This window comes from Schistocerca piceifrons, chromosome 2, assembly GCF_021461385.2.
Source record: "Schistocerca piceifrons isolate TAMUIC-IGC-003096 chromosome 2, iqSchPice1.1, whole genome shotgun sequence".
In the NCBI taxonomy this organism is placed as follows: Eukaryota; Metazoa; Arthropoda; class Insecta; order Orthoptera; family Acrididae; genus Schistocerca; species Schistocerca piceifrons.
The window spans coordinates 153,748,006-154,255,346 of record NC_060139.1 but is presented as its reverse complement, the minus strand read 5'-3'; the positions used below and the strand labels follow the sequence as shown (position 1 = coordinate 154,255,346).

Here is a 507,341-nt window from a genome sequence, read left to right as displayed (position 1 = left end):
ACATACGTGTGTGGTTTTGTAGTTATTGTGTGTTGTTTTGTATCTGTGTTTGTGTTTCCTGTGTTACAAATGCCGAGAGTAAAGAAATTTAGCCCCAAACGAAAGTTTTGTGGCAACCAGTTCCAAACACAACCAAATAATACACATCAGTTGCTTCAAAAATCGCCCGCGGAAACTGTGTCTACAGGCAGTGCTTCTAGACGTAAACTTTCACTTTCTGGATGTAATAAGAATAAGCCTAGTAGTATAGTGAGCAGCAATAATGATGAAAATGTTATTGTGAACCCAAATATGCTGTCAAGACTTTAGAATAGTGCTGTGAAATGTAAGTACTGCAATTGTGAAGATAGTATTGACATTTCTGAGGACATTTCAGCAAGGAAGGGTCTTTCAAGTCGGTGAATGATTGCCTGTAACTCATGTAAGATGCACAGTGATACTATGAATCGCCAGTAACTGATTGTCGACATTACACTGTAAATATTCAGCTTCCTTATGCAATGCGATGTATTGGAAGGGAAAGGAGAGCTGCCCAGACTTTTTGTGCAGTGATGGATTTGCCTCCACCTACACTGAGGTTTGACAGATACATTAAATTAATACATAATGGTTTATGTGGTGTAAGTGAACATTCCATGAAAAGAGCAGCAGAAGAAGCAGTAGCCTTGTCTGAGAATACAGACATTGTAGCAGCATTTGATGGATCTTGGCAGAAGAGAGGTCATACTACTTTGATTAGGGTTGTAATTGCCACATTTATTGAAACAGGAAAGATACTAGATTATGAATGTCTAACAAAGCACTGCCAGGGTTGTTCAAGTAAACTTATTGGAACCCATGTTTGTGTAAAGAACTTTGATGGCCCAAATGGAAAAATAGTACTAAACACTTTTAGAAGATCAGCTGTCAGTCGTGGTGTGAGGTATGTAGGCTACCTTGGGGATAGAGACTGTAAAGGACACACAACTGTTGTTAATGACAAACCATATGGGGACACTCTGATAGAAAAACTTGAATGTGTTGGACATATATAAAAAATAATGGGAGCTCGGGTGAGAAAATTATGCAAAGACCAGTGGAAAAAAACTGTCAGACAGAAAACACGTAGGTGGTCTTACAAAAAGTGAAATTGATTCTTTGACTCAATATTATAGACTAGCAATAAGGAGATTTGGAGAACATCAGACAAGCTGTTTGGGCAACATGGTTTCACAGAGTGTCAACAAATGAAACCCCACACCATGGTTTGTGTCCAAAAGGGGAAGATTTGTGGTGCAAATACTGGTTGAGCAATGCTACAGGCATACGATATACCCACAAGCATTCCTTACCACTTGCTGTAATGGAGGCAATTAGGCCTATGTACAGGGATCTGGCAAATAAAAATCTACTTAGGAAATGTATGCATGGTCTTCAACAGCTGTGTATGAGAGTGAATACCCAAAACTGTATTTGTTGGGTTGACCGTGCTGAAGATTGGTGTAATGGATGCAATAACAACATTCAGTGATGGTGCAATTTCAAGGAATTGAACATCCAGATGGGAAGGAATATGGCTTCAGCTCTAACTGCTATTGATAAGCGGTGGTTAACCGAAGCAGAGAAAGCTGCAGAAGCTGCTACCAAGGAGTCAAGGATAAAGAAAAGAATGAAGAGAAAGAGTATGGAGGATAAGGAAACAAGAGGACAACTGGAGTATGCAGCTGGAATGTTCTAAATGAGCATAGTGGTAAGTTAATAAATCTGTAAATCTTCTTTTGCAATTTACCAAAAACTTGAATTTTCGCCATTCAGGTACACTTAAACTCACAAAAATTGATGCAGATATTTAGAACGACCTCCTCTACCTCCCTTGCCTACTATTTCCTGAAAAATTTATAACATGATGATGATGATGATGATGTCGATGATATTTGAGCTACATTTTTAAATATTTTTGTTGTAGTAAAATAAATTACTTGTCTTTTTCACAAATCAGCATCAGGGAAGGAAATTGGAGACATAAAACACTTACGTGAATGTTGTCTGTACTCTGACTCTTTTTCCAAGCTGTGCAGTCAGTAGTTCCAAAGAAAATGGTACCGCAGTGAAATAGTGGTCCGTTTTTCAAACTATCACAAGTATTGTTGTCAGTACCAAAATATAATAAATATCCCAATGATTTTTTGGGAAACGCTTTGACTAATGATGCTAATTGTGCATAAGAATTTTGAGGTATATCTCATTTATTGATCAGTTGTACTGTGGGGGTGAAGATAATGCTAAAAATGCAGCCCGTTCAGGCGTGTGTCCCCTTAAGTCATCAGCAGGCATACAAACACAACAGAGAATGTTGCTAAGCTTTTATGCAAATCCTTCGGAGCTATTGGAATGCACATACACAATTGTATATACATCTGCACAGCTACATTGTCTCAGTTAACTACATTTTACTGGAACTTCAGTTCGACTGGGGTGAGGGGCTGTTTTTGGTGGAGTGGATGAGTGGAGAAAAGATGTGAGAGGGAGATTTGAAGAGAAGGGTGGCTGATGGTTGTTAGGGAGATGTATCAAGCATGTACGATAGGAATTAGCACAAGCACAGGAAGTCGGTGTGGTGCACAATGATGAGGAGAGGATTCGGAAGGAAAGAGAGAAAGTGTGAAGAGTAAGCTGTGAATGTAGAATGCGTGAAATAGGGTAGGGGTGGAGCTAGGTGTTGGACATGGGCTAGCAGAGAGTGAGCCCTGGAGGACTCCAGGATCAAAGGATGTAGTGCAATAACAATTCCCGTCTATTTAATTCAGAGAGGGGGGGATCCTCGTGATGTAGGTTGTGAAGCAGTCATTGAGAGGAAACTGTGTTCATCAGTGTGTTTCTCTACTTGGAGAGCAACTTTACTCTTGGTCACTAGAAATGCAGGGGTCACACATATGGGTGGACAGCTGGTTCGTACTCAGTCCTACATAAAGACTGTCCAGAACACATAAATTTTACTGTGTGGCAAAAGGTGGTACTAAGTGTGTTTAAGGATGGATTAGGGTATTCTGTAGATTGGGTGGGTGGCAGAATATTGTTTTGGGGTGTGAAGGATTGTAGGTATGGTATTCCTCATTTCTGGGCAAGACAGTAAGTAGTCAAAGCCTTCAGGAATGATGTGGGGTAAGTTGTTCCAGTCTGGGGTGACATCGGATAATGATGGGGTCTTCATGCACCTGGCTCATGTTGGTCATTGGCTCGTTCGAGTGGGTGGGTTGTTGGTTCATGTGAGTGGTTGGCTGGTTCATGTGGGTGGTTGGAGAATTGGTGGCATGTGTGGATATGGTGCTGGAAAAGTGTTTACAGACTAGGTTTGGAGTGAAATCTCTGTCTGTGAAATCATTTGTGAGAGCATCAGTTTAGTGAGCAAAGGAATACTGTAGACAATTGACCTGATTGTATGGTAGAGGCTTTTTACTACAGAATAGAAGACCACTGTGGAAGAATACCTCTCACAAGGTCCTACCAACTCCAAACTCATCACTTCATTCCTTGTACATCTGAAAAACTAAACACTTAGCTGTAAGTACTTCTTTGAGAGGGAGAAACACAGTCAAATCCACAGTCACAAATTGGGCACCTGGATGCCATCCTATTTATTGGCCATCTACAAGAAATCGTCTTAGCTATCGAATATCCCAAACACTGCGTCTTCAAGATCTGGATGCAGGGTCCAGACAATACCTCGATTCCTTCGCTGTCTCAACAACTTGATCAGTTTGGAAAATGAGTCTAAAAGTAGTTTTTCGTCCTTTTAAAGTAAAGCACCTCACCAAAGAATGGGCAATTTAGGAGGTGACACTGGGACTGTGACATGAGCTGCATTCAGTAGTGACGTTGTTGGAGTGGCCCAATGAAAGAGCACCATGCTGGTGCCGACCACTGGGAATATAGGTGGTGGGAGATGGGATGAAGGTCATAATGGGGCAGAGACGGTTGTGGTGATCAGTGGAGGATCGTTCTGTTGCTTCCTCAGTGTGGTGTTGGATGTGGGCCTAAATCCAGAAATGCTTGGTCCCACACTTTGAATACCTGGGGGTATGGCATTCAGTTGGTATTATGGCCAAAGCTGTTTTCTTTGAGGATGCAGCTGATTTGGTCATGCCATGACATAAAACATATGCCACCCCTCCATAAACTGGCAACACAAATCAGCATCCACCACAGCTTTTGACCGAACATGTGAGCCCAGATGAGAGCTTGAGTAATAGTAAGTGTGACATGGTGAGGTGAGGCTTGCTGTGGTTGGTGCAACAGGTCAAGTAATACTCACAGATGTTGCCCATTCATCAATCCAGATGGGCAGTGATTGCTGTTAGGCGTGGAACTATACGATGAGTGGTGATGAGTAAGGACTTCATCTTGGGGCACTGTTTACGTGATATTCTGCGTCTTAGTTTTAAACGTTCTGACCAGCTGCTCATGTTTCAAATTTGACACTGGATGAAAATCAGTGATGGTCAGATAATTGATATTGTTACACTGGTGGAACTGACAAAGTACGAACTGAGGATTGAACCCTCTCTCATATTACATTTGAGTTACATGAAAAATCACACAAATATGAAAGTTATCAATTCAACTAAACATGTAGTGATTGCAATTATGAGCAACTAAAGTTGGAATCTTCACACAGAAAATTTTGTGGAAAAGGCAAACCAAAGACTGTTTTACTGGCAGAACACTTAGAAGACTCAACAAATCTGGAAACAAGACTACGTATACTGTGACTGTTTGTCCTCATCTGAGTAGTGCTGTGTTTTTTGGGATAAGATAAGATAAGATAAGATAAGAGTGACAGAAGATATTGAAAAAGTTCACGACCTAGTGCCCACTTGGGTTGCCCAAATGAAAAATTTATATGGTGTTGTCATAATTAGTAGCAAAAACAACCCATTTCCATGCTTAGTACATTTAGAAAGTTGTGCCAAGAGCCAAAGGAACAGCAAATAAAAGTATAAGGGAGGAAGGGAAAATGGTGAGGGGAGGGGTTACAAAATGGTATGTCACTTGTGCATAAAAATGTTCTTGAGTCAACCGTGCTGGGTGTCGAGGGTATGATAAGCAAGTTGGGGTGACAATCATTAATACAAAGGCACATTTTGTTCACACGAGATCTTTCAATGAAATTTGAATAACTGATTTTCTCCTCTGAATACCAAAATATTTTGCTTACTCCTATCTACATAGAAAAAAAGATCGTAATAAAATAAATATGAGCTTGCAAAGAAATATTTTTCCTAAGTGCTTGTAGCATTGTTACCATTTTAATGGCAAAATCTTTGAGAAAGTAAAGTATAACATTGTATTAGCGACTGGTAGCTGGTGATCATGGTGTTTCATCATTTCACCTAAGGCAACAACAGTGCTGAATTATTGCGAAACGGGTGTACTCACTATGTGTAATCTGCAGCATGGCCGTAATGCAAAGCACAGAAAGGGGATTTCTTCGTCATTAGGTTTTCGGTGGTTGTGGTGATTATGTGACCCAAAGTGGTGCATTGCATGACATGTGCGCTGCTACCTGGAATAAATAGCTGTCGATTTTGTAGCTGATTCATTCGCAGCCCAGCAACCTACCAGGACAGAGGGCTGACACCAAATGGAGAGGTGGCACGGAGCTGCCAGCAGCATCATCATGCACTGATCTGCCCTCTGGACTTGGACTCACAGCATGGTGGGCCTTCCTGGCTCACTCCAGAAGCAGCCGGGCTCCTGCCCAGGGGCAGTAGGCTGCCATCCATGCAAAGCAGCTGCCTTTGGACAACTTGATCCACGCCTCCATGCTGCAAGCTTCAGCTGCCCATGTGTGGTTATTCATTGCAGAGTTGCCTACCTCTTCTCTAAATGCTGTTGACGCCGGTTCTATGGGAGGCACCGATTGCAGGCATCAGCAAGGCAGGGCATGAAGACGTGTTGCAGCCAACTGGCTGGTCACTAGCAGTTGATTGCCAGCCCTCTTTCTGTGGGGTGGGGGCCTGGTCACCTCCCATATTGACACAATTCTGATGTTCAAACATAAAATAAATTATTGATTTTAACAGTCGCTTCTCTCTGTGCCTTCATCAGCCTGCTGACCAATCCCACTCGTAAGTTGTTTGATATCCTGACAATGCAGTCGCCCCCAGGGTCAGTAGTAAATTGGTGTCAGCAGTAGTGACGTCATTTTCAGTGGGCAGCAGAGGGTGCGTTGTCCACGCAGTGCAGCATTTGCATCACAAACTGCACTGTCAGCACAGTGGTGTGAGTGGAAAAACTGTTAGTTACTCTTCATGTATGTGACAGAAAGGGGGTCTAGGAGAGAGTATCGTAATAACATGAGGGTTATTTTGCTTAGGCCAGAGGAACTGGTTGATGTGTCAGAGTTTCAGGGCAACAGCAAGGATCAATTTTTGGAGCCTGTTAGAGGTTTGCATTGTAATCTGTGTGGGTATACTGTGCCATGCACAAAATTGGTATCTGTAATTTGTTTTACATCCCACTGTTTTGGTCATGTTGTGAGGCAGTGCAGCGAATGTAGATGAATGATTATCAGTTGCAAAGTATAATTTGTTAATCAGTTTTCAGTTTGGTAATTGTTATGCATTTATGTTGTGTGTGATTGAAGGGTAAAGGTGTTGCATTGACAGATGGAGAGATGTAAGTTGTTACTGGCCAGGAGGCAGTTCAAACATTGGTTAATGAAGTGGCACAGTGGAGAGCAGATAACATGGGCTTGTGGAACAAGCTTGGAGGTAAGAATAAGGAAACAGCATTGCTCTGGGCACTGAACCTTATAATATATCCAGCTGCTACTAGCCTAGACAGTCCCTTTTCTGGAAGATCGTCTGGGGATTTGATGTCATTTGTAGAGGACCTGACAACATTGGTGAGTATTGGTGATTGGTCTGACAGCCAGGTGTTGCAGAAAGCAAAAGTACATCTAGCAGGACAGGCAAATACTTTTGTGAGATGCACAGAATCACTGAGAGGTGGAAATTTTCGAGCGTTTGAAACAATGCCTTCTGCAGACGTACAAGAAGCAGAACAGAGTCAGGTTATTTCGGGAACAATTCAGTGGTATTACAAAGAGGCAAGAGGAAGCTGTAGAAGAGAACATATGAACTGGGTCAGAGTGATGAAGCAAATGAAGTTTTGCTGCAGGAGGCTGAGCAAAGGGTGGTCGATGCTTGACATCAGATATGTCAATAAGGGTGTTCAGATGGGCATCGAAGCATCTTCTTTTGGTTGTTAGGTTGTCGTCGTGTAGGAGTCCAATGCCAGACGCCTACAGTTGTCAGAAGAGGGCTGTGTTGGGTACAGAGGTCCTAGTTAAGCTCAAAGAGTGCCAAGAAAATGTCATTGACAATAACACATTTATTAGGCAACAGTATAGAGGTTTGTCTTCCAAAGTGCCGTGCCGCAACCGGGCTGGTGGAACAGTGCCTCGTGGCAGTATGAACAGCACAGTGAAGCATCAGGTAGCGGCTGCTATGTCATGAGCGGCTATCATCTGCGATTCCGGCAACCTCCAACTCTGCATATCGATCTCCAAATCTTCTCATGGATGTCAAAGATTTGCACTCAGGAGTCGCAACCCGGTTCCACCCGAAGTATTCACTGTTTCATAGGGCTCAGCTCTCATTCCCCGTTTAGGAGACAGGAGCCAGCAGCATCGGTGTCTGCCACACAAACGGGCTAAGCAGCAGTAATGCCCTCCCGCTCAGAGGCAGATGACAGACAATGTCCTGACTAGGTCAAACCCCCAGCAAATATGCACAGTGACGGTGGCCTCTGTGCCCCATCAGTGTGGCCTCGAAAGTTGATAGTACAGCTAGCGGCAGCAACGTTCCTCCAAGTGGACTCACAGTTCCATAGACAATAGGAGACAGTTAGGTGTGCCAAGGGTTGACCCCCATAGCCTTCCCACTAGATATTTGCAACTGACACAAGGACGGAGATTACGCTCTGGGCAGTCGACAGTCAGTAATTTGTTAATAAGGGTGGGGTATTTATGTTGGTGTTTCTTGTGTACTCTGTGGCAGTGGCGATGGGTATGACATCATGTGTCTTGGTTTTACCTTGCAGTCAGCTCTCCTAGTGTCATCGGACATTTGCAACTTCACCTTTCAGAGGCTCTTTTCTGCTGACTTGATACCTGAATGCTTAAAGTTGCATTGTACCTAGCCTTTCTTACGAAATTCTGCTTTGTCACTAGTATGACAGTATACCTAGGCTTCCATGATGGTATTATGCTTCGCTCGGAGACCTGGGCGCTCGGTCATTCTCCCGTGTTGTGACAGCTTCCATGACTGCCGCAACTCGCTCAGCATATCTGCCTTGCTGGCAGTCTACTGGTCATTGACACAGGTGATTTGTCTTCTGGGAGCTACCAAGGTAGAACTTGGATGAATTTTTAGTATCTGCTGTGGATACTGTCCTGTGGTGTAACATCTCCCCCTTCTTTCAGAAAATTCATCATGAATTTTTCAGTTTGGGGTACCTGTAATAAAGAAATCCCACATATTTTGCACCAGTTGTTATACATTATACAACTTTAATTGTTCTTCCATTACCCTACAGCTAATTTACATGATTTTCAATGTTGGATGAGTGAAAGTGATAACATATGTCTTTGCAGGACTCATTATTCATGTACTTATAGGTTAATGTATTAGTTTATACATAATTCCCTTACTGCGCCCGAGTTTTATTTACAAACCGATCAACAGGTATCTGATGCACAAGTAAATCTGAGCTGTGCAGTTCTTTTAGTTTAAAACAGAAGTAGATTACATAAATTGCAAACAGAATCACTACTGCACTGGTAGATGTCCACTTATATTGTGAAATTATTATGCCTATCGTATTCCTGTATGTGTTGGAACATTTGTTCAGCTGTAATTTTCCCTCTTTGCATTGCTACTAGTTCATATAGTGAGGATAGAGTGTCTAGATTCAGAGTATTATTTAGGAAGCTTAAGTTTTTGGGTAGGCAGCACTTTTAGCAGCTTCTTGGTCCTGTACAGCATAGGTTGTTCCACTTAAGTGTGGTCATTCCAGTGATCGTAGCTTGTAGAGGAAGTGTTGCGTGAGCTAAGTCCCAAGTCATGCCGTCCATTATTACTCTGCTACCCTGTAATTCCAGTCTATTCATACCTATTGGTTTCCCATGTTCGTAACAGTTTACTGTGACTACTTCTGAAACCCAGTGGTTGCCTGCTCTCTCGAAATATTGCTTCAGTTTTTTTCCAGGAATAACTGGATTTTGCGTGCCTGTACACCAGTCCTTATCATCTTACTTGGGCAGATCAAAACACTTTGCCTCTGGCTTCTCTGCAGGTCTTCCAATGACGTTGTAGGTCTGAAATTATTAATACATCATTGATCCATACCCGTATCCATTCTTGTATGTGGCCTAAGAGAAAGGAATCTTTATCAACATCTGCCACTCCCTTCAGAAGGTGAGTTTACCTGGAATAAACTATACAACCCCCATATACAAAAATAACATTGTATAGATCCCACGATAATGGAAAAAAAACTATACTATCAATAGAACAAAATAAAACAGAATGACTTCTTAATAAATATATATAAAAACAAAGATGAGGTGACTTACCGAACAAAAGCGCTGGCAGGTCGATAGATACACAAACAAACACAAACATACACACAAAATTCAAGCTTTCGCAACAAACTGTTGCCTCATCAGGAAAGAGGGAAGGAGAGGGGAAGACGAAAGGAAGTGGGTTTTAAGGGAGAGGGTAAGGAGTCATTCCAATCCCGGGAGCGGAAAGACTTACCTTAGGGGGAAAAAAGGACAGGTATACACTAACACACACGCACATATCCATCCACACATACAGACACAAGCAGACATATTTGGTCTTTAAATATGTCTGCTTGTGTCTGTATGTGTGGATGGATATGTGCGTGTGTGCTAGTGTATACCTGTCCTTTTTTCCCCCTAAGGTAAGTCTTTCCGCTCCCGGGATTGAAATGACTCCTTACCCTCTCCCTTAAAACCCATTTCCTTTCGTCTTCCCCTCTCCTTCCCTCTTTCCTGATGAGGCAACAGTTTGTTGCGAAAGCTTGAATTTTGTGTGTATGTTTGTGTATCTATCGACCTGCCAGTGCTTTTGTTCGGTAAGTCACCTCATCTTTGTTTTTATATATAATTTTTCCCACGTGGAATGTTTCCTTCCATTATATTGACTTGTATAAATGAACGAACAAAGTGCAATATAGGCAAACAACACTTGCAAATCTTGTCTGTTGACATGGCCTAAGGACGTAAGACATTTTAGGTACACTTTGCTCATCATTCGTCTGTTTCTTTCTTGTTTAACAGGACTTTGCACTCTGCACTGCAGTTGCTGCTGTTATCTGTGGCAGGGTTCCCTTATAATGTTTAATACGTCTCACATTAATAATGGATGTGTTCATTGGCACCTGTATTTAAACTTCGAAAAGTGACACAATTTCCACTACTTGTGTGGGCCATGGTATTGGGTCAGGAATATCTTTGTTTTGCTGTACGGTGTATACAGGTTCATCACTAATACCCATTGTATGTAAACTGAAGGTGGAGTGGGAGGAAGGAAATGGAAGGAACTATTGATGTCATCTCCATTGGGACTTTACACAGAATATGCAGCAATATATGTGCTGGACTGTGATTTGACCTGGGGTCTCCTGGTTCCTAGGCAGTTGCATTAAGCACTACCCAGGCACAATGTTTATCGCAACTGTGATGACTGTGGGCACACCTCTCAGCCGACTCACACTCCCACCTAGTGCCACCTATCCGCAGTCCCTGTCCATGTCCTCCATGCTTGCTACTGTGAGATTCACACCGGGGGTCAGATGTAATGGTGCATCCACACTGAAATAGGTAGATTCGTAGCCCATCAAGGTGAATCAGTTATATGAATGAATGCAGAATCCACAGCTGTGAAATATTATATGTTAATTAAAGGTGGAGGGGTGAAAGGGCAGGGACTATTTATGCCAGCTGCATCAGGACTTACAGACTGTGATTCGAAACCGGGATCTCCTGGTTACTAGGCAGATATATTAACCACTGTGCCAACCAGACACAGTGTTTATCGCAACTGTGCAGACTATCTAGTCATGCCTCTTGGCAAAACCACACTCCCGTATAGTACCACCTATCTGCAGTCCCTGTTCATGTCCTCGATGCTCACTACTGTGATTCCTGCATGACATCAGACAAAATTGTGCAGCCACACATATCCGAAAGAACAGACACCACATGGAATCCGCAGCTGATGCTGGGTTTGAATCCCTGTCCAACACACATTTTCACACATCGCCACTGATTCTGCATGAAGTCTTGATGTGGCTGACATCAGTAATCCCTTCTCTTTCCTTTCCTTTCTCCCCTCTCCTCCACCTTCAATTTACATATTATCTATCACAGCTGCAAATTTCACACGCTGTTCTATTGGACATGTCCGAAAGAACAGACACCACACATACATATAACACCCATTCTCTAATTATATATTGCAGAAACTTCCCTAATCATTGTCCTATCTGCTCTTGTTGTTCTAAGGCTTTTATATTTGTGCTTTTACTTGTTGCCAAGTGTCTCACAATTTGTTGGCAAACTTTTTTACTGATTTGACATTGAATCCAAGCTTTGGCTTAATCACCTTGAAAGATGAAGGCATTTTTCTCCCATATATTACCTCATGTGGCAAAAGAACAGTAGCCATGGAGACTTTAGAACTGTACATTACAGCTGCAAAATATAAATATGTACCCCAATGTTGATGATTACTGCTACCATAATAGCTCAACACCTTCAGAATCGTGCAATTAACTCTCTTTGTTCTCCCATTAGCTTGAGGCTGTTAGGGGCTCGTTTGCAGCTTGCGAATTCATAGCAATTGACACAATTGCATCACAAGATTACACATAAAATTGGTTCACTGGTCTGTATTTAACTTGTCCAGAATGCCAAATGTGACGAACCAACCATTTACTAAGGCTTGAGTGACTGTGCTCGATTTTTGATCAGGAATTGCAACCACTATATAACATGAGAAATGGTCCATTACAGTCAATAGATCCTTTTTTCCTGCTGGTGTTTTATTAAATATGTCAAAATGTCCTGTCCAAGCATTTTGAATGGTATAGATGCTTCTGGCAGACGTAACATAATCAGTCGGTGGCTAAGATCTGCTTGTTGGGCACAGTGTATGCATTTCCTCACATATTGCTTGACACCTCGTTTTCTAGTCCTCCACAAAATTGTTCAGCAATTTGTCTATCAGTTGCTCTTTGCCCACCATGATCTGACAACATATGGTCATTTGTTTGTGCCAAGAGTTCATTCCAGAAAGCTGCAGGTACTACCACTCGTAATACACAGTTTTTTGTTACTCATCAAACTTCCGCAATAATCTATTGAGTTTTCTCCTAAAGAATCCCGCGCTGTTCTGCTTGTGATAGAACTGTATTAGACCGTTAGCCAGTTCATCAAACATTTGGTCCTTACTGAGGGTTTCACGGTACATAACATATGTTTTCGTGTCGCCTACTAACCTTAATCTAGCCATATTCAAGGACGTTTCTTCCAACCATTTTCCCAATTTGGTGTCGGTGTGTGCATCACTAATAAAAATAGGTACATCTCGGTTGCTTTCCCCAAAAATGGCACTGAGAAGTTAACTGCTACGGTATAGATGGAATGGGTGCGTACATTCAACACAGTTTCATTTTCTTCTAAATCAAGGAGGCCTTGGCCACTACAGCTTTTCATTGCTCTCTTGTCCTACACAATGCTTCATTGTCTTACCCCTGCTGCATTTTAGTTTGTAACACTGTGGCTTTCTGCAGAGCTCCCACCATTTCATTCAGTGTCGCTGTCATGTTTTTGGCATTTGTGTAAACTCCATCTGCCATTATACCAGAAAAGAAGGAAATTGCACAGACACAAAAGGCAAAAAAGAAGAAATAGGAATTAAATGATTCTTAATCTTTATGCCATATCATAGCCCAACAACACTCAGTGCAGTGGTGTGCTTCGTGACCAACTCTTCTACACATACTACATGTAGCTGACACAGCTTGAACCTATGACAAGTCATGTGCAGATAAATTACAGTGAGGACAGCTCACTGACTACAAGTAAACTTCTCTAATGTTCCTGCGGAACTGAAGCAAGTCTACAGTCTATCAAACAACACTTTCAACGTACTGTGAAGGTCCCTGTGACTCAACATGGCTATAAGAAAATGCAGAACAAGAAACCAAACAAATATGAGCCACTCACCTCACCACATTGTTACAAACTTCAACTTGTAGCCATTGACCTCACATCAGAGTTGCATAGACGGTCAGCTGCTGATGTTCCAGATGTGTGGACCTGACACCAGATGTTACCAGTCCCAGACTCCTACAGTCATCAGGAGGAGCTGGGTAGGTTGTGGTGAGGTCCTAGTTAAACTCGAGAGTGCCAAAAAAACATCATTGACAATAACATATTTATTTGGCAACAATACAGATTTGTCTTCGAAACCCCCATGCCACAAATGGTCCAGCAGAACCGTGCCTCATCAGTGGAGGAAAGCCAACATACACTTGACTCGCAGTAGTACAACCAGCACAGTGAAGCATCGGGTAGCAGCTGCTACATCAAGGGCAGCCATTGACCGAGGAATGCAGTGCCCTCCAGCTCTGTGTACCATTCTCTGAAGCATTCTCATGGACGTTGATGATTTGCACTCAGGAGTCTCAACCCAGTTCTATCTGAAGTATTCACTGGCTCGCAGGGATCAGCTGTCATCTCCCATTTAGAAGTCAGGAACCGACAGTGTCGGTCTGCAGCAGGAATGGGATGAGCTGTAGCAGTGCCCTCCTGGTCAAAGGTGGGTGATGGACAGCATCCAGGTCACGTGGGTCAGGCCCCCAACAGAACTGCAGGCTGATCGCAGCCTCTGCACCCCATCAGTGTGGCCTCGAAAGTTGACAATGCAGCTGGCAGCAACAGTGTTCTTCCATCTCAACTATTGGTTCCATAGATGATCAAAGACATCTAGGTGTGCCTAGGATTGACCCCCATAACCTCCCCTCTCACTGGATAGCTGCAATTGACACAAGAGCTGAGATTAGACACTGGGCAGTTGGCAATCAGCAGACAGTAATTTATTAAGAAAGGTGAGTATTTATGATGGTGCTTTCTGTGTGCTCTGCAGTGGTGGGGATGGCTACGACATCTTGTGTTCAAGTTTTCCCTTTGCTGTCTGCTCTCCCAGTGCCTCCAGACTTTCTCAACTGCACCTTTCAGAAGCTCTTTTCTGTTGGCTTGATACCTGAATATTTAAATTTGCAGGGAGCACATTGTGCTCATGTGGGAGCGATCTTAGATGCTTGTAAAACAATGAACTGGTTGCTAAGATTGCAGGAATTCTTTTTATTCCATGATTATCGGTTTTGGCGAAACTAAAGCCACCATCATCGGATCTTAGGACACATACAGGTTACAACATTAAGGTAAACAATGGTGATATTAATAGTGGCCTATAACACACAGGCCTATTACGCGCCAGGAGTACCTAGCTTGCGCTTGTATGTGATGGAGATACTTAATATTTATGTCATCTCTCTTGGACGCCTATGTGCTAGTTAGGACAATTTTGTAAGGCCTGCGTGTTATAGGCAACTATTAATATCACCATTGTTTACCTTGATGTTGTAACCTGTATGTTTCCTAATATCCAATGATGTCGACTTTAGTTTCGCCGAAACAGGTAATCATGGAATAAAAATAATTCCTGCGATCTTGGCTACCAGTTTATTGTTTTATTTAAATTTGCTTTGTACCTAGCCTTTCTTACGAAATTCTGCTTTGTCACTATTATGATGGTATCTCTTGGCTTCCATTATGTCATTATGTTTTACTCATAGACCTGTGTGCTCATACCTTCCCCCGTGTTGTGATAGCTTCCATGTTTGCTGCAACTCATTCAGTATTTCCCCCTAGCTGACAGTCTGTTTGTCACTGCCACCGGTGATTCACCTTCCGGGGGCTGCCAAGGTAGAACTTGATGAATTTTTAGTGTCTGGCTGGGGTACTATCCTGGGGCATAAAAGAAGGAACGTAAAGAGGCTAATGAGTCAATGGGTGTGTGATAGGCATGGCCTATTGTCTGTCAGTGTGAGGTGTTACATGTTTGGGTGTACAGGGCACTTGCCGAGGCCGTGCTGCCAGCCACAGTGGAGTAAACAGGATATGTATCAGCAACAGCGTTATAGTAAAAGTAATAAAGGTGGACAGTGAGGAAGGAAGCAGCCGTTAAATGCAGGAGGGAAACTGAAGTCTGCTGAATTAAATGCAACAAGTATGTTTGCTGAGGGGGAATATGCAGTGGTGGGTGTTGCATGGAACAGGAAGTTAAAGTCTCTGTTGGACATGAGCACATGTGTTTGTAGCCAGTAGAGACTTGGTGTGTTGGAGGTGATGGAATCCACCCTGCTATTGCTTGTGTGGGGTGGGAGCTAATGATATTAGGCTGTTGGCTATAGTGGAAATAGATTTGCTAGTGGAGATAATTGAATTTAAGCTGTGTGTGGAAGTAGTGCCTCTTGTAAGTGAGGGTTACAGCATGATGCTGGGGCTGGACTTTTTGGCTCAACATCATACCAAAATTGGCCTTTGGTGACATGTAATGAAACTTAGTGGGGGGGTGGGGGATTCCACTTAGGAGGAGCCATCACCAGTGTAGATCTGTCATAAGGTGCATCCATCATAGTGGGCAATCCAATTAACCCTTAGCGCTCAACCGGCATGGCAGCCCTGCCCATGTGAATATCACAACTGACTTGCACGTCGACTGTCACCCAACAAATTTCAGTTCTCTATAACCTATATGTCAGGGCTCTCACCACTCTATTTCTTGTACTGATGTGTTCCGACATCGGTCAGTAAGCAATATAACTACAAGAAAATGCATTTGTCAAACGCATACCACTGTTGTTTTGTTTACCCAGTTTTAGTTCACTCCGAAGGAAGTGTTCAGCACCACAACAACAAAATGGCAAATTTATGTGGCAATTCTAAAGCAGTGTTGGAGACGTTGGATGAAAGTGTGAGTGATTTGAGCGATGGCAACAGTAATTGTAGTTCACAAAACAGTGACTGTGAGGGTGAAAATACAAAAATTGATAGAGATGAACATGCAGCGTCTACAAGTAGGACAGTGACATTGTCGACCAGTCTGCTTCAGAACACTGGCGAAAATACGGAAATCAACCAGTCTTTCCAAAAACCGATTTTGCTGAAATGGATTCAGACCCCCTCTTTAGTGTCCTAATGGAGTACTGGATCTTTAGTTATTTTTTACACATGAATTGATAAAGGAGATAACAAAAAATACAAATGAGTATCCTAAGGTTCAAATAAAAAAAGAACAACTGAAGCAGAGATCGGTCTGGAAAGAAACTACTTTTGATGAATGGAAAGTGTTCTTATGAGTAATTCTGAACATGGGCTTCCCTGAAGAATGGACATAAAATTATTCACTTTATAAAGATATATTATGTCAAGAAGGATTTTTAAAATTTTTGAATGTTCCATGTTGGACCAATTGCAAGAAGTCCTCCAGTTGGAACTGTCACAAGGTGGTCTACAATTGGAAAGCATAGTGCAGTACCTTAACAATAGGTTCAGAGCATTTTACATTCCAGAAAGACACAAATGCATTGATGAGAGCACTACTGGGTACAAATGACATGCCATTTTCAAATGCTACACTCTGAAGAAGCCAATGAAGTGGTGCCACAAGGGTTTATGTTTTGCCTGGCAGTCAAACAGCATATTTCGCAGGATTTGAACCATGCTTTTGAGCAACTACAAACAGATTTTGCCAATGCCAGGAACCTCATTTATAATTAGGATATTTATGCATTTGTGTGACAAACATACGAATGTTACTGGTGATACCAGTGGTTATCATCTCTATGCAGACAGATTCTACACTGTGTATGATCGTGCTAGGTCATAAGCTATTACATAACTGGTGCGATTCAACAGAACAAGAAAGAACTAGCAGTTGAATTAACCAAGAAGAAATTGAATGTGAAACAGTGTGAAGTTGTTGCCTACAAGAAAGATGACAAAGTAACGGTATTGGCGTGGAAAGACAAATGCAATTCTGTTATGTTAAGTACTTGGCACAACACTAAAACTATACCAACGACCAGAAGGGCCAAAAACAACAAACAACAGAGAGGGGCAATTCCTAAAGCCTAAAGTCTTTTGGGACTATAATAAAAATGTGGATGGAGAGGATATATCCATCAAGTATTGTGCATCGTGTTACTCTTGAGGTTCATTAAGGACTCAATTTAACTAGATTTTTCAATTTTTAATAGCTGACTTAGGTTTATGCTCTTCAGCTAACAGAATTTGATAATATGCTTTTAGTAGGTCAATCTTTGAGAATATCTTTTTATTTTGAAACATAAAACTTACATCAGCAACTCATGGAATTGGGTACTGGTCTGGGAGAGTCTTGTCATTCAAGCAGCGATAATCTCCACAAACTCACGACTGGCCGTCTGGCTTCATAACTATTCATAGTGGAAAAGCCCATTTGTGATTGCGATGGGCGTATAATATCATTATTTAACAGAAACTGATTTCTTTTTTACCAATTTGCAATTTATGTGGGTCCAATCTACGAGCTCTATTGTATACTGGTGGACCACCTGACATAGTGATGTAATTATGTATTTTGTGCTTCAACACCTGTAGTACTATGGATGGTTTTTTTAGTTCAGGAAATTTCTCCAAACGTTTAGGAAACTGGCATGTTGCATAGAGAGAGCTTACTAAGTCTTTAGCATTCACACCAATTACTTCTGCTGAAATGTTTAATTCGGTGTATTGTCTATCAATTTTTCATTTTTGAGATCAACGAGTAAAACGTAATGATGAAGGAAATCAGCCCGCAATATACCTTTTGATACATCCAGTACAATGAATGGCAACTGTGGGGACGGGTCGGGAGTCATGCTTGGGTAGTTCAGTCAGTAGAGCATTTGCTCACGAAAGGCAAAGGTCCCGAGTTTGAGTCTCAGTCCAGCACACAGTTTTAATCTGCCAGTAAGTTTCATATCAGCACACACTCCACTGCAGAGTGAAAATCTCATTCTGGAATGGCATTAAAAATTGAGTTTAAGCCCTAAATTAGTGGTTAACAGCTTTGAACCGTAACTCTTTATCTCACAACCATTTGCAGCATAAGACTGAAGTCAGAGGGTCGAACTTTCTTGCCTTTTGAAACTGGTGTAAGAGAAAAATCTGCACCACTATCTATCAGAAAATATTTTCACTGTTCTGTTCTTTAACAAACAGGTAATATTGGCGGCTTGATGTTGGCACTGGGGTAGAACATTCAGTCGCTGTTGTGTCGGCCGTTTCTAGTTTTCCTCGTTTGGCCACTTCCAGGGCTGAACACATTTTTCAGGCTTACAGCGTGCGCCAAATTTAAAATGATAATAGCAATATTTTCCATTTTTATTGAATTTTGTTCTGCTTCTGTTCTACTGTGCGATCTTTGCCTACTTGGTTTTCGAAGCATTTTTATCACATTTTCCAATTCTTAAGAGAAGATCTTGGACTGACATGGTTATGATGTTGACGAAATAGGCTGAACTGATGCAACCTGAACCTTCTCAACAGAGTGCATTTTTATCATATGATTTTCTGTTTGAGCAGTCTGATGCACTGTTTCGTCAGATGTAAATAAAGTACTTCGAATGCTGCTAGAAAGTTTGTCAAGCCAAAGTGTTTTCAAGATCTTGTCCGACACATAAGTACTGGCATAGCCCTGCATTTTCGTAATAATTGACTAAGCTTATATCACCAAGTTCTAAATGGCCAAAAGTCGTTCATTTGCAAGAGAATATTTATTTTTCTCGTCATTTGTCACTAGTTCCCAGATATTTTCAACAGATTTTGCCTCCAGCTGAGCGAACAAATAGTTATATTTAGTCTCTTCAGTAGTTATACCAGCGATCAGAAATTGCTCTTTGGCTTGACAAAACCAGATGTCTGGCTTTTCCATGCAAAAAAGCAGTAGCTTAATGCTTCCCATACCAATTTCCAGCTTGGATTCAGGATTATTACCTTCAGGTCTCTTTACTGTTGGCATTTTGCATACTTTTTAAACACGGTATGTGATGAATTCAAGTTAAAAAATTTTGCCGCAATTACTTTGCAAATGTCATCTCACTGATCACATCAGAATCACCAATTTGTTGATCTCTATGTCAATTAAGGGCTCAGTTTAACCAGATTTTTCAAGTTATTGTATTTTCTTATCGCACGCACCAAGAAACTTTTATTACAATCACCAGGGAATAACAAACTTCCTTTTTTGTTTTATTCCAAAGAATAATAATATTATTATGCCAACATTATCATGACAAACACTGTTCAAATACATTAAAAATACAAATATTAATTTGTCATGTTCGCAGAATCCTACATTTTTACCGGGAAATCGAAAAAGTGGGGCTATAAGATGTTTCTATGTCTGTTGGAGGTAACAGTAGTCGGTAGCTTCATTCTGTTCATCTCGACACTAATTCCAACCAGAAACCCAAGTTGAGCCACAAGAGATACAGAGTGGCACTTCTGAAAGCCCTGATTGGAAATGTACAGAACACAAATGGAAGAAATAGGGGAAGACCATCTACTTTCGAATGTCAAAGAGAGAGTATCAAGGCAGCCACACTTCATTATTCCAATGAAAAGAGTAATGGTAAGGTTGTACTGTTTGCAATAACATGAAACCAGGATGCCATCAGGGTGAATGCTTCGAAACTTACCACACCTTTGAGAAATATAGGGCCTAAGTTACGAAATACATGAAATGGAAGATAAAACATGAAATGTTCAGTGTTATAATGTACATGTAATTGTTTTATTGTTAACTTTATAGTTTTCCTTGGTGTAATTTCATTGTAGGTAACAGAGATTATTTTCAGTGCAAATGTACTGATGGATAAAAATCGCAACCCCAAAAAAATAATGTAGAGTAATGAAATTTGTGGAACACATTTGTGTAGGTAACATATTTAAGTGATTATTGTTGCAAGATCACAGGTTAATGTAAGTGCAAGATAAACCATTGCAAATGTGAACTGCTGGTACAGCACTGACTGGTGTAACTACCAGTCAAATGCAAGCATGCATACATGTATGAATTGTGTTGTACAGGTGCCGGATGTCAGTTTGTGGGATGGAGTTACATGCCTCTTGTACTTGGTCGGTCAATACAGGGACGATTACTGCTGTTTGTGGATGATGCTGGCATTGTCATCTGACACTGTCCCACGTGTGCTTGATTTGAGACAGACCTGGTGGTCCAGCAGGTCAAGGAAACATAAGGTTACAACAGTGGTATGTGGACGAGAGTTATCCTGTTGGTAAATATCCCTGGTATGCTCTTCTTGAATGGCAGCACAGCAGGTCTGACCACCAGATTAACATTAAGATGCACAGTCAAGGTGTGTGGGATAAGCACAAGAGTGCTGCTGGTGTCATATAACCCAGACTATAACTCCAGGTGTAGGTCCAATGTGTGTAGCACACAGACAGGTTGGCCTCCTCCTAACCAACACATGGCCATCACTGGGCTCGAGGCAGACATGCGTTCATCATAAAAAACAAAACACTTCCACCCTGCCCTCAAAAGAGCTCTCAATTTACAGATGGCGATGGTTTGGAATCAGTAGAATGCAAACTACAGGGCGAGTGGCTCGGAGCTGTCCTTGACATAACCGATTTCTAATAGTTCGTTGTGTCACTGTGATGCCTACTACTGCTCAAACTGCACTGCAGCTGCAGTACGGTGCACCTGAGCCGTATGCTGAGCATGATAGACTTCCCTCTCGGTATGCCACATGGCCGTTCAGAGCCCAGTCCTCTTACGATCGTACGTTCTTGTGACCTCCGCTGCCAGTGAACATGTATAGTGGCTACGCTCCTGCCAATTCTTCCTGCAGTAATATCCAGCTTCTCGTAGCCCTGTTACACGACCTCATTCAAACTCTGTGAGGTATGAATAATGGCATCTTTGTTGCCTTAATGACATTCTTGACGAACATCAACTTGCCACGTCCAACTCACAACCTTCACAGCATGTATTTAAAGCAAATATGATTTGCATCCTCATAATGGCACTACTAACATTGCTGTTATATGACTGGCACAAAATTTGAATAGACATCATTTCTGAGATGTTGAAACACGACTTCCAGCTTTCGTTTATGTCGCACAACTCCTTCATGATGTTGCGATTTTTTTTCTGCCATTGTATTAAAAGTGCAGGTACTGTACAGAATGAAAAAAAAGTCAAGTGGAAAGGGTTAAACTGTGTGCAAATATACTAAGGCTTGATTCACGTGATTGTGTGTCAGGTGGCACCGGAAAGTCGGTCTGGGTGAGTGTGGAGCCAGACTTACCAGTTTATATGTTGCATGTAAGGGAACTGCTGGAAGAGAAGGAAGTGTTGGATTCAGTGAGCTGTGTGGTTAAAAGGAATATCATACACATGTGGGAGAAGGGCACCAGGATGGCCATACTCATCAATCTCGATAATTTTGGTGCTGAAGATATGAAGTTAGTGAAGGTGATAATAATAGCTAGTTTGGCCATTTTAGAGGAGAAGGGTTTGTGCACAGAAGGTGTAAGCCATGGGCATCCACAAGAGACTGCGTTATGTAGAAAGGTGGTGTATCTTAAAGGGAGTAGACAGAATACAAATGGTTTAGTTGTAGGAATTTGAGGATTTATGTTTTCCTTGGAGTCCATGCCGGTGGTGCCTGTTACACAGCACTGAATTCCAACAGGAAGTGAAGCACTGGTGAACTACAAATCATACATAATTCCTTGATATTTACAGCTGATCCAGGAGGAGTTTATCAACCAACAGTTCTTTAATGGGATAATACAAGAGAGTAGTAGTCCACAGGGGGATGGGGGAGGAATTGTGATGGTGTCAAAGAAGCCTACATCTGATTGTAAGAAGTACAGGTTCTGTTGTAATTACCGTCATTTGAATAGTAAGATCATAACAGATGCATTACAAAAGACCACTGACAATTTGGGGCAGTACCAATATTTCTCCATCTTGGATCTAAGAAGCTGGTACCATCAGTTAGAGGTCATTCTAGAAGACTGAACAAAGACAGCTTTCTTATTATTCAGGGGCCATTATCAGTTTCATAAGATGCCATTTCAACTGAAAAGAATGCTCCTGCAACATGCAGCATTTGTTGGATGGATTATTGAGGAGTTGAAGCCTCGCTAGTTTCTAGTGTACCTGAATGATATTATCGTGTTGTCAAAAGACATGGGGGAACATAGGCAGCAACTGAGAGATGTATTTAAGAGTTGAGGGCTGCACAGTTAATGTTCAGTGCAGATAAGAGTCATTTTGTGTTGGAGGAAGTAGGTTATTTAGGACACTAGATTAGCAATGATGGGGTGAGAATGGATCCAAGAGTAGTGGAGGCAGTATGAGATTTTTCAGTGCCGAAGATGGGTAAAGAACTACAATTGCTCTTGGTACTCTTTCGCTATTATAGGAAATTTATGAGAGAGTTCACTGAAACACTGGAACCACTCATGCAACTGTTGTAAAAAGATGCAAAATTTTTGTGGCTGGAGGAAAGCTACAGCACATTCAAGGAGCTAAAGTGAGTTTTGATGTTGGGACCAGTTTTAATTTTATCAGACTTCTTGGAGTCATTTATATTATATTGTGGTGCCTCTAATCATTCTTTAGTGTGCACCCAAGCTCAAGAGGTTAATGGTGAGGAACACCCCGTCGCTCTTTTGTTGAGACAATTCAATAGAGCCGAGAAAAACTATTCAGTCGCAGAGAAGGAAATGTGTAGCCCCATATACGGGATGACGCATTTTCTATGCTACCTTTACAGGAATTTATTTAAGGTAGCGACTGATTGTGCTGCTCCAAAATGGTTATTAAGTTTGTAAGATGCATCGAGCAGACTTTAAAAGATGAGTGTTGAGATTCAATGAGTTTGACTACGAAATGATTCGTAAACTAGGAAAGAAACATGGAAATACAGATGTGTTAGCCCTTTAAGTGGACATGATGGATATATCTGACCATGGCCTATGTATCCTCACTGGGACCAACGAACATATCCGCCCGTAGTCTTCTGTGGCTTATAGCTGACGGGAATGACAAGTTGCAGACAAGCTGACACTGTAATGCTAATAGTTAATGCTTTCTCCACTAGGTGTACCTCTGGTCAGTCAAGATAATGCAACATTGGCCAGTTATAACATTCTTCGTTGTTTAAATTGGCATGGACACACATTATGGCAATCATTATCCTGAAGCGATTTCATTTCTTCTTTCCCCCTCTCCTGGCCTTGAGCCTTATTTATTGCTGTAGCCAACAAAATATTTATTGGGAGTTGAAGACGTTTAAAAGAAATGGATAAATCAGTAGGATCATTGGTATATGGGGTACGAGAGACCTCTCCAGCTGCTCAATCTCTGAAGACAGTAGCTTCAATGACAGTATTTCACATAGTTTTAACCGGTGTCCCATTTATCTTGACCAACCTAAATAACTGTTTGTCCAGATGCAAATGTTGTTGTTGTTGTTGTTGTTGTTGTGGTCTTCAGTCCTGAGACTGGTTTGATGCAGCTCTCCATGCTACCCTATCCTGTGCAAGCTTCTTCATCTCCCAGAGCTTACTGCAACCCACATCCTTCTGAATCTGCTTAGTGTATTCATCTCTTGGTCTCCCTCTAGGATTTTTACTCTGCACGCAGCCTTCTAATGCTAAATTTGTGATCCCTTGATGTCTCAGTACATGTCCTACCAACCGGTCCCTTCTTTTTGTCAAGTTGTGCCACAAACTTCTCTTCTCCCCAATTCTATTCAATACTTCATCATTAGTTATGTGATCTACCCATCTAATCTTCAGCATTCTTCTGTAGCACCACATTTCGAAAGCTTCTATTCTCTTCTTGTCCAAACTATTTATCGTCCATGTTTCACTTCCATACATGGCTACACTCCATACAAATACTTTCAGAAATGACTTCCTGACACTTAAATCTATGCTCGATGTTAACAAATTTCTCTTGTTCAGAAACGCTTTCCTTGCCATTGCCAGTCTACATTCTATATCTTCTCTACTTCGACCATCATCAGTTATTTTGCTCCCCAAATAGCAAAACTACTTTACTTCTTTAAGTGTCTCATTTCCTAATCTAATTCCCTCAGCATCACTTGACTTAATTCGGCTACATTCCATTATCCTCGTTTTGCTTCTGTTGATGTTCATCTTATATCCTCCTTTCAAGACACTGTCCATTCCGTTCAACTGCTCTTCCAAGTCCTGATAGAATTACAATGTCATTGGCGAACCTCAAAGTTTTTATTTCTTCTCCATGGATTTTAATATCTACTCCGAATTTTTCTTTTTGTTTCCTTTACTGCTTGCTCAATATACAGACTGAATAACATCGGGGAGAGGCTACAACCCTGTCTCACTCCCTTCCCAACCACTGCTTCCCTTTCATGCCCCTCGACTCTTATAACTGCCATCTGGTTTCTGTACAAATTGTAAATAGCCTTTTGCTCCCTGTATTTTACCCCTGCCACCTTTAGAATTTGAAAGAGAGTATTCCAGTCAACACTGTCAAAAGCTTTCTCTAAGTCTACAAATGCTAGAAATGTAGGTTTGCCTTTCCTTAATCTTTCTCCTAAGATAAGTCGTAAGGTCAGTATTCCCTCACGTGTTCCAATATTTCTACAGAATCCAAACTGATCTTCCCCAAGGTCGGCTTCTACTAGTTTTTCCATTCGTCTGTAAAGAATTCGCGTTAGTATTTAGCAGCTGTGACTTATTAAACTGATAGTTCGGTAATTTTCACATCTGTCAACACCTGCTTTCTCTGGGATTGGAATTATTATATTCTTCTTGAAGTCTGAGGGTATTTCGCCTGTCTGATACATCTTGCTCACCAGATGGTAGAGTTTTGTGAGGACTGGCTCTCCCAAGGCTGTCAGTAGTTCTAATGGAATGTTGTCTACTCCCGGGGCCTTGTTTCGACTCAGGTCTTTCAGTGCTCTGTCAAACTCTTCACCCAGTATCGTATCTCCCATTTCATCTTCATCTACATCCTCTTCCATTTCCACAATATTATCCTCAAGTACATCGCCCTTGTATAGACCCTCTATATACTCCTTCCACCTTTCTGTTTTCGCTTCTTTGCTTAGAACTGGGTTTCCATCTGAGCTCTTGATATTCATACAAGTGATTCTCTTTTCTCCAAAGGTATCTTTAATTTTCCTGTAGGCAGTATCTATCTTACCCCTAGTGAGATAAGCCTCTACATCCTTACATTTGTCCTCTAGCCATCCCTGCTTAGCCATTTTGCACTTCCTGTCGATCTCATTTTTGAGATGTTTGTATTCCTTTTTGCCTGGTTCATTTGCTGCATTTTTATATTTTCTCCTTTCATCAATTAAATTCAATGTTTCTTCTGTTACCCAAGGACTTCTACTAGCCCTCGTCTTTTTACCTACTTGATCCTCTGCTGCCTTCACTACTTCATCCCCCAGAGCTGCCCATTCTTCTTCTACTGTACTTCTTTCCCCCATTCCTGTCAATTGTTCCCTTATGCTCTCCCTGAAACTCTCTACAACCTCTGGTTCTTTCAGTTTATCCAGGTCCCATCTCGTTAAATTCCCACCTTTTTGCAGTTTCTTCAGTTTTAATCTACAGTTCATAACCAATAGATTGTGGCCAGAGTCCACATCTGCCGCTGGAAATGTCTTACAATTTAAAACCTGGTTCCTAAATCTCTGTCTTACCATTATATAATCTATCTGATACCTTCTAGTATCTCCAGGATTCTTCCATGTATACAACCTTCTTTCATGATTGTTGAACCAAGTGTTAGCTATGATTAAGTTATGCTCTGTGCAAAACTCTACCAGGCGGCTTCCTCTTTCATTTCTTAGCCCCAATCCATATTCACCTACTATGTTTCCTTCTCTCCCTTTTCCTACTCTCGAATTCCAGTCACCCATGACTATTAAATTTTCGTCTCTCTTCACTACCTGAATAATTTCTTTTATCTCATCATACATTTCTTTAATTTCTTCATCATCTGCAGAGCTAGTTGGCATATAAACTTGTACTACCGTAGTAGGTGTGGGCTTCATGTCTAACTTGGCCACAATAATGCGTTCACTATGCTGTTTGTAGTAGCTTTCCCGCACTCCTATTTTTTTATTCATTATTAAACCTACTCCTGCATTACCCCTATTTGATTTTGTATTTATAACCCTGTATTCACCTGACCAAAAGTCTTGTTCCTCCTGCCACCGAACTTCACTAATTCCCACTATATCTAACTTTAACCTATCCATTTCCCTTTTTAAATTTTCTAACCTACCTGCCCGATTAAGGGATCTGACATTCCATGCTCCGATCCGTAGAACGCCAGTTTTCTTTCTCCTGATAACGATGTCCTCGAGTAGTGCCCACCCGGAGATCCGAATGGGGGACTATTTTACCTCCGGAATATTTTACCCAAGAGGACGCCATCATCATTTAATCGTACAGTAAAGCTGCGTGCCCTCGGGAAAAATTACGGCTGTAGTTTCCCCTTGCTTTCAGCCGTTCGCAGTACCAGAACAGCAAGTCCATTTTGGTTAGTGTTACAAGGCCTGATCAGTCAATCATCCAGACTGTTGCCCCTGCAACTACTGAAAAGGCTGCTGCCCCTCTTCAGGAACCACACGTTTGTCTGGCCTCTTAATAGATATCCCTCCGTTGTGGTTGCACCTACGGTACGGCCATCTGTATCGCTGAGGCACGCAAGCCTCCCCACCAACGGCAAGGTCCATAGTTCATGGGGAAGGCAGATGCAAATACAAAATGTTAAAAAAAAAAAAAAGCTTCAAATGGCTCTGAACACTACGGGACTTAACTACTGAGGTCATCAGCCCCCTAGAACTTAGAACAACTTAAACCTAATTAACCTAAGGACATCACACACATCCATGCCAGAGGCAGGATTCGAACCTGCAACCGTAGCGGTCGCGCTGTTCCCAAAAATGTATCACAGTGTACCATTCACTGAAATACAAGGTTATTAATTACATAACACAACAATGACATTGACGCTCCCAGCGCTTAGCGCAGGTACTCGGGGTAATGGAACACATCCACGTGCTGACGTTGACAGAGGACCAATGTAAACATAAGTAGAATGCACACCCGTCATTCTGTCAACCAGCGTCAGTTGAAGAGTTGTGTGAGTAGAATGTGCACGAGCGAAGATAGGGTAGAAATGCTACTCATCTATGGGGAATGTAAGTTAGTAGAACAGTAATTGCAGTACTGTTTTCTTATGTACGGATACATGTAGTACAGTAGTTTATTCCTTTTAAGTACTGTTTCGTAGAGTGGGCATGCAGTAAAGGCTGTCTTTCCTACGAACTGCATCGACATAACGTTTCTTTTAGTTTTCTTGTTGTTGAAGGTAGGCGAAATGCTACGCAAGCAGCGGAACTGTACAGAGAGCGACATCCTGACAGGAACCCACCATCCCGAAGGATGTTTTCTCGTCTTGTTGCGCCGCTTCGGGAAGCGGGAAGTTTCAACCTACGACAACGCAATCGTCGTAGCACTCGCACAGACGAAGCTGCCGAATTTCCTGATCTCGCTTCCGTTGCTATGAATCCACATGTGAGCACACGAGAGTTTGAAAACGAGATTGGCATTCCTAAAACCAGAGTACATCGTATTCTTACACGTCACCGGTTCCATCCTTACCATGTATACCTACATCAAGAATTGCATGGGAATGGTTTCCAGAATCGTGTAGAGTTCTGTCAGTGGGCCCAGCAGCAAGTCCTCGCTTTTCTGTTTCCGATGAATGTTCCTTCTCAAACAAAAGACAGGTAAATACAAGGAACATACGTTATTGGTCCAGCGACAATCCACGATGGCTTAGACAAATGGGACATCAGCGTCAATGGAGAGTTAACTCATGGTGTGGGATGCTTGGTACTATAATTATTGGCCCTTATTTCATCAATGCTAGTCTAAACGGCACAGCGTATGCCAACTTCCCCAGAGGAATTCTTACTCTTCTGGATGAAGTGCCGCTAAGAATCAGAATGCTTATGTCGTTTCACTACGATGGATATCCAGCACATAATGCCTTGCGTGCACGTCGTGTACTGAACCGAAGGTATCCTGCCAGATGGATTGGTCGAGGAGGAACAGTAACTTGCCTTGCTAGGTCTCCTGATTTAAATCCTCTGGACTTTTTTCTTTGGGAATGCATGAAAGACATTGTTTATCACGAGATTCCAACAACTCCAGAGCACACGCAGGAACGAATCGTGCTTGCTTGTAATTCTCTTCAGCAGGCAACACTGGAAGCAGTAAATAATTCTTTTATTCAACGAGTGCACCAGTGTATCGGTGTCCAGGGCCACTACTTTGAGCTTCTTTGAATGTTCTATTTCTGGGCAATGGTACAGGAGAATCAAAGTCAATTTTGTGTTATGTTTTTACTTGGTTTTCATTTATTTTGTGACAACTCCAGCAAGTGAACGAGTTTGTGATCCCGGGCTCAAAGTCAATGTTGTGTTATGTAATTAATAATGTTGCCTTTCAGTGAATGGTACACTGTGATACATTTCTGAATAGGTCTTTAGGAGAGGAATTAAATTACTGAATAAAAAATACTGGGTGCCATTTAAAAAAGTCATACCGCTGCTCATATCTTTATAAAAAACAAAACCACAACGAAACCAATCATTCTGATTGATGTCCCCATGACAGCTAAAGAACATTTGCTTGAAACGATTTGTAATTTGCATCTGATGTAGCTTCTGTCTGTCTGAACGTTTTGTTACACTATCGTTTAAAAATTTGAGGTAAATCGTTCAAGAATGTTAGAGATTTTTGCTAACAACGTTGCCACTTCAAATAGTATATATATTATTAGAGTATCGCGTAAAAATTGGAAGTAAATGGTCAAGACGTTTTCGAAAATTTTGATGATACGCTGCCCCTTTACGTGGTATATATGTTTATACTTATATACCATATATATTAAAAAATAAATAGCCTATGTCCATCCAAACAACGGATTAGAGGATCGTGTAAAAAACTGGAAGTAAACCGCTTAAGAACTTTTCGAGTTGTTTGTTAACATCTGTGTTTTTTGTGGTATACAAAACTTTCAAGCTCTTCCATTAAATCCATTAAGTTTTTGGAAGTAGTGGAGTATGTTAAGATCTATGTTTTCTTATGGGTGTCCTGTGTTTATAATGTGTGTCCCTATGGCTGACTTCATAAATTGTTAAATATGTAACAGTTGATGTATTCAATGTATCTAATTTGAAAATTCCTCCCAGTTTGTCTTATGTAGTAGCTTCAGCAAGTTTTGTATGCTGTTTTGTATTTTCCCGTGTCGGAGAATTTATTCATTTTTATTGTTTAAGGTGTGCACTAATTCCTGTTATAGTTTGTTGTTTGTGGAGAAAAATGCTTTCACATTATGTGACCTAAGTAGGTTTGTTATTTTTCTTAGAAGGAACCAATAATACAATCAAATGTATCGTCTATCCTACCTTAAATACGTAACATCTCTTAAATTTTGAATAAAAATCATCAGCAATAGCAGCCGAATACTTCCGGCATAAGAAGTCACCCTCGTTCTTCCAACGACCTTGTCAAAGAGGGCAGAGGAGCGGATAGAGGTTCAGGGCACTCTCTTGCCCCCGGTGTGGGAAGCTGCTCCTAAAAGGCAGAAGAATCAGCAATGATCAGCGGCATGAGGATGCAGAAGGCAATGGAAACCACTGCTTTAAAGACACATATGTGTATCCACAGGATATGTGGCCTGAAACTTAAAAAGGTATCGTAATGAAACTTCCTGGCAGATTAAAGCACCCAAACACAACTCTCGACCGGTCCTCAACAGCTTTGCTTCCTCCAGTACCTCTTCTTTCATATCAGAGCGCACTCTGCTGCAGAGTGAAAATTTCGTTCGACAAACATCACAGAGACTGTGGGTAAGCCATGTCTCCGAAGTTTCCTTTCTTCGAGGAGTGCTAGAATTGCAAGTTTTGCGAGAGAGCCTCTGTGGAGTTTGAAAGATAGGATATGAGGTACTGGCGGAAGTAAAGCTATGAGGACGGGTCGTGAGCCGTGCTTGGGTGGCTCAGTCGGTAGAGAACGTGCCCAAGAAAGGCAAAGGTCCCGAGTTCATGTCTCGATTCGGCACAGAGTTTTAATCTGTCAGGAAGTTTCATATCAGTGAACACTCCGCTGGAGAGTAAAAATTACATTCTGCAAGTGTTATGGCAATCTCTCCCTCGGCAGGAGACTCCGGAATAGCCCCCCATTCGAATCTCGGGAAGGGGATTGCCAAGGGGGAGGTGACAATGAGTAACAGAGCAAATAGCCAAAAACAGGGTAACATTCTACGAGTCGGGGCGTGGAATGTCAGAAGTTTGAACGTGTTAGGGAAGCCAGAAAATCTGAAAAGAGAAATGCTAAGGCTCAAGCTAGATACAGTGGGGGGTCAGCGAAGTGAAATGGAAAGAAGACAAGGATTTCCGGTCAGACGAGTATAGGGCAAAATCAACAGCAGCAGAAAATAGCATAACGGGAGTAGGATTCGTTTTGAATAGGAAGGTAGGTCAGAGAGTGAGTTACTGTGAACAGTTCAGTGATAAGGGTTGTTCTCATCAGAACCGACCGCAACCCAATACCGACAACAATAGTTCACCGTCGCAAGCAGAGGATAAAGAGATGGAGAGGATATATGAGGATATTGAATGAGTAATTCAGTACGTAAAAGGGTTACGGGAAAATATGGGCTTGCTAGTAGGAATGAGAGTGAAAACACAATAATTGAGTTCTGCAAGAAATTTCGGCTTGAGCATACAGAACGTTGCCGACACATGAAATGTGAAGATAGCTTTACTGTCTGATAGCTAATGTGAATTTGTTTGTCCTTCTGAGGAAGTCAGGTTTAAATCCATCGAAACTATGGTAAAGGTTACTTGAAACCACCATTTATTGCAACCGTTTGGCTGTCTATTACACCTACTGTTCTGTAACCGTTGCTATAGTGCAGACATGTTCAAAATATAAAAGTACAATACAGAAATACAAAACACCGAAATTAATGACATAACACAGCAAGACACATATGGTTTTTTATTAAATGGGGCGCAAGCTCCACTTCCACGGTTTTGATGGTCTTATCACTTGCTGCATAAAGATCTTCTGTAATGCAAGGATCTGGCCGGTCTCTGCAGACCAGGAAATAATATGCATCTTGTAGGTTGCCACACTCCCATAATTCCTCCTTAGTGGTGTAACTACAATTCCTAAGGCTCTTCTTGCATCTTGATATTCCTGGTCTGTCGGTTTTAGAGCCTTCCAAGTCACATCTGGGAGATGAAAGCTCGCGGCAGGTTTTTCTTTGATGTTCTTCCTATCCCCTTCAGTTAATGAATCTTATCATAGCTCTGTACGACGAGTTCCAGATGCTGACGGAATAATTGCTGAAGCTGTATGCATGAAACTCCTTCCTGACCTCAGCCTAAGTCTATGTGCTTCATGCCCGAACAGAGGATGCCTGGTGTCGGTTTCCTACTTCTTTTTCTCAATTTCTGCGGCTCTTCTTTTGCGGGTATCAGGTGGCGCTATACGCATAATTTGATAGATTTTGGTGACTGGTGTTGGTCGTAAGCAGCCAGTCACGACATGTCCAGTCTCATTCAATGCCGTGTCCACCCGTTTAGCATATGTGGAGTTGCACCAGACTAGTGCTGTATATTCTGCTGAGGAGAAGCATAATGCCATGGCGGATGCACGGAACACGTCAGTCTGTGATCCCCAGGTGGTGCCAGTAAGTTTACGTGTGATGTTGTTCCGAACAGATACTTTCAACCTTGTTTCTTGGCAATGATCTTTGAATGTGAGACTACGATACAACTTTACTCCCAGGTATCTTGGGATATCATAGTGGCGTGGTTGTTGTCCTCTGCCAGTAACATTTAACTTCCTGCTGGCTTCCCGGTATCTCAGATAAAAAGCACAGACCTGCGTCGTTCTAGGATTTGGCTTCAGGTGGTTCTCACTAAAATACTTGCCAATATCCTCGAGGGCTGCCGTCAGCTTTGACTTCACTTCCTCAAAGTTTTTGCCTCGAGCTGCAGTTGCTGTGTCATCTGCATAAATAAATATTCTTGTTCCAAGGTTGATTGGTTGGACGTTAGTCTAGATGTTGGACAGCAGGGGTGCCAGTACGGTGCCTTGGGGGAGACCACTCTTCAAGGTTCTCCGTCGGCTCTTCCTGTTAAGCACAGTAACAAAAAACCTGTTTTGCAGCAAACTCTGGATGACCTGTGTTAAGCGTTAGTCTTTTATAAGCTGACAATTCTAATGAACTCCTTGAGGTTGGCGGTGTCGTAAGCTGCTGTCACATCTATGAATGCCACTCCTGTGACTTGACCTCACTCGTATCCATCTTCTATATACTAAGTCAGATTGAGGATTTGACCACAGCACGACCTTCCTGGACTGAAACCCGTCTACTCATGTATAAGATTTTTGTGACATGTTGTGGGATGCGATTGAGGATCAGCCTTTCCAGAAATTTGTACAGTTGGCAAAAAAGAGAAACTGGCCTGAAGTTTTTAGGATCAGTTTGTCCGTTTCCATTCGCAGCTCGTGGCCTTGCTGTAGCGTTCTTGCTTTCCGCGCATGGGGTCCCGGGTTCGATTCCCGGCGGGGTCAGGGATGACTGGGTGTTGTTGTGTCGTCTGCAGCATCATCATTCATCCCCATTACGGTCAGAGGAAGGCAATGGCAAGCCACCTCCACTAGGACCTTGCCTAGTATGGCGGTGCGGGTCTCCCGCATCATCCCCTACACTTCTCGGAGTATGGGACCTCATCATCATCATCATCATCGTCCGTTTCCAGGCAGCAGAAGAGCTACAACTTTGTATTTGTGCTGGACCTTAGGGACCAGTAATTCCGAAAAGCAGATGTTAATCTAATGTTCAAATGGCTCTGAGCACTATGGGACTTAACATCTGAGGTCATCAGATGTTAAGTGGGATGCTTGGTACTATAATTATTGGCCCGTATTTCATCAATGGTAGTCTAAACGGCACAGCGTATGCCAACTTCCCCAGAGGAATTCTTACTCTTCTGGATGAAGTGCCGCTAAGAATCAGAATGCTTATGTCGTTTCACTACGATGGATATCCAGCACATAATGCCTTGCGTGCACGTCGTGTACTGAACCGAAGGTATCCTGCCAGATGGATTGGTCGAGGAGGAACAGTTACTTGCCCTGCTAGGTCTCCTGATTTAAATCCTCTGGACTTTTTTCTTTGGGAATGCATGAAAGACGTTGTTTATCGCGAGATTCCAACAACTCCAAAGCACACGCAGGAACGAATCGTGCTTGCTTGTAATTCTCTTCAGCAGGCAACATTGGAAGCAGTAAATAATTCTTTCATTCAACGAGTGCACCAGTGTATCGGTGTCCAGGGCCACTACTTTGAGCTTCTTTGAATGTTCTACTTCTGGGCAATGGTACAGGAGAATCAAAGTCAATTTTGTGTTATGTTTTTACTTGGTTTTCATTTATTTTGTGACAACTCCAGCAAGTGAACGAGTTTGTGATCCCGGGCTCAAAGTCAATGTTGTGTTATGTAATTAATAATGTTGTCTTTCAGCAGAAAAGAGAACAGCGAGAAACTTAACGTTACAATTGCGGATCACGAAGTAAACGTAGTTCAGGAATTCTGCTATCTAGGCAGCAAAGTAACCTATGACAGCCGAAGCAAGGAGAACATAAATGGAGACTAGCACTGGCAAGAAGGGCATTCCTGGCCAAGAGAAGTCTTGTAGTATCAAATATAGGCCTTAATTTGAGAAAGAGATGTCTGAGAATGTACGTTTGGCGCACAGCATTTTATGGTAGTGAGACACGGGCTGTCGGGAAACGGGAACAGAAAAGAATCGAAGTTTTTGAGATGTGGTGCTACAAAAGAATACTGAAAATTAGGTGAACTGATAAGGTAAGAAATGAGGAGGTTCTGCGCAGAATCAGAGAGGAAAGGAATATGTAGGAAACACTGACAAGGATAAAGGACTGGCTGATAGAACATCTGTTAAGACATCAGGAAATAACTTCCGTGGTATTAGAGGAAGGCAAAGATTGAAACATACCCTTCAGATAATTGAGGACATTCCAAAGGTTGCAGTTGTTACTCTGAGATTAAGATGTTGGCACAGCAGAGGAATTCGTGACGACTCGCATCAGTCAGAAGACTGAAAAAGGAAAAAAATAAAAAAGTGCTGGACGGGACGTCGACTGAGTGGCGACAGGTGGCCTTTTCACATGAGATATGGCTGTTGACGTGTATCGCATGAAACGTCTTAAAGCAAACACCCTGCAAGAATCGTCGGAAGAGTCCACGTCGGAGGAGGGAGCGTTATTGGGTTTCCGTTGCATTCCCTGGGTGGTCTCGTCATTCTGGAAGGCACAATGGATCAACATCAGTATGCATATATCCTTGGGGGCCATGTCCATCTCTACTTGCAGTTTGTTTTTCATCTGCACGACGGCAACTACCATGTAGACAATCCAATGAGTCACGCAGCTCGCAGTGTACGTGCGTGGTTCGAAGAGCACCAGGATGAGTTTACCGTACTCATCTGGCCAACAAACTCCCCGGATTTAAACCCAGTCGAGAATCTTGGGACCACCTCAAACATTCAAATGGCTCTGAGCTCTATGGGACTTAACATCTGAGGTCATCAGTCCCCTAGAACTTAAAACTACTTAAATCTAACCAACCTAAGGACATCACACACATCCATCCCCGAGGCAGGATTCGAACCTTCGACCGTAGCGGTCGCGCGGTTCCAGACTGGAGCGCCTAGAACCGCTCGGTCTCAGTGGCCGGCTAGTCATCAAGGGTACATGAGTGGGCCAGCGGGACCACCTCCATCGGGCTGTACGCGTCATGGATTCCCAAACGAGAAACTTAGTGCAGCTGGCAACGGCACTGGAGTTGCATGGCTCCACATCCCTGTCGGTAGCTTCCAGAACTCATTGACTCTTTTCGTTCAGATCTCGAAGTGGTCCGCGCTGCAAAAGGTGGTTATTCAGGGATTTGACACGTGGTCGTATTAATGTGACTGCACGGGGGATTGCTCATTAAATGGAAGAGCTGAATGTCTCAGTACTTGGTTCGACAACTACCTGTAAAACGGATGTCAACGAGTCATCTTTCAGTTAGAGAAGTCATGATGACATATGTGCTCTCTGGAGTTCCCCGGAGTTCCGCTCATTGTATCTACATCTACTATGGAATCCACATTGGACATAAGCGAGGAGATCACGAAACTCGTGCCACCACATCACCCGACCATTAATCAAACGTTCCATCATCTACATCTACATACATACTCCTCAATCCACCATACGGTGCGTGGCGGAGGGTACCTCGTACCACAACTAGCATCTTCTCTCCCTGTTCCACTACCAAACAGAACGAGGGAAAAATGGCTGCCTATATGCCTCTGTACGAGCCCTAATCTCTCTTATCTTTGTGGTCTTTCCGCGAAATGTAAGTTGGCGGCAGTAAAATTGTACTGCAGTCAGCCTCAAATGCTGGTTCTCTAAATTTCCTCAATAGTGATTCACGAAAAGAACGCCTCCTTTCCTCTAGAGACTTCCACCCGAGTTCCTGAAGCATTTCCGTAACACTCGCATGATGATCAAACCTACCAGTAACAAATCTAGCAGCCCGCCTCTGAATTGCTTCTATGTCCTCCCTCAATCCGACCTGATAGGGATCCCAAACGCTCGAGCAGTACTCAAGAATAGGTCGTTTTAGTGTTTTATAAGCGGTCTCATTTAGAGATGAACTACATCTTCCCAAAATTCTACCAATGAACCGAAGACGACTATCTGCCTTCCCCACAACTGCCATTACATGCTTGTCCCACTTCTTATCGCTCTGCAATGTTACGCCCAAATATTTAATCGACGTGACCGTGTCAAGCGCTACACTACTAATGGAGTATTCAAACATTACAGGATTCTTTTTCCTGTTCATCTACATTAATTTACATTTATCTATATTTAGAGTTAGCTTCCATTCTTTACACCAATCACAAAACCTGTCCAAGTTGATGATATTTCGTAATGTGCATCTCTCTTGTAACTAACACTAACCTGCTGACGATGCCCAGTTGCATTTCCGTCACTAACCATAAGAACACTGCTGCTGTCGAATCAGTTATAAACAGCGATCTTTATTCAGTATCACGATGTCCGCCCCCTGTAGGTGAGTGGTTAGCGCGACAGAATGTCAGTCCTAAGGGCCCGGGTTCGTTTCCCCGCTGGGTCGGAGATTTTCTCCGCTCAGGGACTGGGTGTTGTGTTGTCCGAATCATCATCATTTCATCTCCATCGACGCGCAGGTCGCCGAAGTGGCGTCAAAGCGAAAGACTTGCACCCGGCGACCGGTCTACTCGACGGGAGGCCCTATTCACCCGACGTTTGTTAGTATCACGATGAGCATAAAACTTGGTTTTGAAATTAAGCTCTAAGTAATCACAGGTCATCCTCGTATCACACCGATAGTTAATCTGCAGACATTGGCGTGGAACAGTTCCTTCAATACTTCCTAGAGGTATCCAGTTATCATTTCAAAAAATAATAAAAGACCTCGGCATAATCTTGAACCAGCATCTAAATTGCGAAAAATAAACTATTACAGCATGCGGGAAATATTTCTATATCTGCAGCTACATGCCAACTCACGCTTAAGTGCCTGGCAGAGGCTTCTTGGAATCATTTTCACTCTATTTCTGTATCGTTCCACAGAAGAAAAGAATACTTAAATCATTCCGCACGCACTCTGATCTGATTTCTCTCATTTTATTACAATGATCATTTCTTCCTACTTAGACTGACAGGAACAAAATATTTTTGCATTCAGAGCATACAGCTGGTGATTGAAATTTCATGAAAAGATCTCACCGCGACGAGAAATGTTGTCGTTATAATGATTGCCACCTCAATTCGCTTATCGTATCCGTGACGCTCTCCCCCCGTATTTCACAATAATATAAACCGAGCTGTTCTTCTTTGAACTTTTTCATTGCCCTCCGTTGAGCCTACATGGTAAATATCCCATACCGCACAGCGATACTCTAGCAGAGAACGGAGAAGCGTAACATAGGCTGCCTTTTTAATAGACCTATTGCATCTTCTAAGTGTTCTGCCAAAAAACCACAGTTTTTTGTTTGACTCCCGCACAACATTAGTCTGCATCTTCTAAGTGTTCTGCCAATAAAACATAGTCTTTGTTTTGCCTTCCCCATGACATTATCTATGTGATCGTTCCGATTTCATTTGTTCGTAGACTAATTCCTAGGTATTTATCTGAATTGACAGCCTGTAGATTTGCGAGATTTGTCGTATTACCGAAATGTAACGGAGATCTTTTAGTACTCATGTGGATGGCTTCACACTTTTCCTTATTCAAAATCAATTGCCACTTTTCGCACCATATTGTGTCTAGGCCATTTTGCAATTAGTTCTGATCTTCTGATGACTTTACTAGACAGTAAATGACAGCATCGTCTGCAAAAAAAATCTAAGGGGGATGTTCAGATTGCTGCCCAAATTGTTTAGTAGATTAGGAACAGCAGAGGATCTATAACACTTCCTTTGGGAACGCCAGACATCACTTCTTCTTTATTCGATGACTCTCTGTCAATTACTACTTTCTGTGATCTTTCTGACAGGAAATCACTAATCCAGTCGCACAATTGAGACGATACTGCATAGGCACGGAACTTGATTAGAAGTTTTTGGTGTAGAACAGTGCCTAAATGCAATCCAAAAACTTAGAAAAATATTTCCATCTCAAAATAAACAAAAAATTGTTCAGTCTTTAGTTCACTGTTGTGATTTAGTTCAGCACGGCACAAATAGGGAAAACTCCAGGCGACTCCAGCTCTCTATAAATGCTTACATAATATGTGTGTGCAACATTCGATTGTATGACGAGATTAGTCCTCGACATGGAACGGCTCGACAGGATAAGGACATAATTTTTGTAAGCTGTCTTTACTTTGTCAGTGTCCTTAACACCTCTCGTCACATATCGCCATTCCACAACATCAGCACCAGTTCGGACGCGTCCAGCATCTCACCTCTGCTGTATCTTTGGATACTACTATATCTCCATAATGAGATTTTCACTCTGTAGCGGGACCTTTGCCTTTCGCGGGCAAGTGCTCTACCATCTGATGTCCCGAGTTCGAGTCTCGGTCCGGCACACAGTTTTAATCTACCAGGAAGTTTCAATACTATATCTCTCTTCGCCGCCTTCACCATTTCAGTAATTACGACTGTGGGTCAAACTACCCTGTAACCTGCCTTTTATCCAAAACCGCTATTCAGTCAGCAGGAGATTAAAGCTTTATGTGTTATTATTGGCCGGCCGCGGTGGCCGAGCGGTTCTAGGTGCTTCAGTCCGGAACCGCGCGACTGCTACGGTCGCAGGTTCGAATCCTGCCTCGGGCATGGATGTGTGTTATGTCCTTAGGTTAGTTAGGTTTAAGTAGTTCTAAGTCTAGGGGGCTGATGACCTCAGATGTTAAGTCCCATAGTGCTCAGAGACATTTGAACTATTTCTTTGTTGTCATTGGCTAGCTTCCCGCTCTGCATATCCGTGATGCTTTTTGTCTGTACAGCAGAAACCAGTAGCTCTGCCCCATCATAAACTATCTGTGCTTTTCTCATCCCTTTCAGTTTTCTTCCTTCTTGCAGAAAGAACTTCTACCGCATAGTACAGAATGCAGCTGAAAGAAATACGCAATTAAATGAACGGAAACAGCACTTTCCTTCAAAGACAGTAATACAATCGTTACACTGAAGTCACCGCGATTCATGATGGTCTCGTGGACATACAAAAGGCGGGACTTGGTTCTTGATGGGGTGTGTGATCACCACGGACGCCAATGTACGCTCTGCAAAGCGCTCCCATGCTGAACACAAGGTTCGTAATGAGTTATTGTGGTAGGGCGTTCCATTCTTCCACCAGCGCGGCTGACAACTGCTGGGCGTCGTTGGTGCATGCAGACCGTGCAGCAATACGGGTCTCAACGCGTCCCACACACGTGCTCGAGGATGTTTAAGTCGGAGGAACGGACGGGTGAGACCATTCGCCGAATATCCTCTCGTCCTCAGAGCTCCTCCAACCGCACCGTTCGACGCGTCGCGCTCTGTCATCCATAAAAACGAAGGAATACACCCCTGAAAAGACGCACATGATGAAGGAGAACAGCGTCACAACGGACCACCAAAACGATCATGTTCGACAGTACTGGCCATACCCTCGTATGGCGAGAGGTAAAATGTAAATGTCGTGTGACTAGGGCCTCCCGTCAGGTAGACCGTTCGCCGGGTGCAAGTCTTTTGATTTGATGCCACTTCGGCGACTTGCACGTCGATGGGGATGAAATGATGATGATTAGGACAACACAACACCCAGTCCCTGAGCGGAGAAAATCTCTGACCCAGTCGGGGAATCGAACCCGGGCCCTTAGGATTTAGATTCTGTCGCGCTGACCACTTTTTCATTATTATTATTATTATTATTATTTTGTTCGTTGTGTTTGGCTTGGGCGGACGTCACAAGACGTCCGTTCAAGTTGATCGTTGATTCCTTTACTCAGTTTTATTTTTTATTATTTTTTTTATTACAGAGGGCCATCGCCTCTCTGACCGAACACGCTGAGCTACCGTGTCGGTGCCACTCATCTACCGGGGCGGACATGGCGAGAGGTGGGAATATGTAATGCACTGAAGAACAGTCTCGAACATGATCGTTTTGGTGGTCCAGGTGTAATGGTGTTGCCGCGCTGGATTAGCCGAGCGGTCTGGGGCGCTGCAGTCATGGACTGTGCGGCTGGTCCCAGCGGAGGTTCGAGTCCTCCCTCGGGCATGGGTGTGTGTGTGTTTGTCCTTAGGGTGATTTAGGTTAAGTAGTGTGTAAGCTTAGGGACTGATGACCTTAGCAGTTAAGTCCCATAAGATTTCACACACATTTGAACATTGTTGTAATGGTGTGGAGAGGCATAATGTTGCATGGACGTACCGATCTCCAAACCTTTAAACGTGACACACTCACCGCTCAACGTTATTGCGAGATTGTTCTCCTTCCACACGTGCGTCTTTCCAGGGGTGGATTCGGCCCCGACTTAATTTTGTATTGGGTGGAGGCGTAAATCGGAATTTGGTTGCAATAAATACACGTCTGTTATTTGAATCTGATAAGCAATATTTTATTTAAAATAATCTCCGCTGCTGTTTATACATTTCTCCCACCTCTCCGGCAGGCTATGAATGCCACGCCAAAAAAAAAAAAAGAAAAAAAAAAGAGAAAGTTCTTCTTTTGAGGCGAACCAGTCAGCGAGCCATTTTCGTGCATTTTCAAATGAATTAAAGCATTGATCAGCGAGAGCGTCTCCCAATGATGCAAATAGATGAAAATAGGTCGCAGCCAATTCTGCAGAGTAAGTCGCATGCTCTAGTATTTCCCAACTGAACGCCTCGATCGTTTCCCTGACCCATTTTTCTGTGTGTGATGGTGTGTTATGTGTTATCAAGGAGCAATATGACTTCGTGTTGCCTTTTTCCATATTCCAGCCATTTTTCACGTAATGCTCGATTTAAATCGATCATTTACTGTTGGTAGCGATCAGTGTTAACGGTTTCACAAGGTTTTAGCAGCTCATATTAGATGACACCTTTCTGATCCCACCGAACACTGAACATTGTCGTCTTTACAGAGCGTTTTGGTCTTGCAGTGGATGTCGATGGTTTGCCTGGATTTACGACTCTTAGGATTCTCAAAATATATCCTTTTTTCATCACCTCTCACTATTCGATGGAGAAACGACTTTCTTTTGTATCTGGCGAGCAGTATTTCACAAGTGGTCTTTCCATTTGCTTGCTGTCTTTCGTTCAGTTCATGCGGAACCCATTTTCCCCACTTTCTGCACCTTTCCCATAGCTTTCAAACGAAGAGAAACGGCTTTCTGCGTCACATTCAATTGTTCCGCGAGTTCCTGTTGAGTTTGAGTATCATCTTCGTCCAATAAAACCAGCAATTCGTTGTCTTCGAAATTTTTCGGTTGTTCCCCGCGCTCGTCGTTTCTCACGTGAAAATCACCACTTCTGAATTTTTTTGAACCACTCGAAACACTGTGTTTTCCCAATAGCATGTTCGATGAAAGCTTCGACAAGCATTCGATGCGATTCTACAGCATTTTTCTTCAAATGATAACAGAAAACTAATTCTGTCCGCAAATCGTAGTTCGCAGGCACAAAACTCGACATGTTTGCGGGTTTGAAATAGATACCGATGTATGGAATTTGGGTTACTGTGTGCTGACATTCGTCGTCATCCGTTTCAGGAATGAGTTGGCGCTGCAGACCCGGTCTCACGGTCCGTACACTTACAGCAAGGACAATCTTTAGGGAAATTCCGATTTCACACTACACCTGGTGTATTGACAGTGCAGCTGGAGGAGCTCTTGGAACGAGAGGATATTTGGCGAATGTACTGGTTTGGCTGTCCCAAGACTGAAATTCCAATCGGCACAACTGCATCACCAAGATGATCATGTTTCTGGGTGCATTACATATCCAAATATGGCGACAGTTGGGAAGACGTAATGCACCCAGGAACGTAGTCGAACATGATTGTTTTGGTCGTCCAGGTGTTGTGGACCGCGCTGGCTGAGGAATGGAACGCCATATCACAATAATTCCTTACCAGTTCAGTGGCCAGCACGGGAGTACGTTGCAGAGCATGCGTTACTGTCCGTGGTCCGTGGTGATTCAGAACCATGTGGCACCTTCTGTTATGTCCAAGGAACCATCATGAATCGTGTTGACTTCATTGCTATTATTGTCTTTGAACAAACTTGTCGTTTCTGGTCGTCTCATTGCGTATTTCTTTCAATTACCTTTTGGACTATACTGCAGCAGTTCTCTCTATGTATGGTCGAAGTTTCGTAGAGCTACGCTACTTGGCAGTGACACATCCCGTTAAAGTTACTTTCTTCCTTACTTAGTGCGTCCTTACTTTCGTCCATATTTAGTTCTGAATATCTGTGTATTTCTCGCTCTTTTTGCAACCAGTTAACTTCTTGTTCCTCTTTGGTTCCTTCTGTGCTGTTGCCACACGTTTCTGTTTGATATCATTATTCACATTCGAGAAAAATGTAATGAGGAAACTGCCTAATATGATCTTAATAAGACTAAAATTTCTTAAAAAACATGTAATAATTGCTACAAATGTTGTCAGTATCATTATTATCATCATCATCATCATCATCATCATCATCATCATTAGATATGGCTCCTGTACTATACAAATTGTAATGTTGATTCACCAAGGATGTGTGGAGGGCCTGAAGGGTCTAATCCTTCCAGGTGAAATACATTTTGGCCCCGAAGGGGAATATGTGTGCTTAGCTTCCTGTTTAGGCTTCGTTAAAGCGCAGTTTCACTGACGTCAGAGGTTATTCTGTTTCTGCGCTTCGAGCCCTACGTTCCCCTGTTATACCAAACAGTGCTGATGTCTTCCTTAATGGACGCGACTCTCGTGGATGGCCGGTCGTTACGTGAGTCATTCTCCTGTCTGACGTGTCGGCTACAAACAGTCTTATCTGGCATGACGAGAACTGCCTTACGTGTGCGTTGTTTATCAATTCCGCTGCACCTTTGGTTTTTTTCGGGCTTTCAAAGTATCACACTGTCACTGTGAGAGAGAAACGGTACTACAGTAAAGCCTGGTTGGGCCACAACGATTCTGTTTCCTGATTAATTACTATTCCGAGTCAGCGCCAATTGAATCTGTTCTCTGATGTCGTCAGTGCCGAAAATGATTTAAATCCCTAGCACATTAGCAAATTAATGGTCAAGTTTTCAGCACAAAACTGGACATACTGCCTATTGAAAGTGAAGATTAAATTGCAGCAGGAAGCGTAACCACTGTGATTCACTGCCAAGTGCATATGCCACATATTCATAAAAGACCTATTTAAATCCTACTCTTATCAATAAGAATCAAAATGGTTCAGATGGCTCTAAGCACTATGGGACTTAACATCTGAGGTCATCAGTCCTCTAGACTTAGAACTACTTAAACCTAATTAACCTAAGGACATCTGAAACCTATAATTCATGTGTCTCTTTTGCATTCAGTAAATATCGTCTCAGTACGACACTACTCCAAGAGATTAAAAAAGACACATAAACGCCAGGTAGGCGCTATTGCTCGTACGTGATAAGAGACAACGAAATAATTTTTGTTATTATTAAACTGGACTCATTTGCAGGTCTATTCTTCTTGCTTACGAGAAATTGAAATATATATATCTAGCCCAAATATCACAGAAAGCATAAATGAAGTTAAAAGTGGTAATAATAGCATCTTCAGTTGCAATACACAGGGTGTCCCACCTAACTTTGCCACCTCGTATATTTCCGAAATGAAACAAAATTTGACAAATGCAATTGGCCAGAGATACACCTGCGTCAGGGGCTCAGACAGTGGGTAAGAATTCACAATTCGTAGAAGTAAACAAACGCCGCTGTCAGTACAAATTTACGTTTTCATGTGGCACACGTCTGTTTTTTCTACAGAAATGAAAAGCAGATGCACAGTTACTGATGGCAGACTTGGTTTCACTGCTCTAAACCCTATACCTTCTGGAATACTTAGTCTTTAAGTGATAGAAACGGTTCCACAGTTTCTGCCGTAATTATGCAATGCGGGTTGCCTGCACTGTCCTGAAGGCTGCTGTAGGCAACCCTCTCTCTGCGAATTACTGCAGAAACTGTGGCGCCGATGCCATCCTTTAAAGTTTTAAGTATTTCAGACGGTCTGAAGTTTAGAACAGTGAAAACAAAGCTGCCGTCACTAATTGTGCCTGTGGCTTTCATTTCCGTAGGAAAAACATACACGTGCAATTTAAAAGAACTTAGTGTTGAAAATGATGTTTGTTAACTTCCATTGTGCATTCCTGTCCATTGTGTGAGCCGCTCACATAGGCGAATCCCTAGCCAATTGCATTTTTCACACATTCTGAAGTGTATGACGTGGCAAAGTTAGGTGGGACATCCCGTATCTAATCTTCAGCATTCTTCTGTAGCACCACATTTCGAAAGCTTCTATTCTCTTCCTGTCCAAACTATTTATCGTCCATGTTTCACTTCCATACATGGCTACACTCCATACAAATACTTTCAGAAACGACTTCCTGACACTTAAATCTATACTCGATGTTAACAAATTTCTCTTGTTCAGAAACGCTTTCCTTGCCATTGGCAGTCTACATTTTATATCCTCTCTACTTCGACCATCATCAGTTATTTTGCTCCCCAAATAGCAAAACTCCTTTACTACTGTAAGTGTCTCATTTCCTAATCTAATTCCCTCAGCATCACCCGACTTCATTCGACTATATTCCATTATCCTCCTCGTTTTGCTTTTGTTGATGTTCATCTTATATCCTCCTTTCAAGACACTGTCCATTCCGTTCAACTGCTCTTCCAAGTCCTTTGCTGTCTCTGACAGAATTACAATGTCATAAGCGAACCTCAACGTTTTTATTTCTTCTCCATGGACTTTAATACCTACTCCGAATTTTTCTCTTGTTTCCTTTACTGCTTGCTCAATATACAGATTGAATAACATCGGGGACAGGCTACAACCCTGTCTCACTCCCTTCCCAACCGCTGCTTCCCTTTCATGCCCCTCGACTCTTATAACTGCCATCTGGTTTCTGTACAAATTGTAAATAGCCTTTCGCTCCCTGTATTTTACCCTTGCCACCCTTAGAATTTGAAAGAAAGTATTCCAGTCAAAATTGTCAAAAACTTTCTCTAAGTCTACAAATGCTAGAAACGTAGGTTTGCCTTTCCTTAATCTATTTTCTAAGATAAGTCGTAGGGTCAGTAGTACCTCACGTGTTCCAACATTTCTGCGGAATCCAAACTGAGCTTCGCCGAGGTCGGCTTCTACCAGTTTTTCCATTCGTCTGTAAAGAATTCGTGTTAGTATTTAGCAGCTGTGACTTATTAAACTGATAGTTCGGTAATTTTCACATCTGTCAACACCTGCTTTCTTTGGGGTTGTAATTATTATATTCTTCTTGAAGTCTGAGGGTATTTCGCCTGTCTGATACATCTTGCTCACCAGATGGTAGAGTTTTGTCAAGACTGGCTCTCCCAAGGCCGTCAGTAGTTCTAATGGAATGTTGTCTACTCCCGAGGCCTTGTTTCGACTTAGGTCTTTCAGTGCTGTCAAACTCTTCACGCAGTATCGTATCTCCCATTTCATCTTCATCTACATCCTCTTCCATTTCCATAATACTGTCCTCAAGTACATCGCGCTTGTATAGACCCTCTATATACTCCTTCCACCTTTCTGCTTTCCCTTCTTTGCTTAAACTGGGTTTCCATCTGAGCTGTTGATATTCATACAAGTGGCTCTCCTTTCTCCAAAGGTCTCTTTAATTTTCCTGTAGGCAGTATCTATCTTACCTCTAGTGAGATAAGCCTCTGCACTTCCTGTCGATCTCATCTACGGACACAATATTGTTATACTCATTTTGCTCTGTGCATTATCATTCCAGACTCAGTTTCAAGAGCATATATTTTTGCTTGTAGGCGAACTGTGCATTATCATTCCAGACTCAGTTTCAAGGGCATATATTTTTGCTTCTAGGCGAACAAATTCTGTAATAGGTTCACCATTAAGTTTGTCTTTCTTTAAATGAATCTTTTTTTTTTATTTACAACTGGAATCTTGTTCCAGTTATTGTCAGGGAATCCTGATACAACAAACTCTGTACTCATATCGCTCCTGATATTCTCGTAGATTTTTAATGTAGTAGATTAAGCAGTCGGTGTCCGTGTAGCACAGTCTTCCACGTTTCTCTTGAAACTTACTTAATGTGCATTCATAGTGAAAATTGATAAAAAGCATTTTCGAAAAATCCATAGTGGTCATTCATAGTGCAATGGGTTTATCAAAGACTACATTTAGCTTGCTCAATTCGATGGCGACTAAATTTCCGTTAAAAAAATTCCGCCTTTGAAAATTTGTTGCCGCAGTTAAGGTAGCTATACAAAATCTGCCTTCCAGTATGTTGCAGTTGCAGGTCACGTTGCAACTGGTATGTGCTGCGCCTCCGTGCGCAACCGTGGAATGACAGTGGTCTCCGTGTTTGACATCGCCTTACTTAAATGGTTTCCTCGCATACGGCAGACTTCCGCCAGGCAAACCAATAATTCTTCTTCGGGGCATATTACTGTCTTTTTATTTTGGAATAAAAACCCATGTACAGTCTCAGCTGTTGCACAAAGGTGTACAACGAAACATTCCATACAATCGTTGGCTCTGTACAATTTAAACTCAGGATATTCCTGGTGACAGCCGCAATGTGTGTAGTAGGCAATGAATCGTTTATGCTAATGTAGATGATCAGAATACGAACCAGTGTCACTGCTACGACTGTAAATAGCAACTGGTTCCAGTAACCTTCCGTACCAGCGTAAGTTACAAAAAACAATTTCAGTTTGTTGGATAACTGTGTAGATTTTATAGAATCGTTCTTGACATTGCCGTCTCGTTTAAAATGTGCGCAGTCAACTAAACGCGCATCTGTCTTTTCCTTGAAATGAAAATAACACAGGCAGCGTTCACAGATTATAACTGAACGGCGAAAAGCAGTGATGCTACTCCGTGCAAGCCTCGACAAGCTTTTTATGCAGTAGAAATTACATATATCTATATTAGCAACCAGCGACATTACTATATTTACATGTTTCTCGCGATTTTATTTTGTGATGTGCAGTGTTACAACTCAGAATTCTTTGTCATCTTGTTTATCTTCCACAATCATCCACTCGCGATCTGAATATTGGATGCCATAAACGTTTACAGAGTCGTCTTCATTCAGCTTTTTGAAAATGTGAACACTATTCAGCTCTGCAGAGAACGGTACGTTGCCAATGTTTAATTGAAGTTTAATTTGTTTGCATAGAGAATATACACTCAAAAGAAGAACAAAAAGATCCACCACGAAGGAATGTGATGTACGTGTACAGACAAACAAATGACCGCAATTTCAGAAAAATTGGATGATATATTCAAGAGGAAGAGATTCACAAATTGGGCAAGTCAATAACACGTTTGTCCACCTCAGGCGCTTATGTAAACAATTACTCGGCCTGGCATTGATTGATACAGTTGCTGGATTCCTCCTGAGAGATGTCGTGCCACATTCTGTCCAATTGGCTCCTAATCATCAAAAACCAGAGCTGGATGAAAGGCCGTGCCCACAATGCTCCAAATGTTCTCAATTTGGGAGAGATCTGATGACTTTGCTGGCCAATGTATGGTTTGGAAAACATGAAGATGAGCCTTAGAAACTCTCGCTGTGTGCGGGCCGCCAGTATCTTGCTGAAATGTGAGCCCAAGATGGCTTGCCATGAAGGGTAATAAAGCAGGGCGTAGAATACCGTCGACGTACCACTGTGCTATAAGGGTGCATTGAATGAAAAAATAATATTCATGAATAGTCAGTAATATGCAAGGTGTAAGACTGTTAATAGTAAAACATGTATTAAATAATTAAAAAGCATGTGTGAGATACCATGGATGTAATATTATTAACAGTAAAATTTGTATTTATCATATTTATATTTTTTGGCTGCACACACGCTCACGCCATTGACAGCTACAATAACATGACATCAATGTCTTCTGCGAGTGGAAGCTCTACTGTTATACCCAAACCTTCCTACTGAGTCAGCAGAGATACGCACATACTCGCGATTTTCTTATCTGGTGTGAAACGTCTAATCATCAAGTTCCCATGAGTTTCCAGTTTCTAGCCAACCTCTTGCTTCATTTTTCTAAAACAAAAGGAAACGTGTAAATGGACCTCACATCTTCGTGCCATAGTTTTGCGATCTTATAGCATTCAGCTGCTGCTTCCATCTATGCATTCGAAACATGTACTGAAAACACCTACTCCTCCCCCCTCTGCCGGCCGGAGTGGCCGAGCGGTTCTAGGCGCTACAGTCTGGAACCGCGCGACCGCTGCGTTCGCAGGTTCGAATCCTGCCTAGGGCATGGATGTGTGTGATGTCCTTAGGTTAGTTAGGTTTAAGTAGTTCTAAGTTCTAGGTGACTGATGACCTCAGATGTTGAGTCCCATAGTGCTCAGAGCCATTTGAAGCAACCTCCCCCTTCTCTGTGTCCACATCTTCCTCCATCTGTCTGTCCAACTCTTCCTCCACCTGTCTGTCCACCTCCTACTCTCACCACTATCTGTCTCCTCCTCTACGCTGTCTCTTGGCTCTTCATCCCCTCCTCTCTCCCTCTTTGTCCATTTGCTCCACCCCTTCTCTCTGATAATATCCTTCTGCTCCCCTCCTGCTCTCCAACTGTGCTTTCCCTCGTTCTTTTCCACCTACCTACTACCCCTCTACACCCTCTACCTGTCTCAAGCATCTCCCTCTCCTTCCATTTCCCCCTCCCCCTCACTCAGCCAGTGCCCTCCTGTATCCATCTCAATCTGTCCCCAGCCAAACTCATTGGCACATCTAGCCATTGCAATACAGTTTAATAAAACAGGCCAATCCACTTCTACAATACAACTGTCGTGCAGGGCAGGTTACACATCAGCAGCTTGAAAACCATGTATTTGCTGCTGACAAACAGGCCACCACACAGAGCAAGTTGATAAAGCAGACTTGATACTACTCCAATACAATATGCCTGTCATGCATGGCAGCCCATATGTTGAGGTCTGGAAAACCATTACTTGCCTCTGACATGTAGGCTGCCCAGTGAAGCAGGCTGATTTGGCAGGCCAGTACTGTTCCCACATAACATGCCTGTCATGCATGGCAGTTTATATGTCAGGGGCTAGGAAAACACCTTTTCGTCAATATCTCTGCTGTTATTGGAGCTAGCAGTTTATAATCGACACAGTGCTGATACTTCTGAGGCCTGCGATTTTTGTGGCAAGTTTGGTTGAAATCGATCCTACAATTAGAATAGAGGTCCCAGACATACACAGTATGATTTTTATATATAACAGATTTAAAAAGTGCACAAAATTCACTGGGGCACCCATAAACTGCACAAAGAATTCCAGATAATGAGGCTTAGTTAGAGTCTGGATTCTAAAATACCTGGTTTACACAAGTAAATTAGCATCAGAAAACCGGAGTTCTCTCAGTAAGCAAACATGAGTGAACTGCATTTGGTACTGTTCAGTTCACATTTGCTTGTGTTCCACTGGTTGTCAGACTTTAAATGAATTTCACATCCGTAGCACTACAGATAGTTTTAATTTGCTACCTTTATTACTTCTATTGTTGTTGATAAGAGTTGTGTGAATGATGGCAGGTGAGATTCCTGGTAGAAGATTATAGGTCTCGTAGGTGCTTCTGGGACTCATATACAAATGTTGAAGGAAAAACTGGGAAACTGCTATTGCTTTCGAAAGTCCAAATGGAGATGTGAGAAAGACGAGATATTTGCGTCAGGTGGGAATAATCATAAGCAATGTATTTCTTCTTATTGAAATCGAAAAACATATTAACTCTTCTTGAAAGTACACAAGTGCGAATATAAGAATTTCTGAAGCGCTGAAGTTTGTAAACTGTTCGAGTGCCGTTGTGTTTACAATATGTTGTGCATGACAAAATGGAGCTATGCAAAACTAGCGCCGAGAAAACTCTAGTGCAACAGAGGCTGTAGATGACAGGGGTGAGCGATGGATGTGGAGATGTGTACGGACGAACAGACGTGCAACTACTGGGCAATGCCCAGATGAACTCAGGGGACTTCTAAAAGTGTCTCCTAAACGACCGCTGAGCGAACGTTTCTGTGTATGGGTCTCTGTAAAAGGCACCTGGTTCATGTACTCATGCAGACTATTGTCCATTGGTGACAAAGGCTGGTATCTGCCCGCCAATGCTACGTCTGGACATCCACTAAGTGACGACTGGTTGCTTTTCAGATGGATCGCGTTTTATGCTCCCTCTGACAAATGATCGTTGGCATGTATAACGTGAAACGTCTGAAAGCAAACATCATACATGTGTTATGGTCTGGGGAATGTTTCCATGGGTGATCTCGACATTCTGGTAGGTAGCCTGGCCAGCAGACTTCCTGTATTTAAACACAACCGTGAATCTGTGGGACCACCTCCAGGAGCTGTTTGTGACGTGAATCGTGAGTCAAGAAGCGTAGCGCAGTAAGGCACGGCGATGGAGTCGGCATGGCTCCACATCTATGTCGGTACCTTCCAGAACGTCATTGACTCTATTCTTGCACATCCCACGGTGGTCCACACTACAAAAGGTGGTTATTCAGCCTTTTGGCCCGTGGTCACGTTAATGTGACTGGAAAGTGTAATAAACTATGTAACAGATTTTATCAAGTAGCCCATGTGACAGGTCATGTGCATATTTCATATTCGATTTTATTGATGTTATCTTACACATATGTAAATTTCTTGAATTGCTACATCAGAAACTATCAGAGATTTAGCACCTATTGCAACGACATAATTGAATCCTGTTGCTAATAACCACATAGTAAATTGGAAATGCTAGAGTTCTTATTTCAAATTACCTTGCGAATTGTAATGAGAAGTATCCATCGACATATGTTAAAGGTTTTGGACTAACGCCAGGGAAAGCCAGAACTGCAGTTCAGTGTTAAGTGCACTTTATCCGCGCATTTCAAGGTGTGCAGCTTATCTGTATCAGAAAGAAAAACAGAGTTCATAGGTTATGCCCACGTTTTCCTTTGTCCCCTCTAGTGTAAACACAAGTACAAGTGAATGGTGATTAATTGTCTGCTCGTTCGCTCTAGTGTAAACCAAGTTGAACGTTTAGAGGAGTAGGCTTCGCAAAGCATCTGTTATTGCTTGAAGTTGACGAGGCTTTAATTGCAGTTGCGTGCGAGAACTCTCAGTCAGTTGAAACAGTCACAAAAAGTGCGTTTTGTGACTTTGGAGACAGTACACAAAACTAATGTATGGGATTTAGCAGCATGCATTAGATCTTGGGCAAGGGATGTATTCGTTTGTGAAGACGAATTGCAAATACCGTCCTATCAAATACTACATCTGCAGAACGCCGCATGCATGGAAGTGTGCTCAGCTGTATGGGCCCATCTTATCACATGAGGTTGCGAGCAACTGCTGATCTACTGCTGCAGCGTCTTAAGATGCATGACGACTTTCACTGTTATGCGCATATTAAAAGAGTGGAAAGAATTTTTTATCGCAAGAATTGTACCACAGAGATGGGAGATAGGATTGTCTCTTCCCTGTTGCAGAGATTCAACGTGTACGTTCAAGACTAAGTTTCCGGGATATCTCAGAACCTGCATTTTTCAAAGATCATGTTCCTCGTAAATGTGGAAAACGAGATGTGAATCTTGTGTCGACAACATGATAGAATACTTGATGGCTAGTGCTTAAAAATCACATTTTTTGCCTTCTGACTCAGTGAAGTGGCATGTCACAAAAGCCAGAAGACTCGCTAAGAAGTGTGTATTTGAAGTTGCACTGTCAGAAACGGCAACACTAATAACAGAATCTAAGTATTTTACTTGTTGTAATATAAGAAAGCGCGGATTCCATGTTACAAAACGTTCAGCATCAGGGTGAGGGTGGTAGCGCAGTACGCACTGGAAGATTATCAGAAGGGGTAGTGGGATTCGATATTGGACCTGAGACACGTCAACAGCAACTAGAAGTGTGAAAATGAAATTACAATGAAATCCAGACCTTTAGCTGCTTACAGGCGTTGATAAATATCAACGGGGACAGTTGAAACTGTGTGCCCCGACCGGGACTCGAACCCGCGATCTCCTGCTTACAGCTTATAAGAATTAAAAGTTGCAGTGATGGTTTATCTGAAAAACTGCAAGATATATATGTCGCCAAGATTCTTGACCACCAGTGCTGGTGAACTAGTTTTCCTCAGCACGCCATGTGCACGATATATCGCGGAATATTTCGAAAATATTGATATGTAATTTTTTGCGCATAGTAAAAATATCAGTTTCTACTCACGAAGTTCGCACTTTGGAAGAATGAAAGATATTAACAGTATATCTACATTATTGTGGCTCCTTGTTTAATATGCAAAAGTGTTTAGTTGTCAAAAAATCTCATTCTGGAAACATCCTCCAGGCTGTGGCTAAGCCATGTCTCCACAATATCCTTTCTTTCAGGAGTGCTAGTTCTGCAAGGTTCGCAGGAGTGCTTCTGTAAAGTTTAGAAGGTAGGAGACGAGGTACTGGCGGAAGTAAACCTGTGAGGACGGGGCGTGAGTCGTGCTTGGGTAGTTCAGTTGGTAGAGCACTTGCCCGCGAAAGGCAAAGGTCCCGAATTCGAGTCTCGGTCCGGCACACAGTTTTTTAATCTGCCAGGAAGTTTCATATCAGCACACACTCCACTGCAGAGTGAAAATCACCAAATGTGTCTTGAATCGAGCAAATATGGAACATCACGCCGACTAGCATTATTCACAAACAGTATTAACCGTCCATGTACTGCACGACCAAGTGCAACAGATATGTAACTCCGTCCCACAAACAGACATCCACCATCTGTACAACACACTGCATACATGTTTGCAGGCTTGCATTCAACATTCTGGAGTTTACACCAGCTATTAGCACTTACTGTGCGGCTGACGTAATATTACTGCGCTGGCGGGAAATGGGAATGTGCGACGGGTGTAACAAATGGTTCAAATGGCTCTGAGCACTATGGGACTTAACATCTATGGTCATCAGTCCCCTAGAACTTAGAACTACTTAAACCTAACTAACCTAAGGACATCACACAACACCCAGTCATCACGAGCAAGAGAAAATCCCTGACCCCGCCGGGAATCGAACCCGGGAACCCGGGCGTGGGAAGCGAGAACGCTACCGCACGACCACGAGCTGCGGACGACGGGTGTAACAGTACGTCACGTTAGTTATGATGATTTTCCGCGGTGTCAAACTTACATTTACGGCTCCCGCAAACGTCTGTCATGTCTGTTGGTTTCGTAGTTTTTTCTGTATGGTAGGAGTGGTGTCACTGGAAAAATTCGCCGGTTTTGAAACCTTTGTTATCGTCTCTTGTAGGCGGTTGCTGACGTTCAGGTTCTCTCACTTTCGTTCGTGTTGCATGCTTTTGTGTTCAAAACTTGCAGTGAAGAGAAGAAACGACTGGAGCAAATTATTTATAAAGTCTCTGACGGATCTGTAGATACTGAGAACGGAGTATTTGATGACGATTCAGCTTACGCGTCTTTCGTGCTATTTTCACAGATTGTATTGTTATATAGGAATTTTCTGCAGGTAAATCAGGATATCAATGCAGCGTGTCATTCTAGTGAGTGTAATGTTTGTATCACACTATACTTTCGATGAACACTCTGCCAAGCACTTAACTCTGAATTGCAGAGTAGCATGTAGATGTACCACTATCTTACACCCTAATTCTTATTCCATTAACGAACGAGGCTCGTGAAGAATTGATCGCTGCGAAAGCTCTCTATGAGATCTAATTTCTCTAATTTTCTCATTGAATCTTTGCTTTGTTCTTGAGTTTTTTTGTCTTTCTTTAGGATTAAAAGGACAGTAACAGAAATTTAAACATAAAGATGACTTGTTTACTTACCAGGGTATGTATTTGAATACGAGAACTCCTTTTCAAATATTTTTATGCGATAATTACTATTAATTTGAACTTTTACCTGTGGACTCAGAATTAACATAAGCATTGCCAAAGTATGTATATTTAAAATAGAAAGCCCAATAAACCTAAAAATGCTTGGAAATTCGAGCTACATATTTGTACACTCGAGGTATACCTTTCCAGAGCCACATATTTTAGTCTGCCCATAGTTAATCGCAGCTGTGTGCAAGACTAGCAACGTAAGTGTTAATGTATCAGCATTTCGCATTTGCAATGGCTTATCTCGCGTTTACATTAACCTGTGATCTTAACGAAATTAATCACTTAAATGCGTTTCCTAGACAAATGTATTCCTGAAATTTCAATACTCTACATTAATTTTTTTTATGATGCGATTTTTTTCCTCCAGTATGCGAAAGCTTGTGCTCTTGACTCCATTCCCGCCTGATGCGAGTAAGTAATGAATCTGATCGTCTTTCCCACGTCTCCAATTGGATCTGCGAGTGCTTCGGCAATTTTCGGCCAAGCATGTTTCCTTTGTCCGGCATATTATGCTGTGGATCTCTTGGACCCCACTAACACCTATGATATCTGTAGTCTTCTATTAGCAACATTACTTTCCCTTCTGACCATTCCATCACCCACGCAATTCATGTTCAACAACAAAAGTAGCTCGCGTGCTAAACAGCAGACGAATGCTCCCTGCGTTGCGAACGCCGAAGCGGAGAGCACACGGACTTCCTTTGATGGTTCGCTGAAAGGACGGCAATCGGAGAATATGAGCGAACATCTGCAAATACAAAGCGAACACGAACGAAAACTGCTTGCTCGCTATCGTCTACCGTTTACTCCAGAGAGAATGATCGTTCGCGCTACAAGCGCTGTTGTTTTCGCAAACTAAGCTTGATTTATCGATCTGAATACCCATTCGTTTCGAACACCATTCGTACTCGTCATTCTTAGCTTTACTGGCACAGTAAATTCTGTTGTTAAAAGCTGGTAAGTGCTAGGCGAAACGCGCGAGAAGTTATCGGGTATCTTCTCGCGTCTTTTAGTCTCGCCTTGGCACCAAGCGTCAGGTTGGCAGCCCTGCTGTGTCGCAGCGCTGTTCGCTACCCCGACCGCTGCCGCTGTCGGAGGGGCACTAGCTTGTGGGAGCTATTCGCGTACACACTTGTTAGACTGAGGGGACGCTCGTAAAGTTTCGACATGGCTCATAGCAACGCTGTTCTCCGCCTGTCTGCTGTGCTGTTGTTAGTCACCGCCATCGTACGCCCAGGTGAGTGAGGCCTTGCAAAGCGCTTTCTTCAGCTATCAGTTTCAGTTCAACAGCCGGCTCTAGTTGATTGCAAGCCAAACAATGGCGCTACGGGACCGTGTTGTGCCAAAAAAGGGAGTGCATAAAAACACGTTTTCGTTCTCATCAGTCTACATAGCTTGCTGTCTCGTGTATTTTTACGACGTAATAAAGTAGCAAAAATGCGCCTTTACTCGTGTAAAACTTGTTACGATGGTTGACGATAGAAAAGTGTATCATTCTTTGGTCTGTCAGTATGGACGTTGACGCGATACTGAACGGAAGTCGGATGTATTTCGACATGGAGCGAGTTGTCGCAGTAGTGAGACACTGGACTCATTTTTGTGAAGACGGCGGTTTGAATCCATCGCTTTAGATTTCCAGTGATTCCCCTTAATCGCTTAATGTACACTTTGAAAGGGCATCGCCGATTTCCTTCCCCAATCGTGGTTTGCACTCCGCCACAAATGAGCTTGTTGACGGGATGTTAAACTATAATCTTCCTTCCTGATGAGCATTGTAACGATCACCACTGCACGAATACTGAGTCACACACACACACACACACTAAGACTTAAGAGGTTTTATTTCGTATGTATAACAACTATTCGAACAACATCGCTGAGAAGTTTTAGTACGTCGCACTGTATAGCGGAATTCCTGTCTCTTCTAACACTCCATCTTTCACTCTCATGATAGCATTAGTTCGGGATGGTGTGAATGCCACATCGTGATGGGACTATCGACTGACTGACTGACTTGCTTTTCCGTTCAGTCGAATCAAACTAGTCTCTGTGGCCAGGCCACCTATATGAATGTTTTTCACTCGCTTTGAGTGGGTTCAGTAAATATGAGACGACGGACTGCCACAAATCTCTGAGGGTGATATCAGTTACATGAATGTTGACAGTCAGTCTCCGGATTTCACTGACTTCATTTGCAACCTTTGTCAGACTCAAGGATAGCTTTTCGGTTATACACCAGAGTTGCTAATTTTTTCAGAGACAAATAACGTTTCTTATTTCAAGGAGCAGTGAATAAAAAGTATATTTTGGAAAATTTTCAAAATATACTTAAATACGAATTTTTCGTACTTCCATCATTCACTCCGTCTCCAGGCCACAAGTGGCCCATCAGGACCATCCGACCGCCGTGTCATGCTCAGATAAGGATGCGGATAGGAGGGGCGTGTGGTGAGCACTCCGCTCTCCCGGTCGTTACGATCGTTTTCTTTGACCGGAGCCGCTACGATTCGGTCGAGTAGCTCCTCAATTGGCATCATCAGGCTGAGTGCACCACTAAAAATGGCAACAGCGCATGGCGGTCCGGATGGTCACCCATCCAAGTGCCGGCCACGCCCGACAGTGCTTAACTTCGGTGATCTGACGGGAACCGGTGTATCCACTGCAGCAAGGCCGTTGCCACTTCTATCATTAAATATTGATTTTTGGTTGATTTTGAAAGGTTGATAAGTCGCGCTACATTATACATTATTGTTTAAATAAATTAACAGTTAATTATTATTTAAATATATTGAAGGCCTGTCTCTCTTTTCCTGTTGGCTCGCATCCATTACCGATAATTCTGTTTCGTAAATGCTGACGTGACGTGAACAGAAAGCACATAAGGTACAATTTTTTTCAATTTTTTGTTGACTTAATCACTTGTCGGAAGTATTTTTTCACGAGAAATATTTATTATTTTATTTGAGTTCTTTAATTGTTATTGTTTTAGAATATGAATCATCCTTGCAGATCCAGCGTATCGCATTGAATTTATCTCGAGGACCACTGTTTATCCAGTCATGATTTCCTCCGTTCCCACACCACTGAGTGTTTCGGTATTTTGATCCAGACACAAAACTCACTTTTAGGTAAACGCGTATTTATAAAAATGGAGGAAAAACTGAATTACAAGGTTCTCAGTGGCACTCAATAAAAAGAAATACCGGAACGACAATAACAGCGACGACAGAAGATGACAGCGTGCAGTTAATAACAGTGATTTTACACTGCCGAAACGATCTTCCGCACAGAATGCGCCGGGGCGACACGTTTCCGCTTCCGTCTGTCCAGAGATGTGAACAGGCTTAACCGTGAAATGAAAGTACCAATGTGCCAATTTGAATAGCACTTGTTGATGTCCTTGAAACACTATATGTGCTACTTTTCTAAATGGTAAAATGTATACAGCTTCGTGTTCACAGCTGAGATTTGTAGACGGTAACTTAATTTTCTGCACAATACATTTACCTTCCTCACGAATAAATGGCTGAATAGGTGTGTAAGGATTGGGTTCAAATGATTTTTAATCATTGGATATCATCAAGGGGTATTTTTATGCTCAACATTGTATCCCCAGCGATACATCAGCTTCATTAGTTACACGTTAGTTGCATTTGGAACAACATAATTCGCAGCACTGTAGTAGTCAGTTTTAAACGATGACACGAAGAATTAGTCTATTCTATACATAAGTAGATGAACGTTATAATGGTTATTTCAAGTTTGGTGCATACCCCTAGTGATGTCTTCACGTACCCCTGGGAGTAGTGCTACCCTCCGATCGTGTGTGTACCTCGGGTGGTATATCACTACTTTAGTTCAACTAATGCAGTGCTTCCCAGCCTCTCTTAGGCAATTTCCCGTGAGCACAATCAGACATTAGCTACTACCCCCCCCCCCCTCCCTATGCCATCTGTTGCCTCCCTCCCCCCTCCCCTTGCCACATGTTGCCCTCCCCTCCCCCACCTTATCACCAACTTCAGCACCTAACTAAACTGTTGAATGAAAGACTTTTCTTGGAACACTTATTTTTTTAAATGATGAAAGATGAATGATATTTAGTTTGTTTGTGTGTGCGCGCGTGTGTGTGTGTGTGTGTGTGTGTGTGTGTGTGTGTGTTTTCAATGACTGACGTAGAAATTCGTGGGGCATCATATGTGCTACCTACAACTCCTTCTCACAAAAGAAAGCAAACTCTCCACAGTGAGGACACGCACTTGCTACAAAACATACTCGTATTTCCTCCGCATTATTCCTTTTCATTGCGGCAGTTGCTTGATCTGCACACTGCAACCCCATTTAAAACCAGACAAGTTCAGACGTGTGCGCTACACTTACTGTTCGTAAATCACTTGATGCTTCACTCCTTACTTCTGAACTGGCAGAAACTGGTCGGCTTCAGACTGTTAATGCTTTATGTCTAACCATTCTAACAATAATAATGATCATAACAATAGAACTGTGTACAGAACTACTGTCAATTAATTCATTTATCGTTTCGAAGCGACTAATGAAGTACTTTCTGGACTACTGCAGGTTCTATCTACAACTTGGAGAGGACATTTTCTTGAGATATTTAGCATTTGTTACGTATATGTCTCACTTTTATCATCAGCGGAGAAAGGAACAAAACGCAACGTATGCGTGTAGTGGGTGGACTATGTGACGAACCTGTAATATCCACCGCATTAATGCTACTAATTGAGAAAAAGTAATTATTGATAACTTATATAATCAGTATTAGAGTCTTCTAAAATTGTGATAATAGTAATGATCTTTTGAAAATAATGAAGTTTCGCGACTGAAACTGAATTGAATCGTTTAGTTTTTATCCCTCAGAAAATTTCATGTTAACCTCAGGGGGTAGTTACCCCCAGGTTGGGAACCAGGGAACTGATGATAGTACTACAGACTCTTTTTCACTCAGAAGAATGAATGGATAACTCAGCCAGCTAAAGAGTGGTTTCATTTGAAAGAGCGAAAACGTGGTTCAGCCGACAGAAAAGCTGTACACTGGCTTGACTTGAAAAAGGAAGAAAATAATTCAGTTAATACACAAAACTACGATGGACTGTTCTGTTTTCATTCGATTGTTTTCATAGACTTGTTTCACCAAAAAGAAATCTGAATAGTAATCCAACCTACACACGGGCTGTGTCGACTATTTTCGTTCGTTTTCTCCCACTCACTCCAACCGATACGTAAACTACAGTCGTCTGCAGAATGAGATTTTCACTCTGCAGCGGTGTGTGCGCTGATATGAAACTTCCTGGCAAATTAAAACTGGGTGCAAGACCGAGACTCGAATTCGAGACCTTTCCCATTCTTGGGCAAGTGCTGAATCGACTGTTTTCATTCGGATGCTTCCATAAACTGGTTTCACTCCAAAGAACGAATGAATAATTCAGCTGATTGATTGTTTTCCAACACTGGACTGAATCGATTGTTTTCATTGGGTTGTTCCCATCACTAATGCCACAAATACAATGCAAGCCGAGCAGGTACGCTGAGACGAAACTCACTTCTGATTAGTCAGAACAAAGTCTAATACACCGAAAAGTCTGTGTGCCCTCCATAATTGTGAGGTTTAAGACTTCTTCATGTCCACTGACTTTTTACAGAACCAATTTGAAACAGGTGGGGAGCGGTGGGATGATACATTGGCCTGCTGAAACTAAAAGTCTGTAGAGGTGGTACATATTTAAACAATTGAGCGTAGATAATATGTTAGATCACTACAGCATTCGTCTGTGTGGTAGGGTCTACGGCAACAGATTTACCAGGGTACCAGCACAGGGCTCAACTCTACCGCCATCCGCTGCTGCAGCGGCAGCCTGCTAACGGCGGCTAATGTCTACAAATGCTTATTACCATTCTAACATTGTGGACATTGCGACAGCGCACATTAGGCAACCTGAGCAGCAAATGTCGTTCAAGGAACCAGGAAAACTGTCAGATGAGTCACTAGAGAGGGTGATGCAATTGTACTGACTTGCAACCTCAAAAAAGCGACGATTATATTACGGAATCTACTCAGGATGTTTCGAGTACTTGGTCTCCCTGAAAAATAGTGTGACTGGATTGAATTTTTCTTGGTAGGGAGGACTCAGCCAGTTATCTCGCATAGAGAGTCATTGATAGATATAGAAGTAACTTCAGGCGTGCGCCACGGAAGTTTGTTGGGATCTTTGCTGTTGATGTATATTAATCGTCTGGTGGACATTATTTATAATAGTAACGTCAGTCTTTTTGCTGTGCTGCATTACTGTCTGAAAAAAGCTACACAAATATTCAGACCATTATAATGATGCAAATATTGGCAATTTGCTTTAAATTATCACATATGTAAAATTTTGAACATCTCACTAATTAAAACTTACAAGTAAATCTACCCGAGATACACTTCGATTTTGATCGGCTTTGAATGTGTTGTTGTGTAGAGCAAAGTAAGAGACATATATATTTTTTTAACGTGCCCAAACGGTCGTTGAGGGTGTGAAACACGTCCTTGAAAAAAGCTGAGTATTATAGTTCTGAAAGTTTACCGCTAAACGGTAACAGATATAAAAAAAATTCAAATAAAATGTTTTTAATGTATGATACAACGGTGCACCCATACATATCGAAAAAGTCATTTTTTTTTCGATATCCCCTCCCCAACACTGTTTTGTTTTGCATTTCGATATTTGACTAATAGCAGAACCTATAGCATCATTAACACAAAGTTCATTCACATTTGATGAAATGCGATTACAAAGATGCATCTGTCAGAAATAAGCTAGAAATATCTCTATATCGCGGTACATGCGCCCTACACCATTTAAGTGGCAACTGTCATGGTTAATAAACCTTCCCCAGATAAATATATTCTAAATATAAGTTCTACACATACTGTTCCATACATATTTTTTCTGTTAAATTTATGAAATATAAACTATCTCGTGTTGTATTTGTGTTTTCTTTGTACACTTCGTGTACGGTATTTTGTTTTGAAGTTGTAATCTTTTCATATTTAATTATGGTATATTCGAAATCGCTAGTTCATTATAACATTATTGTAAATTTGTATAATAATGACGAAATGCAGAATTGTTCTGATAAAAAAATACTGAATTGGGGGGGGGGGCGATTTCCAAAAAAATTACTTTTTCGACAAATATGGATGCATCGATGTAACATACATTAAAAATCATAGGACTTCTATTTTAAGTATTTTTTGTATCTGTAACGGTATTCATTCAGAAACATTAAACTCATTTTATTCAAGGGGGATTTTCAACCCCTTCAAGGCCGTATGGGCACATATAAAAAATTATGTGTATCTTATTTTGCTCTACAATATAACATATTCAACGCCAATCAAAATGAAGTGAATCCCCTGGGTAGGTTTATTTTTTAGTATCCTGACTACAATAACAATAATCACAACTGGAGTCAATCACTCTATAAAAGCGATTGCTTACAAAACACTCGTGCAACTCATCCTCCAATACTGCGGAACTGCATGGAACATATACCAGATAGGATTAACTGCGGTTATGAATTTTGTTTGACCCACGGGAGAGCATCACGGATATGGAGAAAATTCTCAACAAGCATATGATTGAAGATAGATGCCAATTATTCCACGAAAGCCCTCTTGAGATGTTTCAAGAACTAGTATTAAGTGAGGAATCTAGGAATATACTACAACCCTCTACGTATCGCACCCGTAAGGACGGCGAAGACAATATTTGACTAATTACAGTGTGCACAGAAGCATTTAAACAATAGTTCTTTCTGCGGTCTATAAGCGAATGTAACGGGAAAGCCCTCCGGTGTGGCCGAGCGGTTCTAGGCGCTACAGTCTGGAACCGCGCGACCGCAACGGTCGCAGGTTCGAATCCTGCCTCGGGCATGGATGTGTGTGATGTCCTTAGGTTAGCTAGGTTTAAGTAGTTCTAAGTTCTAGGGGACTGATGACCTCAGCAGTTAAGTCCCATAGTGCTCAGAGCCATTTGAACCATTTTTGTAACGGGAAAACTGCATAATAGGGAACATCGAAGCTATGTCTTATCGATGTCGAGGTCATTAGAGATGATGTACGAGGTCGGATTGGATTAACATGGGAAGGAAATTGGTCGTCTACCTTGATTAGGAATCCTTTTCAGTATTCTCCTTTTTTAAGGTAACCACAGAAATCCTAGATCTGGGTGGCCAATTGAAGATTTGAACTTGTCGTTCTTAATTCCAGTGGTAAGAGGTTAATATTCATTGTGAGTAAAAGGATTTTCTACAATTCATTTCAACTATTAGCAAGACATGTAAATAGCCTCCGACCATACGATTCTCCAATGTATTTACGTCTACGGAAAAGAGGTATCTGAAAACTTTTTCTGCGTACGTTGGAACCCATACACTAACCCTTGTTTCTGAAAAATGCCACGAGAATCATAATGTGCAGAGTATACGTAATGCGTCTGCTGACTGCCTTCCTATTTGGAACCCAAACATTATGACCTATTTTTTGAAGGGGTCGTGAGCTAGTCTGAATCAGTGAAGATAAATTGTTCTCCTTTCCTATGCAATGTGTCAAATATATATCTGAATTGCGTGCAGCACTGTGATGTGCTTGTGCAAGAACTGTTGCGCTTGTGTTGGTCTTGTACGTGATTATCAACATGGAAAGAAACAGCCCCTTTCGAATAGCACTATGGTAGTACATCCACATCGCCATCATTAACGTCACATGCTCCCACTTCATGAAACACAGCAAAGAGGTTTGGGATTATATCCAGAACATTAGCGTGCGATGTAGTGATATGGAACTCTACAGCACCATCTCTTTTGAAGCTGCAAGCCACTTATATTCGAAGATACTTTTTACTTTGTAAATAACGATGTTGTGACACATCGGAGAGCTCCACTATAATTTTATTCCTTTTTACTAATTTTAATTTATCGACGGACTCGCATAATTATTACACTGCCTTTTGTCTCGGCAACAGTTTTCAGATCTTATTACTACCATGGCATTTTCAAGAAAAGACGATATCGGAACACCATCTTTTTGGTTTTTAAAGTTTCTTTCACCACCAGGATTCGAACAGATTATCTCAGGCTGTCAAGCATCACTTTATCGTACGTCAGACACCTAGCCGTACACGTTTAGCAATGTGTTTTAAGGTCTGTCGCAACACTTCCAAAGTTTAAATGTGGAAAACTGTAATTTCCATCGTATATACCAAGAAATAATTCGCATATCTGAATCCTTCGGACGATTTAATTCCCTGAGACAGCATGGGTGATTTTTAAATCAGTTTATACAATGCTCTACAGCATTGGTGAGTTTTAGTCTTGCTGGTCGGCTTTACGGACTACCTATGAAAGCACTTTTCACTGTTGTTTCATTACTGTGGTTTAAATAACTGTGTCTACCCCGGGCGAACAAGGTGTGGCAATGATCTGGCGATTCCAAACGTCTTTCGCATGCGCTGACTTTCATTCAGAGATCGTTTTTTATTCTTATTCTGCCTCGCAGAACTTTTCTACCAAAACCAAACGCTCAAAATAACCCCACTACGCAATTTTAGCGTCACATTCCAAATCTAAAACAGGTATTATCTTAACTTCTGCATAGCTAAAAGAAGGGCAGCAAACAAACAAACATGATTATATCCTGTACAATCGCACCAGGATCTGTTCACTTCAAATCAATGTACCTTTCCTTGTACCATCTCTTAAATTTATTCTGCTCGTCGCGACTAGAGAGTGGGAGGGATGACCGATTATATTTGTGTGAGCAAACTGTAATTGTAGTGAAAATGTCCTCGCCCATAGCCTGGTTTGAGTACCGGCGGCGCTTTACCAACCATTGTCCTGTTGGAACAATGAACTCTTGGCTTTCCCTGACCTACGAACTGACTTAATCACTTTAACATCGTCTGAAGCTCAGTGCAACTTGGCTTTTTCCCTTACATTTATCATACGCAGAGGAGAGGGAAACGTTAAGTAGCAGAAAAAAATCCAGAGGCCAACTGGGGAACGAACCGCAGACCATTGTATTTGTAGTCAGTACTCCAAATTCATCTTCACGGTTTCGTGAGGGAGAGGCTAAGGATTCTTCATGTATTTCTCTTCCTGTAACTTTCTTGGGAAGTTCTCGCAAGGTACTAAGGACCACTTTCTTCAGTGTCTTAGTTCTGACAAGGGAACCTCCCCATCGCACCCCCCTCAGATTTAGTTATAAGTTGTCACAGTGGATAGGCCTTGAAAAACTAAACACAGATCAATCGAGAAAACAGGAAGAAGTTGTGTGGAACTATGACAAAAATAAACAAAATATACAAACTGAGTAGTCCATGCGCAAGATGTGCAACATCAAGGACGTTGTGAGGTCAGGAGCGCCGTGGTCCCGTGGTTAGTGTGAGCAGTGGATAGGCCTTGAAAAACTAAACACAGATCAATCGAGAAAACAGGAAGAAGTTGTGTGGAACTATGACAAAAATAAACAAAATATACAAACTGAGTAGTCCATGCGCAAGATGTGCAACATCAAGGACGTTGTGAGGTCAGGAGCGCCGTGGTCCCGTGGTTAGTGTGAGCAGCTGCGGAACGAAAGGTCCTTGGTTCAAGCCTTCCCTCGAGTGGAAAGTTTAAATTTTTATTTTCAGACTGTTATCAAAGTTCAGGCACTCACACATAATCAACTTCGCTCTCCAAAATTCCAGGACATGTTCAGATTTGCTTGAACATATGCAGGATTTGACGATCTACACACGGAAAAATTTGAAAACGTTAAAAACATATGTTTTGACAGAGCACAGGAAAAACTGTGCGACTGTGAAACTGTTGCATTCATTTTTTGCAGTTTATGTGACAAACTCTTATGTTTTCATCACTTTTTTGGGAGTGATTATCACATCCAAAAGACACCTAAATCGGGCAAGGTAGAAGAATCTTTTTACCCATTCGCCAAGTGTAAAAGTTAGGTGGGTCGACAATATATTCCTGTCATGTGACCCATATGCCGTCACCAGTGTCGTATAGAATATATCAGACGAGTTTTCCTGTGGAGGAATCGGTTGACCTATGACCTTGCGATCAAATGTTTTCGGTTCCCATTGGAAAGGCACGTCCTTTTGTCTACTAATCGCACGGTTTTGCGGTGCGGTCCGAAAACACAGACACTAAACTTATTACAGTGAACAGAGACGTCAATGAACGAACAGACAGATCATAACTTTGCGAAAATAAAGAAATTAAACTTTTCACTCGAGGGAAGATTTGAACCAAGGACCTCTTATTCCGCAGCTGCTTTCGCTAACCACGGGACCACGGGGCTCCCATGCTCAGATGTTGCCTATATTGCACATGGACTACTCAGTTTGTATATTTTGCTTATTTTTTTCATAGTTCCACACAATTTCTTCCTGTTTTCTCGATTGATCTGTGTTCAGTGTTTCAAGGCCTATCCACTGTGCCAACTTATAACTAAATCTGAGGGGGGTGCGATGGGGAGGTTCCCTTGTGAGTTTGCAGAATGTCTATTGCACTCAAGTCAGTGAAACGTTCATGTGACCATTCGCACTTTGTTTGTTTGTATATGATTGTGGTTCGGGTAAAACAGAACACCTTGAGCGACTAGAGACAGGACGTTCATATTCACAGGACGTGTATATTAGTATGTTGTGCTGAAATGATCAGCAATTGAACTACGTCGGCCCTCGGGTTCAAGTTCAAAACCGATACTGCGAGCCGGCCGAAGTGGCCGTGCGGTTAAAGGCGCTGCAGTCTGGAACCGCAAGACCGCTACGGTCGCAGGTTCGAATCCTGCCTCGGGCATGGATGTTTGTGATGTCCTTAGGTTAGTTAGGTTTAACTAGTTCTAAGTTCTAGGGGACTAATGACCTCAGCAGTTGAGTCCAATAGTGCTCAGAGCCATTTGAACCATTTGAACCGATACTGCGGCGCAAAACCACCTATCGGTAAAATGTGCTTGCGGCTCCCGTTGTCGCTAAAAACCGAAGGTAATGGGTCAATATGATTTGAGCAGATGTGCAGGATGCCTCACAGACGTATGCGCAAACCATACCGTCAATCAATAAGTTCGAAAGAGGGCGCATTATTGGCATGAGAGAATGTGATGCATCCATCTGGGAAATTGCTGCTAATGTGGGACGAAGCGTTTCGGCAGTGCAACTGGTGTGTGCAGAATGGTTCACGGAAGGTCGTAGAACACGACGATATGGGTCAGTTCGCACCACCCAAACCCCAGACTCCCCCCCCCCCCCCCCCCCCCCCCGCGGTGGCCGTGCGGTTCTAGGCCCTCCAGTCCGGAGCCGCGCTGCTGCTGCGGTCGCAGGTTCGAATCCTGCCTCGGGCATGGGTGTGTGTGTTGTCCTTAGGTTAGTTAGGTTTAAGTAGTTCTAAGTTCTAGGGGACTGATGACCACAGCAGTTGAGTCCCATAGTGCTCAGAGCCATTTGAACCATTTTGACCCCCCCCGGAGAAGATCAACACCTTACCCGAATGGCACTACTTGACAGATCTGCGTCCTCATCGGCCCTGGCGCAACAGTGGAACTGTGTAACAAATGGTACACTATCAGGACAGTCCGTTGCCGTTTATTATGGTATGGGTTCCGTGCGCGTCGTCCACTTCTCCGCCTACCTTTGACGAATGTGCAGACGGCAATCGTATATGGAACGTCACCACTGGGAACACGAACGAAATCAAATAGTGTTTTCAGACGAATCCGGGTTCAATTTGTTTGAAAATGATGGCCGCATTTTGGTTCGCGGCAGTCAGGGGGAGCTGCATCACTGTGATTGCATTAGTACAAGACACACAGCGGGAATTCAAGGCCTCACGGTGTGCGGTACTATTGGGTACAGCCACAAATCACAGCTGGTGTGTGTCCAGGGCACTGTGACCAATGTGACGTACGCGAATGACATCCTACGATACGTAGCTACACCCTTTCTGCGCAACACCCCAAACGCCATTTTTCAGCAAGGCAATGCACGACATGTTGCTGCACGAACACATGCCTTCTTGGTGTCACAGGATGTTAGCCATTTGCTCCGGCCCGCCAGATCACCAGACTTGTCGAAAATGTGTGGGATGTGGTGAAACGATGGGTGCAGCGCTGTGACCCAATGCCAACCACCACAGATCAACTTTGGAAATAGGTGAATGCAGCATGGATGGCTAAAGGCTATACCACAGGACGCCATTCGCGCCTTGTACGCGTCGATTCCATCGCGCATGGAACAATTTATCAGGCCCCATGGCAGACCCTTTGGACGATAGGACACATGCTGTGCTGAGGTGACTGAAATGCTAATTATTTCTGCAGAACATATTAATGTACATGTCCTGTGAATATGAACGTCCTACCTCTAGTCGTTCAAGGTGTTCTGTTTTTCTGAACATGAGTGTATATACACTGAAGAGCCAAAGAAACTGGTTCTCCTGTCTAATATCGCGTAGGGCCTCACGAGCACACAGAAGTGCCGCAAGAAGACGTGGCATGGGCTCGACAAATGTCTGAAGCAGTGCTGGAGGGAACTGACACCATGCATCCTGCAGGACTGTCCATAAATATGTCTGAAGTAGTGCTGGAGGGAATTGACACCATGAATCCTGCAGGGCTGTCCATAATCCGTACGGGTACGAGGGGGTGGGGATCTCTTCTTAACACCACATTGTAAGGCATCCCAGATACGCTCAATAATGTTCATGTCTTGGGAGTTTGGTGGCCAGCGGAAGTGTCTAAGCTCAGATCAGTGTTCCTGAAGCTACTCTGTAGCAATTATGAGCGTGTGGGGTGTCGCATTGTTCTGCTGGAATTGCCCAAGTCTGTCGAAATGTACAATGGATATGAATGGATGCAGGTGATCAGACAGGATGCTTACGTACGTGTCACCTGTCAGAATCGTATCTAGACGTATCGGGGTTCCCATATCACTACAACTGCACACGCCCCACATCATTACAGAGCCTCCAACGGCTTGAACGATACCTTGCTGACATGCAGGGTCTATGGATTCATGAAGTTGTCACCATACCTGTATACGTCCATCCGTTCGATACAATTTGAAACGAGACTCGTCCGACCTGGCAACATGTCACGTTGAACGATTCTCTTCTGTCGTCGTTGGTCCCGCTCTTGCAGGATCTTTTTCCGGCCGCAGCGATGTCGGAGATTTGATGTTTTAACGGATTCCAGATATTCACGGTACACTCGTGAAATGGTCTTACAGGAAGATCCCCACTTCATCGTTACCTCAGAGTTGCTGTATCCTATATATCATGTTCAAAGGTTACACGATAAATCAGTCTAATCTAAAAGCTGTAAATTCAACTAAATACCTAGGTATTACAATTACGAACAACTTAAATTGGAAGGAACACATAGAAAATGTTGTGGGGAAGGCTAACCAAAGGCTGCGTTTTATTGGCAGGACACTTAGAAAATGTAACAGACCTACTAAGGAGACTGCCTACACTACGCTTGTCCGTCCTCTTTTAGAATACTGCTGCGCAGTGTGGGATCCTTTCCAAATAGGACTGACGAAGTACGTCGAAAAACTTCAAAGAAAGGCTGCACGTTTTGTATTTTCGCGAAATATGGGGGTGAGTGTCACAGAAATGATACAGTATTTGGGCTGGAAATCATTAAAAGAAAGGCGTTTTTCGTTGCGACGGAATCTTCTCACGAAATTCCAATCACCAAGTTTCTCCTCCGAATGCGAAAATATTTTGTTGGCACCGACCTACGTAGGGCGGAACGATCACCACGATAAAATAAGGGAAATCAGAGCTCGTACGGAAAGATATAGGTGGGCGCGCTATACAAGATTGGAATAATAGGGAATTGTGAAGGTGGTTCGATGAACCCTCTGCCAGGGACTTAAATGTGATTTGCAGAGTATCCATGTAGATGTAGATGCAGAGAGGCACTCAGATCTTGATAACCCACTATTGTAGCAGCTGTAACCGAATTAACAACTGCGCCAGACACTTGTTGTCTTATATAGGCGTTGCCGACCGGAGCGCCGTCTTTAGCCTGTTTACACATCTATGTATTTGAATACGCATGCCTATACCAGTTTTTTGGTGCATCACTGTATATAATGAAGCTCCCAATATCTCTTCAACTTCTTACACGGGCACAATATCAGATGGTATGTAAACGAGTAGTGTGGCAACTCTCTGTGACGGGTAGAATGTCGACCAGTAGTCCGGGCTGGTTGGGAGCTTGAAGGCAGGTCGTCAAGGTTCCAGTCGATTTCTTCTGACTAAAGGAAGGGATAATTGCGGTATTCTGCCCTAAATCGTTCACTTCTACGCCTGCTGTCCTAGAACAATACATATGTTCTGTGTCATACTGCACCATTGATCAGAGACAAGCAACAACCAGACTAGCCAATTACTGTTGCATGCCTAGGCCCCATTAACAATCCAACACGAACTGCTGCGTTTGGAGTGGGGCCGTGACCGGGAAGCATTGGTCAGAGACAAGCAACAACCAGAGTAGCGAATTACTGTCCCATACCTAGGCCCCGTTAACAACCCAACATGAACTGCTCCGTTTGGAGTGGTGCCGTGACTGGGAAGCATTGGTCAGAGACAAGCAACAACCAGACTAGCGAATTACTGTCCCATGCCTAGGCCCCGTTAACAGCCCAACACGAACTGCTGCGTTGGAGTGGTGCCGTGACTGGGAAGCATTGGTCAGAGACAAGCAACAACCAGACTAGCGAATTACTGTCCCATACCTAGGCCCCGTTAACAGCCCAACACGAACTGCTGCGTTTGGAGTGGTGGCGTGACTGGGAAGCATTGGTCAGAGACAAGCAACAACCAGACTAGCGAATTACTGTCCCATACCTAGGCCCCGTTAACAGCCCAACAAGAACTGCTGCGTTTGGGGTGGTGCCGTGACTGGGAAGCATTGGTCAGAGACAAGCAACAACCATACTAGCGAATTACTGTCCCATACCTAGGCCCCATTAACAGCCCAACACGAACTGCTGCATTTGGAGTGGTGCCGTGACCGGGAAGCATGAACTGCTGATGAACGGATCATATTGTGTTCAGCTGTGCACCATGATTCTGCACTAACCCGGCCCCCATTGTTTTGGAAAGACGCAAATCTGTTACTCCTGGCTTCATGGTGTGGGAACTGCACCCACGAGCAATGCGATCCTCACAACGAACTTGTGGCACCACACTAGTTGCCTTGCCCGATATTCATGGTGACGCTCTGCTCCGTGTGGGGCCCAAGGGAGATCGATGAAAAGGTGCCCACTAAAGGTCTGTAGTTTGTCATGTGTTGTCAAGAGCTTGCAGATATTTAAACGCACAGTTAAATTTATAAACTCATATGAAACAATAACTCGCTCCACGCCACAGATGGTCGCTGGGCTCATAAGACCTTAAGTGACATGTGCTGTGACCCACTTCAAAGGACCCTTGTATCTTTTTGGCTGGGGGGGGAGCCATCGGGTACGATTTCAGAACATTGCTGGCAGTGATAAAGGGAACTCGGAGGGCTCCACGGTACGTCGCAGGCATCCATCGTCCTCGTGTGTGACCTCTCATACGACAATATCGTCGAGCCATTTTTCAACAGGACAGTGCTCGTACAGATGGCACATCTCTCTATGAACTCCAGAATGAGATTTTCACTCTGCAGCGGAGTGTGCGCTGATATGAAACTTCCTGGCAGATTAAAACTGTGTGCCGGACCGAGACTCGAACTCGGGACCTTTGCCTTTCGCGGGCAACTGCTCTACCAACTGCGCTACCCAAGCACGACTCACGACCCGTCCACACAGCTTCAATTCTGCCAGTACTTCGTCTGATACCTTCCAGACTTCACAGAAGCTCTTCTGTGAACCTTGCAGAACTAGCACTCCTGGAAGAAAGGAGCCGCGAGAGGCAAAGGTCCCGAGTTCGAGTCTCGGTCCGAACACAGTTTTAATCTGCCCGGAAGTTTCATATCAGCGTACACTCCGCTGCAGAGTGAAAATCTCATTCTGGAAACGTCCGCAAGGCTGTGGCTAAGCCATGTCTCCGTAATATCCTTTCTTCCAGGTGAGCTAGTTCTGCAAGGTTCGCAGAAGAGCTTCTGTGAAGTTTGGAAGGTAGGAGACGAGGTACTGGCAGAACTGAAGCTGTGGCGAAGTGTCGTGAGTCGTGCTTGGGTAGCTCAGATGGTGTGCACTTGCCCGCGAAAGGCAAAGGTCCTGAGTTCGAGTCTCGGTCCGGCACACAGTTTTAATCTGCCAGGAAGTCTCTATGAACTTTCTGCGCTACGTGGCTAACATTACCCTCAGATTTTCGACAGGACATGACCTCAACTACGTCTCGTTGCTAGTATCTAATACAACAAGACCCAGCTACAGCAGTTGTGCAGTTTGCGTCAGGAGAGGATACAACGACTTCTCAACCGAATCAGTGCATGCATACAGGCACGAGGAAGTACAATGTCATATTGATAAGTGAACTCACACTGTCAAGTTCTTCGTAAATTTGACTCGATTTTGATACTGAAATAACTTCCCAGACCTTCTCAACCTTGAAGTTTCATTTCGTTTCCTCGTTCCCTTCTGGTTGTTTCACTTTTTTTTTTCAGGCGGTGTATATGTAAAATATGCCAGAAACCAACTGTTATTCATTAGTCGTCAGGCGATGTGTGTGTGTGTGTGTGTGTGTGTGTGTGTGTGTGTGTGTGTGTGCAGGCGCGCTTGCTTGTTTGCCACTGATTTCAGTTGTCTATGCTCATTTGCTGCCCATGCACTCACAGCAACAACGAACTGAAAGCAAACTACTCTCTAATTTAAAACAAGTGAAGCTGACAGCTGTCCAAGACAGAACACGGCTGCCTATGTGTACTATACATGAACTCTACAGCCAGAGAGAAGAATTAGTTTGGAGGAACGTTTTTGTTACTGTTTACTGATGGTGCCGTACCTACGAAAAGTGTGGGGCGTGGCCACCCTGCGGAGCGGAGACTTTTCTGTGGACCAGGCGGCGCCGCATCATGCGTCGCAATCGACCAGCGTCCGGCGTCCGACTGGCGCCAGCGATAGGAATTCCAGACGCGCTGGGCTTCAGTCCATAAGCAGTTCACATGCCTTCCACGCCGCTCGAAACTAGGCGCTGTGGGAACTTGCATATGAATAAACTTCATCTGCATATACAAAATGACTTACGTTAAATTACAACCACAAATATTTCTTTAATGAGATTTGCAATCGATTTGCTCTTCTCACTGACAGTAGCTAGACAGGGCGCTCAGGTTCACCTACACAGCAATACCAGCCATGATCAGAAAGACGTTTAATTGCACGACCGTTATATTTATCAAATACCAGCGAACTAGGCAATGCTTCGCAATTGCTAAATATGCTTGAGAATTGGATATACGTCCTAATCTCCTTCCCCCTCTTTCTATCCCTCCTTCTCCCTCTCCCTTTGCCCATCTCCTCGTTCTCCTCCTCCCTATCTCTGCCCATCACCTTCCCACTGCTCCCTATACGTCTCTTATCCCACACTTTCTCCTCCATCATCTCTCGGTCCATATCCTCCTTTCCCTTCTTTACCTCCGTTTCCTTCCCCCTTCTCTGTCCATCTCTTCATCCCCCTTCTATCTGACATTATTTATTTTTATTGAAAACGGAAACTTGCTTGGAAATAGAAGCCAAAATGAATGAGTAAATCGGTTGGAATCATCAGTGCACGGGGTATGAGAGAGACCTGACCATCTGCTGGATCTGTGACAGCATTTCGCATGGTTTTAATATACGAATAGGTAGGAAATGAAGTTAATCATTAACACAACTTTACTGTTTTCTGTTAACAAAGACTGCGAAAAGGAAAATAAAACCGCACATTTTCACAGTACAGCTTAGCACGTTCTTTCTCACATCCGATTTAACTGGAATTGTTTATTGTATAACATTTATGTATTTCCAGTGCTACAAACAATCCCGTTGGCAGAACATCCGCAACTGAGCATTATAGCAGAGGTTGAAAATACCGCTTCAGTTGTAATTACTTTATTTTCACACGACCGGTTTCGGACTGTCATAAGCCCATCCTCCCTGTTCTGCGGTCATAAGCAGCACACCGCGGCTGGTATACGCGGCGCTCGGGGACCACAGCACAGCTACGACACCTGAGGATGGGCTTCAAAAAATGTTCAAAATGTGTGTGAAATCTTATGGGACCCAACTGCTAAGGTCATCAGTCCCCAAGCTTACACACTACTCAACCTAAATCATCCTAAGGACAAACACACACACCCATGCCCGAGGGAGGACTCGAACCTCCGCCGAGACCAGCCACACAGTCCACGACTGCAGCGCCTCAGACCGCTCGGCTAATCTCGCGCGGCTGGATGGGCTTATGACAGTCCGTAACCGGTCGTGTGAAAATAAAGTAATTTACAACTGAAGCGGTATTTTCAACCTCTGGTATCTCCAATGGTTTATGCTGTGCGTTGTCTGTCAGTCAGAATTTATTGTTGTTATGAAACCATGCGGCAGCAGACTAACTTTACTTTTTCGTGTCCGGAAACCAGTTCATAATCTTTCAGCCCAGTATAGGGCCACGTCCAAGGCTTATTTCTTGTCCAACCATAAGTCGTTAGGGTTGCACCTATAAGGGCAGTTTCGGCAGGCAAGCAGGTGCTCCATATCCTGCACAGCGCCACAGTCACTCTTATCATCCGTGGTTCCAAGACCCCACCTAATCATACTTGCCTTCACTGGGGCCAACCCTGTCCTTAATTCGGTTCAGCGTCCTCCATGTCTTCCAGTTTGTGCTGAATCCGCTGGGCACTGCCTGTGCAAGTGGATAATCAGCTGGTGGTTGTTCTATTATCGTGGCTAGGAACCTTTTACGGGATTTCAATCGCCCAGGTTTACACTCATTGCCAAAAAGGGGATGCCGATCTTGGGAGTGTGTTTGAGCCTCTGTGAATTCATGCTGTATTTTCTGCGAGAGTTGGGATTCGCAAACCCGGCAGCTCTATATAGTTCTGGTAGGGAAGGTTTCATGCATCCCATTGTTAATCGACATGTTTCATTAAGATTTATGTCGACCTTCTTTGCATGGGTTGGTCTGGACCATACTGGGCAAGCATATTCAGCGGTAGAGAAGCATAAGGTTTGTGCGGTGGTTCTTAATAAGGAAGGTTTCGCATCCCATTTGCATTTAGCTAGTTTCCGAAAAATATTATTTCTGGCACCTATTGTCGCGTCTTTTCGCAATGGTACCTGTATGTCAGAGATCTATCGAGCACCACGCCCAGCTAAGTTGGTTTGTCGGTATGTTCCAGTGTGGTATTATTCCAAGAGACGTTAAGTTGTCGGTTAACTTGCCAGGATCGAAGATGGAGGGCACTGACTTGTGTTTTGGACGGGTTTGCCTTAACAAAGATGTTTTTATAATACTTTGACATTTCTCTAAGAGCTTTCTCCAACTTCTGTTCTACATCCTCAGAGGTCCTCCTCTGTGCTGCAATTGCCAGGTCATCCGCATACAGAAATGTTTTGTATGCTTAGGCATCGGTTGGTCGTTGGTGTATAGATTAAATAGGGAGGGCGCCAAAGTGCTTCCTTGGGCCAGACCATTTTTCTGGTTTCTCCATCTGCTCTTTTTTCCATTGACGACATCATAAAATTGTCTATTTTGTGGCAGCAGAACTGCCAAACCGAATATCACATTCTTTGTTTTGTTTGGTTGTGAAAACATCTGGCAGCAGAACTGTCAGACCGACCTTCACATTTCTTTCACTGAACTTTTCATACAAAAGTACATTCAAATTTCCGACTTTTCCGGTAGATTTTCCACATATACAAACCTTGTCCTGACAATTAAGGGGAAAGAACAACAGTCGGTCAAGCCGTTTTCAAGTGATGATCTTTCACATGCAGCAACTGATTTTTATTTATAAAGACTGATAGATAAGAGACTGATTTTTCTACGTGAAGAGATAATTTGAATAACGATGGCGGCTGATACAAGATTCTAGTGCAAACTTTTTGTCAGACATCGACAGTTTCCTGTGAACATTGTGTGCTCCTTTACAACCTCCACTAGCACAATTACGCAGATAAGGAATGAATGGCCATGTTACAGTAAAAAGTAATCATTTTGAAAGAAGGGTTCCAATACAAAAGAACGGTATACAACGATTTTGGAGAAACAGAGATAACACAGCACAATGTTGTGAACATAATGCGATAGCAAAATGGTCACTAAATCGTCATTAGTAATTTTTCTTTCTTTCTTGAGATTCGATTCCCCCCGAAGGGGGCGGGCTGGCAGCAGCGTAGTACGCCGCTCTTCAGCCTACAGAATTTGTTTTAAAAAGAGAAAGATAATAAATAATAAAAACAGGTGATAAAATCTGAGATTTAAATGGTAACACGGCGGAACTTAAACCATAGAAACAAAGGAATGATGATGCTGATAAAATACATATGAAGCAGACAGGTAAAATAATAGACAGACAATCAAAAAACACAACGACAGTCTGGTTTCTGTTCACAAGAGACATAAAATTCAGACCCAGCGACAGCATGATTTCTGTTCACAACACTTTGGTAAGACGAACAACACTGAACATTCACTTGAACACGGCACTAAAAAGGTGGCAAATATGACATACCACAGCCGAGGGCTGGTGGGGGCAACCTGGACAGATGATGGGAAAATAAAAGGGGGAAAGGAGAGGAAAAACGAATGGGGGAGGGGGGGAAAGGAGCCGATGGAGGACGAGGACCCATAAGGGGGGGGGGGGGGTGCTGGGCAGACGCGACAGGGAGTGGGGAAGGCAGAGGAGGGGAATACAAAAGGACTCGGGGGGGGGGGGGAGGTAGGGAGAGGGTAGGCAGGGAGGAGGACAGGATGGAAGTGGGGTAAGAGGGAGCCCAGGGAAAGGACAGAGGAAAGGAGGGGAGGTGAGGATCAGAGTTGATAGGAGGGATAAATGAAGGGAGAGAGGGAGGGGGAATTGATGGAAGCCGCACTGGGAAAGGAGATTAAGGGTGTAGTGATGGAGGGTATGGGGGGGGGGGACAACAGTGAAGATGTGGCAGGGGGCGGGGACGGGAGAGGAGAGGAGCAACCAGGGGGTGAGGGGGATCAAGGTGGCGGGAGGTGTAGAGTATGCAGAGATGTTCGAGGAATAGGAGCAGATGGGAGAAAGGAATGAGGTCATAGAGGATCGGCGTGGGGGACAGGAGGCATATACGGAAGGCGAGGCGGAGTGCATGACGCTCAAGGGGGGGGGGAGGCAGATATCCAGGCGGGACTGGCATAACAGAGGATCAATAGTAAGCACAGTAGTGAGCCATACATTTCCTTTTAGTGCGAGAAACAAGAGTAGGACACGTAAAAAAATGTGATAAATGATTGCATTTCATGCGACAACGTGTTTTTAAAGAGAAAGAATATTTAAAATACTGTGTATCATACTGCTCTTCGGACAAGAAGCATCTCCTGTTTTCTTTCTCAGGGCTAGGAGCATATAGAAACTTGCGGTTTGGCTTAAAACTCTCGGGTACTCTTCGTACGTACGAAAGACAGATGGCAGCACTATACGGCACACAGCTGTTATGCCTGCAGCGAGAGTGAGGACACCTTGTATACTAGAAATGGAAGCTTCTTGATTATAACACCGAATGGTGTCATGAATATCAAGAAAGTGCGTTCATGGTTTCGACAGTTCAGAGGATGTCAACAAACCAGAACAGTCTCAGCCATTCTGCCAGTATGGCCACGTGTGTGGAAGCAGTTGTATAGGAGGATCACCGATTGCGTGCGAGAGGTATCGTGTCTGTAGTTAGCATTTCCATGGTATCTATACACACAATCCTGTATGATGACCTGAAAGTGCGGAAAGGTTGGTACAAGGCGATGTTGTCACGTGACGATGGCATGACTAAGACAAACTTTGCAACAATTGTGACAATGGATTCAGTACAAATACCTGAAATGAAGCGTCAGTCAGCTGAATGGAAGCACTAAGACTGACTGCTACCAAAACTGTTTTGGGTAAGATCGAAAGCTAAGAAACTGATGGTCGCCATGACTTGGGACTTTGAAGGCGTAATCCTTATTCTTTGTATCCCAAAGGGCACTTCGGTGATTAGTGTGAATCATCAAAGTGTTTCGAATAACAAGCTCATTCAGCTAGTATTTGGGAAAGGAATGAATAGAGACACACACTGGGCTGTTGTTACATGTGACAGCTAGCGTCTCGTTACCTGGCCACGGATCTGGCGACATCATTTTCCCTTCAAAACCAGTTAATTAAGCAAACAACAAATGGTTTTGGAAGCAAGATTTTTATTAACAGAAGTCAAATTTCTTTTGGCTGCGGACCTAAGAGATCAAGAACGAATATTGAGCGGGACCGCCTCATACAAGGAGCTGACATCGTAAGAATTATAAAAAGTAGAAGAATAGCGTGGCTTGGGCATGTCCTTAGGATGGATACTAGAAGAACAACTAAAAAGATTTTTGAGTGGAGGCCATCCGGAAGAAGACAGAGAGGAAGATAGATGATGTGGAAGAAGATATAAAATCTCTCAGAATCCGAGCATGGCGGAGAATCGCGCTGGAGAGGCCAAAATGGGGGAAACTTGTTGATGAGACTAAAAGCCACACAGGGTTGTAATGCCGTGAGAAGAAGAAAGAAGAGAAGAGAACCTAAGGCCGCCATCGTGATGATTATTAGGCAGTAATGTGGATGTTACTTGGGATCTATACCGTCTTATGAAATCACAGAAGCACGGTTCTTGTAGCACCAGCTTGATCGAGAGGAAACTGACAGTCTCGTACGCTACTTCGGATAATTGGAAAAGGTAATCTCACAGGGGTAAATACACTGCCTCAAAAAAGTACCTCTCTGATGGGAGGAGGAAAACGAAATGATGCTTTACAGGTTGAGTACCTTTCAAACTCGTGTCAGGTGCTGATAACGCTGTCTCAGACGTGTACGCGATTTCTCTACTCAAGATGGTGGCCAGCTGGACTGCGAAAATATTGTGTGAATGATGATTTGTACGACCCAGTTGCACAGTCGGAAAGGATGTTATTAGTTAACACGACGGGAAAACTGTTTTAGGATTTCTTGAAAACCTTCTTCTGTCAGATTCTGTCTCCACATCGTATAGCCTCGTTTAACTGTTCTTTTTTCCGCCTCCAGAAGACATTCAGCCCGGTTGCAATATGCAGATGATCGCTATTAGTTGTATTATCATTCTGTATATCATGAGACCAATTTTCCTCTTGTTCAGTTTCATATTTATGTGGGCGCTATCTGAGTTTGCCTCAAGGCATGACTCAGACTTCAATTGTCACTAATATTTCCACTTACGATTTCCCAGCACTACTACCAGAGATTCTCCGAAAGATTTAGCATAGTATGGTAGCCGAAGAAAACTTCACAAGCCAAGATCGCTAAAAAATATTTTATTGCGTGACCGCTTTCGACAGAGCTATGCTGTCATCATCGGATGATGGGAGTATAGCTGTGTCGAAACCGGTCATGCAATAAAATGTTTTTTAGCGATCTTGGCTTGTGAAGTTTTCTTCAGTTACCACGCATTGCACATCGCTCCCAGACTGACCATGCCAGGAATATATAAAGGCTTAGCATATCTGAATGTGTAAACTGATATTGTTTCAAGTCACTGAATCTTCATTGATTTCATCCCTATCGTGACAGTAATTTAATCTCACAGCTTTTAATTAATTTCGTATACCGTACATCCCTTTCGGGGTTGACATATTCCTCTACTCAAACATTTCCCCTAGATGTCACTGATGCATTTCCGTGTCCGGTCACCACTTCCAGCATGTAGCAATTCCCATATCCTTACTATTTGCCTCAATCAAGTCCTGTGTTGTGTTGTTCTGGTAGTAGAAGACATATGAGCAAGTAGCCCAGATCTTGTATTGTTCCAGACTTCTAGGTCACGTCTCCATCAGCTGGTAGGATGTCCCGCGTTTGCATGTTGTTCTTGCAACGAGGGATCCCCACCCTAAGACGACTGAGTGCTCTCTAAAAAGAATGGGACAGATCCCTCGGCCAGCCGGAGTGGCCGTGCGGTTCTAGGCGCTACAGTCTGGAACCACAAGACCGCCACGGTCTCAGGTTCGAATTCTGCCTCGGGCATGGATGTGTGTGATGTCCTTAGGTTAGTTAGGTTTAAGTAGTTCTAAGTTCTAGGGTACTGATGACCTCAGAAGTTGAGTCCCACAGTGCTCAGAGCCATTTGAACCATTTTTGAACAGATCCCTCCTATGGTTGGATCTCCCTTTGCAGGGATATCAGACAGCAACTTACTCATCCGACTGATGATGCAGTTACACTCTGGTGTTCTCCTCCAGTGGCTGAGTCCTAGCAGTGAAGCTGTTTCTCGATATTAATCGACAAACTACAGCTTTCTGATAGAGTGGTAGATGATAAGTATCGTTGATCTGCTTTGCCCTCTTCGCATCTGTGGCGACGACTCTTCTGACGGGTAGAGGGGGTAGTTATTCCAACAATTAGGTAGTTTGTCCGCTGGAGTTGCCTTAACAAGCCGAGAGAGAATTCGGATAACCTCATTGACTGCAGTGTCAATTTTCTTTGTGTGCGCAGATGCACTATAGACAGGTAACGGGTACTGTACAGCAAATACAAACAAATTCTAAGGGCGTGAGGACCAGAGGCTGTGAACTCCCTGAGGAAATTGTTCTTTGCACTGACCTTCAGCCTGGTGTTATGGCATTGTTTCTTGAAGGGCAGTATGCGATCAAGTATAACACCCGGATACACAGGTGTTGGGAAATACTGAATTAGTTTGCCTTGCGGTGTGACATCCAATACACTCTGGGCATCTCTGTTCAGTGAGTAAAATGCGCACACCTGAGTCTTGTTGAGATTTGTCCTTGGATGGTTGTCTTCATAGTAACGGCTGCGGTGTAACGACGTATTTAGGTTTTCGTTTGATATATGACCATGTGCAGACTTCGTCACCTACGTCAGTTACAACCCACTTCAAAAATGATTTATATTCTTTTTAAATTGTCATAGAATGGTTCTTGAACGAAACTGTAAAACATCAGTTGAGTCGTGTGCAGAGAATTACATCACTTGGGCCAATTGGTTTTCGTAACCTTTTCCCAATTTAAATTTCGTTTGTTTCTCCTCAGAAAATTATATCGACACACGTTATCTTGATCTAATCGATATCAGAATCACACATTAAATAAACTTTTTAGATTCAAAGTTTCGGCCAACGCTGTCTGACTCAATAATCTTGTCAAATATATTATTAATCCGTTCACATAACTCTTCATAAATAAATCTTCAAGACACGTGTTTCAACTTTAGTAGCATATACTATTTTATTAGCTTCCTACACATACAGATGTGAACTTGAGCGTTGACAGACAGTGACTGACTTCTCAATAAGATTAAGCTCTATTTTTTTTTGTCATTGTTGTACAAAAAGAGTATAAAAATTCATTTTTAATTTTTAGAAACACGACGCAACAACTCGGTTCCAGGATCTTCTGTTGCTCCTTGGCTGTCGACCCGCGACGTATAGCGGCCAGCAATTTCCTCTCTGGTCGCGGCAACGAAGATGCTGTCCCCGTTCGTTGCGCCGATCTCTCCGTACATGAAACACATAAAAAAAATACAAAACTTTTAGATAATTCACATCTTATTACAAATAATAAGAAAACACATAAACAAAACTAAATTAAACTTATAGTCACCTGCAAACTGGGCTGACTTGGTGGATGGGTGACGTTTAATTTCGTCCCACTACATACCCCACCCACAAGCTCAGTTTGTCAGGTTTTAACCGAAATTAAACTTTTCAATATACAATATTTAACTGTTAATACATTTTTCTCACATTTTACGTAACCTAGAGCCCTTGCTCTTAGATAGATTTAATCCTTTTAATACGATATTGTTGTGACTATTTGTCATTTACTCTTAATTGTGCTATTATGGTAATTCGTAGCCGAATATAGGGAGATTGCTCCTCTTCAGTTAATAGTTGCTAATAAATACTAATTTAGTACGTTCTTTAACGTTGTACATTAGGACAGAGCATTCAAATTGTGATAGATTAGCTATAGTTTCATTTACTTACTAGAGTTATTCTTTCCAAGAATGTATATTACTAATACGTTTCTCACAATAACTAATAGTACTATTTACTTTACGTCATGCTCTTCCCTAATGCCTTATTTATGCCTGAGGTCAAGAAGAAATCAAGCAAAACTTTCTTTAGAATCTCGGCACGGCTTTCTTTACCTTCGGACACCTTGTTGGGTAATGGCCATTTATTTAGGAGAAACAAGCGAGAGAGCCCCGTTTGGTGTGTTCTATATTAACACTATTACAAACCTCTATTAAAGGCACTCTGCTATGTTCTCGTGAGCCATATAGCTCTGGACGCCCATGGTCCCTAAAACTATTAACCATCCCCTTTGGCTCCTACTATCCGAGTAAATTTAAAATACGCAAAATTCCTTTAGACCTAAGAGCAAAATTTCCTCCATATAAATCCCCCTTTTGGTTATCTTTCTCTTTTTGAAGTACCAGTAGATTATTGTAGAACACATGTTTAAGCTTTCTGTCATTTATTTAAAATAACACGTAACTATCACGAAAAACTTCACATGAATAAACTATGAACGCTCTTCCGTATGTAACATATACTAAATATTAACTTATTTAGAAATGAAGGGTTTCATCTGATCAACACTATATAATCCTTTAATTACACCTGATGAAGGCTCCATAAGAAGTAATGCTTTGGGATGTACAATCTTATGTACAACATATGGACCTTCAAAGATAAAGAAGAATTTTCTACATTCCTTATCGATCTTAGAACTTTTAGGATGAGATCGTACTAACACAAGATCTCCTACCTGAAATGAGGGTTCTATAGCCTGTTGATTATAACTTTTAATTCTCCGTTCGGCATTTTTTACAATCTGTTCGCAAACTTTTTCGTCTGGGATACATTGTTGGATCTCATTTACTGGTGGCCAAGGTAAAGCAGCTAGTAAAGGCTCACCTATAATTCGTTTGCCTAAAATTTCTATAGGTGATAATCCCGTCGTTAGGTGAGGCAATTCATTTAATATCTTTTCGAATTCAGGCATTAGTTTGGCCCACCGAGTATGTTTATGTGCACAATAAGTTCTACATAATCGTCCTAATTCTTTCATGACTCTTTCTACTAAATTACTTTGAGGGTGATATTTCGAAATTAAGATATGTTTGATTCCATATTGTCTTATCATATCTTGAAATCTTTGACTAATAAAGGCACTACCGTTGTCAGACATAAGTCGTTTAGGAATGCCCCAGTTAACAAAGTAATTTCGGGTGAGGCAGCGTATAACGCTTGCTGTATTCCCTCGTTTCAAAGTATACAGTTTCACATGTTTGGACCAACATTCCATTACAACAAACACATATGTTAATCCTCCTGAACTCCGAGGCAGAGGGCCGAAAAAATCTAATGACAGTAGATCCCACAAACCTCGAGGAATTACAGCATATAATTTATAACGCTTGGATTTGTTATTAACTTTAACCTTTTGACAGGTTTCACAAGCCCTAATAATACTTCTCACAATACGTGACATATTTTTGAAATAATAATACTTCATTAGATGTTTAATACATTTATGAATTCCAAAATGCCCGTAACCTTCATGAATATAAGTAATTAACTCGTCCACAACAGTTTTCGGAATGCAGATTTTCCATCTCTGGTGTTCCCTCTGTGCTTTCCAATACAACAAGTTGTTAAAATATAACCACACACCCCGCGTATTAACTGTTTCGTCCCCATTATTAAGGTTCTGTATAATTCGTAGAGTAACATTTTTCTTTCCTTTATGTAATACGGTAATCCACTAATTAGGACTCGCATTAGATGACTTTCAATTAATTTAGCACGGTTTACATTCCATTCAAAATAATTCCTATAACCTCTCCACCGTTTAGAATATGGAGGAGGGTCTAACAACTCTAAAGTTAAGTGTTGTTGTTTTCCTCTTGACCAATAATTTTGTTTAAACTGCTTAACAAAGTCATCCCAATCCCTGAATTCAGTTTTATGCAGTACTGCCCATTCCGCAGCTTCTGCTTCTAAATGTCCTATTACAAATTGAATGCGTTTTTCATTACTCCATTTAGGAGATAATGATGTTTCAAAAGCTTTTATAAAGATTATAGGGTGCAGTTCGCCTCCAGGTTTGAATACAGGAAATCGACTTGCTACATTTGAATTTGTTGTTATGTCATCCAGACATTCTGCGAGAGAAATAGTCGGATTTTGTTTAGCTGGCAGAGACGGAGTTGCATCGGATTGGCTTGCCGTGACTGCGTTATTCATATTGTTGTCGTCCGTGCTAGCAAATTCGATGCGACTGTTGTCTCTGATTATGTTATTACCTCTGCTACCTGAAATGTTCTCGTTATTATCTAATTCCGATAACCGTTTCGTAATTTCCTGTATCCGCATTTCTGTATTGGATACGCGATTAGCTAATATCGATTCTTCACTGTGTTCACGATGTGAACGCTCTGTACCTTCGTCAATATTATTATCTTTGGCAGTCTCAAGATTACTGCATATTTCAGTAATTAAAAATTTCATGTTTTCGATTTCGGTATGGTCCTTTTCTACTTGATGAGTTAATGTCTCTAATTCTACATTATCTATTGAAGAAATCTCTCCAGGTTTGGTAGAGACCTCTTCAATAGATTCCAATAATTCTCTGCGAACAGTTTCTGTTTGCATAGAAAATTCATCTCGTAACATATCGTTATTTTTCTGTAGTTCATTTACAACTAAGATATTGACACTATCTAGTCTCTCGGATAAGTCAGTAATATCGTGTCGCATGCGAGCTTTTTCCTCGCGCGATTCCTGGATATGTTCTTCTAACCTTTTACAATTATCAGCAATCTTATTACTAAGTCCTACTAATTTTTCCTGCATTTCAACTTTAGAAGACTCTATTTTATCACTTAATTCTCGACTGGTTTCATTAAGATATTCCTGCAACCTGTCTGTTGATTTTGTTAGCTCCCCTTTAAGTCTAGCAGTAGATTCCTCGTTAGACTGTTTTAATTCCTGTTTTAGTTCCTGTTTCAATCTAGCAGTAGATTCCTCGTTAGACTGTTTTAATCTAGCCATAGATTCTTCGTTAGACTGTTTTAATCTAGCCATAGATTCTTCGTTAGACTGTTTTAATCTAGCCATAGATTCTTCGTTAGACTGTTTTAATCTAGCAGTAGATTCTTCGTTAGACTGTTTTAATTCCTGTTTTAGTTCCTCTTTTAATCTAGCAGTAGATTCCTCGTTAGACTGTTTTAATTCAGCTAGGAAATCCCCGTTAGATTGTTTTAATTTAGCGATCGCCCTAAAAAGGGATCTCATGCTCCTATCGGACATAGATTGCTCTTCGTCTGACATTTCACTTCCCGACATTATTGTAAAATATTAACTATTTACACACGCAGACTTGTAATCAACAATCCTGTAAAAGCACACTTCCTATGTACAACACTCCACTTCCAACTTGAAACAAACTCACCGGACACTTAATATTGTAATTTGTAGTTCTCGATGATCAGAGTGCTGCTATGGGCTGCAGATGTAACAGCCGTCGATGCAGCCGCTGAGATGCTGCGACCCCGTTTCCGCAACCGGCAGGACGCTGAGTCGAACACCGGAAACGTCGCTGGCTGCAACCACACCCGGCACCGCCGTAGACAGGCGAAGCCCTCAGCAACACCTCTAATATCAGCCGGAGGAACGCCCCGCAGCTGACGTACTGGGCCTATTAGTTTAGGGAGAAAAAAGGTTGTCGGGGTTTGCAGCGTTCAGCTGCTGCCCAACAGACGCGCCTTCTCGTGGAACAACTGCGTGACCGTACTGCTTGGCTGCACTCCGTCAGATGCCCACACCCGCGAAGTCGCCGCTGGCTGGTGAAGGCTCCACGAAAACTCGCGTTGACTTCGGAAGGACTCTTGATGTTTCGTTTCGTACCTGTGTGCCTTAGTTGCACACAAGTCCTGTTTCTAAGGTCGCCACGGTGCGGTGTAACGACGTATTTAGGTTTTCGTTTGATATATGACCATGTGCAGACTTCGTCACCTACGTCAGTTACAACCCACTTCAAAAATGATTTATATTCTTTTTAAATTGTCATAGAATGGTTCTTGAACGAAACTGTAAAACATCAGTTGAGTCGTGTGCAGAGAATTACATCACTTGGGCCAATTGGTTTTCGTAACCTTTTCCCAATTTAAATTTCGTTTGTTTCTCCTCAGAAAATTATATCGACACACGTTATCTTGATCTAATCGATATCAGAATCACACATTAAATAAACTTTTTAGATTCAAAGTTTCGGCCAACGCTGTCTGACTCAATAATCTTGTCAAATATATTATTAATCCGTTCACATAACTCTTCATAAATAAATCTTCAAGACACGTGTTTCAACTTTAGTAGCATATACTATTTTATTAGCTTCCTACACATACAGATGTGAACTTGAGCGTTGACAGACAGTGACTGACTTCTCAATAAGATTAAGCTCTATTTTTTTTTGTCATTGTTGTACAAAAAGAGTATAAAAATTCATTTTTAATTTTTAGAAACACGACGCAACAACTCGGTTCCAGGATCTTCTGTTGCTCCTTGGCTGTCGACCCGCGACGTATAGCGGCCAGCAATTTCCTCTCTGGTCGCGGCAACGAAGATGCTGTCCCCGTTCGTTGCGCCGATCTCTCCGTACATGAAACACATAAAAAAAATACAAAACTTTTAGATAATTCACATCTTATTACAAATAATAAGAAAACACATAAACAAAACTAAATTAAACTTATAGTCACCTGCAAACTGGGCTGACTTGGTGGATGGGTGACGTTTAATTTCGTCCCACTACACGGCCAGTCGTACCCAATGAAGAGATCAGCTTCTCATCTACCTCTTCAAACGTCTTCCCTTGGGAAGCCATTGTTGTATCTTTAGCATAGGTGATATGCCTGAGTGTTCTGTAACGGACTTATCATTGGTGTAAATATTAAAAAGAACAGGAGCGAGCAAATTGCCTTGAGGTAGGCCGTTCTTTTGTATGCGCAGTATGCTATTCTTACCTTGGAGAACGACCTGGAATCTTATATTCTGCAGGAGAGTGCCTATGAGGGATGTTAGTTGGTAATCTTTGGTGAGCTGGTACATTTTCTTCAGCAACTTTCTGTGAGCGTGTTAGGCAGCTGTTAAAGGGAGTAACTCCAGTTCTGTTCGAAACCATTCTCAATATGTTGAGTGAGGTTCACATTATGAGTCTAGCACGAATTTCCAGGTCGAAACCAGCTCGCTGAGGAATGAACTTCCCTTAGATTATGCTGTTAATTTGTTTAAGAACAAGACGCTCAAAGATCTCGAGACAATGCCGCAACAATGACACCGTTTTAGGGTCTTCTGGGGCCTTACCAGTCTCAGGCAATACAACCAGAGCCTGGGAATATAAAGCTTAGCTACACGATCACTCATCAACTTAGGCAGCGGTTGCAGGGTGGTCCGCCCGATCTTCTTAACGTGTTTTACTCGGAGGTTATCGACATCAAAAGCTTGATTCACTCACTCAGTCGTGCTATTCCCTCAAACTCCTTTGGGGATCAAAGGAAATTACTTGTAATTGGATAGTCGCGTTAATCATCGTTTACAGCTCCGGGCCACGCCCTTTATTTCAGACAGTGACTTTTCGACTCACGCTATCACCAGACAACGCTGCTTTATTACCTCAGTTCTTTCGTCATTATGTTTGCGTGTTCCGAGTACTGGCCATAGAAACTTTATCTGCAACGTCATTTAGTCTTTTCTGCTGTTACCTGCCGTAAAGCTTACAACACGCTAAAGCTTTTAGCACCTTATTACGTAAGGGGTAAATGTGATTAAAAAACATATACACCGAGGTGAATGTAGTCACGGGACAGCAATAAACACATGTACATATGGCGGTAGTATCGCGTACGTGAGATATAAACGGGCAGTGCATAGGCGTACCTGTCTCTTCTGCTCAGGTGATTAATGTGGGAAACTTTCCGACGTAATAATCGCTGCACTACGGGAATTACCAAATTTGAGCGCAGAATAGTAGGTGGAGCTAGATGCATGGGACATATATTTCGGAAGTCGTTAGGAAATTAAACATTCCGAGATCCATAATGTCAAGAGCGTGGCGGGAATACAAATTTCGAGCATTAACTCTTCACCACGGAGAATGCAGTGGCCGACGGTCTTCACTTTACGAGCGAGAGCAGCGGCGTCTGCATAGAGTTGTCAGTGCTAATAGACAAGAAATACTGCGTGAAATAACCGCAGAAACAAATGTGGGACGTACGATGAACGTATCCATTAGGGCAGTGCGGCGACGTTTGGCTTTAATAGGCTATGACCGAGTGCCTTTGATAAGAGCATGACATCGCCTGCAGCACCTCTCTGGGGCACGTGATTGTACCGCTTGGAATCTAGACGACTGGAAAACCGTGGGCTGGTCGGATGAGTCTCGATTGGAGTTGGTAAGAATTGATCGAAGGTTTCGACTGTGGCGCAGACCCCACCAAGCTATGGACCAAACTCGTCAACAAGGACTGTGCAAGCTAGCTGTGGCGCACAATGGTGTGGGCTGTATTTACATGGAATGGTCTAGGTCCTCTGGTCCATCTGAACCGATCACTCACTGGAGATGGTTATGTTCTGCTACTTGGAGACCATTGTTCCGAAACAACGACGGAAATTTTTATGGATGGCAGTGCGCCATGTCACCGGCCCACGATTGTTTGCGATTGGTTTGAAGAACATTCTGGTAAATTCGAGCGAATGATTTCGCTACCCAGATCGTCCAACATAAGTCCCATCGAACGTACGTGGGACATAATCAAGTGGAGAGTTCGTGCACAAAATCCTGCACCGGCTACACTTTCGCGATTATGGACGGCTTATAGAGGTAGCATGGCTCAGTATTTCTACAGCGGACTTCCATCGACTTGTTGAGTCGACACCACGCTGAGTTGCTGCACTACGCCAGGTAAGAAAAATGTTCAAATGTGTGTGAAATCTTATGGGACTTAACTGCTAAGGTCATCAGTCCCTAAGCTTACACACTACTTAAGCTAAATTAACCTAAGGACAAACACAGACACCCATGCCCGATGGAGGACTCGAACCTCCGCCGGGACCAGCCGCACAGTCCATGACTGCAGCGCCCTAGACCGCTAGGCTAATCCCGCGCGGCCCGGGTAAGAGGTCTGACACAATATCAGGAGGTATCCCATGGCTTCTGACACTTCAGTGTAGTAGGACAGGCAGTACTGATAAATGACCGTAACATCTCATGGTCACGGGCATCATCTACGTTTCTTTAGAATATTGTTGAAGAGGAAGGCAAACAATTCGTTAAATACAGTAATTTAGAATCGTTTTAAAACTGAAGTGGCTTGTTCTTGCCACAATCTGTGTTTATTTATGTTCCGGACACGTTCCGCCTTTTACTTTAAGACATCTTCAGTTGATTTAATCAGGAACAATACGGTTTTGTTCTTACATGCGATACTTACAGGTAAAAACAAAGACCCGCTCGTATAGCGTAACACGCAGCGTGTAAGCTTGCGAGACCGGGAAGTGAGCCAGGCCTCCGGATCGAATCCGTACGGTGGTTGACTGGTACACCGTCCGGCCCGGCTGTGGCATTTAGGCTGTTCCCTACGCTCGTTCGGGCAAATACCGGGCTGGTCCCCGAATTTAGACTCAGAGAATACGGCACACAAACATACAGAACAAAGTTTACACGATTCATCCAGATGGCGCACACGACATACCTCACTTAGGTCGCCTTTACTGCTGTGGCTTCATGAGGGCATCCTTCCGCAAAGTTAAATTATAAAATAAAATTTGCCAAATCCTGAAAAAGCAGACCCATGCTAGACGCGGTAAACTCTAGGGAAATGAAAGAAAGATAGGGTATGTTAGAAAACAGTGGAGGCCGCAATACGTATTTACGTGAATAAATTGTTACTTACAATTATCCGTTTATCCGGTCGAAATCTGAGCTTCGGCTACGGTTTCGGCAAACAGGGCATACACGATCATAAACGCACACGCACCTAGAAATGACCACAACAGGAAGGACACAGACGCCATTGAGGACTTTTGGACAGTAATGGAGGAGACAATTAAGAAAATACCTACACACTGAACTAAAATTATTCAAGGAGACTTCAACGCAAAACTAGGAAAAGAACAAAAATACAGACATTACAGGAAAATACACACCACGCCGTGACACAAACCTAAACGGGAGACACCTGATACAATTCTGCGAGACCCATGACCTCAAAGTCATGTCAACGAACTTCAAGAAACCAACACTAAAATTAACCACATCGAGACTCCCAAATGGCAAGAGAGAATTACATATCGACCACGTCATAATACAAAGAGAAGCACAGAGGGAAATCCCGATGCCGGCCGGGGTGGCCGAGCGGTTCTAGGCGCTACAGTCTGGAACCGCGCGACCGCTACGGTCGCAGGTTCGAATCCTGCCTCGGGCGTGGATCTGTGTGACGTCCTTAGGTTAGTTAGGTTTAAGTAGTTCCAAGTTCTAGCGGACTGATGACCTTAGCAGTTAAGTCCCATAGTGCTCAGAGCCATTTTTGAAATCCCGAACATCAGCACACGAAAGGGCTTCTTTGACTCGAATCAATACCTACTACAGATAAAGACACGCCTAATCCCTAAGAGAAAACAACAGAAAACTAAGATCATTAGACCAGACCCAAAATATCTAACACTCAACCAAGAGAAAGTACTGGAGAAAATCAAGATAAAACAGACTTCACAAGGAACAACACAAGGAATTTCTACAAGACGTTCAGAGAAAACATGATGAAATACCAAGCACCGAACCTCTGCTTTAGAAGGCCGGACGGCACACTAAAGACCAATACCAAGAACAACTGTAACCTCGTAGCGAAGTACTTCGAGAAACTCCTAAACGCAGAATCACCAACAGACAAACTGGACACAGAGGAACCCGCTCCAAACCCAGATAGCTAACCGCCATTGATAGAAGAAGTAAGAGAAATCATCAAAAACCTCAAGAACAATAGAGCATCGGGAGAGGACGGAATGATCACAGAATTCTGAAAGCTACAACACCCGGATATCACAGAACACATACACAACATCACGAAACAGATAGGGGAAACAGAAGAGATACCGAAAGAATGGCGATCAGCACTGATACATACTCTACACAAGAAAGGGGATAAGTCGGACCTAAACAACTATAGGGGCATCTCACTGTTAACCTGTCACATATAAGATAGTTTCGAAAGCACTGCTAAACAGATTATAGAAGCAAACAGACCACCTGATTGGCGAATACCAGGCTGGGTTTCATATAGACAGGTCGTGCACTGAACAGATAGGGAACCTTAAGATGATACTGCAGCACAAACAAAACATAACTATCACCTTCGTCGACTTCAAGAAGGCGTACGACTCAATAGACAGAGAAACCCTCTTTAAAATCCTGAAAGAACACAGAGTAGATAGGAAGACACTAACCATAATTCAGAAAACACTAACAAATACGATATCTAAAGTGAAATTCTGTGGAGAGCTCTCAGAACAATTCGAAATCATAACAGGAGTCAGGCATGGCGACGGCCTCTCGCCATTGCTGTTCAACATAGTACTGGACAAAATAGTGAAGAAATGGGAAAAGACACAGAAAGGAGTCATTTTAGGATAAGTAAGAGTCAAGTGCCTAGCATTCACAGACGATTTAGCCATCGTAACGGTACGAGAAACAGAAACAATGAGAGCCATAGAGGAAGTACACGAAATCGCAGCCAAGACCGGACTACAGATATCATACGAGAAAACACAGTTCATGAGCACCCAAAAACTACATACCTGCAAAATATGGAACAATACACAGAACAGAAAATTTCAAGTACCTATGAGAAACAATACAGATTACAGGAAGAAATAAGGTATCTAATGAAGAGAGAAGAGCGAAACTAGAGAAGGCCTACAAGCTGACTTGGAATCATTACAATAAGAAAGCTATCACACGAAAGGCCAAGCTACGAACCTACGAGACGGTGGTGCTACCAGAAGCACTATACGCAGCCGAGACCACAGTAGTATAAGGACAGACACGAATCAAATAGATAGAGAAGACGGAACGAAAAATACCCAGGAAAATATTCGGGGCGACGCAAGAAGACAGGGCATGGATTCGAACATACAGAGAAAATAAAAGACAAAATCAGGAAACGAAGACTACAGTTTTACGGACACCTCAGCAGAATGGCACCACATAGGATAAAGAGACAGATCTTGGACTGGGTTAGCACAAGGAAAAACAAGTTATGGATGAATGAAGTAAGAAATGACATGGAACAACTCAACATCACACAGGAATCAGTACAAAAGAAAACACTCCTTGGGAACCTGATCAGAAGAAACAAACTACAAGAGATACCACACAACAAACGAACACACTTTACTTTTCCGTGTCCAGATTAAATTTTATTTTTCCAATAGTTAGCCACTGCTACGGCTTTGTCGTTGGCTTGTAGCAGGTCACTAAATCTGCAGGGCTCCGGCAGTAGTCGGCACATGAGCAGATGTGCCTCGTCTTGTACCTCTCCGCATCCGCAAAGAACGTCGTCATCGTTATTCGACAGTCCCCACTTGCACAGATTAGTTTTGCATCTGGGTACACCAGTCCTCAGCCTATTTAGTGTCCTCCACACTGTATAAGGAAGTTTGTTTCCAGGTGCCATTTGCTCTTTTGGTATTATCTGCAGTGCGGTTTGTTCATTCTCCCATTTACGGACTCTATTATCTTCCTGTGAACCGTCAAAGATCTTGGTTCTTGCAATAAAGCTATTTCTAGACTTAAGCCTCCTGGCCTGAGTGACGTGCCCATTCAGTGGGTGTCGAGAATCTGTTTCTTTCTTTGTTCTCTCAGCGTCTGCTGCCACCTGCCTTCTGAACTTGGATGGGGCAATTCCAGCAAGTAGTACAAATTACCCGTTGGTGTGGGTCTGAGACAGCCTGTAACAATTCGCATTGTCTCATTTACACTTACATCAACCTGTTCAGCATGTGCAGATGCTTCCCATACAGGCGCTGCATAGTCTGCTGCAGAAACACACAGAGCAAGTGCTGATGTTCTCAGTACTGATGGTTGAGCTCCCCATTCATGGTTTGTAAGCCTGCGGATGATGTTATTCCTGGAGCAGACTTTAGCCTTGGTGTTTTGGCAATGCTGCTTGAAGGAAAGCGTTGTGTCAAGTACAATCCCAAGGTATTTAGGTGTTGGACAGTGCTTTAGCTTCTTACCTAGCCATGTAACGTCGAGCTCAACTCCATCATTTCTATTGCGCAGATGGAAAGCACATAGTTGGGTTTCGTCAGGGTTTGGCTTGAGGTGATTGACGTCATAGTATTGAGCCAGTTCTTCAAGCGCTCTAGAGAGATTTCCAGATGTTGCATCAAAATTGGACCCCTGGACCACCACAGCTGTGCCATCAGCATATACGAACAGTCTCGCATCTTGAGGTATAGGTTGGTCATTAGTGTACACATTATAAAGGATGGGAGAAAGTACGCTTCCTTGTGGTAAGCCATTCTTCTGCAGTCGCCATCTACTGTTCTTACCATTTAGGGAGACATAAAATCTTCGATTCTGCAGAAGACTACCAATAACCATCGCCAACCTACAGTCCCCTGTGAGGTGTTATAATTTGCGCAATAGCTTTCTGTGGTTTACCGTGTCGTATGCAGCAGTAAGATCTATGAAAGCTGCTCCAGTTATTAATTTTTTTTCAAACCCATGTTCTATATGTTGCGTCAGATTAAGTATTTGCCCACAACAAGATCTTCCTGGTCTGAAACCGGCTTGTTCCTTTATGAGCTTTCCATCTATAGTTTCTGCCACCCGGTTGAGAATCATCCGCTCCAGTATCTTATAGAGATGGCATAGAAGTGACACTGGTCTGTAACTTTTGGGGTCCTTTATTTTTTTATTTATTGATTTATTTAACCTGGCAAGATTAGGGCCATCAGGCCCTCTCTTACATCTAACCAGGCATTCTACTTACTTTACATTCATACGTTTTAGTAGGCATGTTAAACTACATCTAGTACAAAAAGTGAAATAAACAATTAAAAAGGTACACCTGGAAAAATACGTACATATAGAGTTTATATTCGTAGATCATAAGTACTGTTATAATTAGACATAATTGAACAGACAAATTTTAGATAGGAGTGCTGGCAGCAGGGAGTATGAGGGAGACTCATGGTGAAGGGAGGAGAAGAATAGACGTGATGAAACATAATTAAGGAAATATAAAGGAAAAGAAGATTGCCTGGCTAATAGAGATAGATGAAGGGGAAGGCATCTCAGGAGCAAGATAGGAGACGCTAGCTTTGCTATTTGACAGATGAGAGGATTGGCCTGGTACATTAATTTTGTGGAGAACTTTATGAGGATGATAGTAGGAAATGCTTCAACTTCTTAAAAGCAGCAGGAGATTGAATTTTGCGCAAGGTAAGGGGCAGTTTGTTCCAGAGGCGGACAGCGGCAACTGAGAAGGAGTTCGCAAAAGTTTTTGTTTTGTGAGTGGGCACAGTTAGGATACCAAATAAGAGTGACCTCGTGTTTCGATTATGATGGCATGACAGGTTTTTAATCTCTGAAGCAAGGTACTGGGGTGCTCGCGCAACGAGGAGTCTGTGAAGTAGACATAGAGTGTGGTAGTCACGCAATTTGTCCGGCCGCAGCCACTTTAGCTCGGAGTATGAAGCACTAACATGATCATATCGGCGAATGTTGCAGGTGTAACGCACACAGGCATTCATGGCTAGCTCTAGCCGTCTTTAGTTTTCACTACTCGTGCCTTCTTGAGTCACATCACAATAGTGGAGGTTCGGTAGAACGAGTGCTTGCACGAGCTGGCGTTTCAAGGCCTGTGAAAATATGTTCTGAAACTTTTTGAGAGCATAGAGACAAGCAGACGTCTTTCGGCACACTGCGACTGTATTCTCCGCCCAGTTGAGATGCTCATCCAAAGTTACACCCAAGTTCTTCACTGTTTTCTGATATGGTATTGGAGTACCGTCGAGCAGAATAGGAGGTAGCCGTTCGCGGAAATCTGAACTTATTAATTTCTGATGGGCTATTAAGATTACTTGCGTCTTTTTTGCATTTAGTTTAAGCCCCAGGCTTTTCACCCATGTCACTACCGAAGACAGATCATCATTTATCTGAGCGATTGCAGTGTTTACGTCTTCAGGTCTGACGCTTAGGTAGAGCTGGAGGTCGTCGGCATAGAAATGATATTTACAGGAGGACGGAACCGACGAAATATCGTTGACATACAAAGAAAACAAAAGTGGTCCTAAGACTGATCCTTGTGGCACTCCCGAGGAAACATGTTTCCAGGAAGATTTTTCATTTACGCAGACAACACATTGCTGTCTGTCTTTTAAGTAGCTTTCAAACCATCTCATTGCACTATCAGAGAAATTAAGCTGTTGCATTTTTCTGAGCAATATGTCAAAGTTAACAGTGTCAAAAGCTTTGCTGAAGTCCAGTAGCGTCAATATTGTTGTCTTTCGATTGTCGATGGCACATTTCAGGTCATCTGTTACTTTAATTAGAGCAGTGTTTGTGCTGTGATGTTTACGGAAACCGGATTGAAATTTGTCATATAGGCTGAATTCATGCAAGTGTTCAGTGATTTGGTCATGAACAATATATTCGAGTGCTTTGGAAACAGCAGGCAGTATGCTAATTGGTCGGTAATCACTAGGTAGTTGCGGGTTTTCGATCTTAGGGATGGGTCGAATTATGCTTCTTTTCCATGCAGTGGGGTATATTCCGTTCACGAGGGAAAAATTAAATATGTCAGTTAAGACAGGTACTAAGATATCGGCAACATTCTTAATCATGGTTATACCGATACTGTCGTTGCCTATTGCATCAGAAGAGATTCCCATTATTGCTTTTCTTGCCGAATTTGTTGTTACATGTTTTAGATGGAAGCTATCGTTGTTAGTTATCCTGTTTGGGGATTCTTGTGGACGGTAATTATCAGCCGTGCTGGTATTCAGAGGTGCAGAGAAGAATTCATTTAATTCGTTAGCTGACACATGAAAAGTAGTTTCCGATTTTGCCTTTCCGACCCCCAAGCTACGGAGATTCTTCCATAGAGTCGTGGGCGTCAGATCGCTGCATACAAGGGAGCGAGCGCGCCTGATTTTAGCATTGCGAATGCATTGTTTCACTCTGTTCCGTAGCTTTCTGTATTCCTCGAAACGCTCGGGTTTCGGATCTGCCTTGAAACGCCTGTTGGCAGCATCCCTATTAGTCATCATTTGACGTAATTCAGCTGTCAGCCATGGAGCAAGAGATTTTCTTACACGGATTGTGCGCACAGGTGCATGTTTGTCATAGAGGGCAGTGAGTTTATCACCAAGTTCATTAATTTTGCCGTCGATTGTAGGTTCTCTGATTATTTGATGCCATGAGATTTCTGAGCAATCGGCTGCTAGAGCGTCAAGGTCAATACGTTTCATGTTCCTACAAGTTATGTAACGCGATTTGATCCTTGGGGGCTGCACAGAGTAGGCCAGGAATATTACATCATGTGCAGAGAGGCCAGAGGCCGATGTTTGACCAACATCTCTTACTTTGTACGTCTGTTTCGTTGCGATTACGTCTATAAGAGTATGACTGTGCGCCGTATGGTGTGTAGGTTGTAATGGAAGAATGTTCATGCTATTGCAACTAAACAATCTTCTTAGGTTTATTGCGGAGGGAGTGTCTCTTAGCAGGTCTACGTTCAAGTCACCCATTACGATGACATGTTCGTATTGACACTGGAGTGAATGTAATTCCGACTGGAAGGAACTCATTGAGTTTATTTTTGGCGGCTTGTACACGACGCCAGTCAAGAATTTCCGACGTTGTATATTTATTTCAATGAACATGAATTCAGACTCTTTTTCTTCAGCAGGATTTGACGTACATAAGACTTTCGCTTTGAGATCTGTTCGTATATACGCGCCGACCCCGCCACCTCGCTTTTTTGATCTGTCTGCCCTAAGAAATGTGTACCCTGGGAGATGAATAGATGCAGAGGATATGTGTGGTTTCAACCACGTTTCGGATAAGAGGATTACGTGGTAGTTTAGTTGGTTGAAGAGGAGGCCAAGTTCTTCGTAATGTGCAGGTAAAGACTGGATGTTGCAGTGAGCTGCTAAAAGCTCTGACGCGTTCCGCTGAGCAGCCTGGAGTAGGGTGGCAGACTGGTTTGTCCCTTTGTTAGGCACTACCTGCCGCGAGGGGCACTGGCCGGTGCTTCCGCCAAGTGACATAACACAGGGGTGTCCGAGATTTTGCACGCCCTGTTTGTGACACCGCGAGTGCCGAAAGAAAGGCGACTGCAAGAGATTTCCTGAGGTTGCGGGAGTATAGAAAATGGATTAGTGGTATTCGGTGCAAGGAGAATATGACCAATAATAGTGACGGCTGTGTGTCACTGTGTATCCTATGTCGTAAGAGGAGAAATGTAATTAGCGTATTTGAAACAGGTTAGGGTGGAAATAAGGGAAAGGGGAGTGATTTAAGAGGCCAGCAGAGAGAAGTAAGCTTAATAATTAATAGATTATCGTAGGAAGCTAGAATTAAATTGAAATTTACTAAAGTGATACTGGTAGTGATTATCGTAGGAAGCTACAATTAGATTGAAAATTTGCTAAAGTGATACTGATGGTGATTTTTGTTATGAACAATTTAAACCGAAGAGATGGGTGATTAATGAACTAAAGGAGAGACTAGTAATTGCAATAGAACTATTACAGAATGGAAGAGAATAAACTGAGAAAATGAAAAAAGTATTAGCAGTAACTAAAATTAAGTAATGGTTAGAGCTACAGACACAAAAAATAGTGAAAAGTTAATACAGTTACAAAAACAATTAGTTGAAGGTACAAATATGGGTATAATTGAAAAGCTAATACAGTTACAAGACTGTATCTGAGTATAGGGCTGTTACAATTTGCAAATGGTGTTAAGTTTGCACTTTTGACTCGAGTAGCTTCACTTAATACTATTCAGTTCCGTCATGTTTGTGACTGTCTTCTTTCCAGCTGCTGTCTTAATGATTACTCTGCCATCCTGAGTCCACACATTCTGAAGACCGAAATGGGATATGGCACTGTTTAAAATCTTTAGCCGTTCGTGTGTCAGATCTTCCCTTATTGTAAGCCCTGTCCTTGCTAACTTCTTCTTCTGGGTAAAGATCTCTGCCCTTTTCCGGTACGAGAGAAATTTTATTATTATTGGACGAGGTTTGGTAACACCTGGTAGTTTTCGTCCGACCCGATGGCTCCTGTCAATGTCTGCCTTGGTCACTTCAACACCTAATTTTTCACGCGCAACCTCTATAAGCAGGTTGTCTGTGTCTTCTTCCTTACTTTCTGCTACTCCAAACAGTCGTAGACTATTTCGCCTTTGGTACTGTTCTAGCTCGTCTGTTGCGACAGATAGTTTCACTTCTAACTCTCGTGTCTTTTTCTCGTATTCAGACACCGACTTTTTTAGTGCTGTAATTTCGGCAGTATTGGCCTCAACAGTTTCACGCATTTTGGCCAATACTGCTGCCGTTACAGTATCTGATATAGTGCCTGCTATCAGATCGAGATTGTTTTTATCGCGAAGCGCAGCGTTTACCTCAGAGCGGACCAGCTCCGCTATACCGGGAGCCGCGGCCGCACCTTCCGCCAAGAGCAGACCCGCCGCACCTGCGGCTTCCCCGCTGCTGGACGCGCTGCTGTTCACTCTTCTGTTTACAATTTTCTCGAAGATATTGGCGGTGCACAGAAAAAAAAATAGCACTACTGCACAGAACACTGTTGTTTACACGATTTCCACTTGTACTAGACAGCACCACCTGCGAGAACACCTTCGAAATCAACTAAATTTCGTGAGCCGAACTTAACACGTGTTACACTGCAGCCGCCATGATACTCAGTGCCTCCTTGCCAGGTTTTAGTAAAGCCACCACTCTCGCCTGCCGCCATAGTTTTGGAATATTCAGCTCTTTAATACAGGTGTTCATCATTTGTAGTAACCAGTTTCGAGCTTTGGGCCCAAACTGTTTTATCTGCTCCGTTCTAAGGTCAGCAGTTCCAGCGGCCTTATTCAGTTTCATACTCTGAATGGCGTCTTCCAGTTCGGTTGCTGTGAATGAAGCATTGAGGAGTCCGTAATCTTTTTGTTCTTGGGGTATAACTCTTTCCCTTTCTCTTTTCCCTTTGGTTTTCCCATTATTCAGAAGTTGGCTAGCAATCTGATTTGCTGTTACCCCGTTGTTCTTCTGCTGGTGGTCAGTTGGGTCCCCACTTAAGTTTTTCAGTAATTTCCATGCACGTCTGCTGTTTTGTTTCATGTCAAGATTCTCGACTAGTTTGCACCACCGTGATCTCTTATCCTCAGCAATAGCCTGCATTAGTTCCTCCGCAGCCTCCATCGTATCTTCGCTGAAGGGGTCCTGAGTGAACAGCTTTTGGTAGCTGTCAAGTAAGACCTTGCTGCTGCCGGTCAGACCCTGGATGTACTGGGTACGGCAACCCCTTGGGATGTTTTTCCTTGAGATCCCTTTCACAAGATCGATAAATCTACCATACTCATCTGGTCGAGGAGGGAATTTCTCAATCTCTTCGTCCAATTGCTCTTTAAATTTCTGCCAGTCTGCCTTTTTGAAATTAAGCCGTCTTCGGAAAGGCACCTCCTCTGGTTTATCCATGGCATTAACAACACAAATGACGGGTCTGTGTTGTGTACTTGGGATAGGTTCTTCAACAAGCTTCACGCACTGTGCTGCAAACTTCCTACTCACAAAGATGTTGTCAGGATTATATCCTCTTCTCCATCTTCTGCTGTTGAACGATCCTGGCTGTTTTGGGTCATGAATGAGTTGTAGGTTATTAGTGTCAGCCCAGGATTCAAGCTGTACACCATTCTCATCAGTCTCATTATATCCCCATGCTTCACCATGGCAGTTGAAATCACCCATGACAAAATTAATATGGTCATATGTAAAATTGTTTGGTTCATGGAAAACAAAGTCCACGTCTGGTGGTTTGTACGCAGACGTCACAGAGAACTTCTGGGCGCGAATGGTAAGTACTTCAATGTTATTTACTTCCGTCATTGCAGCTGATGTTACGTTGAGCCCGGGTTTGATGAAAATCGCACTCCCATACTTGTCGTGAGGTCTTTCAATGACCAAATCCATTCCTGCTATTTTAGGTCTGTGGCTGGTGGCTCCCCGGTGTGTTTCCTGCACCAACAATACGTCGCATTTATGCTTATAGCACATGTCTGCTAATAAAACACTCTTATGACTAGAGAATCCCTCAATATTTATCGAGATCGTCACAAGGGGTGGTCTTGATAAAGGCCGTTGCATCTTGATGTTAATTTGGTTTTGTACTTTAACTTAATCTGGTGTTAGAAGGATTAGCCGGTGAAATGTTTCACCGTTTCCAGGGTACGCCCGATTGTGTCTGTCTTCAGTCTTTAGGCTCACAACCTTCTAGGGGGCTCCTTCTTTGTACCCCAACGAACACACTGGACCGAACAGAGACGACAAGAACAGAGCCAGAGGATGAAGGAACACTGGCGAACAGGAAAAAAGAGAAGCCGAAGAGAACACAGGACCTAAAGAGGACCGAAGAACGGAAGCAGAAACAAGAGGACCGAAGAACGGAAGCAGAAACACAGCAGACGAATATATTCGTAAGTTGCTTATGAATAACAGAAACATGGTTTATATAAGTTCAACGAAGTATCGAAGTGATGTTTGATATATTTTTGTTTTGCGGTAGTTTTGTATTTTACCTTTTTGGGGTGGGAATTGCGGTTTCCAGCGCTATGTAATAAATCTGTATTGTTCTCTTTGTTTTTGCTGCAACATCACTCTGTTTGAAGCTACCAATCAACAATTTTCGAATGAAAACTGAATTCAACTTTGGAAATTTCAGTTTAGCTATAAATACTGTTAACTTTTACGTAACAGGCGGTAGGAAACTACATAGAACAAAAGTGTTCCGTCTGTTATATATCCTCACTCAGTTTCTAGTAGGGGAATCTAATACGTATCGCATGCGAAAAGAAATTGATCGTTATGGAGTGATGCTCAACAGGTATACAACACACACAACGTACAGGTAACGTGGGTACGTCTTAAGCCGACCAAAGCTACTAGGAAGACTACCGTTGTCTGCTCTTCCTTATAACAGTCTACAGTAGGCTATGTTAGTTTTGCAACTCTAGTCGTAACACTGTTAGCTCGCTTGGTGTCTCGTTGTTTATACGTCTAAGTGTTGCCTACTAAACGACTGTTCATTTCGCTTCGCTCTCTCTCTCTCTTTTTCTCTCTCTTTCTCCCTCTCTCTCCTCCTGTTCTTCTTCCCCCCCTCCCCTCTCTCTCTCTCTCTTTCTGTATGTGTGTTTTCAGAGGTGCTAATTCTTTATTAATACTTCTACAGGGATGTTAACATTGCTTTAAGACTTTGGGAAGGTTGGGGCATGATCTTCTAATAACACGAAGGTTTCAGTAAGGTAGAGATTAAACAATACGTAGACATAACACTGCAGCACCGTCGCCTGACAGTCCATTACACTGATGGCCATTAATGTTGCAACACCAGGGAGGATAACAGTTTACGGAATTTTATTTATTGTACAATTACAGAAGAGAAGGAAGAACACATGACTGATTTTCTGGGTTATTTTGGGACATACAGGTTACGAAATTTACTACACAGAACTGCAACTTCTGGTAGTATTAACGGCTCTATCCTGCTGGGCGTCCACTCGAACAGAGCTTGGATTACTGATACATCATTCCACGCTGCTTCAACTCTTGTGTCCCGAGTTTACGTAAATCTTACTGTCTGGCGAGTGGATGCCGTGCAAGTGTTATACCAATCCGCGAGAAATGTTTCCGTGGGCAAGAGATCTCGAGGACATGCTGAGCACTCCAAGAGTCGAACACCCTTGCGTTACCTTGTTGAAAGATAACGTCGCGAAGACCTCGAAGACAGCGCGCAGGCGTTTCTCAGCTTTCCCTTTCGGCTCCGTTGGCTACGGAAGAACCCACCACACGAGTACGAATTATTATTATTATTATTATTATTATCGTATGCATCAATTACAGTAATACACATTTAGCAAAACAAAGAAGTATATATAAAAATGAACGTGTGAAATTATATATAGTGCACAAGTTTTAAAACGGCTCAGACTACACTCGGATGTTGATGGACTCGATCCAGCGGAGTGCCTCGTGGGATGCTTGATGGAGCTTCTCAGTGCCACCAGGGAAGCGTCTGATTGGACAGTCATTAACAATGTGGCTCATTGTTTGGGTGTCACCACAGTCACACACCTTGTCACTTGAAAAGCCCCACTTGTGCAGTTGTATTTGCACCTACCCTCTTCAGTCCGATATCTGTTTAACTGCACCCACACCTCCCTTGGTTGGAGGCAGCCTGGAACTGGAACTGTTGAATTGTCTTCAAGTTCGTGGTTTCGTGTTCTTGTAGCTTGCCACTCACGTTTCCACTCTGCGTCCTGGTCGAATCCTGTGGATAGCATTTGGACTCCCATTTCATATGCTGGTGTTCTAGATTTGAGGCGTTTCCTGGGCAGTGATAGGAAATTGTCATGAAGAAGGATCGAGTTGTTTTCAGAAACTTGCTGACAGAGGTTTTAAAGAGCAGCCTTTCGGCGGAGGTCTGTTGGACAGATATTTGAAAGCACTGGTAGCCAGAAAGTATGTGCAGACCGGACTGTACCACTAATTACTCTCATAACTGAGTTCAGTTGGACGTCTACTTTCACTACGTGGGCGCTTCGGAGCCAGACTGATGCACAATATTCTGCTGCAGAGTATACCAGTGCAAGGGATGCTCCTCGGAGGACTGATATGGTTGCTACCCATGTACTGCCTGCCAGCTTTCTCAATAATTTCACTCGTGTTTGTATCTTCTTGGCCAAGTTGGAAAGGTGTTTTTTGTATGTTTAAGTTCTGTGCCAAGAGGGCCAAGCTGTGGACTGATCTTTGCTGATGAAAGGCGATTGGAGAGGTGGGACAGGCTTACCTCGGTTTTAGAAACATTTGGTCTCAGTCTTCATGTCTCAAAATACTCATAAGGTTTAGTAAGGCTGTTCGTTAGGTGTTCTTCTCATTCAGAAAGGTCTTCACTCTGATATGAATGAGTACCAATGATTTGTCCACGTTTGAAATCACTTTGCGCCGACATAATGCAGTCACGACTATACAGAACACAGTTCTAAGCACGACTGACGCTTGCAGCATATTGAGGACATTACACAGGTGCCGTTCGTCGCCAAGTACAACAGCGCAAACTGCAGGCTTGATTAGCATATGCATTTCGGCTCAAGCATGCATTTCTCACTTTTTGTATCTATATTTTTGTTTTTAGACAAAACGTACACTCATCTGCCGCATTAAACGAAAATACTTCGATTCTTGTCTGATAGAAAGTTGTCAGAGGCTGGAGGGAGTTTTCTGAGAAGGTATTTGCATAACGAAGAGACAGAGCTGGCTGCGCCTGTTAACAGACAACGGCGGTGTAACCGCGGTTGATTTCGTGAAACGCGACTCGCGAGGACAGCGGAAACAATTCGCGCTATCCGTTACTTAACCACAGCAAATGACGACGCCCAGGAAGCAGACTCACTGCCTGACACGTAATGGCGATACAGCGGGTCACCGATAGATTCGCCTCTTCTCACAGGAGTATAGCTTCTACATGAAAGAAGATAGCAACTTCAGATAAATTTTAATTTACGCCAGGACCACAAAGATTATATTTAAAAAAAAACATCCGTTTTTATAAGGATATTCTTTCAACACTTCTGTGGATATTATTATTTAAGTATGAACATAACTTTATGAAAGATGATGACTTTCTCTGAAAATTCAAGAGTAATACGTGTTTAAATAAGTTTTAAAATATTTTAAATGGTTCTCTCATAAACCTTAATTGTTACGTATGTAACGTTCAGGTCATAATGACGTGACATTAATATGATTATTCTAATGTCGGATACTTTCTGACTGTGTCGGAAGTTCCATGCGGCTTTTCGCGGATGATGCTGTAGTATATAGAGAAATTGCAGCATTAGAAAATTGCAGCGAAATGCAGGAAGATCTGCAGCGGATAGGCACTTGGTGAGGGAGTGGCAACTGACCTTTAACATAACAAATGTAATGTATTGCGAATACATAGAACGAAGGATCCTTTATTGTATGATTATATGATAGTGGAACAATCACTGGTAGCAGTTACTTCTGTAAAATATCTGGGAGTATGCATACGGAACGGTTTCAAGTGGAATGATCATAGAAAATTAATTGTTGATAAGGCGGGTGCCAGGTTGAGATTCATTGGGAGAGTCCTTAGAAAATGAAGTCCATCAACAAAGGAGGTGGCTTACAAAACACTCGTTCGACCTATACTTGAGTATTGCTCATCAGTGTGGGATCTGTACCATTTCGGGTTGGCCGAGGAGATAGAGAAGATCCAAAGAAGAGCGGCGCGTTTCGTCACAGGGTTATTTGGTAAGCGTGATAGCTTTACGGAGATGTTTAGCAAACTCAAGTGGCAGACTCTGCAAGAGAGCCGTTCTGCATCGCGGTGTAGCTTGCTGTCCAGGTTTCGAGAGGGTGCGTTTCTGGATGAGGTATCGAATATATTGCTTCCCCCTACTTATACCTCCCGAGGAGATCAGGAATGTAAAATTAGAGAGATTCGAGCGCGCACGGAGGCTTTCCGGCAGTCGTTCCTCCCGCGAACCATACGCGACTGGAACAGAAAAGGGAGGTAATGACAGTGGCACGTAAAGTGCCCTCCGCCACACACCGTTGGGTGGCTTGCGGAGTATAAATGTAGATGTAGATGTATATTTATAGTAGTAATGACTTTCATTGTTCATACTTACTCTCAGCATTCAACAAATCTACAAAGGCGCTAGATGTACAACAATGGATTTGTTATTAGCATTTTTCATCTGTTTGAATTATACATTCTTTCTGATCAGTTTGAATTGTGACACTGAATTCCCTAGCGTTTGTTGCGACATCATGGCGATTACGTCATTGACTTACGCTGAGTTGGAAGAATTAATGTATAGCTCAACAGGCGAAGGATCACTTTTCTAGTTCGAAGATTATGTCAGTAACGCATCTGAAAGCCAGTGTGAAGACAGTCCACAGTATGTTCAAAATTGTGTACAGACTTCTATTTCTAAAAACGGGAACATAGAATGGCTATTGCAACCCATCAGCACAACACACCCGCCTACCTGCTTCGAACGTCATCAAGAGTACCCCGGGAGTTACTAGGTGTACAAGCAACAGAACAAGTGATATAAAAAGTTCATTTGAAGTTGTACGAGGGGTGTCCAGAAAGTGAGTTCCGATCGGTCGCGAAATGGAAACGACTATGAAAATCCGATGAAGCTTTGCACAGATGTGTTCGACAGTGTCTCTAGTATGCCTGACGGTTGCATCACTTTGCTCTTTTCAGTTCTGGGCGCATGGTGAGCACATAAAGACGCGTAGAAAACAGTGTCTGCCACCACGTATGAGGTCCTGGTGAGAGATTTCGCTTGATGTTATGCAGTCCACATTACAAAACTGTCATACGGTTCCTACTTCGTGACAATTCTTGGTCGCAATCTGCAGGGGCAATGAAAATGCTCCTTCAGCGTTTTCGATGGGAAGTGTTTCATCACCCGCACTACAGCCCGTAAGTGGCTCCCTCTGTGTTTCATCTCTGCTCGCATTAACTACTAGCAATGAAGACAACATTTTCGCACAAACTACGAGCTATAGATGAGCGTAAAAAATTGGTGTGAAGCACAGGCGGCTGCCTTCTATAATGAGGGTATTGGAAAGTTGGTACAACGCTACGACAGATGTCTAAGTCGGAATGGTGACTATATAAAGCAGAGGCTGGAAGCTGCAGCTAACTGCTGCAGGTAAAGTATTTCTGATTATTACAGTGGTTTCCATTTCGCGATCAATCGTAACTTACTTTATGGACAGCCCTCGTATTTTGTACAGCGCTTCGGAATAAAATAAGTGAGGTGTTAAATATTGAGAGGCCATGAGTTTATGGTCAACAATAGACAATCATTGATGATTCTGTTTCTCACTATACTTAGGACTCTTGTTCCTTCTGGGTGTATAACGACCACACAGGGAATCTACAAAATGGTTATGAAGTAAGGATAATGGGTGGAACGCATTTCGAGCAACTATGTCCCTTATAACATTCTGTGAAATATAGCGTGTCTTGAGATTTCATAAGAACTCCACGAGGTAGGAAAGACGACATACCGATAAAGTTGTCACAGTTCCTAGTATCTGAGAGAAGTGGTTAGAAGTTCTTCATGACTGGATAATCTAGGAAAAAAATGTGACCATCGACGAGCAGTTAGTAACATTCAGAGCTGCTGTCCATTCATGCAGTAAATCCCAACCTGACCCGCAAAATATAGGTTCAAAATATGGACTCTGTGGACATCTTCATATGTAGTGAAAGCCCAAATTTATGCAAGAAAGCGGAGCGGCACCAGAAAAAAAATCAGGGAATGAGAGTAGTTGCTGATCTCACCACTGATTTGCGAGGTCAGAATATATTACGCCATGCAATTTGGGACAGCTGCTCCTGAAAAGGAAACTGACAACTTTAAGAACCATACCGAAAAATAAGGCAGTTTCCAACAAAATATGGCCAACAAAGAGGCTCGTAGCTCTTCATTTTACTTTACAAATGACGCTACGGTGGTCAATAATATTCTTAAGAGAAGGAGAATGTTGTACTTACGAGCCCTCTCGACCGTGATGGGGAAATCAATGACAGGGCTGATGAGAGCCAAAAATAATTTTAGATTATAATTCAACCAAAAGAGCTGTGGACGCGTTCATCAGCTAACAGGTACATATATATGCAAACGAAAAACCAATAGATGGTTCATGATAGTTTTCTACAACATTCATGAGATGTTGCTGCTTATAAGGCATACGTGTTGTGGACTTCGATTGTCCCTAATTGGAAATCAATAGAATTGACTAGAAGGAGAATATTTTTGGAGGAACTTGGAAAGTCAATGGTAACAAAGCACACTACATCAAAGAAGCATTTTCTAAGAACAGAAGATTCTCTGAGAATGGTCTGGAGTGTTCTAGACCGTGATGGAGTGGCAGGTGCGCCCAAATCAATAACAATAAGAAAAACCCCGTCTTACAGCAATGACAATAAAACATACATGTTCTGCTGAAAGTGTAATAAAAATATATGCAAAACACGTGTAAGCTACTTGCGTCCAAACCGCAATGAATAAGAAGGAAACAAAGTGATACGGACGGACGAACGGATGGATGGTGAGAACGACTTTTTGATGGAACTGTCCGTTGTTTGTAATTTACGGTATCTGAATATCAAAATAATACATTTTCTTTAGTGAAGTTCTATGTATTATTATAATTATTCTGTTGAGAATATTATTATTATTATCATCACTAGTATTATTAACAGCATATTGTAATATAACAACAATGTCGATGGCTTACAACTGTACGAAAAATATGTGAGAGGAGAACTTTTTGGAGCATTTTATTATGTCGGGTGATACTGACCTGAGCAGTAATTTGTATAGTAAAAGTGAACAGAACAGCAGGGTTAAATACATTCACATACAGTCATGGCGTACATTTTAGAATTATGTTTAGGATCAAAATTTTTGTTTACTTTTAACGGCCGGCCAGTGTGGCCAAGCGGTACTAGGCGTTTCAGTCTAGAACCGCGCGACCGCTACGGTCGCAGGTTCGAATCCTGCCTCGGGCATGGATGTGTGTGATGTCCTTAGGTTAGTTAGGTTCAAAATGGTTCAAATGGCTCTGAGCACTATGGGACTTAACTTCTGAGGTCATCAGTCCCCTAGAACTTAGAACTACTTAAACCTAACTAACCTAAGGACATCACACACATCCATGCCCGAGGCAGGATTCGAACCTGCGACCGTAACGGTCGCGCCGTTCCAGACTGTCGCGCCTAGAACCGCTCGGCCACTACGGCCGGCGCGTTAGTTAGGTTTAAGTAGTTCTAAGTTCTAGGGGACTGATGACCTCAGATGTTAAGTCCCATAGAGCTCAGAGCCTTTTTAATTTTTAACACACATCGAGATCATAGTCAAATCCGTGCCATATGTTAGCGAGCATGTATAGAATTACTAAATTCACTGCTTTTTGTACGAGGCGTCACAATTCACGCAGAGCTTTGGAAGCAGAAGCGAGTAAACGGGATCCTTGACAAATCACGCCGACCACCTTGAGGTCAGGCGATCTTGAAGGCCAATAATGGTAATGTGAGATCATGTTAACTGAATGTTCCTTCGGTTATTGATACAACAACATTATTAAATAAAAGGCGCTCGTCTGCTTTTGTTCTACAGTATTAAATTATTGTATTAACCGACTTTTGGCATACAAGGCCATCAACAGACATACACTGACTATTATCGGCAAAGAAGTTACAATGTTTGTAGATGACATTGCGTTTCAGTCTAGATGTGTAACTTCTTTTCCAATGCCGTTTACAAACATTATAACTTTTTTGGCGATAACAGTCAGTAAATGTCTGATGATGGCCTTGTAAGCCGAAAACCGATTAACGCGATAAATTAATACTGTATAACAAAAGCGAACTAGCGCTTTCCATTTACGAGGGGCGTTTGAAAAGTCCGTGCAAAGTCCGAGAGATGGCACCACCGGCACGTATCGAGGTCATGTTTAGTTAGTAGCATTTTTGGAAAGAACGCACATCAAGTTTCAGCCATATTGGTCTATTTCTTTGTGTTTGGCACTCGTGTGAATCAAGGAAGTCGAGTAATTGTCAAAAAATGGACGAAAGAGAATTTCGTGTGGTGATTAAACATTACTTGGTGAATGGCAAAACGACTCAGGAGACTAAAGAGAAGCTTGATAAACATTACGGTGACGCTGCACCTTCGATTAGAACAGTTTATAAGTGGTTTCAGAATTTTCGGAGTAGCCATATGGGCACAAATGATGCTGAACGTTCTGGACGCCCTGTGGAGTTTACGACTCCAGAAATCATTGATAAAATCCATGGTGATGAATGACAGAAGAGTTACGGTGCGTGAGATTTCTAGTGCTGTGGACATCTCGAATGGACGGGTACATCATATTTTGCGTAAACATTTGGACATGAGAAAGCTATCCACAAGATGGGTTCCGCGATTGCTCACGCTTGACCAAAAACAGAATCGTGTGAAGTGTTGCAAGGATGGTTTGCAGCTGTTCAGGAAGAATCCGCAGGACTTTCAGCGTTGTTTCATCACTGTGGATGAGACATCGATACATTACTACTATACTCCTGAGACCAAACAACAATCTAATGGGTTACCAAGGGAGAATCTGCACCAAAAAAGGCGAAGACCATTCCTTCGGCCGGAAAGGTTATGGCGACTGTCTTTTGGGATTCACAAGGGATAATCCTCATCGACTATCTGGAAAAGGGTAAAAATATTACAGATGCATATTATTCATCGTTACTGGACCGTTTGAAAGCCGAGCTGCAAGAAAAACACCGGCGATTGGACCGCAAAAAAGTCCTTTTCCATCATGACAATGCACCAGCACACACCTCAGCAGTTGTGGTGGAAAAATTAATGAAAATAGGATTCCAACTCGTTTCACATCCCCCCTATTCTCCAGACTTGGCTCCCTCGGACTACTATTTGTTCCCCAATTTGAAGAAGTGGTTGGCAGAACAAAGATTTTATTCAAACGAGGAGGTGATTGCAGCATCTAATAGCTGTTTTGCAGACTTGGACAATTCCTACTATTCGGAAGAGATCAACAAATTAGAACAGCGTTGGACGAAGTGTATAAGTCTAAAAGGAGACTATGTCGAAAAATAAATAAGGTTTACCCCAAACATGAAAGTAGTTTTTGTTTTTGCACGGACTTTTCAAACGCACCTCGTATTTTAGTGTGAGGTCCTTAAGGCGCTTAGGCTGTAGACGTAGTGTTACACTCTCGACGAACACCGCGCCCTAAGGTTGCAACTGATACTCAGTTGTCGAAACGGAGAACGCAAAACGCCTTTTGTTACTGTGATACGACCTTACCGACTCGACGCACGTTGGTAATGAACAAGCATGCGAGCGAGCTAGCTACGCCACTAGGACACCTAAAGCCCTCTATACGCTGCAGGGGATGGAAACTGACGCAAGGGAATGCACATTCGCACGTACCACTGCCATTCGCTTGTACCTGCGAGCAAGCGTTCACAGTACAGCATGCCTGGCAAAGATCTGCGGCCCGGAATGCGAGCGCAAACGAGTCTGCTCAGCGCTCCGGCTTGCCCCATCATTGCGGCATTCCGAGCAGTCGTGTGATTTGTGACGGCTGAATGCCGAAGTCTGTACATGCGGAAAACTCAAGAAGACGTGTTTGCAACAAAGTGGAACTACTTCTAAGACGCAGATATTGCAGCATACTTCTGTGGTTGAAGCTCTTTCCTTGTTCGCTTTTGCTTCCCATTACTTAATAAGGAAAGTGATGCTGTCTTGAGCAAACAAATTCTTCTTGTTTTACTACCTATACGTGTTTCGGAGAAGTGTCGCCATCTACAGTGGGTTTTATTTATTAACTTATTGTTATGTATTGGTATTCACAAGTGTGTTTGGTATTTGCAGCACAAAGTATGTCATTTATTGTCGATATCGAGTTTTCGTGCTTCTACAGGGTGTTTAAGTGGAGCTTCCTAGCACTTACTGTTTCACTGTTTGAGTGATGAAAAGTATAAAAACGCCATGTCTACAAAATGATGTACTGGACGGCAAAAACTGAAGTTGTGTTGCAAACATCAACCAGACTTGTGAATACGCAATTTTTCTTATTTTACTTCCCATATATGTTTCGGAGAAGATTCTTCATCTTCAATGGGTTTCATTTGTTATCTTATTATTACATATTGGTTTTCACCACTCTGGTATTTTCTGCACAGCTGCAATTTTTGCCTCCAGTATATTATTTTTCATAGATATCGGCTTTTCGTGCTTCTACAGGGTGTTTCAGTAGCGCTTTCTCTCACATAGTGTTTCACTGTTTCAGTGATGTGAAGTACAAAAACGCCGCAGCTACAAAAATGTTGTAGTGGAAGGCAAAAATTGTAGCTGTGCTGCAAAAACGAAAGAGAATGGTGAATACCAACGTGTAATAAATATGGGTAGTAAAACAAGTGGAAATTGTGTTTGCTCAAGGCAGAACCACTTTCTTTATCACATTTTATGACTATTGTTTATTTTTAGCTTTTTATCTTTCCGTCAAAGCAGTTACTTAAACACTTAGTGCATTCGACAGTGCTAATATTGTTAGCAGAACTATAAAATGTTTCGGATACAGGCATTTAACATTAAGTTGTGATTATAAATTTATCATTTCGATTTTGGAATTGTGATATATCTGGAATAATGGTTCGTGATACAAACACGTGGTGTTATCTGTTAAGCTCGAACGTTGGCAGCACTTTCATAATAGAAAAAAAACCGTTTGGACACACACGTTGAAGCGAACATTGAAATAGCTTTGGCGACTTGTCTTTGTAGTTGAGTATATTGCTCTTGGGGTGACATTTTAAAAGGGTCTTCTAAATTCTAGGTTTGAAGAAACAGCTCACTGAGTCAGGTGCTTCACTGTAAGTTTATTGGCTTAAGGTGATGGTAAAGAGTAGATACACCAGCAGCCAAAAACAAGAACCTTCTGACAAATAAATCTAAATCAGTCTTCGATCCTGCAAAGTCTTGCAATCTCTTTGAGAATTAATGATGAAATGCTTCAATTACAGTCAGTCATGTCTGTCTCACAAATGACTACTTTGAGTCCTGGGAAACGTTCCATGTCATAGTACTTGAACCTGCTTTTTCCATAGGGTTAATTTGTTTGATAGCATCAGTCTCGTCCGCCATATCTGTTACGAAATGATTTTCGCTTTGCATTAAAAAATTTAATGAAATCAAATAATTGCTGATGCCGACCATAAAATGACACTACTCTGTTTGCTCTTAACTCAGTTTCTTTGCTAACAGCCGCCTTTAGTTCAGCCAGCATTCACTCTCGTATGTCAGGAGACAAATACATCACATTACTTTTGTGGCTGGTTACTTAGTTACATGTTCTATAGATCATTTGAACGATACTTTTATCGAAATGATGAGGAACGAATCAGTTTTACATGATACCTGTACGTATACAAGATTAGTGTTAACATTAATGAACACACAAAGCGAAGTGGCGCTGCGGTTAGCACAATGGACTCGAATTCGGGAGGACGACGGTTCAAACGCGTGTCCAGTCATCCTGATTTAGGTTTTCCGTGATTTCCCTAAATCGCTTCAGGCAAATGCCGGGTTGGTTCCTTTGAAAGGGGACCCCTGATTTCCTTCCCTAATCCGTTGGGACCGATCACCTCGCTGTTTGGTCGCTCCCCCAAATGAACCAACCAACCAATGAACACATTTTTTTGTCCTACCCAGGCAGCTACACTAACAAACAATTTGTATGATGTTCCAACGAATGTTTTTCCAACTCATAATAGTGCGATGGCATATTAAACACTCGCATGGCCTTCCAACTACACGAGAAGTTAACTTCCATTCAGCATTGAATGGTGTACACTGGAGAGCCACTAGACTCAGAGGGCCATAGACACGGGTTCCAAGGTAGATGCCGTGTTTCTTGACTTCCGCAAGGCGTTCGATACAGTTCCCCACAGTCGTTTAATGAACAAAGTAAGAGCATACAGACTATCAGACCAATTGCGTGATTAGATTGAAGTGTTCCTAGATAACAGGACGCATCATATTATTCTCAATGGAGAGAAGTCTTCGGCAGTAAGAGTGATTGCATGTGTGCCGCAGGGGAGTGTCGTAGGACCGTTGCCATTCACAATATACATAAATGACCTTGTGGATAACATCGGAAGTTCACTGAGGCTTTTTGCGGATGATGCTGTAGTATATCGAGAGGTTGTAACAATGGAAAATTGTACTGAAATGCAGGAGGATCTGCAGCGAATTGACGCATGGTGCAGGGAATGGCAATTGAATCTCAATGTAGACAAGTGTAATGTGCTGCGAATACATAGAAAGAAAGATGCTTTATCATTTAGCTACAATATAGCAGGTCAGCAACTGGAAGCAGTTAATTCCATAAATTATCTGGGAGTAGGCATAAGGAGTGATTTAAAATGGAATGATCATATAAAGTTGATCGTCGGTAAAGCAGATGCCAGACTGAGATTCATTGGAAGAATCCTAAGGAAAGGCAATCCGAAAACAAAGGAAGTAGGTTACAGTACACTTGTTCGCCCACTGCTTGAATACTGCTCACCGAGGTGGGATCCGTACCTGAAGGGGTTGATTGAAGAGATAGAGAAGATCCAACGGAGAGCAGCACGCTTCGTTACAGGATCATTTAGTAATCGCGAAAGCGTTACGGAGATGATAGATAAACTCCAGTGGAAGACTCTGCAGGAGAGACGCTCAGTAGCTCGGTACGGGCTTTTGTTGAAGTTTCGAGAACATATCTTCACCGAGGAGTCAAGCAGCATATTGCTCCCTCCTACGTATATCTCGCGAAGAAACCATGAGGATAAAATCAGAGAGATTAGAGCCCACACAGAGGCATACCGACAATCTTTCTTTCCACGAACAATACGAGACTGGAATAGAAGGGAGAACCGATGGAGGTACTCAAAGTACCCTCTGCCACACACCGTCAGGTGGCTCGTGGAGTATGGATGTAGATGTAGATGTAGATGTAGATCATGACAATTGACCACTGAAGAGGATTGTACGACAGCTGCAAAAATCACTCGCGAACACTGTCAGCATCAAAACAGCACAAAGGGATTTGCAGAGTGAGCTCGAATCCCAAAACCACTCATCAATGCTGAAAATGCCCCTAACAGGAAAACGTGTTGGCGAAGTCATGAAACTTGGACAATGGAGCACTGGAAGAAAGTTATTTGATCGGCTGAGTCTTGTTGCACGCCATTCCGACTACTAGTCGATTTTGTGTCCCAAGACTGAAACACAGCGGGGATTATGTGATGATTTGGATAGCCAGATCGTGGTATTCCATTGGCCTCATGATTGCTCTGCAAGTTCGCGGTACTACCAAATATTATACGACCGTTCTGGCTAATGTGGTCGATTTTCTGGTAAAATGTTTGTTCTCCAGTGGTGATTCTGGGTTCCGAGACGACGGGGCCCCCCGTTCACACATCTCGAATCGTCCAGCAGTAGTTTTGTTATTTATTTTAATTATTTATTTCACGTTATTTATTTTAATTATTTATTTCACGTTAAGTTCCATAGGACCAAATTGCGGACCAAATCTCCAAGTTTATGGAACATGTCAGTATGTGTAATTACAACATAACAGTAATAACAGATAAAAACAATATGTTCATGCACCCGAAAAAAGTCAAGCCACAAGTTTAAGTAAACGATACAACAAGAATCAGCTTAATTTGTCAAGGAATTCCTCGAGAGAATAGGAGGAATGACCCATGAGGAAACTCCTCAGTTTCGATTTGAAAGCGCGTAAATTACTGCTAAGATTTTTGAATTCTGGTGGTAGCTTATTGAAAATGAATGCAGCAGTATATGTACACCTTTTTGCATAAGAGTTTAGGAAGTGCGATCCAAATGCAGGCTTGATTTCTGCCGAGAATTAACTGAATGAAACCTGCTTATTCTTGGGAATAAGCTAATATTGTTAACAAGAAATGACAGTAAGGAGTATATATATTGAGAGTCCAGTGTCAAAATACCCACATTCGTGAACAGGAGTCGACAAGAGGTTTGTGGACTTACACAACTTATTGCCCGAACCGCCCGTTTCTGAGCCAAAAATGTCCTTTTAGAATGGAAAGAGTTACCCCGAAATATAATGCCATAAGCGAATGAAAATAAGCAAAGTAGAATAATCACTTACTTCAGACACCGTTCGAATAGTAAAAATGGCAGCATTACGTCTTTGAACGAGGTCCTGAATGTGGGCTTTCCACGACAGTTTACTATCTATATGAACACCTATAAATTTGAACTGCTCAGTTTCACTAATCATATGCCCATTCTGTAAAATTGAAACGTCAGGTTTTGTTGAATTGTGTGTTAGAAACTGTAAAAACTGAGTCACTGTGATTTAGCACTAGTTTCTTTTCTACAAGCCATGAACTTATGTCATGAACTGCACTACTTGAGACCGAGCCAGTGTTGCACACAACATCCTTTACTACCAAGCTAGTGTCATCAGCAAACAGAAATATTTTAGAGTTACCCGTAACACTAGAGGACATACCGTTTATATAAATAAGGAACAGGAGTGCTCCCAACACTGAGCCCTGGGGCACCCTCCACTTGACCGTACACCACTCAGACCCCACATCACAGCCATTCTCAACACTGTGAATAACGACATTTTGCTGTCTGTTACTAAAGTAAGAGGTGAACCGCTTGTGAGTTACTTCCCGTATTCCGTAATGGTCCAACTTCTGGAGCAATATCTTGTGATCAGTACAATCAAACGCCTTAGTTAGATCAAAAAATTTGACTAGCGTTCGAAACCTTTTGTTTAACCCATCCAGTACCTCACAGAGAAAAGAGAACATAGGTCTAAAATTGTCTACATTATCCCCTTCTTCCTTTTTATAAATACGAGAACAAGGTATCGCACCTCCTCTGGCCACAACGATCACCATATATCGGTGTTATAGAGCCTTTATGGTGTACTTTGGAGAGAAGGATGAGTGATCGCGACCCACTTCCATCTGCGTTACCTGAAATTGCCACTCTTAATCAAGAAGAATGGTGTAAGTTGTTCTTGAAAACCATACAGGAACTGCACGATTGGAAGCTATTTTGATTCCCAGTGGTTCTCCTACACCTTATAGGCATGATAATGTGTTGCATTTGTGGTGTTTCCGTATTTTTATCCATCCCTTTATGTATCCGATGGTTTCTGATACTGCAGTGAAAAATGCGTAGCACTTCAGGGTTTTAATTATAGTTCGTGCACGGAAGATAATTTCAATAAAATTTGATTCAGGTAATTAAATATACATGCGTCTTGTCTCACTGCCTACTTCAAAAAATCTGCTATACACTCTGAGTGCAGATAATGTGATTCCTGGTAAACCATCTTTATCATCAAAAATCTTTAACATAACAGTGATACATCAGCCATTTGACTACAGCTACTATGAACGTAACGACAGTGGTCACGTCGGTCGTATAATTTTGACTTTAATCAACACAATAGAATCATATTCGCCCCTCTTTACTTTCAAGGAACATTACTGCGCTCATCCTTTTTAATAACAATACATACGAACCATGTGCTTATTCACTTCGTTCCCGATTGATAAAAGCATCTGATGAATTTATCGTCTTCTCCACGACACCGTTTAGACCTTAGGTGCTTTGTCAGTTTTCTATCAATCAAATTTCGTTTTCTTCGCCATTTGTGCTGGATTTCTTGGATTCCACAAGAATCTATGATTTCTATATTCTTCTAACACCAACAGTACACTTCACTGGTGAATAAACTCATGTCAACAACAAAAGCAGTTCGCTCGGAAAACGGCAGACGAATGTTTTCTGCTGCTAGAACCGAAGCAGAGGGGACGGGAACTTCCTCTGAGGTTCGGCGAAAAACAGACAACCAACGGAACACCAGCGAGCACCAGCATATGCGAATCGAACACGAATGTTTTGTACTCGAGCTCACCTATCATTTACATCAAGAAAATTCTCGTTTTCAGATGCTCGTTCGATTGCATTCGGAACCGCGCTGCTGCTACGGTCGCAGGTTCGAATCCTGCCTCGGGCATGGATGTGTCTGATGTCCTTAGGTTAGTTAGGTTTAAGCAATTTTAAGTATAGAGGATTGATGACCTCAGATGTTAAGTCCCATAGTGCTTAGAGCCTTTTGAACCATTTAATTGCATACGCTCCGGCTTAATCCAGGCGCAAGTAGAGGTCAATCTCATAAAGATAGTACGGTGTACACACCAAGAAAATTCTCGTTTTCAGAGGCTCGTTCAATTGTATTCGCTCCGGCGGAATCGAGGCACAAGTGGGAGGTCAATGTCGTATTGATAGTACGTCGTACACTTCCTATGAAATCCGTTTCAGTCGGGCAATTCAATTTGGGTGCCGCAATTTTTACTAGAGGTTATGCAAGAACTTCCTGGCAAGTGTACCGCGACGAAACTCTCGTCGTCGTCTGTTGGGTGCAATCTTGCTCAGCTGCCAGAACATTTAATGGCCCGTGAAATGCAGAGATTCTTCTTCGAGCCCAGATTGGCACAGTTTTAATTTGTGACAAACATAGCTCAATAAACGTACGGAATTTTTAATTTTGTCAGTACGTACAGCACTGTTTTAACCCAGAAACAATTCTTTCGCGGAAATGATGCAGAGCATATAAATAGCCTTGGATATAATGAGTATGTCGATTGTTTTTTTCGCGTTGGGAGCATCAGGTTCCACAACACATTCATTGGTTGATAGCAATTTTCATTTATTTGTAACTTAATGTGTAACTAGCCGCAATACTTCTGTAAAAGTTCACTATGTACAACAGGAAAATGCAACCAGTATATGGAATATGTTCCAACAGATGAAGAAGTCGCTTAGTGTATTCAGTATGAATTAGCAGCAAATATCTTGATAATTATTAATATGTTACCTGTAATGCTTTCGTTATATATTACTTCGTGGTGCTAATTTACACTGTCTTATTTCAGTTTTCGATGTATCCCACAATTACATGAGTTGATGGATCTCTATGAAGATCGTGTCATCATGTTTACCACATTAATCTCAGAAACGTTGTCGTCCATTATATCATATCATCTTTGGGAAACTTCGTGCGTTATCGAACTTACGCCATGCATTGCGGTTTATCGATTAGCGGTGAAAGTTCTCATTTGGACAGAAACTTTCCGTTTCAAAACAAATTACTGCGTCCGAGTACTTGGCAAAGTATCAAGTGGCATCCTTCCAATTGCCCGCTATTCGTTCTCCCTGGGACTTTTCTTCCGCACATTTTTACGTATATCACATTTCACTTTCACATAACTACAAGAATTACCTCCAACCTTCGCTTATCCTATTGTCATTGTATCTCCGAAATTTCGAAAGCTTAAAATGAGCACCTCAGCACTTGACCAAAAACTTAGAGAATACTTAAAAAGTAAGCATTGACTTAGTCTCAGTTCTTGGAATACATGGTTGCGCATTTAAATCCTACCATTTTCTTGGCACGAGCTTTTTGCCGACCGCTGGTTGCCCCAGCACTCCCTGTTGTATTTTCAATAGCAGTCATGCACGTTGAATGTCATATCGAGGGACACCTGGAGTAACAGCTTCGTGTGTCTGACCTCTGTCCGAGAAAATAAGTCTAAAAAAGGCATTCCCTTAAAGAAATCCGAAAAGCAAATTGTTCCCACGGAGATGGAAATGCAATTGCAATGAATATTTTGTACAACAGAACCGCAGACGGAGCTAAAGAACATATTCTCCTTTCAGTGAAGATGTCAGGAAGCACGAGAAAAGTACAACGAATGATCAGAAGCTGAACCAGTCTTATTTTTCTCCTGCCTTTCCAAGATTAGGTCTATCAACCTCTTCTAGCCTCAGTTCCATCTTTTAGCTATCCGTCCTATGTCCCCCTTTCCTCATTTACATTGTTAAGGTCATCTCTGCAATATTTGATTCATCTATTTGTTCCCGATGATCCTTCCAGTTTTTCGATGTTCTTCTATTTTGTCATTTACTACAGAAATATTCAGTTCTTATCTAACGTTTCCATTATGAATACAGCCCATCTTAGTGCGATCTTTGGCTGCTCGTAAAAAATATATTTCATCCGCCTGTATGTGGTTAGAATCTTTTCTTTTCATAACCCAGGTTTCAGTGCAATACAGTAAAACAAGTGCAGCCATCACCATGTAGAAGCCGACCGGAGTGGCCGTGCGGTTCTAGGCCCCACAGTCTGGAGCCGAGCGACCGCTACGGTCGCAGGTTCGAATCCTGCCTCGGGCATGGATGTGTGTGATGTCCTTAGGTTAGTTAGGTTTAATCAGTTCTAAGTTCTAGGCGACTGATGACCTCAGATATTAAGTCCCATAGTGCTCAGAGCCATTTGAACCATTTGAATCACCATGTAGAACTTCATTTTTGTGTCTCTTCGTTCCGCTTATGGTGCCACATATACTCTGGTGTCTCTGTAATCTATTAACTACGTCCTGATCTTCGTTAAAAGCAGTATAACTGCCAAGGTAATCGAAGTGCTAAACTCGTTCCAAAATGTGATCCTCAGTTACAATTTTGTTTCGTACTGTATATTTCCCATGGAACGCCAATGTCTTATGTTTACTTACTACTTTCTTAAAATTATAATTATTTCCAATTAAGTTTAAAAGATAATTTGATTTTTGTAGTTCGCCTTGAGAATTTGCCATTAGTGCAATGCCATCAGCATGTAATGTTAATACATTTATTCTTGTTTATATGGATTCCTTTTGGTGCACTTTCTATTTTAAGATGGCGTCATCTACATAACTGTTAAAAAGAGTAGGCGATAAAGTGCACCCCTCACAACTTGGTTTAGTAAAATTTTTTACCCTGTGTAACTGGGCACGTCAAGTCTAAATTCCATTACGCTGATACTTGCTGTAGTTATCAAGTGATCTTGACGTCTGCGTTTTGCCATAATTTCCCACAGGCTCTGTCTGTTCACCCTGTCAACTGCCTTTTTAAAAATATGAACGCCACGTAGGTTGTTAAAATTCTTTTCTTTTCCGTATTATTTCTTGCACAGTAAATTTGTTATCGCTACATAATAATCCTCTTATGAAGCCCCTTCGTTCTTCTAGATGTAAGATTTCATTTGACTCTTTAATTTGTTATTTAATACAACTGAACACATTTCGTAGGCAGTGTTTAACATACTGGTACCTCTATAATTCGAAATTTTGTTGCGATCCCCTATTTTAAACAATGAGACGTGTGCTTAATGTTCAAATGGCTCTGAGCACTATGCGACTTAACTTCTGAGGTCATTAGTCGCCTAGAACTTAGAACTAATTAAACCTAACGAACCTAAGGACATCACACACATCCATGCCCCAGGCAGGATTCGAACCTGCGACCGTAGCAGTCCCGCGGTTCCGAACTGCGCGCCTAGACGTGTGCTTATTCTGGAATTTTTTCGTTTAAGTAACGGGTATTGATCGTATGTAAAATTCTTAATTTAAGCAGTAATCCGCCGTGTTTAATTAACTCTAGCCCTTTTGGTCGTGGGAAACTGTTAATTTTTATTTTTTAATTACATCTTCCCTTTAGGTACAAGTGCCCGATGGAAATGATCAGTGCAGTTATGGCGTTTCTAGGCATACCGCGTATGCGTTTATTTTGTTTGCGTCAGGGATAAGCTCACTTTGTGGAATACTCCATTGAGAGCTAGATACGGCAGAGCTGCTGTAGAGCGACCGAATGAAAGTTTTCACGACATGTGGACACTCCAGTTTTCTAACACGAAAGCAACAGTAGCCACACAGGCTGTTCTTAATAATTTCATGATACTTTAAGAAGTTCTGATGATTGAAACCGGTAGTTAATATTTATTCATGAGTGACTCTAGGTGGTTATGAAAAATGAGTTTTTTTTACAAGAATTAGATGTCTTAGAGGTACTTGGAAAAAGACCGTGTCCTGTCAGAAAAATTACGGAAACAGTCACTAGGGAAGATATGACACAATTTTTCCGTTGGCTGGATGTTCGAGGAGAAGCAGTACAATTACCGAGCCGTATCCTTTTTATGTCATTGATCGCTAGACACCCTCCGACGTTTCAGCTGGAGTTTGTTGTCGATTCTTGTAAGTGTACCCTCACAGACAATTCCAAGTTACCTTTCTGCAGCCAGCAACGCGTATTTCAATCTATAAATCACAAGGTCATTTACAAAACACACGAAATTATTTAATACTAGTACAGACACGGGAGTATAGTTCTTTTCATCATTCCACGTACTACAGTCCTCCATGCTTTCCGGTCCATTGACACGCCGTCATTGACAGTATATTTAAATTATTACAGTTGTCCCCTCTTTCTGAATAAATATCGCATGTATGGTGTGGTGACTATGATAAACTTTGTAGGTGGTCCACTGACATGCTGTCACCGATAGAGTACTTAAATTATTAACAACTGGCCCCTCATACTGAATATAGTATTATGTAGGTGGAGACAATGATAAACTTTATAGTTATTTCTGTCCCAGGATAGGTAGTTTCTGACCAGTAATTATCGCACGAATTGCAGTTTTTGTCTTGTGCAGAAATGAGATACAACGTTCCTTCGGACACGCATGCATATGAACGTTGCATCGTAGTTCTTCACTAAACAGGCACTGCGATTTCATATTTATCAACCGATATCGGACGTGCGACTTACAAGTAAAATGTCTCCCCTGTGTTTGAATAACATTAATGGGATGTACGAATACACGGTAGTACACATGGACGACGACATACGAAAGTTTTAGTGTGTCCGTAAGTCGTGCTCGGATAGCGGAAAATCCCGGTTCGAGTCTCGGTCAGGCACAAATTTTCTTTGTCATCTTTCCATTCTACAGCTGACGGTTGTCCACATTCGCAATTGCAAATACATTTAATGTATTTCATAACGGCTGTAGTGGCCGCAGTGTCGGTTCCTTTGGCCATGCATGTATCTCCAAAGGAGCTTTGCATCGTAATTCGGAACAACACAAGCGCTGCAATATCGTATTTATCCGCCGACAACGGCCAAGCTACTTTCAAGTAAGACGTCTCTTCTGTACGGGGATACACATAAAGGATGTACTAGTGCAAGTTGTAGACGCGTGGTTGAGTCGTGCAGGATGGACAAATGGTAGGGCGACCGCTCGCACAAAGAGAGAAATACTGGTTAGAGTAGCAATCCGGCACACATTTTCCTTGCCGTCAGTCCATCCACGGCTCCACTACTTTAACCTAACTAAGCTAAGGACATCACACACATCCATGCCAGAAGCAGGATTCGAACCTGCGACCGTAGCGGTCGCTCGGCGTAATGCAGCAGCTCGATGTGGCAGGAACCCAACAAGTCGTTGGAAATCCCCCTGCAGAAGCACTGAGCCGTACTGCCTCAATAGCCGTCCTTAATTGCGAAAGTGTTGCCAGCAGGCCTCTGTGACCGAGCGGTTCTAGGCGCTTCAGTCCGGAACCGCGCTGCTGCTACGGTCGCAGGTTCGATTCCTGCCTCGGGCATGGATGTGTGTGACGTCCTTAGGTTAGTTAGGTTTAAGTAGTTCTAAGTCCTAGGGGACTGATGACCTCAGATGTTAAGTCCCATAGTGCTTAGAGCCATTTGAACCATTTTTTGAAAGTGTTGTCGGTGCAGGATTTTGTGCACTATCTGACCTCACGGTTATGTCCCATAAACGTTATACGGGATACACGTCGGGCGATGTGGGAAGCCAGATCATTCTCCCGGCTTGTCCAGAACGTTCTTCAAACCAATCGTAAACAGCTGTGACGCGGTGACATGGCGCATTGTCATCCATGAAAACTGCATCGTTGTTTGCAAACATGAAAGCCATGAATGGCTGCAAATGGTCTGCAGGTAGCCGAACGTAACGATTTCCAGTCAATGATCGGTTCATTTCCACCAGGGGACCCAGTCTCTTACATGTAAATACAATCCACATCGTTATGGGGCCACCACCAGCTTGCACAGTGCCTTTTTGCCAACTTTAGTCCACGTCTTGGTGGGGTGTGCGTCACAGTCGAACACTGCCACCAATGCTTACCAACTGAAATCGGGACCCATCTGACCAGGCCACGATTTTTCAGTCGCCCAGAGTCCAACCGATTTAATCACGAGCCCAGGACAGGAGCTGCGGGCGAAGGCATTTGCGGCTGACGTCTGCTGCCATAGCCCATCAACGCAAAATTTCGTCGCGCTGTCCTAACGGATACGTTTGTCATACGTTCGATTTCTTTACGGACGAATGGAAAAACTGGTAGAAGCCGACCTCGGGGAAGATCAGTTTGGATTCCGTAGAAATGATCGAACACGTGAGGCAATACTGAATCTACGACTTATCTTTGAAAATAGATTAACGAAAGGCAAACCTACGTTTCTAGCATTTGTAGACTTAGAGAAAGCTTTTGAAAATGTTGACTGGAATACTCTCTTTCAAATTCTGAAGGTGGTAGGGGTAAAATACAGCGAGCGAAAGGCTATTTACAATTTGTACAGAAACCAGACAGCAGTTATAGGAGTCCAGGGGCATGTAACGGAAGCAGTGGTTGGGGAGGGAGTGAGACAGGGTTGTAACCTCTCCCCGATGTTATTCAATCTGTATATTGAGCAATCAGCAAAGGAAACAAAAGAAAAATTCGGAGTTGAAATTAAAATCCATGGAGAATAAATAAAAACTTTGAGGTTCGGCGATGACATTGTAATTCTGACAGAGACAGCAAAGGACCTGGAAGAGCAGCTGAACGGAATGGACATGGTCTTGAAAGGGGGATATAAGATGAACATAAACAAAAGCAAAACAAGGACAATGGAATGTAGTCGAATGAAGTCGGGTGATGCTGAGGGAATTAGATTAGGAAATGAGACACTTAAAGTAGTAAAGGAGTTTTGCTATTTGGGGAGCAAAATAACTAATGATGGTCGAAGTAGAGGATATAAAATGTTGACTGGCAATGGCAAGGAAAGCATTTCTGAAGAAAAGGAATTTGTTAACGTCGAGTATAGGTTTAAGTGTCAGGAAGTCGTTTCTCAAAGTATTTGTATGGAGTGCAGTCATGTATGGAAGTGAAACATGGACGATAAATAGTTTAGACAAGAAGAGAATAGAAGCTTTCGAAATGTGGTGCTACAGAAGAATGCTCAAGATTTGATGGGTAGATCACATAACTAATGAGGAGGTATTGAATAGAATTGGAGAGAAGAGAATTTGTGGCACAACTTGACTAGAAGAAGGAATCGGTTGGTAGGTCATATTCTGAGGGATCAAGGGATCACCAATTTAGTATTGGAGAGCAGCGTGGAGGGTAAATATCGCAGAGGGGGACCAAGAGATCAATACACTAAACAGATTCAGAAGGATGTAGGTTGCAGTAAGTAGTAGGAGATGAAGAAGCTTGCACAGGATAGAGTAGCATGGAGAGCTGCATCAAACCAATCTCTGGACTGAAGACCACAACAACAACAACGTCCCACATTGATTGCTGCTGTTATTTCATGCAGTGTTGCTTGTCTGTTAGCACTGTCAACTCTACACGAACTTTGCTACTCTTGGTCGTTGAGCGTTGTCGTTGGATAGAGATAACGCCTGAAATTTGACATTCTCGGCACACTCTTGACGCTATGGATCTTGGAATATTGAACTGCCTACCGATTTTGAAATGGAATGTCCCATGCGTCTAGCTCCAACTACCATTCCGGTTTCAGAGTCTAATTCCCTTCGTGCTCCCATAATTACGTCGGAAACCTTTTCACATGAATCACCTGAGCACAAATGACAGCTCAGCTAATGCATTGCCATTTTTTTGTATAAGCGTTACTACCGCCATCTGCATATATGCAAATGGCTGTCCCATGACTTCTGTCATTTCAGTGTGTGTCCTCGTGTAAGAGCGAATCCGTCAGCTAAGTTCTCGTACTGAAGCGGCCAAGTAAACTTGTGGCGTAAGACTGTCATCTATATGAAGCCACACACCAGCTACGCTAAACAAGATGAGAAATAAATACCTACGTGATTACCTTCTAACTGTGCTACGATGAGAGATTTGGATGCTTCGTTTGGTATGTCAAAGGCGCCTCGGTACGCTACAAGTGCCGGAAGTTTAACAGGTCAACTGTGGTTGCCGATTGGGTAATACCGGCGATAACGGGCGACCTATAAGCACACAGCTAAGGCAACACGAGGGTCACATACGGCTCTGGCAACATACTAACTCGGCGGTGGCAGAAGACTAAAGTGAAGACAGCAAAGCGACAAAATTCGAGGCGGCTCGCGTTCTAGTTTCAAATCAAATGGCTCTGAGCACTATGGGACTTAACATCTGAGGTCATCAGTCCCCTAGAACTTAGAACTACTTAAACCTAACTAACCTAAGAACATCACAGACATCCATGCCCGAGGCAGGATTCGAACCTGCGACCGTAGCGGTCGCGCGGTTCAGACTGAAGCGCCTAGAACCGCTCGGCCACACCGGCCGGCTCGTTCTAGTTTGAGGGCCATCTTACTTTTAAAAGGGAAATACGAGTGGCGACTGCTGAATTACTTATGGTGACTGTTAACAGCTTCCGTTGTCTTAGCTCCCATTAGTAGCAGGCAGTGTCCGAGACGCTACCTCAGTCTGGGGAAGTGGAAGCACACGACATATTGACGAGTCCTGACCGGCAACAGACTCCGTAGCAGCAGCATCGCGCCACAAAAGCTACCCTCTCGTGGCTCGCCATTAAAATTTCAGCGTAAATTACAATCAATAAAGACTCTTAGCCCTCCTCCTCCCCACTCTGCAGATCCAATCAAGTTGTTGTCGAAGACCAGTTTGTTGAAGCTCTCCACTCAAGTGCCAGTCTGTCCGCCCCTGCATAACTACTGTACCATGCGCCCATTTCAGACTGCTAGTACTGTAGTCAAGCCTTGGTTCCTTTCGACAATTTTTACCGTCGACTCTTCATTCCACTATCAAATTAACTATTCCTTGCATGCCTTAGAACTTCTCCAATCAAGCGAACTTTCTTTCCATCAAATTGTCATTAATACTAATCTTCAGCATGCTTGTGTAGCACCACATTTTAAAAGCTTCTATTCTCTTTTTGTCTCAACTGTTCAAATGGCTCTGAGCACTATGCGACTTAACTTCTGAGGTCAGCAGTCGCCTAGAACTTAGAACTAATTAAACCTAACTAACCTAAGGACATCACACACATCCATGCCCGAGGCAGGATTCGAACCTGCGACCGTAGCAGTCCCGCGGTTCCGGACTGAGCGCCTAGAACCGCTAGACCACCGCGGCCGGCTGTCTCAACTGTTCATTGTCTTCACTGCCTCATAAGGCACACACACCAATCAAATACTTCGGAAAAAGACGTCCGACCACTTAAATTTGTAATAGCTGTTTTCAAATTTCTTTTTCTCAAAACAGCTTTTCCTGTTATTGTAAGTCTGCATATAAAATCTTCTCTACGTTAACAATAGTCGGTAAGTAGCCAAATCCTTACTTATTTCTTTAACCACCGCCAAATTTAATTCGAATACATTCCATTACCCTTGCTTCACCTTCATGACGTTGAACTTATAACCTCTTTTCAGGGCCCTATCCATTCTGTTTAACTGTTCCTCCAAGCCTTATAACGTCAGTAACAGAATTACGTCATCGGCAAACATTAAACTTTTTGTTTCCTTTCCGTGAATTATAACTGCCTTTCCAAATTTTTCTTTGGTTTCTTTTACTGTTTGCTCATGTGTAGACTGAGTAAAATGGGGGATACTCTACAACACTGTCTCACTCCTTTTTCAAGTACTGTTGTCCGAATTGTATAACTACAGTTTGGTTTCTCTAAACGTTGTCCCCGTATTTTCTCTCCACCACCTTCAGAATTTCAGAGAGTATGTTGCAGTCAAATCAGACGAAGCTGTGTATTTTATTTTCTGGTTGGATTCACAGACGTTCTCCGGCAAAGAGCGATAGGAAAGACTTCTTTGACTGTTGGCCCTAGCAGTCTGGTCCCTTCAATCCCACAGACCAAAAGACTTCTTTAAAATTTTCTCTGAAGGCCGGAGTGGCCGTGCGGTTCTAGGCGCTACAGTCTGGAACCGAGCGACCGCTACGGTCGCAGGTTCGAATCCTGCCTCGGGCATGGTGTGTGTGATGTCCTTAGGTTAGTTAGGTTTAATTAGTTCTAAGTTTTAGGCGACTGATGACCTCAGAAGTTAAGTCGTATGGTGCTGAGAGCCATTTGAGCCAAACTTTCTCTAAATCTACAAGTGCTATAAATGTATTGGACTGATGCGTAAGTTTCTAGCCGTTTTGCATAACTTAAACAAACACAACAAATACACCTAACAGAGACTTCACTCATCAATAATATGTTCCCCTTCACTATTTACAACAATCTGCCAACGTTGGGGTAATTTTTCGATGTTCGGAGCTCATTTTCATCCGGAAAGGAAGTTCCTTAAAGGTTGTTCGACAAAGATTGAAAAAAGTAAAAATCAGAGGGCGCTAGATCAGATTAAGATGTATGTGGAATGACTTCCAAACCCAATTTCCGTATAGTGTCAGTTGAGGTGATGTAAAGGGCGATGCCAGTGGACAGCGGATGCCTGGAAACGAGTGACATGACGAGTAGCACTATATATGCGGCAATCCGGTGGGAGAGGTTGAGTTTGGCGAATGTCTAGAGAACGTTATGTTGTACCAGTAGTGAACTCCCCCGAATGGGGCCTCCCGGCCAACAATGACATACGATCATTTCATTTCCGTGAAGCGCAGAGGAGGTAGTGTTAGTGTACGGTGGTATTTTTCCTGGTTAAAGCCTTGTAATGTTATTGCGCTTAAGAAAACGCCAAATGCGGAAGAATACAACACATTTTACAGCTCTGTTTACCGCGTGCAGTAGAGGAACAGTTCGGAGATGATGACTGTATCAGCTTGATAATGCACCCTATCGTAAAGCAGCATTGGTGAGACAATAGTTTGTGGACCATAGAATTCCTGAATTGGACTAGCCCTTCCTGAGTCCCGACCTGAATCCAACGGAACCCTATTGGAATGAGTCAGAACATCGACTCTGCTCCAGACTCCGGCATCCAAAACTACTACCGTCTCTGGTTTTGCTCTTGAGAAATAATGGACTGCGATTTCTCAACAGACATTCAGATATCTCACTAAAAGTATCCCCAGCAACGTTTCCACTAACAGGTGTCCAGATACTTTTGTGCAGACTTTTGTGTGTGTATGTAGACTCTCCCGGCGTGTACTAGTAATTAAAAATTCTCAGGTCACCTGCTGGGTGGCAGTGTTGTGATAAAGCGACGTCCCGACGTTTCTCGTCAATCGTCGGCGGTACCTCAGCCACCCCAGTGTAGACATGACAGCTTCTCATCAACAATATTTTACATAAAGTCTTCAATTTAGAACAGCCAATTTCCATATTTTTAATGAAAAGTACCTATTTTTTATTTTTAAATCTTTTGGAATACCATGTTTGTATATATTTGTAACGTGTCCATCAAATAATTGAGGACGTAGGTTGAAAGTGCTACTTAAAAGTTGGCGCAGGAGAGGAGAGGCGAAATCAGTCAAAAGACAGATGACTCAAAGTTCTGCTGCAGTGTTCCACTCCAAACCAAACCTCGCCCTGAAGGCGAGGGACTGGGAGGGACTGGAGTAACAACAGTCGACAGCGATGTCGTTAGAACGGACCTAAATCTAGATGGTCGGACATGGATTTGAATCGCGATTTTCCCAAATGCGGAATTTTATATATGGCCCTCATAACATATTTCAAGGGCAGAAGTAAATACAATACATTAAAGTTGGATTGTTCCAGTAGTATTACTAAATCATAATCAAGGGATGTAATGATAATCACCTGAGCTGAATTCTACCAAAACTCAGACCTATGTATTCCACCTCAGGAGCAAACAAGTAGCTAAAAACCTTCAAGTCATCTGGGAAGGAATTACACTTGAACAATGTCCGACTCCGAAGTATCTGGAAGGGACCATACACTGGCATACAAGAAACACTGCGTAACCATGAAACAGAAAGTGTCTGCAAGAACCAACATAGCGTGGAATCTGACAGGTACCACGTGGGGAGCTTACCCATGCACCGTGAGAACTAGTGCGCTGGCACTTTGTTGCTCAATTGCTAAATATGCATGTTCGGCATGGTACAAGTCCAGCTGTCAGAAGAAAATTAGTGCTTAATGGGACGTGTCGTTTTATCACGGGTTGTTCGAGACCTACAGCCGTAGATATGCTCGTACTCCGCTGCCTTGCTCCTGAAATTAGGCGCGAGATAGCTGGTAGATGCGAGGAAAGCAAAGCTATAACTACGGAACCCCTCACTTTCTATGGCAGTCGGCCAGCACATTGTCATCCAAAACCAAAAATACCTTTCTTGGTAACCAGTGAAGCTGTTACGGGATCACCACAGCAAGAAAGAACCTCAAAGTGGCTGGAGAAATGTCAGCATTTGGAGAAGTGGGTGGTTCCAAAAGAACAGCAGAAATGGGTGATTCTGGTACTAGGCCTCCCTCCTGGTCATTCAGAGAAGTGAACAACATGCAAGGCTCTCAACAGAAGGTGCTGTGCCCTAGTACCTCGAGATTCAAGACCAACCTGCAGAAATGGGGCCTTCCTGTGGAGTCAGTTTTTTCCAAGTGTGGTGCTGTGCAGACTAACAACCATCTGCTACAGTGTTCCTAATTTACAGCCACATGCAGCATGAGAGACCTGATGAGAGCGATTCTGAATGCACTGGACATGGCCAATTTCTGGTCAACCTATATATAAACTGCCAACAGTCTTGCCACATTGGTAACGCTGGCTCCCGCCGGATCACCTAAGTTAGGAGCTGTTGGTGATGGCCCAGGTCTGCCGAGCACTGTTTGCAACGAGGTACACGCAGCCGTTTGTGTGACGAATTGAGGAGCTATGCGTCTAAGAGATAGCGGCTCCAGTCACGAAAGCTGATAATGACTTGGAGAGGGGTGTGGTAACCACATGCTCCCCCTTATCTGTATTCAGTAATGCCTACCGACTGAGGATGACACGGCGGTCGGTCGGTGCCGCTGGACCTTCCGAGGCCTGTACGGACGGAGTATGTATAAACTGATGTCAACGATCGATTTCCTTTTGTTGATTATATACCTTGTACTTCTGGCACGATAATAAATACATAAAATCAAGGGAACTTGTTGTACTGTCCGAAACGGCTGTCAACTGTTTTTCTTATGGGTTATTTACCACCCCACGTAAAATGAATGGCTGCGAAAGCCTAGCAACGTGTAGCACCAACGGTATCGTTTATTAAGTCATGACAGGGTCTACAATGGAAAATCGCAGCATAGAATTCACACAACTCGTGTCTAGATATTTTTCTTTTTTGAAACGCAAATTAACCATTTCTACATCTACCGCAACAGAACAGCTGTATCTTTACCAATGTGTGAAAGGAATAGCCTCTGAAGCGTAGCTTTTGGTTAATACACGATGACACCGTGTAGCAATACATTATTATTCACATTTCCGTAGAGTGCTACCATAGAGTACTGCTGCTGATAAATCTTTCGGAGTATAAGGTCGAGGTCCACAAAACTGTTCTGTTCGTAATGTTTCGTCCAGAACTGCGCTGAACATCTTCAGAGGCTTTGCTCCTCCGTTGAGTCTTGCCGACTGACGGGTCGAACGTTTGCGAGCGACATGTATAATGTAGATTAATGTAGATAAAGGGGCGTGGCCAGAGTTGCACGCGATAAGCAGAGATGATCCTTGTCAAAGATAAAGTTAACTATCGATTGTCGTCTTGTCAAATACAAAAAAAAAAAAAAACTCAAGCGATTCTGCAGAGCTACTGTTCAGATGTCGCTAATTATCATGGTCTCTTGAAACTTAGCGACATATGGACAGTAGCTCTGCAGAATCGGTTAACAGTTTTTTTGCCTTTGACAAGACGACAATCGATAAAAAAGTTTGATCTATGACGAGGATAATCTCTGCTTGTTGTTGTTGTTGTGGTCTTTAGTCCAGAGACGGTTTGATGCAGCTCTCCATGCTACTCTATCCTGTGCAAGCTTCTTCATCTCCCAGTACCTACTGCAACCTACATCCTTCTGAATCTGTTTAGTGTATTCATCTCTTGGTCTCCCTCTGCGATTTTTACCCTCCACGCTGCTCTCCAATACTAAATTGGTGATCCCTTGATGCCACAGAACATGTTCTACCAACCGATCCCTGCTTCTAGTCAACTTGTGCCACAAATTTCTCTCCAATTCTATCCAATACCTCCTCATTAGTTCTATGATGTACCCATCAAATCTTGAGCATTCTTCTGTAACACCACATTTCGAAAGCTTCTATTCTCTTCTTGTCTAAACTATTTATCGTCCACGTGTCACTTCCATACATGGCTACACTCCATACAAATACTTTGAGAAATGACTTCCTGACACTTAAATCTATACTCGATGTTAACAAATTTCTCTTCTTCAGAAACGCTTTCCTTGACGTTGCGAGTCAACATTCTATATCCTCTCTACTTCGACCATCATCAGTTATTTTGCTCCCCAAATAGCAAATCTCGTTTACTACTTTAAGCGTGTCATTTCCTAATCTAATTCCCGCAGTGTCACCCGATTTAATTCGACTACATTCCATTATCCTCGTTTTGCTTTTGTTGATGTTCATCTTATACCTTCTTAATCTAATTCCCGCAGTGTCACCCGATTTAATTCGACTACATTCCATTATCCTCGTTTTGCTTTTGTTGATGTTCATCTTATACCTTCCTTTCAAGACACTGTCCATTCCGTTCAGCTGCTCTTCCAGGTGCTTTGCTGTCTCTGACAGAATTACAATGTCATCGCCGAACCTCAAAGTTTTTATTTATTCTCCATGGATTTTAATTTCAACTCCGAATTTTTCTTTTGTTTCCTTTGCTGATTGCTCAATATACAGATTGAATAACATCGGGGAGAGGCTACAACCCTGTCTCACTCCCTCCCCAACCACTGCTTCCGTTACATGCCCCTGGACTCTTATAACTGCTGTCTGGTTTCTGTACAATTTGTAAATAGCCTTTCGCTCCCTGTATTTTACCCCTACCACCTTCAGAATTTGAAAGAGAGTATTCCAGTCAACATTGTCAAAAGCTTTCTCTAAGTCTACAAATGCCAGAAACGTAGGTTTGCCTTTCCTTAATCTATTTTCTAAGATAAGTCGTAGGGTCAGTATTGCCTCACGTGTTGCAACATTTCTACGGAATCCAAACTGATCTTCCCCGAGGTCGGCCACTACCAGTTTTTCCATTCGTCTGTAAAGAATTCGTGTTAGTATTTTGCAGCCGTGGCTTATTAAACATATAAATCCGACCACGCCTCTTTTTCTACAGTACAGACGTCCGACCCTTCAGTCGGCAAGACCAAACGGAGGAGCAATGCCTCTGAAAGTGCCCAGCGCTTTCTAGAGGAAACGTTAGGGACAGAAGAGTTTCGTGGACCACGACCTTATACTCCGAAAGGTTTCCCAGCAGCAATGTCATCCGGTCGCGAAAGCCTTCATTCTATCAATATTGGAGTAAACGCAGTGTGCGAAGAGGCATTTAAGAAGGCACTCCTACACGTTTGGAACGGAAGGAGATCCTACACTTCGCAGTTCCTTCTGCCGTGCACTTCACAATACATTCCTATGTATGTAGATGTAGATACGAGGGTGTATATACTTTTTATCGCAGTTAGAAGTAACTGTATTTCTGTGGTACTGATCTTTCTACAATTGTAATAGTGAAGCATACCGGCAGAATGTGAAGGAAACACAAAAGATTGTAAAACATGATATAACATTCAGCCTTATGCACCTTCCGGGAAGGGGGGGGGGGGATTGGCAATCAGTAATCGAAGGCCAGTGGAATTTCAGCGGTTCAGCCGCTACTTTGTGCTGGTCGCTTTTGTAGAACTGCTGGAGGATAACTGACGGCTCCGTGTTGCGCAGTACAGAGCCGCCCTGTAGTTAGCGGAAGATTGCTGCGCCCATTAGCGCCGACGTCTGTCTCAAGGCCTAGGAAGACGTCACGGGTACACCTGGGGAAAAACCGACAGGAACAGCAGAGAAAGCGAGTCCTCCCGTTTCTGGGCACGTATGATCTACTTCGCATGCCACTGTACAGCGCGTGGCGGAGGGTACTTCGTACCAGCATTATCGATGTACTGTTCTATTCCACTAGCGTACTGGGCGAGAAAAATTACGGCCTCCGTCTGTACGCCACATGATAACTACGCGAGATACAGGTTTACGACTGTGGCAGCAGAAATGCCACATATTCTTCTTCGAATACTTAGACTTAAGAGGCCCTCAGACGCTCAATATTTATTGCGCAATAACACTGAGTACAATCAGGAAGAAACGCATTTCATTTTTCGGACATCTAATCAGAACACCAAAGAACAGGATCAAAAATGGCTCTGAGCACTATGGGACTCAACTTCTGAGGTCATTAGTCCCCTAGGACTTAGAACTAGTTAAACCTAACTAACCTAAGGACATCACACACACCCATGTCCGAGGCAGGATTCGAACCTGCGACCGTAGCGGTCTCGCGGTTCCAGGCTGCAGCGCCTAGAACCGCACAGCCACTTCGGCCGGCAAGAACAGGATCATCAGGAGGATAACAGAAAAATTGTGGAATAGTAAGTACAACATTAAGTGGATTTCAGAAATCAAAGAAGATGTGGATGAGCTACAGATTACATTGGAAGACCTAAGAAACAAAACTGACAACAGCAGGAAACTCACAGACAAACAAACCAGACTGCAAACGAGAATCAACAAACAGACAATAGGAAGGGTGATTTCCGCTGAAGAAAGAAGGATAAGATCCGAGAGAATGAAGAAGTACTCGGCTCACAGAAAACTGGAAGATTCTTTGTATAAAGTTGGCTAGAGTGCTCCAATGAAGGCCATAAAATGTAAATAAATAAATACTGACGGCATGAGAGCGGTATGGACTGTTTTGCGCAATGTACTGAAGGAGGCTGCAGAGCTTTGAAAATATTGGCACTTGCTCAGTATATTGTACCGTGTAAGGATGATACAGCGCAATACACACACAGCTCTTCCTGCCGAAACTTTATGATTTGCGGACGTTTGAACAACTGATACAACGACGCTAAATGAATGTAAATACACCAGGAAAAAAAATGAAAGGGATGATCTGTTTCATTGCATTGAGGAGAGTAGTCTGATTATATTTAATCGGTAATTAGCTGTAGAAACATCCGACAAAATTGTTTAAGTGCGGGGAAATAATATTGCAACTGCTTATTTGTTCGTTTCAGAAGCTTGAATTACGCATTGCAGAAGTGAATAACAGGACTACTTATTGAATAACAGGACTACTTATCGATACTCTACAATAATGTATATCTTTTCAGGCTCATAAATCGCTAACAGCATTGTGGAAAGTGAAACCCGACGAGTATACGAAAACTGTCGTTTCTGTGTACATAAGGATCGTAGTTGACCAGTTTGTTGAAAGCTTTTTCGTTCATTCTTTAATTATTCCGACATTCATCTGGCTTTGATGTAAGTTCTCTTAGCGTATTAGTATGGCCTTCCAAGCCGATTTTTTGCCCATCGCTGTTTCCTCTTGCTTTTCCTCTTGCAGCACGTTGCGACTGCAATCGCAGTGCTGTACAGTCTTAGACATAAAAACTGACCGCCGGCCGGCCGCCACAGAGACTAAGTCCAAGTCGTTCACTTAAGGTGGCCAATAAAACTGACCGCCCCTCACAACTCTGTCCGGCCATCCGCACAATCTGGCAACACTGTAAGATGGGGAAGTGTTAGGAGGAAGTGTTGTCTACTTCGCATTGCAAGAATTGTAAGGAGGAGACTGAAAGTAAATGGACTTGTATCTAAAGAGCTGCGACAAAGCAAAGCTTGACCGACTATCAGATAATTGCCCACATGGGTTTTGTGGACGGGTATACTTTTAGTAACCAACCCACCCACGATCATTACGTAAGATTTCTCGAAGGCGTAGGGGCATTGTTTTCATTAAGTCTTCGACAGTGTAGCGTGATGGTTTACTTCCCACCATACGTTTTCTATATTCGTCCAAAGGCCGCTTGCATTTGTAGGTCCACATGGCAATGACCTTGTTACCTCTGCCCACATATTCTCTATCTGGTTGATGTTCGGTGATCGTGGAACAAACGGCAACAGCTTTATCCTCTCTTGGCCCTGAAACCAATCTCGCACTGCTCTGCTATGATGGATGGGGCTCTGCTCCTGTAAATAAACTGTTATCTCGTTCGTTCATATATTTATATTTAAATAAAATATTAGTAATAAGCACATTGTATTATTATTTTTCACAGTGTTTAAGAATTCAGGCCCTGTCATAAATAAGTGATCTAGATTCAACCGTCCGATTAAGAATGTGGTTTACCCAGTCTATCAAATGATGAGAGTCGTATTCGAATATCCACATTAAGCCTGACTGGCTGAATCCGATTAGAACGATCTGGTATCGAAATGAAATTACAGAAAGCGGATAATTTGAACGTCTGTATTGCAACAATGCTGCGCACATAAATTCCTGTGATGGAGTAACAGGTAGCAAGCGCCCAAGAAAAAGTGAGAAATATGTCTACTAGCAGCAATGTAACGTAATTATAACCCATATTTATGTGATGGAAATACTGATTTGAACAATGCACATCTATTTCAGTGGTGGGAGGATGCACCATATCGGATTTGCTGATGACATAATGACAACAACAATAATAATAATAATAATAATAATAATAATCCCGTGGGGCCGATAGGGGAAACCCTCCCCCATATGGGTGGTACCGAGGAAATCAAATACTTGGGGTGAACCAAATACTAACACAATCGTCAACGACTACTCAATCCGTTGAACTCAAAATCCACGCACGTCTGAGTGAAAACCACCGCTACTCTGGTCACCGTCTGCTAGCTCAATGAGCTCGGCTGAAAATATTTGCTTCCAAAGGCTTCAACACCCTCTGGTCCTGTACGGTCTTGGAATCACCCAAGCCAAACCAATGAAACACAAGCGAACATGAACTGTGCAGACGGTCGACAGGCGGCAGTTGGAATTTCGGATTCTGGGGAGGCCAGGTTAGCATGGCAGAGAATATTGAAGATCTCTTGTAAATTTCCCTACAAGCAGAAAACATGCATTTGAAAACTACCTCGCGGTTCTAGGCGCGCAGTCCGGAACCGGAACCGTGCGACTGCTACGGTCGCAGGTTCGAATCTTGCCTCGGGCATGGATGTGTGTGATGTCCTTAGGTTAGTTAGGTTTAAGTAGTTCTAAGTTCTAGGGGACTTATGACCACAGCTGTTGAGTCCCATAGTGCTCAGAGCCATTTGAACCATTTTTTTGAAAACTACACGCCGCGCGGGATCAGCCGAGCGGTCGGAGTCGCAGCAGACATGGACTGTTCGGCTGGTCCCGGCGGAGGTTCGTGTCCTCCCTCGGGCATGGGTGTGTGTGTGTTCGTCCTTAGGATAATTTAGGTTAAGAAGTGTGTAAGCTTAGGGACTGATGACCTTAGCAGTTAAGTCCCATAAGATTTCACATACGTTAAGACCTTCTTTTTATATAACAAAATATCGATACATTGATCCAAATAACGAAAACTAAATAATCTAACATAATAAATCGACCGACAAAAAATTCTCATAATTGCTCTTCAAGAACCACGACTAACTGACAATGAAACCTTGCATTGCGGAAACCACTGCATCTTCAAGAGCAAAATGCAACAAAAGGTAGCGAAGGCCATGGCATTTCTCGAACACAGATCTATCATCAGTTCTGTCAAAGAAATCACACCCATCAACAATCGACTTATGACTATGCTCATTCAGAGCCCCAGTAAAAAATGAACACTCATCAATGCACATGGCCCCACCAACATCAAAAATAAGAAAAAACACCAAAAATGTCGAAAAATTCTGGATCACATTCGAAAACACTATGAGCAAAAGTCACCAAGATGACGTGAAAATACTAAAGGGAGACTTCAACACTCTCTTTGGGAGAGAAAAAACCTGTAGAAAAATCATTGGTACAAATGCAACACACCGAAACGCTTAGACCAACGGCACACGTCTGACTGATAGTTGCCAACAATTCAACCACTAAAGGATGTCTTCCCACTTTAGGAAAATACCATTTCTCAGGTAACATGCTTGGCTACCAGGTGCAAGCTGCTTTCGTTCGCCTTTCTAGACTCGCTGAAAGCCAGATTTTTTATTCTTTTGTAGTAGAGCTACAAGCAGGCAGATACAAACTCAATAAGTTAATCGTAAGGCAGCGCTCGAGCAAATTCGTCTTGGTACTTCCAGTAATCCTTACTGTCAGAGCTAAAACCTTACGGTACTGCCAATTTCATAATGCCACTTTTGTTTTCTGCCGACATATTTTTTTGTTGTTGTGAATACATAATTTTATCTATGGAATGCCACATTTTCATAATACTTGTGAATGATACAGGAAATGAAGTAAATACAGATCTCTTCGAAGTTAGAAGTCGGTAATATCCTACTAATTCTTGCTAAAATAGGATCAATCGTCTTACAGACACTTAATGCTTCCCTGCAGTCTGGAACCGCGCGACCGAAGTGTCCGTGCGGTTCTAGGCGCTGCAGTCTGAAACATCATGACGGCAGTCTAGCTTAATAAAGCATTAAGTTCAAAAATCGTTCAAAGGTCTCTGAGCACTATGGGACTTAACTTCTGGGGTCATCAGTCCCCTAGAACTTAGAACTAGTTAAATCTAACTAACCTAACGATATCACACACATCCATGCCCGAGGCAGTATTCGAACCTGCGACCGTATCGGTCTGTAGGCACACACACTCTTAGACTGTAGCTTCCCTCGAACACCTCCATTTTCCTGCATTTATTTGTTTCTGTTTATCTTATTGATATTGCTTAATTTCCTTATGTATTCTGTATTTACATTGATAACTGTCTCTTCTTTTAATTTGTTGTGTATGACTCTCCATGTTTCATACCTCCTGATGAAGCCTTGTCTAGTACTAATTTTATTTTATTTTATTAGTTTTGTTTATTAATAGAAATGGTTATGTAGGCATGCTATTCCTATTTTGTGCTAAAGGTTTTCCTGCCTACTCCATTGTTATTCATGTACAGTTCTGTTTTTACTTTCTCATTGCAAAGATGTTACTTACCGTATGTTTCTACATCAGGCTAGATGTGTTACTTCTCTTCCAATGTTGTCTGCTAACATTTAACTTCTTTGGTGATAATACTCAGTAAATGTCTGAAGATGGCCTTGTAAGCCGAAAACCGGTTTACAATAAAAGTAATATTGTAGAACAAAAGCAAACTGGTGCTTTTCATTTATTATAATGTTGTTCTACCAAGAACCGACAAAAGATTCCGTTAATATAATAATTACTGAGCGTGTAAGGGCACTTTTAGACTTACTGCACGTTAATTCTTCCAGTGCTAAGCAACGTATCAGGCAACAATTTTCTCCAACGAACTCCAGAAGCTGTCAGGTCTCCAGCTTCCTCGCTGTTGGCTTCCATGCGTTGAAGATCTGTAAAAGTTCCTTTTCCAACTGTTACAAGGCCTTCCTCAACTTCTATATCCGTCATTTGGTTTCCACAACGGCGCTGATTTGGGAATTCTTCCACCTCTCTTGCGTAGAATATACCCCAGGTGCTTCACTCTTCTTTCAGCAACGATTCCGTGCACGGCGTAGACCACTTCATCATTTGAGACGTAGTCGCGGTAACAAATCTTCAAAATTCAACTCAAGCATCGTTAGTGAAGAAACATTGAGCTTGTCTACTGCCATACCTATTTAATAAGGCCTCGCAAGGCTGGAACAATAGAATTTGGTCTCTCTAGTGTCCAGTAAGTGACTTCCTTCGTAGATGTTCGGCATTAATTGGTGTTTCTTGAAAGCTTTTGAGAAAATTCTGTACCTCGGTGATACTGCTCCTTCGTTTCGTCCGTATGACGCAGGATATGTACTCGTGATAAATTAATTATTAATTGGAGAACTTTCATCCTGCCGTTGATCTGTTCTTGTTTGCAGAATGAAAGCATGTACATCAACATGTACAACAGTGCGCCTCAAGCCACCTATGGTATGTGTCGGACGGTATTTTCTATACTAGTGCCCCCCCCCCCCCTCCCACCCTTCACACCTCCCTCCTTTCCCAGTCCCAAATGGTTCGCGGAAAGAATGATTGTTAGTAAATCTCCATGTAATATAGATTCTCTGTAATTTTATGTTCATGGGTTTTGCTCGAGACATACGTATAGGCCGTTTTCTGGCGAAGCACTGGGTACCTCCAACAACTTTTCCTCCCCAAAGAAACGTCTTTCTCCGCAGAAGCATATGCGAGTTCAGAAGTAGTGATGTATATTAGAACATATCAAGCAAGACGTGAAAAAAAGGTAGTATTGACCAATATACTACGTTTGTGGGCAAGGGGCCACGTAGGAATAATATTCAGTGAACATGTGGATAAACGAGCAAAGAGAAAATGAACACGAAACAAACACGATTTCAGACATTCACGAACTGAGATTAACAGTATAGTTTTTTTTAAATAAAAGAGCCTTCCAATAACGGGAAGTCAGGTAAAATCAGTCAGAAACTATGCGAGGCAAAAGTTACACTTTGTATAGAGGAAGTGTTCTAAGTTCATGTAATACATATAGATGGCTACATAGTCGGCATGACCAAAACCCAAAATTTAAAAAAAAAAAGAATATTTCTTGGTAGTAATCAGGAGTCTAAATATTTCCATTTGGTCCCGAATGGAAGCTATCTGCAACTAGTGTCAACAATGACTCCTATTGCTTCTGCGTAATGGCTGGCCCCTTATGTACACTATAGACAGATCGTGTCTACATCGACTCATATTGCTGTGCATATTGGTTTGAGTGGGTGTAAATTTTAGTTTGTATTTAAGTTGCCAGATGTAACTAAAATCAATAATCCAGTACTCTGCATATGAGAATATATAAAAGACAACCAACCGGTCAAATATTTTGTGAAATGATTTGGTTAAACGTAAGAAACAAAATAGAATAGAGAAACATTTGACGCAGATCATTTGCTGTCATGACTTCGGGCATCATTCAAAGACGTGTCAGATGCCTATATAATCTATTTTATTTCTTACTTTTAGGCAGATCGTTTAACAGAACGTTTGACCGACATTTTTTTCATTTTTATTTTATTTTCACGTTTTGTTCAAACACCTCATTTGTTTTTCTAGGATCTTCTGTTTTCCAAATGTTCTGAATTTAATGCTTGATTCGAAGGAAACAATTTAGGGCAGTTAAGTATTACACCGATGGAATTTTTTATGCACAAAATAGCTAGGCCTGGAAGTGATGAACTTCCTGACACTTCAGCAGCTGTTCGTGAAATACATCAGTGTTCTCTTAAATCATCAATTTTTCTTATAATTAACTTGTTTACTTTAAGCAATTTTTTTTCAAAGTTAGATCTCACACTTGTCAGTTTGAATCCCTTTTTGCCCATTTCCTATTCTTCGTCAGACTTTGAGGATTCGGATAAAAATTCATTGTTTCCTCAAATCACTACTTAAATTTTTTAATTGCCGTGACTACTTTAAAGCAATTAAATATTTTTTTTTGTAAAACCAACCAGACCTTGCGCTGGTCAGCTTGATACCCCAATTGTGAATTTTCCAAATCCAGGGGGTGGTGGTGGTGGCGTTGGTGGAGGGGGAAGGGAGGCAAGACTCTAAGATTGTCTTTTGAATTGGAGAGTTTCGGCGCTAAAAATTATATCCCAAAGAACTGATGGTTATCCACTCACTCCTAGAAATGTATGAGAATATTATGAAAGTAAATACTCGGAACTCCAGATTGCTGGATGTTCTCTCTTGACCCCTCCCATCCTTCCATTTTGAGGACGCCTACTAACTATAGCTAAAGACCATAACAAGGCTTAATTTCGGCCTTAACTCACTGCAACAAGTCGGCACCGGAGATTTAAAGTAGTACACTTTTATTAAATCGCAACGTAATTACAAGTTACCCCTGTGTCGGCATCAGCGTTCTTGAAAATGGGTGACCAACGTGATGCAATGGGCAGGCATATTACTTAATGAAGTACTGCAATCAGAAAAAAATAAGTTTCCAGAAAACTCATGGTGAGACTTTCTTCAATCTGGAAATACATGTGTACACCCAAAACTTCTGCTTCACTGAGCAGCTACTGTAAGTAGGCTGCTTAGGTTTTTATGTTGGTAACGTCATCTAGCGCTCTGTATGAAAATCACTGGATGTGCTGTGTGCAGTTTGTGGCTGGTGGGCATTGTTGAAATAGTCGCTATTGTAGTGTTGGGCAGTTGGCTGTTAACAGCGCGTAGCGTTGCGCAGTTGGATGTGAGCCGCCAGCAGTGGTGGACGTGGGGAGAGAGATGGAGGAGTTTTGAGAGCGGATGATCTGGACGTGTGTCTATCAGAGACAGTAAATTTGTGAGACTGGATGTCATGAACTGATATTTTGAACACTATTAAGGTAAATACATTGTTTGTTCTTTATCAAAATCTTTCATTTACTAACTATGCCCATCAGTAGTTAGTGCCTTCAGTAGTTAGAATCTTTTATTTAGCTGGCAGTAGTGGCGCTCGCTGTATTGCAGTAGTTCGAGTAACGAAGATTTTTGTGAGGTAAGTGATTCATGAAAGCTATAGGTTATTGTTAGTCAGGGCCATTCTTTTGTAGGGATTGTTGAAAGTCAGATTGCGTTGCGCTAAAAATATTGTGTGTCAGTTCTAGTGATGATCAGAATAAGTAAAGAGAGAAATGTCTGAGTACGTTCAGTTTTGCTCAGCTGTTTGAAAATCAAGTAATGTAAGAGGTTTATCAGCACAGTAATTCATAAATTTTTCTAAGGGGATGTTTCACTACAATGTTAACTGTCTGAACGTTGCGGCTGTCAACTGTTGAAAATATCATGTCATAATCACGAAGTCTACCGACTGGTGTCGATACCTGTCGAACAGAACTACGGAGCAAAGTGCAACTACTACGGGGGCAGACGGTAGCACTTGTTGTTTAGGTCCGCAGCTCGTGGTCGTGCGGTAGCGTTCTCGCTTCCCACGCCTGGGTTCCCGGGTTCGATTCCCGGCGGGGTCAGGGATTTTCTCTGCCTCGTGATGACTGGGTGTTGTGTGATGTCCTTAGGTTAGTTAGGTTTAGGTAGTTCTAAGTTCTAGGGGGCTGATGACCGTAGATGTTAAGTCCCATAGTGCTCAGAGCCATTTTTGAACTTGTTGTTTACATTAAATCTTGTGGTTTTATTGTTTTGATTGTAAGAAATTATGTTTGAAAAGCGTGGATTTCAGAACAGTATTATGTAAAAACAATTCCTCATTGTAAGTTTTATTACAAATTTTCGAAGATCGCCACTTGTGATCTTTATGGGTGCGGGTGGACTGTTGGGAGAAGAGTAGCGAGAGATGGGTGTTGCATTGTTGAAGAGGTGCGTTCCGGCACCTACAATATATGTTAAGCGCTGGGCCGTAACAGGAGTGCGTAAGATCCATAACAGAATTGATATCCTCTTTCCACCAACATACTATAGGCTTCTTGATGAGCCTCTATCAGTCTGTTATCCATTTTGTGCGTGAAGCTCTGCTAAGTGCAACGTTCGTTACATACCGCGTTCCATCTCAGAACATTGATCAAGTTTGTGGGACTCGTACCAAATGGAACTAACACAGGAGACAAAGAACGGCGGCACGAATGGTCACAGGTCTAGCTGACGGAAGAGCATCACGAAAATCTGATTGGCAGATAATTGAAGTTAAGACGTTAGCAGTCGCGCGAAAGCCTACTTACAAAATCTCCAAGAAAATAATTGTGTGAGGAATCTGCTGGTATAGTGTCATTCGTATCGCTCCCCTATGGACCGCGAAGACAAGATTCGACTAATTACAGTGTCCATAGAGGCATTTAAGTATATGAAACAAGCGCGGTAATAAACCCTAAAATGATAATTACCCTCTGCTATGCACTTCACATACCGCTGCTCGTGGTCTCGCGGTAGCGTTCTCGCTGCTCGTGGACTCGCGGTAGCGTTCTCGCTTCCCGAGGACCGGGTCCCGGGTTCGATTCGCGGCGGTGTCAGGGATTTTCACCTTCCTGGAGATGACTGGGTGTTGTCGTTTCGTCATCATTATTCATCCCCATTACGGGTGGAGGAAGGCAATGGCAAACCACCTCCGCTAGGGCCTTGCCTAGTACAGCTGTGTTTCGGACGGTGTGGCCGAGCGGTTCTAGGCGCTTCGGTCTGGATGTGTATGATGTCCTTAGGTTAGTTCAAAAATGGTTCAAATGGCTCTGAGCACTATGGGACTTAACATCTTAGGTCATCAGTCCCCTAGAACTTAGAACTACTTAAACCTAACTAACCTAAGGACATCACACAACACCCAGCCATCACGAGGCAGAGAAAATCCCTGATCCCGCCGGGAATCGAACCCGGGCGTGGGAAGCGAGAACGCTACCGCACGACCACGAGATGCGGGCTCCTTAGGTTAGTTAGGTTTAAGTAGTTCTAAGTTCTAGCGGACTGATGACCTCAGATGTTAAGTTCCTTAGTGCTCGAAGCCATTTGAACCATTTGAAGTACAGCTGTGCGGGTCTCCCGCATCGTCCCCTACGCTCTGTGCACTTCACATTAGTCTGTATAATGTGTATGTAGATGTAGGATGGTCTCCTCGCGATACGTCGTGGTAAGTTAATGCGTCATCTGCAGTGTTCCCTCCTAAAACTTGCAACATTTGTTGACACTATACGAAGATTTTTTGTTCGGGAATTAGCAGAGATCCATTAGGACACAACGAACATATTCGCACAGCTAGATAACAGCCTACAAGGAACGTATGAAAAATTCTGAGCGTTAAAAGTTTAGCACTACTCGCAACAAAAACTGCTGACTTTGCGTGTTCATACGACTTGCTTGAATCCAAGCAAACACAGTAATGTAAATGAGGAGTTTTTAAGCTATTTTTTTCCACAGTATCGTCCATGCCTCGTAGGAGCTGACACAACTAGCGCGTAGCCTGTCTTTATCTCCGTTGTATCAATAACGCACTGGGAACTGCTAAGTAATTAGCCTGGCATGCTGAAATCAGCTGTAATGAAACAGAGCACTCTTGGCGTCCCGCATTTCTCTTTGAAACGAGAACTTGATAACCTTAAGTAGAAATGAGCTTCTGTCCTAATTACCTAATGTGTCATATTCAAAGCCCACATGTCATGAAACGGAACTGCCCTTAATATCTCTTGTGGGCTAGTTAGCATGAGGTCAACACAGCTATGTTTTGGATCATTGAATCAAATTCATTTAGGATTCTAGCTACCAGCGTAACGCCTGAGCAGAAACATACCTAACTTAAAAAGAAGGAAGATTCCAAAATGTCCTTGGTATTATGGAATAGAATTATTTGTCGTAAGTATTAAAATAAATATAGTGACTGCCAAAGCTGTGTGGAAGTGCTTCCTAGAACATTCACTTGGGAAGTAAACGTGCAGGAGATAGGCAAAATAATGTGATCACCTGTACTTACTTTGGAATGGTTTATTAACAAGCGGTTGGACCCCAATTTGCCCGCAATACAGCTGCGATTCTTCTTGGCATATAATGATTGTATAGTCTACAGTGGAATGTGCTGCCACTCTTCGATCAGAACCCCTTCTATCTCCTGTAGTGACGAGGCAGGACGAAATCTGCGACAAGGATTCGATAATGTTAAATTCCAGGGACTGTATTGGCCAGGGAAGAGGCTGCAGTTCAGTTGCATGATCCTCGTACCATGATTGTACTGTCCTGGCTGTGTGAATGGGTGCATTGTCGTCCTGAAATACTGCATCATTGTTGGGGAACAACATTTGAATCATGGGTGCAAATGTTCACATAATCGTTGGCTGTAACACGGTCTTTGAGAGTAATTATGGGACCAGCAGAATACCATGACATGGCTGCCCACACCATCACACTTCCACCTCCATGCTTAACCGTTGGAATCAAGCAATCAGGACTGTAGGCTTCTTTTGGCGTTCTTCAGAAGTAAACCTGGCCCGATGTTGGAAATAACGGAAACATTGACTCGTCGGAGCAAATGAGGTGTTTCCACTGATCAGTCACAAATGGTTTCGGTACAGCAGCTAGTCCACGAATATTCGATTTATGGAGTTCTCGGCGGACAGTGTCGATAGATACGGGGTCTCGAACACGGTTATTGAGCTGTGCAGTCAGTTTAGCCCACATAGTTTTGCGTTGTTTTTACACAATTCGTCTTGGCGAACCCTGTTAGCTCTTTAGTTGCACGTCGACCTCGGCCTCCGAATGCAAATACGACTGTACTAGTCGTAAACATGGTGCAATGATGCCTAGTCCGTACTGAACACTCACAGTCCAGCGCGACACGTGCCTTACCTGCGTTGTTGATCGCCAAGCACAACCATCCCATTACTACCACTTTTCACATTATTTTCCCTGTCCCCTGTACATCTCATAACGGATAATAACGTATTCGAAAAAGGAAACTAAAATTAGAGTTTAACGGCTCGATGACGATGTGGTCGCAGATGGAGCACAAACTCAAGGCTGAGGAAGGAAAGCAACCCCGTCCTCTTAAAAAGACTAAACGCGATTTAAGGATTTAATGGAAAACCTAAATCTATGATTTTGAGGTACTTGTTTTACGTCTTTGAATGCTATCACTATTTCCAATCATCACGACTGAAGTTTAACCGTTTGTGTCATTTGCAAGCGTAAAAATTCGTGCCTAAGTATATGCTAAAAAATTGAAGCATCCTCTAGTTTATATAAACATTTCATGCCTTGGTCAACATAGTTCGTCTCTAGCAACAATCTGCAACATATGTACTACTGTCAACAAACCATTCTATTACTGCGTTCACATACGTAGAATAACAAGAACTGACAGTGTAAAATCTTTATCTTGCTTTTGTCATACTTATGATTCGGGAAGAGTTAGTAAAGAGTGTTCAAGGAGATCTTAATTTTTTAGAAATGAATAGTTACGTACAGCCTTATCGTTTACAGAAAATCAGTGAAAAAAATACAACCAAACAGAAATTTACTCGACTTAAGATCGTAATGATGACACTGTTCTTTACACTGTATACAGGGTGTCCCAGGAGGAATGTTTAATATCTACATCTACATCCATACTCCGGAAGCCACCTGACGGTGTGTGGCGGAGGGTACTTTGAGTACCTCTATCGGTTCTCTCTTCTATTCCAGTCTCGTATTGTTCGTGGAATGAAAGATTGTCGGTATGCCTCTTTGTGGGCTCTAATCTCTCTGATTTTATCCTCATGGTCTCTTCGCGAGATATACGTAGGAGGGAGCAATATACTGCTTGATTCCTCGGTGAAGGTATGTTCTCGAAACTTCAACAAAAGCCCGTACCGAGCTACTGAGCGTCTCTCTTGCAGAGTCTTCCGCTGGAATTTATCTATCATCTCGGTGACGCTTTCGCGATTACTAAATGATCCTGTAACGAAGCGCGCTGCTCTTCGTTGGATCTTCTCTATCTCTTCTATCAACCCTATCTGGTACGGATCCCACACCGATGAGCAGTATTCAAGCAGTGGGCGAACAAGTGTATTGTAACCTAATTCCTTTGTTTTCGGATTGCATTTCCTTAGGATTCTTCCAATGAATCTCTGTCTGGCATCTGCTTTACCGATGATTAATTTTATACGGTCATGCTATTTTAAATCACTCCTAATGCCTACTCCCAGATAATTTATGGAATTAACTGCTTCCAGTTGCTGACCTGCTATATTGTAGCTAAATGATAAAGGATCTTTCTTTCTATGTATTAGCAGCACATTACACTTGTCTACGTTGAGATTCAATTACCATTTCCTGCACCATGCGTCAATTCGTTTCAGATCCTCCTGCATATTCAGGGATATTACAGGATTGATCAGTCTAAGCCAAACAGTCTTGGGCTCTAAAATGAATACCTTAAGAGCTGCGAGCACTTCTTCATCGTTGATAGTGTGAAACAAACCTCTTCTGCTGCAAGCTCTTTGATTTCCATATTTTCAGATGGGTAGTATGGATCAAAAGTCTTAATATCTCAAGAGCTCCTTGTTCGGTAGAACAGATGTGTTACACAGCAGCGGAGTTGAACAAGTGCTCCTACGTCTTAAGGTGTGCGCATAGAGCCCATGTTTGTTACACATTTTTTTCTTGTTAACGGCCCATACTACCTGATCCCAAAAAATTGAAAGCAAAGAACTTGCAGTGGAAGAGGCTTATTTCAGAGCATCGTAGATGAAGTGCTCATAGCTCTTAAGTAAGATATGTATTTTAGAGCCCACGTTTACTAGATAGTTTTACTTCGAATGGTAGTTCGGGTGGCATATCCCTGAATACTGACCATTCCTCCTGGGACATCTTGTATAAATGACTACACAAAATTTGGTCTGGAATATTAATGCAATTTTTCTTAAGTACTGTTTTCTAGTTTACGGAATATCAGCCCAAACATAATAGGACTGAAATTTTCTGGACTTGCAGAAATTAGGAAGGTCGTGTTATTACGTTATTCCCTATAAACATCAACATGGATTCCGGGAACAGATGTTGCGAAACTCGCCTATGAAATCCAGAGAACCATAGACAATGGATACCATGTTGATGCCTTGTTCCTTGACTTCTGGAAGGCCTTCGATGCACTTTTGCATTCGATACAGTTCCGCACTGTCTGTTAGTGATCAATTTAGGAACTTACCTAGTTCCGGACCAGATTTTTGACCGAATTCAGGGCTTCCTTGCACAAAGAACTCAACACCACGTTCCTAACGGAACAAAATCTACTGGTGTTAACATAATTTCAGGAGTACCATAAAAGTGTGACAAGGCCGTTAATTTTTACAATATCACTTTAAGACAAGAAAAAACGACGTACCACGAAGGAATTGTCCGAACAGGCCGGAAATCGGTAGATGTGATGTACATGTACAGACAAACAAATGATTACAATTTCAAAGAAATTGGACAATTTATTCAAGCGAAAGAGCTTCACAAATTGAGCATGTCAATAACGCATCAGTTCACCTCTGGCTCATACGCAAGCAGTTATTCGGCTTGGCATTGGTTGATAGAGTTGTTGGATGTCCTCCTGAGGGGCGTGTCAAGCCTGTCCAGTTGGCGTGTTAGATCGTCAAAATCCCGAGCTGGTTGGAGGGCTCCATCCATAATGCTCCATACATTATCAAATCGGCAGAAACCGATGACCTTGCTGGCCAAGGTAGGGTTTGGCAAGCACGAAGACAAGCGGTAGGATCTCTCGCCGTGTGCTGGCGGGCACCATCGTGCTGAAATGTAAGCCATGGAAGGGTTTCCATGAAGGGCATCAAAGCGATCCATAGAATATCGTGGACGTACTGCTGTGCTGTAAGGGTACCACAGTTGACAACCAGACGGAGCATGCTATGAAAATAAATGACACTCCAGACCATAACTCGTTGTCGGGCCGTAAGGCGGGTGACAGTTTAGTATTCCACCGCTGTCCGAAGCGTCTCAAGACACGTCTTCACTGGTTGCTGGGGCTCAGTTCGAAACGGGACTCATCACTGAAGAGAATTCTAGTTCAGTCAGTGAGATTCCAGTCCATTTTTTTTCTTAGCAGCACCCCTTTTGTTGTCATCCATGGCACCCTTATAGCATGTCGGTATGTCGACGATAACCCAAATCTCGTTTTGTTGCCCTTCGTGACAAGCTATCCTGGGTTTACATGTCAGCAAGATAATACCTGCCCGTACACAGCGAGGCGAGAGTTGCTACCGCTAATCTTCATGCTTGGCAAACTATACTGTGGCCAGCAAAGATGTCAGATCTCTCCTCAACTGAGAACATTTGGAGCATTATGCACAAGGTCGTCCAACCAGCTCGGGATACTGACGATCTAACGCTCCAACTGGACAGAAATTGGCTCGATAGCATAAGAGCCATAGATGCGTCAACACGTTATTGACTTACTCAATTTGTGAAGCCCTTTCTATTGCGCAAATCATCCAATTTTTCTGAAATTGTAATCATTTGTTTGACTGTACATGTACATTACATCTACCGATTTCTGTCCCATTCGGATAATTCTTTCCTGGTGCTTGTCTATTTTTAGAAATTCGCGTGTATATTGATAGTGTATTGAATAATACTGGCAGCTGCGAGAGGCTGTTCGCAGACGATGCTGTAGTCTATAGGAAGAGCGTAATTTGAAAAGCGAGAAGACAGCAGCGAAATGCAGGAAGACCTGCAGACGACAGACGATTGGTACAGGGTGTATCAGTTGACCGACCGTAAGTATTGCTGATGATTAGGCCAAGAAATAAATTAATTTGATTGCATTATTTGTGATAAATCACTCGAAGCAACAAGTACCGTAAAATACGTTGCAGTAACAATCAGGAGTGATTCAAAGCACAATGACCACATCAAACAAATTGCAGGAAAAACCATCTTGATACTCACTGGGAGAACCTTAAGGAAAGAAGTGGTTTACAGAACATAACATGTCAGTCTTGGATCATTGCCGGGAAGGGGAGAAAAAAATAGTGAAAGCAGATGCACCCTGCCTCACACACGGTTAGGTGACTTAGGGAACATATAAACTACAGGGTTATTACAAATGATTGAAGCGATTTCACAGCTCTACAATAACTTTATTATTTGAGATATTTTCACAATGCTTTGCACACACATACAAAAACTCAAAAAGTTTTTTTAGGCATTCACAAATGTTCGATATGTGCCGCTTTAATGATTCGGCAGACATCAAGCCGATAATCAAGTTTCTCCCACAGTCGGCGCAGCATGTCCCCATCAATGAGTTCGAAAGCATCGTTAATGCGAGCTCGCAGTTCTGGCACGTTTCTTGGTAGAGGAGGTTTAAACACTGAAACTTTCACATAACCCCACAGAAAGAAATCGCATGGGGTTAAGTCGGGAGAGCGTGGAGGCCATAACATGAATTGCTGATCATGATCTCCACCACGACCGATCCATCGGTTTTCCATCGGGTGTCAGGGGTAAGGCTTCTGCTTTAGCCTTTTCCGTAAGATTTTCCAAACCGTCGGCTATGGTACGTTTAGCTCCCTGCTTGCTTTATTCGTCGACTTCCGCGGGCTACGCGTGAAACTTGCCCGCACGCGTTCAACCGTTTCTTCGCTCACTGCAGGCCGACCCGTTGATTTCCCCTTACAGAGGCATCCAGAAGCTTTAAACTGCGCATACCATCGCCGAATGGAGTTAACAGTTGGTGGATCTTTGTTGAACTTCGTCCTGAAGTGTCGTTGCACTGTTATGACTGACTGATGTGAGTGCATTTCAAGCACGACATACGCTTTCTCGGCTCCTGTCGCCATTTTGTCTCACTGCGCTCTCGAGCGCTCTGGCGGCAGAAACCTGAAGTGCGGCTTCAGCCGAACAAAACTTTATGAGTTTTTCTACATATCTGTAGTGTGTCGTGGCCATATGTCAATGAATGGAGCTTACAGTGAATTTATGAAATCGCTTCAATCATTTGTAATAGCCCTGTAGATGTAGTCTGTTGCACTTATTTACATAGTGCATAAAGGGTCTCACAGAAGGGCAGCAAAAGCATGCGGTTTTCAGTATTCATTGAGGTGTATGGGACTTATGAGGCGTACTATTATCGATAGTGGTGCCACATTGTCAATCGCAGCCGTTACGCATCTTTGTCTCTCTGGTGCACGCGGAGCTGAGCGTGCCTTTTCCGGCGGGAGGCACCGTCTAGTTTTCGTTCAGCGATGCCCGAACGCTACCGCTCTTGCACCTTCAAGGTATCTACATATGTAACTAAATACTTGACAAGCACGCATGCACAAGTATGATTTGCGCAAGCATGCAAAAATTCCTCACGCCTCCACGCCGCTCAAGCCTGCTTGTCAAAGCATCGGTTTGTTTACGGAAGATGGGGAGCTCAGACGATGATGCGCCAGCTTTGGCAGCCTTACTACTTGTGGACTGAAAAGTAGTTAAAGAAACGTAAATATTATTAAAATGTTTATCTGGCACCACAAACGGTCGTCAAGCCACTCACTAAAACATTGAAATGTTTAAAACGCTACATAACTAGTTTCGACGTACTGAGCCGTCATTTTGAAATTCAATCACAAACCTGGAAAAACTACGTAATAACTGCAGTTTTTCCAGGTTTGTGGTTACATTCAAGAATTACGACTCAGTGCCTCGAAACTAGTTACGTAACCTTTTAAAAACTTCATTGTTTTAGTGACTGTGGTTTGACGACCGTTCGAGATAAAATTTCATTCAATCACACTCCTTGATGGCGGTCATGTCGAAATACAAAAAAAAGTTTTTTTCACATTAACTGTTCGCAGTAGATACGCTACTGAATCCATCTCACAGTATTGCTGGTTTTCTTCTTTTTTCTCCTTGTAACGTTGTAATCTTTGACTTATCCTACATCACAGTACAACTTTTGTACATAATGTAATTTAACAGAACGAAATAAACATTAAATCAGATCAAAACGTTAACGAATTGTTACACAAGCCTCCCTGTTCCTGGTACTTTGGTTCAAGCATGCACGTTCTCGATGAACGATTGCACAAGCGTGAACAACAGAAATTCGATCAAACATCAAACTGTTTATACTGTCGTGATGCTTGTGCAGATTGGCCCTACACACGCTCAAGCATGTCTGGGCAAGCGCGATGGCGCATGCATGCTTTTCAAGCGTGCTGTTATGTTGCGTAGGCAACTTTAAGCGAGACCAGAGTAGTCGTTGGTCCAATTAAAAATCGGCAACAGACTGGCATCTGCTTTGATTGACTTGAAGGAGGGTATGGTAAAGTATCACACCCATTTATCACTGAGATCAGTAGCGACGGCTTTCTAGTGCATATGGAGAAAGATGGAGCATGAAAAGGTTTTTGACTGTTTTGAGAAAACTATTCCGTTATTCGTTTAGAGTATGAAAACTGTGGTAAACTTTAATCTGGAATGAAATTATCACTCTGCAGCGGATGGTGCGCTGATGTGAAACTTCCTGGCAGATTAAAACAGTGTGCCGGACCTTTGCCTTTCACGGACAAGTGCTTTACCAACTGATCTACACAAGCACGACTCACGAGCAGTCCTCACAGCTTTATTTCTGCCAGTACCTCGTCTCCTATCTTCCAGACTTCACGGAAGCTCTCCTGCGGTAGAGCACTTGCTCGCGAAAGGCTAAGGTCCCGAGTTCGCGTCTCGGTCCGGCACACAGTTTGTCCGAAAGTTTAAACTTTAATCTGACGGGCCATATGAAATTTTAACCACGCCCCTTACCCTGTTTCCGGATGAAATTCCATTGCCAGTCCATTGCCCCAGCTCACTCGATTTAATTACTAGCTATACCGCATCTAGTTAGACTTAAAATGAGCTACGTGACATTTTGTTAAGTAAAGCCGTTCTCTCACGGGACGTGAAAAGGTACGTGGACGAGGAGCCTTTGGCGTCACAGCGGGGAATTCCATGTTCCACTACAATGTGGAGCCTGAATTAAAGATCTGGAATTTTTACCTAGTGGAGACGAATGTGGCCAATGGGACGCGACATCATTTTCCGTCACAAGCAGGGCATAAGAGCCGCCATATTGTCTGGCGTTATCGTATTTGGCGGGTTTCCTTTCTCATAAAGTACGCGGTAAGAATGTAAGCTTTTTCAGAGCATCAGCAAATTTGTTATAACTAATCGACAGGAAACTAGATATCGGCAAGTAAAGAATTCCTGTAGCTGACGTTTTGTCTGTAATATCTTGTGTGCTATGAAAATGTACCGTTTCATCGCTACGGCACAGTGATGATCCATCAAAAGTGCATCCTTTTGGTACAATTTACATGTTAAATATCAACTAATGACATCTGCTACAGTCTTTAGACAGTGTATGCCACATACGGGGACCCAAAGGTAATGTCGAAGCTGTAGCGCAGCTGATAACGCCGTGAACTATTCACTTGGTGAATGAAAGGTCCACCTCTTTCCAATCTTCTTCGCCTTTTGTTTTCTAAAAGATTCAGGGTTTATTACAAATAATGTATTGCTGCAATTCTTGTTGCAAAGACCAACGTCTGAAATGTTTCTCCAACGTGGCTGCCAGTCTATGTCAGAAAGTAAACTGGTCTTATACAATGGAAGTGTCTATTATGAAACTTTCTGTAAAACATATGTATACATCTCAGGCTTTATAGGCTGGTTCGTGTTTACCTTGCCAGTAAATATCCTTTCCAGTGATTGTGAACACCTTCGAAAAACTCTCCTCTTCCATTCGAATGAAATTACGAAACAAATTTCGATACTGAAATCTGTGTGCTTAATATTTCATATAGTTGATAGTCAGTGCGACATCGGGAATATGGATAATATGCACGCGCAAACTGACATTCGAATGAAATTACGAAACAAATTTCGATACTGAAATCTGTGTGCTTAATATTTCATATAGTTGATAGTCAGTGCGACATCGAGAATATGGATAATATGCACGCGCAAACTGACATTAGACGCTGTAGGGTGGAATTGTTTTCTGGGGTACCTCAAAAAAATGGTTCAAATGGCTCCGAGCACTATGGGACTTAACTTTTCAGGTCGTCAGTCCCCTAGAACTTAGAACTACTTAAACCTAACTAACCTAAGGACAACACACACATCCATGCCCAAGGCAGGATTCGAAACTGCGACCGTAGCGGTCGTGCGGTTCAGGACTGTAGCGCCTAGAACCGCTCGGCCACCCCGGCCGGCTGGGGTACCTCCCACTTAGACATAAAGTATTGACTGCACAAAAGGAGCTGTGAGAATAATTAGTGGTGTTCACCCTAGGACGTCATGTAGGCAACTTTCCAAGGAGTTAGGTATTTTAACTGCACCTTCAAAGTACATAAATTCGCCAATGAAATTCGTTATAAATAATCCATCTCAATTCGCGAAGAACAGTGATGTTCATACGTACAGCACTAGAGGGAAAAATGACCTTTCCTATCCGTTATTGAAGCTGACAGTTGCTCAAAAAGGAGTACATTATTCAGCAACAAAAATCTTTGATCATTTGCCCCATCACATAAAATTTCTGTCAGGTAGCAGATCAAGTTTTAAATCTAGCTTAGGAAAATCATTTCTTTTGGACAACTCCTTCTACTCCATGGACGAGTTTCTGTTTCAGAAATGGTAAAAAAAAAAAAAATTGTTCCTCTAAATGTAGTTGTATGTGTAGAATTAAAAATTTCACTAATATTAATATTAGCACTATTCACATGTGTATATATAATAAATATATAATCGGGAAAGTAGTCTACAAAACATGACATAACTAAAAGAAAAGAAAAAAAACTAAACGTAATCCCTTATAACGCGTGTTACAATAGTGTACCACTTGTTTAAAAGAAATTGTACCCGTCAGGCGTTTTTGGTACAGTAGAGTACCGCTTGTTCGCTGCCTTCTATTATGTACTGTTCCTCTATCAGCAGGTATTTTACGCGCGTCCATTTTTGTAAAGGAACTATGTGGGTTGCGAACCAAATAAAGCCGACAGCGGCAGCTGCAGAACGCGGAAAGCGCAAATCACGTTAACCAGTTCGTTCCGTGTGTCAATAGCGGTGTCTCTCTAGTGAGGCCGGATGTCCCGTCTGCGTCCACGTCAACGTTAGCTGCCTCGTCCAGTGTGAGGACGGTTGAACAGTTGTCTTGCCTGCCGGTGCATTTCTGGGTTATCAGACTAATGTGACGGTTCCATTGAACGGCCGTGGGACGAAGCACGCCAGAGTATATCTTTGCGGAGCTGGCTAGTAAGCGGTTTTGGACCTCCACCCCCGTTTAGATAACACACTTCCTCCGCGCTGACTGCGACACATTGCTCGCCGCCCACACTTCACTGACGCTCAGCTGCCGTCGCAGAGCGATAACGAGGCGTGCGCTCGCTGCCTCAGCCGTGACCCATGCACGCACTTTTTTACACTTTCGCACGATACGTTCTGAGAGTGTTGCGCCAGCCGGGCGGAGCTTGACATCCAAGTGTCAGACAACTATGGTCTGTAAGTGAGCAGCGGAGCGATTTCTTCCGTCTCACATATAATGTACGCTGAGGTGACAGAAGTTACAGAATAGCGATTATGAGGGTCATTCAAAAAGAAATGCACACTATTTTTGTAAAAATACAGTTTTCATTCTGCATGTGTGAAAGTTTTACAGTGTGTAGAATCATCCTTCCCGCTTGTTTTCAAAGTTAGTTCAACCTGTTCCCGTGAGTGGCGCCGTCACAGCATGTCTTCAAGATGGCTGCTACACTTGACGTTCGTCAGAAGCAACGTGCTGTCATATAATTCCTGTGCTGTGAAAACGAGACGGTAGGAAACATCCACAAGAGGTTGAAAAAGGCGTATGGAGATGCTGCTGTCGATCGCAGTACACTTAGTCGACGGGCAAGCAGGTTACGTGTTGAAAGCGGGCACGGCAATATTGAGAATTGTCCTCGCAGTGGCAGGCCTCGTACTGCACACACTCCAGACAATGTGCAGAGTGTTAACGAATTGGTGATTGCTGACAGACGCATCACAGTGAACGAATTGTCACTGAATTGGGATGGGGGAAGGAAGTGTTTGCAGAATACTGAAAGGGTTGGCGTTAAAAGAGGTTTGTGCCAGGTGGGTTCCCAGGATGTTGACAGGGCTCACAAAGAACCAAGAAAAACGGTATGCAGCGAACTTTTGGAACAGTACGAGAATGGTGGAGATGAATTTATTGGAAGAATCGTGACAGGTGATGAAACATGGCTCCATCATTTTCACCAGAGACGAAGAAACTTCAGGCTCGACTGAGTCATGTTCGACCACATCGGCAAAAGCAGGATGTTTTGCTGTTGCACGACAATGCACGGCCACATGTCAGTCAAAAAACCATGGAATCGATAACAAAACTCGGATGGACAACACTGAAACACCCGCCTTACAGTTCTGGCCTGCCAAACAGTGGCTCCTACTGGATGGTCCAGAATTTTACCGTGCGGATATACAGGCGCCGGTTCCAAGATGGCGTAAGGCAAGTGAGAGGGATGGAAATTATGTGGAAAAATGAAAATATTGTTCCTAAAGGATGTATTTACACACTGTAAACCTTTCAAACATGTAGAATAAAAGATTGATGTAAAAAAAAATAGTGTGCATTTCTTTTGGGTTTAAGTTGAGGAAAAAAATTTCTGACAGTGTACGTTTGGAGAACAGCATTGTATGGTAGTGCGACATGGACCGTGGGAAAACCAGAAGAGAAAAGAATCGAAGCCTTTAAGGTGTGGAGCTACAGGAATAAGTTGAAAACGGGTTGGATGGATATGGTCAGGAATGAGAAGAACCTCCGCAGAATCGGCGAGGAAAGAACCACACGGAAAACACTGAAAAGAAGAAGGGGCTCTATGGTAGGACATGTATTAAGACATCAGGGAGTGACTTCCATGGTACTAGAGGGAAGTGCAGAAGGTAAAAACTGTAGATGAAGACAGAGATTGGAAGACTCTCAGCAAATAATTGAGGACGTATGTTGCAAGTGGTACTCCGAGATGAAGAGGTTAGCACTGGAGACGAATTCGTGGCGGGCCATATCAAACCTGTCAGAAGGCCGATGATTCAAAAAGACTGTACTGATTGCTACGGCACCTGTCTGTGCAGGAGCATTGTCAGAGTGTAAAAGAGCTTTCTTTTCCGCTGACCCTGACTTCTCAGCTGTGTGTAAACTTCTGAGCAACGTCGTGTGACAGAAGCCGACGATTGTTCTACTGTTTCCTAAACAGTGAATCACGATGATATTCCATGTGAGTCCCAGCAGAAGAGCTGTCCCCTCTTTTCCCGCTGACAAAACGGTCTTCAGCGGCCTCGTAGCACTTTCGTCTTAGGCGTCCTACTATCGTGACTGAAATTTCATTTCCAGGGGTAATTACGGGATGACGTTTCATTTGCATTGACATAACGACGCCAGAAATCGTACGTGTAACAGTTTTAAGCTCTACCAAACACTGATTTGAAATTCCTAGATTTACCCATCCGTTGTTGGTTGTGTCCATTGATGACAATGTCATGTTACCTTTGTTGTGTATTCACTAGGAGTATGAGAACACATCTACTTGTGCTCTTGAAAATGTAGTAAAGCTCGAAATTGACCAGTAATACTAAATAAAGTTCTGTTTTAACCAGAAAGTGTGATGGTTCAAAATGGTTCTGAGCACTATGGGACTTAACATCTGAGGTCACCAGTCCCCTAGAACTTAGAACTACTTAAACCTAACTAACCTAAGGACATCACACACATCCATGCCCGAGGCAGGATTCGAACCTGTGACCGTAGCGGTCGCGCGATTCCAGACTGTAGCGCCTAGAACCGCCCGGCCACACCGACCGGCAAGTGTGATGGAAATGTCATTTGGAATTCATCGAGGTTCTGATCCTCACCCAGCCAAAACCGGTCACTTAAGTTTTTCTTTTTAAACGGTTCGTTTTTCCTCCCAACTGTGCTTGTAACTGTATGTTGGTGAATAAAAAGCCGAGAAAAGCAAATGAAATTAAACACGAACCGTTGTTGTCCTTTCTAGATAACACATGCCCCCTAATTAACTATGAACATGAAAAGTCCTTTAACCCTGCTGTTCTGTTCGGGTCTATATGACCCGAAACGAATATGAACGTTATTTTACATTATGTAAATACCAATATATATTTATGAAACTTTGTGACTTTGTCTGAAAATGGATGAGCAGCATGTGTTTTAAAAGGTTTTAAAAAAGTTTAAGAAGTTTGGGCTTCAACTGTAATAGTTGCATATGTAATGTTCGGGTCATAATGACCCGACACAAATATGTTTAGTGTAACTCGTATTTATTTCTAAAATCTGGAAATGGCGAAAATTATTTTTGTTGTGTTGTGTGGGAATAGTGACTGCATCATTCCAACTTACTCTCAACAATCACCTAAAGCTCCATGCGTTCACAACAATGGGCTTGTTTGTTGCTTTCCCCAGGAAATAATAATTGGCAGTTCTCAATAATTGGAATGCTTTGTTTCTGCCCAGTTTGACTTGTGACACCATGGCGATGAGACCATTGAATGATCGTGAGTTGGAAGAAATAGTAAATGCCTCACCAGATGAAGGATCACTTTCTGAGTTTGAAGATCACATCAGCAATGCATCTGAAAGCGAGTGTTCCGATGACAGTTACGACAGTCCACAGCCCATACAAAATAGTGTAGAGACTTTTCTTTCTAAAAATGGGAATATAGAATGGCAGTTGCATCCACCAGCACAACATGGTCGCCTACCAGCTTCGAACATCATCAAGAGTACCCCAGGAGTTACCAGGTATGCAGTCAGCAGAATATCTGATGTAAAATGTTCATTTGAAGCAGTATTTCACACAGCGCTTCAAAATGAAATAATAGAGATGACAAATATTGAAGGGCAGCGAGTTTATGGTGAACAGTGGACAGATATTGATGGTTCTGTTTTCCATGCATACTTAGGACTCTTACTCCTAGCGGGTGTATATCGATCTCATGGGGAGTCTACAAAAAGTTTGTGGGATAAAGATACTGGGCGAAACATATTTCGAGCAACCATGTCTCATGAAACATTCTGTAAGATATCACGTGTCCTGCGATTTGACAAGAAATCTACTAGAGAGGAAAGACGACGTACTGACAAACTTGCCGCAATTCGTAGTATTTGGGAGAAGTGGGTAGAGGTCCTTCCTAAACTGTATAATCCAGGAGAAAATGTTACTGTTGACGAGCAGTTAGTAGCATTTAGAGGTCGCTGTCCATTCAAGCAGTATATCCCAAGTAAACCGGCAAAATATGGGATCAAAATATGGACCATGTGTGACAGCAAAACTTCATACGTACTGAAAGCCCAAATTTATACAGGAAAGGTGAGTGGAGCGGCACCAGAAAGAAATCAGGGAATGAGGGTGGTATCTGATCTCACTTCTGAGTTACGTGGTCAGAATATCACGTGTGACAACTTTTTTACGTCGTACAATTTGGGGCAGCTGCTTCTGAAAAGGAAATTGACTATGTTGGGAACTATACGGAAAAATAAGCCGGAGCTTCCACACAAAATGACCAACAAGGAGGTACACAGCTCTTCATTTTACTTCACAAATGACACTACTGTGGTTAATTATATTCCTAAGAGACACAAGAATGTTGTACTTATGAGCACTCTCCACCATGATGCGGAAATCAGTGACAGGGCTGATAAGAAGCCAAAAATGATTTTGGACTATAATTCAACCAAAGGTGCTGTAGACACGCTTGATCAGTTATTAGGTACATATACATGCAAACGAAAAAGTAATAGGTGGCCAATGATAGTTTTCTACAATATTCTTGATGTTTCTGCTTATAATGCATACGTTTTGTGGATTTCGGTTGACCCTAATTGGAATGCAAGCAAATTGACTAGAAGGAGAATATTCTTGGAGGAACTTGGAAAGTCACTGATAAAAGAACATATTGCATCAAGAACGCATTTCCCAAGAACAGAAGATTCTTTGAGAATGGTCACAAGCATCCAAAACCCGAATGATGTGGGTGGTGTGTCAGAATCGGTAACAACAAGAAAATCTACAAAACGTGCACGCTGTAAGTTCTGTCCATCAAGTAATGACAATAAAACAAACATGGTGTGTGGAAAATGTAGTAAACATATTTGCAAGAAACATGTAACCTACTTGTGTCCACAGTGCAAGCAGTAAGAAAAGAACTGTAGTATTTTATAAGATGATTGTATTGAAAATTCTGTTGTTTCAAATTTATGTGAATACTTGTGCCTAAACTACAATCAGTAAGAAGAGAGGATTCTAAAGTTGTAGTGCTTTCTATGTTGGAATGTAATAAAAAAACTGTAGTGTGTTCTGTACTGTAGTGTGCTCTAAGATGAATATCTGTAATGACAACTGTCTGTTGTTAGAAAATGTCAATACTTACGTCTAAACTGTCAACAATAAGAATAGAAGTATGGAAAAACTGTAGTGCTTTCTAAGTTGAATGCCTGTAATGGAAACTGTCTGTTGTTTCAAATTTATGTGCATATTTAAATGAAAAATATCCCTCAATAAAGTTGTATGCATTGTTATTATTATTATTATTACCATTATTATTATTATTATTATTATTATTATTATTACTAACAAGGTACTGGAATAGAACAACAATGTCGATAGCTAAAACTGTACCAAAATTTATGTTTCTAAAGCATTTTGATATGTCGGGTCATATTGACCCGAACAGTATATATGTCAAGTAAAAGTGAACAGAACAGCAGGGTTAAAAAAAACTAAGCAAAAAATACATGCCTCCAGGACCGATTAACGTCGGGCAGGCACCTGTTAATCATCAGGTACTTTTCTTTTTCGTGTTTCATTTTACTTCTGTGTAAAAATGTGGACGTGACGTCTGATTATTTTATTATTATTTAACTGGAGTAACTAATATAAAAGTCAATTAATGACATCATTTTGTTGTAACCTTGTCGTCATCTGCTGGCTTCTCTGTTCAGGTTTTCATCTCTGCGTACAACGTGATGCTCCGTTATATCGTTGCTATGACCTTTTTCAAGAACGTCGTGGTTTGCTGCGTTTCCCTCTTTCAGGTGGTTTCCATTCAAAAAATTTCTTTCACCGCCAATGATATGGCATGTTTGCCAAATGTCCATACCAGTTTCTTGATTTCCTTTCAATTTTGTCTATCTCTTTAGGCCTAGTGCCTAGCATCGTGCCTGTATAAATAAGAGACGGCAGCAGGCAGACAGCTTCGTGTCTACCATGACAAATGTGCTAGTATCCTGTACCTAGCTGCAAGTAGTTTTGGCTGTGGCCGCAAGGTGTCAGCATCTTATGGACTATGAAATTATCAAGTAGTCAAAACTGTATATTTCGGAAACAAAACTATATTTAATGCGGATTTGGCGCCAATTATTGCTAATTGTTGTTGTTGTGGACTTCAGTCCTGAGACTGGTTTGATGCAGCTCTCCACGCTACTCTATCCTGTGCAAGCTTCTTCATCTCCCAGTACGTACTGCAGACTACATCCCTCTGAATCTGCTTAGTGTATTCATCTCTTGGTCTCCCTCTACGATTTTTACCCTCCACGCTGCCCTCCAATACTAAATTGGTGATTCCTTTGTAACCTCCCCCTCACTTATCGACCTTAATGACAGTAAAAATTAAACCGCGTGTACCTAATGGAAGTTTTGGAAAAGCAATCGTCACCGAAGTTAATCTGTCGGTAAAGAAGGAGGAAAGGGTTACATCTAAGTGAAAGGAAAAATGAAAATGAAATTGGTGGAAATTAATTTAGAAAAAGGGTAAAGTTAATAAAGAAAGTAAATGTGCGGTCGTTACGTTAACAATTAATTGGCGTTAATTACATATTTGAGATTTGGGGAAAATTATGGTCGCCAGTCCTACGGATAACTCTATGATAACTGAAAAAGAAAGCTTATTGCACATATAATTAGCACTAAAAGCGTGGCAACTGAAGGTTGACACGTGTTGTGTGAAAACTGAATGTTTGCCAGAAGTTATAAATTTCGCAACACTCTGACTTAATTTAGCAAAAGAATTAATAAATCCGGGAAATCGAAAGTTAATTCAGTGACTGAAATTAATAGGAACTTTGTTTCTGCAGCACTACGAAATTCAATAAAACAAGGTTAGTCTTGGGCTACCTCAACAATCATTTCAAAAGCTACTTGAATCCACGCAATTTAGAAATAAGAGATTTAACTTTGAACTTGAATTAAATGATTCTGAACAATTAACAATAGTACAATTTAGTACGTACCAAGTTGAGCTGCAGTCACAGGTAAGCTAAAATATGGTAACAAAACTCGCACTCTTAATTTGTGCTTGTGTAATCTAAATATTGTAGCCAGCTATGAATACTTTAACTGAATTTTGAAATTAGAGCAGTGAAACCGAATGATATTACTTTAATGCTGGCGTATGAATTTCAACGACACTCGGGTTCATTCCGGAAAACGAAGGGACCCTTCTTGGTAATGCAATTGGGACAATGAGCAACAAAGGTTCATGCTACGTTGCTGTAATTTTGTGATTTGAACAGTTTGAAAAGCTGAGGTCTGCCATACAGTTCTAAAACTTTACGTGGTTCCAGTCTTCCTTGTTGGTTGATTGAAGGTTTGAAGTCGTCGGTTGAGGAGGTGGCGACAGTCACTCATTGTCGGCCGTCGCTGTTGCAGAAGCTGGATGTTGGCGCGCCATCTTCTCGACACGGTCTCCAGCCGAAACGGGCTCTTGATGTGTGCCAGCTAACGCTTCCCGTACGCGACACCATGTCAGAAACTAACATAGCAAGTCGAGCGCAATTACATGCTACCAAACCCCGAAAGCGCGGCAACTCGCGGGAGCGTCACACAACACACCTGGTCAATCGCACTACTCCAGCCAGACTCCCTCTGCCCGCGCTCCACGCGGCAGAGTTAACACTACCAAAGATCCTAAACACTTTGGTTCTCCACACGACCTATCGATGTAATCGTTCGATAGCATAATTTTCCCTTGGCAAGACCCAGCGGAAAAATACAAATAGTATTTACAAAACAAACCAATTATACATCGACACATATATATATATATATATATATGTATATATATATATATATATATATATATATATATATATATATATATATATATAGTAAAACAATTACAATATATAAAGAGACAGAAATGTCATATCTTCAGGTGACAAAATAAGGAAAAATCTATAGTACAATAGATGGAAATAGAAGGATATGCATTTCCGGCGTTACACGTGCCCCACATTGTCTGAGGATGTTTGTGTAACGTAAACAGACTCAGAAAATGTCCCAAAAAGGAAAAAAAAAACAGCGGAAATGCATATGCTCAAAACATCAAGAAAATTTAGCATTAGGCTAATTAACCATAAAACAATTTTTTGACCATAATAATTGAGTGGAAACACTCCTAATCTTATTCCACTCTGCCATCTTACACAAAAGAAAACTGGTTGACAACATATTTAATTCATAGAAAACATAGAAAACGGTTTAGCTATTCAAAAAAATCAAAATTCCTAACAGTATCAAGAAATGGAATACTATTTACAAAATTAATCAGGGTACATGGTCATAGAAAACAGGTATATCAAAATACGCAAATTAATAATTAATTACATAGAATACACATTTTATATAACCTTTTCATAATTAATACTCTCGCCATGAGAGTCCACTTAACGCTAAACAAGTAAATAATATACAGCAGATCGACAAAAACATAAATATTGACAACAGAATTCTTTCACATAGGCTGTCCGGGAAGAAAAACAACTCCGCCTTCCGTACCCGCAAGTACAAAGAATGCCGACAGCGGCACAAGAGCCGACAGCGGCTCCGCCTCGCCAGTATTGTTGCGCCCGCCTGTGCGGCACGCTTGATCTCACTCGCCCTTGTAATGGCATTTCCAGAACGTACGTTTCCCTGAATTCTTTCGGAAAAACTCACTCCGGAGTGATCTCAAGGAGTCCATTAACACTATCACAGTGGATAACTCGACACTGTCCATCATCACACGCATGTACTAGCCTGAAACTTAAAACAGCGTCTAAGTACATCGGCAATGACTAGTAAATCACATGTTTATGAAGTCTTACAGCTAGTTACAAAATCATATTTACATTCCTTAAACTACTGTGACTCAGTTGAAAACTTAAACTAGCAGCTTGGATTTTTCGACTGATTAATAATCAGTTACTCTTAAATCATTTAATCAAAATTAATTACTTATTAATTAAATCTTCTTTAATAACCTCTTGGTCAGGCAAAAGCATGGCAATCTAGCAAATCGTTAAATATTTCACTCTATATATACATACTGTACAAATTACCCATTCTGTGGTATTAATCAATCCTAGGTTGGTACAATTTCAAGTCTACAATGTTCCGTATACCTAATAGTTTTCCACACATTTGTGTGAGGTATACCAATGACTTTATATGGTCCATTATAAACAAACTTAAATTTAGATATTTCATTGTCTATCTCGCTCGATTTCTCATGAGCTTTTACAAGTACTAAGTCTCCGATTGCAAACTTAGCAAAACGTGCTTTAGGGTCATGAAGACGTATGCGAGCATCGGCTTTTAGCTTCATTATTTCTCGCAGACGATCTCTTTTTCACACCAATACTAATGTCAATCTGTGGAGGGAATTTGATTATCTCTTCCACAAGTCCCGGTTTGTCTGGAAACACACTCTTGTTCCTCATTATTACTTCATACAGGCCTCGTCTTTGTTCGTGTGTTACATTTGACACACCGTCTACAATACTTTCCAATTCACTTTCTACACTATTGTCAATGCCGAGATTCCTCACGTTACAATAGTTCAAATTCATACCTACGTCAATGGCATCCGGCCAGTTAACAATGTGTATAGGCTGGTATTGCCTATGCACACCATCTCCTGCCTCGTCAAAACTAACTACTATTGTTTTATCTTGTGACGTACATGTCAAAGTTTTGCTTTCGCAATTAATCACTGCACGGTACTTTAATAGCCAATCTAACCCGATAATTAATTCCGTAGTTAAGTCTGGCACGACGACAAACTCTTGTTCAAATCATGCCCCACATATCTCGAAGTTGACAAAAATCTGTTTTGTGACCGGTTTACTGGCCTTCCCAGTAGCACCGATAATTTTCACTCCTGTTACTGGCATAACTACGATACCAGGTCTATCTTTCAGTAACTCAAATATTTTCCCAGATACAGCACTCAATTCTGCACCGATGTCAATCAACACGTTTAGTTGTAGGTCGTGCATATTAACAGACACTACTATCTGTCTACACTTATCCTCGACTGTTTCTTTATTTTCCCACAATAAATCCTCGTCTATATCCAGGTCATTCCAGAAAAAAACATCCGGCTTTGATCGTAAATCCAGCTTATCTGGCGGCTTTTTCAGCCTCTGTTCACATAGTTTTAATTTCAACACGTTTGTCCTGAGGCTTAGTCTGTAGCTCCGCCTCCAATACCGAAACCTTTTCCTGTAACTCGTCAACTAGTGAGTGTTGCGTTGGTATCAATTCACTAATTGTCATCTTCGTTGATTCCTCTTTGGTCAGATTGATCTCATCTGCCAATCTACCTGGAGGAATGTGCCCAGTAGTATCTGCAATTACTTCCTCTGGATCTGCGCAACCCACACTGCTACCGTCTGACCGTATAACGTCAGCTCTAACCTCATACACGCTGGAATCTACGTGCTTTTCTACCAATCGTGTCCGGTTATCACTAAAATTCTCGTAACCTTTCTCCTCAATACTTTCGCAATGTTTAAACTGGAGTTTTGCGTCGGATGGGTCGGCTACTTGTAACACTATAACTTTCGCTAAAGTCTGCCGGTCAGGGCCAGAACTTTCCGTTACTACTTCAACATCCAACTCTTGCGGTATGAAACACGACGAATCTTGCTCGTGCTCCCCCTTAACATCGACTATTTCTGGCAAAGTCTGCCGGTTAGGGCCAGAACTTTCTATCATTTCACAAACACTATCTTCCTGTGGGACGAGACGCGGCAAATCCTGCACGCGCTCCCCATAAACACTTCTCCCATACAGGCCCCTATAATCTCTTAGTTCGTCGTACAAGCGACCGAACTGCCTTAACCAGATCTCATCCCTCTCTGCATCCCCTCGCTCGATGACGGACGTGTTATCCGACATCTGATCTTCTCTCAACACTTGCGAATCATTCTTAAACTCAATCTCCAGTTCCGCTGTGGGTGTTACAGCTGCCACTTTATAATCGATTTCCGGAACACTACTTAAATTGTTCTCACTGACAGTGAATGTACTTTCTGCTGCCGTGTCTACAGCTGATCTACTACTTGTGGGCGCACTCCTTTCTCCTAAAACGGCACACTCTCCCGCCGTTGATTATTCCATACGGAATTTTCATAACGACGACACCTCGGTTTTCTGCTGTTATTGGGCCGCCAAAATTTCTCCGCGCGCGGTCGGCCCCTCACCGGCGTGGCTAATGGTTTCCCTGTCTCGTCCCAGCAGATACACTCCCCGGATGCTGCTGAGGCGGCTGATCACACCCTCTGGCGTTATTACTATTCTGCGAAGCCCGTATCACGCTAGTATGATACTGGTTTCCGTCTTTCCTGTTATTATTTGCATTGTACCGATTGTCATTACGGCCCGAACCACTATTGTTATTGCTGCCAAGATTGCGGTATGCATTATTCCCAAAGTTATCATTGTTGTGGTTGCTGTGGTACCCGTTGTTGTTACCACGGCCTCTACCACTGTCGCGATTATTGCGGCAATTGTCTTCGTCCTCAACTCTTTCCAGGAAATCATTGATTGTCCTGTAATTGCGTCCTATGTAGCGTTTTGTATCATCTGGAAGCTTCTTGTAGAGTTCCCAGACTATTTCGGATTCCGTGCGGCGATCACGCAAATATTCCAACTTACGGATCCAGCTCTCACAAAACTCCTTCATCGAGCCGCGCGAATTCGCATCGAAAGGCCTCGATACGACAAATTCGCGCCAGACACTGTGTTGTTTTTGCTCTGACCAGTATTCAGCCAGAAACAAATTTTTAAACTCGTCAAAAGTCAGGTTCGTGATGTTGAGGTTTAAGCCCCAACGCTTGGCATCACCAGCCAACACGTCAATAACCGCATTAATTTTTCTCTCATTAGCCCATGATCTGGGTAAAACTCTTTCACAATTTTTAATGAAATCCGTCTCGTGTATACCGCCTTTTTACAAGGGGTCGAACCGCTCCTCTTTCGTCAACAATTCCGAACTGTGTGCACAGATTGGCACATAGCTCTGTTTTTCGTCAAGTTTCTTTTCTAATTCCGAAACTCTCGTAATCACTTGGCAAGTGGTTGTCGCAAGCGTTTCCACTTCCCTCTTTTTCTCTTCGCAGGTATTAGCCTGCTTCCTCACTTTGGTATCTACTTCGGATACTAAAGCCATTAAAGTTTCCACCATCTTTTGATTCTCTTTTCTCACTAATTGAATTTGTTCCGTCACATTATCGGAGCAACTGCTTCTCCCACACTTTTCTCGATTCTGCTAATTTCGGAATAAAAACGAGTATTTATGCTCGCAATTTCCGCCTGAACGCCTATCATTTCCTGTTTAAGATTACCGATTCCGGTATTAATTACAACAATATCTTCTTTCATTTTATCAACTTTTGTGTTAACAACTCCAACATTGTTGTTAACAACATTAATAGCTTTGTTCTGATTGTCTAGCTTCCGTTCAATTTTTTCAGACTGAGCTTCTTGCTTGGCCGATTGACTCTTGATTTCGTTAATCAAAACATTCAATAAATCAGTTGAATTCCCGGAAACTACCGGTATTACTTCCGTAGCGGCTTCCTCTTTAATTGTCCCCCCGTATTCGTCATCAAGGGGTTCAGATTTGATTTTCACTTCCAATTCCGAAACATTTTCTAAAGTTTGGAATTCCATTTCCGCTCTTTGTTGCGTTTCGGCGGTCGCGTCTTTCATGCTAGCCGCCTGCCCCTGAACAATGGGTACCGCGGTGCGCGTTTCCCACTGTTCGACCAATTGTTCCGTATCCAAGTCTACCAAATTTTGGTAATTGTTGCCTTCACACCTTGATGCCTCAGAACAAGTCCTACCAACCGATCCCTTCTTCTAGTCAAGTTGTGCCACAAGCTCCTCTTCTCCCCAATTCTATTCAATACCTTCTCATTAATTATGTGATCTACCCATCTAATCTTCAGCATTCTTCTGTAGCACCACATTTCGAAAGCTTCTGCTTCTATTCTCTTCTTGTCCAAACTAGTTATCTTCCATATTTCACTTTCATACATGGCTACTCTCCATACAAATACTTTCAGAAACGACTTCCTGAAACTTAAATCTATACTCGATGTTAACAAATTTCTCTACTTCGACCATCATCAGTTATTTTGCTGCCCAAATAGCAAAACTCCTTTACTACTTTAAGTGTTTCATTTCCTAATCTAATTCCCGCAGCATCACCCGACTTATTAGTGTGAATGACTATGTGAATGCAATGTACTAAGTAACTAGATATAGTTATGTCTAGTAACCGAGTATACGTTAGCATGAAAATTGTGTATTGAGACTGTGAACCATACTCACGGGGAAATTGTAAAGCGCAACTAGCCAATTTATGGGACTGAGTAAACAATATACATTTTACGATAATTCCGTTATTTAAAGTGGGAGTTATTTTGATATTTAGGAGTTTCTAAATTTTTTTACTTAGTAGACAGTTCATAAAATCTATTAATGTGTGACTGGTCAAAAATAAAAGATGCGGGATTGTGCGATTTGATATTAATGTTGTACGATAAATATCAGCCAATCAGGGGACAGTACGTTCGCGCGTATTTTGTGGACTAAGAGAATTGCATTGTGAAGCCTAAGTGGATTTCGGATTTCAGCGGTGGTCGAGCGGTTCTAGGCGCTTCAGTCCGGAGCCACGCGGGTGCTGTGGACGCAGGTTCGAATCCTGCCTCGGGCATGGATGTGTGTGATGTCCTTAGGTTAGTTAGGTTTAAGTAGTTCTAAGTCTAGGGGACTGAGACCTCAGATCTACATCTACATCTACATCTACATTGATACTCCGCAAGCCACCCAACGGTGTGTGGCGGAGGGCACTTTACGTGCCACTGTCATTACCTCCCTTTCCTGTTCCAGTCGCGTATGGTTCGCGGGAAGAACGACTGTCTGAAAGCCTCCGTGCGCGCTCTAATCTCTCTAATTTTACATTCGTGATCTCCTCGGGAAGTATAAGTAGGGGGAAGCAATATATTCGATACCTCATCCAGAAGCGCACCCTCTCGAAACCTGGCGAGCAAGCTACACCGCGATGCAGAGCGCCTCTCTTGCAGAGTCTGCCACTTGAGTTTATTAAACATCTCCGTAACGCTATCACGGTTACCAAATAACCCAGTGACGAAACGCGCCGCTCTTCTTTGGATCTTCTCTATCTCCTCCGTCAACCCGACCTGGTACGGATCCCACACTGATGAGCAATACTCAAGTATAGGTCGAACGATTGTTTTGTAAGCCACCTCCTTTGTTGATGGACTACATTTTCTAAGCACTCTCCCAATGAATCTCAACCTGGTACCCGCCTTACCAACAATTAGTTTTATATGATCATTCCACTTCAAATCGTTCCGTACGCATACTCCCAGATATTTTACAGAAGTAACTGCTACCAGTGTTTGTTCCGCTATCATATAATCATACAATAAAGGATCCTTCTTTCTATGTATTCGCAATACATTACATTTGTCTATGTTAAGGGTCAGTTGCCACTCCCTGCACCAAGTGCCTATCCGCTGCAGATCTTCCTGCGTTTCGCTACAATTTTCTAATGCTGCAACTTCTCTGTATACTACAGCATCATCCGCGAAAAGCCGCATGGAACTTCCGACACTATCTACTAAGTCATTTATATATATTGTGAAAAGCAATGGTCCCATAACACTCCCCTGTGGCACGCCAGAGGTTACTTTAACGTCTGTAGACGTCTCTCCATTGATAACAACATGCTGTGTTCTGTTTGCTAAAAACTCTTCAATCCAGCCACACAGCTGGTCTGATATTCCGTAGGCTCTTACTTTGTTTATCAGGCGACAGTGCGGAACTGTATCGAACGCCTTCCGGAAGTCAAGAAAAATAGCATCTACCTGGGAGCCTGTATCTAATATTTTCTGGGTCTCATGAACAAATAAGGCGAGTTGGGTCTCACACGATCGCTGTTTCCGGAATCCATGTTGATTCCTACATAGTTGATTCTGGGTTTCCAGAAATGACATGATACGCGAGCAAAAAACATGTTCTAAAATTCTACAAGAGATCGACGTAAGAGATATAGGTCTATAGTTTTGCGCATCTGCTCGACGACCCTTCTTGAAGACTGGGACTATCTGTGCTCTTTTCCAATGTTTTGGAACCCTCCGTTCCTCTAGAGACTTGCGGTACACGGCTGTTAGAAGGGGGGCAAGTTCTTTCGCGTACTCTGTGTAGAATCGAATTGGTATCCCGTCAGGTCCAGTGGACTTTCCTCTATTAAGTGATTCCAGTTGCTTTTCTATTCCTTGGACACTTATTTCGATGTCAGCCATTTTTTCGTTTGTGCGAGGATTTAGAGAAGGAACTGCAGTGCGGTCTTCCTCTGTGAAACAGCTTTGGAAAAAGGTGTTTAGTATTTCAGCTTTAAGCGTGTCATCCTCTGTTTCAATGCCATCATCATCCCGTAGTGTCTGGATATGCTGTTTCGAGCCACTTACTGATTTAACGTAAGACCAGAACTTCCTAGGATTTTCTGTCAAGTCGGTACATAGAATTTTACTTTCGAATTCAATGAACGCTTCACGCATAGCCCTCCTTACGCTAACTTTGACATCGTTTAGCTTCAGTTTGTCTGAGAGGTTTTGGCTGCGTTTAAACTTGGAGTGGACCTCTCTTTGCTTTCGCAGTAGTTTCCTAACTTTGTTGTTGTACCACGGTGGGTTTTTCCCGTCCCTCACAGTTTTACTCGGCACGTACCTGTCTAAAACGCATTTTACGATTGCCTTGAACTTTTTCCATAAACACTCAACATTGTCAGTGTCGGAACAGAAATTTTCGTTTTGATCTGTTAGGTAGTCTGAAATCTGCCTTCTATTACTCTTGCTAAACAGATAAACCTTCCTCCCATTTTTTATATTCCTATTAACTTCCATATTCAGGGATGCTGCAACGGCCTTATGATCACTGATTCCCTGTTCTGTACATACAGATTCGAAAAGTTCGGGTCTGTTTGTTATCAGTAGGTCCAAGATGTTATCTCCACGAGTCGGTTCTCTGTTTAATTGCTCGAGGTAATTTTCGGATAGTGCACTCAGTATAATGTCACTCGATGCTCTGTCCCTACCACCCGTCCTAAACATCTGAGTGTCCCAGTCTATATCTGGTAAATTGAAATCTCCACCTAAGACTATAACATGCTGAGAAAATTTATGTGAAATGTATTCCAAATTTTCTCTCAGTTGTTCTGCCACTAATGCTGCTGAGTCGGGAGGTCGGTAAAAGGAGCCAATTATTAACCTAGTTCGGTTGTTTAGTGTAACCTCCACCCATAATAATTCACAGGAACTATCCACTTCTACTTCACTACAGGATAAACTACTACTAACAGCGATGAACACTCCACCACCGGTTGCATGCAATCTATCCTTTCTAAACACCGTGTGTACCTTTGTAAAAATTTCGGCAGAATTTATCTCCGGCTTAAGCCAGCTTTCTGTACCTATAACGATTTCAGCTTCGGTGCTTTCTATCAGCGCTTGAAGTTCCGGTACTTTACCAACGCAGCTTCGACAGTTGACAATTACAATACCGATTGCTGCTTGGTCCCCGCATGTCCTGACTTTGCCCCGCACCCGTTGAGGCTGTTGCCCTTTCTGTACTTGCCCAAGGCCATCTAACCTAAAAAACCGCCCAGCCCACGCCACACAACCCCTGCTACCCGTGTAGCCGCTTGTTGCGTGTAGTGGACTCCTGACCTATCAAGCGGAACCCGAAACCCCACCACCCTATGGCGCAAGTCGAGGAATCTGCAGCCCACACGGTCGCAGAACCGTCTCAGCCTCTGATTCAGACCCTCCACTCGGCTCTGTACCAAAGGTCCGCAGTCAGTCCTGTCGACGATGCTGCAGATGGTGAGCTCTGCTTTCATCCCGCTAGCGAGACTGGCAGTCTTCACCAAATCAGATAGCCGCCGGAAGCCAGAGAGGATTTCCTCCGATCCATAGCGACACACATCATTGGTGCCGACATGAGCGACCACCTGCAGATGGGTGCACCCTGTACCCTTCATGGCATCCGGAAGGACCCTTTCCACATCTGGAATGACTCCCCCCGGTATGCACACGGAGTGCACATTGGTTTTCTTCCCCTCTCTTGCTGCCATTTCCCCAAGGGGCCCCATTACGCGCCTGACGTTGGAGCTCCCAACTACCAGTAAGCCCACCCTCTGCGACTGCCCGGATCTTGCAGACTGAGGGGCAACCTCTGGAACAGGACAAGCAGCCATGTCAGGCCGAAGATCAGTATCAGCCTGAGACAGAGCCTGAAACCGGTTCGTCAGACAAACTGGAGAGGCTTTCCGTTCAGCCCTCCGGAATGTCTTTCGCCCCCTTCCACACCTTGAAACGACCTCCCACTCTACCACAGGTGAGGGATCAGCCTCAATGCGGGCAGTATCCCGGGCAACCACAGTCGTAGTCCGATCAGGGGATGCGTGGGACGAGCTGGCCGTCCCCGACAAACCCCCATCCCGACCCCCACAGTGATGCCCATTGGCAACAGCCTCAAGCTGTGTGACCGAAGCCAACACTGCCTGAAGCTGGGAGCGAAGGGATGCCAACTCAGCCTGCATCCGAACACAGCAGTTGCAGTCCCTATCCATGCTAAAAACTGTTTTGCTAAGAACGTCTGAACTAATCTACAGAGAGCGCAAACAAATCGACAAAATTTAAACGGTTATTAAAATACAAGATTGCCTAGTAAATGCAGTAATGCTGCTACTTGCGCACTGCTGACACTGCTCGGCGGCGGAAGGAGACTAAGCGAAATTACACTATTCAGGTACTAAAACACGATGCTACACTCTCAAATACTATAATACGCCCGAAATTTATGAATTAAACAATGCAAGAACCAAAAACACGCAAAGAAATTAAGAATTAAACTATGTAACAAATGAGTGAGCTAGGAGTATACGACTTGCTGCTGCAGCTGCTTATCCAACGGCGGCAGGGAGCACGCTGACTGCGACCAACCGACACTGGCCGTTCAAAACAAAACAGTAGACAAACGACTACGCGAATTTACACTATTCAGGTACTAAAACGCGATGCTACAACTCTCAAATACTATAATACGCTCGAAATTTATGAATTAAACAATGCAAGTACCAAAAACACGCAAAGAAATTAAGAATTAAACTATGTAACAAATGAGTGAGCTAGGAGTATACGACTTGCTGCTGCAGCTGCTTATCCAACGGCGGCAGGGAGCACACTGACTGCGACCAACCGACACTGGCCGTTCAAAGCAAAACAGTAGACAAACGACTACGCGAATTTACACTATTCAGGTACTAAAACGCGATGCTACAACTCTCAAATACTATAATACGCTCGAAATTTATGAATTAAACAATGCAAGTACCAAAAACACGCAAAGAAATTAAGAATTAAACTATGTAACAAATGAGTGAGCTAGGAGTATACGACTTGCTGCTGCAGCTGCTTATCCAACGGCGGCAGGGAGATGTTAAGTCCCATAGTACTTAGACCCATTTGAACCATTTCCGATCTCAGCCGTGATCATGTTCGGACGTGGATACCAGGAGCTCTGAATAAATGTGAAAATTTTACGGAATAATGGTTAAAACTTGACCATGAAGTGCCGCAAAGAGGACGCGAACGTGTGAAATTCCGATTTTAATATATAAACTGTCACTCTTTAATAGGCAAAATCTGCGTGGCGTGTTACACGAGCCGTGACCCCAAACTGAAAATTCGTTGTGGTCAAACTGTGCAATATCTGAGCGGGTATTCTGTCACAGACAAACTGTTAATCCTTTTGGAAACGGATTTGATTAGCTACAATTAAGAGTGAGTGTGACTGCGTGGTAATGGTGAAACTGTAACGTAACGATTAGAGCAGACTTGGCGGTATTTTGTATCAAACAAGTCACAGTACATTGAAGTTTTTGCTAGCAAACTACTTTACAAGTAATCGCTCAGCTAAACTGATACTGAAAAACATTTTGATGCGACCTGTGTAGTGCGGCTAGTTTCCGCTAGAGCTTTTTCTATCCGACGAACATAACTAATTTTTCTAACAGGAAAGGCGAGTGGACAGGCGTACAGTAGAAGTCACCAAAGGTGAGGGGAACTGTTTTCAGTGGGACAAGCAAAAGTAACCGCGCGGTTGCACAGTGTTTCATTTGTCCTCAGTCTAGCTCTTACTTCATCATTAATTTTTTTGTCTATTCTTGTCGTTCTGGCGCTCCTTCGTAGAAAATCAATTTCCTGAGCTATACCTTCTTTTGAGGCCAGCATTTGAAACCTTTAGTTCTGACCCATAGCATAGGCCCGATTCTCATTGTTGTGGAAAATGTTCCTTCCCATTCACAAAGAATTTGTACACCCTATTACTTTTCTGTTTTGATGTGTTCTGTATTTGACTCCTGCATTATCCAAATAACTTTTGTCTATATATGTCCTTAGCTAATTAAATTTTTCTACCTATCTCATAACACACTGCCACTGGGTGTACCTCAGACCCAGTGTCACTGTTCAGTACGAGACGTTCGATTTTTGTTAGCCTCGTCTATAACCCTCATTCGTCACAACCCTGAGTATATATGCTGAATCATAAATTCAAGACTGTACTTGGCCTATGTTAGAATAGTTTGATCATCAGTAGAAATTAATGAGAGCATTGTACATCATTATCAATAATTCCTATTCCTCCACAGCAGTTCTTCCATCTTCAGAGAGGAATTTCTACGCAAGGTTGATGAAGATGGCTCTGAGCACTATGGGACTCAACTGCTGAGGTCATTAGTCCCCTAGAACTTAGAACTAGTTAAACCTAACTAACCTAAGGACATCACAAACATCCATGCCCGAGGCAGGATTCGAACCTGCGACCGTAGCGGTCTTGCGGTTCCAGGCTGCAGCGCCTTTAACCGCACGGCCACTTCGGCCGGCCTGATGAAGATGGATGTCATATTGCAGCCTTGTTTCACCCCCAATAATTTTGACTTGGCTGAACACTACCTTGCCTTTTACAAACAATATGTAACTCAAATTTCCTAATGGCTTCTGTCTCGGGTTCTGCGGCCGACGCTCGTTTGATGAGTTTTCTGATGTTTCGCCAGCACAAGTGGCTGGCATCGTCAAATCTTCAGGCTCCACTGCTGGTGGTGAACCGGAGCCAAGCTCGCGGCCGCAGAGTAGAAGTGGCAAAAAATAACGTAATTGGTAGAAATAACGGGTTGCTGAGAAGTAACGGTTACTGCGATAACCGTTCCTCTGATTCTGGCAGTTATTTCAATAACTGTCTAATGTCAACAGTGCCTCGCACCATCTGTTGACCGAAGATCGTACTGCGGATTTGGAAAGCGTTCTATAGGCCATGGGAATAACTGTGAGACTGCGCGCCATCTGTTGATAAGAACTGTGTACTATTTCGTGGGCCTTCGATACTTTTAGCACAAACAATTAAATAAAGTTAATGTCCGAGTGGTGGCTGATAGGAGCTGCAGTACAGGCATTAACAAGTACAGTCGATCCCTTCAGCCACCGCCTTATGAGTTAATTTAGCTTGGACGGGTAGTACAAGGAGAGTTACCATTAGGAATTCGAGCGACTATGGAAATAACTGTCAGAGATTGGTATTCTCCTCTAGCAGTTATCGTTATTGGCTCACAGTTTTCGTTCTCTGACAGTTATCGGGCTACCTCTACAGGTAACCCGGAAGTTGGTAACGGAGTAACTATGTGTCTGTGTTCCTGACACAGTGACTCCAGTCTTTTCTCTGACAGTTATCGGGCTACCCCTACAGGTAACCTGGAAGTTGGTAACGGAATAACTATGTGTCTGTGTTCCTGACACAGTGACTCCAGTCTTAGCCCCGGTGATATTTCCAGAAAGGATAGTTGCTGGAGCGAACAAATATTTTCATACTTCTTCGGAAATAGCCGCTGGCCATCGCGAATGATGTCAGAAAATATAACATAATACATTTGAATATAATAATTATTATCCTAATCATTTGTCAGGAGATTGTCAAAATATGTGAATATATTACAGTAACTGCTAATTTTTACAGAATTGATACACTTCCAGAATAAAACACAGCACTTTTAATAAATTTATCATTCACAGAATACCCGATCATAACTGTTGCGACCAAGTGATGTCAAAACTGAAATATAGCAGAATTTTTACTTAAGCTGGTCTATCAGTCTCTGTTGAGATATTCATCTAAAGAGTAGAAGGAGGGGTCAATGGAAGCGTCCGATTCCACCCGTCTGCTTTGAAGTAAAGATGTTGTGCTGTGTGAATGTCATTACGCCACGGTGTTTATGAGTTGGTTTTTGTGTTTGTGTGTGTGTGTGGGGGGGGGGGGGCTGGCCGATCTAGTATGCAGTGCCGGAATTTGCTGGTGATAATTAATTTTTTTTCTAGTTGTGATGTTTTGTGTATTTATGGAGTACTGAATGTGTTTTAATTTATGTAGGGATGTTTGATTTGTGGATTTTTGGTGTTTTGGTTTTGGTTTTATTTTTCGCAGTTGTAGGTGTTGGTTTTTTTGGCATCAGTAGTTGTGGTGAACCTATATAGGTCACCAGAAATGACCGATTCCCATTTTCATAGTTGTAGGTGTTGATGTTTTGGTATCGTCATCTGAGGCTGACCTATGTAGGTCAAGGGAAATGTCTGATTCCACTTTTCGTACTTTTAGTTATGGATACTGGTGTTTTGGTATATGGTTGACCTATATTGTTCAAGGGAAGTGTCCGATTCCGGCAGGTTTTTGGTGGTGTAGCGGAATGCTGTATTTTTTACTTTTTGTTCTTCTTTTGTGTTTTGGGATCATGTTTTATTTATTTATTTATTTTACTAGCTTGTCCTCATCCCAAAACCCCCAACATCCCGCACTTCTCCTGTTGGTTTGATTGTATTTTTGGTGGGAGATGTTATTGTATTATTTATATGTATCTCCGTGTTTGTTGCCATGTGTATGTAGTGACGTCATAAACACACTTAAATAGCTATTTCCTGCATATTGATGACGTCCTGCGTCAAAGCGCACGGGTGGAATCGGACACTTTTGTGTCAAAAAGTCTTTCGAACACACTGTAAACCGTGCTTTATCTGAAACCAAGTTTTTTAATGGTTGCTGATTTGCTGGCAGTTTATTGAAAATGCATGTTCCTGACAAGGGAACCTCCCCATCGCACCCCCCTCAGATGTAGTTATAAGTTGGCACAGTGGATAGGCCTTGAAAAACTGAACACAGATCAGTTGAGAAAACAGGAAGAAGTTGTGTGGAACTGTGAAAAAATAAGCAAAATATACAAACTGAGTAGTTCAAGGGAAGATAGGCAACATTAAGGACAATGGGAACGCAGGAGCGCTGTGGTCTCGTGGTAACGTCAGCAGCTGCGGAACGAAAGGTCCTAGGTTCAAATCTTCCATCGAGTGAAAAGTTCAATTTTTTATTTTCAGTTTATGTGACAAACTCTTATGTTTTCATCACTTTTTTGGGAGTGATTATCACATCCACAAGAAAACCTAAATCGGGCAAGGTAGAAGAATCTTTTTACCCATTCGCCAAGTGTACAAGTTAGGTGGGTCGACAATATATTCCTGTCATGTGACGCACATGCCGTCACCAGTGTCGTATAGAATATATCAGATGTGTTTTCCTGTGGAGGAATCGGTTGACCTATGACCTTGCGACAAATGTTTTCTGTTCCCATTGGAGAGGCACGTCCTTTCGTCTACTAATCGCACGGTTTTGCGATGCGGTCGCAAAACACAGACACTAAACTTGTTACAGTGAACAGAGATGTCAATGAACGAACGGACAGATAATAACTATGCAAAAATAAAGAAAGTAAAGTTTTCAGTCGAGGGAAGACTTGAACCAAGGACCTCTCGCTCTGCAGCTGCTCACGCTACCACGGGACCACGGCGCTCCTGATCTCAGAGAGTGCATTATGGTGCTTATGTGGCCCATTGACTACTCAGTTTGTATATTTTGCTTATTTTTTCACAGTTCCACGCAACTTCTTCCTGTTTTCTCAATTGATCTGTGTTCAGTTTATCAAGGCCTATCCACTGTGCCAACTTATAACTAAATCTGAGGGGGGTGCGATGGGGAGGTTCCCTTGTGAATATTGGACCCCTTTTGGACCAAGGTAAGTGATTTTAGGTCTTTATGTAGATTGCTGTTCCTATTTCTAGTACTGATATTATGTATTGAGCTATTAGTTGGAAATACTTGTAACAAATTTCATTAAGGTATAAATATATTAGGAAGCAGTGGTTAGAATACAAAGGTTCTTGAACAGGTTCCTACATGATGTTCTTGAATTTATACCACAAACGATTTTTATTACACGCTTTTACATGCGAAAACTTTTGCTCCGTTTGATGAGTTACCACAGAATATGATCTCTTATGAAATAATAGAATGAAAATATGTAAGCTTTTCTATATTTATGTCTCCTACATCTAACATCATTCTCACTGTAAATACAGACTTGTTTAGGCGCTTCATCAATTCTGTGGTATGCCCTCCCCAACTGAATTTATTATCGAGTTGTAGTCCCAGAAATGTAACACTGTCAAACCTTTTCGATCTGCATGTCTTCATATGTTATAAACATGCTGTAGCTGGAGAAATCGAGCAATTTTCAAATCTCACATAAAACTTGGATTAACGTACTCACACTTTCCCCTATAGGACTATCTTGTACAGGACAGGGGTAAACGAATCCGTCACATTACGTATATTTTTTGTTGTATTACAGGGCTGTACACTTATTCTATTAAGTGAGCAGCACAGGAAATTAAGCTTCGAATTTAACCTACAGTATTCAGTTTACATATTACTTCATACTTAAAAACGCACGTTGTTAACATTTTACTTAAACAGTGCTGTGGCGAAGTTCCGCGTACTTTCTGTTGCAGCTGCGAAGATAATATTTCTAATAGCGACCGATAACCTACATACATATGATATGAAACACTAATAATCGTTCTAACATCAACTAAAATGTACCCAGAGTCAATAAGGTAAGGTTATGACACGATTCATACGACATTCCTGCCATTTCACACTACTCGCAGTTATACTGATAACTAAACTGGTGGATTCCAACTATGTCGTTATTTAACTGTAGCCCCGTTGGAGTATTCAGTATTCGCTAGCGAAAAATAACTTGACAGTTATTAATAACCGTTAAAAATAACGGTTATCAAAGAATAACTGGAACTGTGATAACGGTTACTCCAGAATAACCGTTTGGCCCACCTCTACCGCAGAGTATGTACTCCTGGCGCGCCGATGTCCGAGGGCTTTCCGGCGGTCATTTCCGGTGCGGTTCTCCTCTTGCTACCTACGACGGTCGTTCGCTGCACCACGGGAAGCCAGGATCTGCCACGACCGCTTTTTCCACCTGTCCCAACCTGCAGTGTCGCTTATGTTCTTTGATCCTGGTGTTGACTGATCGTCATTCCGAAGTAAACATTTCCGCACGTGCATGTCATGCGGTATATTCGCGACATTGCAAGTGGATCCCTTTTCTCCTTAGTCGATCTGAGACACACTTTGATCTCTGTCGGTTTAAAATAGTCTTTACGCCGTGTTTGCCCAATATGTGGACTATTCTGTCCGTCAATCTGGGAATGTATGGCAGAAAGGCCGTAGCCGACATTTCTTTTTCTGATGCGTCACTTCGCCTAGTGTTTGGATCTGTTACACTTCTAATATAACTTATGGAGTACCCATTGCTCCTTAGAACACTTTCTAGGTGTTGCATTTCGCGCCTGTGGTGCTGCGGCTCTGCTCGCGTTACGAGCGTATTAATTATGCCTCTTTTCTGGTTCAGGTGGTGGTTTGATAGTTTGTGCGGGTCCGTGTGTGTCGGTTTTCGATACCCGCTGTGTCCCAGGTTTTCACTATCCCTTGTGACCAGCACATCTAGAAATGGTAGGTTTTTGTGCTTTACTACTTCCATAGTAAATTTTATGTTTGCCTGGAGGCTGTTCAAGTGTCGTAGGAGAATGCCGGACATTTGCCACGCCGGAGATTTGCCACACTTGCCCCTTCGCCAGGTAGCTTGAGTAGCGATCCCTCAGGTAAGAGACGCCCTTCCTCGTACTTTTTCTGTCCGCTTTCAAACCGTTGTCTTCACATCTTACTCGATACAACCATTACGTAAGGGACCTTCTTCTTCGACATCTTGGCGAAATACAGAGCTTCTTTTTCCGAAATCGAAATATTTATAACTTTTGGGAAACGAAAGCAATACCGACGATTATGTCAGTATGTAATTAGTTCTGCCAAGTATATAGATCCCTCTGTCTGTACGGTGGCTTCCTTTCACGCTTACTGATTGCGACAGAAACAGTCCATTGGCTGGGAAGCAACAAAAAGGGAACGATGTAAAGAGAATGCGAATGTACGCTAATCATTTCTTTTTGATCACTGCATTTGTGCCTACTTTAATTACAACTGCATGCCCAAAAGACAATAAGGAAAGAATAAATGGAAATGTGAATGTTTGAAAAGAAGAACGACATACTCGATATTAATTTACTCTCTAAAATCCGATATCCCTTGCGGCGAAACATTAGTTAATAAAGTGTAGCGGGACAATGCTCAAAACATGACTGAAAATACGTTCACTAAATAGAGATAAGAACGTCTATGATTCACATGTCATCTAAAGTCGACGTTAGAAATAAGGAAACGAAGTAATACAGAATGCTATCCTTGTAATGTACGTTGTATTTATACATTGTTATCTCTGGTATTTACAGGGTCACAGAGAAAGCATCCTAAGTTTCGGAGGGAAAAGCCGTAATTGTGATGATCTGCACTACAAGAGAAACAAGAAGCACAACTTAAGAAAAAATAATGTAATGTGTGTTTCAGCTCACAAGCGACATTGAAGCAGATAGTTCCTGTGACTTAGTATGGGCAGAGGTTATATTCGACAACTGGAATAAATTAATAACTGGCTCCTTTTACCGACCCCCGGTCTTAGATGAAACAGTTCCCGAACAGTTCAAAGAAGACTTGAGTCTCATTGCAAATAGGTATGCTACTCATACAATTATAGGTGGCAGTGACTTCAATTTACCTTCCGTATGTTGACAAAAATACATTTTCAGACCCTATTGTTCTCAGGACTGAAGACCACAACAACAAACACATTGTAGATAGAAAACAACTTCCGTAATTGTTCTAAATGCCTTTTTAAAAATTATTTTGAACAATTAGTTCACGAGGCCATTCAAATTGTAAATGGTAACGAAAACACACTTGACCTCTTAGCCACAAATAATCCTGAGCATCACGACGGATACAGGGATTAGTGAACACACAGTCGGAGAGAGGCTCAATTCCGTAACAAAGAAATTCACCAAAACTAAACGCGAAGTATATCTATTTATAAAAGCAGCTAAAAATTCGGTTGACGTCTTTCTAAGAGACAGTCTCCAATCCTTCCAAACTATGTAAGTGGCTTAAGTTCAAAGAAATAGTATCAACAGCACTCGAGAGATTCATACCATATAAATTAATGAGAGACGGAACTGATCCCCCATGGTACACAAAACACAACAGAAAGCTGCTGCAGTAGCACCGAAAAAGACACGTATAATTTAGACGAACGCAGAATCTCCAAGATTGGCGAAGTTTTACTGAGGCTCGAAATTTGGTGCGGGTTTCTGTTCGAGATGCATTTAATAGTTTCCACAACGAAAGTCTCTCTAGAAATGTGGAAGAAAATCCAAAGAGATTCTGGTCCTATGCTAAGTAAACCAGCGGAAAGGCTCAGTAAATACCTTTACTGCGCGACAGCGATGAGGAGGAGGAGAGGGAGACAGGGACTCAACCCTTCGGAGCAGGTAAAACCGTGGCAAATGTCCGGCGTGGCAAATGTCCGCACACCATCTTAGGAAGTCACCGAGCTATTCTTCACCATAGCTCCACACAGCGAAAGTATCATCGACTTATCTGTATCACACCTTAGGTTTACAAGTTGTCACGTCCAGTGCCTGTGCTTCGAAATGTTCAATGAAGATGTTTGCCACTGCTGGATTAAGAGGATTACATATAGAGACGCCTTCCAGCTGTTCGTAGAAATGGGCATTCCACGTGAGACGTTCGTGAAAGAGCTTTGTGATGTCTTCCGGGAAAATGTAACCGATGTGCTCCAGAGACTCACGTAGTGGCACTTGCGTAAACAAAGAAACCACAAAGCTGATCAGGATGTCGTTGGATGCAAGTTTAAGTTTCTTCAGCTTCTCAATGAAATGTCCTAGAGTCCTCCCCACGTGCGCCTGAAGCAGAGAGGCCAAGTGTTTTGCCAGTTTGTACGAGGGTTGAATGAAAAGAAATGCCTCCACCTTCATTAATTGGGTTTGGATGGTAATATTTTAATAAGTCAAACGCAGAAATAATCCTTAGAATGTGATTTTTAATTACCAATATTCACTTTTCCACATAATCACCAGCCAATTAGATACATTTCTGCTAACGATAGCTGTGCGGTTCTAGGCGCTACAGTCTGGAGCCGAGCGACCGCTACGGTCGCAGGTTCTAACCCTGCCTCGGGCTTGGATGTGTGTGATATCCTTAGGTTAGTTAGGTTTAAGTAGTTCTAAGTTCTAGGGGACTGATGAACTCAGCTGTTAAGTCCCATAGTACTCGGTGCCAATTTTATTTTATTTTATTTTATTTATTTATTTTTTTTTTTGCAGTTTTCTAATACATCCACAAATCGCGAGTATTATTTACTAATGTTAACACGAGAAAGAACAGAAAAACAAAACACGGCAATGAGATATGCAATCCCAATCGACTAGGAATTTTGGTTAGCTTGGCGCTTTTTGACTGCAGGCAGGTCCATTCGAGTATGTTCATGCCCGACAAACACTATTAGCAAGCATTTTTCAAATATTTATTCAAAAATACTTTTTTGAGTGATCGCATAGACATGGACTGTTTCTGTAACATTAAGTAAATTAAGTCATCATGTCTTTGTTTATTTTAAAGAGCTTGAGTGTCTAAATCGCTTGAACTTAGCATGTATCGGCTGTATTATGTAGGAGGCAAATTGAAAAAATGCGAACAATAGCAAGGCGAATTGTCAAATTTTAGTACTCGCCCTCACATGCTCAGTACGCACCGGCAATATTGAGAATACTTTTGTCGGCCTCAATAGCGTTCGTCAGTGTTTCCAAAAAAAAAATGGCTCTGAGCACTATGGGACTTAACATCTATGGTCATCAGTCCCCTAGAACTTAGAACTACTTAAACCTAACTAACCTAAGGACATCACACACATCCATGCCCGAGGCAGGATTCGAACCTGCGACCGTATCAGTCGCGCGGTTCCGGACTGAGCGCCTAGAACCGCTAGACCACCGCGGCCGGCCAGTGTTTCCAGTACTGACAATACGACAATACACAGCCTCAGGCGGTCTTTATATTGACTTATTGACAATAATATTGTAAGTGTGACGAACCTTTAACTGGACCTCTCTCCCACGAATTGGTTCCACGGACCTGATTGAAACCAATCACGGGCCAGACCCGGATCATTCTTCAATGATGTTTTGTAAAAGACATGTTTCGATTATAAGACACACATGTTGTTCATTTGACTAAAGGTTTTCCTAAATTGCGCACGCAAAATTCCAAATGCTCATTCAACGTACTGTCGAGTGCCAGAAAGGCTTTGATTAAAATACTTTCTTCCACCATTCAGAGTTCTTTTTGGGATGGAAAGCATTAATTTGACTTCAGTGGGTATACCTCATCCGTGATAAAAAATGTATAGCAAAATCTTGTGGTTTCAGGCATTATTTCTTGGGGTAGTATCAGATTTTCACTTCCCATTAACTTATTTAGCCAACGGCGTTACCGCAGTGGTAACACCGGTTCACGTCAGATCACCAAAGTTAAGCGCTGTCGTGCTGGGCACCCGACCATCCGGACTGCCGAGCGCTGTTGATAAGTGGGTTGCACTCATCCCTTTTGAGGCAAACTGAGGAGCTACTTGATTGAGAAGTAGCGGCCCCAGTCTTGTAAACTGACATACGGTCGGGAGCGCGCTGTGCTGACCACGTGCCCCTCCGTCTCCGCATCCAGTGACGCCTGTGGTCTGAGGATGACACGACGGCGGGTCGGTACCGTTGGGCCTTCATGGCCTGTTTAGGGCGGAGTTTGGTTTAGTTTTATTGACTTATCTAGCAGTGAGCAGTGGAAAATTCATCGATCACTGTCTCCCTCTTGCACCAATTTACACTATGTGATCAAAAGTATCCGGACACCTGAAAATGACTCACACGTTCGTGACGCCCTCCATTGGTAATGCTGGAATTCAATATGGTGTTGGCCCACCCTTAGCCTTGATGGCAGCTTCCACTCTCGCAGGCATACGTTCAGTCTGGTGCTGGAAGGTTTCTTGGGAAATGGCAGACTATTCTTCACGGAATGATGGACTGAGGATAGGTATCGATGTCGGTCGGTGAGGCCTGGTACGAAGTCGGCGTTCCAAAACATCACAAAGGTGTTCTATGGAATTCAGGTCAGGACTTTGTGCAGGCCAGTCCATTACAGGGATGTTATTGTCGTATAACCTCTCCGCCACAGGCCGTGCATTACGAACATTTGCTCGATCGTTTTGAAAGATGCAATCGCCATCCCGGAATTGCTCTTCAACAGTGGGAAGCAAGATGGTGCTTAAAACATCAGTGTAAGCCGGTGCTGTGATAGTGCCTCGCAAAATAACAAGGGGTACAATACCCCTCCATGAAAAACACGACCACACCATAACACCACCGCCTCCGAATTTTACAGTTGACACTACACACGCTGGCAGATGACGTTCACTGCCATCAGATCGCCACATTGTGTAACGTGATTCGTCACTCCACAAAACGTTTTTCCACTGTTCAATCGTCCAATGTTTACTCTACCTACACCAAGCGAGGCGTCGTTTGACATTTACCGGCGTGATGTGTGGCTTATGAACAGCCGCTCGACCATGAAATTCAAGTTTTATCACCTCCTGCCTAAATGTCATGGTATTTGCAGAGGATTCTGATGCAGTTTGGAATTCCTGTGTAATGGTCTGGGTAGATGTCTGCCTATTACACTTTACGACCCTCTTCAACTGCCAGTGGTCTATGTCAGTCAACAGACGGGGTCGGCCTGTACGCTTTTGTGCTGAACGTGTCCCTTCACGTTTCCTTTTCACTATCACATCGGAAACAGGGGACCTAGGGATATTTAGAAGTGTGGAAATCTCGCTTACAGACGTATGACACAAGTGACACCAAATCACCTGACCACGTTCGAAGACTGTGAGTTCTGCTCTCTCACCACGTATAATGACTACCGAGGTCGCTGATACCGAGTACCTGGCAGTAGGTGGCTGCACAATGCACCTAATATGAAAAATGTATGTTTTAGGACGTGTCCGGATACTTTTGATCACATAGTGTTTATCGCTATAAATTTTTTATTTGCATCAGCAACAACTTGTAAAACAACAGAGAAGTAATTCTTATAATTATACACAGTCCATCGCCGATGTTCTACGTTAACGTGGAATAATAACTCACAGATGGCAGCATTAGAAGTGGAGAGGATATAAAGCGTATCGGGGCAGACGCGAAAAACAGTGCAGTCCTTGTCGTAATGTGGAAACGGTGCGATTTATCTGTCGTCGAAAACGGCATGAGCATTGGCCGTCGGGCCAACGGTGCAGACATTTCCGGAACGACTCGGCTGTAAACTGGTCGTGTGCTGTCGTGGTTAAAGTATACCGTGCATGGCAAAATGGTACTTTCTAAAACCGGAGCCGAGGTAACTGTGGTGCTCAACGGGCCATAGATAACAGGGATGAACGACAGCTGCGGAGATGTGTGTGGTCTAATAGAGGTGCATCTATAGAGCAACTGACCGCCCAGACGAACCAAAGGGCTACTGACAGCGTGTCCTCAACGATCGATCAGCAAACGTTGTTACGTATGGGCCTCCGCAACAAGTGCCTGATTCATGCACCCATGCCGACTGTTTTCATTGGCGACGATGGCTCGAATTTGCACACCAGTACTGCAACTCAATGTCCACTGAGTGGCCACAGGTGGCCTTTTCAGATGAACCAAGTTTTATGCCCCATTGGACAGACGGCCGTTGGCGAGTACGGCGTGAGACGTCTGAAATCAATCAGTCTGCAACAATCATCAGATGGGGCTAGGCCGGAGGAGTGAGAGTTGTGGTATGGGGAATGTTTTCGTGGCATTCCCTGGGTGATCTTGTCATTTTGGGAGGCACGCCGGCCGGTGTGTCCGAGCGGTTCTAGGCGCTACAGTCTGGAACCGCGCGACCGCTACGGTCGCAGGTTCGAATCCTGCCTCGGGCATGGTTGTGTGTGATGTCCTTAGGTTAGTTAGGTTTAAGTAGTTCTAAGTTCAAGGGGACTGATGATCTCAGAAGTTAAGTCCTATAGTGCTCAGAGCCATTTGAACCATTTTGGGAGGCACAGAGTATCAACACAAGCATGCATCTATACTTGGGGACCAAGTCCACCCAGACATGGTGCTTGTTTTTCCTCTGCACGATGGCATCAACAGCAGGACAATGCAACTTGCCACACGACTGTCACTGTACGTACATGGTTCGAAGAACACCACGATGTGTTCACCGCACTCCAATGGCCACCAAACTTTCCGGATTTAAACCCAGTCGAGAATCTCTGTTCACGCCCATGAATCCTCAACCGAGAAACCTAGCCGTCTGGCCACGGCACTGGAATCACCATGGCTCCCATATCCCTGTCGGTACATTCCAGAACCTCTCAGATTCTCTTTCTACACGTCTCGCCGCGGATCGTGCTGCAAAATGTGGTTATTCAGGCTTGTGACAGGTGATGACATTACTGTAGCTGGACATTGTATTATGCCGATCCTGACTGGTCAGGACAAATGATTTCACAGTGTCTTCCGGCAGATGCCCCAGTGCAGCAGGCAATCTCCTATAGTTTACAATGACCATCTGCAATTTTCTTCATGTCTCTTGAGACGAAGATCACATTCTATAGATTTGTTTATTTTTATTTTTTCGTTTCTTTCTGATGAGACACTGAAGAAACGATGGAAGCGTCTGAAAGGTCAGTAAAAATCAGTTCAGAAAGGAAGAAGAAGTTTAAATACAGAAATGGATTGGCAGGACACAGTTCCAGCTCGAACTTTACAAGAAAATTTTAACACGACCTATTAATCTCCATGAAAAGGAAGCGAAATGATGGTTCTTTACCAGGAGACATGCTCGCATTGGAAAAAATGAAACTTTTGCTGATGGAGAAAAGATTAAGTGAAAATGAAGCAAAAGAGAAATTAGAGGAAGATGAAGACTATGTGTTTCTCATGGAATAGTTTCGGGCAAAATCAGTGAGTGATTAATTCAAGCTGTAACTGAGAATCAGACTTTATTCTTCTCTACCGGGAAAATATCAATATCAAGCAACTGACTGTTGGCAATTTACAGATTACACATTACTCAAATTACCTCCGTCGAGCTCTATTTTAGAGTATTAGATGTTAAATGCATCTGTTTAAATTCCTTAATACTATTTTCGTTTAAAATAAAATTAAAAAAGAAAATTTGTTGCATTCGGTTTTACTACCTCGAGGTCATTAAATTTTTCCAGTGGCGGTATAGTTAAATGGAATCTGGTTCAGAGCGCCCTCTAGCGTGCATCGATCTTTTTTCAAAATATAATCAAATATAGATGTAGACATTCTCGTGTATTCATGGAATTTATGAGGATTTGATAAAGTTCTCTCCGTTTCGCTGGAATACTTGTACCTGTGCTTACACTGAATAAATCGATGTTCAGAAACGTATTTTATTCTAAAACCAAACGGTTAGCGTCATGTCCAACTCCACTATTGGTCTGATCTCTGCCGAATGCAACTACACATCAAAGAACGACGGCCTGCTACTTAGGACACCACGGCGTCGGATCGTGTTCTGACGTCATCGAGCGTTCTGCTCACACACGGGACGAGACAGCTTACGTTTACGTAGACAGGACATTCGACCTCACGACAGACAGCGTCGCCGACACACAGGACGAGCTGCAAAATGATTTAGGTAAGATATCTGTATGGTGCGAAAAGTGTTCACCCTGAATAAGGAAAAGTGTGAAGTTATTCACATGAGTACTAAAAGAAATCAGCTAAATTTCGATTGCGAGATAAGTCACACAAATATGAAGGCTGTAAATTCAAGCCGGCCAGAGTGACCGAGCGCTTCTAGACGCTACAGTATGGAACCGCGCGACCGCTACAGTCTCAGGTTCGAATCCCGCCGCGGGCATGGAGGTGTGTGATCTCCTTAGGTTAGTTAGGTTTAAGTAGTTCTAAGCTACAGGGGATTGATGACCTCAGAAGTTAAGTCCCATAGTGCTCAGAGCCATTTTTTTTTGTTTTGTAAATTCAACTAAATACTTAGGGATTACAATTACAAATAACCTAAATTGGAACGATCACATAGATAATATTGTGGGTAGAGCAAACGAAAGACTGCTATTCATTGTCAGAGCACTTAGAAGGTGCAACAGGTCTACTAAAGAGACTGCTTACACCACGCTTGTCCGCCCGATTCTGGAGTATTGCTGTGTGTTGTGGGATCCGCATTAGGTGGGACTGACGGATGACGTTGAAAAAGTACAAAGGACAGCTCGTTTTGTATTATCGCGAAACAGGGGAGATCGTGTCACAGACATGATACGTGAATTGGAGTGGCAATCATTAAAACAAAGGCGTTTTTCGTTACGACGGGATCTGTTCATGAAATTTCAATCAGCGGTTTGCTCCTCCGATTGCGAAAACATTCTGTTGGCACCCGCCTACATAAAATTTAAGTGCTCCTTGTTCCCGCGTGCCGTTCGAGAGTGGAGCGGTAGAGAGACAGCTTGAAGGTGGTTCATTGAACCCTCTGCCGGGCGCTTAATTGTGAATAGTAATCACGTAGGTGTAGATGTAGATAGCTAACGTGATTTGCTCTCCCGTGCCGTTGTCGGCTTTATTTGGCTCGCAAACCACACTGTTTACGAAAGGGGACGCTGGTAAAATTCCTACCTTTGGTCTATTAAAACACATTTCTTGCTTCGTCCGTATGCTAGTCATGTTTTTTTTCTGTAATATACACAAATAAAAAACTTCAATATCTTTGGACACGTTATAAGATAGAATGGGTTGGTTCAAATGGCTCTGAGCAATATGGGACTTAATATCTGAGGTCATCAGTCCCCTAGAACTTAGAACTACTTAAACCTAACTAACCTAAGGACATCACACACATCCATGCCCGAGGCAGCTTCGAACCTGCGACCGTAGCGGTCGCGCGGTTCCAGACTGAAGCGCCTAGAACCTCTCGGCCACAACGGCCGGCCGATAGAATGGGAAGTTTGATGTCCAGCGGACATCAGCCTATAAAACTTAACTAACCTGGACAAATTCACATAACATCGAGTATCACAGAAATTGTTTCATCAATTTAATGAAGTCCCACAACCTTTCAGAGAACAGGAAGGTGGGGAAAACAATGGGTCGCGAACCCGCTACACACTGTTGCGCAAGTCGGCGCCTCTTTCACGCTTAAGTTTGTCTTTTATGTTATATTCGCCTGAAAGTTTTTGTCGCAGACGTGTTATTAACTGATATTTAATTATAACGAATCCTGTCTAAAACGACAAGATTCTAATTAATGATCTGTGTGTCGTTGCCCTAAAATTATGTAACACGCGAATTTAAAACGTAAATACCTAAATAAGGAAATTCTTTAAATACCAATACGTCATTTCTCGTTATTTTAAAACAACAGATCGTATCAGTAACGACGCCTTTTCGAGAGATCATCAGTGTGCTGCTGTTTAGAAACAGCATATATTCATAGAGTGCAGTTGTTACATAAGTCCCAACAAATACGGGCGAAAACGACAAATCCAATATACCGTTTAGCAAGTCCTGCTTGTGACTAGAAAGTGTTCTACTTCTTATTGGTTCTACTTTACGTGGCGTATTACCGAAATTTCGCAGAACGTGATGAACTGTCTCCGAGACGTGAAGTAGCAGGAAACGTCACAAAACACGTACAGCTCCACGCCAACTTTAGCTCACTCGTCCCATGTGAGGGCGGCTTCCGTACTGCGAGACTGAGTACACTGTCGTACGTGAACGGGTTAAACATCACAGTACTATATGCGTAGTCCAACTTGGTGCGCCTAGCGGGGACAACGGAACCGGCAGATCCCTTGAGGTCACTCCTAGCATTCCTCACTGGGAGTGTCAACTTATTTTCAAAGATATGCGTTGAAACATGATCGATAAACTCACGAGAAGACACTGCCTCAGCTTAAAATTAGTGAAAGGAACGTAAAGCAAGATCAAAAAATCAATTGTTAAATGAGCAACCTTCATTCAAAAGAATACTGGTTGCTCCACTTCGCTTAGCCCGGTATTACACTGTCAAATTTGTTCGACAAACTTGATTTGTCCAACATATTTGACGAAGTGTAGAAGGTAACTTTGTCAAATATCGCCTTTCATTCAATTTATTTGATCAAATCTAGCGCCTCGCCTTCGACTTGATCAAAGAATGCGGTCGCGCAGTGTTCACTGCAAGAAGAAATGCAACCGCTTGGAGTACTAGCAACGCTGCATCTGTTTGACGTTTAATGTAGTGTTTATAAACACGGCCGCTAAGTTAACGTGGTGCGTTCCATCAACTACAATGTTGACAGAAATGGAAGAGGCAGTTGAAGCACTGCATTACCATATAACTTGTGGCATGCCCAATACAAAAATAGAATAAGAAGAAGCGAGAGCTATAAGAGAAAAGAAAATCGGAAGCTATTAACCGTGAACTACGGCCAGGATATACCCCGAAGATAAAATATACTTCTGTAGAGATGAAAATCGCTCTTACTGGCTATATTGTGTGCTAAATAGTTAATTCCCTACAGTGCTTTATAAATAACTTCACACGTTTCTGGTATTTCGTTCGTCAATGAGCACTGCGCTTTTCGATTGCTATATTGTACTCTCAATCTAGAGTCGCTTTCTACTGTTGCAAGAAATCATAGCGTTACGCTAAGTCTGTCTTTTGCGGATATAGCATTTCTGAGCTCCCGTAACAAATTTTGTTTGATGCTTTTATTGCGTCGCCGTAAAATACATCCAAGTACGTTTCCTCTTTTTCTGACCCTATTTCAAATGTAAACACAATGCAATTGCTGTACACGCAACTGCAGAGCACAGTAACAGGTATCTGTCGGACTTTGTGAAGGAATATTTGATGACTGTATAATACCACAGCACTCGTTACTACCGTCTGACAGTTGGTGTGACACTAGCGCACCAAGCGGTGAGAAAGCAGCAGTAATATTAATCAGTTTTCTAGTTAATCGGCGAAATAGTTATCGCATTTTCGCGTTCCAAGCGTTAGTAAAGTTAGTGATCATCAAATACACGTAAAAACCAAGCCGAATCTCCCTTTTCAGTGACATAAGCCATAATTTAATGGAGAAGAAATACTTTCGAATACGTGTATAGTCGCAGCTTACTCTACTGAAAAGAAGTGAATATAAACACATATTTCTCACACGAGAAGAATATATTTGTTCAGTTGTCTGTTCTTGTTACGACAGATACTTTCCTTGACGCGTAATAACTAAGTAGTGAGCCTAATGTTCCGCACAGTCTTACACTTCAGTCGGCTTTCTAATACATATATTCCTTTGTAAATGCAATTACTCTTGCTTCAAAAGCAAATGTGTTGAAGACTCTTGTCATTTGTTGCTCAGACGAAGCAACAATACGCTGTGGAATTCGCTCTTCTGTTTTGGGAAACAGTTTTATCATTTTTGTTCTTTTATTATCACTCTGTATGGTAGGTTATCTGCTACGTTAAATAAAGTAGGTACTGCATTCTGTACACGTTTTGAGTGTTCCATATTCACTGATTTAACTGGAAGTGTATTGAAGAAAAGTTAACGTCTCTGAGTCGATGTACGGCACCTTTCTACATAAGGTCAGGTATTATGCAGTTTACGAGCAAATTTTTTGTTCTTAAAGAACACTGCATTTTCCATTAAATATCCATAGCTTACAAGAAAATCGTAAATAAACTTTTCTATACAGTAGCGGTTCCACCTTCTAGAGTCGTCAGGAAACCTAAAAAAAAAACAAATGTGGTGTCTCCTTCTTCTTCTTGCTGCAATTTATTGCGCTACAGACGCTCCCGTTTGTAAAACCCATTCTACAGACCAGTATAAACAATTACGGTTCGCTTTCGCTTTCACTACATCTCCATCTACATGGATACTCTGCAAATCACATTTAAGTGCCTGGCAGAGGGTTCATAGAACCACCTTCACAATTCTCTATTTTTCCAAACTAGTATAGTGCGCGGAAAGAACGGACACCTATATCTTTCCATACGAGCTCTGATTTCCCTTATTTTATCGTGGTGATCGTTCCTCCCTATGTAGGTCGGTGTCAACAAAATATTTTCGCATACGGAGGAGAACGTTGGTGATTGGAATTTCGTGAGAAGATTCCGTCGCAACGAAAAACGCCTTTCTTTTAATGATTTCCAGCCCAAATCCTGTATCATTTCTGTGACACTCTCAGCCATATTTCGCGGTAATACAAAACGTGCTGCCTTTCTTTGAACTTTTTCGATGTACTCCGTCAGTCCTATCTGGTAAGGATCCCACACCGCGCAGCAGTATTCTAAAAGAGGACGGACAAGCGTAGTGTAGGTAGTCTCCTTAGTAGGTCTGTTACATTTTCTAAGTATCCTGCCAATGAAACGCAGCTTTTGGTTAGCCTTCCCCACAACATTTTCTATGTGTTCCTTCCAATCTAAGTTGTTCGTAATTGTAACACTTAGGTATTTAGTTGAATTTACAGCTTTTAGATTAGACTGATTTATGGTGTAACCGAAGTTTAATGAGTTCCTTTTAACACTCACGTGGATGACCTCACACTTTTCGTTATTTAGGGTCAACTGCCACTTTTCGCACCATTCAGATATTTTTTCTAAATCGTTTTGCAGTTTGTTTTGACCTTCTGATGACTTTATTGGTCGATAAACTCCAGCGTCATCTGCAAACAACCGAAGACGGCTGCTCAGATTGTCTCCCAAATCGTTTAAATAGAAAAGGAACAGCAAAGGGCGTATAACACTACCTTGGGGAACGCCTGAAATCACTTGTTTTACTCGATGACTTTCGGTCATTTACTGCGAACTGTGACCTCTCTGACAGGAAATCGCAAATCCAGTCACATAACTGAGACGATATTCCTTAAGCACGCAATTTCACTACGAGCCGCTTGTGTGGTACAGTGTCAAAAGCCTTCCGGAAATCCAGGAATACGGAATCGATCTGAAATCCCTTGTCAGTAGCACTCAGCACTTCATGTAAATAAAGAGCTAGTTGTGTTTCACAGGATCGATGTTTTCTAAACCCATGTTGACTGTGTGTCAATAGACCGTATCCTTCGAGATAATTCCTAATGTTCGAACACAATATATGTTCTAGAATCCTGCTGCATATCGACGTTAACGATATGGGCCTGTAATTTAGTGGATTACTCCTAATACCTTTCTTGAACATCGGTGTGACCTGTGCAACTTTCCAGTCTTTGAGAACGGATCTTTTGTCGAACGAACGGTTATATCTGATTGTTAAGTATGGAGCTAATACATCAGCATACTCGGTAAGGAACCTAATTGACATACAGTATGGACCAGAAGACTTGCTTTTATTAAGTGATTTGAGTTGCTTCACTACTCCGAGTGGCCGAGCGGTTCTAGGCGCTTCAGTCTGGAACCGCGAGACCGCTACGTCGCAGGTTCGGGCATGGATGAGTGTGATGTCCTTAGGTTAGTTAGGTTTAAGTGGTTCTAGGGGACTGATGACCTCAGATGTTATGTCCCACAGTGCTCAGAGCCATTTGAACCAACTACTCCGAGGATATTTACTTCTACGTTACTCATGTTGGCAGCTGTTCTCGATTCGAATTCTTCTTTTGTGAAGGCATTTCGGAAGGCTGTGTTTAGTAACTCTGCGTTGGCAGCACTGTCTTCGATAGTATCTCCATTGTTATCGCGCAGAGAAGGCATTGATTGTTTCTTGCCGCTAACATACTTCACATACGACCAGAATCACTTTGGATTTTCTGCCATGTTTCGAGACAAAGTTTCGTTGTGGAAACTGTTATAGCCGTCTCGCATTGAACTCCGCGCTATATTTCGAGCTTCTGTAAGGGATCGCCAAGTAAAGGATCGCCAATCTTGGAGATTTTGCGTCTTGATAAATTTGGCATGTTTATTTCGTTGTTTCTGCAACAGTGTTCTAACCCGTTTTGTGTACCAAGGAGGATCAGCTCAATCGTTTGTTAGTTTATTTGGTATCATCTCACCGAACTCAACATACAAATCATATTTATTTAAAGATAGTACTTTTCATCTGTGATATCAATGTGTGATTTTAAGAGCATATTACAGAGATTTTGCTGTTTAATGAAATACCGAAGCCATTTAAGATGTTACCTCAGTCGTGTGGTAACCTCTGAACTCCATCCATCTCTGAGTCTGAAGAAGACATTCCATCAGTGGAACTGCCGTCTTCAATATTGACGAGTAACCGATCAACAACAAAATCTATGAATTATATGAATGAGTTCTTTTGGACACGCCCGAAAGAACGGACACCACGCTTTCATACAATTAATTAGCCTACCGGGCAATGGATCCACCTTCGTCCGTGCGGATGCACAGATATGTCCGACCCCCTGTGAGTATCTTAGAGAGCTTGGAGGAAATGAACAGGGGTACGGGTAGGTGGCGCTCGATGGGAATGTGGATCGGTCGTGAGGCGTGCTGAGATAGTCCACGCAGTTGCGATAGCCGTGTGTCCCGGAAGGCGCAGTGGTTAACGCACCTGCCTAGTAAGCAGCACGTCCTGGGTTCGACTCCTGGTCCGGTACAAATTTTCACTCGTCGCCGCTGATTCCGCGTAATGTTCCAATGCAACTGAAAGCAATGGTCCGCTCCTTTCGCCGCGCGGGGGAGCCGTGCGGTCCAGGGCGCCTTGACACGATTCGCGCGGCTTCCCCCGTCGAAGGTTCGAGCCCTCCCTCGGGCATGGGTGTGTGTGTTGCCCTTAGCGTAGTTAGTTTAAGTTAGATTAAGTAGTGTGTAAGCCTAGGGATCGATAACCTCAGCAGTTTGGTCCCACAGGAACATACCACCAATTTCCAAATTTTTTCCGCTTCTTTTCCTTTCCTTTTTCCCCTTATCCACCTTCAATTTACATACAAACTATGATACCATCCAAGCGCCACATCATCTCTTCTTTTATTTTGTATTGTTCTGCAACCAATCAGCGTTCGACAGTGACGTGCGACGGAGCTTTGTGCATTAATTGGAGCGCCATTGGTAACTTAAATGAATTATTTCGTGCGTTATATCCCTTACCTCGGCTTTTTCCGCTCCTTTTCCATTCCTTTCTCCCTTTGTCCACCTTCAATTTACATAGAATCTATGATAGCATCCAAGCGCCACACCATCTCTTCTTTAATTTTGTGTAATTTGCAACCAATCAGCGTTCGACAGTGACGTGCGACAGAGCTTTGTGCATTAATTGGAGTGTGATTGGTAGCTTAAATGAATTATTTCTTGCGTTATATCTCTTACCTCAGCTCCAAATAAGTTCTATGTCGTTCATATTGCAGTGGTACGCCGCTAACGTAACGACTTGACCCGCAGACTGAGTCATTTCGTCAATTATGTACTGATCTACAACGTAAGATTCAATCTGTTTCAGTGTTTCAGGCTTAATCGCAATATGACTGACATGTGCTTCCCTTCTCATCAGCCAAATTCATTGTCCTCTTTCCTCCAAGACTTTTGTGGCCTACGCTCAATCTTAACACTATGGTATGAAGTGTTGTCCATAATTATAACACTGTTGGGTTCTAATTTAGGTAGAATATCCTTGAAGCATTTTAGGAACACTTGACCGTATCATTCATGTCTTCATGATAATCTCTAGCCTTTTTTGATTTAAAAATCAATTCAGCACAAAACCAGTGTTGCTTCTTTTATACGCTATAAATAGCCCTTTTCTTTTTCCCAGTGGATTTTTTAATCCCTGTGACATACGTGCAACGAAATCTTCCTCGTATCAGTCTCTGTTTTGTCAGTCCACACTTTTTGTGTCACATTTTCTGCGTTAACTCCCAATCTTCCGTTTCTCGCGTCTCAATCCCGAAAATAACGCCTCCTCCACAATGCAATATCCTTTCTTTCTGTAATGATGCTAATTCGTTTACTTCTTTCGAACTTTATCAGTCTATGAAATCCGTTCTTTTAAAAGTAGGCAAGTCATCGTTATTATTTACCGCTTGAAGTACACTGTTGTTATAGGCGCTTCGTTCCTTAAGAAAAATGTGTGCGCCTTTGACCGTCCGGCATTATCAACGTAATCGTCCCTTTTCCCTAAATCACAATCACAAGATTGACGTTTTCTTGTCTTTCGTAGAGCTGGCGGCTTAGCACGTATTAACTTGTCACAGAAACACTAGTAGATTCCGATGTCATTGCTGCAACTTCCTTCGCCGGTAGCGACAGGGGTTTTTCCGATAACTTCTCAAAAACAGTTATAACTCTCAGTTTTCACCTGTTATTAACGGTGTTCCCCTTTTTTGTTCACAAAAGAACACGTCATAGTTTCAGCCACTTTCAGCGTACACATGGGAAACACGAACGAGTGGGAAGCACCACAATGACTGCCGTGATTGTTGAAAAGCCGATAGGGGTGGGGATCGGGGGAGACTTCGCGACATTTCTTTCAGTACTGACAACAGTAGAGGTTCATTGCTCTCTCCTACCCTTCGCATGTTCCTTCAGAATGACTTAGGTCTATATAACTGGACCCTCCTATACAGGAAGGTCACCACTTACAAACTGAGGAACAGTGAGAAGCGCATTGTCACATACAAAGGCTGATTCTCCTCCGCACCGTCCATTTATTCTCAGGTGTATAACACAGGGCACCATTTCGATAAATATTTTAAAAAAATAGAGTGGACTCGAACCCACAACCTCGCATATACATGTCATTTGCTACATCTGCTACGCCATTATAAGTTTGTAGATTTCGAGAGGTTTCTATAACGATACTTTACCATGTTTCTCAGATTTGTTGAACAGAAAGTGAAAAGCGTTTCGGCATTTTATGTTCAAAAGAGAGATTGAGAGTGTTTAGAAATCAAGCGATCAGAGCTGCCCATTACTCGTGCAAAGAACTGTTCAGAGAAAGCGACTGTACACTGAGATTTGAAATAAGAAATACGTGGCGTAAGCATTTAGCTTACTGATCAGCAAAACCATTGCGGTCTGCTAATGCCTTAGATCTTAGAACCTCTTAAAGGCTAGGCCATACGGGAAGCCGTCTGCGCGCGCTGTTTGCGACCTTGAGCTGTGGCGAACAGGCTGCGTCGTTGACATGAATGCTGTTGCATCGTGTCTGACTCATAAAGAGCGGTGTTGCCGCCGCGGTGAGCGACGGTCTGTCTCAAAATACAGATTCGCCGCCGTGGTCGGCGGTTGTGAGTGCCTACAAGCGATTTCTTTTTTTTTTTTTTTTTTTTTTTTTGCAGTTTTCAAACATTTTTTGCAATATTCTGCCACTGGCTGAGTCAACAGCGGCGGGAGGGAGATCTGTTGTATCCTTGAGCGCGTGGTGCACTCACTGGAAAGCATGCAAACAGAAAAACTTATCGAATAGGCGAGGAAATTTGAAAATTTGTGGTAACTTCTATGGAACCAAACTGCTGAAGTCATCGGGCCCTAGGCTTACACACTACTTAATCTAACTTCAACTAACTTACGCTAAGGACAACAGACACGCCCATGCCCGAAAGAGGACTCGAACCTCCGACGGGAGGAGCCGCGCGAACCGTGGCAAGGCACCCAAGACCGCTCGGCTACCCCGCGCGGTGAACAGGTGAGGAAGTACAACTTCTTGTGCGACAGAGGCACTGCAAATTATAAGATTTTGAAGAAGGCGAAGCATGCACGGACGTAGCTGCTAAACTGGTTCAGAACGGTAAATATTTCTGCAAAAATTTTAATTTTTACGCATGACGTATGATAGATAAAATGAAGAATGGTACAGTATTAAGTACTGGAAATCAGTTAGTGTATTTGCAGTCAGTTAAGAGTTTACCTACGCATTAAAACTTAAGAAAGCCCCGGGACCCGACGTAATCCGTATCTAATTCCATATTTTGGCTGGGTTAGCCCGTCCGTTAACTATAATCTTTCGTAGCTCCCTCGAACAAACAACTGTGGCCAGTAATTGGAAGAAAGCATAGGTGAAATCCGCCTACAAGAAGGATAGCAGAAGTGATCCTCAAAACTATCGCCCAGTATCCTGCACATAAATTTGCTGTAGTATCTTAGAACACAAAAAAAATGGTTCAAATGGCTCTGAGCACTATGGGACTCAACATCTTAGGTCATAAGTCCCCCTTAGAATACATTCTGCGCTCAAACATAATGACGTATCTCGAAGAGAATGACCTCCTTCATGCAAATCAGCATGGATGTCGGAAACATTGTTATGTGAATGCAAAAACGCGCTTTTCTCACATGGCATAATGAAAACCATGAATAAAGGCAGTCAGGTAGATGTAGTACTTCTCGACTTCCGAAAAGCTTTTGACTCAGTGCGATAACTATGCTTATTATCAAAAGAACGATCATATTGGGTATCAAGTGACATTTACGACTGGACTGAGGAAATGTTGTTAGCGAGGATACAGCAAGCTCTCTTGGATGGAGAATCAACAGATATTGACGTAACTTCGGGTCTACCCAGGAAGTGTGTTGTTTTTGCTCTACATGTTGTGTATCTATGACCTTACGGACAATATTAATAATAACCTCATATTTTTGCAGATCATGCGATTCTCTGTTGTGAATTATACTCTGAAAGAAGCGGCATAAATATTCATTCAGGTATTGCTAAGGTTTCAATGTGGTGCTCACATTGGAAACTTGCTTGAAGTGTTCATAAATGTAAAACAAAACAAAAAAACTTAGTACCTATGACTGCAATATCAACGAGTCACCGCTGGAATGAGCCAACTGGTACAAATACCTGAATGTAACACTTTTGAGGGATATGAAATGGAACGATCACTTAGGTCCAGTCATGGGTAGGGACGGGCAGGTACCGGAATTCGGTTTATTGATAGAATACTAAGGAAATGTAATCAGTCTACAAAGGCTATTGCTTAAAAATCACTCAATTGACCCGTACTAGGATGTCGTTCAAGTGTGTGGGACACATGCTAAACAGGACTAACAGGGCATATTGAACGTATACAGAAAAGGACAGCACGAATGGTCACAGGTTTGTTCGAACCGTGGGAGAGTTTCACTGAGATGTTGGACGAACTGAAATGACAGACTCCTGAAGGTAGACGTAAAGTTGCCCGAGAAAGCCTATTTACGAAGTTTCAAGGACTGGCTTTAAGTGATGACTAGGAATATACAACAACCCCCTCCGTATATCCCCCTGTGTTATGTGGGTCGTGTGGACAAAGTCAGACTAATTACAGTGGTCACGGAGGCATCCAAACAGTCGTTCTTACCGCGCTCCTTATCTGAATGGAACGGGAAAAATCCTTAATAACTGGGTACAATAGGACTTACCCATTGCCACGCACTTCAAAACGCTTTGCTGAATATAGATGTAGATGTAGAATTATGTCTGGATCCACACGAAAATAAATTAGATGGTTCAAAAATGGTTCAAATGGCTCTGAGCACTACGGGACTTAACACCTGAGGTCATCAGTCCCCTAGAACTTAGAACTACTTAAACCTAACTAACCCAAGGACGTCGCACACATCCATGCCCGAGGCAGGATTCGAACCTGGGACCGTAGCGGTCGCGCTGTTCCAGACTGAAGCACCTAGAACCGCACGGCCACACCGGCCGGTAATAAATTAGATATTGGATACAATTGTCGCTTGGTTCTCTTTCCTTTAAATGTATTCATTTATTCAAATGTAATACTGTAGTAGTCTATCAAACTGCCCTTTGTTGAAAATGTAACCTAGCTTGCTCTCTAGTTCACTGCGTTCTGAGATGCTAGAGAGAGTGTTTCTGTGGCTACGAAGACCCAGCTTCATAAGTGTTGACACGGATCAGATGATTTCTTGTGTAGTTGTGAAAAATCTGTCAAAATTTAATAGAGACTTGCTTTACTGTCTTGAAAGTGGTAGAATGTTCTACCTGAAGTGAAAACGCGACTGTCTGCTTTTGTTTGTATTTTCCAGGTACGTGGAAAAACACGAATTACAACAGAATAAATTATGGATGAACTATTGTAGTCTTCAAAGTATTTTGATTTTTCTTACTTTAGTGTTACTGGATGTTATTGGATATAAATATTTATTTGATGAATTCTTCCCAAAGGCTTCTTTGACCAGACCTAGGAAATAGTTAAGCTAGGAATTATTTAACATGAAGAAGTCACAGGACTTTGTCTGCGTTTAGTAAATGATGTCAACCTTTGCTTTAAAGATGGGATGTGTTTCAACATTTCCATTATGCAACTGTTGGAGTAGAATGCCTTCGTGCCGGCCGACGTGACCGAGCGGTTCTAGGCGCTTCAGTCTGGAACCGCGCGACCACTACGGTCGCGAGTTCGAATCCTGCCTCGGGAATGGATGTGTGTGATGTCCTTCGGTTAGTTAGGTTTTAGTAGTTCTAAGTTCTATGGGACTGATGACCTCACATGTTAAGTCCCATAGTGCTCAGAGCCATTTGAACCAATGCCTTCGTCTGCACCATTTCCTTCCAGCAGTAAGTGTAATAATAATTCGCGATCACTATTTTGAAAAAAGTGCGTGTATTTGCACGAATTGTTGACGACTGAGATGGAGTCTGCGGTATCTGCCCGTGGCAGCGCGCTCGCCGCCAACACGCACATATAAAGTGCTATAAATTCCCTATTTTCTCCATACTGTAGTGAGATCTGGCTTCCATTACAACTTTAAAAACAATTTCGGTATATTAGCTATATTTAGTTCGCAACAGTGTATCACCTAAAACGAACGAAACGTGAAGTAGCCAGTGACCATATTTTTCACTGCAAACCCTTCAAAATTTATGCTATATAATACTTGGAAAACAGGTATCACGATAAATACGTCCAATAGAGACAAAATAGACAATCCTCAAGCTATAATGTGAAGCTATGAGGTACACAAAAATCAACTTTTCTTGTCAACTATTTTGCTCAGAATAGAATGACAAGTATTGTACAGTGGTGAAAACGCACAAAGCGATAGAAGTGGTTTTTAAATTTTTTTTTAAAAAAAAAGAGAACCTCTACCGTAGATGTAGAATACTTTTGTATCTCAAAAAGTTGTCGTAGCTTTGCTTCAGTTACGTACGGAATTTTTTACAGAAAGAAATTCGGAAACTCATTTCTCTCGCGTACCCCTATCAGCCACTGTGTGGGAACTACTTCCTGTGTGGTGTCTACATCTACATCTACATACATACTCCGCAATTCACTATACGATGCGTGGCGGAGGGTACCTTTTTTTTATCTTATGGGACTTAACTGCTAAGGTCATCAGTACCTAAGCTTACACACTACTTAACCTAAATTATCCTAAGGACAAACACACACACCCATGCCCGAGGGAGGACTCGAACCTCCGCCGGGACCAGCCGCACAGTCCATGACTGCAGCGCCTAAGACCGCTCGGCTAATCCCGCGCGGCGGAGGGTACCTCGTACTACAACTAGCATCTTCTCTCCCTGTACCACTCCCAAACAGAACGAGGGAAAAGTGACTGCCTATATGCCTCTGTACGAGCCCTAATCTCTCTTATCTTATCTTTGTGGTCTTTCCGCGAAATATAAGTTGGCGGCAATAAAATTGTACTGCAGTCAGCCTCAAATGCTGGTTCTCTAAATTTCCTCAGTAGCGATTAACGAAAAGAACGCCTCCTTTCCTCCAGAGACTCCCATCCGAGTTCCTGAAGCATTTTCGTAACACTCGCGTGATGATCAAACCTACTAGTAACAAATCTAGCACCCCGCCTCTGAATTGCTTCTACGCCCTCCCTCAATCAGACCTGGGGGATCCCAAACGCACGAGCAGTACTCAAGTATAGGTCGTATTAGTGTTTTATAAGCAGTCTCCTTTACAGATGAACCACATCTTCCCAAAATTCTACCAATGAACCGAAGACGACTATCCGCCTTCCCCACAACTGCCATTACATGCTTGTCCCACTTCATATCGCTCTGCAATGTTACGCCCAAATATTTAATCGACGTGACTGTGTCAAGCGCTACACTACTACTACACTACTAATGGAGTATTCAAACATTACAGGATTCTTTTTCCTTTTCATCTGCATTAATTTACATTTATCTATATTTAGAGTTAGCTGCCATTCTTTACACCAATCACAAATCCTGTCCAAGTCATCTTGTATCCTCCTACAGTCACTCAACGACGACACCTTCCCGTACACCACAGCATCATCAGCAAACAGCCGCACACCGCTATCCGCCCTATCCAAAAGATCATTTATGTAGATAGAAAACAATAGCGGTCCTACCACACTTCCCTGGGGCACTCCAGATGATACCTCCGATGAACACTCACCATCGAGGACAACGTACTGCGTTCTATTACTTAAGAAGTGTCCCTCGCCGCTGAAAGCCACTGCCAACTACCATGGCGTGAAACGCGCCGCCAGACCGCGTTCTGTCTGGCCAGGCTTCAAAGCTTTGTTGGCGGTAGCATAGCACAAAACATCTGATACATAATTAGGGTCTAATTCCAGTGGCGTAATAACACCTGTGAACGTGTGCTTCGATCGCTGACTAGTTGCCGCGCATCTGTTTGTTTACATTAGGATCGTTCTGACGGTGGGTATAGTTTGTTGTTGCTCGACAATGCGCAGAGCGGCGCGGTTCGCTGTCCACACGGGACGCGCCGCGCTGCGTTTGTTGGGTAGGCGATGCGCGTCTGCCCTACGCCGCTGGCGCGAGGGGATATCAAAATTTCCGGTAAGCTCTGTTACCAAAGTTAAGCGAACTAATGTATAAATACAAATCTTATACCAATTTGTTGTAAGTAAACAGTGGCAAGTCAAATTACGAATAATGTATACTTCTCAAAAATACGAAAATACAAGCAGTTTTATGTCAATAATCCGGTATTTCCAATTTTGTGCCATGCGCATATGATCCATATATACAGTGCTGTTTTACTGGGGGATGCGTACCCCTAAACTTTTTCGTCGACGAAATAAGTTTTTTACGATGTTGAGAACTTGAAAGAGTGCCAAAGATTTATTTCACTAACGTAAACTTTTTATTTCATATTTTCGTGTTGGTAATTGCAGTACGAACGATACCAGTGCAGTTGGGAAAAGCGATGTCATTGACTGTTTCAAGCATTTCGAAGCTGCGGCATATGCCTACGCTAAAACGCCGAGCTACCGATAGATGTCTCTACGGTCCCGCTACCATGATCCTTCGCGATTCGTTGCCGTCTTTGTTTTGTTGTACTTTATTCGTTTGCGTTTGCTGTTCCGATCTTGTCGGTTGTGCGAAGTCTTACAGTGTGTCCTGTGTTTCGTTGCAACTTGTAAGCTAAGTTGGAGGTGATCAGAAAACTAACAAACTATTTTACTTGTTCTCCTGGATCTAAAAAACTAAAAACTGTCAATAAATCGTGTGCGTGATAGTAAATTAAATTATCGTCCAGAATGTTGGACTTTGGAACAAGAAATCGCATTGCAAAGAAGTAGAAAGTTTAGGCGTAGAAAGAAATAAACACGGCATGAACATTGCACAGCCTTGGGCAACAATATCTGAGTCATCTTCAGGTGGTTCCAGAAAAGAAGAAATGGTATCTCTGCGTAAAAAAATATTTAAATATAAAGGAAGTTCCGCTCATCAAGCTGCTGCCCAAATAATACTTCACCTGCTTCATTTCAGCTGTAGTAAAGTCAACTGAAGAGTCCGATACTTTTTTTTTTTTTAGTTCGACATGTTGATGACATCATGGCTATAAGCACACGGGTGGTATCCCATGCTTCAGTTGTAAGTAATTTTCGCTGCATTATATCCAATGTCGGAGTGTCCTCAAACTTTTTTTAGAAAAAAAGCACTGCATATATGCACCGAGTGGAGGAAAGTCACAGGATAGCGATATACAATATACAGATGGCGGTAGTATCGCGTACACAAGGTATGAAAGAGCAGTGTATTGGCGGAGCTGCCGTTTGTGCTCAGGTGATCCACTTGAATAGGTTTCAGGTGTGATTATGGCAGCGCGATGAGAATTAACAGACTTTGAAAGCGGAATGGTAGCTGGAGCTAGACGCACGGGACATTCCATTTCAGAAATCGTTAGGGAATTCAATGTTCCGAGATCCACAGTGCCAAGATGTAACTCCCCCTCCCTCCTTCGTTGTTGTCACTACTATTGTCAATGGTAAAGTTTTTTCAAAAAATACGAGAAGAGTAAGATTCATGAAACTGAAATTATCACATTTTAGGTTCTCATGTTCCAATTGACGTAAATAAATTTGATGAATGCCTTTACAGATTTGTTGTTTTTTATGTTTATTTGCTTCACATTTTACCACGTCGCACTGTCTTTTGAATTTTCATGTTAACAAAGCGAAAATTGGATTGTTCCACCAAAAAAAAAAAAAAAAACGTGCAATCACATCAGAGGCCAAAAAAAAAAAAAACGTGCAATCACATCAGAGGCCCCACTACTACTTCCTCACTCTGGGGTAATAACAATATTCCAGACAGTACCTCAAATTTCAGACATTACCTCTCACCACAAGCAGAGGAAATTTCTCAGAGCAGTTGCGGGAAAAACAAGAATGGACAGAGTAAGGAACGTAGAGATAGAAAGGACCTTAAACAAGAAAGTATGAGAGAAGAAATTGAAAAAAAAAGAGATTAAGATGGTATGGGCATGTTAAGAGGATGCATGGACAGAGACTCCCCCAAATTATGGAAGAACTAAAGATGGATGGGAAAAGACCTAGAGGGCGCCCAAGAACACGGTGGAAAATGGGAGTGAGAATATCTGTAGAAAGGAGAGGTGTGACCTGGCAGCAAGTGGAGGAAGAAAAGTGGTGGGAGGACCGAGCCAAATGGAGAGGACTCGTCAGCACCCAGATCCGGCAGTAGGTGGAGCGGGATTCGGATATAGATAGACCTCTCACCACAGACAGCGCAGTGCTCGACGGCCTTCACTTAACGACCCACAGCAGCGGCGTTTGCGTAGAGTTGTCAGTGCTAACAGAGAAGCAACACTGCGTAAAATAACCGTAGAAACCAGTGTGGGATGTACGACGAACGTATACGTTAGGACAGTGCGGCGAAATTTGGCGTTAATGGGCTATGGCAGTAGATCACTGGAGTGAGTGCCTTTGCTAACAACACGACATCGCCTGCAGCGCCTTTTCTGGCCTCGTGACAATATCGTTTGGACCCTAGACGATTGGAAAACCGTGGCCTGATCAGATAAGTCCCGATTTCAGTTGGTAAGAGCTGATGGTAGGGTTCAAGGGTGGCGCAGAGCCCACGACGACGTGGACGCAAGTTGTCAACAAGGCACTGTGTAAGCTGGTGGCCGCTCTATAATGGTGTGGCCTGTGTTTACATGGAGTGGATTGGATCCTACGGTCCAACTGAACCGATCATTAATGGGAAATGATTATGGCCTGCTGCTTGGAGACCATTTGCACCCATCTGCGGACCTCATGTTCCCGTACAGCGGCCGGTCGGAGTGGCCGAGCGGCTCTAGGCGCTACAGTGTGGAACCACGCGACCGCTACGGAAGCAGGTTCTAATCCTACCTCGGGCATGGATGTGTGTGATGTCCTTAGGTTAGTTAGGTTTAAGTAGTTCTAAGTTCTAGGGGACTGATGACATCAGCAGTTTGTAAGAGGTCCATGACTAAGGAATTTATTGCTAGCGCACTCGAGCAGATGTAATTTCGATGGATTGCTCACGCACTGCCTGTGATATGTAAGCTATAAGAGAATCTCAGACCAGAGAGCAGTGTTGGCTGCAGTAAGAGCAGTGGCAGTAGGAGTAAGTAGTAGCTAACAGTCTGGTGCATGGAGTTCGCGAGGCCGGTCGTGGGGAGCGATGGCGGTGCTTGAGCGATGTAGTATAAGGTAAAAATAGCAGCCCGCATACGTAGTTTATTACAACAAAGTTTGTACTATTGTTATATCAAGTCCCGTGTAAATGTTTTAAAAAATCTTTTAATAATAATCTTTTTTATAAAATTAACTTTTTTGACAATCATTCATTTGAATTTCAAGAATTTACTCATTTCTGCAATGCATGGTCATCCCGATTATCGTAAATAAAAATCAGTTGTTTCTTTTTATACATGACAAATCTAGCGGCCAGCATTGCACTGGGCTGTGCCAGAAAAATTTCTTATTGGAGCAGGTATATACGCGTTATCCGGCGACTTCATTGAGTAAGAATTTTCAATTTATTCAGAATGATCTTTCAGGGCCGTGACGCAGCACTGCTGACGTCCAAAATTTACCAATTTAAATTCACAGTCAATTATTTAAAGGTTATAAGTGAGCCACAATTTTATTGAGAGATTAGTCACATTTTATTATTGGTAGGTCACAGAATGTATCTGTTGGTAGGTTATACTAAGTGTGAATGTTATATATATTTTATCTGTGGGGAGGTTGCAAGTTAGGTCCCATAGTGCTCAGAGCCATCTGAACCAACCCGTACAGCGATATCATGTCACCAGTCCGCAATTGTTCGGTATTGATTTGAACATTCTGGACGATTCGAGCGAATGATTTGGCCATCCAGACTGTCCGACATGAATCCCATCGAATATTTATGGGACATAATCGTGAGGTTAGTTGGTGCACATCTTGCCCCGGCAATATTTTTGCAGTTATGGACGGCTATAGAGACAGCACGGCCCAGTATTTACACCGGGGACCTCCAGCGACTTGTTGAGTCCATGCCACGTCGAACTACTGCACTACACTGGCAAACGGGAGTTCGACATGGTATTAGGAGGTATCCATTGACTTTTATCACCTCAGTGTACATGGAATAGAATAAAAAAAATTGATTGACAGCGACAGGGAATGGACAAAGATGTTGAAACACCTCGGACACAACGCATTGCAATGCTTAATATGGTGTAGGAAAACCGTTGGTGATCAAAACAGCTTTCAGTCGCCTCGGAATGGATAAATACAGTTCCTGTACGGTTTTCAAGAGAATCTTGTATTACTCTTCCTGAGAAATACTCCTAGTGACAAGTTCAGGTAACAATGATGGAGGTGCATAGCGATCACAGACCGGCTCTCCAAAGTAGACAACACAGGCTGAATAATATTGAGATCTGCGGACAATGGTGGTCAGGGGGGCGACAATTCATCCTCATACTCCCAGAACCAGTCCTGACCGATACGAGCCGTGTGGACAGGGGCCCAGTCGTCTTGGAACAAGCCATCACCATTGGGAGCCAGGCGCAGTGGCCGAGCGGTTCTAGGCGCTATAGTCTGGAACCGCGCGACCGCTACGGTCGCAGGTTCGAATCCTGCCTTGGGCATGGATGTGTGTGATGTCCTTAGCTTAGTTAGGTTTAAGTAGTTCTAAGTTCTAGGAGAATGATGACCTCTGAAGTTTAAAGTCCCATAGTGCTCAGAGCCATTTGAACCATTTTTGAACCATTGGGAAACAAACAGGATGCACTTGATCATTCAAAATGGTCACATAATCCTTGGCAGTTATGCGGCCTTACAGAGTAGCTATGGGGCCCGTAGAATACCACGATACCGGTATGGCTCTCCAAATCATCACCAAACCTCCGCCATGTTTCACTCTTGAAACGTAAACTCGACCAGAACTTGGAAAGAGTGTGGAACAAGATTCATCCGGCCAAATGATGTTTTTCCATTTTTCAAAAAATGGTTCAAATGGCTCTGAGCACTATGGGACTTAACTTCTGAGGTCATCAGTCCCCTAGAACTTAAAACTACTTAAACCTAACTAACCTAAGGACATCACACACACCCACGCCCGAGGCAGGATTCGAACCTGCGACCGTAGCGGTCGCGCGGTTCCAGACTGAACCGCCTAGAACAGCCCGGCCACCCAGGCCGGCTTCCATTTTTCCATAATGAGTTTTTCCCGTTACGGTCATTTGCATTGAGGGTGGTTTTGGAATTCTAGCTCGCCTCGCAATGCCGTGCTTATGCAACCATCGTAGTGTTGTTTTGGTGCTGACAGGGTTTGCAAGTGCGACATTCAGTTCTGCAGTGACCTTTCCACCTGTCGCCCTCTTATTTATAGTCACAATCGTCTTCAGTGTCCGTCTGTCACAATCAATTAGCATTCTGTCACGGTCACTCAGCATTGACTTCCGGCCGCGTTATGTCTTAGCGGATGATATCTTTCCACTTTCCCTGTGTGCATTATAAATTTTCGATACGGTACCTCCTGAAACATCAAGAACTTCCCCCTGTTTGCAGTGCCTGTGTTTAACGACGTACTATGCAACGTCTTTTAAACGTACGTGCTTGTCTGAAGGGCACTGCATAGAACATTGGTAATTTCAAACACTGCAAATAGTATTACATACGGAGACAGGCCACGACAATAGTAATGAAGAATCTCCCTGTAGAGTATATACAGGAATCACAGCAATTGTGCTACCATTCGCAATTCCGAATACATTTCATCTAGAAAATCCGTCGGCTATCTTTTTTACGGAAGCATCCACCGTATGAGCTCAACAATTTGCCCACGCTCGAATTCACTTACATCCGACATAATGCACTCACAGCTGCACAGGACACTGTCCAGATCACGATTAGTTGTAACACGTTCAGCGAGCCGAGGAGACTGCACAGTGCTGCTCGTTGTCAAATACAACAGCATAACGTGCAGGATTGGCTAGCATCTGCGTTTATTTTACAGCATGTATTTCTCGCGGTGTTTCCAAATTTCTGTCCAACCTCTGTATTTGTTTACAGGACAGCTACCACAGCAACAACCAATCAGGCAGTGAGCTTCGTCGCGCCTTCTGTCTCTTCAACGTCGTCATAACGCTCTGCTACTACAAGTTCTAGTTACAACAGTTAACTGCAGCCTTAAGCCAGTTATTTGACAATGTGATAAGTTTTCATTGTTTTTCAGTGCGCCATGTTCATTCTGCGCGACAGAATGTCGGAATGTAGTTATGAAAATGCCCAGGAACTTGATACGGCTATAAACGTCCCGCTAAGCGACCGCACTACCGCTTGTCGCTCGTGAACGTTCCCGGAACTAGACTGTACATCTGTTGCTGCCGGACCTTCTGCTGTGTGCACTGGTCAGGACGAACTGCCAACATCGCGCCTTTCCATGCTCCACTGTCAATCATTGCGTTAGTTTGATAGAGGTCCGGATGGACTCCCAATTTGGTTTTACAAAGAGTAATCTACGACATTGGCCACTTACCTAGCTTCTACATCTACATCTACATGGATACTCTGCAAATCACATTCAAGTGCCTGGCAGAGGGTTCATTGACCCACCTTCACAATTACCTATTATTCCAATCTCCTACAGCGCGCGGAAAGAATGAACACTTACATCTTTCCGTACGAGCCCTGATTTCCCTTATTTTATCGTGGTGATCGTTCTTCCCTATGGAGGTCGGTGTCAAAAAAATATTTTCGCATTCGGAGGAGAAAGTTGGTGATTGGAATTTCGTGAGAAGATTCCGTCACAAAGAAAAACGCCTTTCTTTTAATGATGTCCATCCCAAATCCTGTATCATTTCTGTGACACTGTCTCCCATACTTCGCGATAATACAAAACGTGCTGCCTTTCTTTGAACTTTATCGATGTACTCCGTCAGTCCTATCTGGTAAGGATCCCACACCGCGCAGTAGTATTCTAAATGAGGACAGACAAGCATAGTGTAGGCAGTCTCCTTAGAAGGTCTGTTACATTTTCTAAGTATCCTGCCAATGAAACGCAGCCTTTGGTTAGCCTTCCCCACAACATTTTCTATGTGTTCCTTCCAATCTAAGTTGTTCGTAATTGTAATACTTAGGCATTTAGTTGAATTTACGGCTTTCATATTAGACTGATTTATCGTGTAACCGAAGTTTAATGAGTTCCTTTTAATACTCATGTGGATGACCTCACACTTTTCGTTATTTAGGGTCAACTGCCACTTTTCGCACCATTCAGATATTTTTTCTAAATCGTTTTGCAGTTTGTTTTGACCTTCTGATGACTTTATTGGTCGATAAACGACAGCGTCATCTGCAAACAACCGAAGACGGCTGCTCAGATTGTCTCCCAAATCGTTTATATAGATAAGAAACAGCAAAGGGCCTATAACACTACCTTGGGGAACTCCAGAAATCACTTCTGTTTTACTCGATGACTTTCCGTCAGTTACAACGAACTGTGACCTCTCTGACAAGAAATCACAAATCCAGTCACATAACTGAGACGATATTCCATAAGCACGCAATTTCACTACGAGCCGCTTGTGTGGTACAGTGTCAAAAGCCTTCCGAAAATCCAGGAATACGGAATCGATCTGAAATCCTTTGTCAATAGCACTCAACACTTCATGTGAATAAAGCTTGCATTTATCGTGACTCCCTCGCCCAGCACAAAGTCCCAAGCGACTGGAAAAAACCGCAGGTGACTCCAGTGGATAAGAAAGGTAGAAGAACGGACCCTCAAAATTACAGACCAATATCCCTAAATTCTGTTTGTTGCAGAATTCTTGAACACATTCTCAGTTCGAATATTATAAACTTTCGTGAGGCTAAGCACTTATGTCCACGAATCAGAATGGTTTTAGAAAGCAGTGCACGTGCGAAACTCTGCTTACCCTTTTCTCACATAATACACTGAGAACTATGGATGAGCCGGTCGGATTGGCCGCGCGGCTAGAGGCGCCATGTCACGGATTGGTTCAAATGATTCAAATGGCTCTGAGCACTATGGGACTTATCATCTGAGGTCATCAGTCCCCTAGAACTTAGAACTCCTTAAACCTAACTAACCTAAGGACATCACACACATCCATGCCCGAGGCAGGATTCGAACCTACGACCGTAGCAGTCGCGCGGTTCCAGACTGTAGCGCCTAGAACCGCTAGGCCACCACGGCCAGCTGTCACGAATTGCGCGGCCCCTCCCGCCAGAGGTTCGAGTCCTCCCTCGGACACAGGTGTGTGTGTGTTGTTCCTAGCATAAGATAGTTTAAGTAGTGCGTAAGTCTAGGGACCGATTATCTCAGCAGTTTGGTCCCTTAGGAATTCACACACACATACAACAGACAGATTTCATATTTTAGATTTCAGGAAAGCATTGCCCCAGGGAAGTGTGATGGGATCGCTGTTGTTCTCTATATAGATAAATGATCTGGCGGACAGGGTGGGCAGTAATGTGCGATTGTCTGCTGATGAAGCCGTGATGCACGATAAGGTGTCGACTTTCAGTGACTATAGGAAAATACAAGACGACTTAGACAAAATTTCCAGTTGGTGTGATGAATAGCAGCTATTCCTGAACGTGGAAAAATGTAAGTTGATGCGGATGAGTAGGAAGAACAAACCTGTAATGTTCGGATAGAGTATTACTAGTGCCCAGCTTAGCACAGTCAAGTCGTTTAAATATCTGGGCGTAACGTCGCAAAACGACATGAGATGGAACGAGCATGTGAATACTGTGGTAGGGAGGGCAAATCGTCGACTTCGATTTATTCGGAGAATTTTAGAAAAAAGTTGTTCACATGTAAAGGAGACCGCATATAGGAAGCTGGTGCGACCTATTCTTGAGTACTGCTCGAGTGTTCGGCATCCGTGACCGGTCGGATTGAAGGAAGACATTGAAGCAATTCAGACGAGGGCTCCTAGATTTGTTACCGGTAGGTCGAAAAAACGTAATTGTTACGGAGATGCTTGGGAAGGCGGCATTCTTTTCGAGAAACACCATTAAAAAAATTTAGAGAACCGGGATTTGAAACTGACCTCCGAAACGATTCTGCTCTTGCCAACGTACATCGCGCGTAAGGGCCACGAAGATAAGATACGAGAAATTAGGGCTCATATGGGGGCGTACAAATGTCGGTTTTCGCTCGCTGTATTTGCGAGTGTAACAGGAGGGTAAATGACAAGTAGTGGTTCAAGGTACGCTCTGCCACGCAGATTACGATGGGTTGCGGAGTATCTGTGTAGAAGTAAATGTAGAGGTACACTGTTACCATTTTCAGATCGTTTTAGCATTTAAGGATTTGGAAAAAGTCTCTCATGTAGGTCACAGAAAAAAAACTATGGAGCATAATAAAGAAAACAGGGTACGCTTTGAATTTAATAGACACCATACGAAAACACAGGGCTGCAAAAAGGAATTTATCTTCAAGCAAAGTAGCCAAAGAGTACTATAACCACAAAGAAAAAAAAATACTTTTATAGGAAGGGATCACCATAAGAACAAAACTAATGGTGAACAATATAATAGTAAAACAGGATCGCCATATTAATTACTTGTGACGTAATATCACTTACGAGCATGACAAAGATATAGATAAGAAAGTGGCAAAATTAGGAAACGTGTGGAACAAAAAAAAAAAAAAAGGGCATGAAAGTCCTGGCAGATTAAAACTGTGTGCCGGCACACAATTGTAACCTGCCGGGAAGTTTCGCATCAGCGAACACTCCGCTGCAGAGTGAAAATTCATTCTGGAATCATCCCTGAGGCTGTGGCTATGCCACGTCTTCTCAGTACCCTTTCTTCGGAGGAATGCCAGCCCAGAACATTACGCAGGAGAACTTCTGTATAGTTTGGAAGGTACTGGCAGAAGAAAAGCTTTGCGGACAGGTCCTGAGTCAAATTGGGTTGCTCAGTCGGCAGAGCACTTGCCCATGACAATTATAGGTCCATAGTTCGAGTCACGGGCCGGAACACAGTTTTAATCTGCCAGTAATTTTCACATCAGCGCACATACAGCTGCAGCGTGAGAAATTCATTCTGGAATGAACGGGTACTTCAGAAACAAAACACAAAATATAATACCAATGAAGTTTTATAAAGTAATGGGTGTGCTCAACCACTCTACGGAAGTGAGATGTGGGTCATTTACAAACGACAAGAAATTGAGATCCACACAGCCGAAGTGAGAATTCTTAAGGCTGCGAAAGCCTATACCAGAGTAGGTAAATGAAGACGTGGACATTAGGAAAGAATTAAATATAACGTCAGAGACGAAACTGAAGAGCCCGCATCTCGTGGTCGTGCGGTAGCGTTCTCGCTTCCCACGCCCGGGTTCCCGGGTTCGATTCCCGGCGGGGTCAGGGATTTTCTCTGCCTCGTGATGGCTGGGTGTTGTGTGCTGTCCTTAGGTTAGTTAGGTTTAAGTAGTTCTAAGTTCTAGGGGACTGATGACCATAGCTGTTTAGTCCCATAGTGCTCAGAGCCATTTGAACCATTTTTGAACGAAACTGAAGACAGCCGAAGAAAGCTGAATTAACGTATCGACAGAATGAACTGTGGGAGACTACCTTACAAAATCAGAAATTACAGTTCGTTAGGCCGACGAGAGTTTGGAAAGGGCGAGGAGAAATGGGCCTCTGTAACAGGCAAAAGCCTATTACTTGAAATGTAGAAAGAGAAGAAGTGTTGATGGTTAATTCTCCCCGGAAAAATTCGACAGCGAAGGGCTGCAGAGATGGAAGGGTAACCGCCCCTGCTTGTCTCCTTTGCACACTATGACTTTTACAGTGCCTTGCTTCATATTTTGAAGTGTTTATAAAACGTGACTGTCCGTGTTACGGGGGCAGCATGTATTCGGTGAAGTGAATTACCATTAGCCCTAAGAGACATCCTGGCCAGCAGAATAGTAAGTCAACACATACTACCAAAGACAGACACAACAGACTGTTGAATGGAGCCATTCACTGACTGACTGTTCTTTGTCCTGTTTTGCGCGGCTGCCCCGAGTTTACGACTTCGGGCAGGAAGTTGCGCGTTAACCGCCGCGCAGGAGTGACTGGTCGCTGCAGTTGCGGTTTTCTTTTGCCGCTTGGTAGTAGAACGTGAGGCAGCGGACGTGAACCAGAAGGCGCTATTGAGATGTAACACACCTGTTGTTCTGAAATTTGTCGCTTGTAAAAACACTGTCAACTCAGAATTTGTACAAGTACCTCGTCTGTCGCGAGCGTTTAAAGGAACAGTGACGAAAAATAATGTGAAGATTTTTCGTGGATTTTCGTACCGTCTTGACAGTCCCTCGAATCGCTTCGTTCAACTTTTGGTAATCACTTTCAGAAAAAGACTTTACAATTTTTTGCGAAATTTCGTCGCGATCGTATTTCTGTCAATGATGAAGGTCGGCCAAAATGTGTTTCATTACAAAAACATGATTGAAGTAGATCGGATTGTTACCTACCGTAGGATAAAGGCATCCTTAAGTATGTCTAAGACTGCAGTACACTCTATTTTACATGAACAAAAGTACAGAAGGTACGAGAATACCGATGAAGTTTTTGTAGTTTTCAACACCTCGTTACTTGACAAGAAAAGCAGTGAAAGGTGGAAGGACAATTTTTTCAGTTATTTGCTTATTTTATTCTATATTTTGAATCTGTGTATCTTGAAACGCAAAAGTGTGAAGGAATCTTAAAACTTTTCATTCTTTTTTTAGCGATGACCATCAACCCTACTCCCTCTCCCTCTCAATGAGATCCGCCGCGATATTTATCTCTCCCCTCAGCTTAACTCTTCCCTAACTATCCCACTCCACGTCAGGGCTCCTCTCTTCTTTTCCCTCTCCATGCACCCCCGTCCCTTTGCTCTTGTTACCACTACCCTACCCACACACCAAACTCCTCCGCACTCTCTCTCTTTCCCACCTTCTGTGTTCCACTATCCGCACCAATCCCTATCTTTTTGAAAGAGTAAACCTCCATTTGACCGTGTATTGCTATATTTATCTTTAGTAGTATCCAGATTTCGGTTTTATGCCGTTATCAAGTACAATACTAAAAGTTATTAGACCATTATTATTATGTCATATCTGTTAAGACAGTCCAAAACATGTAAACAATGTTAACACATGGCTTTAAGACGTAACTGTCAGTTTGCACATACTTTTCTCATGTTAAACTCGTTATGTATAGTTTAACTTATGCGTTCTTTGTCAGTTCCAACAGTTTCAGCAATCGATTTAATACTCAACCTCCTTTTTCGATATTTTCATCCGTTTTATAAGTCGAAGGGCGTCCTGGGCGTGAATCATCTTCAACGTCTTCTCGGCCACTTTGGGAACGCTTGAACAGCTTAAAAACTAGCGTATGCGATAAACAGTCTTCCCAATAAAAATGGTTCAAATGGCTCTGAGCACTATGGGACTCAACTGCTGTGGTCATAAGTCCCCTAGAACTTAGAACTACTTAAACCTAACTAACCTAAGGACAGCACACAACACCCAGCCATCACGAGGCAGAGAAAATCCCTGACCCCGCCGGGAATCGAACCCGGGAACCCGGGCGTGGGAAGCGAGAACGCTACCTCACGACCACGAGATGCGGGCAGTCTTCCCAATAGACATTTTTAGTAACAAATAGGTTTCAGGAGCGTTTTCTCCATGTTTCACGACACTTCGTTGCTCTATTATTGCACTTATAATTTTTCCGGCAAAACAAAATAACAGCTCTTACGCAAGCGAAGGCCATGGCCAGACTGATTTGTCTACAGACGCCAAATTGGAGGTCCACCTTTGGCACATACGTATTTATTCTATTACAGCAACAGTCCAGTTATTTTACAGCCATGCCTCGTATACAGGGTGGTCCATTGATGGTGACCGGGCCAAATACCTCACGAAATAATCATCAAACGAAAAAACTACAAAGAACGAAACTCGTCTAGCTTGAAGGGGGAAACGAGATGGCGCTATGGCTGGCCCGCTAGATGGCGCTGCCATAGGCCAAACGGATACCGACTGCGTTGTTTTAAATAGGAACCCTAATTTTTATTACATGTTCGTGTAGTACGTAAAGAAATATGAATGTTCTAGTTGGACCACTTTTTTCGCTTTGTGATAGATAGCGCTGTAATAGTCACAAACGTATAAGTACGTGGTACCACGTAACATTCCGCCAGTGCAGACGTTATTTGCTTCGTGATACATTACCCGTGTTAAAATGGACCGTTTACCAATTGCGGAAAAGGTCGATATCGTGTTCATGTATGGCTATTGTGATGAAAATGCCCAACGGGCGTGTGCTATGTATGCTGCTCGGTATCCTGGACGACATCATTCATGTGTCCTGACCGTTCGCCGGATAGATACGTTATTTAAGGAAACAGAAAGTGTTCAGTCACATGTGAAACGTCAGCCACGACCTGCAACAAATGATGATTTCCAAGTAGGTGTTTTAGCCGCTGTCGCGGCTAATCCGCAGATCAGTAGCAGACAAATTGCGCGAGAATCGGGAATCTCAAAAACGTCGGTGATGAGAATGCTGCATCAACATCGATTGCATGCGTACCATATTTATATGTACCAGGAATTGCATGGCGACGACTTTGAACATCGTGTACAGTTCTGCCACTGGGCACAAGAGAAATTACGGGACGATGACAGATTTTTTGCACGCGTTCTATTTAGCGACGAAGCTTCATTCACCAACAGCGGTAACGTAAACCGGCATAATATGTACTATTGGGCAACGGAAAATCCACGATGGCTGCCACAAGTGGAACATCAGCGACCGTGGCGCGTTAATGTATGGTGCGGCATTATGGGAGGGAGGATAATGGCTCTGAGCACTATGGGACTTAACTACTGAGGTTATCAGTCCCCTAGAACTTAGAACTACTTAAACCTAACTAACCTAAGGACATCACAAACAACCATGCCCGAGGCAGAATTCGAACCTGCGGCCGTATCGGTCGCGCGGTTCCAAACTGAAGCGCCTAGAAGCGCTCGGCCACATCCGCCGTCGAGGATAATTGGCCCCCATTTTATCGATGGCAATCTAAATGGCGCAAAGTATGCTGATTCCCTACGTAATGTTCTACCGATGTTACTACAAGATGTTTCACTGCATGACAGAATGGCGATGTACTTCCAACTTGATGGTTTTCCGGCACATAGCTCGCGTGCTGTTGAAGCGGTATTAAACAGCATATTTCATGACAGGTGGATATGGTCGTCGAAGCACCATACCATGGCCCGCTCGTTCACCGGATCTGACGTTCCAGGATTTCTTTCTGTGGGGAAAGTTGAAGGATATTTGCTATAGTGATCCACCGACATCGCCTGACAACATGCGTCAGCGCATTGTCAATGTATGTGCGAACATTACGGAAGGCGAACTACTCGCTGTTGACATGAATGTCGTTACATGTATTGCCATCATTTTGAGCATTTATTGCGTTAATGTGGTATTTACATGTAATCACGCTGTAACAGCATGCTTTCTCAAAAATGATAAGTTCACAAAGGTATACGTATCACAATGGAACAACCGAAATAAAGTGTTCAAACGTACCTACGTTCTGTATTTTAATTTAAAAACCTACCTGTTACCAACTGTTCGTTTAAAATTGTGAGCCATATGTTTGTGACTATTACAGTGCCATCTATCACACAGCAAAAAAAGTGGTCCAACTAAAATATTCATATTTCTTTACGTACTTCACGAATATGTAATAAAAAAATGGGGGTTCCTAATTAAAAAAACGCAGTTGATATCCGTTTGACCTATGGCAGCGCCATCTAGCTGGCCAACCATAGCGCCATCTGGTTTGCCCCTTCAAGCTAGACAAGTTTCGTTCGTTGTAGTTTTTTCGTTTGACGCTTATTTCGTGAGATATTTGGCCCGGTCCCGATTAATGGACCACCCTGTATATTTTCGTTTCTTTAGCTGCCGGTCTTTGAATTTTAATTTACAATAAAAAAAACCAGTCCTAATGCTTTTCTCATTCTTGTTATACTTTTTTAAAATTCCCTTGGCTGAAGAGCGGAATATTGTACCATTGACAGTCCACCTCGACCTCACGAGGCTGGTGAAAAAACAGTAAAGGTAAAAAAGAGAGTGCAGTTCACTATACGGAATCATCGCTCTTGCTGTCAGCAAATGTCGCTGATGAGACGAAGGACCGCCGTTTGCCGCTCCTAGGTGCCACGCCACGCCGTGCGTAGTCCCCCCGGCAGCTATCGTTGTCCGAGCTATTGTCTCCAACTGCCTGACGTCCCGGAAGTAGTGTCGTGCCGCCTGTAACTTTCGTCATCCGAGCCGCGTCTCCTACAACTGGCGACGTCCGACATCCCGGAAGTACATTCCTGTCAAGGACATTCTCCGAGTACCAGGTTAGATCTTTACGTCGATTGTTCTCGCCACCTCCTGTTCTGCTGCCTACCATGACTCGTCGGCTTCGTCATGTAGGCGCATCTCAAGCAACGTCTAAGAGAAACTTTTCTGTTTCTACGTTAGTTGTGTAGATATTCATCAAAGGACACTATATTTGAGTTCTGTTTTCTATAGCGATAATAAACAACGTTCTTACAAAGTACGTTGCATCACTCGTCAGAATGAGGATACTTCATACGTAGTAGTCTCTCTGTTAAATTATTACTCTAGTACACGCCAAGAATCAGTAAACGACAGCAAATTAATTAGTATTAAAAACGAGTGACAATTGAAATTCATTTTGAAATTGAAACTAACGGAAACTAACACAATTTGTCATTTTCAAGACTTGTAGACTTGTTAAGAAGTTAAAGAAAGTTGATTTGCAAATATCGCTTGTTCTACGGTAAAAGACCTGCTTCTGTTTCAAGGTACAAGATGTTGCACGACCAACGAAGTATGGCTTAACCGTGCACACGTTATAAAATCAAAATGATTCAAATGGCTCTGAGCACTATGGAACTCAACTTCTGAGGTCATCAGTCCCCTAGAACTTAGAACTACTTAAACCTAACTAACCTAAGGACATCACACACATCCATGCCCGCGGCAGGATTTGAACCTGGAAATGGACTGTTTTGGACGACGTGACCCACCAAACACTCTGAGGGATCTACGCTGAATTGCCGTCGAGGAGCGGGACATTATGGACCAACAGTGCCTTGATGAACTTGTGGATAGTATGCCATGACAAATACAGGCATGCATCAGTGCAAGAGGACGTGTTACTGGGTATTAGAGGTACCGGTGTGTACACCAATCTGGACCACCACCTCTGAAGGTCTCGCTGTATGGTGGTACAACATGCAATGTGTGGTTTTCATGAGCAATGAAAAGTGCAGAAATGATGTTTATGTTGATCTCTATTCCAATTTTCTATACAGGTTCCGGAACTCTCGGAACCGAGGTGATGCAAAATTTTTCTTGATGTGTGTATACATAATTTGAAGTGCCATAAAATTCTGTAACTGAAAAAGTAACAGCATCTTCCAATTAGCTTTTATACTGTACTTAAATGTATAGAAGTCAAAATGTTTGAAAATTTTCCACAAACCAAAACCTTATGTCCAACAACAAGAAATACAGAAAATTTCGGAAATTACATCTAGCTATCTGGGGAGGTTATTCCTTCATGTGATTCGAAAATCGGTCATTAGATTGAAGTACCGAAGAGGAAAAATCAAATCATGTGTTCCTAGGTACACTGTCCTCTATGTACAACATTCTCCCCTACTCGATGGGAAGACCGAACAACCAGCAATAAGCGCTTAAATACTTGAACATGAAACGGGGTGGCCAAATAGTGTGCTTTGGTAATTTAAGCGTGTTGACTTGTCTCACTGTGTGCAGCAGGGTCTAACAGATTTCGGACTCGCGTTGTGCTTAGTCGAAGGTCGCTGGAATGATGAGTGATGCAGTCTGTGTTCCATGTCTAGTTACTTTCTATTGATGATGACTGTTTCCCTAGAGAAAAGATATTGCGCAGTCAAGATGGGGTGCATATTGGTAAGACTTAAATCCCAGTGTCACGTTTGTTAGCAGCCAGCAATGAAGAACGTATTGAATAAGTGGGCAGGCAAAGTGAACGCTTCCTTCATAGGTCCGTATGCACTCCAGCTAACTGATGCTGCGTGCACTCTTCATGTGAAAGACGAAGTCCTCAGTTGAGAGGACGTATTCATCTGCTCGTTCGCTGACACATGTGGGCTCCAAATGATGGGACTTCTCTTCACCTTGTGAGCTGTGCTAGTGAGATTCTTGATCGGACTGAAAAGTAAAGAGTGGTTAGGAAGAAGAAATCCAACGGCGCAGACAGTTAATCCGAAAAAAAGCCTCTTTCTTAGGGGAACTTTGCAAAAATGTTTTGTCGTCAGTGTCGTTTTCAAACTCCCTGTAAACAGTCTGTAAGTCTCTGCAAAGAGTTAAGAATTCTTTCAAACACACCAGGAAAAACTCGTAAATCTTGACAAGACTGTACAATTCGTCGCTCCAGTCGTCAGCCATGTAAATGGGAGTTCTGTACGCTTGACTTTTGAGGTGACACCAGTCAGAAAAATCCAAAAGATTGAAATCAGTTGGTCTTGGGCGCCACGGCACAGGCCCTGCTCGACCTATTAATACTGAGCTGTAGTTGCGCGTTAGATATCGTTTTACTTCAGCAACAAAATGTGTGCTCTAACTTACAAGTAAAACTTTTTATAAGCAAGAGCTATGAGTGACATTAGGAGCCCGATGTAACCCATTAGTGCTCGAATTGGTTTTTGTTAATTTTTTTGCATTTATTACTTGTACCTACGTTGTGCTGACCAAATGCTCCTCCACACCGCATCGAATGACGCCGTTGGTAGGGGACGATAAGGCGGTCGGTCGGCCCCATTTGGTCCATCTAAAGCCAGAACGTGTCGCTTTACCTAATCTACATGAACCTTGTTTTTTAATTTGTAAAAGAAGCACATAAAATGAAAAGCTATTTTTACTTTTTTAGGTCTAATATATCCTATATTACATGTAACTCTAAGCTCTGTTGAGAGCAAAATATTCATTTATATGAAAAGGTTACACATTTTTGTACTAAAAGAAACAAATTAAGCATGAGTACAGATTACAAATCAAAAACAACAAATTAGTTGGAATGGTAAGCAGCAAAACATTCAGCACACAGCCCCACATTACATTTCTGGCATTGTGTACGTGCTGATTTCTTACAGTTTATTCCAACACATCGTCGTCTTGTTTTAAGTTCCTGTATTTTTACAATCAGGTGGTCCATTTCATCAAAATGCAGATCATCTGCTACAGCACTGGAGTGCGGGGTCAGTCAATCGTCTCTTAGGTCTCGGCGCATATCCCTTCACGTATGCCTGCACAATTTCTCTTCGAAAATTTGCGTGAGAGATTGTATGTCCAGTTTTTGCAATAGAATATCCAGGCTTTGTGCACAGAAACGTCCAATAACCAACTCGAATCACGTTTTAATCCATTCGATCAGTTCCACACGTGTGCTGGCCGTATTCTATCAGGACGTATGGTCAGGGAACGTCAGCGTGTTTCCTTGACTGCTGAGGATATCTTTTAATCTTTTAACGTTAGTTATTGGATTCACACTAGTTGTATTTGATACAGCAGAAACAATGAATCTGTCTTGCCACTTACATAGAGATAGGCCATATTCCTTGTATATGGCAGAATGAATAGTATCTCTTTGGTCTTTCTATTTCTTTCTTCTTTGGTTCAAAATGGCTCTGAGCACTATGGGACTTAACCATCTGAGGTCATCAGTCCCCTAGAACTTAGAGCTACTTAAACCGAACTAACTTGAGGACATCACACAGATCCATGCCCGTGGCAGGATTCGAACCTGTGACCGTAGCGGTCGCGCGGTTCCAGACTGAATCACCTAGAACCGCTAGGCCACAACGGTCGGCTTTCGTCTTTGGAACAATCATACTAATAATAATTATTATGATTGTGATGATGATGATTACTATTATTATTATAGACAGGCCAACTTTTCGAAAGGGGTTAGGACGTTTGGGTGGTGGTGGTGGTGGTGGTGGTGGTGGTGGTGGGGCGGAGGGGTGTTCAGGAATAGGTCAGAAAGCGCGTCACGCTGTGGACAGTTGAAAGAAGCAAAGAACGAGGCCGAGGAACCCGGCAACGACCGGGAGAGCGGGGTGCCGCTCCTACTGCATCCGATGATGCGTTTGGCAAGAGGATGAAAAAATACTGGAAAGAGAGAAAATCAGGAAAGAAGACAAAGTGATGAGAAAGTTACTTCACGTGGTCCATAAGAGCCCTAAATCGAAGAAAGAAGAAGAAGAAGAAGAAGAATGGAAAATTACAGCAGAATTAGGCATAATAGAAAAATGTGTAAAAGTTATTAAAATGCTCTCATTAGTGCTTAGCGATACTTTTATGTAACACTAAAAATGTAGCGTGTATCCCTTGATCGAAATAATTTTACATAAATTGAAATAACTGTTATGTGATTGTTGGTTCCTTAAGGAACTTTTTACCGTTTTTGAACCTAAATTATAAAATATTTTAATTGTCATACTCTAAATTCTTGGTAGGTGAGTATCAGGGCCAGGATTTGGAACTTTATCTTTACCTTTCTTTCTTCCATGTCAGTTATCGCCTTTAATTATGATAGCTACAGTGGTAGCACCGGTTCCCGTCAGATCACGAACGTTTAGCACTGTCTGGCTTCGCTAACACTTGAGTGGGTGACCGTCCGGGTCTGCCGAGCGCCGTTGCCGAGCGGTGTGCACACAGCCCTTGTGAGGACAATTGAGGAGCTACTCGACTGAGAAGTACTGGCTCCAGTCATGAAAACTGACAGCGGCTGGGAGAGCGGTGAGCTGACCACGTGGCTCTTCATATCTGCAGCCAGTGTTGCCTGTGATTGAGGATGACGCGGCGGTCGGTCGGCGCCGTTAGAACTTCCGAGACCTGTTGCGGATGAAGTCTTGTGTGTTTCCATATCTTATGAGTAGATATGAAACAGAGAGGTTGCAAATTTTGTCCGTTATGAGGTGACGTTAATGTTTATAGTTTTTAGGGTTCTGCATCTTGATCGGTGAAAAAAAAAAGCTTATAGGATCACTTGTTGTCTGGCTGTCTATTCGACTTTTGAAAGCCGTTTATCTCAGGAACATGTAGACGGATCATGTTGAAATTTGTGTCGCATTCTAAGAGCTACGGTCCCTAGGTGGTGAAAAAAATTGAAGCTTATAAGTCACTGCAGTTAAAAGATATGCCCATAACATGTTTTGATACTCGAAGACTCACTTATCTAAACCTATAGGTTACTTCCTTCACCTAGAAACACGGAACTTGGCGAGAAGCGAGGTTTCACAGTACAACCAAAGGAAAAAATCCAAGAATTGTTAATCTCTGGTTATATCACACGAAAAAATAATTTTTTTGCCATTTGTCCGTCTGTCTGTTAAGACCTCTTTTTCTCTGGAACGGGAGGACATATCAAGTTGAAATTTGTCACGTACTAACGTCTACGGTCCCTTGGCAGTGTAATAAATGTAAGCTTCCAAGGCAATGTAACGAAAAGACACGACCATTTTTGTCACATATTTTGATTCTCGCAAACTCACTGATCAAAACCTATAGGGTTCTTCCCGTTGGTTCAAAATCATGAAATTTGGCAGGAAGCAAGCTTTCACAGAAAAAAATACGAAAAGTGTTTATTTGTAATTATATCACACGAAAAAAGAGTTTTTGTCATTTGTTACCTGACTGTCTGTGTGTCTCTTCGACCGTTAAGACGCGTTTTGCTCATTAACAAGTGGGCATATCTAGTTGACACTTATGTTCCGTTCTGAAGATTATAATTCCTTGGTAATGTAAAAAAATTAAGCTTTTAAGTCTACGTAATCAAAAGATACGCTCATTTACATCACATATTTTGATATTCTCAAAGGCCACGCGGTGTGACCGCGCGGTCAGAGGCGCCATGTCACTGATTGCGCGGCCTCTCCCGCCGGAGTTTCGAGTCCTACCTCGGACATTGGTGTGTGTGTTGTTCTTAGTATAAGTTAGTTTAAGTAGTGTGTAATTCTAGGGACCGATGACGTCAGCAGTTTGGTCCCTTAGGAATTCACACACATTTGAACATTTGATATTCTCAGATTCACTCTTTACAATCTGTAGAACACTTCTCGTTGACCTACAACCATAAAATTTGACAAGAAGCAAGGTTCCACGGTACAAGTAAAGGAAAAAAATCAGAAAATTGTTAATTTGTAATTATATCGCCCGAAAAAACTTGTTGTTGTCATTTGTTATCAGACTTCAAACTTGCAATTAAAACATTCTCGAAAATCGTGGAATCGTCTGGACCGGTACCTTGCCAGTACCAATGTCAATAACAGGCAAAAATCGTCGAGATGCTCGATTCCCGGAATGGATGGTCTTATATAAGTTTTTACAGAACACTCAGATCGCGAGTCCTACTCGCTCCTGGCCAGTTTTTATTTTTTGTGTCTGTCAGATGAATGGCTACATTTTATCCATTTGTGTGCTGGAACGGACAGAGTCCGAGGCAAGGTGATGATGAAAGATAGTTTGGGTCCTCGACATCTTAAAATGAGTACGCTTACACACACACACACACACACACACACACACACACACAGGGAGGGAGGGAGGGATATTTGTTTGTCTGTTCTGAAGTACAGAAGTCGATCGAAAAGAGACTTAAATCGGACAGCAATAAGGACACATGCAACAGGCTGCAGACAGATATGCCAAGTCAAGATCCCTGTACCTAATGGCGAACTTCAACCGTCGCATTGCAAGGTGGTCGCTGAAGCAAGTCCAAAGCTTATAATTATAAGAGGAATAGCGACGTTGGATGAGCTCTCTGTGCCAGAACTGTGTTCCTCAGACCCATAACCAGCCAAGGTTACTAGAGCTCCGTGAGTTGTTTCCTATGTGGTGTGTGCAACTTGGTGTATGGAAAAGACTGGCTTTGGAAATAAGAGCACATTCTTGAAGCACTCGAGATGGTTCAAATGGTTCAAATGGCTCTGAGTACTATGGGACTTAACATCTGAGGTCATCAGTCCCCTAGAACTTAGAACTACTTAAACCTAACTAACCTAAGGACATCACACACATCCATGCCCGAGGCAGGATTCGAACCTGCGACCGTAGCGGTCACGCGGTTCCAGACTGAAGCGCCCAGAACCGCACGGCCACTAGCGGCCGGCTGCACTCGAGATATTCCGGAACGTGCTTATACTAGAAAGTCAGTATGTGTATGCCTAACCACCACTATAAACATCTAAAGAGTGTAACTGGCCATTGTTGTAACAATTTTTTCTAAATTGTGTTGCAAACTAAATTTTTTTTAAATTTTGTGTTTTACACTTCGCGGAAATGCTCGTGGATAATGTACCTTTAAATAAAAATTTGTGTAGGCAGGGATTCGAGCCTAAGCCCGACACATGACAAGTGATCACTCCACCACAGTGCCTTTCGTTATTAAGGACCCACAGAAAGCCAAAAAGTCCATTTTATCGAGAATATCGAAGAGTTGCATCGAATTGCTTTGGGAAATTGATATTTGAGTTTTGAACTTCACGCACCATAAATATAGAAATTTACAAAAGCCCGACTTCCCTGTGGTCTTCTTGTTAGTAACAGAGATTTTTTCCTCGCTCAGTACCCTCAGCTATGGCTGTAAGTGGCTTGTGGAGTACTTATGTAGATGCAGATGCAGTCGTAGAAGAAGCAGCGTTCACTCCACAGCGGTGATCCTCTGTTCATTATTGGGGTTAATCAGTCTTCATTGCGGTGCCAATTGCTCCACAGTGTTAGGCGACTTGTCCTTGCCCTTCAGAGCCAACAAGCCACGGAACATCTGTATTACGTTGGGAGAGTCTCAGTGTGATTCGAACACAACTCCTTTACCAACAAAAACCAAAATTCCGAAACTGTAGCTCTACTAAATGTCGTACTGTCTTCTTCTTCTTCTTCTGTCAATCCAGAATAAGGTCTTGTGGCTTTTTTCGGCATCACCATCTCTTTCTCGGACTTACCACACTCCTTCTTCCAGTAGTATTGTATGCCATTGCTAGTCGATTCTATGAGATGAGGTATGCAGTACGTGCTCCTTCCAATCCTGTTTTCGTTGAAAACATTTTTAGAAACACTGAAAACAGCGCACCCAGAAGGAAACTATGCAAATAAGTGCAGCGAGATCCGATATACAAATGATCCTTGTTTGGTGCCAATGCGCATACCCATGGACCCCGCAATGGTGCTGCAATCGGCAGAGGGGGGGGGGGGGGGGCGATATTTAAACGGTACGTGCTGGACAAGTTGTAAAGCCGGAAATGCATATCCTTCTATTTCCATCTATTGTACTATAAATTTTTTCCTTAATTTGTTACCTGAAGATATGACATTTATGTGTCTTTATATATTGTAATTGTTTTACTATTTGTATATATATATATATATATATATATATATATATATATATATATATATATATATATGTCGATGTATAATTGGTTTGTTTTGTAAATACTATTTGTATTTTTCCGCTGGGTCTTGCCAAGGGAAAATTATGCTATCGAACGATTACATCGATAGGTCGTGTGGAGAACCAAAGTGTTCAGGATCTTTGGTAGTGTTAGCTCTGCCGCGTGGAGCGCGGGCAGAGCAGGGTCTGGGTGGAGTAGGGCGGTGGAGCAGGTGTGTTGAGTGACAGTCCCGCGAGTTGCCGCGCTTCCGGTGTTGGGCAGCATGTAATTGCGCTCGACTTGCTATGATAGTTTCTGGCACGGTGTCGCGGACGGGAAATATTAGCTGGCACACATCAAGAGCCCGTTTCGCCTGGTGACCGTGTCGAGAAGAAGGCGCACTAACATCCAGCTTCTGCAACAGCTACGGCCGACAATAAGTGATTGTCGCCGCCTCCTCGATCGACGACTTCAAACCTTCAATCAACCAACAAGGAAGACTGAAAGCACATAAAGTCTTAGAACTGTATGGCAGACCTCAGCTTTTCCATTAGCATCACTAAAATACAGCAACTTAGCATGAACCTTTATTGCTCATTGTCCCAATTGCATTACCAAGCAGGGTCGCTTCCTTTTCCGAAATGAACTCGAGTGTCGTTGAAATTCAAACGCCAGCATTACAGTAATATCATTCGATTTCACTGCTTTAATTTCAAAGTTCAGTTGAGGTATTCATAGCTGGCTACAATATTTAGATTACACAAGCACAAATTAAGAGTGCGAGTTTTGTTACCTTATTTTAGCTTACCTGTGACTGCAGCTCAGCTTGGCACGTGCTAAATTTTACTATTGTTAATTGTTCAGAATCATTTAATTCAAGTTCAAAGTTAAATCTCTTATTTCTAAATTGCGTAGATTCAAGTAGCTATTGAAATGATTGTTGAGGTAGCCCAAGACTAACCTTATTTTACTGAATTTCGTAGTGCGTCAGAAACCAAGTTCACTATTAATTTCAGTCACTAAATTAACTTTCAATTTTCTGGTTTCATTTATTCTTTTGTTAAATTAAGTCAGAGTGTAGCGAAATTTATTACTTCTGAGAAAAATTCAGTTTTCACACAACACGTGTCAACCTTCAGTTGCCACGCTTTTGGTGCTAATTATATGTGCAATAACCTTTCTTTTTCATTTATTGTAGTAGTTGTCCGTAGGACTGGCGACCGTAATTTTCCCCAAATCTCAACTATCTAATTAACGCCAGTTAATTGTTGACGTAACGACCGCACATTTACTTTCTTTATTAACTTTACCCCTTTTCAAAATTAATTTCCACGAGTTTCATTTGCATTTTTCCTTTCATTTAGATGTAATCCTTTCCTCCCTCTTTACCGACAAATTAACTTCGGTGACGATTGCTTTTCCCAAATTTCCAGTAGGTACACGCGGTTTAATTTTTACTGTCATTAAGATCGATAAGTGAGGGGGAGGTTACAAAGTCATACACCTGACGATCACATCCCTTCTCGAGGTGGACGTTAGTAGGCGCAGAATGCCAGGTAGTTGTGTTAGATGACATCACAGTTAAGCCAGTTAAGCCCAGGTCGATCGTTCGGAGAGTTCCGTGGGACGATGTTGAGAGCAGTGGACACGAGATGGCTCCCACGAGCGACGTACCTGATCTGCAGCGACGAGCAAGACGGAGGGGCGAGAGGATCGAAAGGTCGTGCGGCAAGCGATCAGGGATTCTACTGTGTGTTGCTCCACGACACAAGCAGATTACGGACGCCATTTCTTCCACAAACCATTTCCAGACGCCTTGCGGATGCCAATTTGTAGTCCAGGTACTCTTGTGTACTGTCCTTAAGACCGAGACATCGGCGCCTCCGTCTACAGTGGTATACAGAGTGGTCCACTGATCGTGACCGCGCCAAATATCTCGTCAAATGAGGGTCAAACGAAAAAACTACAAAGAACGAAACTTGTCTAGCTTGAAGGGGGAAACCAGATGGCGCTATGGTTGGCCCGCTAGATGGCGCTGCCATAGGTCAAACGGATATCAACTGCATTTTTTTTCTTTAAATAGGAACCCCCATTTTTAATTACATACTCGTGCAATAGGTAAAGAAATATGAATGTTTTAGTTGGACCACTTTTTTCGCTTAGTGATAGATGGCACTATTATAGTCACAAACATATGGCTCACAATTTTAGACGAACAGTTGGTAACAGGTAGGTTTTTTAAATTAAAATACAGAACGTAGGTACGTTTGAACATTTTATTTCGGTTGTTCCAATGTGATACATGCACCTTGTGAACTTATCATTTCTGAGAACGCATGCTGTTACAGCGTGATTGCCTTTAAATACAACATTAATGCAATAAATTCTCAAAATGATATCCGTCAACCTCAATGCATTTGGCAATACGTGTAATGACATTCCTCTCAACAGCGAGTAGTTCGCCTTCCGTAATATTCGCACATGCATTGACAATGCGCTGACGCATGTTGGCAGGCGTTGTCGGTGAATCACGATAGCAAATATCCTTCAACTTTCCCCACAGAAACAAATCTGGTGAACGTGCGGGCCATGGTATGGTGCTTCGACGACCAATCTACCTGTCATGAAATATGCTATTCAATACCGCTTCAACCGCACGCGAGCTATGTGCCTGACAACCATCATGTTGGAAGTACATCGCCATTCTGTCATGCAGTGAAACATCTTGTAGTAACATCGGTAGAGCATTACGTAGGAAATCAGCATACATTGCGCCATTTAGATTGCCAACGACAAAATGGGGGCCAATTATCCTTCCTCTCATAATGCCGCACCATACATTAACCCGCCAAGGTCGCTGATGTTCCACTTGTCGCAGCCATTGTGCATTTTCCGTTGCCCAGTAGTGCATATTACGCCGGTTTACGTTACCGCTGTTGGTAAATGAAGCTTCGTCGCTAAATAGAACGCGTGCAAAAAATCTGTCATCGTCCCGTAATTTCTCTTGTGCCCAGTGGCAGAAGTGTACACAATGTTCAAAGTCGTCGCCATGCAGTTCCTGGTGCATAGAAATATGGTACGGGTGCAATCGATGTTGATGTAGCATTCTCAACACCGACGTTTTTGAGATTGCCGATTCTCGCGCAATTTGTCTGCTACTGATGTGCGGATTAGCCGCGACAGGAGCTAAAACATCTACTTTGGCATCATCATCATTTGTTGCAGGTCGTTGTTGACGTTTCACATGTGGCTGAACACTTCCTGTTTCCTTCAATAACGTAACTATCCGGCGAACGGTCCGAACACTTGGATGATGTCGTACAGGATACCGAACAGCATACAAGGCACAGGCCCGTTGGACATTTTGATCACAATAGCCATATATCAACACGATATCGACCTTTCCCGCAATTGGTAAAGGTCCATTTTAACACGGGTAATGTTTCACGAAGCAAATACCGTCCGCACTGGCAGACGTACTTATACGTTTGTGACTATTACAGCGCCATCTATCACTAAGCGAAAAAGTGGTCCAGCTAAAACATTCATATTTCTTTACATACTAAACGAATATGTAATAAAAAATTAGGATTCCTATTTAAAAAAAAACCGCAGTTGATATCCGTTTGACCTATGCAGCGCCATCTAGCGGGCCAACCATAGCGCCATCTCGTTTGCCCCTTCAAGCTAGACGAGTTTCGTTCCTTGTAGTTTTTTCGTTTGATGCTTATTTCGTGAGATATTTGTACCGGTCACTATGAATGGACCACCCTGTATATTAGTGTGGTGGCAGCCTGGTAAACGGTAAAGTTCCACCCATGCTGTCGCATGTCACAGCGGCCGCACAGCCGGCGTATTGGTCTGTGAGGGGCCTTAGCCTACGATAGTCTGTGCCCTCTAATTACGGTACGTCGAACTATAATGGGCCAGCGTTATGTTAATGACCTTGTTGGACACCACGTGGGACCTTTAGTACGTGGTCTACCAGGGGCACTTTTCCAGCAAAGTAATGTTCGATGTTCGACCGCGTACAACTAGAATTGCTCAAGACTTTCTACGTCTTGTTCCGACTCTACCATGGCCAGCCTGCTCGCTAGACATGTCACATACAGAGCATGTGTGGGGCCAGCTAAAACGCCAGACGCCGCCGTGTCACTCTGTACATGATATGGAGGTGGCTGTTTAAGATTTGTGTGCCAGCGTGCCGCAGGGCAACATCAGACTCCTAATCAGCTCGATGCAGGACCATATTGCGGCATGTATTGCGGCCGCAAGAGGTGGTCCAATGCGTTACTGTTGCTGCATTATATTTGTCTACTAGTAATCATTGTGTTTGTTTATATGTCTTGATTATTGGATCTCGTGAATCTATAGAGGAAAGAAAAATTTAGTGCAGTGCACTGAGGTGCTTCGCTTTTGTTTAAAGTATAGCATCAATAAATGTTTTTAAGATGTAAGGGACAGTCAACTGAAAACGAGACCGACGGATAAAAAGTAATTAAACTGTTTATTATTTCCAAAATAAACTCCATAACTGTTAATAAAGTTATCCCAGTGGGTGACAAGACTGTTAGTGCCGTCACGGAAACACGGTTGCTATTGCTGCGGAAACATGGTCCTACCCAGGCGCGCACCAGTTCTGAGCGGGCCCACATGTTGCCAAGTTAGTTTCGATTACGCGAAGAAGTTTAGCTGGTAAGCCCTTATACGTCCGTCTGCGATTTCCATATTTTTTGAGCCCCGATGAAAGATACCAGAGGCTGCCAATTTGCTTCGGACGAAGAGGTGCACGCCAGAGTGCAATCATGGTACATTTCAAAAACATCAATGTTTGCTTCTTTTATGATTATAAAATTGTGGAAATACACTCCTGGAAATGGAAAAAAGAACACATTGACACCGGTGTGTCAGACCCACCATACTTGCTCCGGACACTGCGAGAGGGCTGTACAAGCAATGATCACACGCACGGCACAGCGGACACACCAGGAACCGCGGTGTTGGCCGTCGAATGGCGCTAGCTGCGCAGCATTTGTGCACCGCCGCCGTCAGTGTCAGCCAGTTTGCCATGGCATACGGAGCTCCATCGCAGTCTTTAACACTGGTAGCATGACGTGAACCGTATGTGCAGTTGACGGGCTTTGAGCGAGGGCGTATAGTGGGCATGCGGGAGGCCGGGTGGACGTACCGCCGAATTGCTCAACACGTGGGGCGTGAGGTCTCCACAGTACATCGATGTTGTCGCCAGTGGTCGGCGGAAGGTGCACGTGCCCGTCGACCTGGGACCGGACCGCAGCGACGCACGGATGCACGCCAAGACCGTAGGATCCTACGCAGTGCCGTAGGGGACCGCACCGCCACTTCCCAGCAAATTAGGGACACTGTTGCTCCTGGGGTATCGGCGAGGACCATTCGCAACCGTCTCCATGAAGCTGGGTTACGGTCCCGCACACCGTTAGGCCGTCTTCCGCTCACGCCCCAACATCGTGCAGCCCGCCTCCAGTGGTGTCGCGACAGGCGTGAATGGAGGGACGAATGGAGACATGTCGTCTTCAGCGATGAGAGTCGCTTCTGCCTTGGTGCCAATGATGGTCGTATGCGTGTTTGGCGCCGTGCAGGTGAGCGCCACAATCAGGACCGCATACGACCGCGGCACACAGGGCCAACACCCGGCATCATGGTGTGGGGAGCGATCTCCTACACTGGCCGTACACCACTGGTGATCGTCGAGGGGACACTGAATAGTGCACGGTACATCCAAACCGTCATCGAACCCATCGTTCTACCATTCCTAGACCGTCAAGGGAACTTGCTGTTCCAACAGGACAATGCACTTCCGCATGTATCCCGTGCCACCCAACGTGCTCTAGAAGGTGTAAGTCAACTACCCTGGCCAGCAAGATCTCCGGATCTGTCCCCCATTGAGCATGTTTGGGACTGGATGAAGCGTCGTCTCACGCGGTCTGCACGTCCAGCACGAACGCTGGTCCAACTGAGACGCCAGGTGGAAATGGCATGGCAAGCCGTTCCACAGGACTACATCCAGCATCTCTACGATCGTCTCCATGGGAGAATAGCAGCCTGCATTGCTGCGAAAGGTGGATATACGCTGTACTAGTGCCGACATTGTGCATGCTCTGTTGCCTGTGTCTATGTGCTTGTGGTTCTGTCAGTGTGATCATGTGATGTATCTGACCCCAGGAATGTGTCAATAAAGTTTCCCCTTCCTGGGACAATGAATTCACGGTGTTCTTATTTCAATTTCCAGGAGTGTAGTTTATCTTTAGAATGTTTTAAGCCTGCCCTAGTATATTTTTATGAAAATTCTTGTCCGATGTGTGGCAGTGTACTAAAAAGCCAAAACATAATGACCACCTGTTTTAATAGCCGGTGGCATTGAAGCTGGCGTCCAGTAGCTTCCCATCTGTAATGTTACCTTCGATTAGTATCACAAGTCTCTTGGATGCTTAGGTGGATGCCTTCAATACCATAATACTGCCCTTCAGCCGGTATGCATCCTTGGTAAATGAATGTGTGGAGTAGCCTGTTCGAAAGTACAAGTGGTGAGCTCGAAAAGTTAAAATGGGCTAATCCTTCCAATAAAGACGATGTAGCTCTCTCGGAAACCTGTTGAGTAAATTTAAAGAATCTGTACGTGAAGAGGACTCTGCGATCATTATGTTAACACCATAGTATACCTCGCATAGGGACCATAGGGCAAAAAGAGATTAGGGCAGGTACAGAGCTTGCTTGTAGAGTCATTTCTTCCTCCCTCAATACTCGAACGTAATAGGAAAATATCAATACTGTTGATTCCACGAACCGTCCACCATCCGCTGAGTAGTGGGATGCGAAGGAGACACTCATGAGCCAAAACGTTATGACCACTGCCAACTGTGGGACTGAACTTTGTCTTGTGAGCACATTACGCGGCAAGGAGAGTACCAGAGGCGTTCAATAAGTAATGCAACACGTTTTTTTTCCGAAAGCGGGTTGGTTTTATTCACGATTCCAATGCACCTTCTTATTCCCACTCTTTTGGCTACAATGTAATCTCCGTTCAGTGCGACGGCCTTACTCCACCCTACTGGGAGGGCCTGATTGCCCGCATGGTACCACTATACTAGTCGACGTCGGAACAAACGTCTTGTTGCAACAATAACCTCCCCATTATCCACATACTACTTTCCATGGAGCGCAACCTTTATTGGGCCAAACAACTGCAAGTCGGAAGGTGCAAGATCCGGGCTATAGCATGGATGAGGAAGAACAGCTCTGCGCCACCTACAGGGCTATTACAAATGATTGAAGCGATTTCATAAATTCACTGTAGCTCGATTCATTGACATATGGTCACGACACACTACAGATACGTAGAAAAACTCATAAAGTTTTGTTCGGCTGAAGCCGCACTTCAGGTTTCTGCCGCCAGAGCGCTCGAGAGCGCAGTGAGACAAAATGGCGACAGGAGCCGAGAAAGTGTATGTCGTGCTTGAAATGCACTCACATCAGTCAGTCATAACAGTGCAACGACACTTCAGGACGAAGTTCAACAAAGATCCACCAACTGCTAACTCCATTCGGCGATGGTATGCGCAGTTTAAAGCTTCTGGATGCCTCTGTAAGGGGAAATCAACGGGTCGGCCTGCAGTGAGCGAAGAAACGGTTGAACACGTGCGGGCAAGTTTCACGCGTAGCCCGCGGAAGTCGACGAATAAAGCAAGCAGGGAGCTAAACGTACCACAGCCGACGGTTTGGAAAATCTTACGGAAAAGGCTAAAGCAGAAGCCTTACCGTTTACAATTGCTACAAGCCCTGCCACCTGATGACAAAGTCAAACGCTTTGAATTTTCGGCGCGGCTGCAACAGCTCATGGAAGAGGATGCGTTCAGTGCGAAACTTGTTTTCAGTGATGAAGCAACATTTTTTCTTAATGGCGGTAGAGAATCCTCACATGTTCGTGCAGCAAATTCGCAATTCACCAAAAGTTAACGTGTTTTGTGCAATCTCACGGTTTAAAGTTTACGGCCCCTTTTTCTTCTGCGAAAAAAAAACGTTACAGGACACGTGTATCTGGACATGCTGGAAAATTGGCTCATGCCACAACTGGAGACCGACAGCGCCGACTTCATCTTTCAACAGAATGGTGCTCCACCGCACTTCCATCATGATGTTCGGCATTTCTTGAACAGGAGATTGGAAAACCGATGGATCGGTCGTGGTGGAGATCATGATCAGCAATTCATGTCATGGCCTCCACGCTCTCCCGACTTAACCCCGTGCGATTTCTTTCTGAGGGGTTATGTGAAAGATTCAGTGTTTAAACCTCCTCTACCAAGAAACGTGCCAGAACTGCGAGCTCGCATCAAAGATGCTTTCGAACTCATTGATGGGGACATGCTGCGCCGAGTGTGGGAGGAACTTGATTATCGGCTTGATGTCTGCCGAATCACTAAAGAGGCACATATCGAACATTTGTGAATGCCTGAAAAAACTTTTTGAGTTTTTGTATGTGTGTGCAAAGCATTGTGAAAATATCTCAAATAATAAAGTTATTGTAGAGCTGTGAAATCGCTTCAATCATTTGTAATAACCCTGTAGTTGCGCGCCCAACGAATCATCGTGCTTTTCTTCATTGCCAGGTCTCCGTAAACGTTCTGCAAGCGCCTATGAATATCCGCGAAGCTCTGGTTTTTCAGCAAAAGAAACTCAATGACAGATCTATGCTTGAAGCGCACCTCTGTTATAGATGCCATGTTGAAAGCGTCTATCACCTGTAGGAACCTCATTAAACTATAAGGGCCGAAGCACGAATATTCCACGATGTCCCACAACAAATTTCGCATTTTTAACCGAAATGGGCCGAGAAAAAAAGTCTTGCCATATTTATTGAACGCCCCTCGTATGTAAGCAGAGTGGGGGCGACTGGAAAAACATTGTGACGACGATACAGGCCACAAATTCGGAAATCCACAAACTGTTATAGCTCGGCGCCAGGGAACGAACATATCGGAAACAGAAAAACTTGTCGATTGTTTGCGTGCTACTTTCGTGAGCATCTACGGAAAGTGATAGGACTGTGAAATCACGACTAGTCACCAAGTATTAGATATCCGCGCGTCATCATGGAACGCGGCGGTCGGTGGCTTGCTCGCTCTGTAGAGCAAGATAGGCGGCGAGCCGTGGTAGATCTGACGTCAGAGTACAGAGCTGGTGCAGGCGCGAGTGTTTCGCGGCAAACCGTTCAGCAGACATTGCTGAACATGGGCTTCTGCGGCAGACAACCCCTAAGTGCTCCCCTGCTGATCCAACAACATCGACAATAACGAGTATGCGAGGTGCCGGCGTGGAGAAGAGTTTGTAACTCTTTAATTCTGACGAAATTTGCATGAGAACTAGACATGCACTCGACCCCGTCCTTACCTACCACCTAATTAATTATGCACACAACGGTAACGAAAGGAAATGATGGTGGTCTCTGCTAGTTGGTAAAATAAGGAGTGCATACTCAAATAATTTAATAAAAATCGTAATCTACTGAGAGAAAAAAAGAGAACTTTATCATAATAAACAAGAGGAAATGGGATTCTGCATATATCTACGAAATGATATGCAGATTAAATGTTACAACGAGATTTATCTTACATCAGAACATAAAGGCACATGATTATCGACACACAGTAGGTTAAAGGTTAGGGTGTACTGAACTATTCTGAGAATAAGAGTTGGCTCGAGAACAAGGGGCTCTTACTCTCTGTGATGCAATAGATTGACGATAATTACAGGAGGTCCTAATCAATCAAATATTACTCTCCCGACTACAATTGCAGTATTGTGGTTAGTAGTGAGAGGTCAAATGGGATCACATGGAGAAACAAGCAAGGTGGACTTGTAGCAAAGCGAGCGCGCGTGCTGCTGAGGGATTCAGTATAAAAATGGTAGGTCCTACAATGCCGAAGCCGCAAAATACTGTACCAGACCTGAAATCTGCAGCACGTCGTCGGTAGGCAGCGTTCTGATGATGTAGGCGCCGACTTCTGCTGTGCAGCAACTATGTTTCAACCCGTGGCCTCGAAGGCTGTCCGAGAATTCTAAGTTCTGTCGAAAAAGTGCGACTAAGGCGCAAGACAGTCCGACTCCGACGAGAATCAGATCCCAAATTCCTGCGCCCGCGCAACGCAAGAGCGAAGCCAACATTGCTCAACTCCCTACCATCCTCGAGAACTGTGATTCAGCATTCAGTGCTGATTCCAAAATTCCCTCACGCTGTCTCAAAACATCATTCGTGTCAATAGCGACCATCCTCTCCAACTTCGAGCAGGGCTTTTGACCGGCTACGAAAACAACGTGCCTAGACCACCGACCATCTGGCGCCAGACAGTCGCGCCCAGCAGGGCACGGACGTGGTGGAATGGTGAAAACATAAACTGCGGTGACACTCACACGTCTCGCAGGTCGTTTCGCCCTGCATACAATAGGCAAAACTCGACCGACGTCAGTCATTCCGCCAGGCTTTTAAGCCCATTGGTGTTCGACCCTCTCAGTATTTGGAGAAGTGCAGCCCCCAACTGGAAACGCAGTGTGGCGCATCCTCCGATGCTTGCCTCGCACAGGCCACCCAGGGAAGTAACCCAACATGCATAGGAATCAAGTGAAAAGTATTTTGAGCTCTCAGTACAAGTACTCTCATTACAATAACCTTATTTGGCCTGTTATCACCGTGCAATGACATAAAAAATTAATAAAATTGATGAGAATGAGAGGCGACACGCAAAAGAGGCCAGCTGCTGTGGCCGAGTGGTTCTAGGCGCTTCAGTCCGGAACTGCACTGCTGCTACGATCGCAGGTTCGAATCCTGCCTCGGGCATGGATGTGTGTGATGTCCTTAGGTTAGTTAGGTTTATGTAGTTCTAAGTCTAGGGGACTGATGACATCAGATGTCAAGTCCCATAGTGCTTAGAGCCATGCAAAAGAGGGCATGGAACGTCTCAAGTACAATCGGCATGGCGTTGCACCGTGGACTGGTGAAAACGTGTTGCCTGGTCGTATGAATCACGTTTCTTGTTACACCAGGTCGATGCTCAATGCGAATACCTCATCATTTAACCGAACTGCTGCTCGAAATACACTCCTGGAAATTGAAATAAGAACACCGTGAATTCATTGTCCCAGGAAGGGGAAACTTTATTGACACATTCCTGGGGTCAGATACATCACATGATCACACTGACAGAACCACAGGCACATAGACACAGGCAACAGAGCATGCACAATGTCGGCACTAGTACAGTGTATATCCACCTTTCGCAGCAATGCAGGCTGCTATTCTCCCATGGAGACGATCGTAGAGATGCTGGATGTAGTCCTGTGGAACGGCTTGCCATGCCATTTCCACCTGGCGTCTCAGTTGGACCAGCGTTCGTGCTGGACGTGCAGACCACGTGAGACGACGCTTCATCCAGTCCCAAACATGCTCAATGGGGGACAGATCCGGAGATCTTGCTGGCCAGGGTAGTTGACTTACACCTTCTAGAGCACGTTGGGTGGCACGGGATACATGCGGACGTGCATTGTCCTGTTGGAACAGCAAGTTCCCTTGCCGGTCTAGGAATGGTAGAACGATGGGTTCGATGACGGTTTGGATGTACCGTGCACTATTCAGTGTCCCCTCGACGATCACCAGTGGTGTACGGCCAGTGTAGGAGATCGCTCCCCACACCATGATGCCGGGTGTTGGCCCTGTGTGCCTCGGTCGTATGCAGTCCTGATTGTGGCGCTCACCTGCACGGCGCCAAACACGCATACGACCATCATTGGCACCAAGGCAGAAGCGACTCTCATCGCTGAAGACGACACGTCTCCATTCGTCCCTCCATTCACGCCTGTCGCGACACCACTGGAGGCGGGCTGCACGATGTTGGGGCGTGAGCGGAAGACGGCCTAACGGTGTGCGGGACCGTAGCCCAGCTTCATGGAGACGGTTGCGAATGGTCCTCGCCGATACCCCAGGAGCAACAGTGTCCCTAATTTGCTGGGAAGTGGCGGTGCGGTCCCCTACGGCACTGCGTAGGATCCTACGGTCTTGGCGTGCATCCGTGCGTCGCTGCGGTCCGGTCCCAGGTCGACGGGCACGTGCACCTTCCACCGACCACTGGCGACAACATCGATGTACTGTGGAGACCTCACGCCCCACGTGTTGAGCAATTCGGCGGTACGTCCACCCGGCCTCCCGCATGCCCACTATACGCCCTCGCTCAAAGTCCGTCAACTGCACATACGGTTCACGTCCACGCTGTCGCGGCATGCTACCAGTGTTAAAGACTGCGATGGAGCTCCGTATGCCATGGCAAACTGGCTGACACTGACGGCGGCGGTGCACAAATGCTGCGCAGCTAGCGCCATTCGACGGCCAACACCGCGGTTCCTGGTGTGTCCGCTGTGCCGTGCGTGTGATCATTGCTTGTACAGCCCTCTCGCAGTGTCCGGAGCAAGTATGGTGGGTCTGACACACCGGTGTCAATGTGTTCTTTTTTCCATTTCCAGGAGTGTATAAATCGTGCCACAGACTTTGGTCGGTTAGGACAGTATTATGGTATGGGAACACTGATATTGGCTTCCATGGGGCCTGTGGTCGTAATCAAAGGGACCTTGACTACTGTGAACTACGTGAAAGTTATTACAGACCGCCTGCATCCCATCATTCTTGATGTCTTCCCCGACGGTCATGGCATCGTTCAGCAGGATAACTATTTGTGGCACGAAACCAAAATCGTGCTACAGTGGTTTGAGATGCATGGTAGTGAACTAATGTTGATAGCTCGGCCACCACATTCTCCTGATTTGAGCCCAATGGAAGACATCTGTGGCGCTCTGGGGCGTAAGCCTCACGTCCATGAACTCACTGTCCCGTAATTTAAGGGATTATGTGACCTTTACGTAGACATCTGGTGCCACAGAGCTCTGTAAACTACCAACGACATGTCGAATCCATGTTACGCAGCAGCGCTGTTGTACTGCGCTCCAAAAGTGGACCAACATATTAAAAGCAGGTGGTCATAATGTTTTGGCTCATCATGATATGTGTATAAGTAGATGTAGTAGCAGTGTACGAGCAGTTTACTGCAGACGTGCTTTCCTACTCCTTCCGAAGACCAAAAATGGCGGACTTTTTGCGCATTTTAAGAGCAGTGCAAGATATGAATGCAGACAGCTGTCGACCCAAATGGGTCCTACTTTGAAGGCAGCCACCACTAATTGAATGGATTTTATAAGTACACTGATTCTTAGCGTTAGATCCATTTCTTCAGTGACAAATGCTTGATAACGCCTGTAGTAAACTGTTTCACTGCCAGTAAACTCATCAATTTCGTTAAAACATTTCACAGCCTAGGGACCCATTTCAGTATCTAAAAACAATCGCGCACTGATAGTCCACGACTTATTTCACTTCAGTGCGGGAAGTGAGATATTTTTTTGTGCTGATATAGTGTTTCAGTGAAATAGAAAATCAACCCTCAATTAGCTGTTGTTGGAATGACTTTCTTACGTTAAATTATCGATTAATTATAAATATCTAAAGGGTTACTGTGAAGCGCTACGGATCTTTCCTACTTTCGTTACTCGACAGTCGGAAGGTTCGTTCTTATTCGGAAGGAATGAATGCAAATTACATTCGCCTGCGAGATGACGACTCACCGACATTGACCCCATGGTAATTCAAGAGCACTAATGGCCGGATGTTTCCCCTCTCCTTCGCTCCGTTTGTCGCCCAGACGTGACTCGTCAGCTATCGCCAAGGTCGTAACGCTGTCCATGCTAAATGGAATGACACACCAGAGGTAAGTCTTCCGACCAAGGGAGCTTTCGACTGAAATTTGATTGTCGATGTAACTTCGTACGTTTACACACTATCGGTAGGCGTGTAAATGACTGCAGTTCTACATGTACGTGATTACTCTGGTGCTCATAATAAAGTGCCTGGCAGAGGATTCAGTGAATCACCTTCAAGCTGTCGCTCTACCGTTCCACTCTCGAACGGCGCGCTGGAAAAACGAGCACTTAAATTTCTCTGTGCGAGCCCTTATTTCTCTTATTTTATCGTGATGATCATTTCTCCATATGTATGCGGGTGCCAACAGAATGTTTTCGCAATCGGAGGGGAAAACTGGTGATTGAAATTTCATGAGAAGGTCCCGTCGCAACGAAAAACGCCAATGTTTTAATGATTGCCACTCCAATTCACGTATCGCGTCTGTGGCACTATCTCCCCTATTTCCTAACCATACCAAACGAGCTGCCCTTCTTTGAACTTTTTCGACGTCATCCTTCAATCCCACCTGATGCGGATTCCACACCGCACAGCAATACTCCAGAATAGGGCGGACAAGCGCGGTGTAAACAGTCTCTTTAGTAGACCTGTTGCACCTTCTAAGTGTTCTGCCAATGAATCGCAATCTTTGGTATGCTCTACCCACAACATTATCTATGCGATTGTTCGAATTTAGGGTATTTGTAATTGTAATCCCTAAGTATTTCGTTGAATTTACGGCCTTCAGGTTTGTGTGACTTACCGGGCGATCGAAATTTAGCGGATATCTTTTAGTACTCATGTGAATAACTTTACGCTTTTTTTTATTCAGGGTCATTTACCACTTTTTGCACCACACAGATATCTTACTTAAAATCATTTTGAAATTCGTTTTGGTCATCTAATGATTTTACAAGACGGCAAATGACAGCATCATCTGCAAACAATCTAAGAGGGCTACTAAGATTGTCTCTTATATCGTTAATATAGATCAGGAACAATAGAGGGCCTATAACACTTCCTTGGGGAATGCCAGATATTACTTTTGTTTTTCTCGATGACTTCCGGTCTACTACTACGAACTGTGACCTTTCTTACAGGAAATCACGAATCCAGTCGCACAACTGAGGCGATATTCCGTAGGCACGCAGTGTGGTTAGAAGACGTTTGTGAGGAACGGTATCGAAAGTCTCCTGGAAATCTAAAAATATGGAATCAATTTGACGTCCCCTGTCGATAGCACTCATTGCGTTATGAGTAAAAGGAGATATTTGTGTTTCACAAGAACGATATTTTCTGAATCCGTGCTGACTGTGTGTCAATAAATCGTTTTCTTTGAGGTAATTCATAACGTTCGAACACATTATATGTTCCAAAACCCTAGTGAAAATCGACGTCAGTGATATGGTCCTGTAATTCGGTGAGTTACTCCTATTTCTATTTATGGGTGTTGGTCTGACTTGAGAAATTTTCCAGTCTTTAGGTGCGGATCTTTCTGTGAGCGAGAGGTTGTATATAATTGCTAAATGTGGAGCTATTGTATCAGCATACTCTGAAAGGAACCTGACTGGAATGCGACCTGGACCGAAGACCCTGCCTTTATTAAGTGATTTAAGCTGCTTTGCTACACCGAGGATGTCTACTTCTATGTTTCTCATCTTGGCAGTTGTTGTTGATTGGAATTCAGGAATATTTACCTCATCTTCCTTGGTGAAGGAGTTTCGGAAAACCGTGTTTAATAACTCTGATTTAGTGGCACTGTTATCAGTGACTTGACAGTTGTTATCGCCCAATGAAGTTATTGATTGCGTCTTGCCACTGGTGTGTTTTATGTATGACCAGAATCTCTTTGGGTTTTCTGCCAGATTCCGAGACTGAGTTTCGTCGTGGAAATTATTATAAGTATCTCGTATTGAAGTACGCGCTATTTTTCGAACTCCTGCAAAACTTTGCCAATCTTGGGGATTTTGCGTTCTTTTAAATTTGGCATGCTTTTTTCGTTGCTTCTGCAACAACGATCTGATCCGTTTTGTGTACCATGAGGGATGAGTGCCATCATTTATTAATTTATGTGCTGTCGATACTATCTCTTTTAAATCATTCCACATCTTTTCTATGCTTACATGATCAGAACGGAAGGAGTGGAGACTGTCTCTTAAAAAGGCGTTCAGAGCATTTTTATCAGCTTTTTTTAATAGATGTATTTTGCGTTTCTTTTTGATGGTTGTGGGTGTTACGATATTCAGCCTAACAGCAACTGCCTTGTCGTCGCTAATCCCTGTATTCTTCATGATACTCCCTATTTGTCCAGGATTATTTGTTGCTAAGAACTGAAGCATGGTTTCGCAACCATTTACGCTTAGAGTGGGCTCATGAACTAATTGTTCAAAATAATTTTCTGAAAAAGCATTCAGTACAATTTCGGATGAGGTTTTATGACTGCAGCCGGCTTTAAACGTATAGTTTTTCCAGCATATCGAGGGTAGATTTAAGTCACGACCGACTATAATTGGGGTACCTAATTGTGGTACCTATTTGAAATGAGACTCGAGTTTTCTTTGAACTGCTCAGCAACTATATATTCTGAGTCGGGGGGAGGGGGGGGGGATCGGTAAAACGATCCAATTAATAGTTTGGTCCGACTGTCAAGTATAACCTCTACCCATACTATTTCGCAGGAACTATCTACTTCAGTTTCGCTGCAGGGTAATACTTCTGACAGCAATAAATACTCCACCTCCAACTGTTTTTAATCTATCCTTTCTGAGCACTGTTAGATCGTTTGAAAAAAATTCAGCTGAACTTATTTCCAGCTTTAGCCAGCTTTCCGTACCTATAACTATTTAAGCTTCAGTGCTTTCTATTAGGGCTTGGTGCTCTGGTTCTTTCCCAACACAGCTACGACAGTTTACAACTACAATACCGATCGTTTTTACAACTACCTTACTGTGATTTATCTGCCCCCTTTTAGACGGACGCCATTTCTGTGGTTTCCTGAGGCCCTCTAACCAAAGAAACCGCCCTGTCCCTTCCACACAGACCCTGCTTCCCGTGTAGCTGTGACTGATAAAACGACCACCAAAGTTCATTAGTTGTTTCCTGTCCAAACTATGAAAAACTGTACCAGGGGATTTTATATTTGGGGAGAATATTACCAAAGCAGACACAAACACAGTATTACATTGTAATACATCTGCTTCTTTTAATTTCGCCTCGGTAACTGCGGGGTCAGCTTGGCTGGATGCCAACCGAAGGTTCCGTGTTCGATTCCCGGCCGGATTGAATATTTTCTCTGCTCGGGGACTGGATGTTATCATCATCATCATCATCATCATCATCATCACTTCATCGTCACCGGTACGCCAGTCGCCTAAAGGGGGTGAAGCAAAAAGACTTGCAACCTTCGGCAGCGAGCCGCCACGAGAATTTGGAAATTTGTGGTAAGTCCCTTTGGGTACACACTGCTTAATCTAACTCTAACTTACGCTAAGGGTAACACACACACCCTTGCAAGAGGGAGGACTCGAACCTCGGGGGGTCGGGGGGGGGGGGGGGAGCCGCATCAATCGTGACAAGGCGACTGAGACCGCACAGGTACCCCGCGCGGCAGGGTGAGAGAGATTTAATTTATGTAAAAACACAAGTGGGACTTCTGAGCCACATCAGGATATAATCATCGTATCTGATCGGATTATTTACTAATTGCAATAGTAATACCAGTTCACGTTAATTAAAACAATACGAGACCAGATTATAAGCATCAAAGCATTCACAATATTATCTGTTCACTTGAGCAGGACCCGGAAACTTATGTCGAAATGAACAACATAGCGATATGACTGGCGTTTTTTTCTGTCCTGTGAACAGAGATATTGCACTATCACAGCCATAGAGTAACCTTTTCTACGACACAGGTACACAACGTCCGGTAAGAATGCCAGAACGTGAATTCAACTACATGCCGTTTATGACTCTAGAAAGTAGAAGCGACTTTGGTGTTTAGTGTTGTTACCAGATCCGGTGGGACATACAGGGCGAAGAAAAATTCACGCCCTCGGACTTTTTACCTATTAGCTATACAAAAATGTCTCTTACAAAATTTCGTCCTGTGCATGTTTTGGGCAGTAAATGGACGTCAAAGACTGGCAGTCTAGCAACACTTATCACGTGTATGGTAACTACCTCTGTCAGCAGACAGAGCAGTGCTATGCAGTTCGTGCAGTGGATTGCGTTTTTGGTCGAAAGTTCGATTCTTGGTCGAGGCTTATTTGTCTGTATTCGCTAAAAGTAGTCTGCGTGCTACGGTATGTGGAGTCTTAATCGTCGTACTGCGATTACAGTGGGTCTTCTACAAAACTTTGCAGTTATGTACTAAGAACACAGAAACGGAAGTGCAATCGTTTTCATTGGTCAGCTTTTAAGGAAACCTTTTGTACGTCATGGATGCGAACTGTTTCGCGCCACTGCAACTATTAGATTCAAAACTTGTTTTCTGTGTACCCTCTCCCAATGGTCCGATCGAAATTATTTGCAAAATGTTCAAATGTGTGTGAAATCTTATGGGACTTAACTGCTAAGGTTATCAGTTCCTAAGCTTACACACTACTTAACCTAAATTATCCTAAGGATAAACACACACACCTATGCCCGAGGGAGGACTCGAACCTCCGCCGGGATCTGCTGCACAGTCCATGACTGCAGCGCCCGAGACCGCTCGGCTAATCCCGCGCGGCAATTATTTCCAAAGCTATTATTTGCTAGCCCTACTGGTGACGGAGGCCCTAAGAAAATGTAATGGACCCCAATGTAGCAAGAATTATGGTTGCTATAAATCGATGGGACCATTGGAGGAGGGTACATACAAAACAAGTTCGGAATGGAGTAGATGCAGTGATGCTAAACAGTTCGCATCCTCTGTATGACCATTAAGATGCCAGACACCGTACCATGCAGACTACTTTTAGCAAACAAAAACAAATAAGTCTGGGCCCAGAATCGAACCACGGACCTCCTGCATGTTAACCCAAAACGGACCAACTGCACAGCACTGCCACAATCTCCTGACAGAAGTGGTTACTATACACGTGATTACAGTGTTGCCAGGTTGCCAATCTCTAATATCCATTTACTGGCCGAAATATTTGCAGGACGAAACTTTGTGACAGATATTTTTGCATTGCTAGTATGTGAGGAACCGCGTTGCGAAGTCAGAGTGCGCAAATTTTTCATTATACTGTATAAGGGTGAAACGTCCCCTTTGAACTATTATACAGGACTGTGCTTAAACTGATACACAATATTTTGTTAGCGCAACGCAATCTGACTTTCAAAATTCCCTACAAAAGAATGGCCCTGACTAACATTAAACTATACCTTTCACAAATCACTTACCTCACAAAAATCTTCGCTGCTCAAGCTACTGCAATACAGCGAGCGCCACTACTGCCAGCTAAATAAAAGATTCAAACTATGGAAGGCACTAACTACTGATAGGGATAGTTAGCAAATGAAAGATATTAATAGAGAACAAACAATATATTTACCTTGATATCATCATATATAAATATAGCAGCTAATGAGAAATTTCAAAACTCCGCCATCTCTCTCCCCACATCCACCACTGCTGGCGGCTCACCTCCAACTGCGCAACGCTACGCGCTGTTCACAGCCAGCTGCCGCTGCCCAACACTACAATGGCAGACAACAATGCAAAACTAGCCACAGACTGCACACAGCACAGCCAGTGATTTTCATACAGAGGTGGCGTTACCAATAAAAAAACCTAAACAGCCTACTTACATAGCCCCCATGGTCCCCACAAAAATTTTTACAAATTGGATTGGGCAGTGGCCAATAATGATTTGAAAAAATTTTTCATAATTACAATAACAAAGATATCAAATACACACACTTATTTATACAATGCTGGTCAAAAGCTAAAATTTTTTTCACAGTCCATAAAGACAGTCCAGATTGTTCATCACTGTAAAAATGCAGAGTTTTTCTCAAAGTCTGAGCAGTAAAAGAAAATGCACACAGAAGTAGTGGATTTCCATGCAGTCTTGAAGAAGTAGTGTTGTCCTTCCAGCGGAAAGACAGTGCTGACTCGACATGCAGACAGGTAATGGGCCACAACAGAGTAAACCCACAGCAGAGTCAGTCGATGTTTTGAAGAATAATGGTAGTTAGGTCATCACAGAGCAGACCCACTGGAGTCCTGGTAGAGATTGTGGTATTGGAGGGCCACCAGAGGTGCAGACCCACTGCAGTCCTTGTAGAGATGATGGTATTGATGGTTGACGTAGACCCACTGTAGTCCTTGTAGAGATAGCCAGCAGCCATTTGTTGTGACTGTGCAGGTGCACAATCACCATTGAAGCGTCTTGCGGATAATATAGCAAGTCCATAACCACCACTTGTGCACTCACAAAGTTTTTGGAATTGTCCTTTGTCCTTAGAACCAGCAATGCTGTTATCCAGTCCCTTGCTGAATTATTAACACACGTGCAAACACTATCAGTCCCTACTTCTCACATATTGTCCATATACTATGACCAACAGAAACGTGTGCCGTGAAATGTAACTAACAAGTTAATAATATCATGAACTGGTGACAATTACAATTTTATAACATAAGAATACAATTACAAAGGTACAAATACATCATTAAAGAACATAATAGTACAGATAACATTTGTAGTAATATGGGCTTTACAAAAGAATCGAAATAACATATACATCAGTGTTACAGGAATTATGACATGAGTACATACATAAAAGATCAGAGTAACTTTCGAAACATCAACTTCACACATGAGCATTAAACAGAACGGAATTAATAATGTCTAACATCTTTACAAAGTAAATAACATATTATTAATGCCAATTATATTCGAGGATAACAGTATTCCTCATCATAGTAAATGTAGCTTAATATTAAAAGAAGAAAAAAATTCTATGAAATTACACAGAGACAGGAAGAAAACAAATACACAAGGGTACACAAACACATAGTGGGATAACACCAATAGGAAAGGACAGGGTTCGTTTTCAGTGTAACATGTGGTACTGCAGTCCAACCCAAAACTTCATATATCTTTCCTCTTATTTCATCCTTTGTTTCCACCAAAAAAAATTCTATCTAAGCATGCTTTCTGTATTTATATGTTCACACATTTCTTACCCCAACATTTATTTCCAAGAAAATCCTACCTAAACCTGTTTTCTCAATGCATTTCTTCCAATTCATCGCAACTCATTCTCTTAGAGGCTACCCCCTCTTAAGCTAACTTAAATCTACTGAGCTCAGATGCTAAACTAAGGGACGAGGCAATGCAGCAGCACATAACAAATTAACACAAACAGCAATGCAAAAAAAATGGAAAATTGCAAAGCAAGCTACAGTAAATATAAATTACCAAGCAATGCAACATTACAACTAACATGAGCCAATGTACAGTAGCAAGAAAAATAAGTCAGTAGTAAAATTAGCTTAACAGAGTAACACAATTTAAAATTCAGTAGCACTATGCCTGGCAAACAGCAGCTTATATCTAAACATGACATAGCTCAAGCAGAAAAAATATTACAGTAAAAACAACAATGCAGATAAGGGAAATGTATATTCACATCTTAATATCCATGTAATTAAAGTGGTGAACCACAACAACTTATTGTAAAAGAAATATTACCATGTACTTGAAAAGAAAATTATGTGTTACTGTTACTAGTTCCTTCTTATTGTTCTTTCCTTTCCAAGTGCTCCTTTTTAAAGAATGTGGATCATAAAATAATTATTTAATAGATCTGTTGACAGAAAGTGTTCACATTAGCAAATGCATTTTATTTTATAAAAGCAATGCTGCAACACAGCTGAAAAACAGATGTCAAATGAAATAAGCAATTACGCAAACCAAAGCATAAAAATATCATTCAATAGTCATGTGACATTTCATAAGTTAGTAGAAAAATCTCTCATCTAGAAAGACAGTAGTCATAGTCAGGTGTGTAGACAAACTATTTCTTGTCATTTCATTAGGCATTTCAGTAAATATCAGAAAGTACGATATGTTTCCAAGTAATCAGCGTGTCGGATTTGCGATGCTTTCTCTAAAGGAATGACAATGGCCAGGATAATGGCCTCCCTTTTTTTTTTTTTTTTCTTGTGCTCTGAAAGGCACACGCTAATGGCTTTTTCTCCAGGCGTCTGTCACAGCTGGGTGCCTACGACGCATTACGTGCAGGTGGTCACTTAATTTTCTTACGGAAATATTTACGACAACAGTTTCCGCTACAGTGGCAGTCTCATATAAAAATATTTCACAGGTCAAGAATTAGCGTTGCAAATCTGTAGAAAGAAAATCCTATAAATATAAGTGTCCAAATAAAATATTCGTCAGCATTGTGATACAGTCACGCATTTACGCACATTTCATAACTCTTAAAGTACGATTCTTGGTTTCCAACATACTTCTTATTCCTCATATACGGTAGCATCATCTTATTGATCATAAACATATCTCAACAGCATAGTACACATCGTCGTCGTAATAATAACATCATAACACCTCAGTCAAATCTCAAAACGTCGTAGCTTTCTGTAATAATTTCAAAACCTAAAAAAAATTCTCTGCTCATGTCAAAAGTGTCATCTGCCTCAAACGTACTTTAAAAATCATGAATCCATACCAAATACATCATTCAAAGCTCTCATAGTATCACAATGGTTCCAAAAAAATATGAACAGTTCACTAAGTACAGACAAAATACAATTTCGTAAGTGTGAAGTTATCCAACGGTATAATTACGTAAACATCTGTCACTGATATAGTAAAAAAAAGTTTGTCTCTCTCAGTTAAATGATCAGATAGCTGTGTATTTATGTGTTAGAGAAATATGGTACCGATGTGTAAAGTTGTGTAAGCAAATACCATATTAGCTAGGGTTCCTTGTGGTTGCCACACACATGGTACACAAAGTAAGCGTGTACCCCCCTGAGGATTAATGTAATTATACCCTCAGGTGTTACAGATTACAGCAATGGAATGAAATGTATCACGGAAAACTTTCTTTGTAATTCAAAAATCTTTAAAAATAAATGTTTTAAGTATAAAATTGATCACTCAAATACGTGTACTGTAGCGCTAAACTGTGCGTCTTGTAACATAATCTCTGTGGAAGTGTCAGAATCCTGGCAGGGTCGCCATATGAAACGTCCCCTTTGAACTATTATACAGGACTGTGCTTAAACTGACACACAATATTTTGTTAGCGCAACGCAATCTGACTTTCAAAATTCCCTACAAAAGAATGGCCCTGACTAACATTAAACTATACCTTTCACAAATCACTTACCTCACAAAAATCTTCGCTGCTCAAGCTACTGCAATACAGCGAGCGCCACTACTGCCAGCTAAATAAAAGATTCAAACTATGGAAGGCACTAACTACTGATAGGGATAGTTAGCAAATGAAAGATATTAATAGAGAACAAACAATATATTTACCTTGATATCATCATATATGAATATAGCAGTTCATGAGAAATTTCAAAACTCCGCCATCTCTCTCCCCACATCCACCACTGCTGGCGGCTCACCTCCAACTGCGCAACGCTACACGCTGTTCACAGCCAGCTGCCGCTGCCCAACACTACAATGGCAGACAACAATGCAAAACTAGCCACAGACTGCACACAGCACAGCCAGTGATTTTCATACAGAGGTGGCGTTACCAATAAAAAAACCTAAACAGCCTACTTACAAGGGACATGAACAGCGTCAGATGTTGAGCGATCACTGCAAAGGACAAGCCGATGTATATTACTCATGCTGCACACCTTTGTGAGCACCTTACTGAGTTTACAAGTGAAATTTTTGTGGGTCTCCTTTTTGGCCACTTGCCGAAACGAGCAGAATCCAGATTTGCGGGGCAGTAACCCGATGTTGGAGTGCATGGGATAGTCATCGTCAAGTTTCCGTTCGATTTCCGTTCGACCACTTCTGATCACCACAAGGAAGTATCGCCATGTTGCGCACCAATGACGTCATAATCCCTTCACATCTGCCGCTGCCATCCGAGAAGAAGTACTGGTCTACCTGCAACATCTATGTCACCCTGCTGAATTTGCCGGGGCTAGCAGCAGCCAAACTAGGGAATTCCTGTTCCATGCGTAGGACTATCGTTAAGAGCACAATAAAAAGGGCAGCGTTTGGAGTGGTCCCAAGACCGAGAAGCATGGATTGCTGCTGAACAATCGCGTTTGATTCATCCATGAATAGTTGTTCTGCACTACCCCGGATGGCCATCGTCTGGAGAATGGCGGTGACCTGGAGGCAGGCCCCATTCTTTAGATGTTCTGGAAGGACAAATGATGTTCATCCTAGTTGGTGGTGTGGTGAGCTAGTGGGGGCGGCTTCAGATCACAGATGGTTGCGATTAAGAGAAAGACACACCGATACGTTACGGACATCCTGAGTGCATTTGTGTTACCTCACGTGACAGTGTCGTGGTGCCGTTTTTCAACAGGACAATACTCATCCATACTATAATGTGTGGTATCTCTATGCCCTGTCTGCGTGATGTTGAAGTACTCCCGATGCCAGTGAGATCCACTGTCACAGTACCCAGTACCCAGGATAAGGATCAGTTACAACAGATATGGGCCAGTTCGCCTCAGAAGAGGATGTAACGGCTTTATGACACCCTTCGCAACCGGATCAGTGCATGCATCCACACCAGAATGGGCGCAATGTCATACTGATATATGGGCTTAAAGTGTCAAGCTCTTTGTAAATATGTATTTTCGACGTACCGCCCCCTTATCGGTTTAGTTTTCATTATAATTTGACAACGAATGTTGGGTTTTCCGTATATCCGAAAAGTTGACCATCTTATGATCTGAGCTATGTGAGTACCTTCTGTTACATTTAAGATTATGTGCTTATACTTTGGGATAAATATATTATTTACGTGTTTATATCTAGATGTTCACTTGAAGATCTGGTTGTAATGCCTCGAAACTGCTCGTGAGTCTAGTAAAGGATTTTCTTACAGCTGAATCGGTTTTGTTATTTCCAAGACGCATATTCGCGACTGTAATTTCCCTGACTACATAGTTTTCTGTATTTACGGAATCGCATAGGATAAATTCATTGATGGTTCCTTCGTAAAGGACGTGGCCCATTTCCTTCTCTGTTATATGCTTGTGCTCCATGTCTCTCGACCTCTGTGTCGACAGGACTCAGACGTCAAACCTGTCGTGCGCGACTTCGTACAAAACGGTAAAGAGAATTGTACTGCAGACTGCTGCAACAACCGCCGTCATAGGAAAGCTGGGCAGGAATAGAAGTGATTAGTGAACAAGATAACACAACAAACAGAATATTTACTTAAATTGTGTTTCTCCAACCGAATGAAGACTCAGTACAGCTAATCCAGCTAGTCCAGTTCATCAGTGTCAACAACAAAGAGTCTCGCGTGTTCAGAATATTATCACTCTGCAGTGGAGTGTGCGCTGATATGAAACTTCCTGGCAGATTAAAACTGTGTGCCTGGCCGACACTCGAACTCGGGACCTTTGCCTTTCGCGGGCAAGTGCTCTACCAACTGAGCTACCCAAGAACCACTCACGCCCCGTCCTCACAGCTTTACTTCTGCCAGTACCTCGTCTCCTACCTTCCAAACTGTACAGAAGCTCTCCTGCGAACCTTGCAGAACTAGCACTTCTGAAAGAAAGGATATTGTGGAGACATGGCTTAGCCACAGCCTGGGGGATGTTTCTCGCTGTGTTATTTTGAAAATTAAATTTTTGTAAAGCGTAATTGTAACCATTACACATGGATTAGACCTTAGACCCGATCTGACTCCTGCCTACAAGGCACTATCATGAGCGAATTACGACCGAGAACATGTAATCAGCATGTCAGCAACTCCCATGCCGTTATTGCCAGTAGGTGAATCCTGGTTATGCCGCTGCTTCTTTATTGAAGCAGCTCCTCATTTGGGCTCATAAGGCCAGGTTTATCCCGTTCCAGTCTCCTCTACCTCAAAATAAATAAATAAAATATAAAATTAAAAAAAAGCTCTGCGGAGGTACTGGGAATCGAACCTGGGTCGTTCTGTATCGAAGGCACACATTCGTGTGATATGACAAATGCCGTGATCTATATGTACGTATATCTGAAAATATAAAAAAACGTGATTTTTAATTTGAAAGAAACTGATAATTTTCAAAGTTTATGAAACCAAGGGACCCGTGTGAAGCTTTCGCACTATTATATTTTTAAATAATGACAGTATTTGGAATAAGTGTAGTCGTTGGCATAAGGATAACTGCGGGAATGAAGGGAAAACACCTGTAAAAATAAACCGATCGACTTGAAATAATAATCACGAATTATGGTGCATCCTTGTATACACACCATGTGTCCAAAAATGTGTTTTGAATTTGGAATGTTTCTCACTGTTTGTACAACGGGCAGAGGTCAGGGATTGTCAATAGGGCCATAACTTTAACTCGACAAACATTTCCAATGAAAGTAAGCATGTCAGGCCGTGATAGCAATAGGTAAACCACAGTTCAAGGCGACAACGACAGGTATGTTTGTCGTTTCGGGAAGTATATTCGTATAGAAAAACCGTACGAAGGGCAGAGATAATGGACTACCGCAGTAGTCACGGTATTTTGTCTATGACAATGCTGTATAAAAATTATCAAGTTTGTAAGTACTTTGAAACAAATAAAATCATATTTGTAACAAGATAATATGAAAAGGAAATCTCTTATTCGTGATTAATAAACTATCTTCGTGAAATGTAGGTGTGAAGCTGGGCATCCATGACGCCCTTTTGCCTACGATAGTTGAAAATCTCTTTTATATTAATATTATTTTATATGAAAATTTATCACAAGTAAAAAGTCTTAGCCCAAAATTGGTATGCAATGTCAGAAAGCGATTAAAAAAATCTTTATAACGATACTCCATTCATCCCTGTACGATGAGTATGTGATAAAAAATGGATGTTGTCTTGAGAAATAACATACACTATGTTATCACCTGGCTGACAATGACAAGTTCGTGGCGCCCTCCATCGGTAATGCTGGAATTCAATATGGTGTTGGCCCACCCTTAGCCTTATGACTGCTTACACTCTCGCAGGCATAAGTTCAATCGGATGCTGGAAGGTTCCTTGGGGGATGGCAGCCCATTCTTCACGGAGCGCTGCAAAAAAATGTGTGTGAATTCCTAAGGGATCAAACTGCTGAGGTCATCGGTCCCTAGACTTACAAACTACTTAAACTAAGTTAAACCAACTTATTTTAAGGACAACACACACACACACACACACACACACACATGCCCTAAGTAGGACTTGAACTTCCTGCGGGAGGGACCGCGCAATCCGTGATACGGCGCCTTAAACCGTACGGCCAATCCGCGCGGCAGGAGGGTTGCATTGAGGAGAAGTATCGACGTCGGCGGGTGAAGCCTGGGACGAAATCGGCATTCCAAAACATCCCAAAGATGTTCTATAGGATTCAGGTCAGGACTCTGTGCAGGAGAGTCCATTACAGGGATGTTATTGTCGTGTAACCACTCCGTCACGGGTCATGCATTATGAACAGGTGCTCGATCGCGTTGAAAGATGTAATTGCCATCCCCGAATTGCTCTTCAACAATGGGAAGCAATAAGGTGCTTAAAACATCAGTGTAGGCCTGTGCTGTGATAGTGCCTCGCGAAATAACAAGGGGTGCAAGCCCCCTCCGTGGAAAACGCGACCACACCATAACACCACCGCCTCCGAATTTTACTGTTGGCACTACACACACTGGCAGATGACTGTTCACCGGGCATTCGGCATACCCACCCCTGCCATCGGATCGCCACATTGTGTACCGTGATTCATCACTCCACACATCGTTTTTCCACTGTTCAATCGTCCAATGTTTACTACGCTCCTTACACGAAGCGAGGCGTCGTTTGGCATTTAACGGCGTGATGGTGTGGCTTATCAGCAGCCACTCGATCATGAAATCCAAGATTTCGCCCCTCCCGCCTAAACGTCATAGTACTTTCAGTGGATCCTGATGCAGTTTGCAATTCCTTTGTGATCGTCTGGATAGATGTCTGTCTATTACACATTACGATTCTGTTCTACTGTCGGAGGTCTCTGTCAGACAGCAGACGAGGTCGGCCTGTACGCTTTTGTGCTGTACGTGTCCCTTCACGTTTCCACTTCACTATCAAATCGGTCCCTGATATGGAGTACCTGCCAGGAGGTGGCAGCGTAATGCACCTAATATGAAAAACATATGTTTTTGGGGTGTACGGATACTTTTGATCACATGGCGTATATAATGCCTTGCCATATAAGGGCACAGTACAACGAAACTTGTGTGGTAAAGTGCATAGATAATGCAATTCCAAATACACTCCTGGAAATTGAAATAAGAACACCGTGAATTCATTGTCCCAGGAAGGGGAAACTTTATTGACACATTCCTGGGGTCAGATACATCACATGATCACACTGACAGAACTACAGGCACATAGACACAGGCAACAGAGCATGCACAATATCGGCACTAGTACAGTGTATATCCACCTTTCGCAGCAATGCTGGCTGCTATTCTCCCATGGAGACGATCGTAGAGATGCTGGATGTAGTCCTGTGGAACGGCTTGCCATGCCATTTCCACCTGGCGCCTCAGTTGGACCAGCGTTCGTGCTGGACGTGCAGACCGCGTGAGACGACGCTTCATCCAGTCCCAAACATGCTCAATGGGGGACAGATCCGGAGATCTTGCTGGCCAGGGTAGTTGACTTACACCTTCTAGAGCACGTTGGGTGGCACGGGATACATGCGGACGTGCATTGTCCTGTTGGAACAGCAAGTTCCCTTGCCGGTCTAGGAATGGTAGAACGATGGGTTCGATGACGGTTTGGATGTACCGTGCACTACTCAGTGTCCCCTCGACGATCACCAGTGGAGTACGGCCAGTGTAGGAGATCGCTCCCCACACCATGATGCCGGGTGTTGGCCCTGTGTGCCTCGGTCGTATGCAGTCCTGATTGTGGCGCTCACCTGCACGGCGCCAAACACGCATACGACCATCATTGGCACCAAGGCAGAAGCGACTCTCATCGCTGAAGACGACACGTCTCCATTCGTCCCTCCATTCACGCCTGTCGCGACACCACTGGAGGCGGGCTACACGATGTTGGGGCGTGAGCGGAAGACGGCCTAACGGTGTGCGGGACCGTAGCCCAGCTTCATGGAGACGGTTGCGAATGGTCCTCGCCGATACCGCAGGAGCAACAGTGTCCCTAATTTGCTGGGAAGTGGCGGTGCGGTCCCCTACGGCACTGCGTAGGATCCTACGGTCTTGGCGTGCATCCGTGCGTCGCTGCGGTCCGGTCCCAGGTCGAAGGGCACGTGCACCTTCCGCCGACCACTGGCGACAACATCGATGTACTGTGGAGATCTCACGCCCCACGTGTTGAGCAATTCGGCGGTACGTCCACCCGGCCTCCCGCATGCCCACTATACGCCCTCGCTCAAAGTCCGTCAACTGCACATACGGTTCACGTCCACGCTGTCGCGGCATGCTACCAGTGTTAAAGACTGCGATGGAGCTCCGTATGCCACGGCAAACTGGCTGACACTGACGGCGGTTGGTTGGTTGGTTGGTTGTTTGGGGAAGGAGACCAAACAGCGTGGTCATCGGTCTCATCGAATTAGGGAAGGATGGGGTAGGAAGTCGGCCGTGCCCTTTCAGAGGAACCATCCCGGCATTTGCCTGGAGTGATTTAGGGAAATCACGGAAAACCTAAATCAGGATGGCCGGACGCGGGATTGAACCGTCGTCCTCCCGAATGCGAGTCCAGTGTCTAACCACTGCGCCACCTCGCTCGGTGCTGACGGCGGCGGTGCACAAATGCTGCGCAGCTAGCGCCAGTCGACGGCCAACACCGCGGTTCCTGGTGTGTCCGCTGTGCCGTGCGTGTGATCATTGCTTGTACAGCCCTCTCGCAGTGTCCGGAGCAAGTATGGTGGGTCTGACACACCGGTGTCAATGTGTTCTTTTTTCCATTTCCAGGAGTGTAGAATGACACCGAAAACGCCGAATGTGTGGGTACTTTCAAGGCATATGACAAGCTTAGGTCAAATGCACTGAAGGAAAAAACGAACGTTCGTAGGCCTGTTTCTCTGTCTGGAAGATGATGTCTATTAAAACGTCGCGCCAGTCGCATAAGAGTGGCGCTAGTAGGTTTGTTTTTAATGCACGCTATTACAGTTGTCAGTCAGTTACCTTTGAGATTGGGCGTGGTGAGTTGATGTCAGTCAAGAATACCTTTAAGGTGACAAAGACTCCATTATCAACACTTCACTGCGTTGGAACGAGCTTGTGTAATAGGGCTACGAGTAGCTGGATCTTCTTTCTGCGATACTGCAGAAAAACTTGGTAGGAGTGCAGCCACTGTATGTGCCTGCTGGCAGTGGTGGTCATGCAAATGTACCGTCACAAGAAGACCGGACTCCGGACGGCCACGTGATACTACCGAGAGGGAAGACCATCGTGTTCGTCATATGGCTCTGGCGCACCGTAAAGCATCTGCAGCAGCAATTTGAGCAGCAGTTGGCACCACAATGACACAACGAACTTTTACACGTAGGTTACTTCAAGGATACCTCCGAGCCAGACGCCCTATAGTGTGTATTCCACTGACGCCAAGCTACCACCATTTGCGACTTTAGTGGTTCCAAGCGAGAGCTCAATGGAGGGCAGGGTGGAGTTCTTTTGTGTTCTGTGATGAAAACTGGTTCTGCCTCTGTGCCAGTGATGGTCGTCATTTGGTTAGGAGGGGGCCAGCTGAGGGCCTGCAACCAACCTGGCTGCGTGCTAGACACACTGGACCTCCACTTGGAGTTATGGTCTGGGATGCGATTTTGTGTGGCAGCAGGAGCACCCTCGTGGTTATCCCACTCACCTCGACTGCAAAGTGCGTCAGTCTGATGATTCGACCTGTTGTGCTGTCATTTATGAACAGCGTTCCAGGCTGTGTTTCCCAATAGCATAATGCTCGTCCACATACCGCTGTTGTAACCCAACATGCTCTACAGAATGTCGACAAGTTGCCCCGACCTGCTCGATCATCGAATCTGTTACCAATCGAGCACATATAGAACACCATAGGATAACAACGCCAGTGTTATCCACAACCAGCATTAACCGTCCCTATATTGACGCTCAAGTGCAACAGCCATGGAACTCCATCCCACAGACTTAATCTGTTACCTGTACAAGATAATGCATGCACGTTTGCATGATTACATTCAACATTCTGGCTGTTACACAGGTTGTTAATGCTACAGCATTTCACATTTGCAATGGCTTATCTCGCGCTTATATTAATTTGCGATCTTGCAATCACTTAAATGCACTACTGGCCATTAACACTGCTACACCAAGAAGAAATGTAGATGATAAACGGGTATTCATTGGACAAATATATTATACTAGAGCTGACATTTGATTACATTTTCACGCAATTTGGGTGCATAGATCCTGAGAAATCAGTACCCAGAACGACCACCTCTGGCCGTAATAACTACCTTGATACGCCTGGACACTGAGTCAAACAGAGCTTGGATGGCGTCCACAGGTACAGCTGCCAATGCAGCTTCAACACGATACCACAGTTCATCAAGGGTAGTGACTGGCATAGTGTGACGAACCAGTTGCTCGGCCACCATTGACCAGACGTTTTCAGTTGGTGAGAGATCTGGAGAATGTGCTGGTTAGGGCAGCAGTCGAACATTTTCTGTATCCAGAAAGGCCCGTACAGGACCTGCAACATGCGGACGTGCATTATCCTGCTGAAATGTAGGGTTTCGCAGGGATCGAATGAAGGGTAGAGCCACCGGTCGTAACACATCTGAAATGTAACGTCCACTGTTCAAAGTGCCGTCAATGCGAACAAGAGGTGACCGAGACGTGTAAACGATGGCACCCCATACCATCACGCCGGGTGATACGCCAGTATGGCGATGACGAATACACGCTTCCAATGTGCGTTCACCGCGATGTCGCCAAACAGGGATGCGACCATCATGATGCTGCAAACAGAACCTGGATTCATCCGAAAAAATGACGTTTTGCCATTCGTGCACCCAGGTTCGTCGTTGAGTACACCAACGCAGGCGCTCCTGTCTGTGGTGCAGCGTCAAGAGTAACCGCAGCCATGGTCTCCGAGCTGCTGCTGCAAACGTCGTCGAACTGTTCGTGCAGATGGCTGTTGTCTTGCAAACGTCCCCATCTGTTGACTCAGGGATCGAGACGTGGCTGCACGATCCGTTGCAACCATGCTAGTGATACGAGACCGTTGGGATCCAGCACGGCGTTCCGTATTACCCTTCTGAACCCACTGATTCCATATTCTGCTAACAGTCATTGGATATCGACCAACGCGACCAGCAAGGTCGCGATATGAGAAAACCGCAACCTCGATAGGCTACAATCCGACCTGTATCAAAGGCGGAAACGTGATGGTACGCATTTCTCCTCCTTACACGAGGCATCACAACAACGTTTTAACAGGCAACGCCGGTCAACCGCTGTTTGTGTATGAGAAATCGGTTGGAAACTTTCCACATGTCAGCACATTGTAGGTGTCGCCACCGGCGCCAACCTTGTGTGAACGCTCTGAAAACCTAATAATTTGTATATCACAGCATCTTCTTCCTGGCGGTTAAATTTCGCGTCTGTAGCACGTCATTTTCGAAGTGTAGCAATTTTAATGGCCAGTAGTGTACGTTACCTAGACAAATGTATTCCAGAAATAGCATTACTCTCCGTCAATTATTTTTTGTTATTTCAGTTTTTCCGGCACTGTATTTTATTTAATTCAGTACACCACACACAGTTTACTTTTTCACGTGAGCGTCTGATCTTGCCTGTATGTTCTTCCCCTTATGTTGGCACTTGGGAAAGATATTCTGTTTGCATATTAACAAACTCGTGTCATTCTTCAATTAATTACTGTATATGCGATGTGACTGAAATATTAAATACAACAAAGGCACGCGTCCTTTCGACAGCTAAACAGTGGTTTCGATGAGAACAAACACAAACAGGGAAGAAATAGTTTTCTAGAATGTTGATTTTTTAAGATGCAGTATTAATGCTGATTCACACACTGCTGTGGCGTGCGATTCCCTACACCTTACAGTGAATTAAATATAATTAGTTATTTATAAGGGTAACAAATCGTTAACGTTCCCCCGCTGCTTTCATAGAGAACATCATTTCCTCAGAGTATTGGTGGAAGCGAATGTTTCGGGCAAATTCGTGTTCACTGCGCTCGTCCAGATCATGGGAAAGTTTTCTTTGTCATGTAGAAAGTGCCATAAATTCTCTGGGTCAGAACAGAGTGTGCTTCATCGATCACTATCAACCCCTCCCCTGACGCCACCAAGTTTCTGCTTGAGTCAGCGGCTTTTACGAGGGCTTGCCGTCAATGATTAAACTTCCTCTACTTTCCTCCCCTGGTAAATTAAATGGCTCTGAGCGCTATGGGACTTTACATCTTAGGTCATCAGTCCCCATGAACTTAGAACGACTTAGACCTTACTAACCTAAGGACATCATACACATCTATGCCCGAGGTAGCATTCGAACCTGCGACCGTAGCGGTCGCGCGGTTCCAGCCTGAAGCGCCTAGAACCGCTCGGTCACAGCGGCCGGCTGGTAAATTAGACTAGTAGTCGTTACACATACATGTGACGGAGCAATGCAAAACCATAGACACTCGATTTGAATAATTTCAGATATGATTGTCAACAATGAGACAAGTACTGAATATAGAATCTGCAATCCAATTCATCTCCCACTCGATCCACACAAGCTATTCGAAGGCAATGTTGATGCGAGTTCGTAGCTCTCATAGATAGGTATTTTTTCTCTCTCTTTCGGATATCATCAGTTTACAAAAGCACACATATAGACAAACGCACACGCAAACACATACGCTTAAGATTATTAAATATAGTGTACAGCATTTTAAACATCGTATCATACAAAATTTTTTGAAACATTTTACCGTGTTTGTTCATTTTCTGGTGTCAGGTTTCGACCACTGTTCTGGTCATCAACGGACCGCTTACTTCATGGGAGTCTGCTGAAGCTGGCGAGGTGCAGGCGCCACTCTAGGAGGCTTATAGCAATGGTTAGATGCCTCCTACAGTTGTGCTAACGCCTCCAGTACATATGTTTTTATATCTCCAAGTTATTACTTCCTAAGAAAGTCTTCATATTAGTGAGTATTTTTTGTCTGCTTTTGTTCTAGATTGTGTTACACAAGTAGTTTCTTAATCTATTCTTTACCACTGTCCCATTTTTGAGACGCAAATATTTTGTTTCTACATAAGCAATGAAACTTTCAGCTTTGATTGTTATACATAAAGGTTGAACTGCCTGCTATAATGTCTGCAAATTGAAATGAAATTATTTTTCTCTAATTGGTTCATTTTGGAAAAGGAACTAATTTGGCTATTTTCAATCTCCGCACTTGGCTGCACTGTATGCCTGCTGGTACTTTCTGTGCAACAATGAATTGCAATTTAGTTGTCTGGGTGTGTTTCTTATGAATATACGGGTGTCCATGTAACATTCAGTATATTTCAGATTTCCAGAAGTGCAAAATCAATTTATTTTGTGTCTCCCAATAACGGGACATTGTCATGTGACATTATCAATCCTTGGTTGATGTGCATTACTGCATACACATCTTATGTACAACAATTGCCATTTACATTTTTGAAATCTGCTTTTCTTACATTGTATGAGAAGCAGAGTTCTAGCAGAAGCGGAGACCTATGAAGTGTGTGAAGATGATCCTGATGACTCTGAATCGGTGATTATTCCACACAAAGCAGATGGAATAACAGACGAAGGCGTTGAAGAAAGTGCACTGAACAATATCTGTTGTACAAGATGTAGCAGGTACTTCAGAATTTATAAGCAGCGATGAAACTAATGTTATCGCTTTTGCCACCAGAAGCTAAGCGAAGAAAAGCATTAGGACATGAAGTGAAAAGTGGTGCACTATCCAAAGAAAAATGCAAGTGGTATAAAAGTGAATCAATGTACACAAAGTACGTAATGAACGAGGTAAGAGCAATGTAATGTTGCAGAATGTCTAACAGATAAGAGACTGCCACAGGTGTTTGAAGATTTTTCTGAGGAATTAGAGAATAGTATTATAGAAGAAAGCAAAATATATGTTTGCCAACAGAAAAACATGAATTTTCTTCTAACCAAAGAAGAACTAAAATGCTTTATTGGCGTACTACTTCCGAGTGCATATCATAAGCTTCTCCATGAGAGTATATACTGGGAACAGGCTCTAGATGTTGAGTGTTACTTTAGTCGTCAGCTCTGTGTCAAGAAAAAGATTTTCAGAATGACAACTCCAAACTGCATCTACATCTTCATCTACATCTACATATACATACATACTCCGCAATCCACCGTACGGTGCATGGCGGAGGGTACCTCGTACCACAACTAGCGTCTTCTCTCCCTGTTCCACTCCCAAACAGAACGAGGGAAAAATGACTGCCTATATGCCTCTGTACGAGCCCTAATCTCTTTTATCTTATCTTTGTGTTCTTTTCGCGAAATGTAAGTTGGCGGCAGTAAAATTGAACTGCAGTCAGCCTCAAATGCTGGTTCTCTAAATTTCCTCAGTAGCGATTCACGAAAAGAACGCCTCCTTTCCTCCAGAGACTCCCACCCGAGTTCCTGAAGCATTTCCGTAACACTCCGTGATGATCAAACCTACCAGTAACAAATCTAGCAGCCCGCCTCTGAATTGCTTCTATGTCCTCTCTCAATCCGACCTGATAGGGATCCCAAACGCTCGAGCAGTACTCAAGAATAGGTCGTATTAGTGTTTTATAAGCGGTCTCCTTTACAGATGAACCACATCTTCCCAAAATTCTACCAATGAACCGAAGACTACTATCCGCCTTCCCCACAACTGCCATTACGTGCTTGTCCCACTTCATACCGCTCTGCAATGTTACGCCCAAATATTTAATCGACGTGACTGTGTCGAGCGCTACACTACTAATGGACTATTCAAACATTACGGGATTCTTTTTCCTATTCATCTGCATTAATTTACATTTATCTATATTTAGAGTTAGCTACCATTCTTTACACCAATCACAAATTCTGTCCAAGTGATCTTGTATCCTCCTACAGTCACTCATCGACGACACCTTCCCGTGCACCACAGCATCATCAGCAAACAGCCGCACATTGCTATCCACCCTATCCAAAAGATCATTTATGTAGATAGAAAACAACAGCGGACCTACCACACTTCCCTGGGGCACTCCAGATGATACCCTCACCTCCGATGAACTAGAAATGGCAAGATGTTTAAACTGATGCTTTACTTTGAAATACTGAAAGAGGAATTTGGTAAATTTGGCGCATTTCATTCAGAACTGTCAATTGATATTATAATGGCAAACATTGAGCTAAGATGTTTCTAAGTGGAAAGACTATCAAATTTTGATATAAAATTTGGTTTTTTACAAGTTCCAATGGCTTTCATTATAATTTTTCACCATACTGTGGCAAGACAGGCAATAAACAAGAGCCTTTAAGTGCAAGGGTAATACATGAACTAATCTGCATGGCTCCAGAAACAGGACGTCGGAAGCACAGGTTTTTCTTTGACAACTTTTCCACCAATGTTGACACATCACATTGCGAAAGAAGAAAATGCAAGCAACTGAAATAATAAAGGAGACGTCGCTTGGTAGAAACGAAAAGCAAATGGCAAAGAAATTGAACGAGTATTCTTCGATTACATGTTTGACAAAGAGAATGTCGTTCTGGTAGTGAAATAGAGGGGCAATACACCAGTATATGTAGTCAGAAATTACAGTGTTTTTATTTTGTTCATGATGTTTTCTGCACTTACAATACTATTGTGCATTTCGAGAGCTAATTTAGCCAACGTCCGAAAAATGAGGCAGTCTACAGCTTATGTGCTAATACGCCGAAATTTTTCAAAACAGCTTTTTCTTTCATTTATCACTGAGGATATTACATTAATGTAATAGAAAGACCGAAAAAATAAAATAATGAAGTTTTGACAAGTAATGGGTTAACTGTCAGAGAGGACATCCGTTAAAGCCTTCTAAATGGTTCAAATGGCTCTGACAAGGGAACCTCCCCATCGCACCCCCCTCAGATTTAGTTATAAGTTGGCACAGTGGATAGGCCTTGAAAAACTGAACACAGATCAATCGAGAAAACAGGAAGAAGTTGTGTGAAACTATGAAAAAAATTAGCTAAATATAAAAACTGAGTAGTCCATGCGCAGATAGGCAATATCAAGGAAAATCTGAGGTCACGAGCGCCGTGGTACCGTGGTTAGCGTGAGCAGCTGCGGAACGAGAGGTCCTTGGTGCAAGTCTTCCCTCAAGTGAAAAGTTTAATTTTTTATTTTCAGACAATTATTATCTGTCCGTCTTTTGGGAGTCATTATCACATCCACAAGAAAACCTAAATCGGGCAAGGTAGAAGGATCTTTTTACCCATTCGCCAAGTGTACAAGTTAGGTGAGTCGACAACATATTCCTGTCATGTGACGCACATACCGTCACCAGTGTCGTATAGAATATATCAGACGTGTTTTCCTGTGGAGGAATCGGTTGACCTATGACCTTGCGATCAAATGTTTTCGGTTCCCATTGGAGAGGCACGTCCTTTCGTCTACTAATCGCACGGTTTTGCGGTGCGGTCGCAAAGCACAGACACTAAACTTATTACAGTGGACAGAGACGTCAATGAACGAACGGACGGATCATAACTTTGCGAAAATAAAGAAAGGAAACTTTTCAGTCAAGGGAAGACTTGAACCAAAGACCTCTCGTTCCGCAGCTGCTCATGCTAACCACGGGACCACGGCGCTCCTGAGCTCAGAATATCCTTGATGTTGCCTATCTTGCACATGGACTACTTAGTTTGTATATTTTACTTATTTTTTCATAGTTCCACACAACTTCTTCGTGTTTTCTCGATTGATCTGTGTTCAGTTTTTCAAGGCCTATCCACTGTGCCAACTTATATTTAAATCTGAGGTGGGTGCGATGGGGAGGTTCCCTTGTGAGCACTATGGGACTTCACATCTGAGGTCATCAGTCCCCTAGAACTTGGAACTACTTAAACCTGACTAACTTAAGGACATCGCACATATCCATGCCCGAGGCAGGATTCGAACCTGCGACCGTAGCGGTCGCACGGTTCCAGACTAAAGCGCCTAGAATCGCTCGGCCACACTGGCCGGCTAAAGCCTTCTTCTACGTCTCACTTGCAGAGGAGTGATTCACGCCATTGTAATCGAGGAAGCTGCTATCTAAGCTTTCTGTGATGAAAGAGGAGGCGGAACACTGTCATGAGAAAATTCTTTTGGAGCGGAAAACTGTCATGAGAAAATTCTTGTGCCGCACGTCACAGTGGCGATGGTATGTTCTGGACTGTTCACGCAGATTGCAGCATCTTGTATTCGTATGAAAGACGCAGTTCGCTGCCCCATCTGGTACTCGTTTGCGTCCGTCTACGCACTAGTGTAAAACCTCTGACATATACGAGTATGCGCGTGACCACATTCTTTCCAGCTGTGCTCTGCCTCCTTCGCTGTCGTGTCGACAAATTCATTTCCTGTCACCTCTTACTGCCCGTTCACTCACATCGCCTTGGTCTTCTTACGACATAATAATTCTGTCAGCTGTTTTACCTTTTGATATACCAAGTAATTGCTGGTATTGGCCGGCCGCTGTGGCCGAGCGGTTCTAGGCGCTTCAGTCCGGTACTACGCGGCTGCTACGTTCGCAGGTTCGAGTCCTGCCTCGGGCATGGATGTGTGTGATGTCCTTAGGTTAGTTAGGTTTAAGTAGTTCTAAGTCTAAGGGACTGATGACCTTAGATGGTAAGTCCCATAGTGCTTAGAGCCATTTTTTGCTGGTATTGTTGGCTACATGGTTCTGAGATAACAGAAACATAGAGTACGATTGTGTTGTCGTCCACATTTTCAACATATTTAAGTGTTTAGCGAATGGCACGTAAGGTTAATTCGGGCGAGCGTTACCTCACTTGCAGCTCTTACAAGATCCACACAATAGTGCAAATGTCAACGGAATGTGTTTGTTGTGTGCAGAGCCGCGCTCTACCAAAACTACGGTTCGGTAGTTTTGGTACACTACATTAATGAGAAAGTAAATGTAGGATTACTTAGTAGGGGACGAAATACAAATGAATGTGTAAGAGAGAAGCAGGGCGCCGATGATTTCCCTTTGTTTTCTTTTTTCACATAATTAGAACCGATCGTCATTCAGTGTTAGTGCACTGTGTATTTTATATCCTTGCAGAATATAAATTGCATTTTATAACTTATAAAAATTATTTGATCGCCTGATTTCTGGTCTTCTATGGAACCAAAGCAATTGCTTTTGATGTAAGTACAGCTTATACGCACAAACATAAAAATATATGTATATTAATTATTCTTGTTATCTTATACTCAATACAACGTTCATCATGATCAAAGGCAAGACTTTCCTGTTATTACTGCTATATGCGAAAGTTGTTTATGATTAACAGGAACATGTTTTGTATAAATTCGACGAATTATCTAAGCGATGCTTCATATACTGCGATTTTGTTGTTGAGGAAATTGAGTTTTCTAGCGCTGTGTGATAAATTTGTGTTGTTTTCTTTATTTTTACCACAACATACCTCTGTCTCACGTTACAAATCAAAAATTTTTGAACGAAACCAGAATTAAACATTGACAATTTCAGTTATGCTATAAATATTGTTTATTCTTAATTGACATACAGACGACTATGTAGAATAAAAATGTTCCGTAGATTACCTGGCCCTTTATATACCTGCACTTAATTTCTGGACGCTTCACCACTTTCGGTTTTTAGGGAAATCTAATAAGACAGTGATCGCATACGCAAAGATAAGATTGGTTTGGATTGGATTGATTTGGGGGCGGGGGGGGGGGGGGGGAGGGGGAGGGGAAGAGACCAAACAGCGAGGTCATCGGTCTCGTCGGATTAGGGAAGGATGGGGAAGGAAGTCGGCCGTGCCCTGTGAAAGAAACCATCCCGGCATTTGCCTGAAGCGATTTAGGGAAATCACGGAAAACCTAAACCAGGATGGCCGGGCGCGGGATTGAACCGTCGTCCTTCCGAAAGCGAGTCCAGTGTGCTAACCACTGCGCCACCTTGCTCGGTCATACGTATAGAAATCGATCGTTATGAGGTATCACTGATAAATGTGCAACATACCTAACGTACACGTAACGCGGGTACGACCGTAACCGACCAAAGCTACTAGGTACGCTACCGTAGTCTTGCTGATGGTAGTCAACGGCAGCCTACGGTAGTTTTACAATGAGCGGCATTACTACGTGTTTTACCGCCCTAGACAAGAACTGAAACATAACATCCTCTCTTTTTTACTACCGTAGGTCTCCCGGATATCCCCCTCCTCTTCTACCACTCCAACATCCAACGACACAAGAATACGAGTCTCCTATTATATTTTTAACCATTAAACTAAGGTGACCAGAGGTCTTCATTTTCTGCGGACAGTCCTCAATTTGCATGCTTTGCCCTCGATTCCATTAAAACTAATTGAGGATAATAAATGACCTCAATTTCATATTTTTTCTCAATTTTTGAAATTTGCTAAAATAATTGAAATAGGAATAATGTGCTGAACATCTTAAACCGGAACTCAACTGATCATGCCAGTGCAACCAGATTTGACATAAATTACTTATTTTATCTAATTGCAAGAAGATGGACTAAAAAAGAAGTGGAAGTGTTTTCTGGTGCGAATTAATTTTTCCTTGAATTTAGAAACTATGCTATGCTGATGGGAGGCATGCCGAAGCATCAAACTAGGTCATCTGGATAATCGTGGCGTTATTTCTTTTTGTTTTAACTGAAATATTTTTAGAATGACGAATAAATCTCATCTTTTCCAGCATCTACTTTCATCAAAGTAAATGAATACTAATTAAGTAACCGTTCTGCATCCTTTCGAAAGCATTTCCGTGTTTTAATGTCTCCGTTTCTTCATTTGTTCTTTAGACCCAAAAACTCAGAAAACATGCTGAACAGCCTCTGAAGTTTTGCAGGAGTAGTTCGACTTCACGTTGTAGCTTTAGTCCGCCAAGGGTTTCACAAACAATAGTGCATAGCATAACGCACGGTTTCCATTTCGATTTTTTAATTACTAAGCGTAAGAGTCAGTTTCACATGAAACCTCCAAATGTCAGACGCACAGATCGGTACGAAATGTTGTATGTCGATAGAGCATCAACCAAAATCCGCCTTCGTTCGTACTATGTGCTGTCGTCCATCAGAACTGGCGTAAACGTTAAGTGGAAGTAACACCAGAACTACGTAGCACAGGAAACGTATAATTGTGATAAATTATTAAGATTAGCTATTTGTGGGGAACTTGACAGGGGAAGCTGGTAGCGCGCTGGATTGTCGTACCAAGGGTTCTGGGTTCAAACTCCAGTGATAACAATTTTTTTTACTGTATTATGCGTGAAAGTGTTATATAGGACAACATGTATATGACATGTAAAAGGGCTGTTTGGAGTTTACATGATGTTCTCTTTGCAGTCTGCTTTCGCTTCGCTTCTTTGAAAGTATGGAGTACATTTGTAGTTTAACAGAATACACAACCAGAACAGAAAAATAACGAAACAACTGTATCCCACGTGCGGAAGTAATGGTAGTAGTAGTAATAAAAGTAATAGTGGTAATAGTATATAAACAAAATAATAAGATCAATAATAAGTACATAACATTTAAAAATAAATGCAAACACGACCCCCCACCTCCCCACATACACACACAGTGTCCTTCATTCAGGAACAAAGGCTTCACAATAATGGTTGCATACGAAAAAGTTGTGAAGCAAATTACTAAACAATTTCACATGTGAACAGTTCAAAAAAGTTGGTCTGAACGCGGACTGTTTGGTACGATGACCTCACGCTCTACCAAGTCACCCACACGAGACCTACACACAATTGCTCATAGATACGCTTTTCCTGTGCTCAGTAGTTCTGGTGTTACTTTTAATTACCGTTTACGCATTTTCTAAACTACTTAAACCTAACTAACCTAAGGACAACAGACACACCCATGCTCGAGGCACGAGTCAAACCTGCGACCGTAGCGGTCGCGCGTTTCCAGACTGTAGCGCCTAGAACCGCTCGACCACTCCGGCCGGCCCGATCTGTGTGTCTGACATTTGGAGGCCTGGGTTTCAGAGGAAGCGACCATCGTTCTATCAGGTTTCTTTGTTGTTGATTGCGTAATTTCTCCAAAGTACGTGAAATGTAGCTGCTGTACACAAAAACAAAATTTAAGTACGTGACTCACTGTAGAGCGCAACGTTGCGGCTGTGTCTTCAAGCTCCTGCAGCTGGCTTTAAGTACAGCATATGCCATAAAAAATGTACGTCTCCTGGACGTCCCTCCTAAAGAAGAGAGAAACAGCGGTCAGTGCTAGCCAAGAGTGCTGGTCCGGAAATACATCTGGACGACAACGTCACGCGAACCCACGCCAGATGTTCGCCGCCGCGAATGCGCCTGATCTCTGTATTGAAGTCAAGTGACGCTCCTTTCCTCTACGACCGAAATACACGGTCTATCACCTACTCAAAGCACTTCTTGACTGAACCCGGCGAATCTCATCCTTCCATTTGCATTAGGTGTTCGATGGGTTTTGCTCAATCCTTAGCAGATAGACTGGAACCTGAGTGTTCCTACGAAAGAGCCACAGAATCTCATTCGTACTCGAGAAGTAATTGAATATGTTATTAGAGTATATGACCTTGAGTATTCTAAATGTGTCCTGTGCAATTATGAGACAGCAGGCATAAAACAATGCCGAATACAGGAACAGTGATAAGTGTTTCAGTCTTATTCGCTTCAGTCTTGGAAGAACACAAATACGTTCTCCACTGTCTGCGGAGTTTCATGATACACGTGTTGCCTGAAACAGCTTATTTTCTTTTTCCCTCTGCTTCTACTCAATTTCCATCTCTTCAACCTGTGACATGTTATCCTAAATCTCCACATCACTAATTTTTGTAATTTGGACTTGAATACTGTTTTAAAATTACTTATAATTATGTAACGTACGCGGCTTGAGTGACGTACACAAAAGACATGGTCAGATGTCAATGTAGCTTCAGCAGGTATGTAAATGACTAAAAGTTGCAACTCTAGGTAGAATGTACACAAAAGTGGATTAGTGTTGCTTGCGATTAGCGTTACCAGAACTGGTAAGGTATATACGATGGGTGAATAGTGTCGGATGATGAGTGATCACTGTTAAGGATACGGAGATGTCGCGTACTTGTGAGAGACAGCGTTATCAGTACTCGTCAAGTGTTTGAAAGGGGCCTCATTGTGAGACTCCATTTGGCCGACTGCTCGAATCGTGCAATATCCAGATTTGTGGAGGATTGGGATGTGAGAGTGGTCCTATGTCAGACTGCTTGAGAGTGTTAGGCCACATGTACTCATTGTCATGGTTCCGGTCGACCACGTTCGACCATGACAAGGGAGGATCGCCACATCGTACACCAAGCACATCGTAAGCCCTTCAGATCTGCGCCGGCCACCTGAGTGCAAGTACTGAACTCCCCTGTAATGTACCTTGTCATCCTACACCTTTGGTGGGAGACTAGCATTAGCTGGACTAGGGAATTTCCACCCCATGCGTAGGATTCCATTAACAACGCAATACAAACGGCTGCGTTTGCAGTACTGTCGTAACTGGAAAGGATGGTTTGCTGGTGCAAGGCGTCGCACTGTGTTCAGCGCTGAATCGCCATTCTACACTGTCACGTACGACCGACGTCGGCGAGTATGGGAACGATCTGGGGAAGGATCTTATTTTTCCACTGTCGGAGCAGTGTTACTCCTGGCGTCATGGCATGGGGAGCAAATGGATTTGACTTCAAGTCACGGCTGGTAGTGACTGAGGGAACGCTGAATCGCCATTCTGCATTGTTCCATATGACCATCGTTGGCGAGTATGGGGGCGGGCTGGGGAGAAATCCTATTCTTCCACTGTCGGAGTGGTGTTGCTCCTGGCGTCATGGTGGGAACCATTGGATATGACTTCGAGTCACAGCTGGTAGTGAATGAAAGAACTCTGAATCGCCATTTTCCACTATCCCGTAAGGCCATCGTTGGCGAGTATGTCAGCGTTCTGGGTAGAGATCCTATTCTTCCATTGTTGGAGCAGTGTTGCTCCTGGCGTCATGGTCTGGGGAACCATTGGATATGACTTCACGTCACAGCTGGTAGTGATTGCGGGAACGCTGAATTACCATTCTGCACTGTCCCGTGTGACCATTGCTGGCTAGTATAGGGGCGATCTGGGGAGAGATCCTGCTCTTCCACAGTCGGACTGTTGTTGTTGCTGGCGTCATGGTGTGGGGAGCGATTGGATATGATCTCAAGTCTCAGCTGGTAGTGAATGAGAGAACGCTGAATCGCCATTATGCACTATCCCGTAACTCCATCGCTGGTGAGGATGTCGGCAATCTGGGGAGAGATCCTATTCTTCCATTGTTGGAGCATATCCATTGGATATGACTTCACGTCACAGCTGGTAGTGATTGAGGGAATGCTGAATCGCCATTCTGCACTGTTCTGTATGGTCATCATTGGCAAGTGGGGGGGGGGGGGGGGTGTATCTGGGAAGAGATCCTATTCTTCCACTGTTGGAGCAGTGTTGCTCCTGGCGTAATGGTGTGGGGAACCATAGGATATGACTTCAAGTCACGACTGGAAGTGATTGAGGGAACTCTGACAGCACAGTGGTACTTCATGCATGGCCTGTGTGCTCATATGTTACCTGTGATGTGACACATGGTCGTCCACTCATTGTAGGTGTCTCATTGAACTGTCTGTGTTATGTTGACGTACCTCCATGACAAGCAAGATCCTCAAATGTGTTCCCTATTGAACTCACTTTGGATCAGCTCTGTCCCATTGACGGTATCCAGGATATCAACGACCAATTGCAACAGTTGTGGACCAGCTTGCCTCAGGAGAGGATGGGGCAGTTTCATGACACCTTTCCCTGGGCCAGAGGGGGATGTAACATCGTACTGATACTCGCGCTTATACTACCAAGCTCTTTGAAAATTTGACTCGATTTTGTAATCACTGAAATAACATCACTACCTCTCAACCCATAACGTTTCACTTCGTCCCCTGCTCGCCTTCCGGGTGCATCACTTTTTCGGAGAGGCTGTGTGTCTTATGAAACAAGCCTACCCTCCAGCTGTGAAGCATTGCATCTACATAACATTGTGATCTTTCTGTAGGTCAATTTTGTAAATATCGCCCGCATCTCGTGGTCGTGCGGTAGCGTTCTCGCTTCCCACGCCCGGGGTCCCGGGTTCGATTCCCGGCGGGGTCAGGGATTTTCTCTGCCTCGTGATGGCTGGGTGTTGTGTGCTGTCCTTAGGTTAGTTAGGTTTAAGTAGTTCTACGTTCTAGGGGACTTATGACCACAGCAGTTGAGTCCCATAGTGCTCAGAGCCATTTGAACCATTTGTAAATATCATTTGTTCGTTTACCCATTTGCTGGTGGTTGTGGAGTGGGTTCGGGTGCAGACACAGGGCTTCAAATTAATGAAGTTGCTGTTACGTGATTGCAGCCAGAAGTGACACTAAAACTGGCCGTTGAAAGTTCCAGGTAGATTAAAAATGTGTCTTGAACCAGAACTCGAACCCAGAATCGTGACCTGCGTGCGCAGTTCTCTTACCGATTGAGCTATCCAGGCACGTCTCACGACTCACCCAGAGAGTATGAGTCTCACTGCATCTTTTTTGTTTTCCTTACTTCACAGAAGCCACCCTGCATAGCTTGCGACACTGGCACTAGTAGAGGAAATGATATAGCGGAGAAATGGCTCAGCCACAGTGTGGTGGTTGTTTACACGCTGGGTCTGCAGTGCATTGTGCGCCGATTTGGAACTTCCTGTAGATCACTCCTCTGCAGAAGAAACAATTCATTCTGGAATTCGCTATTGAATGACATGACCCACTTTTCCTCTTTCTTGTTTTAGTGTTACTTAACGGAGAAACGATTAGAGATGTGTGCCGTACTGAGATTCGAACCCCGAAATCTTGTCGTCATTAGGCAGTGTTGACTAAGCCGTTAATTTATGATTTATGCCTTGCAGCCCGTCTCATAGTCGCAGTTTACCCGTAACAGTAGTAGACATTCCTGGACTAGCTGTCATATAAGAAGGGATGTGGTGCGGAAATGGCTAGGACGCAGTCAGTAAAGTGCCTGGTACGGCACCAGTCCGACAAACAGTTTGTCTCGCACAGTTCCATAACGGAGTACACTCCGCCACAGAGTTAACGATTCATTTTGAAATCAAAGTGGCATTGTAGAATGAACGTGAAGTAGAATTGCAACGCGTAAAATCTGCGATACAGTAAAAAACTAGAGAAATCCGTTTGTATCAAACTTCGGCCATAACCTGAGGAAAGAATTTCTGCGAACATACGTTTGGATTGCAGTATTGTGTGGCAGTGGATCATGGCTTGTCTGAAAACCGAAAAAAAAGAGAATGGGAGCGATTGAGAAGCGCTGTTACAGAACGACGTTGAAATTAGGTGGACTAATAAGGGACGAGGAAATTTTCCGTCTTATCTAAGGAACATACAGAAAACATTGACAAGGGGAGAAGACAGTATGATGGGACATGTGTTAAGACAACAGAGAATAATTTACGTGGTACTGAAGGAGCCGTAGAGGGTAAAAAATTCAGGTGAAGAGAGAGATTGGAATACATCCAACAAGTAATTGAGTACGTAGGGTGAAAGTGCTACTCTGAGATGAAAATGTTGGCACAAGAGAGGAATTTGTGGCCGGCTGACGGCAAAGGCTCCTTCCACCTTCAAGTTAGCTACTTTTGTCCCTTCTATGTCTTCCATAGATTTCTTTCCTCACCTATTCTTTTTAGTACTTTATTTCGTATATTAGCCGCCCACGGTGCCCTGTGATGTACATGTCCGCTGCAGTGGACAGCTGTTAATGTCGCGCCTTTAGCGTTTTCAGTTAGTCCTGAGGCTGCAAATGCGCGCAATCAGCTCCAGTGGACACTCCCTGCTGGTGCTGTGCCCTGCGTCCATTTTCAGCCTCAGGAATGATTGAAAACCCCAAAGAAGCGACCATTAACAGATTTTTACTGCAGTTGACATGTGCACCATAGGGTTAATTTTTAGCATTCTCCCATAACAACACATTTCAAAAGATATCAGCTTCTTCTCCGGATTCCGATGATCCAAGTTTCACTTTTACATAATTCTGTTCTTCTGATGTACTCATTCCTGATCGCCATATTAATATATGCTACAAATAGAGCTCTCTTAGTTTGTGCCTATCTACTTGTGATACATTTCTTGCTTCTGCCATCCCGTGCAGTCTTGCTTCCTAGACAGAAGACCAGGTAAGAGAATTGTTTCACTTCTTCCAGTAATGTATCGTCCCCCACATCAAATATCAAGCAAGCCGTTATCTTTTTTTGTACTACTCTTAATCGCCCTTCATCTTTGCTTTGTTTATGCTTATGACACGTTTTTTGTGTTGTCCAATCCTGTCAGCAGGTCTTTAAATCTTCCTTATTTCTGGCCTTGAGGAATAAGTGTTTGCAAACTTTACTTAGCGTTTGTATTTGTTCGCTTTGTCCGTCGAAGAAGATAGCAAAGTGCAGTGTTAATTATAATCACAGATTTGTCGCATATGATACAATTACATATGAGGAATTCGTGTCCAGTAAAAACCGTAGTGCTATCTGGTTTCAACAGTATGTGAGCCAACTTTTAACGAAATCTGTGTGTGGTAACCTTTGACTGCAGGATTAATGACTACTTGAGGCAGTCATGCCACACATACCACTGGTTAGAGATCTACACCACCAAACAGCTAAAACGGTCACCGAGCTAAAGTTCTAGACTGCCTATCTGACAGCTTTCTGGGCAACAAAAATCTGACCTCCAGTATTTCGTATAATTATTGACCAAATTTAAAAATTTTAAAATAATATCATTTACACATATAATCTTACGTGAAATGTTAAACACAAGTCAAGTATTAAAGTTAGAAACACTAATTCATCCAGTTTTTGAGAATGAGAGCAGTTAACGACTGTCAGTAAACTTAACACATAATTTCAAATCTTTTCGAAGGTTTTTCTCGCTGATCCCTTCCCTTCCCTCTCCCCCCCCCCCCCCCCCCCCCCGCACGCACACACAGAAACAAAATACTAAAAGGGAAAGCGTTTATTTTTTATTACTTTTTCGTAGTTCCTGCAGTGAAACTTCAGCATCAGATATGAATTTTTAATTTACTCTTTTGTCAACATTTTGCAGACAGCATCGACATGTTCCACTGAATGTACGTACAAAATTATAATACACTTAGTTTATAGGTCATAAACATTTGCATTGCTGCAAAAACTAGCTAGCTATTTTGTACATGGGGATTCGACTCTTTAAAAAATCGTGTGCTTGGTTAGATGCTGGTATGAAGAAAAACTATCAAGTAAAATGAAGGTAAAGCTAACGGATAGTTTTGATTTATTGATGGGATACGAGAACTGCAGTTTGTTTATAAAGACAGTTATTTACAGCACAGTTGTGTGAATACTAGTGTAGTGTTTCGGAATCATATCAGCTCAGACTAACAGAGGACATCAAGCGCATACAAAGAAGGGCGATGCGAATGCTCACCGTATTCTTTGACCGATGGAGAGATACGTTTGAACACCTTAATTAGCCCGCGCTAGAGGAAAGATGTATGTTGCAGGAGAACCTTGTCAGAAAACTCCAAGAAGAGGATTTCGGGGTAAAAACTGAGTACTGTCCAGCCAACCACTTCTGAATTCTGTACAGATAAAATTATGTTAACAATAGCTCGGACGGAGGTGTACCGCATACATTTTTCCCAAGTTCCGTCCATGTATGGAACGTGAAGGAACCTGAGTACATGTATAATACGATGGCAAGCACTGTCTACATCACACTTCATAGTGACTTGCAGAGCATAGGTACAGGCGTAGGTGAAAGCACCAGTGAAGGAGTGATGAATATGCGGACTTACTGACAAATGTATTTGGCTGGGAAGCGTTCATAACAAGTGAGGCTGATAACTCATTCACTCCTTCCTACTTCATGTAAAGATTTCACATCTTGGAGGAATGGTGTCCATACCGTAATTAACCATTAGGTTAAAACTTTTAGTGGTTCCCAAGAATCATTTCAGCCTAAACTCTGGGGCAGAATAGGGCCACGGTATTTTCTTCCATGACGTCGTCGCGATCCTCCCATCGACAGCCCGTTTCCCGTTTTTAGCATACATCGGCCCATTTACTTCTTCTGTCCCACGAACTGGCGCCAAGAGGCAGCATTCGTCATCCGAATGCCAGCGTAAATTAGAGTGGAGTTCGAAGGTCAGTTCCACGTCGATAACCTTGTGCACCAAGAGTAGCCCGAATAAAACGTCAACGTAGCGATACAAAGGAGGCTTGGGAAACAGAGTACAGAGACCAGCGACGTGGTTCGAAGAACACTGTTTATCTGAATTTTCTTTTCGCAGGAATGTAACTGGATAACAATTTGATTAATTAAATCTGCTCCAAGAAAATCTTGTTAGCCGATCCAAATAGATTTTCTTGGGACATCAGATACTAAGTTTTATCTTCAATAATTTTTCCTTTGAATGTAGTGTTGCCCTAGGCAGTAAGCATGCTGAAACTGCAGTTTCGCTCAGAAGTTGACTTTGCCATGAAACTATCGTTCGACCGATTTTATAGTAACAAGTTATTTCACATATTACCCGCACCTAACGTCACTTGCTCTGTGGAGGCTAGACTAAGTGTTCCTTAGTGCTCTTTAAACTCAAGCGATTCTTCTAACTTTGCATTGAATTTGGCTAGTTGATTTTTAGTTGATGCTATCTAGCCTCGATTTTTGGAGACCGTTGTTTAATGTTGTGGCAAGATGTATGAGCCGGTTCTGGAGCAGATGATCTGGATAAACGTGCACCAACCATTTCTCTTCTTGGAAGTTGCTGAGATCTCCAGATCCACCGCCAAAATTGAATTTGCTGCACACTATGAATAGGTAGTGTGCAACCGACTTGTAGAGACCTGAATCAATATCTACACTGATGAGCAAAAACTGTATGACCACTATCCACCGCAAGACCGAATGTCGCCTTATGGAGATGTGCGCTTATTATGTGGTGAGGGAAGTATTTAAGCGAAGCAGACACGATGGGCAATATTGACAGGCACTTGGGTAAAGTTCTTCAAATGCACAAGCGAAAAAAGAAGTAATGGTAAACTATGGACAGCATTTATTTAGCGTTGGTTGCAATAGCAAGTAACTCTCCACAGAAAAGCGTATGTGCGTATTTTGGCAAAGCGGAGGCAATTTTCGACAACATCTGACGTTAGAGGCGACCGCAGTTTACCAGAAAATCTACATGAAGATGATGACACATATTAAGAAATATTATCTACCAAATTAAAGCGTAATTCTGCAGAGGTACTGATTTCTAATTTCATTCCATGATCACCTACGATCTCGAAAACAGAACTCTGGCTAACAACTTGGCTGAATTCGTCTAGTCTAATCACATCACAAATATCATCATCGTAAATTTGCATGTTCGACGCGGACGTATTTAGGTGATTCGAAAGTGTTGGAGCGAGATCGTGAGATCGTCTCTGCATGACCCTGTGATTTTTATTGGATCAATAGTTATTCTAATGTTTGTTTGTAAATTCCAAGACCTTTTCAGTAAATAGTCTAACTAAAGGAGTGAGTTTATTAACAGCAGTACAAACAATAGTTACTGATATCTGCATAATAGGTGAACCTGAATTCTCGTAATTTACTCCGCAGACCAAGATGATTAAACATGAATTATTGTGGAGAAGTCCGTCTAACGTTGTCGGCTTCCGATAAATATTGAATCTATGTGTTTCCTTTAAATTCCAAACAGTGACATATAAAAATTTTATACTTCTCCGATCTCTGTTTTCTATGGTGAATTATTTATTCTTATGTAACTGATTAAGTTTCTGACGAAGTGTAAATACCTCTACCCTAGTACCATTAAACGGGATTCTCTTACAATTCCTAGCACTACAGTGCACAATCTTATCGATAGAGGTCTACGTGGAGAAAAAAAAATGACATCCACATCCGAAAGTGCCTTAGCTGCATCGAATCCTTAGGCATTTTATGCGCCTCCGAGGTTAATGAAATTTTGTAAATCATTTTAACTCGCTCTGTATGCCGGAGCTCTAAGATGGGGTTGCCCCTGGCCTAAATTTTCGTTCGCTGAGGTCGAACTTCGTAATGTACATGTCATTAACGAAGAAGTTCGTGTATTGTCATAACGTTGATATCTCGAACGTTGCATATTTGAAGGTTATGACTAATGCTGCTTGTAGGTTAGAAAACGGAGCGTTAAAAGGAAAAAATTTAACACTTTTGACATTTTTAATATAAAAGGGCTTGCCAACTTGCTACATTCCGTAAGTTGCAACTTTCTGAATGAAACGGATTTTGTGAAATTTTCTGCTGTACATTGGGAAGCAAAATGAAGTCTTGTTAGGTAGTCGTCACACATTGAACGTATGAAGCAACACACTCTGGGGGCGGAAAACTTTTATCGCCACATCTGAAGTAGGTTAGAGATTAGAAATCTTTGCGGCTAGCAATGGTGTTCCTATACGAGCTATTTTTTACTACAATTTGATTCGTGATTTCGTGAGTGTTGCGAGGGTGGACGAGAGATACCAGATAGACAGTAATGATGCTCGGTGTAAAGGATTGTCCATTCTTACTGCTCCTAACTCCAATACACTCAGAAGTTAGTAATTTTTGCCACGTTGGCGTCTTCCGTTGTAAGGGAGCCCTTTATGTTAGGTTTGAATAGTCCTACACCAAAGAGGCGTCAGATAAGCTTAGCAGGCCATTAGAAGAAGCAAATGTCTGGCGACCTAACATAACTAAGCAGCCTGTTCAAAATTGTGCAAATGAATACTGTTAGGTTGGCCGTGAAAAGTAAAGCGGTCTGCGCTGTTGGCAATTTTCTTCGAAAGGCGAGGTTTTAAAAGGCCTCCCTCAGCAAGAGGGCAACCCCCCAAGGTAATCTATAATATGCCATCATTAGGACCTCTCTCGCTCGCTTTCAATTGACCGAGCGTTGTCTCACGGTCCAGTAATACAGTACCTCCTATCTAGGCAATTTTGTCACCTATTTCTATCTAGCACAATCGTGAGAGCATCCTTATTACTATATTTGTTGGTCTTTTATCAATATATACATATTTCAGTCTGTAGTCGACTCCTGTTTAGGTAGAGTGGTGCTATCGCTTACTGCCGTTAATCTATCATCACGCCTGATCTGTTCCACTGTAATTGTGAAGGCAAGGTCAAATCAGGCCTGTAGTAGCCGATGAATGCGATGCTTCAGGTACGATAGGGAATAGTGAGAAGGGTAGTGGGTGTTCATTTCCAGGCCACAAAACTGGGTACATGTTTTCATCTTTTCACAAACAATACTGTTTAAAATAGGTCATTTACCAAATGTTCGATAATTCATGACAATATTATATCGTGTTAGCTTCTACACTTTTCAATGTCGTAAATGTTGCAGATGTTAATATATTGAAGGGGAAAGCTGATGGATTCACTGATTTCATGCCGAACACCATTTATGACATATTTGATACACAAACAGGAATCAGACTATGAAGCGCAAATTCCAATTAAAGGAACATCCGAGAAGAGCAGCCATCGGTAGTTGCGTAAGTGATTTCTGTTACTACAAACGAAACAGGAGTGAGTCGGGCATAAGGAAATTACTGGAACCAAAGAAACAGGAAGCACGTGTAATTAGATGGAAAACCAGGAAGAAAGGTCTTTCGTACCTCAACAACGCATCTATTTTCTGAAGAAAACTGTTCTCAGAGATCTACTTTGTGTAATTTTGTCCATGAATTTCGATTCACTTGGTCATGAGCATGTCGATATGTAACGTCTTGTGGAATGTAAATACAGTTTACGTAGCAGACAGCTGTCAGATTCAAAATTCCACCTACAGCGTACCTTGCACCAATAGCAGAGAAGACACATAATTGTGATTGGTCGGTGCTCAGAATTTAATGGCGGGCGCCACAACTTACGTGGTACACTCACGGATACATTAGTAGACTGAATAATACAGTGTCACTGAATCCAACACTTTAGAGTCGCAACATGGCGGGGAGCGCAAAGAGCGTGTAACAGTCGTAAGAAATGGGCTTATATAACTACTTTACGTTTAGGGTTTTGAAATATTGGTCAACACTTGTGTCATGTTTGGATGTATTCTCGTACAGCAGACGGAAGGTAGAAGGAATGGAACATGTCTCAGTACAAATGTAACGGTCGGCCGTTAGTGGCCGAGAGGTTCTAGGCGCTTCAGTCCGGAACCGCGCGACCGCTGCGGTCGCAGGTTCGAATCCTGCCTGGGGCATGGATGTGTGTGATTTCCTTAGGTTAGTTAGGTTTAAGTAGTTCTAAGTTCCAGGGGACTGATGACCTTAGATGTTAAGTCCCATGGTGCTCAGAGCCATTTGAACCATTATTGAACAAATGTAACTAGAAACATCTGACGTATTTTTGCTTAAATTGTACTATACGTAAGCCTAAATAATTACATTTTAGTTGTATTATCTGAAATACCGCCAGTGCTTCCAAAAGAATACATCAAACATTTACAATAACAACTACAATTAAATAAAGGATTAAGACACTAGTAGTAAATAGCAGTAACTACTATTAATGGTGGGTCAACAATATCATTTCACTGAAATTATTTTTATTTCGAAGAAAGCAGATACTGAGAAAAGTTTCTAGCAAAAGAGAAAGAAATTACAATTGAATTTATATTACATGCAGATCTATATTACAAGCAGATTTTGAGAAAAATTTCTCACAAAAGAGAAAGAAATTACAATGAAATCTATATTATATGTTTTAAGTCTTACAGGGGAGAATGATCGGCATTGCAGCTTGTCAGTTTTTGTGGTCGTTGCGTTGTGACTTCGAACTCGATTCGGTGATGCTGGGGGCGTAATAATTGTGGCCCCATCAGTCATGAAATTCCAATGGATTTGTACTCTTCGCTGAAATATGAGTCTCCAGGCGGCAATACAAGGTGTATCAAAAATAATCATTCGATTTGGCGCGTCTATATTTCAGAAACTAATAAAGATATACAATGAATTTTGTTTGTTGGTGAACGGGAAACTCAAAAGTTTTTATTTCATACCTTTTCATAGGTGTTCAGTATGCCCCCATTGAGATACACGGCATATGTCAATGCGGTATTCAAATTGTTCCAACACTGCAGCGAACAGGTCTTGAGTTACAGCTTCCACAGCTGTTATTGTGCGATATCTCTTCATTCATTGTCGTTGGTAACAGAGGCAAATAAACAGAGTCCTTTATAAACCCCCACAAGAAATAATCACATACAGTCAGATTTAGTGACCCTGGAGGCCAGTAATGTAAGGTTAAATCATTTGGTCTGGTGCGACAAATCCCTCGTTCAGTAATCCTTCCTCAAGCACCACTGTGGCGGTGCCCCATCCCGTTGGTAAATGAAGTCGTTGGTATCAGTCTCCAACTGTGAGAAAAGAAAGTTCTCAAGCATATCGAGATATGTGCTTGCTGTAACAGTGTTCTCGGCAACGAAAAATAGACCATACACCTTTTCCCATGAAACTGCACGAAACACATTAAATTTCAGAATACCCCTCTCATGTTGTTCTGTACCTCATATTCTCACATTATGACGGTCCACCTTCCCCTTTAAATGGAATGTTGCTTCGCCACTAAATACTAAGTGTGAAAGAAAACTGTCATCCTCCATATTGCCAAGATCGAAATTACAGAACTCCACACGTTCACAAGGAGCCTGCAGCAGCTGAATTGTGCATGGTTTCATGCGTACACGTCGACGAAGACACGCCAGACGGACATCGGAGGCATGTTGAGCTGTCGAGCTGCACGGCAAACGCATTTCTGCGGACTCCTTGTGAAACTATAGCAGATGCTTTCGACATCTGTGTCAGACACTCGGGGACGGCCCAGCGATTTGCCTGTACACAAACAACGTGTTGTCTCCGAATTGTTTGTGCCATCGTCTAATGCTCTGACCTCTAGGAGGATCCACACCATACCTAATACGAAAGTTATGCTGAACAGTTATTACTGACCCGCACTGCGCAAAATGTAGAACACAAAACGCTTCCCGTTGTCCCGATACCATTTTTACTAGAAGCGAAGTGGGCGCACACTGCTGCTACCTAGCGGGAACCTTGTAAAACTCGAGCGTTTGCTCTTTCCAACACTACATAGTTCACACACATATCTCAAATAAAATAAGTTTCGATTTTTTAAAATCGAATGATTCGTTTTGAAACACCCTGCATTGTCCTTCGTATCATTCCTTTGGTCGCAGGCTGGTTACACACATTTCTGAGAGTGCCAATACAAGATACGCTGGATCTTTTGGCCCAGCATTTTCCATCTGGAATCAGTAAGTTGTTCCGTTACGTCCTAACGACAACGTACTTTTTGTACTGCGGTGAATATTATGAGATGACGGACAGCGCAGCCATGGGATCCCCACTGTCTCCAGCAGTCGCAAATTCCTCCGTGGAGCACTTTGAGGAGCAGGCTCTGCGAACTGCGACATTACGATCGTCTTCTACGATACGTTGATGACACCCGCGATATGGCCTCATGGTGAAGATACACTACAGCAGTTCATCGAACACATGAATGGTGTACATCCCAACATTAAATTTATTGTCGGGATGGAGAAGCGCGGCAAGCTACCATTCTTGGTACTTGAACGCCAATAGTTTCCACCACCCGGACTGAAGCGCCTAGAACCGCTCGACCACAGCAGCCGGCTGTGGTATTCAGATTAGTAGAATTTTCGCTATCACGTTACCTCAATCCTTCACTTGTACCGCAAGTAGTAAATAATAGACACATGCTGTTTAACTATAAAGTTGAACTGAAAATAGTTGTATAAATAACTAAAAAATAAAATTTCTGATTTTTCTTGTGTTTATGATTCTGGATCTATACACACAACACATAAGAGGCCTATGCTGGACTCTTACAACTCCACCAGGTACACGAGAACTACCGTACACGACCAGAAAATTGTACAGCACGCTAGTCTGAGAGACTGGCTATGATGAAATGCGGGTGTGGATTACGCAACCCCATAAAGACGGCCTGCATTTCCTAATGAGTATCCTTGTCTCATTGCTTAAGAAAGGAATGCGAAAGTCCCGTGACTACATATACGCCTGCAAGTAAACAGTTTAACTGGAGAAATCGCCGAAACCACAATAGTGGACAATTAAAAAACTACTGTCAGAGAGCTAATGACTCGTCTAATTCGCTGCAGCATTACGACAAAACAGCGGAAATAGTAATGAGAGGGACAGTATTGAGAAAGTTTCTGTAACTGAATACAACTGCTAAGTACATTTAACATCGATTGTTGTTATTGTTCTAGCTAAAATCCCAAATAAACGTTTTTTTAGTCTGCCTGTCAACCAAACTCTACATACTTACGGAGAATTAAAAAAAGTGAAATTGAATTAAAAATTTTAAAACTAATGTTACAGATGAACGTTATAACCGATTCCAGTCTCAGTTCCGACTTTATATATAGCGAAATGCCGGTTTCGGTCGTTATGTCCCATCTTGATATGTTTTCAGAAAAGCTGCAGTGTAAAACGTTAACTTCTCCGCCATGTATGACAACAACACAAAAATGTTGTATTTCGCGCTGTGAGATCTAAAGGTGACTCATTACGGCAGAAAACGGTATATGCCTAAATTAAAGCGCAACTATGACTGAGGTAAAAAATCAGTTGCAGCTTTCCAACAGTTGCTGCAGGTCCCTATAGACACAGAAAGTAGATCTAGAGTGGTGCTACACTTATAAAATATTGATAAGAATTGTTTTGGGTTCGAAATTATTTGGGAAATAACGTAAAAACGTCTGCCTTTAAATTTCCAATTGGTTGAGTACGAAATCGTAGCTTAGCGTAGTGATTAGTGTAAGTACAGTATTTGGGATCTGGTTTCATATTTCACGAGCTTTATGGTATTTCCCAGTGTCTGCATGCCACGAAATGGCCATAGTTTGCAAATACGATTTGAAATACTGTGCTTCATGAGTTAAGAAATTGTTGCACCCGATTCATGTCCTGGTTTGGTGGTAGCACAGGGGCAACATGTTCCTTTTTAACATTGCATTCAGGTCGTCGAGAGGCATCATTCGACCAGTGCCGTGCTTGAGTTTTCTCCATGTTTCAGTCAAACGTCAGCAGAGGACAACAGGCGCTAGAAACCGTTAATGCCGACGTATCCGCCAAGTGAAGTAACTATTACAAGCAATTTGGAATGATTTTCTGTATAGACTGAAATTCACCGTGTATAGGACAACATTTCTCGCTAAACATCAGCAGTCTCACACTGCAGCTGGACGAACTATCATTGGAACGATTCTCTGCATACTGTGGGACGACGTTCTCATGCTGCAGTTGCAGAGACTGTGTCTGTTATTAGAACAGCTAATCATATAAGGCAAAACATGCATTTCAAACATATACCGTTCGTATTGCGAATGTGCTGCAGCAAGTTTAGTGAAATAAGAAGACAGTAGACTAGCGTTTACTTCATAGTACTGAAACTTAATTTATGTCTGAAATTCTAGCAAGACAGATTATCAACGGTCCCCATAGTTCTCACACATGATGAAAAAAGTGTGTTACGTCTATTTCGTACAAAAAGTGAAGTAATTAACGTCATCAAACTTGGTTTCGTTCATGTGCTGTGTAAAATTCAGCTTCATATATATGTTACCAACCGTATTGTTGCGTATCACGTTTGTTGTTGTTATGGTCTTCAATCTAGAGACTGGTTTGATGCAGTTCTCCATGCTATTGTACAGTTTGCTAGCCTCTCCATCTCCGAATAACTGCTGTAACCTACATCCTTCTGAATCTGCTTACTGTATTCATCTCTTGATCACCCTCTACTGCTTTTACCCCGCACGCTTCCCTCCAGTACTAAACTGGTGATCTCCTGATGTCTCAGAATGTATCCAATCAACCGATCCCTTCTTTTGGTCAAGTTGTGCCACAAATTTGTTGTCTTCCCAGTTCTATTCAGGACTTCCTCATTATTTATGTGGTCGATCCATCTAATCGTCAGCATTTTTCTGTAACACCGCATTTCGAAAGCTTCTATTCTCTTTTTTTGTAAAATCTTTATCGTCCGTGTTTCACTTCGATACGTGACCACACTCCAGAAAAATACCTTCAGAAAAGACTTTCTAACACTGTCTAATCTGTCTTCTTCAGAAATGCTTTTCTTGCCATTCCCAGAGTACATTTTATATTCTCTCTACTTAGGCCATAATCAGTTATTTTGCTTCCCAAATAGCAAACCTCATCGACTACTTTAAGTGTCTCGTTTCCTCGTCTGATTCCCTAAGCATCGCCTGGTTTAATTCGACTACATTCCATTATCCTTGTTTTGCTTTTGTTGGTGTTCATCTTACATCCTCCTTTCAAGACACTGTCCATTACGTTCAACTGCTCTTGTAAGTCCTTTGCTGTCTCTGACTGAATTACAATGTCATCGGCAAACTTCAGAGTTTTTATTTCTTCTCCCTGAACTTTAATTCCTGCTCCATAGTTTTTTTTAGTTTCCTTTACTGCTCGTTAAATATACATATTGAATAACATCGGGGAGAGGCTATCATCCAGTCTCAATTTTCAACCACTGCCTCTATGCCCTTCGACTCTTACCACTGCCGTATGGTTTCTGTACAAGTGGTAAATAGCCTTTCGCTCCGTATATTTTATCCCAGCTATCTTCAGAAGTAGAGAGGATATAAAATGTAGACTGGCAATGGCAAGGAAAGCGTTTCTGAAGAAGAAAAATTTGTTAACATCGAGTATAGATTTAAATGTAAGGAAATCATTTCAGAAAGTATTTGTATGAAGTGTAGCCATGTATGGAAGTGAAACGTGGACGATAAATAGTGTAGACAAGAAGAGAACAGAAGCTTTCGAAACGCGGTGCTACAGAAGAATGCTGAAGATTAGATGGGTAGATCACATAACTAATGAGGAGGTATTGAATAGAATTGGGGAGAAGAGGGGCTTCTGGCACAACTTGAAGAAGGGACCGGTTGGTAGGACATGTTCTGAGACATCGAGGGATCACCAATTTAGTATTGGAGGGCAGCGTGGAGGGTAAAAATCGTAGAGGGAGACGAAGAGATGAATACACTAAGCAGATTCAGAAGGATGTAGGCTGCAGTAGGTACTGGGAGATGAAGAAGCTTGCACAGGATAGAGTAGCATGGAGAGCTTCATCAAACCAGTCTCGGGACTGAAGACCACAACAACAACAACAACATCTTCAGAATTTCAAAGAGAGTGTTCCAGTCAACACTGTTAAGAGCTTTCTCTACGTCTACAAATGCCATGTATATAGGTTTCCTTAACCTGCCTCACGTGTTCCTACATTCCTCCGGAATGCAAACTGATCTTCCCCGAAGTGGGCTTCTACCAGTTTTTCCATTCTTCCGTAAAGAATTCATGTTAGTATTTTGCAACCATGACTTACTAAACTGGTAGTTTGGTAAGTTTCACGCCTATCAGCATTTGCTTTCTTTGGAATTGGAATTACTACATCCTTCATGATGTCTGAGGGTATTTCGCCTGTCTCATACATCTTGCACACCGGATGGAAGAGTTTTGTAATGGCTCTCCAAAGGCTATCAGTAGTTCTGATGGAATATTGTCTACTCCTGGAGCCTTGTTTCGATTTAGATCTTTCAGAGCTTTGTCAAATTCCTCTCGCAGTATCGTATCTCCCATTTCATCGTAATGTACGCCCAACTCCCTTTCTATAATATCGCTTTCAAGTTCATCTCCCTTGTAAAGACCCTCTATATATTCCTTCCACCTTTCAGCTTTCCTTTATATGCTTGGGACTGGTTTACCATCTGAGCTCTAGATATTCATACAGATGCTTCCCTTTTCCCCAAAGGCCTGTTTAATTTTCCTGTAGACGGTATATATCTTTCCCTATGCTGTCTCTATAGTCTCCCATAATTGCGAAAGTGTGCAGGAGTGTGTGCACGAAGTGACCTCTCTATTACGTCCCAAGTCGTTTGATGAATGATCGGTTCAGCTGGACCATAGAACCCAGTCCATTCTATGTAAAAACAGCCCATTATGGAGCCATCACCAGCTTGCACAGTGCCTTGTTGACAACTTTGGAGTCTGCGTCATACTCGAACCCTACATCTGCTCTTACTCATCTGACAAGGCCACGGTTTCCTAAGCCGAAGTGGCCGTGCGGTTAGAGGCGCTGCAGTCTGGAACCGCAAGACCGCTACGGTCGCAGGTTCGAATCCTGCCTCGGGCATGGATGTTTGTGATGTCCTTAGGTTAGTTAGGTTTAACTAGTTCTAAGTTCTAGGGGACTAATGACCTCAGCGGTTGAGTCCCATAGTGCTCAGAGCCATTTGAACCATTTTTTGAACGGTTTTCTAGTTGTACGCGATCCAACGAGCCCGGAAGAGGCGCTGCAGGCGATGTCATGCAATTAACAAAGGCACTCGCGTCAGTCGTCTGCTGACGTAGTCGATGAACGCCGTAGTTCACCGCACTGTCCTAACGAATACGTTGTTCTTACGTTCCACTTTGCTTTCTGCGTTTACTTTATGCAGTGTTGCTTATGTGTTAGCACTGACAATTCTATGCAAATGCCGCTGCTCTGTTATTAAGTGAAGACCGTCGGCAACTGCGTTGACCGTGGTGAGAGGTTATGCCTGATATTTGGCATTCCCGGCACACTCTTGACACTGTCGATCTCGGAATATTGAATTCCCTAACGATTTCCGAAATGGAATGTCCCAAGCGTCTAGCTCCATCTATCGTTCCGTGTTCAGAGGCTGTTGATTCCCGTTATTTGGCCATAATCACGCCCGAAACCTTTTCACGTGAATTATCCGAATGCAGATGACAGCTCCGCCAATGCACTGCCCTATTATACCTTGCGTAAGCGATACTATTGCCATCTGTATACGTCCATGTCGCTATCCCATTACTGTTGTCGCCTGAGTGTATAATTTGCATAGAATGTGAGGTATAAGAAGTTATACTTCGTCACCTCTTCGATAATTTTTTTCTGTTTCCATCATTTCCACTGTGTGCACCACGCGCTCACCGACACGACAGATCTGCTTTCCGCCGTTGCTACTTGAGAACACAGCAAAAATGCACACACAGCCGCATGCCGCGGCGGCAAATCTGTGTTTTGAGCAACCTGTCGTTGGCCGCAGCTGTAGGACGTTGGCCGCCGCGTCAAAGCCGCGCTCTGTTTGACCGACAGGATGCAATAATTAACATATCACCGACGCCATGTCGCTCAAGGCCGCAAGAGAAGCCGGCGGCCTGCGTCCTGTGTGGCCAGGTTGGGTGGGGCAGGAAAAATGACGCGCCGCGTTTTTCAAATTCACAGCACATTACAGATATAGGAAGATTGCAACTGTTCAGATTGTAAAGTAAAAATTTTTTTGCTATGTGTGAAGCGAAACTGTTGTGCTCGGATAGTTGTGCCGTTAGTGATACAGTGAGTCTCATAAGTAAAATTATAAGCCTAAAACCATAATATTTCGGGCAAGGTGTTAGCAAACTAATTGGGCGTCGGTTTTTGGGGTTTGTGATGTCTTCTAGTGTGTCATGTATGGTTATCAATTACTGTATTTCTCTATAACAAGGCATTTTAATCTGTTCTATTTAAGACCCCATTGTCCGCCTACTTAGCTGAGTGGTAACGTGCTTGCTTACACCCGACGGCCGAACTTCCCCGGACGGGACATCCAGGCCAACAATGCCACACGATCATTTCATTTCATTTTTTAAGGTCCCATTAGCGCAGGTGTGCCGAACTCGGAGGGCCTATTCATACTAGCCGTCACGTCACGCGTAATCACGCACCATCACGTCAGGGTGTGTTCATGCTGTTACAGCACTTTACATCATGTCAATTCGCATAGGTTAGTTTCGACCAGTGAAAGTGAGGTTATGTGTTACCATCCATGGTACAAAAACCGGTGTATAGTATCGAAATTGAGGAAATAGGAACGATAAAGTGTATTAATGGTCAAAACAAACTTCATAACCTATAACAAATTGATCAATTTTGTGTATTCAAGTGCTGTGAAGTGAAACAATACGTATTTCAAAACATGAACATTTATTTGCTAGCGAAAATGTAAACATACAAACACATGAGACAGTATGTACAAAGGCATAAATAGAACATGTTTACCTATTCCATGCTGTTTTTCTTATGTAATTAATAACGCCGTAAGCAACTGTATTTTTCTCCTTTAATCAAAATTGCTTCGTCAACTTACGTTCTCTTGTATAGCCATTGTGGGCATCAGCTCCGTTCTGTTTTTGTGAAACCTGGATAACTTTTCGTCTTCAGACCTTGATAATAGAGAACACTCAACGGAAAAATATGGAAGTTATCATGGAACATTTGCAATTTGCTACGATAACAAAGCATAATAATAAAAATAAAGATTAAGAAGAAACAAAAGCACAAAATCAACTACTACAACATTAGTGAGTGCTGCGAAAATAAGTTAACTTCCAATGTTGACAGACGACGACACCGTTATATCTTTGTTCCTGAGGGACCAGGATGTGAAGTGCCATTGACGGCCTGTGTGAATGCCGCCATTTGAAATGCACTGTGGAATGTTTTGATGTGACATGACGGCGAGGTGTGAATGGTCCTGTCAGTACCCTGCTGTTACTTGTGTGCATGCGGTGTGGTTGCAGAAGACTTTGCTCCGAGCACCCACCGTTCAACGGAATGAGCTGCAAATATAGACATTCGAAAGAATTTCTTCATGAATGAGTTGTAGCTTATGTCATTGAATCAGTGTGATTCGGTTGTTTTTACATGTGTTTCACGATAATTCATGTCTCTTGGCGACTTGCAAACGCATGGAAGGCAAACATATAACAACTGTTACGTTAAATATTATCCTTACGAACGACGTATGTGTATGCTTTCTCATCGCTTGGAGCGCTAATGTTGCTCCAGCTGTCAAACAGTAACAACTTTCGCACCAGGGAGGGTCATGACTGTCACTGTGGCTTGGTGGAGATGTGTATGCAAGTTGTGCTCCACAATGCACTCCTGAACGGTACATATCTTTTGTCCTATATTGCCACACGTGCACAGAAACCTGTACTGCCCCCCCCCCCCCCCCCAAACCCCAGGCATCACTGTCTTTAACATATTCCAGAAGCGTCAAAGTCTTTGGTGGAGGATGAAAGAGCATTTTCACTCAGTCTTCTATGCATTTTCACGTATACGTTCCGAATATATGGTTAGTAACGTATTCAAGGTTTCATCCTTGTCCTTCTGTCTTATATACATCCCTAGACGGTGTGGCCTCTCTCATACCAAATCTGGAGGATGCGTATTGTGGCTGCTGGGTGGTGGCAGCTAAATACATGACTGTATGACTGGGCTTATGGCATCCATCAATGACAAACAGCCATCTTTCCACCTCTGTATAGCATTATGTTATGACATATGAAGGTAAGATGTTGAAATAATTCTCAGAGACTGTACAAGTCATGAGACCAGGTTATTAAGGTATCTTCAACATATTGCCAGAGTATTGTAGGTTTCAAAACTGCCGACATGAGTGCCTGATCCTCTCTAAAATGCTGTAGAATGAAGACGCAAAAGTAAATTCTGTCATGCATTATCTCTTAAAATTTGGCAGTTCTAAAATAATTCTGGATCACCTTAATAAGCTATAATGGAGACTTCTTTCATACTTGGCGTAAAACTTTAAAATGAGGCACATATCACTACAGCGCACGTCTTCGTGCAGAAGCGAAAAGGGTCTTGTTGTTTGCAGTCCTGCTGAAAAATTGTTTCAAGGTGCAGGAGTGAGCAGTGGTACGGTATGCAAGCGTCTTTGGCGCTGATATTGTTTTATAAGTTTCATAAGGAGTCATCCCTTGGTGTTAAGTGCCAGGTCACCAGCTGCTCAGCAGAGAGTCCCAGAACAGAACTGGTCCTAAAGGTCAGCCGTATTCCCTCGAGGTGCACCATGTCCAACAATTTTAAAGAGACTGAGCTTGCTGAACCACTCATCCATAAACAACACATGATCACATGAAGGTTCTGCAAAACTGGATCATACAGATTTGGTCTGCTCCCCATAAACTGTGCCATATGCATTTTTAAATATTCAGTGCTTTTAGGGGTCATGTTTTCAGTTTCGTAATGTGTGACAACCAGGCAAGTTTAAAATCAGAAGAAATGGTTCAGATGGCTGTGAGCACTGTGGGATTTAACTTCTGAGGTCATCAGTCCCCTAGAACTTAGAACTACTTAAACCTAAGGACATCACACACATCCATGCCCGAGGCAGGATTCGAACCTGCGACCGTAACGGTCACGCGGTTCCAGACTCTAGCGCCTAGAATCGCTCGGCCACCCCGGCCGGCGTTTAAAATCAAATCTAACGCCTAGAAACATCACTATTTCAATAAAGTTAAGAAGTGTCCCTCATTTTCTGTTCTGTAATGTTAAAAGCAGTAAGTGAATGGGTAAAAAGACACTTACAGCAGGAAAATAACAATCTTTCTCCATCTCTGCGTCCCAGTATCCTATTCATCAGCTGAGACTGGTGGGTTGCCAAAAGGCTGGAGGAGACAAAAAAAGATGGATAAATCATCCAAAAATATTGAACACTGAACAGCACTACTTACAGTCAACATAATCGGATGTTGACGACTTAGTAATTAAAAGCCCTTCTCTGTGTCAAAAAATATATCTGTTAGATAAAACTTTGAACATAGCTGCTAAGGTTCAGTGACCGTGTCAGAATTATATTAGAACAAATAAGCCCTCGGTCACAAATATTAAATCAAAATTGAACAGGTGTCGACGCTACTATGAGCGTCGTCTTCAGAATTAGACTGACTGTTCTAAAACATATTAACTATATAATACATTAATAAAATTAAAGTTTGTACTGACTGGAAAAAGATGCAGTACTTACAAGTCACATATTAAAAAAGATCTAAGCCGTACGAACATTAATTTTTTTAATGTATTATATACATAATTTGTTTTAGAACAGTTAGTCTATTTCTGAAGATGACACTTATAGTAGCGTCGAAACCTGGTCAATTTTGACTTAATATTTGTGACCGAGGGCTTATTTGTTCTAATATATCTGTTAGATCTTCCTGCATAGGAAAGCCGCTTCCAATAGGACCAGGTTATCAATGATGATATGGAACTTCTTAAAATTACATTGTGAAGATGGAGACAAGAAGTGTTATCCATCCACTACAGGGTCTTTCCTACACAGCTGGCGAGGAGAACGCTATGATTACTCTTCTAATAATTCGACTTCAAGCACGTACTACACCAAAAGACTGCGAGGTGCTCAGCAGTGAGCTGGATCTTGAAGTTACACAGAGCCACCTTCCCCACCATTCCTGGTTCCAAAGCAGCACTTGTCGTTCTGCTGTGGGACAAGCTGCTTTTGTAATTGGCATGAAGACTGTGGAATGAATTCTGCAAGTGAGTGGAGGATTGTGTTCACGATAAGTAGAGCCTGTATTTTGATGTAATTGCAACACACAAAATATGTACATGCCTTTGTAATGAAAATAGGTAAAATACAGAAGATTTTTAACGTCTTGTCAACAGCAACATCACTAGCAATGGAGCACAAGCACAGATTAAGAAATGTTGGGGAAGGAAATTGGCTTGTTCTTTTCAGTGGAACCATCCCAAAATTTGTCTGTAACAATTTAGGGAACTCATAGAAAACTTATATGTGCATGGCTGGATTTTATGTATTGTTTTATGTATCGCTTTAGTTAGGACTAAGTAGAGCACCAATCAGGTTCTCAACACTCAATAGAGCTCCCAATCAGGTTCTCAACTCACAAATTTTGATCCAACAATAGACACCATGAATTGTGAACTCTTAAGAAGCACTATGTGGCAAACTCTTTTTGGTGCATGCACTTCCTAATTCTGGATAAATAAAAGTCACTTTTGAGAAATGAAATTCTGAATCTTAGGAAATTGAGCAGAAGTGTATGCTTTAAAATCAACATCAAAGTGCAGTTAATCACATTTTATTCCACTATTAAGTCATTTTTAGAGATAACTTATTTCCTGTCTTCTACTTTTACGATATGTTGTATTTGGATATGTTTCCAATGGAGTGGCCTATTGAGGGTGTGGTGATGTATAGAAAAGGATTAAAAAAGCAATAGTGAGTAATTTTATGCAGCATTAAGTTAAAATATGTCAAAAAACCAGCAATGATATCGAAATATGCAACGATAAAATGAAATATGACAACATATTTCAAGAACATTTGTACTTCTCATGTACATAGGAGTGAAGAAAAAGAATATGAAATTACAGAACAATCCAGACTCAAGTGATATGATCCACCCAGTCCTTGACATCAACATGAGGTTCAAACACAGGAAGTTGGCTGTATCAGGTCCAGTTTGCCTTTACAAAGCACTCATTGTGGCAGGTGTCTTTTGACCACTGATCTGTTTGGCAGATCTGTTCAGATTGGGAACTGGTCACTAGCACGTAAGTCATCAATTACTTTCTATTGAGCAGCATTTACATGGGTTGGAGAGTGTATTGAGAGATCTGTAGCAGTGGATGATTCTGTTGCAGAGCTGGAATGTGTGCTCTGTCCAATGTTCATCAAACATTCAAAATTTGGTGACATTAAGAGTTTGTTAGTAGCTGTAATCCTGGTGCAGATAGTTACTGAGCCCAATAGCACATTTTGAACATTAAAATTTCCACACAAAAGGAATAATAATAATAATAATAATAAAACTGTCTAAGTAAATTTGATGAGACCCCTTTGGTCTAAAACTTACTCTTGTTTTACCATACTGGAGGCTGATGTGTTCCACTGAACTGAACTCTCAGAAGGAAGGATCTGGCAGCTATACAAAACATTTTTCACACAAGCTAGGTCTAGGAGAGAAGTTAATTTTCTAGTATCAGTATGCTAACAGTCAGCAATAGTAAGAAACTTATATTTCATAATAATAAAGTGTGCATTTCCGACACCAAAATATATTTTTTTTTTTCACCATCTAAAGAAACAAGGTCTGTAGCAAAACACTTTGTTACTAAACCATTTCATTTATTTGAAGTAAGTTTGACATCAACTTCAATTCATAACATTCATCACTAGGATGGTACTATTACTGTCAAATGATAATTCACATAATAGGTAATGTGCATCATTAGCTGAAACACTTGGCTTGCTTTTGCTCTTTCATGAATTGATTTAAAGCTGTATGACATTAGTGATTGAAGAGCACAGCACTGACACTATTAAAGCATCCTGTTTTTGTTTTTCAGGAGATGGACTACAATGTTACAAGTGCACCTCTGACAGTGATCCAAAATGTGAGACCAATCCACAGGAGACTGAGAACTGTGATGATTTACCTGACTTTAGCAAAATTACAGGGGGCCTGCTTGAAGTGAAACCTGCCTGTTTAAAGGCCATTGTTCGAGGTACTTTTATCATATTCATGTTATTTCAGTAGTTATAATTTAGGTTTGCTCTGTTCACTTCATATACACTATTTTTTGTGTGTGAAAGAGAAACTTGTGAACATTGCACAATGTATACACAGGGTGAACCAGAACTCCATCAACAACCTGTCAGAGGTGGTAGCATGGGCCAAAACAAGAAAAAAAAGGACAGTAAGCATTGGCTCTCGAATGCATCTCTTAAGAGCTATGAGCATTTGGTGGCTAGAAGTAATGTGTTTCACAGTATTGAAGATGAACAAGTACTTGTAACTCTTAACATGTGCACTTTGGAGCCCACTTTCACTCAACATTATTTTCTTGTTTTGGTTCATACTACCATCTCTCAAGATATGGAAAGCAAAGAAGATATGTGTCTCACAGTAGCAGAGACGAACAAGTGCTCATAGCTCCTAAGCTACACATTTTAGATCCCATGTTTATCTGACATCTTTTCTTGTTTTGTTCCATAGTACTGCCTCTGAAAGTGTGTAAGTAGACTATCACATTCACATTATTGCCGTAACATTTGATTTAGTGTACCGTGGTAAATGTTAATCTCAGTTTTACAATAAAGCATAATTTCTTGTTGAAACTCAGTAGTAATGATAGTCTGCAGCTGTTTTTTCATTTTGTTTTATTGATCTATTGCATCCAACTCATGAAGTTGACCAGTTGAGAAATGGAATCTTGGAGATGACCACACACTGATCCTTATGTGTCAGATGTGAGATTCACAAAGATACATTAACAAAAAAATGATTGCCATCAGCTTTGTAAATCTCAATAAGTGAGGCATCAAATTATCTAGTCATTATATATGTTGAAATTTTCAGTAATGGAAATTGTGTGTTTTGCATTTAATTTTCAGTTGGTAACTGCCATATATAAAATGAATAATAAAAACATATCAGTAAAGATGTCTTGTATTATGCTAAATTTTATATTCATTTAACTCTGGTATCGTTGTTGCTGTTGCGGTCTTCAGTCCAGACACTGGTTTGATGCAGCTCTCCATGCTACATCATCCTGTGAAAGCTTCTTCATTTCCAAGCAACTACCTTACATCCTTCTGAATCTGCATAGTGTACTCATCTCTTGGTCTCCCTCTACGATTTTTACCCTCCACGCTTCCCTTTAGTACTAAATTGGCGATCCCTTGATGCCTCAGAACATGTCCTACCAACCGATCCCTTCTTCTATACAAGTTGTGCCACAAATTCCTCTTCTCCTTCAGTACCTTCTCATTACTTACATGATCTAAATCTTCAGCATTCTTCTGTAGCACCACATTTCTAAACTATTTACTGCCCATGTTTCATATCCATACATGGCTAGACTCCATACAAATACTTTGAGAAAAAACTTCCTGACACTTAAATCCATATTCAATGTTAACAAATTCCTCTTCTTCAGAAACGCTTTCCTTGCCATTGCCAGTCTACAGTTTATATCCTCTCTACTTCAAACATCATCAATTATTTTGCTCCCTAAATAGCAAAACTCCTTTACTGCTTTAAGTGTCTCATTTCCTAATCTAATTTCCACAGCATCACCTGATTTAATTAGACTACATTCCATTATCCTCATTTTGCCTTTGTTGATGTTCATCTTATAGCCTCCTTTCAAGGCACTGTCCTTTCCGTTCAACTGCTCTTCCAGGTCTTTTGCTGTCTCTGACAGAATTACAATGTCATCAGCAAACCCCAAAGTTTTTATCTTCTCCATGGAATTTGATTCCTACTCCAAATTTTTTTTTTTGTTTCCTTTACTGCTTGCTCAATGTATAGATTGAATAACATCGGGGATAAGCTATAACCCTGTCTCTTGATCCCTTCCCAACCACTGCTTCCCTTTCATGCCCCTTGACTCTTATAGCTGCCACCTGGTTTCTGTACAAATTGTAAATATCCTTTGGCTCCCTGTATTTGACCCTCGCCACCTTCAGAAGTTGAAAGAGAGTATTTCATTCAACATTGTCAAAAGCTTTCTCTAAGTCTACAAATGCTAGAAACGTAGGTTTGCCTTTCCATAACCTTCCTTCTAAGATAAGTCGTAAGGTCAGTATTGCCTCACGTGTTCCAACATTTCTACGGAATCCAAACTTATCTTCCCCAAGGTCGGCTTCTACCAGTTTTTCCATTCGTCTGTAAAGAATTCATGTTACTATTTTGCAGCTGTGACTTATTAAACTAATAGTTCGGTAATTTTCACATCTGTGAACACCTGCTTTCTTTGGGATTGGAATTATTATATTATTCTTGAAGCCTGAGGTAGATGGTAGAGTTTTGTCAGGGCTGGCTCTCCCAAGGCTAGTAGTAGTTCTAATGGAATATTGTCTACTCCCAGGACCTTGTTTCGACTTAGGTCTTCCAGTGCTGTGTCTAATTCTTCATGCAGTATCATATCTCCCATTTCATCTTCACCTACGTCCTCTTCCATTTCCATAATATTGCCCTCAAGAACATAACCCTTGTACAGACCCTCTATACACTACTTCCACCTTCCTGCCTTCCTGTGTCTGCTTAGAAATGGTCTTCCATCTGAGCTCTTGATATTCATACAAGTGATTCTCTTTTCTCCAAAGATCTCTTTAATTTTCCTGTAGGCAGTATCTATCTTACCCCCTAGTGATATATGCCTTTACATCCTTACATATTTGTCCTCTACCCATCCCTGCTGAACCATTTTACACTTCCTGTTGATCTCATTTTTGAGACGTTTGTATTCCTTTTTGCCTGCTTCATTTACTGCATTTTTATATTTTCTCCCTTCATCAGTTAAATTCAGTATTTTTTCTGTTACCCAAGGATTTCTACTAGCCCTCATCTTTTTACCTACTTTATCCTCTGCTGCCTTCACTATTTCATCTCTCAAAGCTACCCATTCTTCTTCTACTGTATTTCTTTACCCTGTTCTTGTCAGTCATTCCCTAATGCTCTCTCTGAAACTCTACAACCTCTGGTTCTTTCAGTTTATCCAGGTCCCAGCTCCTTAAATAACCACCTTTTTGCAGTTTCTTCTGTTTTAATCTACAGTTCATATCCAATAGACTGTGGTCAGAATCCACATCTGCCCCTGGAAATGTCCTACAATTGAAAACCTGGTTCCTAAATCTCTGTCTTACCATTGTATAATATATCTGAAACCTTTCAGTGTCCCCAGGCCTCTTCCATGTATACAACCTTCTTTCATGATTCTTAAACCAAGTATTAGCTATGATTAAGTTATGCTCTGCACAAAATTCTACCAGGTGGGTTCCTCTTTCATTCCTTACCCCCATTCCACATTCACCTACTACTTTCCCTTCTCTTCCTTTTCCTACTATTGAATTCCAGTCCTCCACGACTATTAAATTTTTGTCTCCCTTCACTATCTGAATAATTTCTTTTATCTCACCATACATTTCTTCAATCTCTTCATTGTCTGTGGAGCTAGTTGGCAAATAAACTTGTTCTACTGTGGTAGGCGTGGACTTTGTGTCTATCTTGGCTATGCTGTTTGTAGTCGTTCCCATTTTTTAATTCATTATTGAACCTACTCCTGCATTACCGCTATTTGATTTTGTATTTATAACCCTCTATTCACCTATCCCGAAGTCTTTTTCCTCCTGCCATTGAACTTCACTAATTCCCACTATCTGCTGCCCCTCTTCAGGAACCACATGTTTGTCTGGCCTCTCAACAGTTACCCCCCCCCCCCCCCATTGTGGTTGCACCTATGGTATGGCTATCTGTATTGCTGAGGCATGGAAGCCTCCCCACCAACAGCAAGGGCCATGGTTGATGTATGAAGTATTAATTTTTAAAGTTCAGAGATGGTTTTAACTTATTATGACAGCAATGTAACATTTCCGTTAAAATGTTCAAAATAGTTTTAACCTCATAATTGGCCCATTTGAAACGGGGGTGTGCTCAGAATGACAAATGAAAGTGAAGGCACAGACCTGTCACAAATAAAACAGTAGAAATCCAGCAAACTCAAGTAATCTTTCCAGAAAAAGTCAGCCTTAATTATCTGTTATAGTACCCAGTTAATAAGTAATATAGATTTAGAGGTTGGTGCCTACTTGTCAGACATCAGTTTGAAGACTGGTGCTATTTGTTCCTCAGAGCACTGGCTCAAAAATGTAAACATGTTCACCAGTTGTACAACTGCTAGAACTTTCTGCAGGTCTGATAGCACAGTGGAGTGGCTGTATAATACTCTTAAAGAGGGCACAGAATGCAGCAGAAGCAACAAAATTGACCACTTAAATCTTAAATAGTCCAAACAGCCAGTGCAAGTTTATCACCAACTCCATGGCCAGTGTCATTTTCCTTCAGCCATTCAAAGCCTCTAAGATTATTCCATGACACAAAAAGGCAGACAAGTAGAAGGTAACTATCAACCAGTCTTCATCCTCTCAACTGCATCCAAAATAATAGAAAATGTTATGTATGCATTAGTAATGAGCTTTCCTGAAAGTAACTCCTTACTATCAGATCATTGAAGTAAATCCACTAATGTAAGCTCTCTTTTTATTTATTGACCAGATATTGTACTCATTTAGTGAAAAACACTGTGGTTCTAGACTTTTTATGGACTTCACAAAAACGTTTGATCTATCCAACCACTCTCTATACTTATCAAACAAGATTCCTGTGGTGTACACAAAGGGTTTTTACAGTCATAGATATAAAACAGAGGGCAGCTAGTAGAAATAACACATGATGGAAGAACATGTCAGACAAATGTAATGCCAGTCAACTCACATGTTCCTCAAGAACCAACCCTGAGCCCATTCCTCACATTCTCCCAGAAAACTTAACGTTAAATGTTCCTGTATTCTGTGCTCAGAATATTTCTCCACAGCAGATGAGAGTTCATGTAGTTGACAGTAAAATCTCTTGTACTGGCACTCTGATCACAACCTCTTGCTAGATATGGATTAAACTCTTCATATTATCTTCTGTCTGTCTGTTGAAGAAGAACTTATAGTCATTGAAAATAAAGCTATTGAACGAAGGCTAAATTTCTTGTGCTGTGGGTAGCCGACACATTTTGCTGGAATATCCACAGAGATAAACTGCTAAGTAAATTGAGCCATGCTTTTACAGTGCTTAGTCTATGGTGTGACTTGACTGTCACAAGAAATGTTTGCTGTACTCTCATAAACTCTGTCATTTCATAGGTTATTCCTTTAAGGGATCAACACGCAAAAATATTTCTTATGAAAAAACAAATAGTGATGAAGTCTACCACATGCAAACACTCAGCCAATTTCCAAAGAATTTGGATTTTGTCTGCTCCTTGCGTAATGACCATCTCATTTGTGAATAAGAAGCTCCATCTGTTTGAAGGAAATGATGGTGTGTAAGATCACCACATGTGTACTACTGACAATATTCATCTAACAAAGCATAGACTGAGTAGACACAAGGGGTCATTATAAGGTTTTAATTATCACTATTTAAACAATTAAGATACATAATTAATATATTGTTTAAATAACTTATGGGAATGCAGCCGGGAAACATTGTTGACAACTGCTGATATTTTGACAGTGATGACCAGTGCAAGACAATGTTCTGCAATAGCAGATTTTCTCGGCTGTTGTAAGCATGTGTAATGCTCAATACACCTGCCCTCTGCAATCCTGGAAGTCTGATCAACAGGTGACATACCACAAATGCAAGGAATGCAGTAGACAACTACCTTACTTAAACCAATATCATCCTTTACCTTTAGTAAAAGGATCCTAATCTTAGATGGTGATCAAAACACATTTCATATCATATATCCACAAAATATGACCAATCTTGTTGGAGATGCATCCTGCATCAAGCAAAATGGCTATATTATCATCATTCACCCAGGCATGATTGGTTGACAGTGCAATGCATGTCTGATCTGTCTTTCAATATAACCATTTTGATGGAAGGTGTCCTCAGGATGGGCTAACTCAGCTGACGAATTCTCAGGGTCTGTGAACGAAGGTATGAAGTACCCCTTCACGCTGAACTGGATGGTGACAATTATTGATCTATAGATACAAGTCAGTGTGAGTAGGCTTCCTATAAATTATGTCTCCTGTAACCTACCCCCACCTTTCTACTTCTATCCGTAGTCCACATTACGCAATGTCTTTCATGAAGATTTGAGAGGAGTGAAGAGTACAATTAACTTTTTAGTTTACTTAGCTTGTGTTGTTGATATTCATCAAATGGATTTGCAGCTCCTTGTGTTTATCATGTTTGCAGTTAAAACTGTTGGATGTAAGGTCCGCCAGTTATGCAAAACACCGTTTTTACAAGTTCCCAAACGTATTTCAGCACCTCTGTGCCATCATTAGTGGGTTTCTGTTTTATTTAATCTGTAATGTGAACATTTTTACTAAATGATTATAAAATTATGTGGATATTTAGTTCAAACAATAATTTGTTTCTTTTTGTTAGTACCTTTACACTAAGTCTGCATGGTTTTTTAGGACCACTTGTGTATTATTTATTACAGGTAGCTTGTCATCTGCAACCAAATGATGTTGATGAGAAATTTTGTTGCGTGTTAGGTTATTATTTTATGTTCTAAACGTAATTCATTTTGACTTATGTTTTTGTATGGCAAGCCCTTTTATTCTCAGCATCATGCTGAGGTGTTGTGAAGCACACATAAACATAACATGTATTTTCACAAAATAAGGTCGTAAAAGCACTTTGCTCTTGAAACATGTTTGGGAACTTGGAAAAATGGTGTTTTGCATAATTAGCGGACCTTAAATCCAACAATTTTTGTCATGTTGAGTTGGCTCCAGTTCTTCTGGTTTACGGGTCTGATTCTTGCAGCTGAAAATCTCACATTTTGGGTTCTCATGGTTGGATTGAACTAAATAAATTTGAAGATTGTATATGCAGAATTTATTTTCTCATATTTTAGTATATCATGCAGACAAAAATAAAAAAATATGTACAATCACATCAGATATTTTCTCATATTTTAGTATATCATGCAGACAAAAATAAAAAAAATATGTACAATCACATCAGAGGCATGCTTACAATTCTTCACTCTTTGGAAATAATATTCCAAAGGGTTCACAGTTTTTCTCTTACATTATTAATTTTGATTATTATTTTATAAACGAATCCAGAAACAAACATAGTAAACAGTGCAGGATTGCATAATTAATAATAGAAATTTTAAATGCGCTAATATATATATATATATATATATATATATATATATGGTTATAATAGAGGGAAACATTCCACGTAGGAAATATATATCTAAAAACAAAGATGATGTGACTTACCAAATGAAAGTGCTGGCAGGTCGACAGACACACAAACAAACACAAACATACACACAAAATTCAAGCTTTCGCAACAAACTGTTGCCTCATCAGGAAAGAGGGAAGGAGAGGGAAAGACGAAAGGATGTGGGTTTTAAGGGAGAGGGTAAGGAGTCATCCCAATCCCGGGAGCGGAAAGACTTACCTTAGGGTGAAACAAGGACGGGTATACACTCGCACACACACACATATCCATCCACACATATACAGACACAAGCAGACATATTTAAAGACCAAATATGTCTGCTTGTGTCTGTATATGTGTGGATGGATATGTGTGTGTGTGCGAGTGTATACCCGTCCTTGTTTCACCCTAAGGTAAGTCTTTCCGCTCCCGGGATTGGGATGACTCCTTACCCTCTCCCTTAAAACCCACATCCTTTCGTCTTTCCCTCTCCTTCCCTCTTTCCTGATGAGGCAACAGTTTGTTGCGAAAGCTTGAATTTTGTGTGTATGTTTGTGTTTGTTTGTGTGTCTGTCGACCTGCCAGCACTTTCATTTGGTAAGTCACATCATCTTTGTTTTTATATATATATATATATATATATATATATATATATATATATATATATATATATATATATATATATATATATATATATAAAAATAGAGGGAAACATTCCACATGGGAAAAATATATCGAAAAACAAAGAAGATGTGACTTACCGAATGAAAGCGCTGGCAGGTCGATAGACACACAAACATACACACAAAATTCTAGCTTTCGCAATAAACGGTTGCTTCGTCAGGAAAGAGGGAAGGAGAGGGAAAGACGAAAGGAAGTGGGTTTTAAGGGAGAGGGTAAGGAGTCATTCCAATCCCGGGAGCGGAAAGACTTACCCTAGGGGGAAAAAAGGACGGTAATACACTCGCACACAGACACATATCCATCCAAACATATACAGACACAAGCAGACATATTTGAAGACAAAGAGTTTGGGCTGATCTCTGGTTATCTACATATCTGTAGTGTGTCGTGACCATATGTCGATGAATGGAGCTACAGTGAATGTATGAAATCGCTTCAATCATTTGTAATAGCCCTGTTAATAAGCTGCAAGAAAAGCTAAGCTTTCGCATATAATGTTGATCTTTTATTCAATTGTTACACTTAGGATATATCACACGAATGTGCCAGTAAAATGTCTGATCTTCAGGGTTCGAAATTCTTCTAAATGGCTCGTCATCAATGAGTTGGTTTTTAATCGAGAGTCAAACGGTCTGTGATTTAATAAATTCATGGTACATTCTCGCACATAATTCAACTTACGTAAAAGGATATTTACTTTGAAAGTAACGCTTTTCAAACCACCATTCGCAATATTTAGAAATAGGTTCATTTCAGCAGTTGCCAGAGAACGCAAATAACAGGCGACACCATGCTTGCGCAGCTACCATGATGTAGGAAGCCCGTATGTACGCACGTGTAAAATATTAAAAAATCATACATTATGTCATAAAAGAAACAAGACATCAGAGGATACTCCAAGAGCATCGGAATTTCGTGAACCATACTAAAATGTGCACATTTAAAGTGCATACTTAAAGTGCACATCTGTATGTCCAGATTCCCAATGAAGTAGACCTCGACCTGATATTAAGCTTTTCAGTGTGGTTTCTGGGATGTAAATTTTTTTGGAGCATCAGTACTGTATTATATTATGTTTGTTTCTTTATTATGGCAAAATGCCATACGTGCAAGAAGATGAAAACGTACACTTGAAATGCAGCGAACAGTTGAAACCAGCCAGTAATGTGGAATTAAACATTTCGTTTCAGATACATTGACTGCCTCTACGGAAAAAGTTTATAAAAGTCAAATTTCTTTAGCAAACAGACAAAAATAACTTCATTGTTCCACAAGGCGATTAACGCTTGACTGTCAGAGAAGTGGAAATAAAATCAAATCTGAAACTAATGACATATTTTAGCCTTCCGTAATTATGTGAATGCATTTTCATTCACTTGATAGCACCCGGCCACAGATATTCGTTTTGTTTTCATTTGACGTGAGAGTAAACGAGGGGTAAACAGCAAAATCACTAAATGTAAACATGGGTCACGTGGAAACTACCCACTATAACTCAGACTGTTCTGTGCATCAGCCCCGGATCTACGATATCTGCGAACCGAGTCAATACTAAAAAAATCGAATTTTCAAAAATATGTTCATCTTGTAACGCATATCTTTCTGAAAAGTCTGAAACATAACACATATGTGTTTGAGAAAATGTTAAGACATATTATTTGGTCTCAAGTGTGCCAAAGTGCAGTGCCACGCCTCTTTATAAAGCATTACAAACAAAAAACTTTGTTAGGAAATAATTTCATGTTTCATTCATACGAACCAGTTTCTCAAGCATGAGATCGAAAAGTAGTATTACGAAATTTTTATATAAATCTAGAATAGTCTTATTCTTCCATAATTTGTGTGATGTCCCCATTTCTTCACCTTCTTCGTTCTAACAAACAATCTTGTCATCACTAACTCTGTAGTTATTCCTCCCATTGTAAAAATTTGTTCGCTCATTAACTTCACTAAACCTGCCAGAATCACAGATTTAGTTGTCCCGCGATTATTTTGCGGTTAGGCGCTATTACGTGTTCATACAACGTTTTCCGCATTACTTCCAAATAGAACTGAAGCGGCTGCTAGCCGGGGACTGTACAACTGGTCCTTACTAGTATAGCGATCTGGCCAAAAATTTTCTGCCAAAATTTCAATTTCTTGGATACACCGAGAAGTTAATACGTAATCTTTCTCACCTGTTATTCCTGTAAGTCGTTTATTTCCATTCTGGTAGTCTGGATCTATAGATTTCACTAGTAATTATAACAACGCTGATCACTCGCAAACCCAATCAACCACATAATCAGACAGTGACTGGCATTCATCCGTTTGGCTTTACTGCGCTCAGCTCATATAGCCGCGTCCCCTTTTGTCTGCGGAAAGTTTATTTCTGGATTCTCTTGACAGATACATCACGCATTCAAAAATCAACTTAGGATTCATTCAGAAATCAACTTAAAATGTGTTCAAAAAACTAACAGGGGAGCGTTTCAAAATCATATGAATAATCGATAGACAAACGTGCGCTGGATGCTAGGCGCTTTGTGAAAGAAGTTCTTTTCCTCAAGAATATGAATTTGGCGCCCCCTTTCCCCGGTAGCATGTAGCTGCTTGCACAGCCAATGGCCACATTCCTGTAGTCAGAACCGGGAGAATGTACAACTCAAACGCGACTCAACTGCCCATGCGCACGAGCCCGCTCGAAACTCTAAAACGCATCTAATGTAAACAGTTGTGACTTCACGCTCATCGGAGGCTATTTGTTGTTATGAAGCATTGCATAGTCTTCCTAAAGCCTTTGACACATTTTGCTGTTGGCAGACGCTCTCATGAGCACTGTGTGTCGTTGTTGTATATGGAGCATTTCCTTTGAAACTTAAGTTATTTTCGTTGTTTTCTCTCAATTGTTTTTATTGTTGAAGTATATTCTGCAGTAGTGGGATACAGTAATATCCTTTGATAGAGTATCGGTTCCTACCAGTCAAAATTACAAAAATTTAACTGAAAACTAAAACAATGAAAAGTTACCGGAATTCTAAATTCCCGGTTTTCTCCCGGATGAAAAAATTCCCGGATTTTTCCCGGTTGTCCCGGGTCGTATACACCCTGAAAATTATATGAAAGTTTTCAGAATAGCAGCTGAGATTATACTGTCATGTTCGAAATTCAAAAAATAGTACTGATATCAACAACTACTGTTGAGGAAAAGTTATGCTAGAGGAGGGTGTCCCGTTACAGTCCCAACATACAATCAACGTTCCTCCCTGACATGTCAAGAAAGGGAAGGCACTCACCTTTGTCAGTATCCATCTCCAGCATGAAATGAATATTCAGGTATATTGTATTCAGGTGTTCTAAAAAGTTGTTCAGGTTCTCACTGTCATTAGGCCAAACAATGAAAGTATCTGTAGTGTCACAGTATACCAATACTGCTGGAACCAGCACCTCAAAGATTCCTGCAGACAATGGGAGTGGTGCTTTGAACATCACCACCAATGAAGAACCTGCAGGTTCTTAAGTGGCAGGCACTTGAACACCAGTCTTCTAGTTCAAGATTACTTCTAGTTGCTGGTTGCCAAACATTACACCAAGTTGTTGATAGCTAGCTCAACCGGTAAACATTCAGTGTACTTAGATGATTGCCCATGTCCGTGCTCTGTTTATAGCTATCTGTGGCTACCACAAGTTGTCAACAGTGTAACATCTTTTCACCCACATATTGGGCCCAATATATTTATTTAAATTGTCTTTATGTCAACAAATCTTTTGCTTGCCTGTCCAAATTCCCATGGTGACAGATCCTTTGGCCAGCTTCCATGGTTACCAACTTGCTTCATAACATTATCATCTAAGTATGTGAAAAAACATGCAGATTTCAAAGCCACTAACTGCAAGGCATGTTCCTCAAAATCTTCCAGAAACAAGCTGGTAATAATACGTGCCAACGGGCTTCACATCATAACTCCATCTGCCTGTTCATAACACTGATCCCTGAATGAATGAAAATTAACCAGAAGTCAACACATGTTGAAATAGGTTCATTAATTTGCATGTTCCTCAAAATATCCCAGAAACAAACTGTTAATAATAGGTGTCAATGTGCTTCACATAATAACTCCATCTGCCTGTTCATAATACTGATCACTGAATGAATGAAAGGTAAGCAGAAGTCAACACATGTTGAAATAGATTCTTTAATTCAACACCAAATCTAACCTCAATTGACCATGATGAATGACAGAGGAACATGAGTGAAGAGAAAGGCCACATCAGAACTCACGAGAATTTCAGGGTCACTCAAACGCATTCCCTCTAATCAACATAAGAAATCCATCAAGTTCTTAATGTGTTGCTCACTTAGACCTACTAGTTGTATCAATGGGTAGCAAGTTGTTTTTCTACACATCATCTTGCAGCAACAATATTACTCACAATTGTTCTAAGTGGAACCATTCTTTGTGGACATTTGGAAGGCTCTGTAACCTAGGGGAAACAGCACAGTAAGAATTAAGACTTGATAGTCTCCAGCAAAAGGAACTTCTCTTTCTCAACACTTTTTGTGGATTCAGCACCGATTCCATGATACGATGCATCAGATACTAAACACTGCATGTTTTGAATGAAATCCTGCTTGTACTAAAAACAAATATAATATCACCCTTGTCTGTGGATAAAGTAACAATATCTGGATCAACTGTAAGTGAGTGTAAAGCAGTCCTCTCAGCTGCTCTCTTGAGGGGACCTACCCCTCCCTCCTGACCCCCTTTTGCAGCATCAGAAGGCAGTTTAAAAACAGCCTATACAACAGAACTAATAAAATTAACTACTGGAAAAGATGGGGCATCAGTAAAAAATTTAAACTTTTCCATAGCAAGCATAAAGCTGTGTCACCAAAAGCTTTCTCTGTGAGATTTATCACATAACATCAAGAAACATTATTAGACTCCAAGCCATGAAAAGGTTCATACTTCACCAAATGCTGAGCAATAACAGAATGAAATTCCCAATGCGATAGTAACCATGAAGCTCTATCCAGCCAATCCCAAGAAAAAGCCAGAATTTTTTAAGCAATCACTTGATATGATTGATAGCTGGAGAATTAATATGATGCACAACTTTTGGAAAATGTTGGAAGTATATTTTGATCATGACACATTTACAAAAATGACAATACAGATCGCTATCTTACTCTACTGCTGTGGAGAGTATCCAACCTGTGCAAGCAACTATACATTACCTCTCTGTGGAGGTAATCAGTATGAGACCTGAATTTCACCTCTTGCATTTAGAATGGTCAAATACGTTACTGGAATTTAGCTGGGTGATATCATCAATTGTTGATATTTTGACAGGTGCGCACCCTTTTATTTTCAAGGCAAAATCGCAGGAAATAAGTGTTGTGCAAAAGAATTTAAAACATGGTATACAGAGCATCTATGGAAAGATACACACACACACACACACACACACTGTAAAAGCTAGCAGCACCACATAAACAATTAGAAGGAATGTGTTTGAATTACTCTAAAATTCTAATAAGTTTTGATTAGGTCTCTCTCTGTTCACTCACATTCCTCTTTCTGACTTGTTATGGCTAATTAAGGTTAGAGTATAGAACAGAATAGAAACTTTATTGTCACATTACATGTCATATACAATCAGATGATTGGAACATAGGTGACTTGTCAGTTTAAAGCTACTTCTAATTGTAAGTATACAGAATAATTATAGGTATTTTGTAGTTTTAAGTACCACAAAGTGATTTAAAATAATCATGTTAAAAATAAAGAAAAATTAAGAATAAGTATTTACTTAAAGTACTTTTTTAGCATGACAGAATAAAATGTAACATCAGGTACAACTACTTGTGACAGTCAGTCGTAAATTCTTCTACACTATAATAATATTTACTTGCTAGCTATTTTTTAAAATGATGTCCAAATTCTTCTGTTTCATAATTTTTAAATTTTTCACAGACTTTATTTCCCAGTCTCATACCCATATAATAAGGTGTCTTCTCCAGCAGTTGTAGCCTATGAGTTGGTAATTTATATTGATATTTGTTTCTTGTTTCATAATCATGCTTAGACAGGTTATCCTCAAAAAGTTGTGGGTTTTGTTTAGAAAACTTAATTAATTGTCTCATAGATATAGAGGCCAGGAACAGTCATAAGATGAAGGGCCTTGAACATAGGTCTGCACGATTGTCTTTTTTCTGCACCTGCCATGGCTCTAGTGATTTTTTTCTGTAGCCTAAAGACTTTCTGTTTTCTCTGATCCCCAAAAAATTATACCATATCTAATCACAGATTCAAAATATGCATGATATACAACTTTTTTGACTGGTGTTCGTATTATACTGATTATAACATTCATTGCAAATATTAGACTATTTAGACAGTGACACATCTACCTGGTCTGTCCATGATAAATTCTTGTTCATCATTACACCTAGAAATCTGATACGGTTTGTAGTGGCAAGGTGATTGTCCTCATATGGTATTTCTAGTATTGTTTTGTGGTAAAGAGAATGATTTGTGTCTCTGTTAGATTTAATTTCAGACCATTATTTCTCACCCAGGTCTCAATTTCAGCCAGAGACTGCTGAAGATGACTAATTAAATTTTCACTTTTCTTCCAGCAGACTATCACTGTAGAGTCATTCGCATAAGGAATAGTGTCTGAATTTATGTTAGTCAGCAGGTCATTTATATAATACAAGAACAATATTGGTCCAAGGATAGATCCTTGTGGCACACTTTTTTCTTTGGTTTTCCAAATTGAGAAGAATCTCTTATAAGATTTTTCTATTACTATTCTTTGCTTCCTGTTTAATAGGTAGGATGTCATCCACCTCAGTGAATTTTCACTAAAACCATATACTTGTAGCTTGCAAAGTAGTAGTTTGTGATCTATTGTGTCAAAGGCTTCACTTAGGTCACAAAAGATGCCTGGTACATTCATATTTTTATCTAGACTACTACTAATTTTTGTTGTAAGTTCATTAATGGCTTGCACAGTGCAGTGTCCTCTTTGGAAACGATGCTGATTTTTCTGCATAATATTATGCAGATTATAATGGTTAACTATCTGGTTACATGCAGCTCTTTCAAATATTTTGGGAAATAATGATAACAATGAGATCGGTCGATAATTACTCACTTCATTGTGTCTTCCTTTTTCATAAATAGGTCGTATTACAGCATACTACAGTCTATCGAGAAAACATCCTTCATCGAAAGACTGATTCATTATAAACTATAGAGGATGTGCAATACTATGGGTGACTGCCTTTATTATTTTTGTAGGAATTTCATCCCAGCCTACAGAATTTAAATTCTTCAAGGACTTTATGATATCAGCTACTTCATAACAGGATGTATGGATGAATTTAAATTTAGTAGGGTTACATAAACTGGAAACATGGTACACATTTGGCAGTGAAAGTTTATCACTTTTACATGGATTTATGAAGTGGCTGTTAAACGCTTCACAGATTTGTGTAGCATCCCGAACAGTCTCACCTTCAACCACCAGTTCAAGTTTCCATTGTCTGCCTTTTTTGATACCTATTTCAGTCTTTATAATGGTCCATATTGCTTTAGACTTACTTTTAGCATTTGAAATGTAATTATTACTCGCCAATTTTTTGGCTTGTCTGACAACTTTATCAAAGATTTTCTTATATTGCCTTACATACTTTAAGAATTCTGGGTCTTGATTGACTTTCACCTCCATATGAAGTTCTCTTTTCCTCATGGTTGAAATCTGAATACCCCTAGTTATTCTTGAACCCTTCTTAGGTGTGTCAGTTTTTATAGCTATAACAGGAAAACATTCATTGAACATCATCAAGAAGGCCTCCAGAAAATTATTGAGATTTTCATTTACTGAGGACTTAGCAGTAAATGGCCATGAGATGAGGCTGATTTTATTGATGAACATTTCTATATTTTCTTGTCTAAAATTTCTGATTTTCTTATTTGTGTGCTTTGGGCTAACACAGGGTAATGGCACTAATAGAGCATTGTGTTCTGAGATCCCTAAGCTTACTATACATTTTTCTGTTACTCTGTAGTTTAAGCTACTGGCAACGTTATCTATGCAGGATGCTGATGAAGCAGTTACCCTTGTCATTTCTACAAAATTTAGAATAAAACCATGTGTGGATGTCAGCTTCTTCTTCTTAAAGGCAAATTTGTCATTTTTTCTCACATCTATATTAAAATCAGCAGAAACAATAATTTTTTTATGTAACTTTTCAGTTTTGACTTGGTAGAGTAAATTTTCAAGTTTGACCAGAAAACTGCAGGAGACTGAGTAACCAGGCATATGATAACATGCTGAATATCAGCATGTTATAGTCCTTAAGTTCTATGCAGCAACTATCAAATGTGCAGTCTTCATTTAAATTATTGAAATTTTGCTTAATTTGGTATTTTACTTATGAATGAACCACAATACATGAACCACCATACCCACTGTCTCTGCAGAAGCTAGCTGCTACTTCATAATCTGTAAGTTTGTTTAATAAATTTATATTTTCATCCCTAAGTCAATGTTCACTTAAGCAAATAACCTTTACAGACCATTTTGTCCTCTCTAGAAATATTTCTAAGTCATGAAGCTTACTGACCAGATTACATGATAAACCTCCAATATTCAAATTGTTATTTGCTATTCTAGATGTGATGTCATCAAAATTATCTACTCTAAACTGGCCAGACAAAACTTGTTGTAGATTACTTATCTTAATGTTTTTTTCCTCCCATGTTCTACTAACTATCCTTAAATGGCATGGTGGTGAAGTTTTTCTCTTGTTAAGAGTCGCTCCGATTGATTCTTCTGCTGTCGTTTCTTCTGTTGATGTTGTTGGTTCTTCTGTTGTTGCTTCTTCCCTTGTTGCTTGTTCATGTGATGATGGTGTCGAATTAATGGCCTTATTTCTAGATGGGTTGCCTTTCTCTTCTTGTTCAGTGACTGTTACTATGAGCAGGCAGATGAAGTTGCGATGGAAAGCCATTGTCACCTTTATTGCCGATTTGTTTATGGAAGACTTTGAGGAAAATGCCTTGGAGTCAGTAGCTTTGAAACCTGTGGGTTTTTTCAGATATGTAGATGATACTTTTTTTTTTTTGTTTGGGCTCATGACAGAATTTTAATGACTTTTTAGAACATCTGGATAGATTCCACCCAAATATTCATTTCACAATTGATGAGTTTGGTCAGGAGTAATTTTGATGGTATGTTGGGACACGTCATTCATAGGAAGCCATCTCACACTGAATTGCATCTACCAGCTGATGCTTGTCACCATTTGGCTCATCGCGAAGGTGTATTCTGTACCTTGGTTCACAGCACCGCATCATCTCAGATCCCCGGAGTTTGTCAGCTGAGTTGGCTCATCTTGAGATCACTTTTTGTCAGAGTTGTTCTAGTGAAAGACAGATCAGACATGCATTGCACTATTGACCAATTGTGCAGTGGGTGAGTGACAATAGTACTAGGTGACACCAAAGACTACCTTCTTTTTACCTTAGGAAGGGAGCATTTCCAACAGGACAGGTCACGTTTTGTGGAAATATAATGTGAAATGTGGTTTTTGAGCACCATCTAAGATTAGGGTCCTTTTAGGATCAGTAAAGGGTGATACTGATCTATGTCAAACAGGTGTCTATCATATTCCTTGCACTTGTGGCATGTCGTATATTGGTCAGACTATCATGACTATGGGGGACCGTTGTATGAACATAAGCCTCACATATGTTTACAATAGCTGAGCAAATTTGCCATTGCAGAACATTGTCTTGGCATGCACGTCCAGCTATTGGTTAGTGCTATTAAGGAAGCAATTGATATTAAATTAGGATGGAGGTTTTTGCTTAAATTCTGCATGGAATTGTGCTCTCTGACTTGTCAAAAAATGGAAGGACAGAGTTAATGCTACCTCACTGGTTGATTATTAATTTTCCCTATTGATAACTTCTAATGTTGGTCATCTTTGCCTGTGTGGTAGTGTTCATGTTCACTGAGAGTGAGGTTGTGTGTGTGTGTGTGTGTGTGTGTGTGTGTGTGTGTGTGTGTGAGAGAGAGAGAGAGAGAGAGAGAGAGAGAGAGAGAGAGTGTGTGTGTATATGTGTGTGTTTGCGTGTTTCCCATAAGTTATTTGAACATGTTGGAAGTAACTCAGGTCTCATGAAATTATTGTTTGTTTGAAGCTACTTTCCTGGAGTTCTGATACTAAAATCTTCATTTCACTGTGCCACAATATGCTGTGAGATGTGCCAAGATAAAATGGCACAGTTGAGAGATAAAATGGAGATATTTTGGCTCCTCTGGTGATGTACTACATACTGTGGCACAAGGATTTAAGAGTGTACCAAGGCTGCAGACATATACCTCCAAATAAACAAAAAAATATTATTTAACTTTATTTTTTCTTTGTGACTACTCTCCATACCATGGCAAGGTGGATCAGCATACTTCATAATAGATTGTCCTGCTCAGTCAAAATTAACAACTCATTCAGGAAGACAGCCCACAGTATACCACTCTAACATTGCTCTTATTTTGTTGCTGAATATATAAAGAGTAATTTATGAAAAATGTGACTTAAATGTTGTGTTCAGTGATTATTAATTTAAAACTAAATCCTATATTGTTTACATTGGGTTCCTGTACCTGTATGTAAAAATTATTGTTAGTAAAAAGATATATGTATTTTCAAGATTTGCATTAATATGTATTCCATACCACCATGGTAATTAGAGACACTTAGGTTGAAGGTGAGAAACTGGGTGTAGATTATGATACCTATGTACATGAAACTCTCTGTTTAAATATTCCTATTTACTGAACAAAAGTGTGGTGGGGACCATGGCCAGCTGACATAGACTCAACTGCCACATAGAAGTGTACACATATAATAGAACTTGTACTGTATTGTAATGTTAATTCATCATTTGAACAGTTTACATTTGATAGCGAATGAAGTCACATTGCTCCTGTCACTTTACAAAGTGATCTGCCGCATGGCAGTATTATCACTTTGTCAGTGACAGCAAGCACTTTCCTCTTTTCTATGTTACTTTGACTGTCTTCTGTGGGTATAAACACTCTCTTGTTTGTTCCATTATTGTTACTGGCTTTTCACAGGGTTTAGTTGTGGGAGCACTTCTTTTCTTCTTATGTACAGTGTGAGGCACCACACTTTTTCACTTCAAATTACTTTTAACCCATTAAAGACATTTGTTATTTATTTTCACCTAGAAGAACAATGACGAGGGACTCATGAAACAAACGACAGTGTGTTCATATAACTTGGTTAACAACCAATGTACAGGCATTAACTTTTCCCCCAAGGACTTTACACTGTTTAAAAAGAAATTAAAGAGTAAACATACATTGAATATAGTGATTTTTGTGCTGTTATTGCAGTCACTGACTTAGAAAGAACACAGTTTGTGCAACTGTGTTCAAGACAAAAAAAATCATCATCAATAACAATGCAGCACAGGGCAAATTTCTGAAAATGAATACTGATCAGTACTTAAACTAGGAGTAATATATTATATATCTTTGACAGTATAACGTATCTAAAAACAAAGATGATGTGACTTACCAAACAAAAGCGCTGGCAGGTCGATAGACACACAAACAAACACAAACATACACACAAAATTCAAGCTTTCGCAACAAACGGTTGCCTCATCAGGAAAAAGGGAAGGAGAGGGAAAGATGAAAGGATGTGGGTTTTAAGGGAGAGGGTAAGGAGTCATTCCAGTCCCGGGAGCGGAAAGACTTACCTTAGGGGGAAAAAAGGACGGGTATACACTCGCACACACACACATATCCATTCACACATATACAGACACAAGCAGACATATTTAAAGACAAAGAGTTAAATATGTCTGCTTTAAATATGTCTGCTTGTGTCTGTATATGTGTGGATGGATATGTGTGTGTGTGCGAGTGTATACCCGTCCTTTTTTCCCCCTAAGGTAAGTCTTTCCGCTCCCGGGACTGGAATGACTCCTTACCCTCTCCCTTAAAACCCACATCCTTTCGTCTTTCCCTCTCCTTCCCTCTTTCCTGATGAGGCAACAGTTTGTTGCGAAAGCTTGAATTTTGTGTGTATGTTTGTGTTTGTTTGTGTGTCTATCGACCTGCCAGCACTTTCGTTTGGTAAGTCACATCATCTTTGTTTTTAGATATATTTTTCCCACGTGAAATGTTTCCCTCCATTATAGTGACAGTATAATGTAATTCAATAGATAAAAAAAATGTACTTGCCATGCAGCGGCAGGAGAATACACTTAAAAAAAGGTTTTACTTTCCAAGCTTTCGGAGCCAGTGGCTCCTTCTTCTGGCAGAAGGTTTGAAGGGAAGGAAGAGGAGTGAAGGAAAAGGAGTCGAGAGGTTTAGAAAAAGACATATAGTTCAGAAAAGTCACCCAGAACCCAGGTCAGGGGAGACTTACCAGACTGGATAAGAAGAGGGGGAGTTAAACACAAAGTGAACCTCTTCATTGCACAAAAATGTGGTTGTAAGGATAATGCTTGGTGTCCATCCTTGAGCTTAATGTAGGCAACTGTTTTCTTTTAATATGTATACTAATAACAGGCTGACAGTTATGAAATTTGCTGTGGAAAATTAGGTGTTATTTGAAAGTAATAGCAGTACAGAAGTATAAAAGTAGAAATAGAAACAGCCACCACTGTTTGCTAATTTAACATTATTGTTGCACCAGAAGGAATGAAATAAGTGATTAAAATATTTGACCACAACTCTCACAAATTAGAGAAATTATTTCTACTGGATAACTCTCTCTACTACATATAGATGAATTTCTGAATAGACAGTATGTACATTGTTGGGTTACATTTATCAAATGTTATTGTAGATTATGATTATAACAAACAAATATGGCTACATAAATGACCAGCATGTACCAGTGTTTCCACTGAGAAAAATTATCTTATTTGTGAACATATTGATACACTCCAACTAAATGGACCTGTTCAATGGTTTTCAATGTATTATTTTTATTGCCCTTCCAGATTTCTTTATTAAGGTAGCTACTTTCAAATGATGCTAACTAGTTTCTGTTTGCAGATAATGAACATGGTGGCAAGCAGATAGTGGTGCGAAGCTGCATAGTAGACACATCTTTGATGAAGACCTGTGACATTGCTGAAAAAATGAATCTACCATCAAATGCTGAAGTTACATTTTGTGATAGTTGCCAAGATGATCTCTGCAACAATGGCAACCACCTTGCTGTCTCTTTCCTGGCATTGTTGCTTCCTTGCATTATTACTCTCATCCTTTCACCCATTCATTAAAATGATGTTGCTTGCACCACACACACTACATAATTATCTTAGTTTATACTTCAGACAAATATAATATGTCTGAAATACATGTTTATAGCTGTACAGTCCTTTAAATGTAGACTAAAGCAACTATGTGATGTTCAGTGTGAAGTGACCTTGTGAAGAAAGTCCTTATGAAAATCAATTATTAATATGTCAACTGACAAATCTGCAAGAAACTGCTGTATGGTTGTTTCTTAGTAATATATTTACATAGTATTATTACGTGTTTCTGTTCATATTCGTCCTGTAGATACTACTGCTGACACTCCTTTCTATCATAACTTCTCAATGGAGATTCTGATTCTTGCACCTCGCACTGAAATAATCCATTGTGTAGCTAAGTGCTTATTTGTGGAGCATTTGTGAATCATTTCACTTTCATCTAAGTTGAATAACGATGTAGGACATGATATCTTCATATTTCAACAGTGCCAGTCATTTAGAAACTTCAACACTTGGAGCACATACTTGCAATACATGAAACAGTATGTTGATGATTATTACATGTACTTACTTTTATATAAATTTTTATAAAGTGTGACATTAATGTAGGTTTGTGTAAGAGCAGTCTAAGTTATGATATTTTAATTGAACTTTAAGTACTGTATTGTAATGCTTGTGTGTATAAATCTGGTAGTTGTGTATAAATCTGGTAGTTGTAGAAAGGTGTAATTTCAAATTGAGATGCTTCAAATAAAAATTTGTAAATGAAGTTTTGATGAAAGTTTATTGAATTCCCACTGCCTTGGTAGTGGATAACCACCATGTACCAATCGCTAATTTTGCCCTATGCCTGAATATGCTCTAATTCATAACCACCTTTCCAAACTGAAATTGTTTGTGAAAAATTACATATTAATGGCTGCAATGAAACAAATGAGTGACCTATAACAATGTAAAGTAACTATCACTCAATGTGGGGGTGTGACTAATAAAAAGTGAGAGATCTCTCACTGCTTGTGTTACATCGCAATGTGAGGGCAGGTATACTTGTCATCAAGATTCTGGTTAACCATGTCAGACCACCACAAGGGAGGAACTCCTTGCTGTACACCAAGCACATCTTAACTGCTACACATCTAACGCCTGCACCCTCAGATGTTACCTTTCATGCTACACTACTGTGGTGTCTTTATTTAACAGAATAATGTGGTTCCATGAAAGGCACATATCTCTTTGAACTGTCTGCATAATGTTGAGATAGTCCTATTGCCAGTAACATCACCAGATCTGTTGCCGATAGAACATGTGTGGGAGCAGCTAGATTCAACTCCATCATATCAAGAACCAGTTACAACTGCTATGGGCCAGATGGTCTCAGGAGAGGATACAATTGATTTTTGAGACACATCGCAACCAAATTTGTGTGTGCATGCAGGCCAAAGGGGGTGCAAAGCCATTAATAAGTGGGCCCATACTGCCAAATTCTTTATAAATTAGACTCAGTTTTGTAATCACTGAAATAACATTTCATGCCCTTTCAACCTGTGAAATTTCATTTTGTTTCCTCCTTCCTTCTGAGTGCTTCACTTTTTTGGTCATGCAGTATATAACAAGTGAAAGAGGCAGCCCAAGAAAATTTTTGCAGATTGCGATACCCTACTAACAGTGAGACCACTCAATAAAGAAGCAACCAACTCTCATTCATTCATAATGTTACACAGAGCCCATCATGGGAATCTTCTCAAATTTGGAATTAGCCAAGATACACATAAACAAAAAATAAGGAAATAATAGAAATTTAATCTGTATACTATACTGCAACCAAACTATCACTAAACTGTTAAATATTATTCATGCTTATTACAACCAAATTTAATTGGGTAAATTACAAAGAAAGTTGCTACCTGCTTCCTCAGTTATACTATGTAGCTGCTGTCATTTACATGCTACTGTAGTTTAATGTTAATTCACTACAGTTATATTTTTCAAGGAACATGTGTGCTACTTACAGTACATTAGTACTTGTCATGCGGCTTTACAAAGAACCTTACTACTTGCCTAGTGGCTAAGAGATCTTTTCAATCCCTGAATCTAGATATTTCAACAATATTTAGAAAGAGTGACTAGTGTGCAGGGTGGCAATTCCTCTCGAATACTTGGAAAACATGGAATTCTCAGGAAATTACATTTTACATGGGAAACTTATGGAAATCTCAGGAATTTCACAAAATAAATACATTGAATAAGACATCAGATTACAAGAACAGTAAATGTCATAAAATCAGGCATTAAATTCCCTGACACACTTGGAAGTGAACATTCCTAAACAACATAGGATCTGATGCCACTGAGAAGTGGGGTGCCTCACAATAGCCCATCTGAACAAGTCAGATTAGCTTTTTTCTTAAACAAACATAAAATGTTGTTGTTGTTGTTGTTGTTGTCGTCTTCAGTCCTGAGACTGGTTTGATGCAGCTCTCCATGCTACTCTATCCTGTGCAAGCTTCTTCATCTCCCAGTACCTACTGCAACCTACATCCTTCTGAATCTGCTTAGTGTATTCATCTCTTGGTCTCCCTCTACGATTTTTACCCTCCACGTTGCCCTCCAATACTAAACTGGTGATCCCTTGATGTCTCAGAACATGTCCTACCAACTGATCCCTTCTTCTAGTCAAGTTGTGCCACAAACTTCTCTTCTCCCCAATCCTATTCAATACCTCCTCATTAGTTACGTGATCTACCCACCTTATCTTCAGCATTCTTCTGTAGCACCACATTTCGAAAGCTTCTATCCTCTTCTTGTCCAAACTAGTTATCGTCCATGTTTCACTTCCATACATGGCTACACTCCATACAAATACTTTCAGAAACGACTTCCTGACACCTAAATCTATACTCGATGTTAAGAAATTTCTCTTCTTCGGAAACGCTTTCCTTGCCATTGCCAGTCTACATTTTATATCCTCTCTACTTCGACCATCATCAGTTATTTTACTCCCCAAATAGCAAAACTCCTTTACTACTTTAAGTGTCTCATTTCCTAATCTAATTCTCTCAGCATCACCCGATTTAATTTGACTACATTCCATTATCCTCGTTTTGCTTTTGTTGATGTTCATCTTATATCCTCCTTTCAAGACACTGTCCATTCCGTTCAATTGCTCTTCCAAGTCCTTTGCTGTCTCTGACAGAATTACAATGTCATCGGCGAACCTCAAAGTTTTTACTTCTTCTCCATAAATTTTAATACCTACTCCGAATTTTTCTTTTGTTTCCTTTACTGCTTGTTCAATATACAGATTGAATAACATCAGGGAGAGGCTACCACCCTGTCTCACTCCTTTCCCAACCACTGCTTCCCTTTCATATCCCTCGACTCTTATAACTGCCATCTGGTTTCTGTACAAATTGTAAATAGCCTTTCGCTCCCTGTATTTTACCCTTGCCACCTTCAGAATTTGAAAGAGAGTATTCCAGTTAACATTGTCAAAAGCTTTCTCTAAGTCTACAAATGCTAGAAACGTAGGTTTGCCTTTTCTTAATCTTTCTTCTATGATAAGTCGTAAGGTTAGTATTGCCTCACGTGTTCCAACATTTCTACGGAATCCAAACTGATCTTCCCCGAGGTCCGCTTCTACCAGTTTTTCCATTCGTCTGTAAAGAATTCGTGTTAGTATTTTGCAGCTATTACTTATTAAACTGATAGTTCGGTAATTTTCACATCTGTCAACACCTGCTTTCTTTGGGATTGGAATTATTATATTCTTCTTGAAGTCTGAGGGTATTTCGCCTGTCTCATACATCTTGCTCACCAGATGGTAGAGTTTTGTCATGACTGGCTCTCCCAAGGCCATCAGTAGTTCTAATGGAATGTTGTCTACTCCCGGGGCCTTGTTTCGACTCAGGTCTTTCAGTGCTCTGTCAAACTCTTCACGCAGTATCTTATCTCCCATTTCGTCTTCATCTACATCCTCTTCCATTTCCATAATATTGTCCTCAAGTACATCGCCCTTGTATAAACCCTCTATATACTCCTTCCACCTTTCTGCCTTCCCTTCTTTGCTTAGAACTGGGTTGCCATTTGAACTCTTGATATTCATACAAGTGGTTCTCTTCTCTCCAAAGGTCTCTTTAATTTTCCTGTAGGCAGTATCTATCTTACCCCTAGAGAGACAAGCCTCTACATCCTTACATTTGTCCTCTAGCCATCCCTGCTTAGCCATTTTGCACTTCCTGTCGATGTCATTTTTGAGACGTTTGTATTCCTTTTTGCCTGCTTCATTTACTGCATTTTTATATTTTCTCCTTTCTTCAATTAAATTCAATATTTCTTCTGTTACCCAAGGATTTCTACTAGCCCTCGTCTTTTTACCTACTTGATCGTCTGCTGCCTTCACTACTTCATCCCTCAGAGCTACCCATTCTTCTTCTACTGTATTTCTTTCCCCCATTCCTGTCAATTGTTCCCTTATGCTCTCCCTGAAACTCTCTACAACCTCTGGTTCTTTCAGTTTATCCAGGTCCCATCTCCTTAAATTCCCACCTTTTTGCAGCTTCTTCAGTTTCAATCTGCAGTTCATAACCAATAGATTGTGGTCAGAATCCACATCTGCCCCTGGAAATGTCCTACAATTTAAAACCTGGTTCCTAAATCTCTGTCTTACCATTATATAATCTATCTGATACCTTTTAGTATCTCCAGGATTCTTCCATGTATACAACCTTCTTTTATGATTCTTGAACCAAGTGTTAGCTATGATTAAGTTATGCTCTGTGCAAAATTCTACCAGACGGCTTTCTCTTTCATTTCTTCCCCCCAATCCATATTCACCTACTATGTTTCCTTCTCTCCCTTTTCCTACTGACGAATTCCAGTCACCCATGACTATTAAATTTTCGTCTCCCTTCACTACCTGAATAATTTCTTTTATCTCGTCATACATTTCATCTATTTCTTCATCATCTGCAGAGCTAGTTGGCATATAAACTTGTACTACTGTAGTAGGCATGGGCTTTGTGTCTATCTTGGCCACAATAATGCGTTCACTATGCTGTTTGTAGTAGCTAACCCGCACGCCTACTTTTTTTTTCATTATTAAACCTACTCCTGCATTACCCCTATTTGATTTTGTATTTATAACCCTGTAATCACCTGACCAAAAGTCTTGTTTCTCCTGCCACTGAACTTCACTAATTCCCACTATATCTAACTTTAACCTATCCATTTCCCTTTTTAAATTTTCTAACCTACCTGCCCGATTAAGGGATCTGACATTCCACGCTCCGATTCGTAGAACGCCAGTTTTCTTTCTCCTGATAACGATGTCCTCTTGAGCAGTCCCCGCCCGGAGATCCGAATGGGGAACCATTTTACCTCTGGAGTATTTTACCCAAGAGGACGCAATCATCATTTAATCATACAGTAAAGCTGCATGTCCTCGGGAAAAATTACGGCTGTAGTTTCCCCTTGCTTTCAGCCGTTCGCAGTACCAGCACAGCAAGGCCGTTTTGGTTAATGTTACAAGGCCAGATCAGTCAATCATCCAGACTGTTGCCCCTGCAACTACTGAAAAGGCTGCTGCCCCTCTTCAGGAACCACATGTTTGTCTGGCCTCTCAACAGATACCCCTCCGTTGTGGTTGCACCTACGGTACGGCCATCTGTATCGCTGAGGCACGCAAGCCTCCCCACCAACGGCAAGGTCCATGGTTCATGGGGGAAGAAACTTAAAATACAGTTTCAAAAATACCCAGAAATAGATCTCTCTACTTAATATGCAAGGAACTGGAGTTGGCATACCACCTTTGCATGATCATGTATAACTTTCCTCTTATTTTTGAAACTGCATTTTACTTAAACATAAAATACAGTTTCAAAAATAAGAGGAAAGTTATACATGATCATGCAATGGTGGTATGCCAACTCCAGTTCCTTGCAGGTTAAGTAGAGGGATCTATGTCTCACAATGATAATGCAAGAAATGGGAACTGGTGTGTATGCTAAAGGACAGCCTCAAAGAGCACTTCCCATGTGTAAGGCAAGTAATGGCTACTGGTAGTTACTCATGAGTGGTCACAAGCAAGTAGTGAAACAAAAGCTAGGCATGAAGACCATCAGTTCCATTTATTAAATTTGTAAACCACCAAATACATTAATAAATAGATATAGCAAGAGTAAGGTAGTTAAAGTCAAGTAGTCAAATTCAAAACCTAGGCATGAAGGCCATCAGTAACACTTGTTAAATTTATATGTCACACAGTGCATTAACAAATACATATATCCAGAAGAAGGCATTAAAAGAACAACTAGTAAACGCACCAGACTTTCCTCATGGGACACTGAGCTCACTCAAAATGAGATAACAGATTACAGTTGCAATAGTGACAGCTTGGCACCAGAAAGGTTCACTCAGCAAATTAATAGGGTAGCAAGCACACTCTAGGAAAACAAATAGCTGGGTATGCACAGGCATAATTGCTTGATATGGAAACAGCACTGGAAAAGACACCGCATGACAGTTGAATTCCAGTGAATCATTCCAAAACTTGTTCAACCAGTGTTGTTCATGAAGGCTCATCAGGAGACTGCTTCTGCCATCAAAATGTCAAGTGCTGTAGCCCTTGAAACTGTAGGCCCATAGCAGAATGTGTCCCTCAGGCCACAACAGTCCACATGATGCCCACAGACGTCTCCCAGCTTCATGTTGCCCCACCAACCTGATTTTTAATGTGCTCTCTTCCAACACACCTTGTCTGCTTGACAGACCAGCACAGTCATGACCTCAGAACTCTGTGAACAGCCAATGTGCCCCCATGACACAATTCAGTGACTGGGCACACCGAATCACTTTCTTCCTGCCACCACAACCTCACTACTTGCCACTTCGACTTCAAGAGGGTGTCTACCAGAGCCTCAATTCACCAAGTGCAAAGTTATCCCCTTTCAAATCCTGATGCAACTTATCAACTTACAACACAGCTATGCCCTACATAGTCGATGAACAGAAGCACCATTGGATGCTCAGCATGGGTGAATTGGGCGAACCCCCTGCATTCATCAGAGTTAGGTTTGGCAACCTTACACTCCCAACACTGACCTACCATTTTCCTTATGTCTTTATACAATAACTGTCCGTCTTTCCTTGTGCAAAAAAGACAATCCCCCATTTTAACTTGTACCGTGGGATGCCTTCACCTGATCCCATGTGGCACTTGATAAGCTCCAACTCCGAATCCCAATCCTGCTGTTGGCATAGCCTGACATCCTATTAAGTACTGCACTAGCAACCTCTCCCCCTCCTCCCCTGAGTCCTCAGGGGAAGGACATTCATTCTCTTCCTTGAACATTCAATTGAGGGTGTCGACCACCATATTCTCCCATTCTCTTCTATGCCTGATGGAGAATTTGAAGGTGGATATCTGCAATGCTCAGCAGGCAATGCACCCAGTTTTACGGTGTGTCAGTACCCAAGTGAGGGGCTGGTCACCAGTTTCAAGCACAAATTTGGAATGCTCCAAATAAAACTTGAATTGCTCAGTGGCAAACAGAATGGTTCAGGCCTTGAGTTCATACACTGAATATATACATTCAGCAGGAGTCAATGAACAGGATGCGTACGCCACTGGCCTGCTTTCCCGACCCTTCTCCTGCAACAATACTACCACAACACTTGAGCTGGAAGAATCCATTTGTAATATCAAAGAAAGCCTGAAGTCTGAGATGACCAACATCAGAGCATTACTTAACAAAGTCTTCAATACATCAAAGGCTACCTGCTGGTTCTTGGTCCATTTGAAAGGCTTCCCCTTCCAGTGCAGCAGATTTAAAGGCACAAATTTTTGGTACTGACGAAGGTGCTCCAGACGTTCAGGGAAATATCTACTGTAGGCCACCACATGGTCCAGATAATTGTATGTGAATTGGAACTTAATGTCACCCAGCACATAATGGAAGAGCCTAAACAAATAAGCTGTCCTCGTTGACAATCCGAAGAGCACCTGATTAAACTTGTATAAGTTGCAATCCGTTGTAAATGCTGTAGCTGCCTTGGATTCCTCTGCCAGGGGAATTTGGTAATAAGCTTGGTTCAAATCGAGCACAATGAAATAACGAGCCCCACTGATGCAATGATGTAAATCTGGAAGGGGTATGGATGCCTGAACCACCCCATGATTCCAAGCTAGGTAATCATCTACTGCCATATACCCTCCATCCTTACCCATTGCCACTGAGAAAATTGGAGAGGCAGAGGGAGATTTAGAACTGCATAACTCCTTCGCCCAGCAAGTTTATGCTACCAGATGCAACGCCTTTAATTTAGGGGGGAACAGCCTGTGAAGGGTTGTCTAATGGCATCTTATCTGACAGCTGGATATGACATTCAATTTTGTTTGTTACACCTAACCTATCTGACAAAACATCTGGCAACTTTTGTCCCTGGACAAGGAGCCCACTGAACCCACCATGATCACTTTGTACCACATAAACACCTGAGAAATTAGTGTGCCAGCACAAATGGAACCTTACAGATGAATAAAACTTAAAACAGAAAACCCCCATGAATAATCAAAAACCAACCCAGTCTTCTTCAAGAAATCACATCATAAGAGCAAGTCATTGTTCAAAACTTTCACCACTAATACCTCCAAGGGCCAAGAAAAGTCATCAATCCTACAGAAAACATGCAACAACACTGTCAGAGAAATGGCCCTATAAGTCTATGTGATGGGCTGTAAGTCAGAAAATTTTCAAATAGTAGTAATGAAGAAATATGACTCCCTGGGTCTAATAATGCACTTACTGGCCTGTGATTAATAACAACACCCACAAAGGGTAGTGGATTGTCAGTCACTTTCCTGACCCTGTTACAGGCATTCAGTATAACACAAGTTGGAAACCATCTTTGCCTCTTTTGAAGTCAGCTATTTGGCTGTTTTTACTGCCTGACATGGCGAAAGTGGGCAAGGTGATCCAGCTCGTCGCTGTGATAGCAGCATGGCTTAGTACCACTGGCATTACTGGGGGTTCCACCGTTACTAGTGTTGTCATTCAGCTGAAAGGAACTGCCTTCATGTCCCTGCCTCATACCAACTTGTGTCACTCCCTCCATTATAGTCACCAAATGGTCTAGGTTATTGTAAGTGGCCAGCCTCTCAGCAAATAAAACACAAAACTGACCCTCCAACTTCACACCCTGCGGAGTAGTGGCTGCCATCTCAGATTCGGATACTTGAACATCAAAAGCAAGTGCTGCTGTTTGTACTTTCTATATCTATTTGGTTAATGGCTCTCCCATCCATTGGACATGAAGAAAGTATTGGTCAATTAAGTCACACCTAACTCTGGTTGACAACGTATCCTCTAGGATCATAGTGCACTACTCCTACAGACTCCCGTGGTCCACCAGGACAACATTAACCATGTTGGCTAATGAGCCTTGATGTAACAGATATAACATTTGAAAAATTACACTCTATGGATCCTTGAACACATTAACCTGCCTCTCTGAATACACAGAAAACCACAAAAACCATACTAACTGTTGCACATTGAAGATGGCAAGGCATTCCACCCCTTTCAGCACACTTACAAGAGAGTTCGGCACTTTAGCAAAGTGGCATGACTAGCTGTCCATACTCTGTCTTTCCACGCTAGAATCAGCTCCCATATTCTCTAATATCAAGCGACTGTCTTCCTCACTCTTACCTGGACCCCTGCCCAATTTTAAGGCATTCAATTTCATGTGTAACTGAATTGCATTGGTTTGCAATTTACTTACTGATCCCTTTCTGGTGTGCTGAGTGCTGCTGGCCAGCGGGGTGCACTCAGCCTTTGTGAGGCAAACTGAGGAGCTACTTGACTGAGATGTAGTGGCTCCAGTCTTGGAAACTGACATATGGCCAGGAGAGCAGTGTGCTGACCACATGCCCCTCCATATATGCATTCAGTGACGCCTGTGGGCTGAGGGCGACACGGCGGCTGGTCGGTGCCTTTGGACATTCATGGCCTGTTCAGGAGGGGTTTAGTTTAGTTTTAGTTAACTGATCCCTTACATTGTAAATGAGACACCACCAGCTCCAGTCCTCAATTTGATTAAACCAGTGCATGATCTGCACCTGGATTCAGTACACTAGTGCTTGGGATGGGTGACCACCATATAGGAATGCAAGGTTTTCCTCAAGAACAGAAAGAGAAGTGGTGCAGCACTCCAATGCAGCACTCACCTGGCCAATATAGGCCCCCATAATCTGTGATAGAAGCATAGCTGCCCTGCAGGGATGTGAACACAGCTCCCTGACATCACCCCTTCTGATTGGCCATGAATCCACAAGTCATATCAGAGCTGCTCTTTCCTCAGGTGGTCAACTCCCATCACTGGCCAGGGCTCCATATCACCTCTGAGTGCACCTGAAATCATTAACAAAGGTAATTCTTACAAAACAAGAAAATTATTACTAAAATTACTAGTATAAAAATTCTTTCAACATAAGTGTTGAACGACATTCAGTCAACTAACTCTATTTCCAAAGGTAAATAAACTCTGCCCACCATTTTGCTGGATGCCAGCAACAACCTTGTGCCTTGATTAAGACACAATAAGATTGTAGGAGTAGCCATTAAAATTAAACTGGACAGTGAATCTCAAAAGCAGCAAATGCTGAATAGTTAATTGGTTAGTCTTGGGAAGATGCAAAACAGATCAAGCAGGAATTAATAATGAATACATTGAATAAGGCATCAAATTCCAAGAACAGTAAATTGTCATAAAATCAGGTATTAAATTTCCAGAGCAACTCCAGAAGTAGACGTGAATAAATAACACAGGCTCTGACATCACTGTGAAGCAGGATGCCTCATAATAGCCCATCTGCACAAGTCAGTTTAGCTGCCTCTAAAACACACATAAAATACAATTGTAAAAACAAGGGAAAAGGCACACATAATCATGCAACAGTAGTATGCCAACTCTAGTTTCTGCAGTTTAATTAAAGGGATCTATCTCTCACAGTGATAATTCAAGAAACGGGAACCATTGTGTATACTAAATGACAGTCGCAAAGATCACTTCCCACGTGTAAGGCAAGTAATAGCTACTGGTAATTACTCAGTAAATACTTCCCACGTGAGTGGTTCCAAGCAAGTAGTGGAATTCAAAAGCTAGGCACAAAGTCCACCAATTACATTCATTAAATTTATAAATCATCAGATACATTAATAGGTAAAAAATCTATGTGTGACATGGTGGCAGAACAAACACTTAAAAGGAAGTTATAACTAAGCAAGCTTTTGGAGCCAGTGGCTCCTTCTTCCAGTAGAAGGGTTGAAGTGGAAGGAAGAGGGGTGAAGGAAAAAGAATGGAGAGGTTTACGAAAAAGGGTAAATTTCGGAAAAGTCACCCAGACCTGCTGGTCAGGGGAGAATTATTGGATGGGATGAGAAGGAAAGAGTGACTGTTGTGGACTGCACCAGATGAGATTTGAAAACCTGTGACCTTAAAGGTAGAAGATAGGGTAATAGACAAGACAGGGATTATTGCTAAAACATCATGCATGAGGTAATAAGAATGAAAAGCTAAGTGCATTGTACATAACAGAGATTGGAGGGGACTGTGAAAAACAGACAGGTAAGGAAATGAAATATGTCAAAAACTAAAAGTGAAGAAAGAAGTAGTTACTGTGAAGAAATGCCAGAATGGAAGAAATTAACGTAAATTAAGGCCAGGTGGGTGGCACGAACCAAGGGCCAATTTTCGCAGTATCCTCTTCAGCCCTATGCTGCTTTTGCACCCATCCCCCTGCTCTATGGCTTCTACCCCTGTGACCATCCCCACTGCAAGACTTGCCCTATGCACCTTCCTACCACCACCCATACCAGTCCTGTAGGTGGCAAAACATATACTATCCAAGGGAGAGCCTACTGTGAAACAACACGTCATATACTAGCTGTTATTAACCACTGCTTGGCCTTTTATGTTGGCCTGACTACCACAAAATTATCAGTTAGGATGAACGGGCATAGGCAGAAGGTGTATACTGGCAACACACAATATCCTGTTGCAAAGTATGCTCTACATGACAATCGTGACCTTGGTGCCCGTTTCACCCCACACGCCATCTGGATTCCTCACCCAGACACCAATTTCTCAGAACTCTGCAGGTGGGAACCAGTGCCACAACATGTCCTTTGTTCTTGCCACCTGCCTGGCCTTAATTTACATTAATTTCTTCCATCCTGGCATTTCTTCACAGTAACTACTCCTTTCTTCACTCTGTTTTAGTTTTCTACATCTCTCATTTTCTTACCTGTCTATTTTTTGTCTTCCCCCTCCCACCTCTGTTACGTACAATGTACTTAGCTTTTTACTCTTATTAACTCATGCATGAGGTTTTAGAGTAATCTCTGTCTTACATATTACCCTGTCTTCCACCTTTAAGCTCCCAGGTTTTCAAATCTCATCTGGGGCAATCCCCAACAATCAGTCTTTCCTTTTCACCTGATCCGGTAAGTCTCCCCCAACTTGTGGTTCTAGGTGACTTTTCCAAAATCAACACCTTCACCTAGCCCTTCCTTTTCTTTCACCCCTCTTCCTTCCCCTTCAACCCTTCTGCTGGAAGAAGCAGCCTTTGGCTCCGAAAGCTTACATAATTATAACAGAAAATCCAGGATGGAATGTAACAGTATTATGAAAAGGTGGTTTCAGTTGCCTAAGATTGCAGTAACATGTGAGAGTTACGTTTGTGTGTGTGTGTGTGTGTGTGTGTGTGTGTGTGTTAGTTGTTCTGTCAGCTATTTTTAACAAAGGCCTTACAGGCTGAAAGCTTTGTTTGTGACAGTCTTTTTGTCGCACCTCTCTGCAGCTCAGCATCTCCGCTATATGGTGAGTAGCAGCTTTCCTTTTCAGAACATTGTTACATAGTTATAACCTTCTTTTATGTGAATGTTCTGCCGCAACTTGGTGAGTAGATTTTTTTTTTCTATCCAATTACATTATATTGTCAAAAATTCATTGTTTTATTGTTACAGATATGTTAATAAATAGATATATTGAGATGAAGGCATTCACAAGGAAATAGTTAAAGAGCTAGGTGTGAAGACTGTCAGTAACACCCACTAAATTTTTAAACCACCCAATACTATTAACAAACACATGTATTCAGATGAAGGCATTAAATAAACAACAAATAAACACACCAGAAAGACTATCGTCATGGGAGAGTTGGCTTAGCCAAAATGAACACCTGAATTCTAATGAACCATTCCAAATCTTGCTCGCCCGGTGTCTTTAATGGAGATTCATTAGGAGACTGCTTCTACCCTCATGATGCCAAGTGTTGTAACCCCTGGCACTGGAGGCCCACTGCAAAATGTGCCCCTCAGGCTGCAACAGTTGCCCTGCTGCTCATGGACATCTCTCGGTTCACCACAGCCTTAATGAACTGATCCTTTAATGTGCTGTCCTCCAACTTCCACCTTCCACAGCAACAAACTCAAGATTCTGAAAATGGCTAACACAACCCTGAACCTCAATCAGTGACAGGACACACTAAGCCACTTCCTTCCTGCAACCACCATGTCACTACTTGCTGGTTCAGTTCCAAGAGGGTGTCTGCCAGTGCCTCTGTCCAGAGATATGCTCACTCACAACCCAAACATGACCTGTTGACTTACAGCACAGCTCAAGTACATAACCCCAGACAAGGAGACAAAGTTGGCTTGAAAATTATGCTCATATATTCTGTTGTGAATGTAAATCACAGTACAGCTGAAGCCGATTTTTATTATCAGCAACAAAAGCTATTAAGGACTAAAAGTGTTGAGAAGTGAATGTAAGAATTCCAAGATCCTTAAAAAAGCTCTGGAAGATGTATGTTTATGAATCTTACACAATTTTCTTATCACTTTCTTCTGCTGAATAAACACTGTATTTACTTTAAGTGCATTGCCGAAAGATAATTCCACAAGACAACAGGGAGTGATAATGCATGAAAGAGGCTAACACTCCTTTCATTAGGTCATTGCAAAGAGAAGCGTTTCTAAGGGCATAATATGACAAACTGAGCTTCTTAATTAGTTTAGCAAAGCATTGACTCATTTCAGCTTGTTATTCAATAGGACACCATGGAATTTTGCACAGTGTGTTTCATTTAGCATATAACCATTGATATTTATTTCTGGTGCAAATAGGTCACAATTGCTGGTTTTAAATAGTGTAATATGAATCTTCATGAGATTAAGACACAAACTGTTAGTCATGAAACACTTGTTAATGTCTTAAATTATCACCTGAGTTGTACTCCTAAGGTTGAGCTTGGACCTTTTATTAGTATACTCTCATCATCAGCAGACACTACAATTTTTTGTACTACCTTTTAAAGTCATTGGAAGGTCACTGTTGTATGTTAGAAACAACAGTGGGCCCAGTACCGATCCTTGTCACACTCTACATGTTACGTTCCCCCATTGTGCAGTTACTTCCATGTCCAAGACACAGTCTGTTAACTACACCCTCTACTGACAGTTATGAATGTTAGATTCTATCCATGTAAGAGAGATTCCATTACTGCCATAACATTTTAGTTTGCATGTAGAATTTTGTGATAAACATCAGAGCTTTTGGCAAGGTCATGAAATACACCAACATGATATTTTTTCTTGTTTAGTCCTGTCAGCAGTTTGTTTGTGAGGTCTTACATTACCTTTTCCATGGAGAATCATTTATCAAAGCCAAACCAAGAGGCATTTAATAAGTTCTGCTCAATTAAATGAGTCAGTATTCTTCTGTAGGTCACTTTCTCATACACCTTTGAAAGGACTGGAAGAAGTGATAGTTTTGTTGTTACTGCAACATATTTAAGTCTGTTGGGAAATATTTCATGAATAATGATTCAAAGATAACTTAAGAGTGTTCCTATCTAGTCAGCATAAGATTTTAATATCCTTATAGAAACACCATAATAGACCGTAATAGAGAGCAGAATTAGTGCCTTTTTAATAATCTAATGAATCATAATTCCTTGAGTTCCTTAATTTTGTTTTTTAAAACCATATCTGTACTCTACAAACCACTGTGGGGTGCATGGCAGAGGGAACATCCCACTGTATCAGTTATTAGGGTGTCTTCCTGTTCCAGTCATGTATGGCACACAGGCAGAATTATTGTTTCAATGCCTCTGTGTCTGCAGTAATTATTCTAATCTTATTCTCGTGATCCCTATGTGAACAATACATAGCGAGCTGTAGTATATCCCTGGAGTAACCATTTAAAGCCAGTTCTTGAAACTTTGTTAATAGACTTTCTCGGGATAGTTTACGTCTGTCTACAAGAGTCTGCCATTTCAGTTCTTTCAGTATCTCTGTGACACTCTCCCATGGATTAAACGAACCTGTGACCATTCATACCACCCTTCTCTGTATGCCACACACCTGAGCAATATTTTAGAACAAGTCGCACTAGTGACTTGTAAGGCATTTCTTTTGTAGACAGATTGGCACTTCCCCAGTTTTCTACCAATAAACCAAAGTCTACCACCTGCTTTACCCACAACTGAACCTAAGTGACCTTTCCATTTCATATCCCTGAAAAGCGTTACACCCAGGTATATGTACGAGTTGGCCAATTCCAACAGTGACTCATTGGTATTGTAGTCATAGGATACTATGTTTTTTTGTTTTCTGAAGTTCAAAATTTTACATTTCTGAATATTTAGAGGAAGTTGCCAATCTCTGCACCATGTTGAAATCTCATAAAGATCTGACTGAATATTTATGCAGCCTTTCTCAGATAGTACTTCATTACAGATAACTGCATCATCTGCATAAAGCCTGATTTTAGTATCAATATTGTGTAAAAGGTCATTAATATAGAACATGAACAGCAAGGGTTCCAACACACGTCCCTGGGGCACACTCGAAGTTACTTCAACATCTGACAATGACTCACCATTCAAGATAACATGTTTTGTCCTCTCCACCAAAAAGTCCTCAATCCACTCACAGAGTTCACTTGATACCCCATATGATCGTATTTTTGACATTAAGTGAGGGTGCGGTACTAAGTCAAATGCTTTTCAGAAATAAAGAAATACTGCATCTACCTGGTTGCCTTGATCCTAAACTTTTAGTTTGTCATGTGAGAAAAGTGTGAGTTGGATCTCACACGATTGATGTTTACAAAATCTGTGCTGGTTCGCATTGAGGAGGTCATTCTGTTCAAAATACTTCATCATGTTTGAGCTCAGAATATGGTCTAAGATTCTACAAGGTGTACAGCTTTGCTTCCACCATTTTTTCCTCAACACTTGAGGCTTTAAGAAAACAAGTTGGTTACATATGTATCATTCAAATTATTTTCCATCATTGGCCACTACTTGTCTATTGGGCAATGTACAAATCCCGCGTCAAAAAAATTGTTCATCTTTTGAAGTGATCCACGAATTGATCCAATTTGTGACTTCTTCATGAGATTGGAAGTGTTGGTCAGCCAGGGCACATACCATTGATCTAAACAGGTGATAGCCAGAGGGAGCAATGTCTGAAGAATATCGCTGGTGGGTTAGGACTTCCCATTTTAATGTTTCCAAGTACATTTTGACCACTTTTGCAATGTGGGGTTGAGCATTGTTGTGCTGCAAAATCACTTTATCGTGCCTCTCACTGTATTGTGGCCATTTGTCTTTTAATCTTCTGCTCAAACATATTAATTGCATTTGATAATGAGCACCTTGATTGTTTCACTTGGTTTTAACACCTCATAGTACATGACGCCGAGATGGTCCCACCAAGTGCAGAGCATGATCTTGGAGCCTTGAATATTGGGTTTGGCTGTTGATGTGGAAGCATGGCCAGAATATCCCCATGATTTTTTTGCATTTAAGGTTATCATAATGAACCCATTTTTCATCCCCGGTCACAATGCGATGCAAAAATCGATTCCATTTTTGCCTCTGAAGCAACTGTTCACAAACACACAAAGGCTGTTCAATGTCTCTTGGTTTCAGCTCACACAGGGCCCAAGTTCCTTCTTTCTGAAACATGCCCATAGCCTTGAGACATTTTGAAATGACTTGCTGTGTCACTCCCACTAATCGTGCCAATTCTTCTTGAGTTTGATGCGATTCTTCACTCAGCAGTGTCTCCAATTCTGCATCTTCGAAAACATTCTCCCTTCCAACACTATGCCAGTCTACAACATTAAAATCACCATTCTTGAAGTGTTGAAACCACTCATGATATGTTCTTTCACTAATAGTGTCCTTACCATATGTACCTGAGAGCATTCAATGAGACTCAGCCACTGTTTTCTTCATATTGAAACAAAACAATAACACCTCCCGCAAATGACAAGAATGAGGCTCGTAAATTGACATTTTCTGTCAAGAACCACTTTATGGTGCAGACACAAACCAACTAATGTTTGAATGAGGTTATGTTGACCGAGCTCGAAGCTAACTGCCTGACGTCTGTGATCTGTTTCTTTCAACCGCTACTTACCGTTGTCGCCACGTATCAGCAAACGGTGGAAGCAAAGTTGAACACCTTGTACAAGAAATTGATGTCAATGATGTTGGATGGTAGTTTTGTGGATCTTTTCTACAACCCATCTTGTAGACAGGTGTGAACTGTGCCTTTTTCCAAGAATGGGCACAGGTTTTTGTTTGAGGGATCTACAATAGATTATAGTTAGAAGAGGGGCTAACTCAGCAGCAGATTCAGTTTGGGATCTGACAATAGTTCTGTTGGCACCTGGAGCTTTGTTCAGTTTTAATAGTTTCAGCTGTTTCTCAACACCACTGACACTAATGCTTATTTTATTCATCTTTTCAATGGTATGAGGATTAAATTGGGGCAATTATGGGTTTTCCTTTGTAAAGGAGCATTTGAAAATCGAGTTAAGCATTTCAGCTTTTGCTTTGCTACCCTCAGTTTCAGTTCCTGTCTCATTCACTCGGGACTGGACTCTTACTTTGGTGCCACTGACAGCCTTTACATATGACTAGAATTTCTTTGGGTTCTGCGAAAAATCACTTGACAATATTCTGCTACAGTAGTCGTTGAAGACATCACACATTGCTCTGTCAACAGCCAAATGCGTTCCATTCAGCATCTCTCTATCTATAACCCTGTTCTTTTTTTACAACTATTATGCAGTAATCTCTGTTTCTTTAGGAGTTTCTTTATGGGGACTGTATACCATGGAGGTTTCCTCCCACTATAACTATTCTGCTGGGTACATATCTGTCATGTGTGGTCAACTGTTCTCATAAACTCAAGCTAGAGGGGGGGTTGTTTTGGGGGAGAAGACCAGACAGCAAGGTCATCAGTCTCATTGGATTAGGAAAGGGGAAGGAAGTCGGCCGTGCCCTTTCGACGGAACCATCCCGGCATTCACCTGGAGCAATTTAAGGAAATCACGGAAAACCTAAATCAGGATGGCCGGACGTGGGATTGAACTGTCGTCCTCCCGAATGTGAGTCCAGTGTGCTAGCCACTGCGCCACCTCGCTCGTTAATTCAAGCTAGAGTTCCTCTACATACTCTTGGCCTGTGCTGAAAGTTTCAAGTTCCTCAGTGAGATAGACACTACTGATTTTTTTAATCTAGTTTAACTGTGTCATGGTCCCTGATACCAATTTTAATGTTGTCACCCTCAATGTTGTCAGGTCTATTTGTTGCCATTAGATCAAATATATTTCCATCACAAGTAGTGTCCCTAACTATCTGTCCCAGGTAGTTTTCAGAGAAGGCATTTAGTAAAGTTTCACAGGATGTCTTATCATGCCCACCACTAACAGAACTGTAATTTTCCCAATTAATTGTTAGATGGTTAAAGTCTCCACCAACAATTACAATGTGACTGGGGAACTTACATACAAGTGAACTTAGGTTTTTCTCTAAAGTTTTCAGTTACATCAGGAGATGAGTCTGGCAGGCAACAGAAGGATCCAATTATCATTTTATACCCACTGAGTCTTGCTCAAACAATCTCACATGCATCTTCAATTTCTATCTTGGTGGATCTGAGTTTTTTTTCTGTGTGACAAATACATCAGCCTGTTTCCCATTTACTTGGTCTTTCTATGTACATTTAAATGTTCCCCAAAAATCTCACTGCTATCAACTTCATGTTTTAACCAGCTTTCTGTATCTAGTTTTATATGAACTTTACTGATTTTCATTAGTGCTTCAAACTCTGGCACTTTATTGCAAATGCTTTGGCAGTTTACTGTTAGGATTTTAATACTGTCACCTGTGGGAGACATTTCTTTTGATCTTACACTGATACTTCTGTGTTTCCTACAGCTATCATTATCTGGATTTGATAGAGAGTTGTCTAATCTAAAAACACCTTGTGTGCACCCCACACGCACTCAGCTACTTGAGTAGCAGTCTCTGATGTGTAGTACACAGCCAACCTATTAGGGGCATCCTACAGTTCTCAACCCAATGGTGCAAGTCCAGGAAGTTGCTGCTTAGTTTGTCACAGAACATTCAAATTCTCTGGTTCAATCCTTCCATTCGAATGAGAACCAAAGGGCCACAATCAGTTCTGAGGACAATGCTACAAATTGTGAGCTTTGTTGAAACTCCATACTCAAGACTGGTCTTCTCAACCTTCTCTGCCAGTCACCAGAATGACCCAACAATGACCTTCTAGCCCAGTAGATGCATATCATTTGCTCCAATGTGCGCCCAAATCTGCAGTTGGTTGCTCCCTGTTCCCTCAGTGGCTGCCAGAATAGGCTCTTCAACATGCTTGAGGTCCCCAGGCATACGCACTGAGTGCACCTGGTATCCTTTCCTGTCCCTTGCTGCCATTTCCCTATGGGGTTCCATCATTTGCTGTATGTTTGAACTGCTGACAATTAATAGATCCCTACCCTTTTGCTTTTCCCACCTCCTGATGCTGGACAAAACAAGTTTCCCCAAAACACTTGAAGTGAGTCCCACTGGCTCAGTTCCAGTTTTAATGAAAGACAACACCTCAAACTTGTTGGTTAGGGGGATTGGTACAACAACCTGAATCCTCCCTGGTCCTCATCCACCAAGTAAAGGATGCCTAGATCTACCATTGACACGCCACTCACAGTTATGTGGACGAGTAATGGAAGATCCTGTACTTTCTGCAGAGGAGACAGGATTCACAGGAGATGATAGTACTTGAGGTACCTCTGGTACAGGTATTACATGTTGTAAGCTTACCCTTCCACACATCACTATTAAAATTCCTCTTCATCTGTTCATTATTTTAAAAAGCTTCGAGAGGCATAAGATTTACAAAAGAAAAACGTTTTACTTATCTTCATTTTCCCGTCTAGTTGTTGTTGGCTCCAAGTCTTGTTCTGTCCAGGGGAACATTCTTGCAGCTGAAATTTTGATTTAATGGTTTCCTGATAACTGAATAACTGATGAAGATTTGCCTGTTGCTATAAATATGTTTTTATTTTAGCCTGTTATTCTAAATCACACCAACTTTACAATTTTCACTTTCAAAAAACCAATAATTTCAAGATTAGCAAAATATGTGCATTTCTCAGGCCCACCACTACCAACATTCTATGGTGCTCACAAAATTCCAGAGTTTACAAAGCAAAAGAGTTTACAACTTTCTTGACAATAGAAGAATCTTCACTAAAATATATCATTATTTTGGAAATGAGTCCAGAAATATATTTTAATTATTATCAGATTGTGCAATTAATAATATTAATTTTAAGTATGCCAGAAATTTCACAATTTCAAATATTTTTAAAAGAAGAGTACTTTTAAATGTGCATACAGAATACTAACAAGTTAATTTCTTTTTACATATTTTAGCCCAAAACATAACACGTAGTATACAAAATCATATAAAGTTCATTCAGTTAAACAGCTGAGAATGATCATCTATACAAGAATCGATAGTATTTGTGGTATCAGTTATTCCCATAAAAAAAACCCTAGTGTTAGAGGAGGGTGTCCTATTACAGTATCCCCCTCACAAAAGTTTGAAACTTACGTTTACAATTTTGTGTGACGGACTATAAGGTTTGCAAAAAAGTGTACAAACTGATGACAAGGATAGAATATAGCTCTAGAGAAGTACTGTATAGATGTATCTGATACATAGCTTATTACAGAAAATATAAGAAAAATATCTATTATACAAATCATAATATATACATATATCAGGATATGGCATTCAGATTTTCTGATCTGTAGAACATACTGTCAAAAGAGAAATAATACAAAATCAAAACTACAACATTACACCACTAAACTATAGAAATAATTACAGAGACAGTGTAAATTACTAGAATTTATAAATTTTAAGTTAAGATCTATATAATCAAACCTTGAAAATTTTCAAAAGAGAAGAGAAAAATTTCAGAGCCTAAGTGTACAATGAGTCACCTGACTCGAAAAACTCACAACAATGGGTACAGACCAGCAATAACATATTCAATCATGCGTAGGAATCAATCAGCCATATAAATCATAGTATTTACGGATATGTTGACTCATGAAAGAACAAATTAATGAAAAAATATTAGGACCTGAGTTTGTGATGTGGTACAAACCACATATGAAAAGAGTAATTGCAAGTAGCATCTAGCCTCAATCAATGGTTGTACACTCTCCTTGAGTACACACACATACATATGCAGTTGCGATGACCAGGGGTACCCAAAACAGAGTTAAGCATAAGTCTGCCCACAACTCAAGGTCCAATTAGATATGGTATTGAAATACTCAGGATAAATATAGGTAAACAGAGTTATAAATTAGCTTTGAATGTTGACACAATCCAGTAGCTTGAGAACCAAAATCAGAGTATCAAAGTAGACATACATACATCTTGTTATATTGTCCATACTAGTAAATGTCTTCCACACTATTTGCTAATTGTCCATACAAACTAACCTACATATATAAAGGCCTAGAATGTTCACTAACAAATGATAAAAAATACATACTGAATTAAAGCTACATAATGTATTGGTAAGACAATCCCCCTACATGCATTTATGTTGAATAACACTGTCTTTAGCAGTCTTGGCTAACAATTCACAAATATCTGTCACAAAACAAATCCAATTGACAGATGCTCGAGTACGTTACCCAGCATCCATGATCTCTTGCAACTTGACTGGTCCAGCAGGTTACAGCTATAGAGCAGTATGGGGAGTGGATCTGCCCATATCTTTCAGCTTCCTCCCTAGAGTTCTTGTCACATGCTCTAATGGATAGGTAACTTCCTGTCTAGCAATCACATCAAATCCTGAAACATTGTTTTCTATACTAAATATGCTGTTCAATGCCTCCTTCTCATCACACAAGATATCTTCTCCTTAGTCATTCTAAAATCAATTATATGGGGTTTATGTTAGGTGCAATTGAAAAGTAATCACATATGAAACATTAATAATCAGAGTTAAATGCAATAAAAAAGAAATGAACTAACCAGGTGATACACCAGATATACTGAGATGCTATTCCCAATATTCACAATACAAATTATGAATATGTCTGCTTGTGTCTGTATATGTGTGGATGGATATGTGTGTGTGTGTGTGTGTGTGTGTGTGCGAGTGTATACCCGTCCTTTTTTCCCCCTAAGGTAAGTCTTTCCACTCCCGGGATTGGAATGACTACTTACCCTCTCCCTTAAAACCCACATGCTTTCGTCTTTCCCTCTCCTTCCCTCTTTCCTGATGAGGCAACAGTTTGTTGCGAAAGCTTGAATTTTGTGTGTATGTTTGTGTTTGTTTGTGTGTCTTTCGACCTGCCAGCGCTTTCGTTTCGTAAGTCACATCATCTTTGTTTTTTGATAAATTTTTCCCATGTGGATTGTTTCCCTCTTTTATATTAGTCTTATAAATCTACAGACATAGTGTTTATTTTCTTCTAGACTAGGTATCATTATGCATCCATGTTCATATACCTTGTCCTCTATACTAAATGTTAACAGTACTTGACATTTCACATGCCTGCTTTTATTATCAGCAGCTTCTCTGATCTTTTCATGTGCTACTGACATTTCCACAAAATTCTTACAATACTTAATTTCATCTCTAAATTGTTCCGATATACCGTATCACAAATTGGACTAACTGTATCAATCAAACAGTTCCCTTCCCACTGACCAATCTTAATCTTAAGGTAAGAACATCCAAAATCTGAATCATCATCTCTGCTATTAGATACTTCATGCAAAAGATAACTTTCAGTTTCACCAAATGCTACAACCACACTGTTTTTGCAGGGTTTTATCAACTTTACTGGTATCGTAGCATTACTTTGGTTACACACATTGTCAGGTGAAGATTGAACACACTGAATGGGTTCCATAGAAACACTAATATCACTTATTGCAGAAGGAACACAAAATATATTACTGTCAAAATTACATTTCCTACTTAGACCTTCTTTCACTTCATTCCACCAATTTGGATACAAATTTTGACTAATCACAGCTAACGTATTCCAGAATGCACATTTATCTATGTTATCATCAATCTGGTTCCAAACAAATTTCAAAAAGTTTGCACCTTTATTCTCTAGGCTTACAGATAACTCAGCTTTACTGTTTGGATCATTACTCTGCATGACATTAACGAAAAACTGCTTTGACTGGACTGGTATTCCATGACTTTCACTTACATTATCACAAACATCACTACCTTACCTGTATTCACAAACAACTCTGAAACTTCGTTATTCTTAAACTCTACAAAAACCTGATACTCATCATCATCATCATCATTTTCAACATCATATTCTTCCAGAATTACTTCATCAATTACATAATTAACAACACAATTCTCATCACTATAAAAGTCACACGTCTCACCTACATTCATTTGCAATAAGCTACCAGTCTCAGACTTACCAACCTCAGTCATTTCACAGCTCTCATTCACATCTACATCAAAAATACCACCTAATTCAGATCCAATACAGTCATCGCCTGTTGCACATTCATCAATAACACTGTTTTCTGACCAAGAGAACAAATCATTAGTAGACACTACATCAAAACTCTCATTACTCTCCATTCTGGTTTGTGATTGGGATTTACATTATTATAATTAAACATAGCATTCCAAAACTTTTGATCAAAACCTAAATGAGAAATCTGTTGTTCCTTCTGTTCAACTTCAGATACCTGAGCCACATTATTAATATTGTTACTATTGTCTAATTGTAAGTGTAAATTGGGGATCCTGTACTTGTGTTTCCTCTCCCCAAAACTGTGGACTGTCATTGAAGCAGATCACCATTTCCCGAATAGTTGCCTCTATGATGATTGTTTCTCCTGTTAAATTGCCCATGGTTATCACCAATATTCCTATTTTGCTGATCTTCGAAATTTTTGTCTTTATTACCATTTTGACCCTGATAGAAGTTACCACTATCTCTGTTTCAGTAGTTGTTACCATTGTGATCTCTATCATTTCAGTTATTATGGTACATGTTTCTTTCTACTGCCCTATCCAGCCTGTCAACATATCGTAACAATTGTTCTAGACAGTTGTCAGGTCTGCGTACTAAACCCCACTGCAACCTTTCTGGTAATCTCCTTTTTAGTGTATCAATTACTGTCATTTTGACAAATGGTCTGTCAAAGTGGGCTAATTTCTTAAGTTGATTCTTACAAAATTCTTTCAGTGTACTGTCCCTAGTCTTATAATTTGGACCATTCAGAAATTCACTTTTAATTCTCCCTTGTTCAACTTCTGACCAAAATTTATTTAAAAACATTTTTTGAAACTTTGTTATGTTTCCCACTGACTTAAATTTAGATTTACCCATGACAGAGCTTCACCTATACATCTTTTAACAAATTTAATCTTTTGGTCATCACTCATGCCTGACACAAAACTATCTCTACTGTGGTGTAGAAAATCCACTGGATGTAAATTGTCTGATGGAAAACTTTTGACAGGCATGTTGGACCTTGCAGTACCTCTGTTTGAATACAGATTCTTGTGAATGCAGATTTACTGAACTGCTGAGATTTTTTTATCTAAAACATTTACATTAGCTAGCATGTTTTGATCTGAACTACTAAAGTTCTGTTCCATTCTTTATGCTACAGCTTTCTGTTCAACTCTGACATCATCAACATTCTTCACTTGTCGTGCAGATTGGGCCACAAACTCATTTTCCAAAACAATAAATTTATTTTCTAATACATCGACTTTTTCATTCATAATTTTCAATCCATCTGACAATCCATTTTTTAGCTTGGAAACCTGATTACTAGGTTGGTCTACTTGGGTATTGTACCCTGTCCATTTTGTCATTGTTTCAGTTCTCAGTTCATTTAACTATCCTTACAGTGATGTAAATTCTTCAGTTAACTTATCATTAACTGCACTAAATTTGCTATTGTTGTCCATCTTCATTTCCTCTAATTTTATTGAAATCAACTGCAAAATATCGGTTTTCACTGTTTCTTTGCTGACTACACTTGCTCTTGGTTCAAAGATGTTTAGGCTATGTCCTACAGTTTTCACTTCATCACATTCAGACAGTTTTACTGTGCGTATGTGCAATAGATTTGACTAACTGTCAGAGTTGAGTGGAGAGGAGCCTCATGTAGCTGTAGAAGTAGGGAACATGCAGCAGTCTTCAGCAATTAGGATTCCTAGGTTAGTTGCAAAGTCTAACAGAAAGAAGAAGGTTCTGCTGCTAGGTAATTCTCACGGTAGAGATGTGGGCCAGCACTTGCAGGAAATGTTGGGGAGTGAGCACCAGGTCATCAGCATTGTGAAGCCTAGTTCAGGGATGGCTCAAGTGACTGACAGCATAGGGGAGTTAAGGAGGAATTTTACAAAGGAGGATCAGGTAGTGATAGTGGGTGGAGCAGGAACAGTCTTGATAGGGATGCGGAATATGACGTAGGTGGTGACCTAGTAAAGATAGCTACTCAAACTGGTGGCACTAATGTGCAACTGTTTCAGCGTCATGATCGGTCTCACCTTGATGTGGCTGTTAGGCTTGTTAACATGGGGCTGGGGAGGGTGCTGATGGCAGAGGGCATGGGTCACATCTCAGTGGTGCCAGTTGGGTCTATCAGTAGATCGGGTTTCACTAGGCATGGCCTGCACCTCAGTAGGTATGGGAAGCGGGGCCTGGCTAAGCTTATAGGCGACAGTTTAGAGGGTAGTTGTGGTGGTGGTGGGGTCACTCTTGGAAAAATGCCTCTAGTAGTTGATATTATAGCTGCACCTTTTTTAGGTTGAAGTCAGCTGATAGGTATACCTGCTTAAAGGAAGTCCCTATAACTAAGGGCTCACCTTTCGAGGATGTAATGTTTCCAAGTAGTGACAGAATTAGCATATTTCATCAAAATATAAGAGGTATTAGAGATAAAGTTAGTGAACTGCTTATAGATGTTGACTCTGAAATTATTCATATATCAGAGCACCACTTTAATAATTTGACAATTCAGAGGCTTCCTTTACCAGGATACACATTAGCTGGCTGTTTTTCAAGGAGTTCCTTGCAGGCTGGGGGAGTGGCTATGTACATAAAAAACAGTATTTCATTTCAGTCCATAGACGTATCACAACACTGCACTGAAAAGACTTTTGAATATTGTGCAGTGGCAGCTGAATTTAATGAAACTAAACTTCTAATTGTTGTTGTTTATAGGTAACTCTTACTTCAGAGAATTTCTGCTTAAGCTAGAGAGGGTTCTTGATTCACTTTGTAGGAAGTACCAGAAACTAGTTATATGTGGTGACTTCAATATTAATTTTGTATATGATGGTTCAAGAGAAAGGATGTTGGTAGATCTAAATTCATATGATCTGATGCAGACTGTGTTTTTTCCAACTAGGGTTCAGGGGAACAGTAGCATAGCCATAGACAATATTTTTATTCATTCTTCATTACTAGATGGGTATTCTGTTAGTAAAAGTGTGAATGGCCATTCAGACCATGATGAACAAATTTTAACACTAAAAGGCTTTTGTACTCAAACAAACGTCTTATTTAATTACAAACTATGTAGGAAAGTTAATCCAACAGCAATAAAGAGTTTTTTAAACCTTGTCAAGGAACAAGAGTGGCAGGTTGTTTATAGTGCCAATAACATAGGTGATAAATATAATGCTTTCTTACCACATTTCTCATGCTCTTTGAGAAATGCTTTCCATTAGAACGTTCTAAACTGGGTACTAGCAGTAATAGGCAGCCTGATTGGCTGACTAGGCTGACAAGGATATCTTGTAGAATAAAGCGGGAATTATATCAAAAAGTTAGAAGTAGCCACAATCAAGCTACTGTAGCCTGTTACAAACAGTACTGTAAGGTGCTTAAAAATATAATTAGGAAGGCAAAGAGTATGTGGTATGCAAATAGAATAGCTAATTCCCAGGATAAAATTAAAACCATATGGTCAGTTGTGAAGGAAGTGTCTGGTTAGCAGCACAGGGTTGACGAAATAAAGTCAGTTTGCAGTAAAAATATTTCTGTTACTGATAAATCAGATATATGTACAGTATTTAACAATCATTTTCTGAGCATTGATGGTGAACTAAATAAAAATTAGTTTCTACAGGAATCATATAACTTTCTTGGCAAATGCCTTCCCAAGATTGATGTCTACAGTACTCCTCTGTGATACAGACAAGAGGGAGATTTAGTCAATAATTAAATCACTGAAGACTAAGGACTCTCATGGTTATCACACGATTTGCTATCAAATGTACAGTATGGCTTTAGAAGTTGTTTAACAACTGAAAATGCTATAGTCTCTTTTCTCTGTGAGGTGCTGGATGGGTTAAACAAAAGGTTTTAAATGCCTGGCATATTTTTTGATTTAACTAAGGCATTTGATTGTGTTGATCACAAAATATTGCTCCAGAAGTTGGACCATTACGGAATACGGGGAATAACTCACAATTGGTTCACCTCTTACTTTAGCAACAGGCAGCCAAAGGTCGTTATTTGCAATGTTGATAATGGCTGTGATGTGGGGTCTGAGTGGGGTACAGTCAAGTGGGGAGTGCCCCAGGGATCAGTATTGGGGCCACTCCTGTTCCTTATTTATATAAATGATATGACCTCTAGTATTATGGGTAACTCTAAAATATATCTGTTTACTGATGGCACTAGCTTGGTAGTAAAGGATGTTGTGTAAAATATTGGCTTAGTTTCAAATATTTCATTTTCATTTGATTTCATTTCATTTTATTATCTTCCTGTAAATCATTTACATGATGTAGGAATTGTTACAACAAAGTTATCATACTAGTACAAGTACTACAGACATAAGAATGGAATATCACTTTCAAGGCATTTTTTAAAAGTACAAATTTAGACATATAAATTAAAATTTTTGGCAATAAATTTACACACAATCAAAGTACTCATCTACGTCATAGAAAGTTTTGCTTAAAAGGTAATTTTTAAGCTCAGTCTTAAATTTTACTTCATCTATTATTTCCTTCATGTACCACTGGCAGAGCATTGTAAAGTTTTATTCCAAAATAACTTACATGCTTTTGGGTTTGTGTTGTCCTTACCCTTTCTACATACAAATTCTTACGAGTTCTAGTATTATAATTATGGCAGTCCTCATTTCTACGTAGATTTTTCATATGTGCCCTTGTACACAGAATGCTTTTAAAAATATATAGTGATGGTTCCAGAATGAGATTTTCACTCTGCAGCGGAGTGTGCGCTGATATGAAACTTCCTGGCAGATTAAAACTGTGTGCCCGACCGAGACTCGAACTCGGGACCTTTGCCTTTCGCGGGCAAGTGCTCTACCATCTGAGCTACCGAAGCACGACTCACGCCCGGTACTCACAGCTTTACTTCTGCCAGTATCTCGTCTCCTACCTTCCCAACTTTACAGAAGCTCTCCTGCGAACCTTGCAGAACTAGCACTCCTGAAAGAAAGGATATAGCGGAGACATGGCTTAGCCACAGCCTGGGGGATGTTTCCAGAATGAGATTTTCACTCTTCAGCGGAGTGTGCACTGATATGAAACTTCCTGGCAGATTAAAACTGTGTGCCCGACCGAGACTCGAACTCGGGACCTTTGCCTTTCGCGGGCAAGTGCTCTACCATCTGAGCTACCGAAGCACGACTCACGCCCGGTACTCACAGCTTTACTTCTGCCAGTATCTCGTCTCCTACCTTCCAAACTTTACAGAAGCTCTCCTGCGAACCTTGCAGAACTAGCACTCCTGAAAGAAAGGATATAGCGGAGACATGGCTTAGCCACAGCCTGGGGGATGTTTCCAGAATGAGATTTTCACTCTGCAGCGGAGTGTGCGCTGATATGAAACTTCCTGGCAGATTAAAACTGTGTGCCCGACCGAGACTCGAACTCGGGACCTTTGCCTTTCGCGGGCAAGTGCTCTACCATCTGAGCTACCGAAGCACGACTCACGCCCGGTACTCACAGCTTTACTTCTGCCAGTATCTCGTCTCCTACCTTCCAAACTTTACAGAAGCTCTCCTGCGAACCTTGCAGAACTAGCACTCCTGAAAGAAAGGATATAGTGATGGTATTGTGAGTATTTGCAGTTCTTTGAAAAGGGGCCTACAATGAGTTCTTGGAGAGTTATGTGTTATGATTTGTATAGCTCTTTTCTGAAATTTGAAGATATCTGTTAAGCTTGATTTAATTTTACTCCAGAACACTATGCCATAAGACACGATGGACTGAAAGTAAGCAAAATGCACTAGTCTAGTACAGTCTTTGCTGCATACTCTAGATAATATCCTCAATGCAAAACATGCCGAATTGAGCCTGTGGGATAAGTACTTGAGATGGTCTTTCCAGCTTAAGTTTTGATCAATGTGCATGCCCAAAAACTTTGTGGATTGTACACTCTCTATCTTCTTATCCATTAGTTTCAACTGGAGGTCCATATCTTGAGTTGCTCTGTCATACTGTATATAATTTGTTTTACTTAGATTAAGTGTTAACTCATTAGCATTAAACCAATGTTGAATATATTTCAGGACTACATCAGTTGTGGTGGTTCATGATTTTTTTATCATCACTTATAATTATGCTAGTGTCATCTGAGAATAACATTATTTTGGTAGAAATATTAGGATTTTTTATGTCATTTATATAAAGCAAGAATAATAAGGGACCAAGGACACTGCCCTGTGGGACACTTATTTCCAATTTCTTTGCATCTGAGACCCACCTGATTTTCTGATTTTTATGTTCTGCGATGATTTCTACCACCTGAGTTCTATCTTGAAGGTAAGATTCAAACCACTCCTTCACAATTCCCCTTACACCTATTGCCTCCATCTTGTTTAACAGAATTTTGTGATTTACTGTATCAAAAGCTTTAGATAAATCTAAGTTAATTCCCACTACACATTTTTTAGTGTCAAGACTCCTGACAATCTCTTTGGTATAGGCATGGATAGCTGATTCTGTGCTGTGGCCCGAGCGAAAGCCATGTTGATTGCAGTTTAGAAGTTTGTGAGCATCTAAGTAATTTATGAGTCAGGTTTTCATTAATTTCTCTAGAATTTTTGAAAATGATTGGAGAAGGGATATTGGTCTATAATTTTCTACCTTGTATGGATCTCCTTTTTTGAAACAGAGGCCTAACCTTAGAGATTTTCAACCTCTCAGGAAACACACCTTCGCTGAAAGACAAATTGGCAATATGTACCAGGGGCTTTATAATTTGTTGGGCAACTTTTTTTATTATTGACACAGGCACTTCATCCACACCTGCAGACATTTTTTATTTTAGACTCTTTATCACAAAACAATAATATTTGCTGATGACACAACTGTACTCCTCAAAGGGGAGAATACAGAGGCTGTGCAAAAGCCGTGGACTTGGCTACTGATCAACTCAGTAACTGGGCAAAAATCAACAGATTAACTATCAACACCAAAAAGACAGCTTCAATGAACTTCCACACAACACAAAATGGAAATTCCTCTCAGCCATTTGTCACTATAAATAACCAGTCAATAGATACCAACACTGTTTTCAAATTCCTAGGTCTGTGGGTTCAAGATAACCTAAAGTGGAATACACATACAGGAAAGGTAAATGCCAGGATTTGTACTGGCTGTTATGCATTGAGTGTACTGAAAACATGTGCTAGCCTGAAAACATTAACCAGTGCATACTATGCTTACATACAAGCCCACCTAAAATATGGTGTAATATTCTGGGGAAATTCTTCAACTGCTCTGAGCACATTCAGAATCCAGAAGAGAGCAATGAGGATTATTACTGGGAGCAAACCCAGAGACTCCTGCAAACCCATCTTCAGAAAGTTGGAAATCCTTACACTGCCTTGCCTCTACGTTCTTGAGACTCTAAAATTTTTCAGAAAACACATAGTGCCAAGTGACCCCAGAGTTGTACAAAATAATGAAATACATGAACACAACACCAGGAAAAACGCAAACCTGCATGTAATACATACAAACACTCAACTGTGTAAAAAGGGAGTTTTCCACATGGGCCTCCAACTGTTCAACAATCTTCCCACTAGTATTAAGTCTATCGAAGACAACATAAAATTTAGCAAAGCCGTGAAGTCATATTTGTTGTGTCACTATTTTTACTCTGTAAATGAATACTTAGAACAGTAATCTTGCTGTTTGTGTTAAATTGAAAACATTGAGCAATATAATACATTAGGATACTATAGGCCTACGTTAATATATGTTAACAATGTTAAATGATATTTTCTGACATCTGCAACACACTGTGTAACATCAGATCACATGGAATAAATAAATAAATATCACCTTTAATATTTGAAACTTCCTGGCAGATTAAAACTGTGTGCCCGACCGAGACTCGAACTCGGGACCTTTGCCTTTCGCGGGCAAGTGCTGTACCAACTGAGCTACCGAAGCACGATTCACGCCCGGTACTCACAGCTTCACTTCTGCCAGTACCTCGTCTCCTACCTTCCAAACTTTACAGAAGCTCTCCTGCGAACCTTTCAGAACTAGCACTATTTTCTACCTTTAATATTTCATTATCATTTGTGGGAGTTAACAACATACTACTGTCTACTTTTGGGGCTGTTAATTTCTAATGTTTAGTAAAGTTTTTACTTAATGACACTGGTACACTTAAAAAGTAATTATTAATGTAATTTGCCAGAGTTTCATCTTTTAATTCAATATTTTCACTATTTTTGAGTACTATTTCCTGATCCTTGAGGCCCTTACCTGTTTCCCTTTTCACAATTTCCCAAATAGTTTTTGATTTATTGCCTGATTTTCCTATTAATTTATCATTACTTAGTAATTTTGCTTTTGTAATTACTTTTCTATATATTTTTTGTAATTTGTTACATGTTCTTTAAACTTGGGGTCAGTCCAACTTTTCAGTCTATAGTTAAGCATTTTGCAGTACATGACCTAAGTTTATGGCTTGTAGAAAATAAACTAACGCTAAATCACAGTAAGACTCAGTTTTTACAGTTTCTAACACACAATACAACTAAACCTGAAGTTTTAATTTCACAGAATGGGCATATGATTAGTGAAACTGAACAGTTCAAATTTCTAGGTGTTCAGATAGATAGTAAGCTGTCATGGAAAGTCCACATTTAGGATCTTGTTCAGAGACTTAATACTGCCATTTTTAATATTTGAAAGGTATCTGATGTGAGTGATCGTTTGACACAAAAATTAATCTACTTTGCTTATTTTCATTCACTTATGTCATATGGTATTATATTTTGGGGTAACTCTTCCCATTCTAAAAGGATATTTTTGGCTCAGAAATGGGCGGTTGGGGCAATAAGTGGTGTAAGTTCACAAACCTCTTGTCGACCCCTATTCACGAGTCTGGGTATTTTGACATTGGCCTCTCAATATATATATTCCTTACTGTCATTTCTTGTTAACAATATTAGCTTATTCCCAAGAAAATATAGCAGCTTTCACTCAGTTAATACTCGGCAGAAATTAAACTTGCATTTGGATAGGACTTCCTTAACTCTTACACAGAAAGGTGTGCGCTGTACTGCTGCATCTATTTTCAATAAGCTACCACTCGAATTCAAAAATCTTAGCAGTAATCCACATGCTTTTAAATCGAAACTGAAGAGTTCCTTGAAAAATTAAGCTGAATCTTATGGTATTGTTGATTGTGTGTACTTAAACTTATGGACTGACTTTTTCGAGTTCATAAACATTTATTTTTATCTGTTATTACTTTTATGTTGTAATTTCATGTACTGACACGTTCCATGACCTTGGAGATTTGCTCCTTAATTTGGTCCCACAGAACTTGACATGTAAATAAAAAAATAAAACCACTACCCTCGTCTCTATTTAATTTCCTAACAATCACACAACCCACTGAAAAAAAAAAAAAAAAAAAATTGATTTCACAAATGATTTGTACTTATCTTTTCTAATGTCCTTTGTCATAGTTGTCAAGTCCTCTTTCAATTCATCCAGTCCATCATTGTTGACATCATATGACATTCTTGTCAGTGTTGATATGATTTTGTTGAGCAGTCCTTGGTCTTCTTTCTTAAAGTGATTTGAGTTTCATAACTGTAATTGACATAAATTACTGTTTCTTCTTCTTCTGCAGCGACAAGACTTTGTTATCAGTCAACAGATCATGGCTGATGCCTACACCTGTAATCTTACCCTCCCACACATCACTTATAAAATTTCTCTGTACTTGCACCTATTTTGAAAGCTTCAAGACGTGTAAGACACAGGAAAGAAGACTTTTTACTTATCTTCATTATCTTGTTGTTGTTGTTGGTTCAAAGTGTTGTTGTGTTTAGGGTACATTCTTGAGGCTGTAATTATGATCTAAGGGGTTCCTGAAGAAGAAATAACTGATGAAGATTAGGCTGTTGCTATGAATATCTTTTTATTTTATCCCATTCTTCTATACCACACTGACTTCATAATCTCCATTTTTACGATAACACAAATTACATTACATTATTAGAGGCACAATCAAAAATACATCTGATTCCAGCTGAGGCACGCCCACCACTACTTACATACTGCAGTACTAACTATTTCCAAAGAATTTACAAAGCAAAAGAGTTTACAAACTTTCTTGACACAAAAAGGATCTTTACTAATTTATATCATTATTTTATAAATTAATCCATAAATACATTTAATAATTAGCATTAGATTGTGCAATTAATAATTTCATTTTTAAGTAGGCCAGAAATTTCGCAGTTTCCATCATTTTTGAAATAAGAGTAATTTTAACCGTACACACAGAGTACTAACAAATCAATTTCTTTTTACATATTGTAGCCTGAAACATACATATCATACAAAATCATATGAAGTTCATTCAGTTAGACAGCTGATAAAGTTCACCTATACAAAAATCGATATTATAAATGGTATCAGTTATTTCTATAAAAAAAGCTAATATTACATGTGGGTGAGCCATTATAAGTCCCAGCTTGCACTTTTCTCACATTACATACTGAATGCTTTGGATTAAGGTAGTCAGGTAGATACAGTATTTCTTGATTTCTGGAAAGCATTTGACTCTGTGCCACACCTATGCCTATTGTCATAAGTTCAATCGTATAAAGTATCAAGTGAAATTTGTGACTGAATTGAGAATTTTTTGACAGGAAGGTTTCAGTATGTTATCTTGGATGGAGGGTTATCATCAGATGTAGAAGTGTGTGGGATCCTTGCTGTTCATGTTATATATTAACAACCTTGTGGACAATATTAATAATAACCTCAGATGGTTTGCAGATGATCCAGTTATCTATAAAGAAGTACTGTCTGAAAGAAGCTGAATAAATATTCATTCATATCTTGATAAGATTTTAAAGTGGTGCAAAGACTGGCAACTTGTTTGAAATGTTCAAAAATGTAAAACTATGCACTGCACAAAATGAAAAGTAATGTAGCATCATATGACTATAATATCAGTGAGTCAAAAGTGGAAATGGTGAACTCATACAAATACCTGGGTGTAACACTTTGTAGGGGTATGAAATGGAATGATCACATAGGTTCAGTTGTGGGCAAAGAAGTTGGTAGACTTTGGTTTATTGGGCAGCATACTGGGGAAGTGCAATCAGTCTACATAGCAGATTGCTTACAAATCACTTGTGCAACCAGTTCTAGGATACTGCTCAAGTGTGTGGGACCTGTACCAAATAGAACTAATGGGAGGATATTGAACCTATATGGGGAATGGCAGCACAAATGGTTACAGGTATGTCTGACCCATGGGAGACTATCACACAGGTGTTGAAGAAACTGAATTGGAAAACCACCTTAAAAACCATCCACAGACTGGCCAGCACACCAGACCTCAACGCTAATCTGTCAGGTGGATTCGTGTCGGAGACCGGCATGCCTTCCCACCCAGAAAGCAGTGCGTTAGACCACACGGCTAACCGGGTGGGCACAAGCCACTTACTCCACAGTATACATCATTTCCAGTATAATAAAAGTCAGCTTTAAGTTAATTTATGCCAAACATCAAGACATGAGACATCAAGAATCAAGAATCTGAGGGCAGTAGGGGTAAAGGGGAACATCACAACAGTATTGATAACACATAACAATTTCACACTATGTTTTTCCCTTCCTTCTGTCTGCTACTTTCTTTTTTTCCTATTCTGGAAAACCTTACTTCCAAAGCTACGCAAAGTGTAATACTAGCACCTTTCTGAGATCAACAACTCGCCCGCTACACAGGGCTGCTGACTCAGCTTTTCCAGCTAGAAAGTGGGAAGTTGTGGTACACAAAATGGAAACGAAACATTGCAGTGTGGTCCTGATGTCAGCTGATAGTGTTGTTACTGTTTCATTACAAAATAAAATGTGTGTAGTGTGTGCAGTGATTGTGTGAGTGAGCTGTGAATGAATAGTGTATCACTAGCCTTTTATATTATTATGATAAGTAACTCTTCTGTCCTAGCCTTGTCAAACTGGACTTGTAAGTACGTAAATGCTTGTGTATGTGAATTACGTTATTTTGTTACTGTTAAATTGTAACTCCATGACATGTTCAATATCCCTGTAAAAGAGGTCTATGGATGAATAAATCTACTACTACTACTACTACTACTACCACCACCACCACTACCACCTCCACCACCACCACCACGACTACTGCCACTGCTGCTGCCGCTGCTGCTGCTAAAAACTAAAACTCTGTCCGAACAGGCCATGAAGGCCCAACGGTACTGACCAGCCACTGTGACATCCTCAACCTACAGGCATCACTGGATGCGGATATGGAGTGGCATGTGGTCAGCACACTGCTCTTCCAACCACCGGAGCTGCTACTTCTCAATCAAGTAGCTCTTCACTTTATCTCACAAGGGCTGAGTGCACACCACTTGCCAACAGTGCTCAGCTGACTGGATGGTCACCCATCCAAGTGCTAGCCCAGCCTGACAGTGCTTAACTTCAGTGATCTGGCGGGAACCAGTGTTATCACTGTGGCAAGGCCATTGGACTACGTCTACTCCTCATCCTCCTCCTCCTCCTCCTCCTACTACTACTATTACTCAACTGCAAATGATAAAGCTTATTACTGATCAAATACTTCCAGAAATAACAGATGTCTTGACATACTGATCCCAAGCATTTTCCCAGCAGTCAGGGATCAGGGACTTGTCAAACCACTATCCAAGAGAGACACTGCTGCAGCACTCTATGAGCATCAACTAGTTCGCATTTTTCAGTCTGCAAGAAATAATAGATGTCTTGAAATATTGACTGCAAGCATTTTCCCAGCAGCCTGAGATCAGGGACTTGTCAAATGACTGTCCAAGAAGGACACTGCTGCATCTCCCTTTGACTATTACCTAGTTTGTATTTTTCAGTCTTGTCCAAAGCATTAGAGTATATAGCGCATATTTGTATTTGTATTTATTTATTTATCCTGTGGATCACATATTGTACAAAGTACACATGATATAGGACAAGTCATTTTTCTTAACAAATATATAGTTTGGAGAAAAAAATAGGCAATGGACTGCCATTTAAAAAATGTACACAAAATTGTTCATTGATGAATATAGTAACTTCACATACAGAGAATACAAACAATTTACATGGGGAACTAAGAAACATATAGGCAATGTAGTGCTACTTTAAATTTACACAAATAATCACTGAGATTACAGGATAGTGAAAATGTCAACTGGAAACACAACAGAAGGACAATGTCATTTAAAAACTACATTAAACATGAAATTAACATTGAGAGTTCTCAGACAATTAAGTTTTAATACTAATAGAATGTGTACTTGTACATTCAAAAGCGAGTTGAAAAATTTTGGGAAGTGAAACTGAATCATAGTTGTGTATAGTAGAAATTAGGTTATTATTTTGCCTACAGAATGTTTTACTCTAATCACAGTATTTTACAAAGGAACTTTATAATTTTTCATTTCCAGGAATTCTTGTACTGAATAAAAACAGTGCTTTGTCAGAAATGCCTTTAGTTTATTTTTAAATATTGGATCTGGAGCAGTTTTTATTTGTTCTGGAATTTTATTGTGTAATACGACACCCAGATGCATTATATATTTTTGGTATGATGATGTCCTTGAAAAAATTTGATGGATATTAGATTGACCTCTGGTATAATGAGCGTGTATATCATTGTTTTGGATTAATTTGCCTGTTCTTGAGAGGTATTCCCTGGTGAATAGGATTGTTTCTTGAATGAATAGGGATGGGATGCTTAGAACATTAAGTTTTATAAATTGACATTTACAGGATTCCAGCTTTTTGAGGCCACAGATTATCCTCAGTGCTCTTTTTTGTAGTTTAAATATATTTGTGCTGTGAGTTGAATTTCCCCAAAAGATGATTCCATAGCGGAGCAATGAGTGGAACTGCACATGGTATGCTTGCATTAATGTGGATTTACTTGTAGTAGATTTTAGTATTCTTAGTCCATAGCACAATGATGAGAGTTTCTTTGATAAGTTGTTTATATGTGTGTCCCATTTTAAATTTTGTTGGACCCATAGACCCAAAAAATTTGTTGCATTTACATTTTCAATTTTATCATTATTTAACTTTACTTGGATAGTTTTTTGATTGGATGTGGGAATTAGATGGAAGTTGATACATGCAGTTTTCCCACTATTAACAATTAGGCCATTTTTGTTAAACCACTCAGAAAGTTTTTCCATAGAGTTATCAGATATTGTCTGAAGGGATTCAGGGCTAGATCCAGTCAACACTATGATTGTATCATCAGCAAACAGGATAGTTTTTTGTGGGCTCATACGTTCAACAATATCATCTATGTAAATGAGGAAAAATAATGGCCCTAGAACAGAACCCTGGGGAACACCATATCTTATTGTTCTTTCCTCCGAGAGGAAAACTGTGTTATTTATTTTATTCTGTACATTAATATCATATTGAAGTGATACCTTCTGTCTGCGGTTTTGTAGGTAAGAGCATAGCCAGTTGTGAGCCACACCTCTTATTCCTCTTCTTTCCAACTTAGCAAGCAGTATTTTATGATCTAGTATGTCAAAGGCTTTAGAGAGATCTAAGAAGATACCTGCAGCTATATTATGTTGGTCAATTGATTTCAGTATGTGGTCCAACAGTTCAAAAATTGCTGTCTGGGTGGATAAAGATTTACTAAAACCATGTTCTTGAATGCTGATTGGTGCGTGGTTTTTTATGAAAAAGTTTTTCCACGATTTTTGAAAAGATGCTTAATATGGATAATGGTCTATAATTGGATACTAAATCAGGGGAACCTTTCTTTAGTAATGGTGAGACTTTAGCTATTTTGAGAGCATCTGGAAAAATGCCAGTTTTTAATGATTGGTTGTAGATGGTTGATAATGGCTTTACTATATGGGGAGCACGCACCTTTAATATGAGGTCAGGTACTTCATCATAGCAACTAGAGATTTTATTGCGTAACAATTTTATTATGTTAATAATTTCATCAGGGTTTGTTTCGTAAACAAACATTGTAGCATTAGTGCTGTTTGACGTATTGGTGGAATTGAAGAACGATACCTTGCAGTTTGCCTGAATGAGATCTTCTGCTAGTGAGGTGAAATATTCATTGAACTTGTTTACAACTGTGTATGGATCTGTGACCTTAGAGTCATTAAGTGTTAGAGAAATGCTTTCCTTTTTAGGTGTTGAACTACAAGTTTCTTTTTTAATAACTATCCACATAGCTTTCATTTTGTTTGAAGAGTTTCTTATGAAATTGTCATTCCATAAAAGTTTTGCCTGTCTAATCACTCTAAGATAAGTTTTTTTGTAGGCTTTACAATAGTCAGAAAATTCTTCAGTGACTATGTATTTTTTGGAGCAATATTGGAGAAATCTGTTTCTCTCACTAGAAATTTTGATTCCTTTTGTTACCCACGACTTTCTATTTTGATCGCTTGAAGTTTTTGTTTCAAAAGGAGATGCTGTATTAAAGTAATAAAGGAAGGTGTTATGGAAGCTTAAGAACATATTATCAACAGTTGTTTGCATGTAAACACTGTCCCAATTTTCCTTAGCTAATAGGAAGTTAAAAACCCTAATATTGCCATCTGAAAAGTTTCTTCTTTGAAATACTTTTTTGGGGCTGATTTTACTATTTTCCATGTCAACGTTCAGTAGCTGAGCATCATGGTCACTGTATCCCATGCTCAGTACTTCGCCAGTGAATTTGTAACCAGTATCAGTTATGAAGATTTGATCAATTATTGAATCAGTATGCTCTGATGATCTTGTTGGAGAGTGTATTGTGGGGATCATATTAAAGGATTTGGTCATGTTTAACAAACCAAGTTTAGCATTACTGTTTTTTGATAAATCAATGTTAAAATCGCCACAAAGTATTATTCTCATATTTAATGAGCTGACACTATTCAGCAGAACTTCTAATTTGGTCATAAAATTTGGAATATTACTACTTGGTGCTCTGTATACATTTATAATTATGTAGTTTAGTTCAGGCAGCTTAACCATAGAAAGCTCAAATTCCTTATCTTCAGATAATGCAATCTGTTCATTTAGGCCTACCTCACTGAATTTTATCTGGTCCTTTACAAATATAGCAGTACCGCCATGTGTGGAGAAGTACAATAGAAGCAATAGAAGCTTGTTAATGAGTACCTTGGAATAGAGGTTGACTGAATTTCTTCTTTAGACAGCCAGTGTTCGGTAATACATATTACATCTGGATTTATTTGAGACTGAAGAAACACTTCCAGCATTTGAATCTTATTTCTGAATGACTGGACATTATGGTGTAATACAAGAAATGATGGACTTTGTGACTTTTCAGTTATGGGTTTAATTAATTTCTTTTCTAAAGGTATTTCTGACACAGCACTTACCCTAAAAAATTGGCCGAGATTTTATTTTTGTGTGTGGCTTCTTGCATGCAATTTTCAGTAGCAGAGATGGTTTTGAGTGGTTGACACGGTTCTGCTTCCATCAAAGCTTCTGTTTTTGGCCTAAACCATTTTGTAATTCGTGGTTGTTTGGCGATCTTGATACTTGGGGCTGATTTCTTCAGGATATGATTTCGGAGTTTTTCTACTATTTGGTCTTTTCCTAACATATTCAAATGTAGTCCATGAGCTGTATGAAATCTTCTTCCTAAATTGTATGTGTCAATCATCTCTATGTTATGAAATGTAGAACATATTTCTGATATCAGTTTGTTTGCAATGCAAATTTCTTGGTTGACACAGGACCAGGAAGGCAAATCATAATGATGAGGAATGTTAACAACGAGTACATGTGTATGTAATAGGTTGTTTAAGCATTCCTTCATTTCTTTTGCAAACCCTTTTGTTTCATTCCTATATATATCGTCTGAACCACCTAGAAGCACGACAAAATCACAATTACTCAAGTGAGATACATCAGTAGAGTTTGTTAGTTTATTTACCTCACAAAACTGCGCTCCTGGCTTCACAAAACCTGTTACCATTAAATTACATTTATCTTTCAATAGTGCTGAAATTCCACGTCCATGACTGTCACCAAGCACACTTTTTTGTGTATCACAGTTTTGGGGCTAGAAGGTTTTGAAACGTGTTTTTGCTGTGTAGATACATTCTGTTTTTGCACATTCGGTAACCTTTTTTGATAACTATGAACCTGTGTTAACTTTGCGGTCTTGGGAGCAAATTTATTGTATACAGCAGAAGTTTGTTTTTCACAATGACCATCGTTTTGTAGTAGGATATCGAATTTGTTTTTTTGAGCTATTACTGAAGAAGAAACACTATTCACGATATCTGCGCACTTTATTTTACATGGACTCTGTTGTGTAGGTTCCACATTTTGCTTAATAACAGGCTTTTCTTTCAGATGGTGCAAGATTTGATCTTTTGTAGATAGGCCTACCGTTTTTTGGAGCACGGCAGGAGAATTTATTACTAAAGACGACGAAATGATTGCGCTATGGTTAGTGTTACCTGTACACCCAGAATGTGTTGGAAAACTTGAAATGGCGACGGAATCATCAGTTACTGTGTACACTTTATTTCTGTCGAATTCACTTATGCCCTGCTCGGCGGTTTTTAGTTTTGTATGATCATTTTCAAGACATTTGAGTCAATCAGCTAACACTCTGTTTTCTGCCAAGGATCTGCGCACAATTTCTTGCAACGAATTAATAGTTTCAACTAGTTTTGCTTTGTCAGGATAGACTTCACATGTTACACACTTACATTTTGATTTGGATGATTTTTCACTGCAGGTTTTTTGCGTAGCACTAGACTTGAAACTTTGTGAAGCACTTTTGTTGATCATCTTCTTGCTATTGATGCCAGATAACATTTGAAAATTCGAAATAACTGGAGGCACAAATTCACTAAACTTCTCAATCGCCGCCACCTTACCAACTACTTAATTATGAATGACCTACTATATGAATGACAATGAGTCTTACACAAACATTGTAACACATGTGCTTTGATAAATGTTGTAACTAAGTGAAACTATCCATGGAGGGACAAGTAGTGACTACCACACACATTTTATACTTTATAAAAACATTTTATACAGTTGACTTCAATGCTTCATTTGTAAAAACAACAGCCTAAAGTGTTCTACAAGTGCAGTATATTGGTTTTGCATATGCTTGATATCTTGCCAACATAAGGTCTGATCTGTTCTCATTGTATGTTCATTATGTGTCACCTATTCCATTCCACTGTAAATACAACATATTTCTCATAATATCCAGTTATACCTATATCAAAAACCAACTATATTAAAGACAAATATTGAGACTGCCAGTGCTGTCCTATAAGCATCATAAAAAAATCTCAAATCATCCCAAATTGAATTAATCGTCTTTACTAATTGGAGACTCATTAGCCAGAAATTTCAGCACTCTTTGCTATACTTAATTCCAAAATGGATCAGAATAAATTTTTCTCACTGAGTGAAGAGTCTGTAAGTAATATTAGATGAAAACATAAACTAGGCTGAACACACAGATACAGTTGTAAGAAGGCAATAGCATCTCTCTACACTCTACAAAAATGTAAGAAAACTAAATCAGCATGCCTTCCCCATCCTCCAGTACAGGAAAATATACAGTGTATTCAAGTGATTTCCTTTCAAGAAAATTTATTTGAAAGTCTTTATTACCTAGAAGTGGTTCAACACTAAAATATTTTTTATATATACAGGGTGACAATTATTGAACTATATGAAATAAAATCATCAAAACTTCTGAATGGTTTGTGTTAGGACGTTCAAACTGTATGGTTGACTATGGAGCATGATGGGAATTAGTATGTACATATATGGTTTGGTTTAGTGACGAAGCCCACTTTCATTTGGATAGGTTCATCAAGAAGCAAAATTGGCTCATTTCAGGGACTGAGAATCCGCATTTCACAATCGAGAAGTCTTGTCATCCTCAACTGGTGACTGTGTGGCGTGCAGTGTCCAGTCACAGAGTAATCGGTGTGATATTTCTTGATGCACGGTGGCTAGTGAATGGTAAGTGAAGGTTTTGGAAGATGATTTCATCTCCATTATCCAAAGTGACCCTGATTTTGACAAGATGTGGTTCATGCAGGATAGAGTTCGATGACATCAAAGCAGGAGAGTGTCCTGGAGGAGCACTTTGGCGACTGCACTCTGGCTCTGGGATACTCAGAGGCCACTGGCATGGGCCTCAATTGGCTGCCATATTCTCTGGATTTCAACACACGTGACTTCTTTTTATGGGGCTATATTAAAGACAAGGTGTACAGCAATAACCACAAAACCTTTTCTGAGCTGAAAACAACCATACAGGAGGTCATTGACAACATCAATGTTCCCACTTTCGTGGATCATGCAGAATTTCACTATTTGTCTGTGCCACATCATCACCAAGGACAACAGGTATATCAGACATGTTATAACCTAAATCCAAATATCTGTAGTGATGTTTACATGTATTTGAATAAAATTTGTGCATGCCACTGTTTATAACTAAATTGTTTTTTTTTTCTTCATATAGTTCATAATTATCACCCTCTACATATAACTTAATTTTTTAAATATGAGTTCAAGTGGTCTCAAGATGTCATGTACAGCAAGAAAGAGCACACAAGTACATAATCCTTGATGAGTTATTCCCCTTCCCAGTACTACCCAAGCCCACACGACAGCACAACACAGCAATGTGTATGTTCCCTATTAACATGTTGAAACCGAGATTCTTTAATGTGAGGTTATAGGTTCCCACAACTGGTCTGGAATTGTTTAAGATGTTCAGTCAGTGTAAATAACTTTTAAATAAGTGTAAATAAATTCATGAAAAGTGAAAATATCAAAAATGTAATTATTATTAAGTAGTGTTCCTTAGTTTTCCTCTTTCATCACATCAGTTCAGAATATTTATAGTTTTTCAAGTGAACATACATCTTTACAAATAATGCATATTATTTTTCTGATAAAAATGACAATAAATTCTTAAGTTTACAATGGGAGGTTAGAGAGTCTCTTAAGAGGATTACTCTTAAATATTCTGAACTTGAGTTTTCTTGTGTTTATTTCAGGGATAGATGTCAGGAATTTGGTTGGACAAAAAGGTGTTCCCACTACACATAGAAGGAACCTCCATGACCCACTAAAAGTTCGAGGTCCAGTGCCTTTGAAAGTATGTCCTGCAAGAACTTTTAGTTTATGGTCAACACAAGCTTCTAACTTCACATTATCTGTCAAGCAGAATCTCTACAATTTCCAGGCATCAGAACTGTTGCTGCCACAATGTTCTTCCACAAGTAGTACTGAGTCTGATAATATCACTATACTAGATGCTACTGATTGGTATGACGTCAAGCTGTGACCTAAAGTTTCTATTGTTAGCAAGATGGAGGAACTAAATTCCCTGTTGCTTCATAACCTGGGTTGTGAGTAACTGAATCCACTTTCCCTTCTTCCCCCTTTTTCCCCTCTCTCCTCCCTGACAAAGGAACAAAATTCCAAAAGCTAGGATACGTAAATTTTCTGTTGTGTTTTGTGTATCTATCGGATGTACTGAGCTAAGTACTGGCCAGCCCCTCTATCTCTTTGTTAGAACTAAATTCATTAGCAGGCTGACAAAAGGAAAAACCAATTGTGTTTGGTGGGAGTACAATTTGTGGACATGAAATTGAACTTTATCATAAAAGAAGAATTTTTAGGGTTTGCAGAGCTAAGTACATTTATTGAGCACTTTTACATATGACAATTATGGCTGTTGCACATACCATGAACAGGAAGTTTATGCCACACTAGCTAGTCCAAAGAAAAAGATTTCCAAAGATAGGGTGCTCTGCACTGGAGACTCCACAGAGCTGGGGGGAGGATTAATCCTTGACAAGCTCTGTGGGGAGATCAGATAACAAACTTGTATGCTCAAAAAGGACATTGATGACAAAAAACTAAAAAAGGTCCTTTTTAAAAATCTTGGCTAGAAAAGTACACATGTCTAGTATATTCAACCAAGTTGAAGGGAGGATTTTGTAAGATTGGACCGGGTCAAAGGAAGTTTTGTACTCTTTTCAAACAAGTTTTAAAATGAAGAATATTTGGTGTGTTTGTGATAAAGGCTCACCAAGTTTGCAAATACATTTATGAAGATGCTCTGGGCATGTAAAGAGCAGGTGGTATCTTGAATATACAAGTAAGGCCAAAAGTTTTTGTGAGTCATTAGAAATCATAAGAAAACCATGCTCAAACAGTTAGACAGTGGGATCACAGAGGTTGTAACTACCAACTGAAAAAAAATCTGGAAACAATTCTGCTACTTAAATATTTTGTGGCACTTGTGGAATATCCATTAGAGTCAAGAGTCTGTCAAGGAAATTTCCAAGATTTACTTTTATTTAGAGTAATTATGGATGACAGTGTAGGAGGATTATTTACAAAACTACAGTGTAAAAGCAAAATATATATCACACAGGGTCAAAAAAATTAACAAGAATATGTGGTTCTGTGTTATAGCATGAGATTGTTGATGAGAGAAACAGATCATCAGCATTTTCATTATTGGCTGAGAAAATGGCTGAAAAAAGGAAAAACAACTGTGTTTGGTGGGAGTACAATTTGTGGACATGAAATTGAACTTTATCATAAAAGAAGAATTTTTAGGGTTTGCAGAGCTAAGTACATTGGGTGCTGAGGGAATTTCTTCATATATTTTAAAATTTGTTGAAAATTTGGACCTTGATATGAATAAGCTGATTGGCATGGACTTTGATGGCTGTTGGGCAATGAGAAGCAAGAACTGGAGAGGAGGATAGGTTTAGAGAAAAGTGTCCTTCAGCTGTTTATTTCAACTGTATATCATGTGGACTAAACTTAGTTGTCAATGTCTTTAACAATGCCCAGGAGATTTGTAACACTGTTGGAACCACAAAAGAACTTCGTAGGCTTGTAGTTATCACAAGAGAATAGTCAAGAGATATGAAACACACATTTATTGAACACTTTTACATATGACAATTATGGCTGTTGCACATACCATGAACAGGAAGTTTATGCCACACTAGCTAGTCCAAAGAAAAAGGTTTCCAAAGATAGGGTGCTCTGCACCGGAGACTCCACAGAGCTGGCGGGAGGATTAATCCTTGACAACCTCTGTGGGGAGAAGGAGTGGCTCACCATACAGAACCTCAGCGAACGAGGCATTAAGATCTTCCTTAAGAGCTGAGTGAATACCCAGCAGGACCCAGGGAGGGCCTCCAACCTAGACTTCTGTGGCATATTAGGGCAGTCTTGAGTGTGTGTGTTGCCATCGCTCATTGAGACTTTTCACCTGCGGGTGGTAAGCTGTGGTATGAAACTTGGCGACAGTGCAGAGTTCACAGAGTCGTGCAAAGAGTGCAGACTCAAATTGGCATCCCCAGTCGGTGGTGAGAGGTAGGGGGCAGCCAAAGTGAGCAAACCACACCGAGATGAAGAAACAGGCGATGGTCTCGGCCATGATGTCAGTAAGGGGGACCGCCTCGACCCACCGGGTCACACGGTCGATGACCGACAAGATATATCTGTAGCCCTCGGATGGAGGAAGGGGCCAATGACATCAATATGGACATGCCGGAAACGCCCCTTAGGAATGTCAAACTTTTCCAGAGGAGGTTGAGAATGCCTGCCGACCTTGCTGCACTGGCACATAATGCACGCACAGCTCCAAGTACGAAAGTCATGCTTGACACCAGGCCAGACAAAGTGCTCTGTAACCAGCCACATCATGGCTCATGTCCCAGGTGAGCTAAGCCATGCAAGGAGGTAAAGACCCTATGGCGCAGAGGGGTAGGGACCAGGGGGTAAAGCGTGCCCATAGAGGTGTCACAAAGGACAGGGACTGCCAAACCAGGTAGTATATGGGGCTGGACAGAGAGCAATGAACTATTGTCTGATCTTAGTTGGTATATATTGTCATCATCGGTTTGTAGTTGGGCGAGCTGCTCCAGATTCAGCAGTGTGGATAGCATGATGATGCAGGAAAGGTAGTCTGCCACGACGTTCTCTGTGGTGCGGGTATAACATATATCAGAAGAGTGCTGACAGATGTAGTCCATATGGTGGAAACGCCTGGGCAGAAAGCCTTTAACTGGATTATGAATATCGGCAACTAGTGGCTTGTGATCAGTATAGATCGTGAAGGGTTGCCCCTCGAGGTCACTACGAAAATATTTAATTCCCTTGCACACTGTGAGCAGCACATGGTCAAATGCCGACCGCTTGCACTGGCTCTTAGTCATTTTCCTGGAAAAGAAGCGGAGGGGCTGGGTAGAGTCAGCGGTGTGCTGCTGTAAAATGGCGCCTACAGCTGACTGAATCACTGGCATCAGTGGTGATCAAGACACGGGCCTCAGGGTCAGGGTGGGCGACTGTGATGGCTTTGGCTAGGGCAGTTTTAAGGTTACCAAAAGTGTCGAGCATTGGTTGAGTCCTCTCCAACTTCTGTTTTCTAGTGGTGTTCTTGCCGGAAGAGAGTGCTTCGGTGAGGGCAATTTGGATGGAGGCAGCTTGAAGAATATGGAGACAGTAAAAGTTTGCAATACTCAGAAAACGATGGAGCTGAGCATAATCCTTGGGGAGAGGAAGTTTAAATATGATTTCGACATGAAAACTCGTCGGCCGGAGGCGATTGGCAGAGACGGAATGGTTGAGTAAGGTAACTGATGTGGAACATAGTTGAGATTTATCATGGTTGATCACCACGCCATTGGCAGTGAGGGCCAAATGGACTGAAGCAAGGTGGACTTGATGCTCCTTAGTGGAGGAAAAATAGATAAGGATATTGTCTGAGTAAGCATAAGCAAAAGGCAAAGGAAGCAAAATGGAATCAATGAAACGATGCCATGTCTGCACAGCATTTTTCAGTCCATAAGGCATTTAACAGTATTCAAATAGGCCAAAGGGCGCGATGATGGCCATCTTGAGAATATCAGGTGGATGCATAGGAATCTGGTGATACACTTTGCAACAATCTAATACAGATAAAAATGTAGAACCATGAAGAAACTGCGTGAAATCTTGCATATGTGGTATGGGGTATAGTTATCCAGAATGGTGTGGGTGTTAAGGGACCTGTAGTCCTTGCACATGCAAAAGGTGCCGTCCATTTTGGGAACAAGGTGAACAGTGGAAGACCAGTTGCTATTGGAGCGGCGGAATACGCTTGTAACCAACAGATCCCGAACGATCTCCTTAGCACACAGAAGTTTGGAAGCATTAAGGTGCCTGGCCTTATGAAGAACAGGTGGGCCATCGGAGGTGCGAATCTTGTAGCAAGTGGCATTACTGATGGCCAATAATCATGTAGGGGACTCGGCATGAGGGGTCAAGAAGGTATCTACAGGCAACATTGATTCACTGGCCTTGATGAACCGGGGCAACGTAGGTGAGGCGTCGGCTGTAGTTGGGGACAGAAGGTGCGGTTTAGGAGTGAAGCGGCACAAAGAATCTGGAGAGTTGTATGCAGGTGCATCTTGGAGATTCATCTGTGGCGATGCGAAAAAAAAGCAGGCGGTGGAATGCTCGACACTGGAGCAGGTTGGCGAGAAGACTCTGTAGAGGTGTGTGCTGGGGTGCCTCACTGTGGGGCTGCAGATAGGCAATGTATGGTACGCCATGCATGTGACAATTTGATGGAGGCAGAGGCGATGCAGGCACGTAAGTCATCATTCTGGGTGCAGAGTTCGTCAATCTGGGAGCTCATGTGTGAAAGATCAGAGAGCCTTGAGGTTATGTGCTCGAGCAGGTAAGCACATGTGGAAAGCCCAGCCAAGGAGGGAGGGAGCAAAGAGGGGCTGAAATCAGGTGTGCACGGAACTATAGAGCCGGGTGCGTGGTGGAGCACGGCGGCCTGCAGGTCTGGTGAAAGTTTGTAATGGTGTAGAAAATCCAACCCGATCACAGGTTCATCCACATCGGTAGCGTGGAGACTTGTTGGTGGCGATCAAGGCAAGGGTAGTGGGGGACAGTGCATCAACAGCATGCTTGGCTGGGATGATGCTAATGTCGGCGCCACTGTCAAGGAAAAAGCAGATATCTGTGGCATAGAGGCTTCGTGTTGCTGAAGCGTTGGATGATAGACGCCGTGAACGTATGTGGTGGGACATGGTGTCTAAACATGCCTGCCAGTCTTGTTTGAGCAGGCGCAGGGTGTGCAGCAGTTGCAAGCAGGGTCATCATAATTAGGTGGAACCAGCACAGTGCGTAGGCCGGGTGGCGGGCCGGTGCAGTGAGGATGGGGGTAGTGGCTGGTAGCCAAATGGGCCGTTGCTCAGGTGAGGTCGGCGGCTGTTAAGAGCTTGCTGGGCGTACATCCTGTGGGCTGCTAGTTGGCAGCTCCTGACGGGCAACTGAGGTGCCTAGGCAAGTGCTCCGGCCTCTGCTGGCTGGCCATGGAACTGGAGGTGCAGGTGTGACAGCTGAGTAGGATGGTGGAGATGTTGTTCGTGACAGGTGGTGTTGGTGACAAATGATGGCATAAGCCTGATCTGCCATACATAATTGAACCTTGAGCGGGTCAGCGACATGAGACAGGAGATGAAGCTGCAGATCCAAAGGCATTTTGACCATCCACAATGTCCAAGGAGTAACATCAGGCAGTGATGTGGTCTTTGATTAAGGCACATAGATGCCGCCAAGTTTGCGAAGGGGTGCAGTCATCAAGATGCTCCTCGTATATAATGTGATGGATAGCTTCTGATTGAGGGCGAGAAAGATGCTCGATGAGCAGTGATTTGGCCATCAAATATTTGTGTGAGGTGGGCAATGAGAAGAGCAAGTCGCTGATGAGGTCTGTGCGTGCATGGAGATGGCTCATCAGGCAGACAAAATGGGCGCCGTCATTGGAAATGCCATGGATGTTCAGGAGGTGGTCCACTAAGGTGAATCAAGTTTTTGGGTTGTCTTTTTGCAGTGCTGGTAGCTTAGGGAACCTGCCAGGTAACACATATTGAGTCTGCATGGGCAGCTGGAGATCGGTGTAGGTGGAGCAATATGCCTCCGATGCCGAAAGTGCAGTAGCGGTGAACAGTGCATTGCCCAAGGTCTGGGTGGGGCGGTGGCAGCATGCAGCACACGATACAGAGGGAACAGAAGTGACAGCAGGTGTATAAGCCAGCAAGGTGTGTTGATGATGAAGAACACAGTGCGGATGTAGTGGCCGGTGCTGTTGCAATAGTGGGTGGCGGTCATAGTGGGGCCACGGAGCAGTGGACCTGAGAACTGGAGCAGGTGGAATGGCCAATCCCATTATGAAAGCAAGCGGAAGGTGGTCATGGTGCAACCACTGTGTGGAGGTTGGGGATACCAGCGCAGTCGAGGTGACCAGTGTCGCTGAAATGGCGTGCAGGTGGGGGGGGGGGGGGGGGGGGTGCTGTGACACTATGTAAATGAGAATGTGCTACCCCGTGCACTGTAGTGTTAGATTCAAAGTCCTGGAAATTTGCTGCTTCACCAAGCCATCAATCTCTTTAAGTGGAATGTCCTCCATGTTGTGGTTAGGCGGTGGGCACTGTTCATGTTGTGGCTGTTGTTGTGCTGTCACGCTAGGCGGCAGCCATGTTGAACCAGGTACAGTTAGGTGGCTGCCAGCATGGCTAGGCATAAATAACTGTTCACTGTTAGCAAAGTTCGAAGGAGGTACGGAATCGGCAGAATTAATGGGGCCCGTTACACTTGCACTGAAAGTCACAGATAGATGCATTGTGACATAAACATTGCAGTCTGGCATGCGATGTGAGTGAATGATGAAAACAAGCACAAATAATGCTAGATGGGATGTCAACGGTGTCGGGGTCACCATCACGGGAGATCAGTCGAGAGATAAGTCACTTCAATATGAAACATACATTTATTGAACACTTGTACATACACCAAGACTATCTAGTCCAAAGAAAAAGGTTCCCAAAATAGGGTACTCTGCGCCAGAGATGCCACAGGCTCTTTAGAGAAAGTATACTGTATAGGAGAACAATACATAACATTTCAGTGTTCTATGAAACTAGGTGTTCACACAAAAATACACACCAGTCAGGATATTCAAAGAAAACTTCTTGGTGATAAATGGTAGTCTCATCTCCCTTGCAAATAACAGTGAAAACAATAAAGATATTAGATCACTTGCCAACCAACTAGATAGTGCAACATCATCAACTACATTTATTATTTGTCTACTCATTATATAAAGGCATTATAACAAATAATGAACAAACTGCAATATACTCCAATAATCTCCCCTCAGTCTACAGATATGTCAATGCTGACCTGCAAACCAATTTTCAAAAAGCAGAGAGAAAGCAATGATGAATTCTTTTCTAGGAAGAAGAAGAAGATTGTAAGGAACTTGACATAGATATAAAAATCTCAAGATTGGCTGGAAGGCAGAACCACATATGCAATGTGATGACCAATGCTCATCACCCAAAGGCTACTTCAAAGTGGCACTATACAGTCCATACATGGCTTCTATAATCATGTCACTTATCACAAAATTTGAACAAGTTACAGATATGATGGGATTCTTCACCCACATTTAATGAAAAATCAGCAGAAAGAAGATTTCATGAGAGATATTTTAAAGGTTTACAAAAGTTTTATCAAATCAACAACTAGAAAGCTGAAGCCTGAGTATGGTATGACATCAGGCAAATGAGTGTTTGGAAAAAATCAAAGTTCCATGATACTCCTGCAGAAAGTGTGAAGAAGTTTGGTCTAGAGGACATAGTGATTCAATTGTTCATCAAGAGGAAAATAAATTTACAGTTTACTTTTTCAGATAAATATTAGTGTCAAAGCCATAAACTGACCTGCATAATACCTTACCTTACAATTTGCTCAATACCAGTATAAAATCTTACAAAATATGTATTTTTAAAAGTTTCTACTGGATATAAGTCACCATTCATCTTCCAAAATATTAACACCAAACTGGGGGTCTAGCCCCCCTCCCAAAAACTATGTAAGGGTACCATTGCTTCTTTGCTTCCAGTTATTAATTGCTATCGCCATTCTGTGTTGTCTTTATCAGGATAGATCATTCTGGCTGGAGGTGGTGATATTATGTCTCCAGCCTTGTCATCAAATATGGGGTGTCTAGGAATCCTGCATTCTCTGTCTGCTAGACAAATATTCAAGCAAATTTTATTAATGAGTTTTATTACAAAATGAGAAGAGGCAATACTTAACTTTGACAATTACACAGAAGTGTCACAAGGAAAGGGTGACATAAAAAATACGCAATCATCTTCAGTATAAACAACCCCAAGTCTGTACTACATAGGCAGTACAAAGGAAGTAACTATCATTGACGCTTCTATTCAAGTCGCTAGTAATGAACTTGCTCTAGAATTTGACCCTTGACCAGTTGGGTGCAGAGCTTATGTCCCCTTCACATAGGTGCCGCTGCTGTTGCACATTCCTCCCCCCCCCCCCCCCCCCCCCAAAGTGATTCACTGTCATTGTATAAGGAGCATGACAACGGGAAAGGGGACAGGAGTGCGGATGCTGCGATGGACCAGAAGCTGTGGCAGCAGAGGACGTCAGACTTCCAGTCATACCCACCATCTGGCCTATGCTCTGGTGGAAACATCCCCCAGAAAATGCCCAGAAGGGTATGCATCCACCTCCTGAGGCCCGTACAAAGATGTAGAAGGTGTTGACTACTGCAGCATGGGCGGATCCAGCTCCATCAGCAGGTTGAGAGGAGGTGGAGAAGGCAAAGCCTCCATCTCCATGGGGTTGTGATGACACCCTCTGGCGGTGGCTGTGGCTGCTCTCTCCTCAGGATCCATAATCTGGGGGAAGAGATACTGATGGATCACCATGCACATGACAGTGGCGAATTTAATTGTAATGTTGGCACTGCAATCTGTCTGAGCCTGAAACAAGATATATGCATGCATGAAGTTGACGTAGGAACTCGCCTTACGCCGACTGTCTGCTGTTGCTAAAAACCCTGAAAAACACAATATCATGCGGCATGAAGTGGCCATCCTTTGGTGCCAGATGCTGAGAGTGGGTGGGGCAGGTGGACCAGTGTCTGATAGCAGCAGCTGCGAAGCAATTCTGCTGGCGATGGTCCATTGCATGGATGCAAACAATAGGAGCTGAGAAAAAGTTTTCTATAGAGTATGAGTACTGTGGCCTAGTATTTTAGTAACAGGACAAAGTTTTTAACTGGGTATAAGTGTGCGTTGTGAAGTTCAACCACCTGCTGCTTGAAGGTTCTGACAAAACATTCCGCTTCGCCATTTGTCTGGGGATAGAATGGTGCACTAGCTAGATGCTCTATACCATTGCGTTCACAGAATGTTTCAAATTCATTTGACGTGAACTGAGGACCATTGTTTGACACTATGACTTCACGCAAACCTTCAAGGCAAAAAATAGAGGACAATGCCTAAATCATGCTACCTGATATTGTCGAGTTCATTGGCGCAGCAAAAGGAAACTTGCTATAAGCGTCTGCCACAGTCAACCAACAATTGTTCCAAAAATATCCCACAAAGTCCGTGTGCACACGTTGCCATGGTGATTGCGACTTAGGCCAAGCAGAAATTTTTTGTGATGGAGTGGACTGATTTTCTGCACATGGGTGACACTGTGACATCATTCTATTTGGGTGTCCACACTCTGCCAAGCACAGTGTCGACGCGCTAACTGTTTCATATGAACATGAAATGAAGATATGCATCGCGCAAATCAATTTTTGAAAAGTAGCGACCAGTTTCTAATCTGTCCATGAGATCCTCTGGGCATGGCAATGGATAAATATCAGTCACAGTCTGGGGGTTGACTGTAGACTTAAAGTCAACACAGAGGCAAATGCGACTTGAAGGTTTGGAGAGCAAAACCAGTGGACTTGCCCATTGACTAGCTTGTATGGGTGCAATAGCTCCACTATCTTGCAATTCTTTAAGTTCAGAAGTCACTTTGTCCCATAATGCAATGGGAACAGTTCTGGCCCAGCAAAATTTCAGCTAAGCAATGTCTTTCATAGTAATATGTGCAACAAAATTGTTAGCCTTGCCTAAACCTTCAGAAAAGAGTTCAGGGAATTCTTTCAGCAAGCTAGCTAAACTGTCTTTGCTATTGAATGCAGTCATTGACAACACATTGTCCTCAGTTTTAAAGCAAAAACAATTGAATGAATCAAGGCCAAATATGTTCTCGCAATCATGTGGTTGTAGCACAGTGAAAGTGACAGCTCGCAGATGTGTGCGATACATGGCAGGCAAAGTACATTTTCTGAGAACGAGAATGTCTTGTCCACTATAACCTGTCAGGTGTGTGCTAGTTTTAGGCAGGCGTGTGGAACCTAACGGTTCACATGTGTCATGATTCAGAATTTGTAACGGAGGCACCTGTGTCCAACTGAAATTCACACATTTTCCAGTAATATGCAAATGAACAAAAGTTTATTGGACTGGCATATCACTGAAGAAACTGTTCACTTGCTAGTTTTGCTAATGCCTGAAGCAGGCTTTGAATACATTGCATTGATTACATGGACCTTGTGAAGAGAATTATGTGAGTGGGCAGAAGTGTAATGTTTGTTCTGTTGCAAACATATGGATTGTACATGACCTTTCTTGCCACAAGCATAACGCTGTGCTTGTCTGGACAGGCAGTGCTGGTATTTGTGCTGTGAATAGCACTGAGGACATGACTTAACCCTAGCCGCCTGTGAACTGTTTATGTGGCATGGCACGCACATGCTGTTGCTGCCTACGGGGCCAGTCATAAATCTGTTCTCTAAGTCTGACACCAGTTACACTGTACACAATCACATCACACAACATAACATCTGAATACAAAGCACCACAAGCTCTTTTGAATTTGCATTTCCTCATCATACCCTGCAAATCTCTTACCCACTCATGATAAGTTTGTTCTGACCTATTCTTTCAAGTACAGAATTGGCACCTTGGTGCCGCCACATTCACTTCTTGGTCATAACTGTTAGAGAATCTACAACCTGATCATAGGGAAATTCACTCAGAGTGATGTTAAGGAACAGTTTCTGAATGGGGCGAAACACTGCACTTCCTAACATAAACAAAAAGTAGTTTAGTTTCACAGTACCTGGTACTTTGTGAGCAATAATGTTGGCTTCATACTGTTGCAACCACTCAGTCCATTCCTGTTATTTGTCATTAAATTGGTGAATAGGCGGTATAGCACTTGAAGCTACAGTTGTTGTATTTTGTGCTGCACTGGCCGCTTGAATTGTTAGTAAGTGCTGTACTGTGTTCTGTAGAGTTGAGATCTACTGTGTCTGAAACTGAAACATCTGTGTCAGCTGCATTGCATCTATCCCTTACAGCTGAGGTGCCTGAACAGGGGGCGGCAGAGTTGGGTTGTTCATTTTGGAATAGGCCAATGCATTAAACAGAAAATACAGGCATTAAAAATAAGCACACAAGCAAAGAAAATTTCTGCAACACCCACCTGAAAACACTGAATAGAAAAGGCACTATAAGACACTGTTAATACTGTGTACACACCCATGCAAAGAAAAAATAAGTTAGAATTAAGGTGCCAGCAAAAGAAAAAAGCCCATGACAATATAAAACTGTGGCAGCCAGGCACTAGTTTTTTCTTACACCTTGTCACCAAATATTATGTTTTCAGCCTTGTCAACAAATAGACGAATACTCAAGCAAATCGTGCTAATGAATTTTATTACGAAATGAAAAGAGACAATGCTTAACTTTGACAATTACACAGAAGTATCACAAGCAAAGAGTGACAAACAAAATAAGCATCCGTCTTCAGTGTAAACAACCATAAGTCTGTGCTACATAGACAGTACAAATGAAGTAACTTTCACTAATGCTTCTATCCACGTCGCTAGTCTTGCAGCTGCTATAGAACTGGAGCCATGACCAGTCGGGTGTGGTGCTTATGTCCTCTTCACATAGGGGTCGGTGATGTCATGTTGTTGTCCTGGAGGGAGGTCCGGTTAGTGTGTAATTGGCTGATGTCTTCTCACAGCCATCTCATCTCTATTGTTCCTGACTGGCGTGCTGGCACTTGACTTTATGCCATAACAGGTGATGCATTTCTGCATACAATGAATGTGTGACATTTATGATTTTCATCATATATCACTGAGTTACACATAGTTATTCTGGCTGTGTGTAGACATAGGCAAAGATTTCTAAATACTCTGTGATGCTTTACTGTTCTGTCAATGCATACAGCATCTCGTGTCTCTCCTCAACCTTAACACTCTCATTTGAACAGAACAGCAGACATAGTCACTCTTGTCAGAGTAAAATCTACTCTGTAACACCTCATCACACAAACACCTTGTTTAAATGATTTTCATTAGTAGGAATTCAAAATGAAAATGATTTCTCTCATTAAAGCAGAGTACTGAAGTAATGTTGAGCTTCAAGATACAAACAATGACCTATTTCCTAAAGTAACAGTAATATCTGGTCTTGGTTTTAAATTTGACCTTCACCCCATTACAACTAAGCACCCTTCATTCCCTACAGAGCTTTCTTATTTATTAATGTCCACAGTTAGGGCAATCTGCTTGAATGCCTTTCTCTTAGTAACCACTATGTCTCAATGTTAAATAACCACAACCACATTTTTATTTTCTATTGACACTATTATTATTATTCATAGTAGTAATGTTATTGTTACTGCTATTAGTTCTTAGTCAGTCTTGTTGTTCCTAATGGCCTAAAACATGGATAAGGCAAAGCTCCAGAATTCCAGAAGTGAGATTTAAATCCAGGTTGAAAGGATATCAGTTGTAAGATTCACTGCTGACATTGCCATCCTCAGTGAAAATGAGAAAGAATTGAGGAGGGACCTGTTGAAAGGGACCTGTTGAACAGAATGAACAAGCTAATGAATGGATTTAAAGTAGACAGTAGTAATGAGAATTAGCAGAACTGATACTAATGACAAACTTAACATCATCAGCATTGGGGACCACCCAAGAAGTAGATAAAGTGAAGGACTATTTCTATGTTGGGAGCAAAGTAAAAAAAAAGAGGGAGAGAGAGAGAGAGAGAGAGAGAGAGAGAGAAGAAAATCAACATATTCGAGATGTTTTGATGTAGAAGAGTGTTGAAAATTAAGTAGGTTGAATTCCAATTAATAAATAGGGCACTGTATAACAGAAACAATGATTCATTGGGGCAGAAATGGTTATCCATCATCTGAGCTCATTCACAGACAACTATACTAAAGTATTTCCATGATGCTCCAACAGCATCCTGTCAGCTGGAATTCATGATGACGCTGGACGTAACCAGTTTCAGATACCATTGGCCAGGAGGTACCAGATCTCCCGGAGATAAGTGCAGGATGTCCTTCTGTCACAGGTGTTCTTTATAGTGGCTCACATTGTCTTTAACATATTAGTAGAGTCCTCACCAGTGGAATCTGAGACTGGTTCTGTCCAGCGTCATCATGAAGCCAAAACTATAACAGAATCATTGTTCCCATTTCAGCCAGATATACTCAGAATGACTATGTGAAACATTATCAGGAGTGAAGAAATGAGGCTCTGACTCACATATGGATACTGAATGACAGGGAGAAGACTGAGAGTGCTTTAACACTAATCACCGGCCAGTGAGATACAGCCTGGGAGTTTTGGTGTGGATTTTTACACCTGCCAGGTGATTACTACCACTATAAAAGTTATTAAGGCACTAGGCTGGGCTGTATTATATCCTTTGTTGCTTGTCAGATGTCACTTTTGATGATCATCATACTGACAAAGATGTGACAACATGACCAGAATGCGAGGGGTGAGGACGTAATGTCCTGAGCCGTCTTGCATGCAGTGTGATGTAATGGGCAGTAGCACTGGTCAGCATGGTGCTGGTAACCAGTTCAAACCTGATGTCTGGCAGTTATTTGTCAATTAGTATTTATTATTTCTGGACAGTTCTTGAAACATCTGATTTTTGTATATTCTGGAATATTCAGTGGTTGTGTAAATACCAACTTCCTGGAATTCCATTGAGGAACTCTATTCTGTTCAGGCTGTAATTTGGAGTTCATAATAAATGTGCTTCACTGGCTCAGTTTTGTATTTTATTGAGACCCTAATTTCAGATTTGGAATTGAGCATCGTTATGATGACACCTAATGGCACTGTATTCCACTTTTAGGATAGTAACAGTATCAACACTTAAGAATATTGATGGATTCAGTATTCCATTTCCTAATTACCCTCTGTGACAGCAGATTCTGAATCTAGTTACATTTGAGAGACCTATGTGTTGAGGTAAACCATGCCTCCTTCTTCAAGGCTTCTACTGTTTTCAGCAGTGCTGGATTGTCCCTCCGTTCAGCAGCAATGTCATTTCATGCCCAATGACACTGCTGTATTCCACCAAAGGACATCTTGAAAGGTAGTCAGCGTCCTTGTGTTTGCATCCATAGATTATGTACCACTGTCACATCATACTCCAGAAGCCTCAGAACCCATATTACCTGTCTACCAGACAGGTCTTTCAGACTAGTCAGCTAGCATTGAGAATGGTGGTCTAGTGAATGGTTTGCCAAGTAAATACAGTATGGCTGAACCCTGTTGATGGTCCAGACAATTGCAAAGTACTCTTTCTCAGCTGTAGAGTAGTTAGTTCATCTTGGACTTAGGGATATTGCGGAAGTGTAAACCATCGCTTGTTCAGTAACTTCCTAAAATTGCATTAAGACTGCACCTATCCTATTACCAATAACATTGGCGTTAATTTCTGTTTCGGAGTTCTCTTCTTACTATGCTAGAACTGGAGAAGATGTTAGAGCCCACTTAAGGACAAAGCAAAATGTTTCTTGCAGTGGTTCTAAGATAATTTGGCAGGTCCTGGCAGTAGTTCTTGCAAGGGAGGTGCCTTGGTACAGTAATCCTATATGAATCAATGGTAGTACGAGTACATTCTGAGAAAACTTCTCACATACAAATGTGCCAAGGAATTGAAAAATCTGTGCCTGCTCTTATTGTGTTGGTGCATAAGTTCATAGTGTTTTCATTTTGCTTGTTGGTATTCTTGCTGCTATGGGTTTATTTACTGATTGCCATTTCTTATTTGTGGTTCACTGTTGTCACATGAGTTTGGGTGTTGTCATTTTGTCATTTGGAGTTAGTGAGTGGAGCTGTGGATGCTATAAAATGGAGTGCCAAGCGGAGAAATCGGAATACTTCCGACATATTCTTCTGTTTTAGTTCAATAGAGGGGTGATAGGAGTGGAGGTGGCCAGGAATACTAGCGCCGAGTATGGGGATAATGTAAGGTGATCAGATTTTCCATGGGAAATAATGGGGTATTTGCGAAAAACAGGGATAAAAAAAACAGATGTAACAGGACACTAAATGAAAAGAAAATATTCTGTATGCATGACTGCATCACTTTACTAAAATAAATAAAAACTGATGTTTATACACATAAAAGGGCTTATATTTTAACAAGGTACTTCAAAACATGCTTGTAATGGCACTGCATCATATGAGAATTTATTGTATTTCCAAGAACTGATTATAATTCAAAATGTTGAGAAAATGATAGAGTGATTTCTAACAAATGAACGCTAATGTTGACATAAAAAATCCAAAGACTGTTTAGCTACAGCATCAGGGACACTGCTACTAACTCTGTACTTAGCAGAAGACCTAATACTTTCAAATGCAAGCTCTTGATAAATGAGTCTTAATTATTACAATTGCTTCAATAGTTTCAGAGGCAAAACAGTTTTCTCATCAATCCAAAGGGAACTCACAATTGGAAATACCCTTTTCACAACAGTCGGCCTATTTATGCTTGGTACAGAAAGAGCAAAATTCACAAGCATGAAGTAGCCTACCTGTACCTTTAAGTGCGTGGAATACACCACACCATCTCTTATCTGTTTCCAAATCAACGTTTTTCCCATTCTTCAAGTTTCTTGAATACAATGTTGATCACAAATCCTAGGTCACCAAACAATACACCTTCATCTATCTGAAATGTTGTACCTGAATCTACTGTCTTAAGAAATTTCAGGCAATGTTAAAGTTCAGCCCAATAAACAGTATTTTCAGTGTTATCCAATGAAAGATTTCAGATGTTGAAATGGAGAAGTTCACTCTTCTAAATGTAGTCACAAAAGTGTCATAAAATAAAATGGTAATCATCTTGTATTTTGACTGAGTGAAAATACGTTCCTTTTTCCAAGTTAATTAAAATGGAAGAAATAACTTCAGTTTGAAATTTACTAAATTTCCTGTTACTGATTTTTTTCTTTAAGCAGCTATAACTACTCAGCTGATTCTGTATCTGAATCTCCCATGGTTCTTTCCAAATTTGGATTGAATTTGAAAACATTTTCAGTTGGATTTATGTGAAATGAAGCCAAAGAAGTGACTGCAGTAGCCACCAGAAAGATCGCGGGAGGCGCACATTGGCACGGCGCGTCACGGACGGTAGTTGCCGCAAGTAGAGTCCCATCCACCAGAGGGCACGTGAGAATTCGGACGCGACCTCTGCCGGCATAACAACAACAAGAACAACTCCGGCAGCACGGGCCGTGCCCAGTCAGTTAACATCGGGCATGCCTAGGACACAGTCCCGGTCTACGCTAAGTGAAGTGCGACGTAAACGTGAACAGTGTTACTACACAATTGGCGACGAGTAGGGTCGTTCTTTCGCGTGTTGCGTCGTTGTTCCGGTGCGGGTTTTGGTTGCGCAGCAGACGGAGCTCATGGCCACCATGAAACAAGTGCTTCCGGCGTTGCTCTCCACGCCGTCTGCTCCAGCGCAGTTCCCTCCTCCCTTTCCCCCGTATGACGAGACGGCGGAGGATTGGGACGCATATGAACATCGCCTTCGGAAGCATTTCCAGGCGTTTCATGTTGCCGATGTGGAAGTATGTCGTGCTCTCTTCTTGTCTTGGATATCTCCCTCGCTGTATCAAGTTTTGCGGCAGGAACCCTCGTCCTTGTCTTTTGACGCATTGTGTTCATTGCTGTCTTCATATTATCGCCGCCGCACGCATGTTGTGGCGGCTAGGGTCGAGTTCTAGCAATGCAAGAAACAGCCCCATCAGTCTTACCGGGCGTGGGCCGCTACCCTGCACGGTCTTAGTCGCAAGTGTCATTTTGTCACGGAGAAGTCGCGAGAGTCGTATGCCCACGTTATGGTACGCGACGTCATTGTTCGTTCGGCCCCTGATAGGGAGGTCCGGCAACGGGCCCTGCAGTTAGAAGACCCTTTCCTCGAGGAAGTCCTGTCCATTGCTCAATCGTATGAAGTCTCTCACGCAGCAGGTCAACAGCTGGAAGCGTGGTGCGACGTCGCGGATGTTCAGTGCGGCGCGGCCGCGTCCACTGTGTCCGGGGTGGACGACGTGCGAGCGGTACAATCCGGCCGTTACGGCCGCTCCCGCACGGCGCGTAAACAGAATTCCGGCCGCCGGCCCATGTTGCCGTCCTGTGCGTCGCGCTATATACATCATGATCGGTCAGAGTGCCCCCAGCGTTGGGCCGTTTGTCGCAAATGTAATAAAAAAGGTCACATTGCTAAAGTTTGCCGCTCAGCCTCAAAAGAACCGAAGGATGCAGGTACAGAGGACATGGATGTTGACATTCAGGAAGTTTCATCGGGCCAGGCTCCCGACGCATCGGCACGCAAACTCTTTATCGAGGTGTCGGTTCGGTCGCGCCGGTTACAACTGCAAGTAGATACAGGCGCGGCAGTTTCGTTGTTGAATGCACAAACTTATTCCGACCTTGGATCGCCCCCGTTGGCGCCAGTTTACCGGCGTCTACGCGGTTATGGTAAACAGTTCATTCCCCTACTGGGTCAATTCACTACCGACGTGACTTACAAATCAGTCACTCGGCCTATTACTTTTATTGTTGTCAGTGATGCGAGCACCGCTAACCTTTTTGGCCTGGATGCCTTTCAAGCTTTCGGTTTTTCTATCGCTGACACCATACAGTTGGTCTCCAAAGACGTTCCCTATCAATCATTGGAATCTTTGATCTCAGACTTTCCCGATATTTTTGAGGAGGGCCTGGGGTAGCCGGCCGGAGTGGCCGAGCGGTTAAAGGCGCTACAGTCTGGAACCGCACGACCGCTACGGTCGCAGGTTCGAATCCTGCCTCGGGCATGGATGTGTGTGATGTCCTTAGGTTAGTTAGGTTTAAGTAGTTCTAAGTTCTAGGGGACTTATGACCACAGCAGTTGAGTCCCATAGTGCTCAGAGCCATTTGAACCAAGAGCCTGGGGCATGTTTCAGATTTTGAAGCTCACTTAACGTTGAAGGCGTCGGCTCGCCCGCGTTTTCTACGCGCGAGGCAGATCCCCTTGGCTCTCCGCCCTCAGGTAAAGGAAGAGCTAGACTGGCTGACAGCCCTAGGGGTCGTTCTTCCCATTTATTCCAGTGAGTGGGCTTCGCCCCTCGTTATTGTAAGGAAGCCCTCGGGAAAATTAGGTCTTTGTGGCGATTTCATGGCCACCATTAATTCCCAATTGGTGGTGGACACCTATCCTTTGCCTCGTGCTGATGAATTGTTCTCCGCCGTGGCGGGAGGCCAATATTTTTCGAAAATCGATCTGTCGGAGGCTTATCATCAGATACCACTTGATGAGGACTCCAAACGGCTGACGGTCGTGAACACCCCGTTTGGCCTTTACCAATACCAGCGGTTGGCCTTTGGAATATCCAGTGCCCCGGCGATATTCCAGTGTTATCTTGAGCATGTCACGTTGACAATCCCTCATTGTATTAATTACCTGGATGACATAACTGTCACAGGCCGCAGCACAAAGGAACACTTACACAACCTTTGCACCCTCTTTCTCAAATTCAGGTCTGTGGGCTTGCGTTGCAACCTGCATAAGTCAACCTTCTTCCAACTGTCCATTGAGTATGTGGGCTACACCATATCTCGGCACGGCATCCAGCCACTAGGAAGTTTGGTCCAAGGTATCGTCAACCTTCATCGGCCCACTTCGCTGAAAGAGTTACAAGCTTTTTTAGGCAAGATAGCCTATTACCACCGGTTCATTCCCAGGGCTTTCACTATAGCCCACCCCCCTGTACTGCCTTCTGCACAAGGGTGTTCCCTTTGATTGGTCGCCTGCATGTGAGCGAGCGTTCACCTCGTTGAAGGGCCTCCTCACGTCAGCCCCTTGTTTGGCTACTTTTGATCCCCATAAGCCATTGGTCTTGGCTACAGATGCTTCGCAGTATGGGGTGGGGGCGGTCCTGGCCCATTGCAATGCAGATGGTTCCGAGCAACCACTGGCGTTTGCGTCTAAAACGCTTACTCCCGCGCAGGCCCATTACTCCCAGGTGGAAAAAGAGGCTTTGGCCATTGTCTATGCTGTTACCAAGTTTCACCCTTTCTTGTATGGCACGAAGTTTCAGTTAATCACTGACCATAAGCCGTTAATATCGTTATTTGGCCCCGCCTCTCAGAATCCGGATAGGGCGGCCCACAGACTACAGCGCTGGGCCTTGTTCCTCTCTAAGTACCATTATGACATTCATTTTCGCCCTACAGGACAGCATGCCAACGCCGACGCTCTTTCCCGTCTTCCGGTGGGCTCGGATCCTACGTTCGATCGAGAGGAGATTATGTGTTTTCATTTGGATGTGGCGTCCCACCAAGCGGTTGATGGCTTCCCGATCACTAGTTCTCGAGTCGCCAGGGAAACGGCAGCTGACCCGGTTCTCCGGCACGTAGTTCGCCTCATTCAGCAGGGGTGGTCATCCCGCCCTCTGGGCCGGACCTCGGACGCTCTTTGTAATTATTTTCTTCTACGAGATCGCCTCTCGGTCTTGGAAGGAGTTCTCCTTCTGGCTACCGATGACACAGCTCCTCCCGTGGTTGTTCCTGCAAGTTTACGAAGGGAGGTCCTCACGTTATTACATGTGGGGCACTGGGGTGTTTCCCATACTAAAACCTTGGCTCGCAGACATGTGTACTGGCCTGGTATTGACAGAGAAATTGAGCACTTGGTGGCCGCCTGTTCCCAGTGTGCGAGCCAACAAGCATCTCCACAGGGCAGCGTTCTCTTCATGGCCGCCGGCAACCCAAGCATGGGAATGTGTTCACATAGATTTTGCGGGCCCGTTTCTCAATGGCTTTTGGCTCATTGTCATTGATGCTTATTCCCGATTCACATATGTGGTTCGCTGCTCCTCAACCACTTCAGAAGTTGCAATCCAGGCACTAGCAAAAATCTTTTCTGTGGAAGGTCTGCCAATCACCCTGGTCTCGGACAATGGACCGCAGTTTATTTCGCAGACCTTCCAGGATTTTTGTAGGCGCTTCGGTATTCGGCACGTTTGCTCTCCCCCCCCTTCCATCCACAATCGAATGGGGAAGCTGAGTGCATGGTGCGCACATTTAAGACGCAGATGAAAAAGTATGTGCACGAATTTCCTGCGGAGGAAGCATTGACGTTTTTCTTGACGGCATACCGGACCACACCAATGGGAGAACGCAGCCCCGCAGAGCTCCTCCATGGGCGTCAACCTAGGACTCTGCTACACCTCCTCCGGCCTGGTCCTCTCCAGTCTTCACAAAACGGAGTACCTGGCTTTCCACTGGGTATGTCGGTCTGGGCCCATGGGTTTGGTCGCAATCCACGTTGGATACCGGCGGTGGTCCTGCGTCGAAATGGCTGCCGGCTCTATACCTTGCAGGTGGGGGACCGGGTGGTACGTCGTCACCAAAGTCGGCTACGTCCACGTTCGGGCACCCACCCTCCGACCTCTCGGACACCGGCTTCCCCATTGCCGGCACCTATGTTGGTTTCACAGGGGACGTTACCTCCTCTCCCCGCTGTGACTCTGCCACACTGCGATGGTTCTCAGCCTTGGCAGCCTCCACTAGCTCCAGCACCGGCATCGCCATCGTTCGAGATGCCCCAGCGAGAGCCGGCCCCCCTAGCAGGCCCGGTTTCTCAGGAGGCTGGTTCACCTGTGGTCGTCCCTTCCCCTTTGTCCCTGCCGCTGGGTCTTGCCCCTCCCAAGGTGGAACAGGATCCGGAGTTCGACAGCTTGTCGCCCGTTCTGTCCCGGGCTCCGGTTGTGGGACGACGGGGGCCTCTTCGTGTGGGTCACTTCCAGCCGTATTCGAAGGTTCCGGCTCGAGGGTTGGCAGATCCCCTCGACTCCAGCCATCCAATGGATGTGGAGGTCATCGCTCCTGCCCGACGCTCCACCTTCTGACGCAGTGGATCACAGCGGCTTCACCCTCCGAAGGAGGAGGAGTGCAGTAGCCACCAGAAGGATCGCGGGAGGCGTACATTGGCACCGCGCATCACGTAGTTGCCGCAAGTAGAGTCCTGTCCACCAGAGGGCATGCGAGAATTCGGACGAGACCTCTGCCGGCATAACAACAACAACAAGAACAACTCCGGCAGCACGGGCTGTGCCCAGTCAGTTAACATCGGGCATGCCTAGGACACAGTCCCGGTCTACGCTAAGTGAAGTGTGACGTAAAAATGAACAGTGTTGCTACAGTGACTGTGGGTTCTCATTAGATTAGAAATTGTGCAGAAGTTATGTTGTACTTATATACAAATCAGTTGGTTTTACTAAGAAATTCATCAATGGAGTAGAAGGAGTTGACAACCAATAAATCCTTCAGGCTTCTCTTAAACTGAATTTCATTGGTTGTTAAGCTTTTTATGGCTACTGGCAAGTTATTGAAAATGTGTGTTCCTGAATAATGCACACCTTTTTGTACAGGACTAAGTGACTTTAAATCCTTGTGAAAATTATTCTTATTCCTAGTATTGATTCCATGAATTGAGCTGTTGGTTTGAAAAAGTGATATATTTTAAATGATAAATTTCATTAAGGAATAAATATATTGGGAAGCAGTAGTTAGTATCCCTAGTTCCCTAAACAGGCTTCTGCAGGATGTTCTTGAGTTCACACCACATATAACTCTTACTGCACGTTTTTGTGCCCGGAAAACTTTAGCTTGGTTTGATGAATTACCCCAAAAAATAATCCCATATGACATTATGGAATGAAAGTAAGCATAGTATGCCAGCTTTTTCATTTTTATATCCCCTATGTCTGACAAAATTCGCATTGCAAACAGAGATTTGTTAAGACGCTTCAGCAGTTCTGTGGTGTGCTCCTCCCAGTTGAATTTATTATCAAGCTGTAATCCCAAGAATTTAACACTGTCCATTTCTTCTATCTTCTTGTCATCGTATGTTAGACATATACTCTTTTAAGTTACTGTTTTAGCAATGCAGGACACCTATCTTGAGACAGGAAAAAATTTCCAAACGTTCAGACATATCAATGACTCTTGCAACTCCTGGCAACAACGACAACCACATATTTTTAATACTGGCTAGAACTTGCTTGAGTTCAGAAATCACAGAATGATTCGAGTCGCTCGACACGCAGAGTTAAATGTGAAAATAGGTACTGAAAAAATTATTCACTATTGTTTCTGTGTCATTGAGACGAATGTCTGCACTTACTTATGCCCTATTGTGCACCACATGGGCTGCACAACCGATACCTTGAATGTTCATCTTGAGAACACTGTTCAGTTTGGAATAAATATTATTTGTCCTCTTGTAGCCACCAAAGTTGGTATTACAGTTACCTGTGCAAAATGTGACAATCTTGTCAACTATATTTTGCTTTTTTTAAAATATCCAGAATACAGGTAACTATTAATTCTGCCGCTTCTCCACCAGTGTCCTGGAGACAGAGTACTTTGCACTGATCACCTTTGGTAGGAATGAAATACCTAGCTAGAAACGAAACTAGCTTTAAGCTTTTGTGACTTGATGCAGCAGTCATCACAGACACATACTTAGTAAGTTAAGTTATGACTGAACTTCATGCACTGCATGCAGTGATAAAATGTTCACTAAAATCGGCTCACATCTTGTGCTTGAACATGAGATTTTCTTCTCAGATACACTATGTGATCAAAAGTATCCGGACACCCTCAAAAACATACGTTTTTTGTAGTAGGTGCATTGTACTGCCACCTACTGCCAGGTACTCCATACCAGCGACCTCAGTAGTCATTAGACACCGTGAGAGAGCAGAATGGGGTGCTTCGCGGAACTCACGGACTTTGAACATGGTTAGGTGATTGGGTGTCACTAGTGTCATACGTCGGTACACGAGATTTCCACACTTCTAAACATCCCAAGGTCCACTGTTTCCGATATCATGTTGTTGTTGTTGTGGTCTTCAGTCCTGAGACTGGTTTGATGCAGCTCTCCATGCTACTCTATCCTGTGCAAGCTTCTTCATCTCCCAGTACCTACTGCAATCTACAGCCTTCTGAATCTGCTTAGTGTATTCATCTCTTGGTCTCCCTCTACGATTTTTACCCTCCACGCTGCCCTCCAATACTAAATTGGTGATCCCTTGATGCCTCAGAACATGTCCTACCAACCGATCCCGTCTTCTGGTCAAGTTGTGCCACAAACTTCTCTTCTCCCCTATCCTATTCAATACTTCCTCATTAGTTATGTGATATACACATCTAATCTTCAGCATTCTTCTGTAGCACCACATTTCGAATGCTTCTATTCTCTTCTTGTCCAAACTATTTATCGTCCATGTTTCACTTCCATACATGGCTACACTCCATACAAATGCTTTCAGAAATGACTTCCTGACACTTAAATCTATACTCGATGTTAACAAATTTTTCTTCTTCAGAAAAGCTTTCCTTGCCATTGCCAGTCTACATTTTATATCCTCTCTACTTCGACCATCATCAGTTATTTTGCTCCCCAAATAGCAAAACTCCTTTACTACTTTAAGTGTCTCATTTCCTAATCTAATTCCCTCAGCATCACCCGACTTAATTCGACTACATTCCATTATCAAAAAAATGGCTCTGAGCACTATGGGACTTAACTACTGCGGTCATCAGTCCCCTAGAACTTAGAACTACTTAAACCTAACTAACCTAAGGACATCACACACATCCATGCCCGAGGCAGGATTCGAACCTGCGACCGTAGCGGTCACGCGGTTCCAAACTGACGCGCTTAGAACCGCACGGCCACACCGGCCGGCATTCCATTATCATCGTTTTGCTTTTGTTGATGTTCATCTTATATCCTCCTTTCACGACACTGTCCATTCCATTCAACTGCTCTTCTAAGTCCTTTGCTGTCTCTGACAGAATTACAATGTCATCAGCGAACCTCAAAGTTTTCATTTCTTCTCCATGGATTTTAATACCTACTCCGAATTTTTCTTTTGTTTCCTTTACTGCTTGCTCAATATACAGATTGAACAACATCGGGGAGAGGCTACAACACTGTCTTACTCCCTTCCCAACCACTGCTTCCCTTTCATACCCCTCGACTCTTATAACTGCCATCTGGTTTCTGTACAAATTGTAAATAGCCTTTCGCTCCCTGTATTTTACCCCTGCCACCTTTAGAATTTGAAAGAGTGTATTCCAGTCGACATTGTCAAAAGCTTTCTCTAAGTCTACAAATGCTAGAAACGTAGGTTTGCCTTTCCTTAATCTTTCTTCTAAGATAAGTCGTAAGGTCAGTATTGCCTCACGTGTTCCAGTGTTTCTACGGAATCCAAACTGATCTTCCCCGAGGTTGGCTTCTACTAGTTTTTCCATTCGTCTGTAAAGAATTCGTGTTAGTATATTGCAGCTGTGACTTGTTAAACTGATAGTTCGGTAATTTTCACATCTGTCAACACCTGCTCTCTTTGGGATTGGAATTATTATATCCTTCTTGAAGTCTGAGGGTATTTCGCCTGTTTCATACATCTTGCTCACCAGATGGTAGAGTTTTGTCAGGACTGGCTCTCCCAAGGCCGTCAGTAGTTCCAATGGAATGTTGTCTACTCCGGGGGCCTTGTTTCGACTCAGGTCTTTCAGAGCTCTGTCAAACTCTTCACGCAGTATCGTATCTCCCATTTCATCTTCATCTACATCCTCTTCCATTTCCATAATATTGTCGTCAAGCACATCGCCCTTGTATAGACCCTCTATATACTCCTTCCACCTTTCTGCCTTCCCTTCTTTGTTTAGAACTGGGTTTCCATCTGAGCTCTTGATATTCATACAAGTCGTTCTCTTATCTCCAAAGGTCTCTTTAATTTTCCTGTAGGCAGTATCTATCTTACCTCTAGTGAGATAAGCCTCTACATCCTTACATTTGTCCTCTAGCCATCCCTGCTTAGCCATTTTGCACTTCCTTTCGATCTCATTTTTGAGACGTTGGTATTCCTTTTTGCCTGCTTCATTTACTGCATTTTTATATTTTCTCCTTTCATCAATTAAATTCAATATTTCTTCTGTTACCCAAGGATTTCTACTAACCCTCGTCTTTTTACCTACTTGATCCTCTGCTGCCTTCACTACTTCATCCCTCAAAGCTACCCATTCTTCTTCTACTGTATTTATTTCCCCCATTCCTGTCAATTGCTCCCTTATGCTCTCCCTGAAACTCTGTACAACCTCTGGTTCTTTCAGTTTTTCCAGGTCCCATCTCCTTAAATTCCCACCTTTTTGCAGTTTCTTCAGTTTTAATCTGCAGTTCATAACCAATAGATTGTGGTCCGAGTCCACATCTGCCCCTGGAAATGTCTTACAATTTAAAACCTGGTTCCTAAATCTGTGTCTTACCATTATATAATCTATCTAATACCTTTTAGTATCTCCAGGGTTCTTCCAAGTATACAACCTTCTTTCATGATTCTTAAACCAAGTGTTAGCTATGATTATGTTGTGCTCTGTGCAAAATTCTACCAGACGGCTTCCTCTTTCATTTCTCTCCCCCAATCCATATTCACCGACTATGTCTCCTTCTCTCCCTTTTCCTACACTCGAATTCCAGTCACCCATGACTATTAAATTTTCGTCTCCCTTCACTATCTGAATAATGATAGTGAAATGGAAACGTGAAGGGACACGTACAGACCAACCTTGTCTGTTAACTGACAGAGACCGCTGAAAGTTGAAGGGGGTTGTAATGTGTAATAGGCAGATATCTATCCAGACCATCACACAGGAATTCCAAAGTGCCTCAGGATTCACTGCAAGGACTGTGACAGTTAGGTGGGATGTGAGAAAATTTGGATTTTGTGGTCGAGCGGCTGCTAATAAATCACACATCACGTCGGTAAATACCAAATGACGCCTCGCTTGGTGTAAGGAGTGTAAACATTTGACGATTGAAGAGTTCAAATGTGTGTGAAGTCCTAAGGGACCAAATTTCTGAAGTCATCGGTCCCTGGACTTACACACTACTGAAACTAACTTATGCTAAGAACAGCACACACACTCATGCCCGAGGGACGACTCGAACCTCCGGCGGGAGGAACAGCGCAATCCGTGACATGGCGCCTCAAACCGCACAGCCACTCCACGCGGCGATTGAACGGTGGAAAAATGTTTTGTGGAGTGACGAACCATGGTACACAACGTGGCGATCCGATGGCAGGTTGTGAGTATGGCGAATACCCGGTGAACGTCATCTGCCAGCGTGTGTATGTCAACAGTAAAATTCGGAGGTGGTAGTGTTATGGTGTGGTTGTGTTTTCCATGGAGGGGGCTTGCACCCCTTGTTGTTTTGTGTGGCACTATCACAGCACAGGCCTACATTGATGTTTTAAGCACCTTCTTGCTTCCCATTGTTGAAGAGCAATTTGGAGATGGAGATTGCATCTTTCAACACGATCGAGCACCTGTTAATAATGCATGGCCTGTGGCAGAGTGGTTACACGACAATAACGTCCCTGTAACGTACTGGCCTGCACAGAGTCCTGACCTGAATCCTATAGAACACCTTTGGGATGCTTTGGAACCCCGACTTCATGAAGGCCTCACCGACCAGCATCGATACCTCTCCTCAGTGCAGCACTCTGTGAAGAATGGGCTGCCATTCCCCAAGAAACCTTCCAGCACCTGACTGAATATATGCTTGCGAGAATGAAAGCTGTCATCAAGGCTAAGGGTGGGCCAACGCTATATTGAATTCCAGCATTACCGATGTAGGGCGCCCCAAACTTTTAAGTCATTTTCAGCCAGGTGTCGGGATACTTTTGATCACATAGTGTAGGTCTCTGATGAGAAGGACCGTGCAGTTCATTGAACGGAAAGAATGAGTTTTGCGGTGTGGAATGCAAACAGCCCTTCCTCCGTAGCGATACTTTTATCTTCCTCTGTTTTTAGTTTGTTCGTACTTACAAAGGAAGTTATGCTGCTACAATTCTCACAAAAACTGCCAGCAGGTGCTTCTTTCTCTCTATGTGCCGTGGTGTTATATTGGCACGTTCCCCATCAGTGATGAATACAGCCACTTTCAGGGGGGGGGGGGGGGGGAGACAAAGTTACAGGATGAAAATTTAAGTGATAGCGTTCTAAAGACGTAGCAGCGCTATTAATATTAAAAAATTTTCATGAATAGCTAATATATAATTAAATAATATGTAGGTTAAGTACTAAGCTGTTAGGCTAAGCCTAAGTTAATTATATTAAATAATAAAATCATTTTATTGCATGCAAAAAAACTCACATTTACATCAAACTAATATGTCGAGGCTTTTTTTTTTTACAGCATATCTATTGATGACGTCACCAATAAAACTTTCTGTTGGCTCGTCGTCCCCTTCAGTTGAAATATTCACACAAGCTTGGAGTGTTTCCTGACCCACGCTATTCCTTAATTTTGTCATCACCCTGTTTGTTGTACTAAATGGCCTTTCCATACTGCAGGTCGAAACGGGAATGCACAGTACACATTCAGCGAGTGTCCGTAGTGCTTCGTAGCCGATGTTGGCTCTCATAATGAAAGAAGCAACATCAGAAGACGTATCGTCTAATTCATTACTAACAACGTACCTAAAAGAATGCAAGTCTGCAATAACAGCATCGATGTTTGTAAGTCCCAAAATCAAGCACAGGTCTTTACAATTATTATCACTAAACTCTAGAAATTTTTTAAAACTCAAAATATGCACTTAGTTCTATCACTGTCATTGCCTTCTCATCAAACCGTTGCTCAATTTCATCAGTCATACTTTTAACAAATTTCCTTGCGCTTTTCATAGCTTGAATCTGCTCCTCTACGTTCGTGAATAGCACACCTTGAACGTCTGTTGCGTCCTCCTGCAGTTTTTTAATTTTATTAAGAGTTTCGTTTTCTGCACTATGTCCATCGCAGTCACAAAGACAGTCGATGTGTCTTAAATGTTACAGAGTTCCAGAAACAAGTAGAGAGATTTGCAAAATTTTGAGTGATTGTCTCTGCAAAACTTTACACAAGTTTGACACTGCATTTAACGTATCGTCTAAAATCACTAAACCTACAATAAAATTGGAATTCATCATTTCTAACAAGATTCCTCTAGCTAAACTTGTTAAATCCGCACCGTCCTTGTGTATATGTTCACATGCCATTATAATGGACTTGTAGGTTAGGAAAATAGCACGAACTGTGCGATAGGTACTTAACCATTGGATGTCAACAGCTTCGGGTATTTTTAAAACAGGTTGCTCTAAAGCACACTGAATTTCATGCAAAACTATTTCCTCGTTTGCAAGAACCATGAAAAAGTTTGTAAATGTCTTTAACAACATGTAATGTGCATTTTATAATGGGGTGTTTATTACTAGATTTGGTGGCAGCAATTGCCAAACATGTGCTCTACAGTGAATGTATGGCAGCTTATGGCCCTTCCTCTCTGACAACCGAGCGCGGGCTCCTGAGATAGAACCACTAAATTTAGCAGCACCGTTGAAAGAACAAGATTATAATCTGTCGTAAGAAAGTTTTCTTTTCTTTAGTTCAGTATCAATTGCTGTAAATATGGATTCAGCTGAAGTGCTTTTCATCTCAACAAGACATAAAAACGTTTCCTTCACTTCAAACGATGGAGACGGTGCAACATATCGAACTACTAAAGACAGTTCACTTTGGTTGGAAACACTTGTAGATTCGTCTGCCATTAATGAAAAATATTTGCCATGGAGAAGTGTTTCATCTTGAAAGTCTAAAGACTCTCCCAAACGAGTCAACAACTCTGACGCAGTATACTTACTAAGATATGTGGACCTTTCACTCTGAAATTTTAAGATTATATTAGATTAGATTAATTGTTCATTCCATAGACCCATGAAAGAGGGTATCCTCCTGGGTGTGGAACACGTCAGATAAACACATCACAAAATGCAATTACAATAAGTTGAGTTTCATTGATTTTAATGATCCTCAGTCAATAAACAGTAAAATTATGTACATGAATTAAATTTAAACTTCTAATATTTACAGGTTTAATACTTACCTCTGCTTTCATTAAATCCATCATTCACACAGACCACTTTTCAAGATTAATGACGCTTTTCAGTACTACCTTATGAATTACAGGTTCATATTTTGTTGGGTGGAGTATTTCTTCCTTACTAAGGAAATGCAGACTTCAAATTAATTATGACAATGCTTGGCGGTTTAAAGCTTTTTCATTTTCATTTTGTTTAAATATCTGTGTATGAACTGGAGCGTTTAATCCCTGTAATCTACAATTTTCAAGTGCAACGGTTCTTGCATGTTTTTCTGAGTTGGCATGCTCTTCTAGTTTTCCCGTGCTTCCGGTAGCTTTTCCAAATTTAGTGATAGGTACAGAAATGAACAGTCCTCCTGTTTTCTGTAGAGCTTCGATATCGTTTTTTAAATGCATTTCACACAATTTGCAGAAAGCCCCAACCCGCTCCTGATCAAAGTACAAACAATTGTACTTACACTCCCATTTTTGCTGATACTTAATCTCGCGTTCAATACTTTGCTTAGAATTGCAATTTACGGATGGGCCAGAAATAGCACATTTATCGTTTGAAAACTGTGGAAGGGAAACTGAAGACTTGGTAGACCTACGCAATTCATCGTCACAATCACTAGAACTTCTTTCAGTAGACTCACACTCGTCTTTGTCATTTGCAATACACTGTCTGTTATTAGAAAAGAAAGAAATTAAAGTTTGGTGTTTCAACTTTGTATTTCGGCACTAACACTTCTTTTTATGTTATAAACTGACGCAGACTGCACGTCACACTTCCATAGTAACCTGTCAACTGACTGTTACAACCTTACAATAGTTTCAACAATGCATTGAGTTTTTATACAACAATGAAAGCTTAGATTATACTCGTAGAGCAGCTTTGCCAAACGTCCCACTCATGGTGGAATGTACCGCTTCTTTAGGCAAAAATTGTGTATCCCCACTGACACTGCGAAAATCATTGTCAAGTGTACACAAATATTTGATTTGAGCTTTGGACTCATCGATTAGGAAAAATCTATATGGCTATTAATCTTGGAAATATTCGCAGCAAAGCAACAAAAAAATTAAAAAATCTTTTATAATGTCAGATGCTACTTCCAATTTCGTAGCAATACCCGGGGACGTGTTTTGCGACATCAGGTTTATTCTAAGGCCAAATACAGTATAGATACGAGTGGCGGATAAGAATAAAGTTCGCAGCGAGGGTGGGCTGCGTAGCGAAGGGATTAGTTTACACGTTAGGCCGATTGGAGGTGCGGTGAGGGAAGACATGAGAGAGGAAAGGCTGAGTTATTCCACAATCGGCGTTGCCAACACACCTTGCAACGCTTAGCTTTACCGCACACTTATTATACAGCAACTGCTAATTTGTTGGTGTTGGCAATAATAATAATAATTATTATAATAAAAACAGAACAATCGATGCTAAGTGTTCCAAACCGAATCAATAAGTAACGAACCCAAACTATAGGGACCCAGCCGCCACCTATTGTGTTACACAATCATTTTGCTTGTAAAAACTGCATGTCATCACGACTTCTCCATAGTTGACTCCAATCTTCGTTGGCAACAGCAGCTGGCGTAGTTTAAATTTGGTTACAATGGTACAAGTTAACAGACCAGGTGATAATTTTTATGTTTCACCACAACTATAGATACGAATTTCTCGGGGGGGGGGGATTTCCAATTTCCGGGGGGGGGGGAGACTTCCCCCACCGCCGGGCCACCCCCTGAATTCATCACTGTTCCCCACGTTCAGTGGAAAAAAATGAACCACGCAACGTAAATCCTACATACTTACTTGTGGTTTCCCTGAAAACAGGGCACTCTTCTTTCGTGGTTTTCGAGAAAGAACACTTCTTTTCCCCATATTAATGGGCACGAGTTAGTTTCACATACAGCGAACAACAGACATTGGAGACGACTAAAGCAAATTTGCCGAACCCAGTGCTGAAACTGCCACCTACTTCTCATTGTTGTCTGTTAAAGTCCGAAGACTTCGTGTCGGTTGCATGTTCTGCAAATTTATGTCATCCAACAGTGAGCTAATTCGTAACTACAAATACAATTAAATGTTGATAGCTCTGTAACGTTCTTTAACTAAAACTTGTTATATCCGTTCGTCATTCATGCAGTAGCAAATAATTGATACGAATCGTGAAGCTCACGCATAAGTCACTGGCACTGAACATCATGACGGAAAATCTTCTGTTCACCCCTCTCTTTATCCCGTGACCAAAACAATGCTTATTTATTTCATTTTTGCGTTCAAGACAAAGTAAGACTCAAGAAAATGTTAAAAACTATATCAACAACACTAAACTGTTGTAAAAATAAATAAAAAACACAAACAGATAAGGTTACCGCTGATTAAAAAAACAAAAAACCGGAGGGTTTGGCGTCCTGTTGAATATTTTGCGCGGGACAACGGGACACAGAACGAAAAAAAGGACAGATCCGTTAAAAACGGGACGTCTAGTCACCCTAGGATAATGCCATTGGACAGAGCACGGCAATAAAATGGTCTTCTTGTTTTAAGAAGGATCTTTTGACATTAGTGACTCCACGTTCAGGAAGACCTTCGGGGTTTGATGAAGATCGTGTAAAAGGGCATTAACCCACAATGAGTCACGTCAGTGTACTAGAGACCTGGAAAATGTGATGAACTGTGAACATTCCACCATCGTGCGATGTTTGCATGCAATGGGGACGGTTCAAAAATCGGATGTATGGGTACCGTATGCCCAAAAATCGCCGAACTCGGCATGTAGTCATATGTGCATCTCCGCTTGCTGATGAACAACACCGACGATTCCTATCTTGTATTGTTAAGGGTGAGGAGTAAATGTATCTTTCTGCTAATACAAGGAAAAGAAAGGAATGGTTGAGCCCAAACAAAGCACCAACTCCCGCAACAAGGACCTGTGCACACTCACAAAAGATAATGTTATACATGCGGTGGAACACCGAGGGTGTGGTGTGCTACGAATTGGTGCCGATGTCTCACCATCAGCTCTGACATTGCCAGCAGCTGAGACGTCTTGCAGACGCCGTCCAAGAACAACGACCAGGCAGACAGCGTGAAGTGATGCTGCTTCACAATAATCCCGCCAGCATTCTGATAAACTGACAAAAAACTGATAAAAGCACTATACAAGAGTCGTATTGGGAAGTCCCGCACCCACGTTATTCACCCTCAGATTTTCACCTTTTACGCTCTCTATCGGACAGCCTCCAAGTAATTCTCTTTCCGGATGAAAATGCGCTCCAAACGTGGCTCGACAAGCTCTTCGCATGAAAGTTACGTGATTTGTACAGTCGCGGAATCGAAAAGTTGCCCCACCGTTGGCAGACTGTTGTAAATAATGAAGGAGAATATACACTCCTGGAAATTGAAATAAGAACACCGTGAATTCATTGTCCCAGGAAGGGGAAACTTTATTGACACATTCCTGGGGTCAGATACATCACATGATCACACTGACAGAACCACAGGCACATAGACACAGGCAACAGAGCATGCACAATGTCGCCACTAGTACAGTGTATATCCACCTTTCGCAGCAATGCAGGCTGCTATTCTCCCATGGAGACGATCGTAGAGATGCTGGATGTAGTCCTGTGGAACGGCTTGCCATGCCATTTCCACCTGGCGCCTCAGTTGGACCAGTGTTCGTGCTGGACGTGCAGACCGCGTGAGACGACGCTTCATCCAGTCCCAAACATGCTCAATGGGGGACAGATCCGGAGATCTTGCTGGCCAGGGTAGTTGACTTACACCTTCTAGAGCACGTTGGGTGGCACGGGATACATGCGGACGTGCATTGTCCTGTTGGAACAGCAAGTTCCCTTGCCGGTCTAGAAATGGTAGAACGATGGGTTCGATGACGGTTTGGATGTACCGTGCACTATTCAGTGTCCCCTCGACGATCACCAGTGGTGTACGGCCAGTGTAGGAGATCGCTCCCCACACCATGATGCCGGGTGTTGGCCCTGTGTGCCTCGGTCGTATGCAGTCCTGATTGTGGCGCTCACCTGCACGGCGCCAAACACGCATACGACCATCATTGGCACCAAGGCAGAAGCGACTTTCATCGCTGAAGACGACACGTCTCCAATCGTCCCTCCATTCACGCCTGTCGCGACACCACTGGAGGCGGGCTGCACGATTTTGGGGCGTGAGCGGAAGACGGCCTAACGGTGTGCGGGACCGTAGCCCAGCTTCATGGAGACGGTTGCAAATGGTCCTCGCCGATACCCCAGGAGCAACAGTGTCCCTAATTTGCTGGGAAGTGGCGGTGCGGTCCCCTACGGCACTGCGTTGGAACCTACGGTCTTGGCGTGCATCCGTGCGTCGCTGAGGTCCGGTCCCAGGTCGACGGGCACGTGCACCTTCCGCCGACCACTGGCGACAACACCGATGTACTGTGGAGACCTCACGCCCCACGTGTTGAGCAATTCGGCGGTACGTCCACCCGGCCTCCCGCATGCCCACTATACGCCCTCGCTCAAAGTCCGTCAACTGCACATACGGTTCACGTCCACGCTGTCGCGGCATGCTACCAGTGTTAAAGACTGCGATGGAGCTCCGTATGCCACGGCAAACTGGCTGACACTGACGGCGGCGGTGCACAAATGCTGCGCAGCTAGCGCCATTCGACGGCCAACACCGCGGTTCCTGGTGTGTCCGCTGTGCCGTGCGTGTGATCATTGCTTGTACAGCCCTCTCGCAGTGCCCGGAGCAAGTATGGTGGGTCTGACACACCGGTGTCAATGTGTTCTTTTTTCCATTTCCAGGAGTGTATTACTGATTACTAAAGCCTTTTTTATGTTTATATGATGTGTTAAAATGCAGCGAGTGAAGCAGGCAAAAAGGAATACAAACGTCTCAAAAATGAGATCGACAGGAAGTGCAAAATGGCTAAGCAGGGATGGCTAGAGGACAAATGTAAGGATGTAGAGGCTTATCTCATGAGGGGTAAGATAGATACTGCCTACAGGAAAATTAAAGAGACCTTTGGAGAAAAGAGAACCACTTACACGAATATCAAGAGCTCAGATGGAAACCCAGTTCTAAGCAAAGAAGGGAAGGCAGAAAGGTGGAAGGAGTATACAAGGTGTTACAAAAAGGTACGGCCAAACTTTCAGGAAACATTCCTCACACACAAAGAAATAAAATATGTTACGTGGACATGCGTCCGAAAACGCTTGCTTTCCATGTTCTCATTTTATTACTTCTCTTCAAATAACATTAATCATGGAATGGAAACACATAGTAACAGAACGTACCAGTGTAACTTCAAACACTTCGTTACAGGAAATGTTCAAAATGTCCTCCGTTAGCGAGGATACATGCATCCACATTCCGTCGCATGGAATCCCTGATGCGCTGATGCAGCCCTGGAGAATGGCGTATTGTATCACAGCCGTCCACAATACGAGCACGAAGAGTCTCTACATTTGGTGCCGGGGTTGCGCAGACAAGAGGGTTGAGGTCAGGAGAGCGTGGAGGGCATGGAATTGGTCCGCCTCTACCAATCCATCGGTCACCGAATCTGTTGTTGAGAAGCGTACGAACACTTCGACTGAAATGTGCAGGAGCTCCATCGTGCATGAACCACATGTTGTGTCGTACTTGTAAAGGCACATGTTCTAGCAGCACAGGTAGAGTATCCCGTATGAAATCATGATAACGTGCTCCATTGAGCGTAGGTGGAAGAACATGGGGCCCAATCAAGACATCACCAACAATGCCTGCCCAAACGTTCACAGAAAATCTGTGTTGATGACGTGATTGCACAATTGCGTGTCGATTCTCGTCAGCCCACACATGTTGATTGTGAAAATTTACCATTTGATCACGTTGGAATGAAGCCTCATCCGTAAAGAGAACATTTGCGCTGAAATGAGGATTGACACATTGTTGGATGAACCATTCGCAGAAGTGTACCCGTGGAGGGCAATCAGCTGCTGATAGTGCCTGCACACGTTGTACATGGTACAGAAACAACTGATTCTCCCGTAGTACTCTCCATACAGTGACGTGGTCAACGTTACCTTGTACAGCAGCAACTTCTCTGACGCTGACATTAGGGTTATCGTCAACTGCACGAAGAATTGCCTCGTCCATTGCAGGTGTCCTCGTCGTCCTAGGTCTTCCCCAGGCGCGAGTCATAGGCTGGAATGTTCCGTGCTCCCTAAGACGCCGATCAATTACTTCGAACATCTTCCTGTCGGGACATCTTCGTTCTGGAAATCTGTCTCGATACAAACGTATTTATACGTTATATATACGGCTATTGCCCCGTGCTAATCCATACATCAAATGGGCATCTGCCAACTCCGCATTTGTAAACATTGCACTGACTGCAAAACCACGTTCGTGATGAACACTAACCTGTTGATGCTACGTACTGATGTGCTTGATGCTAGTACTGTAGAGTAATGAGTCGCATGTCAACACAAGCACCGAAGTCAACATTACCTTCCTTCAATTGGGCCTACTGGCGGTGAATCGAGGAAGTACAGTACATACTGACGAAACTAAAATGAGCTCTAACATGGAAATTAAGCGTTTCCGGACACATGTCCACATAACATCTTTTCTTTATTTGTGTGTGAGGAATGTTTCCTGAAAGTTTGGCCGTACCTTTTTGTAACACCCTGTATAGAGGGTCTACACAGGGACGATGTTTTTGAGGACATTATTATGGAAATGGAAGAGGAGGTAGATGAAGATGAAATGGGAGATATGATACTGCGTGAAGAGTTTGACAGAGCACTGAAAGACCTAAGTCGAAACAAGGTCCCAGGAGTGGACAACATTCCATTAGAACTACTGACAGCCTTGGGAGAGCCAGTCCTGACAAAACTCTACCATCTGGTGAGCAAGATGTATGAGACAGGCGAAATTCCCTCAGACTTCAAGAAGAATATAATAATTCCAATCCTAAAGAAAGCAGGTGTTGACAGATGTGAAAATTACCGAACTATCAGTTTAATAAGTCACAGCTGCAAAATACTAACGCGAATTCTTTTCAGACGAATGGAAAAACTGGTAGAAACCGACTTTGGATTCCGTAGAAATATTGGAACACGTGAGGCAATACTGACCCTACGACTTATCTTAGGAGAAAGATTAAGGAAAGGCAAACCTACGTTTCTACCATTTGTAGACTCAGAGAAAGCTTTTGACAATGTTGACTGGAATACTCTCTTTCAAATTCTGAAGGTGGCAGGGGTAAAATACAAGGAGCGAAAGGCTATTTACAATTTGTACAGATAGCAGATGGTAGTTATAAGAGCCGAGGGACATGAAAGGGAAGCAGTGGTTGAGAAGGGAGTGATACAGGGTTGTAGCCTCTCCCCGATGCTATTCAATCTGCATATTGAGCAAGCAGTAAAGGAAACAAAAGAAAAGTTCAGAGTAGGTATTAAAATCCATGGAGAAGAAATAAAAACTTTGAGGTTCGCCGATGACATTGTAATTCTGTCAGAGACAGCAAAGGACTTGGAAGAGCAGTTGAACGGAATGGACAGTGTCTTGAAAGGAGGATATAAGATGAACATCAACAAAACCAAAACGATGATAATGGAATGTAGTCGTATTAAGTCGGGTGATGCTGCGGGAATTAGATTAGGAAATGAGACACTTAAAGTAGTAAAGGAGTTTAGCTATTTGGGGAGCAAAATAACTGATGATGGTCGAAGTAGAGAGGATATAAAATGTAGACTGGCAATGGCAAGGATAGCGGTTCTGAAGAGGATAAATTTGTTAACATCGAGTATAGATTTAAGTGTCAGGAAATCGTTTCTGAAAGTATTTGTATGGAGTGTAGCCATGTATGGAAGTGACTCATGGACGATAAATAGTTTAGACAAGAAGAGAATAGAAGCTTTCGAAATGTGGTGCTACAGAAGAATGCTGAAGATTAGATGGGTAGATCACATAACTAATGAGGAGGTATTGAATAGAATTGGGGAGAAGAGGAGTTTGTGGCACAACTTGAGTAGAAGAAGGGACCGGTTGTTAGGACATGCTCTGAGGCATCAAGGGATCACCAATTTAGTACTGGAGGGCAGCGTGGAGGGTAAAAATCGTAGAGGGAGACCAAGAGATGAATACACTGAGCAGATTCAGAAGGATGTAGGCTGCAGTAGGTACTGGAAGATGAAGAGGCTTGCACAGGATAGAGTAGCATGGAGAGCTGCATCAAACCAGTCTCAGGAATGAAGACCACAACGACAACAATGTTGTGTTTATTAAACTTTTGGAAAAACGCTACGAACTTATGCACCAAATTAAATATTTTCTCTGGGTTGGGACCGACATAATAGCCATTCACTATGTGCTCCGAGATATTTATTACTTGGGGGCCGAAGAGCGCTTTTTGGGAATCAGGCGGAGGCCTGCAGCTTGAACACAATTCAGCGCTGTCGTCAGGCTGTTTAGAGTTCTTTAAATGTCTTAGAGAAAACGACACTGTCTTCCAGATAGCATAGACATGTCATCCATTTGTGATATTTAAGCAAGTTGTCCATCACACTTTCGAAGGTAGCTGGAGCGTTACACAGTACAAAGGGTATAATTTTAAGCTCACAGAGGCCGTCAGGATTTACGAAGGCAGTTCATTCCCAGTTATCCCAGTCTACCTCGATTTTTCAGTAGCCTATCCGGATGTCTGCAGTGTCAGTGCGTGGAAATGGATGAACATATTTCTTCTTGATTTTGATCAGTCGTCGATAGTCGACGCAGAAACGCCATGGACTGCGTTCTTTCTTTGCAAGGACCGCAGGAGAGGAGCAAGGATTGTCTGAAGATTTTATGATACCATCCTGCAGCATCTTCTCTACTTCCTGCCAGATTATCCGTCATTCGGACGCCGACACTCTATACTACCACTGCCTAATTGTTGGATGATCTCCAGTGTTGGTACGGAGTTTCAGCATGGGCTACTTGGCCTGTTCTTTCTCCACTCGTAACGTGGAAGTATCCGAAAATTCACACAGAACAGCTGTGACACGCTGATGTTATTCCTCAGTTAGGTCCTGATCCTATTGGTTGGTCGATAGTAGTTTCCTCTCCTGTGTAGTCACTTGCGGTAGGGCAGCGGGATTCTTCCTCGATGACACTAAGCTGCCCTTCCCGGACTGGTTTGGCTGTCCCTGTGCACCTTTAGGGCTGAGTTGTGCCTGCTAGTGACAGCTGATGATCCAAAGTTCTTCTTGACCGCCTACAATGCTTATAATCGTCACTGGCACGCAGATTCCTTGGGCAAACGTCTTCAACAGTAAACAGTTACCCAGAACAATCTTCATTATGTGTGCTTGTCAATTTGGAGCTGTGATCTTTCACACGCTATGACTGCATCCTATGACTGCAAAATATTCAGTCCAAGAATAACACGGCGTACACAGTCTACTAAAACGACATATTTGGAAGGCTCCATTGCAATACATGCTCTTGTCAGCTGAAGTATTTTCCATCGCCTACTTTCAGCATAATCGCTTTCGTATCTTGGAACTTAGTCTTCTGTAGCTAACAATAATACTGAAAAAGAAGTCCCTGAATCGATTAGCGCCCAGACACGTTGGCGTTTGATGATTATATCAATAGGCTAGGATGATATCAATTAGATTTCCTGACATTTGGTGACTGTGGTCTGTGGAAGATTTTCGTCTGTGGCAGCCTTACCTCCATAGACGGTCGTCTTGCTTCGTATTCCTGAACCCGACGGATAGGCAAGCAGCTGGTACCTCTGTACAATGAAGGGGAACGGCTTTGACGTGTTGGGGAGCGATCTCGAGCGTGATACTGTAATGGGCTTCATCCCACAGGTCGGTCTGCAGTCGACTGGCCTGAATAGCATGATTGTGATGGTCGACATCTTGCAACGTAATAGTCGTCAAACATTCTTCTTTTTCTGCAGTAGCATATAATGTGTGCAGAGCATTCGCCCTTAGTGACGTGCTTGTTGTCCCACGTCCTCCAAACCTCTGTTCTTCTACGGGCGTTATGCTTTGGGTTCGTGTTGGTTGTAACTGCGTTGGTCAGGTGCTGGGTTCCCGTTTGATGGCTACGGTTGAAGTGCGAGTTGGCCGATTCTGCTCTTCCTGGCACATTCGGTTGTTGGCCGAGACTGATCGTAAAGATCGACACACCTCTTCTTCAGCATTCTCTATTAGCTCCTGATGTATCACGTCGACACTCAAGGCTGCTATCTACGTACTCGGTCCGACAGTTTCAGTTGACATTTATGTCAACTATCACGCTTTTCTCACAACCTGCTACTACATAAGTGGTTTCACAATGTGGCATAAGGCCATAACAATCTGTATGTAGGACTACATAGTTTCCCAACGACAATGGGCCCTGTTCTTCAAGTATTCTTCTGCTAAGCAAACTTGCTGCTGATTGTCACAGAATGAATACGTCCCAGACGCTGAGCTTCTGTTCGTTGTGGTGGAACCACTGCTGGGCTGTGCCACCCATATAAAACTTCACATTTGCGAAACGTAATCCAAGCTGCTGTATCTGACAACCATTTGGTTGGATCTTGACCAGCATCTCTGGCGAAAACTGATAGACGCCTGATGTGCAGCTGACTTTCTGCTGGCTTGGAATCAATTGGTCTCGTGAGCGTATGGACTGTGGGAACGATGTACTGCTCGTATTCCGGTTCCTATGCATGTAGGCGATAGCTATTATGTTGCTAATTGGAGCCGTGGTGATGTATATATTTTGAAGTACTGGCACCTTGCCGTGCGGGATTAGCCGAGCGGTCTAGGGCGCTGCAGTCATGGACTGTGCGGCTGGTCCCGGCGGAGGTTCGAGTCCTCCCTCGGGCATGGGTGTGTGTGTTTGTCCTTAGGATAATTTAGGTTAACCAGTGTGTAAGCTTCGGGACTGATGACCTTAGCAGATAAGTCCCATAAGATTTCACACACATTTGAACAACCGGCAACTTCACTAAACAATGTCACATCGTAACTACATTCAAGTCCAAATTAGAAAGCATGGTCATCAATAAATACTACAATTGGCACCGAAAACAAGTTTATTACGAACACCAACATTTAGCAAGAACAGAACTGAACTCCTGGATGGAAAGTGCAGCTGTTTAACATACTCTACCAGCATGGGAGAGTGAAAGCGCTGATTGATTATCTGGGTTCTTCTTAACAGCTTTTATTAAAAGAAAAAAGGGGAATACAATAATTCTCATGCACAATGCCTTAGATAAAGTTAGCGCACTAGACTCGTATTTGGGAGGACGAAGGTTCAAACCCGCGTCCGGCCATCTTGATTTAGGTTTTCCGTGATTTTCCTAAACCGCTGCAGACAAATGCTGGGATGGCTCCTTTGATAGCGCACGGCCGGTTTCCTTCCCATCCTTCTGTAAGCCGATGGGACCGATGACCTCGCTGTTTGGTCCCCACCCCCGAACCAACCAACCAACCAACCAACCAACCAATCAACCTTAGATAAAGCATTTGAATATAAGTCAGATGATTAGGCCCAACGACCACATTTAAAGAATAAGCTCAGGCTTGCCTACTCGTTAGCAAAAAATTTTAAAAATTGAATAAATTATTACACCCAACATACACCTTAAAAACCAAGTTCGTGGGTTACCCCCGCGGTTTAACCAGAAGGGTTATTTGCCGAATGTTAAAATTTTAGCAGTTTAGAGCCAAATGATTGGGCGTTGTGGCAACCCGAAGAAACCAATGGGAAGTTCTGATAACAAAAATCCTAACAGACAGTTGTAATTTATGCATGGACAAACACAGAGGCTGCCTTCTGCACCTGGTAGACAAGAAATGTGTTCTTCAGATTCCTCCTGGGTTGCGCACAGATGCTTCAGATCTCCTGTTGACATGCCGTACAGATGATGAAGTCTCATACTCCTTGACAGAGCGTAGGGGACGATGCTGGAGACCCGCACTGCTGTACTAGGCAAGGTTCCAGCGGAAGTGGTTTGCCATTGCCTTCCTCCGACCGTAATGTGGATGAATGATGACGATGAAGACGACACGACAACACCCAGTTATATCGGTGCAGGTGAAAATGGCTGACCCTGCCGGGAGTCGAACCTGGGACCCCGTGTTCGGGAAGCCACGAGCTGCGGACTGCCGCACGGAAGAACCCCGGAGGTGTAACAGTTGCTCTCTGTCAGCAGCGATCTTCGCCGGCAGCCTATGCTATTGCGACCATATCAGCTTGGTGCCAAAAGTGGTACTGTTCGAAAGTGCCTCGCTGCTCCACAGTATGCGATGGTCACGCTCCCTCTGACGGCCAGGTGAGCCCTCTGTGGTCAGTTAACCAACCGTTACGTGAGAAAATTGATGCAGCGGAGATCTGAGACAACAGGGAGAGGGCGAGAGGTAATCGGCAGCGTAATTGTGACAGAGAAGCGCGAAATTCAAAAGTTGTGCAGCTGGTAGCCACGGCGCATCCTCCCACTTCCAAATATCTTCATGCGTTGTGTGCTTTATGGTTAGGGAACTCACAAAGCAACATTAGTCCCGCCATACCATGGAGAACTACAAGTTAACTCAAGTTACTGCAGATCCTCCTTGCTTTAAGCATACATTTCACTCTAATTAAGAATGAAATTGAAAGATAGCGTACGTGAACGTGGTGAAAATCATATGCCTTCTTCAAAAATAGAAAATTTAATATATGTATGGAGGCAATCATCCTTGTCCATAACAGAAACAGTCTAACAAGGCACCCTTCTCTTAAGAATAAGTTATCAAACAGTTCCTTTTTTTTTCTTTTTAGGTACAGGTTTAAGATAATACAGATTCCTCCTTAATTCTTTCGTCATTAACCCGAGGTTTAAATTAAGGTAAGTGTAGGGGAATTTTTTTTTACTATGTGGGTTTTTGACCTACTGGATGGCTGTAAGCACAAACCACAAGATACGTACTGGCTCCGTAAACCTGGACAGAAACTTCCCATTATTTTATCTTCCCATTTACTGACTGCCTGAAGATCTGCACCCAGACCCTGTCACCCAGTTTGAGGTGAGTAGAACGTCTCCCCCTTTGTAGACCTCTGTCACGATTACGGGTCAGATTTCCTCTCACCTCGGATTTGCGCTGCATCAATTTTCTCAGGTAACAGTTGGTTAATTGACAACAATTTCACTAGTGGCGAGTTGGGCTTGTAAGCAAACGTAAGGCTAGATGCTTGTATGTGTGACTCATGTATCGCAGTACTAAAGGCAAAAGCCAACCAATGGAACTCCTGGTCCCACCTAAAATGATGTTATTTAACATCCAATAGCCTTTTAGATGAATACCAGTCTGGTTATCGGCAAAATCGGAGCACGACGACTGTTCTTATAAAAGTGACTGACGAACTGAAACAAGCCATGGACAAACAACAGGTGGTTATTATGTGCTTTTTGGATTTCAGCAAAGCTTTGACATTTTACTTGCTAAACTCACAAGTCAAAATTTTTCTTGAAGTGCTGTACAATGGTTCCACTCATACCTTATATCCCGCCAACAATGTGTAGTGAATGAAACAAAAAGGTCATAGTGTAGGGATGTAGGATCAGAAGCCCCGCAAAGTTCAGTATTGGTAATACTACTTTTCTTGTTATATGTTAGTGATATGTCAGCTGTTCTCTCTCATCACAAATATCACCTATACCTTGCCGACTTTCATTTATTACTAAGTTCATGTCCAACCAGCCTATGCACAACCATGTAAATATTGAAACTTCCTGGCAGATTACAACTGCGTGCCGCACCGAGACTCGAACTCGGGAGCTTTGCATTTCGCGGGCAAGTGCTCTACCATCTGAGCTACCCAAGCACGACTGACGCCCCGTCCTCACAGCTTCTCTTCTGCCAGTACCCCGTCTCCCACCTTCCAAACTAAATATTGATTTACTTGCCTTATCAGAGTGGGCGGAGAACATAAGTTTGAAGCTTAATCCATCTGAAACACGTATGTTGTGTGGCAGTGATGGCGAGGCATTGCAGAGTCTCTGACCAGAGAGCTATTTGTCGTTCCTAGTCTGCGCTTGACCGCGCGAGAGTTGCGAGCAGTAGTCTGTCGGTAGTAGCAGCCCAGTGCAGTTGTGTGATGTAGTCTGTCGGTAGCAGTATGCCAGGGTAGTCTGTGGGTAGTGTTGTACTCTGTCGGCAGTAGTGGTCTTGTACGGTCGCGAGACAGTCGCGAGCGGGACGCAGTCGCAGGCGTCGACATGGGTCTATGGTCAAGATGCCTAATGAGGTATATTGTTAATTAAGGTAACCAAACTGCATTGCGCACATCAGATAATGTAAAGTTTATTTATTGTAATTAATTTTCAACAAGTGCCCCAATAATAATTTTGTTTTCAATCCATTCTGACAAAAGAACCATTTAATTGAACGAACGAATTCCTTCCATTTCCTCTAAAGAAAAGTTTCAGTTAAATTTCAAAAATAAAAAAAATAAAATAAAATAATACTTGCAATGCATTTCCTCCAAGCCGTGGCCAACAATAAGAGCAGAAATTTGACATGCAGTTTCAATGAGGTAAGAAATTAATTCTGATTTTTTTTGCACAGGGCCAAAGACCGATATTTCGGTTTAATTGAGTTTACATTGTCACTGAAGTCTCATTAGCATTGAATTGTCTTTCATTATTTTTTTTGTGGGAGCTTATACTTGTGTCAGATTGCGATTTTTCACATTTAATTGTCTTTGTCAGTAGATTTAATTGCAGGGAGGTTACGCACGGCTCCCATTTATTAATTTTAAGTGATTCATTTTTCTGTGGGGAAGCACTCTTAGTCGCTCACAAAAGAATTACTACCTTGCAGCTCCGAGAAGCTCTTACACCAACAATCCCAAATGCCACAGAAATAACCTTTTCTTCTTTTGCTAAGAACTTTCGGTTAAGTCTTGGACCGTACCTTAGACTGAACACACGACTGCAGTCTGTAGGTAGGTCTCAGCTTCATCTCATTCACTGCAGAAATATAAAAACGATTTTCCTTTCGAACTTAAAAGAACGCTCGTAGAGTCACTAATACTCCCCACACTTGACTACTGTGATTCTATTCTCCAACGACTTTCGTACGAAAGCTCACGCAGCAGGCTAGAACTGGCAATGGATGCCTGTATGACGTACATTTGTGACGTGCGCTATTTAGACCATATAATTCATATCTACGAACAGCTATCATGGCTACGTGCCGAAAAACGTAGAGGGTATTATACTCTATGTTCGCCCTATGGTCCTCTCAATCACAGCGTTCCCTCGTGTTTACCATCCACTCTTACAGTACTACCAGGACAGGTCAGCAGACATACTCGTTCTGAGACAAGTACAAATCTCTCTGTACCATCAAATAACACAGCCACATTCTCTAGACCATTCCCCATATCATGAACAGGACTCTGAAACAATACTCATCAAAATATCAACAAAATTAATTTCCTTCTTAACTTAGCTAATGGACCACCTGTCACAACAGCCATCGCACACATGTACTAGTCTACAGCTCACTCTCGTCAATCCCCCATCTCCCATAACTTTTCTCTCCCTCTTATCGACAAAATTCCTTATTTAAATTTTGTTCTTTCCTAACAGCCACTGTCATTTCAGTCTTCTCATCTTTCTTTATTCCTTCCACTTCTGTTAATACTAAATATAGCTTCAAATGTGCTAAGCTGTTCTACATTGTTCTTAATGCCCTTTACTATTATTATTATTATTATTTTCGATGTCAATTATCAAAATGGTTCAAATGGCTCTGAGCACTATGGGACTCAACTGCTGAGGTGATTAGTCCCCTAGAACTTAGAACTAGTTAAACCTAACTAACCTAAGGACATCACAAACATCCATGCCCGAGGCAGGATTCGAACCTGCGACCGTAGAGGTCTTGCGGTTTCAGACTGCAGCGCCTTTAACCGCACGGCCACTTCGGCCGGCTGTCAATTATCATTACTGTTACTACTATTGAGATTGTTATTAGTCTTGTGAATGCTTTTGGAAGATCTTTGGTATGTGTTGTTCCTGGTCAGGCGTAAGTGAGGGCTTTAAGGTCCTAATCCGAGCAGGCTAAATAAGCATTAACTAAATAAATATCTACTAAATGATAGAGCTCTTTCTCCAAGTACTGTAGCTCACTGATTCTTTTAGCCTCGCCGATAAATCGGCAGTAACAGATCATGCACTGAGACATGGGCTCACCGATACTACACTCCTGGAAATGGAAAAAAGAGCACATTGACACCGGTGTGTCAGACCCACCATACTTGCTCCGGACACTGCGAGAGGGCTGTACAAGCAATGATCACACGCACGGCACAGCGGACACACCAGGAACCGCGGTGTTGGCCGTCGAATGGCGCTAGCTGCGCAGCATTTGTGCACCGCCGCCGTCAGTGTCAGCCAGTTTGCCGTGGCATACGGAGCTCCATCGCAGTCTTTAACACTGGTAGCATGCCGCGACAGCGTGGACGTGAACCGTATGTGCAGTTGACGGACTTTGAGCGAGGGCGTATAGTGGGCATGCGGGAGGCCGGGTGGACGTACCGCCGAATTGCTCAACACGTGGGGCGTGAGGTCTCCACAGTACATCGATGTTGTCGCCAGTGGTCGGCGGAAGGTGCACGTGCCCGTCGACCTGGGACCGGACCGCAGCGACGCATGGATGCACGCCAAGACCGTAGGATCCTACGCAGTGCCGTAGGGGACCGCACCGCCACTTCCCAGCAAATTAGGGACACTGTTGCTCCTGGGGTATCGGCGAGGACCATTCGCAACCGTCTCCATGAAGCTGGGCTACGGTCCCGCACACCGTTAGGCCGTCTTCCGCTCACGCCCCAACATCGTGCAGCCCGCCTCCAGTGGTGTCGCGACAGGCGTGAATGGAGGGACGAATGGAGACGTGTCGTCTTCAGCGATGAAAGTCGCTTCTGCCTTGGTGCCAATGATGGTCGTATGCGTGTTTGGCGCCGTGCAGGTGAGCGCCACAATCAGCACTGCATACGACCGAGGCACACAGGGCCAACACCCGGCATCATGGTGTGGGGAGCGATCTCCTACACTGGCCGTACACCACTGGTGATCGTCGAGGGGACACTGAATAGTGCACGGTACATCCAAACCGCCATCGAACCCATCGTTTTACCATTCCTAGACCGGCAAGGGAACTTGCTGTTCCAACAGGACAATGCACGTCCGCATGTATCCCGTGCCACCCAACGTGCTCTAGAAGGTGTAAGTCAACTACCCTGGCCAGCAAGATCTCCGGATCTGTCCCCCATTGAGCATGTTTGGGACTGGATGAAGCGTCGTCTCACGCGGTCTGCACGTCCAGCACGAACGCTGGTCCAACTGAGGCGCCAGGAGGAAATGGCATGGCAAGCCGTTCCACAGGACTACATCCAGCATCTCTACGATCGTCTCCATGGGAGAATAGCAGCCTGCATTGCTGCGAAAGGTGGATATACACTGTACTAGTGCCGACATTGTGCATGCTCTGTTGCCTGTGTCTATGTGCCTGTGGTTCTGTCAGTGTGATCATGTGATGTATCTGACCCCAGGAATGTGCCAATAAAGTTTCCCCTTCCTGGGACAATGAATTCACGCTGTTCTTATTTCAATTTCCAGGAGTGTATTAACGAGGACCAATAATTACTATGCTAGGATGTATATAAAAAAGGCCTTAAAAATAAGAAAAGAAACTTTAGCAGAAAATAAGAAGCACTGAATTTGACAAATTCTGGGTCCTAGTGTTAAATAAAGCAATGACTTTCTGAGCACGTGTGAGTTTTTTAATCTGCTGTCTGAGTCTTTATAGTAGCTTCTGCTCTCGATTCGTTGAGTGGATGAACTGTCTATTTATGTACAAGGATCACTCCAAAAGAAATGCACACTATTCTTTTTTAAATCCATCTTTTATTCTACATGATTGAAAGTCTTACAGTGTGTAGATACATCCTTTAGGAACAATATTTTCATTTCTCCACATAATTTTCATCCCTCTCAACTGCCTTACGCCATCTTGGAACCAGCACCTGTATACCCGCACGGTAAAATTCTGGACCAACCTGTTGGAGCCACTGTTTGGCAGCGTGCACAAGGGAGTCATCATCTTCAAACCTTGTTCCACAAAGAGAGTCTTTCAGTTTCCCAAAGAGATGATAGTCACATGGAGCCAGGTCAGGATTGTAAGGCAGGTGTTTCAGTGTTGTCCATCCGAGTTTTGTGATCGCTTCCATGGTTTTTTGACTGACATGTGGCCGTGCATATTGTGCAACAGCAAAACATCCTGCTTTTGCCGATGTGGTCGAGCACGACTCAGTCGAGCTTGAAGTTTCTTCAGAGTCGTCACATATGCACCAGAATTTATGGTGGTTCCACTTGGCCTGATGTCCACAAGCAAGAGTCCTTCGGAATCAAAAACCACCATAGCCATAACTTTTCCAGTAGAAGGTGTGGTTTTGAATTTTTTTTTTCTTGGGTGAATTTGCATGATGCCACTCCATTGATTGCCTCTTCGTCTCTGGTGAAAAATGATGGAGTCATGTTTCATCACCTGTCACAATTCTTTCAAGAAATTCATCTCCACCATTCTCGTACTGTTTCAAAAGTTCGCTGCATACCGTTTTTCTCGTTTCTTTGTGAGCCACTGTCAACATCCTGGGAACCCACCTGGCACAATGCTTTTTTAACGCCATCACTTTCAGTATTCTGCAAACACTTCCTTCCCCTATCCCAACGTAGCGTGACAATTCGTTTACTGCGATGCGTCTGTCAGCAGTCACCAATTCGTTAACACTCTGCACATTGTCTGGAGTGTGTGCAGTAGGAGACCTGCCGCTGCGAGGACAATCCTCAATATTGCCGTGCCCGCTTTCATCACATAACCTGCTTGCCCACCGACTAACTGTACTGCGATCGAGAGCAGCATCTCCATAAAACTTTTTCAACCACTTGTGGCTGTTTCCCACTGCCTCGTTTTCACAGCATAGGAATTTTATGACAGCACGTTGCTTCTGGCGAACGTCAAGTGTAGCAGCCATCTTGACTTCATGCTGTGACGGCGCCACTCACGGGAACAGGTTGAACTAAGTTTGAGAACAAGCGGGAAGGATGTATCTACGGACTGTAAAACTTTCACGCATGCAGAATGAAAACTGTATTTTTACAAAAATAGTGTGCATTTCTTTTGGAGTGACCCTCGTAATTAAGTTTGTACAGAACCCTCAGTGCACGAATACTACTCGCACTTGGCCACGGCGGGGTCAGGGATTTTCTCTGCCTCGTGATGGCTGGGTGTTGTGTGCTGTCCTTAGGTTAGTTAGGTTTAAGTAGTTCTAAGTTCTAGGGGACTTATGACCACAGCAGTTGAGTCCCATAGTGCTCAGAGCCATTTGAGCACTTGGCCAATTTTTCTTGTCTTTTCCTCATTTAAATTCTTGTAGTAACAGTTGTACATTTTGATTGTGCTTCTAGGCAACAAACCAGAGATATGATAGAAAATAAATAAAAAAATAAAGTTTACGGGTAAGCTGTGAACGGCCTTTGATCTCATGTCTGGGGCAACGGATGTGCGGCTCTATCTGGAAGTGCGCCGCCGCGGAGGATGTAGCTGCGGTCAACCGCGCCAGTACTCCGCCGTCCTGCCGGGAACAATGAGCGACGCAGAGCGCACGCCGATGGGGCTCTTAGTCGCGCTGGTGCTGGCGCCTACACTTCTGCTTCCAGGTGGGTCTCTCCTCTTCTCAGGGACACACACACATACATCCGCTGCAGCGTGCGAGAAACTCTGCTTCTGCTCTTGTACTATGTGACGCGTATTCGTTTTGCACTAGGCCGTGGGCTAAAGTATCATTCTGCGTCTCACATTTCGTCTCCTAATGCTGGAGACGTCACGAGAGGCTATAAAGACTCAGACAGCAGCTTAAAAAACACATAAAAGCTCAGCAAGCCGAACTGTTTGTATGTATTCATACGACAGTAGCGTCTTGGCGTCCATCAGACCGTTACTTAAGACTGCGAAGTCGCGTCGACAAGTGTTATGGAGCCTGTAGTGCGAATAGTTGATGCTGCTATATTTAGCAGGAGGACTCAGAACTTGTCCAAATTCATTCCCTCTAGTTTTATGTTAAAGTTTATCCTTTTTTTAAATTTTTTGTGGCCTCTTTTTACATCATAACATAGTTTATCCTTTTTAGTGCGAGGTCACAAAAAGGCAATGATGTTTACGTCATTCGATGCCCCACATATTGTCTGCCACAGTATTGTCTGGTAATGACAATAGTGGTGGGAATGGAGATATCAGGGAGTGGAGATATCCAATGGTGAGTACAGCATGAGGCTACGGACCATAGTTGAACTGCTTAGTCCACGAGCAACTCACAACACTGCCATAGTGCTAGCGATGCTGCTACAAAGCAGAGCAATGGCAACGACGAGCGAAGTAAACATTGCATTATATCATGGCCACCTCTCTCTTGGCAGTCCCTCCCCGGAGATCCAAATGGAATGATAAGTCAAGTAAATCAGAATTTACATGCTGGACTTGTGCTTAAATATGAATGAAAGTCGTCAGCGTATAGGTGATATTTGTGTTGGGACGACTAGAAATGACACTTTTATTCAAAAGGGAATAATTACACTGAAGTGACGACGATTCATGCAGGTGCCCTGGACGTACAAAAAGCAGGGTATGGTGCTTAATAGGGTGAGTAATAACCACGGACAGCATTGCACAATTTGCAATGTGTTCCCATGCTGACCACTAGGTTGGCAAGGAGTTCTTGTGGCAGAGAATTTCATTTCTCCATCAGCGCAGCTAACAATTTCTGGATGCTGTGGTACATGTGGACGTACTAGAATACGTTTCCACAATGCATGCCACGTGTCACTGATGGGATGTAAGTAGGGTAGGCCCCTCCATACACTGAATATAGTATCGTTGCAAGCGCTCCCTCCCCCCCCCCCCAAATCGATGCAGTTGCGCATTGTCATCCATAAAAATGAATTCAGGGTCGAATGCACTCCTCAAAAGTTGCACCTGGGGAAGTAGTCACAATAGCGTTGACTGGTGAGTGTGTGGTGTTCAAGGATTTGGAGGTGAGTAGGCCCATCAAACATCATGCCTCTCCATACCACAATGCCTGGACGACCAAAAAGATCACGTTCGTAATGTTTGTAGTGCATTACTTGTTTCTATCTCTCGCCATATGAGGGTGCGTCAAGTGGTTCAAATGGCTCTAAGCACTGTGGGACTCAACATCTGAGGTCATCAGTCCTCTAGACTTAGAACTACTTAAACCTAACTAACCTAAGGACATCACACACATCCATGCCCGAGGCAGGATTCGAACCTGCGACCGTAGCAACAGCGCGGTTCCGGACTGAAGCGCCTAGAACCACTCGGTCACAGCGGCCGGCGAGGGTGCGTCCTGGACCACTACTCACACTGCATCGATTTATCCGGAAAGTTCACGTGATTCCACTCTTCGTTGGTCCAGTCCCTACGTTCTTGGTATTATCACAAACGCTAACGCCGATGTGCGAGTGTCAATTGAACACAACGTACTGGTCGTCGGGTAAAGAGAAAACCCGACGCAGGTGCCCCACCATCGTGGAACCTGAGACTGTGTGCCTTCAAGTTCTGTCAAATGCGGTTACAGATGCACCTGCTGTTTCTCATGGGTCCATGGGTCCCTTCTCGCCTGCTGCATGGTGCAGCGGTCATTCATCTGTTGCTGTAGTACTTCGTGGCTGACGACTTCATCTCTTTCGGGCAGCAGTCCCTGTGGTTTGGAAGGCTCCCCATGCACTTGAAACAATACTGTGAGCGCTACGAAAGTCCTGGGCTACACTCGCCATACTTTGCCTTCTTCCAGTTTCCCTATGATTCGCCCCCATGTGAAGTCATCCAAAGGTTGCCTAAGGACCATGTTATAATGAAGAACACCACCACAGTGCAATGTAACTGTTTGCTGACTGACGTACACTGCCTTCTTTGCCTCGTGTTTTGAGGCCAGCCACATTCGGCGCAGTAGTCATGTTGACCTCATGCCATGTGACGTCTAGCTTCCTGTGCGACACTGAGAGACCTCTGACACATGTTCCCGCACTTTCATTCAATTCCGCCGAATAGCTAGCATGTCATGTTACTTTATCTATCTCGTAGTATGTCTTGTGACAGCCAGAGCGAGAGCACCAGCAGCAGCGAGTACTGTTTGTATAAAGCGTTTTTGTACTTATTTGCTGCGCTTAGCTTTTAAATAGTTTTTCTGGGAAAACCTAGCGTAGTTTTCGCGTCTCGTATTTCAGTGAGTGTTTCTTGATTATCAGAGTAGCTCATCAGAAGATTATCTTGGGAATTTGTCACCGTATAGAGTAGGGTAAACATAGTCATGTGTAGGGACTGTGGTTGTTGTGAGCGGACGCAAGGAGAATTGGCCACTCTTCGGGGGCAGGTGGAGGCTTTGTCTGTTAGGCTCATCGAGCTCGAGGCGCAGGCGTCGGCTCGTAGTGGCGTTGGGGCAACTGTGGTGAGACCTGTGCCTACTTCGGTGGCCTTGGAATCACATGGAACCCCTGATGTCGCTGCGTCTTCCGGCAGTGAGCATCTTACCGGTCAGCCATCACTCCAGGGTGAATGGCGGACAGTGGTGGGCTCGCGCGTGCCTGGCCGAAAGGCGAAGGTGGGATCTGGCCGCGTGGCAGCTGCCTTACCCCTTTCCAACAGGTACGGGGTGCTTCCTAGTGGTGATGACATCGTTTCCGAGCCACCACAGGATGCCTCGCCTGTTGGGCCAGTGGCCGATTCTCCGGCAAGGTCCCGACAGTCACAGAGGGCGGGCCTATTAGTTATAGGGAGCTCCAACGTTAGGCGGGTTATGGAGCCCCTCAGGAAAATAGCGGGTAGGTCGGGGAAGAATGCCAGTGTGCACTCGGTGTGCTTGCCGGGGGGGTCTCGTCCGTAATGTGGAGGAGGCCCTTCCGGCAGCTATTGAACGCACTGGGTGTGACCGGCTGCAGATAGTAGCACATGTCGGAACGAATGACGCCTGCCGCTTGGGTTCTGAGGCCATCCTTGGTTCCTTCCGGCGGCTGGCTGATTTGGTGAAGACAACCAGCATCGCACGCGGAGTGCAAGCTGAGCTTAATATCTGCAGCATAGTGCCCAGAGTCGATCGCGGTCCTCTGGTTTGGAGCCGTGTGGAGGGTCTAAACCAGAGGCTCAGACGACTCTGCGACTATAATGGTTGCAAATTCATCGACCTCCGTTATTGGATGGAGAACTGTAGGGCCCCCCTAGACAGGTCAGGCGTGCACTACACACCGGAAGCAGCTACTAGGGTAGCAGAGTACGTGTGGCGTGCACACGGGGGTTTTTTAGGTTAGAGGGACCCCCCATTGGGCGAAACGATAAAATACCTGACGGCTTACCAGAGAGGACATTATCATCGTTGATAAAGAACGTCCGTCCTCAGAGACCAAAAACAGGAAAAGTTAACGTAATATTGGTAAACTGCAGGAGTATCCAGGGCAAGGTTCCTGAATTAGTATCTCTTATTGAAGGAAATAGTGCGCATATAGTATTAGGAACGGAAAGTTGGTTAAAACCGGAAGTGAACAGTAACGAAATCCTAGACACAGAATGGAATATATACCGCAAGGATAGGATAAACGCCAATGGTGGAGGAGTATTTATAGCAGTAAAGAATTCAATAATATCCAGTGAAGTTATTAGCGAATGCGAATGTGAAATAATCTGGGTTAAGCTAAGTATCAAAGGTGGGTCAGATATGATAGTCGGATGCTTCTATAGACCACCTGCATCAGCAACCGTAGTAGTTGAGCGCCTCAGAGAGAACCTGCAGAACGTCGTGAAGAAGTTTCGTGATCATACTATTGCAATAGGGGGAGACTTCAATCTACCAGGTATAGAATGGGATAGTCACACAATCAGAACTGGAGCCAGGGACAGAGACTCTTGTGACATTATCCTGACTGCCTTGTCCGAGAATTACTTCGAGCAGATAGTTAGAGAACCAACTCGTGAAGCTAACGTTTTAGACCTCATAGCAACAAATAGACCGGAACTTTTCGACTCCGTGAATGTAGAAGAGGGTATCAGTGATCATAAGTCAGTGGTTGCATCAATGACTACAAGTGTAATAAGAAATGCCAAGAAAGGAAGGAAAATATATTTGCTTAACAAGAGTGATAGGGCACAAATCGCAGAATATCTGAGTGACCACCATCAAACGTTCATTTCTGAGGAAGAGGATGTGGAACAAAAATGGAAAAAATTCAGAAACATCGTCCAGTACGCCTTAGATAAGTTCGTACCGACTAAGGTCCAAAGCGAGGGGAAAGATCCACCGTGGTATAACAATCATGTACGAAAGGTACTACGGAAACAAAGAAAGCTTCATCATAGGTTTAAGAGTAGTCGAATCATAGCTGATAAGGAAAAGTTGAACGAAGCTAAAAAGAGCGTAAAGAGAGCAATGAGAGAAGCATTCAACGAATTCGAACATAAAACATTGGCAAACAATCTAAACAAGAACCCTAAAAAGTTTTGGTCATATGTAAAATCGGTAAGCGGATCTAAATCCCCTATTCAGTCACTCGTTGACCACGATGGCACCGCAACAGAGGACGACCGAAGAAAGGCAGAAATACTGAATTCAGTGTTCCGAAACTGTTTCACTGCGGAAAATCGTAACACGGTCCCTGACTTCAGCCGTCGCACGGACGCCAAAATGGAAAATATTGAAATAAACGATATCGGAATTGAAAAACAACTGCTATCACTTAGTAGCGGAAAAGCATCCGGACCAGACGAGATACCCTTAAGATTCTACAGTGATTATGCTAAAGAACTTGCCCCCTTTCTATCAGCAATTTATCGTAGATCGCTGGAAGAACGTAAAGTACCTAGCGACTGGAAGAAAGCGCAGGTCGTTCCCATTTTCAAGAAGGGTCATAAATCAGATGCGAATAATTATAGGCCTATTTCGCTTACGTCAATCTGTTGTAGAATAATGGAACATGTTTTGTGTTCTCGTATTATGACGTTCTTAGATAATACAAATCTCCTTCATCATAACCAACATGGATTCCGCAAACAGAGATCATGTGAAACTCAGCTCGCCCTATTTGCCCAAGAAATTCACAGTGCCGTAGACACTGGCGAGCAGATTGATGCCGTATTCCTGGACTTCAGGAAGGCATTTGATACGGTTCCGCACTTACGTTTAGTGAAAAAAATACGAGCTTACGGAATATCGGACCAGGTTTGTGATTGGATTCATGATTTCCTAGAAGAAAGAACACAACATGTCATTCTTAACGGTTCAAAATCTGCAGATGTAGAGGTAATTTCGGGAGTACCGCAAGGAAGCGTGATAGGACCTTTATTGTTTACAATATACATAAATGACTTAGTTGACAACATCGGTAGCTCCGTGAGGCTATTTGCAGATGACACGGTTGTCTACAAGAAAGTAGCAACATCAGAAGACTCGTACGTACTCCAGGAAGACCTGCAGAGGATTAATGCATGGTGCGACAGCTGGCAGCTTTCCCTAAACGTAGATAAATGTAATATAATGCGCATACATAGGGGCAGAAATCCATTCCAGTACGATTATGCCATAGGTGGTAAATCATTGGAAGCGGTAACGACCGTAAAATACTTAGGAGTTACTATCCGGAGCGATCTGAAGTGGAATGATCACATAAAACAAATAGTGGGAAAAGCAGGCGCCAGGTTGAGATTCATAGGAAGAATTCTAAGAAAATGTGACTCATCGACGAAAGAAGTAGCTTACAAAACGCTTGTTCGTCCGATTCTTGAGTATTGCTCATCAGTATGGGACCCTTACCAGGTTGGATTAATAGAAGAGATAGACATGATCCAGCGAAAAGCAGCGCGATTCGTCATGGGGACATTTAGTCAGCGCGAGAGCGTTACGGAGATGCTGAACAAGCTCCAGTGGCGGACACTTCAAGAAAGGCGTTACGCAATACGGAGAGGTTTATTATCGAAATTACGAGAGAGCACATTCCGGGAAGAGATGGGCAACATATTACTACCGCCCACATATATCTCGCGTAATGATCACAACGAAAAGATCCGAGAAATTAGAGCAAATACGGAGACTTACAAGCAGTCGTTCTTCCCACGCACAATTCGTGAATGGAACAGGGAAGGGGGGATCAGATAGTGGTACAATAAGTACCCTCCGCCACACACCGTAAGGTGGCTCGCGGAGTATAGATGTAGATGTAGATGTAGATGTGATCATGCCACTGGGCTTACTGCATTACTCGTAAGTTCATCCCTTGTGTTTTTTTAATGTTGACGGGAGTATTTACAGTTAAACAATATGAGTTATGAAAGCAAAAAAAATATATATTTTGATTGTTTGGGTAAAGTATAATAGAGCTATACAGTTTGATCTTCGTCATAAACAATACTCATTACATTAAAAGTATCCGTCCCTCTTGACTTTATTAGTTTCTGTCATGATTATTTATGAATAATATCGAGCTACACTGTTACGTAAGTTGTTTATTTTTTATCTCATGCCGATTTCGGCAAATTGCCATGGACAGGTGCTCTGTAAATACATATATAAGCGTTGGTCTTAATGTAATGGTTTTGTAACTATGATCTGAAAATTTATAATATATCATTAGGTGTTTTACCTTACACGTAACATCGTTGCTGTCGTGTCCTGTTTGTTTTGGAATTATTACTTTCTCCCAGGTGTAGAGTGGAGATGTATATTAGATGTTACTTGTTTTCCAAATATGCTACTTTTCTGACAGTTGGTTGACAGTGGATCAGCGATGTTACATGTTTACGTAGTTACCATTATAAATAAGTGTAAGTAAAATTCAGTTGTTTATTATCATTTTTTTCATATAGGTTTGTTTCTCTCTATTTCCTCAAGGATGTTCAACAATGTTCCTTTTTGCGTAATATGGAGAATTTCTAGTGTTTCGATTATGGGTTTTACATCGTATATCACTGCTTGTAAATGCTGAAAAAATGTAGATGGGTTGTTTTCACTTTCTCTGATGAGCTCTTTATATCTAATTTTGAAGTTTCTATCAGTTTGCCCAATGTAGAATTTTTTACATGTGTTACACGAAATTTTGTAAACGCGGGGATTGTTGTGTATGGGAATTTTCGAGCTGCCGTTGTGAATTTTGTGTTTGAGGCTGTGTGTATTTTGAAATGCAAATGCGATGTTGGTTTTGTTGAATAACCTCCTAATATCGTGTCGGACCCCTATTCACTCGCCGTAACGCAGCAACTCGACTTGGCGTGGCCTCAACAAGTCGTTAGAACTCCCCTGCAGAAATATTAAGCCATTATGCCTCTATAGCCGTCCATAATTGTGGAAGTGCTGCCGGTGCAGGGTTTTGTGCACGAACTAGAGCCTCGATCTTATCCAAAATATACGACAGGATTCATGTCGGGCCATATGGGTGACCAAATCATTCTCTCGAATTGTCCACAATGTTCTTCAAACCAATCGCGAACAATTGCAGCCCGGTGGCATGGCGCACTGTCATCCATAAAAATTTCATAGTTGTTTGGGAATATGAAGTCCATGAATGGCTGCAAACGGTCTACACGTAACCGAACATAACCGGAGTCAATGATCGGTTCAGTTGGACCAAAGGACCCAGTCCATTCCGTGTAAACAGAGACCACAACATTATGGAGCAACCAACAGCATGCACGCTACCTTGTCGACAACTTGAGTCCATTTCTTCGTGGCGTCTGCACCACACTCGAACCCTGCCACCAGCTCTTACCAACTGAAGTCGGAATTCATCTGACTAGGCCACTGTTTTCCAGTCCTCTAGGGTAAAGCTGATCTCGTGACGAGCATAGGACAGGTGCTGCAAGCGATGTCTTACTAGTAACAAAGACGCTCTCGCGTTGGCTTTCTGCTGCCACAGCCCATTAACGCCAAATTAACGCCGCACTGTCCTAACGGAATCGTTCGTCGTACGCCCCACACTGATTTTTGCCACTATTTCAAACGGTGTTACTTGACTGTTAGCACTGAAAACTTGCGTAAACGCTGCTGCTCTCGCTCGTTAAGTCAGGACCGACGGCTGCTGCTTTATCCGTGGTGAGAGGAGATGCCTGAATTTCTGTATTCTCGGCACTCTCTTGATAGTGCGTATCTCGGAATATTGAATTCCTTTACGATATCGGAAATGGAATGTCCCATGCGTCTAGCTCCAACTATCAGTAAGGGTTCAAAGTCTGTTAAATTTCGTCGTGCGGCCATAATAAAGTAGGAAAACTTTTCACAAGAAATATCTGAGTACAAATGACAGCTTTTCCAGTACAGTGCCCTTTTATACCTTGTGTGCGCGTTACTACCAGCATCTGTGTATGTACATACCGCTATCTTATGATTTCTGTCTCCTCAGTATTCTTAACTATAAGCACTCTGTAACTGACCTTTGCCGTGTGTTTGGCTGTCGAACTTGTTCTGAAGCGTTTAGGCGAGACACTATTGGGTTGTTTTATTTAGCAAAAAATTATTCGACGGCCGTCACTGTGAAACATCCCCTTTAAACAATTATACATGACTGTGCTTAAACTGACACACAATATTTTGTTAGCGCAACGCAATCTGACTTTCAAAATTCCCTACAAAAGAATGGCCCTGACTAACATTAAACTATACCTTTCACAAGTCACTTACCTCACAAAAATCTTCGCTGCTCAAGCTACTGCAATACAGCGAGCGCCACTACTGTCAGCTAAATAAAAGATTCAAACTATGGAAGGCACTAACTACTGATAGGGATAGTTAGCAAATGAAAGATATTAATAGAGAACAAACAATGTATTTACCTTGATATCATCATATATAAATATAGCAGTTCATGACAAATTTCAAAACTCCGCCATCTCTCTCCCCACATCCACCACTGCTGGCGGCTCACCTCCAACTGCGCAATGCTACGCGCTGTTCACATCCAGCTGCCGCTGCCCAACACTACAATGGCGAGTATTACAACAATGCAAAGACTGCACACAGCACAGCCAGTGATTTTCATACAGAGGTGGCGTTACCAATAAAAAAACCTAAACAGCCTACTTACATAGCCCCCATGCTCCCCACAAAAAATTTTACAAATTGGATTGGGCAGTGGCCAATAGAGATTTGAAAAAATTTTTCACAATTACAATAACAAAGAAATCAAATGCACACACTTATTGATACAATGTTGGTCAAAAGCTAAAATTTTCTCACAGTCCATAAAGATAGTCCTGATCATTCATTATAATAGTAAATACAGGTTTTTTTTTTCACAAAGTCTCATTAGTAAAAGAAATTGCACACAGAAGTAGTGGATTTCCATGCAGTCTTGCAGAAGTAGTGTTGTCCTTCCAACGGAAAGACAGTGCTGACTCTTGACATGCTGACAGGTAATGGGCCACAATGGAGCAAACCCACAGCGGAGTCAGTCGAAGTTTTGAAGAATATTGGTGGGTAGGTCATCACAGAGCAGACCCACTGTAGTCCTGGTAGAGATTACGGTATTGGTGGGCTACCAGAGGTGCAGACCCACTGCAGTCCTTGTAGAAATAATGGTATTGATGGATCATCAAAGATGTAGACCCACTGTAGTCCTTGTAGAGATTATGGTATTGGTGGATCATCAAAGGTGTAGACCCACTGTAGTCCTTGTAGAGAGGGCCAGCAGCCATCTGTTGCGACTGTGCAGGTGCACAACCACCATCGAAGAGTCTTGCGGACAATATAGCAAGTCCATAAACCACCACTTGTGCACTCACGAAGTTTTTGAAATTGTCCTTAGAACCAGCAATGCTGTTATCCAGTCCCTTGCTGAATTATTAACACACGTGCAAACACTAACAGTCCCTACTTCTCACATATTGTCCATGTACTATGACCAACAGAAACGTGTGCAGTGAAATGTTACTTAATTTGAAGAACTGGTAACAATTACAATTTGGTAACATAAAAATACAATAACAAAGGTACAAAATACATCATTAAAGAACATAATAATACAGATAACATTTGTAGTAATAGGGGCCTTACAAAAGAATAGAAATAAACATATACATCAGTGTTACAAAAATAGTGACATAAGTACATACATAAAAGATCAGAATAACTTTCGAAACATCAACTTCACACATGAGCATTAACACAAAACAGAATAAATAATGTCTAAACATCTTTACAAAGTAAATAACACATTATTAATGCAAATTATATTTGAGGATAACAGTATTCCTCATCATAGTTCATGTAGCTGAGTATGAGAAAAATTCTACAACATAAGTCTTATGAGGTAAACATATAAAGACAGTAAGAACATATATACACAAGGGTACCCAAACACATAGTGGGATAACACAAAAGGAAAGGACAGGGTTTGTTTCATTGCAGTATTTTGCAAACAAAACTTTCTTTGCTTCTTGGAGATCTCCCTTCATTCATCATTATTCCCAAAAGTCCTATCTAAGCCTGCCTTCTGTATTTTGTTCACATCCTCTGTCAAAAATAGTTTTTCTCCCTGCTTTCTGTATTCTGTTCACATCCTCTGTCAATAATAGTTTTTCTTCACTGTACAGTATCCTTTTTATTTTGCCAGACCATTTTCTGATAGCTTCTCAATGCATTTCTTATAAATTTATAATAGTTTCTTATATAGTCTACTCCTCTTAAGCTAACTTAAATCTACTGAGCTCAGATGCTAAACTAAGGGATGAGGCAATGCAGCAGCACATAACAAATTAACACAAACAGCAATGCAAAAAAATGGAAAATTGCAAAGCAAGCTACAGTAAATATAAATTACCAAGCAATGCAACATTACAACTAATATGAGCCAATGTGCAGTAACAAGAAAAATAAGTCAGTAGTGAAACTAGCTTAACAGAGTAACACGATTTAAAATTCAGTAGCACTATGCCTGACAAACAGCAGCAGCAAATATAAAAAATATAAAACTTATATCTATACATGACAAAGCTCAAGCAGAAAAGATATTACAGTAAAAGCAACAATGCAGATAAGGGAAGTGTATATTCACATCTTAATGTCTATGTAAATTAAAGTGGTGCACCACAACAACTGATTGTAAAAAGAAATATTACCATGTACTTCAAAAGAAAATTATGTGTTACTGTTACTAGTTCCTTCTTATTGTTCTTTCCTTTCCAAGTGCTCCTTTTTTGAAGAATGTGGATCACAAAATTATTATTTAATAGATCTGTTGACAGAAAGTGTTCACATTAGCAAATGCATTTAATTTTATTTTATGAAACCAATGCTGCAACACAGCTGAAAAACAGATGTCAAATGAAATAAGCAATTACGCAAACCAAAGCATAAAAATATCATTCAATAGCTATGTGGCATTTCGTAAGTAGTAAAAAAAATCTCTCATCTAGAAAGATAGTAGTCATAGTCAGGTGTGTAGACAACTATTTCTTGTCATTTCATTAGGCATTTCAGTAAATATCAGAAAGTACGATATGTTTCCAAGTAATTAGCATGTCGTATTTGCGATGCTTTCTCTAAAGGAATGACAATGGCGAGGATAAAGGCCTGCCTTTTTTTTTTCTACCTGTGCCGCTGAAAGGCTAATGGCTTTTTTTTTCGGGCGGCTGTCGCCCAGGTGGGTGCCCGTGACGCATTACGTGCAGGTGGTCACTTAACTTTCTTACGGAAATATTTACGACAGCAGTTTCCGCTACAGTGACAGTCTCACATAAAAATATTTCACAGGTCAAGAATTAGCGTTGCAAATCTGGAGAAAGAAAATCCTATAAATATAAGTGTCCAAATAAAATATTCGTCAGCATTGTGATACAGTCACGCATTTATGCACATTTCATAACTCTTAAAGTACGAATCTTGGTTTCCAACATACTTCTTATTCCTCATATACGATAGCATCATCTTATTGATCATAAACATATCTCAACAGCATAGTACACATCGTCGTCGTAATAATAACATCATAACACCTCAGTCAAATCTCAAAAACGTCGTAGCTTTCTGCAATAATTTCAAAACCTAAAAAATTTCTCTGCTCATGTGAAAAGTGTTATCTGCCTCAAACGCACTTTAAAAATCATGATCCCATACCAAATACATCATTCAAAGCTCTCATAGTATCACAATGGTTCCAAAAAAATATGAAGAGTTCACACAGTACAGACAAAATACAATTTCGTAAGTGTGAAGTTATCCAACGGTGTAATTACGTAAACATGTGTCACTGACGTAGTAAAAAAAACATGTTTATCTCTCAGTTAAATGATCAGATAGCTGTGTAATTTGTGTGTTAGAGAAATATGGTACCGATGTGTAAAGTTGTATAAGCAAATACCATATTAGCTAGGGTTCCTTGTGGTTGCCACACACATGGTACACAAAGTAAGCGTGTACCCCCCTGAGAATTAATGTGATTATACCCTCAGGTGTTACAGATTATTGCAATGGAATAAAATGTATCACAGAAAACTTTCTTTGTAATTCAAAAACCTTTAAAAATAAATGTTTTAACTATAAAATTAATCACTCAAATACATGTACTGTAGCGCTAAACTGTGCATCTTGTTGTAAGATAATCTCTGTGGAAGTGTCGTAGTTGTCGTCCTCCGAAAGCTAAGTTCTGCAGAAGTCAATGTACTTACCTCATGATAAACAAAAGTGAAATGCTTTGCGTATAGATATCTTAGTTATTACGCTTATTGCCATGATGAAGAAAGTACTGTGCTGTAACGTGTTGTTGTGCTATGGAAAAGGCAGTCTCATTGTAGCTATACCACAAAAGTTACTACTAAAACATGTTTTACTTTCCAGAAGAATTCAGAAAAACTGTGCAGATATAAAACAGATACACCGCAGAAGCAACAATGTAAATTATGTCACACATTAGTAGTGTCGTAATATAACCGTGTAGCTGTCAAAGAAACCAAATACTAAGTCATCTTTAATCTCACAGAAAGTACTTTAAATCCCAAATGTATTTTCAAGTAAACCAAAATGTTGCATTAAAATCTCATTAGCAGTACTGGTAAATGTTCTAATCGTGCAACTAACAAGCAAGAATGTACACACACAATTACACTGTGTGGTCTGTTCGCAATAACAATGCATTCGTAATTTCTGTTTAAATAAGTTCTCTTGGTTCTTGACTGGATATTTAACTTCAAACATTGTTGCATGGTAACAGTTTCTGAAGCATACTAGTAACATGAAGTGAAACGTTTTATGGCAAAGACAAAGTTAAAAAGCAGATTATCTTTCAATAAACGGTTTTACTTGTGAAATGTGGTGTAAACCTTTACTCTTCCTAGTACGCAGAGTTTCAACTTCAACGCAATTATCATGTGGTATATGTCGGATTCTGTAAGGTCCATTGTAAACTAGAAAGAATTTGTGACTCAAGTGTTTCTTCTTATGTGACAATGAATGAGCTTTAATGAGAACTTTCTGACCAATATACAATTTCTTTGCATTTGCTTTACCGTCTAGTTTTCTCCTTTTGTCTGCTACAGATTTTATATTTTTAAGAGCCAAATCAATTATGTCTTTGTGTCGAAGTTTACGTGTATTCGGGAAAGGTACAAGCTCTCTGATTCTGATCAGTGGTTCTTCATTCTTTAGTACAAGAGTGGGTGGTAAAGCACTGGAATCATGAGGCATTTCATTCAGCACATTTTGAAATAAGTGTAAATATCTGTCCCAATGCTGATGCTTTCTGTGACAATAAAGTCTGCAAAGCTTATTGATTTCTTTCATAATCCGTTCAGACGGGTTACAATGTGGTGAGTACAATGAAATAAAAACAGGTTTGATTTTATGGTTGCGAAGCATGCGTGACCAAACAGCAGATCTGAATTGCGGTCCGTTATCTGAAATGACTTTACTAACGTGTCCAACTTCACGTAAGAAATTTTTAACAAAGGCGTTGGATACAGACCGTCCAGTGGCTTTACGTAACGGTGTGAAAGAAACAAATTTTGAAGTAAGTTCAACAGCGACTAGAACGTACGAAAATCCATTCGATGTTCTGACAAGGGGTCCCAAGAGATCAACAGCAGCAAATTCTTTTAATTTAGAAGGAATAATAGGAAACAACGGAGCACGATGTGAGATAGTAGATGGTTTCGCCTTTTGACAAAGTTTACAAATAGACAAGACTCTTCGAATTCTCTTTTCCATATTGTTAAAATAACAAGTCGTTCGAAGAATATGATAACATTTTCGTGGGCCAAAATGTGCGTAGCTGAAATGAATGTACCAAATGAGCTTATTAACAAAATCGTCAGGAATGCAAAGTACCCATAGCTTGTCATCAACAGTGCAGCGTTTGAAGAGTATGTTGTTTCTAACCAGGTAATAATGCCGAATCTGAGTGTATGTCTTTTCATGCCATTTACTTTTGATGTCTTTCCAAATCGGATCTTTATCTTGTTCATGAGCAATGTCCTTTAAAGATGTGGTGATGAAGTTTTCAAAGGCGACTTTCTGAATGTAAAGAATACTGAAATTTTTCTCGAGGTTGCCTTGTGTGTTACGTTTCTCAAGCCCAGCCGGTGCGCGTGACAGCGCGTCCGCAACAATGTTCTCCTTGCCGGGAATGTAGACTATTGTAAAGTGGAATTCTTGCAGAAACAATGCCCAACGTTTTAACCTGTCATGATTTAATTTTGAAGACATAAGAAATTGTAATGCACGATGATCACTGTATACTTTTACGTGCTTACCAGAAAGAAAGAAACGGAATTTGTTAAATGCCCAAACGATAGCTAAAGCTTCTAATTCAGTAACGGAATAATTTTTTTCAGATTTTGTTAGCACTCGGCTAGCAAAAGCAATGGTTTTCTGAACAGTAGTGTCATTTTCTGTGGCTTCTTGAAATAAATGGGCACCAAGACCGACTTTAGAAGAATCCGTGCTAAGGCAGAAATCTTGTGACAGATTTGGATGAGCTAGTATTGGCGCATTAAGTAGCGATTCTTTCAAAGAATTGAATTCCAACTGTGCCTGTTCGTCCCAGTTCCAAATAGTATTTTTTCCAGTGAGAGAACAAAGTTTTGGTGTAACAAGAATTTGCATATTCAGAAAACGACGGTAAAAATTTGCGAGACCTAGAAAACCGCGGACTTGTTTTCTTGTGGATGGAACTGGAATGGCTCTGATTGCTTCTAACTTTTCAGGATCCAGCTGAATGCCTTCAGAAGAAATAATATGTCCCAAAAACTTCACCTTTGTCCTACCGAATTCAGACTTTTCCAAGTTAACTGTAATTCCAGATTCTGCAAAAATACGTAACAAACTGTTGAGGATGCGATTATGTAGTTCCCATGAAGCTTCTGCTATTAGAATATCGTCCACATATAAGGTGATGTAACGTTTTAAGAACTCAGGTAATATGGAATTTAGCCCGCGAATGAATGCTGCTGAAGAAATGTTCAAACCAAAGGGAAGTTTCCGAAACTGATAACAAACGCCGAAACAAAGGAAAGCTGTGTATTTTCTACATTCTGGATGAAGTTCGATCTGATAAAAGCTGGATCTGAGATCAATGGAAGACAACACTTTTACACCATTAAAATTTTGAAGAAGTTCTTCCAACGTTTGCGGCCTATCTGTTTCAGGAATAATGATCGTATTGATTTGTCTCGAATCTAAGACAAGCCTGATCGATCCATTTTTCTTCTCAACAACATGTAATGGATTGTTGTATGAGCTTACTGCAGGCTCAATAATGCCCTCGTCGAGCATAGATTGTATTTCTGTTCTAACACGGTCCCTATAATGTGCTGGAATTACATATGGTCTAACAAAATTTAGTATGCTCACGAACACGAAATTGGTATTGAAATCCCTTGATTGTTCCTGTTTTATGAGTAAAAACTGTGGAATGTGCTTGTAAAATCTCAAAAAGGTCCTGCCTATCAGTGTCATTACAATTCTTAATTGTTTGAATTTTATTCTGAATTAACTCATTAATTTCAAATATGCCGTCGATATCATCCCTGTCAGTTCTTGCAGAGTGATTGTTAGTGTCTAGTTCCGTAGAAAGTTCCGAACTGTTGTCCAACAGAAGGTAAAGCCGATTGATTTCTTCGTCATGGTTTGAGAGCCAATCTTCAAATTTCAAAGCTATTGACTTACCTTCCTTCTCTAAACTTATTTCAGCATCGTGAAAGTTTAAGATTGCTTTGAATTCATTCAAAAAGTCTACTCCCAATATAATTTCCGTTGACAATAATGGAACAATAAGAAAGTTCATAGAGAAGCTGTGGCTTTGGCAAAAGAATTCTAAATTGGTTTGTTGGCGTACATCTACACTTTTTCCAAAGATTGCACCTTGTAATTTAATCTTACGTAACGGAAGTGTGGGGCAATCGTTCGATTTGTTGCATTTGCTAAAAGCTGTTTCACTAATTACTGAAATGGGACTGCCAGAGTCAAGTACTGCCGTAAATTTTACGTCATTTACTGTAATGTGAATCACAGGATATGCAATGTTGTTATGTTTTACGTCGTGTTCCTGGAGTAAGATGTCCCTAATGTCTTCCATTTTTACGTAATTATTAGCTACGGCAGCTGCGTCGTCAGTTTCACAAGTATGTTTTGTGGCTGCCAGCGGTGTGAGTCATTGCCTATTGTCTCTTTGTTGGCGCGCGTCGTTATTGGGATTGGGAGACCTAACTTCTACAAATTCGCCTTGCCGAGAGGGCCCAGCTCTGTTAGAGTCCCGCCAGTTCTGATGAAATTCACGTCTATCGTTATGATTATATCGTCGGTCGTCATGTCGGTAGTTCCTGTAGTTTCTTTCTTGTCGGTTAAGTGGTGGAGAATTTCTCCCTAAATCGTAACTGCGCGCTGGACCGTTGCGTCTAAAGTTATTCTGTCTCCCTTGATAATAATTGTTTTGGTTCCCATATTGTCTGTTTCTCTGATTGTCTCTGTGATAGTCATTACCGCGGAGAGGTGATCTTTCCCTGTAATTATTACTACTTTGCCAACGGTTGTCATACGGGTGGTGTCTGTTTTGGTCACGATTTGTGTTGTGAGAATAGCCTTGTCGCGTCCAGTTATTATTTCTGTCGTCACGAAATTGTGACGGATGTGACCTGTAGTGATTGTTTTCCTGTTTTCGCATCCCGCGACGGTCTGTGTCAATTTCCAGTTCTTGTAACAGTCCCTGAAATGCTTCAATGTCGTCTTTGCAACGTCCTGCTAAAATAATATGTCGTAAATGTTCAGGCAATTTGAGTAAGCAAATGCGGATGAGTTCTGAGGGGCTGTATGGGTTTGAAAGATATTGATTCTTATGCAACATGTCTTCAAAATATTTGACAAGACTGGAAAATTCAGATTGTTCAAAGTGTTTCATCATCATGATGCTATGTTTTACACGGTCTTGTGTAGCTTGAGACCAATATGCTGAGAGGAAGGCATGGTAAAACTCTCCTTCACTGTGGCAATCGTGAATTACCGATCGCATTCTTACAGCTGGTTCATTCTCCAAGTAGCCACACATAAATTCTAATCTGTGTTCTAACGACCAGTTGGGAGGAAAACAATGAGAGAATTGATGGAGCCATGCTTGTGGATGAATGTCGTTGCCAGAATTCTTAAATGTTTTGAATTTACGTGTAGTAATGAACAGCTTATAGTCAAAATCATCATGTCGGCGAGTAGCATATCGGTCATTGTTAGGTCGTGTCGGCCGTTCCATCTCAAAATTCGGTGCACATTGCCAATTTCTTTCATAATTTCCGAAGTGTCCTGTGTTATTATTTTGTGGTTGTTCCGTATTTCTAAGTCCCTCTTCCCGTATTGGAGCGCGAGTGTCCTCTGAAATACGTAATTCTTGTATTACCTGTGTCAGCTGATCTTGTACTTCCCGGATTTCTCTTTGGTGTTGTGTATTAATTTGATTCTGATTTTGTTTGAATTTCCTAATTTGTTCGCACTCTTCTGTGTCATTCAGATTATCATCTACCTTCGTAGATAAATTATTTAGCTGATCCGAAAGTTCAACTACTTTCTCTGATAGTGTACTTATTTCCTCAGTGTGTTTTTCTGAACCAAGTTTCAGACTGTCCATTTGTGTTGAGATCGTATCTACTGTGTCCTTTAAGTTTTCTTGAGTTTTTGCAAGTTGCGTAACCGAATCGGTAGATGCAACTGAGTCAATTTTAGCTTGCAAGGTGTCGTGATTTTCATGAACAATGGTTTGCAGTTCTTTTATGGCTGCTTCGTGATTCTGTAATACATTTTCATGCCGCGAAAAAATAGGTTGAAAATGCTCACAAATTTGTGTTTTTACGTCATTACAGACTTTTTGACATTTCGATTCAATGTTATGTAACTCAGTAGTTAAATCTTCACGTGTTTGTTCGAGTGTGGTGTCTAACTTTTGAAGATTTTGTTCCATTGTGTCTACCTTTTTAAGATTTTGTTCCACTGTGTCTAACTTTTTAAGATTTTGTTCCACTGTATCTAACTTTCAAAGATTTTGTTCCATTGTGTCTAACTTTTGAAGCTTTTGCTGTGTTTGTCCCATTTGCTGTATTAATTGTAATAACAATGCACTGGTGTCTGGAACATGTTCCTCAGTGCTTTTCGGCAGTGAATTTGCACCGGAAATATTCACATTTTGACAAGCAGAAAATGTGTCTTGACTTATTTGAGAAAACGGTGAGGATCCAAAACCTGAATCTACAGTATTTGCGAGATTGTTTCCTGTCATTTCGGATTCCTGAGGCGAGCTGTTGCCGACCGATCGATCGATAATGCTTCCCTATTCTCTAATTGTTTCACTGTCTACACCATTGTTTGCCGCTCGCTCCATTTCCCTATGCGCAATTACCAAATTACTACTTTGAACATTAGTTAATTCATTACTCTGCGGCGCTAACACACTGCTTTCGTCTTCACTGTCATTTCTCAATTTACTTTGGAGCCTAGTATTACGTTTTTCACACGCCATTATTGTCACAATATTTCACGATAACACAGAAAAGCACAATTTGAAGAGCAAAAATAAGAGAACACATTAACATAACACTGAAAATAATATCTAGTTAATTGCAGCTGCGAAATACTTGGTGCAAATCTACATGCATGCCACAACTGTTTTACTGTACAACAATGAAAGACTGCAACTACAAAGGAGATTTTCTCTACAATTACGCGCTAGCAATAAACAAAAGCTACACTAGTTACACAAACTACAAGAAAAAAAAAAATCAGAAGATTCCAGTGAGGTATCCTCGGCTAAGGGTCGACATATGAAACGTCCCCTTTAAACAATTATACATGACTGTGCTTAAACTGACACACAATATTTTGTTAGCGCAACGCAATCTGACTTTCAAAATTCCCTACAAAAGAATGGCCCTGACTAACATTAAACTATACCTTTCACAAGTCACTTACCTCACAAAAATCTTCGCTGCTCAAGCTACTGCAATACAGCGAGCGCCACTACTGCCAGCTAAATAAAAGATTCAAACTATGGAAGGCACTAACTACTGATAGGGATAGTTACCAAATGAAAGATATTAATAGAGAACAAACAATGTATTTACCTTGATATCATCATATATAAATATAGCAGTTCATGACAAATTTCAAAACTCCGCCATCTCTCTCCCCACATCCACCACTGCTGGCGGCTCACCTCCAACTGCGCAACGCTACGCGCTGTTCACATCCAGCTGCCGCTGCCCAACACTACAATGGCGAGTATTACAACAATGCAAAGCAGCCGCAGACTGCACACAGCACAGCCAGTGATTTTCATACAGAGGTGGCGTTACCAATAAAAAAACCTAAACAGCCTACTTACAACTGGTCACCTTGATTTCCATTTTCCACTAAAAATAGTGGCTGCATCCTCCACCGGGACAGTAACTGTCACGAAACTTACTTTGAGAAATTCCCCGTGAGATGTGTTGCTTCTATTTACTATCGATCGTCCCGTTTTGTGAGATCGAATTTGGGAAGTTAAATCCTCTCCTTTAGTCTGGAACAGTTACTCAAGTTAATTTTTTATAAAGCTTTGTTATTTTTTTAAATTTTTTAGGAACTATAATGAAACTGACAAGATATTAACTGACATGCCTTCAGCACTTTAAGACCTTTCACAGTTCAGATAAAGTTAGTACTTGTTATTTGAATAAAGAAAATATGCTTCATGCAAATGAATGTTACTCAAGTGATGTAGCAAAGCGACATATCAAAAATACGTAATATTACGACTCCTTAGGTTTAAGGAAACACTGCAGCTACTGCTCCTGCTGTTGAGTCATTTCAACGTAAGATTTAAGGAAAATTAAGTTTATTTTCAAATCAGACAGTAAGACTATGAAGGTAAAAGTGACAATATATTGAACCAAACGAGTTGAATTAAGTCTGACTCTCCTTTACAGTAATGACAGTTTAAAACTTCGTAGCTTCTCTCAATAAGTGCAGTGCAGTTGATGATGCTGTGGCAAGAACACCTCTGCCAGTTCTACACGTCTCTGGCTAAAACGATGTGACAATGGTGTCGCGAAGGCTGCACATATTTGGCCTACTTTAAGCAAAGTTTTTCAGTCGCTGCAAACACATAATTGAGCGCAGTAATTCTTGCAACCACGGGTAGTAATTATCAAAGACAATGTTCTAATACAGAAATATTAGTAGATATTTGGTGCAAATGGTAACACAAAGTGCAAAGTTCTGCGGAGTGCAGCAAACAACACGACTTTTCACTGTCGCTGCTGTCTGGCAGCTTCTGCAGTGCTCAGTCTGCCCGCGGTAAAGTTTTTTCCGTGTAACTGGTGTTCTGAAAACGGAAATCGAGAAAGCTGGATCTACTCCTGCAACAACAATGTCCACCAGGTCTGCCTATTTCGCATTTTCTCCTGTAGAAAAGTCGTTCCCCAAACGGAAATGACAAGGGCAAAAATGGGGCCTCGTTCATGCGTAATGGCATCCTTCTTTCCTATGCATATTTTGCTACTTTTGCAGTAATAAATAATATTAAGTTTCGGGATGAGTGCAGACCACACATAAACGATTTGTTTCTTTTTCTTAACTCTAGAACAGTAATTTAATTCTGTACTTGTCACTGTAATTAAGACTTTATAAAATGTACCGAATAAACACGTCAGATCTCATCAACACACTACATAGATCTAGCGAAGCGGAGCTGTAATTAACACACTGGACTCGCATTTAGGTGGAAGACGGTTCATAACCGCGTCCGGCCATCCTGATTTAGGTTATCCGTGATTTTCTTAAATCGCTTCAGGCAAATGCCGGAATGGTTACTTTGAAAGCGCGCTGCCGACTTCCTTCCCCATCTTTCCCTAACTCGATGTGATCCCCTCCCCCAAATCAACCAACCAACACGCTATATACATGGGCCGTAATACTGTTGCACTAGACTACCACTACTGTCGCTACCGTATCAAGCCGTCTGCGCAACTTTGGGTTAAGTTACTTTGTGTGCGCCCTATTATATCTCTTGTATAGACAAATTGCCCCTACCGTATATGAGGTTGCGGAGTATAGATGTAGCTGTAGCTGTAGACTCAGGGCTGTTGGTTTGTATGCCAGACGTCTGTAGACCTGTCTGTAACTCGTGGCAATACAGGGAAAGACTTTATTGTGGAGTTAGTGTCCTCGCTAACCCAACTGCGCTGTTCCTAGATAAATTCCGCTTCTGTCTGTAGAACTGTTCACGTCGCAGATGTGCCTGGGGGGGGGGGGGGAGGGGCGTAGCCAATGTAATTACAGGAACATTACAGTGCCTGACAGAAAAAGGGAAAGTAGGCAGAGGGAAAGAGGAAGCGAAATGAAACTTCACGGATTAAACTGTTATTTCATGTTATTGCAGTGATCACAGATTCGAGTCAAATTTACAAAGCACTTTGTAGTGTGAGCCCATTTATCAGTATGATGTTGCACTTCTCTCTGGCCTAGTTGCACGAACCGATTCGGTTGGGAAGTGTCATAAGGCTGTTTATCCTTTCCTGAGGCAACCTGGCCCACCAGTGTTGTAACTCATTGATGGTTACAATGTTTATGTTTATTCAGCATCTGCATGCTTGCCTCGACGAGCTAAAATGACGTTAAAAATTAGTTTTCCTTCGCTGCGCGAGCATAACAGTTGTGAACTCCGTTACATGTGGAAGTTTGTATAGGTCCTGGAGGCCTGCTCTGATAGCCAAGGTGTTTAAGGCGACTGCTCGCCATAAGCAGGAAATTCGGGTTCTCAAACAGCTGAGCGTCAATACGTATACGCAGATACTGGCACTGGGACGGAGCTGGTTCTACACATATTCTATGGGGGACGGATATCAGGAATTTGCTGGCCGCGGTTTATAGAGACTCGTGTCATGTATGGACGAGCATTGTCCAATTGAAAAATGGTACCACCATGCTTTCGCATGAAAGGTTTGGTCAGTCACCACCAGCCGTGACATGTAGTGATACCGGATGGCTCCCCACACCTTGACACCGCTGAGCCTCTCCAAAACATTGGAAGCAGGTTGCCGCCCTGCTCGCTGATGATCCATGATTCACCGCTAGCACAATGCGACGCTATTTATCCACAGTTTCCTGGTCACGGCATCACTCTAAATGCAGCAGTATGTGTGGCTGGTGTTAATGTCAGCTTATGCATTGGATGGTAGTTCTCTGGTCCGGCTGTTGATAGTCTGCGACAAACGTAAGGGATGATACAGAAACGTTGTAGGACGTCCATTACATGTTGTCGGATGTCAGGCGCAGATGTGAAGGGGTTATGATGTTCTTGCTGCACAATACAGTGATTCTTACGGTGGTCAAAGGTGGCCGACTGGAACCTTGACGACGAATATGGCTGCCCTCACGTTCTCACCCAGTACAACACCGGGCCACTGTCACATCATATGGTTACTGCACGATTCCACTAGCGGGTCAAACGGAACCCTGCAATGACGCTTCTTTCAAACTCTGTCAGGAGCTGGTAACGCTATCTCGCAGGGTAGGTGGCATCTCATTAGCCGTGTCCTTCACAATGATCACTCAGCATCTGATGCCGTTCACGCCCGATGGTATACCCTACCGTTCCTGCTAACAAAATTAAACACGAATAACACTAATACTCTCTGGTGACCGTTCTGCCTGCCGCAGATAACTGCAACTCTATCATTTACATACCTGCCGATGGCGTGTTCATGCACGAAGTTACATTCACATCCGACCATGTCTTGCTAATTTTTCTTTTTTTTTTTTTTTTTTTTTGCCAGGCTGTGGAGATATTACACTACTGGTCATTGAAATTGCTACACCACGAAGACGCGAAATTTAACTGACAGGAAGAAGATGCTGTGATATGCAAATGATTAGCTTTTCAGAGCATTGACACAAGGTTGGCGCCGGTGGCGACACCTACAACGCGCTGACATGAGGAAGGTTTCCAACCGATTTCTCATACACAGACAGCAGTTGACCGGCGTTGCCTGGTGAAACGTTGTTGTCATGCCTCGTGTAAGGAGGAGAAATGCGTACCATCACTTTTCCGACTTTGACAAAGGTCGGATTGTAGCCTATCGCGATTGCGTTTTATCGTATTGCGACATTGCTGCTCGCGTTGGTCGAGATCCGATGACTGTTAGCAGAATATGGAATCGGTGGGTTCAGGAGGGTAATACGGAACGCCGTGCTGGATCCCAACGGCCACGTATCACTAGCAGTCGAGATGACAGGCATCTTATCCGTATGACTGTAACGGATCGTGCAGCCACGTCTCGTTCCCTGAGTCAACAGATGGGGACGATTACAAGACAACAACCATCTGCACGAACAGTTCGACGACGTTTGCAGCAGCATGGACTATCGGTTCGGAGCAATGGCTGCGGTTACCCTTGACGCTGTATCACAGTCAGGAGCGCCTGCGATGGTGTACTCAACGACGAACCTGGGTGCACGAATGGTAAAACGTCATTTTTTCGGATGAATCCAGGTTCTGTTTACAGAATCATGATAGTCGCATCCGTGTTTGGCGACATCGCGGTGAACGCACATTGGAAGCGTGTATACGTCATCGCCATACTGGCGCGTTACCCGGCGTGATGGTATGGGGTGCCATTGGTTACACGTATCGGTCACCTCTTGTTCGCACTGACAGCACTTTGAACAGTGGACGTTACATTTCAGATGTGTGACGTCCCGTGTCTCTACCCTCCATTCGATCCCTACGAAACCCTACATTTCAGCAGGATAATGCACGACCGCATGTTGCAGGTCCTGTACGGGCCTTTCTGGATACGGAAAATGTTCGACTGCTGCCCAGGCCAGCACATTCTCCAGATCTCTCACCAACTGAAAACGTCTGGTCAATGGTGGCCGAGCAACTGGCTCGTCTGCATACGCTAGTCACTACTCTTAATGGACTGTGGTATCGTGTTGAAACTGCATGGGCAGCTGTACCTGTACACGCCTTCCAAGCTCTGTTTGACTCAATGCCCAGGCGTATCAAGGTCGTTATTACGGCCAGAGGTGGTTGTTCTCGGTACTGATGTCTCAGGATCTATGCACCCAAATTGCGTTAAAATGTAAGAACATGTCAGTTCTAGTATAATATGTTTGTCCAATGAATACCCGTTTATCATCTGCATTTCTTCTTGGTGTAGCAATTTTAATGGCCAGTAGTGTAGCTCAGCCTTTTTAACCAATACCATACTCTTCCACATCAAGACTGGAAAAGTCGACATCACCCTAATACAGCGTCTCTAGCTTTCCAGCGTGCGTTTGTAGGATGGTTAGTAATATTTCGTCCGGGGAGCTTCTATCATTCCGACGTTAGTGAAAAAGGTCTATAGTCACGCGTTTCTGTTATGCGCCTTCTCCAAATGTGCAGCACGTTTCGTTGATCCGCGGACCTTGTACGATAAACTGTTTCCAAAAGAGTAGTCATTTCTAGCATATTACTGATACGGAAACCAAAGCAACCCCCATCAAAGTCCTGTGTCCTTTGCTCTATCGATTAATTTGAGGTGATTTTCAATTCTACAGCCACTTGTTTCGATTGACCATTATCGAAGACGTACGAGGCTCGAAGGTAGGAAGTGTGTTATCTTACTCCACGATGGAGCAATTTTGTAATACAGAATTAAGCATTTCAGACATAATTAAATCGCCTTCCATTTCGATGTCATCATGATCAACTGGCGTCGAGACAGACGACCCCGATCCATTGACTAATTTTACGTCGGACTTAAACTTTTTGGGATATTATATAACTAGGCAGGTTTGATCTTTCTTTCGAAATCACTGAAAGATTCTCCCATTTGTGCCGATATGGTTATTTTGAATTCCTTCAGTTGGTGTTTACCCGAAAGTATTGAGTTTCTTCTGAATCTACGACTCTTTTGATGTTCATTCAGTACAGCACTTGCAGACAATGGCCACGTAAACGAAGAACGAAATCTATCTATCACGTATTTACTGACCCTAGAAGTCAATTGTATGTTGGAAACTTCACAAAGTCAATACAATCAAGAGTATGAGAAGTACATCTGCTCACCAACTATTTTTGAAGAATGTTTGTGTACATATTATGACATTAAGTTTCTATTAATTTATCAGTGGTGTTGATGGGTGAGTTCAGTGGCTGTGAATTAAATTACAGCAGCCGTACAGTTTTTTTTTTTTTTTTTTTTTTTTTTTTTTTTTTTTTTTTTTTTTTTTTGCTAAGACTTGTTTCGAGTTTTCAGCCATCTTCAACGTTGCAGCTACCTTGAGAAAAATAACAATTCGTTTATTTAACGCGTTTCCCCAGTTGTATGATTACGTTTAACTAATAGTTACGTACACTTACATTCATTCTGTAGCTTGTAGCTTCTTTTAGTGAAATGTTTTCACGGAGCGAAAGCAAGACTTCTTTAAAATTGCACAATTTCTTTTTACGAATTTTCGTAGCAAACGAAGAGTGATAAATTGAAAAATGGGTATCTAATTGACCACCGTCTGGTCTAGTTTTGCAAAACGATACATAACTGCTTGAAATCAGTATGGTAATTCAGAAAAAGTTAATTAGTGATTTGAGGGGAAAATTGAAAAGTTTCAGAACAGCCGCTGCTAGCTCTGTAAAAGAAGTGCCAAAAATATCACCTCTTCAGTGCCTAGCTGTTTTGCACATAAAAAGTTACACTGATGTGATATTTAACTGTCGAAAAGGCTTTCCTCGAATCAAGTATAAAATTTAGGTCATTTCGAGAACAGAAGACGCTAAGAAAGCAAATGAGGTGTCAAGAAGATAATGCTCTCTCAACAAAACTTGAAAATAAAAAAGAATTTGAAGATGTCTGTCAAATGTGTCAAATGATTTGTCTAAAAGTAAGAAATAAAATAGATTAGAGATACGTTTGACGCGCGCTTGATTAGTGTTCGACATCATGCTCAGCAAATGAGGTGCATCAAATGTTTCTCTAATCTATTATATTTCTATATGTGGTATCTGTTCTTTCGGAGATGTTCGAAAGAACACACACCATTTTGATCCTGCAGCCACTATGAACCAAGACGCAAAGTAATTAATGACGTAAGCTGGCAGTGGATATTGATTTAATGAGTCACAAATAATCAACTTTCCCCATTGATTTAGTCAGTACCCCTTGGCAGCTAATGTCATTAAGAACGTTGAAACATATGCAAGAGGAAATTAACCACAACGAAGCGATTCAATTTTCACCCAAAGAAGTTACTTTCGTAGCGCAATCCTGTCCGTCATGAAATTACCACACACTGGTATACTAAATTCGTACTAACTCTCTGTGAAATCTTCCCAAAAAGAATAGCTGAGGGCTACTTTGATGATTACAGCACATGCTTCACGTGGTCAACTTGGTTTACACAAAGAGTGTAACTTCACAATAATTTTGATAATTAAAATAAATTACATCGAAACGCAATTTACAAAAGAAAAACCTCGAACTGGTTACTATCGTCTTACTATTAACCTGATGGGCCAAACAATTGTATAAGCACGTGGTACTGGTCTCACAAAGTACACCCCACGTGGGTTGAACATAAAGAAAGGTTGCTACATTGAAAAATATTGTCAAGACGAGACGGTATAATCTCACGCACATTCGCATTTAAGATTGATGATCTTAGTTAGAGGTACGGATCATATCCTCGTGGTTCCACTTTACTCACAAAGTAGTGACAAAGCAACTACTGGAAGATATTCTGAACTTAACACTCGAATTACATAGCGTTGCAATTTAAGATAACATAAGATATTTTAGATAGAAACCTGAAATAAAGGTGATTAAATTTTCAGTTAGGCTGAACTTAAGAAATCCGTTGTCCTATGGACTTAGCAGAGATGCGCTTAGCCGGAAATCTTACCACTTCAGACGCTCGTCGCGGACAGACTGGTGTGGACCCCTACCGAGGGTGTTTCACAGATACGAAACGGAAGTGACCAGAGAGGCAGCTTCCTATACCAACATGACAAGGGATGGACAGGACCATACCAAGAATAGAAACACCTCTTTGCTTTTAGAAAGCGTAGCTACCTGTTCCGACGTTGGTCCTACTGTTCTCTAGCAGACAGGCTTGTCTGCTACCATCCAGCATGCAACTAGAAATACATTTGCTCATTCATCCTTTCACACAGAAGGGAAAGGGGATGACAGTATCTGTTTTTTTCTTTATTGGTATTTTAAAACCTGTACAACAGGCAGGCTGTCAGCAGCATTCTACGCTGCTCTTCAGCCATACAATAGACAATGAGAAGAAACAGAAAGAATACACATAAGTTACATAATGGCAGGTAATAAAACAGTAGACACATAAATACAAACACGGAGCCGCTCACACTCGACGGTAAGCCACACTACAAACTGTTGACACGACACACAAACACTGAAGATGTCGATGGCACAGGTGAATGATGGAGTGTGACGGTGAACACTGAACACAAAACATGACGGCACACATGAGACACTGATGGCGATGATCTCCGGCGCGCGAATGTCCACGTAGTGTGTGCGAGTCCGGGGACCTGCCAAGAGGGGAAGAAGGGTCAGGGGGGGGGGAGAGAGGAGAACAAAGATGCCAATGGCAGAGGAGATGGGAGGAGGAGTAGAGGGACAGGGGAGGGGAAGCCCGGGGGAGGAGTGGGGAGAAATGGAGGAGGGAGGGAAGGGGGAGAGAAGGGAGGAAGGGTGCCCAAAGGAACAAACACAGGAAGAGGGAGGGAGGATCAAAGTTGGTAGGAGGGGTAGATGGAGGGGAGGAGGGCATCATCAGGGAGGGGGAGCTGGCGGAAGCCACCTTGGGAGAGGGTAAGGAGGGTGGAGAGATGGAGAGCAGGTGGGACGTGGGAATACAGGCGCGGCAGCGGGTGGGGGTGGGAGATGACAGTATCATATACACTATATTAAAGAAAGCGCATGTAGGTTCCGTATTAGACTGTGTGACATGAATTACATATAAACTGTGTTTTAAAGTGTAGTAGTGTGACAGATCGTTATGAAAGGAATCCAACAGAGACCTTTCAGCACCACATCTTTTTCTGTCAGTTTCCGTTGAAAAAATGCGGAATTTGTTGTGGGATGTCGTGGAGTACTCCCGCGTCAGCCCTTGTAGTTTCATCAAGTTTCGGTATGTGGCGGCACTATACATAGCCTCCGAAGTGGCATCTGTAATGGAGGAGCGCTTCAAGCAGAGAGCTGTCATTAAGTTTCTTTGGCGGAAAACAAGAGCATCCCAGACATTCATAGGCGTTTGTCGAATATCTATGGAGACCTGTCAGTGAACAAAAGCATGGTTTGTCGTTAGGAGAGCGTCTGTCATCATCCAACCAGGTCGCGAGCCGGCCGGCCTCGCACAGCTGTGACTCCTGCAGTGTTGGAACGTGGGGACACACTCATTTGTGCAGACGGATCGCAATCAAACACTCCGCTGCGTAATTGGACGTCTCTGAATTACAGACCTATATCACTGACCTCAATTTGCAGTAGGATTTTGGAGCATATACTGTACTCGAACATTATGAGTCACCTTGAAGAAAATGACCTATTGATACATAACCAACACGGATTCAGAAAATATCATTCTTGTGCAACACAGCTAGCTCTTTATTCCCATGAAGTAATGAGTGCTGTCGACAAGGGCTCTCAGATCGATTCCATATTCCTAGATTTCCAGAAGACTTTTGATACCGTGCCCTACAAGCGACTATTAATCAAATTGCGTGCATATGGAGTATCTTCTCAGTTGTGTGACTGGATTCGTGATTTCCTCTCAGAGAGGTTACAGTTCGTAGTGATAGACGGTAAATCGCCGAGTAGAACAGAAGTGATATCTGGCGTTCCGCAAGGTAGTGTCATAGGCCCTCTCTGTTCCTGATTTACATAAATGATCTAGGTGATAATCTGAGCAGTCCCATTAAATTGTTTGCAGATGACGCCGTAGTTTACATTCTAGTAAAATCATGAAACGATCAATTCCAATTACAAAATGATCTAGAGATAACTTCTGTATGGTGCGACAAGTGGCAATTGGCACTAAACAAAGAAAAGTGCGAGGTTATCCACATGGTTACTAAAAGAAATCCGACAAATTTTGGGTATACGATAAATCGCACAAATCTAAGGGCTGTCAATTCGACTAAATACCTAACAATTACAGTTACGAGCAACTTAAATTGGAAAGACCACATAAATAATATTGTGGGAAAGGCGAAACAAAGACTGCGCTTTCTTGGCAGAACACTTAGAAGATGCGGCAAACCCACTAAAGAAACAGCCTCCATTACACTTGTCCTTCCTCTGCTGGAATATTGCTGCGCGATGTGGGATCCTTACCAGGTAGGATTGACGGAGGGCATCGAAAAAGTGCAAAGAAGGGCTGCTCGTTTCGTGTTATCGCGCAATAGGGGTGAGAGTGTCACTGATATGATACGCGAGTCGGGGTGGCAGTCACTGAAACAAAGGCGGTTTTCTTTGCGACGGGATCTATTTACGAAAATTCGATCACCAACTTTTTCTTCCGAATGCGAAAATATTTTGTTGACACCCACCTACGTAGGGAGAAACGATCATCATAATAAAGTAAGAGAAATCAGAGCTCAAACGGAAAGATTTAGGTGTTCCTTTTTCCCACGCGCCATTCGATAGTGGAATGGTAGAGAAGTAATATGAAAATGTTTCGATGCACCCTCTGTCAGGCACTTAAATGTGAATTGCAGAGTAACCATGTAGATGTAGATGTCTGTGCTGACACACACGTCCACCAGTCTTGGTACTCAACTAGGTTCCTCGCCGCCTAACAGAAAATCATAAGAGCACCGAAGAACCATCTGTGCGGAATTGCTTGCGCGTTCCGAGGCTGATAGTGACGATTTTGTGTCGAACATCGTCACAGTCGATGAAACATGGGTTGATGTCTTCGAGCTGGAAATAAAACGGCAGTACATAGAATGGCGCCACACCACTTCTGCTTCGAAGAAAAAGTTCGAAGTTGCACCCTTAGCCGATATAGTTATGGCGATGGTCTTTCGGAACACTGAAAGGGTAGTTCTGCTTGATGTCCTCCCTCATGGTGCAATGATCAACACTGCAGCGGGTTCGTCGCCACAAAAATGCAAACGAACTTCTTCTCCATGACAACACGAAGTCTACTCACCCGAGAGGAGCTCACAAAACTTCCTTGGACTGTCCTTCCTCACCCGCCCTGCAGCCGGGATCTCGCGCCTTCCGAATTCCATCTATTTGGCACAATGAAAGATGCAATCCGTGTATGAAGGGGAGGTCACTGATGCAGCAAGAGGTAGGCTCCGACGTTGACCAATAGGGTGGTACCACGGTGGGCGTACAGACCCTGCAAGTAAGGCAGCGTACGACCGTCGCATTGAACGAAGATAACGTTGAAAAATAGCGTTCTTTAGCCAAAAGAGTGAGGAATAATGCGGTATATCGGAATCGCATATGCAGATGACATAGTACTACTAGTTGAATCAAAGCACGAGTTGAAAGCAATGTACCAGGAAATGGACAATTATGCACAGAAGGTAGGGCTCAAAGTGAATCGAGACAAAACAGAGCTCATGCAATTAAGAAGAAGACAAGAGCAGGAAGAATTTCTTGAGATAGACGGCAAGAGGTTCAAGAGAGTACACCAGTTCAAATACTTGGGATCTTGGTTTACCACGGAAAACAACACAAAAATGGACATCAAGGAAAGAACAGCAGTGGGAATGAAATGCATGCATTCCCTCAGAGAGACCCTCGGACCTAAATCGATCTCAGTGAACGCTAAGATGAAAATATACAACACAGTGATATACCCAGCAGTAATGTACGGTTCAGAAACATGGAGCATGACTAAGCGAGAAAGGAAAAAACTATTAATAGTCGAAAGAAGAGTAATGAGGAAGATATGGGGACCAGTTTTAGACAAGGGAGAATTGAGGAGAAGGAAAAACGAGGAAGTCTACCTCCTGATGCGTCAACCAACTATCCTACAGAAGATAAAGAGCAAAAGAATACAATTGGTGGGCCATGTAGCCCGTATGCCAGATGGAAGACAGACGAAGATGGCACTAGCAGGGAAACCAAACACCAAACGCCCCATTGGACGACCAAGACAGCGCTGGATGGACGACCTGGCGAAGGACCTAGCAGCCCTGGGAATTGAAGACACTTGGAGGAACCGGGCCCAAAAGAGGAAGGAATGGAGGGAGTTTGTGGAAGCAGGGCCTGTGATCGCTGAATATCTATCTATCTGAATCCTGAATAAAACCAACCTACTTTCAGAAAACAAATGTATTTCATTACTTATTGAACGTCTCTCGTACATCTACGCACATCCTCTGTATGGCACAGGGTGAATCGTACCGATTTTGTTAGCTTTCCCTTTCAGTTCGCATATTAAGCGACGGAAAAATGACTATCTATGTACCTCCGTACGTTGGTGGCATCACAATGGTAGTACGGCTGCTTCGAATAAATTCACACAGCAGGATTTCGTGAGAAGTACGTCGTCCTTTTCCAAGAATTCCAAATTAAGTTCTCTGAGCATTTCTATTACGCTTTTGCAGCGGCCTATTACGATCGTAGCGCATATCTGAATGCCTTCGATGCCTGTTGGATAACGACTGCCGGCCGAAGTGGCCGTGCGGTTAAAGGCGCTGCAGTCTGGAACCGCAAGACCGCTACGGTCGCAGGTTCGAATCCTGCCTCGGGCATGGATGTTTGTGATGTCCTTAGGTTAGTTAGGTTTAACTAGTTCTAAGTTCTAGGGGACTAATGACCTCAGCAGTTGAGTCCCATAGTGCTCAGAGCCATTTGAACCATTTTTTTGATAACGACTCCGGACGTCGAAAAGTAGAATTGGTTGCATTAGCGTCTCGTGTATGACTTCATTTACAGATGCACTAAATTTCAGAAGACTTACACAAAACCTAAATCTATAAGGGCATTATCTTACTCTTACCCAAATTTAAAGTAAACTGTTTTTCATTACACCAAGTGTTTCTGAAAATAGTTACGATCCTCCAACGACAACTCAGCATCGTCTTATTATGGTGCTGATGTTACATGGTTAAGTATTTATTTATTTATTTTGTCTACAACTCTGTTTACGCCGTTTTACAATAGATGGCAGCGGTGGTGCAGGTGGTAGCTCGTAAGTGTCATGCAGTTAGCTTAAGTATTTGTAACCATAACGTCACCAAAATATTATTCGATTTATGATTGCATCATAAAGTTATTCTAGATTGAATATGTCAACTTACCAGCCCTGTTCTCGTCATTAGCGGAAAGTTTTAATTTTCTGCTTTCCCACGAAGAAATCTGCGCTTGAGGGTCATAAAACGGTAGGTGGGGCACCTATTACTGAAAGAACGAGTTGAAAATGGTTTCAACGCTTCGAGAAGGGTGATTGTGACATAGAAGGCCGGCATGGTGGTGGATCAGAGGTTTTCGAAGCTATTGAAAACTATGGAAACAATACAAGGGATCGTTATCGAAATCAAATGATGAGCTTGAAGGAAGCGCTGAAAGACAAACGGCCACAGTTCAGCGGTAGTCATGAAAAGGTGATTTTTCAGCATGGTAATGCTCCACCACCTGTCGCAAAACCCACCACAAAATATTTGGAAACGTTGAAACAGGAAGTTTTACCCCATCCGCCGTATTCTCCAGACATTGCTCCCTCTGACAACCACCTTTTTCGATCACTGGCACACTGCCCGACTGATCAGCACCTCTGCGTCATATGAAAAAGTGCAAGATTGGATCGATTCAAGGATCTCCTCAAAGACGCCCTGTTCTTTCGCTGTGGGATTCGTATGCTGCCCGAAATATGGGAGAAAGTAGTGGCCGGCGATGGCCAGCACTTTGAATAGTAAATTTTTTGTAAGTTTTTCACAACAGAGCCTCGAACTTCGAGAAAAAACGGCGGAAGCAAAGTTGTAGACCTAATACATTCAGAACACTCCAGGTCCTTTTACACTTCTTTGGGGCATACCCTACGTTACTCACTTTTTGGTGGAACATTCGCCATCGAATATAACATGCTGGGTTCGATTAGTTAAATTTTCCTCTTACCAATCACATATTTTTGAAAGATACTCTTTATGATCGAATCTTGGTTTGCAGTACACGATGTGGTAGAGTGCCGAACAGCAAGGGGTCGAACACCTTTCGGGAATCTAGGAAGACTGTCCTACCTGTTCACCAGCACATATAGTTTACTAGACGTCACATGTGAATAAAGCAAGCTGTGTTTCACACACGCTTTCAGAAAATTCGTGCTGATTCTTTGAAACTTGTTTTCCTTGTAATGTCTGTGCATAGAATATGCACTAGGATTTTGCGATAGACAGCCCTCAGCGATTCTGGTCTGTAATTAGTTGCATCCTATCATTTACCGTTGTGACATGCGCTCATTTCCAGACACACGGGACTGAAATTATCAATGTCCTGGCGGTACGAAAATAAGAATGGTCCATTCTGATGGCGTAGAATTATGGGTCTGTTTCTCACAGAGTTGAGTAGATATTTTAGTTGTGTTTTGTACACGGATAGATCACTTCGAGCTTTGTGTGCGAAATGCACAAATTGAAGCTTTTAATGATGGTTCATTGTGGCGTCCCCCTAGTATAGATGGAAAGTTTCTTTCAGGAATATCGCTATTTTGTTGCTGAGACGAGAAACTGGATCGTCCTACGTAACAGCAGGAAGCGCAATAGTTATCTCGCTGCGAAATACGATAAGCGATGACTGCCTTCCGCTTTGGTGAGTTACTGTAACGAAACACTTCCGAGTATATCTCGAAATCACCATATCGCAATAGTCTCCTACAGAATTTTTAAACCCTTTAAAATCTTTCTTCTCGTTCTTCACAGATTTGCTAACTGTCTTGTGGGCTTTAGCTATGCATCTGACCTCCGATCCCGGTTCAGTTGAATGTGGTTGCAAAGGTTGAAAGGTATATAACAACACGACTGTCCCAAGTCGGGTTGTGCATGAAACGAGAAATATAGGCAAAAAATGGAGAGAGCTCAAATGCATGACGATTTTCATCTCATTATTCTCACGTAGGTCCAGATCACCGCAATTTTACGATTAAAAAGGCTTTTGAGGCAATATAAATTATCACTATTTAAGAGTTTTTTCTTTTTTTATTTGACAGGACAGACTGCTTCCAGATGGAAAAGGTGTTACTTGTCAGTTGTTACTGTACAAGTGACTGTTGAGTGTTAATGAAGACCTAACATATGGCGCAAATAAATATTTCCGAAATATACTTTTTCTTCTTGAAGCTAAAATTAACTACTAACTAGTAATCTATATACAAAAAAACATCTATTTCTCACTTTTGGCTCCGTATATTAATCAGCCACAGCAGATAGTAGCAATATAAGCCATAGACGAATAAAGTACCTTGTTCTGTGCTCGCTGTAATTTACATTAACTTTCTTTTAAAAAAGATGCTTTTCCAGAAAACTTGTTATGATTAAAATTAAGTATCACAAAAGAGGTATTTCATGAGGAAAATTCTCTTATAGACTATAAAAACGAAACTAATCTTCGTGACACTATCATCATAGAAATGCTTTTTCTGTCCTCCGTCTAAAATGCTCCTGTCTAACAGTGTTGGGTGGGCATGTGTTAGACACGGTTGTCAGTATCGGCTTTCGAAATCCAATCTGACACTTCTTTTTCGATTAACTCCTCACATAGTTAATGGACTCGTTTAGAGTCTCGCACCAAGGAGAAAAAAATCTGGTTGTACTAAAAATCGAGCCCTGGACCCTGTACAGCAATAAGACACACTGACCGTTCGTGCTCCAGACATACCTCTACAGTGTTGTGAGGAAATTAGGACTCAGTTGGATAAAGTGAATGAAAAGCAGTGGCGGACTGAGATTGAAGATTTGGTGGGGGAGGGGGGTGGGGGAGGGGGGTGGCGGGCGGAGTGGGCGGTGAGCCTCTGGTTCCTGGACGAGCCTCAAAATTTCGAGAGCCTCGATGTTTGGAGCCCCTCCAGGTCAAGACCATTTATAATCAGATCCGAAACAAGATCAAAATAAGTTCAAGTAAATAGGAAGCAGTTTGGAGTTATAGGCCTCGTACGATGCAAAATATAAACGTAGGTGTCTACTTACCTGTAACAATTGTGCCGAAGTGGCGTCACATCGAAGGACTTGCACCAGGCGAGCGGTCTACCCGAAGGAAGGCCCTCGTCAAACGCCATTTATTTATTTATAAAACAGTATGCTCCCAGATGAGTTATCAAATGAATAAAAGGTAAAACTGCAACCTCCATAGCACCAATAGAGTTAAAACTACACTCCATTTCGACGACCTCAAGTGAGTCTATATATGAGGGTTATTCAGATAGTACGGAACGATCGGTGGCGAAATGGAAACCATAGTGAAAATCCGATGAAGTTTTGCACACGTGTGTTGGGCAGTGTCTCTAGTATGCCCGTCGATAGCGTTACGTCGTTATTTTTAGTTTTGAGCACATAGGGAGCACATAAAGATACCTAGAACAATAGTGTATCCCGCCAAGTACAAGGGCCTGGTGAGAAATTTAGCCTGAAGCTATGCAGCCAACATTACATAACTGTCGTGCGTTTTCTTCTTCAAGACAATTCTGAGCCGCATTCTGCAGCTGCAATGAAGATGCTAGTGCATCGTTTTCGATTGGGAATGTTTGATTACCCACAATATAGCCCGTAATTGTCTCCCTCTGAGTTTCATCTCTGCTCACGTAAACCGCTGGCTATGAAGACAACATTTTGGCACAGACAACGAGCTGTAGGCCAGCGTAGAGAATTGGCGGAAAGCACTGGCGGCTGCCTTCTATAACGAGGGTATTGGAAAGTTGGTACAACGCTACGACAAAAGTCTAAGTCGGATCGGCGACTATGGAGATAAGTAGCTGGAAGTTGTAGCTAACTCTTGCAAATAAAACAGTTTTGATTTTCACTGTGGTTTCCGCCTCGCAACCTGTCGTTCCTTACTTTCCGCACAGCCCTCGTATGACAGAGATCGCCCCCAACAACATATGTAAATCTTCCTTGAGTTTGCTTTAGTAAAAGTTCTCGGCGCGCGTTGTTCCATTAGCAGTAGCATTTATTTCATCACGTAACGAAGGTGACGTGATCTTGTCTATTTGCCCTCCATAATGCATTTCTGCTGGGGTCCGCTGTCTGGCTCGCCGGAAGTACAAATGCTGTGTGTTTCCCTGACCCACTGCCGGTGGTGAAATGTTACTCTCCGCGCCCGCCCCGTGTCGACACCGCCATAATGTAAGCGAGATAGCGTCGCTCTGGGACTTTGAAAATTTTAACTGTTTGCTGGGTTCTACGAGATTGTCATGCAACAATTATCACTGAGTGTGATCAAAATTTGTAGAACTTTTGTAAAATGTAGCACGAAACTTAAAAACTGTGGCACGATAACAAGTTGCCCGCTAGACGCAATTATTCTACATGATACAATGTCGACGGGATCCGGCTGCATACCCGGAAATTATTAGAAGAAGAAATACGCCGGGAAAATTTCAGAGGTCACATGATACACTCTGGCTCTAGCACTGGAGAATCTGGTAGAAACTTACGCTGAGTATGACAAGGAGCAGGTGCTGCAATAAATAAAAATGTATCGTAGGCATCTACGTGCAACCACACGAGTGTGGACGTTGCTGCTTGGCGGGCAGCCAAAGAAGTCGTACAATTTATAATTAAATGGGACTTCAGTGAAATATTACCCTGTACACCACTTCTAATCCGCTACTTCTTGACCATTTGTGTCTGTCGCATCATGCGAGAGAAGTTATTCTAAACTGAAACTAATTAGACATTACTTCGCTCTACGATGAATCTAAAACGGCTAGCAAACTGTCCATTTTATCAACTAAAATAAAAGTTTAAAATAAAACATATTTGAACGACGTTACTGCGAGTTTTATCAGAATAAAGGAAGGAAAAGATTCACTATAATAGTATCAATGACAGCTACCGTCTCTTACTAGTATTACGAAAGTACCTGATATAACTGTACAAGTTTTGGTTCCAGACATGTAAAGTAATAGGTAATTTTCTTATCCTGTCCTTTATTATTTCTTTGCAGGTTACCTGATGTTTGCTGTGCTAAAAACCGCTTTGTATTATAAGTTTATCACCTATAACTTTAAGTTTGTATGTACAGTCACGGAAAAATTCGCAGTACCAAGAAGGAGTTGTGTGACATAAACGAAAGTCGGTAGGCATATTTTTACATACAAAAGGTGATGTCTATTCAGATTTCACTCCAGTCGCGTAAGAGTGGCGCTAGTAGCTCCACTATGAGGATGGAAATCAGGTTTGTTTTAACTCGATGCTCTGACGATTAGTTACCTCTGTGACTGGACGTGGTGTGTTGATGCTAGTCAAGAATGCTTTTAAGGCGACAAAGACAACATTATCAGCATCTCACTGAGTTTGAACGAGGTCGTGTAATGCGGCTACGAGAAACTAAACGTTCATTATACGATACTGCAGAAAGACTTGGCAGGAATGTACCACTTTACAGCCGGCCGGTGTGGCCGAGTGGTTCTAGGCGCTTAGTCTGGAACCGCGTGACCGCTACGGTCGCAGGTTCGAATCCTGCCTCGGGCATGGATGTGTGTGATGTCCTTAGGTTAGTTAGGTTTAAGTAGTTCTAAGTTCTAGGGGACTGATGACCTCAGATGTTATAGTCAAATAGGGCTCAGAGCCAGCCATACCACTTTACGTGACTGCTGGCATCCAAGAAATACACAAGGTCCATCAACGAGGGCGTGGGCTGCAACACTCTTCACTGGAATGCGATTCTTCTGGTCTCCTGATGTTGTAGTAAGTTCGATGTTTTCTATATTTTTGTAAACTGCCCTACAGGAGATATCGACGTCGTCGTCGCACAACAGTTTACAAAAATATAGAAAACATCGAACTTACTACAACATCAGGAGACAGGAAGAATCGCATTCCAGTGAAGAGTGTTGCAGCCCACGCCCTCGTTGATGGACCTTGTGTATTTCTTGGATGTTCACTTAATTTTAGTTTGGATATAAACGATACATTCTCACATGGAAATGGATGGTTTACTGTCGCCATAGTAAGAGGTGGTAGTAGGAGCATCGTAGACCAGCGTGGAGTGTTACATCAAATCAGACTTCGGAAAAGATCACAGTAAACACAGGACACTGGCAGTACTTCGTGGTCCATCAATTTTCCTTACAGTGTATTTATAATTTGAATAAATGCTATCGAATAGTAAGTTCTTTTACTACGATTTCATACAGCACGAAAGACCGAAGTGTTCGATCGCTCAACTTCAGCATTTCATAATATTAAGGAGCGCGCATAAACTGACATTTTACTTTCGCTGGGGAACCACCTGAACACACATAATCAGCCGTTAAAACAAATAATTGTTGATCTTAGCATGAGGTCTTGGGTGTTGACTTTTACTGGAGACGTTACACTGAGATGATAAAAGTCATGGATAGCGATATGCACATATACAGATGGCGGTAGTATCGCGTACATAAGGTGTAAAAGGGCAGCGCATTGGCGGAACTCTCATTTATACTCCGGTGATTCATGTGAAATGGCTTTCGACGTGATTGTGACCGCACGATTGGAATTAACAAACTTCGATTGTGAAATGGTAGTCGAAGCAAGAATCATGGGGGCATTCCATTTCGGAAACTGTTAGGGACATCAATATTCGGAGATCCACAGTATCAAGAGTGTGCCGAGAATGCCTAATTTCAGGTATTCCTCACACCACGGACAACTTAGTGACCGACGGCCTTAGATTAACGACCGAGAGCAGCGGCGTTTACGTACAGTTGTCGGTTCTAAAAGACAAGCAACACGGCGTGAAATAACAGCAAAAATCAATGTGGGCGTAACCGAACGTATCCGTTAGGACCTTTGGCGTTAATGGGCTATGCCAGCAGACGACCAACACAAGTGCGTTTGGTAACAGCGCGACATAAAAAATGATTCAAATGGCTCTGGCCACTATAGGACTCAACATCTGAGGTCATCAGTCTCCTAGAACTTAGAACCACTTAACCTTACTAACCTAAGGACATCACACACATCCATGCCCGAGGCAGGATTCGAACCCGTGACCGTAGCGGTCACGCGGTTCCAGACTGAAGCGCTAGAACCGCTCGGCCACAAGTGCGACATCGCCTACAGCACCTCTCCTGGGCTCGTGACCATATCGGTTGGACTATAGACAATTGAATAACCGTGGCCTGATCAGATTAAGATTTCAATTGGTAAGACCTGGTGTTTGGGCGTGACGAGGGCCTCGCGAAGTCATGGACCCAAGCTGTCAACAGAGCACTGTGCAAGCTGGTGGTGCCTCCATAATGGTGTGGGTTGTGTTTACATGAAATGAACTGAGTCCTTTTGTCCAACTGAACCGATTATTGACTGGAAATGGCTATGTTTGATTACTTGGAGACCATTTGCAGCCGTCCTGGACTTCATGTTCCCAAACAATGGTGGATCCACAATTGTCTGAGACTGGTTTAAAGAACATTCTAGACAGTTCAAGCGAAAGATCTGGCCACCCACATCGCGCAACATGAATCCCATCGAACATCTGTGGGACATAATCGAGAGGTCAGTTCGTACAAAATTCCTACATCGGCAGCACTTTCGCAATAATGGGCGGTTATAGAGGCAGCATGGCTAAGTACACTACTGGCCATTAAAATTGCTACACCACGAAGGTGAAGCGATACAGACGCGAAATTTAACCGACAGGAAGGAGATGTTGTGATATGCAAATGATTAACTTATCAGAGAATTCACACAAGGTTGGCGACGGTGGCGACACCTACAACGTGCTGACATGAGGAAAGTTTCCAACCCATTTCTCATACACAAACAGCAGTTGACAGGCGTTGCCTGGTGAAACGTAGTGATCCCTCGTGTAAGGAGGAGAAATGCGTACCATCACGTTTCCGACTTTGATAAAGGTCGGATTGTAGCCTATCGCGATTGCGGTTTATCGTAACGCGACATTGCTGTTCACGTTGGTCGAGATCCAATGACTGTTAGCAGAATATGGAATCGGTGGGTTCAGGAGGGTAATACGGAACGCCGTGCTGGATCCAAACAGCCTCGTATCACTAGCAGTCGAGATGAAAGGCATCTTATCCGCATGGCTGTAACGGATCGTGCAGCCACGTCTCGATCCCTGGGTCAACAGATGGGGACTTTTGCAAGCCAACTGCACGAACAGTTCGACAACGTTTGCAGCAGCATGGAGTATCAGCTCGGAGCCCACGGCTGCGGTTACCCTTGACGCTGCATCACAGACGGGAGCACCTGCGATGGTGTACTCAACGACGAACCTGGGTGCACGAATGGCAAAACGTCATTTTTTCGGATGAATCCAGGTTCTGTTTACAGCATCATGATGGTCGCATCCGTGTTGGGCGACATCGCGGTGAACGCACATTGGAAACGAGTATTCGTCTTCGTCATACTGGCGTATCACCCGTCGTGATGGTATGGGGGGCCATTGGTTACACGTCTCGGTCAACTCTTGTTCGCATTGACAGCACTTTGAACAGTGAACGTTACATTTCAGATGTGTTACGACCCGTGGCTCTACCCTTCATTCGATCCCTGACCAGCACATTCTCCAGATCTCTCACCAATTGAAAGCGTCTGGTCAATGGTGGCTGAGTAACTGGCTCGTCACAATACGCGAGTCACTCTTCTTGATGAACTGTGGTATCGTGTTGAAGCTATATGGGCAGATGTACCTGTACACGCCATCCTAGCTCTTTTTGACCCAATGCCCAGGCGTATCAAGGCCGTTATTACAGCCAGAGGTGATTGTTCTGGGTACTGATTTCTCAGGATCTATGCACCCAAATTGCGTTAAAATGTAATCACAATTCAGTTCTAGTATAATATATTTGTCCAATGGATACCCGTTTATCATCTGCATTTCTTCTTGGTGTAGCAATTTTAATGGCCAGTAGTGTATTTCAGCGGGGAGCTTTCAACGCCGACCACGTGTTGAGTCCATGCCACGTCGAGGTGCTGCACTACGCCGCGCAAAAAGAAGTGCGACAAGACATTAGGAGGTACTCCATGACTTGTTTCACTTCAATGCATTGTCAACGATCTCTCGCTCTCTCTCTCTCTCTCTCTCTCTCAATCTATCTCTCTCTCTCTCTCTCTCTCTTTCTCTCTCTCTCTCTCACACACACACACACACATACATATACAAACATAGACACACACACACACACATCCACACACGCACGCGCACACACACACACACACACACACACACACACACACACACACACACACACACACTCACACAAATGAAACAGTAAATATCCAACTATATACGAAATTCAGCTAATCTTAAGTCTACAGAAAGATTGTGTGTAAGTAGGACTAGCAGTGGCCGGAGAGGTCGGTGTTTGGTCACGCCCAGTCAGTGATGAGGCTTCGGAGAACGGGGAAGAGCAGCCGGTCAGCAGTAACTGGGTGTACTGCATCGTGACATTTCAACTCTCACAGCGGTTACTCGCTATGGCAATTTTTCATGTGTGAAACTAACGAATGAAAGAGCAACGTTGAACCAATGTGAACATAGCATTGGATGACCACCATCTTGTTCCTATTGTCGTGTTTTTATTTTCATTTTTCTGATTCACTGCCATATTTCTAAATGATATTGACGAATATACTCGTCATCTCCCACATGGGGCATTCACAACTGTTTGATTACGTAGTAGCAGCAGCTATATAAAAATACACTCCTGGAAATTGAAATAAGAACACCGTGAATTCATTGTCCCAAGAAGGGGAAACTTTATTGACACATTCCGGGGGTCAGATACATCACATGATTACACTGACAGAACAACAGGCACATAGACACAGGCAACAGAGCATGCACAATGTCGGCACTAGTACAGTGTATATCCACCTTTCGCAGCAATGCAGGCTGCTATTCTCCCATGGAGACGATCGTAGAGATGCTGGATGTAGTCCTGTCGAACGGCTTGCCATGTCATTTCCACCTGGCGCCTCAGTTGGACCAGCGTTCGTGCTGGACGTGCAGACCGCGTGAGACGACGCTTCATCCAGTCCCAAACGTGCTCAATGGGGGACAGATCCGGAGATCTTGCTGGCCAGGGTAGTTGACTTACACCTTCTAGAGCACGTTGGGTGGCACGGGATACATGCGGACGTGCATTGTCCTGTTGGAACAGCAAGTTCCCTTGCCGGTCCAGGAATGGTAGAACGATGGGTTCGATGACGGTTTGGATGTACCGTGCACTATTCAGTGTCCCCTCGACGATCACCAGTGGTGTACGGCCAGTGTAGGAGATCGCTCCCCACACCATGATGCCGGGTGTTGGCCCTGTGTGCCTCGGTCGTATGCAGTCCTGATTGTGGCGCTCACCTGCACGGCGCCAAACACGCATACGACCATCATTGGCACCAAGGCAGAAGCGACTCTCATTGCTGAAGACGACACGTCTCCATTCGTCCCTCCATTCACGCCTGTCGCGACACCACTGGAGGCGGGCTGCACGATGTTGGGGCGTGAGCGGAAGACGGCCTAACGGTGTGCGGGACCGTAGCCCAGCTTCATGGAGACGGTTGCGAATGGTCCTCGCCGATACCCCAGGAGCAACAGTGTCCCTAATTTGCTGGGAAGTGGCGGTGCGGTCCCCTACGGCACTGCGTAGGATCCTACGGTCTTGGCGTGCATTCGTGCGTCGCTGCGGTCCGGTCCCAGGTCGACGGGCACGTGCACCTTCCGCCGACCACTGGCGACAACATCGATGTACTGTGGAGACCTCACGCCCCACGTGATGAGCAATTCGGCGGTACGTCCACCCGGCCTCCCGCATGCCCACTATACGCCCTCGCTCAAAGTCCGTCAACTGCACATACTGTTCACGTCCACGCTGTCGCGGCATGCTACCAGTGTTAAAGACTGCGATGGAGCTCCGTGTGCCACGGCAAACTGGCTGACACTGACGGCGGCGGTGCACAAATGCTGCGCAGCTAGCGCCATTCGACGGCCAACACCGCTGTTCCTGGTGTGTCCGCTGTGCCGTGCGTGTGATCATAGCTTGTACATCCCTCTCGCAGTGTCCGGAGCAAGTATGGTGGGTCTGACACACCGGTGTCAATGTGTTCTTTTTTCCATTTCCAGGAGTGTATAATTATTTTGACGATCGTTTTGAGTCACTAAACCATTGGACTAATGTGCAGAGTGTCTGGCGGACCACAGTGCTCCTTATATACGAGGTGCGCCCAATAAGTAATGCAACACAGTGCTTTTTGAAAGCAAGTTTGCTTTATTCGGATTCCAATACGGCGTATTATTCCTCACTCTTTTGGCTACGAAACCCTATTTTTCAACATAATCTCCGTTCAATGTGACGGCCTTCCTCCACCTTACTGGGAGGGCCTGTAGCCGCGCGGGATTAGCCGAGAGGTCTAAACGCGCTGCAGTCATGGACTGTGCGGCTGGTCGCGGTGGAGGTTCGAGTCCTCCCTCGGGCATGGGTGTGTGTGTTTGTCCTTAGGATGATTTAGATTAAGTAGTGTGTAAGCTTAGGGACTGATGACCTTAGCAGTTAAGTCCCATAAGATTTCACACACATTTGAACATTTGAGGGCCTGTATGCCCCCTTCGCACTACTCAATTGGTCGCCGTCGTAGCTGCATCAACATCCTCCACATCATCCACGTACCGCATCCCTCGAAGTGCATCCTTCATTGGACGAAAGAGATGAAAGTCGGAAAGTGCGAAATCCGAGCTGTAGCGTGGATGAGGAAGAACAGTCCCACGAAGTTTTGTGAGCTCCTCTCAGGTGCACAGAGTTGCGTGAGGCCTCGCATTGTAATGGAGAAGGAGAAGATCGTATCTGTTTTTGTGGCAGCGAACATGCTGAACTCGTTTCTTCAATTTCCTTAGGGTGGCACAATACGCTTCCGAGTTGATTGTTGCACCATGAGCGAGGACATCAAACAGAGGAACAATTTCAGAGTCCCAGAAGACTGTCGCCATGACTTCACCGGCTGAGGGTACGGTTTTGAATTTCTTCGCACGAGGGGTGGTGTGGCGCCACTCCATAAATTGCCGCTTTGCTTACGGTTCGAAGCGATGAACCCATTTTTCACCGCATGTGACTATGTTCAACAAAAAATTGTCCCTATCAGCCTGTCGTGTTCTGACATAGGATCGAGAGGCAGAAAAGGGATTACTGGTCAGTCTCCGCTCCCGAGCAGTACAGAGCAGAAGGCAGAAGGACAGTTCACAGTGAAGGCATTTGATTGCTTCCTTCCATCAGAGCCAACACTGGTACAGGCATTTACTAGAAACGCAGGTGGTGAGACTCGGTAGGGAACTCGTTGTGGAGACTCTTGGACAAACAGGGTTTTGAAATAGTTGTTTAATCCAGACAGGACTAACTAATACACTGGAGGCTAGTTCTAGGTTTAGAAAAAGCATGAATAACACTGTTATAACAGAAGCCAGTGCAGAAGTCCCAGGAGTGGATGCTAACCACAATAGCAAACACTAGCAGCATCTTAAGGCAACAACTTAGTTGCAAAACAAAACATACTGAATGTGACACTGTTCTCTGAGGCACTCCGAGCGAGAGAGTAGACTTGCGCTGAGCTGGACCGAGGTTGGAGTCGACGGACGCGGATTCGGCGCCCAGATCGTCTGACTGAGAACTCCGCCAAAATGCGGAATCTAGGGGTTTTAAAGAGTCGCGTTGGGCACTGTTTTTCCCACTTAAAAGTCACCCAGCCAATCCCGCAGGTCTCTTGCAGACACCTGCCAATCACGGTTTAGTTAGGTTCCCTCTACTGCTCCTAAGGCGGGGATGTTAATGAGGTTGCACTAAGTCCGTGTATGGTATCAACATTGTTCTGCTGAAACGTAACTGCCCTGCCAAATAAGGCTTGCAACATTATTGTTATACGTCATTTAGCCCCGCCCCTCGGGCTCCCCGGAGTAGGGACTGCTAGGTCAACATTTTTTTGGCGTTTTCGCTCTCTTTCTAACCCTTGTGGGCCTCTTGACGTTGCTGTTCTCAGGGCTGGTATCAAGCTGGCTTTATCGCTAATACATGCCTGTTGGTTACAAAGTTCTACGGTGGCAACCTACCACAGCGTCTGGACGGCGTATGAAGTTACATGTTAATTACCTGAAGAGTAACTAGCGCCCTGGGACCACGTCTGGGGGTGTCTGCATTTTCGCAAGGCTCTCCCCTTGCGGTTTACTTCATGTAACAATATCTCTCCTAGTTTCGTCTGCCCTCAACATCGTCTTTGCTTCCGCGCCTTGGAGCGCCTGTCCTCCTTTCTCACAGCTTCAAGATAACACTACAGTAGCAAGGAATAATCAGTATATTACAAGCCTCCTGACCGGCAAATAATTCCGAACTGATGTTCCTTCGTTGCTATTTACGGCCTTCGGTTAGGCGGCTACGAACCCAGCGGCCACACATCTTTGATTACCCCAAATGATGGACGAGCATAAGGGCCCTATCAACAGACAACAGACGTGCAGTTGTGCAGCGAGGTGTTTGACTGTGATCCGTCAATAACCTGGAATGAGTGTGTCCGCAAGTTCCAGCTGTGTGCGGCCGACACGCGGTAGATCAGTCAGGTTTCTGCGATGATGACAGACGCCTCGCCCAACGACTCACCGTGCTTTTATTCACTGCCAGGTCTCCATAGACACTCTGCAAGCACTTAAGAATATCTGCGATGCCTTGATTTGCCCCAGAAGAAACTCAATGTCAGCTCTCTACTCGGACCGCACCTCCGTTACAGACGCCGTTTTGAAGGCTACGTGTAGCGCTGCCACCTATCGGAACTGCACGGTACTATAGGGGGTAACAAGGGAATATTCCTCAATGTGCTACAACAAATTCCGCATTTTTCAACCAAAACTGGCTGGGAAAAAAGTATTGCATCACTTACTGAAGGCCCCTTGCGGCAGCGCGGTTCCTTCCGTCCCTTTACCTATCTGTGAACATTGTCTCAGCATATCATCAGTAGGGAAGCCGAGCGAAACCTACTGTACTTCGACGGGATCCAGGCTGCAATTAAAGTCACTAATCTATGTTTCGGGAGAAAGTTTTCACACGAAATGAAAGGTTGGAAATTTTTTCTTTAATTAATATATTCTGAAACTTAGGTGAACAAGTATCACTGCCAAGCCCGTGCTAGTGTTAGCACAGTCCCTCATCATCCCTTTGACTCACGTTAGCAAGCTTATGGTGTTGCATTTCCCGAAAACGTAATAGCTACAAAAATACGGATTGTTTTTGATTGAGAATGCTCGCCAAATATTAAGTCTGTCGGTACCTAATGCAGCCACCGACCTGCTCAATACGCCACGCGGAATTTATGTCTTTTCTCGTCACAAAATTCACTTAAAAATTTCGAAATTTCTACACACCCATCGGAATAATTATGCCGTCACTTTACAACACTTTTGATGTATGAAACACTGCTAGAACCGGCAACTTATCATTGCCATCGGAACTACTACTACACACATCCGAACTGTTCCATGGCTAGGCTCCGACTCCTCTCTAGAATACTCTAAGTCTTCTCTACCAGCAGAGAAAGGCGCGCGAAGAATATTGCTTTACCATTGGTCAGTTTACTCAACAGTCAATAGCAAAACAACATTCTCCCGAGTCAGTCCGCGTTTTTCATCAATAGCAAATCGCAATGTAGTAAACCTAACGACTGTACTTTTTACCGACGTAATTATCTAATGTGCTGAAGTTTTGTTTATGCATAAAGTTATTTACTATTGTTATTATACCTGAATTAAGTTTCCCTTTACCATAAACTTACTTTACAAATCTGTTCTACAAAAATCCCCTTTGTCCACATCCATACTTCTTCGAAATGTTCCCACACTAAATCCCACTACATAACTCGTTAAACAATTATCTTCATATTAACCTTAAACAACACTCACGCATCATTCATACTGCTAAAACTCATTTATAACATTTTACATACACAAAAAGACATAATAACACTTTATGAAAATACTAGAACAGTTTATGAAAAACATTCTATTACTTTAGTGCACTCTAGAGGGCAAAATCGAAACTAAATCACAGTCCCCTATCAGATACTGTCCTCTATCAGCTGATACATAAACTACGTGCGCGTCCAGTCTCGCGTCACCATCTGTCACTATCCAGCTCTGAGACACATGTCCCAGTTAACCGCCTCCAAGGCAGGATCGGTATACGGCGCTACGTCTCACCCTCTTATATGAGTTTCTATGTAAAGTAAGTATCAAATCTGTAAAAAATTACTGTATTACATTTCTGACATTTATTCTTTCATTTAAAAAGTTGTTGTTCTGGTCTTCAGTCCGAAGACGGTTGACATGCAGCTCTCCATGCTAGTCTAACCTGAACAAGCGTCTGTATCTCTGCATACCTACTGAAACATACATCCACTTGAACGTGTATACTGTAGTCAACCATTGGTCTTCCCTTACAGTTTTTACCAAGCTATTCCTTGATGCCTTGGAACGTGTCTTATCAACTGGTCTCACCTTTAGACAAATCGTGCCATACCGCTCTTTTCTCTCCAGTGAGATTCTGTATGTACTCATTGGTTGTCCGATCTACTCATCTGTTCTTAAATATTCAAAAATTTCTTTCCATTTCGTGTCTAAACAGCTTATCTTTATATTTCCTTCCCATATGACGCTGTGCTCCACACAGCATTTTCAGAAAAGATTTCCTAATACTTAAATTCATATTAAATGTTAAAATATTTCTTTGTTTCAGAAACGCTTTCCTTACTTTTGTCACTCCGCATTTTATATCCTCTCTACTCTGGCCATCGTCAGTTATTTCGCTGCTCAAATAGAATAACTTATCTACAACGTCCATTGTCTCATTTCCTAATCTAATTCCTTCAACACCATCAAATTTAATTTTGCAGTGATGCAATTCACACCTATGTTTAAAACAACTCTTTTGTTAATATTGCTACATTTATTGTCAAATGAGTGTAACTAAATACATACTTGAATCGGCTGCTACATCTAAACACATACTTCGCAAGCCGCTGTATGGTGAATGGCGGAGGGTACGTCGTACCACTACTAGTCATTTCCTTTCCTGTTCCATTCGCAAATGGAGTGAGGGCAAGAAAACTCCCTACATGCCTCTGCAGTCAGTTGCAAATGCTGGTTCTCAAAATTTTCTCAATCATTTTTATTGAAAACAACGTGATGTTCCCTCAGGGATTCTCATTCGGGATCATGAGGCATCTCCGTGATACTCAGGTGTAGATGCAATCTACCGGTAACAAATCAAGAAGCACGCCTCTGAATTGCTTCGATGTCATCCTTTAATCCGACCTGGCGGGGATCCATAACACTCTACTCAAGAATGCCGCTTTAGTGTTCTATAGGTAACCTTCTTTATAGATGAGCTACACTTTCCGAAGATTCTCCCTGTCAACAGAAGTTGACCATTAGCCTTCTCCGCTACCGCCCTTACCTGCTCGTTTCATTTCATATCACTTTGCAACGTTACGCCTAGATATGTAATCGACGTGGCTGTGTCAAGCACGAAGAGTGCAGTCGAACATTACAGCACCGTTTTTCCACATTAAGAGAAAGCTGCCATTCATCACACCAAATTATAGATAACGGATAGGAGATAATCGAAGAAAGGGGAAGAGAAGCTCTATCACAGACACCGGAGAGTATTGCCTCGGAACTATATACTCGTATAGACTTGTACTCTATTGGTAGGTTCTTACTCACCTACACTAGACTTATCATAAGCCACATGTGTACCGCAGTCTTTGAATTCGTATAGTCTACCTTCCTTAGTAAATCGACGTCTACGTAATTTACAGGGCTATACGTTGATATTATTATGCTAATGTTAATGTTTGTGCTAATGGCTCTGAGCACTGTGGGACTTAATTTCTGAGGTCATCAGTCCCCTAGAACTTAGAACTACTTAAAACCTAAGTGACCTAAGGAAATCACACACATCCATGCCCGAAGCAGGATTCGAACCTGCGACCGTAGCGGTCGCGCGGTTCCAGACTGTAGTGCCTAGAGCCTCTCGGCCACTCAGGCCGGCTTTGCACTAATTAATTACTGTTATGTCTTGGTATCATGATGCACAGAGTAATGTATCTCTGGCGTTACTAAATACTTAGTATGTTGACGGTATTATTAAACTGATTTCATTGAAATACTACTGTGTGTATGGGGAACGTCAGCAGATGCCATGGTGTTGCATAGAGTATATTGGCGTTTGCATAATGGCACTGTCGTTCAGTGTGGCGAATAGATGACTGCCAATTGATACCGAAGTCCAACGCACACTCTCCGTACTTCTGCCAGTGTATTCGTCAGATGACACCATCTCACTAACAACAATACCACGATACCCAATATTTTCTGTGGCGTTCTACCTGCTGTTTAGGTAACAGACTTTCAGAGATCTTGTTAGTGATCCTGTTAACTTTGCAACAGGGAATAGTTCCGAGTAGCGGAGAATAGTTCTGCTACATAGGGTAATGAACATTGTGTGTATTCTATTGTATGTTAACCAGGGACCTAGAAACGATGGAGGGGCTTCGTCCCCGCTGCAGCCGCAGTGGTCCATAACCCCACGACGACTATGGCAGTCCACTTCACCCCTCCGCCACCCCACATCGAACCCAGGATTACTGTGCGGTTCGGCCCCCCCCGGTGGACCCCCAAGGGAACGTCTCACACCAGACGAGTGTAACCCCTATGTTTGCGTGGTAGAGTAATGGAAACAGCAATCGCCGACATAGTATAACTGAGGTGGAATATGGGGAACCAGCCCGCATTCACCGAGGCAGATGGAAAACCGCCTAAAAACCATCCACAGACTGGCCGGTTCACCGGACCTTGACATAAATCCGCCGGGCGGATTCGTTCCGGAGACCAGGCGCTCCTTCCCGCCCGGAAAGCCGTGCGTTAAACCACAAGCCCAAACGGGCGGGTAAGGGTAATGAACATACATGTTACATTCTACACTGAAGAGCCAAAGAAACTCGTGCGCCTGCCTAATATTGTATAGGGCCCCCGCGAGCACGCAGAAGTGCCTCAGCACGACGTGGCAGGCACTCGACTAATGTCTGAAGTAGTGCCGGAGGGCATTGACACCATGAATCCTGCACGGCTGTCTATAGATCCGCAAGAGTACGAGGAGGTGGAAATTTCTTCTGAAAAGTACATTGCAAGGCATCCCAGATATCCTCAATAATGTTCATGTCTGTGGAGTTTGGTGGCCAGCGAAAATGTTGAAACTCAGAAGAGTGTTGCTGGAGCCACTCTGTAGCATTTTTGGACAAGTGGGTTGTCGCATTGTCCTGTTAGAATTGCCCAAGTCCGCTAGAAAGCACAATGGACATGAATGGATGCAGGTGATAAGACAAGATGCTTACGTACGTGTCACCTGTCAGAATCGTACCTAGACGTATCAGGAGTCCCATATCACTCCTACTACACGCGCCCCACACCATTACAGAGCCTCCAACAGCTTGTACAGTCCCCTGCTGACATGTAGGTTCCATGGATTCATGAATGTGTCCAAACCCGTACACGTTGAAAGGTGGCTACACTGAGCCACTGCGCCAGAGATTGGGCCAAAGAGTATTATTAAGTCGCCTCCACAGTGCTTGTTGAGAGCTCGTAGAAGTCAGTGCTTGTTGAGAGCTCGTAGTAGTCAGTGCCTGTCGAGGTCTCGTGGTGGTCTGTGCTGAGATGTTGTAGCAGAGAGTGTTTGTTGAGATGTGCTATTAGGCAGTGCTTGCTGAGATGTGATATTGGAGAGTTCTGGTTGAGATATAATGTAAGGATTAGAATGATTTTCATCAATATAAATGAGGTAACTAACTCCGTTTGTTTTTATTTCAGTGTCCTAAATAATGCGTCATTACAGGTTCAGCCAACAAAGCATCTGGCGTGTGTTCTTGTATTAGAGTGTAATTCTGCTTTCCTTACGCAATTATCGTAATTCTAATTTTCTTTTATCACGTCAGTATAATTGGTATTTAAAAATTCTTGTCTTGTTGAAGAAGAACCGTGCCAGATGTGTACGTTGAGTCACACTCCCACACACAGAACAATTACATTTGTGCTTTGGTTTAGTAGGTTTTATAGTTGCTGGGGACTTAATTAATTAACTGTGTTTACGAAAAATTTCATTTCATTCTTGTTGTTGTTCTTTGCAGTCAGATAGCGTAATAATACTAGTCAGGGCCAACAGCTACCAAAAATAAAAAGTATTTTCAATCATATTTAATTAAGCCCCCATGCAACATCCATCCACTCCATACAATCTGAAACGAGTCTCGTCCGACCAGGAAACAAGTTTCCACTCATCAACAGTAAAATGTTGGTGTTGACGGGCCCAGGCGAGGCGTAAAGCTTTGTGTCGTGCAGTCATAACAGAAATGGTTCAAATGGCTCTGAGCAGTATGGGACTTATCATCTGAGGTCATCAGTCCCCCAGAACTTAGAACTACTTAAACCTAACCAACCTAAGGACATTACACTCATCCATGCCCGAGACAGCATTCGAACCTGCAACGGTAGCGGTCGCGCGGTTCCAGACTGAAGCGCCTAGAACCACTCGGCCGCAACGGCCGGCTAGTCATCAAGGGCACATGAGTGGGCCTTCGGCTCAGAAAGCCCATGTCGATGATGTTTCGTTGAATGGTTCGGACGCTGACACTTGTTGATGGCCCAGCATTGAAATCTGCAGGAATTTGCGGAAGGGTTGCACTTCTGTCACGTTGAACGATTCCCTTCAACGTCCTTGGTCCCGTTGTTGCAGGATCTGGCGGCAGCGATGTCGGAGATTTGATATTTTACCGGGTTCCTGAGACTCACGGTACACACGTGAAATGGTCGTGCGGGAAAATCCTCACTTCATCGCTACCTGGGAGATGCTGTACCCTATCGCTCGTGCGCCGACTACAACACCGCGCACAAACTCACATCTTGATAACCTGCCATTGCAGAGCAGTAAGCGATGTAACAACTGCGCCAGACACTTGTTGTCTTATAAAGGCGTAGGCGACCGCAGCTCCGTATTATGCCTGTTTACATATTTCCGTATTTGAATATGCATGGCTATAACAGTTTCTTTGGCGCTTCAGTGAAGAACTACATGTTCGTTCTTGGGTTTCGATCTCCGACGTAGGAGCAGGTTCCTTACTGATTGAATTTGAGTCTCTTTAGATATTTTGAACGATAGTTGTGTTCTGGTAAGAAGTGAACTACGTCCTCCGGCGCATAGCCTTTCCCAGATGTTTGGGAAGACTGAACACGTTTCTTGGTCTTAACTAAAACTAAATCTTAAATGCCATTCAGGACGCAGTAACTTGTCAGTTCAGTGCCACGACAGTAACGTGATCTTATGATGGAGAATCTGGTAATTCAGTGTAATAATTGTGATTCTGTCTGGTTAATAGAGATTTAAAAAATGGACACAAGTCACTGTAGAGTTGTCCACCGCAACACAAAGTTGTACTTGGCAAAGTTTTCTCTGTAGTTTTCTTATCGATTATGGACTTGCTAGCGGGCCGAGTAGAAGGTGTTGATACTGCAACCTTGAGAACTACAAGTTATCACTGACTGGTACAGGATTTCGCGGTTGGCGATTCCGCTGGTCTGGTTTTGCGGGACAGACGCTATCGTTCTCTCGAAATCCCTTCACGTAAGACGAAAAGAAGCACCAAGATAACAGAAGGTCGATACCTGCATAAATGAAGAGTCTAAAACTGTGATTTCGTTCTCTAGCGGCAGACACTTCCCACCTTCGACAACCGGCTTCTATTTTCTGTAACTCTGCTTATAGAGTTTTACCATGTCATTTGATACCCTCACTTCGGGTAAAACTAACTTCAAGCTGAATGATACGTTGTGGTCAACAACGCTCGAATGACGGTAACGGAGCCATCAGTTCTAATCGAAGAAGTAAATGAAGTTACACCATGAAATCTCGCCGTTGTCATGATCATGAAAGTTGGCTTAGTTGGTGAACTATGAGGGTAAGAGGCGATCCTTGCTATGACATACGCCTTACGGCGCATACACACTAGGCCAACGAATTAAAACCAACCGCATCGTTGGCCGAGATTTGCTTAACATGTACGGACGGCAAATCGGAACCAACAAAGCGGTTGGCCTTGGTTGCGGTTCGGATGCCAACGGTAGCATCAAAGCATTGTCGTTTAGTTGACTCCCTACTTTTTAAAAGCAATGTCATTTCTTCTTTTTTTTTTTTTTGGTGGCCAGCTTCTTGCAGAAAAATAAATACTGCGTACGCGACGACTTCTAAATCTTCTACTGCCCTTATAATATCGGTCGTTGAAATTAAAACGCTACTTTGTATCGATAACAAAACGAGAGCAACCTCAACAAGTTATCAGAGCTAACTGGGATTCCACGTGCACCAATCCCTTGACCCCAACCAATTGGTTTGGTAAGGATGAGAGGTCAAATGACAATGCGTTGGCGACCGACGTTCAGCCTTATCCATTCGCTATCGTTCGTTGGCCTAATGCGTTTGCGCCTTTAAGTGATTTGGGAAAGAATCGTCAATAAAAAGTAGGATGGTCTTCCGAAGAATCAGGCCCATTTCTTCCGAATACGAAGTTATTGTCGTGACAACTACAGCATCCGCCTTTACTCTACGCCAGTTTAAGACACAAGCAATACGAGCCGCCGCTTGGGACGCGAAGTAGGGAGGGCGGTTATGCATGGCATGTAGAAATTTTAAAACACGATACAAAAAACATATCAGGTGTTGGAAGTACGAAACAAACCATTCCACATTTGCAGAAGATTTAAAACACCATAAGCACCATCCTACAGACATGTCACAAGAAATGAAAATAATGACAGTAAACGACCATGACAAATACCCTATACAAATGCAAGAAAACTTCCACATTCAGAAAGCTATTGCTGAAACCAGACATGTGATAAATGAGCAAACACATATCAGTACAGGCTCCCTACTACACTTAAAAAAAAAAAAGAAATGATAAAATAAAAACATCTCACTCACATAAGCAGCCACAATAAAAAGCTGACCAAAATAAATATTTCACACCAAAACACACACTCACACACGTACACACACATACTTACACAAACAGATCACAGATACTTCAAAAATTACACTCGGAAGTTGGCAATAGCATTCGATATTTGGCAATAACATCCGACAATCGGCAACACAAACCAAAACATTGCATCAAAACAAGTGTTCAGTTCCTAGTGCTGTGAAATGTGGAAAAAACCCCAAGCGGCAATTATAAGAAGAGGAACGGCGCCAAGAATGGAACAGAAATATGATATGTAGAAAATCGTCCACGCAGCCTGTAAGTAGAATTTAAAATATTACTACATGATACCAAAAACAAACCACCAGAACTGTTTATAACCTATAGGTACATTACCCCAAAATGTAAACTAAATAGTAAAATGTGTATATATTCCAGGCCACTGAAGATGCCTTGCAGAGAATTAAGGCGAAACGCGTATGGCACGAAAATTGTGTTTCATTCAGTTGTAGCCGGCCGAAGTGGCCGTGCGGTTAAAGGCGCTGCAGTCTGGAACCGCAAGACCGCTACGGTCGCAGGTTCGAATCCTGCCTCGGGCATGGATGTTTGTGATGTCCTTAGGTTAGTTAGGTTTAACTAGTTCTAAGTTCTAGGGGACTAATGACCTCAGCAGTTGAGTCCCATAGTGCTCAGAGCCATTTTTGAACCATTCAGTTGTAGTCAGGCGGTCCAAAAAGTAAAAATTATCAGTATATCGTAATAAATTATTTTCTCTGTATTCATGGCTGCACGGTTTAGAATGACGTTTCATTACGTTACCTTCTGTGACATTAAAATTTTTTTGTTCTATTCTGTTCAGATAATCTGATGATGTCTCACAAGGGCGAAACGCATAATTGCAGTTGATAAATCAGTTTTTCAAGTGAGACTGCCTTTATGAAAAAAAAACTAGTTGGTATGATGAATTGCAGCTTGCTCTAAATATAGAAAAATGTAAGTTAATGCGGATCAGTAGGAAAAACGGCCTCATAACGTTCGAATACAGAGTTAGTTGTTCTTTTTGACACAGTTACGTCGATAAAATATCTAGGCGTAACGTTGCAAAGCAATACGAAATGGAACGAGCGCGTAAGGACGGTAGCAGAAAAGGTGAATGGATGACGTCGGTTGACTGGGAGGATTTTAGGAAAGTGTAGCTCATCTGCAAAGGAGGCTGCGAATAGAACCCTAGAGCGATACACTCTTGAGTATTGCTCGTGTGTTTGTGATCTCCGCCAGATAAGACTAAAGGATGCCATGGAAGCAGCTCATAGGCGAGCTACCTGATTTGTTACCGGTAGGTTCGATCAAAACGCGAGTATCACGGAGATGCTTCGTGTACTCAAGTATGAATGCCTGGAGGGAAGACGAGGCTCTTCTCCTGGATCTGAAGCTGACGCAGAGCGATTCTACTGCCGCCAACGTACATTTCGCGTAAGGATCACGAAGATAGGAAAAATTAGCGATCGTATGGCAGCACGTAAACAGTCGTTTTGCCTCCGCTCTATTTGCGAGTGTAACAGGAAGGTAAATTACTAGTAGCAGCATAAGATACCCTCCGCCACGCTCCATACCGTAGTTTGCAGGTTACGTAAGTAGATGTAGATTAGCGGTTTTACTGTTTCGGCATAGTACTGTTTGCGTTATCGATTATCATGTGAGTGTGGAATCGATTAATTGAGGAGGTCGATACTGAACGTCACGAAGGATCTCAAGACCTCATACGACGACTCCATACGATTGGAGCCAGAGAGTATCAACATATTGTTCGCCTAGTCGTACAGCATCGTTCAGCCACCACACGAACATGAGTTTGTTTTCAACAAGGCATGTACCCACATCAACAGTGTGACGATGTTTGGCCATTGTTGCGGCTTCCATTGACAGCAGCAGTTACATTTGTGACGTATTAAGTCAGGTGGTAACGCTACGCCTCAACAAGATAACAAGACCTCATGTAGCCTGTGCTATCCTGACCTTCTTCGATAGAGAAGGTGTTCGACTGGTGGCCTGGCCAGCACATTCTCTAGATTTCTCATCCATTGGAAACATCTGAGCATGGGTTTCCGGCAGACTCAACAGCCACTATGACTGATGAAACCTGGCACAGAGTTGAAGCGGTATGGAGTAACAAACATGTATCTGTCTTTCAAACTCAGTTCGACTCAATGACCAGATGGGTTAGAACACTTGCTGCTGCCAGAGATACCAAATTTCACATCCTGTGTACCCAAAATTACCTAAAATTTAATCATGTAGTCGCAGTGCTACACTGTACATGCAGTTTTGTTGAGTTAGTTACTTACTTTCATACTTGATTACTTACTTACTTGTTCCATAGATCATATTCAAGATAAACATCATGATGTGGAGTGTGTTAACAGACCAAACACAGAACACAGATATTTATATCTAAAAAAAGAAAAAGTGGCTTAATGCGGCCCATTTACAGTTTTTTATGTAAAAGTGGCTAATTATTTCCATTCAATGTCTGTGGCATGGATGAAGTTGTTGAGGGAAAACATCTTTAATCCATATTTGGAAACACTTCTTCTATCTGCCAGGCACATTATTTCCATAGGCCGATTGCCAAAGAGTTCTCGTACTTTTCTCTGCCAATGTTAGATTAATTAAAGGGTAATGTAATCACTTTTCCTTCTAGTGTTGTAGTTACGAGTATGTCTGTTACTCGCAGACTTGAATGGATTGTTGATAAATTTCACAAGTTAATACACGTACCTTGAGGTTGTGGTTAATACTTCCAGCAGCGTAAAGACACGCCTGAAAGATATACGTATGTGAACTGCAGATATATTTCTAATTACCATCAATGATAAAATCAGCTACAGTTGAAAAAATATTTATGTCTAAAAAGGAAAGCAGAATCCAGTTTCAGGACCTGCGTCCCAGATTAAGGTGCATATTAAAGTGTAAATGCAGAATGGATACATCACTGAGGTTAAAATATCGCTGGGTACATGGCATGAAACAGGATATCCTCTTCAATCCTAGGCCCGCCAGAAAGTCTCTCCCAGAAGAGGAGAATAGGATGCGCCACACTTGGATCCACATGAAGGCAGGCAGGTGGTCTTTCGGACTCAGTGCTACATACCCACCCATGATGTGGCTTTCTTTTTTGTTTTGCTCGAATAGCCCAGCATGACTTTTTACATTCTGTTTCTCTCTCTCTCTCTCTCTCACTGGTCATACCGGACTCGAGAGTCCATTACCGCAGCAACGTATTTTCGCCATCTGTCCCTGTCTTGAGCTATTTCCTTCTATTCACCTTCAATACCTAGGCTCCTCATATCATTCTTCACATTGTCCTCCCATCTACGCTTCGGTCTCCCCACAGGACGTTTTCCCTCTAAGTGCCCTACCAGGACTCTGGGCGCTGCCCTGGCCTCATCCATTCGAGCTACGTGACCCGCCCATCGCAGCCTACGTGACTTAATAATACTGATTATGTCAGGGCTTGAATAGAGTTCGTGAACCTCTTCGTTATGCAGTTTTCGCCACTCTCCGCTAATGTCATCCCTTTTTGCTCCGAAAATTTTCCTCAAAATTTTGTTTTCAAATACTCGAAACGGCTTTTCATTTTGCACAGTGAGAGACCAAGTCTCACACCCATACAGCATAACTGGTAGAATAATAGTTTTGTATATTCTAATCTTTAAATTCCTAGACAATATCCGTGACGAAAGTAATCTATTCAGTGAGAAGTAGCACGCATTTCCCGCCCGTAATCTCTTCTTCAGTTCGGATTCGATCTCATTTCTCGAAGTGATGTCTACGCCTAGATACTTTTTCAAACTGCATGTCTCCAACTCTTAACATTTCCTGATCTACTGCTGTTGGCATTCTAGTAGTAACCAGGTATTTACTTTTGTCTTCACTTATCCTTAGACCTACAACTTCACTAGCCTTGATTAACGCATTCACACTTGCTGTTACAGATTCTTTCCTATCGCTAATGATGTTTAGATCACTTGCATGCCCCAATATCTTAATATTTCCATTTAACTCCACACCCTCTGAATTATCTGTTGTCATTCGCACAATATATTCTAGGACTAAATTAAAAAGTAGCGGAGACAGGGCATCTCCCTGCTTAAGTCCGTTCTTTATTACAAATTCTTCCGACTCCAATTTCCCCACACGTACTCTACCTTTTGTGTTTTTCGAACTCGCTTCTGTTTCGTAAGTAAGAAATAAACCACGCATTTTCTGAGCTACGTATCCAATAACAATTAAACTTCTTTAATAGAATAAGTCACAGGAGATACCACCTGGTGAGATTTTATCGTTCAAAATTTTTATTATGTGCTTAGTAAATGTGTAAATAGTTGGCTCAGTACAGTGGTCCTTTTGAAATCCAAACAGTGATTAGCTAAGTATCCCGTACTGCACAGGTGTCTGACAACCTTGGAGAAAATAGCCATCTCAAAAAATTTAGAAAATCATGTAAGGAGTACCGTAATGGTTATTGACCTGTGGAGTCACCCTTTGTATAGAGAGCCCTAACAAAAGGGTATTTCCGTCTGTCTGGGAACACACCCTGAATTAATTAAGCATTATGATAACTGACTAAGAACCTTGTGTATTACAAGGCCACAACTAATGGTTGAATTTTTATTTTAAATGGGAATGTGAAATAAATTTTTATTTCATTAAACGTCCTCTGTATTGCTTCAAGTGTACCGTTTTGCTTCTTCTAAAATGTTTGCTCCAGTTTTCTCAATTATTTTGTAAATTAAGTATTAAAAATATCGGCGAATGAACCTTCTTTTGCAATCTTCCCGTTCTTTGTAACGTAAATAACGACAGGTTTTATGGTTGATTTCCCTTTCTTTTTTTTGACAGTATTCGATTTTGATTTGATTTTTTTGTCTGGTCTGTCAGTTTCAGACAAGATGTACATACTAGAGTTTCTTACAACATTTCTTAATGTGTTACGGTACCGTTTATAATATGAAATTATTTCTGGATTATTACTTGTTCTGGTTATTTTGTACAAGTTCTAACTTCGCTGTCAAGAGACTCTTATACTTGTAATGGTCCAAGGTTTTAAAATGATTTTCCATTGTTACATTTGTAACAATGTGTATTTTGCAGGGCTTGAGGTTGATTTCAGGAACTGCTATACAACACCATTAGTAGTTGTAACTCTGCCTTAAAATATGTGTAAATGTATGAATTATTCATTCTATAAACGGTTTATGCCTTTAGTTCTTTTCCTCTTTGCAGCGTCTGCTCTGAACTGTTACCTGTGCCGTTCAGCTGAAGATCCTTCATGCGCAACCAGTCCGCAAAACCAGGGAGATTGTGATGATTACCTGGCTTTAAATGCTCCAATCGTCCAAGCAAATACAATTAAGAACACCACTCATTGCGTCAGTCTCGTATACACCAGTAAGTATTGTAACTTACATGTTCATTGTTGCATTTCCTTGTAATTCCTAGATTTTTGTTGATATTTCATTCACACCAACAAGGGGAGGCCACGACATTTGGAACGCGGATTTGCTTCAAACTTCGTACACTCGTAGTACTCCATTAGGACAACAAAATGCGTAAGCAGTAGCACGTACTTCTCAAGCGGATAAAAACAAAAAAAAAAAAAAAAAAAAGAAAAAAAAAAAAGAAAAGAAAAGTGGGTAGCGTTAATGCCCCCTAATCGCTGGATCGAGTCCCGTTCGTCAGCTTTTTTTTATTTCTAACGCAGTCAATTTATTTACTATTTATATTACAATTGATATAATGGGAAAAATACGTGTAATCGAATGAACTTTTATTAAATTTACAATGTTATTTGACAGTCTACAAATTTTTATTATCACAAATAATATAATATTCGTAACTATCGACTAGTAAACGACCAAACGCATAAAGTGATACTGAAAATATATGCTTGTCCTTGTCTTCAAAATTGTTCGTATTTAATCGAAAAAGAACGAGAAATTGCTTCTCGTGAAGACGCTATTAAAATACACTCGATACTGCGTGATCAATTATCAGCGCCGATATTTGAGGAAATGTTGCGTTATGCATGGTTTGCTTCCAAATTATCAGCTGAAAGCGAGGTTTTTGAAAATGTTAACGAGGTTTGTTTTTCCACGGAAAACCTCAAAAGACATTGCGTATGCGGAAATAGCATTTATTCAATGCAGCAGCTGTCGTTTAACTGTATGTTTTCCATGTTTTTACGAAAAATACCATCCTGACATTGTACGCGTAATGTTGAAAGCGACAATTAATTGTACATCTTTCGAAAGCCGTCTGTGGCGTTCAAAACTTGGAGGTAACAAGTAGTTTCGGGCTCCTTCCACGTGTAAGGGATTTCTCAAATCACAGACAAGCATACATTTTCAGTATCACTTTATGCGTTTAGTCGTTTACTAGTCGATAGGTATGAATATTATATTATTTGTGAAACTAAAAATTTGTAGGCTGCCAAATAACATTGTAAATTTAATAAAAGTTCATCCGATTACACGTATTTTTCCCATTATATCAATTGCAATATAAATAGCATAGAAAATGACTGTGTTAAAAATAAAAACTGAAGAACGGGACTCGATCCAGCGAGTACGGGGCTTGAACGCTACCCACTTTTTTTTAAAAAAATCTCATTTTGTTCGTCTTTGTTCTTTGTATCTGCTTGGGGCGGACGTCGCAAGACATCCCTTTTAGTTCGTCGTTGATCCATTAACTAAGGTTTTTTTGTTATTTATTTATTTATTTATTTTTATACAGAGGGCAGCTAACCCTCTGACCGAACACGCGGAGTTACCGTGCCGGCATCCACTCGTCGTCGGCCGCCGCTTTCTGGTAAAAACGGCCACGCACAGGTATATATTTGACGACCGAAATTATCTTGCGATTTTCTCAATAACGCTTGAGAAGTACGCGTTACTGCTTACACATTTTGTTGTCCTAATGGAGTACTACGAGTGTACGAAGTTTTAAGTAAATCCGTGTTCCAAACGTCGTAGCCTCCCCTTGCAAGTGAGGACACCGGTATATTGTTGAGCTTGATGTAAATTCAAAATGACCAGTATACTGAAGAAGGGGTGGGGATGAAAGTACTAAAATCCCCCTCCCGGGGGTGGTATAGAAGCGTGTAAACTCCCATAGTGTGTGTAACGTAAAGCGTGTGTATGTGTGGTTGCCTAATGTTGTCTCCGCAACGGAATTCTCCCGCCTGCAATGCAAGTGACAACCTATAGGGATTTCCATCATACGAGGTATCGTGTTGTGGTTTTACTTCAGTTCAGTTTAGCAGGTCACATCAATCACTTCTGATCGAACGAGGTGCCGCACTGGTTAGCACACTGGACTCGCATTCGGGAGGACGACGGTCAAATCCGCGTCCGCCCACCCTGATTTAGGTTTTTCGTGACTTTCCTAAATCGCTTCAGGCACGTGGTTCGTTCCAAAGGGCACGGCCGAATTCCTTCCCCATCCTTCCCTAATTCGATGGGACCGATAACCTCGCTGCTTGGTCCCTTCCTGCAAATCAACCAACTAACCAACCAACCATTCCTACAGGTATGCCACTACAACGGATCACAATTTGGTAACGTAAATTATTTATTCTCAAAAAACATGTAGAATGCAAAAAGTTGTACAGATATGAAGTACACAATGTCGGATTCTACCCTACATGTAATTTAGAGATATTCAGAAAATATGTTTGAGAAACGGAAGGCCACACCCTGACTGGCATTTTATAAAAAATCTCAGTGGACAAGCAAATGGAACCCAACACAGTTACTGTGAATGCTTCCCTGTCCACTGAACAAGAGTGGGCATATCCCCTATTGAAGTACGGACAGGAGTTGTACTGCACCGATGATCTGCATGTTGGGATGTTGGGCACTGTGCAGATGAGGTATGTGGCGTACCTGCAATTATCTGCCTACCCAGTGAACGCAATATGCCATCTGCAAACCCCTAGGGCTGAAAATACCTCAGCACAAGACAGAACATGAGTCAATGTCTCTGTTAGCTCACTAGTGAGGAACACAAATTCGACTCAAGTATACCACCGTAAAGAAGTACTTCTTTGAGTGTCAGACGCCACAGAGGGCTAAGGAATCGTCTCTCAATTAAACAGAAGAACAACTCCGTTCACAGGGAAACGGTTTTATGTGCTCCTTGTGTCACAAGCAACACTTCTCAAAATTTAATCGCCAGATTCTCCGCTGTAGGCCTCACTAGTGAAGTCTCTAAGTCGATCTCTGGAGAGAACTGTCTTCGATCGATCCCCGCAGGGAGGTGCCTCTTCTCGCCATATGCTGCTTGTTCCTGCACAACCAGTCTCTGTGTCTGCGCTCAGGCCATGAATCCCAGTGGATATTACAAAAACATTGCTTCCCAGTACGTGGGTCATGCATCTGCCATTCAACCACTGAAGCTCATAGTCCTTTCAGAATATTTTCCTCTCCTACATCGTCAGCACTCTACCAATCAGAGAAGTGTCTCTGCTTAACAGCGGGAAGTGTGCCCCAGCGCTTCCCATGAGGATATTCGTTGGAGGTCAGCTTGCGACCATTGTTTGTGAACCTCCGCATCTTTCGCACTAAACGGATGTCTTTTCACCTAGTTCCACCCCTGACCTCTTCCTCCAGGAACGCTATTTAGAAATTCTGTACGTTCCACCACAGTGCAAGCTCCCACTCACACTGTCTGCACTATGGAGATTCTGTGGCCTCCAGCTTTGCTCTCTCACAGGACAGTAAATGTCCGTCCCTGCTGAGCATGACAAGTCTCTTCCCAGTCTCTCTTTAGCCGATAGTGGCGACAAAACTTGTAGCCTACATCGCCTTTTTTGTCACTGTCAACTCTAGTTTACACCCAGACATGCAGCACTATAGAAATTGTTGGTATGTGGTGCTAGCCGATATCAGCCAATGAAATGATTAATAATAAGACTATGCATCATAAACATTGATCTAATATAAATATAAATCGAAAAAAAACCAACAGAATGTTAAATGTATAGAGACAAAATTTTGCCGCATTACAAGGGTTGTTTTGTTGGTTGCCTCTATTGGTCAATTTTTGTTCGGCTGACCAATCATCCGCATGGATGCGTCGGTTAGGACTGCTTGCTTTTTTCCGTAAACGCTATTTCATGAGTTCAATGATATTTGCTTCACTTCTTCTATGCCCTGAAAACCTTTCCTTTCTAGGTAATATGAAATATTCATTTGAGACCAGATACAGTAGGAGGGGCAAGTGAGAATGGGACGACGTGGATCGGTGCGGCGGCAGCCACGAAGTGGTTTTTAGGTGGTTTTACACATCCCGCTTGTGCCATACCGAAGTCCCACCTCAGATTCACAGTACACAAGCTCGCTTTCGTGCGAATAACACTACACACAGACAGTTGGGTCATACTTTTTTTCTATTAATTCGAAATAGGAGAAAGAATGCCACAGACTTGATAAGTGAAATGAGTTGGCAATCACTAAAACAAAGGCGTTTTTCATTGCGGTAGAATCTTCTCATGAAATTTCAATCACCAACTTTCTCCTCTGATGGTGAAACATTTTGTTGGCGGCCACCTACAATGGAGAAATAATCATAATAATAATACAAGAGAAATCAGAAGTCGCACAAAAAGATTTAAGTGCTCGTTTTTGCCGCGCACCGTTCAAGAATGGGACGGCAGAGAGTTTGAAGGTGGTTCGGTGACCCATCTGCCAAGTACTGAACTGTGCGTTGAAGAGTAATCGTGTAGTTGTAGATGTAGACATTCCGTCCCTGGGTGTTACGGGGTAGTGACAGGAACGGCATAAGACGATCCCTTAAATTAACGTCGCCAGATTCGTAAAATAACAATGCCGTCTTGGCACCGACACGGTCAAAGGCACAAACAAAAAAACGAAGATCTTAATTTTTGCTGAAAACTGCCTGACATTCAATTCTGTGTGACTGGGAACATTGTCATATTGCAGGAACCAGCCATCTGATCTTCACTGTCATCACCACGAACCGTTTGAAATCCACTTCTGGATAATGGCTCCCTCTAGACCTCTCCATACATTCCTGTCGTCAAGCTATGCACATACTTGCCACCCCTGCGTGATATGTTATCTCATCTACTTACCTTCCATCAAGTTATTGTTTTTTTTTATTTCATGGACTTCAGCAAAGGTCATCTCTCGTTTTTTTAAAATCCATTTCTTTGGTTAAATGTCATGTTAACTTCAATTTCATTTACAATACCGTCATCATGCCTTCCAAGACAGCACTACACAGAGTAACTTGGCACTTTTCGGGGATGTGGAGATGGGGGTATACCGGGTGATCAAAAAGTCGGTATAAATTTGAAGACTTAATAAACCATGGAATAATGTAGATAGAGAGGTAAAAATTGACACACATGCTTGGAATGACATGGGGTTTTTTAGAACAAAAAAAAACCGTATTGCTAGACGCGTGAAAGATCTATTGCGCGCGTCGTTTGGCGATGATCGTGTGCTCAGCCGCCACTTTCGTCATGCTTGGCCTCCCAGGTCCCCCGACCTCAGTCCGTGCGATTATCGGCTTTGGGGTTACCTGAATTCGCAAGTGTATCGTGATCGACCGACATCTCTAGGGATCCTGAAAGACAAGCTCCGACGCCAATGCCTCACCATAACTCCGGACATGCTTTACAGTGCTGGTCACAACATTATTCCTCGACTACAGCTATTGTTGAGGAATGATGGTGGACATATTGAGCATCTCTTGTAAAGAACATCATCTTTGCTTTGTCTTACTTTGTTATGGTAATTATTGCTATTCTGATCAGATGATGCGCCATTTGTCGGACATTTTTTGAACGTTTGTATTTTTTTGGTTCTAATAAAACCTCATGTCATTCCAAGCATGTGTGTCTATTTGTACCTCTCTATCTACATTATTCCGTGATTTATTCAGTTTTCAAATTTATACTGACTTTTTGATCACCCGGTAGTTCAAGCCTAAGCACGCGGGGAAGAGATGTTTGTTGCCGGCGGCGGGGAGGAGGGAGGAGGGAACAAGCCGCACTTCCTCCTCGTAGGCCGGCCGTGGTGGCCGAGCGGTTCTAAGCGCTACAGGCTGGAACCGCGCGACCGCTACGGTCGCAGGTTCGAATCCTGCCTCGGACATGGATGTGTGTGACGTCCTTAGGTTAGTTAGGTTTAAGTAGTTCTAAGTTCTAGGCGACTGATGACCTCAGCAGTTATGTCCCATAATGCTCAGAGCCATTTGAACCTCCTCGTAGGACAAGTAGGACACTATAATCAAAACTGCAATCGTAGTGCCTACTACAACACATTGTTACAGTATTGTTTCCTTGTTGAGGTTGGCGACGGACGGGAACATTCCATGCCTGCCCGAAGTGATCCAACTCCCGTAATTCCTGTGATGCCAGAAAAGTGCTAAGTTATATTTGCAACGTTTACATGACAAACAACTTCCGGACGGCGAAAACCGATTTTCGGTAGCCGTTTCTTTTCTCTCCTGTTTACATGTTAAGGTCTTAAGTGGTTTTGGAAGACCAGTCAGACATCGGTTTTCCGATCGCTACTTGTTTTGCACAAATGGTCTCTGGAAATCAGCTGTTTCGATTCATGGTTTAGTCAGCACAATGGCTGTTTCTTTTTAATTAAATATCAGTGGTAGTCAAATTCACGCTCGGGCTAATATTTCTACTTCTCCATCACTACATAAAAAATCACCCCGTCCAGATTAGCCGAAAATTTTTAAGAACAAGACGTAACCTGATAACCCAAGCACGTTTCAAACAAATTTGTGTGTTTACTTGACAGCAAGCATCGACTGTGGAAGAGGAAATCCGGCAGCTAGAACCGCATTTCCGGAATTGATACTGGAATGTTTACATGATGAACGAGAAGCAGGATTGGGATATCGGTTTACGAAATCCGATTTTGAGAGCCTCATGTAAGCAATGTAATTGTGGGTTATAGTACGTTCCCTGTCTCTGATAGTGGTTCCCAATATGCATCTCTTAATTGCCCTTAGCTTTTGAATGGTTTTGTCCTTAAAACATCCATGTCTCCCCACCACAGATGAAAACTTTCATCTTCATACACTTCGGAAGAACGACACAGGAAAGCCTATACTGTTTATCGAAAGCGCTCCAGTCCATTTTTATCCTTCTTTTCCTTCCTATTGTGAGGGTACTGGTGTGTAGTATCTGTAAGTGGTTGTTCTTTGGAGGGCGACAATGCCCAGTAGCGCAGAGTCGCAAGTAGAGGCAGTTGTTGAGAGGCTGTGGAAGGTGTAGGCGGCTGCGTAGCGAAGGATTTATCTCTATGTTTAATAGCAGTGGCACACAGTTTGAATAATAGTGTGTTTGCAGTGTGATAAAGGAAATAAATTAAATTTTACCAGTTCTTAATGCGTCTCCATCAGTTAGTACCACACGATTGCATTTAACAATGAACGAAGTCTCGATATACACGGTCAACTACAAAAAGAGGATTGTAGCATAATAATCATTAATTAACCCATATAATCTCCAAGGAGGAGCTTATACTGTCAGGTCATAGTGTTCAGCTGTCCTAATTATATCAAACAAGACATAATTGTTAATTTACGCAATGCTTTTTTCGTTGCGTGGATTACATTTATAGAGTTATTGTAGTTGTTTTTCAAGTCTACACTCAAACTTGCTCTATTAAATTCTTCTTCTCGCTGTTCAAGTTATCTGAACTAGTGGCAGATAATATTATGCCATCAACAAAACGCAAGATAGAATCTCGTTGTCTGGCTCTTTTATTTAATTGCTGACGTCTAATGGAAGCTGCAGCATTGAAATATATTATTTCACCTGGATAATTTCCTCCTTCAGATTTATGCAGTCGTGTGTAGAAGTAAAAACGCAAAGCTGCTTGTGTTTTACATTACTACTGATTCTTTTTTCTACTGCACTGCTCTCGAACTGTACAACTAGGGGATGACGGGAAAAAGAGTCTGATTCTCTACCCGACGACAAAACCACAATGTGACTTGTGGAAAAGATGTAAGGGTGTAACTAAATTCCTTTCACAGACTTGTTCAGAAACGTGCCGTTTCCCAGCTACTACCGACGGCACCACAGGCGCAGTACCTCCGTACCATGTTCCGGTACACAGGAGCACCAGTCCTTGGCCGGCCGCAGTGGCCGAGCGGTTCTAGGCGCTACAGTCTGGAACCGCGCGACCGTTACGGTCGCAGGTTCGAATCCTGCCTCGGGCATGGATGTGTGTGATGTCCTTAGGTTAGTTAGGTTCAATTAGTCCTAGGGGACTGATGACCTCAGATGTTAAGTCCCATAGTGCTTAGAACCATTTGAATTTGAACCAGTCCTTGCTCCTCCAGCTTTCGCCGCAGCCATACCCCACAGATGTCATAGTGGGTCTCGCAAATCAAAGATTTCATGTGATCGGTGAATGACGTACGTAATACCTTAGTCAATGGCGCCGATAATGTGGGATATTTGAACGTGTTTTGGGGTCTTTTGCGTATAGAGAAAAAACTATACATTTCCAGACATGAGTCGCTTTTCTAAACTTGATCGTCTTGGTCCCAAATTATGTAAAGAAATTTAGCCACAAATTAGATTAGATTAGATTCAGTTTCCGTTCCATATACCCAAAATGAGATGATTCCCCTGGGCATGCAACAAGCCAAAAAGTATAACGTAAAAAACAATTGAACATAACACTTTCTAACCTGATCATTTGTCAGATTGTCAAAGTAGGTGAATACATTGCAGTAAACGGGAACTGCTGATGTTTACTGAATTAATACACTGTCACAATGAAATATTGTTAAGCACTTTTAATAAATTTATCATACACAAAATACCTAATCTCAACTGTCGTGACCAAGTGCTGTCAAAACTGAAATCTCACAGACCTTTTTACTTAAGCCGGTCTAACAGTCCCTGTTAAGATGTTCATCGATAGAGTAGAAGGAGTTGCCTATCAAAAAGTGTTTCAAACTGTGTTTAAACTTTGCATTATCTGAAACCAAGTCCTTAATGCTTGCTGGTAATTTATTGAAAATGTGTTTTCCTGGATCTTGGACCCCTTTTTGATCAAGGTAAGTGATTTTAGGTCTTTATGTAGATTGTTATTATTCCTAGTATTGATACTATGTATTGAGCTATTGGTTGAAAACCGAGATATATTACTTGCAAAAAATTTCATTAAGGAATAAATATACTGAGAAGCAGTGGTTAGAATACAAAGTTCCTTGAACAGGTTTCTACATGATGTTCTTGAGTTTACACCACAAATGAATCTTTTTGCACGCTTTAGCTCGCTAAAACTTTTTGCTCGATGTGACGTGTAGCTCCAAAATATGATCCCGTAAGACATAATAGAATGAAAGTAAGCAAAGTATGCAAGTTTATTTTTTTATACACTACTGGCCATTAAAATTGCTACACCACGAAGATGACGTGCTACAGACGCGAAATTTAACCGACAGGAAGAAGATGCTACAATATGCAAATGATTAGCTTTTCAGAGTATTCACACGAGGTTGGCGCCGGTGACGACACCTACAACATGCTGACATGAGAAAAGTTTCCAACCGATTTCTCGTACACAGACAGCAGTTGTCCGGCGTTGCCTGGTGAAACGTTGTTGTGATGCCTCGTGTAAGGAGGAGAAATGCGTACCATTACGTTTCCGACTTTGATAAAGGTCGGATTGTAGCCTATCGCGATTGCAGTTTATCGTATCGTGACATTGCTGATCGCGTTGGTCGGAATCCAATGACGGTTAGCAGAATATGGAATCGGTGGGTTCAGGAGGGTAATATGGAACGCCGTGCTGGATCCAAACAGCCTCGTATCACTAGCAGTCGAGATGACAGGCATCTTATCCGCATGGCTGTAACGGATCGTGCAGCCACGTCTCGGTCCATGAGGAAACAGAGGGGACGTTTGCAAGACAACAACCATCTGCACGAACAGTTTGACGACGTATGCAGCAGCATGGACTATCAGCTCGGAGACAACGGCTGCAGTTACCTTTGACGCTGCATCACAGACAGGAACGCCTGCGATGGTGTTCTCAACGAAGAACCTGGGTGCACGAATGGCAAAACGTCATTTTTTCGGATGAATCCAGGTTCTGTTTACAGCATCATGATGGTCGCATTCGTGTTTGGCGACATCCCGGTGAACGCAAATTGGAAGCGTGTATTCGTCATCGCCATACTATTTCTGATAAAAAATATTGTGATCCTAGTTGTATTTTGAGTGCTGAAGTGAAAACTGTTTTTGGTTTTTTACTGTCAGGGATAGTTTATGAGTAATCACAATTTTATTTCTCTTTTCAGTTTCTGTTATAGTGCAGCAAACGTGAGGTGAAATTCGACAAACAAATGCACATCTTTATGATGTTATAAGTTCATCACATTAATGGAGGGTGGGATCTAACATATATCACAGTAACCTTTGGTATACACTTTGGAGCATTTATTTGACATGAGAAATTACAGAAAATTGACAAACAATGAGCCACTGCCTTGTAATGCACATCACTTTTTTTCTCTTGTATTGTGAACTTTCTTCTCTTGAATGACATTCCAACAATAATCTGCTAACATAGAAGGTACCCACTTCCCTTCATAGCGCCTTTCTATGGTAGAAATGTCTTTATGGAATCTTTCCCCATGTTCATCCGATACGTCACTACAACTCTCTGTGAAGTAGTCCAGATGAGAGTCCATCATATGTGCCTTCAAAGACATATTGCAGCCCAAATCCTGATATGCTTTGATCATATCCTTCACCATTGCTTTGTAGTTAGTAGCTCTTCTTCTTTCGAGGAAGTTTTCCGACACCATCTTGAAACAGTCCCATGCGGTTTTTTCTTTATCAGTTAAACATGCTTCAAAATTTGCATCTTTCTGCAGCTCCCTGATTTGTGGGCCCACAAATACACCTTCCTTTATTTTTGCAACTGAAAGACGGGGGAATTTGGTAGCGAGATATTCAAACCCACAGCCTGTTGGATCCATGGCCTTCACGAATTGTTTCATCAGGCCAAATTTGATGTGAAGCGGTGGAAGTAGTATATATTCAGGAGCTAGCAGACTTTCACGTTGTACATTCTTTTCACCAACTTTCCATCTTCGCCTTGGCCATTTCTTTTTCTCGTAGTGAGAATTTCGGTCTCGACTATCCCACACGCAAAGAAAACAGGCATACTTTGTGTAGCCTTATTGTATTCCCAGTACCATAGCAATTACCTTGAGATCTGCACATATTTTCCATTTGTGTTCATTGTATTTTAATGAATTTAGCATCCTTTGTACGAATTCGTAATTCTCTTTTTTCAAACTAGCGTAGGCTACTGGAACAGAGGGTATTTTATTTCCGTTATGGAACCATGGACCTTGCCGTTGGTGGGGAGGCTTGCGTGCCTCGGCGATACAGATAGCCGTACCGTAGGTGCAACCACAACGGAGGGGTATCTGTTGAGAGGCCAGACAAACGTGTGGTTCCTGAAGAGGGGCAGCAGCCTTTTCAGTAGTTGCAAGGGCAACAGTCTGGATGATTGACTGATCTGGCCTTGTAACAATAACCAAAACGGCCTTGCTGTGCTGGTACTGCGAACGACTGAAAGCAAGGGGAAACTACAGCCGTAATTTTTCCCGAGGGCATGCAGCTTTACTGTATGATTACATGATGATGGCGTCCTCTTGGGTAAAATATTCCGGAGGTAAAATAGTCCCCCATTCGGATCTCCGGGCGGGGACTACTCAAGAGGATGTCGTTATCAGGAGAAAGAAAACTGGCGTTCTACGGATCGGAGCGTGGAATGTCAGATCCCTTAATCGGGCAGGTAGGTTAGAAAATTTAAAAAGGGAAATGGATAGGTTGAAGTTAGATATAGTGGGAATTAGTGAAGTTCGGTGGCAGGAGGAACAAGACTTCTGGTCAGGTGACTACAGGGTTATAAACACAAAATCAAATAGGGGTAATGCAGGAGTAGGTTTAATAATGAATAGGAAAATAGAAATGCGGGTAAGCTACTACAAACAGCATAGTGAACGCATTATTGTGGCCAAGATAGATACGAAGCCCACGCCTACTACAGTAGTACAAGTTTATATGCCAACTAGCTCTGCAGATGACGAAGAAATTGAAGAAATGTATGATGAAATAAAAGAAATTATTCAGATTGTGAAGGGAGACGAAAATTTAATAGTCATGGGTGACTGGAATTCGAGTGTAGGAAAAGGGAGAGAAGGAAACATAGTAGGTGAATATGGATTGGGGGACAGAAATGAAAGAGGAAGCCGCCTGGTCGAATTTTGCACAGAGCACAACATAATCATAACTAACACTTGGTTTAAGAATCATGAAAGAAGGTTGTATACATGGAAGAACCCTGGAGATACTAAAAGGTATCAGATAGATTATATAATGGTAAGACAGAGATTTAGGAACCAGGTTTTAAATTGTAAGACATTTCCAGGGGCAGATGTGGACTCTGACCACAATCTATTGGTTATGACCTGTAGATTAAAACTGAAGAAACTGCAAAAAGGTGGGAATTTAAGGAGATGGATAAACTAAAAGAACCAGAGGTTGTACAGAGATTCAGGGAGAGCATAAGGGAGCAGTTGACAGGAATGGGGGAAATAAATACAGTAGAAGAAGAATGGGTAGCTTTGAGGGATGAAGTAGTGAAGGCAGCAGAGGATCAAGTAGGTAAAAAGACGAGGGCTAGTAGAAATCCTTGGGTAACAGAAGAAATATTGAATTTAATTGATGAAAGGAGAAAATATAAAAATGCAGTAAGTGAAACAGGCAAAAAGGAATACAAACGTCTCAAAAATGAGATCGACAGGAAGTGCAAAATGGCTAAGCAGGGATGGCTAGAGGACAAATGTAAGGATGTAGAGGCCTATCTCACTAGGGGTAAGATAGATACCGCCTACAGGAAAATTAAAGGGACCTTTGGAGATAAGAGAACGACTTGTATAAATATCAAGAGCTCAGATGGAAACCCAGTTCTAAGCAAAGAAGGGAAAGCAGAAAGGTGGAAGGAGTATATAGAGGGTCTATACAAGGGCGATGTACTTGAGGACAATATTATGGAAATGGAAGAGGATGTAGATGAAGATGAAATGGGAGATATGATACTGCGTGAAGAGTTTGACAGAGCACTGAAAGACCTGAGTCGAAACAAGGCCCCCGGAGTAGACAATATTCCATTGGAACTACTGACGGCCGTGGGAGAGCCAGTCCTGACAAAACTCTACCATCTGGTGAGCAAGATGTATGAAACAGGCGAAATACCCTCAGACTTCAAGAAGAATATAATAATTCCAATCCCAAAGAAAGCAGGTGTTGACAGATGTGAAAATTACCGAACTATCAGCTTAATAAGTCACAGCTGCAAAATACTAACACGAATTCTTTACAGACGAATGGAAAAACTAGTAGAAGCCAACCTCGGGGAAGATCAGTTTGGATTCCGTAGAAACACTGGAACACGTGAGGCAATACTGACCTTACGACTTATCTTAGAAGAAAGATTAAGGAAAGGCAAACCTACGTTTCTAGCATTTGTAGACTTAGAGAAAGCTTTTGACAATGTTGACTGGAATACTCTCTTTCAAATTCCAAAGGTGGCAGGGGTAAAATACAGGGAGCGAAAAGCTATTTACAATTTGTACAGAAACCAGATGGCAGTTATAAGAGTCGAGGGACATGAAAGGGAAGCAGTGGTTGGGAAGGGAGTAAGACAGGGTTGTAGCCTCTCCCCGATGTTGTTCAATCTGTATTTTGAGCAAGCAGTAAAGGAAAGAAAAGAAATATTCGGAGTAGGTATTAAAATTCATGGAGAAGAAATAAAAACTTTGAGGTTCGCCGATGACATTGTAATTCTGTCAGAGACAGCAAAGGACTTGGAAGAGCAGTTGAATGGAATGGACAGTGTCCTGAAAGGAGGATATAAGATGAACATCAACAAAAGCAAAACAAGGATAATGGAATGTAGTCTAATTAAGTCGGGTGATGCTGAGGGAATTAGATTAGGAAATGAGGCACTTAAAGTAGTAAAGGAGTTTTGCTATTTGGGGAGCAAAATAACTGATGATGGTCGAAGTAGAGAGGATATAAAATGTAGACTGGCAATGGCAAGGAAAGCGTTTCTGAAGAAGAGAAATTTGTTAACATCCAGTATTGATTTAAGTGTCAGGAAGTCATTTCTGAAAGTATTCGTATGGAGTGTAGCCATGTATGGAAGTGAAACATGGACGATAAATAGTTTGGACAAGAAGAGAATAGAAGCTTTCGAAATGTGGTGCTACAGAAGAATGCTGAAGATTAGATGGGTAGATCACATAACTAATGAGGAAGTATTGAATAGAATTGAGGAGAAGAGAAGTTTGTGGCACAACTTGACCAGAAGAAGGGATCGGTTGGTAGGACATGTTCTGAGGCATCAAGGGATCACCAATTTAGTATTGGAGGGCAGCGTGGAGGGTAAAAATCGTAGAGGGAGACCAAGAGATGAATACACTAAGCAGATTCAGAAGGATGTAGGTTGCAGTAGGTACTGGGAGATGAAAAAGCTTGCACAGGATAGAGTAGCATGGAGAGCTGCATCAAACCAGTCTCAGGACTGAGGACCACAACAACAACATACTGGCGTATCACCCGGCGTGATGGTATGGGGTGCCATTGGTTACACACACGTCTCTGTCACCTCTTGTTCGCACTGACGGCACTTTGAACAGTGGACGTTACATTTCAGATGTGTTCCGACCCGTGGCTCTACCCTTCATTCGAACCCTGCCAAACCCTACATTTCAGCAGAACAATGCACGACTGCATGTTGCAGGTCCTGTACGGGCCTTTCTGGATTACAGAAAATGTTCGACTGCTGCCCTGGCCAGCACATTCTCCAGCTCTTTCACCAACTGAAAACGTCTGGTCAATGGTGGTCGAGCAACTGGCTCGTCACAATACGCCAGTCACTACTGTTGATGAACCGTGGTATCGTGTTGAAGCTGCATGGGCAGCTGTACCTGTGCACGCCATCCAAGCTCTGTTTGATTCAATGCCCAGGCGTATCAAGGCCGTTATTAGGACCAGAGGTGATTGTTCTGGGTACTGATTTATCAGGATCTATGCACCCAAATTGCGTGAAAATATAATCACATGTTGCATGGGGGCTTAATTATATTAATGAATGCAAATACTTTTATGGTTTTTAGTAGTTGTATGTCCGATTACGTAGTCTCGTAAACGGTTGGCCCTAACTAGTTTTAGTACGCAATCTGACTGCATAGAATAACAACAAAGAATGAAAGAAAATTTCCGTTAAGACAATTAATTAATTAAGTCCCCAGCAACTATAAAACCTAGGAAACAACAAAACACAAGTATAGCTGTTCTGTGTGTGGAAGTGTGATTCAACGTACACATCTGGCACGGTTCTTCTTCAATAAGACAAGAAATTTTAAATACCATTTATACTGAAGTAATTAAAGAAAATAGAAATACTATAATTGCACAAGAAAACCAGAATTACACTCTAATACAAGAACACAAGCCAGATGCTTTGTTGACTGAACCTGTAATGACGCATGTTTTACGCTATTAAAATAATGAAAAAAAAGGAATTTTTTTACCTTCACATATTTTGACGAGAAGCACTCTGATCATTACAATATCTCCATTCGAACAACATCTGCTGTCTAGCCCATCAAACAACTGCATAAAACATGGAACAAGCACTCCTTATTACAACATCTCAACACCGACTCACTACTACCACTCCACAAGCACTGCCCACCACGACTTCTCGACAAGAACTTTTCACTACGACATCTCAGCAAGCACTGCCTACTACGAGTCCTCGACAAGCACTGCCAGTGGAGGCGGCGGAATAATACTCTTTGGCGCAATCTCTGGCGCTGTGGCTCAGTGTAGCCACCTTTCATATGCCCTTCCTCCACGGGCCAGAATTTGATGGTATTTTTGCCAGCATTGGTGGTGAAAATACCACCAAATTCGTCCACAAGAATACAGACAAAAAAAAGATAATATTAATACGCAAATATCACATAATTAGATAAAATTTTGGCTTTGCACTGACCTTTCAATAACATAATATATAAAATACAGTAAGCAATACAAATTCTTTCATACATGTGACTTTACATAATAGTTTACACAATACACAAAAAATCAGTTTATACAAATGCTTAGATAACATGCTTTCCATGATTAAAAAAAAAAAAAAAACAAGTAGTTGATAGTTCCAGCAGTAGCACCCAGCAATGGTCAACAGGTGCAAATACCAACAAGTGACATCATTTTAGTAGAAGCAGTTCCATCAGTGGCACCCAGTAATGTTGAGCGGGTGCGGACACCAACAAGTGACATTATTTCAGTAGAAACAGTTCCATCAGTGGCACCCAGCAATGTTGAACAGGTGCAGACACCAACACGTGACATCATTTCAGTAGAAGCAGTCCATCAGTGGCACCCAGCAATGTTGAACAGGTGCAGATACCAACCAGTGACATCATTTCAGGAGAAGCAGTCCATCAGTGGCACCCAGCAATGTTGAACAGGTGCAGACACCAACAAGTGACATTATCTCAGCAGAAGCAGTCCATCAGTGGCACCCAGCAATGTTGAGCAGGTGCAGACAGCAACAAGTGACATTATTTCAGTATAAGCAGTTCCACTTGTGGCACCCAGCATTGTTGAGCAGGTGCAGACACCAACAAGTGACATTATTTCAATAGAAGCAGTCCATCAGTGGCACCCAGTAATGTTGAACAGGTGCAGACACCAACAAGCGACTTCATTTCAGTAGAAGCAGTTCCATCTGTGGCACCCAGTAATGTTGAACAGGTGCAGACAGCAGTCCATAATATTCACTATCACTAATCACACTGTTTATCAGGGCTTATCAGCAGAAATTAAACATGTCCCAGTGGCACCAATCATGTAGAAAAAGTGCAAGTAATAGTCCATAATATTCACTATCACTAATCACACAATTCATCAGCAGAAATTAAACATTTCTAAGTGGCACGCATTATGTTGAACAAGTGCAGGTAACAGTCCATAATATTCACCATCACTAATCAGACAGTTCAGGAATGAACAATAGTTTGAATGCACACACAATTGCTTTTACAAAATTATTCTCAATGCTCTTACACTAAACATACAAATTCTAATAAACACACAAATGATATCAGATAATTGTCATATTAACTATTACAATACACAAATAACAGTAAACCTATAACATTTATGGGTGTCAGTGCAAGCCACAACAAACAAGTAAAATAATATTTAGGAGATAGGTTGGGACCAATTATTTGGGATTAGGAAAGGAAAACACACAAAACACACTCACTCATCTTTCATCCACATTAAGTACTACTGTGTAATTGAATAGTGTTAACTGTGTAAATGCAATTCTGTCAAAATTTGATGTTCATCATGTGTATCAAGTAGCAGTGGCAGCAATGTATAACAGTCAATAATAGTTAGTCAACGTCATAGTCATCATGTCAAGACCAATGTTTACCAAGCCAGATCAAAATGTACGGTTGCTGAACAACTGTCAGTGAGCCAAGAATGCAATTACTTCCTCCCTCCAAAAAAAAGTATGTACTGCTTATTGATTTAACAAAGTGTGTGTAGACAATCTTCCTTCCACTTTAGTGTTCTAGTCTGCTATCTTCATCCTCCTTGTTCCATATAGACCAACAAAAACAAAAAAAATATGCTCCTCACTTACTTTACCTCTTATCCACCAAAACTCCAATAATCATCAGCATCACATAATCTCAATACTTCAATAATACCTCTTACGTCGATACATATAAATCTTATCATCAATATCATTTACCTTACCTCTTGTCCACCAAAACTCCAATACTCATCAACTTCACATAATCTCAATAATACCTCAATAATACCTCTTCAATACGTCGATACATATAAACCTTATTACCAATATCATTTCACTTCCATAACAACTCTTTCCTCTAGTCAGTCTCCTCGAACAAGTACAGATAAAATCCTAATGCAAACCTCATCGCCCCATACAATCCGAAGACACACTGTCAACACACAACCTCTGTATAATCCATCTGACCCAAATCTTCTACTCATTATAAATTATAAAATACATTTTGGTTACCTTGTCCCTCATTAAATAAAAGAAATGCATACATGACCTCTAACAGACTTTAGTTCGAATAACTCTCAGTAATTAAGTACGATTACGGAGTGTGAATGATCATAATATTTCACAGTGTGTACACCACTTCGAGAATCATGGCAGAAGCAAACATGTGGAGTATTTTTTGTGTCAAGTGTCACTTCCTATTTCAATTGCTCACGAAGAATGCAGTGTAATAACTGTCAATGGTCTAAACCTAGTGTTGGTATGTCATGTCGTTAGCTTCCTTTCTATTAGCACAAATTTATACAGATTCCATAAAACCTCCAGCTCATGTGACTTCAATGAAGTTTCTTGTACTAATGTCGTTCGTCGAATTATAGCTTATAGCAGTTCATTTTCTTATCTTAAAATATAAGGCACTGAGCGTAAGTAAAACATGCAACAGCGAGTAAATATACCAGTAGAGAACAGAATGTCAACAAGTGGATGCAGTACAATCCCTACAACGAGGCTCTGCCAAGCGAACAATAATTAATACCATAGTGTGACCTAAACTCTATGTTTGTACACAGATTATCAGCATTTCTATATATAGCAATTAAAGAGTAGTTATGACAACACACAGAAATGTATAAATATGCAATCCATACGCATAGCAGCAAACATAAGTCTTACACAGTAAACAGGTCATTAGCATCACATCAGCACAAGCAAATACATGTTCATATGTAATCTTAATAAGTAAACATGAAGGCGCAAGCAGATAAATCACAAAGTATAACTTACATACATAATTATATCAGCACAATTAATCAAGTGACAATTATAATTTAAATAAATAAGCGCAGCAGGCACATAATAAAAAAATATGACTTCAGTGAAAAAGCAGTGCAGCCAAGCGATGCATAATATACACAAGTAACAACCCTGTTCATTAATCAATCATTGTCAATATCAGTTAACACGAAGTATAAATCACGTAATCGCGAGCAGCAAATTACGTCTAAAGTACTTACCTAAGTGGAAATATGTTACCTGAAAAATAAACTCAATTAATAGTTACCTTTTTAGTTTATTAGTTTCTTCTTCGAAATTACATTCTTCCTGAAAATTTCTCGATAGCAAGTCCTCTTAACGTCGGACAGACACAGAATTTACCTGAAGTTCTTAAATATTTTATAGAACCGTATCCTGAAAAATACTGAACGTTAATAACATAATTGATCAAGTCACTATAGCTTTATACTGAATTTAATCGGAGAAATTAGACTGTGTATTTGTTTACGGCTGTCAGTGCATTCGCACTGAGCGCTCGATCAGCTGTAGGCGCGTGACGTAGGAAGTAATTGTTTGCGGTCAACGACTGCCTCGTGCGGCGCGCAGACTTGACTGTTGCTTTGTGTATGTGCCGCCGCCAAAACACAGCGTGGTATCCTTGTATTCTCCGTGTGTTTACATGTAGCTGTTAGTTTCTCACAAGTATGTCATTCCACAAAAATTTTTCAAAAGTATATCATTCCACAAAAATTTTAAAGTTAGTTATATGATGTATTCCCTTAGAGCGTCGAGATTTAAGAGTTTCTACTTCGACAGTGTTATCATGAATAATTTTGCGAATTCTATATGGACCGTTATAAAGCAGAAAAAATTTGCGACACAAGCCTTTTCCTTTGTGCGGCAAACGATGGGACTTAATTAACACCTTTTGACCAACTGACAAGGTTTTTAAATGACCAGGACGTTTAACTGATTTCTCTCTTCTAGCAGCCGCAGGTGTAATATTTCGTAGAGCCAGGTTGACAACTTCAGAATGCTGCAGTTTCCGTGTAGGTGGAAAAGGAACGATTTCAGAAATGCGATTTGTCGGTGCTTTGTTTTTTAATATCAGAATAGGCGGTAAAGAAGTTGAGTCATTAGGAAGTTCATTCAGGATGTTTTGAAAAATATGAAGGTACTGATCCCACGTTCTGTGATTCTGATGACAATAAAGACGACACAATTTATTGATTTCCTTCATCCATCTCTCTGAAGCATTAGATTGAGGGTGAAAAAGTGAAATGAAAATTGGTTTAATTTTACGACGCTGTAGAGTACGAAGCCAAATTTTAGAACGAAACTGTGATCCATTATCTGATATAACCTTATCAACATGACCAACTTCTTCAAGAAAATGGTTAATGAAAGCATTAGATACTGAACGAGCTGTTGCTTTGCGTAACAGTGTAAAACACACATATTTTGATGTCAACTCCACTGCTACGAAAATGTACGCAAAACCATTAGTAGAATGAACCACTGGACCGAACAAATCGACTGCAGCCATGTCCTTTAATTTCGCTGGAATGATAGGAAACAATGGTGCTCTGTGAGAAATTGTTGGCGGCTTTGCCTTTTGACATAATTTGCATTTGGCCAGAACAGATCGAATACGTTTTTCCATATTAACTGAAGTAGCAATTTTCTCGTAATTTATGAAAGCATTTTCTGGGACCAAAGTGTGCATAACTGAAATGCGTATACCAAATCAGCTTATTAACCCACTCATCAGGAATACAAACTAACCAAACAGAGTTGTCGACCGATTTTCGTTTAAAAAGAATGTCATTGCGAACTAAATAATGCTGTCTAATCGCTACGCTTTCCTTTCTCCTCCACTTCTCCTTAATGTCCTTCAGATTGGATCCTTATTTTGCTCCTTAGCGATGTCCTGGAGCGAAGACGAAATAAAGTTCTCAAACGCAACACCTTGAATATACATCAAACAATAATTGTTTTCCTTGCAGTCCTCTTCAACACTTTGTTTCAAACCCATATGTGCACGTGATAAAGCATCAGCAACAATATTTGAAGAACCATGTATGTAAACAATACTAAAATCAAATTCCTGTAGGTACAACGCCCATCGTGACAATGTGCCATGAGTTAATTTTGTCGACATAAGAAATTCCAGAGCTCGATGATCGGTGTAAACCTTAGTATGTCTGCCAAACAAAAATGTCCACAAATTTTGTAAAAGCCCAAACAACAGCTAAAGCTTCAAGTTCCGTAATCGAATAATTCTTTTCGGATTTAGAGAGAACACGACTTCCAAATGCAATAGTCTTCTGCACTACAACCCCGTTTTCTTCTATCTCTTGAAATAAATGTGCACCTAGGCCTTTGTATGATGAGTCCGTCGCCAAACAAAAATCTTTAGATAAATCCGGATGTGAAAGAAGTGGAGCAGCAACTAAAGCATCACGAAGTTGTTCAAATTCTGACTGAGCTTCCTCATCCCAACACCAATTAGAATTCTTTCCAGATAGTTCACATAAACGAGGTGTAGCCAAATTGTCCAATCTAACAAAGCGTCTAAGAAAATTACAGACACCAAGGAAACTACGAACATCACGTTTTGTGGTAGGAACAGCATAATTACGGGTTGCGTCTAGCTTCTCTGGATCAGGGAGAATACCTTCTGTAGAAATAATGTGACCGAGAAATTTCACCTGAGAACGACCAAATTCAGATTTTTCCAAGTTCACAGTAATGCCAACTCTTGCAAAGATACGTAATAATGAATCGAAAATTTTGTTGTGCTCACTCCAAGAATGTTTAGCAATACGAATATCGTCAACATATGAAGTAATATTGTCACGAAGATAAACAGGTAAAATTTCGTTTAAACTACGAATGAATGCTGCTGAAGATACAGTAAGTCCAAACGGTAATTTCCGAAATTAGTAACAGTTACCAAAGGCTAAAAAGGCAGTATATTTTCTACAATCAGGGTGGAGTTCTATTTGCCAAAAACTTGCCCGCATATCAATCGTGGATAAAACTTTAATTCCATGGAAATGTTGAAGAAGTTCATCTAAATTTTGTGGACGGTCAGTTTCAGGAATGATGATATTATTTATCTGTCTGGAATCCAGAACCAAACGAATTGACCCATCCTTTTTAAGAACAACGTGTAATGGGCTGGTATAAGGACTGACTGCTGGCTCAATAATGCCTTGATCTAGCATGTATTGAAGTTCACTCTTAACCTTGTCTCTGTAAGCCAAAGGAATAGCGTACGTTTTCCCCCGAAATGGTGTGTGTTCTTTTACTTTAAATAAATATTGTCAGCCTTGTATAGTTCCTGTGTGATGACTAAATACTGTAGCATGTGAAGTCAAAATGTGGTGCAGCTCTTCTCTTGCAACGTCATCTGGCACTTCAGTTCTCTTAACCTTTTCATTAATTAATTCTTCGCTATTAATTATATCATCCATCGCGTCTCTGTATCTATTGTCATTGTCATGAATAAACACACTGTCATCATAATGCTCAACGAAAACATCAGAAGTAAGAAACCTAAAACATTTTGTATCTGATTCAGATCTTGTTAAACACTCGAAAAATTTCAAGCATTTCGGCATTCCGGCAACAGTCAAATTTACACTTCCTTCTTTAAAGTTCAAAATTGCCTTATGTGTGTTAAGAAACTCCATACCTAATATAATTTGTGTACTGAGTAATGGAACAACAATAAAATTTGCAGAAAATTCGTTTTCTTGACAAATGAAATCTAAGTTGGTCTGTTGTTTGACTTCCACACTTTTTCTCGAAATCGCTCCTCGAATTGTAGTTTTAGAAACAGGTAATACAGGACAAGCAATACTTCTTACACATATACGAAAAACTGATTCACTAATGACATTCAATGGGCTCCCAGAATCTAAAACTGCAGTGAACGTATCCTTACCCACACATACTTCAATAACAGGATGTAAAAATGCGTCTACATTATTTTCCTTTTCGTCTAGCAAAATGTCTCTCATGTCTTCCAGGCGTACGTAGTGTAAAGTCGTAGTGTCATTACTTTCTGAACCGTCTATATTGCTGCCAGAAGCCGAAGCTACAAGTCATTGTCGATTGCTTGCGTCACGTCTTTGATTATTCGCGTCATTTCGCGGATCAATTTCTACTATTTGCACTTGTCTCTCTGAAGTTCTGTCACGTGGAGGATGCCAATTAGGTCCCTCCTGTCTGTTAGATGCAAATTCTTGGTTGTGTCTGTCATTAAAATTTCTATTTTCCTGTCTGTCTGCATGACTACTTCTTGTGTAATTTCGACTGTCACTTCTGAAATTATTGTTGTATCTACTACCCTGGTTATTTCTGTAGAAAGAATTTCTATTACTGTATGAATAATTTCTGTCTTGATGATACCGATTACTGTTTCCGTATGATTGATCATTCCGGTAGGAATTACCGTTATTATAATTGTCTGTGTAATTTCTGTTAGAACGTCTGTTATTGTCATAAGGCTGGTATCTATTGTTCTGTCTGTTTCGTCTGTCATTCTCAAAATTACCGCTATAACGTCCGTTCCGATCACTATCCCTTTTCTCTGAAAATCTATTGTAATTACTGTTACTGAAAAAATTACAAGAAGTCCCGTCGTCGTTGTCATACTCAAGTTCTTGTAGCAAAGTCTTAAAAGTCTCAATGTCATCTTTACATCTTCCGGCTAAAGCAATTTGTCTTATCGATTGTAGCAGCTTAGTTAAACAAACGCAAATTAATTCAGTCGGGCTATAAGGGTTGGAAAGGAACTGATTCTTTCGAATCATGTCTTCAAAGTATTCTGCCGGCGTGCGGAACTCAGACTGTTTAAAATTACGCTGCATAATAAGACTGTGTTTGACTCTGTCATGCGTGTTTTCGGACCAATATGCCGATAGAAATGCATGATAAAAATCATTTAAATTATTACAATCTCTAATAAGTGCGCGCATGCGCGTCGCCGGTTCGTTTTCTAAATATCCACACATAAATTCCAGTTTGTGACTTAGTGGCCAATTTGGTGGAAGTGCGTACATAAATTGATCTAACCATGAACATGGATGTATGTCATTCTTGGAATTGCGAAAGATCTTAAATTTCCGAACAGTCAAGAAGTGTTTATAGTCAAAGTTTTCTCCTCGTGGCGACAAAGACCTACCGCGACTGTTCAGTCCGAATGTCGATTATTGTCAAGTTCACGCGCCTGGCGCTCTCTTGTTGCATCCCGTAAATGAAACAAATTATTTTCTTCAAACCCCTCTGCTATTTGTGATTCTAAATTTCTTTTGCTGTCTTTTCCTACGATTTCGCCTTCAATTTGTTTGACTTGCTTTCGTAATGCCTCAAATTCCCTTTTGACGCGTTCATTAAATTTTCCCTGATTTTCAACATGCTTATTTATGTTCTGGTACTCTTCGGTTTCTGCAAATGGCAATGGTGCCGTATCATCTGAATCTCTGTCCCCATTTAAACTAAGACTTGTCAATTTGTCTGAAATCTCCTCAATTCTTTCCGATAAATCACCTATTTGTTCTTTCTGTTTATTTACGTCTTCCGTAAGTGTCGCGACTCGGGTTTCAGTATTGACACATTTGGTAGTTCAAAAATGGTTCAAATGGCTCTGAGCACTATGGGACTCAATGTCTGAGGTCATTAGTCCCCTAGAACTTAGAACTAGTTAAACCTAACTAACCTAAGGACATCACAAACATCCATGCCCGAGGCAGGATTCGAACCTGCGACCGTAGCGGTCTTGCGGTTCCAGACTGCAGCGCCTTTAACCGCACGGCCACTTCGGCCGGCTCATTTGGTAGTTAACTGTTCATATTGTTGTGTTAGGTTATTTAATCTGTCATTTGGTACGGATTCCTCGATTCTCTCAAATATTTCTTCCTTATCGTGTCCACATTGTAAATTTAACTCTGAAAATTTTTGTACTATCACGCGATCTGTTTCTTCCTGTTCTCTATCCTGTTCCTTTTGTCTAATCTCTACTGCAATTAATCTATTATTGTGAGAATTCAAAATCGGTTGTACTTCTTCTCTGATTTCTTTCTTTAATTCATCTTTCATATTTTTGAAACATGTCCCTATTCGTGAGTCTAACCGTGTTTCCATTGTTCCCATCTCAGTTTTAATTGTTCCTATTTCAGTTTTAATTGTTCCTATTTGTGATCCCACTGTTTTTAATTCAGATCCCAACTGTGATCCCAGTGAGTCTAACCGTGTTTCCATTGTTCCCATATCAGTTTTTAACCGTGTTGTCGAAGTTCCCATCTCTGTTTTAAATTTAGATTCCAACTGTGATCCCAGACTTAATATTACACCCATCAACTGCTCCATATTAGCCGGTTCGAAATTCTTTTCGCCCCTAACATTTCCCGCAAAACTAACTTCCTTCTGCATAGCCATAAAGCTATCTGTGTTCGATACTATTTCAGAATCTTCTACCGTTGATCTCGTATTCTATGAATTTTCTGATTGAGAAAAATTTTGAAATGGTTCCGGACTATTTTCCCGACTTATTAAATTGTTTTCCACTTCATTATTCATCATACTGTTGTCCTGTGTTGGCGAGTTCGCCATGTCAACAATTTCGTCATTCTATCCATCATTTTTGCCTTTTTCATCGATCGTGTAATCATTTACAAAATATACAAAACTCGTCACTATATGAAAATTACACACAATGACACTTTATCATCAACAATATCATTCACGCGAAATGCTTCCCTCAAACACGATTAACGAACAATTGAAATCTTCCTAACTGCACAAAATTGTCAAACCCATGTACAAGACGACAAAAATTAAACTCTGCAAAAAAATACCATTAGAAGAATGACAATTACCAAATCTATACATGCAATTTAGACTACAATTACTAAACTACAAATTACTACAACAATAGTAGTGTCTACTATTTTTACAATCAGAAGAATTCCAAGCGACGATCCGAAGCAGCGGTCGCCACGTGCATGGGGGCTTAATTATATTAATGAATGCAAATACTTTTATGGTTTTTAGTAGTTGTATGTCCGATTACGTAGTCTCGTAAACGGTTGGCCCTGACTAGTTTTAGTACGCAATCTGACTGCATAGAATAACAACAAAGAATGAAAGAAAATTTCCGTTAACACAATGAATTAATTAAGTCCCCAGCAACTATAAAACCTAGGAAACAACAAAACACAAGCATAGCTGTTCTGTGCGTGGAAGTGTGATTCAACGTACACATCTGGCACGGTTCTTCTTCAATAAGACAAGAAATTTTAAATACCATTTATACTGAAGTAATTAAAAAAAATAGAAATACTATAATTGCACAAGAAAACCAGAATTACACTCTAATACAAGAACACAAGCCAGATGCTTTGTTGACTGAACCTGTAATGACGCATTATTTACGCCATTAAAATAATGAAAAAACAGGGAATTTTGTTACCTTCATATATATTGACGAGAAGCACTCTGATCATTGCAATATCTCCATTCGAACAACATCTGCTGTCTAGCCCATCAAACAACTGCATAAAACATGGAACAAGCACTCCTTATTACAACATCTCAACACCGACTCACTACTACCACTCCACAAGCACTGCCCACCACGACTTCTCGACAAGAATTTTTCACTACAACATCTCAGCAAGCACTGCCTACTACGAGTCCTCGACAAGCACTGCCAGTGGAGGAATAATACTCTTTGGCGCAATCTCTGGCGCTGTGTCTCAGCGTAGCCACCTTTCAATGTCAGTTCTAATATATTATATTTGTCCAATGAATACCCGTTGTTACGTCCCCTTTTTAAAAATTATACAGGACTGTGCTTAAACTGACACACAATATTTTTAGCGCAACGCAATCTGACTATCAAAGATCCCTGCAAAAGAATGGCCCTGAGTAACATTAAACTATACCTTTCAGAAATCACTTACCTCACAAAAATCTTCATTACTCGAACTACTGCAATACAGCGAGCGCCACTACTGTCAGCTAAATAAAAGATTCAAACTACGGAAGGCACTAACTACTGATAGGGATAGTTAGCAAATGAAAGATATTAATAGAGAACAAACAATGTATTTACCTTAATAGTCATAATATATATATATATATAGCAGTTCATGACAAATTACAAAACTCCGCCATCTCTCTCCCCACATCCACCACTGCTGGCGGCTCACCTCCAACTGCGCAACGCTATGCGCTGTTCACAGCCAGCTGCCTAACACTACAATGGCGAGTATTACAACAATGCAAAGCAGCCACAGACTGCACACAGTACAGCCAGTGATTTTCATACAGAGGTGGCGTTACCAGTAAAAAAACCTAAACAGCCTACTTACATAGCCCCCATGCTCCCCACAAAAAATTTTACAAATGATTTTGGGCAGTGGCCAATACAGATTTGAAAAAATTTTTCATAATTACAATAACAAAAAAATCAAATTCACACACTTATTGATACAATGTTGGTCAAAAGCTAAAATTTTCTCACAGTCCATAAAGACAGTCCTGAGTATTAATTACAATTTTATGCACAAAGTCTGAGCAGTAAAAGAAAATGCACACGGAAGTAGTGGATTTCCATGCAGTCTTGAAGAAGTAGTGTTGTCCTTCTAATGGAAAGACAGTGCTGACTCTTGACATGCAGGCAGGCAATGGGCCACAACAGAGGAAACCCACAGCAGAGTCATTCGACATTTTGAAGAATATTGGTAGGTAGGTCATCACAGAGCATACCCATTGTAGTCCTGGTAGAGATTACGATATTGGTGGGCCACCAGAGGTGCAGACCCACTGTAGTCCTTGTAGAAATAATGGTATTGGTGGGCCATCAAAGATGCAGCCCCAATGTAGTCCTTGTAGAGATGGCCAGCAGGCATCTGCTGCGACTGCGCAGGTGCACAATCACCATCGAAGAGTCTTGCAGAGAAGATAGCAAGTCCATAAACCTCCACTTGTACACTCACGAAGTTTTTGGAATTGTCCTTAGAACCAGCAACGCTGTTATCCAGTCCCTTGCTGAATTATTAACACACGTGCAAACACTAACAGTCCCTACTTCTCACACATTGTCCATATACTATGACCAACAGAAACGTGTGCAGTGAAATGTAACTTACAAGTTAATAATATGATGAACTGGTGTCAATTACAATTTTATAACATAAGAATACAATTACAAAGGTACAAAATACATCATTAAAGACATAATAATACAGATAACATTTGTAGTAATACAGGCTTTACAAAAGAATAGAAATAGATATATACATCAGTGTTACAGGAATTATGACATAAGTAAACACATAAAAGATCAGAATAACTTTTGAAACATCAACTTCACACATGAGCATTAAAACAGACCAGAATAAATAATGTCTAAGCATCTTTACAAAGAAAATAACATATTATAAATGCAAATTATATTTGAGGATAACAGTATTCCTCATCATAGTTCATGTAGCTGAGTATTAGAGAAATTCTACAACATAAATCTTATTAGCTAAACACATAAAGACAGGAAGAACACAAATACACAGGGTACACAAACATATGGGATAACACAAGGAAAGGACAGGGTTTGTTTTACTGCAGTATTTTGCAAACAAAACTTTCTTTACTTCTCGGAGATCTCCCTTCATTCTTCATTATTCCCAAAAAGTCCTATCTATACCTGCTTTCTGTATTCTATTTATATTTCTTTCAAAATAATTATTTCTCAGTGCACAATACTCATTTTTACCAAATCTGTTTCTTATATCTTCTCAATGCGTTTCTTCCAATTCATCGCAACTCATTCTCTTATATAGTCTACCCCCTCTTAAGCTAACTTAAATCTACTGAGCTCAGATGCTAAACTAAGGGACGAGGCAATGCAGCAGCACAAAACAAGTAACACAAACATCAATGACAAAAAATTCAAACTGGCAAAGCAATTGCAATATTGCAACTAATATAAGGCAACGTGCAGCAAACAAGAAAAATAAATCTGGCTTAGCAGAGTAACACGAATTAAAATTCAGTAGCACTATGCCTGGCAACCAACAACAGAAAATGAAAGAACTTACACGTAAACATAACAAAGCTCAAGCAGAAAAAATAGTACACTAAAGACAACAATGCAGACAAGGGAAATGTATATTCACATCTTAATGTCTATGTAATTAAAGTGGTGCACCACAAGAAGTTATTCTACCAGAAAGTTACCAAGTACTTGAAAAGAAAATTATGAATGCAGTTCCTGTGAAGGTAAATGTCATTTTGTGCTCCCTCATTTTTTTGAAAAAAATTATTATTTACTCGATCTGTAGACAGAAAATATTTATCTTAGTACATATATAAAATTTTATTTTAACCAATGATGCAGTGCAGCTAGAAACTAGATATTAAACAAAATAGGCAAAGCAAGGCGTCAAACGTCATTCACTAGCCATATGGCATTTCATAATGCAGTAAACAATCTTTCAACTAGCAAGACAATAGACATAAAATGTTTCTCATCATTTCATTTCAGTAAATATCATGAATTGAGAACTCTACAGTGTAATCATGTTTTCAAGTTTGAGGGTGTCGTATTTACGATGCTTTCTACAAAGGAATGTCGATAGCGAGGATAATGGCCTCCCCCTTTTTTTTTCTACCACCTAATGGCTTTTTCTCAAGGCGGCTGGCACACCTGGCCACTCACGACGCATTACGTGCAGGTGGTCACTTAACTTTCTTACTGAAATATTTACAACACCAGTTTCAGCTACAGTGACAGTCTCTCATAAAAATATTTCACAGGTCAAGAATTTGCGTTACAAATCTGTAGAAACAAAATGCTATTGATATAACAGTGTCCAAAAAATTTTCGGCGGCATTGTGATACATTCACGCATATACACACACATTTCATAACTCTTAAAGTACGATTCTTGGTTTCCAACAACCTTTTTACAAATCAGTGTCCCTAACCACTACTCAATATTCCTTACCTTATTTGTCGACACTTCTTCAATATTTCATCATTACAGATATGTAGCATAATCAAATAACTCATATAGCATCAGCTTATTGATCATAACCATACCGCAATAGCATAATACACATCGTCGTCGTAATAATATCATAACATCTCAGTCAACTCTCAAAATCGTCGTAACTTCCTCCAATAGTGTCAAAACCTAAAAAAAAATTCTCTGCTCATGTCAGTAGTGTCATTTACCTCAAACATACTTTAAAAATCATGCTCCCTTACCAAATACATCATTCAAAGCTCTCATAGTGTCACAATGGTTCTGGAAAAATATGAGCATTTCACAAAATACAGACAAAATACAATTTCATAAGTGTGAAGTTATCCAACTGTGTAGTTACGTAAACATCTGTCACTGATGTAGTAAGATAAATGTTAGTCTCTCTCAGGTAAATAATCAGATAGCTGTGTAATTTATGTGTTAGAGAAATATGGTACCGAAGTGTAAAGTTGTATAAGCAAATACCATATTAGCTAGGGCTCCTTGTGCTTTCCAAACACATGGTACACAAAGTAAGCGTGTACCCCCCTGAGGATTAATGTAATTATACCCTCAGGTGTTACAGATTACAGCAATGGAATGAAATATATCACAGAAAACCCTTGTATCATTGTACTTCAAATATCTTAAAATATGCATGTTAGCAGATTCTAAGTCTGACAAAGCATACTAGCAATGTAAAGTGAAAAGTTATATGGCAAAGACAAAGTTAAAAAGCAGATTATCTTTCAATAAACGGTTTTACTTGTGAAATGTGGTGTAAACCATTACTCTTCCTACTACGCAGAGTTTCAACTTCAACGCAATTATCATGTGGTGTACGTCGGATTCTGTAAGGTCCATTGTAAACTAGAAAGAATTTGTGACTCAAGTGTTTCTTCTTATGTGACAATGAATGAGCTTTAATGAGAACTTTCTGACCAATATACAGTTCCTTTGCATTTGCTTTACCGTGTAGTTTTCTCCTTTTGTCTGCTGCAGATTTTATATTTTTAAGAGCCAAATCAATTATGTCTTTGTGTCGAAGTTTACGTGTATTCGGGAAAGGTACAAGCTCTCTGATTCTGTTCGGTGGTTCTTCATTCTTCAGTACAAGAGTAGGTGGTAAAGCAGTGGCGTCATGAGGCATTTCATTCAGCACGTTTTGAAATAAGTGTAAATATCTGTCCCAATGCTGATGCTTTCTGTGACAATAAAGTCTGCAAAGCTTATTGATTTCTTTCATAATCCGTTCAGACAGGTTACAATGTGGTGAGTACAATGAAATAAAAACAGGTTTGATTTTATGATTCCGAAGCATGCGTGACCAAACAGCAGATCTGAATTGCGGTCCGTTATCTGAAATGACTTTGCTGACGTGTCCAACTTCACGTAAGAAATTTTTAACAAAGGCGTTGGATACAGACCGTCTAGTGGCTTTACGTAACGGAGTGAAAGAAACAAATTTTGAAGTAAGTTCAACAGCGACTAGAATGTACGAAAATCCATTAGATGTTCTGACAAGCGGTCCCAAGAGATCAACAGCAGCAAATTCTTTTAATTTAGAAGGAATAATAGGAAACAACGGAGCATGATGTGAGACTGTAGATGGTTTCGCCTTTTGACAAAGTTTACAAATAGACAAGACTCTTCGAATTCTTTTTTCCATATTGTTAAAATAACAAGTCGTTCGAAGAATATGATAACATTTTCGTGGGCCAAAATGTGCGTAGCTGAAATGAATGTACCAAATGAGCTTATTAACAAAATCGTCAGGAATGCAAAGTACCCATAGCTTGTCATCAATAGTGCAGCGTTTGAACAGTATGTTGTTTCTAACCAGATAATAATGCCGAATCTGTGTGTGTGTCTTTTCATACCATTTGCTCTTGATGTCTTTCCAAATCGGATCTTTATCTTGTTCATGAGCAATGTCCTTTAAAGATGTGGTGATGAAGTTTTCAAAAGCGACTTTCTGAATGTAAAGAATACTGAAATTTTTCTCGAGGTTGCCTTCTGTGTTACTTTTCTCAAGCCCAGCCGGTGCGCGTGACAGTGCGTCCGCAACAATGTTCTCCTTGCCGGGAATGTAGACTATTGTGAAGCGGAATTCTTGCAGAAACAATGCCCAACGTTTTAACCTGCCATGATTTAATTTTGAAGACATAAGAAATTGTAATGCACGATGATCACTGTATACTTTTACGTGCTTACCAGAAAGAAAGAAACGGAATTTGTTAAATGCCCAAACGATAGCTAAAGCTTCTAATTCAGTAACGGAATAATTTTTTTCAGATTTTGTTAGCACTCGGCTAGCAAAAGCAATGGTTTTCTGAACAGTATTGTCATTTTCTATGGCTTCTTGAAATAAATGGGCACCAAGACCGACTTTAGAAGAATCCGTGCTAAGGCAGAAATCTTGTGACAGATCTGGATGCGTTACCAATAAAAAAACCTAAACAGCCTACTTACACCGTTTATCATGTGCATTTCTTCTTGGTTTAGCAATTTTAATGGCCAGTAGTGTGTTTATATCTCCTACATCTAACATCATTCTCACTGCAAATACACTCAGTAGAGATATAGATGTAGATATGTCATATCACAGATCTGTGTAAAATGTAATAAAAAGGTGTCTCCCATGTTACAGATGTTACAGAGAACAGCGGTCGCAAGTACACAGAAAGGATGTGTGTGCCAATACCGGACAAGACGAATCCCTGCCTGGAGGCAGCTAAAGTGGTGAAGGTAGAGAGCTGTTACTTCTGCTCCGAAGATCTGTGTAATCGTGGTGGAAGAACTGATTCGATACAGAAATTCTATATCCTACTGCTATATTACGTGGGACATTTGTTACTTACCTGACTGAGGCACTAATTTAGCTGGACACGGTTTTGTGATATGTACATAAGTGTACTTCAAATTGTTAAACAACTCTTAAAAAAGGGACGAATTGTTTGTCACTGACATCTTAATGTGATAAAAAGGTTACAATTTCAAGAAGTGCTACACCACACACTGGCATCGGGAGTAATTTGGGTATGAAAATATTGAAACTGCTTTGCAGGCATAGTTCAACTTATCTGTAGTGGATTCCTGTTTTGGCCTCAGAATTATTGGAGGAAATTGATCGAGGTTTTTTTTTTTTTTTTGGCTGAACCGAGCTTTTGTCGCCACATAAAAATATAACTGTTGTCTTTCATCGATTTTCATTTGGAAACCAACGACTGTAAATTATGTAAAACAAAATATAACAGTTTACATCTCTCAGAATTTATTTATTGTCTTTCACGAAGCAGTTCGAAGGAAAGAAGCAGTTAATTCATTCACTCATTCAAAAATTGTGTTCTGTAAAGTCCATAATGAAAGATAGCACCCAGAGATGTGGAGCGAGTCACTTTATGCACTATGAGGAAGAAGCAGACACTGTAGCTACTTACAGTTTTAAATTATACTAAAAACAAATTATTACTGTTGCTAATATATAATATACTCATACTGATGATTTTGTGAATTAGTTGTAAATTATCCTATACATATTTATGAAGATTAGATGAGAAACAACTGCATATAAATAAAAAAAATTCATTATCTTACATCCTTCACTGCTCCACTGCCGTGTTTATTTAATACATCAAAGAAAGCATATATAACTTTACATAGACACTATCAGCTGCCCACATGTCGACAAATCCAAAATCTGTTTCGATGTGTCTGCCGAATGCAGCACAGGAAATATACCAAGGTATAATCTGAATAGGAAGTTTATTGTAACACACATAAACAATCTTCTACAGTGAGTGTTACTTCGGAACACAACTGAAGCCAATTCGTTTGTTGAATATTCGAAGAATAACAGTAATATCGGAACGCTGTAGGCCTGAAAATGTCACAGTAAATTGTAAGTTCGAAAATCCAAAGCGCGCCGCAATCAAGGTCCAGAAGGGACATGTTTAAGTATGCCATATTGCCACTAAAATACAAGACAGGTATTACAAAGTCCAATTGCTGGTCACAGCGTCAGAGGCCACGTCCCTTCACCATAGAGATCACGAATGGAGTAGGTCATAGCTGTTAGCTTCTGGAGATGAAGGTCGACGTGGATGGCGGCGTCGTTATAGCAGTGACTCTAGTGTGAGATCCTGATTGTAGGAATGCTTTCACAATTGGCGCCTGGCTTGGGAAACTCACTTGTAGAGAACCATCGTACATAACCTGGGCACTGGCCTCAATAATGCCTCAGTGCCAGGATACTGTAGGTACGATTTCCGATCACGTGGCCCGCAGAGGAGAAAAGGTCTATGGAGACAGTGACAACTGGCAGCGCTTGGGTTGCTGCCTGGTGGCTGGGTGGAGTGCAGCCATCCTTTGTCATCTGAAGAGCTGTCCCCTGTGAGGTCTGTGACTGCCTAATCTGTGTGTGTTGCTGGTTGCTGGCTGCGTAGGTGCAAGCCTCAACGCAGCTGCTTAACGTAAACACCAGAGTTACGTGGAATTTGCTTTTCTGAGTCAAAATATTCTGAAAAATTATAGGACTAGCTAATGAGATATTCTTTTGTTTTTGACTGTCTAAGGACTTGGCATCTGCAAGTAACTTGTTGTAGATTTGTTCAGCATAATGTAAAACTCCTAAAACTCCATTCTGAATCTGAGGTAAAGGAGTGATACACTATTTCACTGAGCTGACTCAGTTTCGAACAATAACATTAGGTAATATAGTAAGTAGAATAAGATAAGAATTTATGATGGAATATATCATAACTGTGCAACGGGTTGGTGCAGACTGCGTCAAAACCCGCCAATTTGATCAAATTATGTGAATTTTAACTGCGTAGTGCATCATAATTTTCGGAGCCGAAGGCCCATTGGTGTATCCTTGTTGAATGCACGACACAAAGCTTTACGCCTCGCCTGGGCCCGTCAACACCGACATTGGACTGTTGATGACTGGAAACCTCTCCTGGTCAGACAAGTCTTGTTTCAAATTCTATCGAGCAGATGGACGTGTACGGGTATGGAGACAACCTCATGAATCCATGGACCCTGCATGTCAGCAGGGGACTGTGACGTAGGCTCTTAATGGTGTGGGACGTGTGCAGTTGGAGTGATATGGGACCCTTGATACGTCTCGATACGACTCTGACACGTGATACGTACATAAGCATCCTGTCTAATCACCTGCATCCACTCATGTCCATTGTGCATTCCGATGGACTTGAGCAATTCCAGCAGGACAATGAAACACCTCACACGTCCAGAACTGCTACAGCGTGGCTCCAGTAACACTCTTCTGAGTTAAAACACTTCCGCTGGCCACAGCACTCCCCAGACATTAACATTATTCAGCGTATTTGGGATGGCTTGCAACGTGCTGTTCAGAAGAGATCTCCACCCTCTCGTATTTTACATATTTATGGACTGCCCTGCTGGATTCATGGTGTCAGTTCCCTCCAGCACTACTTCAGACATTAGTGGAGTTCATGCCACGTCGTGTTGCGGCACTTCTGCGTACTCGCGGGGGCCCATACGATATTAGGCAGATGGTTCAAATGGCTCTGAGCACTATGGGACTTAACATCTGTGGTCATCAGTCCCCTAGAACTTAGAACTACTTAAACCTAACTAACCTAACGACATCACACACATCCATGCCCGAGGCAGGATTCGAACCTGCGACCGTAGCGGCCACGCGGTTCCAGACTGAGCGCCTAGAACCGCACGGCCACACCGGCCCGCCTATTAGGCAGATGTGCCAGTTTCTTTGGTCCTTCCGTGTATCTCTGTATTTAGATTTTCTAATATTCAGCGAAGAAAATGTTTGTTCACCTGTCTAGGAAGTGCCAAAGACAGATAACAAACTCGTTTATCATAGGACACTTGTCTTCTGTCATAAACCTGTAAATCTAAAAAAAGCTTCCTTCTTTAAACTTGTACTTCATGGACTCATCAGCGTGCAGACCGATTATTTCCGCTTGCCTGACCACCTCCCACTTCACAAAGAAGGGGTCCTGGTATATTTTGATTTCGCTGTAATGAGCATATAAATCTGAAAACCAGAAAGAGAACTTTTTCTGCAGTTCACCAGGAAACTGTACCCCAGAAAGAGTGGAAAACTTGAAACAAGTTGACCCTTCAATGACTGATAATTGGCGAAGTGTGAGAAAATTGTATGTCTGCCGTTGTATTGAAAAAAAAAAAGTATCAATTTCTGTCTGAAAGTTTTAACATGTATGTAAAGATCATAAATATTGTCCTCCCACTGAAAGCGAAGTCGTTTTTCAGTCCATTCAAAGGGAGAGCAACTTCAGCTAAGAAAGTTAGTTTCCGCAGCCATTCTTTATCCAGTAGGACTTCCAAAGAATTGTTTTTGTTATTAATAAATTTTTCCAATCTCTGTACTCAAAGAAAATAAGCTTGGCAAAATTTTACCGTAGTTAATCAGTTTACTGCTGTGTTGCACGGAAAAATATTCTATCTATTCTAGGAAGGACATTAATGGACGGTGTCTGAGTTCATGACGTCAAATAACAACAGAAATTACAGGCTTGATTATGCGTTGTTACTAGCCTTTTACAACTGCTTTAACGTCGCTAAATTGGTTAAACAGAATCGACTAGTAATTGGGCTATGCGCGGCTCTGTTTACAAAGAATGGCTCGATGAAGTCGTAGGGTCTTGTTATACATATCTGCTTTCGTATACAGCTAATAAACCTGCTGCAAATAATAATTGGTACATGTGACTCAACAGTCAAACAATCTGTGCAGTCCCTAGAATTACGGATTAAGACAAGAGATATATCAGAGTGAAAGATAAGTGAAATTGATGTAGATAATAGCAGGGGATTGTGTCGAATAGTTGTTGGTTTATTCAAGATAATCAGAAATATGTGGAGAGGTGGTCCTACATAATTGTAATATAGACAGAAATAGAACCTTATTGAAAAGCAGTAATGTTGCTTTAAGTGACCTTCAAGAATGGTGGCAGAATCCCCATTCCGTGATCATAAAGCACGAAAATACGCCAGCTCAAACTGGTTTAGAATTTAGTATATTACCTACATACTTTCCTTGAAGAGTAGAAACTCATGTTCTGTCCAGTCTTATTTCCGTAATACGAGCGGAAAAAATCAAAGTTCAGAACTGGAATACATTTAAAACTCTCAAAAGTATATATCTCCTTGAAAGTTAGAATACTCCGGAGGCCATTTACTACCCAAAATCTGTCACCTTCATGACTGAATAAAATAAGTTACCTCAGGCAGGTCTGCATTCTCCCACCTCTTGGCACTAAGTGTGCATCTTCAATACCCCGCTTAGCTCTGCACCCCAGTGGCGTTCTGCCACTATCTAATTCTCATTGGATGAAGGCCATCCCCATCCAGATCTACAGTATTCTTAGGTTCTAAAGGCTTGATTTGAGTAAACTCACCACCTTCTGTGTTAAACTAATATATTATTATTATATTTAATAAATGGAATGTTACTGACATTTGGTCCCACTCAGACCATTGGCAATAAACATAGATAATAGATTGATCATAAATAAGTAGTACAGAATTCTGGTGCATGTGCACTAACATTAAGTGATCGTAAAATTTGTTAAGTATGAGCATTTTGTTAAACAATAACTTCTGCCTACTTGACAGAAGCGTCTTTTGGCGCTCTATTGCCGGCCAGTGTGGCCAAGCGGTTAAAGGCGCTACAGTCTGAAACCGCGTGGCCGCTACGGTCGCAGGTTCGAATCCTGCCTCGGGCATGGATGTGTGTGATGTCCTTAGGTTAGTTAGGTTTAAGTAGTTCTAAGTTCTAGGGGACTGATGACCTTAGAAGTTAAGTCCCATAGTGCTCAGAGCCATTTGAACCATTTTTTTGGCGCTCTATTCATTGGTGGTGTCAGCTTGCACGTGTGATCGACCACTTTTAAAATACAATAATTTTTAATATCGGCCATGGTCAACGTTTAAATAAAGCTACTGGCAAAAAATAATAAAATATTCATTAGATTTCCTACAGAAATAGGACAAGATACGAGGCGTGCTTTGACGCATTCAGTTTCTGTGTTGTGGAAAATACGATGTTCTGACAAACATTTTATGATGAAAAAAATATAAAAACGTAGTAAGTCAATAAATAAAATACATACAGAAGCGTAACTTTCAGGGATAATAGTTATAGTGTCATGCTGTCATCTGGGAAACTCCTTGTTGCAACTGCATGAAGTGTTTAGTAGTTATCTCGGGTATTAATGAACAGCTTCAACTTTCTTTGTTCCTTTATTTTTGGATCACTACCGGTTTCATGGCACTAAGAGCCACACCTTCAGGTGAACATGTAACTAAAACATTAGAGTTATGAAGCTCGAAATTTTGTACCCGACATTCGTTGTCCATCCATATCTAGAATGTTGTCTGTAGATTTTAGTAGTTATTAACTTTAAGGTTTATTTTGAAAATATTCAGTCACTATAGGTAATTAACTTTTGTGGTTTTTAGGGTCATGAAAATATTAATAAATTGTTGACGGTGTACAGCAACCAACCACTACTGGTTTTACGTTATTTTATTCAAAAAATATCATTACTATTTCGAATTTTTGCAATAATCCATTGTTAGAGGTTTTTTTCAAGGTTTCATCAAAACATAAGATACAATGGTTTTCTTTGAAAAAAGTGTAACAAAAATGGATGCGCTACAGATATGTAGCCTATTGGACTACAACTTATGGACATTTCGTGTTCTCACAGTAACATGCGTTGGCTTGCATGTTTCATAAAACGAAAGTATTTTACAATGCAAACCAGCTTACGTGACTGTGAGAATTTGAACATCCATGAGAATATATTTCACTGGAAGAACACTCCAAAACCAAGTGCTCCAGATGAACATTACACGTAAGTTGTATTCTAACATAAATCGGTAGCGCACCATTTTTTTTACATGTTTGTGATTGTAAATTATTGTTTATCGTAGGGCAACTCAAAGGAAACCAATGTATGACTTGTTTTGACGAAAACATAAAAAAAGGTTTGACGATGAACTGTGAAAAATTCGAAACCGGTAACGGTACTTTTTGAATAAAGTAATGTAAAATCAACAATTTATTTCATATAACAGTCACGGTCTCCAACAATATCTTTATTTGATAAAATTAAACTGAAAATATTATTGTTTCACAGAACACGACTCATTTTTCTCAGACTGCAGATGTAATCACATTTGTTGTGTCCTGGAACTGAGATTTATTATTGAATTTCTAAATGTTGTACGTACCCAATTTTTAGACTGCCTTAACCTCCAAGTGATATAGTCGGGTCATGTGGACCCCAGGGAATATTGTTTTTTGTTTAGTTTGAATAACCGTAACACTACAGTGCTGCTGGTCTCTATACCTTTCAGACGGAGTGCTCTGAGCTGTTGAACAGAGTAGTTGTGATTACAGTGGGTTAGTAATGACCGTAGACTAATTTTTCTTTCTGTTCAGGACTGACCGCCCGTCCCCCTCCCCTCTCCCGCAAGAGTGAGTATGAAATCAATCCTAACGAACTATTTTCTG

At 42.1% G+C, this 507,341-nt stretch overlaps 2 protein-coding genes and 1 pseudogene across 2 annotated transcripts; 2 read left to right on the top strand and 1 right to left on the bottom strand.

The window, feature by feature from the left end:
- Nucleotides 1–55,073: 55,073 nt before the first annotated feature.
- On the top strand, nt 55,074–315,474 carry LOC124776880. Its single transcript, XM_047252062.1, has 3 exons — nt 55,074–55,216; nt 293,386–293,544; nt 314,577–315,474. Exons 1-3 carry the CDS (start codon nt 55,147–55,149, stop codon nt 314,804–314,806), a joined length of 459 nt encoding a protein of 152 aa, XP_047108018.1. The 5' UTR covers nt 55,074–55,146; the 3' UTR covers nt 314,807–315,474.
- On the bottom strand, nt 56,540–56,657 carry LOC124778589 (annotated as a pseudogene).
- A 92,146-nt stretch (nt 315,475–407,620) lies between the features above and the next one.
- LOC124777417 lies at nt 407,621–501,061 on the top strand. Its single transcript, XM_047252813.1, has 3 exons — nt 407,621–407,742; nt 468,040–468,204; nt 500,439–501,061. Exons 1-3 carry the CDS (start codon nt 407,670–407,672, stop codon nt 500,651–500,653), a joined length of 453 nt encoding a protein of 150 aa, XP_047108769.1. The 5' UTR covers nt 407,621–407,669; the 3' UTR covers nt 500,654–501,061.
- The last annotated feature ends 6,280 nt before the right edge of the window (nt 501,062–507,341 follow it).

Coding starts and splice junctions, on each gene's coding strand:
- LOC124777417 (XM_047252813.1), top strand. CDS start 407,670: ATGAGCGACGCAGAGCGCACGCCGATGGGGCTCTTAGTCGCGCTGGTG. Junction 407,743..468,039: donor GCCTACACTTCTGCTTCCAG/GTGGGTCTCTCC, acceptor TCCTCTTTGCAG/CGTCTGCTCTGAACTGTTAC. Junction 468,205..500,438: donor CGTCAGTCTCGTATACACCA/GTAAGTATTGTA, acceptor CCCATGTTACAG/ATGTTACAGAGAACAGCGGT.
- LOC124776880 (XM_047252062.1), top strand. CDS start 55,147: ATGGCTCATAGCAACGCTGTTCTCCGCCTGTCTGCTGTGCTGTTGTTA. Junction 55,217..293,385: donor CACCGCCATCGTACGCCCAG/GTGAGTGAGGCC, acceptor TTTGTTTTTCAG/GAGATGGACTACAATGTTAC. Junction 293,545..314,576: donor TTTAAAGGCCATTGTTCGAG/GTACTTTTATCA, acceptor TTCTGTTTGCAG/ATAATGAACATGGTGGCAAG.